The sequence below is a fragment of the Pongo abelii genome, chromosome 21 (genome assembly GCF_028885655.2).
Source record: "Pongo abelii isolate AG06213 chromosome 21, NHGRI_mPonAbe1-v2.0_pri, whole genome shotgun sequence".
Taxonomy (NCBI): domain Eukaryota; kingdom Metazoa; phylum Chordata; class Mammalia; order Primates; family Hominidae; genus Pongo; species Pongo abelii.
The window spans coordinates 63,923,731-64,441,149 of NC_072006.2; the positions used below are offsets into that span (position 1 = coordinate 63,923,731).

The 517,419-nt window shown below is 43.9% G+C and overlaps 5 protein-coding genes, 1 long non-coding RNA gene and 1 other non-coding gene across 18 annotated transcripts; 4 read left to right on the top strand and 3 right to left on the bottom strand.

Moving 5' to 3' along the window:
- The first annotated feature begins 55,156 nt into the window (after positions 1–55,156).
- PHACTR3 (phosphatase and actin regulator 3) lies at positions 55,157–329,989 on the top strand. Of its 5 annotated transcripts, none has more exons than XM_009233778.3 (13): positions 55,157–55,276; positions 224,703–224,864; positions 229,348–229,425; positions 236,677–236,859; positions 248,604–248,813; positions 254,766–254,940; positions 255,750–255,997; positions 287,629–287,782; positions 318,798–318,853; positions 322,701–322,762; positions 323,716–323,856; positions 327,497–327,573; positions 329,399–329,989. In XM_009233778.3, the coding sequence occupies exons 1-13, from the start codon at positions 55,165–55,167 to the stop codon at positions 329,412–329,414; spliced, it is 1,674 nt and encodes a 557-aa protein (XP_009232053.2). In that variant the 5' UTR covers positions 55,157–55,164; the 3' UTR covers positions 329,415–329,989.
- A 4,537-nt stretch (positions 329,990–334,526) lies between these two features.
- Positions 334,527–368,132, top strand: LOC129052168 (uncharacterized). Its single transcript, XR_008517059.1, has 3 exons — positions 334,527–336,306; positions 343,338–343,394; positions 366,488–368,132. It is a non-coding gene; the product is annotated as an uncharacterized LOC129052168 (long non-coding RNA).
- On the bottom strand, positions 334,975–335,036 carry LOC112130396 (U7 small nuclear RNA). Its single transcript, XR_002912668.1, has one exon. It is a non-coding gene; the product is annotated as a U7 small nuclear RNA (small nuclear RNA).
- On the bottom strand, positions 344,970–404,062 carry SYCP2 (synaptonemal complex protein 2). Of its 2 annotated transcripts, XM_024238859.3 has the most exons (43): positions 403,966–404,062; positions 402,898–403,041; positions 401,951–402,079; positions 401,084–401,188; positions 400,751–400,775; positions 398,081–398,166; positions 397,050–397,135; positions 396,749–396,783; positions 395,733–395,875; positions 395,599–395,651; positions 393,990–394,035; positions 393,386–393,481; positions 389,055–389,115; positions 383,387–383,535; positions 382,469–382,543; positions 381,861–382,007; positions 378,172–378,271; positions 377,179–377,339; positions 375,273–375,342; positions 374,893–374,950; positions 374,341–374,474; positions 373,763–374,199; positions 368,483–368,610; positions 367,698–367,734; positions 363,846–363,916; positions 363,691–363,748; positions 363,188–363,243; positions 362,715–362,772; positions 362,075–362,243; positions 359,843–359,880; positions 359,219–359,389; positions 357,121–357,319; positions 355,711–355,916; positions 351,670–351,855; positions 350,717–350,807; positions 350,295–350,450; positions 349,598–349,734; positions 348,397–348,491; positions 348,195–348,294; positions 347,646–347,704; positions 347,419–347,497; positions 347,234–347,290; positions 344,970–346,239 (listed from the first exon to the last, which is right to left on the bottom strand). In XM_024238859.3, the coding sequence occupies exons 1-43, from the start codon at positions 404,050–404,052 to the stop codon at positions 346,162–346,164; spliced, it is 4,656 nt and encodes a 1,551-aa protein (XP_024094627.2). In that variant the 5' UTR covers positions 404,053–404,062; the 3' UTR covers positions 344,970–346,161. The 2 variants fall into 2 exon arrangements, with proteins under 2 accessions (XP_024094627.2, XP_054397884.1); XM_054541909.2 differs by lacking the exons at positions 401,951–402,079; positions 402,898–403,041; positions 403,966–404,062 and having other exon boundaries at positions 344,972–346,239; positions 401,084–401,734.
- Positions 404,063–413,230: 9,168 nt separating this feature from the next.
- FAM217B (family with sequence similarity 217 member B) lies at positions 413,231–428,633 on the top strand. Of its 5 annotated transcripts, none has more exons than XM_054541913.2 (5): positions 413,231–413,704; positions 417,955–418,077; positions 422,163–422,274; positions 422,389–422,474; positions 423,883–428,633. In XM_054541913.2, exons 4-5 carry the CDS (start codon positions 422,453–422,455, stop codon positions 425,052–425,054), a joined length of 1,194 nt encoding a protein of 397 aa, XP_054397888.1. In that variant the 5' UTR covers positions 413,231–413,704; positions 417,955–418,077; positions 422,163–422,274; positions 422,389–422,452; the 3' UTR covers positions 425,055–428,633. The 5 variants fall into 5 exon arrangements, with proteins under 5 accessions (XP_054397888.1, XP_054397887.1, XP_054397886.1 ...); XM_054541912.2 differs by having other exon boundaries at positions 413,427–413,832; XM_054541911.2 differs by lacking the exon at positions 413,231–413,704 and adding an exon at positions 413,774–414,129.
- On the bottom strand, positions 416,618–420,210 carry PPP1R3D (protein phosphatase 1 regulatory subunit 3D). Its single transcript, XM_002830484.6, has one exon. It carries the CDS (start codon positions 419,896–419,898, stop codon positions 418,999–419,001), a length of 900 nt encoding a protein of 299 aa, XP_002830530.2. The 5' UTR covers positions 419,899–420,210; the 3' UTR covers positions 416,618–418,998.
- Positions 428,634–438,079: 9,446 nt separating the features above from the next.
- CDH26 (cadherin 26) lies at positions 438,080–492,297 on the top strand. Of its 3 annotated transcripts, XM_054541915.2 has the most exons (17): positions 438,080–438,642; positions 448,654–448,710; positions 449,769–449,873; positions 451,632–451,793; positions 462,719–462,866; positions 464,433–464,599; positions 464,795–464,923; positions 467,253–467,438; positions 468,704–468,963; positions 471,861–472,003; positions 473,740–473,979; positions 475,286–475,507; positions 476,088–476,218; positions 479,052–479,129; positions 482,225–482,278; positions 486,077–486,151; positions 491,903–492,297. In XM_054541915.2, the coding sequence occupies exons 1-17, from the start codon at positions 438,574–438,576 to the stop codon at positions 492,104–492,106; spliced, it is 2,430 nt and encodes an 809-aa protein (XP_054397890.1). In that variant the 5' UTR covers positions 438,080–438,573; the 3' UTR covers positions 492,107–492,297. The 3 variants fall into 3 exon arrangements, with proteins under 3 accessions (XP_054397890.1, XP_009232060.3, XP_024094723.2); XM_009233785.4 differs by lacking the exons at positions 438,080–438,642; positions 448,654–448,710; positions 449,769–449,873; ... (8 more) ...; positions 475,286–475,507; positions 476,088–476,218 and adding exons at positions 475,831–476,045; positions 480,809–480,877; XM_024238955.3 differs by lacking the exons at positions 438,080–438,642; positions 448,654–448,710; positions 449,769–449,873; ... (9 more) ...; positions 476,088–476,218; positions 482,225–482,278 and adding an exon at positions 475,831–476,045.
- Positions 492,298–517,419: the final 25,122 nt, after the last annotated feature.

Sequence of the window (517,419 nt, forward strand, 5' to 3'; positions counted from 1 at the left end):
GATCCCTCTAGGGCCTGCTGCTCAGGGCACAGGAAGCCAATCACTGAGACCATGGGTATTGCCAGGGAAGAAGACTTGAAGCAGGTGCTATATAGGCAAGGAGATGGGCGCTCAGTTCCAAGTCCATCTTCCCGACAGACTAAAATTAGGGTTTTATATTGTAGGGAAGAAATGTAACAATGTGTGGGAAAACAGGAACTCGGAAGGAGCCCGGAAGCAATCATGATAAATGAGGGGCCTGGCAGCATCTCCTATGGACATGGTGATCTGGCGAGTTTCACTTCTTATTACTTTTTGAGAGGCCTGGAGTCCTTTACTGAGGAAGGAACTCAGATAAAACAAATATAAGTTTCAAGCTTTAAGACCAGAAGCATCAATTTCTGTGTGTGTGTGTGTGTGTATATATATAGATATACACACATATATATATATATGTCTATGGGCCGGGCGCGGTGGCTCACGCCTGTAATCCCAGCACTTTGGGAGGCCAAGACATGCAGATCACGAGGTCAGGAGATCAAGACCATCCTGGCTAACATGTTGAAACCCCATCTCTACTAAAAAAAATACAAAAAATTAGCCGGGCTTGGTGGCAGGCACCTGTACTCCCAGCTACTCGGGAGGCTGAGGCAGGAGAATGGTGTGAACCCGGGAGGCAGAGCTTGCAGTGAGCCGAGATCACGCCACTGCACTCCAGCCTGGGCGACAGAGCGAGACTCCGTCTCAAAAACAAACAAACAAAAAACTGTCTATGGGACTACTGGGTTGCCTTCAGACCCATACGTTTATGTTTGTTGGATAATATATTTCTAAAGTGTCTTTTTACATGTGGGGTTCCTTCCTTTCTTTGTTTTCTTTCTTTCTTTTTTCTTTTTTTTTTTTTTGACAGAGTCTTCCTGTGTTCCTCCGGCTCCCAGGCTGGTGTGTGGTGGTATGATCTCAGCTTGCTGCAACCTCCACCTCCCAGGCTCAAGTGATCCTTCCACCGTAACCTCCCCAATAGCTGGGACTACAGGCGCACGCCAACATGCATGGCTAATTTTAGTAGTTTTTGTAGAGATAGGGGTTAACCATGTTGCCCAGGCTGGTCTTGAACTCCTGGGCTCAAGGGATCCGCTCACCTCAGCCTCCCAAAGTGCTGGAATTACAGGCATGGGCCACCGCACCTTGCCCCTTCCTTCTTCATTGTTGTTTGTTTGCTCATTTGTTAGCTGTTGGGGTTTTTGTGTTATTTTGTTTTCAGTATGACATTTATTTGGTGAGGACATTTCATACTTACATTAGAGGGCATCTGGGTGTGAGATAACTGCCCCAACACCCTGGTATTCCTGGGAACCGGTCCTCATCAGCACCAGGTTGGGTCCTCTGGGAAAGCCTGCAGATGGATCAGGGGTGCATTCCTGTTGCTCAACCCGGAGGCAGGAGGTTCGGGCTGTGTCTCTTTCTGGGCTGTTGTGATTGTCAGTGCAGTCAGATCCTTCATCATCTGTTCACTGTCCATGTTGCTGCTCATGGGGTCAGCAGCCATTCATGAACATTGCCAAGTTCCTTCCTTTCACAAGAAATTGCAAAATGGTGATGTTCTATTTGTATCATTCCTTCAGTATTTGTAAGCCAGATTCTTCTATTTATAAGAACAGGAAGAACGTTTCCTCATCAATATTTGGTTTTTCTGGTATATGGTTTGGATAGGAAAGGTGGGATCAATGCTTTTCATTCCTTCAAGCTGCATCATAAAAAGGTGGTGTTCGAGCATTTTGAAAGCCCTTTGTAAAATTACAAACTCACATTTCTTTTCTAAAATTGATGTGTTTCAGTCACCTGCCACCGTCATTCTTCTGGATGGTCCATGTCCTCACCCAGGCCAGGGGCGCCTCTCCAGGTCAGCTCCTGCACCCTCAGGCCAGCACCCCAGAGGTAGAGAGTGTCCTTGCCCCCTGGTTGACAAGATGCTCCTGGCTTAGCTTATGCATTTACTGCCCCAGAGTGGAATTAGCCCTTTCTTCCAGGAGACCTGGTCCAGATCTGTGGGTTCAATAAGGGTGGAATAGAGACAGTGAGGCACCCCCAGCCCAAAGCACCGCACCTGGCAGAGAACAGACCGCTACAAACAGGTAATCATACATTAATCAAATTGCCATCGTTACACACTCACTCAAACTCCTTCCTGCACAGAAAAGGCTTCAGAGCCTCACCATGGTCCCTGAATTTGAGCAGCAGAACAGAGATTTGCGGTGGGTGAGACAGGGGAGGCACAGAGAGTGAAACAAGAATCTGGGCAGGAAGGGTTCCCAGGTATGAGGCTGCTGCATGGCCTGCCAGCCCCAGTCCCAGGCCCTCTTGTGGGTCCCTGAGTCCCAGTACCTCTGACCGGGCTGTCACCACCAGGGCCCTTGGCTGGGTGTTGACCACCTGTGAGGTCACAGATGAACCTTGGGCTCTCCTCACTTGTAGTAGGAAAATAATTGGAACACCACTGTTCTTCCCAATACCCAAATCCACATCCGCACAGTTGAGAAGAAAACGTCCATTTTTAAGGGTGAAGTAAAGGACGGTGGATAGATGTTGGATTGCACCATACAGGGGGCTGCCCTCCTTTTCCTCTGCAGCATCCTCACTAGCCTCCCGCATTCTCAGTGGGATTGTATCTCAATGTTGGAGAGCTCTGGAAGACATTTTGTCCAGCAAGCGCCAAGGGAAAATATAATTTAGGGAATTTTCAATGCCTATGAGAATCATGAAAGATAAGCAACACTGCTGCCCAGGACAGCCACAATTCCTGCTGGATTGTGACTGTAATTGACATTCTTATCACAGGTCTCCATCACAGCTAGCTTTCATCACTGGCATTGTCCTGCTGTGTTCTAGAATCTACACAATGCATCTGCCTTGACCCTAAAGCCCTCATTCTACTCTAAAGCTCACCATCCAACAACCAGCATCTGTGTGAGGCCAATGCTCAGCCAAATCCACGGGCTGTGCAGTCTCAGCTCCCAGAACTCTGCCCAGGGCACTGTCCAGCAGCCCCAGACACCTCAGCCCCAGGTGCATCTGAGCCCTCCCTCACGCTCATCACACAGCATCACCAAGCCACCTCCAACCTCTCTCCCCAGAGCCCTTGGGAAGACTCATGACCTTCCAAGTTGCACTGCAATGGATTAGAGTGGCATCTTAATGAACCCTTTTGCTCTCTTGCACCTAGACACCTAGATGTGATTTTACACTCCAGGGCTTGTCTCCCTGGAAACACAGGTGTGATTGAGGCAAGAGCCAGCTCATGGCAGGGAGCGCCAGAGAAACTCACACAGTGTTTCAGCACTGACCCAAGGCTCAGTCCTGTCCTCTCAAATTGCTGTGTGTCCCTCTGGTGGTTACCAGAAGAATTGCAGGGCTTCTGCTTTTTACACCCAAGGCTCTTAAAGGGAGAAGAACCTGCAGTAGGTTCCATGAAGGGCTGTGCAGGGGACCAGAGAGGCTTGGCCGGCAGATTATTGATGGTGCAAGCCCCTTGATCACTGACGGTCCCTTTGTAAATGCATAAAAATGTTGAGGCATTTGTGTTTTGCCTTGGGCTCAATTCTCACCTTTTGTTTTAATATAAAAGCAATCAATTTCTCCCTGAAATCTAGTAAAATGTCCTAGGAAAATGTATGATTTTTGTGTGAGAGCTGCACTAACACCCAGCCCTCAGCTCAGGATCCTGTGATGACAGAGGCTGGCCTGGAAAGGATACAGCTGGGCTGGGAGCAGGTGTGTGCCCACCTGAGCCCTTGCCCCACTTCCAGATCCTGCCTGATTTTCCCTGTTAGAATGGCTATGATCAAAAAGACATCAGAAAACAGTTGATGACGATATGGTAAAAATGGAACCCTTGGACTCTGCTAGTGAGAGTGTAAATTGGTATAGCTATTATGGAAAATATTATGGATTTTCCTCAAAAAATTAAAACCAGAACTACCATATTATTCAGCAATCCTCCTTCTGGTATATATCCAAAGGAAATGAAGTCAGAATGTGAGAGTTATCTGCACTCCCATGTTCATTGCAACATTATTCACAACAGCCAACACATGAACCTATGTGTTCATCCACTGATGAGTGGATCAAGAAAATGTGGTAGACATATATGGCATGGAATACTATTCAAACTCAATAAAGACATCCTGACCTTTGCAATAACATGGATGAACTTAGAAGACATTATACTAAGTGAAATAAGCCAGGCAAAGGAAGAGAAATACTGCACATTCTTCCTTATATATGGAAAGTAAAAATGCTGAAGTCGGGCCGGGCACGTGGCTCACACCTGTAATCCCAGCATTTTGGGAGGCTGAGGCAGGTGGATCACGAGGTCAAGAGATCGAGACCATCCTGGCCAACATGGTGAAACCCTGTCTCTACTAAAAATACAAAAAAATTAGCCAGGCATGGTGGCGGGCGCCTGCAGTCCCAGCTACTCGGGAGGCTGAGGCAGGAGAATCACTTGAACCTGGGAGGCGGAGGTTTCAGTGAGCCGAGAGCCACTGCACTCCAGCCTGGCGGGAGAGCGAGACTCCGTCAAAAAAAAAAAAAAAAATGCTGAAGTCATAGAAGCAGAGAGTAGAAATGGTGGTAGCCAGGGGCAGGGTAGAGGGCAATGGGGAGATGTTAGTCAAAGGATACAAACCTTTAAACAGGAGAATTAATATCTGGAGATCTGTCACACAGCATAGTGACTACCGTTAATAAAATGCAATGTATACTTAAAATTGCCAAGACAGCAGATCTTAAGATCACCACACACAAAAATAAGTATGCAAGGTGATGGTTGTGTTAATTAGCCCAATTTAATCATCACATAATATGTACACGTTGTCAATACACCACCTTGTACACCATAAATACATATGATTTCTATTTGTCAACCAAACCTTCATAAAGCTGAATATAAAAGGAAAGTGGGGCCAGGTGTGGTGGCTCATGCACTTTGGGAGGCCAAGGAGGGCAGATTATGTGATGTCAGGAGTTGGAGACCAGCCTGGCCAACATGGTTAAACCTTGTCTCTACAAAAAATATAAAAATTTGGCCGGGTGCGGTGGCTCATGCCTGTAATCCCAGCACTTTGGGAGGCCGAGGCAGGCTGATCATGAGGTCAGGAGATTGAGACCATCCTGGTTAACACAGTGAAACCCTGCCTCTACTGAAAATACAAAAAGTTAGCCGTGCCTGGTGGCATGCGCCTGTAGTCCCAGCTATGTGGGAGGCTGAGACAGGAGAAACGCTTCAACTCGGGAGGCAGAGGTTGCAGTGAGCCAAGATCGTGTCACTGCACTCCAGCCTGGGTGACAGAGTGAGACTCCATCTCAAAAAAAAAAAAAAAAAATTGGCTGGGCATGGTGGCAGGTGCCTGTAATCCTAGCTACTTGAGAGAGTGAGGCAGAAGAATCGCTTGAACCTGGAAGGCGTAGTTTGCATGCAGTGAGCTGAAACTGCGCCATTGCACTCCAGCCTGGGCAACAGAGGAAGACTCTGTCTAAAAAAAAAAAAAGATAAAAGAAAGTGGGCTTGGGTTAGTTGTAAATGTACACTGCAAACTCTAGGGCAACCACTTTTTAAAAGTTAAATTAAAAAGTATAACTGATATGCTAAGACATGAGGGAGAATGAAATAATATTAAATGATAAAATCATAAATGGCTGAAAATGGGTGGAAGACACAATAGAAACAAAACACAAGGGCTACAAATGGAAAACCATAACAAATATGGAAGAATTTAATCTATCTCTATAAATAATCATTTGAACATCAATGGTCTAAATGCCCCAAGCAAAAGCCTGGGATTTTCAGAGTGGATCAAAAAATAAGACCCAACTATATGTTGTCTCCAAGAGACCCACCTTAAAAATAAAGAGGCATATAAATTAAAAGTAAATGCTTAGAGAAACATATACCATGCTAATGCTAATCAAAACAAACTAGAAGTAGCTATGTTAATTTCAGACGGAGCCGACTTCAAAGCAAGGAAATGTATTAGGGATATAGAAGAGCATAGTATAATAATAAAAGGTCAATTCTGCAAGAAGACATAATTTTTAAAGCGTATGTGCTGAAAATAGTGTGTCAAATTACATAAGGCAAAAAGTGATAGAGCTGCAAGGGGAAATAGATGAATCAATTGTTTTAGTTGGAGACCTCAACACCCCTCTATTGGAAATAGACAGAACCAGCAGGCAGAAAATCAGAAAGGATATAGTTGAACTCAGTACCACTGTCTCTACTGCCTCAAACTGCCGTCTATAGACTACTTCAACCACAGCAGAATACACATGCTTCTCAAGTTCATATGAAGCATTCACCAAGATTGCTATGTTCTGGGATGGTAAAATTTACCTTGAGGTATAGAAAGGAATAGAAATCATGTAATGTCTGCTCTCAGATCATAATTAAACTAAAACCAATGACAGATAACTGGAAAATATCAAAATCTACAGAGATTAAGCAACACACTTCTAAACAATACATGGGTCAAAAGAAACATCTGAAGAAAAAATGATATTTTGAAAGAAGTTAAAATGAAAACAACTTATGAAAATGGGATTCAGTGAAAGCAGTGATTAAAGGGAAATTTATAAAATTGAATGTGTTTATTAGAAAAAAGAAAGGTCTAGGCTGGGCACGGTGGCTCACGCCTGTAATCCCAGCACTTTGGGAGGCCAACGCAGGTGGATCACGAGGTCAGGAGATCGAGACCATCCTGGCTAACATGGTGAAACCCTGTCTCTACTAAAAATACAAAAAATTAGCCGAGCGTGGCAGCACATGCCTGTAATCCCAGCTACTTGGGAGGCTGAAGCAGGAGAATCGCTTGAATCCGGGAGGCAGAGCTTGCAGTGAGCCGAGATCATGCCACTGCACTCCAGCCTGGCTATGAAGTGAGACTCCATCTGAAAAAAAAAAAGAGAAAAAAGAAAGGTCTAAAACCAGTTATCAAAGTTTCCACCTTAGGAAGCTAGAAAAAGAAGAGCAAATTAAATCCAAAGTAAGTAGAAGAAAAGGTCTAATAAAAATTAGAGCAGAAATCAATAAAACTGGAAACAGGTAGTCAATAGAATCAATGAAACCAAACACCAATTATTTGTAAGGATCAATAAAATTAATAAGCCTCTGGCCAGTGTAACTAAGAAAAAAATAGGACAAATGACTAATATCAGAAATGAAAGCGGGAACATCCTAAGTGCCCATAGACATTAAAAGGATAATCAAGTCATGCAATGAATAACTCTATGCCTACAAAATTAAAACCTGGATGAAATACACCAATTACTTGAAAGGAAAATATGCCAAGACTCACACAAGAAACAGACAATTGGAATAAGTTTATATCTATTAAAGAAATTGAGTAAATAGTAACTTTCCAAAACAGCAGCAGGCTGAGATAAATTCACTACTGAATTTTACCAAACATTTAGAGAAGAAATTATACCAATTCTCCACAGTTTCTTCCAGAAGATAGAAGGGGAAGGGAATATTTCCTAAGTCATTCTATGAAGCCAACATCACCCTAAAACCAAAACCAGACATGATAAGAAAACTAGAGACCACTATCTCTCATGAACATGGATGTAAAAATTTTCACAAAAATCAGCGAATTGAATCCAACATGTATAAAAATAATTTTATACCATGACCAAGGGGGATTTATGCCAAATACACAAGGCTGGTTTGGTATTAGAAAATCAATTGATGTAATCCATTACATAATGAAGGGGGAAAAAAAAAAAAGAATCACATGATCCTGTCAATGATGCAGACAATGCATTTGACAAACTCCAATTTATGATTAAAAAACTCGCAGTAAACTAGGAATATAGGAAAACTTCCTCAACTTGATAAATATATCTACAAAAAAACCCTACAGCTAACATCATATATAATAATGAGAAACTTGAAACTTTCCCTCTAGGATCTGGAACAAGGCATGGATGTCCTCTCTCAACATGCCTTATCAATATTGCACTGGAAGTAATAAAGAACACAATAAGATAAAAAATGTGTACTGATTGATAAGGAAGAAATAAGACTGTTTGCAGATGACTTGATTGTCCATGTAGAAAATTCAAAAGACTCAACATAAAGTTTTCTGGAACTAATAAGTGATCCTAGCAAGGTTGTAGGATATGAGGTTAACATACAGAAGTCAATCATTTTCCTTCACAGTGGCACTGAACAAGTGGAATCTGAAATTAAAAACACAATACCGTGTTTATTAGCACCCCCCAAAATGACATATGTAGGTGTAAATCTAAATGGAATCTCAGTGTCACGGTTATTTTTCTGTTTAGAAAAAAAGTGTTATGAAGGAAAATGATGTATGCCCCAACTACAGTGGATGGTGAAAGACGCAAGGTGAGGAGGAAAAAGCAAACATGTTGAGAAAAACTAGTTATCATTTTTTGTTTTAAATACCCACCCATTTCTACCATTCCTGAGTCGGTCAACATTTCTGTAATTTGAAAAACATAGGCCTGGGTGTGATTTTATCTTGTTTTTGGCATTTATCCTACCTGGTGCTCTCTGAGCTTCTTGGATCTATGGTTTCATGCCTGACATTAATTTGGGGAAATCCACAGTTATAATTGTTTCCAATGTTTCTTCTGTTCCTTTTTCTACTTCTTCCCCTTTTGGGATTCCCAGGAGGCATTTATGAGATCTCCAAGAAGCTGTAAAAGCTGGAAACTGTCATCATATGATAGCAGGGGATTGACGGCAATTTTGTGAGGTGTGAGGATGGTACTGTTGTTACTTAATGTACTGAAGAAGCACTTTCTGCAGGGGAGTCATACTGAATTATTTGCAAGCGAAGCCATGCAAAGTCTGGGATTTGCTTGAAGATACTTTAAGAAAAAAAGCAAGCTATAGGGGGATGGTTTTAAACCAGATTGGCCAAATGCTGAGCCCTGTTGGAGCTTGAGGGGGACGCATGAGGGATCACTTTTTTCTCTGCTTTCCCAAGGCTCACCCATTCCCAGAACCAGCAGGCAGTGCTTGCTCTGGGAGCCCCTAGGAATCGCTCACGGGATCATGTTTCCCTCTAGTGGCGGCTGGAGAGACTGCGGCCGAGGCTCCGCTGTAATAATTTGGATCCGTATTCTCTGGAAGAAATGCGCCCGGTGACCGGCAGAAGGCGCGGGCTGGGGACGAGGGAGAGGAGAGTCTTTGGTGGCTCTTTCCAGACTCGTGGAAACTTTCCAAAAGTCATGGAAATTTTACATATTCGTTGCTCCATAGTGATTCTATATTCATGGATGACAAAGGGGGATGCTTGTTTTAAAAAGATAGAAATGGATATTGAAATGTTCAAATGTTCCAGGTAAACCATGCACCAGGTGTACACTAAGCCTCCTGTCACCTGGGTCCAGCCCAGTCCCCCAAGGTGGGTGAGTGACCCTCTTGGGCCGTTGCAGGCCGGGGCTCAGAGCCTGCAACGCCCACCGTGTGGAGCCGGGACCATGGGCGACCATCGCTCCAGCCTGGCAGGGGGTTGCTTCTTGCCCAGACCTCCCTCACCCACGTCCAGCCCCGTTGCTGGACACACGTGCTCTAGTTTATGTGCCATTTTGATCCTTTGTCGCCCTCTGTGAGAAGAAAGGAGCCTGGACAAGCGTCTAAAGCTTCTGGGTGTGAATAGATACCCACGCACTTCATGCCTTACCTGAGCCCAGGTCGCCTCGCTACGTACGCCCTGGCCCTCTCCCAGGATGGCGCCCGCGCTGCAGGCAGAGCCACCGTCTCCATTTGCGAGAGCGCACAGGTGCGCAGGGAGGGTCCAGGCTACACAGCTCAGGAGCTGTCCTCATCCAGGTGGGGTCCAGCCTGGGGTCCGCCCAGTCGGGGATGAGCTCATGGTGGAGGTCCCAGGGCCCCTCCTAGAGTCCTCCCTCCACGGAGGGGCTGCTTGCCGAGGGTCAGAATTGAGGGCTGTGGCCTTTATCTGGTGTAGACAGGCTGTGTTGCTGCAGAGCAATCAGTCTGTTTTGATCTTAAGGATACTGAATTGTGCAACTCAGCATTTCCGTAATTTGCATTTTCACATCCACTGGGGACAGTGAGAGTGCTGGGGATGGGAAGGGTGTGGAAAATTTTCACTTTTGCAGCTTTTGATGAAAAAGGTAAAACAATCAACATTAACAACAGCTTTAGCAGCCTAATGACAAAACCCTGCTATTTCAATGCTAATGCACCATCAACATAGATTTTCATAGTCCAGAATTTTATATTCTTAGCTTGATGTGTTTCAATGAGTGGGCTGGGACATGTCCAGGGGGTCTTTGTGGATTTGTGTCTTTTAGAATGAACTCTGTTCAGAGAAACGCAGAAGAGATCAGGGCTTCCCCCTTGTGGCTGCTAGAAAACAGACACCTTCCATTTCCAAATGCTGCTCTGAAACAGTGGGGTCTAATAGTGGGGTCTTGTGACTGCTTTGCTCTCTTCAAATGTGTTGAGGATCCACAGAAGCTTTGGTTTATGCAGGAGGTACATATCTGCTTATATGCTGTAGATAGATAGTGCTTATACATATGTGCTTATATACTGTAGATATTATGTTGGAAATCAAAACAATTTCCAGATATGTTTGTATTATTCTTCAAAAATTAATAATAGACCTATTACATTGCTGATGAGAATGCAAAATGGTGCAGTCCCTTGGAAATAGCGCAGCAGCACCTTATACAGCCAGACATGAATTGATTGCCTTATACAGTCAGACAGGCATCGATCACCTTTTACAGTCAGACATGCACTGGTCACCCACCCAGTGGGTGATCCAGTGGGATCTACAGCTAGTGATATGGAAGGGGGGCAGGGCAGTGCTGGGAATGGAAGGGCATGGTCCCTGGCTAGAGCTCCACCCCTGGGTCTGTGCTCCCAGACCTAGGTGAGGACAGGCACTCCTGCCTTCACGCTCAAATGTTGCATTTCCCAAAACCACCCTGGCCCATTACACCCCTATCCTGTGACTATAAAAACCCCAAGACCCTAGCAAGCAGACACACAAGTAGTTGGAAATCAAGAGGAACACATTGGTGGAAGAACACACAAGTGGCTGGACGTCGAGAGGCCGTCGAGGGGAGCATGTGGCAGAAGAGCACACTGACAGACCCAGGCAGGCTGGCAGGGCATCCACCCGTGGAATGACACGGAGTTTGGCCAGGGTGGTCAGAGGAGAGCCTAGGCTGCTGAGTGGCCCAATTCCAGGGGAAAACCACACCCTCCTGGCTCCCCCATCTGCTGGGAGCTACTTCCACTCAATAAAACCTTGCACTCATTCTCCAAGCCCACGTGTCCTCCGATTCTTCTGGTACACCAAGGCAAGAACCCCAGGATACAGAAAGCCCTCTGTTCTTGCGATAAGGCAGAGGGAATTGAGCTACCTACAGGTGGCTGCCTACAGGTGGCTAAACTAAAAGAGCACCCTGTAACATAGGCCCACTGAGGCTTCAGCTGTAAACATTCACCCCTAGACAGTGCTGTGGGGTTGGAGCCCCACAGCCTGCGGTCTGCATGTTCCCCCTAGAGGTTTGAGCAGCGGAGCACTGAAGAAGCCAGCCACACCCCCATCACCCGCCCTGTGAGGGGGATAAGGGAACTTTTCCCATTTCACTAGGTGCTTACCCAGGAGAAATAGAGACATACATAGACACACACACAGACACACTCTTATAAGGGCATACAAATTCTTTATGTTCAGCATTATTCCTAATAGCCCCAAATTGGAAGCAATTCAAATCTCCATCCATTAGGGAGCAAACAAATTGTGGCATGTCTCAATCTACTCAGCTATAAAAAAATTTTAAAAATGTTAATACATGCAACATGAAACAATCTCAAAATCATTATGTCTGTAATATATAGAAAATGGCTATAATCACAGGAGAATTCAAGCAAAAACCAAATTTTTCAAATCAAGTAAAAGATATAAACAAAGAATTCAGAGAAAATGAAATGCGAATGGCTTATAATCATATAAAAGAGGCTCAGCTTCAAAGAACTACCAAGTAGAGAAATACAAATTTAAACACAACATACCAAAAACTGCAACAAAAGCAGTACTAAGAGAGAAGTTTATAGCAGTCAGCATCTAAACTGAAAAAGAATAGAGAAAACAATGATACGCCACAACCATGTGGAATTTATCCCAGGGATGCAAGACTGGTTCAGCTTTCAAAATCGTAATGTAATCCATCACACCAAAAGGTTAATGAAGAAAAATCGCATGATCATATAAATAAATTCAGGAAGAAAGTGCTGGTCAAAATCCAACATCCATTCATAATAATAAAAAGAATTCCCAGCACACCAGGAATAGAGGACTTCCTCCTCAACTTGAAAAAGAATAGCCATAAACAATTATAGCTAACATCATAGCTAATGGTGAAAAACTAGAAGTTTTGTGAGAAGGTAAAAAAGAAAGAAAGAATGTTCTCTCACCACTCTAGCTAATGCAATATAACAACACAAGAACATAGAAAGTACACTAATTGGGGAGAAAGAAAAAAAAACTACGTCTGTTTGTAGAGGACATTATTGTCCTTGGAGAATATACAAGAGTCTGTAAAAATATCCTGTAATGAATAAGCCAGTATAGCAGTTACAGGATTCGAGGTTAGTGTAAAAAACAAAGCAAAACAAAAACAAAAACAAAAAAAACAGCAATTGCTTTTCTAATAGATTTCATACCTAGGTATGAATCTAACAAGATATATACAAGCTCTGTATGAGGAAAACTATTAAACTGTGTTAAAAGAAATCAAAGAAGAACTAAATAAATGGAGAGATATTTCATGTTTATGGATAGGAAGACTTGATAGTGTCAGGATGTGAGTTTTTCCTAAGTTGGTTTATAGATTCAATGCAATGGCAGTCAAAAGCACAGCAAGTTATTTTGAAGACAGTGGCCAATTGATTCTAAAGAGGCAAGGACTACAATACCTAACACAATATTTTAGAAGGACAAAGTTGACAACTGACACTACCTAACTTCAAGATATGATATAAAGCTATAGTAACCAAGACAGTGTGGTAGTGACAAAAGAATAAGCAGATAAAAAAATGGAGCAGAATAGAGAGCCCAGAAATGTATAAACATAAATATTGTCAACTGATCTTTGATGAAGGAGAAAAGGCAATAAAATAGATAGTCTTTTTTTTTGAGACGGAGTTTCACTCTTGTTGCCCAGGCTGGAGTGCTATGGCGCAATCTCAGCTCAGTGCAACCTCCGCCTTCTGGGTTCACGTGATTCTCCTGCCTCAGCCTCCCAAGTAGCTGGGATTACAGGCACCCACCACCATGCCTGGCTAATTTTTTGTATTTTTAGTAGAGACGGGGTTTCACCATGTTGGCCAGGATGGTTTCAAACTCCTGACCTCAGGTGGTCCACTCACCTCAGCCTCCCAAAGTGTTGGGATTACAGGCGTAAGCCACTGCACCCGGCCAAGATAGTCTTCTTCAACAAGGTGCTGGAACAACTGGACATCCACATATGAAAAATAAATTTACACATGAACGTTTCACAAAAATTAACTCAAAATGCATTACAGACTTAAATGTAAATTGCAAAACTGTAAAACTCCTAGATGATGATATTGGCAAAAATCTAGATTATCTTGAGTTTGGCAAGAACTTTTTTAGCTATAACACCAAAGGCATGATCTATGCAAGACAAATTGAGATTCTGGACTTTATTAAAATTAAAAACTTCTGTGAAACACATTGTCAAGAGAATGAAAAGACAAGCCACAGTCTGGGGCAAAATAGTTGCAAAAGACATATAAAGGACCATCAACCAAAATATACAAAACAATTATTAAAACTCAACAATAAAGAAACAACCTGATTTTTTTTTTTTTAAAGCCAAAGACCTTAACAGACACCTCACCAAAGAAGATCTACAGATCGCAGATAATGATATGAAAAGGTCCTCTGCATCATATGTCACCAGGGGAAAGAAATTTAAACAACAATGAGATACCACTACATACCTTCCAGAATTGCCAAAATCCAGAACATGGACACCACTATATACTGGCAAAAATATGGAGCAACAGGAACTCTCATACATTGCGGCTGGGAATGCAAAATGGTGCAGCCACTTTGGAAGACAGTTTGGTGATTTCTTATTAAACTACATAAACCCTTACCGTATGATCCAGCAATCACACTCCTTGGCATTTACTCAAAGGTGTTAAATACATACTTTCACACAAAAAACCTGCACACAGATGTTTGTTATGGCTTTATTCGTAAGTGCTAAAACTGGAGAGCAACCAAGCTGTCCTGCAGCAGATAAACTGTAGTGCATCCAGAAAAAGGAATATTATTCAGGGCTAAAAACAAATGGAACCATTTAGCCATGAAAAGACATGGAGGAATGTTACATGCATATTACTAAGTGGAAGGAGGAAATCTGAAAAGGCTGGATACTGTATAAGACCAACATTCTGGCATTCTGGAAAAGACAAAACTATGGAGACTTTTATACCTTTCATAACAATTAACTCAAAATGGGTTACAGATTTCAATGTAAAACACAAAACTATAAAACTCCTAGATGATGGTATAGTCAAAAATCTAGATTTTCTTGAATTTAGTGAGAATGTTCTATGCCCAGTTAATTGAGGGCTTTTTATCGTAAAGTAAAAAGATCAGTGGGGGCAACGGATTGGAAGAAAAGAGGGATGATGAATAGACAGAGCACAGAGGGTTTCTAAGGCAGTGAAAACATTCCGTATAATACTGTAATGGTGGATACATGTCATTATACATTTGTCCATACCCACAGAGGTACAACACAAAGAGTAAATCCTAATGTAGACTGGGCTTTGGGTGATAATCATGGGTCAGTTTTAACAATTCGCCCTAGTGGGCGATGTTGATAATGAGGGAGGCTGTGCATGTGTTGGGGCAGGGGACATCTCGAATATCTCTGTGCCTTCTGCTCAATTTTGCTGTGAACCTAAAACTGCTCAAGAAGTAGTCTTTAAAAAGACAAACAAATAAAATCATACTTTCCCCAGATTTTAGGGGTATGTTTGATTATTTTTATACCAAAACAAGAACAGAGATATTGAGGTGATGACAAAATTCAAATTTTTAAAAGAGTAAGTGGCACCGGCTAGGTGCGGTGGCTCATGTGTGTAATCCCAGTACTTTCGGAGGCTAAGTCAGGCAGATCCCTTAGCCCAGGAGTTCAAGGCTAGCCTGTGCAACATGGTGAAACCCCATCTCTAACAAAAAGTACGAAAAATTAGTCAGGTTTGGTGGTGCACTACTGGTAGTGCCAGCTACTCAGTGAGCTGAGGTGGGAAGATCACCTGAGCCCAGGAGGTTGAGGCTGTAATAAGCTGTGATTGTGCCACTGCATTCCAACCTGGGCAACAGTGATATCCTGTATCAAAAAAAGTGGTACCAAAATATTATTGGTTGCATTATTAATATTTGATTATAATGTTGCATCATATTAGTATATAACTACCTACCTTCCTTGCCACATCTCTTCAGGGAATCTGTTAAGTTTTATCTCTTTTTATAGCATTTACATATAGGTCTTACATTTAAGTGTTTAGTCCATTTTCATTTGATTTTTGTATATGGTGAGAAATTGGAGTCTAGTTTTGTCCTTCTGCATATGGATATTCAGTTTTCCCAGCACCATTTGTTGAAGAGACTGTCTTTTCCCCATTGTATGTTCTTGGCACATTTGTCAAAAATAAGTTGGCTGTTGCATGGATTTATATCTGGGTTATTAATTTTGTCCTATTAGTCTATTTGTCTGTTTTAATGCCAGTACCATGCTAGTTTGGTTACTATAGCTTTGTAGTATATTTTGAAGTCAGGTAATGTGATGTGTCTGGCTTTGTTCTTTTTGCTCAGAATTACTTTGGATACTCAGGAATGTTTGTGATTCCATATATATTTTAAGATTGTTTTTCCTATTTCTGTGAAGAATGTCATTGGCATATTGATAAGGATTGCATCAAACCTGTATTGTCATTATAACAATATCACTTCTTCCAATCCATAAGCATGGAATATCTTTCCATTTTTTTGTGTCCTCTTCATTTTCTTTCATCAGAGTTTTATAGTTTTCCTTGTTTAGATCTTTCAGTTCTTTGGTTAAATTGATTCCTAGTCATTTTATATTCTTTATAGCTATAAGTGGGATTGCTTTCTTGATTTCCTTTTGAGATTTTTTGCTATTGGTCTATATATACTACTGATTTTTGTATATTGATTTTGTATTCCGCAACTCTACTGAACTTGTTTATCAGCACTAATAGTTTTTTGGTGTAGACTTTATGTTTTTTTAAATATAAGATCATGCCATCTGCAAACAAGGCTAATTTTACTTCTTCCTGTCCATTTGGGTGCCCTTTTTTTTTCTTTTGCCTGATTTCTCTGTCCAGGACTTCCAGTATTATGTTAAATAACAGTGGTGAAAGTGGGCACCCTTGTCTTGCTTCAGATCTTAAAGAAAAAGCTTCCAATTTTTACCTGTTCAATATGATGTTGGCTGTGGGTTTATCATGTATGGCCTTTCTAATTTTGAGGTATGTTCTTTCTATGCCCAGTTTTTTGAGGGTTTTTTTAAATCATAAAGGAGCATTGAATTTTATCAACTGCTTTTTCAGCATCTATTGAAATAATCATATGATTTTTGTTCTTGGTTCTATTAATATGATTTGTCATGTTTATTAACTTTTGTATGTTGAGCCATTCTTGTGTCCCTGGGATGAGTCCAACTTGATCAAGGTGAATGATCTTTTTAATGTGTTGTTGGATTCAGTTTGCTAGTATTTTGCTGAAGATTTTTGTATCTATATTTACCAATGATATTGGTCTGTAGTTTTGTTTGTTGTTATGATAGTGTCCTTGTCTGATTTTGGTATCAGGGTAATGTTGGCCTCATAGAATGAGTTTAGAAGTATTTCCTCCTAGTCAGTGTTTTGAAGAGTTTGAGTAGAATTGGTACCAATTCTTTATTAAATGTTTGTTAGAAATCAGCAGAGAAACCCTCAGGTTCCAGGCTTTTATTTGATGGGAAACTTTTTATACAGCTTCAATCATGTTACTTGTTACTGATTTGTTGAGGTTTTCTGTTTCTTCATGCCTCAATCTTTGTAGGTTGCATGTGTCCAGGAATTGGTCCATTTCTTATAGATTTTCCAAATTGTTGATGTATAGTTGTTCATAATAGTCTCTAATGATTCTTTGCATTTCTGTGGTCTCAGTTGTTATGTCTCATTTCTTGTTTCTTATATTATTTAGTTGGGTCTTCTCTCTTTTTTTCTTAGTTAATTGGGCAAAAGACTAGGTTTGTTGATTTTGTTTTTCTTTGCAAAAACCAGCTTTTCATTTGTTGATCCTCTGTATTGTTATTTTAGTGTCAATTTCATTTAGTTTTGCTCTGATCTTTATTAGTTCTTTCTACTCATTGTAGGTTTGGTTTGTTCTTGATTTTCTAGTTTTTTTAGTACATCATTAGCCTGTTTATTTGAAGTATTTTGCTTGTGATATAGGTATTTATTGCTATAAAATTCCATCTTAGTGCTGTTTTTGCTGTATCCCATAGGTTTTGGTATGTTGTATTTCAATTTTCATTTGTTTCAAAATATTTCTAAATTTCCTTCTTCATTTTTTTTTGACCCATTGGTTATTCAGGAGGATGTTGTCTAGTTTCCATGTGTTTGTATATTTTTCAAGGTTCTTCTTTTTATTGATTTCTAGTTTTATTCCACTGTGGTCTGAAAAGATACTTGATATGGTTTCAACTTTTTTGAATTTGTTGAGATTTGTTTTGTTGCCTAAGATATGGTTTATTTTGGAGAATGTTTCATGTGCTGAGGAAAGGAATATGTATCCCACAGCAGTTGAGTGAAATGTTCTGCAAATGTTAGTTAGGCCTGTTTGGTCTACTGTGTAGTTTACCTTCAATGTTTCTTTGTTGATTTTCTGTCCACAACTCAGAGTCAGGTATTGCAGTCCCCTATTATTATTGTATTGCAGTCTATCTCTCCCTTTAGATTTAGTAATGTTTGCTTTATACACTTGAGAGCTCCAGTGTTGGGTGCATAGGTATTTATAATTATTATATTATCTTGCTGAATTTACTCTTTTATCATTATTTAGTGACCTTCTTTGTCCCTCTTTAAAGTTATTGACTTGTAGTCTATTAAATCTGATGTAAGCATAGTCACTCCAGTTCTTTTTCGATTTCCATTGCATGGAATATATTTTTCCATCCCTTCATGTTCAATCTATGTGTGTCTGTATAAATGAGTGGGTTCTTGTAGGCAGCATATAGTTAGGTCTTGTTTCTTGATCCATTCAGCCATTTGATGTTTTTTAATTGGAGGGTTGAGTTCATTTATATTCAGTGTTATTATTGATAAGTAAGGATGTACTACTGCCATTTTGTTGCCTGTTTCCACATTGTTTGTAAATCTTCATTTTTGTACTCTCTTCCTTTGTTGTTAAGTGTTTTAACGTGTATGTTTTAACTTGTTGCTTTTTATTGTTAGTGTATCTATTACAAAACAGATCTTATAGATATAACAATTTATTTTAAAGAGATGACAACTTATCCTAGATCACAAAGAATAAAAACAAATAAAAAATTTTAAAAACCTCTACACTTTAATTCCACCCTCTTACCCCAATATTTAGACTTTTTGTTGTCTCAATATAAATATTTGATATATATACAGGTTGATGTAGCTATCATTATTTTTGATAGATTTGTCTTTTATGAGTTATGAGTTATGAGTGGGTTATATACCTCAATTACAGTATTATTCTGGGGTTGTCTGTGTACTTAATTTTACCAGTAGGTTTTAGATCTGCAAATATACATATACTTTTTTGCACTTCAGTATTTTTCTTCTTTCATATTGAAGAACTTTCTTTAGCATTTCTTGTAAGACAGATCTGGTAATGGTGAGCTCTCTCAGCTTTGGTTAATCTGGAATATACTTTATCTCTCTTTAATATTTGAAGGATAACTTTGCTGGATGTGGTATTCCTGGATCACAAAGGTTTGTCTTTCTTTCTTTCTTTCTTTCTTTCTCTCTTTCTTTCTCTCTTTCAACACTGCACATGTTATCCTACTTCCTCCTAGTCTACATGATTTCCATTGAGAAGTCTCTTGCCAGGCAAATCAGAGCTCCTTCTTATGTTATTTGGTTCATATCTCTTGCTGCTTTTAGGATCCTTTCTTTGACCTTAACCTTTGAGAATTTGATTATTGTATGCCTTGGCTTGGTCTTATTTGAGTCAAATCTGCCCTTCCTCTACCTGGATATTGATCTCCTTCTCAAGTTTTGAGAAGTTTTCTGTTATTTCTGTGAAATCAGCTTTCCACTGCTTGCTCTTGCTCAACTCCCTCTTGAACACTAATAATTGCTAGGTGTGATTTTTTTGAAGTAATTTTCAGTATCTTGTAGATGATCTTCATTCCTTTACATTCTTTTTTTTTTTTTCTCTTTTCTGACTGTGTATTTTCTTTTTTTTTTTTTTTTTTTTGAGATGGAGTCTCACTCTGTCACCTAGGCTGGAGTGCAGTGGCTCAATCTTGGCTCACTGCAAGCTCCGCCTCCTTGTTCATGCCATTCTCCTGCCTCAGCCTCCCGAATAGCTGGGACCACAGGTGCCCACCACCACGCCCAGCTAGTTTTTTGTATTTTTAGTGGAGATGGGGTTTCACCATGTTAGCCAGGATGGTCTCAATCTCCTGACCTCATGATCCGCCTGCCTTGGCCTCCCAAAGTGCTGGGATTACAGGCATGAGCCACCGCGCCCAGCCCTGACTGTGTATTTTCAAATAGCCTGTTTTTGAGCTCACTGATTATTTCCTCTGCTTGATTTGTTGTGAATTTTCAGTTCAGAAAATGTATTCCTCAGTTCCACGATGTCGTGTTTCTTAAAATTTCAATATCTTTATTAAATTTATATTATAAATTTCTAAGTTGCTTTTCTGTGTCATATTGGAGATCACAGAGTTTCTTTAAGACTTCTATTTTGAATTATTGGTCAGGGAGCTCGTGTATTTTCATCTAGCTAGGACCAATCACTAGTTCTTTGCTTTGTCTGTTTGGGGAGGTCATATTTCCCTGTTCACTGTTGTTTCTTGTGGATAAATGCCAATGTCTTTGCACTGAAGGATTAATTATTTATTCCAGGCTTCTCTGTCTGGTTTGTTTTGTTTTTTTATTGAATATGTTTGCTGAAATATTCTTTGTAATTTATAATTATTTCTTTTTTCTATTACCATTGTTGTTTGCACAGTATATCTTTTTCCATTCTTAACTTTCAACGTATATTTTGAGATAAAAGTGTGTTTTTGGCCGGGTGTGGTGGCTCAAGCCTGTAATCCCAGCTTTTGGGAGGCCGAGGCTGGCAGATCACAGGGTCAGAGATCGAGACCATCCTGGCTAACACGGTGAAACCCCGTCTCTCCTAAAAATACAAAAAATTAGCCCTGCGTGGTGGCGGGCACCTGTAGTCCCAGCTAGTTGGGAGGCTGAGTCAGAATGGCGTGAACCTGAGAGGTGGAGCTTGCAGTGAGCTGAGATGGCGCCACTGCACTCCAGCCTGCAGAGGGACACTCTGTCTCAAAAAATAAAGTATGTTTTTTATATACAGCATAAAATGTGTTAAACCAAAATTATAGGAGGCTATTGTTTTGGACTGAGCTTCTGCACTAGGCCCCAATAGACCAGACCAAATCAAACCAAAACAGAGTCACTCATGCTGAATGACACATGATCAAAATGACACTTTGAAGAAGCAGGTATTATAGAGCCTCAGATCAGTTTTTCCTAAAAACAGGAGCTGCTGGTCTACCTCAGCCAGTGTAATAAAGAAGTCACTTCTCCTTTAACTCTTACCAAAAAAAGTAAGTTGAAGTAACCTGACATTAGCCAATCAGCTTTTTATTCCCCCTATTGTTCCATTTCCTTGTTCCCACCTATTGCCCAGTGGGAGCTTTTATTCTGTTTTGTAGAACGGAGGCTGCCTTTATTTATGAATTGAAAAAAAAAACTTTAAATTTGTAATTTTGTCTTTTGACAAGCTGAATCTTATTTTTAATCCAGTCCAATAATCTCTGGCTTTTGGTTGGACTGTTAAATCTATTCACATTTAATGTTGTTACTGATAGAATTGGATTTCCATCTGCTATTCTACTTTCTGTTCTTTCTCTTTCCCTTAGTTTACTTGTTGCTATACACATTCTTCTTTTGCATTAAGTGAATATTTTCTAGGGTAACATTTTAATTTCTTTAATGATTTAGCTATTGTTTTAGTAGTTGCTCTAGGGTCTGCAACGTACATCTTAACTTGTCAGCATAGATTTATACTAACATAATTCCAGTGGGATATAGAAAATTTACTCCTCTATAGTTCAATTCCCTCACCCAAGTTTTGTGTTACTTTGTTATGTACATTATTTCTAAAGGTGTTACAAACTCGACAATGCATTGCTGTCATTATTTTTATAATTTCATGTCTTTTAAAGAATCTTAGAGAAGAGATTTTTTATTTATCTATATATTTATATCTATATATCTATATATTTATCTATATATTTATAGAGTTTGCTCTATTATTCTTCTTATTGGCCATTTTGGATTCTCTTCATTTCGCCTGTCGATTCAAGCTCCTCTACGGCATCATTACTCAAGACAGCTTTGTTTTCCGTCTCCTCCTTTGTGTTGTTATTGTCACATAGATTACATTTTTATATATGATAAACCTAAAGTGTAATTAGATGCATATTGTTCTACATGATTGCTTGCTAAATCAGTCAAGTGAAAAAAGGAGAAGAAATATGCAATTACACTGTCTTGTACAATTATCTACATAATTACCTTAATCAGTGTTCTTGTTTTCTTAATGTAATTTTGATTTCATACTTGGTCTCACTTGCTTTTAGTCTGAAGAACATCTTTTAGTATTTTCTTATGGCAAGTCTGCTAGGAGGAAATTATCTTAGTGTTTATCTTAGAATACATTTATTTTTATTTCAGAGAGATTTTTCCAAATGTGATATTTTATTGTTGACAACTTTCCCCCCCTAGCATTTTGAATTTGTTATTCCACTTTCTTCTGGCATTGATTTTCTTGTTCTGATGGGAATTCCACTGTTATCCTTATTGAGGGGACCTCGTATGTGATGAGTCATTTCTCCCCACTACTTTTACAATTTGTTTTGGTCTTTATTCGACATTTTGATGATAAAGTGTGTGGATCATCTTGTGTTTACCCTATTTGGATTTTGTTGTATTCCAGGATGGGTATATTAATTTTTTCAGGTCTTATATGAATGGTTCTATTTTAGCTTAAAATAATAGTAAAATAATTTTCAACCACCAAGCTATTAGAGGTGCAAAATGAAATATATAAAATTCTTGATTAGTCTTTTAAATGACAAGAACGAAGATAATAAAAGTAGGGCAAGAGGGAAACCAATGGTAAGATTATAAAAATAAACCCAAATACATATCAAAATATATTTAAAATAAATAGATAAATTATCCAGTTAAAAGACAAACATTACTAGACTGGATCGAAAGAAATAAAACAACATCAAACTAAACAAAGCGCTTTCTGCTTTCAAGGTCCATTGGGAAAGAATGAACGTGAACTATTGGAAAAGATAGACCAAATATTAATGGAAAGAAAGTTGGCTTATTTATACTAATACTGTATATCAGACAGAGTACACTTTAAATTATGATACATTACTACAGGTAAAGGATCATTTCATAATGTCAACAGGGTCAATCTACCAGGAAGGTATAACAACATAAACGTTTGTGTACCTAATAATATAGCTTCAAAATATGCAAAATGAAAAGCTCCTGCAAGGTTCCCCAGGGAAGTTATCACAAAGTTACCTCATTGCTGATGAGTGGGTGGGGTATTGTTGAGCAGATGGAAAAGGGGCAAGTGCTTTGTCACAAAAAGGAGCTGGATTAGGGCCAGATACCTCAATAGATATAAGCTGATTTTGTCTTTGATTTAAAAAAAAAAGTTAAGTGGAAGGGCTGGTGTCTGTTAAAAATTGAATGTACAGTGTGGATAAACAGAGTGTCCTGATAAAACATCCAACTTCACAAATGATGCAGATTTTTTCCAGGTGGCAAAATGCATGCAATTCTGTGAGGCAATTCTGCTGTAAGCCAATTAAAAGATGACAGGGGAGCCTTGGTTACATTTTTGCATTAAGGAAATAAGTAATCCTAACTCCATGTATTCAATGATAACTATGAGCAATCAGTAACAAAACAATAAAGAGCCATTGTGTATTGTTCCCACAGACATTGGCTTGATCTGCTGCCACAACTGAAAAAGCCAACAACATCTGGCCAAGCACCATAATGAAGTCAATTTTAGAAACAAAGTGAGAAATATAAGCTTGTATAAAACCATGATACAGCTGAATGCTAAGTTCTGCACATGCTTTCCATCACCATACATCCAGGGACAAAGAAGACAGAAGACCCAAGGACAGAGGGCTGTAACGATTTAGGGAATATTATAAAAGACTTTACTTAAAAACAATTGGACTCTTTAGTCTGCACAGGTTAAGAGAACAGGGTGGAATCTGTAAAACTATGGATGTTATAATCAGGAAAAATCCAGACTCCATTCAATCCTGGTACATGGAGTAGTTTCCCGTGGCTGCCAAATTACCACAAAATTAGTGGCTTAACCGCAATAAAAATACATTGTCTTTGAGTTCTGTAGGAGAGGAGCATGGGTCTCATGAGGCTAAAATCAAGGTATCAGCAGGGCTGGTTCCTTCTGGAGGCTCAAAAGAGCATTTTTTCCTGAATTTTTTAGTTTCCAGAGGCTGCCTCTGCACCTTGGTTCATGGCCCCTTGGCCATCTTTGGCTAGCAGCAGCAGGTTGAGATCTCACATGGTCTCACCCTCACCTCTCCTGCCTCTCTCTTCTACTTTTGATTACACTGGGCCAACACAGATAATCCAAGACTTTCTCCTCAGTTTAAGTTTGGCTGGTCAGAGACCTTAATTCTATCTGCAACCTTAATTCTCCTTGGCATGTAACACGACTATTTACACCTTCTTAGGATTAGAATGTGGATATCTTTGTTGGCGGGGATTATCCTGCTCATCACAATATACAAAATTAATGAGTAATAATACCCTGAGGTCTGAAAGTAGCAGTGTGGTTTTTTTTTTTTTTTAGGACAAGTAAAGGAGGTACAATTTTTTCAGCAGGTGATACTGGCTGAAAATATACTTAGCTTAAAAACATCATGGATGATAAATGCTTGACAGATCAGCAAAGGATGCCAGAGATTCTGGGGATGCATTCTTAAACTTTTATGCTTTCTTTTTCTCATTTACAAGAATCATATAAATATTTAAATAGAAATAAGAAAAATGGTGGGAAAAGTCAAGATGGCTGACTAGGTACAGCCAGGAAGAGCTTATTCCATGGAGAGACCAGACCATCAAGAAGACTGCCACACTCTGAGCAGATCTTTGGGAGGAAGGCATTGAGAGTGGACAGAGGGAGGACACAGCCTCTGGGCTGAATGGAAAGGAAACTGTGAACCTTGCATGGGGCTGCCAAGCACAAGGACTAGTTCCTGGCCCCAAGCAGCTCCTGGGGAAGGGGCAAGTTAAATAGGCATCAAGTGGTCCACTCCTGCCACAGACCTCCAAAATCCTACCTGCAGGAGAACCCATGACCTACATGGACATTAGAGCTGGCAAGGAGAGCTGCTTGGAGAGTTGCTAGGAACAGCACTTCTGCCTGTGTGAAGCCCAGAGGATTTGGCACGGGAAGGTCGTCAGTGGAGCAAGCCCAGGGGTGCGCATCCTGGAAGGCTCACCATGCTTCTCTAGCTGGCTTGGGTCTTTGTCGATTGTCAGACCTGGACAGAATATCTTTCCAGTGGGACAGGGCCAGTCTGATCTGAGCACCCCTCTGCCTGCCAGCCTCTCCAGGGTCCCTGCGTGGCTGCACCTGCATCTAGCACAGCCTGAGATGCCCAATCGGTGCACTTCCCACTGGCTACTGCCATAGCTTCTTTACCCGCAGACCCCACCTAACAATCAGAGAACTTCTATAAACAGGCCACTGCCAGCATGCAACAACCTGCAGCCCTCCCCACTGCTTTGTCAGGGCACACTCACTCACAGCCTCCCCCAGCTGCTTTGCTGAAGTGCTCATGCATGGACCACACCGTTCCACAGCCACCAGTGTGAGCACGTGGACCACATGGCACCACAGCTCTGCTCTGCTTTTGAGATGCAAAAATCACATAAAAGATCAACAAATCCAAAGGTTGTTTTTTTGAAAGATAAATAAGATTGATTGACTGCTGGCTAGACTAACGAAGAAAAAAGAGAGACACTCCAAACAAACACAATCAGAAATGACAAAGCAGACATTACCACCAACCCCACAGAAATACCAAAGACGCTCAGAAACTATTCTGAACACCTCTATGCACACAAATCTGAAAACCTAGAAGAATTAAATAAATTCCTAGAAACATACAACCTCTCAAGATTGAACCAAGAAGAAATTGAAGCCCTGAACAGATCAATATTGAATTCTAAAATTGAATCAGCACTTTGGGAGGCCAAGGAGGGCAGATCACTTGAGGTCAGGAGTTCGAGAACAACCTGGCCAACATAGTGAAACCCCGTCTCTACCAAAAATACAAAAATTAGCCAGGCATGGTGGCACGCACCTATAGTCCCAGTTACTTGGGAGGCTGAGGCAGGAAAATCGCTTACACTTGGGAGGCAGAGGTTGCAGTGAGCTGAGATTGTGCCACTGCACTCCAGCCTGGGTGACAGAGTGAGACTCTGCCTCAAAAAAAAAAAAAAAAAAAAAAAAAGAAAAAGAAAAAGAAAAAGAAAAAAAGAGTAAAATTGAATCAGTAATAAAAAAAAATCTACCAACCAGAAAAAGCCCTGGATCAGATGGATTCATAGCTGAATTCTACCAGATGTATAAAGAAGAGCTGGTACCAATCCTACTGAAAGTATTCTGAAAAATTGAGGAGGAGGGATTCTTCCCTAGTTCATTCTATGAGGCCAGCATCATTCTGATACCAAAACCTGGCAAAGACACAAAAAAAAGAAAACTTCAGGCCAATATCCCTGATGAACAGAGATGCAAAAATCCTCAAAAAATACTGGGAAACAAAATCCAGCAGCACATCAAAAAGCTAATCCACCACGATCAAGTAGGCTTTATTCCTGGGATGCAAGGTTGGTTCAACATACACAAATCAATCAATAAATGTGATCAATCACATAAACAGAACTAAAAACAAAAGCCTCATGATCATCTCAGTAGATGCAGAAAAGGCTTTCAATTAAATTCAACATCCCTTCATGTTAAAAACCCTCAACAAACTAGGTATTGAAGGAACGTACCTCAAAATAATAATAAGAGCCATCTATGACAAACCCATGGCCAACATCATACTGAATGGGCAAAAGATGGAAGCATTCTCCTTGAGAACCAGAACAAGACGAGGATGCCCACTCGCATCACTGCTATTCAACGTAGTACTGGAAGTCCTAGCCATTGTAATCAGGCGAGAGAAAAAAACAAAAGGCATCCAAATAGGAGGAGAGGGAGTCAAACTGTCTCTCTTTACAGATGATATATACCTAGAAAACCCCATAGTCTCTGCCCAAAGAATCATAGATATGATAAACAACTTCAGCAAAGTTTTAGGATATAAAATCAATGTACAAAAGTCAGTAGCATTTCTATATGTGAATAATGTCCAAGCTGAGAGCCAAATCAAGAATACAGTCCCATTCACAATAGCCCCCCAAAGAATAAAATACTTAGGATTACAGCTAACCAGGAAGGTGAAAGAGAATTGAATGCAAACACTGCAAAGAAATCAGCAACGACACACATGGAAAAACATTCCATGGCTCATGGACTGGAAGAATTAATATTGTTAAAATGGTCATGTGGCCCAAAGCAATTTACAGATTCAACGCTAGTTCTATCAAACTACTGATGACATTTTTTACAGAATTAGAAAAAAACTATCTTAAAATTCTCATGGAACCAAAATGAGCCCAAATAACCAAAAAAATCCTAAGCAAGAAGAACAAAGCTAAAGGTGTCACACTACCTGACTTCAAATTATACTAGAATGCTACAGTAACTGAAACAGCATGGTAGTGGTACAAAAACAGACACGTAGAGCAATGGATCAGGTTATATAACCCAGAAATAAAGCTGCACATTCACAACCATCTGATCTTTGACAAAGCTGATAAAAAAAAAAAAAAAGTAATGGAGAAAGGGCTCCTTATTCAATAAAAGGTGCTGAGATAACTGGTTAGCCACATGCTGAAGATTAAAACTGGAGTCCTTCCTTACACCATATACAAAAATCAACTCAAGATGCATTAAAGACTTAAGTGTAAAACCTAAAATGATAAAAACCCTAGAAGAAAACTTAGGAGATATTGTTCTGGACTTAGACCCTGGCAAAACTTTCAAGACAAAGACTCAAACATCAATTGCAACAAAACCAAAAACTGACAAGTAGGACCTAAATAAACTAAGGAGCTTCTGCACAAGAAAAGAAACTATCAACAGAATAAACAGAGAACCTGCAGAATGGGAGAAAACATTTGCAAACTGTGCATCTGACACAGATCTAATACCCAGAATCTGTAAGAAACTTAAATCAACAAGCCCAAAACAAATGGCCCCATTAAAAAATGGGCAAAGGACATGAACAGATAATTCTCAAAAGAAAACATACATATGGCCAACAGGCATATGAAAAAAGGCTCAACATTAGTAATCATTAGAGAATTGCAAATCAAAACCACAATAAGATACCATCTCACACCTGTCAGAATGGCTATTATTAAAAGTCAAAAAATAACAGATGCTAGTGAGGTTGTGGAGAAATGGAGACACTTATACACTGCTGGTAGGAATGTAAATTAGTTCAGCCACTGTGGGAAGCAGTTTGGAGATGTCTCAAAGAACTTAAAACAGAACTACCATTTAACCCAGCAATCTCATTAGTGGATATATACCCAAAGGAATAGAAATCATTCTACCATAAAGACATATGCACGCATACGTTCATTGCAGCGTGATTCACAATAGTAGCAACATGGAATCAACCTGCATGCCCATCAGTGGTGGAGTGGATAAAGAAAATGTGGTACAATGCACCATGGAATACTATGCAGCCATGAAAAGAATGAAATCATGTCCTTTGCAGCAACATGAATGGAGGTGAAGGCCATTATCCTAAGTGAATTAACACAGGAACAGAAAACCAAATACTCCATGTTCTCATTTATAAGTAGGAGCTAAACATTGAGTACACATGGACACAGAGAAGGGAACAATAGACACTGGGGCCTACCAAAGGGTGGAGGAGGGGAGGGTGAGGATCAAAAAACTATCGGGTACTATGCATCTTACCTGGGTGATGAAATAACCTGTACACCAAACCCCTTTGTCACACAATTTACCCATGTAACAAACCTACACATGTACCCCCTGAACTTAAAACAAAAATTGAAAAGAAAAATAAGAAAAGGAAAACATTCCACCATGAATACTTACTTCAGTTTTTAATGTTGCTTTGAATCTTTTCCGTATACAAACATTTTTTTTTTTGAGACAGAGTCTTACTCTGTCACCCAGGCTGGAATGCAGTGGCATGATCTCAGCTCACTGCAACCTCTGCCTCCCGGGTTCAAGTGATTCTCCTACCTCAGCCTCCTGAGTCCCTGGGACTACAGGTGTGCGCCACCATGCCCAGCTGATTTTTGTTATTTTTTTTTTTAGTAGAGATGGGGTTTCACTGTAGCAGGACAAGCTGCAGACAAAAGTCCTCAGACACCGAGTTAAAGAAGGAAGGGGTTTATTTGGCTGGGGGCATCAGCAAGACTCTTGTCTCAAGAGCTGAGCTCCTCAAGTGAGCAATTCCTGTCCTTTTTAAGGGCTCACAACTCTAAAGGGGTGCACGTGAGTGAGTCGAGATCGATTGAGCAAGCAGGAGGTACGTGACTGGGGGCTGCATGCACCTGTAATTAGATTGGAACAGAACAGGATAGGGATTTTCACAGTGCTTTTCTATACAATGTCTGTAATCTATAGATAATGTAACTGATTAGGTCAGGGGTCGATCTTTAACTCCCAGGCCCAGGGTGAGGTGCCGGGCTGTCTGCCTGTGGACTTTATTTCTGCCTTTTAGTTTTTACTTTTTCTTTCTTTGGAGGCAGAAATTGGGCATAAGACAATACGAGGGGTGGTCTCCTCATTTATTCCCCCCTTTTGAGACTCTCACTTAATAGTGGGAGTTTTCACTTTCATTTTTACTACCTATGTCTTCTTGGAAGACAGATCGATAGTGATTCATATAGTACACTTGTGCTGAAGCATTTTGGTGAACTAAGGTAGCGATGAAGCTTTTTATCATTTGAAGAAGTACAGGTAGCAAACAAGGGAGCAGTAAGTAGGTTCTTATTACTATTATAACTCTTATTATAAGAGTTTTCAATCCTCTTAGCGCTGGCAACTATTTTCTAAACATGGCCTTAGGATCAAATCAATGCCACACTTGCACGGGCACATGTGCCAGTTTTGTCATATCTCTAACTATGTCTTCAACTACTTGCCTTTGATTATCTATGTGTAGGCAGCAATTAGTAAGGTTAAATTTCCTACAGACTTCTCCTTCAGCTGCTAGCAGAGCTAATCTATTTTGATAGATAGCATTTCTTATCTGAGTTTCTTGCCAGGCCAGAATAGTCAAGGCTCTGCCGGTTTTATTAGTGATTATTTTTAAGACAGCTTGTAACCATATGATTCAGTTGATCATGTAAATGGGGGTCTGGTATCTTTACGAGCTGTCTTGTGCCTAAGTAGCAGGCCTATAATATTGTATGATTCTCTCAGGGGGCCATTTATCATTTTTCTAACTTCCTATAGCTATGCTTTTCTTTTCACAAGAAGCACAGACAGGGAAGCCTAGGGGTTCGCCTGTTTTTATAGGCAGTAGGAAGAAAGATGGTTTAATAGTGCTAATAACACAACTATCTGCCTACTGGTCAGGTAATTTAGTGTAAGCTCTATGCCTACATGTTCAGTATAATCTAGTAGGGGCTGTTCAGGCTCAGTGGGACTCTGGGTGGGTCCACATGGTTTGCAACTTTGGAAATTTACTGAATGGATTTCTCTCTGTGTGATTTCAACTCCACCAAGTGACTGTTTTTGTGGTACTATTATACAGTTTCTGTCCTAGACAACTAAGTTGTCCTATGGGGTGAGTGAATTCTTTTCTTTCTCTAGCTATGCAATGTTGTCTAATAATTGAGGCTTTTAGGACTTAGAAATTATCAGGGTGATTTTTTTGAGCCGAGAATTCACCAGGAACTGGGTCTGTAGGTACTAATTCTCGGGCTTCCTATGGCCATTGATCTCTTATTACAGTTTCTTCACATACATAACATGAAGTGACATTGAGAGACTGGGCTACATGCTCAGCTAATTGCAAAAACAAATTTTTCATTTTTCCTGGAATTTCTGGTACTGGCACATTTAGTTCATCATAGAAAGTTTGAAACACTGGCTCAGGAGAGCGTTTGTAAACTTCTCCTCAAACTAAGACATTTACTCGAGGATCCAGTCTGGCCTTGTCAATTCCTAAGGTCACATGCTCCTCTTTTTTCCAGCGAGGATCGAGGGGATTGGTTATTACTAGCTCTAAGGGGTTACATTGTCCTTTAGTACAGGAAGGGCCATTTTTTTCCTTTCTGAAGGTGGACTGGATCTTTTTCTTTTTTTTTTTTAATCTAAGTGGCCTAAATGACACAAGACCAGTATTTATGTTTATTTCTACACAGTCTTAATTTATGACAGATGTATTTATTTTCTGCCATATAGCCTCTTTTCTAATTAAGAAAACTATACCTTATTCTTAATTTATTAATATTAATGACAGCACAGGCATCAAATTTTAAGGTGACTTGTTTGGGCACCTTTTTTTCTTCTGTTTTGGCTAACACTTTACCATATCGTTTATGAGCCTTCACCAGTCCTTAGTCCTTAATCTTATTTTAAGAACTGTGGTCATGGGAGGCTCAGATGGGTCACAACACACACCAGGTTGGTCATTTCCTGGGCTACATACTTTGTATAGAATAACATTATACAAACAAGTTCTTTTTAGAGTTCCAGTCCACTTATAATAACTATAAAACAATAGGACTGTAGCAACTTTTTGTCCCACCTCAGTGACTTGATGTATACACTGGGAACAGCCTTCAGTCTGAGGAAGGTCAGTTGAAGTCTTTACTGTACAAGTCCAAATTTTAAGGAAAATGAGTCTTGCGATGAGTTTTCTCATGCTTCAGCTGTGCGTGGACCAGTCAGCTTCCAGGTGTGACTGGAGCAGGGCTTGTCATCTTCTTCAGAGTCATCTTGCAGGGGTTGGCAAAGCTGCTCCTATCCATGTACCACTCACAGTCTACTGATGTTTAAGGATGGTCTCTGGAGGTTGGGCCTGCTAGAATAAACTGAGTCTAACACCTCTACACAGTTATGTTCAACTGGGCTCTCTGATACCGGGAGCAAGGTGGTGGGGTTTAGGGTGTTGCAAACTTCAATGGTTACGTGGGGATTTTCACATAGCAAGCTTTGGTACGTGGTTAATCTAGCATTTGTTAAATAATGATGTCTTTTGGTAGTCATTAAAGTTACTACATGGGGGACCTTTATATTTAGGTTTTGCCTAAGGGTTAGTTTATCTGCTTCTTGTGCTAACAGGGCCGTTGCTGCTAAGGCCTTTAGACCTGGGGGCCAGCCTTTGGAAACCTTGTCTAGTTGTCTTGAGAGATAGGACACTGGCCTTGGAGTCTGGGTTAAAACCCTAACTGCTATTTTTCTCTTTCTGACACATAGATTGTAAAGAGTTTTGTCAGGTCCGGTAGCCTCAGGGCTGGGGCTGACATGAGTTTTTCTTTTAACTCATGAAAACCTTGTTGCTGTTGGTTGTAATAGATGTAGTTCAACTAATCTACATTTTTATTAACTGTCACCTACTAGAATATTGACTTAAATCCTGCAGCTATTTGACTTCAAGCTTTAAATTGATCTGGTATTCCTCATGGGACTCCAGTTGCGTCTAAATAGACATAAGAGTCGAAAGACTTATAAGGGGTTTCTCTCACTTTACGATGTCTTATTTTTTTTTTCCTTCTGGTTGATGAAATATCAGGGTGAAAGGGATAGCCAATTGGACTAAAGTACAAGTGCCACTCCGGTTATTCGGCAGAGTGCCCAGTAAAGGTCTACCACGATACTACTACACATCCACTCAGGGATGAACAAGGGCTGACTGATTGATAAGCTCTTGAAAATTCTTAAGCTCACTGCATCCTTTCAGGTCTCTAAGGAATGCCAAGTTTCCTCCTTGTTGTGAGAGACACGAAGTGAACTTAGTGTGGGGAGACAGAGGCTGGATGGCCCTCGGGGGCTGACCCGCAGGGTGCTGGACTTCAGGATAGAGCAGAGAGAACTTGGCATGACTTATTACTCCAGGCTGTAGGATCCTGGAAAAGAGCTACTATGCAGCCTACGCCTGGTCGACTGGAGGACCACCTTAGTGGAAGGGGGACATTCAGGGCCTCTGGCCTGCCATGTGCACAAGCATAACAATTGCTTTTGTTTAATGTGCAGGTGGAATATTTGATCTATTTTAACCAGCCATTTGCATCTTGGTATCCTGTCTTAATTGCTAAAGTTTGTTTTAAGTCTTTATCTTCTATGATCTTCTAGTATAATGAATGTATGGTTTTAGGAAATTACAAAAACTGGTTGGGGCAGTCCATCTTTGCTCTTTAGTGGTCCACAGAATGTTGGACCAACTATGGCATGAAAGCTCTACATCGGGGGGCAAGATTCCTGGTTGGCACTGTGGTCTTTATCGAAATCTCCCTGGATTAAATGGTCCTAGTTTACTAATGCCCAGTCTGAGGAGAGTCAGGAGGGACAGAAGTAAGTTTCTGAAGTAGAATGCTGTCTTTGACTAGGCAAGTCCTCACAGGGTATAACAAGGCAAGAATCAAATGCAATAGTTTGAGGCGAAATTGACTTGGTTATGTTAATAACTAGATGGTTAGCAATAGAACGAGGAAAGAAAAAAGAGTAATAGAATAGATGAAAAGAGTTAAATTTTTCTTAGCTTTAGTTTGGTAGGGTTTTCCCCTGGGACTGTGGCCTACAACTCTGGAGGGGGTGGCATTTTCTTGACTCGGGTGTGATGAGTCTATTCTTTTTTTTTTCTTTGCTGTGTGAACAGCAGTCTTGGTGGTTAGCAGCACAAGGTAGGGTCCTTCCCAGGCTGGCTCCAGTTTTTCTTCTTTCTACCTTTTGATGAGAACATGATCTTCAGGCTGGTGCTGGTTTACTGGAAATTCTAGGGGTGGTACATGTGCTAAAAGACTTTTAGTTTTTGAGAGAAAAGAAAGTGGAAGATAAACTAAGTATATAATTTCTAAGAAATTGACCTTTTGTTTTAAACGTGGGGACCTTGGTGGTGGACTTTATAGTCCTTAGTGCCTTTTTACTGAAAGATTTCCTTTAGCACCTATTTTTATTAGTTTTTAGACTAAAGAAAGCCAAATACTATTTTATATTTAACAATGCTTCTTGTATGATTTTTATACCAGATAAGCTAAATTTTATCTTTATATTAGTGTGTTATTAATGTTAAACTTAATTTTAATAAAACCTTGTAGACATATTTATCTAATTTTTAATGTTTGACTATAAGGTAAGATTTTATGGACTCTTTTTAACCTTTTATAATTTTTGCTAAAGAGCAGGTTGGTGCTTTAAGAAAAACTTGTTATGCTTTTACTTTAATGTCCAGTTCACAGAAAACCTGGATGATACTTCTTTAACTTTAGCTAATATATTTACACACAGAATTTTCTTTACAATTAATATTTTAAAACTTGCTTAAACTTTCAAAACAATAATTTTTTCTAACTTTTTAATGTAGGTAAAAATGTACATTCTTATGCCTCCTTATAATCCTTTTACTAAAGGTATATTTTACTTTTCTTATACACCTTGCACATAAACTGTTTTTTTTTTTCCAATAGTTTTATATTCAGGAGGCCTAGTTACTTTTGAATTATACAACATTTTTTGCATAAATTCTTTTTTAACACACTTTTTTTATAACCTTTTTTTCATGACTTTTACAGGCAATTTTTTGACATGCCTCAACTTTCTGACTTATTACAAATATTTCTTTCTTTAAATAACCAGTTAATTTATTTCAGGAGAAGAATTTACTATATAATACTCTTTTTATATAAATTCCGCCTCCCCTTTTTCCTTTTTTTCTTTTTCTTTTTTTTCTGAAGATGATAACCATTCTTTTCTAAAGCGAGCTTTTTTTTTTTTTTATGTCTGTGGACTAGACTGTCTAAGGCCACAAGAATAGAAGTTACTATAATACATGTTACACTGTTAACTTTTAGCAAACTTTACTTTTGTTGAAAACCTTGTAAATTTGGGTTTTTATTTATCCTTTGATATTAATAAAGCCTTGTTTTGTCCAAATTAGAATTGGTATCGATGGCTTTTTTTTTTTTTTAAATCAATTACCCAGGAGGAACCATCGATAGTCCTGTCCTGAAGGGAGTTCCTCCTAGGTCTGGTCAGACCTTCGTATGGTAATTAAGATTTAGATCCCCTGTTAGGAAACCTGCTGGGTTAAGGGAATTTTCAGTGGTTAATATTAAATCATCTTTCTTTCTATCTTTCTCTCTTTGACTTTGTCTCTCTCTCTCTTTGACTTTCCTTTTGCCTCTGTCTCTTTCTCTCTCCTCTCTCTCGCCCTCTGTCCTTGACTCCTTCTTTGTCTATCTCTTCCCCTCTGTCTCTTTCCTTTCTCCCTCTTTGCTGGTCTTTCCTTGCCTCTGCCAGACATTTATGCTGCTGTTCTCTCAACCACTGTGTGTTAGGGGTGGGGGAGTCTAAATCCAGCTGTAACCAAGTGTCTATGTACGGGATCTGGTCTGGGTTCCCTGGCTTACAGGTAACCTTGTGCCATACCTTTGAAACAGGGGACCTGTCCAGGCTTCCTTCTAAAGGCCAACCTACCTCTAATGCTGGCCAGTCTATCTTACACAAAGTTTTAAGTTTTCCTGGTGTCATAGTACTCCATAGTCTCTCTTAAATCCTTTTTTTTTTTTTTTTTTTGAAAATTTTCAACATAGCTCCTAGAGGGGTGGGCTTACTTTGTGCCGCACCAATGTTTCCTCAAGACAAAACATCATGCTCACACCACACGCACACCAAAAAACAATGGGTAAAAAGGGCACACACACACTTTTGTAGTTTACACCAAACCAAAATCAGAGTATCCAGAAATCTAAGCCAGGTCAAAACCAAAACCAAAGTATCAAGCAATCCAAGTCAAGTCAAAAACAAAAACCAAAGTGCCGTTACAGGCACAACCTGGGTGATGAGGCCACGCTTCCATTCAAATGGACTGGGCAAGTTCCTAAGACCAGTCCTGTCAAGCATTTCAAACCAAGTCAAAACCAAAACTAAAACTAAAGTGCCGGTACAGGCATGCCATGGGTGATCAGGCCACACTTCCACTCAAACGGAGTGGGCAAGTTTCAAAGACTAGTCTTACCAAGTTTTAGATGTGCAGACTCCAAGAGCCCATTCCTTCCTGGTGTTAGCCACAGCGTTGATCCTCCACGGGGGCCTGCCACACACTGCTGTGGTGAGGCGTCCACCGGGGCAAATGCCTACCCAGGAGCGCTCTCAGGATCCGCGTCGCTCCGGCTGGCCGGAGTACCCCGCAGGAATGTTCCACAGGGCAGGCTTAAGCCACCTAAGGAGCTGCCTCGACCATCCGCCAATCACCTCACTTCCCGGTCAGGGAACCAAGAAATGTAGCAGGACAAGCCGCAGACAAAACTCCTCAGACACCGAGTTAAAGAAGGAAGGGGTTTATTCGGCCAGAGGCATCGGCAAGACTCCTGTCTCAAGAGCCGAGCTCCTCGAGTGAGCAATTCCTGTCCTTTTTAAGGGCTCACAACTCTAAGGGGGTTGTGATTGATTGAGGAAGCAGGGGGTACGTGACTGGGGGCTGCATGCACCTGTAATTAGATTGGAACAAAACAGGATAGGGATTTTCACAGTGCTTTTCTATACAATATCTGTAATCTATAGATAACATAACCGATTAGGTCAGGGGTCGATCTTTAACTACCAGGCCCAGGATGTGGCGCCGGGCTGTCTGCTTGTGGATTTCATTTCTGCCTTTTAGTTTTTGCTTTTTCTTTCTTTGGAGGCAGAAATTGGGCATAAGACAATATAAGGGGTGGTCTCCCTTATCACCATGTTGGCCAGGATGGTTTCAATCTCTTCACCTCATGATCTGCCCACCTTGGCCCCCCAAGGTGTTAGGATTTTAGGCATGAGCCACTGCAACCAGTCTACAAACATCATTTTTATATCTATACACAGAATAAATACATGCTCACCTCCTTTTTCTCCTCATGTATGAAACAAGCATTTTCTGTTACTCCCAAAGTGTTGTGATTAAATTTTTAAGTGTGTGCCGGCTGTTAGCTGCAGGGAGGATGTGAGCAGAGTGTGAAGCCATGGCCTGAGGGGTCCACAGGTGTGTGCACAAAGCCCCGCGGTGTGCATGGGATGGGGTCTGGAAGGGTGTGGGGCAGGGACAAGGCTGAGCTGGCCTGCTCCATCATGTCCTGGCAGGGAACTGCGAGGTCTCTGAGAACTGTAAAGGCCAGCGTGGCCTGGCAGGTTGTCAGGAGGGTAAGTGGGTCAAAGGAGGAGGACAGAAAATATGGCATTTGGCTGTGTGTGAGCCAGATCTAGAAGTAACATGTAGACTCCAGTATGCAGGCCTCTATTGGACCCTTGTTCCAGGTCCAGTATGTACCAGGTCAGCCCTCAGAAAGAAGGGGCCTGCCGTGGGAGGAGTGCAGGGGAAGGGGGCCGCGCTCCGCTCCTGCGCAGAGCCCTGGGGTGACCTAAGCCCCGGGGAGAAGGCACATGGTGTGACTGTCAGCACTCAGGACGGAAAGTCCAAGGCCCAGAAGCAGTTGTTTTCCCCAAAGCTTGGGATGGATGGGAAGCAGCAGCGGAGGCTTGTATCTGGCAGGTACATCCCGGAAGGCAGTTTGGAGACCAGATGAGGTGGAGGATGCGAGGGCCATCCTGGATGCCTCGGCTCTGCAAATACCCTGAATAGACACGACCTGGAGGCATGGGATTCTGTCTCGGCCCTCCCAGATGGAAAGGGACTCGGAAGAGAAGCAATCGATTCATAATAACCATGTCCTTTTTCTTGTATATCTGGTTTGTGAACTGAGGTTCGTATCCACTGAGGCTCTTGTTCCCTCCCTTCCCCCAGCTGGGTCATGTCCTTAGCTCTTTGACCCCTTGGCTTAGGGAGGCCTGGGGTTGGCCTGAGCAATGAAACCTCCTGCTAGAGTTGGCCCAAGGAGCCGTCACGGCCATCACCCTCACTGTGGGTTCGTTCGGGCCCCACCCCATTGTTTCCCAAGGTGGAACACAGGTGCCTTTCAGCGACGGGTAAAACACAGCAAAGCGGCAGAAATTTTAGGTGAGAGGGAAAGGTGAGGCCAAAGAAGGGAAAGAGAGGACGGGGGTGTGGCATTGGCCCCCCAGGACTCACAACATGATGAAGCTTCCAGATGTAGCAAATAAAAATATAGGGCGCCCAGTTAAATTTGAAGTTCAGATAAAGAATAAACATTTTTTAGTATAAGTCAGTCCAAATATTTGCATGGGATATGCACTGAAAAATCATTTATTAGGTACCTAAAGTTCAGATTTCACTGGGTGCCCTGTGTTTTATCTGGTGACCCTATACAATCAAGTCCTCTCCACTTCCTTAGAGAAGGGCCAGGAACTGAGCTCTCAGAACCTCCTGGCCAGACACCAGAGTGTCACCAAAGGGCCCCTGAGGGGCTCAGGAGCAACATGGGGTGTTTTATTCCCGTAGAGGGTAAAACAAAACGGTGTTTTATATTTTTAAAAATATGGTTATATTTTGGATGAATATATGAAATTAAAGTAAAATTTGAAATATAAAGCAATTTATAATAGTTTTATCACACTCCTCACCTATATCCTAGGGCATCTGTAGTTCTCTTCTTGGGGAATATCTGAGATTCTCAGTTGAAACACTTGGGGTGGCCACTAGAGGGAGGCTTACAGACTTCACAATTCACAGCTTCCCCACCATGAAAAATTTCTTCAGGGTAGTACAAGTAATTCACATGCTACTATTTTGTTGTCCTTTCTTTTCTGATAAATGTTATTGTCTTTCTCCTCCTTGGTATCTTTCTTCTCCCCTTCCTTCCCCTTCAGCTACTCTGAATTCTGTGTCCTTTTTTTAACCCATACAAATATCCCTGCTGTGTAGCTACTTAGGGTCCCACTCTGAGACCCTGTGGTGGGGAAACATCCTGGCCTCCTGCCAGGGCCTTCAGGAGCAGCTGATGCAGGAAAGGCAGCCCCACCCCCTTGCCATCCAGAACAGAACAGGGGAGACAAAAAAGGGCATGAGGACAAGGTGCCCTGGAGCCAGCACACATGCCTCATCTCATTCAAGTGTGCTCATTTTACAGCCAGGGAATCTGAGGTTCAGAGAGTTTAAGTGGCTGAACTGCAGTTGCACAGCTTGTCAGAAGCAGAGCTAGGATTTGAACCAAGAAGCCTGCCTGCGGAATGCATGCTCTTGAGGACTGCCATATAACAGAAGAGGCAGTTCCGGTATGGCCAAGTTCACTTTTGCCCTCAGCCTTTGCAGACATCACTAATCATCAGAGCCTGGGTCCTAGTGAGCCTTGAGGCAGTTTTGCAATATGGATGGTGCCATCCTGGCAGACATGACTCACCAAAAGTGTTCATCCCAAACAGAATCGATGGTGTCAGGCAAGATTCACTTGCAAGAAATAGAAACCATGTCCCAATTCTGCACAGAATGGGAGTTACTACAGGTGCTTAGGTGCTCACAGGAGTACTGGAAGGACTGGAGGAGGAGACTCTAAGAGGACAGCTCAGAAGTTGTCCCCCAGGCCGAAATCGTCCCACCTCTGCCTAAAGCAAGAAAAGGCAGTGCCAGGAGGTTGCCTCTGGCATCGTTTACCTCTAGCACCTGTGCTGCAGTCCAGGGACAGGAACCACCACAGCTGTCACTCAGCACTTGTCCATCAGAGACACTAGGATGCTGTGGGGGAACTAGCATCTCCAGCAGCAGCTACAGGCGGTAGAAAACAGAAAGTGGAAGAGAGGTTCTGGGGGCCAGGCAGGTGGGAACAAGGAGTTATTGCTTAATGATGAGGGGCTGATGAAAAAGTTCTGGAGGTGGATGGTGGGGATGTTTGCATAACACTGCAAATATACTTAATGCCACTGCATTGTACTCTTAAAATGGTTAAAATAGCACATTTTATGTTGTATATATTTTACCACAAAAAATTTCAGAAAAGAAAGAAAAAAAATCTAAAAACATAACCACCTCACACCCATTAGGATGGCTATCATAAAAACAAGACAGAACAAAATAAGTGCTGATGAGGACATGGAGAAATTGGAACCCTTGTGCACTGTTGGTGGGAATGTAAAATGGTGCTGTCGCTGTGAAAAACGGTGCATCCTCAAAATAACCAGAAATAGAATTACCATAGGCTCCAGCAATTCTGCCTCTGGGTACATACCTGAAAGAACCGAAGGCAGAGACTCCAACAGATATTTGCACACACATGTTCATAGCAGTGTTATCACAACAGCCCAAAGGTGGAGGCAGCCCAAGAGTCTATGGATGGATAGACAGAGAAAATGTGGCCTGTACAAACAACAGAATATGATTCAGCTTTAAAACGGAAGGGCATTGTGACACAGGCTACACCGTGGGTGAAACTTGAGGACATTACGCTAAGTAAAATAAGCCAGATGCGAAAGGACAAACCCTGTATGATTCCACTCATAAGAAGTCCCTTGCATAGTCAAATTCTCATAGAGACAGAAAGTTCCATGGTGGTTGCCAGAGGCTGGGAGGAGGGAGAATGATGGGTAGAGTTTCCGTTTTGCAAGATGAAAACAGTTCTGGAAATGATGGTGGTGATGGTTGCATGATGTAAATATTCTTACCACTGCTGAACTATACTCCTAAAAATGGTTAAGATGGTAAATTTTATGTGTAATTCACCACATTTTTTAAAAGAAAGTAAACCAGAAGATGAACAGGAGGAGGAGAGATGAAGGAGGAGGCGAAGGAGAGGGAAACCCAGGGTGGGACAGACATAGAAAGCAGATGAATGGGACAGGGTGCTGACCACCCCCCATGCCAAGGGAAGCCCCCATCTTGGTTTCCCCATCATGGGAAGCCCCCATCAATATTGTGGCCCAGCCTCAGGGCTCACTGGGACCCAGGCTCTGGTTGATTAGCGATGTCTGCAAAGGCTGAGGGCGAAGGTGAACTTGGCCATGCAGAAGCTGCCCCTTCTGTTATATGGCTGTTCTCAAGAGCATGGATCCTGCAGGTCCAGGAGGCCCTGGAATAAAAGAGAGCATTTGTGAGGATAAGGAATGAAAGAAATCAGGTTTTTTTAAATGTTAAAGCTGTTAGGAAAAACTGTGGAAGACTTACTGGGAATGATTTCAGTGGAGGACTAGGGTTCCAGTCCCGCATCCGGGTTATCTGATTCTGTGGGGTTTCTGTGCCTTTCACTGTCTCTGAGCTATTTTGCAGCTCTGTACATTGTAGAAATGGATGGAGTGCAATTATCCTGGGTTCATAGAAAGGTGGATGAGTCTTGGCTGGTGGAGGTACACTGGGCCCCTCTCTGGAAGCCCATTTTGCACCTTCACTGAGTGAATTCATGTCAGCATTCCTGATTGGCTGCCCTTTGGATTCTCCTTTGAACTGGTTTTTAACACCTTACTGGATGCCTCATTAGTTAGTGAGTACAAAAAAACCAAATCGTTGACACATGTTCATTTTATATATGTTTGAAAGTCATCATTTTACCTTTTAAAAAAATTTCACGTTAGCAGAATCATAAAGGATGGAGAATAGAATAGACCAGAAGATTCACACGCATGCTGAGATCCACCAAGGTCTTCAGAACCTGGGAGGACTTCAGCCTACTCAGATGGTGACCCCAAGAGTGACATGGGGGAGGCAGAGTTTCAGCCTCTGTCTTCACAAGTAATTTGATGAAAAATGACAGGCTCACACGATGACCCTTCTGCAGACCTGAGAGGGAGCTGATCTGCCTGTTGAGGAGATGGTTGGAGTCAGGGCGTGCTTGAGTTCCCTGGTCTCAGGAAGCTGGACAGCTGGGCTGGGCCCGGCAGAGACTGCCATGGGCTGGGGCCAGAAGGGCCTATGGCACCAAGAGACAATGCGGACGCCTCCTTCCCTCTGTCCCCTGCCCAGGCCCACAGCTCTGGACTTGGACCACCAAGTCCAGATGAGTTCCTTGGATGATTCCAAGGAACACCCCGGGCATGGGGGGAAAGCAGCGTCCGCCCCCAGGCCGAGGGCAGAGCCGGCCTTCCCTGCCTGCCCTGATGCAGCATGTGGAATCACAGCCTCTTACCACAGCCACACAGAGAAAAGGGTGGACAGGGAGGGGGATGCAGCGAGACACAGAGAATATAGAGATGATCAGACATGCCAGAGAGATAGAGACAGACAGAGAGAGACAGAGACAGAGACAGACAGACAGAGGGAGATAGACAGAGAGACAGAGACAGACAGAGACAGATGGAGAGACAGAGACAGAGACAGACGGAGAGACAGAGACAGAGACAGAGACAGACAGAGGGAGACAGACGGAGAGACAGAGATGGAGAGACAGAGACAGAGACAGACAGAGGGAGACAGAAAGACAGAGACAGATGGAGAGACAGAGACAGACAGAGACAGACAGACAGAGAGACAGAGGCAGACAGAGGGAGACAGACAGAAACAGAGACAGAGACAGAAGGAGACAGAGAGACAGAGTCAGATGGAGAGACAGAGACAGGGAGACAGAGGGACAGAGACAGACAGGGAGACAGAGACAGACAAAGAGACAGAGATAGACAGAGGGACAGAGAGACAGAGACAGAGGGAGACAGAGACAGACAGAGAGACAGAGACAGATGGAGAGACAGAGACAGGCTGAGACAGAGACAGACAGAGAGAGACAAACAGGCTGAGACAGAGACAGAGAGACAGAGTCAGACAGAGACAGACAGGCTGAGACAGACAGACAGAGACAAACAGAAACAAAAACAGACAAGGAACAAAGTCTGCAAAGATGCAGACTGAGACATGCAGAGGGACAGAGACACAGGGACAGACAGATGTGGAACAAAATCTGAAGAGACAGAGACATACAGAGAGAGCTGGAGACACAGAGACAGAGACATATGGAACAATGTCCAAAGAGAGACAGAGAGACAGCCAGAGACATTCAGAAGGACAGAGACACAGAGACAGAGAGATATGGGGCAAAATCCAGAGAGACAGAGACATAGAGAGAGGGAGAAACAGAGACAGTGAGATATGGAACAAAGTCCAGAGAGAGACACACAGACACAGAGACAGAGATGTATGGAACAAAATCTAGAGAGATGCAGAGATCTGCAGAGAGAGAGGGGGAGAGAAATATGGAGCAAAGTCCAGAGACACACACACACAGATACTTAGAGACAAAGCAAGAGGCAGAGACTTAGAGACAGAAAGATGGACAAGGAGAGGCAACAAATGAGACAAACCTGCTCGCCCAGCAGGGGCCACCTGTCACATGATTGTCCAGGTCCCATGCCATGAGGCCAGGCCAGGCTGGTGCCTGATGGAGCCTCCTGCCCTCCTCAGTGGGCATCATCCCCCGTAGGGCCTGTGTGAGGTTGGTGCCAGGCTGTGGTCCTGTGTCCAGCTCAGCGCTGGGCACATGTGAGGCTGGAGAGGGGCTCTGAACGACTAAGACCTTCCCTTGGCGATTTGCTGTTAGCCATTCACTTACACCCAGGGAGACTTGATCACCGAAACCAGGAAACTTTAGAGAGGGAAAGGAGTGTGGTTAATAGTCATCCCTGGACAGCAAAGCATGCAAAGGGGCTATCCCAGCGAACTGGAATGTGCGGTCCCTGGGCTGACGACTGTCCCTCTTCCAAAGTGGGTCCCATCACAGGAGTCCAAGCATAGGGGGGCCCTGGCTTGGTGGGCTGCCATCAGTCACGCTGGCCATGCTGACCACCCCTGAGGGACACAGCTGCTTGGGAGGGGAAGTGATAATTTTTAACCTGGGTTGTTTAAATACGAATACAAAGAGGGCAGAGTGCAACACTCTCATGACCTTAAACGATGAAAGAAGAACTTTAAGAAATGCTATCTTTGTTTCCCACTGCTTCAGGCTGCCCTGTGGTCCATCCAAGGGCAGTCTCTTCCATCTTCCTCCTGAGTCTAGGAGCCCCTGGCAGCGACATCTCGAACTCTTGTAACTTTTCTGGCAACCACAGGCGGACACCTGATCAACGCCATGAGTCAGATATTCCATTTAAAGAGCAACATAAATTGTAGAAGAGAAGAGTGATTCCCTGTTGTATTGCTGTCAGCGTCAGAGGTGAGCGTGATGAGGTCTTTGCCACCGTCGGGGACTCTGTCCCTTCCTCCCTGTTGCACCCCAGCACTGACTGTCCTAGGGCCTCAACACACATTCGTCAGATCCACTTGACTCAGCCTTTTGTCTCCTGGCTACCATGGAACTGACACAAGACTGATGACGTGTTTTAGGTCAGGGGTCAGAACTGTGACCCGTGGGCCAAGTCCAGTCACCTGTCTTATAAAGTTTTATTGGAACACAGCCACACCCATTTGTTTACATATTATCTGGGGCTGCTTTGGCACTGTAGGGGCAGCGGCGTCGTGGCCTGCAGATCCTGAAATATTTGCTGTGTGGCCTTTACAGGACAAGTTTGCCACCCACCCATGAACCAGAGGCTAATGAGCAGCGTCCCCCCACTGCCTGGACGAGGAGCTGGTGAGACTCTGACCACTGCCAGCACTGCCCTGGCCAGACTCACCGATCCATCGCCCCTTCTCCATGCTCCCCAGGGCAGTGTGGCTCCTTGGTGGGGACCTGCCTAGGGGGAGGGACCCATTTGCTATTAGGACTCATTCCTCAGCTGTGATCTTTTGTGACAGGTCTCAGGCTGGTGTCAGCGATGGGGACCCACTGCAGAAACACCCTGGGCTGGGCTCAGGGGTGGCGTGAAGCAGGTACTCTGTAAACCATGTGTGTTTCTGGCCCTGGGGACTTGGGTGCCGGGCACCCTCTCCTGGCTGTGCAGCAAGGGTCCTGGCCCAGAAGGAGGCCCAGCGGCTCTGAGGATCCAAGCCCCAGATTTCTCACCCAGCCCCTCAGGCAGGTCTCCCCTGTCTGCAGGGCCTTTGAGCCCTAACTGCTCTCACTCTGTGCGGGCCGGGGGTCCCAGCCCTCATCACTGGCTCAGCTCTCCAGGATCTACTTCTCTGCCATCCCTTCCCCACAGCTTCCCTTCCCAATCTCATCTCTGTGCCCTGCTTCTTTGGATTAATGCCTCACCGGGGCCACTTGGCTGTCAACATTCATTTGACAAACACAGTTGAGCGCCTGCTGTGTGCCAGGTGCCCTGCTGGGCTCAGGGGCTCAGTGGGGATGAGATGCAGCCACTGTCTTCCTCAAGATCTGAGCCCACTACAGAGGCAGGTGAGCCAGCGGCTGTAGTGCAGCCTGTGTGTGAGTGTGTATGAGTGTAAGAGTGAGTGTGTGTGTGTGTGTGTTCATGTGCATGTGAGTGTGTGACTGTGTCTGAGAGTGTGAGTGTGTGTGTGTGTATGAGTGTGTGAGACTTTATGTGTGAGAGTGTGTGAGCATGTGTGTGTGTAGAGTGTGCATGTGAGTGTGTGTGTGACTGTGCATGTGTGAGTGTGTGTGTGTGAGTGTATGTGTGTGTGTGTGTGTGTGTGTGTGTAGAGTGGGGGTGGGGCTGAAAGCTCCAGAACGAGAGGACCCAGGGAAGGGGAGAAGGGATAGGGCATCTGTGGCAAAGGCACAGCACACCCGAGGCTGGGCAGGTGGGTGGGGCTGGCCATGGCTCCTCACTGAGCTTTAGGAGCCTCTCTGCCTCACGCCTGTTGCCTCGGCCTCTGTCGTGACTTTGAGCTCTATGGGGGCTCAGCCCCCACCTGAAGTGCCGTGCCACTCCTTGCTGCCCAGGCATCCCGGAGGAACTGCTGTGGACCCTGCTCTGTGCCCAGGTGGAGGAGGATCAGGGGAGTTAGGGCCCACTGGGGTAAATCTTCATCCAACAGGAGACAGGAGGATGCCGCCTCCCATCAAAGCCTCCTCCTTTCCTGCCTCCAGATGGGCCATCCTCAGGGAGTCGCTATACACAGGGTGGCTCATGTCTCAGTTTGCCTGGGACAGTCCCAGGTTACACCTGTCACCTTGATGTCATTGACAGCGAGTGTCCCAGATGATGAGATGAAGGATGTGTTCACCCTGCACCCTCACGTGTGCCCCTGACATCCAGCAACTGGTTTGCCATGAAGTGCTGGCTGCGTCTTCCCTCCCTTCCTCTGGCTCCTGGCCCACACTCCCTAGCCCCAAAGGGTCACCTGTGCCTGGGCCTTAGGCTCTGTTTCTCGGGAACTGAGGCCAGAGCCTTTGAAGGTGTGAGGAATGGGAATATCACAAGCACATCTGGGTTCTAGGGACAGACCAGTTTCAACTCACGGAAGGACACCCACAGGGAGCTGTGATGCAGGAATCAAGGGAGAATAATTGGCCCAGACTGCTGGGGAGGGGCTTTCTGAGGAGTGGACGTGTAGGGAGATTTGGGGGAAGAATCGTCAGGGGAGAGGGTCATGGGCAGTCCAGGCAGGGGGTGGCACAGGCAGAGGGTCTCCGGTAGAAACGGCTGAATTCCAAGATTTGGGGAAATCCCAGAAAGAATTCCTGCCCCTCTGTTGCTTCTCAGCCCAAATCCTGTAGAGCCTCCTTGTCAGTGGCAGATAAAGTGGAGAAGCAAATCCGAGGAAAGGCGTCCAGGTAAAACAAGGGAAGAAAGGCTGTGAGAAGCACTGCACTACCAGGACCATTTCATCCACCCGCACTTTGCCATGAAAGACTCCATCCATGGGGCGGGGAAGCAACCTCTGATCACTGCAGCTGCAGCGGGGAGAGCAAGAGGGACACACACTGAGGGAGAAACTGGAACAGAAACAGAGAGAGGAGAGAACAGAGAGAGTCAGAAACAGAAACCAAAGCTGATGGAAACACAAAGGCAGCAGGAGAGAGAGAGGGAGTGGGGAGAGAAAAAGAGCAAGAGAGAATGGATGGACAGAAGGGGATGAATGGATGGATGGATGGACAGAAGGGGATGAATGGATGGATGGATGGATGAATGGATGGATGGACAGAAGGGGATGAATGGATGGATGGACAGAAGGGGATGAATGGATGGATGGACAGAAGGGGATGAATGGATGGATGGATGGATGAATGGATGGATGGACAGAAGGGGATGAATGGATGGATGGATGGATGAATGGATGGATGGACAGAAGGGAATGAATGGATGGATGGTTGGACAGAAGGGGATGAATGGATGGATGGATGGATGAATGGATGGATGGACAGAAGGGGATGAATGGATGGATGGATGGACAGAAGGGGATGAATGGATGGATGGATGGATGAATGGATGGATGGACAGAAGGGGATGAATGGATGGATGGACAGAAGGGGATGAATGGATGGATGGATGGATGAATGGATGGATGGACAGAAGGGGATGAATGGATGGATGGACAGAAGGGGATGGATGGATGGATGGATGGATGAATGGATGGATGGACAGAAGGGGATGAATGGATGGATGGATGGATGAATGGATGGATGGACAGAAGGGGATGAATGGATGGATGGACAGAAGGGGATGAATGGATGGATGGATGGACAGAAGGGGATGAGTGGATGGATGGATGGAGGAATGGATGGATGGATGGAGGATACATAGATCAGGGATGAATGGATGATAGATTGAAGATGGATGGATGAGTAGATGGGTGGGTAAGTGGATGGATGGATGGATGATGGATAGAGGATGGATAGATCAAGGATGAATGGATGATGGTTGGATGGAAGATGGATGGAAGGATGCTGGATGGATGGATAATGGATGGGAAATAGATGATGGATGGACAATGGGCAGATTCCAGCAAGCCCCCTTATCTTGCTGTATCAGTTGTAAGGGACCTGGTTGTTCACAGCATTGGTTCTGGGGCCCCATGACCTCCTGTTTCTTTCCCTACCCCATCCCTGCCTCCTTCTCACACAAGTTGTAAGGTGTAGAGCCTTTTCCCAAACCAAACACTGCAGCTTTCTTAACTTAGTGTTCTTCTTGTAAGATGTTTTTCTTCCTCCCCAACTGCCAGGGTTGCTGGCTGGGGTGGGGAGGGTTGACAGATTACTTCTAAGCATCTGGCACATGGTAGACCCTCAACCAGATGGCTGTATTGATGATTTTTTTAAATTGAGATATAATTTACATAGTCTAAATTCACCATTTTAAAGCATACAATTCAGTGGTTTTTAATATATTCACAAGGCTGTGTAACTATCATACTATCTGATTCCACAGCATTTTCACCACCCCATAAAGAAAACCATTAAGCAGTCACTCCCCATCCTCCCCTTCCTCAGCCCTTGGCAACCATTAAGCTACTTTATGTTTCTTTGGATTGGCCCTTTCTGCACATTTCATGTAAGTGGAGTCATTCATGATGCAGACTTTTATGACTTTTTTTTCACTTAGCACAATCTTTCCAAGGTTTATCTGTGTTGTAATGTGGATCAGTAAATCATTCCTTTTTATTGTCAGATAATATTCCATTGTATGGGTATACATCCGGCCCTCCAAATTCGCGGATTCCACATCCGTGGATTCAACCAACTGCAGATTGAAAATATTTTTGAAAGAAAAGGATGGAGTACCTGTACTGAACATGTACATACTCTTTTTTCTTGTCATTATTTTATAAACAATACAGCATAATGACTATTTACATTGTATCAGGTATTATAAGCAATCTAGAGATGATTTAAAGCAAGCTTGTCCAAAGGGCAGCCCGTGGGCCACATGTGACCCAGGACAGCTTTGAATGCAGCCCAATACAAATTCATAAACTTCCCTAAAACATTATGAGAGTTTTTTTTTCAATTTCTTTTTAGCTCATCATCTATCGTTAGTGTATTTTGTGTGTGGCCCAAGACACTTCTTCTTCCAATGTGGTCCAGGGAAGCCAAAAGATTGGATATCCCTGATTTAATGAATACAAGAGGATGTATGTAGCTTATAAGCAAGTAGTACACTATTTCATATAAAGAAATTGAGCGTCTGTGGATTTTGGTATCCCTGGGTGTTCTGTAATCAACCCCCCATGGATACTGAGGGACTAGGGTGCTACCCCTGACTTTTTCATCAGCTGACAGATATTTGAGTTGCTTCCACTTTTTGACTATTATGGTGAATGCTGCTATGAACAGCCATGCACTTGCTTTTCTGGGGAAAAATGTTTCCAGTTTTCCTGAGTACGTACCTGGAAGTGGAATTGCTCGGTCATATGGCGACTTGATTAGCTTTTCGAGGAATTGCTAGACTGTTTCCCAAGGCAGCTGCACCATTTTACATGCTGATGATTTGTTTTTAACAGTTTATGGATAGTCCCACAATGTGTCAAAGACGGTTCAAAGCAGCTTAGACCCACACCTGAATTCAGCAGGGGACTGTCAGAGAAATGAGAGGCATCGGGGCAAGGACGGGGAATTGGGACAGGACCAGGGAGTGGGGAGAGAAGAGTCCTGCCCGGCACAGGCCACAGCTCTTCACAGGAGGCTCTGGGCCGTGCTGCAGGGTGGGCACCCTGGGGTGCTCGGAAGTGGCCCTTGAAGCCCCTGGGTACACACTGTGCATCTTCCAGAACATTGATTTTTACTTAAATATTTGGTGAGAAAGTGATGTGTATGAAAAGAATATAGACACATGTTGACTAGAATGAAAAACTGGGTGAATTTTAGAAAGCTCAAAGGGATCCAGCATCTGCATCCCTCCGCTGCAGGCTCCTTTCACCACAGCCCCAACATCAGAGAACCCCTAGCAGGGGCATCTCCCGCCCACCAGAATTGGGGAGAGTTGGGCAGGCTCGCCTGCACCCGTCCTAGTGGCCGCTAGAGGGCGTCTGGATCCTCCCTGGGTTGCAGATTCCAGGAAATAAATACCCAAGATTTCTGCCGGTTTCTCCCCAGTCCTGCCGGCAGAGCTGATCCAGAAACTCACCCCGGGCTTCCCAGGGGGAAGTGGACCACTCAGACTCCTAACCTCAGTCAGCACGCTGACGAAGGAGAGAGTGGTTGAGAATCCTACAGCTGGAGGCAGAACTCAGCCAAGGGTCTGGCCTGGCAAGGGGTCTCCCACAGCCCAGGGGACCTTGGACCTGTGTCCCCCCCGACAAGATGCTGAGAAGCCCAGGGTTAGGGGTCCCTGAGGCAGGGTGGAAACGCTGCCAGGACAAGCCCAGCCCACAGCCCACAGGGCCTGCCCCAGAAATAACAGCCGTGGCTCCTGGATATCTGCCACGTGACTCAAAGAGGATTTAAGGCAGTTTAGGGCGATTCACAAAATTCGGCAGCAGCTGCGACCTCGGGGACCCAGAGAGACGGGGATGACGCAAGGAGAAAGGAACAAGAGCAGGGACGCGGGATGGAGCCTGGGATGAGGGGAAGCAGGCCGCTCATGGAGAATTCCGGGGTCAGGCCCACTTCTGGGTGTCTTGCGTTCTGGGGCCCCCGGGGGGCAGCCCAGGGGCTGCTAGAGGGGCTGAGTGTCTTCTCCTCTAGGATCAGTGCCCCTGGAAGATTTGGAGGGAAAATTTGTGTGTGTGGAGAGAATGCAAACGTGTCATGGATTTTTATGATAAAAGAAAAGACTGTACTGCACTGTACTGGAATGATGATGATGAAGAAGATGGGATCATTCCAGTCACTCTGAGTAACTTACCGTGGCTTTTTTTTTTAAAGGAGGATTCTTTCCTTTTTTTTTTTTTTAAATTATGTGTTTATGATTTTTAGTGATGGGGTTTTGCTCTGTTGCCCAGGCTGGAGTGCAGTGGCACGTCATGGCTCACTGCAGCCTCAAACTCCTGGGCTCGAGCGATCCTCCTGAGTAGCTGGGACCACAGCCTTGCGCCACCAAACCCAACTACTTTTTAAATTTTTTGTAGAGATGAGGTCTCTCTATGTTGCCCAGGCTGGTCTTGAACTCCTGGCTTCAAGCGAGTTGAAGCTTGAAGCCTCCTGAGCAGCTGGGGTTATAGGCATAAGCCACCCTTTCCTTTTTTTTTTTAAAAAAAATAATTATTTGAGGTGATATTTGTGTAATATCACTTTTAAAGTGAACAATTCAGTGGCATTTAGGACATTCACAATGCTATGCGCCCACTACTTCTACCTGTTCCAAACCATTTTCATCATCTCGTGGTAAAACCTCATCTTCGTGGTGCCTTTTAGATCTTTCTTTATTAATTATTTATTGAGCATCTACCATGAACCAAAGTCTGTGTGGTACTGGAGATTTTGAATGGTGATTACACACAGTCTCTGCCCTCAGTGATAGCCAGCCTTTACCCCAACGTGTCCTTTAAGTGTTCTAGCTCTTAGGAGCAGAGTCCTCATTTCCTCCTAGACAGCAGAAAGATTGGTAACTATGTAGCACACATGCCCCACTCTGCTGGCCCTTGCCCTTATCAGACATTGCCAATCAATTGCAGCACTCTTACTGATCCCTGAGGCAGCCTAGTGACCCTGTGGAGCTCAGGTGCACTGCCAACCAACACTGAGAAAGAAAGCTTTGGGCCATTCCGAGCTGTGATGTTGTACACACAGAGGTCTGTATCATATATACATACACTGGGTTCCATGAACTCAAGTCTTACTTGTCCACAAGTTGCAGGGCAACCGGGTTTTATAGGCTTATAGGAAATCACCCCTAGTCCTCACTCCATGCCTGCAGGGAAAACCTTGTGAAGGTATCCCAGCTGGTTCCTGCGGGTCATAAGGATGCTGAAGGAACTCCCAGCATAGACAGAGACAGTGAACTTGGCAAGTCACTGCTGTTGGGTTGGTGTGTGTGTCCAGGGAGGTCACTCACAGCCATGACCTGCTATGGAATTTGCCAGGGGTCTAATGCAAATGAAAGTACAGTTCCCTTATTCAAAAATTATGAAGAGCTTCAAGGTGATGGTGGTAGGGCAGGAAGCCAAGCCTGGGTCATTCTGAGCCTGGGGCCCTGTGCCTGCCCAGGCAGCTCTCATTGCAGTCATTCTGGCCACTTCCCCCTACTCAGGCTCTGCATGAGGAGCTGGCCTGGCCTGGAAGTGCAGTGTTGTGGAGAACCTGGTGTCTGCTCTGCCCCAAGCTCTCCCCCTCTCTAGGCGGCTGCACCACAGCAGCTTTTGGAGAACCTCCTCTCCCCAGGCCTCAGCAGAGCAGGTTCAGGTGAGCTGATCCTACCCCACTTCCATCCTCCTCCGTGCCACCAGCCTGGCTAACCCGTAGCTCCCATCCCTTAGTGATGAGGACCAGTTCAGAGTTGGGGAGAGGTGCTGTGAGGAGGTCCAAGCACACTTGGCTTGGGGCTTTCTCTGGAGCTCCAAGGAAGGAGGTGGTCCCTTGAAGCTTTGGTAGTGGAACTCTTGGATTCAGCCATGTCTGTCACCACCCCTCCTCCTGGTCTCTCCAGGGCCCAAGGGGTACCTTTTCTGCTCCAGCCAGAAGAAATTGGATTTCAGCCCATTGGAACTGAAAGAGTCCCTGGAGTGAGGGGGGCTCAAACGTGGGGCTAGGTGGCTTAGCCAAGTGGATGTCCCACTGCACGTGGCTGCAGGGAAGACCAATACCCCCTGTCCCTCATGCCCCTTGCTGTGTCCTAGACTTCAGCCCTGTAGCCGAGGGGGAACCTCTCAGCAGGGCTCCTGCTGGCCTGTGTTCCCACGGCCCAGACCAATTCATGGACATTCAGGACACCCTGGAGGGTCCTCACGAAGAAGGGATGTTACCCACAGGGCTGGCCCTGAGGGTCCTGCTGGGCCCAAGGGAGCAGCTGATGGGGTGGCCTTCAGCCCTCCTGGATTCTTTGCAGGGGCTGGGCCTGGCCAGCCTGTCCTCTGCCCTAGAAGCACCCAGGGGTGGTATGGCTCTGGTGAAGCACACAGGTCCTAGAGTCCAGTTATGAGGCCTGGAGCTCGGCTTGTCCTAATATTAGCAGCAGGGCCTTGGGGAGCCTCTGAGAGCTTCAGTTTTCTTAGGGATAATGAATAATGCTGTCTTTAGATTTTTGTGAAGATGAACTGGGATAAAGCAGATGGAGTGTTTAGCGCAGGGCCTGGTGCGTCGGAAGTGTTCAATGAGGATGAGTGATTAGGCTTCATCTTCCCCTCTGCATCCTCTTCTGAAGAAACCTGCTCAGAGTTCAAAAGGCCCAACCCAGGCCACACCTAAGGAGGCCAACAGTGTCTGCTGGCCTCAGACGGGGTTAGTCAGCATCCTTGGTAGTGTGTACTTGAGAGGGCTGTGTAGACCTGCCACGTGAAGCCCCATTCTGTAGGTCACCAATAGATCCATGTGCAAACAGATCAGGGGCCACGAAGGCTCTGGCCTGTGGACAGGCAGCAGGGCCGGCAGAAAGAGAGAGACCTTTCCTAGCACACCTTGGATTTGTCTTCATGCTAACATTTCTGTCTCCTAATTCTTTCCTTCAGTGTCCTCTTCCCCACCAAGGCTAGGGAGAAAAGGAAATGGCAAGGAGGGTGGGACTGAAAATTCCAATCCTCCATAGGGCTGCCTTCAGGCACAGCTGGAACCAGCTGCTCACACGGACAATGCCAGCAGCCCCTGATACCTCCCTGTCCAGGCTCCTCCCTCTTCTGTGTTGTTTTGATTCTGAGCCATGTAATGGCCCTGGACGTTCAGACCGTCCTTCTTAGGACTAGTGGATAACAAGGGCTTCTCTCTCCCAGTCCAGCAAAGTCCCAAATGTGTGCCTCTGTAAACCAACTTTTCTGGCCCAGTCTCTGAGGTCAGGTGGATGATCTACGCTAGTTGGTTGGACTAGGTCACCAGCCCTCCCCTGGAATTAGGGAGGAACCCTGGGTACACAGAGTGGGGAAGGAGGCTTCCAGCAGGAAATGGAAATGCTATTCCCAGCAGAGTGGGACAAAGCCTGCAAAACACATGGTCCCCGAGTGACCAGGACCAATGCCTGTCCTCTCAAATTCCAGCCCAGTGAGGGGCAGGGCAGATGAGTGGACAAATAATCTCAATGGGATGCAGTGTATGCCCAACAGAGAGCACAGAGTGCTGGGGGCCTGCGGAAGGGGAGAGCCAAAGGCCTGGGGAAGACAGGCAGGGAGACTGAAGGATTAAAGTCTTCAGAAAAGAGGCAAACACTTAAGCCAGGTCTTGAAGGTTGGGTAGGAGTTCACCAGGGCAAACCAATGAGCTGGGCACAGAGCAAGGAAGCACCGCAACACTGGCCAGGTGTTGAATCCAGACGCTGCACCTTTCTCACTTTCTAGGCAGGTAACTTCGCTTCTCTGAGCCTCAGTTTCCTCCTCTAGAAAGGAGGGCATGATGATAGTGTCTCTCTCCAGGAGCTGATGGAGGAGCAAACAGGATGAAGTAGGAGGGGGACTGGAGCAGTGGACTAAGTCCCAGCTTTCACGGAGCTTGCATTTTCTCATCTGTAACAGCGCCCTCCTCAGTGAGTTTTCGAAAGGTTCAGGGAATGTATGCTCAGTGCAGTGCCACCAGGTGCTGGCTGCCGACTGTTACCACCGTTAAGCAGTTCTGAAGATGAGGCTGAGAAGTCTGGGCAGGAGATGCGGGAAGCAGGCAGGCTGCCAGGGAGGAGGCAGGTGGCTGGGAGGCCTGGCTACATCCCAGTCCCAGCACTGCACTGGCAGCTGTGTGGCCCACTGCACCTGCTGGGGGAGCCGCTGGGGGATGGAACGGGGGTTCCTAGTCCCTTAGCAGAGTGCACTTTGAAAGCCTTCAGTGGTGGAGGAGGGGAGTGGTGTTCCTTTGGGGCTCTGAGGACCTGAGTGTCAGGAGGAGGGTTACCCGGAACTCTGCTGGGGACGTGGCTGTGTGGGTGCTGATGGGGACCCTGAGTCCATCTCAGGCCAGGATCCTGCCTCAAGGGCAGGGCTGTGGCTGCAAAAACCCCAAAGTCAGTAGAGGCTGCTGAGGCCTCCGGAGAGTCACCCCAACCCCTTCACGCCCAGGTGCTGGTGGGTGGACGGGGCGTTTTGTGAGAGGGCGCTGGGAGGGTCAGGGGACGGGGCCGGCACAGTTCTAGTTCTGGAGCTGGTTGGTGGTTACAAAGGTGTCCCCCAAGCAGCACTCATTAAGCTAAGTACGAATGTTTTGTTTCATAGCTAAAAAGGTAAATATATGGGGTTTATTCGACAGGCAGCAGTGCCTCCCACCGCCCTTACATTAAGGCAGCCAAGGAGTCTCCAACTTAGGGAGCGCCAGGCCCGGCTCAGTCTCGGCCCATCCCACTTCAGCCGCAGTCCATTTACACACCAGACCACTGAGGCTCAGAGAGGCCAAGCGACTCGCCCGCCGCCCCACAGCGGCTCCAGCGCTGCTGCCTGTTTACAGCGCGGGGAACCGGCGGCTACACCTCCCGCCCGGCTGTCCCTTTAACGTTTCTAGGGCGTCCCTGGAAGGCCCCGGGCGCGGCGCTGAGGTCTCCCCTCCCGCTCGCTCGGGCCAGGCTGCAGCTCCGGGCGGGTCAAGGTCGCAGCGGCGCCCCTCGGAGCCCCCGCCCGGCGGAGGGGCCGGCCTCGCGTGGCGGCGCCGCCCCCGGCCCTGGTCCCGGTCCCGCCCCGCCGGCGCCTCCCCGCCGCCCCGGCTCCGCTCCGCGGCCCTCCGGCGGGATGCGCGGCCGTGGCGGGGGGCGCGCCCGCTGTCCTGCGCCCCTGCGCTCGCTGCTGAGCGCCTTCGGGGCCCGGGACGCCGCCGCCGCCGCCGCCCGAGGTCCTGCGCAAGGTAAGCGCCCGCCGCGGGGAGGGGACGCAGGACGTGGGGCCCGGGGTCCCGGCCGGGCACGAGGCGCTGGGGGAGGACTCCTCCTGGATCCCTTGCCCTTGGCCGTTGCGGGTGGCCAGGATGGCCGCTGCGCCCCCAGCCACAGAGGTGGGCGCCCCGGGTCTCGGGCTTACCGCCCCCCTCCGCCTCCTCGCAGCAGAGTCACCAGAGTCTCTCCCTAAACAAGGGCAGTGCCCGTAGGATCAGAAGCGCTGGCGTGGGGGTCGGCAGTCTGGGGTTTGGAATTCCCCTCTGCCAGCTGCATGAGCCTTTTTGCATGGCATTTGACCTTGCTGCGCCTCAGTTTCTGCATCTGTAAAATGGGGGTGATCCAATACCTGTGTCTTGGGGGCAGCAGTTGGGATCATATGAACAGCGCTGGCCACCCAAGAGAGGGCTCTGCGCTTGTTCACTCTTCTTCCCCAGGGAGGGCCATTGGCCTCCACCCATGTGGGGCTGGCCCCTCGCCTCCTGCTGGGCAGACACCTGGCCCTGGAGAGGGTCCAGCTGCAGTTCAACGGATGGGATCTAGGAAGAGGGGCCTGAGGAATCCAGAAAATGGCCAGGGCTCCAGCTGGGCCAGGGAAGAGGAGTTGAGGATGGGGAGTGGCCTCAGGCCTCCTGGTGACAAGGCTAGAGTGTTGCCTGTGCTCAGTGGCCATGGGTGCATGAGTACCAGGTGTCCAGTAGGCAGAACCCAGATGAGGGGGAGGAGAGCTAGGCCAGTGTTTCCGCACTGGCCCTTGGTCAGGATACCGGGGGCACTTATTACAGATTGTTCCAGGGGCCCCACCCAGGCCTGCCCCTTGCAGTCTCCTTGGATAATCTGTTTTTTTAACTAAAGCACCAGGAAACTCTGGGATCAGGCCACTTGGGAAACTCTGGTTTAGATCCATCAGTGGTTCTTTTCAGTGCCTCGAAACGGGTTGATCCTGCCTTCCCTTGAAGACATTTCTGGTTGTCACACCTGGGGGAACGCCACTGGCACCCAGTGGGCAGAAGCCAGGGACACTGCTAAGCATCCTGCACTGCCAGGAGCCCTCCTTCCCCCCGAGGCGATAATGGTGTAGTCCACAGGCTAGTGCTGGGGTTGGGAAACCCTGAGATACAGGGATACGTGGAGTCACAAAGTCGAGAAAGGGGGACATGGGGATTTGGGGAACACTTGAGAGCCCACTATCTGCCAGGCCTTCTGTAGTGCCCTTGGAGGAGAAGCTCGTGGCAGAAGCTTAGCCCAGGCACAGAGGATGGGCAGCTGAATCCACTCATCAGGAATACTGAGCACCTACTGAACACCAGTCCCTGTGCTGAGCTCCCAGGGTGGAGTTGGGAAAGAGAGGGAGATGGGGCCCCTCTAGGGTGCCCGTCTCTAATGAGGCAGAAGCCCCTCCCCCAGTGCCTGCATAGAGTAAGTGCCCATGAGTGTCGGTGTCCTCCCTTAAAGCACTCCTGTTTTTGGCAATACATGAGTACTAAGCACAGTGAGACGTATTCTGGGTTGGATTTTGGGAAAGGGCGTTCCCAGTCCTAACCTTCGGCAGCTTGGCAGTGTGTTCAGGGCCACCAGGAGCCCATGTTCTGCCTGCAGTAATTACGCAACTCCTCACCTGTTCCTTGTGCTCCTCAGTCGTTGGGCATTTTTAAAATAGTTCTGCGGCCTCTGTCTAGGCCTTGATGGATGGATGGCAGGGCTCAGCCACTGCTGACCCACTTTCCCCAAGGAGAAAGCGGAATATTTTGTCAGTGGGTCAGCAAATGATTATTCATCATTGAAAATGCTTCAGGCGCGGATCTAGATGCTGGGATGCTGCGGGGAGCAGGGAGGCCCTGAGGTGAGAATTCACTTGATGGCATTGGGGAACAGGAGGGTCGTTGAGGCTGGAAGCCCATCAGCTAGGAGACTGGAGGGAGCTGAGTTTGGGGAGGTGGCCCGTGGGCCTTGGCCTCCATCATAAGTCCCTAGGGGTTTTACATGTGCAACCTGAGGCCAATGGCAGGTTCTAGGCTGAGGAATTGCATGTCCCTCTGTGTCTGAGAGAAAGCTCCTCGTGGCTGCCGTGTGGCCGCAGGTTTATTTGGAGGCTATGGCAGCAGGGGAGTTGCCAGCTGCTTGGAGGACAGGGGGTACATCAGAGACGGAGAAAGTGGGAAGCACTGGGGGCTGATAGGACCTGCTCATGACTTGGGTACCCCAAATCCAGGATGCCATGTAGGTTTGGGGTCTGAGCACTGGGTGGATGGTGGTGCTGTTTATGGGGGTGTGGAAGGCTTGGTGGGGGAGGAGGGAGACTGGTGGGAGGCTTCTGCAGTGCATTCCTTCACTTTCCATGGAGAGGGGAGGTCTGGGAGAGGAAGCGCACATTCCATGCTGACCATGGTGATTTGGAGGGGCTGTGTACACTGGGCCATTGCACGTCTGAGTCTGGAGCTTGGGGCGGTGGTTGGTCTGGAGGCTCCAATCTGAGATTCATCAGAATGGGGCTGGCACTTAAAGGAGGTCACTTGGGAGGGGGCTGAGGCAGAGAGTGTGGCTGGGTTTCTTGGTTTCAATGTTGCATTTCAATGTTGAGTCAGATAGGACCCCAGTGCAAATGCCAAGTTTTGGTTTGGAGCAAGGGTCCCGGCACCCAAGGAAGAACCAGGCTGTGTGCCCACAACTCTTTGGGCACTGATGCCAGACCTCGAGAAGGTCCCTTTGACTTCGTTCATTTTGGAACCAGAAGGATCTGTCCAGCTGCCACCTGAAGCTCGGCTTCCCTGATTTGTGTGGCTGTTTCCCGGACCTTGCTTGGGAATCTTAACTCACCCTTAAAGGGATAATGTGCTATTTCTGGGGCCAGGGCTGCATTAATTTAGGAACAAATTAACCACTCATTCTTCCAGACTTCGAAGTCTGATTTTGAAGTGCTGACTCGTAGTGGGTTATTTCTGCACTAAATGAGTTTTTTTTTCCTTTAAATTTTTTTTTTTGAAGGGAAAGGCGTGATCAATGATATCATGACATGTCCCAGCTGATGCTCATTAAAAGTTGTGGCTTTAGGGGCTGCAAAGACAGTTTGAAATTTAATGCCTTGTTTCCCTGGCTCAGCTCAGAGTCAGGGCTGGGCAAGGCTCCCTGAAGGCAGTAACTCTGAAGACCCATATTGGGTCTGGAGTTGCCCAATTCTTTTGAAATCTTAATGACAACCAGCTGGACTTAGCAGGCTTTTCTGGTAGCAAGTGACTGAAACGGACTAGACACACAGAAGCAAAAGGGCCATCTGTTGAGTCAGGAAACTGGGCGTCTATAGCTCTAGCTAGCCTCTCCTTGTCTGTCCCAGACTCAGGCTGGGTCATATCACTGGCCCTTGAACCACTTACTGGCATGAGGGAGTAGGGAGGACTGGACGGCTGAGACCTAGCTGTCTCCTCCGGTCCAGAAATGGAGCTGGCATCCCCGCCATAGCCAGCCTGAGACTTCCAGTAGGAAATCAGGAGGATCGCAGAAGGAGATGGGTACTGCGATCACAAACTCCAGCATGGCAGTGCAAGAACCCCACAGCTGTGCTCACCTGACCTGCAAAACCCGCCGTGCATTGCAAATCACCCTGCAGCCTTCAGTTTTCTTTCCTGTGACCAATGGGTGCTTGGAGGTAAAAGGCAGAGTCATGATGTCCCAGCAGCTCGAGAAGGCCCTGGGAGAGGTGTGACCTGGCTACACATCTTCGTTTCTCTCCTTTCCCCGCAGGGTGCTCAGGGCACACCTGTGAGAGCCAAGCACCTCCCCATGGCCAGTGGCCCCTCAGGTCTGCTTCTCTTTTACCTGCTCTGAGCCTCACATTTTCTCACCACTTAGCTCAAATCCCCACGCAGCTGTCACCCCATTACTTTAAGGACTGCTGTCTGCTGGTGAACTTTGCTGATGACTAAGTTGATCGCTCCGTTTTTGTTTGAAGGGAAAGGAGTGATCCCCAATCTTTAGAAATGGCCTAGGCTGGACACGGTGGCTCACGCCTGTAATCCAAACACTATGGGAGGCTGAGGCCGGCAGATCACGAGGTCAGGAGATCGAGACCATCCTGGCTAACACGGTGAAATCCCGTCTCTACTAAAAATGCAAAAAATTAGCTTGGAGTGGTGGCAGGTGCCTGTAGTCCCAGCTACTCGAGAGGCTGAGGCAAGAGAATGGCGTGAACCCGGTAGGCGGAGTTTGCAGTGAGACGAGATTGCTCCACTGCACTCCAGCCTGGGTGACAGAGTGAGACTCCATCTCAAAAAAAAAAAAAAGAAAGAAAGAAAAAGTCCTAGCCTGTAGTTGGGACTCCATAAATATTTTATGGGATGAATGGATAATGTGGTCTCCAGCTCAGGGGATAAGTTTTTCTGGAAAAAAAATTACTCACTCAAACACATACACGTATATATTTAATTACACTAGTACGTCATGAATACATCCTCCAAGTGAGAAATTGAAAACATTGCAAATAAGGCTCAAATCCCTCTGGAACATGAATCCCCCCACCCACCCTTCGCCCTTCCCCAGGGAAGCCACTGTTACCATTCATGGCATTTCCCACCAAACTTTCTTGACATAAGCATGTGCTTTTTAAAGAAATGGCATCACACAGCACTTCTCGTTGTGAAGCTGTTTTCACTCTGCAGTGTGTCTTGGAGATTTATCTGGCTTCATAGGTTCTGTCTAATTGCTTTGGAATATTCCATGGCTGTTTTCGCCTTTCTGCTACCGATGGCCATGGAGGTCCTTCTCAGATCCTGTCACAGGCTGTGCTGCAGGGGACATCCTGCGTGAGGTGCTGGGCGCATCTGTACAAACGTTTCTCTGTAAGGCACATCCTAAGAATGGAACTCCTGGGGCTTAGGATGAGTGCGTTTTAAATTTAAGCTGCTATTGCCAGACTGTTTCCCATAGTGGCTGTGTCACTCCCAACAGCAGTGTCGGAGGTACCCGTTTCTCTCACCAGCACTTGATACATTCACATTCTGAAATTTTGCCAATCCTCCAGAGAAGTGAAAATTACATTGTTTCATTTGCATTGCCTTGATTGCTTGAGAGTTTTTCTTATGTGACTTGGCCATTTAGATTTCACTCTCTGAGCATTGCCTCTTCATTTACTTTGCCCTCTTTTTCCAGGGGGTCGTTCGTGTGTTTCCGAATGGTTTGTGAGCGCCGTTGATCTGATCTGGAACCTGATCCTCCGCTGGCTGCAAATATTCGTGTCCTTTCTGTTGTGTGTCTTTTCACTTTGTTTATGGTGTTCTTGGTTGAATAGAAGCTTTTAGTTCTGATGTGGTAGAATGTATCCAGCTTTTTCTTTGTTTTTGCTTTTTGTGTCTTAAGAAACCCTTTTCTGCCTGGAGTTTAGAGTGAACAGCTTTTCTCAGTGTAGCAGGGAGGGTCCTGGTTTCAGCTCTGAAAGTCCTGTATCCTGAGAAGTCCTCAGCTGGGGGCATACCAGGATGGCTGCTCAAAAACACATCCCTCTGCGTTTCCTTTTGAGGCTTGTATAGCTTTTTCTTTGCATTTATTTTTCTTATCTACTATAACGTGTGTGAATGAACAGTATGAGGTAGAATACAGGGTTTTAATAAGGATTACAGGAGTCACTGGGTTTAACCCAGGGATCTGTTGATTCTGGTGGGGATTCCTAGCCCTGAGGGAGCAGAGGGAGGAAAGGTGGTCTGGGGGTGGGGACAGATCCAATCAATTTACTTTACCCCTAACTGTGAAGTGGACCATGGCTTCCAAACCAAAACTCAGAGCAGGTTTTGGGCAAAAATTGGTCTGATCTGGTAGCCTACATGGTTTTATTGATACGATTGACAATTGGCTGTACGTTTCCCAAGCAGGGACCAGCTGTGTGGAGAAATTTGGATGCTCCTTCTCGCAGCCTGGCTGCTTTCCCAGGGCTGGCCCCAGGAGGGAGGCTCCCTGTGTGCCTGCCTACAGGAGCAGCCTCGGACTGACTCCCAACAAGCCCAGGGGGCTGACTTTCCCGGAACCCTCCTCTGATTCGGGATTCCTACCAAACTTCGGTAGCAGTTTATTTTAAGGAAAACAACAATGATACACATCCCTTGCTTAGGACTCCTAGCCTGGGCAGGGGCTGGCTGGGATGTGGGGATGGGAGGACCAGGGGTCTGGCCCTCTCTGGGCTGGCCCAGGGTTTGCGTTGTGGGCTTTGCATTGGGCAGGGGGAGTTGCCCTTTGGAAGCTGGTGACCTCGTGGCCTAGATTACCGGGAGCAATGTCGATTTTGCGTGATTACAATATTTTCAGGAAAGCTACTTAGGTGCACCAGTCACCAGGGACGGTTCATGCGTGGACCTGTGGAAGGCCTTTCCTGGAGGGAATTCAGCAGCTCTTGGGCCTCACACTGCGAAGTGGGCCAGACTGGGGGGCTCTCTATGGAAGGTTCCTGTGCCAGGCATTTTAGTTGCAAACTGTGTGGGCCAAAGGAAACACAAGTGAGCGAGTGGGCAAGAAGATGTGGTACTGGTGCCCGTGTGTGCAACGGGGCAGCCCTGCCTCAGTGCCTTAGGTGGTGCCCTTAAGGACAAGTGTATGTGAACGTGCATGAGAGTGTGAGGATATACTTGAGTGCATGTGCCTGTGTGTGCCTGATTGTGTGTGTATGCATGTGTGTGTGAGGCTGTGCAAGAGTGTGTATGTGCCTGTGTGTGAATGACTGTGTGTGAGGGTGTGAAGCTGTGATGAGTGCACGTGCCTGTGTGCACGTGATTGGGTGTGTGTGTGTGAGGGTTGAGGCTGTGCAGGAGTGTGCATGCCTGTGTGTGTATGCATGTGTGTGAGGGTGTGAAGCTGTGCAGGAGTGTGTGCGAAGGTGTGCGTGAGTGTGTATATGAGCAAGTGTGTGCATGAGTATTACATGCATGAGTGTGTGCATGAGCTAGTGTGTGCATGAGTGTGTGCGTGCATGAGCATATGTGTGCATGTATATATGGATGCGATCTCCCTCAACCTAGTGTGCCAGCCTCAGCACAGCCCTGCTCTGACCAGAGGCCTAGGAGGTCCTCCAGCTCCCAGCCCCTAACCCTCCGTCTAAGCCAGGCCTCCACCTTCACTCCCCAGCCTTCACCCGTGCTGCTCCTCCTGCCGGAAGGCTACTGGCCTCCTGTGGAGTGTACCCATCTGTCAAGGCCCGGCAGTGAGACCTCGTCTATGAAGCCTCTCATCCCCTATTCTGGGGTGATCTTTTCCCCCTGTAAACTCTTATTGTCCAAATCTCTTCTTCATATAAGGACACCAGTCAGATTGGATTGGCACCCCCCCACCCCCTCAGCAGCCTCATTTTAATGTAATCACCCCTTTAAAAAACGCCTTCTCCAAATATTGCATTCTGAGACACTGGGGATCAAAACTTCAACATATACATATTAGAGGGAATACAGTTCAGCCCCTGACAGCTCGGCTGGGAACATGAGCGGGGCCTCAGGTCCTTTCCACTCGGGCTTTTGCATGGGCAGCTTGAGGTGCAGAAGTGAGCAACCCGAGAGAAACAGACTCAAGTTCTGTCACCGCTTATGATCTGGCTTTGGACATCACAGTCCCGCTTCTGCCTTAGAATCGGCCTTCCCTGACTCGGGGTGAGGGTCGGCATGAACCCACCTCTCAGCGGGAGGCTGCAAAGCCACGTTGCGAGAAGAACATATGAGGTTGGAGGTGATGTTGTGGCCATTTTTGGGGAAAATCCCCCAAAATGTGACTGCACTGGGAGGGACCCTCAGATGCTTGTGCCTGGTTTCTGGCAGATTTCGCCCCAGGCACGTTTTTCTTTGCTGGGTGTGCTTTGCCTGCTGCTGCTATAAATCACAGTTGTGAGTACAGCTACAGCCGAGTCCTGTGAGTCCTCTAGTGAATCACTCAACCTGGGGGTGGCCATGGGGACCCCCAGCACAATAATCACCCTGTTCACTCTCTTGTTAATGATCCATCTGCTCCACCAAAGGTAAACCCAGGGCAGCAGTGACTGGCGCATTTTTGTGTGCAGGGCATGCACCCCGTGCCTGGCACCTAGCAGGTGTGCTGTAAGCTCTGTGTCCAATGGAGAGCATGATGCGGAGGCGATGATGGGGAGGTGGGGTTGGTGGCAGGGAGGCCTCCTCTCCTCACCCCCACGCAGAGGCCCTTCCTTGCGGCTCACAGGAGTTTCTTCAAGTACTGTTGCTCTGACGTTGAGCTTTTCACCTCTCCCTAAAGGAAAGCCATTTAGCAAAAAGAATCTCCTAGTTTAGCAACATTATCTCTGTCAAGTTGCAGGAAGTGGGCATGTGGCCTTTTTGCGTGAGTCTCTCAGCAGTGGAAGCTGGCTCTTCCTCCTGAAAACATGTCATATTTTTAGACCGTCTTGAGTGATTTACACACCTTTTCTACAAGCAGACCTGGAGATGAGAATGCACAGGCCTGCCCGGACGTCTTCTCCAATACCCACCCTGTGTGTTCGTGCTGTCACCTGACAGGTGCCCTTGGTAGCCCTTCTCCATCCAAGCCTCCCTCCAGGTGGCCTGCCCTGGCCCGCTCTGTGGTCATTCTGCCTCCTGGAGGCCGGCACAGACTTCCTGCCTCCTGCACATTGCACATTTGGACCTAAGTTCATTGCCACTCCCCCAGAGGGCAAACACTAAAAATAGACTCTTCACTGGATGAGGTTTCTAATACCAGCTAAGGACTGCGTCTCTCCACTTACGAGTGTCCGAAACAGCTGTATGAACTGCACGTTCTCTGTCTTCCATGACTAAATCCCCTTAACGGCCCTAATTCACTCTAATTCCGGTAACGAGGACGCTCCAGCACTGGAGGTGTGGTGCACGTTCGATTTCTATTTTTATTTTAATGGCTTTGCTATCTGTGCCTTTTCCTATAATCCACGACAAATCATGATAAATTAACTCCATTTTTTTTTTTTACTGTTTGGTTAAACATTGGGATAATAAAAAATAAGGAGATGTTCCTCTTATTTGTAGATTACTGTGATTTCCAACCTAGAGTATTGTGGTCATGGGTGAAAGTGCAGGATATTGTACACTGATCATTTGCGTTGTTTGCTTGGGAGTCACTGCGGTGAGGGATTGGAGAGGAGCCACTCTGCAGTCACTGGACAGTGATAGTCATACCAACCAGGGCCTGTCCTCAGTCCTGCTCACTCATCTACACATCTCTGTGGGAGATGGGTTCGACCTGGTGGGACCCCATTTGATAGGTGAGGAAAACCGAGGCTGAAAGGGATGAAGTAACGTGCCCAAGGTCACAGCTGCTGAGCTGAAGTTGAGTCTGGACAGTCTGCTGGATTCTTGGTCATTCTGTGATCCTGTCTCTCATGAACCTGGATTTATATTATATCCCTTTGGTTCCGGAAAGTGTCTGACAGCAGGTCAATGCTTGTTGTTACTGCCTGCTTTGGAAGCCCTTAAAAGATGCCCCAACTCTGGCTGTCCTTGTGGGGTGCCTGTCTTGGAAATGAGCAGGCTGCTGACTGAAAAGAGCCTTTCCCTGTAGATGGGATGTGGTGCCCCACAGGTGGGACCCCGTATTTCCTACAGGTGGACACTGGGGTGGTTCTCTCCACCTGTCGTCATGTGTGGCTTCTTCCCTTTGTTAGAGTCTTGAGTTGGTGTTGGATATGAGGTCACCTTTCTTCCGAGGATCGTCTAAGCAGGGTGGAGGAGATGCAGGTTGCACAGAGGTGGGAGAAGAACCCTTGGGGCCAGGAGGTAGATGTGGGGTGTCCTCAGCTTTGCCCCGGGTCCCAGTGTGACCTTGTACGTGTTCACCCTTCTCTGAGCCTGGCTTTCCTCATGGATGGAGTGTGATTCTGAAACCCAGTGTTCATGGCTCGTCAGGAGGATCACAGGAGAGATGTCTATTGCTGCCAGAACAATTTACCACCAACTCAGCAGCTAAAGCATCACCAATTTATCGCCACACACAGCCTGTGGGTCAGGCGTGCAGGCGGGCTTGCCTGCTTCCCTCTCTGGGTCTCCACAGCGCTGTGCTCTTTGCCAGATGCTCTGGGAGAGAATTCACTTCCTACTCGTTCTGGTGGTTGTCAGAATTCAGTTCCTTGAGGCTGTAGGACTGAGGTCCCTATTTTCTTGCTGGCTGTCAGCTGGAGCTGGGGCTGGAGCTGGGGCTGGGGCTGGGGCCCGGGTCATTTTGGTTCTCAGCTGTAGAGGCCACCGCCTTCCCTGGCTCATGTCCACCTTCAAGGCCAGCAAGGGTGGCTGAATCCTCTCAGCCTTCAAATCTCTCCTCCCTCCCTTCCACCCTGTGCACTCCTGCCTTCCCCTCTGCTTCCTAAGTGATTCCATGAGGCCCATTGGGTCTTCCAGGTTCATCTCTATATCTTCAGGTCTCCTGATTATAACCCTGATCCCAGCTGCAAAGGCCTTCACATTGGTGCCTACATTGGTGCTGGATCAGGTCACCGGGGGTCAGGAGTCCTGAGGGAATGAATGGCTCTCAAATTCTGCTGTCCTTATTGTGGGTAAGTGGCTGAGGGCTGCCTGGAGGAACCTCATAGTGGCTGAGGGCTGCTTGGAGGAACCTCACAGTAAAACAAACAACCTCTCACTTAAACAGCACATAAGCTCATATGTGAGACTCTGATTTGTAGCAGTAATACTACACAGGAAGTTTTTTTATTTATTACAGATTTAGCTGCTGGGTGCTTCTGATAAAAAAACTTGGTTGAATATAGTTAAAACAAATCTGGGATCTGCCCCCTTGCTCGGCATTTCTGTTGCCCCTGTCCCAGTCCAGGCTGCCCCATCTCTCCCTGTCCAATGCAGCAGCCCCGCCCCCCTGGTCCCTGGGGCCATCTCTGCTGTTGTCCACTTTATCCTCTGTCTGGCAGCCCCAGCACCCTTCCAGGAGAGGTCAATCTGCTCTCAGCTCTTCCTGGCTTGAGACCCTCCCAGGTTTCCTGTTTCTCCCAAGATAAGATCCATGCTTCTACTCATGCTGGGTCAAGAGGCCCTTTGAGTCCTGAGGCCTGTCCCCATCCTCAGCCTCCTGCTATCTCCCCAGTACTGCCCCACCCCTCACCCCTGGCTGCTTCTCAGCCCCTCCAACTGCCCTGTGCTTGCTAGTCTTGCCCTACCACCCCCCACCCCCGCTCCCTGGCCCCCATGCCTGGCACAGGCCCTGTGCTCAGTGAATACTGGTTGAATGAGTGGGCACGTGAATCAACGAATGAGAGACTCAAATGATCAAATACAAAGCAGGGCCTGCGTCTCAGGGACACTCCTCCAGCCTGGCGAGTCTGCGGTCTTCAGGCCTTTTGCCGAATGAAGGGTCTGCTTCCCATCTTTGCTGTGAGTCCCAGGTTTCCACAGGAGCAGGAAGTGCTAATGTTCTAATGTCTGCACCTTCACTCCCAGCTGCTGACGGCCCCCCAGGGCCCATCCCCAGGAACAGGGAGGCTCCCTTTATGCTGCAGTATGTAGACGCACAGATCCCCCCAAGTAGCAATTGAAAAGAACCAGCAGGGTCCGTGACCCCAAACTGCAGCCTGAAGTACCAGGGTAATCTTTGTTACACCCCAAGTTGCGGGACGGCAGAGCCCTCTGCCAAAAAGAGAAGTGAATGTTATTCCCCCGTGGGCTTTGGAAAACCCTTGCACTATTGTTAATATCTCAGGGTGAAGGCCGGTGAGGGCGCCAGAATTTAATTGCCTAAATAATTGCTTTCCCCAAATGTGAAATCCCGATGGACCCACCAGCTTCAGTGCACGCATCGGTTTTAATGAATGGTGGGCGCCGAGAGAGCTCACAACTTCTGTGCAAACACGGACGGCCGTCACTATTTATAGGTTTGTACAGGTTGATTCTTGGGATCATCATTGCTACGGCTGCAGAACGTAAGATCTATTTTTAAAGCACTACCTATAAGCCTAGTGCTATGGATTTTCTGTAATTTATAGCTCGGACTACGAGACTGCTTTTGAATTGTTACTCTGTAAAGTACTTAATCTACAGTTGCTGCGATGGGGTGCCGGTGGCATGAATCTATGCTGTGGTGAGTCCGTAAACCCAGCTCCACGGACTCTGCTGGGAAAAGAAACAACTCTCTTAAGTATATAAATCCAGTAATCATAGGAAATGTCCACATTGAACTGGCAGAAGGAGAACATGTTTGGGTGACAAGGGGCATTATTTAAACATGAAAGATCTTCCTTTAAAAGATAAAGAAAAGAAGTAAACACCTAATAGTGTGTACAACAATGCTAATTCTAGAAGAGGGTTATAGATTTTCTCTTTTATTTATTATTAACATTCTAATTATATAAGTATTTCGTGATCCCCTCCTCCTGGCAAAAATGAAAGCGTTTTGAGTAGGGGCACCGGGAGCCCAGACAGTCGCCATCGTGGAATCTAGGCTCTTCTCTCCGCTTCTGTAGGCAGCTGTTTCACCACGGAGGACAGAGATGCCCAGAACATCCGCCCTGTGCTTCCATAGTCATATGTGTCTGTGGGAAATATATGGTACTGGTGAGTGTGTGTGCACTCACGTGTGCATGTGTGTGCATGTGTGTGTGTGCTCCATGAGTGATTATGGCATTGTTATGTTATGTACTAACCCAGGAAATCAGAGCTTCAATGATGTTAGACTATAAAGATCTTTTGCAGTACAAGGAAGCTGCTGAGTGCTGTTCCCTAGTGTGGATATGCCATAGGGCAGCCATTCTGCTTTGAGGGACATTTAGGTTGTTTCCACTTGATCGGCCTCATGCATACCTTCCTGTGTTTGGGGTTTCTCTGGAGTAGATGACAAGAACTGGATGAGCTGGGACAGGACATTTTCTATTTGGGCAGATGCAGCCAGTCATCCTGGTTGCCGGTTTCAGTCTCACCCAGCATCTGTGGTGCCTGTTTCACCACATCTTCACCAGCACTTGGTGTTAGACTTTCAACTTTGCCTGTTTGTTTGTTTATTCTATTCTTCACTGGGATCAGGGGGTAAAGCCTGGTGGTTAAGAAGGAGGCCTGAGGGGACGGATCCACGCCAGCCCTCCTGCTCCCTGGATCTGTGGCCTCAAGGAGCTCTACTGGTTCCTGTCTTAGACTTTTTGGGCTACAACAACAAAATATCTTAGATGGATAATTTAGAAACAGCAGAAATTTATTGCTCACTGTTCTGCAGGCTGCGAAGTCGAAGATCAAGGGCCCGGCAGATTTGCTGTCTGGTGAGTGCCGGTTCCTCAGAGATGGTTCCTTGCTGCTACGTCCTCACAAGCGAAAGGTGTACACAGGGCTCCCTGGACCCTCTTTTATAAGACACTTATCATTGATGAGGGTGGGGCCCTCATGACCTAATCACCGTCATCTCGTCATCTCTGAGCGCTGCGCTGTCCTGTGCAGGACCCATGTCCCACATGTGGCTGTTGAAATTTATTTTAATGTTAAATGAACTAAAATGAGATGAAATTAAAAATTCAGGACCTCTGCAGCATGCACCACATTTTAAGCACTTTCAACACTTGTGGCTTCCATGATGGGCAGTGCTACATACACCATCTTCATTCTCATAGAACATTTTAGTGCATGGTGCAGCACCAGGGATGAGGCAGCCTCCCCAGCAATTTGCACCAGCCCCAGCCTGCCCTTGACAGGGCTCTGGCCATTCTCGTCCCTCGCATGGACACATCTCATCCTCTCCGAAGGCACATGCTCCTCCCTCCAGGCTGAGCCATCAGAGTCCCTCCCATGGGGCTCCAGTGCTTCATTTCCCCACTTCCGGTGGCTCCCGTCCGTGTCCACTTCGCAGGTCTCCACCTGGGCAAGGCTCCTCACTCATCTCCCAGCTCTGGCCTTGGCCTCCACATCTTCCTGAGTGACACCATGTGGGAAACTTGGTGGGTATTTTAGGGTACAGATGAGGAAGCTGAGGCCTCAGGAAGACAGCTGAAGTGTTTTTGGGTGAGGTGGACCAGGGACCACTTTGGGGCACCAGCAACTCCAGCTCCTCATCACAGGGGCCAGGACGAATTCCTTTCTTAGGGGATTCTGCCTTCTTTTTCCCACAGTGCAATGCCATTGGGGGAGAGCTCATGGCTGATCTCACCCGTTGAGACCCACTGAGATTCATTGAGACTCCATTTCTGCAAAGCTCTCCAGACCCTTTGCCCATGGCCTTTGGGAGAACTGTGAATGTTAAAGGGCCAAGAGTGTTGCCGCAGAAACCATGAGGCTCCCCGCAGCAGGGCCAAGGCCTCTGTTACTTTATTTTATGTTGTTTTTCTATAAAGTGATAGATATATATGGTAAAAATATAAAGAATACAGTAGGATGTAAGGCAAAAATCAGCTTCTCTCGCCCGTCAACTCTCCAGGCCTCTGGGTCTTCTCTGGCTGCTCCCAGAGAAGTGCCGTGGCTCTAAGAGGTCACTAGTGTTGCCTCTGAATCCTTCTGGAAAGTCTACACGAAACTTTTGTGCACGGCTTTTGAGATACACATACACACACACACACGCAGACACAACATTCCCATTCTGTGTATGCTCCCGCACACCTTGATATTTCTATTAACAGTGTATCACAGTAGTCGCTGTGTATGAGCCTACAAATGTCTTCCAAGCAGATTTCATCTCAGGGCCTTTGTGTGTGCTGTTTCCCGTGCCTGGCATGCTCTTTCCTTAGAGAGCCCCGTGCCTATGGCTGCTTCCCTTATTCCACTCAGGCCTTTGCACCAGTATTTCTAAACCATGACCCTTCTTTCTTTCTAAGACCAGTGTTAGGTTTGCAGCAAAACTGAGAGGAAGGTACAGGGATATTCCATAGACCCCCGTCCCAACATGCATAGCTCCACACAGTATCAACATCCCCCACCAGAGCAGTACATCTGTTACAACTGATGCACCTACATGGACACAGGAAGACCACCCACAGTCCATGGTTTACATTAGGGTGCATTCTTCGTGATGTACATTCACTCATTCTTTAGACCAATTCATTCATTTTTTTAAAGACAAAATGACTAAATTTTCAGACCAATTTATAATGACACCTACCCCTCATTATAGTATCCTACAGATACTGCCCTAAAAATCCTCTGTGCTCTGCCTATTCATTCCTCTCTTCCTTCTCTGCAACCCCTGGCATCCACTCATCTTTTTATTGTCTCCATAATTTTGCCTTTTTCAAGAACAGCGTAGAGTTGGAATCACACAGTGTGTGGCCTTTTCATATTGGTTTCTTTCACTGAGCAATATGCATTTACATTTCCTCCATATCACTTCATGGCTTTATAGCTCATTTTTTTTGTACTGAATAATATTCCAGTGTCTGGATCCACCGTAGTTTTTTTGTCTACTCACCTGCTGAAGGACATCTTGGTTGCTTCGAAATTTTGACAATTATGAATAAAGTTGCTATAAGAATCCATGTACAGGTTTTTGTGTAGACATGAGTTTTCGACCTCTTTGTGTAAATACCAAGGAAGGTAATGTCTGGATCGTGTGGTAAGAGAATTTTTAGTTTTGTAAGAAACCACAAAGCTGTCTTCCACAGTAGCTGCACCATTTTGCATTCTCAGCAGCAGTGAATGTGAATGAGAGTTCCTGTTGCTCCACATTCTCGCCAGCATTTGGTATTGTCAGTGTTCTGGACTTTGGCCATTCTGATGGGTGTGCAATGGTCTCTCATTGTGGTTTCAGTTTGCATTTCTCTAATGGCATAATGTTTGGAGCATCTTCTCATGTACTATTTAGCATCTGTAGGTTATTTTGGTCAGGTGATCTATTCAGGCTTTTGGCCCATTTTTAAATCAAATTATTCACTCTCTTACTGTTGAGTTTCAAGAGTTCTTTGTATATTTTGGATAACAGTCCTTTATTAGATATATCTTTTACAAATATTTTCTCCCAGTCTTCAGCTTCTCTTTTCAATCTCTTGACAGTGTCTGTACAAAGTAGACTTTTTTTTTATTTTAATGAAGTCCAGTATATCAATTATTTCTTTCAAGGATGATGCCATAATATTGCATCTAAAAAGTCCTCACAAGACCTAAGGTTTTCTAGGCTTTTCTCCTGTGTTATCTTCTAGGAGTTTTACAGTTTTATGTTTTACATTTAGTTCTATGATATATTTTGAATTAATTTTTGTGAAGGGTGTAAGGCTTATGTCTAGATTCAGTTTTTTTTGCATGTGGATATCCACTTGTTTGAGAACATTTGTTGAAAAGACTTTCTTTTCTCCATTATATTGTCTTGGATCCTTTGTCAAAAACCAGTTGACTGTATTTATGTGGATCAATTCCTGAGCTCCCTATTCAATTCCACTGATTTATTTGTCTGTTTTTCTGCCAGTATCACACTGTCTTGATTAATGTAGCTTTATAGTAAGTCTTAAAGTTGGGAATGCCAGTCTTCCAACTTCGTTCTTCTCCTTCAACAGTGTGTTGGGTATTCTAGGCCTTTTGCCTCTCCATATAAACCTTAGATTCAGTTTGTGAATAGTCACAACTGATTTTGACTGAGATTGCGTTGAATTTATGGATCAAATATTGACATCTTGACAATATTAAGCAGCCTTCCCATCCATGAACATGGATTCTCTCTCCATTTATTTGGTTCTTTGATTTCTTTCATCAGAGTTTTGTCATTTTCCTCAAATCTTATACATATTTTGTTAGATGTATACCTAGGTATTTTATTTTTGGGGGTGACTTGCTCATTGCTGGTTTATAGAAAGAGATTAACTTCTGTATGTTATCTTTGTATCTTGCAACCTTGCTATAATAATTTATTAGTTTCAGGTCGAGTTTTTTTTTTGTTTGTTTTCTACATAGATTTTCATGTCATTTGTGAACAAAGACAGTTTTATTTCTTCCTTCCTAATCTAGGTACTTTTTATTTTTCCTTTTCCTGTCTTATGGCATTAGTTGAACTTGAACAATGTTGAACAGACACACAGTGTTGAAAACCTGTCTGAGTTTTGTCAGATTGTGTCTTTCAAGGAGTCGGTTCATTTCGTCTAGGTCATCAGATTTGTGGACATAGAATTGTTCAGAGTATTCTGTCATTATCCTTTCAATGTTCATGGGATCTGCAATGTGTGTTCCCTCTTTCACTTCTGCTATTAGTAACTTGTGTCCTCTCACTTATTTTCTTAGTTAAGCTGGCTACAGACTTAACAATTTTATTGATGTTTTTCAAAGTACCAGCTTTTGGTTTCATTGATTTTCTTTATTGATTTTCTATTTTGAATTTCATTGATTTATGCTCTAATTTTTTTATTAGTTTTGTATCTGCTTGCTTTGGATTTAATTTGCTCTTCTTTTTCTAGTTTACTAAGGTAGAACCTTAGATAACTGATTTTAGATTTTTCTTCTTTTCCAGGATATACATTCAGTGTTACAAATTTCACTCTAAACATTGTTCTTACTGCACTCACAAATTTTCATAAGTTGTGTTTTATTTTTGCTTAGTCCAAAATATTTTTAAATTTCACTTGTGATTTCTTCTTTGACCTATGTGGCACATGAGGTGTTGTTCAATCTCCACGTTTTGAGATTTTCCAGTTATCTTTTTGTTATTAATTTCTAGTTTAATTTCACTGTGGCCTGAGAGCAGATATTGTATAATTTCTTTTAAATTTGTTAATGTGCCGTGCATGGTGGCTCACACCTGTAATACCAGCACTTTGGGAGGCCGAGACGGGTGGATCACGAGGTCAGGAGTTCGAGACCAGCCTGTCCAATATGGTGAAACCCCATCTCTACTAAAAAATACAAAACTTAGCCCGGCATGGTGGCACATGCCTGTAGTCCCAGCTAATCAAGCGGTTGAGGCAGGAGAATGGCTTGAACCTGGGAGGTGGAGGTTGCAGTGAGCCAAGATTGTGCCACCGCACTCCAGCCTCTCAAAATAAAAACAAAAATAATAAATAAATAAATAAATACATTTGTTAATGTGAATTTTGTGTCCCAGAATGTGGTCTATCCTGGTGAATATTTCATGTGAGCTTGAGAAGAATGGGTATTCTACTGTTGTTGGATGAAGTGGTTTGTAGATGTCTGTTACATCCAGTTGATTGATGGTGCTGTTGAGTTCAACTCTGTTGTTACTGATTTTCTGCTTGATGGGTCTGTTTGTTTCTGATAGACGGGTGTTGTGGTCACCAACTTTAATCATGGATTCATCTATTTTTTTCTTTGAAGTTCTGTCAATTTTTACCTCATGTATTTTGACATCTGTCACTAGGTGCGTACATGTTAAGGATTGTTATGTCTTTTTGGAGAATTGACTCCTTTATCAATGCCCTTCGTTGTAATGTAATGCCCTTTGTTGTCCCTGGTAGCTCCTCTTGCTCTGAAGTCTGCTCTGCCTTTCTTCTTTACTTTTATTTTTTACTCTTAATTGTAAGATACCTGTTGAAAAGTGCACATACCATAAACATTCATCTTGATGAATTTTCACCAAGTGAACAGACCTCTGTAGGCAGAATGCAGTTCAAGAAGCAGAATATAACCTGGATCCCAAAGCCCCTTCGTGTCCCCTCTTAACAAAACCCCTCCTCCATGGGTAGCTATTCTCTGCAGTCTAACATCATCAAGTAGTGTTGTCTGGTTTTTATTTTTCTTTGTTTTCTTTTTTCAGACAGAGCTTGCTCTGTTGCCCAGGCTGGAGTGCAGTGGCATGATCTTGGATCGCTGCAACCTCCACCTCCTAGATTCAAGCGATTCTCCTGGCTCAGTCTCCCAAGTAATTGGGACTACAGGCACACAGCACCATGCCTGGCTAATTTTTTGTGTGTATATTTTTAGAGACAGGGTTTCACCATGTTGACCAGGCTGGTCTTGAACTTCGGACCTCAAGAGATCTGTCCACCTTGGCCTCCCAAAGTGCTGGGTTATAGGCATGAGCCCCCATGCCCGGCCCTGGTACTGAACCTTCTGTAAATGGAATAAGATAGAACATAGTCTTCTTTGACAGAATATTGTGATACCTACCCAGGTTTTTGTCTGGTTAATTTCACTGTTGTATGGTATTTCATTTTGTGAATATAGCGCAATTTAATGCCTGCTCAAATTCTTAGGTTAAAAATTTCAAAAACATTTTATTGTCTGATAATTCTCTTTGATTTGGATGAGTTATTCTGCGTGTAACACCTCTGGACATTGGCGTGCATAGCTTGTGTGTCTGCTCAGCAAATTCCTCTGTGTCCTTCCAAGGTCTGCTCAGCAGGGCAGTGGTGTGTTTTTGTATCTGTTTTGTGTACTGCTGGATTGCCAGTGCCTGGTGCATAGCAGGTACTCAACAAATATAGGTCACGTGAAGGCACCAATGAAAGGCCATTTCCTGGAGCTTCCCTGAGCTTCCCAGCCTGGCCAGTGGCTCCATATGCTACTGCCTCTCCATGCTGTGATGGTGTTGGACACGGCTTACCCCTTCACCATGCAGACTGGGCCAAGCTATCCCGTGCCTGACAGCACACAGGACAGGGCCTGGCATGGAGTCAGTGTTTGGTGCATGTTTGTTGAGCAAATGTCTGTTTTGTAAGCCGGGGTTGCTGGTAGAGATTTTGGTGGGTTGGGGAGGCCAGAGGGATGAGCTGGAGCTGGTATTATGGAAAGAATGTAGGAGCCCTTTTCTGTCCTGTTGGTAACCCTTGTTAGATACCCTGTCTGAGCCTCAACTTCATTGTTTGTAAAGAAGAGGATGATTATTCCAACCTCACAAGATTATAAATCAATGCATGTGAGGTCCTTGGTAAGCTCTAGGCTCTACAAAAATGCTGTCAGCATTAATCTTGTTACCTCCTCCTCTTCCTTTCATACTTCCTCCTTCTTTATCATCATCATCAAGTCAGTGACTTTTTAGGGGACCCAACAAAAGCATGAGGTTCCTGCCTGTGTGAGTTGGGGTATATTTGATGCAATAACAGCCTGAGCTCTGGAGCTGAGGACATGGGATCCAGTCCTGGCTTTGCAGGTTTGTGACCTGGGGCAAGTACTTAAGAACATTGCCTCTCATTTTCCTCATTGGCTAAATGGGAAAATCACAGTTCTACCTGATTTGGGTAGTTTCAGCATTAGCCATGTCAATCTTTGTAAAGTTTTTAGAACAATGGCTGGCACATGGTAAGAGCTAAGTGTTAAGTAAATGAAAACCCTACTATCAGAGGCCTATGCCAGCAGGGTGTTTGGCCCCTTTACAAGAGAGCAGGAGGGAGACAGGTGCAAGGTCTTTCTCTGCTGTTAGTGTTTCATCCTCATGTGTGTTGCTGCAGGGTCACAGGCTGGCTGCTGCTGTTCCAGGCCCTGCAGGCACTCCAGAGCAGGAAGCAGGAATGCAGTCAGGACTGCAAACTGCACCTGCAATGGTGACAAATGCTTTTTCTGTAAGTGGCTCTCTCTGTCTATCAGCAATCTTTCCCAGAGGCCCCAGAAGCCTGTTCCTCTGCTTTCATTAGCTAGAGTCAGAGCATGCAGTATCTGTCACTGTGTGGGGGGACCCAGGATGGAGGAAAAGTCACCTGGAGGTCTATAGCTTTGTGCTGACAACATACAAGATGGGTCAGTGGCCCATGACACAAGAGTGCAGGGGCCAGTGGGGCTGCTTTCCGCCTTCCCTGTCGAAAGCCTCCCTGCCCCGGGTTGTGTTTCTCTGCTCCGGGTTCTGTCTTCTATCTCTGCTGCCTCATAGGCCCCTCTCCCAGTCACCTGGATGTGCTGGGGGCACGGAAGGAGAATATCAAAGGGCAGATGGTCTCTCTCAAGGAACTTTTTGTTCTGCTAATGGTGAAAGTGTATTGAGGGCTTCTGTGTGCTGTGTCAAATGCCCAAACCCTGTAAGGTAGGTTATCTTCTTCTCACTTACACACCGAGGCTCAGCAGGGCCGCACAGTCAGAAAATGTTGGGACCTGATCTTGTGCCTGGGTCTGTGGCTCCTGCCCTAGACAGCTTGAGTGGACTTGACCCCAAGGAGGGCTGGGCATATCTCCAGGAAGCCATGGGATGTCCACACCACATTTTTTCAGGGCGACTCTGGCCGCCAGTGCCTTTCAGGGCAGAGGCCATGAATGGTGAAATCAGGGATTTGGTTCTAGAAGAGCTGGGTGTGTTGTTTTTAAAAAGCGTTGGTTGGCATTGCATTGAGCACCACTCTGGGTAGTCTGTGGTCACAGCTCTAGGTACAGAGTCCCTCAGGGATGTGGTCAAAGGTGCAGGAAGTGAAGTTCAAGGCTATGTCGTCAAGCCAGGTCCAAGGACCATTCCCACCCGCCTCTACTTCAGGTGTTGTTTTTCCAGGTGACCAGCAGAGGGCGCGGCTGCCCACCTGACGAACCTGGCCTCTGCCAGAGCGGTGGTTTTGCCTTCATCTTTCCTTGGGTCCTGGAACTCCCACACTGGTGTTTTGCCTTCTTGTTTCTCTTTAGATGCTTCCCTATGAGTTTAGCCTGAGATCGTGGCTTGTACAGTTCTTAAGCATTTGAAGTTTGCTGAATGAGTTATTTTTACATTAAGGGTGAAGAAGAGTTCCCTGAGCCCCAGAGAAGAACCCAGATTGTCCTGGGGGACTGAGGCAGCACAGGGAGCATGAGCCCCTCAGTCCCACAAAGGCCGGAGCCAGCCTGGGCCGTGGGGAGGCTGAGCCTTCACTCCTGGAGCAGGGCAGTTGCCTGGCTAGGCTCCGCCATGCACATTCATTCATTTTTTCATCAATGGATATTTATGTACTGGGAGACTACGACCTCCCAGGCACATTCTTGGGTAAACAAACACAACAAAAATCCCTGTGCCTGTGAAGCTAACATTGCCACCATCCAGGTCCGTGGCTCATCAGCTCTCCAGGGAACTTCAAGGCTGCCAGGGCCCTAGGAAAGCAGTTGGTAGCATAAGAAAACTGCAGAATTGAGCTAATCGTCTAAGTGCCTGCGAGAAGTAGCCTCAGGCCAGTGGTTGGTTTCAATTTACAACCCCATTGTGATGCACTCTGGATGCCTTTAAAGTGTGTTTGGTTGGACTGGAACGGCCCTTCAGAAGTTGGGTTTACCTGGAGCTGAAGCCCCACAGTGGGTGGGTCTCAGGAGAGACACCACCACAGTTGGTTTAACACTTGCCCCTTGAGCCATGGAAAGGCCACGATGGAACCGTGACCATGCTCATCTGCAACCGGTATGAGCGTGTGCCCTTCCATTGCCTGCCCTGATCAAGTAGATGGTGCCTGTGAGTATCGATGGTTGCTGAGCCAGGGCAGCAGACTCTTCCACATCACCCCAAAGGCTGCTTGTCATATGGGGCTCCTTCTCTTTTCTGCCTCATCCCTCCCTGATCTGATCCTCCCCGCCCAGGAAATAGCATCACACCCACCCTGTTGTCAGTATCAGATTTGCTGGTTACCTCAATTCTACCCACCTCACAAATGGTTAACTAGAAAACAAAACGAAACAAAACACCCTGGAGGTATCCTTGGCTTCTCTCTCTAGTCCCCCATAGCTCAGCCATCGCAAACCTGTGGGAGCCACCTTCAGAGGACACTGAGTCCAGCCTGCTGGGCACCTCTGCCTATTCCTGCTAGGCCAGGCTGCTGCCACCACCTACCAGGATGATTTCTAGCCTCCTGGTCCATCCTGCTGCTTCCTCCCTTGCCCCACATGTCCCTTCTCTAACAGCAGCCAGAAGGATGCTCTGGAGACCCACCACTGCCTCACTGGCTTTCCACCGTCCTTGGAACAAAATCAGGCTCTTCCTGAGGTCCATGAGATGTTGCATGGTCTGGGTCATCCCCTCTCTGTGGCTGCAGACCCTTGCTCTGGCCTCTTTGCAGGAACTTCAGGGCTCCATGCTGCTCCCACCTCATGGTCTTTGCTTAGGCTGTTCCCTCTGCCTGGGGCACCCTTCCTCCCTTGCATATCCAGTTGCCTTCCATTTGCCCTTGCACTCCAGAGCATCGCGTCTTCAAACCAGGCTCCCTCCCTGCTCCAGATGAGGGGCTTCCATTTGCCCTTGCACTCCAGAGCATCGCGTCTTCAAACCAGGCTCCCTCCCTGCTCCAGATGAGGGGCTTCCATTTGCCCTTGCACTCCAGAGCATCGCGTCTTCAAACCAGGCTCCCTCCCTGCTCCAGATGAGGCATCCTGCACTCTGTACTCATTGAAATTAATTGATCCTTTGATTCATATTAGTCAATCTTGTCTTCTGTGCTAGACCTCAAGCTCCACAAAGCCAATGTGCAATCATGTCTCATTCATGGTGGTATTCCTGGCAAAGTGCCTGTCTGGGCACAGAATAGATGCTTAGGAAATATTGGATGGTTGGATGCATCCATTGGTCTGTACCTGCTTTAAGGATGAGACCAACTTGGGAGGTGTGTGGGGGTGGAATTTGTCTTGGGGTACCATTCCTCACCACTCCCTAGTGAGTGGGGGTACCTCATACATGTGCTGTGTGTTGGAGGGGGTCTGCCATCCCTGAGCCACCTTTGCAGTGATGTGCTCCCTGGCTGCCCCTGGGCAGAGGAAACTGCCTTTGCCTTTGCAGTTTTGTGAGTTTTGAAAGGGACTTGGGCAATTTGGACTGACTCTGTCCCATTTTTGTGGTTCTTCAGGGAGCAGTGTTGGGTTATCGGGGCTGCCCTGAGTCAGGAAATGGCTTTGGGTTTTCAGATCAAGGAGATCAAGGGGCAGAAGGGGGGCTCCTTCGATGAGCTTCTATCTGATCTAGAATCTGGGTGGAGACAGGGAGGGTTTCAGTGTGATTATGTCCACCAGGGCAAGAAGCAGAACCCAATCCTCCAAATTCAAAGCTCAGCCTAGTGCCTCTACATGCTTTTGTTTTTTTGAAAAAAAGCTTTATTGAAAGAATTTACATATCATTAAGTTCACGCATTTAAAGTATAAAATTCAGTGGTTTTTAGTATATTTACAGAGTTATAAAACCATCACCATAATCTAATTTTAGAACATTAAGAACATTTCTAGCACTCAAAAAAGAAACTCTGTACCCATTAGCAGTCAGCCCCTCTCTTCCCCAACTCCCCATCCTCAGCATCCACAGATCTGCTTTCTGATTTGATGGACATTGCACATAACTGGGTTCAGGTAGCACGTGGCCTTCTGCCACTGGCTTCTTTTACTTGCGTAATGTTTTCCAGGTTCATCTGCACGTGATTGTGGCACATGTCAGTGTGTCCCTCCTTTTCATGGCTGCATATTGTCCTACGGTGAGAATGGACCACATTTTATTTACCCATTTATCAGTCCATGGACATTCAGGTTGTTTGTAATTTTTTGGCCATTATGAAGCTTTCTTCATTCCAATAGGGTTTCTGCAATGGCCTTCCAAATCCACCCCTTGCCAGGGATCTTGTTGAGGAGGGACAGTTGGTGACTTTCACAAAAACCTCTTGTGGGCCCTCAAGGCTGGAAACCCTCCTCCAAACAGGTGCCTTTCACACACCTTGGGGACCAGATCCTCACAGGGCTCAAGCCAGTCATGGTCTGGAGATGACCTACTTTGAAGGCCAAAGTCTCTCCTGTAGGCAGTTTACCAAGAGACCTTATTATTTTCTATTGATCAGTAGAGGTGGGATTGCTAACTTTTTTTAAATTTAAAACTGTTTTTAGTATGGAACATCTCAAAGCCAAAGAGTAATATAAGGAACAGCTCCAGCTCTACCTACCTTTAACAAACCACAGTGCTTTGCTAAAATATATACTTCTAAGAAATAAAACTTGGTTGCATCTCATCTTCTGCTTCCCCACTCCATGTGGGCTCCTGAGCTCAAATGCCAAGTCTTATCCTTTTATATGTTTTTAACCCTCATCCATACACAGTTTGGTGGAGTAGGTGAATGGGTGCTGCAGTGTAGACCATCTGAAGGGACTAGGGATAATTTTTGGTGGTGCATGGACAAGGCAGTAACATTGGCTTAGATAGAAAGTTCCTTCGTTCTTTGTCCTTATGGTAACATTAAGGAGGATGTCTGTATTCGGTGCCTGCCTGGCTGAACTCCTCTCTCACCCTTGGGCCTTTTTTAACCACACAGGAGCCAGCTCAGGCCAAGAGTGGACTCAGGTATTGAGTTAGTGCTGTGGTCCCTCCCACCAATGCCAGCCAGCAAGGCTGTGCTCCATCAGTCCTATTGAAGGCTTCCTTTAACATGCATGTCGGCCCGGTGTGGAGGTGCACACTGTACTCCCAAGTACTCGGAAGGCTGAGGTGGGAGAATTGTTTGAGCCCCGGAGTTTGAGGCTGTAGTGCACTATGATTGCCCCCGTGAATAGCCACTGCACTCCAGCCTGGACAACAGAGCAAAACTCTTTCAAAAAAAAAAAAAGAGAGAGAGAAAGAAAAGAAAAAAATATGTTTAAGTGCAAAGAGTTGATTTAAAGACAGATCTTAAGGCAATGGAAGGATAGGTTTTAAATAGGGAAGGCTGAAAAACATAGGGATGGTTGGCAAATGACAGATAGCTGGAGACCTCTGGTGTGACCTTTCTCCTCTCCCCCACCTATAGCCAGTCTCTGGCCCCTGTCCCTTCCTGCCCGTCCCCACCATCTCTGCACCTGCCACGGGTGGGTCAGCTGCAGGCTTCCTTCCAATGGAACTGAACTGTCTCAGGGGTTCACTCACCCAGACTCGGAAGGAGCCCAAGGCATGGTTGGGGGCAAGGATTCAGAAACCTTCCCATGGGGCCGGTACTCAGTGTGTCAGGACAGCCCCTGGGGACTTGGAGTGGGAGGTGTTGAAGACCCACTTGGAGAGACCCTGGGCCAAGAGCATTGGCTGTGGCCCAGCTCTCCCATGTGCTGGCTTGTGACCTGGGCGAGTGCCCACCTCTTGAAGTTGCCCTCATCTCCACCACAGTAGCTCTCGCCTACCAGGGCAGTTGTAGGAAGGAATGAGGTCTCCGTGCAAAATGCTTAGTCCAAGGCTGGCAGGCCACGTCACCATCCAGCCAGCACATTTTTGTGTGGATAAAACGTATCTATTCCTAGCAGTTTCCCACCAGTTTCCTCTTTGTTTCCTGATCTTAATTGCCAACTGTAATTAAATGATTATTTGGGCATCTTATTAGTGTGTTGGTGACCATTCTCGGCTTCACCCTCCCCCTTTCCCGGAAGACTCAAGGAGTTGGGGCATCTCTGTGTTTGTGCACTGCTAGGTCCCTAATGCCTGGTGTGGTGCCTGGCACACACTCGACTCTGCACATAGTCTGAATGAATGAATGAGTCCTTTCTTTAGAGGTGACTGATGCTGCTGAAATAACTGCTGCTAAGAGCCCAAAGCTCTGCATGGAGTGAACATCCACTTTATTCCCCCTCCCCACCACCACCCCGCTCAGTTCTGTCCTTGGCACTTAACCAGGATTTCGTCCACACTGCCAGCGCTCATACTGCACTCCCAGGCCCTGCTGTAGGTGCTAATCTGATGGGGGCAGCCTTAGGGAGGGCTCTGTCCCCCGCAGGAGGACCCTTGGTGAGCATCTCTGCCCGCTTCCCCCCACCTCTTCCAGCACCTGCAAAGGGGACTCAGAACCGGGCTGCCCCATGGGGTTGTTTGAGAAATTGAAATGGGGTGTCCTTCCCCAGGTGTCTCTATGCTCTATGGTCCTTGAATCCTGATGTCTGTTGAAATGCCTCCTCCTCTGGGCACCTTCCAGGACCAGGCCAGGTGACACCACCATTCCGCCCCCGTCTCTACCCCTTTTCTGGACTTTCTTCTTTCCCTGCCCTGGCTGGGGAAGCAGCAGCTGCCTGCCTGTGTTCACCCCACACCACCGCTGGGGTTGTGAGAATCGCTCCTTAGCACCCTGGAGGACACCTCTGTGAGTGGCAGCCCTGGGGAGTGTCGCCTCCCTTGCCTGGCCCCTCAGGTTCCTAAGGGCGTCTGAGGAAAAGCCTCATTGGAAAGCGGCCGTGCCCTCCTCCCTCTCCCTCCCCGGCAGGGAGGAGGGTTCGGAGCGAGGGTTCGGAGTGTCGGGGTGCCCTAGCAGGCCCAGGCCAGGTGGTTGCGCGGAGGAAGCCTCAGGTCGCTCCCCTACAGTGCCGGGGTGGGTGCGCTGGGACCCACTGGCCTCCCAGTCCCAGGAGAGGAAGGACAAGGGAAGCCAGCTGTCTGCAGCTGCTGGGGAAATTAGGGGCCCTCAGGGTTCCCTTTCCTCCGGGAGGGGAGGAAGCGGGACTAGGAAGCTTTCTTGTTTCTAGAGCATGGCTTGGTGGGGTGGGCGGCTCCTAACCCAGGGTCCAGCCCCGCCTCCCCCGCCCCGGCGCGCGGTCCAGGTATGTACGACCCCTCCCAGTGGCCACGCGCCTTCTCACGCCCCTCTCCCGTGACGTCATGCTCCTCTCGCGCGGCATGATGGGAGAATCCTAATGTTTTCCAACAGATGCTCCAAGAACAGCTTTCAGATTAAAGCAATTGCAAGAGCAAAGATTCTTCCTTTTCCCTTTTTTCCTGGGGGGGTGGGGGGTGGGGTGGGGGGAGGGAGCGCCCCCAGACATTCCAGGACATCACCCCCCGCCCCAAGCACGCAATAAACACTGACAAGAAAAAGTTTTTATTTCCTGGTTCAACTTTTTTTTTTTTTCCTGGAATATAGACTGAAGAATGGGAATAAACACGAATAAATAACAAAGCGAGGCCGCGCACGCCGGGATGCGCCTGGCTGCAGCCGGCGAGGCTATTGTCTCCCCGCCCTGAAGCCAGCCCCGGCGTCTTTCTCCAGCTCTTTTCCTTTCCCGGCCTTTTTTTTTTTTTTTTTTTTTTTTTTTTTTAAATTTTCTTTTTTAAAAAGACGCCCCCTCCAGCCCCCTCGCCGGTGACCTTGGCCGCCTCGGATGCTCTGATTCCACGCGGCTCGCTCTAACTTGCCCCCGCGCCGGCCGGGCCCATGGCCGCGTCGGAGGACGGGAGCGGCTGCCTCGTGTCGCGGGGCCGCTCGCAGAGTGACCCCAGCGTCCTCACCGACTCCTCGGCCACCTCCTCCGCGGACGCCGGGGAGAACCCAGGTAACGGGCTGGGCGGGGGCGGCGGGCGGGGTCGGGGAGGCCCGAGGCAGGTGGCGCTGGGAGCAGGACCCCGCGCGGCTCCGCGCCCCGCCTGCATTCGGGGAGCCGCGGCAGGAACCGGCGCTCGGCTCCGCGGTTCCTATCCCCAGTCTCGCAGGGCTGGGGCGCCTCCGAGCCCTTTGTCCATAAAACAGCTGATTTCCTGGGTAGAGCCGGGCGCTGCAGCTTCCCCTCCTCTCCGGCTGGTGGGCTCTGCCGTCCCCTCGAAGGGGGCTTCCCTTCCTCGGGTGCTGACCGGCTGGGGGAAGAGAGGCAGACCCGTGGCCGCCTCCGCCCAGCGCCGGTTCTGGGCCCTTCCCTCCCTCCCCACGGCCGGGCCCCGGCTCCGGACGTCCCCGCTTGGGCATCCGCTCCTGGAGGGCAGCGCTCCGCAGCTGAGGCCACCGCGCTGAGGGCTTCCACCGGGCGCCTGACTCCAGCGGGGCCTGGCGCACCTGGGCGCGCTAGCCCCCCGGACAGGTGTGCTGGGCAGAGCCGTCGGCAGGGAGAGGAAGGGCGTGCGCCAGGACAGAGCCCGGTTTCGTGACAGTGTGTGGACTCCGTCCACTCTTCCACCCCCATGGCAGCGTTGATTGTTTAGGTGATAAACCGGTCACAAAGGCGTCTATAGGGCTTGATTGATTACTTTCCAGAGAGGAAGAAAGGCCTAATAAAGCGGGGGGGGGGGGGGGGGGGGGGTGGCTGTGTGCGCCTGTCACCATGGAGACGCAGGAAGCAAAGTGATCATTAAAACCTCTCTCCACCAGAAGGCAATTTTCACTTCACAGGGAGAAGTCTGGGCTTCTGAAATGTAGGGTTCAAAAAAAGAATCAAAGCTGGTGTTTTGGTATCAAGCCACAGGACTCAGTTTTGTGTCTTAGAGAAACACAATTCCTTCGTAGATTGTTTTGATAACAAGTTGCTTTGCCTGCCTTTGAAGACTTAGTCTCTCTAAATGCAACGACCCCAAATGGGGACTTGATCATGTTAAATGGTGGGTATCAAAGTGGAGAGAATCCCTGGGGCCCGGGTGAAGGCTGGCTTTGTGGGGAGGGATTCCTTCACTGGAACACATCAGAGCTTCCCGATAAGCTGCCTAGAGGACCCATTACAGGCAGCTGTGTGGGCACTGGAGCCCCCCCCCGCCCATTTGAAAATTTAAACAATAAACCCGGGCAAGTATTGGAAGATTTCTTTGTTAAGACTATTGACACTGTGTCACTTGGTCAAACTAAGGTACCAGCCTGAATAAATCTCTGACTCTTCTTTATCTGGGAGGGCAGGTTAATTTCCTTAGAGTTCCAAGCAGAGGCTGCCATGGCAGACCCTTAAGGCTTTAATTAATCCTTTTACTAGGAATGGGGGATTCAGCCTTCAGCACTCCATGATGGATTGCCTTTCTCTGGGTTGGAGAGGCGCATCCACAACTGTTCCAATCATGGGAGTTGAGTGGCTCCTCATGAGAATCCTTCTCAGCTCCCTTTGTCTCCATGGCAGTAAAAGGAAGCAAACTTGAAATGGAAATTATGGAGGACTTGGCTTTTTGGCTGTCTGTGGGTTTCTGCCTCTGTGGGAGGGAGCGGAGGGTTGGGCAGGTGGTGCCGGTCCATGAGAGAAGGAGGAGGAAAGGCTGGGATGCTTGTGATTAAGTTATGCGTGGGAGGGCACAGGCTTGAGCTCTCCTCTGGTGCAACTGGTCTAAATGGGACCCAGGGAACAGGTGTCAGAGGTGAAAAGTCTAAAATATGTGCAATTCTGTGAGCAGTAGAACCTTACTAAAAAGCACCAAGCAATTAAGTATTTATGGATTGTGTGAGGCAGATTGTGTTTCTGTTCTGGCAGAAAGAGAATCAGAATCATCAAGTTGGAAGGAACTTGGGAACTTGATGGAGGAAGGGCGGGCTCAGGGAGTATTTTCTGTAAGCACCTTGCCTGGCTGGCCTGGTGTGTGCCTGCATACCTCTTTTGATGGTGGACTCACTTCTTCCTGATGTAATGCATGCTTGTCTTTGGGCAGATCTGTTTAAGAATTTTTTTTCCAATGGTTCCAAAGGGTCTGATATCCATCAGTCCTGATGGGATCTTCTCCTGCTGCGTGTTACTCAGGGCTTTCAGAGAGCCTGGGGTTTTAGGTATTGAAACAACCTCAGTCACTTATTGGAAAGTCTAGGCCCTTCACCTGCTCTTCCTAGATGGCCTCCCTTATTTGTCCACCTGCTGCTCTAATGTGAGACTCCTGAAAATTGAACCTGAAGCTCCAGCTGTGGAATAACCTCACGCAGAGTAAAGAAGCAGAGCTGTCTCCTCCCATCTAAATTCTATAATTTAATGAAAGAGTCCAAGGTTGCTTCACCCTTTCCCCTGCAAAGGCATTTTTAATGCATCAGTATTCCCTTTGCAAAGACTCAAAGCATTCTTCGAAAGGTGAGCTATGTTTTGACACCTCTTTCTCCCATTCTTCAGAGGTTACCCCTGCTGGGAATTGAGGGGCATCCTTTGGACTTTTCCTAATGTTTTATATACTTGTGTTGCTTGGAAAATGGCATATGGGAATGTGCTGGACTCATGGCTCTTCCATGAATGGTTCTGCTCCACACTGGGTCTCGGAGATCTTGCCTCATTGCAATATCCTTCTCCCTTTCCCTTTTAACACCCACACAGGATGCCAAGAAACATATTTTTCAGTTTAGCCATTGGATATTTGTATTGTTTCCAGTTTTTACCCACTATAGACAACACAGCTGTAATTACCTGGGCACAAACTGCCTTGTACTCACCTGAGAATTTCCTCTAGGGTGTGTGTGTGCCGGCTCTTGGGATGTTGAGGCCACAGGGGACCCACGTATTTTATTTTAATGATATTGCACCCTCCTAGAAAATGTACGAATTCACACTTTCCGTAATCTATGAGAGTGCCCTTTCTCCAAACCCTTGCCAACACCTGAGATCATCAATCTATTTTTCTCTAGCACGAAGGGTGACAAATGGTTTCTTTTTGTGTTAATTTGCAGTTCCCTGATTGCTAGTGAGCATGAGTGTCTTTTTGTGGCCTTATTAGTGCATTAAATCTCCCGTGGCCAGGTCTGTGGCCATGGACTGTGTGGCGGGGATGAAATATTTCCCCTAGGCCTGACCTTCCCCCACTTTCACCACTGCTTCGTTAATGGGCCTGTCTGCATCTACACAATGTGCCTCTCTATAAATCCACACTCTACACCCGTGAGCATGGTTAGGTGTTCTTCCAAAATAGAAATTTAATCAAAGGTTAGGAAGCATCCCCTGATCTTTCCTCCTTCGAAGGAGCTCATGGTCACGAGGGGTTTTGCTTCCTTTTCTTCCATCTGCTCTCAGGCTCTGGGACTAGGCTTCTGCCCCCTCCACATCCTGGGGCCAGCCCCTGGCATAGGCCCTAGCACGACGGTGGCCTCCTCCTTGTCGGGTCCCAGGCTGCCTCCTGGGCCTTCCTCAACATGATCCCATCACTGCTCCTCACCAGCCATCCCCTGTCCCTTGGCTGTTGCTGCCTTGCTCTGTCCTGGCTCCATGCCTCTCCAGCTCCTTTCTGCAACTCTCTGGCTCTGAGCTCCAGACCTTTGTGTTCTGCCGGGTCCTTCCATTCCTTCTGACCTGTGCCCCACCCCAGTGAACTCTGATCTCATTTCTGATTTGCTCCTGGCCCTCTTCAACACCTGGGGTTCTTGTCAGTTTCATTCTCTGTGGACTGTCCTTTCTAGACTGGGAGCCTCTTGAGGACAGGGAGCTTGACCGTCACCTGAAGTGCTGCACCCCTGAGCTCAGCACAGAGCTCAGATGCAGGAGACTTTCAGTAAGCATTTGTAGGACGAATGGGCACAAGCCCCAGGCGCTGGTGTCTCAACCTATGTGGCGGTGCCTGGCCAGGCAACTGGCCACTCCTGCCAGCTGGATGGGGCCAGAGACTGCTTGGAGGGTGAGCAAAGAGGAGCCAGCAGCTGCGTCCTTCTGCAGGGCCAGATCCAGGTCTGCTTTACTGCCTGGAGAGGGAGATCCTCTCAGAGCCTCCTCTCCTATCGTGAGCTACAGATGGATGCACAGACACATTCTCCAGGTCTTGGGCTCAGGGCATCCCATGCTGGCCCCTTCCTCTTTCATGCCGCTCTGCCAGCAGACAGGTGTGGGCTTGTGCTGATGGCCACTTCCTTCATCACCTGTGCACCCTCATCACCCACACACCGTCAACACCAGGCTCTGATCTTGACACCTCCCTCTCCCACGGTCACAGATCCACAAGACACGGGCCTCCTGGAGCCCACCCCACTTGTTTCAGGTCTCCTACCCCCACCCCCACCCTCACTCCCGCCCGGGTTTAGCTCCTACCTTCCCTTTCCTGGACAGCCTCAACACTGAGTCTTGGTTCTCTTCCTCTTCCTGGTTTTCCTGCAGAACAGGAAGTTTCCAAAATGCAAATCTGGTCTAGTCTCTCCTTTGCCTCAAACCCTCTAATGCTGCCCCCTGCCTGGGCGTGGGAGAGGGCGGAGGCAGGAGCCTCTTTTGTCTGTACTGTGGCTCTTTCTAGCTTCCTTCCGCGAATGTTCTCTTATTCTGGATCCTGGGTTCTGAGGATCTCCCTCTGGCCCCTTGTAGAGTGTCTACATGGCTTAATTAGTAGTAGAACTATGCAGTAATTACCTTGTCAGCTTCTTCACGGTTATTAAAAACATAAAAGCTAGATGCTTAAAAAATACTGAGTTTAAGAACTCAGAGTTTTTTTCTGATTATGAAAGCATTGCCTGTTCATTGTAGAAAATGGATGCTTTAAAATTCCTTTTGCTAGCTGGGCATGGTGGTCACACCTGTAATCCCAGCAGTTTGAGAGGCCTAGGTGGGCAGATTGCTTGAGCCCAGGAGTTTGAGACCAGGCTAGGCAACACAGTGAAACCCTGTCTCTATAAAAAATACAAAAAGTTAGCTGGTTGTGGGAGTGTGCTCCTGTAGTCCCAGCTACTTGGGGGGCTGAGCCGGGAAGATTGCTTGAGCTGGGGAAGCAGAGGTTGCACGGAGCCTCTGCATCATGCCTCTGCACTCCAGCCTGGGTGACAGAGGTAGACCATGTCTCCAAAGAAACAAAATTCCTGTTCTCTGCCCCCTTCTCACCCTAACACCCCACAGAAGCCAATGACAATGGACCCCTTTGTCTTTAGGATCTGCCAAGTACCTGGCGAAGCTGTCAGCATTGGAACAACAGACATGAGGAAGTCAGGCCCAGGGGCACCCTCCAGCCTCACCTGCCTTCCTCATGGTCACAGGAACCTGTTTTCAGTACCTCACTTGGTACTCCTGGAGATGATCTCATTTGTTTATTAGACAAACTTGTTTATGGTCTGTCCGATACAGTAGCCACTAGCTACATGTGGCAATTTGAATCTAAATAAAATAAAATAAATTATGATTCTGTTTCCTCAGTTGTAGCCACATTTCAAGTGTGCGGGAGCCCCATGCAGCTGTGGCTGCCATACTGGATAGTGCAGATCTAGAACATTCCATCCTTGCAGACAGCTTTGTTGGACAGTGCTGCTTGGACTGTAAGCTCCCTGAGGGCAGGGCCTTGCCTGTGGTCTTCTTGGCTGTGTCACCAGTGCTAGCACTGTGCTAACACCTGGTAGTTCCCCAATGAATGCTGATGGAATGGATGTGCCAGAGTGATTGGTGTGGTCTTGAGCTCTCCTGCAGGAAGGGACCCTCAGCCTCCCTAGTCTCATCATCTCATCCTCTGAAAGGGAGGGTACCCAGCAGAGATAATTTTCTATCCACACAGAACTCATTTATTTCAATTTAGTGAGCTTTCCCAGAGAACCTGCAATGTGGCACACTTAGCCCTTGCCAGAAGGGCCTCTTTGGACAAGAGAACAATGAGATGCAAAGAGATTCTTTCCCTGGGGCTAAATAAATGTGTCCAAGTCCTGGCTCAGCCATGGACAAGCTGTGTGACTTTGGGCAAGTCACTTTACCTCTCTGAATCTCAGTTTCCTTTAATGTAAAATGGTGGGCATTATTGTCCTTAAGTTCAGAATGAGTAAGGATAACTGAGCCATTGTCTTTAACAATGAGTAAATTTTGAGACGCAGCTTTAGGAGGCAGACACCTCCCCAAACATTCTCCAATCCCCTTGAGGTAATTCCATCTTTTGTTAACAAAGTCATGGCGGCAGTGACCACAGTGATGTATACAGCAGGGAGCAGGAGGAGGAGCAGCCTGCAGGTGGACCCCAGCCCTTCTCTGTGCCTGGCTGAGCTGGTCAGCCTCTCTGAGTTCCGTGAAATGTGAGTAAGAGCAGGACTGATCTGGCTAGGGGCCAGGCAGGAGTCATGGGACCGTGTCCCTCAGTGATGCAGAACAGCTTCAGGCACCAGGGCCATTCTCAGCAAACGGTGGAGGAAAGAGGAGGAGGAGGATGTGGTTCCCTCAGCAAACGGTGGAGGAAAGAGGAGGAGGAGGATGTGGTTCCCGCTCTGATTCTGGATTTTGGGCCCCTGGCTCTAAAAGGCTCCTCCCCTACACTTTCCCACTCCCACCTTTTGTGGAGGCTGTGCCTCCCCTACCCCTGCCTCCCTCTCCGGCCCCAGGTCCACCCAGCCTCGGATGCTGCTCCCCAGCTCCCTTCTTGGCTCCCCAGCTCGTGACTGGAAATCTCCTAGAGTCCCCCCACCTTCACAAGTTATTCCCTCTCATCGGGTAATTTTGGGATAGCACACTGGTTGTCTTGAAGTGGGATTTGAATGTGTATTTTGTGGGGATTGTTTTACTCTGATGAGTTTGTTTCCTGTGCAAGTGTATCTTCAGGGAAGGTGCTTTTTAGGGGAGGGTGACTGTCTGGAATGACACAGGTGAGCCTTGTTAATGCTGGTCCCGTGGCATGGCCAAAGCACGCCGGAGGGGACGGTGCAGATAGTGGGTGTGTCCTGGGCCCTCCCCAGAGCTTTAGCCAGGGCAGAATATATGGGGGGATATGAAATGTCACAGGAACAGAGGCAAAAAGAAAAACTTTGAAAAATACAAGTATATTAGTTTGAGACCTTTTCTTATTGCATTTGAGAGCTGGGTTCTATTCCATGCACTAGAAAATTCTTTAACACAGGGCACCAAACTGCAGTGTCTGCAGGGCCAGGACTCCCGCTGTGGGAGGGTCAGGGTGCGTGCCTGCTGGGGCGGAGCTGCTTCTTGCCACATGGAAATGTGGGCCTAGGTTGGTGAGACCATCTTTTTTTTTTTTTCCCGAGACAGTGTCTCACTCTGTCACCCAGGCTGGAGTGCAGTGGCGCCATCTTGGCTCACTGCAACCTCTGCCTGCCTGGTTCAAGCAATTCTTGCCTGCCGGGTTCAAGCAATTCTCCTGCCTCAGTCTCCCAAGTGGCTGGGACTACAGGTGCGCACCACCATGCCCAACTAATTTTTTCTGCATTTAGTAGAGATGGGGATTCACTATGCTGACCAGGTTGGTCTTGAACTCTTGACCTCGTGACCTGCCCACTTTGGCCTCCCAAAGTGCTGGGATTACAGGTGTAAGCCACTGTGCCTGGCTGACCATCCTGTTTTAAGAGTGACACTGGGAATCCAGATTTTTATATGAAATGTTGTGTTAGGATTTTGTGTTGGTATAAAGAAATACCTGAGACTGGGTAATTTATAAAGAAAAGAGGTTTAATTGGCTCACGGTTCTGAGGGCTGTGCGGGAAGCGTGGTGCCAGCATCTGCTCCTGGTCAGGCCTCAGGAGGCTTCCAATTATGGTAGAAGGCAAAGGGGGAGCTGGCACATCACACAGTGAGAGTGGAAGCAAGAGAGGGATGAGGAAGGGAGGTGCCAGACTTTTTTAAACAACCAGATCTTTTATGAACTATCAGAATGAGAACTCCCTCAGCACCAAGCCATTCATGAGGAATCTGCCCCCAGCCATTCATGAGGAATCTGCCCCCATGATTCAAATACCTCCCACCCAGCCCCACCTCCAACATTAGGGATTCCATTTCAACATGAGATTTGGAGGGGACAAATATTCAAACCCTCCAGATGTGATTTTTAAATATTGGCAAGTTTATCTATTAGGGATTGGGTTGACTTTATGTAATAGAAAACCTAAATCACACTGGCTTAAAGAAGATAAAGGTTTTCCTTCCACCACAAGTCCAGACAGCATGATGTCGTCCCTGTCATAGAGTGGGATGTTCAGTGAATTTCATACTGAATTCTGGTTGCAACATGGTTGCTTCACCTCCAGCAACAAGTACGTTTTCTAGGCAGGACAAAGAGGACAGGGAGAGGCACAGGGGTGTCCACTGGCCGAGTTTGACATTGCCTTCTTGGGAGCACTGCCCAGTGACACCCACTTGTACCTCCTTGGCCTGAGGGCATCAAATGGCTACTCCCAGCTGCCAGGGAGCCTGGGAAGTGTAGCTTTTTCTTTTTGTTTGTTTGTTTGTTTGCTTAAGATAGGTGTATTGCTACCCTAACAAGAGCAGGTTCAGAGGAAGGGGAGGGTGTGAATGACTATCAGGTAGTGAACTACAGTCTTTGCCATATCAACTTTATAAAAGCACCGTGTGACCAAAACAAAACATGTCTGGGAGCTGCATGTGCCTGTAGTTGCCCTTTCAAACCTCAGATAGAAAGAATCTCATGGGAAGACTGACGCAGTTTTTATGTTTTGTGCCATTACTAGGAAATTAAAGGTTGGACTAAGATATGTGATCCAAGCCTAAACATTATGTCCATTCAAATTTTATTTAACAATATCCAGGGAACAAGATAGGCAGAGTCACTGTTCCTCACAGAGCCGATCATCTGGTCAGTGATCAACGGCTGGAGTGAAAATGTGCTTATTGTCAACTCTTGTTATAAAAGGAGCCATCATACTTCCTTTTATTGAATATTCCTCTAAACCCTTGAGGTAGGGCCAGAAAGCTAGCGAGACTGAGTAACCGGCCCACGGTCACATTTATATAAAGGGGTAGCTTAAAGAGGATCTTGAACCCAAGTGAGTCTGAGGCCTGGCCCATCCCTATCTGCACCACCCAGCTTCTGCTTCCCTCATCCTGCATCTTACTGGAAAGCGGTCCTCTGTCCTTTACGTGGAATAGATATGTGTGTTTTACCCCCATTCCTGGCTCCAGCCATCTACCTGACAGATGTATACGTACCTGGAGTCACAAAAGCACACAGAGGCAGATGTACTCTTTCATTTCCCAGTTCATTTAACCAGAATGGCCACTGGGACAAGATTTATTTATTGAAAGTCAGGCAAGGCGGTGGCAGAGAATCAGCTGTCTGCAGAGTTGTTGAAGGTCCCGTCTTTAATGGACCCACAAAGCTCGTGTTCCTGTTTGTTAAAGCAAGTTGATTGGATGGGTAGCTTGGCAATGCACCTTATCTAATGGTCATGACATCTGTAGACTTTGATGTTGATTGGTTGGTAGCCACGAAATGGATCTGCCCTGCACTGAGAAAATGGGAGCTGTGGCTATACGACTTAAGATGTGTGTTTATTATACATACTATGCTCCTGTTTGTAATACAACCCTTTTAAAAAGTCACCATTGGTCTTGCGATACTCTTCCTAATGAGTTGTGTTGTTATGGCATTACTTTTTGGTTCAATTATCTCTTGAAAGTTTGTATCCATATATAGAAAAAATTGTTGCCTTATTGTAATCACTATCTCTGGAGTTTCAATGAAGTCAGGAAGATATGCCAAAAATGATCTTTCTGCTTCCTTTTGGCAGGAAGGCATTGTCTTAGGCAGCGTTACTCCTGGGGTGACTCTGTTTCTTGAGTCACATGAGTCAAGTCGTTGCTGACTTTGACACGTTCATTGGCCGGGTTTTTTGTGCAAAGCTTCTGAGATCTGATGACCTCCACGGTGTCAGGACTGTCTTGTCTCCTGTTTTTTGGGGATCTGCCTGGCCCCTACCCTACATTCTTTATTTTCCTGTTATTCTCTATATACAACCAGAGATACAGGTTTTCCATCGAGAGGGGGCCTATAGAAGTGTTCTTTCCAATCAAGCTTATTTACATAAAAAAAGAACATGACTTAAGAATAGTAATAATGTAGTGGTGGTGATACACAGAAATATGCGAAGAAACCATGAAGGTAGTGCTTGGAAGACACAGGCATGCCAAAACCCACAAAGCTGGTGTACAGGTTTCAGTGAAATGGGGAAATGCAGTTATAAATTTTCACCTGGGTCTTGTGGCCTGGCCGTGATTACTTACCTATTTGCTGACGCATTAAGCACTACAGTGTGCATGGAGCATGGTGTGAGGATGATGCAAAGAGGCATCATGCATCCGGGAAGCTCATGGTCTGGCTAGGGGCATAACATTTTGACAAGTAAAATGAGAGGACACATATGTAATAAGTGCCAAACTTGTCCCTTTCTGTGCTGTATCCCATTCATTCTCTGCCAGGTATCACAGGCTTCTGCAAAAGCAATCTCCAGACCTCAGTGGTCGTACAGCATTGAGCTTTCAGTCCTTGGGTTTCTGAAGGTCCAGGCTGGCTCTTCTCCATGCATCTCTTATCCTTCTTGGACCTGCGGTCTAAACCAGCCATGTTAGTCTTGTGTAGTGGTGAAGATACATGGGACCTCTTAGGGCCTAGGCTGGAAACCTTCACTTATGCTGATTCTGTTAGCCTATTGGCCAACTTAAAGTCAAAGGGAGGGAAATACACTTGACTCCTTTGGTTGGGGGAGCAGGAAAGTCATATGTAGATACAGGAGAGGTAGAGAATTGGGGCCAGTCTTGTAATCCACATGTTAGGCTTATTTCCCTATGTAGTCTGTGGGCTCCTGGAGTCAGAATCACCTTGGAATCTCCTGCCACCTCTGATAGGGTGATGCCTTGACATTGGATGCCAACAGACAAGGTCTGTGGGGTGCTTGCAGATATGTGGTCTCTGGTGTCAGACTGCCTGGGTTCACTGTGTGGCTTTGGAAGATCTACATAACATCTCTGATCCACAGTTTTCTCATCCGCAGAATGAGGATTACTTTACTTATATTAATACCCTCTTAGATGAGCAGTCATGATGCTGAGATGAGATGAATTCTGTAAAGTGTTCAGCACAGTTCCTGGGACACAGGAAGATCCTCGTCACCATGAGCTAGCGTTTGCCTCCTCCTATCACTGTGGAGAAGCTTTCACCAAAGGCCGTGTCTTGGTGGATGAGAGCAGGAGGCTCTGATCTGGTGCAGTTTCGAGGCTCCCAGATGCCCGTGTCTCCCTTTGGGCCTCAAGACGCAGGAGGGAGGGCTTTCCTGGCCTGAGCTGCTGGGTGAAATCCGCCACCCCTCTAGAACTTCCTCCCCTCACCCTGTACTGCCCTGGAGCTGGTTCGGGAGACTGCTGGCATGCACTGGGAAGCTCCGCTCAAGGCGTTGCCATCTGATTTCCTAGTGGGGGAGCTGGCTTGAGGCAGTCAGATGCTGAGTTGGGTAAAAGACCCAGGGTCGGAGGCTGAGTCTCATTCCAGCTGGGACGTGAGGCTGTGGCTGCGCTGAGCTGACCACAAGCCCCTGGGCTCCTTAGGGTTGCCTTTGGGCTCAGGAAGGAACCTGCATGTGGACACTGAGCTAAGGGAGCACCAGCTGTTTGCTTTGGTTACTTCTTTCCCCTAATCCTTGCAAGTAGCTGGTTCTGCTTTGATGTGAAATAACAAAAGATTTAGGGAAAATTTATAATGTAGCTCTTTTTTTTTTTTTAATAGGAAGGGTGAGTTTTGGAGCACATTTAATACCATGCCATGTGGGATAAGCTCAGAGTGTTGCCTGTGCTCTCATTCACCTGGGCTGGCTTTCCCTGCTCGCTTCCCCGTTGGGAGTCTAACACAGCCTGTCTTTTCCTTAAGATCATTACTTCAAACAGTGTTGACATTTTAATGTGATTATTTTCCTGTAATATTTTTCCAGCCCTTTTCCACTTGGAGAGTATATTTGCATCCTTTTTCTTTAGGGATTTGTGTTGTTCCAGCTCCATCCTGGGCTGTAGAATAGAGCTATGCTCATAGTAGGTGCATGGTAAACATTGATTGACTCTTGGGTACATGATAGTGACGCCTAGCACCCCTCCTCATACCTATTCCCATGTTCCCATAAAAAAATTAAAATCAAGGGAGAAAAACCCAAAACAACAATAACAAACAGAGTTCCATGATGGCTTCAGGTTAAATAGTCTCACTCTGTTGGAAATTCCTGGAGCAAATGAGCAAGCCAGTTCTCAGGAATATGCATCACTGACAGTGAGCCCACACATTTGTTAATAATTGGTCTCTATGTGGTGTTAAAAAATTAACTAATAACAACATATTCCAGAGGATATTCGCGTAGAGCAGCTATTTTCTTATAGGAAAAGAGAGATTCCAGTCATTTTTTTTTTCTGTTTTGTTGAACTGATGTTTGCATCTTGCCTGGAGAAATCTTTAGCAAGGAGGAGGTGGAAGTTGTTCACTTTAGCACCCAGGGGCTCAGCTAACATTTCATGGGGCTGACTTTCTGGGTGCCTGTGCTAGGTGCGGAAGGGGAATTAAGCGGCTTCTGTCCACAATTGAGGTAGGAAAAAGAGGCATAGCTCATGGCACGTGTCATTTCTCCCTTCGTCCCTCCTTCTGTCACTCCCTCTGTCTTTCTTTCTCTTCCCTTCCAGCAAATTTAGTGCCTATGATAATGTCAGAGGCTGGGCTTGGGGAATAGCACAGCAAACAAACCTGTTGCCTCATCCTCATGGGTAGATAGTCTGGTGGGTGATGGGCTTGGATCACATCAGCTCACAGGCGAATGCCCCATCCAGCTGTGGGGAGCCTGCCCTGGAGCCCTGCGGGCTTGTAGAGGGGTTGGCATGTCTGGGGATCTGAGGGAAGGGTCCAGGGGAGGTCACTTGAGTTAGATCCAAAAGGTGGCTTGGAATTAACTAGCCCAGCAGGGAAGGGAAATGTATGCTAGGCCGGGAGATTGGCAGTGCAAAGGCCAGTGGTGGGGGCAGCTTCAGCTGGAGCCAGAAGCAAGAGAGAGGCAGGAGTATGGACTGCAGGGAAACTGGGAGCCAGACGGTCGGGGCCTCCTGGACTGGGGAGGAGCTTATCTGCCATGAAGGAACCACGGGATGTCTGAAGAGAGGGGTGTGAGTGTGTGCGCGTGTGAGTGTGTGTGACAGAGACCAAGAGACAGTGTGATCGGGCACATTTCCAAGCCATCACTCTGGCTGGCCACCCCGGGCAGAGATGGGTCCCAGGAAGGCAGCAGAGTGAGACCAGGGAAGAGGGTGTGGCAGCCACAGATGGTGGGGCCTGGGCTGGGGTTTGCAGAGCTCATTCAGAAAAGGGGCTGGGACTACATTGCCCAGAGGAAGATCTGTGCAGGAGAGGAGGCTCAATCTCAGCTTGGAAGGGAAGGGCAGGAGAGGGAAGGGAAGGGTATGTGCCATGAGGCAGCTATGTTGCGTCTGGACACCCCATGGTGCAGCCAAAGGCTCGTTCCAGGACCCTCATGCAGGAGCCCTGAAGGCTGTGCAAGAGGTGCTGTCTCACCCTGAGCAGGGCTGAGAGCCTGGAACTGTTTATTGAGAGTCTGGGGTAGTGCAGGCTACTTGGAGAGATTGCCTGGGGTGCCCTAGGATGGACTGTGTTTCCTTCTTTATACATGAGAAGCTGGAAAATGGGAGTTGGACGTGGATTCCTTGGGCAAAGGTTCTTTTCCTGGCACGATGGAGCAGGGATGCTGGCAGGGGTGAATGCTCACTACCTCCTGTGTGCTTCTCCTACTGTGAGCAAATGTGGAAGGGAGAATTGCTATATGAAGACCCTCCATGACCCATATCCTGTATAGCCCCCTCCCCTGAGTATGGCAGAGACCAGTGACTGTGACAGGTTTCACCCCCATGCCTAGGCTATGTTACATGCACAGGAGACTTTAAGAAAGTGTAAGCCTTGGTGGCCCTGCCCCAATCAGGGAAGCCTTAAAGGGAACAAAGTTCTTCCTGGAGATTGAGACTGGAAGCACAGGATGGAAGTGGGGGATGCTGGTTTGAAGATGGAGGGGACTATGTGGCAGGGAATGTGAGTGACCTCTAGGAGCTGAGAGTGGCCCCTGCTGATGGGCAACAGAGAGATAGGGATCTTAGTCCCATAGCTGCAGGGATCTGACTCTTGCCAACAGCCTGAGTGAGCACGGAAGTAGAGTCTCCCCTTGAGGGAAGATGAGAAGGCACCTGGGCTGACACACCAATTTCAGCCTTTGAGACCCCAAGCAGAGGACCCAGTCCTGCCATGTTCTGACTTGTGACTTACGGAATTATGAGCTAATAAGTGGGTGTTATTTGAAGCCAGTAAGCTTATGGTTTTGTGTTATGCAGCAATAGAAAACTAATACGGGGAGGGAAGTTTATTGCTTCCATATTACAGGGGAAAGCCTCAGGTTCAGAGAGGTGAAGGGATCGTCCTGGTCACCTGGCTACCCTGATGGAGCTGAGACGCAAAGCTGTGTGGCCAGACTCTGATGCTCCTGCTCTGTGCTGCCTCGGTTTCCTGATCTGTGAAACGGGCTGGCCATGGCATTGTCCTGAGGCCGCAGGAAGAGTGGCCTGGAGGCTGTGCCAGCTGTGAAAGTGTCAGGGCCCTTGTGACTGTTGTCACCCTCCCTGTTGGCACACAGGACCTGGAGGGGTGCCCCTCTGAGGCCCTTCCTGGCTCCTCACACTCACCCTAACCCCGGTGTGTGTCCATCGTTACTTGGTGGCTTTACTAGTGTGATTCTCAAGCTGGCCCCATATCCACTCCTTTTTATGTGTATTTCTAATTTCCTTTAGAACATTTTTAAACTTTTCACTTTGAAATATTTTAGACATCTAAAAATGTCACAAAATAGTAAAAAATAACTCCTGCATACCTTTCACCTATATTCCCCAAATAACATCCCATTTAAGTACAGTAAGTCATCAAAAAGAAGAAATTAGCTTTGGTACAATACAATTAACTCATCTACTGCCCTTATCTGAATTGAGTCCATTTTTCTGCTAACATGCTTTTCTATCCTGTGATCCACCCAGGATCCCATGTGGCATGCAGCCAGCATGTCTCCTTAGCATCCACCAATGTAGGACAGTTCCTTAGTGTCTTCATAGCCTGATGCCTTTGAAGAGTACTTTCAGTTATTTTGTAGACTGTCCCTAAATGAGGGGTTGTCTGATGTTTCCTTCTTATTAAATCGAGTATACGCGTTTTTGGCACAAATCCCCCATAAGTGATGTCGCTGGAGACCCCTAGGTCAGTTGTACCAATCCTGGTGATGTTGACTGTGCTTGCTCAGCCAGGTGTCTCTGCTCTAAAGTTAACACTTTCTTCCTCTTTGTAATTCGTCAGTGTTTTGTGGGAAACCTTGAGACTGTCAGAGATCGTTTCTCATCATACCTTTTCCCACCCTGGGAATCCTCGCCTGCCAGTTGTCACCATGGTGCGTGTTCAGGGGAGGCTCTCTTTCCATCATTTCTCTTAAATGTATTAGTGAGTTCCATTACTCACTAATAAAGGAAAGCTTCCTCCATGCTCCCGTGTATTTATTCACCTGTTTACTTACACTAGTGTGGACGCCTGCATGTATGTTTATCCTGTGGAGTAGAGTCCACTGCTGTCATCTTCTTGTTGTGGAACTGTCCCAGACGTGGCCACTGAGAGCTCCTTCGAGTCGGTGTCTGTGCCAGTGGAGTGCTCCCATCATTGTCTGAGCTCTTTCTTGCTTTCTGGCAGCATAAGACGCTCCAGGCCCCCAGGGCCTCGCCTCTGCTGAGGTGCTTGCTGTGCAGAATTTGGGAGGGTGCTCTCAGGGGCTGTGGGCTCCCACGCCTGCTTCCGCCTCATCCTTGCAGACCCCTGTGCAGGTAGGTTATTTGTAGGTGAGCACCTCAGTGCATATAGACTGATGTATCCAGGTTCCCCAGGGAGCAGGTGGCAGAGCTGGGGCTTGCCCAGACTCCTGCTCTTGCCCTGTGGAAGGAGCTATGAGTCAGACCCCACACAAGGATTAGGTGGGGCCATGCTGGGCAGCCCATGTCAGCCTGGCACATCTTGGGGACGGTCCACAGGGTCAGGGCTGGGAGCATGGTCTTGGCACACGTAACATGCTCCGTTTCTCTCTTTCTTCTGGGGTTCAGGCATGTTTCTGGTCCATGATAAGATCTTTGCCTCCTTCCTGTCTTTCTTGCCCTCATGGATGGCCCAGAACCCTTTGTAGATTTCCCACAGTGGCCTTTCCCAGGTAGGCACTGGCTGGCAGTGGCAGTCTAGCCTTCCTGCCTGCCTCAGTGGCCTTCCCTGAAGGAGCCGTACAAAGGTGACAGGGAGCACAGGCCACTGGCCCCTGGGGAGGTGTGGGGGGCATGGTGAGCCACGTCCACCACATACTGTGTGCCAAGCTGGAAAAGAGTTTGGGGGTACAGAGGACAAAGGAAGGGAGGTCACCTCTACAGAATCGCATGGCACTTAGTTTGTCTTTCTTTTTCCCTACCCACTCCCCTCCTTTCTTCCCAGAGACAAGAGGCAGCTCCTGGGAGAAGGCACAGCCTCTGAGACTCACAGGCAAATCTTTTAAGGTCAACTTTGCCATCTGTCTTTTAGGCAATAACCTTCACTAAAGCTTTTTCTGCTTATTTTTGTCGAAAGTCATTGGGAGAATGAGTCATTGCGTGTGTATGCATGTGTGTTTGTGCATGTGTATGTGTGTGTGTATGTGCATGTACAAGTGTGTGTTTGTGTGTGTAGGTGTGCACGTGTGGGTATTTCCCCTGATTTTTTTTTTTGTGACATAACTTCCCCTCATTTTTTGGAAAGGCTGAAAGGGATTCAGGGTCAGGGCCATGGTGCATCCCTCCTGCAGGGACCTGGAGCTGGGTGCCTGGAAGCTGGCCTTTGGGTCAGGCTTCAGCCTCAGCCCTACTGACTGTGCCTGGCCAACCTCTGTCAGTCCCTTCATCAGGCCATGCTTTGGGGTCCTCCTCTATCAACTGGGGGCAATGCTAGTTCCTACTCCTGGGGTGGGTATGAGTTCCAGATGAGGCATGTGACCTTTGCAGGATTTTGACATTACAGTAACATAACTATAATTTACCTACTGGTAAATGCTCTGTTCATGTCAGTCAGTAGAATAGAAAGTGCTGGCCCTGCTGACACAGCAGCCATCTCCTGGTTTGCGATGGACACTATCTCAGGAGGAGGCTGCCGTGTGCCTGCTGCAAGGGGTGCTCCCTGTTTGCTAGGGAGGCCCAGAGATTGCCCTGGCACCTCGCTACACACAGAGAGGCCGTGTGTGTCTCTTGACCCTTCAGCTCCACACTGGGAATGAGGGAGACCAGGGGTTAGAGATGTCTCAAGACCTGAGCTGGGCACCAGCTCCCGTCTGTCCATCTGTCCTGGGCTGCTGGGGGAGCCGGCTGTGGCCAGGACTGATGATTCCTGGCACCCACCAGGAGATGCACATCCTGCTTGAAAGCTGTGAACTGCTATCCAGAGTGTCTGGGCTTATCCTGTTGGAGCAAAACCCCTGGGCTAATATGTAATCCCATTGTGAAATGTATTTTGAGGAGGGCTTCTACAAGGATTCTAATTTTACAGCAGCTTTGACCAAAAAAAAAAAAAAAAACAAAACAAACAAAAAAAAAACCCAAATCTTCAGCAAACACTCAGAACCATGGTTCCTGTATGATGTATAGCTTTCAAAAACACTCCCCCCACCCCTTGGAAATATAGGCAGGGAAGGGAAAATAAATGTTTTTTGTGGGAGGCAGGAGCATTATTGAAAAAAACTCAACAGGCTTTTTAAAACTGGAAAAGTAGAACACGCGCATGTTGAAAAATTCCAGGGCGGCCGGAGACAGGATCGGGTAGGGCAGGTATGTCGGCTCCGCATGGATCAGGCTTGGTCCAGCCCATGTTATGACCTGCCAGCTGTCTGCTTCTCCTCTTTGGCCTCGGTTTCCTCATCTATAAAATGGAAATTGTAGTATTGTATGTACCATGCAGCTGTTGTGGGGGTTAAATGATATGATCTGTCACATTCTTGTTACATATATGTATTATATGATCTGTCACATTCCTATTACATGTATGTATTCAACAAACATCGACTGTCTTTTTCGTTAGTGAAAACCAGTTCTCTCTGGCTGTGCACCCGTCTCTCGTCCCAAGACAGCTGCTGATGCTTTCTTGTGTACGCTCTCAGGAGATTTCTATGCATTCTTTTCTTCTTCGTTTGTTTGTAATATGAAGGGAAACATACGCTAGCCCCTGTTCTGTGCCTGGCTTTTTCCTCTTAAAACTGCATCTGTGGGATATAGATATGAAGTTTGAAGGATACGTGGGAATGGACCAGATGAAGGTGGGGTGGGGATGGTGACCACTGTCCCTGGCAGAGGAACAGCGGATGTGGTGGCTCTGTGGTGGGAGGGGCAGTGTGAGCATGGGCCGAACGGCTGGTGCGTGGGGATGGGGAGGTGGCTTGGGCCTGCCACGCGGGACAGGGAAGACCAGGTTGAGGGTTTTTGTCTGTATCCTATGGAGTGATGGAGAGCTGCTGACACTTAGGGAGCAGAGGGTGACCCACTGATCTGGGACTCGGAAAGGTCACCCCACTTCTGCTTTGGCGCCCATGGGTGTTGTGTAGAGGGGGTGTCCTGTTTTGGTTTCCCAAGAGGGAAACCCTCTTGGGAAGTGGACCTGCTGGCAGGAGAAGTAGGGGAGACTGGATAGGAACTGCTGGTGTGTCGCCTCTCGATTTGGAGGGTGGGGTCATAAGAGTGGGAAATGGCTGGGGCAGTGTCTCTAGAAGGTGGCTTTCTTCTATGTGAGCCTGGAAGTTGGTGAAAATTGCCTCTCTTTTGGTGCTCTCATGGGTGTTTGGATATTTTGATCCCCAGGTCATCTTTCAAGCCAAGTACAGCAGGCACCAACCCCTACGTGGCTGCATCCCACAGCCCCTGATCCACCAGTGGACTGCTCCACACCTGCTCCCTGTTGGGGTCTCTGTCTTCCTGGGTGATCTTCTAGAGCAGGGGTCTCAAGCTTTAGGGTATATGAGACTCGCCTGGGGTCTTGTCTATGCAGCACGCTGGGTCCCTTCCCAGAGTTCCTGACTTGACGCACCTGCCATGAAGCCAGCATGAACATGCATTTCTAGCAAGATCTCAGGTGCCGCTGATGCTGCTCATCTGAGGACACCCTGCTCTGGAGACTAGAAATGTCTCTGGCCTGGTCTCCCTCCCACACTGCTCTTGTGTAGCCTGCAGGAGACACCTCCTGGCAGCCGGGTGTGCAGGCTGGTCCAGTGCAGTCGCCTCAGTCCCTACTGGAGTGGTCTCTGGCACCTCGACTACCATTCTCTGGGCCTACCCAAGGAACATATTCCAGGGGCTGGAGCTGACCTGCTGGAGCCCCCTAACTCAGTCTGATGGAAAGAAGACTTAAAAAAAAAAACTTGTAATGTTAATTTAAATTTTACAGAAAAATTGTGAAGCTAGTACAAAGACTTTACGTAAATCCCACACCCTGGTTCCCTTTGATTCTTATAGTAGATTTGTAGCACTAATGAGCCACTCTCGAAACATTATTATTAACTCAAGTTCATACTTTATTCCAACGTCCTTAGTATTTTTCTAATGCCCTTTTTCTATCCCAGGAAGCCATCCAGATCCCACATGACATCTGGACATCATGTACCTTCAGGGTCTCTTGCTGTGATGCCTTTTCTGACTTTGCTTGTTCTTAGTGACCTTGGCGGTTTTGAGGAGCATCTGTAGGGTGTTCTGTACAATGTCCTTCAATCCAGAACTTCTTCTTAAATTCCTCATCTGCTTGCGGGGCATCTTGAGTCATGGAAATAGATTCTCATTTGTTTTCTTTGTAAATTCTGCCTAGAGCCAGGGTCTGCAGAGATCTGTCTGGAATCTGATAGCTAGAGGCCTCAGTTGACCCTCAGGGAGGCCTCATTCCTGTTAGAGAAGGTGTGTGGAGCTGGTGTGGTTGGGAGGAGTGGTTGAGACTGGTCTCTGTGGGCACGGGGTTTGCCCGGCAGGCAGCTGCCCAGTATGGCTGCCTGTGTGGCTGATGTCATGTTCTCATCCCATCTGATGCACTCTCCGCGAGTCACTTTCAGAAACTGGAAGATCCCACTTAATTCTGCTCTGGAATATATTTAGAAATCTATTCATGGCCCTCTCCCAAAGCTGATGTTAAAATTAAGAGATATCATTTGTAGGATGTCATGGCTGTGCAGGAGGAACATGCTGATGTCTCCCTGGCCGCCTTTGGCTTCTTCTCTTGCTTAGGGATTTACCCAACTCCCATTGCCCATCTGAGCCCAGCTTTCCCCCTCTGAGCCCAGCTTTCCTCCTCTCACCCCAATGTCAGAGTGGGCACATCCTCACTGCGGATGCATGCAGGCTTTTCCTCTGCACGCACCGTCTCTGTCTTGCGTGACAGCCCGGGGCTGTTTCTCACCCTTGTTACGCTGGGGTTCTTGGCTGAGAGCTCCTAGGCAGGAGCTGACTTTGAGATGAGGCTTCTCTGTTCGTTTCTGGCTGGTTCTGGATCTGGGTGGGATTTGGAGGGTGCACCGCTTATATCTGTGACCGCATACCTCAGGGTTTGCGGTGAGGGATGTGGAGATTTCTGTGCTGCAAGAGATCTTAGTGCTTCTATTGTGCTGGGGAGAGGCCAGCCCATCTTGGGGTACCAGGGCTGGACCAAACTTTAGAGGGTGTCTGACCCAGGAGTTCAGAGCCAGAAATATTATTTGCAGTCCTTTGCAGGGAATTTAAAAATGAAACCATTCTTAACTCTCCCTCCAGAATTCATGGTCGTCAGCCATTCAACAAATATTTACGGGACACCTGTTTTAAGCCTGTTACCGTTTTTGGAGTATGCATATAGCTATATATGGCAGGTTGCAGTGACGACTGATGTCTCTGCCTTCATGGAATGAGTAGTCTCGTGGGATGAGGGGAAACAGACAGCATAGAAATAGATGTATGATAGGACTCTAGGTGGTTATAGATGCCTTGAATGATGATAAAGTGAGGCTGGAGGAATGAGACTGGCAGGGAGGAGAGCCCAACTGTGATAGATGGTCAGAGAGGACATCAGAGCAGGGCATCTGTGCAGAGACCAGGCGAAGTGAGGGAGCTGGTCACGTGACTTCCCTCGAGATGAGCACTAGGGCAGCAGGAACAGCAGGTGCAATGGCCCTGCAGCAGGCATGTGCTTGGGTGTGGGAGGAACAAAGAGACCAGTGAAGCTGAGTGAGTGATGGAGAGGGGCAAGTTTTTGATGCCCACAATGCCAAGAGGTGGCCAGGGGAGGATCCCAGGGAGGTGCCGAGGCCTGGGGGAAGACTAGGGCTTTATTTTCAGAGCTGCCCATTGAAGGAGATTTGAATGGCTGCAAATCTTGTGTGAGATGAGATTGTGCTGGACAAGTGATGATTCGAAGGTCATTTAGTCAGAGATGCTGGTGGTTTGGAGCAGGTTGTTCACAGCAGATATTTATTGTGCCTGCATCACAGCTCCTTGGACCAGCTCTGCCTTGGTCTTCAGCTCTGGCTTCAATCAACCAGCATGTTGGGTGATGAGCGCTGTATTGGAGCAGGTGGTTACACTTTCAGAAATGCTGCAAGCTGGCCGCAGTGGGAAGTATTTACACCATGGCAATTGGCAAATGTACATAGCAGCTCCCTTATAGCACCCAAACACTTTCCAGCATAGCACAGCCATGAGCCCAGTGCTGTGGATATTCTCCCAAGCATCAAAGTGCAGCCAGAACATGAGGGGAGCTAATGTCTGAAGGACAATCCTCAGCTGACGAAATGGGAGTAAACATCCCAGGCATGCATCCTTTAGGTGGGTGCTTCTTGGAACTTTCAGAGAATGCAACCTTGCTGCCTACAGCTGTGACCTTGGAAATGCACCTGTGTGTGGGTTTGCCCTCCCTCCCTCCCTCACTCTCCTTGCTCCCTTGCTTCTGCTTCCTGAGATGTCTCCTAACTAAGCTACCTGCACCTAAGCCCGCCTGCAGCTCTGCTTTTAGGAGAATCCAATTAAGATGGTGGTAGCGCTAGGTGTGGTGTGAGAGGGATCAGATGGCTGGGATGAGACAGAAGAGTCCTGGATGACTCGAAGGGTTCCAGCCTGAGCAGCTGGAAGGATGGAGAGGTTCTGGCAGCAATGGGGAGGAGCCATTGAGATGAGCAGGATGAAGGTTGGGCAAATCAATGCTCTGTTCAGCTTTGGACAGGTTCTGTTTGAGAGACCTATCAGATCCCCAGGTGGAAATTGTACCTGGAGTTGGGGAGAGGTGTGTGGTTGGATAGAGATATCTGGGACTGGACAACACTGATTAGGTCAGGTGCCCACCTGCATCTGTGACTCAGTTGTGCCCTCCTGCTTAGGAAGCGTCTGTGTATCTATGTATGTGTCTATCATCCATCTATTTATCATTTATCTCTCTTTTTTATTTATCTCTCAATATATCTATCATCTATAAATATATCTATATTCTAGCATCTAGCCATCAATCATTTATCTATTTTTATTTATGTATCAATATATCTATAATCTATTTTTCAATATATCTATAATGTATCATCTATCTGCTAATCGATCATCTACCATTATCTATCAATCTGTGTATCTATCATCTCTCTCTCTGTCCATCCATCCATCCATCTATCCAGGCAGTGCTTGCTTCCTTCTGCCCCCTCCTTAGCCCATCCCTGCCCAGGAAAATTCTTGTCCCTGTTCAAATGCCTTCAGTGACAGGAAACTCACCAACCTCTTAAGGCTTCAGCATGGAAGTTTCCAACTCATGTGGCCACTCCAGAACACTGTCCTCCGGGGACTGTGTTTCTCTCTCATGTCCTCCTCCCAAGATTTATTTACACTCCTCACTTGCCAGGAGAGAGTACTTGGGAGCTCCAAGCCATGCGTGTTCCCTGGCAGGGTCGCCTGTGTGCTGGGGAAGAATGGGCCCAGTCATGGGGTGGAGACGCCCCCCAGCTGCAGCCCTGGCTCCCAAGCAGAGGCGGCTTTGTGCTTCTCAGGGACAAGGGTTGCCATTGAGGCAGGCCAGGGATGCTGTGCAAGCTAGCGATGGCTGCAGGCTGAAATCGGGCATTTCACAGAGAGCAAGCGCTGCGCTGTCCCCGCAGCCTGCACGTGAATGGAGGCTTTGGCCCTCGGAGTGCAGCCGTGCATGGGGCCACGTGCAGGCATTTCTGGCTCCTGGCTCCCGGGGAGAGAGGTGAGCCCTGTTCTCTCCCTGAGTTCTGTTTGACAAAATTCACAAAAACACAAAGAAACACAAAGTGCGGGAGAGGATCAGTTCATTCTCCTGACTCCTGGTTGGTCTCAAGACCTCCCCTGTTGCCTGTGCTCTGGAGGATTCTGTACCTACTAGGTGGGCCAGAGAAGGATGGATTTGTGGGACCCTGGAAGGCTGGGAAAAGGACTGAGAAGCCACAGCCCTGTGCCGGGAAGAGCCACGGAGGTTAGAGGTTAGATCTTGTTTTTTGTTTGTTTGTTTTTAATACAATTGTTTACACTTTCTAAACTTTTTTGAAATAATTTTAGACTCACATGGGGGTTGCAGAGCTTCCCTCAATGACAGCATCCACCTTTCCATGGTTCACTGATTGGCACCAGGAGGTGGATGTTGGTACAGTGATGTTAACTAAACCAACTAAACCACAGGCCTTAGCGAATTCCACCAGGTTTTGCAGGCACTTTTGCTGTTTTTTCAGTGAATAATTGTATGAGATTTTATCACATCTATAGCTTCATGACAACCAGGTGAGACTTGACTTTTAAATAATGAGGCACCAGGCCCCTTGGCTCCTGAGGTGGCATGGGCCATGTGTGTGGATGCTGGCTGGATGCCCACCTGGTTCCTTTTCTCTACTTTGTGCCCCCACCATGCTCCAGTGGCAGGGGCAGCCTCCTCCGGGCCCCCAGGCCTCTGCTTCTCTGGTGCCTGTGGAGGCTCAAGCCTTTGCCCCACCTCCCTTCTTCCCAGGAAGGCCCTGGCTGCCCGAGAAGGCCCAGCCTCCCCTTCTCCCTCCCTTGTTCTGGCTGAGCTCATCTCCTGTGGCTGCCCTAGCACGTGCTGCAGACTGGGGGCTTCCGCAGCAGAAACCTACTCTCTCGCAGTGCTGGAGGCTGGAGGTCTGAGATCAAGGTGCCGGTAGGGCGGGTTCCTTCTGAGGGCTGTGAGAGCAGGACCCGTCCCAGGACTCTCTCTGTGGCTGTGAGTGGCCGCCTTCTCCCTGGTTCTCTTCACATGATCATCCTGCCCTTCCAGGGTATGAGCTCCATGCCTGTCCCCAGAAGATCTGGAGGCTTCCATCTTCTGCTCCTTGTCAGACAGTGGAGTGGAATAAACAGGGTTGCCTCTCTAGAATTGGAGCTTAGTGCTCATGAAATAAAATTCTCTTAATCTCACAATTGTCCTCAATACAATTGCAGTGGGTGGCACCGAATGAGCGTCCTGCTTGTCAAGACAGCCACTGTGGCCTTTCGTCTTCCCACTGTGACTGATGGCACCCAAGTCCCCGTGATGGCGTTAAATGACACCCACGGGTGTGGCTGTAGACCGGGGGCTCTATGCAGCCAACGGGGTTCCATGCAGCTAAAGGAAAGAAGAAACGCTTCTGCAGAATGCATGAATATAGGGCCAGGTCCTAAAGCCCAGCCCATGGATGAGTGTGTCCTGGTGGTTGCCACTTTCCAGTCAACTCATTAGTGTCAATCATGACACTGATTTCCTGGCAGTGTGTGAGATGATTTTAGGCGGTAAATGAACTATTAATTTTATAAAGAACGTTCTTGTCAGGTATATGTCTGTTTAATTTTTCTTTTTTCTTTTTTTGAGATGGAGTCTCACTCTGTCGCCCAGGCTGGAGTGCAGTGGTGTGGTCTTGGCTCACTGCAGCCTCTGCCTTCCAGATTCAAGTGATTCTCCTGCCTCAGCCTCCCGAGTAGCTGGGATTACAGGTGCCCACTACCACACCTGGCTAATTTTTATATTTTTAGTAGAGACGGGGTTTCACCATCTTGGCTAGGCTGGTCTTAAACTCCTAACCTCAGGTGATCCACCCGCCTAGGCCTCCCAAAGTGTTGGGATTACAGGCTTGAGCCACCGTTCCCAGCCTGTTTAATTTTTCATTAGAAAAATATTGCATTTCCATTAAAGTAGACGTCAAGTTTTCATTTTAAACTTTCTTAAGAAAACATTATATTCATTTTAGACCAAGTGGTTCTATTAGAGCAACATCCATAAGAGTGGTGACTTGTGAGTGAAGTTGGGGAGACACCGGGTGGTGCAGTTACCCAGCACCATCTAGAGGAAGTGCCACTGGGGTGGGGGTCCTTGCACAGAGGCAGGGTCCAGTCCTGGCCACCCTCAAGGAGCTTGTACTGTCAAAGTGGGGAGGGGGACATGAGAAATGTTGACTCAGGGGCAGAGGGTTCTTAGGCTTATCAAGGAAGCTCTAGGATTCTCGGTGTTCTAGGGGATTCGAGGAGGAAAGTTACACCTGCAGGGTAGACAGGAGTGGTTGGAGAGATTTGGTAAAACGTTCATGAAGAAGGGATGGGTCTGTGGGGTTTCTGGAGTTGAAGTGACCACCACCAGGGATGCTGGCATGTGGAGCCAGCTTCATGACTGTTAGCTGTCATTGTGGAATGGAAGTCAAAGTGTGGGTTGAGCAGGGCTGAAGGGGCAGAGACCTCCCATACTGGGAGAGAAGGCATGCTCAGGGAAGAATGCCCAGGGGCTAAGAGTCAGGGGCAGATGCCTATCTTAGGGGCCCTCGGTTGCCACAATTATCAAGACGAGGTCCTTGGATAAAGTCTGGTCCGGTGCCTCTGAAACTTCTATGTGCATACACGTCACTGGGAGTCTGGTTAAAATGTGGATTCTGACCTTTGGGTAGGGCCTGAAACTCTGCATTTTTAATGAGCTCCTGGGGGATGCTGCTCCTCAGATGCCCCGCTCTTCTGTCCCCTAGCCCCCAGCAACAGCAGACACTTAGTGCCTGCCTTTCTGCAGGGACAGGGGAGGGAGGTTTGTTTGCAGTGACAGTTTTTGGGTAGCTATGGAGGGAGGAGAGAGGTAGGACTTTGTCTTGGCCCAGTTTTCCGGGGGTTTGACAGAGGCAGGACGGGTGGGCAGGAGTTGCCAACTTTTATATTTTGGTCAACTAGGGATGTTTAAAAACAACAATGAAGAAAAACCTGAACATCCTTGGTTCTACAATAGTATAATAATAACACTACTATCACCAGTATTTCCCAAAAGAAATGGAATTTCAAATCCAAAGAGTCAGGAAGGCCATATACTCCAACAGAGGACAGTCTTTTCAAGGATATAGAGCCAGCCCCCAAAACGCCTCACTGCGTTGTCCTCATTTTTCAAGGGACTTGGGGAAACATCACCCCAGGCTGGCATGGATGATTGGGCTGAGGCTTGGGGGCTGCGGCTGTATGAACGGGAATGCCTGTGGTCCTCAGAGCTGAGGTCTGTGTTCCCAGAAGCCCCTGTGGAGTGGCATCTGGCCCTGGCCTGTGGTAGCCTCTATCCTTTCCCAGGAGGGAGGTTGCCAGGGCCTGAGCAAACACTGATCTGGAGTGTCCCTGCTTCTGAACCTGCCTCCCCATCGTCCTCACCCTGCGGTGTACGGGACGTGTGGGGACTGTATCATCTGGGCTGTGGCTGGCGGCCTCTCGTCTAATGCTACCACATGCCCTTCATAGGCCATGATGAGCCATGGCAGTGCTGACTCTGTTCTACCACTGGTCCAGGTTCCTGAGTTGCTCACATCCTGGGATGTGCTGGGGTTGAGCACCAAAGCTAGGGGAGGTCCTAGTAGCCCACTCCTGTTCCTCAGGCCCCTTGGGTCTGGCTGGGAAAAGGCGTACCTCCTCCGTCTCTATCCACGTGGAATTGACCATCATCCTGCACGGTCTCTGCCCCTGATAATTGGTTCTTAGAAGGGCTCATGGCTCAGCTTCACAAATGAGAATCTGTTCTAGGACTTCAGCTGGAGCTTTTGGAAAGAGTTGTTTTGCCTCCACAAGAAGTCACGGAGCTGGTCGGCTGCGGGCTTGGAGTGCTGGTGGCCATTTTCCGCAACCCAGGTGGAGCCTGAGAATGGAACCAGCCCAAAGGAAAGCTGAGCAAAGACATTTTGAGGGTTGATTTCCCGATGGCATTATTTGCATCCCTGGATCTAGCGTGTGTGAAGCTGGTGCACCCCCGGGCTTCTCAGTTAAACACTTCCTCCCTTTCAGGCTTCAGCGGCTTTGATTGGGCTTCTGCCATTTCTGATTATTACAGGGACTTAGAGGAAGGAAATGGCTTTTCCCAGATCACAGGGCTCATGAAAGTGCCCAGGCTGGAATCCAAATGCCCACCTACTTCCCCTCACATCACTCTCCGTCACCTGCTTTAAGTGCATGCCCAGTCCCAGGGAGATCTTCCCATCACTCTTTGGGGATTCTGCCTCACTGAAATTTCTTGAAGCTGCTTCAAAGTGGAGTATCCTGGTGTTTCCCGGGAGGGTGGTTGCCTGGGTGCTGAGAAAGACTGACCTGCAGTGCTCTTGCTTTTGCACTTCCGTCCCCCACCTTGATCCTGGGGTACACGGGGGCAGGAAGGGGAGGAGTGTGGGAGTTGATGGGGAGATGAGAGGAGACATCTACCCATGGCCTCTGGGAGGACCTGTCACACTCCCAGTGACACAGCGTGTGCTAGAGATTAGGCTTTTTTCATGAAAGTAGGGTTTTGAAATATAAATCATTCTATAAAGACATATGCATACGTGTGTTTATTGCAGCACTATTAACAATAGCAAAGACATGGAAACAACCCAAATGCCCACCAATGATAGATTGGATAAAGAAAATGCACTACATATACACCATGGAATACTATGCAGCCATAAAAAGGAATGAGATCATGTCCTTTGCAGGGACATGGATGAAGCTGGAAGCCATCATCCTCAGCAAACTATCACAGGAACAGAAAACCAAACACCGCATGTTCTCACTTATAAGTGGGAGCTGAACATTGAGAACACAGGGACACAGAGAGGGGAACAACCCATAGGGCCTGTTGAGAGGTGGGAGTGAGGGGAGGGATCTTAGAGGACAGGTCAATAGGTGCAGCAAACCACCATGACACATGTATACCCTATGTAACAAGCCTGCATGTTCTGCATATGTATCCCATTTTTCTTTTGTTTTTGTTTTTGTTTTCAGAAGAAATAAAAGAAAATAGAAGCTCACTTGCCTGGATACTTTAATATTGCCTGGGTTTTTGTGTTGTGGAGGGCTCTGTAAGTCATGGAAAAGGTATTCTCAGGAGCTGCTAATGACATATTTAATTTTAATAATGAGTCACCCATGCCCACAATTTATTACCTCCTGTAGCTCTAGACTCTGGTTATTTGAGTGGTATAATAGGGCGGAGGTTAATGGATAACACAATTAATTATTTAGGAGGTTCTTACAAAGCCAAAGACTTTGTAACAGATTAACTAATAGGTTCCTAACTTCATTATCATTTTGATTTTTCCAAAGAATATTTTCTCCCAGACCACTCAACTGTATAACATTACTGGGAAATGTCTAATTTTTGCGTGATTCCTCTGCTTGGTTTAAATACTAATGTTCTGCTTACTCTGTCACTGTTCAGCGCCCAGCTTTCGGTCTTTACCTTATCGCCTGGGAGATAAATATAATGGATTCAGACGTTATGAGCCCTGGAAGGGTTTCTAACATAAGGCAGTATTTTAATGCTTTAAGGGCCAGAAATATTTAAGGCAATATTTTAATTCTCACGAGGGACAAAGTGTTGTGGTTGCAGGTGCAGCCTCTGAAATCAGGCAGAGCTGGGTGTGAATCCCAGCCTCTGTACTTAGGTTGGTTATATCACCTCTCCAACTCAGTTCCCTCCTTCATAAAATGGGCACACTAGTAGTATTAACCTGGTTGCATTGCAGTGAAGATTCAATGAGAAAATGCAGGTAAAACACTTAACGTGGTGCCCAGCCCAGAGTAACAGGTTAGGAGTGTTGGCCGTGAGTGGTGGTGATGGTCATCTAGTCACAGCCTGGAACGAGGAGGAGCAAGCCCTCACCCTGGCCTGCCGCTCCTTTGCTGATGAAATGCCTGTGGTGGTTTGCACACTGCAGCAACAGAATTGAGCATTTTCCCAGAAAAATTTCCCAGTCTAAACTGTTTACTCTCTGGCCCTTCATAGAAAAAGAATCGCTGCTCCCTGCCCTCAAGGCAGCGTCCTGTGCTTTTATCTTCTCGGGTCTTCTTTCAGAGGCCTCATTTTAGGTGAGCGCCATCCAGCAGAACGTCCTGTGATGATGGAAAGGGTCTAGGTCTGCGCCATGCCGTCCGGGATTGCGCCGTTGGCCGCAAATGGTTGCTGAACACTCGAAATGTGGCTCGTGCAACCTCAGAATGGAATTTTTAAATTTTACTTAGGTGTAATTGATTTAAATTTAAATAGCCACCTGTGGCTAATGGTGACCACATCGGGCAGTGCAGTGACACCACGCCAGCTCAGAGTAGAGAACCAGTCACCACCATTCTAGCATCCTTTCTGAGAGTGCCGGGTGGAGGGTGCTGGCTTTGGCTGAAATAAAGGAAAGGGAGAAGGCTGCTCCTTGCATTTTCTTTTTCTGTTCTTTTCTCTCTCTCTCTCTCTCCTTTTCTTTTCTTTCTTTTTTGATAGAGTTTTGCTCTTGTTGCCCAGGCTGGAGTGCAATGGCACAATCTCGGCTCACTGCAACCTCCACCTCCCAGGTACAAGCAATTCTTTTGTCTCAGCCTCCCAATAGTTGGGATTACAGGCGTGCGCCACCACACTTGGCTACTTTTTTTGTATTTAGTAGAGACGGGGTTTCACCGTGTTAGTCAGGCTGGTCTGGAACTCCTGACCTCAGGTGATCCATCTGCCTCAGCCTCCCAAAGTGCTGGGATTACGGGCATGTGCCATCGTGCCCAGCCGGCTCCTTGCTTTTTATTATATTTTTGCTGATTCAAAGCATCTGTAAATATAAAAATTGAACTTACTCTTTTGTGTGAATTATTTGGTAAACATATACAAGCATGAAGAAAAAAGTTAAGATGTCTTAATCCCATGCTGTAGAGATAAAGGATTTTGGGCAGTACATTTGCTGTCACTTTCAAATATTTGTATGGTGCATAAGAGGGGAGTCATAATGTCTGCATGGGGTGTGCCCCCACTTTTCTGCTGGGACAGGGACTACACAAAGCTTCATATTATCCTGATTAATGGCTGCAGGGTGCTCGGTGTGCAGTGGCCTCTCTGGGCAGGTCTCCGGGCTGCACGCAGTTGGGGACTGTTTTAAGCTGCTCAGTGATGAGTGTCCTTGCTGTGAAGTATTTCTGTGTTTTTCATGTTTGTCCAGAGTGGCCATGAAGTCCTCCTAAGAGACTTTGATCAATGTATGTTTCTACAGAAAATGTTAGAAGCTGCTGCTCCTTCACGTTAGCTAATGCTGGATCTTGCCCATCTTTCTTCCTTGTGCCAGTCTGCTGGCGAAAAATTACTCGTCTATATTTTCATCACTTTTATTTATTTATTTTTTTAAAAAAGACATGTTCCCAGAAGTCACTGCTTGGAAATATCTCTGGTCATTTCTCTTGCTTCTTTTAGTTTCTGGGTGAGGCCAGTGGTTATAAGCCAGTTCCTGAGTCTTTGGACAGTTTAATGGGGGCATGGATCAGGTCTGCAGATAGCAGACTTTGATAGCACTTTGATTTAATGAGGGCCTACTATGAGCTTTGCAGGTTTTATCTCATTCAATATTCATAACCACCTGAGGAGCCAGGTGCTATTTATCCCCATTTTACAGGTGAAGAAACTGAGAACTCTCTCAAGTCCTGGTGGATGAGGGACATAGTCTGGATTTGAACAGAGCATGTGGCCACCTGAGCTCACACTCCTGGTCAGCACACCATGGGAGGCATGGGGAGGGGAAGGGGTGTGGGAGATGGCCAGGAAGACCTGGTCTGGAACTGGGCTTTGCTTACTGGCTGTGAGGCTCTGGACAAAGTTATGTGACCTCTCAGAGCCTAAATTTCCCCAGCTCTCAAATGGATATCAGGATATTTACCTTGAGGTTGTTGTAAATAGAAATGGAGATGTGTATGAAGGCCCTGGCACAATTCCTATACTTTACTGATGCTTGATAAATGATGGCTGTTTTCTGTACTATTATCAATGATTATTAATACGGTGATGAAAAATACAGAGCAAAGATGATAAACAGAAAGTGTCTAGAAGATAGTTGCTACCTGAGAGTTAGCTATTATTTATTCTGTTAATACGTTACAGTGTAGGTATTTCTACATTCAGTAACATCATAAGCAAAGAAGATTTTGCTTGCCAAGGGCCCTGTTGAAAGCCCTCGATGGGTACAGGCTGTTATCTCACCTACACAGACTCTGATCCAAGGTGACCAGGAGAATTTTAGAGTGATCTAGGCAAGGAAATTGCCGTGCTTGCAAAGCAACCTGTTCCTCAGGCTCCGCGTGGGGCTGTCTGCCCCAGCTTGCCACACCTCAGCAGGTTTGTGGCTTTGTTTCCTGTACGGGGTCTGAAGGTGAGCAGTACCTTTGTTTCCTGTATGGGGTCTGTTCTATGATCAGAAGCAGGACTCAGGGCTGCTGGAGCTGGAGCCTCTGAGTCCTCGGGGTTCTCCCATAGCTCCTGACCAGCTCTGCTAGAGCGATGTCTCTGGCAGATGCCTTTTCCCTGTTGCCCTGTGGTCTGGCCTTTCTGCTGTAGGTTAAAGAAATCACAATGTGGGCAGGTGGCCTAGTCTGTAAGTGTGTCCTCTAGTGACCTTTGTTTTACCTCTAGCCATGCTTGCTGTTTGTACTTTCTTGGGATTACATAGTTGGCCAGGCCAAAACATCTTAGCTCACATGAAATCCAAGTTCACAGCTGGTAAAAATGCCACAGATTAAATGCTCCATAGCAATTCATGTCTGTAATGGATGCATTTCTCCTGGGAATTCTCTCCTTAAATAGGATGACCCTGTCATTGACTCCTGTCCCTACCCTCAACCCAAACATGAACAAATATGAAATGATCCTTAACCAACCAACATACTAGAATAAAGACACAAAACATTAAAAAAAAACCCAACAAACAATGAGGAGGGAGGAGTCTTTCTTTTGGCAAAACTTGATTCCCTATTGTGGTTGATGTGGCTGCATTCTTTTTGCTCATTGAGAAGTTGCTAGAAGACAGGGTCAGTGGTGGTTCTATGAGGGCAGCTACCATTTTTCTTGAGGGACTGCTGTTATCTGCCAAGCACATAGTTCTTTACATACTTTATCTTCCTGAAGCCTCATGAGAGCTCTAAGAGATTCCCATTATTATTTTCCCCATTTTGAGCTTGAGGAAACTAAGGCTCAGGGAAGTGTGGGAATAGAAAACTACATGGCCAGGGTCTGAATCCAGCCTGTTTTGCTTCTGGCCCCAAGGTCTTAGCCCCAGTGCATACTATTAAATGCTGCCTGGGTTCCTTGACACCTGCACCACTACTCCTCCTCCCACCAACCAGGTGGGGTTCACTGGTATAAGCTGTCTTAGCATGTTGAAAGTGCTCTTGTAGTACTTAGAAACACTGCCATTTAACTGCTATTTAAGTTCTTAGTAGTTGTAGCTATGTTAGATGGGCCAAGCCATAGCCTTGTGAGGACAGGGACAGTATCCAGCTTGTTATCCATCCCTTATCTATGCCTTATACACAGTAGGGTCTCCATAAGTGCTGGGTGGATGGATGGGTGGGTTGATGGTGGATGGATGGATGGATGGATGGATGGGTAGGTGGGTGGGTGGAAGAATGGATGATGGATGATGGCTAGGTAGATATATGAGTGGATAGGTAGATGGGTAGATGGATGGATGGATGGGTAGATTGGTGGATGGGTGGATGGATTGATGGATGATTGCTAGGTAGATATATGAGTGGATAGGTGGGTGGGTGGGTAGGTGAGTGGATGGATGGATGGAGATTGATAGATGGATAGGTGGATGGATTGGAGAATGGGTGGATGGGTGGGTGAATGGATTGATGGATGATGGCTAGGTAGATATACCAATGGATAGGTGGGTGGATGGATGGGTGGGTGGATGGACGGATGGATAAATGGAGATGGATAGATTGATGGATGGATGGGTAGAGGGACGGATGGATAAATGGAGATGGATAGATGGATGGATGGATGGATGGGTAGATGGATGAATGGGTTGATGATGGCTAGGTAGATATATGAGTGGATAGGTGGGTGGGTGGGTGAGTGGACGGATGGATGAATGGATGGAGATTGATAGATGGATAGGAGGATGGATTGGAGAATGGGTGGATGGGTGGGTGAATGGATTGATGGATGATGGCTAGGTAGATATACCAGTGGATAGGTGGGTGGGTGGATGGGTGGGTGGGTGGACAGATGGATAAATGGAGATGGATAGATGGATGGATGGATGAATGGATGGATGGGTAGATGGATGGATGGGTTGATGATGGCTAGGTAGATATATGAGTGGGTAGGTGGGTGGGTGGGTGTGTGGATGGATGGATGAGTGGGTAGAAGTCCAGGCAGCTGGAAAGACAGGTAGTTGGAAGGATAGCCATTTGAAGAGGAAACAAAGACATAGTATTTGAGGGGGTAATTATCTGCACAGCCCCCAATTTGCAGACATTAGCTCCTGGAGAAAGGAGCACCTGCAGGATGCGCATTTCACACCTGTCTGTTCTTTCTCTTGGCCAAGAGGACCTCACAGCAATGCTCTGGTTACAGTCAGGGGAAGGCTCTACTGACCACACAAAGTTCCAAGGGGGGACAAGCATGGTGTGACCTCCAGCCAAATTGATTCTCTCATCTTCTCCCCACCTTCCTACCTTGGGCCTCTTCTGGGCTGGCTGATTGAAAGAGAATATTCATAAAGCTGACTTTGAAGAGTCTTGGGAGGCAGGCACAAAGGTTATTGGCATTGAGTCCCCGTTCTATAACTTACTAGCTGTGTGGCTTTGGGCAAGTTAATCCCTCTCTCTGAGCCTCCGTTCCCATCCTGATGCCAACCTTGGGTACTGCTGAGGGAGGAGGGGAGAAGGGGGATGCACATGGATGGAAGGCAGTAGCAGGTGTTAATTCCCTTTATCTGACTTTCCATTTTACTACCTTCATTTCCTTTCTCTTAGACTCTTGGAAGAGATGTACTGTGCTGGGATATAAATTTTTGAAACCTGTTCTCTTTCCTCCTTCATATTCTCTGTGATAATGCAGGAAAAAAACTTGCAAACCTGGCCATGATGCCCCTAGGCCAACAGAGGCTTTCCTAGTTCCAATTCTGGCATTGTGAGAGAGAGCTCTATGGAATAGTGAAAAACAGGCACACTTCATCCTGTGCATGCTGGGGTTGAGGCTGTGAGGTGTGCAACAGGACAGTAGAGCATAGCGGACGGGCTGATGACCTGTGATCTGGATTCAGACCTACTTGTCTCAGATCCTGGGTCAGCCCGTCAGCAGCTGAGCAATCTTGGGAAAGACTCTTAACCTTGGATGGTTGGTAGGATCAAGTACAGTCAGTGTAGAAATGCTTAGCTCACCACATGGACTTAGGACATGTCAACTATCCCTGCTTTGGCTATAATTACTATCCTACTGTCAAGGAACTTTCTCTCTAGTTGGGCTAGGTCATGTGCACAGAAGGGTTGGAGGAAAAGATGGTGAAGAAAGATTTCTCCAAAGAGCCTGGCTGGATGTGAGCTGGATAGAGCAAGGCTGGAGAGTGCAGATGCCCCTGGGGCCAGGCGGTCTTCAATCCGTCTTGGTGAGAAATAGTAGCTCGACTCAGCTTTGGGGTACAGAGACACTGGGCGGCGGGGACTGTAGCATCCTAAAGTGCTCCTGCCTTGCCTGCAGAGGATGACGCTGCACAGCCCTGCTCATTATGATGACATGGGCATGTGAGTGACTGTCAGCTCTTTGGTTTTCAAGAGAATTTGGAAGTCTAGGTTTCCATGCATCAAACCAGTAGTAGAGAAGGCAACCGTGGGGAGAACCTAAGTCTTGTTTCTAGAGAGATCATAGGGTTGTAAATTTTACCTTGCATCTCAGAGAAGGGCAGTGTTATTTTAGATTAGGGAGGTTGCAAATGTGATGAACTCCAAGAACACTGACAAATACCATTATCATTGCAAAAGAATCTTAAATGTGTCTTTGAAAATCAAGCATTTGGCTTCTAAGTTATAAAAATGGGCCAAAAATGAAGCAGCAGAGTAGGGACTCATAACCAAGTTTATGCCATTATTGTTACAGGTTTCTTTTACTGTGTTTCTCTCTCTGTATATGCACATCTATATAAATATAGACACATAGATATATGGGGAGAAGATATAGATAGAGATAATGTATGCATATATATACGTATTATATTTGTCTGGGTTCTCCAGAGGAATACCATCAGTCAGATATAGAGATTTATCTATTGTCTATCTATTCATCTATTTATTTATCTATCTACCAGTCCATCCATCCATCCATCCATCCATCCATCCATCTCTGTTCATCTATCCATCCATTATCGTATCTATCGTCTATCTATTCATCCGTCCATGTATGTATGCATGTATGTATGTCTCTTTCTCTCTCTCTCTCTATCATTTTCATCCATTCATCCATTGTCTGTATATCTGTCTATCTATCTAGATGTATTAGAAGGAATTGGCCAATGTGTTGTGGAGTCTAAGAAGTCCCAGCAGTCAGCAAGCTGAAGACCTGAGAGAGCCAATGGTGTAGTTCTAGTGCGAGTTTGAAGGCCTGAGAAACAGGAGAGCTAATGGTGTAAATTTCAGTCTGAGTCTGCAGAAGACTGATGATTCAGCTTGAAGACAGATAGAGAGAATTCTTTCTTATTCTGTCTTCCTGCTCTGTTCAGTCCCTCAATGGATTGGATGAGGCCCACTCACGCTAGGGAAGGCCATCTGCTTTACCCAGCCTATTGATTCAAATGTCAATCTCATCCAGAAACTCCCTCATGGGCACCCAAAATAATGTTTCACCAAATGTGTGGGCACCCTCAGGCCCAGTCAAGTTGACACATTAAATGAACCATCCCATGCATATCTATAGACGTGTGTGTGTATGTACGTTTGTGTATATAGAATATATAATTATCCTGTTAAGGATGTCTCACAGCCTTGAGGCAGAGATTAATTGTGACCTGGTGGTTTCCAATGTTTCTGTATATACAAATAAATTATGCAGCAACGATACCCTAGTCTCATTTTATTAATTGCTCTTCTGTTAGTCTGTTTAAAGTCCATTAAACCTCCCAAGGCCCCTCACGGAGGAACCTCTCACAAAATCAGTCTCTGTCACGTAGGAATCCTGGGTGGATGACACATGGCTGTTCTAGCTCCTGGGAAGGGTGCAGACAACATCTCTGTTGGGATTCCTGGGTCTGTGGGTGATCATTGGCTTGCATTTGGCAGTGGCATGGCCCATGGAGGTCTGGATGTAGAGAAGGCAGCCTTTCGGCAGAGCGTTAGAATTTGGGAAGAAGTGGTCAGGATTAGAGAGGAAAAAGAAGACTTAGACAGGACAAGCATGCCACCCCAGCTTACCCTTCCTCTAGTTTCCTGGACTTCTGCAGGGTTCGGTGGATAATTAGTTATTTGCTTGCTTGGTTGATATCTCTTCACTTTTATTTCTTTTAGACTTTTTTTTCTGATTAGAACAAAAATTATATTTATTATTGAAAATTCAGAATGCATAGAAGATTATGAAGAACATCAAAAGCATTCACAAATCCCCCCACCCCCACCCCAGAGATAATGCCTGTGGCTACTTTTGTGTGTGTTCCTCCAGCACTTTTCCTATAGAAACATTTTTCCCGTGTTGGGATCGTTCAGTCTATATCCTTTATTAAATTAATATATCAGAAGCTTTTCTCCACACTGCTTAGGACACTTGGGACCAAATGCTCCAGAATAGGAATTTGCCACCATTTATTTTCCCATTCTGCTTTCATTGGAAACTGAGTCTGGCTTGAGGCTTTTGTTTGCTTTTTCCTTGCTGTAGTAATTGGGATGGACTTAAGGCTGCCTGCCTTTTTGTGTACATCTCTGATTATTTCTTTAGGCTAAATTCCTAGAAGCTGGAACCCGGGGCAGAAGGAATGAAGATTGGAAACCCTTGGTGCATGATAGCAACTTGCTGTCCTGCCAACATTGAGGTGTTTGCCTACAGAAAGAGTTCCCTGGTTGAATCAAATAATTTTAAGAATTTAATTCTTCTTCTTTGTTTTTTGTTTGTTTGTTTGTTTTTGAGACAGAGTCTCACTCTGTCACCCAGGCTGGAGTGCAGTGGCGCGATCTTGGCTCACTGCAAGCACCACCTCCCAGGTTCACACCATTCTCCTGCCTCAGCTTCCCGAGTAGCTGGGACTACAGGTAGCCACCACCATGCCCAGCTAATTTTTTGTGTTTTTAGTAGAGACGGGGTTTCACCATGTTAGCCAGGATGGTCTCGATCTCCTGACCTCGTGATCCGCCCGCCTCGGCCTCCCAAAGTGCTGGGATTACAGGCATGAGCCACCACGCCCGGCCTAATTCCTCTTTTAAAAGTTGGGGATCAGAGTAAGGTGAGAAGGTATCCTGCACAGCATCAATGCACACAGCGCACATTAAATGAGTGCTATTCCGCTTCATTTGTAGTATTTTTTTCCCATTTGTGGGAACTACATTTGTGCCTGACTTCCTTGTTGCTTTAAATGAGCCTTAAGGAAGTAGTGTTGGGGTAATTCAACACACACAGAGCAGTTGGTCTTTATTATGATTTTAAGCATCTTGTTTTCATGTGAGCACCCCAACTTTGCCTTTTGCTAAATTTTGCAACAAGTTTTGAGTAATTCTGCACAAAACAGTGCCCTTGCTCCAGGAGGAGAACAGACATTTGCTCGTTCTTCACAGGATAATTAGACTCTAAAATTAGAAGGCAAACACTGCATGTTAAAATGCATCTGAATAAAATCCCAGTGGGAGAATTAATCCTTCTTGGCAGTGCAGGGGAACTTGGGTGCACGCCTGATGGAGCGGCGAGAAGCTGAGGGGGAGTGAGGCAGCCCCTCTGCGCGGAGTGTTCAGGGCAAATGCACGGGTGCTGGTGACGCAGTCCCTTTGCTTGTCTAAAAGTATTGGATTCTAAGTGAAAAGGGGGGTGGGGATAGAAAGCCTTCTGCCACGCCTCCTGTAGTCACAGTTTGGATATCCTGTGAAAGTAGCACTTAGGCAGGTATTCGGTCCTGCTTGGCGTTGTTTGGTGGACTTGTTAGAGAACACTCCTGGCTGTGTTTGAGAAAGGAGGTGGAGCAGAGGGTTCAGGGCTTAAGCGGCGTCTCCTCAAGGGCAGCAGCAGACCTGGAACGTTCCAGAGCAACCCCTGCCTGCGTCCGTCCGTCTTGCCAATACACACTGAACCACTGCTAAAGGTTATGGATGCAATGGAGGGCTTCTGGTATAGTGGGGAGGAAAAGGCTTCATTATGAAGTCAAAGGCCGTTGCGTGCCTGCACTGTGCGACACAGAGCTAGTGGTTGCAGCACCCTGATGGGCAGAAGCCTCCCTCACAGAGCTATGGCGATGGAGAAGGCAGCTGCAAATCAAGTCATCACCAGCAAGGTTTTAGTAAAAAGGGAGTGATGTTTGCTGTGTATCTAGGGAAACGTGTGTGTGTATTGCATTTCGAAGTGAAAAACAGCTTTGAATTAACTTCTATTTGTTGTGATATAAACAACAGATATAAAAGGTATAAAAGGAAATAAACAGTGACCATGATGACATTGGTGGTTTAGTTTCAACACTGTCTTCGGGTTCCGTAGTCCCTGCCCTCCCTCATTCGCCTCCCCCACCACTGAATTGTAGACTCCAACAGGGGGTGGGAGCTGAGTTTGTTTTTGCTCCCAGCTGGGACTCCAGGGTCTAGCACTGGCCTGGTGCTTAGCAGCCTGTAGCAAGTATGTGTTGAATGGGCAAATGTACACTTTGGCGGTATGAGACAGAAGCTGGTGGTCCTGTGCTGCCTGTGGCCAGAGCACTTCCAGCATACGGGGCCAGGACACATTTGCCCTGGTGTCCCCAGGCTGCTCCAGGCTCAGGCTGCACCTCCTGGGGGCCCTCCCTGCACCAGCCTGACGGTTCTCTGTTGCTTCTCCTGCACCCTGCACCCTACACCTTCCCTTTGTGTCACATCCCTACCTTATCACTACTCATTTGTTGGCCAGTGTTTTTAGAAGATCTCTTTTTTTTAAATTTCACTTTTTATTTTAGGTTCTGGAGGTACGTGTGCAGGTTTGTTACCAGGGCACATCGCCTGATGCTGAGGCTGGGGCTTCTGTTCGTTCTGTCACCCAGATAGTAAACATAGGGCCTGATAGCACGTTTTTCAGCCCTTGTCCCTCTCCTTCTCTCCCTCCCTTTCTCTTTCGGAGTCCCCTGTGTCTGTTGTTCTGTATGTTTGTGTGTACTCAAGATTTAGCTCCCACTCTTGAGTGAGAATAGGCAGTATTTGGTTTTCTATTTCTGTGTTAATTCGCTCAGGATAGTGGCCTCCAGCTGCATCCATGTTGCTGCAAAGGATATGATTTTGTTCTTTTTTATGTTAGCAGGTCTTTTTTTTTTTTTACCCACTCTCTGATTCTCCATGCATGATGAGTCCCCCAAAGGCAGGGCTGGGTTAACCTCCCTGGGCCCAGAGAACAGGTGCTCAGTATTTTTAGAATGAACAAAAGTTCTCTTGTGGAATCATGAGGGAGGTGGAGGGAGGAAGGAAGGAGGGAAGACCTCTGCCCTGGCTCTTTCTCCTGCCTGAAACAGCCTCCCTCAGATCCCAGCCTGCGGCGCCTTTCTCATCACGTGTGTGTCCGCCCCACACCGCCCTCCCTGGCCTCGGAGGGTGAAGTGCTGGCCCCTGCCAGCCTGGACCTCTCCTCGTCCTGCTTGATTTGATTCTGAGCGTGCTCATCACCATCTGGACATATGTTATTTATGCACAATTAAATGTTGCTTATATTGCATATAAAACATAAATTTATATAATGATATACATGTACATATGTGTGTGTGGCGTGTGTGTGTGTGCATATCCCTGTTGACACCACCAGAATATGTTTTAATGAAACCGTCATGTTTTAATGAAAACAGAAAGCCTTCTGTTTCATGTCATGACGCTGGAGTGAAAACAGTCTCTCCCAGCATCTAGCTCAGTGCCTGGCACATCATGAAAGCTTAATAAATACGGCTGGAATTAATGAATGAGTTTCTTTCTCCTTCCCTGTCCTGTATTTTTAATAAGGCTGTTGAGCCTAGGGCCTCTGCCCTCTGCTGGTCACTATCATCACGCAGCCCCACTCAGGAGGCCCCTGGCCCCGTTCTGCCTGGAGTGTTGGCAGGTGGCAAGGGTTGTAAGCTCCTGCCCAGTCCCGTGGGCAGTTCTAAGATCTTACCCCCAGCCCCTGCTATTCTGACGGGACCTGTCAGTCATTCGGCCTCCAGCCAGTCCCTGGGGATGTCTGAGGGAGGAAGTAAGGCTCAAGTCCCATGAAGTGGGCGGCTCCTGTCATCCACAGCCGCTGCTTATTAGTGGGAGACCTGGGGCCCTGGGTAAATGTCCTGCCAGAGCTGGGCTCACTCCGGCCTCCTTTGTATACCTGGGGGCAAGGTTTAGCTATTCAGCAAGGGCCATTTTAAAAAATTGGGTTGGTTCTGGATATTATAATACCTTTTTTTAAAAGACCACAAAGAAAACTACATTTTCTTGGTGACTTTTACAATAGGAGCAAGTTAAATTTTCTTTCTTCACTGAGTTGTCATTGTTGCCTTTTTTTTTTTAAATCAGTTTTTCCCTGTCAAAAGAAAGTACCTCACCATGTGATCTACTGAAATATAGGAGTTACATTGAACAATGTGAAAATGAAGCTTGTTTGTCAGTCCTTCCTGCTGACTTTCTCAATCTGGGCCCAATGTACCTGGGAGGCACAGCCAGAGCCCAGGGAGTGAATCCGATTGTTCAGTAGACGCAGTTCCCCAGTTCAGGCCCCGCAACTACCAGTCCAGGCCTGGAGGGGAGCATGCATCCCCTGGGAACATGACTCGGAGCTGGAATCTGACCAGGCATAGGAGTTAATTGGGCCTGAGGCAGGGAGGGTGCTGGAAAGAACATTCTAGGGAGAGCAGACAGCATGTATGTGTGCAAACATGTTCTGTGGCAGAAAACTGTGTGAGTGTTTGGGGAGGTATGAGTGACTCTGAAAGGGTTTTTCCCAGTGGAGCACAAAGACGCTCCCATGTTATGGGAGGAAGCCCAGGGTGGGACCAGGCAGGGCTCATTAAAGGGATTTTTGTCTTTAAATGAAGAGCACCAGGAAAGCCTCTGAGGATTTTAAACATGGTGGTTGCAGTCGGGCAGATCAGCTTGGCAAAGATTTGATGACTAGGGTATTAGTCTGTTCTCATGCTGCTAATAAAGACATATCTAGGACTGGGTAATTTATAAAGGAAAGAAGTTTAATGGACTCACAGTTCCATATGGCTGGGGAGGCCTCACAATCATGGTGGAAGGCAAAGGAGAAGCAAAGGCATGTCTTACATGGCAGCAGGCAAGAGAGAGCTTGTGCAGGGAAACTCCCATTTATAAAACCATCGAATATCGTGAGACTTACTACCACGAGAACAGTATGGGGGAACCACCCACATGATTCAATTAACTCCATCTGGCCCCACCCTTGACACGTGGAGATTATTACAATTCAAGGTGAGATTTGGGTGGGGACACAGCCAAACCATATCAACTAGCATGGAGTGGCCAGTGTGGAGTTTAGGGTACCAGGTGGGAGGCTCCCTGAGGTTGGGGAGGATGGCGCAGGGCAGCAGGTGGCAGCCAGGCCCTTGGGGGTCCATTGGCAGGACTGAGCAGCAGGGTGTTGGAGTGACATGCAGGTGGGGGTACAGTCCTCTTCATTCTTATTCACATCTTTTCTGTTGATCCCTTTCCATCTCTTTCCCCACTGGTTTCCTGTGTTCTTTTGATCCACAAGCTCCACATTCCTTGAAAGAAATGAATGCCATTATTATCACATACAGCCACACACACACCCTGTACAAACTCATCTCCCACAATGCCCAACTCCCTAACGTGGTTGCCTAAATCAGAATTAGGGTCCCTGGATTCAGGTCCCAGTCCCACCCTTAATGTGCTTGTGAATCTCAATGAGGTGCTTGGCCTTTCTTGGCTGGGTTTCCTCATTTGCGAAATGGGGGATTTTGCACTGTTTTATTTTTCTACTTTCCGCCAGCCTTGAAATTTTCCATAGGACTTTACTTCATCTAGACTATTGGTGTAGGAAAACATCCTTTTGGTTAATGGATAGATGTTGTAGGCTAGGTGCCTTCCCTCCAGGAGGTTCCTCATCTTATTAGTGAAGATTCTTTAGTTGCATATGGCTTTAGTTGCTGTTGAGAAACCTACCCAGACTGGCTTCACCATCAAAGGTATTTATTGACTGACACCGTTTTGTGATTAGTCCAGGGGGAGTTTGGCTTCAGGCCCATTGACCACAGGGTCTAATTATACTGTTTACCATTGCTTCTCGTCCCTCTCACTGTCTGGTTATCTGCTGGCCTGCTGTGAGGCCACATTTCCTTCTCCTCTGTTCCCCCAGGCTCCAGCCATTTCGAGGAAGGAGGTGAGTTTCTCTTTCCTATTAGTGAAGAATACCAAAGCTGTAGGAATCATATCTTACTGGCCTGGAGGTGGTCAGCTTCTTTCAAATCACATGGCCTGATTGGGCAAGGGGTAGGTCCCTTGAGGGAAATCAAGGTGCTGTAACCAGAAAAGGTTGTGATGGCAATTGGGTAGGAAAAAATAAGTCCATCTCAGAGTCTTTAAAAAAGATCTTTAAAATCTCCTCGTGATTTCTTAATCAGCAAGAGGGTGGCTTAATCTGTTTATCCCAGAGGCCAGAGATGGAGGGTCAGGGAGGGGTTGATCTTCTGGGGCTGATGATAGCATTTGTTTTTCTTCCCAGTCCAGGCTTGCGCTGACCTTGGTACTTAAGGCAGGGCCTGTCCTTTCCTCTGCTCAGCAACATCCATCACTGCCATGTCCTTTTAGCACTAATTAAAGACGACACACTTGGATTAGGAAAATGATGGATTGGGTTGATGTGATTCGATGTGAGATGGAGTGAATGAGTGACAAGCTCACCCTTAGAGAAACCACCTCGGAGTAGCCACAGGCAGCCTGCATCCCCGGCTTGGCAACCACCTCCCCCAGAACACCTGCTAGGAAGAGAGAGACCTGTTGTTCCGGCTTGGGAATGTCTGTGTTTACATGATGAGGCTGGGAATATAGGCATTGAAGCATCAGTTTCCTTTTCTCCATCTAGATCAGCATTCTTGATGGATGAGTATGGTAAAGAGTTGGATGATTTTCCCCCAGAGTTTCCATGCTGGACAATTGTTTACTTACTTGAGCTAATTACTGAAATTTTTTTTCTATGACTTGGCCTAATATAAAAAAAGAGGCTAATGAGAGTAAGGTTTTATGGTAAGCATATTGAAAAGCAAATAGCAAATAACTCATCTATGAAATTGTTATAAGAAAAGTTATTATGGTAATGGTTAGGGCAAAACAACTCTATTTAATTCTTGATGCTTATGGAGATTCCAGCCAAGATATGTGTATTTTTCTTAAAAATATTTCTTTAAAGCATGTGTCTTAATTTAATGCTGTTATACACAGGCACATCTATTAATGAAGTAAATTCAACACAACATGTTTTCTTTCTTTAAATATTGTATATATTTCATGTTGTAACTCGGGGGATAAATTATACTAGGTAGATTTTATGGTAATATAAAGGACAGTTGGAATTTTATTGAGTATTTACTTTTATTTGGTTTTGAAGAGCTTCTCCATACCTCAGACTATCAAAAATCATTCTGTTAGAGTCACAGAAATTCCAATTAAGAACTCAGATGCCAATACAGACTGATTATTTTGAAGACTTTTTTCAGTTCATGACTCAGTTAATATTCAATGGTGTATTTTCTATAGTTTAAAAGTATCACTGATAAGTTGGGAGTATGCCTTCCATATAAGATACAAATTGTCCCTAAGCACTCAATCGATGTTTACTTTACATGTTAAAAATAAGAAACTAAGACCTCATAATGTGGTTATAAAGGTTCCTGTTTTTTGCCCTGAAGGTCCAAAGGTAAATTTGACACATTTGTCAAAATATGGATGAATAATTTATAGATGTGCATCGATTTTATTTTTATAAGTATGGAAATAGATATAAAGGGATGCTGGAAGAATTTCTTTTGGCAAATGAGTAAAAAATTTAACTATAAAGAATGAAATACTAGGCTCTGGGTATAGAATAATATTCACAATGCAATACAAAATGTGCAGGCATTTTTGGTCATATTTTCCAAGACAGGTTTCTTAGAAATCTGTGTTTCTACTATGAAACACATAAAACAAAGAAATATTTATACATCAGCAGAACTATAAATTCAAAAATTCAGAGAAAATTCCAAATGGGTGTGATGTTGATACTTGCATTTTTCTCTAAAATTAATAAGGTATGTGTGTATATATCTGCATATACCTATGATTCATGTAAAGGGTTGCAGATACAAAGATTCTAAGTTCATAGGTATAAGAATAAACATATAAAGCTGTATCCTGTCTTTTGCATTATATTGATTGTTCTTGTTGGGGGGAGGGAGTTAATTTTAAAAAGTCAAGTGAAAGTAAATTTTCCCATCAAAGGAAGGCACTATTGCTTTCAAACAGCATCATATTCAATACAAATTAAAACAATGAACTACTATGTCTACCCATCAGACTAGCAAAAATCAAAGCATATAACAATGGCAAGTGTTGCCAAAGGATGGAGACCTGCCGATGTTAGTGTAAATGGGTGTGACCGCTTTGGAGAGCAATATGACCTATCCCATTGAGCTGGGGACACCATGACTCAGCAATGCTTCTCCAGGCCTTTTCCCTGGAGAAAAATCACATTTGTAAGTGGCAAGAGAATTATCTGGGAATGTTTTCCAATGCGTTGATAGCAAAAAAAAAAAAAAAGTCGCCAAAAAAAAAAAGTTGGGGGTGGTGGGACAGACCGTTGATAGTGGAATGAAAAATCGTAAACAAGAAGGATCTACCCAGAAGTTGCCCTAGTTGTTACCTCTGCAGAGTGGCAGGGTTGGGGGCTATGATAGGGCTTCTGAGGTGACTGTGGGGGCTTGCATTTGATCTATAATATAATGTTTCATTTTTTCTTGTGTCTTTTAACAAAAAGAAAACCTGATTTAAGCAAGATGTCAAGATGTTAATCTTTGTTAATTCTGGCTGTTGAATGCATGAATGGTGTGTGTGTGTGTGCGTGTGTGTGTGTGTGTGTGTTGAAACTGTTCAAAAAAATATCATCTTTGGGCTGACCACGGTGGTGTATACCTGTAATCCCAGCACTTTAGGAGGCCAAGGTGGGAGAATCGTTTGAATCCAGGAGTTCGAGGCTGCAGTGAGCTATGACTGCACCACTGCCCTTCAGCCTGGGTGAGAGTGAGACCTTGTCTAAAGTAAAAAATGTAAATGAATAAATACATCCTCCCATTAGATTACATTTTCTAAAGTAGCATAACTTTTCATGTCAGAAACTAGAATAAATTAAGTCACTGAATCGTGTAGTAAATTATGAACTATTGCCTCTATAGTTGGTTGCCAAAATGGCCTGCCAGTGTCTATTAATCAATATAAAATATAAAAATAGAACATTTAAAAATTAAAGCATCATGTCATATTGCCATTACCAGCTAGCCATGTAAACCTTATGGAAGGAAATCTGGCTATATTTAGCAAAATTACATAAGTAGTCCCCCTTTGGACCAGTAATCCCACTTCTAGGAATCTATCCCAAAATATCTTGGCAAATGGTAAAATAGCACACAGGCAATGGTATTTGTTTTGTCATTATTCATTATAGCAAAGCGTTGGAAACAATGCACATATCATGAAGAGTGGACTGGCTGGATAAATAATGGTATATCCAGACAAAGGGGTATCAGAAGACAATAAAAGAAATGAGCGTGTTCTCTCTACTCACAGAGAAGTCATCTCCAGGATATATCGTAGTATTCATTAGTCAGAGTTTTCCAGAGAAACCCAACCAACAGGATCTCTTTGGTAGGTAGGTTGGTAGGTAGGTAGGTAGGTAGGTAGGTAGATAGATAGATAGACAGACAGATAGACAGATAGATATGGAGATACATACAGATATAAAAGGAGATTTATGAGGAATTGACTCGTGATTATGAAGGCTGAGAAGTCCTACAATCTGCTGTCTGCAAGATGGAGCCCCAGCAAAGCTGATGGTGTAATTCTAGTCTGAGTCTGAAGGCCTGAGAACCAGGGGAACTGGTAATGTAACTTCCAGTCTAAGGGCAAGAGAAGGTCCCTATTGCAGCTCAAGCTGGGATTGAGAAGAAACAATTATAAGAAACATTATAATGAATAATGACAAACAGGCAGGCAGGAAGGAAAAAAGGCTGACTTCCTCCTTCATCTACCTTCTTGTTCTATTCAGGCCATCAGGTCAGATGTTGCCCACTCACATGAGGGAAGGCCATGTGCTTTACTGAGTCCACCAATTCAAATGCTAGTCTCTGATAGATGTGGTGGCTCAGACCTGTAATCCCAGCACTTTGGGGTGGGGGTGCCTAGAAGGGAGGATCACTTGAGGCCAGGAGTTCCAGACTAGCCTGGGCAACATAACAAGACCCCATCTCTGAAAAACAAAAGTAAAAAATTAGCTGGGCATGGTGGCACACACTTGCCTGTAGTGCCAGCTAGTCAGGAGGTTAAGGCAGGAGGATCCATTGAGCCCTAAAGTTCAAGGCTGTAGTGAGGTATGATTGCACTTTGTGCCACTGCACTCCAGCCTGGGCAACAGAGTGAGACCTTATCTCTTAAAATAAAAAATGCTAATCTCATCAAGATTAGCATTAATCTACTCTATAATTTACATTAGATTCTTTTAAATAATTAGATAATTTCTATGTCTTTATTGACATTATCTGTCATCATACCTTCTCTTTCCTCTTTAAGAGTGTACATTTTTTCATCGAGATTAGCATTTTTTAAGATCTGGAAATACCCTCATAGACACATCCACAATCCATAATATCATTTAATCTGGAAACCTGTGGCCAGACTGACACATAAAATTAACATCACAATCATTGAGTGAAAAAAAAATCTGGATATTTTTATAGAAAACTGCCTTTCATGTAAAAAAGAGATGTGTTCACGTGTGCATATTCATGTGTGTGTGTACTTAGATTGTTTAAAATAAATGCTGGGAGTAAAAAGCGAGCACTGTAACGGTTGCCTATAGCGGAGGAAGTAACAGGGGGAGGGCAGATATAGAAGTGAGACTTCTATGAGTATACTTTGTTATATGATTCTGAATTTTAAAGTGTGTAAATATTTTTACATATTCAAAAAATTAAAAGGGAAAAATATTCTTATAACTGAAGACAGATGGAAATAATTGAACCTAACTATATATCAAGTTGGTAGCTTAACTCGAGAAAGTAATTTTTTTTTTTTTTTTTGAGATGGAATCTTGCTCTGGCACCCAGGCTGGAGTGCAGTGGCACCATCTCCGCTCACTGCAACCTTTGCCTCCCGGGTTCAAGTGATTTTCCTGTCTCAGCCTTCTAAGTAGCTGGGATTAGAGGGGCATGCCACCATGCCTGGCTAATTTTTGTATTTTTAATAGAGACGGGGTTTCACCGTGTTGGTCAGGCTGGTCTCGAACTCCTGACCCTCTGATCCACCTACCTTGGCCTCCCAAAAGTGCTAGGATTACAGGCTTGAGCCACTGCACCCGGCTGTGAGAAAGTAATTTCTTTAAGTAACATTAAAACCCAGTATTTTAACTGTATATCCATAGTGGGGTGGAATTTAAGGATGCTAGCATGTGTAAATAAAAAGAATCATATATTTCATGATTAGTGTTATTATTGGCTGTAATATGGATATCATTATTTTGAAATTATAGGACTAACTTGGAGAAAGCAATTAAGCAATATGTTAATGTTGTTATGAATCAAGATTCTTATTATGAAAGAAAAGAGATAAGGTATAATATTTTTTAAAGTTACCTGAAATCCTAAAATCTTAAATTTAAATTAGAAATATTAATATTCATGATATTCTTTGCTCTTAAAATATCTACTTCATAACTCTGTCTACTGAAAAAGCCTAAAAGCAATGAAAACCCTAAAGCAACGAACAATTTCTACACCCAGATTTTGTGTACTAAATACCATTCCCCACTAAAAGGAAGCAGAGTTCCTTGGAGAAATGACTGCTTCCTGGTCTAGGATACTTTATTATGCCAGAAAGCAAATAAGCTATCAAAGGTTAATGAGATTATTGCAAAAGAATTGAATGATTTTCTGCTGGCTAAGAGGAAATACTTAATACATTTCCAACAGGATAATGACTAGAATTGATTGAAACACATCAGAATTATAAAAATCTGTGCCTTCAGATGGTACTTCAAAAAATAATTGGTCACCGTTATATATTGCTAGAACACCAGCTCTGTATTCTGAAAGTTGCTAAAAAAGGAATAAGAAACAAGCTTTATTCTGCCTTCCTGTTTTATTTATATTTCAGGGTAACCAAATAGCTGATGATTGAAAGTCTTCTTTATAGAAAAATTTTAATTAATAAATGCAAAAGGAAAGAATGAGAAAATTACCATTTGACAACCCGAATGAAATAACAGGTGTAGGCAATTATTATCAATAGGTGTTAGCAGCATTAGGTAACTATCAATGGGGAATTTTATAATGGATAAATCAGGCCGATATAACCTGAATGTACTGATCTCATTTTACCTCTATAAAGGTAGGACAACCAGACGTTATATGCCTCCTAATATGTAATTGGAAATATAAACCACTGCCTGTAAAGGATTCTTGCCTGAAAAATTAAGCCTGAATGTGACCAAGCTTTTAAATTTTACTACCAGTTTTCAGGAAATGTGGAGGCTAAAGGAACGTGTTAACAAATTGACCAACTTCTCAAATAAAATAGGGAAAAGTCACATCACTCCAGAAATTTTCCCAGTTTCCTCTTCGAGCCAATTTCTCCTTAGCTCATAGAGACAATTACTTTCCATAGATCTGTCACCATAGATTATCACATAAGTGGAGTCATACAGTTGGCATTTGTGTGTGTGTGTCTGGATTCCTTCATTGAATGTAATATTTTAGAAATTCATTCAGTGTCTGTGTGTGTGTGTGTGTGTGTGTGTGTGTGTGTGTGTGTATGTGTTGGTTTCTTTTTTTTATTGAGTACTTCATTGCATGAATATCCCATAATTTGTCTAGTCTCTCATTGTTGCATATTTGTGTTTTTTCCATTTTCTGGCTGATGTAAATAAAGCTTCTGTGAGGATTTTTGTACAAGTCCTTTGGTGGATCTATGTTTTTATTTTTCTTGTGTAAATTATAAAAGTGAAATTGCTGGAACATAGAGTAGGTTTATGTTTAAAAAGAACTTCCAAATAGTTCTAAGTGGCATGAGTTCTAGTTGCTTCACATCTTTTTCAAAAGTGAGTGTTATCTTTCATTTAATTTTAACCAGTCAGGCTGATTTGAAATGGTATCTCATTATGGTTTTTAAATTTTTTTATATGTAGCTTTATTGAGATACAATTCACATACTATACACTTAACACTTTTGAAATGTAAACTTTAATTGTTTTAAATATCTTTACAGAGTTGTGCAACTATCATCACAATTGGTAGTCTTTGGCTTTCTAGGAGTTTGTCCATTTCATCTGAGTTACTAATTTATTGGCATGCAGTTATTTATAGTATTCCCTTATAATTTATTTCTGTAATATTGGCAGTGTTGGCCCCTTTTATACTCTTGATTTTGGTAATTTGAGTCTTCTCTCTTTTTTCTTTATCAGTCTAGCTAAAGGTTTATAAGTTTATTGATCCTTCAAAGAACCAACTCTTGATTTTATTGATTTTCTCTGTTGTTTTTCTATTCTCTATTTCATTAATTTCTGCCCTAGCCTTTAATTCCTTCCTTCTGAATGTCCCAGGCTTAGTTTGTTCTTCTTTTTCTACTCTTTTCGGGTGGAGGATTTGGCTTTTATTTTGAGATTTTTCTTTTAAATATAGGAATTTAGAACTATAGGCTTCTATTTAAGAATTTCTTTGGCTCTGTTTCATAAATTTTGCTTCATTGTTTCTTCATTTTCATTCATCTCAAAGTACTTTCTAATCTCACTCATGATTTATTCTTTGACTCATTGGTTATTTAGGGACATATTGTGTAATTTCCATATGTTTGTGAATTCCCTAAGTTTCTTTCTGTTATTGCTTTCTAATTTCATTCCATTGTGGTCAGAAATTATACTTTTTATGATTTCAATTATTTAGAATTTATTGTGGTTTGTTTTATGGCCCAGCCTATGATCTGTCCTGGAGAATGTCCCATGTGCATTTGAGAATGTGTATTCTGCTGTTTCTGGGTAAAGTGTTCTGTAGATGTCTGTCATATGGTATATAGTTTGTTTATACTGCTGTTCATCTTTTCTTTTTTCTCCTTAATCTTCTGCCCACTTATTATATTCATGAGTGAAAGTGGGATATTGAAGTCTCCAATTTTTATTATTGAGTTATTTTTCCTTTAACTCTATCAATATTTGCTTCATATATTTTGGGGGTCTTATATTAGGTACATATATATTTATCATTTTTATGCCTCCCTCATGGATTGTCTCTTTCATCATTGTTTCACCATCATCTCTCTATATCTCTAGTTTTAGAGTAGCTTTATCTGATATTGGAATAGCCACTCTAGCTTTCGTATGATTGCTGTTTGCATGCTGTATCTTTTTCCATTCTTTACTTCAACCTATTTGTATCTTTGAATCTAAAGTGTTTTCTCTTGTAGCTAGCATATAGTAGTATCAGATTTTTATTCAATATGACAGTCTCTACTTTTGTTGTATTGTCTAATCCATTCACATTTATTGTTATAATGGATATAGTTAGATTTGCAGCTACCATTTTACCTTTCATTTTCTGTATCTTTCATGCCTTTTTTGTTCCTCTATTTTTCCTTTACTGCTTTATTTGGCCTTAAATGAGTATTTTTAGTGTAACATTTTAATTTCTTTAATCATTTTTAAAAAATTTATTTTCTCAGTGGTTGCTGTGAGGATTACCATATACATCTTAACTTATCAGAATTCTTCAGATTCATACTAACTTAATTTTAGTTAGATATAGAAACATTACTCCTGAATAGCATGATTTTTTCTTCTACCTCCTTTTTGTGCTGTAATTTTATACATATTACATCTATATGCTACAAACCTTACAATACATTGTTACAATTAATTATTACTTTATATGAATTTATGTCTTTCAAGGAAGCTGAGAAAATAAAGAGCAAGTGCTCATTTACAGAGTCTGTTATCTTAACCTTTTAATTTACCATTTCCGGTTCTCTTCATTTGTTCTTGTGGATTCAAGTTACTGTCTTGTGCCATTTCCTTACTCCAATTCATCTTTGCTCCCATATACTTCCTTTGTGTTATTGTCAAACATTTTGCATTTCTGTATATTATAGGCACAATGATAGAAGTGTGTTGTGCGTGTATGTGTGTGTGTGTGTGTGTTTGTGTGTTATTTTATGCAATTGTTTATTAAATCAGTGAACAGAATAAAGCAGAGGAAATATGCATTCAGGCTGTCTTTTATAATTACATGATTACCTTTACTGTAGCTCCTTGTTTTTTGTGTGTGTAGATTTGAATTACTGTTTGGTGTCACTTGATTTCAGCCTCAAAACTTTCCTAGCTTTTCTTATATGGCAGATCTTTTAGCAATAAATTATATTTTATTTATCTATGAATGTCTTGAATTCACTTTCATTTTTGAAAGATACTTTTGCTGGACATAAAATTCTTGATTAACAGTTGTTTTATTTTCTCCTTCAGCACTTTGAATATATGTCATCCCACTGCCTTTTGGACTCCATTACTTCTGACAGAAGTCAGCTGTTAATCTTATTGAGGCATCCTTGCAGTGACTAGTCAGTTTTCTCTTGCTATTTTCATGATTTTTCTCTTTGTTGTTTCTCAACATTTTGATTTTTGTGTGTCTGGGTGTGGGTCTCTTTGCATTTATACTATTTAGAATTTGTTGAGTACCTAGGATGTATAGATTAGGGTTTTTTCCAACTAAATTTGGTAGGCTTTAGCCATTATTTCTTTGAAAAAATGTTCTGCTTCTTTTTCACTCTTCTCTTATTCTGGTACTCCCATTGTACATATGTTGGTCCACTTAATGGTGTCTACAATTTACTAAGCCTATGTTCATTTTACTTCATTCTTTCCCTCTGCTCTTCAGATTGAATAATCTCTGACTGTCTTCAAGTTCAATGATTCTTTTTTCTACCAATTCAGCAAAGCTACTGTTGATCCCCCTAGTGAATTTTGAACTTTAATTATTATAATTTACATTATAATAATTACATTAGATTCTTTTAAATAATTTCTATCTCTTTATTGACATTATCTATTTGCCAACATACCTTCTCTTTCTTCTTTAACAGTGTACATATTTATAATATTTTGGACATATTTATAGTAGTTACTTTGAAATCTTTGTCTAAGTCTGACACCTGGGCCCTTTCATAGGCAGCTTCTTTTGAATGCTTTTTTTTTTATGTATTGATTGCACTTTCCTGTGTTTTTATACATACTAGATTTTTTCAAAGCTGGACATTTTAGTCGATAATATATTTTAGCAACTCTGGATACTTCTTTGCTTTTCCTCTGAGCTTGCCATTGTTGTTTGTTTGTTTATGTGTTTTGTGACAGGAATAGGCTATTTTGGTGTTTATTTCTACCTACAGTGTGGAGGCTTTGGTATTACTTTTCTGATGCTGCAGACTTGGGAGTGTGCACAGTCACCTTGAGATGATAGTAGTTTTAGCAAGTGTCTCTTTGACTTCTCTCTTCTGCCTCCTTCCCTAATCTCCCTGTTAATCTCTCTGCCTCTGTTTTTATCATACCAAGCTATTAGGCTCCACTAACTGCCAAATTATTGCTCCATTATTTTTGACAATGTCCAGGGCGCATACATTCCTCTACAACCTGATCCAGTTAAATTTGAACCCCTTTGCAAAGATATTTTTTGAGGTCAGTCTTTGAGGTTTGACCAAGAGGGCTCTTCTTAGCTGTCTTGCTCTGATCCTCTCTGATAAACTATCTGGCCTACAATTTAGCTTGTTGCCATCATGGAGCTGTCAGCCTTCTATACCTGTTTTCATGATTACTCATCTTTTTTTTTTCTCTGCTTATTCTGTCATTAAGACCATCTAATGAATGTTTTAAATGATAATATATTTTTCATTATAGCATTTCCATTTGGATATCTATTACAGTTTCTATGTGGTTCATTTTAAAAATCTCTTCATACATGTTTACCTTTCACACACTATTTTTAAAAACTGCTATCATGGTTATTTCAAAGTTGTGTGATAATTTCAATAGCTGGGCTATTTATGAATCTTCTTCTATTGTCTGTTTCCTCTTTTTGATCATGAATCAAATGTTCTTGCTTCTTCAGGCATCACAGTTTATACTACATGTCAGGCATTCTGTGTTAAGTAACAGCATGTTTTTTCTCTCCACTTATCAGAGTTGGAGCACTGAGTCAGTCTTACTTGTAGATCAGCTGGGTCTGGGACTTTTTTTTTTTTTTTTTTTTTGAGACAGTCTTGCTCTGTCACCAGGCTGGAGTCCAGTCATGTGATCTCGGCTGACTGAAACCTCCACTTCCTGGATTCAAGTGATTCTCCTGCCTCAGCCTCCCAAGTAGCTGGGACTACAGGCATGCACCACCATGCCCAGCTACTTTTTGTATTTTTAGTAGAGACAGGGTTTCACCATATTGGCTAGGATGATCTTGATCTCTTGACCTCATAATTTGCCTGCCTCGGCCTCCCAAAGTGCTGGGATTACAGGTGTGAGCTACTGCAACTGGCTGGGTCTGGAGCTTTTTGTAGCTTTAGTTTCATTCAATTTATTACCAGCTTCAAGTGCTTAGAGGAAAGGGTCAGGATTTTTCCCTTACCACAGCTTAGGCTCTGAGCACTGAGCAGTTTCTTTGTACTTTATATCTGCAGTACTAGCTTTCTGAACCTTGGAGTGCTTTGACCATGCTACAGCCTGGCCAGCAGATGTAGGGGTCACAGAGAGCTACTTTTGTTTTCTAGTCCCACTGGAGAGCTCCCTCTGTGCTGCTATTCAGTCTTTGTGGGCATCTATCCTGCCCTCAGTAAAGACTTGCGATGCCCTGGAGAGGTTTCTCCCAGCTGTCTTCCCTGTCCCCAGCCTTCAATAATAGAATGTCCGGAGTTCCAGGATAGATTTCCCTTGAGTTTCCTACTTAGCCCCCCACTTTCAGAGGACACTGCCTTTTACTTAGGTGAGGTCCCACATATCTCTGGGGTTCTTGCAGGTTTCTTGCTTTACCTCCAGGAAGACCTGTACAAAACAGTATCCAGTAGTTAAAAACTCACTCTGGGCCAGGCGCAGTGGCCCATGCCTGTAATCCCAGCACTTTGGGAGGCTGAGGTGGGCAGATCACGATGTCAGGAGATCGAGACCATTCTGGCTAACATGGTGAAACCCCGTCTCTACTAAAAATACAAAAAATTAGCCAGGCATGGTGGCGGGCGCCTGTAGTCCCAGCTACTCGGGAGGCTGAGGCAGGAGAATGGAGTGAATCTGGGAGGCGGAGCTTGCAGTGAGCCAAGATCGTGCCACTGCTCTCCAGCCTGGGGGACAGCGAGACTCTGTCTCAAAAAACAAACAAGCAAACAAACAAACAAAAAAAACCTCACTCTGTGGCTTGGGCTTCTTCACATTCTAATCTGTCATCTGGCCATCAGAATTTCATTAAAGTATCAGCAAGTTTCTCCTTCCTCCAATCTATGGCAATTCCCTGTTATTGCACTACTGTCAGGGGTGAAAGCAGTCAGCTGGCAAATGCCTTAAATCGTGTTTTCTATCACTTCATCTCCATAATCTGGATTTCATACAAAAGTTAGTCATATATAAACACTGAGTATCTACAGCAAGAACATCATTCTCTTGGAGAGCCAGAAAGTGAGTTGTTTTATGAAACATTTCTAATTTAGTCAATTTTCCAAAAATAGGGAAATTATACAATAGTCATTGCCTTTGCCTATGAAAAGTAGAAAGAAGGGAAATCAGGAGACCATTGCTTCATCTGTGGGAAACACTTTCTATTTGTCCTTACTTATATTCTTTGTTTTTCCATAATTCTGAGGGACAAGGAAGAGAATGTGGCAGCCTGAATGTCTGTTTGACTGTATCTCTTCACACTGTGGTTCTCATTTTCCTAATGTCTGTTTCAGAATTTTAAAGTAGGCAGTGGATTATGCCAGTTTCTAGAGCCTCCTATTACCTTCCAGGGAAAGGAAAATTGGATTCGATTCTAGGGGCATGATTAGTAGAAGGGCACGCCCGGGTACCATGACTTTTTTCTGAATTAAGGAAGTTTGAGCAAGAGAAAGCACTTTTTCCTGCTGGACTGGGCTGCTTATTGATGGCTGTGCTGTTAGGAATGTGGAGCAGGATGGTGTTTCAGACAGAGTTCCTGAGCAGGAGAGAGCAGGATGTATGGACCAACGAAAGGCCCATGAGTCTGGAAGGTGGGGAAGGGGGAAGCATGCACGTTGCTAATGGAGACAGCAGGTCTCAGAGGCTGCATCCTGGCGGCTTTGTAGCTTTGTGGTCATTTGTTATAGCAGCCCTAGGAGACTCACATACTCTCCTTCACCCTCTCACAGCCATTCCCTGTGAGAACCAGATGGAGTGGCCGAGTTCATCCTAATACTCAATGGACAATGGACAGGACCCCCTTTTTAGGACTTGGTTCTTCAGCCCCCATGGTACAATGTGTACCAGCAAATGGATTTGGCCAGGTCCTCTTAAACAAGCTTCAAAATTGTCCAACTTGGACATCCACAGGGCTTCTTTCTGTGGCCAGAGATGCCAATACATGTGATTTTCTGCATGCATGTGGCCTTGGCTCCTTGGACTCCAGGTTGGCCATGCAGCGACAGACCTGCCTCTCAGTGGGAGTTCTCAGGAAGTCAGATCAGATGGAAACCTGATCTGTATGCACGACTGGCTTTGGCAGTTAGGTGGTGTGAAAAATGAAATTTCTACTGGCTTCTCTTGTCCTCAGGGTGACCGCTAGTGGCAGGGCTGCTTGCTGCGGCTCCTAATCTCCTTGTGGGATGCCTTGGATTGGATCAGTTTCTCTTGGCCCCTGTGAAAGGAACTCGCGGTGGAATACTGTATTCGGTGCTGCACAGGAAACCCCATTTAGAGACATGAAACTTGTGCTTGAAGGGCACTCTTTGTGCAGCTACAGACCATTCATTCATTCCTTCATTTATTCTCTCACCCCAAATCTGTCTGCATCTACTATGTTCCAGGCACCGCACATGGCACTAGGATTGTGGTGGTGAACAAGAGGCCAGTCTCACCCTCAAGGGCATGTAGTCTTGAGAGACACAGATACTAGACAAGGAATGACACATGGGTGTATGTGAAGATGCTTAGGATATGGTGGGGGCATTTAGCAGGGAGATTTGACCTAGCTTGGGGTGGGGTGGGTGACACAGAGGCGGATTCTATGAGGAAGCAGCCTTTACCCTGAGACTTGCAGTGGGGGAGAATTCCCTAGATGAGGAATGAGAGGTGGAGAGGAATGTGGAGCAGGATGGTGTTTCAGACAGAGGTCCTGAGCCGGAGAGAGCAGGATGTATGGACCAACGAAAGGCCCATGAGTCTGGAAGGTGGGGAAGGGGGAAGCATGCACGTTGCTAATGGAGAGAGCACGTCTCAGAGGCTGCATCCTGACGGCTTTGTAGCTTTGTGAAGAAACTGGGATTTTATCCTTAAAACAAAAGGGAAGAAGTTGGAGCTGTTAAGTAGGGAGTGACATGATTTGATTGCTTTTTTAAGAGAGCCCTCTGGAGGAAAAGGGGCTACAGGGGGCAGGGGGTGCAGGGCACGGAGGCCGTTTCTGCAATCACTGAGGCAGGAGGTGCTGGGGGCCAGTCCTGGGCTGGAAATGGGGAGTGGGTGAGGGAACTGGACTAACCCAGAGTGTTGCATGAGGTGACATTCATGCCACATGGTGACGGACTTCACAAGGAGGGTGAAGGAGAGTATGTGAGTCTCCTAGAGCTGCTTTAACAAATGACCAGAAACTGGGGGGCTTAAAACCACGGAGATGTGTTCCCTCGCAGCTCTGCAGGCCAGAGGTCTGAAGTCAAGGCATCAGTAGGGCTGAAACCTGCCCTTGAAAGTTTCTGGGGCAGGATGCCCCCGGGCCTCTCTAGCGTCTGGGGGCTGCAAGCCCTGCTTGGCTACAGCCGTGTCACCGCAGCCACGTGGCCTTTACTGTGCATGTCTCCGCACATCCTCTCCTCCTCTTAGAATGACACAGTCACCGGGTTTAGGACCCACCATAGGCTAGCATGGTCTCATTTTAACTAATGACATCTGCAAAAATCCTACTTCTAGGCAAGGTTCTGGGTAGACATGAATCTTGGCAGGAGAACTATTCAACCTGCTGCAGAGAGGGAGGCAGATTTGCTAAGGATGGCTCCGGCTGGCTGTAGCAACTGGGTGGAGACGTGGAGGACAGACCGACGCCAGCAGAAGGACATCAGGGCCACTGAACCAGAAACACACATGGACGTGTGAGTAAGTGAGGTGACCAGACCTAGTGAGGCCCTCGGTTCTTTTCAGGTTTTTTTGTTTATTTGTTTTTAACAAACGAGACTGAAAATGTTTCAGTTCACTCTTACTTAGTGAAAGCCGCTCTTGTGAAACTGACATGTAGTCCAGTGACAGTGACTCAGGTTAGTAAGGGCGTGTGCTTTTCCTTTTTTTTTTTTTTTTTTATTGAGACGGAGTCTCGCTCTGTCACCCAAGCTGGAATGCTGTGGCGCGATCTCGGCTCACCGCAAGCTCCGCCTCCTGGGTTCACGCTATTCTCCTGCCTCAGCCTCCTAAGTAGCTGGGACTACAGGCGCCCACCACCACGCCCGGCTAATTTTTTGTATTTTTGGTAGAGACGGGGTTTCACCGTGTTAGCCAGGATGGTCTCGATCTCCTGACCTCGTGATCCTCCCGCCTCGGCCTCCCAAAGTGCTGGGATTACAGGTGTGAGCCACCATGCCTGGCCGGGCGTGTGCTTTTCATGGCATGTCGACAACAAGCCCTCACGCAGAGCAGGCTGACCGACAATGCCGCATGCAGGAGGTTCCCTGGCTCTGGGGCCGGCTGACCTGGGCTGTCATCTCAGTGCTGCCGCTTTCGAGCTGTGTGGCCTTGAGGAGGGTTCTGGGCTTCTCTGAGCTGAAGTTATTTCCTTGTGCAACGGAGACGAAAACACTTGGGAACAAGGCTGTGGAAAGACTCATAGCATGGTTGCACATGCTTGGCAAAGAACCAGTCTGTATAGCTTGCTTGTTTATTTTACTTTTACTGAAGGCATTATGTATAACGATTATGTTGTATATTCTACCAAACACATCAACAAGAGTGTCCAAGATTTTGATGCATATTGAAACGTCCACGTTACTCTTTAGCATAATTTATTGACAACTGCTTGTTTTCTTGTGATTCTCCCTTTTTCCTAAACACTTACAAGAGAAAAGCCACACTTAACTGTAAGTTCTTACTTATTAAGGATAGTCTTTATTGAAAGTGGTGGTAGATGGATAAGTAATTAACAAATGGGTAAGAAAAACAGTAGGCTTCCCCACAGGAAGGAGACAAGGCAGTGAACAATCCACAAAAGGAGTGACTATAAGGACCTTTTAATTTTGAGAGATATTGGATACATAGTTGTTATCTTTCTGTTTTCAAATTCCCCCAGCACCCCACCTCCATGGCCATATCCTTGTTCCTTGCATCAAGCAGAATGGCTCTTCCTCCAAAGTGAACCTTGGGCAGCCTACTCTGGTTAGAGTCCTGCCTGCCACCGCCTCCTTGTGACCTTGTCCTCCCGCCCTCCTAGAGGCTCCTCCAGGGCTGCTTCTCGTAGCCATTTCCTGGTGTGGCTTCAACCACTTGCTGACCCTGTCTGGGTCCCCAAGATCATGCTTGGCTTCACTCCCCATTGGAACACAGCCTTGACCTTCTCCTGTGCGCCCCTTCCCAACTCCAGACATCCCCCTCCTGATCCCGGGAGCCAGTGCCTCACTGCTGGCAGAAATCACATAACCAAGCCTCAACACATTTTCCACAGCCTTGGCAAAGGCCAAAGGGCTGCTTGCCAATCCTTTTGTGTATCTCAGTGTGGCAAAGTTGTTAAGACCGTGGTTCAAGTCTCACCTCCACCCCTCACTGGAGACACCATACGTCTTCTGCCAACCTGCCAGATGCCGCCTTTCACAAGTCAGCCCCTGAAATCTGACATTGTCTGTGAAGCCTTCTGTCTGATTCATCAGAGGAGAGTGAATACCCGTGCGGTATCCATTGCGGGCTGGGTGCAGGATTCTCCTGGCCCCTTCTGCAATCTCAGCCCTCTCACAGGAATTAGGCACTTGCTCTTGTCTCTTTCCCTAATAGTATACTATGCTTACCTTGCACCTGATTTACTTGGCTTTATTTTATAATCAAATCAAATAATTTATTCCAAGTAGTCTAAATTGAAGTTTTATTTTCAAAACTATAGGCGTAAGCAGTCTTTCAGTAGAATACCCACTGTAGTAAAACTTCCTTAACGGTTCCCCTTATGTTGCAGATTTTCAAGGCTTCACCATTTTCAGTGTGATTACTAATATAGCAGGAAATCCTTCAAGTATGTGGCTCTCTCTCTACCTAGGATTCTTTCTTCAGGATAGATTCTCAGACACGAATGTCTGCAGAATGCCCTGTGCTTCTTGAGAAATGATGCAGAATTGCCATTCGGAAGGGTCGTGCTGACTTGTGATGCTACCAAAGATACACAGAGGTGTTTGATTTCACTGCACCTCTATGAGAATTGGGAAATGGGACAGAAAATCATCTGGGGATAATTAAAGAACCCGAAGGTCCTTAGCACCTTGCTCAAGCCAAGTAAAATGAGTTTTTCATATTACGATTTTTTTTTTTCCAGCAGATTTTAAGCTATCTACTTGGGGGCAGAAATAAGAAAAAGCAGATGGTAGGGGCAATGAGGTTGTGGTAGAGTTCGAGGGAGTGACTGAATCTTGGGTGCTGGTTGGAAATACTGTCCATGGGTGTCTGGGTTGAATTGGATGGAAACAACACTTGGAGAAGCCTGCAGAGGGGCTGAGAGGGGAGGGAGAGCCTGTGTGGACTGGAGGCTCAGGAGATGAAGGGCGAGAGGGTTGGGTGCACGCTGGGACTCAGAGGCTTACATTCTTATGTGCGGGGAGTACAGAACCCGCCACAAGTTAACTCTATGTTGGCCATGGTTATGGTTACCAGAAGTGGGGTTGGCTTTGAGGACATCAAAGCTTCATGATGCCAGGGGGCTGCAAGGGTCCCCTCCGTGGGCATTGGGCAACCCAGGAGACGGCTAAGGAGACTGAAGCCAGCTGCTGGGCACTAGTGGTTTGAGTGAGGAGGAAGAGACCAGAGAGGACTGGGGCCCAGGGGCTGGGACTTAGGGGTGGAGGGGGCTGTGAAGGTCTGTGCAGCTTCCATCTGCCTGTTGTAGGTCCCTTGCAGGGAGGCATGGCGGCCTGAGCTCTCTCCTCACTTGGGCTTTCTGTGGCTGAGGCAGAAATAAACAGAGATGGACATCAATGTGCTGGCGTGTGAAGGGACCCCACGGGGTTAGCTCCAGGCAGACCTAGGCATTGTGTCCTGACAGCTCTTCTCTGAGTCGCATCTCCTGTTAAGCTCTACGCAAGCCATGGCCTCACACACCCTGTGAGTCTGCCCTCTCCCACCCTGCCTAAACCAGGCCACTGGTCTATTTTACAGGAAGATAGGGTTGGACATAGCATCAGGGGTCACTTGAAAGGCACAGGGCTGGAATGTCAGGTGGATTCAGGGCCTGGGGATACCATTCTGTGACAGCTGAGCTGTGGGCCCATTGAGCTATGAGCAGGAGGAGCAGAAGGAGCTCAATTTCAGAGGAAGAGAGAGACAGAGACAGAGGTAGAGAGAGAGACAAAGAGATAGAGACAGAGACAGAGAGACAGGGAGAGAGAGAAATAAAGGAAGAGAAACAAAGATGGAGAGAGACAGAGACAGAGAAAGAAAGAGGGAGAGAGACAGAGAGAGAAACAGAGAGAGAGAGAGAGACATTTAGAGAGACAGAGAGAGGGAGAGAGAGACGGGGACAGAGAGAGGGAGAGAGACCTGATTTCCACATGCAGACTGAAGCAGGGGCGGGAGCCCACTCCCGGAGAGGAAGGGGACATGCAGGGCAGGCTGGCAGTCCAGGTCCCCTGAGATCCAGAGAAGTCCCATCACACCCCTTGTGATCAAACTGGTCTGAGTAGGCTTCTGGTCCTTACATGGTGTAATCTTTAAAACAGTAACTCTTACTATTACCACATGAAACTGTAGCACTTCCCTTTCGTTATCTTTAACGGTCATTTATTGACCAACAGAGAGACCCATGCTTGGGGAGCAATGTCCAAGGTGCCCAGCAGAGGCACAGCAGTGCTGGCAGTCCTGACAAGTAACATGGGACACAGACCACGTGGAGATGTCAGCCTGGAGGTGCCTCAGTTGCTCAGGGTGATGATATTCTATTGTAAGTCCCCAGGTTGTCATTTAAACCTGTCTTCTGTCTTGGGATGGGCTAACGGTGAGATGAGGTGATCGCAGAGCGTGAGGCAGGGGAGGTTGAGGTAATAATGTCAGATGTAAAAGTAAAAAAAATCAACCAACCCTCTAGCCCAGTGGGCGTGGCTGGCCCGATGACCTGTGGGGCTCCCACAATAAGAGTACAAGCAGCAGGCCCTGCCACCTGGGCTGCTTTGCCACAGGGCATTTGCTCCAGTGTGCTCTGCCTCCCAACTAGCCCGTCTCATTGTCTCATTCATTGACTTCTGCCACTTGCCTTTTCGTGCATGTGACTTGAAGACCCTTAGTCTAAGCTGCGAATCCTGAACACGTGAGGCCTTGTGATAGATGCCACTAAACATCACAGGAAACAAAGCAGGGACACCCTCGCCACGTAAATTCAGCTTTTCTGATTACAAGACAGAAGGGATTTTTCTGACTTTCCTCTGTCTTCAGAAATTCATACAGAATCCTGATTTCATCACAACTCACCAGATTTTCCTTCCAGGCCAGCCTGCCTCTGGGGCTTAGGTTTCAGACCAGAGGGGGTGGAAATACAGAGGTGGCTCCATTGCCAAGGAAGCCCTGAAAGGCTTCCTGTCCTGCTTCCTTTCTCTTGTGCTGTTGATGGCCTTTCTGTCTAAGCAGATGTGTGTCACAAGGAGGGGCAGGTGTGTGTGGTGGCCATTCAGGCACTGCTCGTGCTTCTGAGTTAAGATCTCCTACTTAATTACTGGCTGGAAATAAGCAGTGAATTCTGCAGGGCGATCCACAAGGGCAGTGTGGCTCTCCTTCCTAGAACCACAGTTGGTTTTGTTAGTTTTGTAGAGGTGAGCGTATACACCTGTACCGAGGCAGAGGTGGGTGTTTACACCTGTACACAAATAGAGGTGGGCACATACACCTGTACGGGCTTAGAGGTGGGCACATATACCTGTACGGGGTTAGAGATGGACACGTACGCCTGTATGGGATTAGAGGTGGGCACATATACCTGTATGGGGTTAGAGATGGACACGTACGCCTGTATGGGATTAGAGGTGGACACGTACGCCTGTACGGGATTAGAGGTGGACACGTACGCCTGTACAGGCTTAGAGGTGGGCACGTACGCGTGTACGGGGTTAGAGGTGGACATGTATGCGTGTACATGGTTAGAGGTGGGCACGTACTCCTGTATGGGGTTAGAGGTGGGCACATATGGCTGTACGGGTTTAGAGGTGGGCACGTACGCCTGTACGGGATTAGAGGTGGGCACGTACACCTGTTCGGGGTTAGAGGTGGACATGTACAGCTGTACATAGGCTCCAGGCTCTTCCTCCTGCAACAATGAGCTGCCTCATTTGGTTCATTGGCCTTTCTCACAGTTTGCAGGGGCTGTGCAGATACAACTCCTTGCTCAGACATCATTTCAATTTGTTTCCTGGGAACAAAGCTCTCCCCCATTAAAGATACATCTTTTTTCTCTATGGGACCCTTTGTCCATATTAGGCCAGGTCCTCTCAAAGCTCCTTCCAATTAGGCAGTTCAGGAAATGACATGTGCCTTAGATGACAACTCAACAGAACAATTCAATGCCTAAGTTTTTAAAAAATTATTACTTATTTATGAGCCAGAGTTTCTTTCTTGTTGCCTAGGCTGGAGTGCAATGGAGCGATCTCGGCTCACTGCAACTCCACCTTCTGGGTTCAAGCGGTTCTCCTGCCTCAGCCTCACAAGTAGCTGGAACTACAGGTGCCCGTCACCACACACAGCTAATTATTTTATTTTATTTTATTTTGTATTTTTAGTAGAGACAGGGTTTCACCGTGTCGGCCAGGCTGGTCTTGAACTCCTGACCTTAAATGATCCTCCCACCTTGGCCTCCCAAAGTGTTGGGATTACAGGTGTGAGCCACTGCGCCCGGCCCAAAGCCTAAGTTTTAGTATAAGACTGATGTGTCTTCAGATGCTGCCTCTGCCATTTGCATGCTGTGTGACTTCAGCCTGGCAGCTCAGCCTCTCTGAGCCTCAGTTTCTGCAGCTGTAAAATGGGGACCAGAACTGTCTCTACTCCCTAGGGTTGGAGGGAGAGCCCTCAGTGTGAGCCCCAGTGTGGAGTAGGGAGGGTTTCAGCACTGAGGAATTTTCTCAGCATGCCCTGTCTCAAGACTGTGTTAACTACTGAAGATGGGGTCAATTACTGACCCCTGGGGACTTAATATAATCAGTGCTGCTTTTCCTCATTGCCTAATTTATTATACTCAAGAAGTGGCCTCCAAATGAGGAGAACCTGATCCATGGCGAAGCTGCCTTGAAAGTTTTCTTTCAATTCTTTTGGTAACAACTGTATTGAGAGATAATTCACATATCGTGAAGCTCACCCATTGGCAGTGTACTGTTCAATGGTTGTGAGTATATGAGTGGTGTTTTGCAACCATCATTGTGGTGAAATTTAGAACATTTTCTTCTCCTCTAAAGAGAACCCTGTGTCCATTAGGAATCACTCCCATTTTCCTTTCCCCCAGCCCCTGGCCACCTCTAACCCACTTTCCGTTTCTTTAGATTTGCCTATTCTGGACACTTCATAGAAACGGAACCACATGATATGTGGCGGTTATGACTGGCTTCCTTCATTTGGCATCATGTTTTCGAAGCTCATCCGTGTTGTATCATGTGTCAGCCCTCCATTCCTTTTTATGACAGAATGATATTCCACTGTCTGGATACACCACACTTTGTTTACCCATTCATCAATTGAGGGACATTTGTGTTGTTTCTATTAATTGTTTTAACCTAAATTGCCTTTCACAACGTTCTTGTTTTGCTAAAACTGTCTGCTTATCAATTGTAGAGTTCATTAATTCATCTCTTTATGTGCCCAGTGAATATTTATCGAGTGCCCAGTAAGTCTTGGGTGCTGTGCAAGGCATTTTGATGAATCTGTGAACTAGGGAGGTAAGACTCTTGTCGTCACGGAAGGTCCCATTCTAGTGGGGGCCATTTAGATGCTGCTCTTTCTTCTGATCTTTAGCGGATGACCAACAACAAATAGCTATTAATACATACCATGACGTCGGTGATGATGAATGTGGTGGGAATGGAGCTGGCTACAGGGAAGAAGGAGTGATGGGTGCTGTTTCAGATGTGGGCACTGGGAAGATGTCTCTCTGGGGAGGGCAAGGGGTGCAGAGCCATGGATTTCACTGGTCTGGGTCAAGTTCAGAAATGGGTGGACTGTGATGAACCTCTGAAGACCTGGAGATGGGGCCACCTTTTGAGGCAGAAACCTCTCTTTTGTCCTGTGAGAAGTCTGACTTGGCTTCACAGAGTGCAGTCGTCCCCTGCCCTGGACAAGCTCATGTGAACGGCCAGAGTGTGGACACACATCCACCAACCTGTGTTCTCAATTACGTGGAAGCCTCCATGTTCTCTCTGCATTTGACCTCTGGAGGGTAAATGAGGACAGGCATCTGCTGGGGGGCAGGCACTTTTACTGTTTCCATCCTGGAAGGTCCGGGAAGACCCCAGGCTTTTCTGTTGTTAAGGTGTCCTGGAGGGAGCATTCAAGCTTGTGTTTGTTGGGCCTGTGACAGCACGTGGTGCTTGTGTTTACAGCCCGCTCCATGTTCCATCTTCTACTGCACTTGGCTATTTACAGGTCCATAGGCCCAGATGGTTCTGTGGTTTCTGTCTCCAGAACGCCTCCCCAGTCCGGCACTTATTCCCACTCTCACTGCCATCTCCTGGGCGTTGCTCACCAGCACCTTAAATGTTCTTGCCACTTCTCCTCTGCAATCTCGTACTTTCTGCTCTCAGACCAAGGGCTAGAGGCATGCCTTCTGTGCTCATGTGCACATGCTTTCTCAGCAACCTTGTGAGGCTGCCCCACCCCCTCCACAGCTCCTCCCTGGTCCAATGGGAGACAGCATTTGGTTTCAGAGAGAGCCATGTGGTTCTCCTTCTGTTTATTCTGAGCTTTTTTTCCTTCATTTAGCATCAATTCCCATCGTGGAAAATCACAGGAGCCAACTGAAGGGGGATTTCCAGAATATTTGGCCTTCCTTGGGCCTTGGTGAAGCAGCTTCCTTGGCCTGGGCAAGTGGGGCTGGCTGGGGGTACGGCTCCATGCTGGGTGAGCCTCCTCTCTCCTTGCCGGGGAAGGGCTAGAGTAAGAGTCGGTTTCTCCAAAGCGATGATGCATTCTTTCTGTTATGGGTCTGGCTTGGAAGCCACAGAGTTCAAAGGCAGCGCTGGGAGGTGGCTTAGCCCTCCTCTGCTTTAGTTGGTGGAAAGGAGAGGTAGAAACCTGAGGTCAAAAACAGGTGGCCCGTGGGCATAGGTCAGCCTGCAGACTTGGTTGGTTTGAACACAGTGTTTGTGTGTTTCATTGAACCAATATTTAAATGTAGGGAGATTTCACACCGATATCTGGCTTTTCTTTCTGGCTTGGCTTGAAAAACTCAGAGCTCGGGTACTGCTGGCTATTGCTGGGCTAGAAGGTTCATGAGGACGGAATTGTCCAGCTGTGATATTGGCTCTCAGGGGGCTGCACCATGCCTGGTAGATGAGGTCCATCCACTTAATGAAGGAACAGACTGGCCATGGGCTCTTGCCAGGCTGCATGGCTGCTGCCTGCTTTAGGCAGGACCTGCCTTCTCCAGTTAGGCCAAGCCCCTGACCACCTACGTGGAGAATTCACACCTGGTTCACCTCACCTACTTACCTGTGCATCCAGCCTGGCCTCTCTAGGACATCTGCGTCTGGTCCTTGGGAGCAACTGTAGGCATGAGGAATGTGCTGAAAGCGATCCTCCTTTATGGTGAAATGTGGCCCATCAGGCCGCAGCTAGAGATTCTGCCCTAAGGAAGTCTGGAGTCCCCTGGCTCTAACCACAGCTTTCAGAAGTGGTTCTCAAATGTGGGCAGTTTGGGCACTGTCTGGAGACATTTTCGGTTGTCGCAGCTGGGAGGCATGGTGCCACTGGCATCTCATGGGCAGAGGCCAGGGATGCTGCTAAACACCCCACAGTGCCCAGGACGGCCCCCGCCACAGAGCATCATTTAGCTTCAAATGTCAGTATTGCTGAGGCTGAGGATCCCCGCACTGGAGTCACAGTGCCCTGAGTCCCTGTCCCAATGCTGCACCTGCCCTTGACCTTCCTGCCTCCCCGAACCTCAGTTTCCCATCTCTAAAGTGGAGTGATCCTCACATGAACCTCTCTCAGCTAGATGGAGAGGAAATGCCATGGCCTGCATATAGAATCACACTCAGTGGTCGGGGTTGCAGCTCTGATATTTGGGGAGGCCCTAGCCATGGGGGCTAAGATCTGGGCTGTGGAATCCACCTGTGTGACTATGGTTGAGTCAAATGCCCTCCTGAGCCTCAGTTTCCTCATCTGGGCATCAAGAGAGGAATAGGGCAGCCTCTAAGGATGTGAGGATTAAGTGGTTTAGTGTCTGCACTCGGCACATGGAACCTGATAAACGTGCGTGAGCTGTGCCATCCTGACTCAGCAGTGTGGTTCCGGGGTCTCCTGAGACACCACTGTGTGCCCGACACCCAGCTCGCGGCCTCCTTCCCTCCACCATCTCTCTCCTCATCCATGAGTCGGGTTAATCCTCCCCCTTGACCCCACACACCCCAGCAAAGTTTTAGGAAGTTGCCTGTGGTTGCCCTTTGGTGCATGGACTCCAGGGTGGCTCCTGTGGAGGTGGGAAGACCCTCGGGGGCTTCCAGGCAAGAGAGGTGAGTGGGGCTTAGCCTAGGCTGTGGTGGTGGGGTTGGTGAGGAGGGGAGGAATTGGAGAGAGGCCCTGGACATAGAGCCCAGAGGAGTTGCCTGCAGGTTGGATGTGTCTGTTACGGTGAGCTGCAAGCAATCTGAGGGCAGGAGGGTACCTCACTTCCCTCAGCGTCTCTCTAGTGTGTGAGGCTGTGTAGTTTGTGGATTTGAATAGACTTGGAGTTTTTGGGGCATCTTCTTGGTACAACCCCAATTTATTTGGCGTCTTCTCAGAGTTTATCTGTGGGCGTGGCAGGAATGACCCCAGACTGGGTTCAGCCCTCTCTTCCTGGCTGAGCCTCTTTGGGTCTCAGTCTGCTCATCTGTAGAATGGGAATAGAATCCTTCACTCTGTGGCCTATTGTTTTTTAAGTTTTCAGTAAGACCTGGTATTGGAAGCCCCCATCAAAGTGAGGAGCTCATGAAGCACAGGCATTGGGCACCAGACGCAGGATCTCTTCCTGATGGCCGAGTGGCGTGGTGCTAAGCGGGGTGTCTGCGGTTCACCCCTTCCAGGTCAGCAGCACGGCAAGGGGCAGGCCTTGGATTCTCTTAGACCTGCTCACAGCCTGGGCTTCTGGGGCCCTGCGTGTGGCCAGTGCTCAGGTAGTTGGGAGCTGGCCTGGCGGCACCTGGGGCTCCCAAACACAAGGGAAGACAGGCAGCTGGGATGGTGACTCTGGGGACCCTGCTATCCTGTGGAGGCCCCAGGATTCTGACTTGTACCCAGGCTTGCTTGGTGCTGTCTTGGGACCGTCTCTGGGCTGGGACAGTGAACTCAGGGCCCTTGGATGTTAGTGCCTCAGAGCTGCAGAAGGTCAGAGCCAGGCCTAGGGTGGACCAAGTGGTATCTACACCCCTCCCAAATGTGTCCAAACTGGGTAGTTTTGTGCAGCTCAGTCTGCCTCTCTGAGCCTTGGTTTCCTCACCTGACCTGCACAGCAGAATAGGAGAAAAGCCTGACAGGAAGGCCAGATCAAGCTGGTAGGGCTTCAGTGCAGCCCCTGGCAGAGCAGCCCCGAAGCTTGGGAAGGCCAGGAAATCCCGAGCTGGTCTCCAGACCTGCCTGCCCCAGGAGTCCAGCTGCTGGTGAAATTCAGCTGAGATATCGGTTTTTTGTGCTCTGTACCCTGACAAGGGGCAGGAATCGGGAGCCAGCCTCGGCTGTCAGTGTCCTGGGCTGGCTCCCTCCCACCTCCCGCTTAAAGGTGTCATTAGCAAGGGCAAGACCTCTTCTCACAGGTGGAAACAACTTGTCAAGACAGTCTGTGGCTGCTGCGTTTAGAGACCCAGAGACCCTAAATGTGGACTAATGCCCCCAGAATGTTCAGAATTAATGTGCTGCCCCAGGCAGTGCTGGGGCAGGGGGCATGGCTCTGACTCCTGCCCTTGGGTTTGCCCCACTCTGCCCTCTTCCCCTTCTCCTGTCCCCGCTTCTCCTGTTCCTTCCCCTTTTCCTGTCCCCTCTTCTCCTGTTCCCCCTTGTTCTCGTTCCCCTTCTCCTATCCCCCCTTCTTCTGTCTCCCCTTCTGTTCCCTCCTTCTCCTATTCCCCCCTTCTCCTATTCCCCCCTTCTCCTGTTCCCCCTTCTCCTGTCCCCCCTTCTCCTGTTCCTCTCCCTTCTCCTGTTCCCCACTTCTCCTCTTCCCACCTTCTCCTGTTCCTGCCTTCTCCTGTTCCCCCCTTCTCCTGTTCCCCCCTTCTCCTGTTCCCCCCTTCTCCTGTTCCCCCCTTCTCCTGTTCCCCCCTTCTCCTGTTCCCCCTTCTCCTGTTCCCCCTTCTCCTGTCCCCCCTTCTCCTGTTCCTCTCCCTTCTCCTGTTCCTCACTTCTCCTCTTCCCACCTTCTCCTGTTCCCGCCTTCTCCTGTCCCCCCTTCTGCTGTTTTCCCTTCTCCTGTTCTGCCCTTCTCCTGTTCCCCCTTCTCCTGTTCCCCCCTTCTCTGTTTTCCTCCTTCTCCTGTTCCCCCTCCTTCTGTTTCCCCCTTCTCCTCTTCCCGCCTTCTCCTGTTCCCCTTCTCCTGTCCCCACTTCTCCTGTTCCCCCTTCTCCTGTCCCCCCACTTCTCCTGTTCCTGCCTTCTCCTATCCCCCCTTCTACTGTCCCCCCACTTCTCCTGTTCCTCCCCCTTCTCCTGTTCCCCCCTCTCCTGTTCCCCCCTCTCCTGTTCCTCCCCCTTCTCCTCCCTGTTCCCCCTTTCCCCCCCTCTTTTCCTCCCCTTCCTATTCTTTTCCCTTTTCCCTTCCCCCTCCTCCCCTCCACTTACCCCTCTCCCTCCCTGTCATTCTCCCTCTTCCCAGCTAATTGTATTGAGGCTGTACCTTGTGATAGGCACTTTGGGTATCTCTCTTAGCTCATGTCACACCATCCCTGGGGAAGAGTACCCCATTGTACAGGTGGGTACACAGAAGAGGGGAGAGATGCCCCCACTACAATGTGCTGGGAGCAGAATTTGGACCTGAGTCCAGCTCCCAAATCCCCTGCAGGAAGGATCTGGGCTCCTGTGGTGTCAGGAGGCAACTGCCTCTTCATAGCAAAGCTTCATTTGTTCAGTTCCTGGCTCTGGGCTATTGCGCCTGTCTCTGAGGGTCAGAGAGGTGAAATCCCCTGCCTGAGTTCAGATGGTTATGGAGTGGGGGTCCTGGTTCAGACCCACGGCTGTCTTTCTTGCCAGCAGCACTTCTTTCTTTGGGGTGATTTTTCCCCCAGGGGACACTGCAGTGCCTGGAGACATTCTGGTTGTTATAACTGGGGTGGAGGGTGCTTCTGGCCTCTGGCACGTAGCTGTCAGGGATGTGGCTAAACCTCCTACAATGCACAGGACAGCCCCCACCACAGAGAATTGTGTGGTCCCAAATGTCACCGGTGCTGAGGCTGAGAAACCCTGCTCCAGGCCCCTCCCCAGCTGACCCTGTGTTCCTGCACCTAAGCCAGCAGTAGACATACCTGCAGCAGCAGGTGTTGGGGCTACAGGTGAGCCTAGGTCCTCGACCTCCCCATCTGTCTGCCACCTGGGCCTGGGCCTGGGCCTGGAATAAAAGGTGCACCAAGGGTCCCTGGCTTCAGCATTGTTTGTTTTCAGGTTGCATATCAGACTCCTTCTTGCTTCCTGAGGTCCCTTGGAGCTTGGCCCCGGGCAGCCTCCCTGATCTAAGACTTCAGCAGCCGCCTCAGGACTCTGCATGGCCAAGGTCCCCTCTGCCCCAGATCACCAAGGTCATTGTGGCAGCAGTGGAAGCAGGGGAAGGAGAAGAGAGGGCCCTAAGAAAAACTCCAGTCCCACTAGTTCCTCGAACTTGCCTAAGGCCAGGAGAAGTTGCTGCCATTGTGGGTTCTGTATATGGGATTTAGGACTTTGGTTCAGGTGGTTTCTGCCAGGCTTTGGCCAGATGCCAGCCTAGGCAGTGTCCTGGCAGTGCTGAGTGACACATCTCGGGCACAGAGAGGAGTGGGCGCCTGGCCCTGAGCAGAGAGGAGGCTTGTTGGGGGCCAGCACTTGATCCACTGAGCCGGACCCTCAGACCCTGGGTTGCCCTCCTCACCCCCACCCCCGCCTCATCTCTGCTTCCTGCAACATCTATATTTAAAAATGTTGACAGATAATAATGGTGTTCAGCCCCAAAATGCAGACAGGAGCTTCCTGACAATTGCAGTGCTGCGCCGGGTTGGAGATTTTCTCAGGGAGCGGAGTGAGTCCCCAGGAGCAAGTGAGAGTGCCAGGGCTGTGAGGGCTGTTTGCCAATCTTGACCTTTCAGGGAGGTTTGAGAGAAAGACTCCAGAAGCCCGCAGGGAGAGCAGGGGTTCTGGAGAAGATGAAGCCCTTCATCCAGGATCCCTCTGTGACCATAAGGTGAGTTGCTTTGCCCCACATCTCTGGTGAGGTAGAGGGCAGGGACTCTGTTTAGGGAGCAGGCTTCTTAAAGGCAAAGGGCTTGCAAATTCTAGCAGCAGCAGGGCCCTAAGAGAATGGCTTTTTTTTTTTTTCTTGATTCGCATGACTGCATTTGGGGTCTGGGGTGAGGGGTGGGGGCTGCCCCTCTTGGAGCCACAGATGGGTCATTTTTATGTATCAAGGGAGTCAGACCAGGATCAGCCCTGGGTTTCTGCCACAGAGTCCAGAAAGAGTCACGAAGGTCTTTTGTTTGCATGTGAATGTTATTTTAACCTATTACTTCTGGGCTAAAAATAAAAATTCCCCTCAGATGCCTTTTTGTCTCTAGATTGTAAGACCGTTTCCAGGAAATAATAGATTGTCATTGATGTGCGTTTTGATGCATGGTGTCCTATTCTTAAGCCAGGTTTTGTAAAAATTCAAAGTAGAGGAGGTTTCCCACAGTGGAGATTGAAGCCTTCATTTAGTGTCAGGAACATATGCTCCACTATCAGGAGTCATTGTCCTTCCGGGATCTCCACCACTGAACCCTGGGTGGGAGTGCGGGAGTGGGTGAGGGAGAGGGCACACTTGACTTTTGTGTGGTTTTACATTTGGTATCATTTGTGGACTTTTGGTTCTGAAAAATGGTTTGCAAGTGAAGTTGGATGTCTGGAGTTGGGGCCCAAGAAGGAGATGGAGAAGTGAATTCTAATCCACAGTTAATATGGGTCATGGTTAAGTTCTTGGAAGCAACATTGATTTCCAAAGGTGCCTGCTGTGTTTTTAAGCTGCAAGGTTTTATTTTTTATTTTTTTGACCCAGTGGAAAATGGCAATTCAGGATCCCAAGGACTTCAGGAGAGGTTGTCTGAATGCTAAACCCCCTTCCCTGAAACGCTTGCTTTCTTTTTAGAGGACAGGAAATATGGGAAATTAACAGTCCTTTTGTGGAGTGTGGTTTGCGTGTTGTTCTTTGAGGAGGAATTATGGAATTGTGCGTGTGCATAACGATGGTAACCACATACACAGTCTAAGAATAACAAATCAGAAAAATCCATGGTGAGGTTCATTCAGAAATAATCAAGAGTATATTGTTTAATTAAGGAGAGGATCAGAGGAATGCAGTCCCGGAGCCACCATTTCGGTTGTCACCTAGGTGCAACTCTCAGCAGAAGTAAGCATTCCCACTAAGATGTTCTGAAAACTTACTGCTATTTAATCTCACAACTTTTACCCCACAAGCTGAAATAATAGGCCAGTATGAAAATGCGCTTTCTTCCCCATACATTTTCTTCTGTTCCTGAGCCAAGCCCATAGGTAGCTTGGCAGTTTGCAATTCTCTGTCTACACAGAATAGATATAGATTGTTTTTCCCTGTATGTTTTGGGTATTAACTCTTTGGTTGCCAAGCTGTTGAGCCCTGAGTCTATATTATACACCTTCAGCCTGTGGCTTATAGGGCTTCAACACATCGTTGTTATATAATGCAGTAGTTTTGCTTGTGGGGTGACTGTTCATATCGTGGATGCTCAGAAAATTCTATTTTTAAAGTATAAAATACCACTCTTTGGAGCAGCCTGCTCACTCCTGCCTCCACGGGAGCCACACGCTTTGCACCGTGGAGTTGTTGGCATGAACGCACATGACATATGGACAGGAGCACATTCCTCCTGTCTAGGGCCTCTTAGGACCCGAGGAATGGCTGGAGACAGTTTCTCTCCAGTCCTGAGGTTGATGATCCGGAGCTCTTGGTGCTGAGCCTGTGCTGCTATTTTTAGCTTCCTTTCTTCCCTGCATCTTGACATAATTCGACATGTCGCAGCTGAATCTCATCTATTTGCAGAGCTTACCGTGTTTTGTAATGTGTGTTTTGTGGGGCAGAAATAGTCCTTGCTGGAGCATATTATATCATTATTATTCAGGGGGAAAGTTATGATACTATCAATTAACTTTAAAGATGCAAAACACAATTGATCCTTTGATTTTCTTTCTACTGCTAATTTCCTGGCTGGGAACACCTGGAGGGTAGGCACTCCTCCTCCTTCTGCTGGAGCAGAAGGCAGCAAGCAGTGGTTCTCACATCTTGGGAACCTGTATCAGAAGCACCTGGAGGGGCTGTTACAAAGGCGATTGCAGCCCCACTGGCAGAGTTTCTGAGTTAGCAGGTCTGGGGGGGCTGGGGGGCAAGTAATTTGCATCTCTCACAAGTTCCCAGGTGATGCTGACGCCGGTCCAGCACTGCACTTTGAATCACAGATGGATATCACGGCAGAGGGTTGGTAAATATTTAGGGGGTGGACGTGCCTACATGCAGAGAGCCAATTTAAGAAATATACAGATGGTGGAGCAGGAGATTTTCAGTTGTTGTGTATCCTGTCCACGCGGTTGAAGATGGACTTGATTGAAAAAGAAATTAAAGTTGAAATAAAATTAGCTGACTGAGAGGATGGCTCCTGACAGTGTCCAATGCTGTGATGTTATTTAGGGAGGATGAAGCATCACGACTCAGACAACTTACTTTGAGATGGGCAACAGCACACACAGACATAAATGAAGTGCATGTACATGCACACACTTGAAACTCAGCAAAATATTAATTGCTGAAACAATGGCTGTTCATACTATTCTAATTTCATACTATATCTATTTCTAATACTTTTCTGCATAATAAACATCATATTAACATGGTAAACACAATAATAGGGCTTAGGACAACTTTTCTTGTGTGTGTGCTTAATAGTAAATCAAGATCACCCACATGTTCACAGCTGTGTTGCTCTGGGTGGCGTGGGCATCGGTACCGTATGAGTCCATTTTTACACTGCTGATAAAGACATACCCAAGACTGGGTAATTTATAAAGAAAGAGGCTTAATGGACTTGCATTAAGCCTCTGGGGAGCCCTCACAATAATGGCAGAAGGTGAAAGGCACGTCTTCCATGGCAGCAGACAAGAGAGAATGAGGACCAAGTGAAAAGGGTTTCCCCTTATAAAACCATCAGATCTCATGAGACTTATTCACTACCACAAGAACAGTATGGGGGAGACTGCCCCCATTATTCAGTTACCTCCTGCTGGGTCCCTCCCACAACACGTGGGAACTATAGGAGCTACAATTCAAGAAGAGATTTGGGTGGGGACACAGCCAAATCGTATCAGGCACATGCATCGCTTTAGGGAGTTCTCATTTCCTTCCATTCTCCCTGATCCTTTATCTGCTTGTTCTTTCCTCCTTTCCCTTCCCTTCTCTTTCACTCCCTCCTCCCTGGCTTCCCTCTCTTCTGCTCTCCCTCCCTCCTTCCTTCATCCTGTCCCCATCTCCTGTCTTCTGGTGACCCTGGTCCAGAAGGGTTCCGTGTGGGGATGTGTTGTGCTGAATCCCTGTTAACCTCAGTAGGGAAGGTACCGGGTTCAAGAGGCCAAAGAAGAGACCTGGAGCCAGCAAACAAGACATACAGTTTTATTATGGACTTACATGCAGGGGAGAGAGTCCAGTGGTGGCAGATTGAAGAGAACTGTCTTAACATGCAGAAATGGTCAAGTGGTGGCAGGCTGGACAGGAGAACTGCCTTAATGTTGAGAAACGGTCCAGTGGTGGCAGGCTGGACAACATATCCACCTTCCTACAGTCCAGTGGTGGCAGACTGGGCAAGAAAACCACAACTGCAACCGCCTGCAAACAGCATGCAGTTTACACAGCATTTTCATTTAGCACCCTCCCCCTAACAGCCTCCACCTGGCAACCTTCATGTAACCCAAGCTTGTCCAACCCAAGGCCTGTGGGTCGCATGCAGCCCAGGATGGCTTTGAATGCGGCCCAACACAAATTTGTAAACTTTCTTAAAGTGTTATGAGATTTTTTTTTAAGCTCATCAACTATCATTAGTGTTAGTGTATTTTATGTATGGCCCAAGACAATTCTTCTTTTTCTAATGTGGCCCAAGGAAGCCAAAAGATTGGACACCCCTGATAGTAACCCAAAACTCAGGGCCTCAATCCCCTGTACAGCCCGTGTTCCACAGGACAGGCCGGAGGCTCAGATGTTTATGGTAGATAGGAACAGATCTCTGGGTGGGCCACTCCCGGATTCCCTAGTTTGGAACACACATTCAGGTGCATCTGTCATACAGGGTCATTCTAAGGGTGTGCTTAAAATATTGATGTCAGGTGTGTTTTCCCTGCAGGATGCTGTGGCATCTGCCCAGGAAAAAGTTGAATCATGCCGGTTATTGTTTTCCCAGAGTTTTCAGGCTGCCACCTTGTTTTTTAAATAAAGTTTTATTGGAGCACACTCACACCCATTTACTTACACACTTCTCTGGCTGCTTTCCAGCAGCATAGCTGAGGCAGAGACCATAGATCCACACAACTGAAAATATTTACTTCTGGCCTGTTGCAGAAAAAATTTGCCCATCCTGGTTTGTTTCTGTGGGCTGGCTGTCTTGGAGATTCCACACGTACACACTGCACATGTGCATACATACTCATATTAAGGACATGCAGCAAGACATGCAGCAAGACTCATACTAAGGACATGCAGCATACATACTCATACTAAGGACAGGCAGCAAGACGTTAAGGGTTGTGGAGTCTAGAGTACATGTGATTGTTCATTGTACTATTTTTTTCTACTTTTTCACGTGTCCAAAGAATTTGTAAAACATTTTGATGATTGTGGCAGTGACCACCCCAGGGTCTCTAAAGGAATGCCACAGGGGTCCATCCCAGGTTCTGAGTCTTCATCAATTGCCTCACCCACTTGGCAGGTTAATCAAATAAATCAATAAAAGCATTAACAAAGTGTCCCATATATTCAAGAGTCAAACAGATATCTCGACAGACTGTTAGGGAGGCTGAGTCAACAAGGAGAAGTTTAACTTTCATAAGTTTCAGGTATCCAACTCAGATTTACAAAGATCTTTGCCCAGGTCCTGCAAGGAGCAGACTTTTATAGGAATCAGGCCTCTGGGCCAGGCACGGCGGCTCACCCCTGTAATCTCAGCTCTTTGGGAGGCCGAGGCTGGTGGATCACCTGAGGTCAGGAGTTTGAGACCAGACTGACCAACATGGTGAAACCCTATCTCTACTAAAAAAACAAAATTAGCTGGGAGTGGTGGCACATGCCTTTAATCCCAGCTACTCAGGAGGCTGAGGCAGGAGAATCATCTGAACCCAGGGGGTGGAGGTTGCGGTGAGCAGAGATCGCACCATTGCACTCCAGACTGGGCAACAAGAGCGAAACTCCATCTCAAAAAAAAAAGAAAAGAAAAGAAAAAAATAATCAGGCCTCTTGGCTGGACGTGGTGGCTCATGCCTGTAATCCCAGCACTTTGGGAGGCCGAGGCAGGTGGATCACTTGAGGCCAGGAGTTCGAGGCCAGCCTGGCCAACATGGCAAAACCCTGTCTCTACTAAAAATACAAAAATTAGCTGGGTGTGGTGGCGTGCACCTGTAGTCCCAGCTACTCAGGAGGCTGAGGCAGGAGAATCGCTCAAACCCAGGAGGCAGAGGTTGCAGTGAGCCAAGATCATGGCGCTGCACTCTAGCCTGGGCAACAGAGTGAGACTCTGTCTCATAAACAAAAACAAACAAACAAAACAAAACAAAAAAAAGGGAAAGAAATCAGGCCTCTTAACGGAACCAAAGTCTGCGGGGTCCCTAGAGTGTGTGCAAACTGTTCCAGTCACTGGGACATCAGTGTGCAAAGCCTCCTGGAGTTTGTGTGCTAGTGGGAGAGGACAATGAACGGCACCTATAACCAGTAGGGGATCATCGTGCACGTCAGCAATAAATGTTGTGGGAAATGAACAGGAGAAGTAGGGGGAGGTAAGAGAAGGTATAAATGTGGTGGGCGGTAGACAATTGAGTATTACATGGAGTGTCAGGATTGGCATCATTACGGAGGTGACATTTGAGCAAAGCCGTGAAGGCGGTGAGGAAGTGAGCCATGTGGATATCTGAGGCAAGAGCCTTTGGGGCAAAGGGAACCTTCAGTGAAGACACCCCAAGTAAGAGCTGGCCTGGTGGGTTCCAGGAACAGGGAGGAGGAGCCCATGGTGGCTGGAGTCACATGAGATTGCTGGAGAGGGAGACGGGAGAGAAGCAGGGACACTGTAGGGAGGGGCCTCTGCCAGCACTTAGGCTTTTGCTCTGAGTGTGACGGGGCGAGGGGGAGACATTGGAGGGTTTGAGATTTAATTATGATTCATCAAATAACTTGAGAACAGGCTAGTGCCCAGGAGGGCTGACCAGCCTAGCAGTCATTGCTGCAATCCAGGCGGGAGATGATGCTAACTGGCCACAGTGAGGGTGTGGACGTGGGCACTTCTAGAAGGTAGAATGATGCAGTTGGCTGAGGGAGCAGATGGGGAAACAGGGACAGTGGAATTTCAAGGGAGGACTCTCAGGTTCTGTCCTGAGTACCAGAAGGATAGAGCGTTGGTCCTGGCCTATGAGGGGGAGGCCGTGGTGGAGCAGGTTTCAGGGAGAGCAGTTCAATTTTGGCTACAGTGAATTTGGAGCATCTATTTGACATCCGTGCAAAGATGACAAATTGGCAATTGGCTGCACAACTCTGTGCTTGGGAGAGAGGTTTGGGCTGAAGCTGTGCATTTGGGAGGCCGCAGCTGAGCAGAAGCTGAATGTGAGCTAACGCGCTCTCTCCCTAACTTAGTCATTTGTCTGCCACCTGTAGTCTAATTTGCCAAATACTTTCTTTTAAACCAGGTCTTTTTTTAAAATTCAAACTCATTTTAAAAGGATATCTATGTTGCACTTTTAAGTAGAAATCCAATATTGCTTGCCTTTGATAAAAGGTAACCATAGAATAAAACAATGACAACAAAACAACATTTAGTTCAAGTTAGGCATAGTCTCTCACTAAGGATTTCGAGCCAGAGGGTCCTCTGTATTATCCAAACACAGAGATCAACAAGTGTCAGATGCCAGGGTCGTCATAATACCAAACTAAGACTCTCCTCTTGAAGTTCTTGGAAGATTGGAGGGAAATTGCCAAGAAATTAGCTTCTGTTGCTTTGTCCTGGGTCCATGAATCCCTTAAAGTCCCCTTTTACCCTCTTATGTGCCTGGCCCCTGGGGAGATGCTGAGCTGAGCAGCCATTATAGTGGGTAAAAGAAGGAAGCTTGGGGTCCAGCTTGACCCTCTGTTAGAGGTTGGATTTGCTTTAGGACCATGTGTTTTCTGAAAGGCAAACTGCAATTTGCAAGAACACATAGAGGGGCGATGGCTGCTTATTCTAGAACAGACTTGGGGGATGACAACCTTGGAAAGAAAGGGTGAGATTTTTCCTGCATGGTTCTAGGATGTGGCCCTGCAGCCAGCTGGGAAGGATAAAAGGATACAAGTGGGTTGGTTTCACTTCCCTCTGGGCACAGGCTTTCTCTCTGAGAATTCTCACTGGGGCTCATATCTTTTAAATTAAGTAGTCTGCTCCTGAATAATATCTTTCTTTGGGGCTGTTTCTTTTTTCAGTTTATATATTGGGGTCCCTTTTTGACATTATAGGCTTTCCTTAAATGCCTGGTGATCCAGGATCGACCTTGTTCATTGCAGAATGAAGCAGCAAAGAGCTGGTGTATGCTCATGGTGTGTTTCAGCTGGTGGGTTTTATTTTAGGTTGCCCAGGCCTGGAGGTGGCCTTGGTGCTGAGGGGCCTTTGCAGAACCTTCTATTTGTGGCTGGTCTGGAGACAGGCAAGGATGCTCCTGTACTTTTTGCCTGAAGATGGGAGTTGTCCATGTTATCTGCAATCCATCCTAGGCTGATGGTGAGGGAGGGAGTCTGCTGTCATAGGAAGCGTGTAAACAGACTCAGGCTTCTCTCAGCACAAGAAGGGATTTTGGATATCTGAGGTCCTTCCTACTGTGGGTTTGCAGTTTCCGTCCACAACCTCACCCTCAGGAATCCGGAAGCATCTGATGCCTTCCCTGGGCTGGGAGCCCCTGGAGAGGAGGATCTGCTGAGCTGTTATGACGTCATGCCCACAACTGTGCAGGCATTTGGGAGATGCTCTGAAAATGCCTGATGAAGGGTTGTGAGGATGAAAGAATCTGCTGCTGAACACAAACTGCTGGGCCCCAGGCTACCGAGCCCGACTCATTCCATGGCCCAGCACGTCCCGTGGCTTCCCGTGGCTCAGCACGTCCCGTGGCCACCCGTGGCTCAGCATGTCCCGTGGCCTCCTGTGGCTCGGCACGTCCCGTGGCTCAGCATGTCCCATGGCTTCCCGTGGCTCGGCATGTCCCGTGGCTCAGCTCTCACTCCTTTGCTTCTGCAGGTCCCTTGGTCTGGCGTGTCCTCCCCACTCTTCCTGAGTTCTCTGAATTCTACTTGTGCCTCCAGGGCCCCCTCTTTCATGAAACCTTGACTCACCACCTCCACCTCTTTCCCCACCTCACCCACCTCTGGCTCCTCTGCCACTGTCCTGCTCTTGGGACCCTGCATCCCCCTCCTGCTGGGCCCCTGCTTCTGCCCTGCAGTGCTGTGGCCCCCTTCCTGCCCAGCAGCTGGGAAGGCATCCTGAAGTGCATATCAGATCTTACCCTGTCCCTGCCTCCCATTGCCCCTGGACCACAGCCTCTGAGGTCCTGCCTTTCTTCCTCATTTTGTCTTCCATTCCTGGGGAACAGTGGCCACATAGCCAGGTGGCTGGCAGCATGGACTTGGGAGACCCTACCAGCCTGGGTTTGAACCCTGGCTCTACCGCATGCTTGCTTTGTGACTTGGTTCCTCATTTTCCTCGTCTGTAAGACGGTGGTGTTGAAAGGACCTGCCTGGTAGAGTTGTTCTGAAGGTTGAGATATTCAAGTGCTGAGAACACCACCCAGCACAAGGCTGGTGAATGCTCCAGGAGGGTTCACTGCCGTCATTGCCATTTTGATCCTGGAGTTCTGGCCACTGGAGAACTCCATTTTGATCTGGAGTTCATCATTGTTGATCCTGGAGTTCTGGCCACTCTGGCCTCTGCTCACGTTGCTGGAACTCGTCAGACCATCTCCCACATCAAGGTCATTGCCTCTGCCACGCTGTCTCAGGACACTTGCCCCTGCCTTACCATTCGGTCAGCCCATTATCCTTCGGGCCTCAGGTTGAATGTCACCTGCTGAGAGCATTCCTCTCTGACCATCCTTTTAGAGTGGCTTCCCCCACTCACATTCCCCATTACAGTCTGGCCTGATTGTATCTGCCAGTGGGTTCTGCTTCCCCCAACCAGAACTTGCCCATCATGAGGGGGCAGCCTTGCCTGTTGTCCCCTGCACTGCATCAACACTGCCTGGACCAGAGGCCCTCGGTAACTGCCAGTTGGCTGAATGAATGCACCAATGAGGCATGAATAATGCAAAGATGCTGAACCATGACATGAGGGACTGTTTCATTCATGTGGCATGGGGGTGGGCTACCCCCCCATACCTAACTTTTCCAATGTGATGGTTTTCCTTCTGAATTTATAAGGTGCCCACCTTAAAGAAAGGAATTCAGCTCATATCTTTTAATAGACCCTGCAAAGTATCCAGTTCCTAGGACACAGCATTTTGTTGGTTATTGAATAAGACTGAAAGAGGATGAGAAGAGTGGCCAATAGCATGGAGCTGGGGCCTAACTGCACACATGTGGTCTTCGTCCCTAGTATTTATTAGCCAGGTGTCCTTGGCCAACTTCATTTTATGCCACAATACCTCAGTCTCCTCATCTACACAATGGGAATAATAATAATACCTTTTCTAGAGTTGGAGGGAGGATTAAATGAGTCAGTTATGTTCAAAGTCCTGGAACAGTGCCAATGCCCACCACATAGTAATTTCTATGTAAATGTGAGCTGCCATGATGGTGGTGATGATGATGGTGGTGATGACGATGGTGATGATTGTGATGATGGTGGTGATGACGATGATGGTGATGATGATGGTGGTGATGATGGTGGTGATGATGGTGATGATTGTGATGATGGTGGTGATGATGATGATGGTGATGATGATGGTGGTGATGATGGTGGTGATGATGGTGATGATTGTGATGATGGTGGTGATGATGATGATGGTGATGATGATGGTGGTGATGATGGTGGTGATGGTGGTGATGACGATGGTGATGATTGTGATGATGGTGGTGATGATGATGGTGGTGATGATGGCGGTGATTGTGATGATGATGGTGATTGTGATGATGGTGATGGTGGTGATGATGGTGGTGATGATGGTGGTGATGATGGTAGTGATTGATGATTGTGATGATGATGGTGATTGTGATGATGGTGATGGTGGTGATGATGGTAGTGATTGATGATGGTGATGGTGATGATGATGGTGGTGATGATGGTGGTGATGATGATGGTGGTGATTGTGATGATGGTGGTGGTGATGATGGTGATGATGGTGGTGGTGATGATGGTGATGATGGTGGTGATTGTGATGATGGTGGTGGTGATGATGATGGTGGTGATGATGGTGGTGATTGTGATGATGGTGATGATGGTGGTGATGATGGTGGTGGTGATGATGGTGGTGATTGTGATGATGATGATGGTGATGATGATGGTGGTGATGATGATGGTGGTGATTGTGATGATGGTGATGGTGATGGTGGTGATAGTGGAGGTGACGGTGATGATGATCATGGTGGTGATGGTGATGATGATGGTCGTGATTGTGATGGTGGTGGTGATGGTGATTGTGATGATGGTGGTGGTGATGATGATGGTGGTGATGATGGTGGTGATGGTGGTGATGATGATGGTGGTGATTGTGATGATGGTGGTGATTGTGATGATGGTGATGGTGATGATGATGGTGGTGATGATGGTGGTGATGATGATGGTGGTGATTGTGATGATGGTGATGGTGATGGTGGTGATGGTGGTGACGGTGATGATGATCATGGTGGTGATGGTGATGATGGTGGTGATTGTGATGGTGGTGATGATGGTGATGGTGATGATGATGGTGCTGATGATGGTGGTGATTGTGATGGTGGTGATTGTGATGATGGTGGTGATTGTGATGATGGTGGTGATTGTGATGATGGTGGTGATGATGATGGTGGTGATGATGATGGTGGTGATGATGGTGATGATGATGATGGTGGTGATTGTGGTGATGGTGGTGATTGTGATGATGGTGGTGATGATGATGGTGGTGATGATGATGGTGGTGATGATGGTGATGATGATGATGGTGGTGATTGTGGTGATGGTGGTGATTGTGGTGATGGTGGTGATGATGATGGTGGTGATGATGATGGTGGTGATGATGGTGATGATGATGATGGTGGTGATTGTGGTGATGGTGGTGATTGTGATGATGGTGGTGATGATGGTGGTGATTGTGATGATGGTGGTGATTGTGATGATGGTGGTGATGATGGTGGTGGTGATGATGGTGGTGATTGTGATGATGGTGGTGATTGTGATGATGGTGGTGGTGATTCTGATGGTGGTGGTGATTGTGATGGTGGTGGTGATGATGATGATGATGGTGATTGTGATGATGGTGATAGTGGTGGTGACGGTGATGATGATCATGGTGGTGATTGTGATGATGGTGGTGATGATGGTGGTGATTGTGATGATGGTGGTGATTGTGATGATGGTGGTGATGATGGTGGTGGTGATGATGGTGGTGATTGTGATGATGGTGGTGATTGTGATGATGGTGGTGATGGTGATGGTGGTGGTGATTCTGATGATGGTGGTGATTGTGATGGTGGTGATGATGATGATGGTGATTGTGATGATGGTGATAGTGGTGGTGACGGTGATGATGATCATGGTGGTGATGGTGATGATGACGATGGTGATTGTGATGGTGGTGATGGTGGTGATGATGATGATGGTGATTGTGATGATGGTGATAGTGGTGGTGACGGTGATGATGATCATGGTGGTGATGGTGATGATGACGATGGTGAGTGTGATGGTGGTGATGACGGTGGTGATTGTGATGATGGTGGTGGTGGTGGTGATGATGGTGATGATGATCATGGTGATGTTGGTGATGATGACGGTGGTGAATGTGATGGTGTAATGGTGTTAATGAGGGTGATGTAAAGGTGTTACCTTGTAGTAGATTTCAAAAAGTGGAATAGAGTGGAATTAAAGAAAACACTGCTGAGTTAATAAGAAGAAACGTAGGGCGCAGGAAGTGTTTGCTAGGAAATGGAAGAGTCCAGCTAATTCCAGTATCAGTTGAATGCAGCAGACTCATGAACTTTACTGAAACCAAAATTTACTGAGGCTGATGAGAGGATCATGATTTCTCAGAGTGTGGACTGAAGCCTCCAGGTGTCAGAGATGATTTTGGAGTAGTGCTTTTCACACCCTCTGTAAAATAGGACCCATTTAAAAATTTTCAATCTGTTGCAAACTGATAATTTCATTAATGTGTAGAGAAACATTTTCACACTTCACCCCTAAGAGAAGGTTTGTGGACTGGTACCTGGAACAGTAGCTACAAGCTACTTATCTTGTAGCTGCCAGCAAGAAACACTTTCCAGATGGGCACCATAGCAGGACACTGTGCTAGGACATGCTTTGAGTAGTGCTGTTTCAGATGAAAATCACATCACATGGGGCTTTGAATTTCACAGAATCCTGTGGTCAGCTGGTTGCTCCCCTGTGAATTATCTTTCAGTTGTGTGGTTGTATATGGAGGAGAAAGTTGTAGTTTGTGACTCATGTGTCACTGACTGGTGATGTTGTATGATTTCTCTTTTCTAACAAGCAGAGAGCAGCCTCAGGCACAGAACCCTTGATGGGCATGGGGTCTTGCAGAATGGAATTACACTGACCTGTTTCCACTGCATTTATTTTGTGGCCACTTAATATTTTTGGATATTGATTCTGATTTTCCTATTAGAGCCAAGATGTAAAGTTTCTTTAATAGATTATTTAGGTGCAAAAAGTGAATTGCCTTAAAACAGAATGTACATTATCATGCAGCTACGTGTGCATATGTGACAAAAATAATGAAAGTGGTACAAGACAAATTTGCAGAGAACTCTAGTGGAAGGCAGGAGAGAGGAGTGAGAATAGACTAAATGGATGTTTGGGGTCATTTGGGGCCATGTAAGCCCCTCCGCCTTATCCCTGGTGGAACAGCATTAAGGACATCCTCTCCTTCATCCCAAACATCTGCTTTATGGGAAACCACAGGACTATATTGTTAGTAGTACTGGGAAAGCCTAGTCGGCTTTATCTTTTGGATTCTGAGAATGTTGTCAGTGATCATGTTTCTCTCTTCACTGGAGTTGCTAGGAGTTCCAGCATCCAATTTCAGTTCCAACCTCCAATCCTTGCACAGAACCCTATAGTATGTGTTTTGTGTATTGAAGCCATAGAATCATGTACTTTTCCTCCTTATTTTCTCCCTGACCTTTTTTTGATTTTGTCTTTTTTTTTTTTCTTAACTGCAGTTACATTTTTGTAAGCTGTGTTACATCATTGATACACAGTGGGGGTAATGCATAAATGCTGAATAAATAAATAATGACGAAAATTTTTCCTCAAACTGTGAGATTGGGGCCACTCCATTGTTAGAGTTATTTTAATGTGATCAGGACAAAGAGGCCAAGAGTGTTGCAGGAAGTAAGCTTTGTTTTCGTGGGCTTGGGCTGGGCAACGCTGTGGTTGTTGGGAACGCTAATTTCTGTTATTTGGTGGTGCTCATATCTCAGGCCTCTGTTTAAGAAACAACATAGATTCCTCCAAGGCACATATTTGCATCCTGTGTGGGCTGAGGTGCCTGGCTTCATTCTTTCTCTAGATACCCACACTATCTCATGGGTATTTTTAAATGCGTGTCTTAAGAGCCAACTTCTCTGCTGTGTGCAGGCTTTTCATGATGCCAGGAGAGTTGCCACGTGGATTTGCAGGGGCTGAGGGCAGAAACAAGGAACAGGCAGCATCAGCTCAATGGGTGGGACCCACTGTCCTTTCAGCCCTTGGTGGGGCGGCCTTGGAGGAAGGGTCATTCTCCAAGCGGGGCAGAACTCAGTTCCAGGTTGGCCAGAAGGCCAAATGGACTGTTGGTAGGTCTGAGGCCAGGTAGTGGGGTGACCCAGAAGCAGGAAGATGGTGTGTCAAATGTAGAGTGAGACAGAGATGGCAGGGGCTGGGGAGTTGTTGAGTCCTGTTTTTTCACACTTGTGTGGGGATCTTGAGGAGTTTTGTAGAGGTGCTGCAGGGTCTGCTTGTTGGGAGCAAACCAAGCTGACCGGGTTACAGGTGCCATCCACTGTCCCCTCCCATCTGATCGGTTTGGATACTAGGATGTTGCATGGATTCTCCTGGAGTCCAGACATAGCCAGTGAAACAATTTTGAACCCCCTGCAATAGTCCAGCCCCATCATTCCATTCCATAAAGGAAACTGAGGCCTTGCCAGGGATCCCAAAGTGGTAATCCCTCTTACAGAGTTCCAGGGGAGGGCACCAACCTCCACCTAGCTACTGAAGCCAGAAACTTGGGCATTCACCTGCCCTTTCCATTTTCCTCCTCATCCCCATCCCTGCTACATCCCTGTGTCCTGGCATCTCCACCCTTCAGCATCTCTCAAATTCATCTGCTTCTCATTACCCCCAGCCACACCACGAAGGTCCAGGCCCCCTTGTCTGTGCGCTGGGAGGATACAGATGCATCCTGAGCCTTCCAGCTTCCTCTGTTAGGCCCATCTAACTGGGTTTCTGCTGGGCGATGGGAGTGATCATTTGAAACTTCAAATCTCATTATGACAGTCTACACCCCTTCCTCCATGTTCCCATCTTGTTTCAGATCTTTCAGTGGTTGCTCATGGCTTGTAAAATCAAAACAAAACAAAACAAAACACCCAAATTCCTCACCAAGCCCCCTCCTGCACCTCTGGCCTCATGATGGCATGATTCTTTGAGTCTGGGGACCTGAGCACTTGGTCTGAGCTGTGCTAGAACTCTAACCCACACCGCCCCCTACCATGCACAGAGATGTTTGCTGGCTGACTCCAGCTCATCCTGTCATCCTAGCCTCAGCATCACTTCTGCAGGAAGGCCCCTTCCAATCTCACCAGGGCCCATCACGTCATCCTGTCTGATGCCCTTTGGCACTCTGGGCTAATCCTTTGGGGCCCTCAGACCCCGTCGCCACTGTCTTAGTTGTCTGGCTTGCTCTCTCTCTCCCCCTACTGGATTGTCATCTTCCTGAGAGCCAAGGTCACATATAGCATTAGCCTGTGTCCCAGGCCTTCAGCGCGGTGCTTCTTTGGGCACAGGAGGTGTGTAGAGAGTGGAAGGAGACCTTAATTTTGTGGGGAGACTGTATTATAGAGAAGTGGTTCCATGTTCCAAAGAACAAGCAGGAAATATCTTCCTTCTCCTCCTCTTTCTCGTAGTAAATCTTCCTCCTCAGCGGATGGATGAAGCATCTCATGGTGGAATAGTTTCAGATCCAGGGTTCCCGGGAGAGAGAACCACCTCCAGTTCCCCATCCCCTTCCCTTTCCTGGGAGGTCTCTGGTGCTTATGCTACTAATAATGAACATTTAACTAATGAGTTGCTACCTCTTCATATTACCGAAGCCTCCCTGCCAAAGGCCACCAGAGACATTCCTGGTGTCAAATCAGATTAGATTTATGGAGCTTCCTGCATCACAGGGTAACACAGCATTGAGGGCCATGACAACATCCCAATATGCAGGACTGGGAGAGGCTTTTTTACAGGGCTTGAGGTATGATCTGGATGATTCTAGAAGAAATGAAAGAAGCAAGGGCCAGCTCTATCTGATACTATCAAGAAAGAGGCCTCCCAGTATAGGGTATCTCAGTGGTCTTTGTTCAGGAGGTTGGAGGAACTAGTTGAGGCTGGGTAAGAGCAGGATCCCTGCATGTGGAGGGGACATCAGTCATGTTTGTAGCTTCCATGTGGCCTCGGGTGTCCTGGCAGAGACCTTGGCTCTCCTGTCAGAAGCTTCCTCTAATTGTCAACAGGGATGATTTTATTTTACTCTTTATGCTTTCATCTTTCATATTTAAAACTTTGATCAGTCTAGAATTTCTTTTGATATAAAATGTGAGGGGCAGAGCCAACCTACTTTTCTATTTTAGATTGCCATCAATTGTCCCAACTCCATTTATCGAATGATAATCGCTTTTCTCTGATTTTCTTGCCTCCTTTATAAATATATTAGATTCTATACAATTTTGTGTCTATTTTTGGACTTTTCATTTTGTCCCATTGAATTGTGTCTATCCTTGCAACAAAGCCACATTGTTTTAATTATTATCACTATATTATATGTTTTAATAACAGAAGTCCCTTTCCCTCATACCTTATTCCTCTTGCAGCTTTTTCTAGTTCTTCTTGTTTATTTTTTATATAAATTTTATCTTATTTGCTATATGTCTTTTAAATATCTGATAACTTTAGCAGGATTTTAGTTGTGTAAGAATTACAGAATTTTAATCCTGGAAGGATGCTGAGGAGGTTTCTAACTCTCTCATTTTCCGGAGAGGATATGATTTTATCAAAGTGATGCTGTGAGTTTATGGCAGTGAGAAACCAGGGAATCCCCAACCCTGAACCCACCTCCAGATCCACTTGCCCCACCAAGCCTCCAGCTTTTGACCCTGCATATTTTTAGGTACCCAGAAAGTACTTAATATTTAGCTTAGTGGACTGCCACGATTTAAATTTGACCTTTTGAATCCAAGCACCTCCTTCTGCTATGTTGCTTTTAGAAGAAGGGACAAAGCTAAGGAATTCAACCTTTGTTTCCATTTATCTCTTAGCCTTCCAAGACAGGCCGCAATGTAGCCAACACCACTCCTTTGTCTCCATGGTCAAAGTCGGAAGGAAGTTCTTTCAGAGGGGTTGGCTTCATTGATCTTGTGGGGAAAATCTTACAAGTATCCAGGGCACGGTGTTTGATAAGGAAGTGCGTGGTGTGAAATCCATTCTCAAGAACAAAAACCCTACAAGCCTGTACCCAACAGGGCCACTGGCCTAGAATGGTAATAAATAGAATTAGGTGACAACCCTGAAGGTGGTTCAGCTCCGGAGGTGTCCTTGTTTGTACTCACTTTGAGTAACCATCAACTTATAAATAGCCTCAGGCCAATTGCCTAGTGATGATTTTGACTGTCCCTTGCCAGGGGCCTAGGCTTGTGGTTTGGTTGTGAGTCTGTCATGGTCTCTGTGACCTCAGAGGAGGAGGAAGGAAGATGATGATGGATGCTTCTAGTGATGCAAGCAACGAACATTTTTGGATAATGTGCCCGATATCATTCTCTGTACTCTTCATGAGTTAACCCTTCAGTCTTCAAACAACACTTTGAGGTAGGTGAGGAGACTGAACACTAAAAAGGTGAATGCAGAGCCAGTGTGAGCACAAAAGGCCTGGTTCCCTGCTAGACCATGCCTCCTCTTGGCTGGAGCTCTATGGCAAGAGTTGGAACCAGGGAGCCTTGGTTAAAATATCAGCTCCATCCCTTATGACCTTGGGCAACTTACAAATCTCCAAATCTGTATTTTTACCTTTTAACTAGAATAATGTATGTCAATTATAGCATGTTAGGATTAAATGAGAAAATGTACATAAAACTTTTGGGACATTGGTTTTGATTTGCATTTCTCTGATGGCCAGTGATGATGAGCATTTTTTCATGTGTCTTTAGGCTGCATAAATGTCTTCTTTTGAGAAGTGTCTGTTCATATCCTTCGTCCACTTTTTGATGGGATTGTTTGTTTTTTTCTTGTAAATTTGTTTGAGTTCATTGTAGATTCTGGATATTAGCCCTTTGTCAGATGAGTAGATTGCAAAAATTTTCTCCCATTCTGTAAGTTGCCTGTTCACTCTGATGGTAGTTTCTTTTGCTGTGCAGAAGCTCTTTAGATTAATTAGATCCCATTTGTCAATTTTGGCTTTTGTGGCCATTGCTTTTGGTGTTTTAGACATGAAGTCCTTGCCCATGCCTATGTCCTGAATGGTAATGCCTAGGTTTTCTTCTAGGCATTACCATTTTATGGTTTTAGGTCTAACGTTTAAGTCTTTAATCCATCTTGGCAATCATTAAAAAGTCAGGAAACAACACGTGCTGGAGAGGATGTGGAGAAATAGGAACACTTTTACACTGTTGGTGGGAATGTAAACTAGTTCAACCATTGTGGAAGTCAGTGTGGCGATTCCTCAGGGATCTAGAACTAGAAATGCCATTTGACCCAGCCATCCCATTACTGGGTATATACCCAAAGGACTGTAAATCATGCTGCTATAAAGACACATGCACATGTATGTTTATTGCAGCATTATTCACAATAGCAAAGACTTGGAACAAACCCAAATGTCCAACAATGATAGACTGGATTAAGAAAATGTGGCACATATACACCATGGAATACTATGTAGCCATAAAAAATGATGAGTTCATGTCCTTTGTAGGGACATGGATGAAACTGGAAATCATCATTCTCAGTAAACTATCGCAAGGAGAAAAAACCAAACACTGCATGTTCTCACTCATAGATGGGAATTGAACAAAGAGAACACATGGACACAGGAAGGGGAACATCACACTCTGGGGACTGTTGTGGGGTGGGGGGAGGGGGGAGGGATAGCATTAGGAGATATACCTAATGCTAAATGGCAAGTTAATGGGTGCAGCACACCAGCATGGCACATGTATACATATGTAGCTAACCTGCACATTGTGCACATGTACCCTAGAACTTAAAGTATAATAATAATAATTTAAAAAAATAAAATAATAAAAAATAAATAAAAAATAAAAAAATTAAAAAAATTAAATAAACTCCCCCCCAAAAAAAACTTTTGGGACATTGTCTGGCACTGGGTAAGTACTCAATGAAAAAAAGTAATGGTTTTTATAACTTGTTCAATGTTTCTAAGCCTTAAGTTTTTCACTTATAAAATGAAAGCATCATTATATATGGTGTGTGGCTGTCTTCTCTTTTGGTTTGGTTCGGTTTGAGGATTTGTTGGGGTCACATCACCATCATGACCACCTGTGTGACCTTGAGCAGATTCCTTAACCCCTTTATGTTGCAGTTGCCTCCCCTCTAAAGTGGGGGTACTGATAGTGGCTGGCTTACCGTTGTGTGATGATCAAATGAGAGATGTTTAGAGAATAAGCATCGGTGTCTGGCACAGACATCCTCATCCTCCAAGATCCTGTGACTTGTTGCATCTATGTGCTTGACTTAGCCCACAATCCGTCCCCATCTCCCTTCTCTTCTCTTTGTTCTAGGAATCTTTGAAAACATTTGCTGAACTTGGGGTCGGTTTGCAGAATCATCACCTACTTTTAGGGTAGTCTGTTTCATTTGGGGTAAACATTTAGGTTTCTAAGACATTGGGACAGTGATGTTTGACTTCACATCTATTCATGTGCTCTCACTGAGCTCTGAATATGAAGTTTCCATTCCCCCATCTATCAGAGATGACACAGAACCGTTTATATAGACTCAATAGACTCTTAGGGGAGGCACCAGCCCTGTCTGTAGCTTCACTACTTCTGAGACTGAGGTGGTACCTGGTGTATCAGTTACCTGTTTCTGGCAACAAATTATTCCAGAATTTAGCTTGTGATTCTGTTGACAATTAGGCTGGACTTAGCTGGGTGGTTCTTCTGATGTTGGCTGGGCCCCTGCATGCATCCGTATTCAACTGCAGGCTGGGTATAACACTGTCAGATTTTGGTGTCAGCTGGGATAACTGGGATGACTCAACTCTCTTCTGTACTCTTCATCCTGGGCCTGTTCACATGGTGGAGGCAGAGCCCCAGGCAAGAGGGAAATGTACAAAGCCCCGTTAGTCCTAGGCTCAAATCGGGCCCACCGTCTCTTCTGCAGGCAATTGGCAATGTAAGCCCCAGTCCAGCCCAGATTCAAAGGAAGGGGGCAGACATCTTCTCCTGATGGGAAGAAGAGTTCACTGCAGAGGGGCCTAGTCTGGGGAGATGAAGAAATGTGGCCGTTTTTGCAATTTGCCTCGCTGACCACATAGAGGCTGACTGGCCCTGTGTTTTGTGTCATACGTGACTTTATAGAAATGTGTCTCCTAGCTGGGCTTTGCAGAGATGCAGACTCTATCTGTTTTTCTGTTGTGGGCTTTCTACCTTGTCATGAAAAGGCCAGAAAATTCCTGAAATGAGTGTCCTTTTCAGTCCTTCAGGTGAGAGGCTCCTCAGGGACCCACAGACCATTGTTTTGGCTTCTGTCTCCCTCTGCTTGTCACACATGGATCATGTACACAGGTGGAAGTGAACTTGTTTGCTTCCCTTCCCAAACTGTAAGGTCTATGAAGACAGGAATCTCTCTGACTCAGTGTTATATCATTGGCACCTAGTAGGTCACCGTAAATATAAGATGAAAGAAGGCAGGAAGGCAGGAAGGGAGTGAATGAGTTAGGAAGTTAGGCATCTAGATAGGAAAGAAATGAGAGAAAGCCTCGATGGAAGAAGGAAAGAAAGACACTGGAGGTAAAGGTTTGGAAAGAAGGAGGTGAAGAGATAGAAGGAATTTAAATTATTCTTCAACAAGCTAGGTATGGGGCAAGGCACTGGCCTTTCTGCATCTGTATGATGGAGTAATAGTAGCACCTACCTGGCTTGTAATGAAATAATACATAGACGCTTTTAGAATAGTGCCCATCACTGATGGCTGCTCTAGTTGTTCTAGTTGCAGCTGATGAAGGCACTAGGAACCTCAGCATGGAAGACACAGCAGCAGGGACAGGGGGAAATGCTGTGGGTCCAAGGAGATAGTGCAGGTGCTCAGAGGGTCGTGGAGAGAAAGAAGCAGCCCAGTGATTGCCGGGTGCTATGCCATTCAGTGCTTCTTCTAGGCATGGCTTTGAGCAGCAATTGACCAGGTTTCCAGAAACTTCAAAACAAGTGGACTGTGAACTCTCTGCAAACTAGATGCTGTAATATGCATTTTTATAGCTCCCCCAAGGATGTGGACAGGTGGAAATAAACTCCCAGTCACACAGAACCCCACCACCCAGAAAGCAATCTGGTTGACATCCTGGCTGAGTTTATTACCATAATTTTTCTTATGGGTACCTGTGTAAATATAGAAACTGTAGACAAAATTGGAATTGTACCATTGATGTGGTTTGGATTTGTGTCTCCATCCAAATCTCATGTCGAATTGTAATTCCTAGTGTTGGAGGAGGGGCCGAGTGGGAGGTGATTGGATTCTGGGGGTGGATTTCCCCTTGCTGTTCTCATGATAGTGAGTGTGTTCTTATGAGATCTGGGTAGCTTCATTCTCTTCCTCCTTCTCCGGCTATGTCATATGAGATGTGCTTGCTTCCCCTTTGCCTTCTGCCATGATTATAAGTTTCCTGAGGTCTCTCCAGCCATGCTTCCTGTACAGCCTGTGGAACTGTGAATCAACTAAACCTTTTTTCTTTATAAATTACCCAGTCTCAGGTAGTTCTTTATAGCAATCCAAGAACGGACTAATACAACCACTTACGCTGTATCTTGGGTTTTTAAAATTCACATTATTTTGTGAGTATTTTCTCACTGACTGAGAATTTTGGGGTCAGGCATTTTTCTCTTCACCTCTTAGACACTCAATTTCTGTTTAGAAAATGGGGAGAGTAAAAGTATCTCTCTCCTAGAAGTTGTCTATTTTTTTTTTTTTTAATTTGAGATGGCATTTCACTCTGTCGCCCAGGCTGGAGTGCAGAGGCACGATATCAGCTCACTGCGATGTCCACCTCTCAGGTTCAAGCAATTCTCCTGCCTCAGCCTCCTGAGTAGCTGGGACTACAGGCTCACCTCACCACACCCAGCTAATTTTTGTATTTTTAGTAGATCCAGGGTTTCACCATGTTGGCCAGGCTGGTCTCAAACTCCTGACCTCAAGTGATCTGCCCACCTCCGCCTCCCAAAGTACTGGGATTACAGACGTGAACCACCGCACCCAGACTATTTTGTTTTGACCTGGGGAGAGTTAAATGAGTTAATATCCTTAGCCCAGTTCCATAACATCCACTGTAAGCTTTTCTATATGTTCCTTTATTTAGGAAGAGTGAACATAGTGCCAGGTTTTACTTAGAGAGAAGTGCTCTGCATACTTTGGTGCTAGCACACAATAAAATTAAATGGAGGTCAAAGCAGAGAGCACTTAGGGATTCCCGAAGTGTCCAGAACAACAGTGGATGGTTATAAAGGACAGCAATAGTACAATGACGCTGCCTCCAAGATGAAGTACAGCATTAATTAGTACTAGGCAGTGGATGGCCAGGCTCTTTCAGGGCTTTACTGAGAGCCTCTGAAGGGTGGCAGTGATGGAGAGTGGGGCCATGAGTGACCATCTCAGTCCTGTTGGGAAGACACTTTTCATGTGGTTGACCCATGGCAGAAGGAAGGACCTGTGTCATCCCTGAGTGTCTGAGCATGTTGGGGCTGTGCCTTGGGACATGGGGTTTTTCTCCCTGGTCTCGTTGGGATGCTCTTCACACCTAAGCAGGGTTTGCACATTCAGACACGGGCTGTTTGTATTCCAGCCAGCACTGCTGAGAAGGCTGGGGAGCAGCTTGGTGCATACTAAGGAGCAGCCCCTGCCCTGGCTGTGTCCACACCAAGCTCTCTGGGCAGCTGCCCATGGAGAACACAAGCCAGCAACCTTTGAGGAGAGCCAGGCCAGCATTTGACCATTTGAGGCTGATGGAACCCTGGGTGGCCCCTCAGGGCCTCAGCTCTGCTTTTGGGAGAACTTGAAGGCCGATGCGTTTCCTCCCCAGCCCCACTCTTGCTTTACCTGGATTGCTGCTGGGACTTTGAGACAGTCCACGCTTTCCTATTGTGGAGGCTGTGCCTTGCGCGGGGCATGGAGACTGAACCTATTGGTTATGATCCAGTAAAGGGTCTCAGAGTTCAGCAGAGGGTGCTGGGATTCACCCCAAATATTTAGGCAGAGGGAGAGAGACAGGATGTGAAACAGAATGAAATAATGATGTGATAGGAAGCCCTGCAAGCACTGGCCCCTTTAATTCTCCCTAGGACTCTATGAGGTAAAGACTGCCCCACTTACCAGGATATGAAACAAAAGCTCAGAAGGCTCAGAAGGTGGAAATAAATCTCCTGGGTTTGACCAGGAGCCCAGCAGCCCTTCCCCAGAGCCCGTTGACAAACAATGCAGGCATGTGCCTGTCTCAAGGGGTATCTTCCGCCTGCTTCCTTCTCAGCGTGCGATGGCATCATATTGTATTGATTGCTACTGGAAGACCGAATTCAGAGGCCTCACAGATCTATATCGTGACTTTATGGAAATAGAAAAAGAAAAGGTGTTTTTCATGGTGGCTCAGACTTACTTCTTATCCCCATCCTTGCAGGCAGAGGCCCCTAACAAATGTCAAAGGATGACTGAGGGGGCTTTGGAAGCCAGGAGACTTGGCTGTAGATCTTCTCTACCACTTCTTAGCCATGAGAGCATTGGTAACTCATCAAACCTTCCTGAACCTCAAATAGCTGCTATTGCTGTTTGTTACCCATGAGACCAAGGAAGTAGTCTTCATCATGACCAAGGAATAGTCATGTTCTAGACAGTGCACAAGCTAAGAAAGGAGCAGAGATTAGAAGGAGAAAAGAGGAAAAAAGAACAAGCGGGACATTTTTCACCTAAGAGATTGACAAAAAAATTTAATTTAATCAATAAATTACCCAGTCTCAGGTAGTTCTTTATGGCAATCTGAGAATGAACTAATGCAACCACTTATGCTGTATCCTGTGTTTTCTTAGCTCACATTATTTTGTGAGCATTTTCTCATTGACAATATCAAGTGTTGGCAAACACATGCGGAAACAGCTCTTACACGTCTCAGATATAAATTGGTATGGCCATCTTGCAGACACAGTTTGGCAATATCAAGTAAAATTGGAAAAGCAAATGCTTTGACTGTCCGTGACTATTTCTAGGTAAGGAGGCTTGGACCAGGATGTTCATTACAATATCAACATTGTGTGTAGTTATGAAAAACTGGGAAAAAATCTGAAATGACCATTAACAGGGGACTGAATAAATCAAATGTGGCATATTCTTACCATGGGACACTTGGCAATAGTTAAAAGCAATGAACTAAATTTCTATGGGAGAAAAATGAAGTGGACAGTATAATACCATGTTTGTAAACCTACCCACCCCAACAAAATAATATTGTATATGGCATGTCAGTGTGAAGTGAAAAAAAGACTGGATGGAGAGAGAGGGGCAGGGAGATGGAAAGACAAAGACAGAGACAGCAAGCAAGAGAATGTGAGAGCTGTAGGTATCAGACTAAAAAGACACATACCAAATCTCTGATAATTGTTCCTTCTGGGAGTGTTGAATGATAAAAAAAGGATTTCACCTTTATCAGGAATGCTTCATTATATATTATAATAGTTATACATATGAACACACACCAGATGACAGCTTCAATAACCTCCAGTTTTGTGCATTTGATATATGATTTCTTGTGCTTTTAGGTTTTCTTATGTTACTCAAAGAAATTGGAGAAATAATTTTTAAAACAAGAGAGTTATTTGAGGAGCTTAGAGAAGGGGAAAAGTTTGGATATCTAATGATTTTTATTTTAAGGTCAAGGTATGATTTGACTTTGCTCTGTAAAGCAATTTTCTTTTCTCCAGGAGAATGTTTGCAGCAAACATTTATTAATTAGCTACCATGTTCATGGGCCACAGAACTGTCCATGGTACTAGTTCTCTACCAGGCACACAAATAAATCCTCAGCTAAGTAAGTTTATCTTGGATGACTTTTTCTCTCAGTTTGATAAGAATTCAGCTTGCCATCCTCTGGCCTAGCTGAGCCACAGGATGTTGAAAGAAGATCAATGCTGCCTGGTAAATACATTCAGAAACACAACTTTCCCCAGATATTCCAGTGTTTAAGCTGATGCCCAAATCCCAAGGTCATGTCAGCTATGAAAACATCAGCAAATGTATGGAGTATTAACTGGAAAGGAGTGTTGTTCCTTCTTACTTTTTATAAGCCCAGAAGATTCCAAGAACAGGGAAAATATCTAAAACCAAGCCAGAAAAGGACATAAGTGCTGAGCCCATTGGTGGCTGCCGTTATCTGCTTTGAAACCCCAGGAGTTGGCGATGTTGTTTGCAAGGAGACAGCTATGCTTCCTTTCTTGTTTTAGTCTTGGGCTGAGAGAAATAAGACACTTCCTAGATTTGGGGCCCAGAGCTACAGAAAACATGGCCCCAAACCAAAAACTTCAAATTTTAAGTCATTCATCCTTGAGGAATATGCTGATACCTCATTTACCACTTGTGACTCCTAAACCCTGGACATACCTTTTTATGCTATGAAAAGAAGGCTTCTAGTTTTGTTTACTCCAGTCTCCTAGATGTTGTCATTCCCCTTGAATCTCCTGAGAGGCTGGAGATTATATTTGGTCTGGCAAAGGGTTTTCTTTCTCCCCCTTTTCTCCTTACATTTATTGTAAAGATATTTTAATAGGCAATACATGTATATGGTTACAAAATTAAGCAGCATGAAAAGGTGCACACTGCTATCATGAATACTCTTATCATCATCATCACCTTTATTGGATAGTGAAGAGTTTGTGACTGGGCGCGGTGGCTCACACCTGTAATCCAAGCACTTTGGGAGGCCGAGGTGGGTGGATCATGAGGTCAAGAGATCGAGACCAGCCTAGCCAACATGGTGAAACCCCATCTCTACTAAAAACACAAAAATTAGCTGGCCATGGTGGCAGGCACCTGTAATCCCAGCTACTCAGGAGGCTGAGGCAGAATAATCATTTGAACCTGGGAGGTGGAAGTTGCAGTGGGCCAAGATCGCGCCACTGCACTCCAGTCTGGCAACAGAGCAAAACTCCGTCAAAGAAAAGAAGATGAGAGAAGAGAAGAGAAAAGTTAAGTTTGCATACTAAACTTACTTTCTGGTTGACCAGTTCTCCTTCCCTGAGGCAACCACTGTTACAAGTTTCTTTTTCATGATTTCTTGTGGATTTATTCGTGTCATTCATCATATGTGTGTTTTTGTCACATGAATGATGGCAATCTACACATACTGTTTTGTACCTTTTCTTACTTTGTAATATTTCTTGGAGATCATTTCATGGAGATGGATGTTGGTCTTTCTCAGTCTTTTATGTGTTGCCTGATAATCTGTGGGAAAGGTTCTTCTCCACTGCCCTATTGGTTGACACTGGGGTTGTTTCCAAACATTCATCGAAGAATCAGTGCTACCTCAAATAATCTTTTAACCATGTATGCATCTTTATTTTCAGGTTTGAGTTTATTTGTAACATATGTTCTGATGATTGCAACTGCAAGACCAAATTACATGTGCATTTTAAGTTTGTCTAGATGTAAAACATTGGCCTGCAAAGATATTATATCAACTTATAAACACAGAAAAATTAATGACAGCAGTGTTTGTCGATGCCCTCACCAAACTAGGTCATTGACAATTCTAAAAGATGGGTCTACAAGGGTAGTGCTTAAAAACATCATTTTTGGTTTAGGTTCAAGCCATGTTTACACTTGAAATGGTATGGTATCTTACATGGTATGAGAGTGAGTAGGTGGGGGCATATCTGGAAAGAGATCAGTGTGCTTTGGTAGTTGTTGAAGTGAAGCTGAGTGATGAGTACATGGCAGTTCACGTTTCCATGCTCGGTACTTTTGTAGGTGCTTACTTTTCTTTTTGTTTGTTTTTGTGTTTTTGTTTGGAGACAGGGGCTTGCTCCATCATCTAGGCAGGAGTGCACTGGCACAATTATGGCTCATTGCAGCCTCGACCTCCTGGGCTCAAGGGATCCTCCCACCTCAGCCTCCCAAGTAGCTATGATTACAGGTGCACCACACTATGCCTGGCTAATTTTTAAAAATTTTTTTGTGGCGACAGGGTCTCACTATGTTGCCCAGGCTGGTCTCAGACTCCTGGGCTCATGTGATCCTCCTGCCTCAGCCTCCCAAAATGCTGCAATTACATGTGTGTACCATTGTGTCCAGCTCTTTTTCCTTTTTATAACAGAAATGTCCAAGCCATATATGAAACAGATCTGACCCACATAATAAAAATATGGACAATAAATCATCATGAGTTGTTTTCTCCTTGTATTTAGCAAAAGCTCCTCCTGTGCTCACGGCAGGCTGAGTGCCTGGCCCGTGTCTTCTTACTCTGCACAGCATCCTTGTGAGGCTGAGATCAGTGTTTTTATTTCTGTCTCACAGATGAGAAAACAGAGGTCCAGAGAGATTAAGTAGGTAGCAGAACCAGGGAATGCAGACTTCTCACAAAGCAATACACTGCTTCTGCCTGACCATCACTTTGCCTGGCTGCTGCCTCTTTGGCTACCATCTGTCTGCCAGGCTCTGGGGACACTAGTTACTCTGACAGTCTAGCTACCAGATAGGCTCCAGTAAGATGGGAAAGACCTGGATAGAAATAAAGGCATTCTATGAACATTACACCAGCAACTCTTTTTAAAAAATAGATTGTATTTTTTAGAGCAGTTTTAAATTTACACAAAAATTGTACAAAAAGTGAGTTCCCATATACCTCCTCTCCCCTTCCCAGTTTCTCCTATTATTAACATGTTGCATTGTGTGCACATTTGTTACAACTGATCAACCAGTGTTGATGAATTATTAACTCAAGTCCACAGTTTACATCAGGGCTTACACTTGCTGTTTACATTCTACAGGTTTTGACAAATGCATAATGGGATGTATTCACCATTACAGTGTCATAGAGGATAGTTTCACCGACCCCCCCAATCCCCTGTCCTCTGCTTCTGCAGAACCCCTGGCAACCACAGATCTTTTTATTGTCACTGTGGTTTTGTCTTTTCCAAGATGTCATGTAGATTGAATCATGCAGTATGTGGACTTCTCAGACTGTATTCTTTGACTAAGCAAGATGCCTTTAAGTTTCCTCCATGTCTTTCCTGTCTTGATAGCTCATTTCTTTTTATTGTTGCTTAATATTCCATTGTCAGGATGTACCCCAATTTGTTTATCCATTTACCTGTGGAAGGACATCTTGGCTTCATCCCATTTTTTGGCATATGGTCATTTTTCAGTATTTCCCAAATGGTTAGATTTCATACATGAATCTCATTGCTCTTAGAAGGTCATTCAGATGTGCTCCTGAGCTACACCCAAATGGCCTGGACCCACTGTCATCACCTCCCTGTCTGGCCTCTTCTCCCACTCCATCTTCTTTCCCCACTCTGCAGACCCTCCAGCCTCCTTCCTGTTCTTTTGTGTACCATGTTGGATCCTGCACCTTCATCCTTTTTTCTTTTTATTCGGAAGACTCTCACCCCAAGTCTTCTCACATCCAGATCTCAGCTGAAATGACACATCCTCTAAGATGCCCTCCCTGACCCCTGACTGAAAGGGTTGCATGCTGCCAGGCAAATGTCCCTCACAGACTCCTCTGGGATTTCCTTTATTGCACTTTTCACTCTCTGAAATGGCCTTGCCTGTTTAGTTGGCCATCATCTGTCCCCCACCTCTGGAATGTCAGCTCCACAGAGGGAGAGACCACATCTGGCTTATCCCTGGCTGTATCCTAGCCCTAGAACAGTGCCTGGGGCCTCACAGAATATTTGCTGGATAAGTAAATGATGGATTGATTAGTCTGACTACTCCAGTGCTTCTTAAGTTGATGGCTTTCCATCTACACATATTGTATTCATCCATGAAAAGAGAGAAGAAACCAGGAAAAGCACATCTCCAATGATGAGGGTTATGTCTCTGGCAGCCTGTATTTTGGACCTGGGTGGGACCATGGTGTGTGTTCTTGTAGCTTTTGCCTGAGTTTTGTTTACATGGCCCTACTTATGGAGTCTAAGATGGAGCTCACAGTGATGTATCATTCTAAACAAGCGTGTTGTTGCAAGAATCCATTTCAAAGAGATCCTCTTTTAAATGCTACTTCTCTCCCTTCTTCTTCATCTATCCTAGCCTTTGAAAGGTGTTTATGTTGATTCTGCCATTCTCCATTCCTGAGGCACAGACAAGCATCATAAATGTGTTAGTTTTGAACAGGTCCTGAAATTTGCCGACATAATTCCCATTTTCTTGTCAGTACTTCCAAGCATGAATAGCCTTTTTTTTCGGTATGGTGAATTATCTACAGTTAGGGATGGTTTAAAGGTATTTTTATGAGGACGTTTAGTCATTGGGATCACTTGTTCCTGAGTCATGCATTTATTTTAAGTCTAAGTCTTTTGAAAGGTCATTTAGATTTTTCAAATATAGTAGTCGTATCGTTGTCTCATATTCTTTCTCCTTGCCCATTTTTTGCTTTTAACAAAGGAAATTATTTTCAAGGAAAGCATCTTCAGATAATGCACAACTAGCCCAGGGGAAACCTAGCTTTATAGACACACTAGTGAGATCGTTGTGTAATTTGATGGGGGAAGGTTTGTGTTCGGGGTAGAAAATGGTGAGATTTTAAACCAAAGTTTCATTCCAATTATGAAAATAAGACATGTGCATAATAAATATTTTCAGATCAGTGCAAGAAATAAAATAATTTTTACCAATAGTTCTTCTAGATATCATTAATATTTTGGTGTATTTCTTTGATGTGTGTGTGTGTGTGTGTGTGTGTGTGTGTGTGTGATTTCATCAGACTGGAAACTCTGAGCAGTCAGAGTTCTTGTCTGTCGTGCTCATTGCTCTATAGAGAGTACTCCTGAGAAGACACTCAGTGCCAATTTACTGACTGAATGAAAGTTAAGTGTATGTGTGTCACATATTTCAAAGCAAAGTCTAGATAGTTCTCTATATTTGATTTTGTGTCCCTCCAGCAATTTCTCATTTTTAAATTTTTCTTTGAAAACATGATTTCTAAATAGTGGGCTGTTATTTCATGGTATGAAAAGTTGTGTTGGAAAACCCCTTCACACTGGAATCTTTGAAACCATCTTCATTCATTTCTTAACAAAAAATCTTTAGCAGTGAAATTCTTGGGTTAAAGGGCCTGAACACTTTAAAGACTTTCATACATTTTTGCTAAGTAACCCTCTAGAGAGAAGGGACCAAGTGGCCTTCCCATCGGCAAGGAATAAAATGACCCGTCTTTTTATGTTCCCATTAAGAGTGGCTTTAAGGATCCTCTTGTAATGATGTATTTTTGTTGTCTACATTAGACATGTTGTCCCTAGTTTCTTAGTAGCATTCTGATTTTGCTATGGTATGTTTTCATATTCAGAAGTTTGAAAAATTGTTAGGTCAAATTTAGTATTTTTTCTTTAAGACTTCATTGCTCCTATACTTAAGAAGGTCTCCATCACCAAGTTAGTTACCCATTATTTTCTTCTGGCTTTCTGGTAGGTTCCTTTTCTTTCCACTTCAGCTCATGGGAGATGCATTTGAATGTAAGGTATAGCTTCCTGATCATTCTGGGTAGCCCAGTGACTCAGCACTATCCTGGGAATAGTTTGTTTTTTTTGTTTGTTTGTTTTTTTTTTTTTGCCACTGATTGGAAATGCACGTCTTACAATGGTCCCATTTTTTACATTATACTAAATTCTCTTTCTGGACTTTTTATTTTATTTGTCTGGATCTGCCATGTCTTCATGTTAACTGTTTTGATAACTACAGCTTTATTATATATTCTAATATCCAGCCAAACACCTCCTTTATTATATGTTTTTCAATTTTGCAAGCCATTCTATTATGTGTGTGCTACAAGAAGAATATTATGAGTTATATCAGATCAGATTATAAAATACGATGAGAATTACATAAAAGTTGTACAATCATTTTGGAGAACTGATATTTTTACCAAATTGAGTAATCCCATTCAAAAGCCTAGTATGTCTGTCCTAGTATTTAAGACTTTGTCTTTTTTTTTTTGAGACAGGGTCTCACTCTGTCACCCAGGCTGGAGTGCAGTGGTGCCATCTGGGCTCACTGCAACCTCCACCTCCTGGGTTCAAGCAATTCTCCGGCCTCAGCCACCCAAGTAGCTGGGATTACAGGTGTGCACCACCATGCCCAGCTAATTTTTGTATTTTTGGTAGACACAAAGTTTTGCCATGTTGCCCAGGCTGGTCTCCAACTCCTGAGCAAAAAGTGATCCACCCACCTCAGCCTCCCAAAGTGCTGGAATTATAGGCATGAGCCACCACTCCTGGCCAGTATTTGGGAATTTTAAAGTCAATATAATTCTAAGTTTAAACTTTCTGGTTTCTTCCCAGGGAGCCCAACAATTTATTACGAGTTTTATTTCTATGTGTTTAATGTTTTGCATTGGTTATTGCAGATGAGATTTTTGTTTTCCTATTAAGCTGTCTGGTGATTTTGCTAACATTAGAAAAAAACACTAATTTGGATTCATTCATTTTGTAACCTTAAAAGAGTGATTCATCTTACTCTCTTAGTATTTATCTTATTACTTATTATTTGATATTTATGTTAAATACCCTCTTAGTATTTAAATAAGATAGTTTTCAAGTTGGTTCTCTTCAGTTCTCTGAGTATAGATTGGTTCATCAGCTGCTCAAAGGGTAAACAATGAAATGGCTGCTTCCTATGAAATATTCCCATGGGGCTCATAGTGCACCTGAGCCAAGACACTCCTGGTTCAAGGGTAGTTTTGCTGCCCTCTGTCTGTGGAGAAGCCTTGTCTGTTGAAACTCTCACTGCCATTTCCCTTCCTGCAGGCTGTGAGCCCAAGAATAAAGGGCTGCTGGATCGCTGGTCTTTCTGCTTTGCTGTGAGAGGAGTTGGTGGTGGCCCCCTCATGCTTGGCCTTTGAGCCTGAGGAGGGATGAGGATCTACCCTGGGTGTCCAGTTACTCTTTGAGCCAAGTGGTGGATGAAGACTTTGGGGGTGTGGTTGACTCAGAGGCTAGAGCTGCAGTGAGCAGAAAGAGCCCACGCCACCTTCCAAAGCACCAATTCCAAGTCAGCAGGTGACCTTCCAGAAGAATTGTGCAATAGGCTTTAACTTTTATTGTGCAACCAAGTTTCTCACATAATTAACTCAATGGCCTCCAGATGAAAACAGTGACATTGAGACCCCACTGGCCTCCTCTGAATTCCTTGACTAACTCAAACTTTTCTCATACTGGCCTGTAGTATTTGGATTTCTGCAAAAGACAATAGGGTTGATTTTGGAGTTTCAGACTGTGGGACTCTGTCCTAGTTAATAAGAAGAGTCTGATAAGGCCACCCAGAGGGCAAGTGAGGTCTAGGACGCTGCATAAACAAATTAGGAAATGACAGAGAGGCACCAAAACTGCAGCACGTTTCAGCTGTGTGTTCCTTTCTGTGTCTGTCTGATTCAATGTGGCCAGTATTTTCTGGAGACTTTTGCAAAGGTGGGAATGGGGACACATGGCACCGTGACCCCATCTGTGTGGGTGGGCCTGGAGGCTACTCATCAACCCACTGCCCGGAGCACAGACCACACATTCCCAGCTCCCAGGAGCCAGTGCTGCTCCGGGTTCCTGCCTGGATCACATTAGTGTTCATGGCTGTTAAGCTTGTTCGTGTAAAGAGAGCCCTCTCCCCAAGAGCTGTTAACTGGGGAAAGAAGGGCTTTTTTTCTGCTTTGCTTGTTCCAATCTTGTGTTTTTGCTTAGAATATGAACACACATGGTCACACACATACATGAAAAGCCAGAACAACCACAGGACCTTCTGTTTGAGCACCCAGACTAGACACACAGCAGGGAAACCATGCCCAGCCTGGTTCCCTGGGGTCTGGGCTCTTGGTTCTTTCCTTTACGATTGAGGAGGAGGCAACCTGCTTTCTCTCCTGGATTTAAAACACCCTCTACCTCTCAAGTCCTCACATCATCTGTGGACCTTATCCTCAGTGCTTCTCTAGAAATGTCTTACTGTTTTCTAACTAAAGAGAATATGAAATCTATTTGCATAAAGAATCTTTTAGTAATAAGTACAGGAAAAAAAAATAGTCCGACTTGAGCTGGTGTAAATGAAGAGAGGCATTGATTGGTTCACCGAACTGAAAAGCTAAGGGCATCAGGCAGGTGGCTGCATTCAGTGATGTGGACCACGGCAGCAGGGCTCTGCTGTCTTGTGCCTGGCTCTGTGTCCATCTGATTTGGCTTCATCCCCCAGCAGGTTCTCCCCATAAGGGAGGAAATGACTGTGTAGAGCCCCTGACTCATATTCTCAAAGCTTAGCAATCCTTACTTAGTGATAAAGTTTGGAAGTTTGTCCGCTCTAAATCTCCTGTTGATTTGTGATCCCCAGTGTTAAAGGTGGGGCCTAGTGGCTTGGCGCCCTCCCCATGGTAATGAGTTCCTGACAGCTGGTAGCTAAAGAGTCTGGGGCTTCCCTTCTTCTTTGTCTCTCTTGCTCCCACTTTTTTTTTTTTTTTGAGATGGAGTCTCTGTCACCCAGGTTGGAGTGCAGTGGCAGTGGCACAATCTCAGCTCGCTGCAACCTCCGCCTCCTGGGTTCAAGTGATTCTCCTGCTTCAGCCTCCCGAGTGGCTGGGACTAGGGTGCATGCCACCAAGCCTGGCTAATTTTGTATTTTTGGTAGAGACAGGGTTTCACCATGTTGTCCAGGCTGGTCTTGAACTCCTGAGCAAAAAGCGATCCTCCCACCTCCGCCTCCCAAAGTGCTGGGATTACAGGTGTGAGCCCCCTTGCCCGGCTCTTGCTCCGACTCTTGCCATCGAACGTGCCTGCTCCCCCTTCACCTTCCACCATGAATGGAACTTCCTGAGGCCCTCACCAGAAGCAGACATCGGTGCCGTATTTCTTGTACAGTCTGCAGAACCATGAGCCAAATAAACCTCTTTTCTTTATAAATTACCCATTCTCAAGTGTTCCTTTTTAACAATGTGAAATGGACTAACCTGGGAAAACACATATTTTAAATTTTCCTAACAGTTCCATAAAAAGTCCTGGAATCGATTCTCATTGGCCCAGCCTGGTCACATGTCCATCCCCTGAACCAGTCACGGTGGCCAGTGAAATGTGATGCTCTGATTTGATTGGCCAGGCCTAGGTCTGTCTGTACAGCTGGGTCACTGGGGTGACTGATGGGAGAGTCAGCTCCATCCAAGCCAATGGACTGCTTATGGGGAGAGGGGGAGTTCATCAGGATAAGCTGGGCACATGCTGCTGTAGTGATCTGAACTTTTGAGGGGCTCACAACCATGGCACCTATGTCTCTCTAATTCTGTATGTTGATCATGGGATAGCAAAGGGACGCTGCTTATGGAAGTTCTCTGGGCACCAGCTGGACCGAGGCACCACATCCACATATCCTCCACAATCACAGAGGCAGGAAGTGGGAACATGGAGAACCGTGCCCTGGCTGGGAAAGCATCCGCCCAGAAGTGGCAGATGCCACTTCCACTTCTATTCAGTTGGCCAGAATAAGTCCCATGTGCAGGCCTGGGTTGTACAGGTAGGGATGTGTAATTCCCTCCCGCTGAGAGGCACAGAGCATTTGTGAGTCATAATAGAGTCTGCTTTCGGTTGCCCTGCTGGTCCCCAGATATTTAGGTCCTACTTCATGGGAGACAGCCCCAAAGTCCCACTCAGTCACTACTTACAGCTCATTGTCTAGGATCTTTGGGTGATGAATCATTGTCTTTACATCATGTTTGGACATGGCTGTTCTTGATTCAGAGACTTATGACAAGTGATCTGCCCCCACCATCAAACACCTAAGATTTAATCTTGAAACAGGGATAGGATAACTGCAGTAAACGTTCAGAAAAGGGACGATGAACTGTCAAATGATCACTACCCTGAAGTTCTCGCATGCAGATACAGTGACATTCCCTTCTCTGGGGGAAACAGAGTTTCTTGATTGAGCTGGTTTGGCTCCGTGGGACTACGTTCCAGTCTTCATTGGCCTTCTTCATTGGCTTTAGCGCCACCTTTCTGAAGTCTTCCCTTTTTGGTTATCCTTGCTGGCAGAATCAAAAGAAGATATTGGAAGACATGCTCTTCATAGAGTATGAGCAGGTGTCTCAGCCTAGAAAAATGGAGATCCAAGGATTATTTTCTACAATGTTCAGTCTCTTTTATTCAATCTGGTGATGGCTTGGACAATAAAAATCTCTCAAAACTTTTTTGGTCCCAGTTGGCTTCATCTGCGAAAACCACACCTACAGTTTTTCGAGATGTACCCTTTCCATAGATCTAAGACCCTGATCTTGTCAGGCTCCCATATCTTGTCCAGCTTTAACCATAGTCCCTTTGCTGATGAATTTTGTCCTAGTTTGCTAACACCACATAAATCCACTTGGGATTTTTAACCACAGGTGTGACAGCAGACCAATTCTAAACCACCCTTTGCCAGTTAAAGCCTTTTTGGCTTTCTTTTGTTGCTTTTCTCATTGGTTCTAAGAAGCCAGGGGTTTTTTCCAATCTTACACAACTTTGAAGTTCTAGATTCTCTTTTATTTTTGCCAGATCCTGTTATCTACATAGACACTTTCCCAGAAGTACTGGTTATATTATTGAATAAAGAAAGTAGTTTGTTACCTTCATCTTAGGAAGGGCAATTTGGTGACTTCAAATGTGAGAGTTAGCACCTACTTGGGAGTAGGACTTGTCCATAGTATGTTTTAGGAAGAAATTAGATTTCTCATGCCTTGAGCCTCCCCTTTGTCCAGGATGCATGAAGGACCTGATGGGAATTCTGGGTGGTGTTGGGGGAGATGGTGCAGGTGGAACACCAGTTTCCTGAGGTTGACTCAGCACTTTCCATTCTGCTGAGTCAGAGTCTCAGTGCCTTCCTTGATTAGGTAAAGCCATCCCTTGGCATCTCTGAAGTGCAGCTTATGGGCTACTTGTAGTGATATGGGACATGGTCTTTTATGGGGTCATGTGTATTGTGTCATCTGGTCCTTTTGCAGAACCTGTTGTGTTCTGACATTCCTGAGTTGGCAGAGGAAAAAATCAGGTCTCAGGGAACGTGTCGGTAAGTGGCAAAGTCAGGGTTGTTGCTCAGGTCTTCCTGGCTTGAGGTCTTTTCTTCTTTCTATTTTTGCAGATTGATTTCTGGAAAGATTTATTTAAATCCTTTTTAGTTCACCCCTATAGTTCTTGAATCAAAAGGCTTATCTTAACAAGCACAAAGAGCCCCATTTATTCAGGTATTGTAAACAAGAATGGAAAAGATAGATGTGGCCTCATTTACCCATTCCATTCTTCTACTTTTTATCCCACAGCAGGAGTCTACCAGGCTCTAAGCAGACCTCAGGAAGGATGGGGCTGTCAGACGTGAGGAGTTAATGGTCCTCATTGGATTGTGACTGGGTCCTGGTTTTTGAAGTTTGTTTTGTTTCTTGGGAGGCAGCAATAAGGTCAAGCTGGGGCTCAAAGCATCATCGTAACCAGCAAAATGGGGACCACAGCAGCGAGTTCACTGGCTATGCCCTTTAAAAGGCAGGCACACAGTTTCAAATTTCCCACTATTTTTAACCAGCTTGCTTGCTTGCTTTTAAATTCATGTGTGGTTCCTGGAGGCACTTGACCTCTTTCTACAGAGCCTTCCCTTCTGCTATTTTAATGAACAGCTGCATCAATGACTCCCTAACTTCCAACTGCATCTTCTTCATCCTCATTAGCCTTTACCTTGGCATTCAAGCCTCTTCCAGGCCTCGTCCTCCTTTTTCTTCCTCACCTCTCTTGCCATGGCTTTCCCTCACCCCCTCACCCACTTCTTGCTGTTCCTGCATCATACCTTCCTTTATGGGAATGCTCTTTGCCACCTGTCAGGATCCTACCCACCCCTCAAGGTCTGGTTCAAATGCTACACCTTCAGAAAGATTTTGGGGGAAAAATAAAGTCTTTTTTCTTTTTGAATCTAAAAGTATTGCACACTCATTGTAGAATATTTATAAATAAAATAAAAGTCATTCCCAGTCATATCAGCCAGTTAATCCCTACAAATATTTGCATATTTCCATTCATCTTTCAGGTATACATATATACAGAAAATATTTATAATACTGATACCATATTGTGTATATAATTACATATCCCAATTTTAAATATAACATGTGTCTTGAAAATTTTTTGGTATCATTAAATGTTTTTCAAATACATAATTTTCACTGGATACTTGAAATTCTGTTCTACCTCTCTTCTACAATTATGTAAACATTCCTCTTACTGTTTGGTTGTTTACATTGTTTTCTTGTGTATAAGGCTTTGTCTCTATCTCTGATTATGTATATAGAATTATAAATATTTTTGAACAGTGTAAACTCTTTTAAGCTCTTGACACACATTGCCAAACGTTTTCTCAGGAAGGTGGTATTTGTTTTCACTCCCATATGTACTGTAAGCTCATCTTTCCAAATCTTTTCCAATCTGATAAGTTGATTTTTAAGAAATCAACTACCAGTTTGGCAAAAATGGAAACTCATTACAGATTTGCCTCACCTTACAGTGGGGTTTTGTCCTGATAAACTCATCTTAAGTTGACAATATCATGTCAAAAATGCATTTAATATACCTAATCTACTGAACATCATAGCCTCGCCTATCATAAATGTGCTCAAAACACTTATGTTACCCTACATTTAGGCAAAAATCATCTACCACAGCCTATTTTATAATAAAGTATCGAATATCTCATATAATTTATCAAATACTGTTTACCCTGTCAAAATTGCAATGGTTTCATGCCATTGTAAAGTTGAAAAGTGTTATGTAGAACCATCATAAGTCAGGGATAGTCTGTATTTAATTTGTTTCTTTTGGGGTAACTTGTAGAGTTTAATTTTCTTTTTTCATTTGTTTACTGCTATATTTTTTCTTCTGAAAACGATTGAAAACATTTGTACTCTTTTCAATGGGGGTAAGGGAAGAGGAGGCTTTTGTGTTTCTTGTTCATTTTAAAGAGGTCTTTATATATTAAGGACTTTTTTTTTCATTGATTGTGAATATATTCCAGAGTTCATTATTTTACTTTTTTATATGGATTTTGAATGAAAAGTTTTTAAAATTCTTATGTAATTTGGACTAGCTATTCTTTTGTTCTTGATTGGTTCTATTTCTTTTAAGCTTAAAAATTTTATCTTAACTCTGAATCAGTTTTTTTCCCTAGATTTTCTACAATTGTACTTTTCAAATTAAACTGAAATCTATCTTAGTGGGGGTATGAAAGATTTCCAATGTGACTTTTCCCCAAATATCTGATTATGATTCTGCTATGGGTTGCATTGTTGAGAAATGCTTTTCCCATTGGCTTATGGTGCTTTTGTTCATCTTGACTTAACCTATCCCATATTTCATGTAGATGCACCCCATGATCTGAGTAATGACACTTCCACTGTGGCCATGCAGTTTTGATTATTATATCTTTGAGATGCATTTCCAGATCTGTTAGATACTTTTCCTTGTCATTTTTTTATACTATGGTCCCCTCCCAGCCATAACTTTGCACACTCTCGAGGGTTCCAGTGACTGTTGCAAACGCCTTTAACTCTTCAGCTCACTGTGAGCTTCTTGAGGACAAGACTCAAGTTGTCCTAATCAACTACACATCCCCCATAGCATAGCTCATCATAGCATTGGCCAGATAGAATTCACTGAAAACACATTTGTTATGTTGATTGTGCGATTTCTTTCTGGTCATTTTCTGGGTGACTTGTATTTTTAGAAAACCTACAATCAGGTGTATTATTTGATTAAATTTAGGAAAGAAATATATGCTGTATTTAACTGGCTTGTGTTTCTCAGCTTCGACCCAAGTTAATTTAACTTTCAGTGTTGTTTGTAATTACCAGACATTTAGTACATTAATGAAGACTTCTTTCCAGTAGCCCATTTATATTTACTCTTGAAAAATGATTTACTTTTGATTTCAAACCAAAAACATTATCATTCTAATTTCTGTATTCTCTCATTTCTATTTTCAACCCAAAACATTCCGTTGAGATGTGAAATAATATTGGATCAGCCTGGAAGGAGACCTTGGGTGAACAAAGCAAGTTTGCCTTGTTTCTCACGACAGGGTCTAGGGTCTGAGTTCTCATTTTGAATCAGGGTGGAGGTGGGAAAACAGCTCTCCTGGGTGCCTGTTGAATGTGTGCCTTTTTGGGCATCTGTTTACATTCACGAGGGTCCACAGAGGCCCAGAGAAATTCCAACCACTTGAGTTTGTTTTTCTATCTACATTTTAACACTTAAGTTGATTCCTGGACATATCTGGTACTTCTTGTGTTTACTACTAAGCATAGGACATTACTTTGCACAGAGCAGGTGTTCAATAGACAGGTTTCTTTTAATGTAAAAAAATTTATTGATTATGACCCTCACATAACAAAGCAGCCCAGTAGTCCCCTTGTGTACCCTCACCCAGGTATCCCCAGAGAGAACCACTGTCTTAATTTACATTGTATTGATTAGTTTTACTTGTTTTTGAGTCTTACACAATTGGAACTGAACAATATGTAATGTTTTGTATCTTTCTTCTTTTGTTCAACATTATATTTCTAAGATTGGTCCATGTTACCGGGTGTGATAATATTTCATCATTTTCTTTGCTGTATAGTATTCCAATGTGTGAATATATTTTCAATTTATCCATTCTACTGTTAATAATGTTTGTGTTATTTCTAGTATTTGGCTGTTATGAGTGATACCTCTGGTAACCTTCTTGAGCTTGTTTTTGTCTTTTGCTTTTTTTTTTCTCCTTTTTTGGTAAAGAATTGCTGGGTCATATGGCTTGCATATGTTTGGCATTAGTAGATAACTGTGAAACAGTATTCCAAAATGTTTGAACCACGGTCAACTCCCACAGCAGCATGGAAGTTCTAGTTGCTCTTTAATCTCCCCCACCCACCCTTGATACTGTCAGCTTTTTCTAAACATTTTAGACATCATGATACTTGTATGGAAATATTGCATTGTGGTTTAATTGGTATTTCCTTGAAAACAAATGAGGTTGAGCTCCTTTTTATTTTTTCATGGCTATTTGTATGTCTTCTTTATGAAGTACCTGTTCAGTTTTTTGGAAGTTTTAAAAATTGAATTCTAGGAATTTAAAAAATATATATTCTGGGTATGAGTCTTCGGTTGAAGTTCCTCAATGTGCTTTGCCTTTACATTCACTTAATTATATATTTTCAGGAAAAGAAATATTTAAATTTAATGTAGGTCTATTTAGCAATCTTTTTTCCTTTTTGTATCTTATGTAAGGAGTATTTGCCTACCCACAAACCATAAAGCTTTTCTCCTGTTTTCTTCTAGAAGTATTATTGGTTTTGCTCTGAAATTTGGAATCAGAATCAATTTTATGTATGGTATGAGGGAGGGATCAGGAATCAATTTTCCCATATGGATATCCCATTGATCCTCCACCATTTGGTGAAAGGACCATTCTTTTCCTACTGCACAGCTGTGTTCTTTTCTCATAAATCAGTCAGTACAACTGTGTGGGTCTATTTCTGGGCTCCATGTTCTTTTCCATTGGCCTGTCTGCCCTTGTTCCAATAGCACATCGTCATAATTGTTGGATATTTAAAATCACTCATGATATCTGACAGTGGAAATCCTACCACTTTGTTTTTTTTTTCTTCAAGATCATCTTAGTCATTCTTGGTTCTAGACATTTCTATATAAAAATTTGAATTAATTTACACACATACTCATAAACCTTTTGTAAGTTGGATTGGAATTACATTGAACTTGTGGGTCAATTTAGGAACAAATAAAATCTTTAAAACATTCAGTAATTTGGTCTGTGAACATGGTATATCCCACCTTGTATTTAGGCTGTTTTCTTTTTTCTCAATAATGCATTCTATGTATAGGTCTTATGCACATCTTTTGCTAGATTTATTCTGGAGTATTTTATGCTGCTTTAATGACATTTAAGTTATCTTGTTTAAATATGATTTTCTAATTCTTTGGTTCTGGCATATAGAAATACAATTTATTTTTGTATATGGACTTCCTATGTAAGAAACTTGCTAAATTATTCTAATTAAGATTATTTTGGATTTTCTAAAAACATTTCTCTGGAGAAAAAAAGGAAAGCTTCATTTTTTCCTTTCCAATCCTTAAACATTTTATTCCTTGTTGTACTGGTTAAAACCTCTAATACAATTTTAAATAAAGAACTTCTTGTCTCATTCCCAATCTCGGAGGGAAAGATTTGAATATTTCATCCTTAAGTATGGGTTTGCAATAGGTTTTTTGTATATATTCCTCATGAAATTAAAGAAATTTCCTCTTATTCCTAATCTGCTGGCAGTTTCTAATCATAAGTGCGTTAGGAGTTTTATCAAATGCTATCTCTGTATTTGTAGAAGTGATCATATAACTTTTCTTCTAATTTATTCTGTTAATGTGGTGATTTCCACTGATTATTTTTAAATGTCAAGCTAATCTTGCATTTCTAGAATAAACCTAAGTTGTTTTCCATGTTTTGTCTTTCTGCATTTGTCTGCCTCTGGTTTACTAATGTTTTCTTTAGGATTTCTGTATCTATGGTCTTGAAAGATAGGCCTGTCATTTTCATTTCTAGTGACGCCCTTTTCTGGCTTTGGTATTAAGGTTATGCTGGCCTCTTAAAATTGATTCCCTCATGTTTTTTATTCTCTCTGACACCTGTGTAAGACTGGTATTATTTCTTCCTTGAGAGCTTGGAGGAATTTACTGTGGGGCCCTTACATCCTTCAGCAGATATTCAAATGTTTAGAAGAGGTGACGTCCTTTATGTGAGGTTCCAAGTTAAGAAAAAAAATGTTAAAGGTAGAAGCAGAGGTGCTTGTCCATATTTTCTCCTAGTGGGAATGATTCATTTGTGTATTTATTTATTCAGCAAAAAATATCCTAAATGTTTGTAGCACACCAGACACTGCAGCAGTTAAGGATACAGCAGAAGTGAAACACACATGCCCGCCTTCTAGGAGTTCACATTCTAGACCAAGGAGTGTTTTCTATTCCAGTTTGAGAGTGTGTGTCCATGCACCTGGCTGTGAGCTCTGGGTCCCTGTGTGCTGGCCCTGCGCCTCTTCTGGCTCATGGTGCTCAGTCCACTCCAGGGCTCCACCCCGTGTTTTCAGTCTCCACCCAGCATTGCTTCAGGGCCTTCAGCAATGAGGTTCCCTGCCCCTGCTTTGCTCTTCCCTTCACCCTTTGTGTGTGTGTGTGTATGTGTGTGTGTGTGTGTGTGTGTGTGTGTGTGTTGTGACAGAGTCTCGTTCTGTTGCCCGGGCTGGAGTGCACTGGTGTGATCTTGATCTCAGCTCACTGCAACCTCTGCCTCCCAGGTTCAAGCGATTCTTGTGCCTCAGCCTCCCAAGAAGCTGGAATTATAGGTGTGTGCCACCACACCTGGCTAATTTTCATATTTTTACTAGAGACGGGGTTTCACCATGTTGCCCAGGCTGGTCTTGAACTACCAACCTCAGATGATTCACACACCTTGCCACCCAGATTATAGGCATGATCCACTGCGCCCAGCCCTCTTCACTCTTCATCTGAGAGTCCTGCTCATTATTAATGTCACTTCTTTAGAGAGGACTTTCTTGGTCCCCTGGGCTAAAGGAGATTCTCCAGTCCCCTAAGCTCAGAGCCCCCATGCTCTTCTCTCCTAGCATTTACATGTTCATAATTCACACATTTATCTGTATGATTATTTTTGTTTTAATGTCATTTGTTGTCACCAAATTGCGGGCTTCATGATGAAAACATTTGCACCTCTTCTACTCACCAATGATACTCTTGTGCCCAATGCAAGACCAGGCACAGAGTAGGTGCTCAATAAATGCGCCTTGCTCTCCTTCCTTTCTAAAGGGTTCCAGAAGGCCATTAATAGGCAAAAAACGCAAGCGTAGGTGAAGGCTGAATCTATCATGCTCCCTGATGGGTCCCCATGCCCAGCACTGGGTGCTCTCTTAGTGTTGGTAAAATACATGAATGAATGAGTGAGTGAATTAATGGATGGATGAAGTGCAACTGAAATTTATTATGCTCATAAACACAAAAATTAAATAGATTTACTGCATTGAGATTATTTTAAGAAGTTGTTTTATTCCTACATTCATTTTGTTTCCAACACAAACAGTACATAAAAATAATTATTTCTTGGATTCATGAAAAATTGAAAGGGCCCTTGAGTGTTTATTTAGTGTATTCTTTTTGGCAGAATTAATGATCTTAATAATGAAAACAGCACTGGGTGACTTTTTTAAATTGAAGTTTTTATTGAGATAATTGTAGATGTGCATGCAGCTATGAGAAATGGCAGGGAGACATCTTGTGTACCCTTTCCTCAATTTTCCCCCAGTGGTAAACTAGAATATACACACCTAATTGGGATACTGACACGGATGAAATCCACTGGACTTATCCCATTATCTAACTTAATTCACATTTGCAGCACTGTGCTGAATGCTTTATCTCATTTAATTGCGACAACAGCCCTGTAAGGGGGATAGCATTATCACTCAGGTTCTAGAGCCTGGGACACCTGTGCTCAGAGGTGGAGCAACTCGCTCACAGCCTTGTACATGCTCAGGGGTGGAGCTGGAATCCCCACTGGAAACCCACCGCCCAGCCCATGTTCTTCCTGGTGCTGGCGTAAACCATGATATATAGATCTGTTCCTTCTTAGAGATCTCTAAAGAGGAAAATTACTTGCTTAACAAAAATGACTTTGCTATATAAAGATGTGGTTTTTTTGACTATTCCTCCAGAATGGCATTTTTTAGAAGTCTGAAGTCTAAGAAAACCTCTGCAAAAATTCAAGGCACTTAAATCTCTGATGAAGCACTCAAATGTATTCATTTATCATCCAGTCTTTCAGTTTCATTGTAGACAGATTTATGTCCTTTGTGTTGGTAGCTCCATGTCCTGGAATGGATCTCCCATCCAGGTTCACAGATACAGCTAAGAGGCTGGAAAAGTTCCCAAGTGGAAGGAAGCTTGGGTTTGTAGTTTCCTCACATATTCTTAGAAGCTAGGGGCTGGGGAAACCCAGAAGTTAGATGGCCACGGGCAAAAAGATTCTCCCTTTTCTGTCTTTCTTTCCCAAACCTTGTCACATGGAAGATTCGAAATGGCTCCCCCAGGCCTGAGTCCTGGGCAGCTGTGTCACTGTTGGTGCCCACCTCCCAGGCTGCTTTCTCTGCCCTTCTTGGAGAATGACAACTTCTTAAGTTGCCACACAGCACCCAGAGCCACCAGTTCCTCTCCTGGTTGCTGTGTGGCTGAGACTGACCCTGGATCATAAGGCATCCTGCTGCCCAGCCCAACATTTCCATCTGGTCCTGTTGGGAAGGAGGAAAATGCGGAGGGAAATGCAGATGCAGTATCTGTGGCTGGGCTCCAGCAAGACCCCTCCAAGGTCTCCGACCCCAGGGCCAGTGGTTTCACCCACCTGGACCATCTACAAGGGTCAAATCCAGTGTGTGCAGTGCCTGGAATTAGAGGAAAGAGACATGCAGGTACAGCATCGTCAAAGGCCCCTTTTGATGATATAGAAAAAAAAAAAAACTCCAAAATAATTTTAATCATGTTCCTATCTTTGTTTATATTTCATTATAGAATGAGATCTGGTTTTGACTTATATTAAGGTGACCTGTTTGAAATTGCCAATTTTGTGGGTCGATGACAGCTGAATATTGGCAATTTTAAATTGTTCAATCTAATGCAAGTTAAATTAAAACCTTGAGGAATATGCAACTTTTCACTTTACATGGCTGTGTTTTAAAAAGGGTGTCAACATATTTCAGCCTTGCGGAGATGGCGGCGTATGTCTATCCTGTGTTGCGAGCAGCTGTGAATGGTTGCGTTGTTTTGCTTGGCCTACGCATGGGCGTGTTGTCACCAGAAAGCGTCTCTGCTCCTCCAAGTGGTGGCAAGCCCCTCCTGAGAGTCATTCCTCATCCAGACAAGAATCCATCAGATCTTATGAAAATTTAATGTGTGAAAGTGTACAGTTGCATGACGGTTTTGTTTTTTTTTTTAAATAAATTAGTTTGCAGCCCTTGCTAACACCAGATGAATGAATTAAGAATGCACCTCCCCCGGGGCTGTCGGGCTGCTACACTGCACACTAGGGCGAAATTCCCTTTCTCTTATTCTTAGCTTATTCTTTTTTTTGAAACAGAATCTCACTCTGTCCCCTAGACTGGAGTGCAGTGGTGCAATCTCAGCTCGCTATAACCTGCACCTCCCGAGTTCAAGCAGTTCTCTGCCTCAGCCTCCTGAATAGCTGGGATTACAGGCGCCTGCCGCCACACCCGGCTAATTTTTGTACTTTTAGTAGAGACTGGGTTTCACCATCTTGGCCAGGCTGGTCTTGAACTCCTGACCTTGTGATCCACCCACCTCGGCCTCCCAAAGTGTTGGGATTATAGGCATGAGCCACCGCTCCCAGCCTCTTAGCTTATTCTTAAAGGGAATTTCCTACCTCTTATTTTTCTTCTAGAGAGAGTTTCAAATTTGTCAGAGTCTGAAGGGTTGTTGTGCTTTCAGCCAAAAGGATGTCTCCATAGCCCTTTAGCCCACCTTCCCCCAAGGCAATGGTAGCATGGAATGTGCAACCCCTAGCTTACTTGAAAGATTGGACTTGAAAAAAAATCAGCAGTTCCTTCTGGAATCTGCAAGGATTGGGGACTTTGAAAGATTCAGGGGAATTAGTTCGGCTTCCCAAACTAATTGGTTTTAGTGACCCCTTCTTCTTCCCATTTCATCACTGGTGTGACTGATGTTAACATTATTGTTGCCCCGTTTTGCAAATGAGGGCCCTGGGAAGGCTTGAAAGGCCCTGGGGCTGCCTAAGGTCACAGGCCAGGAAGAAATGGAGCCTGCCCGAGGGCCTGCGTCTCCTCATTCTGAAGCCCAGGCTTTCTCCACGTTTTCAAAATGCCTGCTGGCTGCATTTTGTTTTTCCAAATGATATTGTAGATGCCAGAAAGTGGGGCCTATGTTTCCATTTCTTGGTTTTCCTGCCCTTCCAGCTCTCTCATAGGAGGCATGTGATGAGTACAGGGAACAGGCATCTGTGCTGGGCAGACCCTAAAACGAGGAAGGGTCATCGTGACCAATTACCTTGTAGTGGGGCACAGTGCTATCTTGAAGACCATAACATCTCACCAGCAGGCTAACATATCTGGTCCGAAAAGTCGCCATTTCTTTGGGTGGGCTTGTACAAAGTGGTCCACATCTCACAGGGTGGTCTGCTGGGCTCTGCAGGTCCGTGTACATGATCAAGAAACACAGAAGCTGCCCATCAATGAATCCAGGTGTTCACCCGGATGGGCGTGGGAAACTCAGATAGGCAGAGCCCACAGGCTCTTCTATCTCTCAATTCCTGTCCCCTTTGCATATTGGGGGGCACTTGCTGGGGGTAGTCCAATAATTTTATCTCATGGTGCCCCACCAGAGACCATGGTGCTGATGGCACCTACTAAGCGCAACGCTGTGCTTGACTCTACCCTCTGAGTGTGCGCACTCAGGGCTGGTCTCCCTCATGCAGCCCGAGGCCTCCTGCCAAAGTCCACTTCAAGGGGAAGCTGGAGGTGCACACAATCCCCTACGTCTCCTTTGATCCAAGTACATCAGCTCTTCCAAATTGTGTTTGCTGTGCATTTTTTTCCCAGATACTTAAGAAGGATTTAAGAATCTTGCCAAAGTGGCCACTTCTCCTAAAAACATCTAACCCAGTCCTCGCAGATTCCAGAAGGAACTGCTGATTTTTTAATTCATCTTCGGTCATTTGCTTTTGGAAGGGAACATTTATTGTGTTGAAAATTAAAGACTTCATAAAAAATGTTTGCTTTTTGAGGTGTCCTTGAAAATCGAGTGATTTTCACCCAGGATTTCTATACTGGGCGTCAGGGACCGTGGTACACCACGGTGCTTAGAAAAATGGATGATGGAGGTGGTGCTGTGGCTGGCTAACATTTATTAACATTACTATTGCCAGGCACCATGTCAACCCTTTCCTATGCATTAGCTCATTTAATTCTTATAGCCACTATTTGTGGCAGGTACTGGTATTATCCCTATTGCACAAGACAGGAAACGGAAGCTCAGAGAGGTTATGTAACTTGTCCAAGTTTGAACAGTTAATAAGAGCTTGCATTCAAACCCAGTCCATTCTGGCTCATGGGGCCCAAGCCTTGCTCTGCTGCCGCAGGCTGTGTAGGATGCATCTGCGGTGGCCATTCTTCTCTCCAGAGGTCCTTCCTAGGACTGACTTTGTGGAGATTCTGTGCTGGTAGGTGGCGAGGCAAGACATGCCTGTCTCTCCCCCTGGAAGGAGTCAGTCCAGCAAGAAACCTGATGAAACCAGTGACTCCCAGCTCTGGGTGACACATGATGTTGGGATGATGGTGGGGGATGTGTCAGCACAAAGCAGCTTCATCCACTGATGTCGGGAACAGTCTTTTGAAGGAAGAAAAGTGTAAGTTGTTACCCAGAGTAGAAGATGGCCAGGCCAGGAGTTGGGAAGGGGGTTCTAGAAGGCAAAGTGCGCGTAAAGTTCTTGTAACTAGAGATACCTAAGGAATCTAGATGAGGCCAGTCTGGTTGGAGCAAAGGGCGATGAGTTGGGAGGCTGGAGAGTGACAAGGACCAGATTGTGTGGGGAGGATACTGCTGCCTGGGGGCTTCCCATGCCGAGGGCGGAGGAACTTGAACACAGGAGTTACTTGCTATCAACTGAAATGTATTGAGCCCCTGCTGCTCTACGGGCATACAATGGTTGGACAAACAGACAAAGTCCCCGTTCTCAAGGAACTTGTATTCCAACAGAAAAGAAAAGAAATACACAAGACGACGTCAAACAGTGACAAGTGGCCCAAAGAAAGTAAAACAAGGGCCCAGGCAGGGTGGCTCATGCCTGTAATCCCAGCGCTTTGGGAGGCCGAGGCAGGCAGATCATGAGGTCAGGAGATTGAGACCACCCTGGCTAACACAGTGAAACCCCGTCTCTACTCAAAAATACAGAAAAATTAGCCGGACGTGGTGGCGGGCGCCTGTAGTCCCAGCTACTTGGGAGGCTGAGGCAGGAGAATGGTGTGAACCCGGGAGGCAGAGCTTGCAGTGAGCCAAGAACATGCCACTGCACTCCAGCCTGGGCAACAGAGTGAGACTCTGTCTCAAAAAGAAAAAAAAAGTAAAACAAGGTGGCACCTTAGATTGAACTGAGGAAGGTACAGGAAGCCACTGCAGTGGGTTGGCAGGGTGGGCACCTCTGTGCAGTGGGCATTCAGGGGTGAGGAGTCCTCACTGTGGCAGTGTTGGGAGAAGGTATTCCTGGCAGAGAAGGTGGCTGATTGGAGAGCCCTGAGGCAGCAAGAAACAGGGCGCGATCAGGGACTTCCCTGTGCAGTCAGTGTGGCTGGAATGGAGAAGGCACCAAGTGAGGCCAGAGGCTCCTCGGGGGGTTTGGATTGGATCCTTAATGCAGGGGTGGGCGGATGCCCTGGAGGGTTTCAGCACGGGATGGCAAGGCCTGCTGTGCATTGCTGGGGATCTCTGCTTCCATGGGGTCGGTGGACTGGGAAGTGGCCAGAATGGCAGCTGGGATGGGCAGGGGATGAGGGGGACACTCTTGCCATCATGCATGCCACACATGATGGGGAGTGGGCTTGAGGGGCAGCCATGGCGGGAGAGGAGCCCACAGGGGTTTGGGAGAGGTTAGCAAATACTCATGCTTGTTTTGGGAGGAGCCTCTGCTCGCGGTGGGGGCGTGGGGGTGGTGGTGAGGACCGCAGCTTGTGAGAGGCAAGCTTGTGTGGCTGCTGGGTCCCACGTGCTATCAGATGGACTCCTATATGGCGTGCTGGGAAAGACGCCCTGTGGCTCTCAACCAGCTCAGCCTATGGCCCTAAGAGAGGATATGGGCAGGCCCTGACCATCTTGGTCGGTCTTCCTTCCTTCCTTCCTTCCTTCCCTCCCTCCCTCCCTCCCTCCCTCCCTCCCTCCCTCCCTCCCTCCCTCCCTCCCTCCCTCCCTCCCTCCCTCCCTCCCTCCTTCCTTCCTTCCTTCCTTCCTTCCTTCCTTCCTTCCTTCCTTCCTTCCTTCCTTCCTTCCTTCCTTCCTCCTTCCCTCCCTCCCTCCCTCCCTCCCTCCCTCCCTCCCTCCCTCCTTCCCTCCCTCCCTCCCTCCTTCCCTCCCTCCCTCCCTCCCTCCCTCCCTCCCTCCCTCCTTCCTTCCTTCCTTCCTTCCTTCCTTCCTTCCTTCCTTCCTCCTTCCCTCCCTCCCTCCCTCCCTCCCTCCCTCCCTCCCTCCCTCCCTCCCTCCCTCCTTCCTTCCTTCCTTCCTTCCTTCCTTCCTTCCTTCCTTCCTTCCTTCCTTCCTTCCTTCCTTCCTCCTTCCCTCCCTCCCTCCCTCCCTCCCTCCCTCCCTCCCTCCCTCCCTCCTTCCTTCCTTCCCTTTCTCTTTCTTTCTTTCTCTTTCTTTCTTTCTTTCTCCAGCTTTATTGAACCATAATTCACATATTATACAATTCACCCTTATGCGGTTCACAGTTCTGTGGTTTTCCTACATTCACGGGTTTGTGCAACTGCACCACTGTCTAATTTTAAAACACTTTCATCATCCCAAGAGGAAACCCCGTGTCCATTAAGCGCTCCCTCCCCACTTCCCCTTTCCCTACCCCTGGCAACCGCGAATCTACTTTCTGTCTCTCTGGACACTTCGTACAAATAGGATTGTGCAGTGTGGGGTCTGCTGTGATAGGGTTGTTTCACCTAGCACCGTGTTTTCAAGTTTGCCTGCATTGCGGCATTGCCAGTTTAGGGCTGATACTATTCCATTGTACATAGACCATACTCTCTTTATCCATTCATCTGTTGATGGGCGTTTGGGTTACTTTCCCACTTTGTGTCTATTATGAGTAGAGCTGCTGTGCATATTCATGTGCACATTTTTGTGTGGACACCTATTTTCAGTTCTACGGGATCTACTCAGGAGTCAGATGGTTATATGGTGACCCAGTCTTCGGGGCAAGCTCAGGAGCAGAATCATCTTATGGTGACTCGGTCATTGGGGTCTACTGAGGAGTCGAATGGTCATATGGCGACTCGGTCTTCGGGCAATGATGAGGAGTGAGAATGGTCATATGGTGACTCGGTCTCTGGGGCGTGGTCAGGAGTAGAATGCTCATGGTGACTCGGTCCTAGAGGTCTGCTCGGGAGTAGAATGGTTACATGGCGACTGGGTCTTTGTGGTCTGCTCAGGAGTAGAATCATTGTATGGTGACTCGATGTTGAATTATTTGAGGAGTTGCCAGACTCTTTCCATGTTGGCTGCCTGGTCTACTTCCTCCCCACTGTGTGTGAAGGCTCTGATTTCTCACCTCCTTGTCCACACCTTTTATTGAGCCTGAACACCTTTGACATGGTCACACCTGACCTGAGCAGCTGCCCGGCCATAGTGCCAACACATCCCTGGCCATGAGAGGTGGCGTCTGGGCCGGCCAATGTGCACCCTCAGGGTTGGGATGTGATCTGGAGCAGGGCTTCTCTCATTCTGTTCCTGCCCATGTTCGTTTCAACCCCCAAAAGGACTTGAGCTCTCAGGCTTAATTTCATTTACTTAATGCATGAGGGAGGAAATGATTTCTGAGGCCAAGACCGGAGTGGTCCCCAGGGACTCCGTTTCAACAGTGTATTTAAACCACCACGTGGGGGTTGCTTGCTAGGCTGGGAACTGTGATCAAAGATCTTCCAATATTTTATGTTCATAAAGGCAGTTTGAGAGTAATGTTTTTTAAAAAGGCATCTGAATGGGGAGGAATAGGATCATTGTGAGGTCCACAGTCTCTTTGCCTTTGAAGTTTGCAAGAAGCAACTGAATGAGTTCCATGCTTTGTAATACTCTGGTCTGGGCACCCTCAGGGGTGCGTGGCCGGCAGAGACCTGTAGGATCCTCTTCAGCTGGGGAGATTTGAAGCCTATTGCATATAACCAGGGCTGTCACCCAGCGCTGTGTGATTCCGGGCAAGTCAGTTAGCCTTTTGCAGTTAGCTTTTCACCTCAGCTTGAGGCATCTCTTCCAGTTCCAATACATGCTCTCAAGCGACTCTCTCCCTCTCCTCAACATGCTTACCCGCATTTTCATGATGGAGCTATGATGTGCAACATTCACTAATTGATGTCCGTGAACCCTGGTGGCTGTGTGCCAGGTAGGTATGTGCTCAGGTGTGCTGTGTGCTCAGTGAGGCTGTGAGCCCAGGTGGGTGTGAGCCCAGGTGTGCTGTGTGCTCAGGAAGCTGTGAGCCTAGGTATGCTCTGTGCTCAGTGAGGCTGTGAGCCCAGATGGGTTTGAGCTCAGGTGTGTTGTGTGCTCAGTGAGGCTGTGAGCCCAGGTGGGTGTGAGCCCAGGTGTGCTGTGTGCTCAGGAAGCTGTGAGCCTAGGTGTGCTCTGTGCTCAGTGAGGCTGTGAGCCCAGGTGGGTTTGAGCTCAGGTGTGTTGTGTGCTCAGTGAGGCTGTGAGCCCAGGTGGGTGTGAGCCCAGGTATGCTGTGTGCTCAGGCAGCTGTGAGCCCAGGTGTACTGTGTGCTCAGTGCGGCTGTGAGCCCAGGTGTGCTGTGTGCTCAGTAAGGCTGTGAGCCCAGGTGTGCTGTGTGCTCAGTGAGGCTGTGAGCCCAGGTGTGCTGTGTGCTCAGTGAGGCTGTGAGCCCAGGTGGATGTGAGTTCAGTGAGGCTGTGCGCTCAGGCAGCTGCGAGCCCGGGTGTGCTGTGTGCTCAGTGAACCTGTGAGCCCAGGTGTCCTGTGTGCTCAGTGAGGCTGTGAGCCCAGGTGTCCTGTGTGCTCAGGCAGCTGTGAGCCCAGGTGGATGTGAGTTCAGTGAGGCTATGAGCTGAGGTAGGTGTGAGCCCAGGTGTGCTGTGAGCTCAGTGAGTCCAGGTGGGCTGTGTGCCCACCGAGGCTATGAGCCCAGATCGGTATGAGCTTAGGTGGGTGTGAGCTCAGGTGGGCTGTGTGCCTTATTGAGGCTGTGAGCCCAGGTGGGCTGTGAGCTCAGTGAGGACAGACACCACACCTGGTTTTGCTCCTGGGTATCACCCCAGTACCTGGGCCAGAGCAGATGATTGTCTTGATTTGGGTTTTGGGGAGGTGACCCTGGGATGAGGATTTGAGAGCAAGTAATTTATAAGAAAGCTCTCCCAGGAGAAGCTGGCACCAGTGCTGGGAAAGCGGCACAGGGAGGGCAAGGAGGGGTAGTATCAGGCACAGCTGTGCAGGGGCAGCTGCGGCCTGACCCTGAGGGTACTCTGAGTATGAGTGTGTCAGAGTTTGTCTCTGCTGAGGCTAGGGGCTAGGCTACATTCTTGCCACCACTAGTCATTGGCTCTCGGCTCTGTGCAGGTGGGCAGAGAGGCTGAGAGGCTGGGAGTTGGCCTGTAGAGGTGCCCTTAGGGGCAGAAGCACATGGGAGCTGGGAGGCTCCACAGCCTTGGACTGGATGGGGGGGCAGAGCACTGACAGTATCCGCTTGGGGTCAGGCTACGTGGATCCAGTGTTCTACCCCGATCCTCTCCGATAGGCCTTCCAGAACAGGGTGTACCATGTGCTCCAGCACGAGGGAGACATGCTTCTGATGTCAGCTATAGCAGTGCCTCCAGGGTTGATAGCACGAGCCCAGTTGACAATCCCCACAGCCAGATGCTTTGAAATATGTGATCCTTGACAAATGTTCAATTTAGGGTAATTTTAAGTTTGCATATTGCATGAGACTTTACTGCTCTTTGAAATCTGCATAAATCACAGTCATGCTGCATGTTTGGGTTGTCACTTGGCATCCTGGCCAGCTTTTTGTTGGCCCCTCAATCCTACTTCTGCTAAGGGCTGGCCTGGCATGTATGACCAGAATGCCAGGCCCAGAAGCCACCAGCACTAAGTCAATGGGAAGTGCTTTGCTCAGTGCAGAGTTGCTGCTGCTGGAATCATTGCATCACTTATTCCCCATGACACTGGGCCTCCTCAGCACCAGGTCAAGTCAGACTCAAGATGCAGGCAAACGGAAAAACGCAGAACTGTTTACTCCTCCTCCCTCCCCAGAAACCCCTGCTCTTATAGGTTGGCTTTGCTGGTCCAGCCCCAGATTCTTGACTTGGTAGGGAGTTCCACAGGATGAGGACATGCTTTTTGTGTTTTTCTTTGCACTGAACTACATGTAACATCAAATTTACCATTTCAACCATTTTAAAGGGTACGATTCATGTGTGCCAATCATGCTAGATATAATTTGCATTTTCCTGAATATTAATTAGGGGGAACATCTTTTTTATATGCTGTTGACGGTTTGGATACCTCCTTTTGGAAGGTGTTCCAGGACTTTGAATATTTTCCACAGGGTTATTTGACTTTGTTCATTTGTGGGAGTTCTTTTGATATTCTAGAAACTGGACTATGTCCCTTAAATATGTTACAAACATCTTTTCCTGCACTGTGTTTTGTCTTTTCATTTTACAGTGTTTTTGATTAAATTCTTAATTTAAATAACTGAAGAGTACAATTCAGTGTTCTGCACAGTGAGTGCAGTCACATTGTTGCAAAACCATCACTGCTGTCTATCTAATTCCAGAACCTCTTCATCACCTACAAGGAAATTGTGTGATACTCCTCATTCTCCCCTCCTCTAAGCCCCTGATAACTACGCATCTACTTTCTGTCTCTATGAATTGGTCTGTGCTGAACATTTCATGTAAGTGGAATCATACGCTATATGAACACTATATGGACTTCTGTGGCTGGCTTTTCCCATGCAGCAGCATGTTATCAGGGTCCCTCCACACTGTAGCAGGTGTCCAGGCCTCATTCCCTTTTATGGCTGGGGAATGTTCCATGGTCTGGATAGACTATACTTGATGTGTCCATTTGTCCGCCGATGGACATTTGGGCTGTTTTTGCTTTAGGTCATACTTTCCGCCTGATGTAAAAGTGCCAGTCATGTATAAGGACTGTAGTTAGTGCCACCATGCGACAGCTTAGAGGAGGAATGAGGGACCTACTGGGTTGTCAGAGGCGCTGTTCTTGACCCTCAGAGACTTTCTGTCTCCTGGAGGAGAAGTGGCTCTGTTGGGCAGGTTTGAATCTTGAGAATTCACAGTCCCTGGGTTTTAGGACTCGCTGTGCCACTTGATGCCATGTGACCTCGGGCAAGTCACCTCTCCCTCTGAGCCTCGCTTTTCTCACCTGTTAAATGAGGTACTTATAAAGCTGAGTAGCCTAATTCAAACATTTTAAGTCTGAAATGCTCTGAAATTCGAAAATTTTTTAGTGTTGACATGACGCTCAAAGAAAATATTCATCAGAATATTTTGGATTTCAAATTTTTGGATGCTCAACTGGTAATGCAAATATTCCAAAATCAGAAGAAATCTGAAATCCGAAACACTTCTGGTCCCAAGTGTTTCAGATCAAGAATACTGCACCTGAAACACCTGCCTCTTTAGTGGTGTGATGATTGCATGGAATGAGACACGAAAAGGGCTCAGCACAAAATCGCCTGGCACCAAATACCCAATGGATAGGGTATTTTGTTTATTTTGTTGTTATTGTTGTTGAGGTAAAATTCATATAACACAAAATTAACCATCTTAAAGTGTACAATTCAGTGGCATTTAGTACATTCACGATATTGGCATCTGCCACATGTGTCTAGTTCCCGAACATTTTCACATCACACCCAAAGGAGACCCCATGCCCATTCTCCCCTGCCTTGTTCCGCAGCAGCCCCCAGTCTGCCTTGTTGAGTGGTCTTTTGTGATTGGCTCCTTTCATTTAGCACCATGATCTTGGGGGTCATCTGTGCTGCAGTGGGTGTCAGTGCTTTCTTCCTGGTATGAGCGTAACATGGTGCAGTCATTGTGGAAAACAATTGGGTGGTTCCTGGAAATGTGAAATATAGGATTACCGTATGAGCTAGCAGCTCCACTTCCGGGTATCTAACTAAAACAACTGAACACAAGTATTAGGGGGAAAAAAACCTGCACATGAATGTTCAATAGCAGCACTGTTGTTCACAATAGCCAGTATGTGGAGACAACCTAAATGGCCATCAACAGATCGATGGATTAACAATTTCCATACGATGGACTATTACCTTTTGTTATTATTATTATTATTATTATTATAGCTTTCTTAACTCCTATTGATTTTTTCAAAACTGACCTCAGCTGTCATCTCTTTTCCACAAAGCCTTACCTGAGTCTGGAGACTGTTTCTTTTTCTGACCACAGAACCCTTTCTTAATCTCTGTCCTGCCTCTTCCATTCATTAATTCGTTCCCTGATTCCTTCCAAAGTATTTGTTGGGTGCCTGCTATAGACAAGGTTACTCCAGTGGGGAGGGACCGACAACACCAAGTCAGCTGAAATAACAGCACTGTGGAGGGAGTGTGTGCCATGCGGAGAATTTTGGGTTGGGTGGGAGGGTACTTGGATGTCTCCCTGTTGCTCTGATGGACCAGGAGGAGATGTTTGCAATGAAATCCAAGTGATAAGAAGGAGGCAGCTTTGCAAAGGTGGAGGAGAGCCTCCCTTGAGGGGCTGCTGACTAGGATCTGGAGGTGGGGATGAGCTTGGGGAAGCTGCAGAGAACTACGAGGTTGGAGCTGCTCACAGGGAGAGGTCACAGGGCTTTGAAGGCCAAAGGGAGGCCTAACTCCTGTGGAAGCCACTGGAGGGGTTTAGGCAGGGTAAGGTAGGGTCAGGGGTGTATGCGATGTGACCCGAAGGGAGGGCATTGCGGGAGCCTGGGAGCGATGAGGGAGACCTGGGCTGGGGAAGTCAGGGCAGGGTGGATGTAGCAAAGTCACATTGTCCTGAGTGACCGTTCACTCGGCTGTCCCCGCTCCCAGGCCTCAGGACTGTGAGGGCAGGCACTGGGTCTCAGGCACAGAGAAGATGCTCAGAAAAGGAAAAGTAGACCGGGGCGCGAGTGAACCAGTGCAGTGTGCAGAGTGAGGGGGCAGTGGGCAAAGAAATTGCATGGCCCAGATCACTCACTGGAGACCAGAGACACCTTAGTGTCCCAGGATGATGAAGAGTGAGGGGCCAGATCCAGGGGAGTTATTGATGCATCTGCTAGCCAGGCTGGCCCTCCCTGCGGGCACAGAGAAAGTGGTTCTTCAACAGCCATGGGTGACCTTTAAGGATGCCCACAGATGGTGCCATCTTAGGAGGAGGGTCCCAGAGGGACTAGCTCTGTCACCTGCTGTCAGCTGCTCCCGGAAAGCCTGCACTGCATGACTTGCTGGTTTGTTGGAATGGTTCCATCTTGCTCTGTCACTTCCATGACAAGCACCAGAGGAATCAGGCCTGGGCAGGGGCCTGTGGTGAAGCGAGCAGCCCTGATGACATCAGATATGCAGACAGTTCCACACATTCAAGCATGATGTCCTTGGCTCTCGGGTGAAAGTCCTCCTTGGTGTGGCAGGGAAAGTCATTGAAAAGTCATTGAATTCACCTTGGACCTGGACTTGGTAAATCTTCAGAAGCACGCTCTGTTCTGCAGGATTTAAGCTTCAGATGGGCCTAGACTGGTATGCACAGGTAGGGACTGTGCACTTGAGCACAGATGGATCTTCGGCCCATCTCCTTTCGGTTCTCATGTACTTGTCAAGCCCTGGCTAGGCCCTCCTGGGCTCTGTTTCAGGGCCTGCAGAGGCCACTGTACAGGTCACACTTGGTCTCTGCTCTCATGGTCGAGTAGCCAGGATGGACCTAAAACTAATGAACACATACATCAAGAGCTAATTAAAAATTGTGCTGAAGGCCATGGTGGAAAAATAACAGGAAACCTAATAGGTGGGTAGGAAGGGTGAGACCACGAGGGATGAGTAGGAGTTCATCAGAGAGAAGTGTTGCCTCCAGAGGGAACGGCACAGAAGGCAGCCCTATGGTGGGAGAGCACTTAATGAGCGAGGAGGGCCATGATGGTAGAGAAGCTTAAGAAATGGAGGCCAGGGCTCTGGGGTTACAGTGGGGGTTTTATATTTCATCATAAGAGCCACTGTGATGTCATGTGGTGAGCAATACAAGGCCCTGTTTTCTTGCTTGCTTGCGGGGTAGGCAGGAGTGGAAGCAGGAAACCAGGGCAGAGGCTGCAGAATTGTACAGGTGAAAGTGATGGTGGACTGCCCCCCAGGGGTTAGAAGTGAAATGAAGATAAGGGATCAGGATCCAAAACCATTTATTCTCTCCCTTTTTCTTCTTGGGGCACCCAGTAGTATTTTTTCCCAGAAGACATTTCTTAAAGGATCACTTAAGCCAGGAACTGTCAAATGCACAAACCAAATTCACTTGCTACTAGTTTTTGCAAATAAAGTTTTATTGCAACATAGCCATGCCCATTAATTTATGTCTCATCTGTGGCTGCTTCACACTACAGCAGCAGAGCTGAGTGGTGGCAGCAGAGACTGTGTGGCCTGCAAAGCCTCAGAGTTTTATTACTTGGCCCCTTACAGAAGACATTTGCCAATTCCTCACCTAAGCAAAGTGAGTGAGGGACACATTTTCAAAACACAAATCTGTTGACTTAAAGTCTTCCTAGCACTTAAATGCGTTTAATCCCTCTGAAAAATGTGAAAGTATACACAGTTTTTAAATTGACTTTTGTTTTTCTTTAACCTTTTGCTGATATTATATATAAGAAACTCACCTTATGCTTTAGGTTTAGCAAGTCAGGGTTGGAACTCAGACTTTGAAGATGTTGTGTGATATTATTTCTCTAAATTTCTACTACAATACTAAAGTCTCGTGATGTGTTATTTCACTTTTTGTCCTTTCTCTGAAATGCTCATTTTCCCCCTTTTCTGTAAAGTATAATCTCTGGGAAGAAGTTTGTAAAAGCAGCTTTTAGCCTTTGCAAAGATATAGGTGGGCCTCTTGTACAAGAATTTTTATAAGAGTTTGTTCTTTGCAAATGCAGATGCATCCTACTAAGCCACATAACAAAAAATAATCACAATGATGACAACAACAAAGCCAATTTTCCAGATTCCACCTTTCTCCTTACTCATCCTCTTCACGTTTGAATTTGTGCTGCCAAATTCTATAGAGCATTTTCAGATCCACTTGATTTACAGATTTGAGCTGAATTTCACTTGGAAAACTGACCATATGTCTGGCAGGCACCAGCGACCATTGGCAGTACTATGGGGTTGATACTAAACAGATGGGCTTTCTGGTTAGATGTGCTGTTTTTTCCACAATACATATGAGAAAGAAAAGAAGCCACTTTAATAATGTCTTGATTTTTCCACGGGTGTCAGAGGCATCAATGATGCCCATTTATGTAGTCTTAATTTCAGCATCATTGCATGCAGGGTGCCTTAGACAGCTAGAAGAAGCTTAATGACTTGGGAAATTTTGAGGCCCAACTTCTGCCTAGATCTTAAGAGAATCTTGTTATCTTTGGAATACAGATAGTGGATAAAAGACTTTTATAGTCCAAAAATAAATTATTAACACTATTTAGCAGGAATACATTCAAAGTGGTTAGTCCTGGGTTTATTGCTCAAACTATTTGACAGCTTTTGTGGGGTTATTGCAGTCTAGGCAGCAAAGTGTAAATAGCGGTTGTCTGATAGATCTGTTTAGGAAAATTTAGCTAAACAACTGAATACGATTTCTTCCTGCAGGACTTCTCAGAGCCTATACTATGCTAATATGCACTGGGACTCTCATGAAGAGGCTTTTAGTACAGACAGCATTTTCTAACTACTTTAATCCTCTCAGCATCTCCCTATGCTAGAGTTCCATGGAAAACACTTTGGGAAACACTGGTGTCATGCCTAGATGGTAAATTGAAGATCAGAGAGCCTGCGGCAGACCTGCCATGTACCAGCTGTGTGACCTTGAACGAGTGCTTTCCTGCTCTGAAAAACATAGGCCCTGCCTGTTAGGGTTGTTTGCCTGGAATGAACATGCAAAAGGTTTTGGTGGCCTCCCTTTGGGCATTAAAATATAAGTTATCCTAAAATTAAGTATTTATTCAATTCACAATTTTCCAGGGGCCAATTATTCACTCTGAAGCTTAGCCAGGCTTTTGTCTTTTCTTCTCTGTGCTTCTTAGCACCTCCACTAACCAGCGAAGGAGAGAAAGGAGATGCCCTTTGAGTTAAGGGCTGCTGAGGGGGCAGCCGGAAGAAGCCATGGCCAACATGAGGTCTAGAGGTGGCTCAGGAATTGCAGTTACCTTCCACTGTCAGGAGGCAGTGGGACAGCTCCAGGCCATTGTTAATAACCGTTGCCCTGCATTTGATTCTGCTTCCATTTTTGTATCATGGGATCCATCCATTCATTCATTTATTCACTTGCTCACTCATTTATTCAACCCACCTCCCAGGCACTGTGCTAGGTGCCGGAGGAGGAAGCAGACCCTAAGTCTAGGAATTGCATTGTGCAGTTGTTGAGGTCTCTGTTTCCCCTATACTGGAAAAGTCAGCAGTTATTCCATGAAACAAGGGCTGTAATCAGATTACAGATTCTGACGAATGAACTTGCAGGGCTGTAGAAAAAAACCTATAAGATTTTGGGAATAGAGCCATAGGCATTTAGCAGTATTTTCTTCCTTTTTTTGAATAAATTCACTCCTTTTTTTTTTTTGCATCCCTCTCTGCCCTCCACCCAACCAGCAAGCGGTTTATTCCTCCATTATAAGCAGTGTGACTATAAGACACTTGTCAAATGGTCTCACTTTGTCCTTGGATGCTGTGACCCTTGTTTTGTTTTTATTGATCAGCACAGCCAAAATATCATGCTCTTCAGTCATTACTTAGGAATTTCCTAGGGGTGGAGGAGGTCAAGCCAAGAACTTTTACATTTGGGAGATTGAAATCTATTTTTAAAACTTGATTTTGGAGGTTCAGCTCCATTCTGGTGGTCACTCTCTGAAAATGCCCAGCACTTTTTCTGTAGATGGCTGTCAAGCCACATCTCTTGCAGCCTGGCCACAGGCAATTGGTTTTTCAGTGCTCAATGCTTCCATGTGAGGTTATTATATGTTGCTTTAATGGTTAACTTCTTCCTCCTCCCAGCCTTGTTTCTCCTTCCTCCTCCCAGATCTTAGACAGCAGTGTTATCATCTGCTCTGTGTCATCTAGCACAGGACTGGGAGAGGGGTGGAGTTGTCAAAGAGGCTGTGGGGTTAAGATCAGGGCTTTTACAGCAGATGACCTGAGTTCTAAGCCCCACTCTGTGACTAACTAGCATGTGCCCTGGGGTAATTATTTCACATCTTGTGCCTCCATTGTCCTCATCTGTAATGTAGGTGATGAAAATAGTCATCTGCTTGCTAGGTTTATGATGGAATATAATGAGCAAATTCATGCCAGGTGCTCAGCACTGAGCCTGTTGCACAGCAAATGCTCAGTAGATGCTGCTGTTGCTGATGACAGTGATAACAAAAACAAACCTTCATATTCCTTGGTTCTTCCATATGTGTGAGGGCCCCATCCCCTGCCTTCCTGCCTTCAGCCTTGTTCCCCCTACGGTCTGCCATCCTCATCAAGATTCCATGTGGTCTTGTCACAAGGCTGAACTTGTTCCAGGTCCCTCAATGACTCCACATTGCCCCCAGGACTCTTATCACAGCCACACAGCTCTTCTTGGTCAGGTCCCCACACACGCCTTCCCAAGCTCACCTCTGTCAACTCTGTTCCATAGACCATAAGCTCCAGCCTAAGGGTTCTCAAGTTCCGGTGCACAGACCCATGCCAGCAAATTAAGAACACTAAGAACAATGCAGTTGGGTTTTCATTTATAAATGTAGAATCAATTAATTTTTTTTAAGAGACAGGGTCTTGCTCTGTTGCCCAGGCTGGAGCACAGTGGTGCAATTCACTGTAACCTGGAACTGCTGAGCTCAAGCAATCCTCCTGCCTCAGCCTCCTGAGTTGCTAGGACTACAGGTGTGAATAACCACACCGAGCTAATTTTTTTTCCTTCGTTTTTGTAGAGACAGGGTCTCACTATGTTGCCCAGGCTGGGCTTGAACTCATGCCCTCAAGCAGCCCTCCTTCATTGGCTTCCCAAGTCACTGTGCCCAGGCCTAAAAATTCTGTTTGTTTGATTTCTTCTGAGACTATATTTTTTCTATTATGTGTAGTAAGTTGTGATGATCATAGATGATTGCTTTGTGTAGTGTGTGTGTGTGTGTGTAGTGTGTGTGTGTGTGTGTGTAGTGTGTGTGTGTGTGTGTGTGTTGGTCATTATTGGCATAATGGACATTAGCATATCTGTGTGGATCCCAATTTTATATATGGAAATTTTACTGGGTTTCTGAGCCTTAGAGACTGGGAACCTCAGACCTAGCTTCCCCAAATGACTCCCCATTCCCCAAACACCATGTACTGCCATGCATTTATGAATTTGCACTTTTTACTAAAATCCTACTCAACCTCCAATACCCAACTCAATTATCACTACCTACTACCTCCCCTAGCTTCTAGTATCCTTCTTAGAGTTATCCCACCCTCAAGCAGGAAAAGTTGCTTCCTCTGCTGTTATAATCCTTTCTTGGTTCTTCCTGGTGGTTCCAGGTACCTTAGTTTTCTCAGTGGTCACTGAGTCCCCCGGGAGAGAGGGTACCTAGCACCACCTTGTCCCTCTGGCCTAACACTGTGCTTTGTTCAAAGACAATGGTCACCACGTATTGGTGATACAGGTAAGGACTCAAAGAAGAAATAGAGGCCATATCTCAGCTTCTTATCTGCTTCTATTGTGGCTTATGTCACATTATGAGGTTGCCTTACACTTTCTGTGTTTCTTCTTTTCTCCTCCATAAATACATGAGCTTCATGCAGCGGGAAACAGCGGGCATGTTGATGGAATTTACTGCTCTGTCAAAACTCAGAGCAGTCCTGACACACAGCAGGCCCTCAGCTGATATGATGAATGGGTTTGTGAGTGAATGAATAAAACAAGGAAAAAATTATTTTCCAATGTTATCTGATAGAGATGGCACCTTTCTTCTCTAAGAAGTCAGCCATGTAGCACACGGCACTGGGTACCTGACCTCACTCCCCCAGAGATATGGGGCTTTCCTTCCAATATGTTTTTGGGGAATTCCGTGAAGTAGAAGGATAAGATAAGATATCTTAGTGGATAAAAGATGAGGATGAAAAAATACCTGATGTCACTAAAGGGTGGACATCAAAGTCAGATGGACGAGGAACAGACCCTGGCTCCAGCATTTGGCAGCCCTGCACTCTGGATTCACAGGTTGAGCAGGTGTTTATTTGAGCACCCCCTGGGTGCCAGGAACCAGCAAAGATGTGAGACCCAGCAACAAGCACGAGAGTGACGGTTCTCGTTGTCATGGAGCTTATGTTTGTTCTCATGGGAAATGCAGATGACAGTCAATAAATAGTGAATCCCAGGACACAATGAGAGTGATCAGAGCTAGGATGGAAGGAAATGTGAATAAAGGGATTGGCCCTGTGACAGGTATGGGAATTAGCCTGTAGGCTCCATGAGGTCAGCTGTTCCGTCAGTCCTAGAACAGTTCTTGCCTTGTAGCTCTGTGTGGCTGTTGATTGGGGAAAGGGATGGAGTTACTTACCCAGGGACAAGTATACCAGCTACTGTGAGCCTGAGAGAGGCCTGGGAGAGGGCTGACTGGAGTTGCCAAAGAGGCTGGAGCCTGCCCCTTGAGTTGCAAGCATGTGACATCAGCAGGGCAGGGCCAGCTGTCCCATCCATCGTCTGAGTACTGAGGCTGTGTGTAGCACTTCCTCACACAGATGCCAGGTGTGACAGACATTTCCCATTAATTAACCTCTAATGCCTCAGAGGTGGCAGAGGTGCAGTGGAACTTGGCACTACTGTTATTCAGAGGCTGGGGGGTGGCTGCTAATGTGTTTGCACCTTCCAGAGTCTCCCCAGTGTGAGAAGGCAGTTCCTCAGGAACTGCAGGGAGAGACGGGGAGAGAATTCCTGGAGTGGGGGGAGGTGCTCCCCATCTGTCCCTTCCCTCTGTGGACAGGTGTGCATGGGCCACATGCACCCACCCACAGATGGCATCCCACCCATGCAGGTGCACACCCACCCATGCCCATGCACGCTGGCTCCGCAGGTGCTCACCCGCCCACCCATGTAGGTGCACACCCACCCACGCCCATGCATGCTGGCCCTGCAGTTGCTCACCCACCCACCCTCAGAGGTACACACCCACCCACTCTGTGCACACCTGCCCACCAGCATCCGCGGGCCACACCATGTTGTGGATGACCACACCTGCCCCGCTGTACACCTGCAGTGATGGGCTCATGTCCTCTGCCCTTGGAGGGGTTTATAAGTAGTTTTCTCCTCTGAGCAGCACTATTTTGAAGTTTCTCTTCTTGGACAGAGAGTCATAGCTCTCACAAGCCCTCCCCTGGCACAGTCCTGGGCTTGAGCCACCCGAGGGAAGGCAGAGGGGAGAGGGAATTTCTCCCAAGGGGGCTGCAGAGCAGCGCAGCCTGGGGTCCCTGGGCATGGGGTGTTCACTCTCCTGATGACACTTGAGCCCTTGAGGAGCTGCTTAGACTAAGGCATCTGTTCTTGTCAATGCATTGGATTTTTAGTTTAGGAGCAAAGGGTCTTTTGAGCTGAAGACCCTCTAGTGGCTCCCTGCTGAATTCTGAATCAGGTTCAAGTCCCTGACTACGACCCTGCCTGCCTCCCCAGCACATCCATGCCTCTCAACCACTGTTTCCTTCCTGTCTTGGACAGCCTGCCCCTTTCCCATCATAGCCCCTGTCCTGTTCCCCACGGGGGCGGCCCTCTGGAGCACCCAGTGCTGACCCTGTCACAGTCGGTCAGTCGGCACCTGCCCTCGAGGCTCCCTGAGCAGGCCCTGGGTCCTGTCCTTCCTCGCGTCTGTGGGGATCCTGGTTCAGGGTTCTCTATGTCCCCCTGGCACGTGCCTGAGCTGTTGTTGGCACTGGAGATACAGCTGCAAACATCCATCAAGGGCCTGCACTCAGGAGCTTCAGCTCGGGGCATGGGCAGGAGGAGGAGTGGAGACAACTACAAACAGGCAAACAAATAAGTGTGTGCGTGCATGTGCATGTGTGTGTGTCTGTGTGTGTGCATGTGTGCGTGTATGTGTCTGTGTGTGCATGTGCATGTGTGTGTCTCTGCATGTGTCTGTGTGCATGTGTGCATGTGTGTGCATGCACACCAGCTGATACCTGTGATGAGAAAAATAAAGAGGAAGGCAAGAAATAGTGATGAGTGCTATCCCACATGGGGTGAGCCAGGACTGTTTAAATTCACACCTTTATTCATTTTTCATCTCCTACAGGTGAGTATAGCCCCACAAAGGCAAGCATTGTCTCTTTTGTTCACCTCTGCACACCCTGTGCCTATTAGGATATATGGCACATGGTTGGTGTCAGTACCTATTTGTTGAAAGGTAGAGTGAGTGAGTGAGTGAGTGAGTGAATTCTTAAAGGGAGAGAGGAGTGCAGTCTCCTCAGTGGCCAAAGTGCTCCCCCCCCAGCCCTCAGCTCTGCTGTGAGGACCACGGTGTGTCAGAGATGGGGTGGGAACCCCAGAACCTGCTCCAGCCACTAGAGCAGAAGTGGGGGGAGGCAGCTGATTAAAATAGTGAAGGTGGTGACGGTGGTCCTGGCAGTGATGGTGGTAGGGAGGGGGAGGAGCCACTGCCTCTCCTGCCTACCTTCCACCAGTGGAAGCAGTCACATAGCCACAGCAAGAAGTGGAGACCACACCCTCCAGCAAGGCCCTGGCAAAGGGGATGCAGGGAGTCAATGCTTCAACCTCCTGTGAGTAAGTGGCAGAGCCAGGAGGGGAGCCTGGGGCGCCTGGTCCCAGTCCCCGTGTTCTCACAGCTGCGTCACACTGGCTTCCATGGCACATGGCAAGCACTAATGCACAATAAGGATGATGATAAGGGGGAGGGGCAGCAGAGCACAGAGAGCTGCACAAGTTTAGTGATTAACTTGGATTTTGTCCTAAATGAGAAGGGAAGCCCTGGGGCTTCCCTGGGGAAGGGGGGTGAGCAGGAAGTGATAGGGTTAGAGCTCTATTTCTAAGACATCGGATCACAGGAAGACCAGTTGCTGGGGCAGGGATGCTGGTGCTGGACCAGGGTTGTAATGAAGCAGGTGGCAAAGAGAGCTGGGTTCGGGGTCTGATCTGTAGTTTATTGTATGTGCTGCTCCTTTTTGCCTTGGCTGCTAGGAAGCTCGGGGCACACAACTACCCTCCTCTGGATCCCATGTGGTGTCTGTCATGGGGACCCACCTAATTCCTTGATGCTGTGGCCCTGAGCAGACAGACCCTGCTTCCTCCAGATCCCTCCTGACACTCCCTTCATCCTGCAGCTGTGTATGTGTGTTTCTGGTGACTGCTGCCGATCCTTTGTGAAGGAGGTGAGCTATAAATAAAGCAATGATTATGCTCCATCCTCATCTCCTCTGCTCATCCCTGGGGATCTTCGTCTTCATCTTCAGCTGAGCTTGAAGGCTTGGGGAGACCCAGCCCATCCTTCCCCTTGTGCCAAGCATGCTCAGGACAGCCGGTTTTCCCAGGGCCATGTGGAATCACAGTCTTGCTCCCATCTGGCGTCTGTAGGTGGAGGAAGGAAAGGAGAGGATGAGAACATGGAATGCATTGTCTCTGAGAAGAGAAGGACCTCTGTACATCCTTCTGCCTCCCGTGGCCTTGGGGAGAGTGTGGCCGGGAGGATCTGTGGTTGAATGGTGTTCTGCAGGTGCCCTGGTTCCACACATTTCCTGGGCTCCCACTGGGTACCAGGCACTAGGTGCTGGGGTCGCCCCAAAAACACAGTGGAGGATGCCATTGCTGTAGCTTCCTTAATGGTTTGCAGAGCCCAGAATGTCAAACAAGACATTCCTGGGCTTGTCTTTCCCCATGGGGCTGCTTTGTGGAGCATCTGTGGACACAGCAACTAGCACAGTTAACACTTGTATTAGTCCGTTTTCATACTGCTACAAAGAAGTGCCCCCAATAAAACAAAAAAGAACTGCCCAAGACTGCATGATTTATAAAAGAAAGAAGCTTAATTGACTCACAGTTCAGCATGGTTGGGGAAGCCTCAGAAAACTTACAATCATGGCGGAAGGTGAAGGGGAAGCAAGGCACCTTCTTCACAAGGCAGCAGGAAGAAGTGCAGGGTGAAGGGGGAAGAGCCCCTTATAAAACCATCAGATCTCGTGAGAACTCAATTTCATGCAGACAGCATGGGGAAAGCCACCTCCCTGATCCAATCACCTCTACCTGGTGTTTCTCTTGACACATGGGGATTATAATTCAAGATGAGATTTGGGTGGGGACAAAAAGCCTAACCGTATCAGCACTCTATTAGTAATGCCTGGAGAGAATGGCCTCATGTCCCAACCCTCCTAGGGTGGGCCTGGTTTATCCTCTTGTCTTGGTGTACCATCCTTCCTTGTTCTGCTTTGGGTCCCCTCGATGCAGCTTTGGAAGGTGAGAGGGGTCTCTGGAGTCAGGGTGCTCAAGGTCCTGCCCTGTCACAGCATTTCCCAGCTCTGAGACCAACAAAAAAATGGCTCAGGGCTCTGATCCTCAGTTTGTTCATCTGTAAAGTGGATGTAAAACTGAATGATCTCTAGCTCATAGATTCATTGTGAAGGGAAAATAGGCCAATGCCTTAGGATAGCTCCTGGCCCTGCACAGGCAGTGACCAGCGTTTACTCCATCATAATTATTCTATTGCTCATATAATAGAAATTATTATAATAGAAATTTTTACCAAAAGTTACCCGCACTGGCATGGTATGTTAATCAGAGTGATGATAAAGTCTAGACACATAGATAATATTATTTTACATGGATGATAACATAAACTATTAATAAACTGTGTATTGTGGATGTTTATCTTTGTTTCCAGATTGTTTTTCATTTTAATTTTTTTTAGAGACAGGGTCTCTCTCTCTCTGTAGCCCAGGCTGGTGTACAGGTGCAAATCATAGCTCACTGCAGTCTTGACCTCCTAGGCTCAAGTGATCCTCCTGTCTCAGACTCTTAAGTAGCATGCACCACCATGCCTGGGTAATTTCCAAAAATTTTTTTGTAGAGGTGGAGTCTCTGTGTTACCCAGGCTGGTCTCAAACTCTTGGGATCAAGTGATCCTCTAGCCTTGGCATCCCAAAGCATTACGATTACAGGCATGAGCCACTGCACTGGCCTTCTCAGAATTTATGACCACACCGAGTCCTCCTCTCAACCTTACCTATCAGGGATGATTATCATGGTATCTTTTTATCTTTTTTTTTTTTTTAAAACAGATGTGGAAACCGAGGCTCCAAGGGGCTGGGTGGCTTACTCAAAGGCCCTGGGCTAAAGACAGGTGCAGCCCTTTGGAAGCCAGACCCTGTGGAAGCTCTAGAGGCTGCCAGGCAGGCCGCCTGTCACTGGGGGCACAGAGGTCACTGCTATGTGGGGCTTGGGTCCTCGGGTGCTGCCTCACATGGCTCCTCTCCAGGCTGAGCGCTGCAGAGCCCAGATTCAAAGCAGGCCTTCCTGGGCCTCCTTGGGGCAGCCAGTGGCATGCATGGGGTGCCTTAGGTGGGAAAGGTGGGAGCGTGACCCCTTCCCTGGGTCTGAGGGGCCTGGCCCATTATAACCCCCGGCCCCTTGGACACTGGTAATGCCCCTTCCCCTCGAACACTGGTGGTCTCCTTCCCTGTCCTTTCTGACAAAGGTGACCTCCTTCCTCAGGTGAGCCCTCGTGTTAGCCATGCTCTCCAGCCCTTCTCCCAGCATGTCCGTGCTTCCTGGGGCTCTGAGGTCTGCATCAGCTTAGGGCTCCCGGCCCCTTCCACAGGCAACAAGGCAAATTCACCTGCTGGCTCTGGAACTGACCACGCACTGACCATGGGAGGCTGAGCCAGCTGTGGGGGAGTGTGTATGTTCGCAGGGCGAGGGGTCCTGGCAGAGGTCTGGGCTCCTGTGGTAGCGGCCGTGCTGGGGAGCACCCCACGGGACCGCGATCTTCCTCCCCCAGCGACACTGGGAGGTTAAATCGGAGCCTGGATGGGACTCAGGTCCTTGTTGCTGTCAGAAGAAACGTCCCTTCCCTGTCCCAGGAGGCATCTGGGGCAATGTGCTCATTTATTCTCAGTCCTGCCTGGGTGACGGCCTGAACTCTGGTCTACGCTGTGGCCATGGGATGGAGGTGACGCTGGCTTACTTCGTGAGCTTCTCTAACTTTACCATTTTGTTAGTTGCATTTTGTTTCATTCTAACTAATCTTTCTTACTAAGGGACACACGGCATGTGCTACAAAAACAGCCTATGAAGCACATCTCCCTCTCTCCCCCACCTGCCAACAGCCAGGGCTCCCCATTTCTTTCTTTTTTTTTTTTTTTTTATTCTTTTTTTGAGACAGAGTCTCACCCTGTTGCCCAGGCTGGATTACAATGGTGTGATCTTGGCTCACTGCAACCTTTGCCTCCCGGGTTCAAACGATTATCCTGTCTCAGCCTCCTGAGTAGCTGGGATTACAGGCACCCGCCACCACACTCAGCTAATTTTTATATTTTTAGTAGAGACGGGATTTCACCATATTGGTCAGGCTGGTCTCGAACCCCTGACCTTGTGATCTGCCCGCCTGGGCCTCCCAAAGTGCTGGGATTACAGGCGTGAGCCACTGTGCCCAGCCCCGGGGTTCCCCATTTCTTTGGAGGGCCCACAGACATTTTCTCTCCACACACCAGTGTGCGCCTGTATACCACCCCTGTTCACACACTGGTGGCGTGTGCGTGTGAATTTGTGCGCTGGGGTTTTCTTTGGCCTGTTTATCTCAGATCAGTTTCCTGTCCGTGCTTGGAGATCCACTTTCTTTCTTTCTGCATCTGCACACAGGTGGTTGACAGGACAGACGATGACTTACCCAGTCCCGTGTGGACGGGCATGTAGGTCGCTACGAGTCTCTTTTACAACAAACAGCACTGCCGTGAGCTTCCTGGGACGTTCATCTTCACGTGTCCCAGAGTCTACAAACATGGCCATTTCATGGACAAGGAAGGGGTCCAGGAGCACTGCTTCCTCTGCCTGCTCACAGACGTGCTCACTCTGCAGCCGTTCGCTCAGAATTCTCACCGGCCTGGCTCTGCGTTGGGGTCCAAGGCTGCCCCAGGCCTGGCCTCTGCCCTAGGAGAGGTGGCAGCCTGGTGGGAGGGCAGGCAGGCAGAGGTCTTTGCGGCTCCTTGGTGCCTGCATAGGTAGCTTCATGGGCGTAAGACAAGGGAGTGACCCTGTCTGGGACAAGAGGAAGGTAAAGACTCTGGACAAAGTCCTGTTCAATGGAGGAGCTGAAGTTTATGAGGCAGAGAAGCGGCTGGGAGGGAGAGCAGCGTGGGTGGAGGGCAGAGCACGAGCAAGGGTCCTGGGCAGGCAGCATTTCGTCCTGGAATTAGGAATGTCTTCACACATGGCGTGTCACACGGCGGAAGGCGAGGGCTTCTGGTGGCCATGAGTGGGTCGCAGGAGGGAGGGTCTCACAGAGGGAAATTCAGCGCACGCTGCTGAGCTGCTGCGGCCACTGTGGGCGCACTGCTTGACAACCCTCCTGGGGTCCAGGCTTTGGGGGGATCACTGGTGACCCCCCAGGGTGAGAGAGGTCATCACCTTGGGCCCCCAGCAGTCACATAGGCTTGGTGGCCACTTGAGGTCCCCCCTTGGTTTTCGTCTTCCAGATGAGATGGACCAAACGCCCCCGGCGCGTCCTGAATATCTGGTCTCAGGGATTCGAACTCCCCCTGTGAGGAGGAACAGCAAACTGGCCACCCTGGGCAGGATCTTCAAACCCTGGAAATGGAGGAAAAAGAAAAACGAAAAACTGAAGCAGACAACGTCAGGTAAGGGCCTGGTGACAGTTGCGGGCAGGCCGTGGCTGGGACCAGCGTCCTTGGCATGGTGCTGCGGCCCCTGCTGATCTGTGACTTCCGGGACCCTACACAGGAGGGGCAGATGTGCTTCATTGCCTGTGATGGCCAGGAGCCACGCAAGTTACCCCGCTGGCCCCTCCAGGGCCCACCTGGCCTCCCTGAAGCCCTGGGGTGGAGTTGGCACCAGGCACCCCATGTGGGACGCTCTGCCCAGACCCTAAGGTGCCCACAAGTCCACTGGGACCTTGTTAAAAACGAAGCCTCTGATTCATTTAGGGCAGGGTTGGGCCAAGACACTGGCTTTGGAGCAAGGTCTCGCTGGCTGGCTTCACTTGGGTGGCGAGCCCCCAGCCCACGTGACTCCCGCACCACCTCACCTCCCACACCTGCAATCTCACTTAGAGGATGCTGGGGCCTGGTTCCTACCCCCACAGATTCGGGTTTAGTTGGCCAAGAGCCCCCCGGGTGACTCAGGGTTGAGGCCGTCGGTTTGGCTTTGACACCTCTGGGCCTCTCTTCTTCCTGAAAGACAGAGGCTGCTCCCCAGCTCCTAAGCTGTCTCAGCAATGCCTTCCCTACACCCTCCCACCAAAGCATCCAGAAGTTTCCTCCACTCACCTCCTGCTGCCCCCTCACACCCTGCCAGCCCTGGCTTTGTGGGAAGTAGGATTCCGATGGCTGGTCCCGTTGCCCCTGCCTCCTCGGAATCCACCCTGGGAACTGCAGCCATGAGGCTGAACTACGGACAGGGTGGACACAGACAGTGATGACGGGACAAGCAGCCATAAGGCACATAACAGCAGAACATGGCCCTCCAGCATTTGGCACTGAGGAGCCAACTCAACCCTCAGAACCTCCTGCTAGGCCAGCACTCCTGCAGGATCCTGCCCCATCGTAGGGATGGAGAACAGGCCCAGAAAGGGAAGTCACTCACCCAGGGTCACGCAGCCAGCAGGTGGTGGGGCTGAGGCTTGGAACCTGGCAGCCAGGTGTGGTGGCTCATCAGCCTGGGCTCTGCGGATGGCAGTGTTTTGAGAAGCAGAACCCAGAGGAGGCAGCATCTCCACCCCAGGGCCCCGCCTCCAGCCACACGCCTCTGAGCCACACCTAAAAACAATTAGTGAGGGAGCTGCTGCTGTGGAATCAGTCCCGGGCCTCAGGAACCAGCCCTGGCGAGTGCCCGTCTCAGGCTGTTGCCTCGGGGGGTCCCTGGGGTCCCATTTCCTTTCCAGCTCTGAAGAGGCGCAGGCTGCAGGGCTTTGAGGATGGTGGAGACGAAGGCCGGGTGTTACAGCGCCCAGGCCCACGGCAGGGGAGGCGGCCAACACCGACAGCAAGCCCTCCGCTCATGCTTTTGTGCGTGCTTTACAAAATTATTATTTTTACCAACCAAGAAGTTGATAGATGAATTCTTGTTGAAATGAAAACAGAACAAGCATCATCATTCAGCAGATCTTGAGCACCTCCTGTGTGCCCAGTACCAACACGAGGGGCCCAGGCCCTGCCCACCCAGAGCTTTCTGCAGAGTAGGGAGTCAAGTGACAAAGTGTGGAAGCCACTGAGTGAACGTCGATTCCAGACTCCGGTGAGGCTGCAAGGCGCCTCCCTCACTGGATGCTAAGCTCAGCTAGGTGGGCGGGTTCCATTTGTTCCCCTGCACCTGGCAGGGCCCCTTGCACACGCACGGCACTAATGGGCTCTTTGTGATCCAGGCTTAATGGCAGGATCACTGAGCAGGCCCTGGGGGGTGGAAATGAGCAGGGCGGACACTGCTTTGGGCCCAGTGGTCTGAGAAGACCCAGGTGAGGAGGCTGCATTGAGCTGAGATGTAACTGGTTCATTGAGAAAGGCGGGGAAAAGCATCGCAGCAGTGGGAACAGTCCTTGCAAAGGCACCGAGCTGGGGAAGGCACGTCTGTGCAGCAGTGAAAGGCCGGGGGACTGGAGCAGAGTGACCTCCGTGACCTCAGAGGTGTCTCTGACATTCTCCAGGCCTGCTGCCCCCAGCGGTGGGACTGGAAGGCTGAGGTTTGTCTTCTGAGGACTCTGGGCTCTTTGGCCTACTCCAAGCTGTGCTGTGTGAGTTCACCAGCAAGATGCTCTGGGGACCCTGCAAGGGCATTGGAGGTCTTGAGGTTTTTACCTGCAGCATCCCCACCTTCAGGACCATCATTCGGGCATCTGGAAATTCGAGGAACAGTGCTGCATTTTGTTTACTTATTCCAAACCACTATTTTCCCTTAAAGCAGGGGGTGTTATTTGTTATTTCAGCATATCAAATTCCTGATTTCACGGGCATCACGGGTTAGGATGAGTTGAAGTGAATACAAAGATGATTGAAAGAGAAATATGTAGCGAACAGTGGTTTTGGTAGGGGAGGCTGGGGGAACCTGCTGAAGATGGCTCTCAGGGCCTACAGGGTGGAGCAGCATCTCAGTCCGTGCCTGCCCTGGCAGGTGGGCTCAGATCCACTCAGCCACTTACATGCTGTACCACCGTTACAAGCTGCACCACCACTGATGTTCCCATCCCCGAGAGGGGGAGGGTAGACCCTCGCAGCTGCGTCTTTGGGTCATTGGGAAGTCCTGGAGTCAGTGCAGGCAAAGACCTGTGATGTCTGAGGCTAACCACCATGAGCACTGCCTGGTGCCAGCCTGGGGATGGGGTCCACTCAGAGCTCGAGGCCTCCACCCCTGTTCTTCTCATCTGCTTTGTGAGCCTGGCTGCAGCCTCTTTGCTGACACCTCCCAAAGTCAGCATTCACTTTGTCAATTTTATCCACAATTCTGGCACCTGGAAATTGGCTTGGAAATTGGGACCACAGAAAGGAAATTCTGTTTTCTCTGCCCTAAAATGTCCCCACGCTGCTGTGTTTGGGTTTCCCTTTTCATCCTTTGACTTTAGGGTCAATATCCTCGGGGAAGCCACCCCGGAGGTCAAGGATGGGATGGGTTTCCCCAGACAACTGCCCCCCAATCAGTCCCCCGCCCTAGGCCTGACTTATCCCTCCTCGCCCACTACTAGACACTTGCCATCTGTCCTCCCACCTGTGCTGGCATCAGGCAGAGGTTGTGCCTGTCTTGCTCACGGCAGAATCTCCTGTGACTGACACGGTGCCTGGCACACAGTAGGTGCTCAGTAAATGTGTAAGGGGTTTCCATAGATTGAACACCTGGTCACCATGGCCTGTTCCCCCAGTGGAGCCCCACCTGTGACTGTGAGGCTGCAGGGGTTCTGCCCTCCGTGACTCCCGAGCACCCAGCTCAGCACTTGGCACATAGCAGGTGCTCAGGAAATGCTTTTGAATAAGTGAAATAATTCCATTGCCAGTGCCTGTTTGTCATCTGCCTCCCCAACTAGACATTAAGCTAAGCCAGGTGGGCTGACTCTGTCTGTTCCCCGGCATCTGGCAGGGCCCCTTGCACACACAGAACACTGATGGACTCTTTGTGATCCAGGGTTAATGGCAGGATCACTGAGCAGGTCCTGGGGTGGAAATGAGCAGGGCGGGCACTGCTTTGGGCCCAGTGGTCCGAGAAGACCCAGGTGAGGATGCTGCATTGAGCTGAGATGTAATTGGTTCATTGGGAAAGGCGGGGAAAAGCATCACAGCAGTGGAAACAGCCCTCACAAAGCTGCATCTTTCAAAGAAAGGGTTGAGGTAGTTATATAGTCTTGTATTTGGAAACTGGGGCTCACCTGTAGGCAAACAGTTTTCCTGATGGAAGGAAGAAGATGATTGTGGAGCAGCCCGAGTTCTGCCTGTGAAGGAAGGGAGAATGGGACAAGGTGGGGGCCGTCGCTCAAGAGTGTTTTGCTCCGGGAAGGGGAGGCAGGAAGGGCTATTGTGAAGGTGGAATTGACAAAGATTTCGCAAATTAGTCTTGGTGGAAGGGGACTGGGGGCTGGCCTCCTCCCTTCCTGTCCATCTGGTAGACTGAAAGCTTTTAACCTGAGTTTATTGGAAGAAGCTCTAGTGGGAGAGCTGCACAGAAGAATCTCATCTGTGAGTAGATGTTAACAGCGGCCAGGAGGCACTTAGCAAAGGCGAACAGGAACCACAGAAAGGAGCCCGGGGTGTTGGGGGCAGAGGGAGGGCACTTTCCTTGGTTGATAATTTAAGGAACATTTGGTGAAGGGCAAGAATGGCTGGTGAGAGCTAGCTTAGAGAAGGGCGTTATATGTGGAGGGGCTTTCCAGATAAATCACAGAAATGATTGCTGTAGAATATCTACTGCGTGCACTGCTCTTCAGCTGTGGTTTATGTACATTGCTTAGCAGCGCGCATGGTAAGAAAGTTGGGCCTTGCCAGTGGACTAGGCCCCCTAACCCCGAGGCGCCTGCTAGCTCAGTGTTTTTGGTCTGTAAACTTGAGCCTGGCATTGGCTGTGGCTTGGACAGGGCCGAGTGACACCTTTGCCCAAGACTCACCTGTGTGTTTGTGTGTTGGGCAGTGCTGGAGAAGAAGATGGCCGGCAGGCAAGGCCGAGAGGAGCTCATCAAGAAGGGGCTGCTGGAGATGATGGAGCAGGGTAAGTGGGACCCGTCCCTGGCTTGGAAGGGCACGGTGCTGGGAATGCAGAATGAAAAGTCTCACATGAGCCCAGGAAGCCCATCAGAAACGAGTAGAATCCAAAGAGGGCTGTGTTCAGATGAAGCTTGCAAGTTTGGAGAAATGCCCCATGTCAGGAGCCATTCCATTAGTCCAGCTCCCAGGGGCATGGGAGACCCCATTACTGGTCTGAAGAGCTCCCCCTCGTGGCACCACTCTTCTCTGGGGAATGTCTAACAGAGCTGGGTGTGCATGAAGCTGGTGGTTTATCCTGATTCCTTTAAAGTGGTAGCAGTGGTTTTTTCAGCATTAACTTTTTTTTTTTTCATATTCACATTTCAATCCTCCATTTGGGCAAATTATTTTTAATTCCACTATTACGTACTCCCACATGCTGGGGCTGGGTGGGATATTCTGCACGCCCTGTCTCATTGGTCTTCCCAGCATCCCTGAGGAGGGGGGCGGTGGTTATTCCATTTGCAGATGAGGAGTGTGAGGGTCTGGATGGTGACTGCCCCAAGTCATTGCAGCCTGAGAGCAGAGACACACAACAAATCCTCATCTCTTGGTCTCTGGTCTAGAGAGTTTAATCTCAGTGGTGTCTACATAATCACCTTTGTTTCCATCTTTCAGAAAGACCAGTTATTATCACTCATGCAATTAACTGAACAGAGTTCTTTAATTCCCAAGTCTTTCTCTTTGTGATGGATTCCTGGAGGTGTGAGGCCCAGGACTTGGATGCTGACACTAGCCCTTGGTGCTTTCCGGTTCCCTGAGAGGCTAAATCTTGGTTAGGAGGTTTCACAAAACCTCAGTGCCTCTGGAAGACTCTCTGGAGCTGGACCAAGCTCTGGCCTCCTGATTTGAGGAATCTGGCCATGCATAGCCAATTTCCTGAGGGTTGCATGAATATATTGAATTCCTCTCTCCCTGCTTCAGCCTTAAAATATTACTAGTGTCTTTGTAATTTGGCCCAAATATCAGGAATTAGGAAGGAAGCTCATGAAATAAACGAACCCAGATTTTATGCAGCCGGGCCTGTCAGCACACAAACCCGATTGTGGGCCCAGGCCTTTGTCATCATTTCCTTTCTTTAGACTCGAAGAGTGAAGTATTTTGATGATGCTATTTTTAGGGGAAATCTACATGGGAAATTGCTTAATAGTGATAATAAAACCTTACATGTGCGAGGAAACTTGGTGTCAAGTCCCGTGGCACTCAGATGTCTAACGCTCTGTTGTGATGCTCAGATTTGGTGGAATGCGATTGCTGAGCTAGAAATCTGGAGGATTTTAATTGGGATGGGACAAAAAAGTGCCAAACTCCGGCATTTTGAATATGTTGCCAACAAGCATAACTTTGGATCTTAGGGAAGGAGAAAGGAAGATGAAAACAATGCTAAGGCCTCTTCTCATCTATTCTAAAAAAAATACTACTTTTGTTGAGTAAAGAGTAAGTATATAGATTTGATTCCTCTCAAAAATGAAGCTATAGTTTGAATAATTAAAGGGGAAAACTTTTAGGAGCGTTGGCTTTTTTCCACTCTGAATTTTTGCAGGATGATTTTGTCTGATGAAGTCAGAACAGAAGCTGGAGACGAATGCTTGGCCGTGACCAGGCTGACAGCGTGGCTCTCACCCTTCTGCCGTGGGAGCCTGGTCTCTGGCTTCCGTGCCTCTGACGGTGACATCACACACCCGCAGGCTTACAGAATCACTTTAGATCAGGGTCGGCAAACCTTTTCTGGAGACGGTCAGATAGTGCATATTTTAGGGGGCTGTGCAGTCTCTGTTGCAACTACTTGTCTCTGCTTTTGTAGCGCAAAGGCAGCCGGAGACAAAACATGCATGAGAGGGCATGGCTGTGTCCCAAGAAAATTTTATTTATGGCCACTGGCCTTTGACTTTTATATAATTTTCATGTGCCACAAACTATTATTTTTCTTTTGATTTTTTTTCTTTTGTCAACCATTTAAAGATGTCAAATCCAGGTGGGGGTTGACCCCCACATTGTGGATTTGTCCCCACATTGTGGTCTGCTCACCTCTACCTTCCATACTCTCTCTCTTGCTAAACGATTATGGACCAGGGACTAGAGTGGCCTGAAACACAGTCTCTTCCCTTGAGGGAAAATGTGCTCCTAAATTGATGCCATGACATTTTATTGAGGGCCCACTATGTGTCAGGGTCTGTGCTAGCTGCTGAGGACACAGGTGAGCAAAATACTGTTCTGAATGCACATCCAGTGGGGCCATTAGGTAATCCCACAAAAAGCCGGCAACTCACGACCACGGTGAGTGCAGTGAAGGATGCAGCACCCTAAGATCATGAGACAGGACCTGACCTAGTCCTCAGGGACTGGGAGATGTTTGAGTCGGGTCCAAAGGTGGGCAGGAGGACCTAGGCTGGTTCTTAGAGTTTATTGCATATTAGGATCACCTGGAGAGCTTTAATAACCCTCCACCACTCAGGCAGCAGTTAAATTAGATGCACTGGGCATGGGACCCAGGCAGCAGTGCTTCCTCATCCTCCACAGCTGATTCCAACTTTGACGCAGGAAGGTTGAAAAGCCAAGAGACAGAGGGAAGCGGGGAGTGACTTCCAGCCCACAGGAGCAGCAAGCGCAAGTCCCCGTGGTGGAAGGGACCTTGAGATGGTGGGTTGGGCTGGAGGAAAGGAGGAAGCAGGAGAGGGAGAGGGGCTTGGGTCAAGACGCCTCCCATCTTCCCTGCCCACCGTCTGGGGTGGCAGAGGCATGACCATGCTGCTGCAGGAGCCTGGGGTGGCCACAGTGCGAGTGGGTGGGGTCTGCGAGGAGCCCGAGTGTCTCTGCAGGGAAATATCAGGGACAGGGCAGCAGGGGTTGCTCTGGGAGGGGACTTGGACTTGCTTTTCACAGTCAACTGTTCTGTGCTGCTTGAATCCTTTACTGTGTGCCACCTGTAATCAACCTGTAATCAACGTGCTGTAATAACAGGATCCATGCAGATGCTTGGCCACAGGCTCCCGGCTAAATCCTTCCCTGCACCACAGTTTCCGTCCTGCACTAGCTTCAAAAATGTCTTTTCTCACTGAGAAAAGACAGACCCTGTCTGTCCCTAATCCTCCTGGTGCTGGGTCACCGGATCCTCTTGCAGGATGACTGGAATTGTTGGCGGTGGCTGTGCACCTGCCCTCTCCGGCTCAGGGGAGGATCAGGCGTGAGGGCTGTTGCTCTGGGGTAGGCACGCAGTGCCGCCGCCTCTGCTGGGGATGTGAGGACTCTCCAGGGTGAGGAGCAGAGGTGCTTTCCTGGCTTTGGGGTTAGGGAACCGGCTTCAGCCACCGCCTTCCCCTGCCGGCAGGGACGAATCTGCAGCCGGGGGCGCCCTCCTGTGGCCGGCCAGACTCATGAGCCTCCCTGCAAGGTGGACGGGACTTCATGCAGGACAGGCCCGGTGAGGCTGTGGGACTGGATTGTCAGGGACTCCGGAGCCTCATTTGAGCCCCCTCGAAACTCACAATTGAACTTCCTTGGCCAGGACAAACCCCAGGATTGCCCTCTGCCCTGCACACGCGCACGTACACATTGGACACCCTGGAGCTTGCCCTGAAGCAGGTGGGCAGCCTGGTGGAGTGAGCTGGACTCTGGGCAGGGCCAGCAGAAGAGAGCCCGCCAGCTCCCAGGGGCGAGGCAGCATCCAGGGCATGAGTTTGCTCCCCCTGGGGTGTTATTTTATGATCGATGGTCCATTTAATGAACCACTCTGACCCCATCCCGTCCTGTTTCTGTGTCTCTAGTCATCAGCTTGGACCTAGGAAGGACCCTGCTGGTGGCATTATTACTAGAGGTGTGCAGTGGAGCCAGCTGTGCCCTGGGGAGGGCTGAGGGGACCCCTCTGCTGTCCTCAGTGCTCCTTCCACCCTCGTCTCAGACATCCGTGACTAAGCGAGGCCAGACCAAATCTCTGACACAAGGGGTCCCCTTCCCCAGCCCCCTCGCCCTGGTCCCCAGCCCATGTTTCTCTGTGCTACACACTGTTTATGTTCTGAGTGACTTTCCTCCGTCTCCCTGTATGCGTTGACTTGGCATTTTCTTAAATAATTTAAGGAATTTCCTACCCCGTCATTGGGTATAGAAGAAGAGAGTTTAGTACTCTGTGCTGTGTTCAGTGACCTGAGATTGACTAGGCATTCTTTCCTCAGGGAACTGGACAGTGACAAATCAAGTCTGTCTGGTTTCCATGTGATAGGAATGCTGGGGGACACATGTCTGCACGTGTGCACGCACATGCACATATGTGCACCCACATGTGCTTGCACTGCACATGTGCCATGACACACGTGTGTGCCTGCATGTGCATCTGTGAGCGTGTGTGCATGTCTGCAGCACGTTCCCTCTCACTGCGGCTGCTCAGGCGCACTGCCCTGCGCCCTCCTCTGCAGCCCTCAGAAGGAGAGTGGCCGGAGGGAGGCTGACCTTCCAGCGAGAGGAGCAGGGACTGGGCTCCCACCACTCCCCCAACCCCTCCCCAGCCAGCGTTTCTTAGCAACAGCCCTGCCACCAGGGCTATTTTGGGAACTGAAACTTTTCATTGAACATGATTATGAGCTGGAGCTCTGACCACAGCCCAGAGAAGTCCTGCAAGGGCTGCTAAGCTGCAAAAGCAGGGGAAGGTTCAAAGACTGTGGAGGGGCGTGGTGCTTTTCTGAGTCTGGAGACCTCTGGGCCTTCCAGGTTCAATGTTCTGACCTTTTCATAGTGGTAGTTGTGATGATTTTGATGATGATGATGGAGGCATCCTTATTATTAACAGTAGTGACAGTCATGGCAGCAAAAGACCTGTGCATTCTGAGGTTTGGTGTCCATAACTGCAAGTGGTGGGTGGCAGCCTTGCCTGTCACATAGGGTAGGTGTGAAGCTCAAGCTGGCAGAGCCCTGTGCTCCCCCACGCCAGCTCTCACATTCCCTGTGTGTTGCCAGGGGCTGGGTAAGCTGTGCTGTCACAGTTGCACAAATGCGAGTAAGTCAGTCACGAGAAGGGGCTGGTTTCAGTTTTCAGCTTTGTGACCTCTAATTTTGTCTACTGGGTGAGCTCTCTTGGCTTGTATCTGGGTTGGTGGGCTGTTACAGCCAAGGGTCAAATCTGGCTCAGGACCTGTTTTTATGTGGTCTTTGAGCTAAGAATGCTTTTTAAATAGAAAAGACTTTCACAAAAATTAAAAAAAAAATCAAGAGTTGCAGCACGGGGGATACAGCACGTGGCCTGCAGAGCCCGTCACATTCTCCATCTGCGCCTTGTGGGAAGAGCCTGCCAGCCTTGCCGGGACCTCTGGGCAACTGACGTGGCTGCATGGATGAGATCGTCCAGCCCCACATCTCCAGACTTCTGGCATGGCTGACCTTTTCATTCTCCCCGGAGGAGACATGTGCAGCAGAGGGAATATGATCAGCAGTGATGACAAGCTCAAATCTCTTCCAGGGTCCCAGGCAGGAAATGGGTCTGGCGTGAGTCCTGGGTGTGGTGAGGACTCTGGAGGGAGAAACGGTTCTGTCCTAAGCCTGCTGTTAGCAGATGGGCCCAAAGGTGCAGACCAAGGGGCCAGATCACTCTTGTCACCCTCCTCTTCTCATTGTCAGAAACCATCACCACCAACAACAACGACAGAAAGCACATGTAAAGTGCCTACCTTATGCCAGACACATTCCATACCTTAGCTCTGTTAATTCTCACAATGTTGCCATGAAGCAAGCAGAAATATTGTCCCCATTTTATAGATAAGGAAATTGAGATCCAGAGGAATTTGCTATTTGGGCACAAAACACCATTTGCAGGTGGTGGGACGCATGATGGGGTGACTATATACTGTTTGTCCAAACAGGACACTTTTAGGAGTGAAAGGGACACTGTTGAAGGACACAGGGATGGCAGGTAGGAATCAGGACTGACCAGGGCCTATGGACCCTGACCCTGAAGTAAATGTTGCCTCCTCCTTCCCCTGCCACGTTGGGAGGTGTGTGGAAGGAGGTCAGCGTAGGCTAGCATCCTCAAATGGCCATCTCATGGCTGTGTCGACATGTGCAGGTCACACTGCCCTCTGCACCGGGCCTCCAGGACCTGCTGTACAGATTGAGAGGAGTCCTGCAGGGCCACGTGGAGGCTTTGTGCATGGGGCTGTAATGTGCATCTCAGTGACGTGACTGTGACTTGCTGGCTGAGGGCCCTGCCATCCTACAGTTGGGTAACTAGGCCATTTATTTTGCTCTCCAAGTGCTGAGCCCCTCACCATTAAGGTGCAAACCCAGGGATGGCAAGTGAAGGGCCAGACCCTCAGAGGCTGCAGCAGCCGAGCTTCAAGAGAGGGAAAGCACCAGGTCCTTCCTTACACCCTGCTAGTGCCTCCTCTTCTGGGAAGGCTGCCTGTCACACCTAGGGACCCCCGGCTCTGTGGCCCCTCCATCCATGGGTGTGCCCCTTTCCTGGGCTCACAGTGCCATGTGTGGTCATCTGCGTGGCTTCCTCAGAGTGTGAGACCCCAGGGGCAAGGACTGTATCTTACTAACCTCCACCTTGCCAGGGTCTGTTACAGTGCCAGACACGTAGCCGGTGATCAATAAACACCTGTTTAATGCCTGGCTGAGGGTCAAACGGTGGGTGCAGAGGTGAGTTGGTTCTCTGCAGCCATGACAACCCCTGCATCTCAGAGACCTACAGCAATCACCGTTTGTTGTCCCCTGTCTGGGTTGGCCTATAATCTGCCCCATGGGTCTGCTGACTCCAGCCAGCTGCTGGGCATGTCTTCAGGGCAAAGGTCAGGGGAAACAGGAGGGACAAGCAGGGATGTGCAAGCACGTCTAATGCCACTGCTGCATCATACCCACTGTGTCCCATCGACCAAAGCAAGCCCCAGGGCAGAGGCCGGGGTCAGAGTGGGGCTACTGCAAAGGTGCATGGCAGTAGGTATGGACGTGGCTCAGGGGCACTGTGCAGTCTCCCACAGGTGTCGGAGGAAGAGTGCACACAGGGAGTGGGGTGCAAGAGCAGAAACCAGGCTAGGGTGTGCTGAGGTGCCCAGGGCTCCCCTGGAAAGTCCAGACTTGGAGAGGGACTCCTAGGGTGTGTGGTGAGGGGGAGAGGGGTGGGGGACCACCCAGAGCCTAGAATGGATACTCCTCAGAAAGACTCTTGGGATGATGGAAGGGATGAAGGAAGGGAGGCGCAGGCCCAGCTGACAGCTGCATTTCCTTGTAGATGCTGAAAGCAAAACTTGCAACCCCGATGGAGGACCCCGAACTGTACAGAGTGAACCGCCCACTCCCAAGTCGGAGACGCTGACTTCAGAAGATGCCCAGCCCAGAAGCCCCTTGGCCACTGGGACGGACCAGGTCTCCCTGGACAAGCCACTGTCCTCAGCCGCCCACTTGGACGATGCAGGTACTGGCTGGAGACCACGCGAAGTTGAGCTTCTCCTAGAATGGCCATACGTCCCCACTGGTGTCCTTGGCTATAGCTTAGGCAACAGCCCTCGTAGAACATTGTTCTGAAGAGAGATGGGCCGGTGCTCTAAGCGCTGCCATGCTGTGCTTCCTGGCTGGGTTGAAGTGTTTGCTGGGGCACTTTTCTCTACTGTCTCTTTCCAAGTCTGGCACAGCTGATAAGTGAAGGTACTTAACGATGTTCATCTCCCTGGCACACCTACCCCCCTCCCAGGGTGTCTTTGTGTTTCTCTGGGAACTTCTAGGCAGGAAAGTGCTCTCTGGAGGGGCAAGTGCCCAGTGGGGGGATTTTAGTGACCCTAAAAGGGGTAGGACGTAGGGTTGAGGGACTTTTCTGTGGCCAAAATCCTGCCACAGGGGGCCTCTTGGCCTAAGACATGCTTAAGTTCCTGCACGTGTGCATGCCTGGTCGGTGCTGATGCAGGCTCAGCATGCTGCAGCCTATGCGGGGCTTTTCCGCTGCTTCTTGAGGGGAGGTGGGCTTGGTGCTTTGCTCCAAGCCTCAGTTTCCCTCTGTTAAATGGGAAAAGTAATGGACCTACATCAGGGTTGTTTGGAGGGTGGGAGGATCTTAGCACAGTGTCTGCCGTGTAGAGTGACTATTATCAAAGGCAGTAGGGGCTTTGCGTAGTGGTGGTTGTTTTTATTTTAATTGAATAGACCAGGGCCCTTCCCAAGGATAGGGGAGAAGGGAGGAAGGATAGAGGGGAGGAAAGCAGGAACTGGCCACAGAAACCTGCAGATGCTTCACCAGCTCCTCCTCCTCCTCCCCCACCTGGCAGAGTGATTCTTCTGGAGCTTCACTGTTGACTTGGAATCCTGATGTGTCGTAAAATTTCAAGCTATAAGCAAGTCTCACACAGTTTGGGGGTGGGAAGGTGAACGCGTCTCTCCGTGAGTGTGGGAGGTTGGAAATCCAGGCCCCAGCTTCTGGATTTAGAGCAGGTGGACACCTGGTCCTCCGTGCCCGGGACTTCCTTCTGCCACACAAGGGTGGCACCACACACTCGCAGGCTGCCCGTCCACAATGCCCCTGCAGCGCTAGCGGCACCTGCCCAGAGTCATGCTCGGCCCTCCTCCGGGGTGGCTGTGTCTCTCCAGTTTCACTTGGCTTGGAATTTGGGGTCTGAGAGTTGTGACTTCTGGAGGGTCCCAGCTCTCACGCAGAGGCCCCCTCCACACACACAGGCATCTCTGTGTGCCCCAGGCATCTGACTTTGGGGCTGGCCTGGTTCTTTTTTTTTTTTTTTTTTAATACTTTAAGTTCTAGGGTACATGTGCACAACATGCAGGTTTGTTACATATGTATACATGCGCCACGTTGGTGTGCTGCACCCATTAACTCGTCATTTACATTAGGTATATCTCCTAATGCTATCCCTCCCCCTTCCCCACACCAAGCAATGGCAACAAAAGCCAAAATTGACAAATGGAATCTAAACTAAAGAGCTGCTGCGCAGTGAAAGAAGCTACCATCAGAGTGAACAGGCAACCTACAGAATGGAAGAAAATTTTTGCAATCTACTCGTCTGACAAAGGGCTAATATCCAGAATCTACAAAGAATTCAAACAAATTGATAAGAGAAAAACAACCCCATCACAAAGTGGGTGAAGGATATGAACAGACACTTCTCAAAAGAAGACATTTATGCAACCACCTAGTGTGGTTCTTAAGGCTGAGCAGAGCCTGGCCTTCCTGCCGTGGTGTGGTCCCTGCAGTCCAGCCCTTGTGTGTGGCCTGCAAGCCTCCCCGAGGGAGGCAAGGCTGCTGCTCCCAGCCCCTACTGGGGCTCACACTTCTCCTTGGCAGTGATTTCTGTAGCTCAGCTCAGGGCCTGTGCCTGCTCTCCTCAGCATCCTCTTCTGACCTCAGACACGCTCTCGCTCTCTCTCCAGATGCTGGGTGTGGGGATGGGTTCCTGAGAGCAGAGTGGGTCTGTTGAGATTACACATTTGTATCAAGGACCCTCTCCTGAGTGAGGCCTGAGGGACGAGTGGGAATCAGCTGGGCAGAGAGTGAGGTGCAGAGCATCCCAGAAAGGGGAATGACGTGCAAAGACAGGGGACAGGAACACACACGTTTTCTGTAAAGGGCCAGAGAGGAAAGAGCATCAGCTCTGCAGGCTGGAGGTGTCTGACGCAGCCACTCTCCTCTGCCCTCATAGCACAAAAGCAGCGTCAATGGTGAAAGGGTGGGGCTCTTGTCAGTGGAACTTTATTGATTAAAAACAATCCAGGGCCCGGTGAGGTGGGTCACACGTATCATTCCAGCACTTTGGGAAGCCAAGACAGGAGAATCGTTTGAACCTAGGAGTTCAAAGTCATCCTGGACAGCATAGCATGACACCATCTCTACAAAAAAGTTTTGTTTTTTGTTTTTGGTTTTAATTAGCTGAGTGTGTGGGCACACACCTGTAGTCCTAGCTACTCATGAAGCTGAGGCAGGAGGATAGCCTGAGCCTGGGAGGTCAAGGCTGCAGAGAGCCGTGATCACACCACTGCACTCCAGTCTGGGCGACAGAGCCAGACCCTGTTTCAAAAAAAATTTAAAATAAACAGCCCACAGATTGGAGAGAGAGAAGAGGCCTAGCAGGTTTTCCCTGAGGGCAGCTGGAACCCCCAGGGATGGAGCCTTGTAGGAAGTGCTGTGCTGGTGACCCAGCAAGACCTGGGGGAGACTGGAGCCGTGCGTGGTTCCCAGGGGACTTGTCTCATTCTCGGCTTTCCCAGTGTGGGTCTTGTGCCCCTGGGGTTTGTGAGATGACTTCTTGTGAATGGCATGTGGACAGACAGTGAGAAAACATTATTAATGTTTAATTAATCATGAAAATGTCTAAACATTAATAATGAAAATGTTTAAACATTAATAATGAAAATACTTGTCAGTAATTAGGGCAAGTAGTACTGGCTTCTCATTTTGGGCAATGATAGAGATTTGCTTTTTCTTATAAACAGATAAAAATGTAAATTCACTTAAAGTAAAATATAGCAAACAAAAGTATAGAAAGTACAGAGGAATGTCTAAAACGTCTGAAGCAGGAACCACAAGTCTGGTTAAAAAAGACCATTCCATTCCTTAGGGATGCAGCTGGCTTATTAGCAGCTTATTAGCAGTGACATTTGTCATCATGCTGGGGATAACAAGAGGTGACACAAGTGGCTGCCTGCGTGCAGGGTCGGGGAGCCTGCTCTGCTAATGACTGCACATTCATTAGCTTACTTAGCCCTGGAAGCAGCCCCTGGATATCTCACGCCCATGATAAAATGCTGGCACACAAGTCGAATAACTGGTCTAAATAACTGGAAACAGAGGGCAACATCTTTGACATCAGGCCGACCTGGGTTTTGAGGCACACGGCTGAACTCCTTACTGAGCTGTGGGGCCATGGGCGAGTAACTTAACCTTTCTGATCCTGTTTGATCCACTGTAAAATGAGGATAGTAGTCACACTGACCTCCCAGCATTGCTAAAATTAAATTACGTGATCCCCAGAAAAGACTTATCTCCATCCTAACCCACACCAAGCACTTGGAAAGTGTCTGCTGCTGCTACTGTAGTGTCACTGTTACTCTCACCATTATCGTTGTCGTCATCATTGTCATCTGTTGTCTTCATTGTCAGAAACAACCCTTGGAAAGGGACACACTAACGCAGTACTTAGCTGCCTACAGATGCTCCCAGAGAGGCCCTCTCTCTAGTAGCACGTGTGTTTTGGGATGTGGGGCCACCTGCAGTTTGCTATGGCTGGGACAACCCCGAGGCCTCATCCGGCCCTGCAGGCCTGGGATCCTGCACCAGGGACCCTGCGCCAGGGACATCGTTTACCTCCACAACACCAGGTCAATGTTCAGAAGCTTGGCCATGAGCAACATCCCTATAAACAGGGTGTAACTTAACACAGGGACATTAAAAGCATTGGTTAAAAATTTGCAAGCCAATGTTTAAAAATCAAGAGTGTTCACAGAAATCCAGATGTGCAGTTTCTTTTCAGTCATCAAAGTTCAGGCCCCACTGGATCCCTGTTCCCACACAGCCAGGGTCGCTGGAGCTGAACAGAGTCTGTCCCTGCAGATGGGTGTTGGAGTTTGCAACCCCTTCCATGAAGGTTAAGAGCCTAGTCTTTGGAGCCAACCCCTGTGTTACTGACTTTTAATCTTCTGCTTTGGGCCTCAGTATTTTCTGATAGAAGGAGTTAAAGCCTGAGGCCACGTGAGGCAACGTGGTCCTAGGTCTCCGGTTTCTACTGCAGAGCTCAGGGGGACCAGCTGTTTGATGCTGTGTGTCTGATGCTGTCTTCTCTTCCCACATTCTGCACCTCAGCACCCAAGGGAGCTGCCCACGTCTGGGCCCAGTCGCTCTGTGTTGGTAATTCCATGACAGACAGATGTCATCTAATGGCAGACAAAGCCAGATCCTCAAGTGGCAAATGTGTCATGTGAGTGCTGGAACCTAGGCCCTGCTTCTCTCCTTGACCTTGGACAAGTTCAGGAAAACCTCATGGGGGCCCAGAACGTGGTGCCCCGTGGGTGATGGTCTACACCTGCAGGAGCCCCTGGGGTGTCTGCAGTGGAGCTCACTGCTGTCCTGAAAGGTCAGCTGCTTTCTCTTAAAAAGCAAACCTCCCATGAGCTTTGCTGGGGGTGGGGGAGAGGGGTCATCAAAAAGCACAAGGGGCTGTCTTGGGTCACTCCTGGCATCCAGGTGGCAACATCCAGGACTGGAGTTGCTGCTTCCCCGTGCCCCAACCATGATGAGTGTGGGTGGCAGGGGATACATCTGAATATTGCACATCTCTCAGGAGGAGGACACTGTCAATGATTTTGACCATTATTTTCCTTGAGCCTTTGGTTTGGTGATTTGGGTTGACTTTGGGCTTTTGTGTTTGGGGCGATTTTGCTTTTCCTGGTTTTGTTTGGATGGTGCTTGATATGGTTTGGCTGTGTCCCCATCCAAATCTCATCTTGAATTGTAGCTCCCATAATTCCCACGTGTTGTGGGAGGGACCTGGTGGGAGATCACTGAATCATGGGGGCAGTTCCCCAGTACTGTTCTCATGGTAGTGAATAAGCCTCGTGAGATCTGATGGTTTTATAAGGGAAAACCGCTTTTGCTTCGTTCTCATTCTCTTGTCTGCCACCATGTAAGATGTGCCCTTTGCCTTCTGCCATGATTGTGAGGCCTCCCCAGCTATATGGAACTATGAGTCCATTAAACCTCTTTTTCTTTATAAATTGCTCAGTCTCAGGTATGTCTTTATCAGCAGCATGAAAACGGACTGATAAGTGCCACACCAGCAACAGAGCATTCCCTACAAAGCCCAGAAGGATCTCGTGTTTTGACACAAATGGGAACAGGGTCCTCTTCAGTGTTTCTACTATGGGACAGGGGCTGAGTTCTGGCCTTCCCACGAGTGTACTAATTAAAAAGGAGAGTGACACTCAGGGAGCATGTTCTGTGTGCACTCTATTATCTTTTAACAGCCCCATATTTTTGGATAAGAAAACAGAGCCCAGAGAGGTTAAGTCACTTTCCCAGGCCATAGAGCATAAAAACAGATCAAACCCAGTGGCAGGACTGGGTTTGATCTTCACCATACCACTCTACAGCCTAAACTCTAGAGCCAAACAGGAGACAAACATTTGTTCTGCTTCTGGAATGTTCTGGAATGTGAGTCTAGAACAGGGACTGTCAAACTGCAGGCTGCAAGTCAGATACTGCCCATGTCTGTGTCTGCATGGCCGTGGAGCACTGCTCTAGTGGGCAGGTCCTGGGAGCCAGGAGACCACGGTGAGGTGCCTCCCTCCCTGCACCCTGCTCCTGTCTCCCAGCTGGTGGCTGCCCTTCACCTCTGCCTGGGGCCTATGCTGGTCCCAGCTACCCCTGGGGCCTGGGCTCTGGGCAACTGCTGGGCACTGAGTGGAGGAACCTCATCTGGGAGTTGGTGAGCCATTTGGCCCACAGCCAGCTGCCCAAGCTGAGACCAAGGATGTGCTGGGTGTACGGGGGTGGAGTACAAGTGACCATGGCTCACCACATCCATCCTTGGGCTGGCCACCCTTGAACTCCAGAATGTCTTCAGTGGGTGGTAACTGGCTGCAAAGTGTGCCCCCTGCCCTGGTAGGCCTCTCGAGGCAAGTGGCAGGGCAGAGTTTTTCCTCTTCTTGTTTAAGTTCCTACATAATATTCTTGATTTTGCCTCTTAGCCTGGAAAGCCAAAAATGTTTACTGTCTGCATCTGAATAGAAAATGTTTATCAGCCCCTGCTCTGGAAAATAAGTGAGGATTACACAGAAGGATGTCAGTGGAACATGCTTAGCAAAGAGGTACCAGTAGGTCGTGAACTTGTGGCGCTGTGGTTGAGCTTCAGGTATTTCCATTTCTAGCCCTGACCCCTGCGTTGGGGTTTGTACAGTGTAGAAGCCTCTGGTTGAGACTGCATTTGGTAAGAGGGAGCCTCTGCTGATCCAGCCCCAAGGGAGGGGTCCCCCAAATGCAGGGAACCAGTGTCTTCTTCCACTTTTTAAAAAATTGGTTCAGCACTTGAGATGTTAACAGATGTTGCAATTTCAGTTTTGACAAGATTCCGAAATACAACGGTGGCTGCACACTCACATGAGATGCAGAGGGTGGTGTCAGGGAGGAGAGGGAAGATGGGGAGGAGGGAGGGAGAGAGGAGATGCTGAAAACCGTCTCCTGTTCTTAGAGCCATCAGGCAGGCCAAGGATGTGAGGGTTCAGTGTGTGGTGAGGATGGATGTTTTGGGGGAGACTTTGGAGGAGGGTTTTGGTCAGCATAGCTGGTGTGGTGAGTCTCATGGCCATCAGGGTGAAGGGTGGGGAACCCAGAGTCCCATCTTGGGCAGGTGGAATGAGGGGACCTCAGAGACTTACCCTTTACCCTGTGCCTTAAGGCAGTGGCACTATGACCATTGACTCAGTCCTGGGAAATCCAGAGCTCCCCTGTCCAGTGCAGTAGCCACTAGCCATGGGCTGTTTGGAATAATTAAAATTTAAGCTTGTTTGTCACTCCAGCCACTTGTCCAGTGTTCAGTGGTCATGAGGGTCTAGTGGCCACCATATGGACAAGGAAGAAACATGTCCATCATCTCGGAAAGTGCTACTGGGTACTACCGAGGGTCAGGGTGGCTGCACATCTACTTTGCTGTGAAACAAGGAGAGATGTAGTTTGGATTGGCTAGCCTTCCAGAGTTCTCCATACTATCAGAGACTGTAATAGCAACAAAGACCGCGTGGCCCAAGCTGGAAATATTTTCTACCTGGCCCTCTGCAGGAAAGGCCTGCCAAACCCTGGTTTGGAGAATGGGTTTCCATTGGGGTGGGAAGCATTGCCAGGAGCTGGGAGGCTGGTGAGGAGGCCCAGGCAGAAGTTCTGACAGCTCACACTGGGAAACGTGGATATTTCTGAGAAATATTTTGGAAGTAGAGTTCATGAGACTTGTCTGGGAATTAGATATAAGGGGTGGGTACAGGGTGGAGAGGACAAGAGAAGGATGGCATGGGGCATCTGGTCTGGCTGGACAGTTGGTGGGTCATGGAGCACTGAACCTGGTGAAAGTAGGTGATATGGTTTGGCTGTGTCCCCACTCAAAATCTCATCTTGAATTGTAATCCCCACAATCCCCATAATCTCCACGTGTCATGGGAGAGGCCAGGTGGGGACAACTGAATCACAGGGGGCAGTTTCCTCCATGCTATTCTCACAATAGTGAGTTCTCACAAGATCTGATGGTTTTATAAGGGACTCTTCCCCCTTCACGGTGCATCTCCCTCCTGTCACCTTGTGAAGAAGGTGCTTGCTTCGCCTTTGCCTTCTGCCATGATTGTAAGTTTCCTGAGGCCTCCCCAGCCATGCTGAACTGTGAGCCAATTAAACCTCTTTTCTTTATAAGTTACCCAGTCTTGGGCAGTTATTTTTAGCAGTGTAAGAAGAGACTAATACAGTAGGGATCTGTCTGGATTAGTGCCATGTCCACAGCTTCTAGAATAGTGCCTGGAACCCATGGTTGTTCAATAACATTTGCAAGATGGGTTGATGGTTGAATGAGTAAGAGGGAAGGGAAGGCTCAGGAGAATTTGTTGTGGGGACCAAGATTCAAGTTTGGATGTGACTGGCCTCCAGATGGAGATGCCAATGTGGCCAGCTGGTAACATATGAGTCTGGAGCTCAGAGAAATGGTCCAGGGTTAACAGAGAAATGGAATCAGTTCTGAAGCCAGAGGAGTGGATGAAAATGACCTGTGAGAAGGTTAAACAAGGAAGAGGACCTAGGCCTGCATCCTGGGGCAGCCCAGGTGGACATTCAGATGCAGGAGGTGGGACCTGCCAGAGAGGCTGAGCAGAGGTGGCCAGGGCTCCAGGGGAGAACCAGGAGAGTATGTGTCAGGAAGCCAGAGGGGAAAGTGTTAAAGATCGTGTATGGCTGAGTGGGGTGGCCCTGGCTCAGTGAGGGGGCCAGGCCTTGCTGGGTGGAGACACAGTGTTAAAGGTCATCTTTCATAAGTTTATTTTTCAAAGGAGCAGATAATTGTAACTAAGCTGGGAGTGTACACGAGGTCAAGAGTGTTTGGTTTGGTTTTGGGTAGAATATTTTAGATCTCATTGGGATCCTGAAAAGAAGGATAAGTCAGTGATGCAGGCCAAGGGGGACAACCTGTCAATAGCTCAGAGGGATGTGGACCTGGCCCAAGTCAGTGCTTATCTAGTGAAGTCTTATGTGGAGATCAGACATAGAAGATAGATCCAGATGATTGGCTGGGGCTGACCCAGGAGTAGGGACACTGACCCCAGGCTGCTCTTCCTCCCCGGTAATGCTTTCTTTGGTGGCACCTCCGAGCAGACCCTTGGAGCCTGGTTCAGATGCTGGCCACATTGTCCTGGAGGAGATGAGTCAGAGGAGTGCTGAGTAGCTCTAGACAAACCTTCCCCACCATGGTCTCATGTTGGCCTTTCCACCCTAGTAGTGGGCAGGGTCGGGTATTTTATACAGATATTTGTACAGATGAGGAGACTGAGACTCACTAAGCAAGGTGGAGACCAAAGTCACTCATCTGTAAATAGGTCAAACACATGGAGGAAGGTGGTGGATGCTGGATACTGGTGTAACTGAGGCCAGGTGAGCCATTTCCATGACATCTCTGTCTCCCAAAAGCAGGACTTTGGAAATGTGCTGGGTGACCAGTACCCTGAGAGCGTGACCCATTCACAAAGAAGCAATCAGGAACAAGAAGTCCTGTAAACCCAAACAATCAAAGCAGGGTGTGGATGCAAGGACCACATTAAAGGGCTTCAGGATAATAGATGTGTGAATATCTGAAAAGGGGTGGGATCCCCCAGGAGGAAACTTCTTAGAAGAAAACTAGGCCTGGGCTGGCTACTGAGAGCTCACCCCATGCCTCGTGGTCTTGGCCAGGAGCTTGGCTGCCGAGGAAATGGGCTGTGAAGTGTGGTGTCCCAAGAATGAGGGTGTCCACTTGCCTGTGCTGATTTACACAAGACAGAAAACTCCACAAAGTTATAACTGGAACCTACATAGAGAAAATGGGCATTTCTATGCTTACCTGTGGCTTAACAAGGACACCTCACAACTATTTTTACCTAGAAAGCATAAAATATTTACTTTGATGTTATTATCAGGGCAAAACTTACTAACTGAAACAACTAATCAGAGTTGTAGACTATTAGACATTATAGGTTACAAGTCAGATGACATAATGACAGTCTCAAAGCATAGGAGTCTTAAACCCTTTTTAACAAGTAACACTTTTGAGGACAGTTTAATGTAATAAGAAAAATAAAATGAAAACAGCATTTTCATGTGGGTATCCATGCAGAACAAGAGTATAGAGCCAATTGTAATGGTTGTTCTCAGTTCAGGCCAACTTCATAACACAGAGCTGAGTCTGCCCTCTGCAGTTGGAGTATGTGTTGTTGAGGGAGAACAACACATACTCCATCTCTGCTTTCAGAGATTTTGTTCTCCAGGCATTAGGAGGGCTGGCCCTTCTGAGATAAGGACTCCATTGTCATGAACTTAACATAAGAAAGGGCTGGGAATGAGAGTTTAAAACTTCCAACATAGCCAGTAAAGGAACAGAAACTAATGATAGCTAATGGGATACAAGGGGCATGCAATATTTGCATCTGGTGTTTAGCTGGAGGCTCTCTGCAGGCAGGAATTAGGCCTGTTGTAACACCCCCTCCCCTGACCACTGTGTTTTCAGCACCATGGACAGCACCCAACAGCTCCTGGGTACCTCTGGAAACAGCAGCTGATAGATGAATGAACCCCATAGGAGCTAACACAGTGACCCAAGGACAAGCTCCAGCTCCACTAGGCTTTTCCCTTAGACATACAGTGGGGAGAGTGTTCGTGTGTTCTTCATTGGGTAGTTGTAAAAACTGAATAAGACGATGTATGCCAGGTGCCTTCCACAGGCCTTAGCACTCAAGAGTGTGCTGAGAGGGCAGGAAGTGAGGGAGTGCTGGTCCCAGGGAGACCATCTCTCTTGGATCAGAGGGAAGGAAGAATAGAGATGCTGGGGACAGCAGTTTGCATTTGAGTCAGAAATCCAAGAGGAGTCCCAGTCTAATGACTTCAGTTTCCCCTGTAAAGCTGGAGGTGAAGCTGTGTGGTAGGAGCAGGCAAAGGTGGGAAGCTGGAGGTGGGGAAGGGACAGAAAGGGCTTGAGCAGTCATGCAGAGCACCTGCAGGAGGAAGTTCCTGGCCACAGGTCCTGCAGAGTGACAGTTCTTCCTGAAGTGGACTCCATAGGCTCTTCCTCCTGCAATAGTAGGCAAGGGCAGGAGCAGACAAGTGGCAGCTTCATCCCCAGATGAAACTTTTCCAGAGAGTTAAATGGAAAGGAATCCAGGCAAAGGACTTAGGGACTGTTGGTCAGATTGTTGTTGAAATAATGGATGATGGAACCCAAACCAGGCAAAAAGAGAAATAAGAAAGGGAAGGATTGATAGGTTGAGGGAAAGCTGGGGATGGGCAGGCTGAGGGGTGGTTGTGAAGGAGGTGGATGGAGCCTGAATGAGCAGCTAGAAAGGGAGGGATGAGGGTTCTGGGTGGCCTGACCCTTCCTCCAAGTCAATCCTTCCTATCCTCACTCCCACTCTAGGCTGGCATGCCAGATGTTAGGGCTGCTGCAAACAGACAAATAAGAATGAGAGCTGCTGGACTGGGGGGTTACACTGTGTCATGGCCACTTCTTGCTTAAACTGAGAAACAATCCTGTGAGGGCCTATTGTTAACACAGTGCCATGTGTGAGTAAATGGAGTTTTGGAGAGATTTAGTAACTTAAAGTCCAAGAGTAAATTCAGAGACCACTTGAGCCTGGGTGTGTCTGACTCCAAAACCTGGTATGGTGAACACTGCTCCTAGGTGAGGTGGGAGCTGTGGCATGGACCTCTCATGTGGAAAAAAGAATGGAATCCCTCATATTATTGAAATGACTTCTCTCTCTCCATCCTCCTCTCTCTGCTTCTTATGGCTCTATTGAGAGGTGAACTTGCAGGAAGTCAAGTGCCTGTGTGAGGTCACCGCTCTGTATGCTCTTCACGACCCCATCTCACCAAACCCTCTTGCTTTGCTCTCTTACTTCCACTGCTGTCAGAGGAAACATGTTTTTGAACTCTCTGCTTTGCCTTTGAACCAGCCAAGATGCCATCTGCATCCAGTGGTGAAGAAGCAGATGCTGGCAGCCTCCTGCCCACCACCAATGAGCTCTCCCAAGCCTTAGCTGGGGCTGACTCCCTGGACAGTCCTCCCAGACCTCTGGAGAGATCCGTGGGCCAGCTCCCCAGCCCCCCACTGCTGCCCACTCCACCACCCAAGGCAAGCTCCAAAACCACAAAAAATGTCACAGGTGGGTCCACATGCATCCTGTCCATCCTCTTTCCTTTCTCTGCCCCATCCATCCATCCATCCATCATCTGTCTATTTATTCACCCATTCACTCATGCATCCACCCATCCACCCATCCACCCATCCACCCATCCACCCATCCACCCATCCACCCATCCATCCATCTATCCATCCATCCATCCCTTCAATCAGTCTTGATTGGGCACCCACTATGGGCTGGTTCTCATCATTAGCTTCTGTGACTGGGGCTCAGGGCAGGCCCAGAGGAGTAGATCTTACCAAGGAAACTGTGGTTGTCAGGAGTAGACTGCCTAGGCTCCCTCAAGCAAACAGGGGAGTCTCTTTGCAGGAGTCAAAGGGGGCATCTTCCAGGACCTGAATGCAAGAGATGTGGCCAGTTCCCAGGATGGGGTTTGGCTTTAGCTTGGCTGGCTTTTCTTTTTCTTTTTTCTTTTCTTTTCCTTTCTGTTCCATTCCTTTCCTTTCCATTCCATTCCATTCCTTTCCTTTTCATTCCTTTCCGTTCCTTTCTGTTGCATTCCATTCTGTTCCGTTCCATTCCATTCTTTCTGGATGTTCATGTGTCTGTCTTTCTCTTTGTGCTTTTCTCTGAGTCTCAGTCTCTTTCAGTCAGTCTCTCTCCCTTCCTCCCTCCCTCTCTCTGCTGGTCTCTGTTTTGCTGTTTCACCTTCCAATGAGTTCTGTCCAGCAAGGCGGAGCCAGGAGTAAACAGCAGACATTGGTGGTCAGATAGGGGTGCACAGCTGGATAGAGGCCCCCACAGTCATACACTTATGTAGCTTTTGTCACACTGGCAGAATAATCCTAGCAAGTAGAGATAATTACTTTGCAAGCTTAGGTATTTTTTGTCTGGAATTTACTGCTGCAAACAGGACACATTGATGGTCTCAGGGAAAAAGTAGGCTGTTTATCAAGAGATAATGACTTTTCAGAGTAAAGCCTCGTGTGCTGTCTTTGAAGGCTGTGGGCGTGAAACATGACACACAGCAGAGTTTGACAGTTTTGTTACAATCACCTAACCAGTGATTAACCACCATCAATAAATGCCATTTGTTGGGTAGGCATGAGGTGCCCCATTTATGGTTGAGAAAACAGGCTCAGGAAACTCCAGTAACTTGTCCCACGTCCTGGAAATGATTGAGACTTTTGAACTGAGTTTTTGGGTCCAAAGCTTGTTGCTACCACACGTGTGGCCAGGGGCTGGTGCCCTCCCCTCTGCGATCTCACCTAATCCTCATTGTGCTTCTTCCCAGTTTTCATGAAAGAGGGAACTGCCACCTTTTGGAAGAGGTGTCAGCTGCTGGGACAGGGAGAGCCCGGGCATGATCTCGGAAGGGCTGGGTCCCAGCCCCTGGCTCTTTTCTGGGGACCTTACTGCCCCTTATGGGGTGGATGTTCAACCTGGGGGTGATTCTTGGGTGGAAAATGCTTTCAGTGGGGCATTTTCCTTGTACACCTAACACGAATTAAGTATTCCAATCTAACTGATGATTCTCAGCCGGACACCACAGAAACAGTGGAGGTGAGATGCACCCCACAGGGGGCCTCTTTAGCTGGGACTGCAGATGTTCTGGGTGGGTTAGATGTGGGGCTGTGGTGCCCTGTGGTTCCCCAAGTAGTGTTGGTTTGTGGGAGAATGTGCTGCTGGGTGGATGGAGGGATGAGTGAGGGGGCGCCCCCTCTACCCCACCACCCTGAGACTTGGCCCCAGCTGTTCTCCCTGCCAGAACATTCTCCTTTCCTGCTTTGTCTGCTCAGTACCTTTACATGCTTGGGACCACAGCTCAAGCTGTTTCTCCTCCAGGGGAGCCAGCCCTGACCCCTGACCTCATAGCACCACGTGCCCCATCTTCCAGCATTTACCACATTGCCCCACCTTGTTTAGTGGGTTGAATGGTGTCACCCCAAAATTCCCATCTACCTGGAACCTCAGAACATGACCTTGTTTGGAATAAGGGTCTCTCAACTGCCATTAAGTTAAAGATCAAGCTGAGCTCATGCTGGATTAGATTAGGCCCTGAATCCAATGACAGTGTCCATGTGAGAAGCAGAACAGGACACACAGGGATGGGACTGATGCATCCACAGAACGCCAAGAATTTTCCAGGGAGAGAGGCCTGGGACGGCATCTCCCTCACAGCCTCAGAAGGAACCAACCCTGCCAGCATCTTGATTTCAAACTTCTGGACTCCAAAACTTTGAGAGTTGTTCTGTTGCTTTGGGCTGCCCAAGGAGCCATACATGCCTTGTCTTGTTGGATGGTTTGCCTCTCTGTAACCACCTGCCCCCCCAGACAGTAGTCCCTGAGAGCCGGCCACACATCTGTGTTCACCATCAAATCCAAGTGCAGGCATAGTACAGGGCATACAGCAGGCACTCAGCAAGTGCAGATGATGGTTGGATGGATGAATGAATGAGTGAATGAATGCATGCATGTTCTGAACCCTGTCTGTCTGCTTTCTGCATCTTTCTACATCTCTGTAGATGAATCCAAATATTCAGTCTTTGTGCGACATGGCCACATAAATTATAGTACAAAGTTTGAGGCAAAACTGTGCTACTTTGCGTTTTGTTATTGTCTTTGTGATAGCTCCCTTTTTCCTCCATTGAAACCTAAAACCATTTAAAGTCCATTCAGTTAGCCACCATCCACCTCATTTTATTCTGGCGAATGTATAATTTGTTCCTGGCCCTCAATAGCTTGGTAACCCAGGGAGTTTCCTGCCTCTCCCGAGCTTGGGAAGGTCAGGCCTCAGACGGCACAGGTCTTCACTCTGACTCCACATGCCCTAAATTCTGGCGTTCTGTCCGCAGTCTGCGGACACTTCTGGCTTCCGCCCTGCCCTCAGTTGCAAGGACATCAGGGGATACTCTGACACTTATGCGTTTCCATAGGGATTGAATTGAGACTGGGAGGTGGAGGAGGGTGGTTCCAAGCTATGGGCCCTGGCCTGGCTTCTTACTGCACAGACTACATTTTGGTGACTTTGATTTAATTTTCTCAGTTCCTCTTTTTCCTTTTCCTTTGGGAAAAGATTCATGTGCTTCAGCATGTGAACACTAGATGGCAGCAAAGAAGAAAGTCTCCTTACCTGGGCTTCCCTTGCTGCAGGAGGGACCCTGGCCCAACTGAGTCTCCACCCAAGGCAGGACTGCAGGTGTCTTCGTTCATCTGAATGCCTTATAAACCACAGAAATTTATTCCTCACTTTTCTAGAGGCTGGAAGTCCAAGACCAAGGTGCTGGCAGATTTGGTGTCTCTGATGAGGGCTTGCTTCCTGGTTCATAGGCCAAATTCCTGGACTTTCTGGAAAAGTCTTTATCTCTCATCACCCTCTGAGTCACTACAGGCCCATTAAGGTGGGCGGGTTATCCTCTGTGTGCTGTGGTCCCCAGGCTGCCCCCATGGAGAAATTGCAGGCGGTCCCTTGCATTCCCGGGTTTCACCTGCCTGGTCCCTGGAGATGTGTTTACCCCTCTCCCTTTTACCTCTGCTTTACCTGCTGTCGTCTGGTCCAGTTGGTGACACTCAACTCTGCAGGAGGGGAGTCCCACAGCCTCTGCCAAGTATAAGTGGAGCTAGGTGCAATGTGCTGATCTCAGCCCCCGCCTTTTCCTGGCGGCCTGCCCCTGAGGTGGCTTCTGAGCCTCAGCTTCCTTATCTGTGAAATGGGGGTGACAAGGGAGTCCCCTGCACAGGCTGGGTGGGGCGAGCCAGGCAAAGCTGTATGGGGGCCGTGGGGGCAGTGCTGGTTGTCACATCTGTGATTGACAGTGGGGCAGAGACCTGGGTGGGATCCCAGCTCCACCAAGCTGAGCGAGAGCAGGCAAACCACGCTGCCTCAGTTTCCCTACTTGTACAACAGGGCTAGTGATTCCTTCCTCATGCGGCTGGGGTGAGGAGTAGAGACGATGACGGTTAGAGACAGAGGGGCTGGGGGATGCTGAGTGTCACCTGCATGTGCTCAGGAGTGGGGCACTGTCCTGAGCAGGAGCAGCCTGGGGAGGCTGAGTCCAGTGGGGAGAGGACAGCACAGTGTGTGGAAGCTGGGGATGGGTCTCCCTGCAGCCCCTGCCCTGCCTGGCCACTTCTTGCATGGCTGGCTCCTTGTCATTTCTCAGGTCTCAGCTCAAAGGTCCCCTCTGCAGAGAAGCCTTTCCTGACCTCCCTCTTCCAAACCAGCTACCACCTCCCCCAGACCAGCCCGGTACTCCCAGCCCATCTGCGTGGTGCCCTCTCACCCGCTCCCTCTCCCACTCTCTCTCCCAGCCCTTTTCTCTCCCTCTCCTTCTGTCTCCTTCTCTCCTCTACAATCATTTGCATTCGGTCTGCCTGGCCTCTGTCTGGCTCCACCAGTCGAGGGCAGGGCCTGGTCCATTTCCCTGTGGCCTGGTGTTGTCTGGCCAAGCAGGTGCTTGTGGAGAAAGTGAAATAACTGAAGTCCTCCACGAGGTTTACAGTTTCCTTTTGGGTTTTGAGGAATACTTTTTATTGATGCTGTCCACATCCTAGGATTATGTTGGAAGTTTGTTTCTGGTTTTTAGGGAATGGGGTAGTTTAGATCTGGTTGTTTTCCTGGTGGGATTAAAGGGATCTGGTGTTTGCACCAGTCCTGCCGGGACGCTTTTGGAATGAGAGTTTGTGCTGCACACCTAAGAGCTTCTGGGCCTGTGCCAGCTGCTGGGCTCCTGAAAAGGAGCTGATGGTCTCATTTTACAGGCAAGGAGGCTACGCCTTTGAGAGCTTCAGTGACTTGCCCAGAGTCCTGCACACTGGGAAATGGCAGATCAAGACCAGAGGCCAAATCTGCAGAAGACAAAGCCCATGCTCTCTGCTCTTCTGGGCACCTGACACCCTGCTGGCCCGGAGGACATGTAGGAGACTGTCATTGAAGGAAGGAGGGGGTGTCCCACTCATTTAGACTTGATTGAGCAAAGCCTGTTTAGAATCACCTTCAAGGTCATTTCATGTACACAAGTGTTTATTGCCCATGTTTTAAGTGCCAGGCCTGGGGAAACTGTAGGAAGGAAGGTGAACACAGGCCTGCCCAGGAGCAAGAAACAGACTGGGCAGCGTGATTCACTCCAAGTAAGAGGAAAGGTGTCAGGGCAGGCTCGGGTCCCAGGGGACAGGTGACGGGGGATCTGATCAAGGCCTCTCTAAGGAAATGATATTCTAGCAGAGGAGCGGGGAAGCATTTCAGGCAGAAAGAACAGCCCATGCAAAGACTCAGATTGGAGGGAGTGTGGTGCCTTCAAAGACGGGAGAGATCTTCATGCTGGAGTGAAGACAGTGAGGTGGAGATGCAGCTAGGGAGCCAAGTGGGGCCACCCCCAGGGGCCTTGAGACTGGGCCATGAGTTCGAATCATGTCATAAGGAAAATTGGAGAGTGATCCAATTCACCTTCTGGGGTGATCCTCCTGGCAGAGATACAGGGAGAAGGTTGGAGTCCAGAAATTTATTCCCTACTTTCTGGGGGCTGGAAGTGCAAGCCCAAGGGGCTAGAACAGACGCTGTGGGGAGGGCAGAGCGGACCAGCCAACCTTCATCCAGGCTGAAGGGTGGCTGCACAGTTTCTTCCGGGTTTCCCAGGAACAAGAAGCAGCTTCAGGAAGCTGAGTTCATAGCAGAGAAGCAGGAAGGAGGCTTTTCTAAGCCCGACGCGCTGCAGGGAGGATGCTGGTGCTGGCGTCTGCAAGGCTCTGCCCCTAACAGGGTGTGCCCTACAGATGGAGCAGAACTGGACAGAGATGCACCCTGGCCTCTAGCTTTGGGAGCAGGGATCCCGGTCCAGCATCTTGGCATTAGTTGGGGCTGCCTCCTGGAGGTGCAGGGGAGCGTCCTTTCTGTTCATGGTCTCCAGTCTCAGCAAAACCCTTGGTCCCAGCTCCTGAAGACTTATGTTCTTGCTGCTTCCTCCCACAACCCAGGCCAAGCTGCACTCTTCCAAGCCTCCAGCATGAAGAGTGCCGACCCTTCCCTCCGGGGCCAGCTCTCCACACCCACGGGGTCTCCGCATCTCACCACGGTCCACCGGCCTCTTCCCCCAAGCCGTGTCATTGAGGAGCTGCACAGGGCACTGGCCACGAAGCACCGCCAGGACAGGTGAGGCCCTGCCCCATGAGGGAGACCTGTGCTGCCAGAATCCCTGCCTGGCCAGCCTCAGGCTGTGCAGCTCATGCCACGCCCAGGGCCCTGGCTGGGTCTCCCGTTCTACAGTCACTGTCTTGAAATTCCTCATAGCTTCTGAACAAGGAAGTCACATTTTCATTTTGCACCTCGCTCTGCAGATTACATAGCTGATCTTGATTCCCACATTCTGGGATGGGGTGCACAGTGAATTTGCACTGTGGGAACCTGGCCACAAAGTCCTGTGCGTGAGCCCCTCAGGACCCAGGGTGGGGTGGGAGCTTTGCAGGAGAGACTGACTTAGAGAGAAGTGGCTGTTCCGCTTTGTCCCAGGATGCTGAGGGCTTCGTAGTTGTCACTGGGCAAGAGTGTAAGGCAGCCTGTGCCTGCAGCTTACTCGTATTTTGGATCACATGTGTCTCATGGACTGTGAAAGATTGGAGGTAAAATAGGTAACGGGAGACAGTATGGGTTGGAGGAATATTAGACAAACAAAATGTCCTTCTCAATTTTTGTGAAGTCCTCGCCCTGAAAATTGATTGCATATATTTTGGCAGGTTTTATTACTTGCATGTTCTGTGCTTTTCAAAACAGCATGTTGTAAACAGCCATTTGCCTTGAACTCAAATCCTCATGCTCCTTCTGGTGTGTCCAGGATAAAAACCGAGAGGCCGCATGCATTTTGGGGCTGCCTCTGTGATATTCATTATAAGCTCCAAAGTCAATCGTGCTGGGTTTCTGGGTGAAGGGGGTAACCTATAACCTGAACCATCTTTCTGGTTTAGTTTTCAAGGAAGAGAAAGTAAAGGGTCTCCAAAGAAGCGGCTGGATGTCCGTCTGTCAAGAACGTCCAGCGTGGAGCGGGGCAAGGAGAGGGAGGAGGCTTGGAGCTTTGACGGGGCCTCAGAGAACAAGCGAACTGCCGCTAAGGAATCTGAGGAGAACAAGGAGAACCTGATCATAAATTCTGAACTCAAGGACGACTTGCTTTTGTATCAGGACGAGGAGGCGCTGAACGACTCCATTATTTCTGGTGAGGAAAGGATGGCCCATTAAGTGTGGGGAACTCGGCCAGAGGTCTAGTGTCACCAGGGGGTCGGGGACAGAGCTCGTGCCTGGGGGAGGAACAGGTCGAGGGGCTGCACCTGGGGAGAAACAGGAGCGGGGCTGTGTCCCCTGGAAATGAACCTCTCCTGAAACAAGCTGGGGTGGGGGTGCACAGCCAGGCTTAGAGCAAGAAATTAGAAAATACCCCAGTGAAATTGTTTTGAGAGTTGCACATTAGTTTTCATGTGTATGTGAAAAAGATGTAAAAGTGGTGAAGCAAGTGACTTTGAGAATGCCACCCCTGAGGATGGTGTGGCAAACACTATATAGGTGGTGTACAGATGCTCATTGTACAGAAGTTATAGCACACACAAAAAATAAAAACTGTAACAAGTAAAGCAAGATGAGATGGAAGCAGGGGGAGAGGGAGGAGGAGAGATTGCTCTATTGATCCCAAATGGCTGTCTCAGAAGTGCTGTGAATGGGACAGGCAGCATATGCTTGTTTGGGAGCAGACGCTCACAGGGTCCTTGGAAGCCAGCTCCATATTTGTCCTCATGGTGCGTTCTCGAGGTCAGAGTAATTGCTCCATCCTACCGTTGAGGACTCCGGGGCTCGGGACGATAGAGGCCTGCAGACCACCCTGTGATGAAGGGAGAAGGAGGCTCAGGCCAGGAGGAGGAAGTGCTGAGGGGGTTTCCCTCCCAGCTGGTACCAGCTGTGCGGGGCCCTCTGGTTACTCCCAGGAGGGTCTGGGGCGGCGTGGTGGTTGGCCTGCGAGGGAAGGATCAGGAAGCGTTCGTTGCTGTTCTTCCTGGAAGCATCTCATGGTGACTGTTGCAGGCATGGGCAGAGTCAGGCCACGTCTCCCTGGGTGTCTGTGGGGAGCAGGAAAGGGCGTCAGATATCGGTGCTGACCCTGGCTGGTACTGAAGGCATGCGGTGGGTACTGTGATGGGTGGACAGACCGGCAGCCCAGGGCTCCATAGCCTCCCGCTTCCTGCTGCTTTGGAGCCTTTCCACCGGGTCCGAGGAAGCAATTCTGAATATGTGGCTGCAAAACATGAAAGGGATGGGGGTGCTGTCGCCCGTGTGTTTGGAGGAGGCTGACTTCCACCGCAGAGCCAGTGTCTTTGTGGCAGAAACTAGGAGCTGGTCACTGGCCTGAGGGCACCAACGTCTCTGAAGAGGCTGGACCCTGTGGTGTTCTCCAAACTCATTAGGCCCTGGAATCCTTGCCCTTAAACACCTGTGAGCTTCCAGCAGAAGGGTGCTATGTGGGTGCACTTCTGAGAACAGCTGGTGTTGGGGTGGTCAAGGGCTACAGCACGGTCCCTCAGCCTCAGCACTAGTGGCATGAGGCCAGGCGATTCTCTGCTGGGGAGAGGGCTGTCCTGGACACATTAGGATATTCTGCAGCATCCCTGGCCTCTCCACACTGGATTCCCCCAGTGAAGACAACCTAAAACGTCTCCAGACTTGGCCACATGCCCCTGAGGGGCAGAATCACCCCCAGCTGAGAATCACTGGCATAGTCTGTGCCCCTGGTTTGGGGGTGCCCTTCCATAAGTCCCTTATCCACTCCAGGACACAGTGTTTTCATCGGTGAGAGGGAGATGGGAACTGCTTCCTCTTGACATTGACAATGTCAACAGCCAGGGCCCTTTACCGGGTGTTTCTTATGTCCGGGATGCTGGTCTAAGGTTGTGACAAGAAATGTTTTATCCTCACAGGAGCCCCATGAGGCTGATGACATCATAGTCCTTATTTTATAGATGTGTAAACTGAGGCATAGGGAGGCCACATAACTGGCCATGGCCATGTGGCTTGTTGGTGCCAGGCTGGAACTTGAACCCAGGCTGCCAGCGCCAGCTTTCTGCTCTGCGCTAGACCCTCTCTGAGGATGAGTGGATTAATCCACATCAGCCCTTGGCACAGGGCCTGGCTCAGGGTGCACCTCGGAGAGCACTTCTTCCTGTCCTCACCAGCCACACGGGGAGGAGACCCCCTGGGGAGGAGAGCCCCTGGCCCAGAAGGGTCTCCCAGCTTGACTTTCCTTTAGGGCATTGTTAGGCCATCCAGATGCAGTGTCCTCGCGCCTGGCGTTAAAGGCATAATGCAGTCATTTTATTTAAACAGAAGAGTATTGGAATCTGCATCTCACCTCTCAGGAGCCTCAGGCCTGGCCCGGATGTGCCCTCAAAACACTTTGTGGCAGCATGGTTGAGACGCAGAGTTTCTGCACTGGAGATGGCATCAAAGCACATCTAGCAGCACCCTTGGCTCCCACCTCTGTCCATCCCGCCCGGCGCCTTCCTTCTCTGATTGAGTGCTCTGCACGGGGACGCCTCCTGCTCAGCCAGGTGGCCTGGTCACAGCCAGCTGTGTTAGCCTCTTGTGGCTGTTGTAACACTTTATCATCTGCTGGGTGGCTTACGACCACAGAATTTACTCTTTCGCAGTTCTGGAAGCTAGAAATCCAAAATCAAAGTGTGGGTAGGGTCATGCTCCCTGCGAGTGCTCCAAGGAGGAGCCATTCTCTTCCAGTTTCTGGTGGTTCCTGTGTTCTGGGCCTGAGACTCCCAGCCCTGCCTCTGTGGGCACGTGGCCATCTCCTCTCCCTCCTTCCTCTCCCCTTCGTGTAAGGATAGTAGTCATTGCAGGCAGGGCCCATCTGGATAATCCTGGATGATCTCCTCATCTGGAGATTAACTTAATTACTTCTGCAAAAATCCACTTTCCAAATAAGGTCACTTTCACAGGTTCTGGGGATTTGGACTTGGGCACATCTTTTAGAGAACCCCCTTTCAGCCCCCTGATTCCACTCCTCTTGGTTAACTCGTTCCTCTTCTCATTGAGCCAAAGCCAAGCTCTGGGCTTTGACCCACAAAGCCCCCTCCATCCCTGGGATCACTGTGGCTGGGCCGGTCCATGCCCTCCAACAGAATGTGCTGTGAAGCTCGGACTTGGCCCTGGGCAGGTCCCTCCCCTGTCCCTGCCCCATTTCCTTCTTGTCAGATCGAAGTCCCTCATTGTTGGCTTCTATGACAACCCTGAACCTTCCTTCCTAGCTGGGACAGAGTTGCAGATTCACACTAATTCTTGTCATTCTCTATTCTCTGTCTCTCTGCTACCTATCAATTACTTATTGTTGACTGTCTAATTTTGTCTGTATGGGGGATCACGCTGGTATCTGTCTGTGTCCCGTGGTGTGTCCATCATCCCACGGTACCTGGTTCTAAGCGTCAGTAAGCACCTGTTGGATGTGTGGCTTTAAACACATCTGTGACCCTGATGAATCCCTGATTTGTCCCTCCAGCCAACGGCCCCTAAGCTCCAGGGTGTCTCTGTGGACATCCACATGGGGACTGGTGCGCATTGCACAGCTTACATCTCCAGACCTCGCTTCCCATCTGTGCCCTGGGCTGGGACTCTTCCCCATTTCAGTCAATACATCTAAGCCTCCTGCGAAGCTTTTGGCTTTGTGCTGATGTCCAGATGACCCTGAAGTCCTCTCTGCTCCCCTTGGAGAAGTTCGGCGGTCCGGCCGACTCCCTCCTCTCTGGCAATGGTTTGCTGTGCTCTCCTGCCTGGACTTGGCCTCTAGGCAGTTTCTCTGTGCCACCATTGCCCCATTTCTAGTTCATTCTCCACACAGGTGGCCACAGGACCAGGGTCCCATGGAAGTTGGATAATGTCACCTCTTGCTCAAATCCCTCCAGTGGCTCCCTGAGGCACTGAATGCCACATCCTCCCTAGTGCCTGTGGCCCCACCCCATGTGGCCTGCCTCCCTCTCCCGGCCCGCCTCTCCCTTGGACCCAGCCCATGGGCCTCCTTGATGGTCCTCACACCCCAACCACAGCCCCTGAGACTCTTGCTGTCCCTGGAGGTGTGCATGGCACCACCGCATTTAAAACATCGCTCAGTGCAGGAAGCCACCTGGCCGCTGTGTGGCAACACTTGGCACCTTCTCACCCAACCTTATTTCCCCTAAGGCAGCGTCCCTGACCCCAGTACCATTGGCTTTGCCCATGTAGCCTCTCTACCAGCACGTGGGCTCTGAGAGACCAAGGCTTCACCTCTGTAGTTCTTACTGTGTGCACAGCTCACGAGTGCTTAGTGCAAAATAAATATCAGTTAAATGAATGAGCCAGAATGGGCCAATGGGGGATTAGAGAAGCCAGTGCCTGTAAAGTACTAACAGGTGCCAGGTCCAGGGAGCCCTCATCCCTGGACTGTTTCTCCCATGGCGTGGCTCAGATCTGAGCCTCTTGTTATTTGTCCTCGAAACCTGGTGTCTGTAAGTGAACACGGAGTTTGAGCTGGGGTCTGAGAGTGGGGGAAGGTAGCACTCATTGTAGAAACTCATTCTGGAAACTGCTGTTGTGAACGTGGCCCAGGCCCACCACTGTTGTGCACTGTGCAACGTGTTACATGGGGTGTCATCGGCAAGCCCTGGGTGAGGCCCCCTTTCCTCCATGGGCCTTTTGCGGGCCAAGGTCAGGATTCCTGTCTGACCCTGAGAAACTCCTTGTTTAGGGCTGGGCTCATTGCACAAACTGGCAGGTATGTCTGAGGTGCAGCCTCCAGCCATTTGCAAATTGAGGCTTCTGTGTGCTGGTCCCAGGGTATACAGTCTAGGGTCCCTGAAGCCCTGAAATCAAGTGCAGAAAGCAGTGCTTTGCTTTTGTCACGTTCTCAGCTGTGTCCCCAATGCTCTAGAAGTGATAAATCTCTGAGATAAAATGCTGTGGGAAAATTCAGTATTGGTCATAGAGAAAGTATATAAATGTTGCTTTTTGGGGGTAAAATTACTCACATTAGGAAAGGCCTGTAAGAGTATTTTGCTTTGCCTGGTGCAGACAATGGTGAATAATGGTTGTTATTTGCGTCTCTCTGCAGTGTGTTGAGTTCAAACCCCATTCCCACTGTCTCGCCTGATACATTATTTTCACACACATCTCCATGGTGTGAAAGCAGAAAGCACCAGGCAGCAAATTAATCAATTATTAATCACAACAACTACTATTTTATTCATTTATTTATCCATTTATTCTCTCTCTCTCTCCTCTCCATCTCCCTCTCTCACTCTCTTTCCCCTGTTGAGGGAGCCTTGGCAGACATTGTCTTATCCCATGTGAAAAAGAAAATTTTTGTTATCAAACATTTTTGTGAACTTCAATTCTCTGTTAGAATGGAGAATGCATCTGCATGAGAATTTAATTTTTGGAAATGGTGGAGGCCCTCTGCCCACATGCACATGCGTGCCCGCACACACAGGCGTGCCCGCACACACAGGCTCGCACACGCGGTGCCTTCATGGGTATGCCTGGTCAGTGGTGGGTGAGCAGGGCCTTGCGCGCATTCTCCAGTCATCAAAAGCGAATTTTATGAGAAACAGTCTTTGTGTTGTCACTGCCCCAAGATTTAAGTTTTAAAACCTGTCAAGAAAAAGATGTTTGTGTTTTGTCTTTTCTCTGTGCTGAACCCGAGGGTCATGACCACACCTGTCTGGTTTGTCACAGTGTCCCGGCTCTGGGCCCAGTAGAAACATGTGATGAGGGGGAGCGAGGGACTGAGGGGCTGCTATGGAAATCAGGGCTACAAGGGAAGAACCTGCTGATGCAAGAAAGCTGACTTCTCCAGAGCCCCCCAGCTGCCTGTGCTGCTCCTCCTCCTGCAGACGGCTTCTCCCAGGTGTTCATGACAGCAAGGCTGCAGGCTAGGACTCACCACTGTGTCTCACCTGGGCCCATGTAAGGACAGCCCAGGCCCTCCGCTTCATCCATGCTGGAGTCTTAGTCCCTTTGAGCTGTCATAACAAAATCCCCAGACTGGGTGTCTTATAATCTACAGAAATTCATTCCTCACAGTTCCAGACACAGGGAGTCCAAGATCAAGGTTGACACATGGGGTCTGGCAAGGCCCCACTTTCTCACAGATGGTGCCTTCTATGTGTCCTCACATGGCAGAAGGGGCCACAGAGCTCTCTGAGGCCCCTTTCCTAAGGGTACCAATCCCATTGGTGAGGGTTCCACCTAATGACCTAATCACCTTCCAAGACCCTACCCCCCAAATACCATCACATCGGGGTTAGGCTTCAACATAGGAATTTTGGGGGACACAAACATCTGGCCCCTGGCATTGGGAATGTCACAGGGAGGGCTGTCTGTGCAGCCGGGTGAGCCTCCGTCTCTGGGGCTTACTCTGCGTAGAGAGACTCGCTGCAGGATTTGACCACCCCACTTGCCTCGACATGTTTCTTTCTAGCTCTGTGACCTTGGAAAAGTTTCTTAACCTCTCTGTGCTTCAGTTATACCCCTTGGAAATGGGGGTGACAACAAAGTTCTTATGAAGGTAAACAGGGGTGCTCACCGAAGTATAGCTTTGTCTCATTGTGCTCAGTAAGCGTTCTGGTTGCCGTGGTAATTAGCACTGTCATCCTCATCATCACTGTGGTTGAGGAGCATGTAGGAACAGGGAAGAACTGGCCATCCACCGCTCATCAAAATACTGCCTCACAGGCATGAAGCAAAGTTTAGCTCCCAGTTTGTCAATGTTCCATAGCTGATTTGTGCTATTCCTCATTCCTCGGCCAACTCATCAATGAGAGTGTTGATGTCCCCGCCGCTGCATAGGTACATCTGTTCTCCATCCAGACATGCAATTGATGTGTTTGTGTAACTGGCTGTGGTTTTGCTTGCCTGCTTAGCAAGGGACAAGGGCAAGGGGAATTAATCGCTGGGGTCCATGTGCCAGGACAGGCTGGTGGGGACCTTTGGCTTGGTCAGGAGAAACAAGCTTCAAGAAGGCCTCTCGATGGCACCTGCCATGAGCCACCCGTCCCAGACCAGGTTGGGTAACCCACGGCGCCCAGCTTCAGATTACTCTGCCCACTGGGATGACCCTGGGCAGGTGGTGGCACATCTGGGCCCTGGCTGCCTGTCGGTAGCTCACAGGTGATGTCAGTGACCCCCTTGTCAGGTCGTCCTGGGGGCAGATGAGACAACGCTCATGGAGGGCCTGGCCTGTGTGGGCACATGGCGCTCACATGGTAGCCCTGCTGCCAAGGTTTTCTGAGGGTGTGTCCCAGTGGCGAAAGAAAAAAATCTGATATTTGTACATTATTTATTTATAAACTATACATTAGAGGTGCCATGCTAATATACTGTGTACTTTATAAAATATACACGCAAGATAGTAACAAAAGGTGACCCGAGAGAGTGACTATGTACATATTAATATGTTCTAGCACAGCCTTCCCCACTGTGTCCTAGGAGTAAGGCCCTAGGAAGTACATTTCAGCAAGCACAGGGGGGTTCTAGTGCTGGTGCAGGAGTGGAAAAGTAAAAGCCCCCACAATCCCCTGAGTCAATTCCAGTCAGCTAGGCTGTACAAGAGTAAAGGGACATATGGGATTTCCCGGCTTTATAGATTTTTTTTAAAGCTTCTGAAGACACACCCTTGCTATGTATTCAACAAGTACTATATGTCCCAATCTAGGCCTCAAGGATTCTAAGGAGAAACTAGACACAGTCTCTAACCCTCTAGGAGTTCATGACTGACCTTAAATGCTGATGTTCACCATAAACTCAGCAACGCAAAAGAGGGGCTGGGTCGGGAGTTGAAATGTGTATTAGTCCGTTTTCACACTGCTGATAAAAACATACCTGAGACTGGGTAATTTATAAGGAAAAAGAGGTGGTTGTTTTTTTCATTTTGTTTTGCTTTGTTTTTTGTTTTGTTTTTTCTAAGATGGAGTCTTGCTCTGTTGCCCAGGCTGGAGTGTGGTGGCACGATCTTGGCTCACCGCAACCTCCGCCTCCCGGGTTCAAGCAATTCTCCTGCCCCAGCCTCCCATGTAGCTGGGATTACAGGGGCATACCACCATGCCTGGCTAATTTTTGTATTTTTAGTAGAGGCAGGGTTTCACCATGTTGGCCAGGCTGGTCTCAAACTCCTGACCTCAGGTGATCCACCCACCTCGGCCTCTCAAGGTGCTGGGATTACAGGCGTGAGCCACCACACCCAGCCAGAAAAAGAGGTTTAATGGACTTACAGTTGCACCTGCCTGGGGAGGCCTCACAATCATGGTGGCAGGCAAGAGGGAATGAGAACCAAGCAAAAGGAGTTTTCCCTCATAAAACCACCAGATCTCATGAGACTTATTCACTACCACGAGAAAAGTATGGGGGAAACCACCCCTATGATTCAATTATCTCCCATTGGGTCCCTCCCGCAACACTTGGGAATTATGGGAGCTACAATTCAAGATGAGATTTGGGTGGGGACACAGCCAAACCATATCAAAATCCTAAGACAAATGTGTGACGCCAAGAATGTGGTGACACGGGCATTTGATGACATGGAGAACGTTAGACGGAGAGAGGCGACACTCAGGCAGTTCCTGGTACTGTCTAAATGTAAAGAAAGCCCTCTTTGCAGGCTCTGGGATCCTTTCCCCAGTAGACATACTTGTAAAAAGTGAATGCGAATGTGTTATTTGAATGCCATTTTAAGTGTGGGGAGGGTGTACTGAAAGGCTTCGTGCAGTGCATCCTTCTGTAAAGTGAAGAGCCACCTGCAGCGAGTGAGGGCTCCCCCACAGTCGTCTCCATGGTGACTTCACAGAACAGCAGGCAGCCCCTGCCTTTTCTTGAAAGTTGGGGCTAGAGATTTGAAAGGCTGTGGAAACCCAGCCACTCCCTGCACAGACAGCAGATGGCGCTGGAGATGCTCGCCGGGATGCAGGATGCTTGGGAGAACCTGGTCTCAGGGCGACCTGGTGGGCGTCTTGCAGCGGAGGCAGGTCTGGCCCAGGGTGGTTCTGGCTGAGCACCAAGCAGCAGAGCTCTCAGAGTGGGAACGCACAGCCCCAGTGACAATCAGGGCTGCCCCCCGCCCCGCCCCGTCCCGGCCCTTTAGTTTTTGAGCTATTATTTCCCATCAAGTACCTTGACAAGCACTTTTCATGCATTTTATTGCCTAAGTCCCTTGACAAGGTGATGAGACAGCTGCTATTACTGCTTTTTTTTTTTTTTTTTTTTTATTTAACAGTAGAGGAAAACGAAGCAAAGAGAGGAGATGAAACTTGCCCATTTTGAATCCAGGGCTTTCCAGCTCCACAGCACATGACTGTAGCCCACTGTTCGTCCAACGCGTGAGCACATCATAGGTGCCAGGCACTGCCCTGGGTGCTGTGGACACAGTGATACAAGCCAGGGTCCCAGCCCACAGGTGCCTGCAGCAAGGGGGAGGCAGGAGCCCCCAGGAGGTGATTTCAAGATTAGGGGATGAACACCAGATGGACACAGGCAAAGAGTACTCTGTGATTTGTGCATCTGAAAGCAGCCGTTCTGGGCCAGCCGTGTGCTTTTAAAAGCATTGGTAGGAACTGTATCGGTCTCCCTGGGGCCTGGGCCTCTGCACTTTGCAGGCTCCGCAAGGGTGAAGGTCAATCCTGTGTGTCCTCTTGGCTGGGCTGTTCCACCCAGCTATTGAAATGCTAGTCTGCATGTTGCTGTGAAGGTATTTTGTAGATGTGGTTGTCACCTGCAGTCGGTGACTTTAAGGGGCTTTGAGTGGCTCTCTCCAGTCAGTTAAATGTTTGAGAATAAATTGGAGTTTCCCAGAGAAGAGGAAATCTTGCCTCAAGACTGCGGAATCCACTCCAGCCACTGGCCTGCCCTCCAAATCCAGGACTGTACAGCCCCCACAATTGCGTGAGTAAATTCCTTAAAATAAATTTCTTAAAACACACACATATGCACATATATGTGTGTGTATATATATAGAATGTGTATGTACATACATGTATATGTACACATATGTATATGTGTGTGTGGTGTGTGTCTATCCCATTGCTTCTGTGTCTCTGAAGAGCCCTGACCCAAACACCGGGTGACTCTCAAGAGCTGCCAGGATGCAGAACCAAAGCTTCAAAATGAGGAGTCCTGGTCCTAGTCAAAGTAAAGGCTTTTCACATAGGGACGGCTTGAGCCTGGGCGTGGAGGCGAGACGCGTGAGGTGCACAGGGCAGCGTGGTTGTTGCAGAGCCCAGTGTGAGACCTAGGGACTGGCCAGGGAGAGAGACCTTTATTCACCCTGTAAAGAAAGCTGGAATTCAAAAGACACCAAAGTGTGAAGCCTCTGAGGGTTGTCCCAAGTCACTCACCTCCTGGCTATGTGGCCTTGGGCCACACTGTGGGACGTTGTCATCTGCAAAGTAGGAAAACTAAATCCTAGCACCTGCCTCATAGGGCTGCGGGGAGATGACATGGGAAACGCATTCAAAGGCTACCTCTGGGCCTGGCATACAGCAGGGGCTCATTCAATCTTGGCTGCTCTTGCTGTCATTGGTGGGAAGCGGTGCAGGATCTCCTGCAGCTGAACTGATCTTTCTGGAGCGCAAACCTGATGCTGTCATGATTCAAGCCTTGGAAAGGGCCCCAGGACTTTCCGAGGGTGGGAGGGTGGGCTCCAGAGGAAAGACAGGGAGGGGCCATGGGGATGCCCAGGCAGGAGGGGATGGGGTCTGCAGGGAGTGTCAGAGTCAGCTCCAGCTGCCATAACAGGATACCACACAGTGGGTGCCTGAAACAACAGACATTTGTTTTCTTACCATTCTGGAGGCTGAAAGTCCAAGAACAAGTGATTTCCAGTGAGGCCTCTCTCTGTGTCCTTACAGAGCTGTTCCCCTGTGTGCTGGTTGGTGAGAGTGGGTGATGAGTACTCTGGCCTCTGTTTCCTCTACAAGGACACCAGTTCCATCAGATCAGGGCCCCGCTCTTGCAACCTCCTTTAACCTTAGTTACCTCCTTACAGGCCCTACCCACAAATACAGTCACATTGTGGGTCAAGGCTTCAACTTGTGAATTCTGGGGCAGAGTGGTGGTACATAGGTGAATCATAATGTGGGAGACTGAGGCAGAGAAGAGAAATTGGCAGGAGCTGGGGAGTGGGGATGGTGCTGCTGGACTCCATTCTTGGAGCTGTGGGCCCCTGGCTGAAAGAGAAAGCGCAGAGGAGAGGAAGCGGGAGATGATTCACCAGCGACCTGAGTTGACTAGAGGGGCCCTGCCCAGCTCCATGCTGACAGGGACCATATAGTCAGTCAAGAGCGTTTATTGGGCACCTCTTGCATGCACTGTGAGGAAAGCCAAGTCACATCCACAGAGGAAGGCCGTGGTCAGCAGCGCCAGCATCTGTCCAGTGGGTGTGTCCCTGGCATGTTGCACCAGCACAGCGCGTGAGGTCTGATCCTCAAAGCTGCTTCATTTTGTTTTCCAACAGCCCTCTGCATCTCCTGCTTCTGGTGGAATCCAGGTGGCACTAGACTTTTCTGTTTATTTGTAGGTAGTAAACCGCCACTCAGTCTGAATCGTAAACACTGGATTCAGGGGTCAGAATATCCTTTCCCTGTGATGCTCAAACTTCTGAGTCAGTTCGGTGTTTTGCCGGCTCCCTCCTCAACTGAGCCCCTCCGTGGCAGGAGGCCTGGGGTTGGGATCCTCCCCTTTGCCCTGCTCACTCCCCAGCTTCGGCGTGTGTGCCCCCAGGGAGTGCAGGCTAGCCTGGTATCTGGGGGCCTTGGCTGGGCTCTGAGCTGTGTGTGGCCATTCAGTTTGCCCACTTGGGTCCTAGTCTGTGGGGCTGGCACCTGCTGGAGGTTCAATTTCCCTTCAAAAAAGGTCATGGTGATCCCTCTGAGAATTACTTTGAGAACCTGACAACTCAATGATGTGAGATTGCCTGCTCCAAGGCCTTTCTGTGGGGGACAGTGAGGGCTGCTGTGGCCTCCTGCTCCTCTCTCCTTAGGATGAGCAGGTCCATCTGCAGCAGCCCAGGGAACAGCCCTAGGGGCAGAGCCATCGAGGACCTGGTGGAGCCATCCTGAAACTTCAACAGGTCAGGGTGGCCATTGTGCGTGGCATGGCACTTAGCACAGCTGAGCAGTTAAAGGGGCATATGGAGGGCCCTCTGTGCAGTTGACAGGTGTCCGTGGAGCACTCTCGGTGCCATTGACGGGTGTCCATGGAGCGCTCTCTGTGCAGCTGACAGGTCTCCACAGAGCACTCTCTGTGCAGTTGACAGGTGTCCATGGAGCGCTCTCTGTGCAGCTGACAGGTCTCCACAGAGCACTCTCTGTGCAGTTGACAGGTGTCCATGGAGCACTCTCTGTGCAGTTGATGGGTGTCCATGGAGCTCTCTCTGTGCAGTTGACAGGTGTCCAGGGAACACTCTCTGTGGAGTTGGCAGGTGTCCAGGGAACACTCTCTGTGCAGTTGACAGGTGTTTACAGAAGTCTCTTTCTGTGCAGTTGACAGGTGTCCATGGAACGCTCTCTGTGCAGTTGACAGGTGTTTACAGAAGTCTCTTTCTGTGCAGTTGACGGGTGTCCACGGAGCTCTCTCTGTGTAGTTAACAGGTATTTACAGAAGTCTCTTTCTGTGCTGTTTGTAGAAGTCCTCAACAATAGTGATCTTCACTAATCACTATTTTTTTTTCAGGAAGTATGCAGGACTTTTGCAATCCAACGTGAATGTGTTATTTTAAATTTCGTGGCTATGGCGGCAGTGGTGTCAGAGTAAGGGAAATCATGCAGAGTGGAAGCAAGAGGAAACCCTGTCACTTGTGCCCTATTCTGTTGCAAAACAATGTCCCAGTGCTGGCCTAGACACGAGGGGTAGGAAAATAGACACCACATTTTTGTAGGAAGATTGGAGAATAGTGGTCTCCTTGCACTTGACCTGCTATGACGAGTTGATGTTAACTTCTTGATGAGTATGTAAATTACATCCATGGGCACAGGCGTTCTCGCAGAGGATGCCCCTTCCAGGCCTGTGTTGGGACTGCAGTGCCCTGGCAAGTGCACTGGCTTCCAGGGCAGGGCTGGGGAGGGCACTGAGCTGAGATCCAGAGGAGGAGCAGAGGTGGGAGGGTCTCACAGGCTCAGAAGCTCCAGGGTGGAAGGAAGCCCAGCCTTTGAGGGGCAAAAGGGAAGAAGACAGGCAGAGGTCATTCTGGAGAAGCCAGCAGGGGAATGGCCACGTGCAGCCTTGTCTACTATGCCAGTGATCTCACTCTTTGTATAAAGAAAATGCACAAGAGATATGGGGACATCTTTGTGGCTGTTGTTCTGCCAACAACCGTGGCACACATAAAAACCCTTACACAGCAGGAGCTGAGGAGAAGAGAGTCCCCGGTCCACTCCTTAGACAGCCCCTCTGGCCAGGAGCTGGAGAGGAGAGTTTCCAGTGCCATTCCTTAGTCAGGCGCCCTGGGCTAGAACTCAGGCTTTCAGACAGAGTCTGACTTTTCCACACCCACTTCCTACTGGTTTACAGCTACTGTATAAAGCAAAGCACCCTCACTTTCCTCTTTGTGACAGGTGGTGATGCTTTTTACAGAAACGAGACTTTATAGAACCCTGGAGGTGTGGAATGATAGAGATCCACAGGACTCTGTAGTGAAAATGCAACACTAGCTCCCGTCTGAAGTACACACCCACAGATGCACTTTTCCATTTCATTTTATTTCTTCCATAAGTTATTGGGGTACAGGTGGTATTTTGTTATGTGAGTAAGTTATTTGTGAGATGCTGGTGCACTCATCACCCAAGCAGTGTACACTGCACCATATTTGTTGTCTTTTATCCCTTGTCCCCCTTCCACTCTTCTCCCCAAGACCCCAGTGTCCGTTGTATCATTCTTATGCCTTTGCATTCTCATAGCTTAGCTCCCACACATGAGTGAGAACATACGATGTTTGGTTTTCCATTCCTGAGTTATTTCACTTAGAATAATAGCCTCCAATCTCATCCAGGTCATCGTACAGATGCGTTTTTCTCTAGAGAAAGTTCATCAACCCAGAAGGCCTGCCTGGGCGCTCCCCTTTCAGACTGAGGGATAGTGACACTTCCCTTACCCTCAGGCACCCATTGCAGGGTCTGGATGCCCCCCACACCTGGCAGCCCCGTCTCCCCCATTGTTGGCTCCCTCCTCTCATTAACCTCCAACCCTGCTCTCTCCCTGGCTCCCAGGACACCATCCTGCCTTTCTTCCTGCCATCCTGGCACCTCTTCCCTGACCTGCCCCTAAAGGTGAGCAGGCCCAAGCTTCCTGGCTCCTTCCTTTGCTGGCTCTGTGCTCTCTCTTGAGGCTCAACCTCACATCTGTCCCCATAGGTGGATCGTCGCAAATCTCCATCCCTGGCTCCAGCTCTTTCTGATGCTAAAGCCCCACATGTCCATTTGTCCACTGTCCCTGCAGAGGCCCTGATGCACCCTGAGCTCAGCAGAGCCAAAGCTAACCTTGTCCTCTTTCCCAGGAAACCTGCTCAACTTCCCAGATCCTCATACTCAGCTAATGTCATCTCCATGTTTCCACATCAAAGCCCAGGCAGTCCCCTCCTCCAACATCACAGTCCCACTCATTCAGAAAAGATGTGCCATGATGTAGGGAGAGTTTGCCCTCAAGACCCCCAGAGTCTGGTGTTGGCATCTATAACAGTGTCACTGTTGTTTCAGAAAACGTCAGGCACTTCTGCCTCTGGCCGTGATGAAGTGATGGTAGCTGCCCTCCCACTAAAATCAAATGAGAGACTGGACAAAATGAATGAGAGGACTGTTTTGAGGCATTGAACAGCAACAGTACATGCCTGTTATCCTTGAGAGAGTCGAGACCCCTGGGTTAGCCCATAATTGATCTCCCTGGTTTCTGGGGGAGGCATCTTCCTGCAGGGTGCAGGGAGGTGGCCTCCGAGCAGAGTGGTGATCTCACCAAGATGAGGAGGCAGAGACTGGAGTCTGGGCTACTGAAGCAGCTGGAGTTTGTAGGACAGGAAGGAGTTATGTAACAGGTTCTGTACAGATCCAGTTGGCCGTAGCCTGGGCTATGCCTATATGCAGAATTCTACAGACTTAGCAGAGATTGCCTGTGGGCATGAGAGCTGAAGGTCGGGGGGTGCTGGGAGATGTTGGGAGTTCAGCTCAAACAGAGTGAAGAGACCTCGATGAATGCAACAGACTGTTGAAATCCCACAAAGACCAAGACTTAGGAGTAAGGGGCATACCTTAAGACCTTGTTCAAAACCAAAATGGACCTGCAGTTATTATAAATATGTTAGAGGTCTTAGAGTGTCAACAAAATGATCACAATGAATGACCAGATGGAGAATCTTAGCAGAGAAACAGAAACTAAAAGAAAACCAAATGGAAGCTCTAGAATTAAAAGGTACAATATCTGAAAATGTCACTGCTTGTGCAAAGCAGACTCCAGGACTGTTCTCACACAGGCACTTATAAAGCCAGGACATAGGCCCGGCTGGGAGGAGTTGGGGAATCCCTGCCACCCTCCTCTTTCCTGGGATTCATTACTCCCTCTACCCAAATGCCAAAGCCTCATGCACATCAGTTCATGCAGCCTGAGCCCACCAGGATCCAGGACTGCCAATCCTGGCTTGCAGTTTGTGCTGGGAAATGGCTGCATTAGCAACATGGAGACATACTTCCTTGTAACTAAGACTTCGCGCATCTCTGTAATTATGTCCTTAGGATACATTCCAACATGCGGGCTGATTGAGAAAAAGATATCTCATCGTGAGTTTATTTTAACTCCAAAGCCTCTTTGCCTTATGTTCTTATTTATATACATTTCCTTTTTTTCTCTTTTTTAAAATTTAACTTTAAAGTTCAGGGGTACATGTGCAGGTTTGTTATATAGATAAACTTGTGTCATGAGGGTTTGTTGTACAGATTATTTCATCACCCAGGTATTAATCTTAGTACCCATTAGTTAGTTTTCCTGATCCTCTCCCTTCCCCCTCCACATTGGCATCCTTTTTCTTCTCTAGAGAGTACCTGAGACTGGTTCTAAAAGCAATAGCCAGCCCGGTGATACAGGGAGAAATAGCCAAAAGAGCTCCTGTCAAAACCTACACTAATCAGAAACTTTGACTCAGGAATTCTCCCCTTTCCAGGGATCAAGCTGACAGAAATATTCGTATGCATGCAGAGAAATGCAGGAATGAGGACATTTTCTGCAGCTTTGGCTAGAAGTACAAAAACAAACACTAACCTAAGTGTCCATTCATGGTGAGCTGGACCAATAAATGATGGGATTATGTGATGTTCACACTGTGGGATTATTAACAGCTATTGAAAGAGCTGGATTAAAACACCCTGCTTTGGAACCAGGACCAGCTATGGTGTGGAGGAAACAGCATATTGCAAAGTACTGTGTATGGTATGATCCCACTTTTGTAAAACATCAGAATTAAGTGGGAGTCTGTAAATTGTTAATTGTATAGAAATAGCTCTGGAAGTAGATACTGCAAAATGTTAGCAGTAGCTTTTTTTAGAGGTGAGATGTGGGCAGAGAAAGGAAGACTATTTTTCCTTAATACTATTAGGCTGAAGTTGTTTGCAATGAGCATACATTATTTTTGTAGCTGAGGAAGAGAACGTAGTCTTTGAGCTTTGCTGGGAGGCAGTCAGCTCTCTGGTCTCAGCTATGACCTGGGACAACTCATATTTCCATGAACTTTGGTGTTCTTTTCATTAATTCACCAGGGAGGTGAGGGTAGGAGAGCCTGGTGAGCACCTTTCAGCTCCACCATGGTATGAATGTTTGTCCCCTCCAAAACTCATGTTGAAATTTAATTGCCATTATAACAGTATTAAGAGGTGGGACTTCTAAGAGGTGATTGGGCCATGAGAGCTCCACCATCATGGGTGGGATTAATGCTGGTATAAAAGAGTCAGTCTGGCCCTCTCTCAGCCTCTCTTTGCCCTTCTGTTATGTTATGACATAACAAGAAGGCCCTTTGTTATGCCGGTACCTTGCTCTTGGACTTCCCAGCCTCCAAAACTGTGAGCCAATAAATTTCTGTTCAATGTAAATTACCCAGTCTTGGGTATTCTGTTATAGTAGCATGAAACAATCTAAGATGGGCTCTAATTCTGATGGTCAGAGCAAGCTCCCTGGTAGGTTGAAGGGTGGCTCTGACTGGAACTCCCCATTGGGAAGCAAATCACCCTACAGCCTTGTCCTCTGAGAAGTTCTGACCTCAAGGAGCATTGCCCAGAGGAGTGGCTAGAAGGTCACTCTGGAGAAGCATTCGAGCACTTTTCTTTTTTCTTTTTTTTTTAAATGTAAGTTTTAGGGTACATGTGCACAGTGCAGGTTTGTTACATATGTATACATGTGCCATGTTGGTATGCTGCACCCATTAACTTGTCATTTACATTAGGTATATCTCCTAATGCTATCCCTCCCCCACCCCCCATCCCACAACAGGCCCTGGTGTGTGATGTTCCCCTTCCTGTGTCCATGTGTTCTCATTGTTTCACACTGATTGTATTTCTATTTATTTTTGCAAACAGGTGGTATAGTCAGTATACATTGCTTAAAGGAGCCCCAATGCTACTGGTTTCTTATCTGTCCCATTGGGGCTGTTTCATGCTTATACAAGCACAGATGTATTAATATATATTAAGCTTTTCCATCTTGGAGATTAGGTATCAGGGAGAAGACTGATGTGAGATCCGCCTCCTCTTCTTTGTCTGTTTCCTGTCTCCCTACTTACCTAGGACTAGAAGGGAGGATTCTGATGACTAGTCTTACAGCCAGGCATCTCTCTTCACCCTAGAGAGGGCAGCTGTTCATGGGATCAAAGTGCCATGTGTGGTCTTCATGGAGTGAGGCTATCAGGAACAGCTGGGAACAAATGAGGGGCCTTGGAAGCATCAATCAGGTCTCACCTGTTGATGGACATATGGGTTGTTTTTAGCTATTACAAATAAATCTGTGATCAGCATTTGTGTACAAGTCTTTGTGTGGACATATGCTTTCACTTATCTTGGATAAATAGCTAGAAGTGGAACGGCTGAGTCATGTGGTAGGTTTTTAACTTTTTAATAACCGGAAAAATATGAAGTGATCCTGCCATTTAGAGTGATCCTCTGATATATTCTCACCATCAAGGTATTAGAGTTTCAGTTCCTCCACATCCTCTCCAATACTTGATGTGGTCAATCGTTTTAATTTTATGTAAAGAACTCTGTGCAGATCCAGTTGGCCAAGGGCTGGGCTATCCCTGTATGCAGAATTCCACAGACTTAGCAGAGAGTTAGAATTTAATTTTTAATTCTAGTGGATGTGTTGTGGTGTCTTATTATGGTTTTAATTTGCATTTTTCTGATAATTAATGATGTTGAGCATTTTTTATATACTTATCACCATATCTTTGTTGGGAAAATATCTATTAAAATCTTCTGCCCATTTTTCAAAATTAGGTCAATTGATTTTTATGTTTGAGAGTTTCTTTGTGTGTCTCTTTTTATGCTGCTTTAGTTATTATACCAAAATATTGTTTGGTACCATGCTGTTTTGGTTACTATAGCTTTGTAGTATATCTATTTATTTTATTTTATTTTTTTAGAGTCAGGGTCTCACTCTGTTGTCCAGGCTGGAGTGCAGTGGTATGACCACAGCTCACTGAAGCCTTGACCTCTTGGGCTCAAGTGATCCTCAAACGTCGGCTTTCTGAGTAGCTGAGACTATAGACATGTACCACCACACCCAGTTAATTTTTGTATTTTTTTTTTTTGTAGAGACAAGGTCTCACTATGTTTTCCAGGGTGCTCTTGAACTCTTGAGCTCAAGCAATTCTCCTACCTTGGCCTCTCAAAATGTTGGGATTACAGGTGTGAGCCACTGCACCCAGCCTGTAGTAGTATATCTTGAAGTCAGGTAGTGTTGTGCCTCCAGCTTCATTCTTGCTCAAGATTGCTGTAAATATTCAGTGTCTTTTGTGGTTCCATACCAATTTTAGATTCACTTTTTTCCTATTTTTATGAATAATGTCATTGGTATTTTGATAAAGATTGCATTGAATCTGTGTATCACTTTGGATAATATGGGCATTTTAACGATGTTTATTCTTCCCAGCCATGGACAAAGGATATTTTTTCATTTATTTGTGTCATCTTCAATTTCTTTCAATGATTCATAATTTTCAGAATACAGATCTTTCATCTCCTTGGTTATATTTATTCCCATTTTACTTTTTTGTAGCTATTGTGAATGGGATTATTTTCTTGATTTCTTTTTCAGAGAGTTTGCTATTGCTGTACAGAAACAGTAGGGATTTTTGTATGTTGATTTTTGTATCCTGCAACTTTATGGAATTTGTTTATTTTAACAGTTTTTTGGTGAGGTCTTTAGGGTTTTCTATATAGAAGTTCATGTCATCTGCAGACAGGAACAATTTAGCTTTTCCTTTCTAATTTGGATGTCTTTTTTTTTTTTTTCTGTAGCCTAATTGCTCTGGCTAGGACTTCTAGTATTTTGTTGAATGAACGTAGTAAAAGTGGGCATCCTCAGCTGGGCGTGGTGGCTCATGCCTGTAATCCCAGCACTTTGGGAGGCTGAGGCAGGTAGATTGCTTGAGGATAAAGAGTTCAAGACCAGCCTGGCCAACACAATGAAACCTCATTTCTACTAAAAATACAAAAAATTAGCCAGGTGTGCTGGTGCATACCTGTAATCCCTGCTACTCGGGAGGCTGAGGCAGGAGGATCACTTGAACCTGGGAGGCCGAGGTTGCAGTGAGCCAAGATTGTGCCACTGCACTCCAGCCTGGGCAACAGAAAAAGACTCCATCTCAAAAAAAAAAAAAAAAAAAAAAAGAGTGGTCATCCTTGTCTTGTTTCAGATCCTGGAGGAAAGGCTTTCAATTTTCCTCCTTCAAAATGATGTTAACTATGGATTTGTCATATATGGCCTTTATTATATTGAGTTACATTTCTTCTAAACTGACTTCATTAAGAGCTTTTATTATGAAGTGATGTTGAGTTTTGTCAAATGCTTTTTCTGCATCTATGATGTAACATATTAATTTTTACATATTGAACCATCGTTGCATCCCTGGGATAAATCCCACCTGATCATGTTGAAGGATCTTTTTAAATGTGTTGTTGAATCTAGTTTGCTATTATTTTGTTGAGGATTTTTGTATCTATGTTCATCAGGGATGCTGGCCTATAGTTTTCTTTTTTTGTGTCCTTATCTGGTTTTAGTAACAGGTAATGCTGGCCTTGTAGAATAGTTTGGAAATACTCCTTCCTTTTCAATATTTTAGAATAGTTTAAGAAGAACTGATATTAGTTCCCTAAATGTTTGGTGGAATTCAGAAGTGAAGCAGTCAGGTCCTGGACTTTTCTTTGATGGCAGATTTTTTAGTACTGACTCAATCTCCTTACTCATTATTGGTCTGTTCTGATTTTCTATTTCTTCGTAATTAAATCTTGGTAGGCTGTATGTGTCCAGGAAATGATCCATTTCTTCTAGGTTATCCAATTGTTCATACTGTGCATTGTGCATGTAATTGTTCATAATAGTGTCTTATGATTCCTTCTGTGGTATCAGTTGTAATGTTCCATTTTTCATCTCTGATTTTCTTTCATTTCTTAGTTTAAAGATTTGTCAGCTTTATCTTTTCCAAAAAACCTCATTTGTTAATCTTTTGTATTTTCTAGTCTTTATTTTATTTCTGCTCTAACCTTTATTTTTTTTTTTCCTTCTACTAATTTTGGGTTCAGTTTGTTCTTTTCCTGGTTTCTTGAGGTATAGTGTGATGTTGTTTAGTTCACATCTTATTTTTTGATGTAGGCAATTATTGTTGTATACTTCCTTGTTACAATTGCTTTTGCCGTATCTCATAGGGTATGGTATGTTTTGTTTTTATTTTTGTTTGTCTCAAGATACTTTCTAATTTCCCTTTCAATTTCGTTGTTGACTCCTTGGTTATTCAGGAGCATGATGTTTTATTTCCTCATATTTGTAAAGTTTCTGAAGTTCCTCCTGTTACTAATTTCTGGCTTTATACCTTTGTAGTCAAAGAAAATACTTGATATGATTTTGATCTTAAATTTGTTAAGATTTGTTTTCTGGCCTAATATATTATCTAGGAGAATGTTCCATGTGCATTTGAGAAGAATGTGTATTCTGCAGCTGCTGGATAGAATGTTCCGTAAATGTACATTATGTCTGTTTTGTCTAGAGTACACTTTAAATCCAATATTTCTCTGTTCATTTTTTGCCTGGATGATCTGTCCATTGCTGAAGTAAGGCGTTGATATCACCTGCTATTATTGTGTTGCAATTTATGTCTTCATTTAGATATAATATGTGCTTTATATATTTAGGTACAAATTTGTATGCATATATTTTTACAATGGTAATATCCTCTCGTTGAATTGATTTCATCATTGTATAATGACCTTTTACAGTTTTTGACTTAAACTCTAATTTATCAGATATAAGCATAGCTACTCCTGCTTTTCTTTGGGTTTCAATTTGCATGGAGTATTTTTGTCCTTCCCTTCACTTTCAGTCTATGTGTGTCCTTAGAGGTGAAGTGAATCTCTTGTAGGCAGCATACAATTAGGTCTTGTTTTTAAAAATCTATTTAGTCACTCCCTATTTTAGCTGGAGACTTTATTCATTTATATTCAAAGTTAGTATTGATGGGTAAAGACTCCTGCCATTTTGTTCGTTGTTTTCTGGTTGTTTTATAGATCTTTTGTTCGTCTTTTCCTCTGTTGTTGTTTACCTTTGTGGTTTGATGGTTTTCTGTAGTGCTAAGCTTTGATTCTTTCCTTGTTCTCATTTGTGTATCTGCTGTAATTTTTTTTGTTACCATGAGGCTTATATAAAAAATTATAAAGTTATAATACACTATTTTAAGTAGAAAACAATGTAACTCTGGTCACATACAAATACTCTAGACTTTTACCTTACCCCGCTCCCACAATTTATAATTTTGCTGCCTTACTTTATGTCTTTTTAATTTTGTACGTTTCTTAACAACTTATTGTAGCTATAGTTATTTTTGACCATTTTGATTTTTTAATCTTCATACTAGAGATTTGAAAGATTTACCTACACCATTATCATAATGTAGATTCTGAAGTTGATTATGAATTTGCCTCTACCAGTGAGTTTTATACTTTCACATGTTTTCATCATAGTAATTATTGTCCTTTCACTTCTGGTTGAAGTACTCTCTTAAGCATTTCTTGTAAAGGCAATCTAGTGGTAATGAATTTTCTCAGCTTACTCTTGCCTGGGAAAGATTGTATTTCCTCCATTTCTCAAGGATAGCTTTGCTGGATATAATATTCTTGGTTAGTAGGGATTTTTTCCCCCTCTCTTATCATTCCATTCTTTCCAGGCCTGAGAGGTTTCTGCTGAGAAGTTTGCTCATAGACTAATGGGAATTCCCTTATATGTGACTTTGTTATTTTTCTTTCCTTCTGCTTTTAGAATCTCTTCTTGTTTTCACCTTTTGGTGGTTTGATTATGATGTATCTGAGAGAGAACTTCTTTGAGTTAAAGTTATTTGGGGATGTTTGAGTTTCATGGATCTGGATGTGCATATCTTTGCCAGCATATGGGAATTTTTCACCTGTAATTTTGTTAAATAAGTTTTCTGTGTTTTTTTTCCGTCTTCTTTGAAAATTTCATAATGCAAACATTTGTTTACTTAATGGTGTCTCATAAGTCCCATAGGCTTTCTTCATTTTTTAAACCTTTTCTCTCTCTTTTCCCCTCTGGATGGGTTATTTTGAATTCAGAAGTTCATTTTGCTTGATCTTGTCTGTTGTTGAAGCTCTCAATTAAAAAAATTATTTATTGAATTCTTCAGCTACAAGATTTCTGTTTGTTCCTTTTTAAATGATGACTGTTTGTTGTTGACTTTCTTATTCAGATCATAAATTGTTTTCCTGATTTCATTGAATTTTCTACTGTATTCTCTTGTATCTTGCTAAGGTTTCTTAAGGTCATTATTTTGAATTTCTTCTCATGCAATTCATAAAGTTTTATTTCTTTAGGGTCAGTTACTGGGGAATTATTGTGTTTTTTTGGCAGCATCATGTTTCCTTGCTTTCTTGTTTCTTGTGTCCCTGCATTAATATCTGCACATATTGTGGTATAGTCACCTCTTTTAATTTTATAGATTGGCATATTTTGGGAAAAACTTTTACCTATAGATGGGTCCTAGGGTGTCAGTAGGGTGGTAGAGTACATTGCCCTTGGTTCCAGGTGGGTGCAGTAATATAGTCTCTGTGCAGGTTTTTCAGCTGTAATCAATGTCAGCAATGCCTGTGAGTACCTCTGTTGCCTAGTCTGCAGAAGTCTGTGGCAATAGTGGCAGCAAGCTATAGTGTTAGTTTCCTCATTGGCTGCCAAATACTTTTTCTATGTACACTGAGGTCATTGTGTGCTTTTCTTTTTTCAGTTTGTCAATTTTGGTAAATTACCTTGTTGCTTTTTGAGTGATAAACTAATCTTGCCTTCCTGAAATAAAAACTCCACTTGGTCATATATAGAGAGAGATAAAAATCACAATTTTTATAAATTGTTGGGTTTGATTTGCTAATTTTTTTGGGTTTTACATCAGTGTTCTTCAGGAATATTGGTCTTTCATTTTCTTTTCTTGAAACATTTTCTAGTTTTACTTTGTCAGAGTAAATTCTGGCTTCATAGAATGATTTGTAGTCTCCCCAGTCTTAGTTTATTCATGCTGCTATAACAAAATACCACAGACAGGGTGGTAATAAATAACACAAATTTATTTTGCCCAGTTCTGGAGGTTAGGAGTTCGGAATGCTGGCAGGTTCAATGTCTGGTGAGAACCCATTCTTCATAGATGGCACCATCTAGGTGTCCTCACATGACAAGAGATGGAAGGACAAAAAGATGTGAACTATTGTGAAGCCCTTTTTATAAGGGCCTTAAATCCATTCATTATGGAGGAGCCCTCAAGCCATTCATGATGGAGGAGACCTCCTGACCCTAATCACTTGCAAAAGTCCCTGCCTGTTAACGCTATTACATTGGAGATTAAGTTTCAACATGAATTTTGGAAGGGACACAAACATTCAAACCATAACAACTTCCTTTCGCTTTTTTGAAATAATTTATATAAAATTAGTATTATTCCTTAAATGTTTTGTAGAACTCATCAGTGCATGTGTCTGAGACTGCAGTGTGTATGTGCATGAAGATTTTTAATTAGAAATTCTATTTTTAATAAATATAGGTCCATTCTGGTTACATATTTCTTCTTAAGTGAGGTTTGGTAGTTTGTGTTTTTTCAAGGAAGTTGTTCATTTTATATCAATTGTCAAATTTATTAGCATGAAGTGATTCATTATATTTTCTTATATCTTCTTAACATCTGTAGAATTAGAAGATGTCAGTGTCACCTCTCCAGTTTCTGATATAGGTAATTTGTGTGTTCCCTTACCATCTCTTTTTTCTTCTTCTTCCTGATGAATTTTTTTCTTTATTATTTTTAAAATTTCACTGGTTTCTTCTTTGATCCTTATTATCTTTTTCTTCTACTCGTGTGGTTTATTTTGTTCTTCTTTGTCTAGGTTCCTAAGATGGAAGCTGATATCATTGATTTGAGACCTTTCTTCTTTTTTAATATTGGCATTTAATGTTATAAATTTCCCTGTTACCATTATTTTGATATATTTTCATTTGTTTCAAAACACTTTCAAATTTCCCTTTTGATTTCTTATTGGAGCCATGAATTATTCAGGAATTTAATTTAGTTTCCAAATATATGGGTATTTTTCTAGAGGTATTTTTTTTTGTTGTTATTTATAGCCAATTTATTTCCACTCTGGTCAGAGAACATACTTGGTATGACTGAGTCCTTTGACATTTATTGAAGCTTATTTCTGGTCCAGAATATGTCTGATCTTGGTAAATGTTGTGTGTGTACTTGAAAAGAATGTGTGCTCTTCTGTTGTTTGGTATAGTGCTTTATAAGTGTTAGATCAAATTGGTTGATAATGTCATTCATGTCTTCAGTAGCCTTACAGGTTTTCTATTCTATGAATTATTTAGAGAGGGGTTTTGAAATCTCCAAGTAATAATGTGTGGATTTATTTATTTCTTTCCTCAATTCTGTCACTTTTTGCTTTATGTATTTTAAAGCTCACATAGGTTTGTCAATATTTAGTATCATTATGCTCTCCTGATGAAGCTGTCTCTTTATCATTATAAGATGACTGTTTTCAAAGAACCTGATGAGGTTTCTTGCTCTGAATTCTACCTTGCTTGACATTAATGTGCCCATTTCAGCTCTGTTTCATTAGCGTCAGAATGGTACATCTTTTTTAAGATTCTATTTTTAATCTATTTGTATCTTTATATGTAGTTTTGTTGTTCTTTATCTAGGTTCTTTATATATAAGACATGTTTTGTTGGCAGCATATAGTTTTGTCTCATGTTTTAATCCATTCTGAAAATTTTGCCATTAATTAGGGTATTCTGACCATTTGCATTTAATGATTATTGTATTAGGTTTAAATCTACCATCTGGCAATTTATTTTCTATTTGTTCCATCTAGTTTTTTCCATCTTTTCTATCTTTCTGCTTTCTTTTGGACTGAGTGATTCTTTTATTCCACTTTATCTCCTCTGTTGGCTTATTAGCTATATACCTCTTTGACTATTTCCATAGTTATAATGGTTGCTTTAGTGGTTATAGCATACCTCTCTATCTTATCACTGTCTACCTCCAGCGATAGTATGCTAATTCACTTTTAGTCTCATGACCTCGCCAGAGTATACTTCTGTTCTCCTTTCCCAACATTTGTTCTATTGTTGTTGTCCATTCCACTCATGTTATAAACCTCATGCTACTTTTAGTATCAAAGCCAGTTTTCTTTTAAAGATAAATAATAAGAAAAAAATTATATATTTACACTTGTGGTTACTGTTTCTATTACTCTTCTTTCCTTTGTATAGATTCAGGTTTCTTTTGGCTATCATCTTCCTTTTGCCTAAAGGATTTCCTTTGTCATTTCTGTCATTTCTTATAATGCAGGTCTGCTGGTGATGAAATCTTCCAGCTTTTTTATGTCCAAGAAGGTACTTATTTTGTCCTTATTTTGAAAGACAGTTTTTCCAAGTATGGAATTCCGAGTTGTCTGGGTTTTTTTTCTTTCATTACTTTGGAATTATTGCTCCACTGTCTTGTCATCCACATTGTTTCTCTTGAGACATCTGCTGTCATTCTCTTTGTTACTCTATACAGTGAATACAGAGAATGTCTTTTTATTTCTGTACACTTTCAATGTTTTCTCATGATTATAGATTTTGATTACCATGGCCCAGACACAGTTTTCTTTATGTTTCATGCATAAAGCTCACTGAGCCTTTTCCTGCTTCTTTGCAGGCATGGTAATTTTTTATTGGATGACACATGTGAATTTTACCTTCTTGGGTATTGGATGTTTTTTGTATTCCTATAAATACTCTTGAGTTTTGTTCTGGGAAGCAGTTAAGTTACTTGAAAGTAGTCTAATTCATGCCAGGTTTTGCTTTAACATTTGTTAGATAGAACCAGAGCAGTGCTCAATTATTGAGTTAGCTCAACGGCTAACTCCCATTCCAGAGGCAGAACCCCCTGTGTACTCTATTCAATGTCTGTACGTCATGAAGTTTTCTGTCTGGCTGATGGGAACCAGCCCTCTGTCCAGTGCTATGTGTGCACTGGGCACTGCTACCTCATCATTTCAGAGGATTCTTTCCTCAGAGGCACATATTAATCCACTGAAGGTTCAAGAGACCCTCTGTAGATCTTTGGGTCTTCTTACTATGCAACTCTCTCCTCTCCAGGTCTCTTTCACGCTAACTCTGGCTGCCCTGATCCCCTTGGCCTCTCAGGTTCATCTTCTCAACTCCAGGAGTTTTCCAGGCTCTTCCTTGGTTCCCCGTCCCTGGATTGTGGCCTGGCAACTCTCTAGAGGCAGTAGCTGGCCAGTCATGGGGCTACTCCATTTGATTCTCATTTCTCAAGGATCACTGTCTTTTGTTGCTGATTTCTAGCACGTTGAAAACTACTGTTTTATACATTTTGACTTCGTGTTTGAGGTTTGAGTGAGGAAGACAATTCAGTCCATGTTTGTCCATCTTGGTCAGAAGCAGAAGTTAATGTCATAGCTTTTCACTTGGAAGACTGAGACAAGTTTTCACAGCACGTTCCTTCTAGAGAATAAAGTTAGACTCTGCTATTGGGTGTCCCCAGATGGGAACCCCACTTATCTTTTAGGCTTCAGCTCAGATGCTACTTCCTTCAGAAATCCCTTTCTGGCACACTACCTTCCTCATGTGGCTTATTTGTTCTCTCTTGCACCAGATCATTCCGCAGCTTTTGAGTTTGTGTATGGCAACAATGAACAAGGTATAATCCTCGCTGTGGATAAACTCACCATATTTGTTTTTCTCCATGGAGTGAAAATGTTTTAAGCTCATATAATGACTATGGTTAGGGAAAGAGCCACACAAATAATTAGGATATGTTGTGACAGTGCCCAAATAGAAACACACATAATGTGCTTGAGAACATGAAAAGTGCCGGTTTTACCTTTCCTTCCCTCACCTGACCAACCTTAACGAGGCATGTGCGGCATCTTCCTCATGTTTGCTCTTCAGTGCCAGGTATGGAACAGGTCCATTATGGACAGGTGCCTTATTGAACTGAGCAGATCCATGAATGTCAGGCTGGGAGTGTGGTCGCTGGAGTCAGGCCTTGGTTTACATCCTGGTTCTGTCTCTTAACCACTCTGTGCTTCAACAGGAGAGCAGGAGGTCCTGCTTAGTTTTGGATATGCTAACTTTGGGATGCCTGCTAGAGATCTGGGGGAAGCATGGTGAAGAAAGCTGAATGTGCAAGCCTGGAGTTCAGGAGGGAGGTGGTGTCTGGAGATGGAAATCTCGAGCCAGCAGCAGTTGGTTCTTAGTGTCCTGGGACACAGGAGGTCATATAGGAAGCAAATGTGGACAGAGAGTGAAGGGGTTTGAGGATTGGGTCCTGGGCACACCCACATCTGGAGGTAGGGGAGATGATGAAGAGCCAGCAAAGTAAACTGAGACATGATCTTTGAGGCAGGAGGATAGCAGGCTAGGGCAGAGACCTGGAAGGAGAGAGAAGAGAGCCTTTCACAAAGAAGGGAGTGACCGACGGTGTCCATGCTTCTGTGTGCTTGAGTACAGTGTCTGGGATTCTCCTGAGCATCCTTTACTCCACTGGGATGGAAGATGGGATCTGATGAGACCGGGGCTAGGGGAATGTCCTGAGCCCCACACGTGTTTGTATCTGTGTGCAGGGAGTGTGGAAGGCAGTTCTTTCTTGGTGAGGTGGAGCTGAGAGTGGTGCCACTTAGCAGCTATCTGTGCCACTCTGGTACCTGGAGAGAAGGAGCCGGCATTTGCCCATCCTTCCTCCTAAGCCCTGTCAGTTGTGCATTGGAAAGATGCCCCCATCCACCACATTTGCTGGAGTTGGACTAGAGCTGGTAATATCAGGGTTTTACCTTTTAGTTTAATTTCTTGCACAATGCATGGATTTTTATTGAGTTTTGCCAGTAAAGAGCTCCATAGGGTATTACTGAGCAAGACTGGTCTGAAGATAAATGAAAGTTGTGTACTTGGAAAGACAATGCTGTATTATTTTCAAACCCCCTTGAGAAAAAGGCTTTTTGCACTGGGTGAGCTCTGGATCAGGTCCAATACAGACAGCCTTGCAAAAGTGGTGTTCCAGGAAACACAAGATGGGTCAAATGATGACAGTTTGGAGGGAATGAGTCTTTGAAGAGCTCTAGCCCCGTTCTGTTCCCTCAGTGGCTGCCAGGCAGCTGGTCTTCACCACAAATGCAGACTGTCACATGCCAAGGCTACTGCAGAGTTGAAGAATGGAGCACAGGACTGGAAAAGGTAAAACATTCTTCTCAAAATTCCACCAATTTTTCTGGAATAAACATTCCTTGTTTTGCTGTAAACATGTGGTTAATTTCAAGAGTTGTGAAAATTGACTGCAATCTTTTTTGCCAGTTTTCTCTTTGCTTTTACAAAGGAGAATTTTTTTTTGTCATTTTCTGTGATGTTACTTAACAATGTTCTTTCTAAGCAGTGACTTCTTTTTTTATAAGGAAACTGTATAAAAAATAAAATACAGTAACCAAAATTAAGTAAAATGATCAATTCTTGGCTTTTATATGCCAATTTATTTTAATATATATTTACAAAATTGAACACATACACATATATATTTTGGCATATAACATGCATACTTTCTGTCATTTACTTTCCTTAGCAATATATAGTGACTATCTTTTGTCATTCCGTAACATATACACCACCATTTTTAATAGGTACACAATATTCAGATGGAACAGATGCATCGTAATTTAACAGGTATCCTCTGACTGGATGTTTACGTTGTGTTCAATTTCTTAATTTTATGAAAAAGTCCGGGATGAACATCCTTTTATGTACCTTTTATGTGCTTGTCCCAATCATTTTAGGAGACAGACTCCTAGAAGTGGGATTTCCAGATCAAAGGTTAGGAAGAGAAAGCAAGCGTGTTTGAGGGCATTTGGGGAGGGTGATGTCTGTCACACAATCTAGACTGAAAGATCTCCCTCCATCCCTGCACCTGTTTCTCAGCTTCTACCTCCTGCTCAGTGCTAGGCAGCCTGCTCTGGGAAGGCATGCTCATTTAGATTAATTCACTCAGTGGGTAGAAGGGTCACTCAAATCCATGAAAAGTCCTCATTTTAAGCTATGTCTTTTGGAAATTTCCTCTTTTGGCTTTTAAATAGCAAAACCTGGTAACCTTCTGATACCTTGGTGAAGATCAGTCAGCTCTATAAGTTTTTGTTGTGGTCCTACTGTGTATCCTTGTTGTGTTCATAGAGGCTGGATTAATAAGTAAATGAGAATGACTTGCTCCTAGCACAGATTTCACACAGAGCGAGTTTTCATTTATGTCTAGAGATCTGCAAAGAAGGGAACTTTTTCTCAGTTAAGAACAAATACGATTAAAAGTATGTGATGAGAAGCCTGAGACATTTGCAATGGGCTTAAGGACTTGCTTCATCAAAAGCTGAAAAGATTAAACCACGTTCAGTATAGTTTTATGTTTAAGCATATTATAGTTCTCTGAAAATGGCAATTCCTCTTTCCTGTATTAGTCCCTTAGCATTATGAAGGAATCTGTCCCGAGACCTTTGAGACTTCCTGCATTCATGAATGTCACCGTCGCATTCAGTCTCTCTCATAACATGCAGTAAAGGCCAACTGAAAAATGCCTGCGACTCCTCCAGGCTCCTGAGGAGACTATAAATACAAGACTGCAGTCATTTATAAAGCTATTAAAGTAGGGGCTGAGCCCTTGCTGAAATGATTTTCAGAGTTGTTATTTTCTCTCTAAAACACATGGCAAACAATCGCATGTTAGAAATTCAAGACTTGGCTGAGTTCCACTTCTTGTATCTTACTTTATCCCAAACTTCTGTGAAACGACCATGTTGTTCAACTGACTTTCTTGCTTTGTATTCCTGTCTCCACACTAGGAGTTGACTTCCTTTTAGGTACCATGTTTCTTAAGAAGTAAAACCTGCCTTCATCTATGGAAGTGACCATATTGGATAATGACTGGAGCCCCCAGGAATTAAATCCCAGCCCAAAAAAACTGCAAAACCATAAACTGCAAAAATGCAGCCTACATTGTATGTGATACTTTGGAGTTACTTTCAGGCAGCAGCATCTGCAGTGGCAGGGCAGGTGGGGGCTGTGCTGTTCAGAAAGCTGAATTAACCAGCACCCACATTTCCTAGTGCACTAAGGGATGACCCTCCCTGCCTGTGAAAGAGCTAAACCCCATCTCTGCTCCTAAGTAAATATAAACATTCCATTCCCTAATACCTTCCTCTCATGCTGTTAACTTCACTCAGCTGATTCCAGACACACATAGAACACGAAGGCTGGCCTAGCAGACCTGGAGTCAGCCCACCCTTAAGTTCACGCAACAGTATTCACCGATGATGTACCATCTCCACATCCTGCTAGGACATGGGTGGGTGGGGGAAAGGCTGTCACTTAAAGTCTCTGCAGGAGACACATGGTAAACAAACTGAAAAGATATCAGTTGTTTGGGGAGAATTAAGATAAGTGGAGTGGTGGTGATTGGAGGCTCAGAGGGCTTCTAAGGACCTGGGTCCAACCCTGGATGGTCCTGGCAGAGCTGTGCGGTAGGCAGAGGAAGGAGATGACGTGGAGACCCTAGAGTGGGATATCTGGAAACTGAAGGAAGAGCCATGTGGCTGGGGGGACAGTGGGCAGGGAGAAAGTGCAGGGACCATGTGGAGCTGGGTGGGGGCAGCGGCCACCATGGGGAAAGTCACTGTGTCATTTTTGGTCCAAACTCAGACATTTTTGAAAGAAAAATGTGGGTGCTATTAGTAATCATCTGGGACATCAGGTGTCAGCCGGGACTGTACCTGGAAACCCATGAGTAGGGGGCTTAGTGGACAGAGACGGTGACATCACCTTGCCCCTGTGTTGCCCAGTCTTCCACTGGAAAGTGCCACAAGCTGGCGAGCCTGTGTCCCCTCGGTTCTAGCCACCATCACCCTGGTCTGGAGTCCTTCCTCTGGCAGGTGGGCGGCTCCATTGACAAGCCAGCCCTCCACTAAGACCTGTCTCCTTTGTTCCCTTCTCTCCTCTTGCCCTGGATGGGGCTTTTAGGAACACTGCCACGGAAATGCAAGAAGGAGCTCCTGGCCGTGAAGCTAAGGAACCGGCCAAGCAAACAGGAACTAGAAGACCGGAACATTTTCCCCAGAAGGACTGATGAAGAAAGACAGGAGATCCGGCAGCAGATCGAGATGAAGCTCTCCAAGTAAGTGGCAGCGTGCGGGCACAGCCGGGCCTGTGCTCTGGCCTTGCAGGCTGAGCCCTTCTGAGATCCCACATCCTGGGTGTGCCAGGCTGGGCACAACCCACCGCCTGCAGCAGGTCTCTTGACCCCGCCACCATTGATGTTTGGGGCTGTGTGGGGGCCCTTTCCTGTGAGGGCTGTCCCATGCATGCTTAGATGTTTAGCGGCATTCTCGGCCTCTACACACTACACCTCCCGTGACAAGAAAAACTGTCCCTGGACATCATCAAATGCCTCCTAGAGGGTGAATTGCTCCACTGGCCTGTAGCAGCCAGGCAAGGACTGGGCCAAACTGATGAGGACATGGCTTGTCAGTGTTAGAGACAGGGGGCAGTCTCTGTTCACCTCTGTCTGATCATTTTCCTGTAAGAAGGTGGGTCCAGTGTTGCCGGATCTTCTAAGTTTGTCAAGTAAAGCTACCCCCTCACCCACACACACACAGTTATGCAGTCACGTGTCACTTAATGACAGGATACATTCTGAGAAATGCGTCATTAGGAGATTTTGTTGTCGTGGGAACATCACAGAGCGCACTACACAAACCCAGAGGGTGCGGTCTGCTGCACATTTGGCTACATGCTACAGCTGATGGCTGGGAGGCTGCAAACCCGTACAGCACATGACTCTACTGAATACTGTAGGCAATTCTAGCACATTATGGTATCGAAACATGTCTCAACATAGAAAAGGTACAGTAAAAATACGACATACAAAATAAAAAATGTCACCTCTGTATAGAGCACTTACCATGAATGGAGCTTGCAGGCCTGGAAGCTGCTCTGGGTGAGTCCCGAGTGAGTGGTGAGTGAATGGGAAGGCTAGCGCGTGACTATGCGCCACCGCAGACTTCAGAATCACTGCACACTTAGGCTACGCTAAATTTACATAAACATTTTTTTCTTGAATAGTAACTTTTTACTGGATAAACTTTAACTCTCGGACTCTTATAATAACACTTAGCACAAAACATAAATTATACAGCTGTATAAAAATAGTTTCTCTTTACCCTTATTCTACAAGCTTTTTATATTTTTCAATTGTTTAACTTTTTAAATGTTTTATTAAAAATTAAAACACAAATGCCACATTAGCCTAGGCCGGCGCAGGGTCAGAACCATCATCACTGTCGTCTTCCTCCTCCACAGCTTGTCCCACCGGAAGGTCTTCAGGGGCAATAACATGCGTAGAGCTGTCATCTCCTATGAGAACAATGCCTTCTGGATTCCTTCTGAGGGACCTGCTGGAGGCTGCTTTACAGTTAACTTTTTTTTAATAAGTAGGAGTACACTCTAAAATAATCATTAAAATTATACTGAATACATAAAGCAGTAACATAGTCATTTAATATCGTGATCAAGTGTGATGTGCTGCACGGTTACATGTACTAGACTTTTAGAGGCCTTGGCAGCACAGTAGGTTTTTTTACACCAGCATCGCCACAAACATGTTACGAACGCGTTACACCAAGATGTTATATGACAGCAACAATGTCACTAGGCAGAAGGAATTTTACAGCTCCATTTTCATCTTCTGGGACAACTGTCGTATATGTGTCATATATGTCGTATATCATTGAAATGTCATGTGGTACATGTCTGTGCATATATACACATACATGTATATCCACATACGCATCATTTTCTGGACAATATGCGCACCAAGTCTACCCATCTGCCGTCTGGCTGTGACCCAGAGCCACGGGTGGGCACCTTCTGTGTTGCACCCCCATAAGGTTCCCTGGGTGGTCCCTGCTGTCTGCTGGGCTGGAGATGGACTGTCTCATGGGGCAGGACAGAGTGGAGCTGCTGCGTCTTGCTGGTTGAGGTCTGAAGGGATCCAGTCACGCCCCTGAGACAGAATGGGGGCCTTCTTTTGGAAGGCAAGGCTGCCATGAGCCGGGTGGAGCCGATGGGTGTGGCTTTCCAGGATTGGGCACCTCCCTAGTTGCTTTCCACGTTCCAGAGCCACTGGAGTTCAGAACCCCTCAGAGCTTGCTGCGTACCCCAGTTTGCGCCCATGGACACTGCCCAAAGGTGCCAAGAGCCACTGAGCAGGCATCGGTGGGCTTTCAGAGGAAAGTCATGCCATTCTGGCAGGGTGGGCCTCTGTTTTCCCTTTCACCAGGCCAGATGGCAGGCTAACGTGTCTCGTGTGCAGTAGGAGAGGAAATTCTGATAAATCTCATGCACACCATCCCAGCAGCCACAGTCCGCATCTCCTGCCCACCCTGTGAGGTGTGAGCCAGTCTGTGCAGGGCTGGGCTTGGCAGACAGTGCCCTGGACAGCCCCTAGTTCACTCCTTCTCTCTTTAAACCTCAAAAGCCGACCCTTCCCTGGAGGGAGAGACAGTGCCCCATGGGTGAGGGGAACCAGCTCCGGGAGCGCCACTGCCTCTGTTGATTTGCTCTGCACCCTTGCTGTCCCCAGCCCCCTGAGTCACTGGAGACCCTGGGAAAATGCAGGTTCTGATGCTGCAGGTGCAGGGAGGCCTGAGAGTCTGCATTTCTAGCAAGGTTCTGGGGCTACCGACGCTGCTCGCTGCTGGGCCGCAGGTCACACTTTGAGAAGCGAGAGTCTGCAGCAGGGTCCCCAGCCTGGGAACCATTGATGTTTGGGCCCAGATCGTTCTCCGTGGAGGGGCTGTCCCGTGTGTGTAGTGTGTTAGCAGCATTCCTCCCGCCTTGCACTAGATACTAGTAGTACACCCTCCACTTCTGACCACCAAACGTGTCCCAGACACCGCCCAACGTCCCCTGAGGTCGGAGACAATAGAACGCTCACCGGGTGAGAATCCGTGATCTGAAGGTTGGACTCCTGCTCTGGGCAGATTTTCCTCTGAGCAGTGGGGCTTTTTATTTCGAGGAAGGGTTGTTTCTGGTCTCCGCTGGGGAGCTTGAGCCCCAGTGTTCCCAACTCCCACCAAAATCCTTACTTGAGTGTTTTCACGGTGGAGGGCCGTGAACGTGAGCCGGTGAGGCTGGCCTGGAGCGGGGCTGTGGATAGAGCAGGAGGTCCTACCCTTCCAGGTGTTACAGAGTTGTGCTTGGGGCGCAGGTGCAGGTTGCATTTCTACCAGCGGTTGGGACAGCCCTGCCACTCAGCCTCTGCATCATGGTGTCGTCATCCCAGGCTTTCATTTCTGTGAGTCTCAGTGATGGGACGTGTGTTCCTAAGGCTTGGTTTCCCATTTCTCTAATTTCTGGTGAGGTTGAGCATTATTTTCAGTGTTTATCAGCTTTTTGGTTTCTTCTTTGATTTATGTACTTTGCCTGAAGTTTTCTTTGTCTTAATGATTTTTAGGAGTTTACTTTTGAAGATGTAGCTTCTAATCCTTCCCCGTTTTGAGTTATATCATTCTTCTCTCTGTTTGGGGCTTGTATTTTCAGTTTTAAAATGCTTTTCTTTGAGGCACAAAAGTTTTGATTTTTAAGGCTGTCAGATTGCTGATCATAAACTTCAGGAGCTCACAGCCTTTTTCTGTGAGGACCAAGTTGTCAGTATTTTGAGGTTTGTGAGCCAGGCTGTCTCTGCCACCCCTACTCAGTTCAGCTGCTGTAGTAATGAAGTAGCTGTAGACAATCTGAGGATGAAGGAGCACGGCTGTGTGTCAATAAAACATTATTTACAAAAAATAGCCAGCCGTCCATTGGGTCCAGCTGGCATTTTGCTGACCCCCGATGTGCTTTATGGTTCACACTGTTTGTACCGTGTTTAAAAATCCTTTCCAGCCTGGAGGTCATCAGAATTTTATTCACTTCTGTTATTTGCAGTTGCCTTTACCTGTGCCAGTTAATAATGGTTTTCTATTTGATAGTCAAACCAAATTCTTTCAAATTAAAATATTAAGTGAATTGATCTAAACAAAAAAAAAGGTAAGTAATGGAAGATAGTACATGTGGTTCAAAAAACAACAAAAATTATGGTGGGGCTTGGAATGAGAGACGCCTGGGGTCCTCACCGCCGACTGTGAAGGTGGAGAGGGAAGTTGGGAGAAGGTTGGGCTGCCGGGGATACCCCAAACGCCCCCCTACGTAAGAAGTACCAAAAACATGGGCCCTGTGGCTTGTTTTTACTCCATTACTTACTGAATCTGGAACTAATTTTAAACCTTGGACTGGAATGTAGTAGCTCCCTGGTATTTGTCACCATGTTTAAAAACCTGGAGTTAGACACAGAGAAAACAGCAGCGGAGGAGTTGCATCCCAGGAGGTCAGACATGGCTTCCTGGAGGCGCCGTTTGTTTTCCCTACAGCAGTGGCTTAATTGGTCTCCCTTTGTCTCTGCTTTGCCTCCTGTCAGAGATTCCTCCACCATCTCTTGCTTGCTAAGTAATTCAGCCTCTGGTTGCCATGGCAACGTGCCGTCTACTGTATCCCAAAGAACATTTGCGATTTCCTTTTTTTAATTTCCAGAACCTTTATATTTTATCTTCTGAGTGTTCCGGGGCCTTTTCCTGGTGAAGCAGTCACTGCTCCCCATGGCTACCCCAGAACACATCCATGTGCTTGGTCCGGGACCCCCAGGAAAGTCAGGGTCCCAATTGAAAGAGTGAAGCTGTATGCTGATTTTCACCCCTCTCTGTGTAGGAGCTCAGCTTACCTTTAAAACTTGTGTAGATGCATCAGCAGAGTATGAGAGGCCCGCAGCTCCTGCACGGTAGGTGTGCCCTGGAAATTACGCACAGAGGCACGGGCTGTATTGCCTCCATCCTGTCTACAGCCGCCATCTAAGGAGAGCAGTGGGAAGCACCTGCTGCCGGCTTTCAGCATAGGTGCCGGTGATGTGCTTGATGTCTGCCTTACTTTCTTTCATTTACGTAGTCTTCACAGTAACCCAGTAAAGCAGGTGTTACTATCATCTCCATTTTACAGATGAGAAAATTTAGCCTTAGTGAGAAGGTAACTGGCCCAGGGCCACGTAGCTTGCAGAAGCTGCTGTGCAGTGAGATGGCCATTTGTTAGAGCCCCAGGCCTGGGCCTGGGAGAAGCATTCGAGACATGAAAGCACTGTGGCTCCTTGTTTATCTTAGGCATGGCTTTGAATTTTCATATATTGGTTTGGCTTTGATCAGGGTATCCGCTGGCAACTAGGCAACGCACCAGGCGTCTCGGGCAAAGGACTTCACACTTGCTCTAAAGCAGTGCAGAATGTTGGCCAGGCCCGGTGGCTCACGCCTGTAATCCCAGCACTTTGGGAGGCTGAGGCAAGCGGATCACTTGAGGTCAGGAGTTCAAGACCAGCCTGGCCAATATGGTGAAGCCTCGTCTCTACTAAAAATACAAAAATTAGCCAGGCATGGTGGCAGGTGCCTGTAGTCCAAGCTACTCAGGAGGCTGAGGCAGGAGAATCGCTTGAACCTGGGAGGCAGAGTTTGCAGTGAGCCAAGATCATGCTATTGTACTCCAGCCTGGGTGACAGGGCAAAGACGGGGGTGGGGGGTGGTGGCAGTGCAGACTGTCAACCCAGCATGGAGCAGTGGGGGGTTGGACATGCTCAAGGGGAACATATAGAAAGAGACGCTGCCCAGCAAGGGCTCTGGAACAGTGCAGCAAGCAGGCTAGAACCCCAGCTGTCTTTGTCTCAGCTGCATGAGATAGGCCAGCACCAGTGTCTCAGAATCTCTCTCCTTGTTTGTGAAATGGGGATGGTGGCAATACCTGCCTCAGGGCCCTCTGGAAGATTCCACATTGGTCCCTGAAGAAAGTCGTAAAAGCACATTCTCAGCAGGGGGTGCTGAGGCCAGAGCTGCTGCTGTCACAGTCAAGGCTGGATGCACTCCTGGGTGACCTGTCACCTGCACGGGGCAGAGGCCAGCAGCAGGCCTTGTGGCAGAATGAAATGAATGCTGCTGCATGAACCGCGGTCACGATGCTAGTGGGCCAGGGAGCGCAGGAGCATTGCTGTTGATGGGGCTTGAGTGTCATTTCCGTTCGTGACTGTTGTGTAATTTTGCCCGAAGAGAGAGGAATAGGGTAGGCACCTCCTAAGTCATGCACAAACTGTCATTCCCCTTGGGACGTTCTTTGCTCTCAGGAACGTGTGTGAGAAGCTGATTAATGCTCAGTAGCATCTTTCAGGAGGGGGCACTTAGCATGTTCACACAGCAGTTAGCGGCTCTCTGAGCAGCTTCTCTGTACGTTTTGTTCTGTGGCCTCCAGAACACGCTGCACCCTCAGGTGTCCTCCTGGGCTGTGGCCTCCCACTCCTGCTCTGTCTGCAGGAGCAGGACACAGCGTGCAGCAAGTTTAGATGCTCCCTCCTCTAGATGTGCTTTAGGCAAGGCAGGCCTATTTTTGGTCCCAGAGACAGAACGCACAGAAATGTGGAGACAGATAGTGTCCCCGCAGAGGCTGTGGTTTGGACTGCAAGGCAGAAACTGCGCCTGGCCAGCCAGGGAACCAGCCTGTCTCAATGGGGCCTTCGTTCTGCTGTGAGCTTTTACCTGAAACTGCGTGGACAGAAATTTTCACTTCCACAGAAATGGTCTTTGGTAAATTTCAGACACGTGGAAGTGGGGGAAGAATCAGCTTCATATGCCAGCCTTCATAATGACACCACTAATAGCAGCATCTGAGAGGGTCTGCCCTGACGCTGGGCAGGTGTGGTGCTGATTGCCTGCGATGCTGAGCAGGGACCATCATCCCTGCTCTGCAGATGAGGAGACTGGGCAGAGAGAGGCTAAGCAGTGCCCCCAGGTCTCACAGTTCATGAATGGCCAGGCTGTGGGCTCCAGGGCCCTCACTCTCAACCACTGAGCCTTGCTGCCTGAGGCCAAGCATCTGGCTCACACCTTGTGGACAGGGCCAGGAAGCTGATGATATACTATAGCTAAAGGCCAGTTTCCAGTGAATGTTTGTGTTAATGAGGTGGTTATGGTCCACGTTCACTGGGCTGAGTCCTTTGCCCGCTGATGTCTGCAACCCCGAAGTTCTGTGCTCGGTATGGTGTGGGTGCTGGACACATGCTCCTTCATGGATCTTACTACATCCCCCAAGACCCTCACTGAGGAGTGAACACACCTGACATGGGTCACTCCCAGAGCAGGGCTGAGCTGCCGCGAGCACTGGCGGTTTTTCTTGTCACAGATATCATTGCCGCCCTGAAAAGGTTGCAAAGTTTGCCTTCTGCCTTAGGGTTAATCCATGGCTGCTGGGATGGAAGGTAGCATTTGAAATTACCTACAGGGGGAGGCTGCGCCTGCAGAACGGGCCCAGTTGATCCTGTCACATCCAATGTCATTGCCCGTCTCTTGGGGTGCTTACCCCCCAATTACAGAGATTTTGAATTCATGTAGCATGCATGTGCTAGGCGCTGGGGTGCAGAGATGAAAAGATGTGCTCACAGGTGATAAATCATTGTGTATGGTAAAAGATGTACAGAGACAGATGTGTGGACCAGCTTCAGGAGGGAGGGTGAGGGTGTCCCAGGCAGACCAGCCAGTGAGAGCTCGAAGGCCGGAAGCAGCACTGCCTTCCCAGGACGACCCTGGGGGCTGAGAAGGTTCAGGGCTGGGTGAGGGTGGCAGGGCAGAGGGAGAAGGCTGGAGGGGCTGCAGGGCCAGGTGGTGGAGGCTCCTGTGCTGCCCGCTATGGGTTGCCAATCCACACAGAGCTCCTCTTGTCATCCTGGGCTCAGCTCAGATGTCACCTTCCTGACGATCCCCCAGTGGCACAGCCTTGCCATTACTCTGTGTCACATCGTCCCCTGCTGTGTTCTTAGCCACTTCCACAGCTGTTTACTCATCTGTTCTGTTCACCTCTTCAGGGTGTGCCCACTGGCATGGTGGGGCTCTGCCCTGCTGTTCTGTGAGGACCTTGCCCACTAAGGAGGCACTGGCTAAGTTGGTGGGAAACGGCAGATGAGGAGGCCTGGCTCTCCCGAGAAGCAGCCAGGGCTCCCTGAGGGGTCAGGAGCAAGGGCATGTCTGGGAAACACCTCTCTGCTGCAGTGCAGGGCTGGTTTGGGAGAGCAAGGCCAGAGCTAGGTGGGGAGATGAGGGTCTCTCACATGCTACAGGTCCAGGAGCCAGCACCATCCTGGGGACACGGGGCTGCAGAGAGGATGGCAGAGCTGGTGAGGGTGAACGGCAGGCCTGGGGGTGAGGGAGGAGGGCCCGCCAGCCTAGGGGTGGGTGGGTCTGCAATGGTGGAGAGGGAATCCAGGAAGAAGGCAGGCAGACACAGAGGAAAGGTTATATGTCCAAAGAGTCCCTAGGCCATCAGGTCCCTGGGGTTTTTGGTAGTGGTTACATCCACTTGTGCAGATGAGATTGCCCAAGGAGCACATGGGCTGGAAGGGGAGACTACCCGGTCCATGCTGGACTTGCTGATCTCAGCTGAGGTAGAGGGTATTCAGAGCCTGTCGCAGTGTTTTATACGGTCCTGTATTTCCTGTTATCCTTGGTCCATTTCCTTCTATACTATCTTCCCTCCAGCTTCACACACTTGTACAGAAGGGAGTGGTTGTTTTTCACTGACCACCAGGAACCACAACAGGTTTCTGTGTGTTCCAGTGAAATAAGCCCTATCCATCTCTCGGGAATGGGGCAGTGTTAAGCTTTTTTTAAAAGCACAATCTGAAGACACTGGGGGCTTGAAACCCATTTTTTCTTGTTCTGAGGCCTGTGGGGCCTCAGCGATTGGACCTTGCTGAGTAATTTGGGGTTTTAGGTTGGGCACATCAAGGGCAAAGGGCTTCTGTTTGGGTAAAACAGGAGGTGAGGGGAAGGTGAGATCCCCTCGTGTTGCTGAGAAGGGAGTTGGGGGCTGAGTTCCCTGACTTCAGAGGTGATGTCTCACAAGCCAGACCTTGGGACTGTCCCTGTGGACCAACGCTGGATTGGGAAGTTCAGGGAACCCTCGACTTGAAGAGGGCTCTTGTTAATAAATAGTCTTCAAGGACCAAAGCCCAGACTGTTCTCCCAGTGTGGTGTACACATGAGGAGGGGCCTCATCGGGGGAATTTGGCTTCCTGATATTCAAAAGCACATTTGTCTGCTCAGACTCTGAAATTGCCAGTGGGAAAATTTCCAAAGGGATCACCAGAAAGAAGGTAAATACAGAGACAAACAAGCAACTCATCATGCCCAGGATCGTTCTTGATGAAAATGCCAACAGCTGGGCATCTTCAGCCAAAAGGAATGCAGTTGTGGCAGGAAAGACTCAGCTGTACTTGGGTTCCGGTTTTGTTTTGTTTTGTTTTTTGAGATAGAATCTCACTCTGTCTCCAGGCTGGACTGCAGTGGCGTGATCTCGACTCACTGCAACCTCTGCCTTCCGGGTTCAAACGATTCTCCTGCCTCAGCCTCCCGAGTAGCTGGGATTACAGGTGCGCACCACCATGCCCAGCTAACTTTTGTATTTTTAGTAGAGACAGTATTTCACCATGTTGGTCAGGATGGTCTCGATCTCTTGACCTCGTGATCCACCTGCCTCGGCCTCCCAAAGTGCTGGGATTACAGGCGTGAGCCACCGTGCCTGGCTTGGGTTTCCTGTTTTATAGTGAACCCCAAGGTTGCAAAACAGGCGATGAGGCTTGTGATCATTTACCTTTTTGGATCATGGGTCTGCGAACTGGATGAGAGTTTTAAGCATGTCAGGTGTGCAAACATCTCCTATGGTTCTGGGAATTTCTCCTTGCATAGCTGCCATTGTCTAGAGCAGCAGTCCCCAACCATTTTTGTACCAGGAACCAGTTTCATGGAAGACGGTTTTTCCGTGGACCGCGGAGAAGTACGGTTTTGGGATGATTCAAGCACATTACGTTTATTGTGCAGTTTATCTCTATTATTATTACATTGTAATATATAATGAAGTTATTACACAACTCACCGTAATATAGAATCAGTGGGAGCCCTGAGCTTGTTTTCCTGCAACTAGATGGTCCCATCTGGAGGTGATGGGAAACAGTGATGGATCATCAGGCATTAGATTCTCATAAGGAGTGTGCAACCCAGATCCCTCACATGCGTGGTTCACAATCTGCTGAGAATCGAATGCTGCTGCTGATCTGACAGGAGGTGGAGCTGAGGCAGTAATGTTTGCTTGCCACTACTCACCTCCTGCTGTGTGGCCAGGTTCCTAACAGGCTAGGTTCCCCCAGACGGGTACTGGGTTTGGGACCCCTGTTCTAGAGCAGTCTGCATGTGCTGGGGACTCTGGGTCCATTACAGCATTTCCTTCCTGTGTGATAGGGCTCACAGCCTCCACTTTGCATGTGAGGAAATGGAGGCTCAGAATTGTTAGTAGCCAGTGAGTAGCTGAGTGAGGACATGAACCTGAGTCTCTCCAGCTCAAAGTCCTTTTCCTTAGCCTATTTCACAACTCCCTGGAACTGATCCATGGCCACCCTCTGGTTCAAATTATCCTCCACCTAGGCGGTAGACTTTCCTTTAAGGAAGGAAGGAACTTCTTCAATGCTTTATCCTCAGTGCCTGATACACAGTAGGCTCTCAGCTAATTACTGTTGAATGGATGGTTGGTTAGATGGATAGATGGATGATTGTATGATTGGATAGGTGGGTGGTTGGGTAGTTAGATGGATGGCCACCTGGATGGAGGGATGATTGAACAGATTAATGGCTACTGGGGTAATTGCATTATGAGATGCATGAGTAGGTAGATAGAGAGACAGCTGGATGAATGGATAGATGGGTGGATAATTGGTTGGATATTGTGTAGTTAGATGGATGAGGAGGTGGATGGAGACATTGTTGAACTAAATTCTTACTGAATGGCATCCTATTCACTGTGCTTGACGTACCCTAATATCTGTCCATCCATCCATGCAACTGTCTCAGCAGGCACAGCGGGTTAGATGCAATTTCCTAAGAGTTTATTTCAATAAAATAAGAGTTTAGCTCAATACAATAAGTGTTTATTGAATGAATATCTTTCTTTGCATAGTGGGCTCTTTGGATACATTTAAGCAATGATTCCATTTACTACATTGATTATAACCAACCTATTCAGAAGTGTATTTGTGAATAGTGTGAGCCCTCAGGACCTCAGTGGCCATTGCCAATTTTGGAGACTGGTTCTGTGCTGTCTCCAGGCCAGGGTCTGCATACGCTTCCGGCGACACCACTGCCGTCTGGCTGCTGACCAGCCTGGGCTGTTTCTGAGCTGCAGGTCCTTAGGCCCTCAGATGAGGATACTCCAGAAGCCCCCACTTCACCCTCACTGGAAGGAAGTCTCTGGTGGAAAAAGCTATTCCTAAAGCTTTCTGAGCACTTGTCAGGAGGAATAGGGGAGAAAGCTTTATCGGAATGAAAAAGACCAATAATATTAACCCATGACTCGCCACAGGAGGCAGATGGGGGATGGCGTCTTCACAGCTCATTCAAGAGAGTAGAAGTCACAGACCCAAATGCTCCATAAGTGACCTGGGCCAGGCAGGGCCGTGGCATCCTGGGGAGTGTGCACTCTTGCTCAAGAGGGCAGCTGTCACTCAGGTCCTGTGGGCCATCACCCCTGGCCATACGTCAGGCCACTGTGGTCAGAATTTCCAAGAGAAACTGAAGATTTGATTTTTTTGGTGAAATAGCCTTCATGTAAATGTTGAGAGCCTCTTCATATTTTTAAAAGCAATGTGTGCACCCAGAAAACATATTTGTGGACCATATTTGGCCCGGGACCACCCACTGGCCACCTCTGATATGAAGTCACTTATGCACTTGTATTGGGAGAAGTACATGTTTGTTTACACTGAGGTTAAGGGGATTTTCAACTCTTGAGTTAGCAGGGAAAATAAATGGGTCATCCTGTAAAGTGACTGTCAGCAGCAGAAGCCTCCAGGGCTACCACTGCCAGTATCCTAGGGAGCCTCAGCAAACCTGTCTCTTTCCTTTCACATGTGAGGGGGCCCTTGTGTGCGGCCCTCTCAGCTCCACCCTTGCTCTAAGGAAGCAGCACAGTGCACCGCTGAGAAATCAGGATGGACAGAATACCTCGGTTCCCAGCCAGCTCTGCAGTTTTCCAGCATGTGGACATGGGGAAGTCACCTCCTGACATGCGCCTTACTTTCCTCCTCTGTAAAAGGGATGTGATTACAACAAAGCCTGTCTTGTGGGGCCACGGGAAGGATGCAATGAGCCGTCACACGTAGAATGCCTGGAATCGTGCCTGGCAGAGAGGAAGCTCTCCAGGAAGAAAAGGAAGAAATCTGAGCTCCATGAGGATAGGGAATTTGTCTCTTTCAGTTTTAACAGCTTTGTTGAGACATAATCACACACCACATGCTTCACGCGTGTCCAATTCAGGGCTTCCAACATACTCACAGAAGTTGTATTTCCATCAGCACAATCGATTTTAAGATATTTTCCTTACTCCAAAAAGGAGCCTCTCCCTCTCAGCTGTATCTCCAGTCCCTAGAATGGTACTGAGTCCTGTGGGTACTCGGTGATTTTGCAGCTACTGCTGCAGGGACAAAGGGGAAACTGCATGGGAAGGCGTCTCCTAAACATGACCGGGTATTGGCGTCGCCATTCCCTTCGTTTCACCAACTTTATCTTCATTAGATTCTTTTCTTCTGCTTCAGCATCTTTTCATGGTCATCATTTTATCTTCATCACTATCGTCACCTTCACTGCTTGTTTATCATCATCTTTGTCATTTTCATCTTTTTCTTCCTCCTCATTATCTTTCCATCATCTTTAGCAACAACTTTGTCAACATTTTTATCCTCATCATCATTTTCATCATTTCCATAATCACGAATTTGCCCCATCTTTGCTCCCTAGGAGACACTCGGGGAACTTGGGCTCTCAATCCCCTTGACGTCTGGGGGCTTGGCCTATGAGGGGAATGAAACCCACATCTAAAGCAGGTGCCAGAGCCTCTGCTGAGTCTGATCATGCCTGGAAGGAAGAGGACTCTTGAGAATGGTGGGGGCTGGGTGCAGTGGCTCATGCCCGCAATCCCAGAACTTTGGGAAGCTGAGGCAGGAGAATCGCTTGAGTCCAGGATCACTTGCTGTGTTGCCCAGGCTGGTCACCAGACCTGGGTGCCCACAGGCAGATAAGAGGGAGGTACCTCAGTCACCAACTGCCCACAGGACTGAGGCACCTCCCTCTTATCTTCCTGCTATTTTCAAGATCAGCCTGGGCAACACAGCCAGACTCCATCTCTACAAAAAATAAAAATTTAAAAACAGCTAGGCATGGTGGTGCACACCTGGGATCTCAGCTACTTGGGAGGCTCAGGAGGGAGGGAGGATGGCTTGAGCCTAGGAGTTAGAGGCTGCAGTGAACTATGATGGTGCCATTGCACTCCAGCCCGGGCGACAGAATGAGACCCTGTCGTTAAGGAAAAAAAAAAAAAAAAAAGAAAACAAAATGGTGGGAAGGTGAGTCTGAGCCCAGGACCCTGCAGATCCCACAGGTCCAGCTCAGGTTGCCACCCCTGTGTGTGGCCTGGTTGGGCCGGTGCTGTCCCGGTACTGGCCACCCGTCAGCTGAGGCACCTGGTTGGGCCAGTGCTGTCCCGGTACTGGCCACCCGTCAGCTGAGGCACCTGGTTGGGCCGGTGCTGTCCCGGTACTGGCCACCCGTCAGCTGAGGCACCTGGTTGGGCTGATGCTGTCCCGGTACTGGCCACCCGTCAGCTGAGGCACCTGGTTGGGCCGGTGCTGTCCCGGTACTGGCCACCCGTCAGCTGAGGTATGCAGGATTCTGCCATCTATAGCCGCCTTTGGATTCCGAGATCCCAAGAACAGAGGCTGGTGGCATTTAGCAATTTATGATTTTCTTCCTTTTTTTGATGCTGCAGATTTATCCGACTGACTTTCCCAGCCCTCCAGGGGGACCGTTGCTGGGGCTTCCAGTCTCTCTTTGTTTAGAAATCTCAGGGCAAGCGGAGATCAGGTCTGTTCTGCACAGATGAACCTTCCTGAGCTCTTGGCGTGGCACCACCTCCTGCTTCACTGCTGTGGTGAGGGGTCTGCCTGTGAACACTGCAGAGCCTCTAAGGTCAAGAAGACCGCCAAGATTTATGAGGGCACTTTCAAGGATTTGTTGCAAAAATGCAATGGAGCTCATGAGGCAGTGCTGTGAGCAGGCTCTGTGGGGTGTTGTGGGGAGAAATCAACCTCAGCCCTAAAGGGAGGGGCCTGGTAGTCCTGCAAAGGCCGGGGCAGGCAAGGCCAGCATGGATCAGGCAAAGGGGTGGCTATCATGTATGGATCTTGTACGTTCTGTTTTTAGATGGATGTAGCTAAGCAACAGAACACACAGCTTCCAAATCGGGACAAGTTTAAACTGGCAAATCTCAGCCCCAGAGGATATAAATATGATGCTTCATCGTCTTGGGTGGAAGTCCCCGTGTACAGGGAGGGAAAGCCCGTCTGTGTGTGGCATGCAGGGTACAGGGAGTGTGTCCCCGAGTCCCATCCTGTGCAGGGGGGAGGCTCAGGCCCCTCCTGTGTTGTGTCAATATGAAGTGTCCCTGTCCCTGCTGAGGCCTCCAGGGAGGGTCAGCCGCTGTTTGTTTTCCTTGGTTGCTTGGGAATCTGTAGAGGATGGTACAGCATGTTTTGTAAGAAAATGCAAAACAACATCAACCCCAATTCAGTATCAATAAAACATGATTCCCAAACCAGGGAGCAGGTGGTTTGGTGGACTTGGATGCTGCCTGGCTGAGAGCCATGGGCTGAGTGAGCCCAGGGAAGTCACTTGGCATGTCCAAGCCTTGAAATGGGTATGTGATGTCTGCCTGCTCAGATGCTTGCGGGGACTAAATACCACACAGCCCTGCTTCACCCAGGATCGGGGCTTAGCGTGTGTGAGTGTAGTCATAGTAATAAGAGCACAACCATAGCTCACTAACATGTATGAAACCCGTGTTATGTATGAGAGGTGGTGTTTGCCTGCATTCATATCAACATAAGATGTAAATGCTATTATTGGATGTTCTTAGCAGCTAAGGAAATGGAGGCCCAGGGAGATTGGGTAAGATGTTCAAAGTCACACAGCTAGTAAGCTAGTGGAGCTGAAATGTGACCCAGGCGGGCTGACTCCAGACCCCATGTTAGAGCCACCCCACTCCCTGGAATAGTTGCACAGGCGGTCAGGACTGGCATGGTTGTTCCAAAATCAACAAGGACCCAGACTCCTCTTATCTTCCTGCTATTTACCCTTGTGCTGGTGTTGGTCCTCCATGGTCCAGGGTGGCTGCAAAGGCACCAGACATCATATTCAAGTCCCAAAGGGGCATACATCTCAGCTGAGTCAGCTCTTCCAGAGGGCTCCTCCCAGAAGCTCCTCCACACACATCTACCTACTGCTCCTTGGTTGGACCCTCCTCATGTGGCCTTGGTCAGCTGGAAAAGAGACTGCTCTGAATAGGACCAGCATTCAGGCATAAGAAGGGGAGAAGGGAGATGGGGTAGGAAACTCGCGGCTTCTGCTGCTTTAGGTGTTCAAGTTAATTTTGTTACATTAAAGGAAGAAAAGCAACAAATGAAGAGATGGATGAGTGAATGGAAAGCATTCTGTCTGTTAGGTAACAATGATTTCTGAATGATTTCTGGAGCAGCCTGGTTTGAGGAGTGCATGTGGATCCCTATGGGCTTGGAGAGTGCCACCCGGGAATTTAAAAATGCCCCATTCCTGACCCTCCCACGCTGGGCCAGGGAGGTGAGCAGCTGGCAGGAAGTTGAGGAGGAGGGAAAGGGGAACCCTGAGGGGACCTGAGAGTGATGTGGACAAACACAGCTACCCCTTCCCCAGCAATCCACCCTTTCCGCAGTGATCCCACCCCCTCCCCAGCAATCCCACCCCCTCCCCAGCAATCCCACCCCTTCCCCAGCGATCCCACCCCTTCCCCAGCGATCCCACCCCTTCCCCAGCGATCCCACCCCTTCCCCAGCGATCCCACCCGCTCCGCAGCCATCCCACCCCCTCCACAGCCCTCCCACCTCTGCTCCACAGCCATCCCACCCCCGCTCCACAGCCATCCCACCCCTTCCCCAGCGATCCCACCCTCTCCGCAGCCATCCCACCCGCTCCGCAGCCATCCCACCCCCTCCACAGCCATCCCACCCCCGCTCCACAGCCATCCCACCCCCGCTCCACAGCCATCCCATCCCCGCTCCACAGCCATCCCACCCCCGCTCCACAGCCATCCCACCCCTTCCCCAGCGATCCCACCCTCTCCGCAGCCATCCCACCCCCTCCGCAGCCATCCCACCCCCTCCGCAGCCATCCCACCCCTGCTCCACAGCGATCCCACCCCCTCCGCCGCGATCCCACCCAGTCCCCAGCAATCCCACCCCCTCTCCAACATTTTAGTTCAGCAACAGGTGTTTCCTGAACAGCCTCTATGTGCCACTGTCTGCACTGGGCCTAGGATGGGGGGAAGAACAAAGCAGGTGCGGGGGCTGCCTTCCGAAGCTTCCATTCCACCAGCAAGCATGGGGGATGGGAGGTCAGGTGAACATGTGTGTGGTACATGTGGAATATGTGGCTGTGGCTGGACAAGGGAAGGGCTGCAGTGCAGAGTGACCGTGTTCCATGCAGATGGCTTCCAGCGTCTCCTCCTGGGCTGGTGGGCACTGGTGCACCTCAGTGCCATTGCTGACGAAGGTCTGGGTCCTGTGGAAATGGTGTGGTCTGCAGATGAGGTGCGCCTGTCTTTTCTTAAATCAAGGACACTTTCAGGTGGATTGGGTTTCTCTCTGACTCGGCTGGTTCAGTCAGCCTGACGGGCACCCACCGTGTGGCTCGGGCCCCGTGCTGGGCAAGACCCTGCCTCCAGCTCCCAGCCTCACTAGGAGGGAGGGATAGGAGCCACAGGATGTGCCCAGTGGAACAGCCACCAGGGCAGGTGAATCCTGGAGAGGGGTGGGCTGTTCAGGCCGGGGACCCTGGGAAGCCACAGGGAGGAGTGCATGGGAGCAAACCTGGAAGCCCAGAGATGGAGATGGGGAGGGGAAGGGCTGGCAGGGGCCCTGCCCGAGCAAAAGATCAGAGGCAGGCAATGCTCAGCATCCAAGGAGGAAAGCAGAAGGAGCTGGAGGGCAAGGCAGGCCTTGGTACCTGGCAGGTGCTCCATTGGTGCCTGTGGAATGGACCCCAAAGGATCTTAGCCCTGGGAGCAGGCAGTGGGGAGCATTACGTATTCTTTCCATTTTCAAAATCTGAAGAAGGGACTTATATACATGGTAAAAAATAAAACGGTACTTCTCACTCCCACCTCATCCATCTGTCCGGAGTCAGCCACTGTCCACGGGGCCATTTGTGATCATTCAGAAGTGGGTCTTTATAAGAGTCCTAACGCCCAGAATAGTAATCTGCAGATATTACCTCCCATGTGCTGTGCCCAGCTCGGGGCTGAGCTGGCACGTGCGGTAGATCCTTCGCTCGGCATCACTCTCTGGAGGGAGATAAAGACCTGTCCTCAGTGCTCAGCCCCAGGTGACTACTCAAAAAGCCATTTGAAAGAAGCGATCATAAGCATGATTTGTTCATGCTTTAAACACTATTTTAAACTAAACCACACAGATGTCACTTGTTTGGCCATCGCTTTCAGGTAGAATCCAAGGACATTTCTTTGAGGAAGGATCTACCAACTTAAGTTATTTTTGCTCTAAACAAAGGCTGGATGTGTCTCCTCCAAGTTCCACTGTCAGTTTCTTTGGAGAGGAGTGAGTATTTAAAGGCACTTGGAAGCAATCTGAGTGCAGAATCCTTCCAGAGTTTTAAGGCCCCACCTCCCCAGATCTCACTTCTCTCTCCCACGCAAACCGCACAGTGGTATTTTTAGCAACTTGCCTCTACTGACTCCAAAGCTTAGTTTTCATGGAATTTACATTTTCATTTTACACCCGTATGAGATCATTTAATCAATGTGCATTAAAAGCTTAATTCAATTTATTACAGAAACAAGTACACCTGGTGCAAATAGGTTTGGGAACAGAAGCAACCAGTTCCTGATCCATGCACAGCTCAGCTGGTGTGGCCAGGCAGGGCTGAAATCCGCAGGGAGGCCACGAAGTCAGGACAGTACTCCCAGCATGGCTGGGGCCACTGTCCACAAGAAGGATTTCTGCTTCAAGAAGCCTCAGCCTGTCTCTAAGGCCTTTCCACTGATCAGATCAGGCCTACCTAGTTCAGCCAGGACACTCTCCTTGACTTAAAGTCAGCTGATCGTGGCCCTTGGTCACATCTACCAGATGCCGTCACAGCAGCACCTAGATGAGTGTTTGGTTGAGTAACTGGGGACTGTGACCCCACCCCCCGCACCATTCAGGTCACATTAAATTGACCCTCCCAGATTCAAGGTTGGCAGAAAGCTCATGAGCAGATCTAAGATCGCACTCAGTCTCTCACTCACAACCTCCCTCCTGGGGATTTGTAGAGAAGCCACTATTCAAGCAACGAGCAAGTTCAAAGCTTCGACTCTTAATGATGATGTGGTTTTGCAGTTTCTATATTCACGTTTATTCCCTTTTATCTTCCCCAGAGTCTGGCTGGGAGAGCCTTCCACATAAGGGCTAATGGAGCAGCACCCGGTTCCTTTCTGTAACGGCATTGAATTCCACTGCAGGGTTGAACACAGGTCCTTTAGGCCCTAATGGGCATTAAGGCTCTACCCTGTGCTTGGCTATAATGAACCATCCTCATACGTGTGTCTGTAAGAGGCCCATGTGGAAGGATGTTCACACACGTCAGAAATCTTGGAACTGGAACTGGCAGGTTGGAGAATATATGCATCTGTCGTTTTTGACCTGAGCACTGACCACCAGGGAATGCCCCTGATGGACAGCCCCACCAGTGTGGGGGGAGGGGCTCTGTCTACACTCCTGTCAACATTGTGGATTTTCCAACTTTCTGCCCTCTGCTGATCTGGAGGTGGCACAGTGACGTGCTGTTTGGCACAACCACACACTCCATGTGGTTGTTATTTCCGTGGAGGTCTGTGAATGACGATGAGCTTTGGACTTGCCCCATAACTGCAGCCCAGTTCTACCAGTAAGGCTGAGCTGTGTCCCACAAGCCCAGAACCATGCCCCCTGCAGCGGGGCCCCTGTATTGCCAGTGACTTCTCTGCTCATTTTGCTGTGCCAGCTTGAGAGGCTGTGCAGGGGCTGGGGACTCAGCAGTGACCAGGTAGACAAAGTCTCTGCCCTTGGAGGGCTCCTGAGTCCCTAACTAGCCAGCTTGGTGCCTTGTCCTGGGTTAGCACACATACTGCCTTTTGTACTCTGGTGGCAGCTGTGCAAGCATGGGACTGTGGTGTGTCTTTCACAGGCTTGGAGGGTGGCTTGCCCAAGGTTGCCTTGTTGCTGTCAAAACCAGCCTTTGGGCTCAAGTTTCTCAGTGTAAACCTGGCGTTGCCTTGGTGTCCCCCTCATGTATCCATTCATTCATTCAGACACTCATTCATTCATTCATTCATTCAGTCACTTGTTCATTTATTCATTCACTCATTCATTCATTCCCTCATTCAGGCACTTGTTCATTCACTCATTCATTCATTCATTCACTCATTCATTCATTCAGTCACTCATTCATTGGTCACTTATCATGGACCAGGCTTGGTTCCAGGGCCCTGAGTACACAGCATTGGGTACTACTGATGCAGTTCTTACCACTAAGGTACTCAAAACATAAATAATCAATTCTGGCCATGAAGGCCACGAAATACACAGATGCACCGGGGAGTAACCTGTGCAGAAAGGAGCCAGTTACTTCAGCTGGAGGAGTCGGGGTGGGCTTTCTGGAAGAAGAGGTTTAAGCTGAAGCATGGGGAGATCTGGGTAACAACTTTCTCAGCAGAGGGAAGGGCCCAGGCAGAGGTGCCGGGTGGGAATCAGCTTGGCATGTGCTGTGGTCTGAATGTTTGTGTCCTCCCCAAATTCATGTGTCACCCCCAGTATGATGGTGGTTGTACATGGGGCCTTTGGGAGGTGATTAGGTCACGAGGGTGCAGTGTTCTTGAGTAGGATTAGCACCCTCAAAAAAGGGACCCCTGAGGGCTGCATTGCTCCCTCCACCATGTGAGGACACCGTGAGAAGATGCTGTCTCTGGGAAAGTGGGTCCTCCCCAGATGCCGAATCTGCTGGCACCTCAACCTTGGACTTCCCAGACTCCAGAACAGGGAGAAATGGATTTTTGTTGTTTATAAGACACTGAGTTTAGGGGACTGTGTTGTAGCAGCTGCGCTGGGCAAGGGCAGCTCAGCAGGTCAGCAGGTCAGCATGACCAAAGGAGGACAAGGTATGGGGAGGAGGGAGAGGAGTGGGGTGGGGGAGGGGAGGGGTGCTCGGTGGCTTCGAGGAGGCTGGAGCTCTGCTCTTTAGCAGGTCGTCTCCCTCCAGGAATTCCTTGCCACGGGCTGGGGCCCCTGGGTCCTGGTGGATGAACACAGATCTTCGCTGAGTGTCCCTGGTCCACGCCAATGTGTGGCCAGCGTCTTAGTTCTTCCCAGCTGACTCAACCTGGGCTTGGCTCGCCCTTGGCTGGGACCCGAGGAGGCCAGGCTGGGTGGTGGGCCAAGTGGGGTGTGGGGCACATTCCTTCCAGTGCACTTCCCTGCCCCAGCCTTACACCTGGCACTACAGGGCACATGCTGTCCTCACCCTGCCTCTCACACGCCATCTCTCCTGCACACACCATCTCTCCTGCACACGCCATCATCTCTCCTGCACACGCCATCATCTCTCCTGCACACGCCATCATCTCTCCTGCACACGCCATCATCTCTCCTGCACACGCCATCATCTCTCCTGCACACGCCATCATCTCTCCTGCACACGCCCTCCTGGCCCTGCCTCTCACACCTGCTCTCTCCGTACACACTGTCCTCACTCTGCCTCTCACACCTGCTCTCTCCATACACACTGTCCTCACTCTGCCTCTCATACCCGCTCTCCCGCACACTCCGTCCTTGCCCTGTCTCTCATGCCTGCTCTGCACACACGGTCCTGGCCCTGCCTCTTATGCCTGCTGTCTCTCCTTCCCTCTCTCACGTCCTTCCCTGCAGGGTGCCTCTCTCCCTCCTCTTTGCACACATGTTCTTGGCCTTTCTTCCTCACTCCACTTTCCCCCTTTCAAAAATAGCATTGGCAGGGCTGGGTGTCACTGTGAATGACGTTCTCTGCGTTACCTTGACTGTGAGAACAGAAAGTGCCTCTCTACAGGTAGATGCGAGTTTGGTCCTGAAAGTCAAGGGCCTGGTTTTCCTCCGGAGGATTTGAATCCCTCCCTCTCCCCGCTCCCCTCCCTTCTCTCCGCTCCCCTCCCTTCTCTCCGCTCCCCTCCCTTCTCTCCGCTCCCCTCCCTTCTCTCCTTCCCTCCCTCCCATAGTTCTCAGGCACCAGGTGATTCCTCAGCACCTCTGAGAGTCCCCAGATGGAAGGTGACCTGGGTGTCCCTTGGTGTCCATGTTGCTGTCTTTAGCACCTGGAAGAGGAGGTAGAAGGGGTATGTTCATGGTGAGGTTGGGGAAGCCTCTCAGGGCAGCCCGGGAGCCATCCAGAGAGACTGGTGCTGGTGACCAGCTGGCCTTCATGGGCGGGGGTGGAAGTGATGTTGGTGCCTCATCTGAGCCCTAGGAACACCCAGCTCCAGGCGGCTGATTGGAGGCGAGACTCCTCCCCACTACCGGTGGGGCTGTTCCTGGTGCAGAGAGTGAAGGATCATCTGTATCCCAGGAGCACTAACCCATCCCTGGGCAGGGCAGTCTAGAGTCCCTTTTTGGCTTAGGGTGGGCCACAGAGCCAGGCTGACAAAACAGAAATAGCAACAGTGATGGGGACAGTGCAGTGTGCAGCTTGTGGAGCCCAGGGCACAGCAGCCTGGCTAGCCCCTCACATATGGCTCTCTCCTTTCAGTCTCACCAGGTGAGACCATGGAGGTACAGAGAGGGGACTGGCTGCACCCAGGAGGTGGAGGACAAGAGACACTGGAGAATCTGGGAGGCCAACTCCACGTACCTGGAGTTCTTTTCTGTGCTGTCCTGGGAGAAAGCCCAGGCTCCAGGGGACATATTTCTCCTGCGAGGTGGGGTTGGGAGGACAGAGTAGGCAGGAGCCTTTGGCCTGAAGACTTGTCACGGTGGGCACAAGAGGCATGGGACACCTTCCCGACATCAGAAGCCCCCCACCGCACCAAGCTTGGCGGGACTTCCTGGTGGAGTTGAAGTTGCCCTGCCTCTTATGCCCTCAGGACATAGGCAGCAGGCCAGCCATTCTCTGTTGCCTTTTGGAAATTTAGGGCAGCTCTGTGGATTGTCACAGCAACTGGAGCTCCTGTTGTATTTTCAGGATGGTCCCGGGAGGCAGGTGTTCTGCAGCCATGGGGCACTCCCTTAGCAATGAAGACTGGCCCCCTATTCCACTTGACTTCTGAATGTCCCTGGGACACTCATGAGAGTCCGAAGCCTCTTTGTGATGACCTGAGCCTCAGCCTAAGTGCATTTTGGACACACGCATGGGTATTTTGGTGGAATTGTATTACAGGTGGCATCTCCTGGAATGCAAATGCCAGAAACCTCTCCCACAGATTGGGGAGGGAACTTTGCTTTGTCCAGAACTTCACCAAGAATCATTCCTCCACCAGTGTCTCTCAGGGCATGGAGTGACCAGTGTGGCAGCTGTAGGTCTGTCTGCATTTGTGGCTGGCACTGTGATGGTGATTTTTCTGTAGCGGCAGCATTGGCAGTGTGTGCTGTGTTACCTAATCCAGCCATGCCTGGCACTTACCAATTGGAATATGTGTTATTTGATTAAAACTTAGTTTCCTTTTTCCTCCTTTATATTGCAGATAGGGTGTTACGTTGTTTTTTTGGTTATGCGTGTGAGGGATTTGGAGGAAAAGGGACAAGACAGAACAATTGTTATAATGGGGGGGTGTGGGGTACAGTGGGGCTGCGGACCCCTGTGTGAGGAGAAGGACATCTTTGCCAGACAGGGACAGTGTGAACAGCCACCTATTGGTAAATGCTGCTCAACGTGGGGCCATCACTGGGCCTGGAGTTTTGGGAGGGGTAGGAGCAGGAAGGGCTGCTGGAGGGGTCACCGTGGACTGAAAGGCTTTGCTGAGGGCCTTGGAGCTTGTCCTGAGGATGGTGGGAACCCGGGCTTGAGCTCATCATGGAGTAGGAGTTAGAGTTATGCTGCTGTGGGCAGGGAGGTGGACAGTATGGAGGTCTTCATCATCCAGGGCCGAGGCTTGCGGCCTGGATCAGGGAAGTGGCCTTGGGGACGGCGAGAGGCAGATGGATGGACGGACGGACGGATGGATGCAAGCAGAACCCAGCAGACTTGGAGCTTCCTGGGGTGTTGGACGTGGGGAGTAAGAGGAGCCAGTTCTCCCAGGGGTCTGGTGTGTGCCTGGGTGGTGGCTGGAGCCAGCCTCTGAGCCCAGGATGCTGGCCACTGAGCAGGTGTGAGGAGGTGGGGAACAGGGTGTGAAAAGGTCGGCTTTGGACTCAAAGTGCCTGGGGTCACATCCTCCCTGGCATCCTGGAAGTCAGGACTGCTGGCTACTGGGATGGGGCTTGCCCCAGGCGTGTGGACCAGCAGCCAGCAACTCTCAGCTGAGCCCTCAGTCGGCAGAACATCCCTGCTTGCTGTTTCCTAGTGTGGACACACTCCATCCCCTCTGCCTGGACACCCATCCTGGGTCTTTCCCTGGGCGGTTTCTTTCATCATCCAGGCCTCATCTTATGGCATGGAGAGTCCTCTTCTCTTCCTGAACTTCTCTCCAGACGCACCCACATTGCTCTGATGCTCTGAGACATAGGGTCAACGTGCCTGCCATCCATGCACCCAGATGGTGAGCGCCTGGGGGCAAGGAGAGGAGGCATCTGCCCCATTCACCATCAGATGTCTGACAGTGCATTGATGCATCGTGTGAATGGTGTGTGGAGATGCTGCCTCGCTGGGGAATCCCATCTCCAGGCGGGGGCCGCCAGCTTTTCTCAGTGACTCAAGGCGGCTGTGGGGCAGGATTGGCATTCCCAGAAAGGAGCCTCCCAAAATAGCCCGGGCGTCCCCTGTGGGTGTAGAGCTGTCTGTTCTCTCTAGGAAGGCATTCTGCCTTGTATGGAAGGAATTGCTTCTCAATTTCTGCTCCACGCTGAGGTGACTTTAGATGTTGATTCAAACCTCTTCTGTGACATCTGTGCTGGGTTGAGATCAAGATTTGGGGTATGTGCATTTAGTGGGGCAGCCTGGCTGGGTGGGGCTTCATCAGGGAAGCAAAGCTTGGGGAGCTGGAACTATACTTCTCCTGACCCCATGTCCTTCCACTTCCTGAAATTACCTGCAGCCCCTGATGCTGTGCTCATCATGCAGGAAGGCAGTCAGCTGAGCAGTGTGTGCAGAGTATGATTCAGAAACTGGTACAAGTTTGGCACTAAGACAGCGTCTGATGTGGGAAGAGGGGGTGTCTGATGAAAGAGGCTATGACAGATAGAGGAGCATGTGCATGTCTGATGGAAGAGGGTATGAGTGTCTGATGGAAGAGGGTATGAGTGTCTGATAGAAGAGGGTATGAGTGTCTGATGCAAGAGGGTATGAATGTCTGATAGAAGAGGGTATGAGTGTCTGATAGAAGAGGGTATGAGTGTCTGATAGAAGAGGGTATGAGTGTCTGATGCAAGAGGGTATGAGTGTCTGATGGAAGAGAGTATGAGTGTCTGATAGAAGAGGGTATGAGTGTCTGATGCAAGAGGGTATGAATGTCTGATGGAAGAGGGTATGAGTGTCTGGTAGAAGAGGGTATGAGTGTCTGATGGAAGCGAGTGAGTGATGGACAGTGTGAGTAGATGATGAAAGAAGGTGTGAGTGTTTGATGGAGGAGGGTGTGTCTGATGGAGATGGTGTGAATGTCTGATGGAGAGGGCGTGAGTGATGAAGAGGGTGTGAGTGTCTGATGGGGGAATGTGTGAGCATCTGATGGAGGAAGATGTGAGCATCTGATGGAGGTGTGAACCAGTAGATGATGGAAGAGGGTGTGAGCATCCGTCTGATGGAGGAGGCTGTCAGTGTCTGAAGGAGGAGTGATTCTTGGGGATCCAGGCCTGCAAGGAGGTGCTGGGCAGGATGGAGCCTGCAGCTCTGCTGGCTGAAGCTGGAAGAGACCTGGGCTGAGCATGCCAGGTGAATAATATCAGTGCTATAGTAGTAATGATAATGCCACCTATTTGTGTGCCAACCTCCTCCTGTATTTAGTGTTCTCAACTCTCCCAGCATCCCTGTGGATTTTGTTGGCAGGTGTTCACCTGGGGAATCAGAGGCTCAAGTAAGGGAGGGCGTGACCCCATCACCCAGCTGGCAGGGGTCAGAGCTGGAACTGGAATCCTAGCTCTGTGCCAGTGCTGGGGCCCCAGTGCTGACTGTGGGATAGACAGTTGACAGCCTCCACAGACCTGGAAATGAGGGTGGCACGGTTGCATCATGACTCCCAGAGCCTCTCCAGGCGTCCTGACTGTCTAGGCTGTCGGCGGTCTCATCAGCTCCACCTCTAGGCCCCTTCCTCCCCATCGTTTGTCCCCTGCTCCCTGTCTCCTCTGTGCTACTCACAGCACAGGGCCAGGTGTGTCGTAGGTGACTGCTACAGATCTGTCGTGTGAGAGGCACTCGGAACCAGGAAGTGCCTGTGGGGTCACCTCTTTGGCTGGTGCCCCCTTGCCCCCCAGGGCCCCCACAAATGACTCACATCCACACTTGAACATATGGACATCGTTTTCCAGGGTGTGTCGTGCTCGATACCTTTAATTCCTGTCTGCATTCCAGGGCCTGCTTAGCCTCTTCGTGGTTCCCCAGCCCAGCCTGGTCCTTCCAGCCTCCCTGTCATCCCCACCTCTCGTGTGTACACAAGCAGGGACCAGGTGGGGAGACCGGCAGATGTTGCTCTCTGTCCCTGGAGTTTCTTTTCTTAGTGTCGCTCCCACACCCACGCGATGCTTTAATTAACTGCCACACTCAGGCTTTCTCAGTGGGGAGAATCAGAAATAGACTGTGGCTTCCCCAGCTCCAGGAGGCACCAGGACATCACCAGCAGCCCCATTTCTGAATCAGGAGTCTCAAGCAGCTGCAGAGGGTGGGGAGGGTTGGTGAATCCCACAGGGGTTCTGCACTCCCACCCACCCCGCCCCACCCCTCCACAAGGTCTTCTGCAGCTTCCAAAGCCCAGCTATGCTCCAGCTACGTCTCTAGTGGCTCCTCGGAGAGCAACTTGATCCTGAAGCTCAAAGCCCAGGAAGCCCTGGCGGCATCCCCGCCCCAGCCAGGTCCAAACAGGCTATGTAGTGAGGGAGAGGAACCGGCGCCCATTCCTTTGCTCCTCGACACAGGCTGCTCCCCTTGCCTGCGCCGGCTCTGGGGGTCTGCTCTCGCAGAGCTTCATGACTCGTTCAACCTGACTGCCCTTTTCCTGGCCATGGTTCTGCCTAGAAAATATCCTGGGCCACCCTGGCCTGAGTGGCGACTGTGTGTCAGGCAGGGGTCAGCACACTGCGGGGCAGGGGTGGTGGCCTGTGATGCATGCCTCTGCCTGGACCTGACTCTCTGTGCCGGGAGAATGCTTCCTGGGCCTCATCCCAGCTGTGTTCCTGCTGGCTGGTTCCTGCCAGCTGGTGTTGCTGGTGTTCCTCCCTGCCTCAGCCCTCCCAGCATCTGGAACTGGCTGTGGGTTCTGATTCCAGCCGTAGTAGCTGCTGATCACATTTGTCTCTCTGAGCCTCAAGGGTCTCGCCTGTAATGTTGGCAAAGTAATTGTCTGTCCTTGGCATCAGGCTCGTCACCATTTTTCCTTTTGGAAGCCCCAACTCTGCATGAAGAGTTAGCATAGCTTCAGGTAGCAGGTGGACAAAAGGATATCTTTTATATATACTTAGGGTAACGAGTATTAATTTGGAGTGTGGGGTGTTTTTGCTTTGTGGCCAACTTCTTCCCCAAGTCATGAACACTTCAGGGGGCCCTCACAGGCCTGCAGCACACTTTGTCCTTGGTATCTAGTGGGGGTCTGGGCAGGTCCGTATCTCTTGGTAGTGGGTTCATCTCCATCTTTGTTGGACAGAAATCTGGAAGAGTCTGGAGAGTGTTTGCAAATGCAAATCTAGTCCTGGCACACTCATACCCATCTCACCCAGGTCTGCTTTAAATCCTTCAGTGCTGCTCTGGGGTTCTAGGAGTGAATCCAGACTCCCTCTCCAGGGATGCCAGGCTGTGTGGGTCCTGCCCCTGCTCAGCCTCAGTGCACACACACCACCATGCGATCTAAACGACCCCACCTCAGGACCTTTGTTCATGTCCTCTCCTCACCTAGCGATCCCCAATCATCCTCTGGATCCCAACTAAAGTGTCACCTTCTGAGAAGCCATTCATATCCAGGTTGGAGCCTAGTCTGAACAGTGGCCTGGCCTTGTTGGGTTGGCAGCACCACCCTAAGAACCCTGCTTAGCACCCTCACCTGGCAATCGGGGTCTTCTTGCTCACCTCAGTCCCCTCTGCTGGTGAGAACTGCAGGGAGGGTCTTGGGGCCCACAGCACTGTCTAGGGTTCTGCATCCACCCTTCCAGGGGTGGGGTCCTGGCACTCTGTAGGTAGAGAGGCGGGTTGGTGACAAGCCAGTGGGGTCCTGGCCTGAGCACCCTTTTGCTCTGTTTACAACCCTCTGCTTCTGGGGCTGTGTCTACCCAGAGGACTGCATATTCTAGACCATTCAGGGGTGCCCTGGTGACATTCCGTGAGAAGCTTGGCAGCTAGATGAAGCCCTGCAGTGAGCGATTGGACCACCAGACTGCCTCTGTGCCTTGGGACCAATTGCACAGTTTTTGCTGGCTTGATGTCTACACTTTCCTGAGGTGTATCAGTTGGATGAAATGCTTTTCTGGGAACATGGTCCGTGACCAGCTGGCAAGTCACAGGTTGGGTTTTCTTGAGAAATTACTATATCCCAAGCATACATTGTCACAAACATTTTTGCGCATTATCTCATTTAATTCTCATTAAGAGGGTCTGGTACTAATTCTCATTTTAGATGAGAAAGACAAGGTTCCAACAAAGGGCGGGGGGAAGCCTTGTTCGGGGGCCATGCCAGTGGACACCAGCCTCCAGGGACATTTGGGGTACTTCTCAGATTTGAGGAAATGCACAGCCTTGCTCCTCAGGTGTCCCTATGGGTGTTCCTGGCTGGGCAGCTGGCTCAAGAATTGTCTTGAGCCACACATAAAATACAAATGGCTGGGGCCAGCATCGCGGACAGTGAAAGAGTTTACCAAGGCAGTTGTGAGTAAAGGCAAATTTATTAGAGAAAGTATGAAGATCCGTTGCAAGGGTGCAATGGGCAGCACAGCAGAGAAGGGGCTGCTGCAAAGAGGCAGGGGCTGGAGGGAAGTTTTATAGGGTTGTGCCAGAGGGGTTTATGTGCAGATAAGGTCGTGCTGCTGGGGCTTCAAGTGGAACAAGATATTTGGAAATAGGATGTCATGCCAGTGGGTTGTCTGTGATTAGCCAGCTCTCAGAACAATTCTCCCCCACCTAGGACCCCTTCCTCCTTGTTGCTTACTTATTAGGACTCCACGTTTTACTTCCCAGGATCCCATTCCTATACACAGCCTCTCCCTCTTAGCCAGAGGAGTTGTGCAAAGTAAGTACCTTTTCATGGGTAAAAGACTCATGGTGCACTCACTCTTGCTGGGCTTCAGGGATTTTACATTTCTATTGCTCTAAAAGTGCCTGTGTGCCTTCCCCCTCCACCCCATCTCCTTCCTGCTTCCGAGCCCTTCTGTGGGCAGCATTGGGGCCAGGGATCTGGCTTGTTCCTGCTTTTCCTATGGTGGTCTGCCCCACCATTATTCAGACACAGAGGCTGTTGGGTTCTCTTACCATTCCCTGTTTACAGAGACTCAGATACGTTGAGAAGCAAGCTAAGGCTGGGTGCCCAGCTCTAAGGGGAGACCCCAGACAACTCCAATTTCCTGATGATTTCTCTTCCTTTACCTAATTCCTTCTCCAAGACCCTTGCAGACACTGCTGTACCAAGTGGATTCTGTATAACTCTCTCAGAAGTTTCCTCTTCCATGAAGCCTGCCTTGATTACCTCCCCCCATCCTCACTCCCTCAGTGTTTAAGCCCAGTGTGTGAACAGTTAAGAGACGCTGTGGAGGGAGCTGTGGTCTTCCCACACTGGTTTCTTCTCTTCATTTGGGTCTCAGCGAAATGTGTCTCTGCCAGATTCTGAATGTACCTGCCCCTGCCCAACCACTCACCCACCATATCCCCCATTTCCTCCACGGCATTGACCACTCTCTCAGATGATTTTGTTCATTTGTCTGCCTTTACCTCTAGACCAGGGGTGTCCAATCTTTCAGCTTCCCTGGGCCACACTGGAAGAATTGTCTTGAGCCACATACATAAAATACACTAACGATAGGTGATGAGCTAAAAATAATTGCAAAAAAACCCTCATGAATTGTGTTTTCAGAAAGTTTATGAATTTGTGTTGGGCCTCCTTCAAAGCTGTCCCGAGCTGCATGCAGCCTGCAGGCCACAGGTTAGACAAGCTTGCTCTAGACTATGAGCTTCCCAAGGGCAGGGAAGACTTCCCATATTCAGCACTCTGTTCTGGGGACTTGGAACAGTGCCTGGCACATAGCAAATATTTCATAGTCATTTCCTGAGTGCTTGAATGAATGGCCTTTGGGGTGTTTTGACCAGACTGCAGGAGCAACACTCAGTGAGCTAGGCTTTGCAAGCATTGTTTGGGACTGGGGAGGATTCCAGCCAGGAATTGTCAGGGGGGAGGTTCAAGTCTCACTGAACATCGAGATATGATGTGGAAGCAACCACCCACAGAGCCAGAAGACAAAGCCCCCAGGGGAGCAGAACCACAAAGGGTTGTGTTCTAGTGGGGAGGGAGGAGTGGCTGAGCCCCGCAATGCCCTAGGCTTTCTGCTGGGACAAGGATTATAAATAGGAGATAAATAATTTTTAAATGGAGGCAACATCCTCACTGGGACAAAATATTATGGCCCTAAATTCTGGGCATTCAAATAGTGGGCCCTGTTGTCTCCCTGCTGTGGTTAGAGGATCTGGAAGTGGGAAGGTTTCTGGCTCTGGCCCAAGGACAATATTATTGTAGTCATAAAAATAATCAGAGCTTGGCATTAATTTTGGATAATGATGCCTCCTTCTCCTGACAAGCCCTTTATGTTTTTTGGTGGTGACTGTTGTTGGCTGCATCCTCCAACTTCCTCAATGAGAGACCACTTGAAAAAGAAATAATAATTTGTCTTCACATCGCACACTCCGTCTGGGCTGATGGTGGGAGGGGAATGCGTGTGGGTGGGCTCAGCTCTGTTAGCTGCGCTGGCTGGAAGAGATTCCCAGTTTTTATTCAGCGCTCGAGCTGAGCTGCATGCTTGCTGACAAGAGGCGGGAGGCCCCTCAGACGTCTTTAGACACTCCCCCTTGTGCTGGGCTGGGCACAGGCGGCTCTACTCAGCAGTTCAGCAGGCAGAAAGCCGGAAGGAGAGATCAGTGCTCCCAAGGCTGGTGTCTCCCGTGCTGACAACGGAGGCAGTGCTGGGAAGCATGGATCTCCCAGCATCTCTGGATCCAGAAGCCTGAAAACAGGTGGTGCTACCCACCCCTCCCTAAGCCAATGGGCAGGAAAAAGAATTTCCTGAACAGATCTCCTCGCTGCTTAAATACACTGCTCTGGTGAACAGTCCAGGCCAGGCAAGGTTTGGGCGATTGATCAGAAAAATGAAGACCTGCACATGCGGAGTTGGAGCAAGGACTACCCTAGTATTAGCTCTGTGACGGGAGAGCTTTCACTGTCACCTGGAAGTCTGACTTGATTTTGCCAGCAAGAGGCAACAACCAAAGGTTCACTTTCTCTCCTCCCAATTTTGGGAGGCGATCTATAGGGGTGTGCCAGCCACCTCTCATCCTTGCAGACCCCAGGTGGAATTTGCAGGCAGCTGCTATGGTGCAAAATATAATTTTAGTGTTTTTCCGCAGACGGCTGAGCCAAAGACCTGCCGTGGAAGAGCTGGAGAGAAGAAATATCTTGAAACGTGAGTAGCTGGTGATTCCTCTAGAGGTTTTCCTTCACGTGTGGTGAGGCTGTTGCACAAATCCTGAGTTCCCATAACCCAGCCCTTCTCTGCAAGCGGAATGCTCCATGCTCCCAGTAACTCTGAGCTGCTGAGGAATTCTGAAAGCAAGCCCCAAAGGAAAGCTGATATACCTAGAAACATTCCTTTTTTTTTTTTAATTTTAAAAAACTCCTCTCCTCTTAGCATAAAGATGTTTTTACTTTCAGGGTTAGTCCCATATATCTAAGCGCGTTAGGTTTCAAGCAGGTCTTCCTGGCAGTTTGGGTTGGGGTTCTTCATGGCTACAGAAATCACAAAGCATGAACCGCATGAACACACTAGAGAAGGACACGCCCCTTGCCTGTTACACTTGGGAGGAATAAAGCAGTCAGCTCAGGGAAACAGTGAAGCCATGGGAAGCTTTCCTATGGCTCAGGACTTTGAGGTTCCAGGACCCTGTGTCGCTCCCAGCCTTGTGCCCCCTTGCATTTCCCGTTAGCTGGACAATTATAGCATATGCTGCGCATAGGTGTTCATGAGTAACCTGCATGCGCTAGGGCACTATATTCCACTAAATATTCCATAAAGTCAGTGATTTAGGGGTGGCCAAACCTCTTGAAAAAGTGTTTCTCCGATAGTTCTTTATCTAGTCATTTTCAGTTTTCAAAACATTTTCTACAGAAAGTGTCTTCTAATGGCTTGGATTTTTAAAGGACTTTTTTTCTCTTTATGTGATGAACACTGCAGGCTTTCTCTGAGTTTGTTTTCTTATTTGTGAACATCTTTTTATGAAGTTATAATGGTACCAAGCTGACTTTCTGTCAGAAAATACCGCAGAGCCCCTTGTTGGTCTGGGTACTTAACTTGAATTGATTCCTCCCTCCTTTCTTTGCCTCAATGCCTTCATTAACTGCCTAAAACAGTCCCCTCCTTTATAGATTGTTGAAAATAACCCTCAGATAAAGACTTCTTCATTTTACTTTTTAAACTTAAGATATAGTGACTACTGTTCTATGTTAACTATACCATCTCCGAGGATTTAAAGAAAAGCTCTTCATTGATAACATGCTTAATTAAGTAGGCAGACAGAAAAGTCAAGCTGTTTCAGTTGCCAAATATTTGAATTTTTAAAAATTAAGTTACTTATTTATAAAGCTTATAAGTTGCAGATGCTACTAAAAGTAGCAGTCAAGACTTGAACCAGGCAAGTTCAAGACACAGGAAGCACCACATTCCAAGTAGCCTGCTGTCAGCAACAGGAAGAGAGTACTACAGCCCAGACTTTTAACCCAGGAACCATGTCTTCTTTCAGTAGCAGCCTCTTCCTTCCTATTGTGGGCAACCAGGTCTTCCCATGAGCAAGTACTTCTAATTGTGTTATTCTTTGGAAATAAATATCAGAGCCTTAGAAACAGAACTATCTTTGGTGAATAGGGAGCTAGCAAGTGCATAACTGAAACTGACTGCCCTAACCTTCAGTGCACAAAAGGGAAGATGGGTTTCCTCTGCGGTGGCCATGGCAATCCCTCCATAAACACTGTGCCTTCATCAGTGAATGTAGGTTTGTCCTTACCTCAGAAGCCCTCTCTAGTGTCCTGAGTGGGAGGACCTGAGAATTTTACTGCTAGGTTTGTGGTGGATGTTTGGTTTTACTTTTGTTCTGTGGAGATGAGAATAGGGTAACTATATATAGCCTAGTATGAAACATCATACTCATAGGCTCTTGATACACAGGACTTCAAGCACTCATACTATATTGTATTTTCTTCTTATAATCAATTCTTAGAATATCACTTTTGTATTTGCTTCAAGGGGGAACTCATGACTAACTGCAATCATATCTGAGGAGCACTCAAAACTCTGCCCATATCAGTATAACATGGATAGAAAAGCAGAAGAGCAGGGGCCCCTTTATATGGTGATGGTAATTCTTTATTATGCCCAATCTGTGCCAGGGACTGTATTCAGTACTTGGTATATATTCCCTCATTTAATCATTGCAACATATTTGTGGGTTTGCACTTTTTAACAAATGAATATTGGGAAAAGGATAGCACTAGAGTTCAACCCCAGGTCTGCCTAACTCCATTGCCCATCTTCTTAACTACTGCATCAAAAGCAGTAATACATTTCTGGATATTCATGGAAGACTCATGTATAACTAACTGTCCAAGCTGCTGGAGCTATTTCCAGAAAATACGGGTATAGCAGTCCCTGATTATGGGTCCCTTGCTTTGTATAATGCACAGGGTGTTCTGGGTCTGGAAATAAGAAATCCGCAAACATATCACTAAGGGGAGCTCAGAAGGGGAGGTCTGTGGGCTTAGGCTAACAGGGAGGACTTCTTGGAGGAGGTCTCCAACAGAGCGCCTGGCACAAATAAGCACTCTGACAGGAACTTTCAAAGATCAATTCTCCAAAGACCCTGCTGGTGACCTTCATAGTAATTATGGCATTTTTCAGGATTAAAAAAAAAAAAAAGATCTGACTTTGTTTCAATCTTTTCACATGGAAGCTGCACTTGGGAGTTGCCCATGGCCTATTTTAAAGAAATCTGAATATTTTACGTCACGTAAATCCCTCATGGCTTGCCTTATCTGGACACTTTCACAATGTTTCTCTAATTGTATCAGCTTTCTGATGATACCTTAAAAGTATGGTTTCTTCTGGTTTCTCACTTGTATAAAGAATTGAGCAGAAACAGGATTTCATTACCTTTTCTAAAACACCCTAATCCAAGATGACTCACTTTAAAAAAAATTACTGGAAAGCACAATATATTAAACTCTCATATAACCAATCCCAAAAATGTATAAATATTTGAAATGCATCTTTTACATAAAGGCAGATAATGTGAAATTGTGTTAATTGCAAGTGGCAGGATTTCCCTTACCAAAACCTACCAGTGTTTCTAGGAGTGCTGATTGTTGAAATCTCTTTCCTAGGAATGGAGCTATGTTCAGGTCAGGGACATAAGGCTTTATTTAGCAACAGAGAATACCAGAAATAGGACAGCCATTATCTTGTATCCCGGGGGAAGCTTACATTTTATACTATATCTCAGCACTTTGGTCTATTTTTAGCTTCCAAGTGTAGGTGCGAGCACAGCTTGAATGTTAATAGTCACAACTTACCAAGCAAAGCTAATTTTGCTGAGGGACTTGGGCTCCTTTAAAAGGCACTGTCATATAACAGTGTTCACGCTTCAGCAGTGGAGAGTCAGCGAGGTTCATAGATGTGTTAAGATTTGAAATATAGTCTGAACATATAAATTCCAGGCAAGCATACACTGCCCAGGAGCTGAAGAAGGTGTTCCATGTTTTCTGTTGGTTAAAAAGTCTGTACGCTTATTAAGGAAAAAAATTAGTGGCAGTGCTATTTATATTGAAATGTACATATACATTTATTTACTTAGATGCCACATAAAAAAAGCTGTAGTAGACTAAGTGCTAGATGTAAATATAAAGATATTTTGGGAGAAAGAAAATCAGTGAGAAAGACAGACACAGAGGTGTCTACTTCCTTAAACAGCAGCCATTATCTGTGGTTGTTTCTAATGCACAGAAGGGCTGAGGAGAACAGGTTGGGATGACAGCAAAGCTTTGCTTAGTACAAGTATTTCTGTGTAATGAGACCATGATCTCCTGAGCAGTGACTGACAAAGTGGGAAAAAAACACCAAGAGTGATATGGAAAAAGGTCTCCTTAATATCTTACCTTCAGCTCCCAGAAATACGGATATCTTGGGTACACTTCCCTGCTAAAGAGAAGAACGTTTCAACCTGTTTCTCTTTGTTATTTTTTTTTCCTATTTTAATCTTTCACAGAAAGGAATGATCAGACAGAGCAGGAAGAAAGAAGAGAAATCAAGCAAAGATTGACAAGAAAGGTAGTATAAGCATTTTATTGGCTGAGTAATAAAAGGTGGTCTAGAGAACAGCTGCTTCGGTAGCACGTGGGATGGGTAATGCTAGGTATCACTCTGTGGTCATGAATAACGTTTTCCTGGACAACATGGCATCAGTTAAATCAGGATATTTGCTCAGCAACAATGAATTAACTCCCTCTGACGTTCTCTGTGGACGAAGTCCTTCCCTAGCACAGTAGCACTTGGAGAGGTGCACAATGCACATGACATTTTTTACTTATGTTCAGGTGGAAGCCAGAAGTTGATTGGCATTTTCTTAATTCACAGTGTCTAGGAAAAGCATACCTGGGTATCAGTGTTTTAGTCACATTTTACACTCATCGTTTTTGTTCACCTCCAATATGTCTAGAAGTTCTTCAGTTGCAGAAAGCTTTATTAGACTCAAAGGTTTGTTATCTGTGACTCAAATAGTTAATATTTACTATGGCCAATACAGGTAGCAACTCTATAAACCTTAATCTACTTTTAAAGCCTTGACCATTTCTAAATTCAAGTGTTCTGGATTCCCCTTCTTCGTTGTGCTGCTCCATAATAATTCTCTTGAAATTAACAGAATATCCTCCCTAAGCTGGACATACAATAACTTTATTAGTACTTTAAAAAAGCTTATCTAATTGTATCTGAAGCCAGTGATGCCATAAAATCTAAGTTAATTCACTAACCATTCCTTGAGCTGGTGCTATGTACTACTGGGGGTGCGACTCCTTCTGATAAAATATGTTGGAGGAAGGGGGATTGTGATTTAAGAGTACAGTATATAATTTCAGCCCTTCACATTAGAGATTGCTTGTATTTGGGTTATATTTTCCAGTTTCAGTTTTTTTTTTTTTTTTAGAGAAGTGCTGTTTGTTCAGAGTACTTCAAAAAAGCTAGTTTGGCATGTGATACTTAACTATGATGATCTTTAATTTTAGCTTAATCAGAGACCCACCGTTGATGAATTAAGAGACAGAAAAATTCTGATACGATTCAGTGATTACGTGGAAGTAGCAAAAGCGCAGGACTATGACAGGAGGGCAGACAAACCCTGGACGAGACTGTCAGCAGCAGATAAGGTACATAACTGCCTGTGCTGGTGGGGGGTGTTGGGTGATATAATAAGGGCAAAATATGTCATGCCAGGGAGTTTATTCATAGACAATGGGAGCCCTCAACTATTTAAGGGTATACTGCAGTAAATATTGGTTTCTCAAAGATAATTCAGGGTCAGATTGAGAAGTGGTTCTCAGCTAGGTGACAGTTTTGCCCCGAGGGACATTTGGCAATGTCTAGAGACATTTTTGATTGTCACAACTCGGGATGCTACTGGCATCTACTGGTAGAGGCCAGGGATGCTGCTAAGCATCTTACAATGCACATAACAGCCCCCACAACAAAGGATTATCTAGTCCCAAATGTCAAGACTGTGAAAATTGAGAAACCTTGGTATAAGGGATAAATCAAAGGTGGGCAAGGCTGCCATAAGAGATCAACTGACAAGTTTAAACAAAAAGAGCTACAGTGGGGACAAAGAGGCATTCAAGAAAGCCTCTACAGTATAGAAGAGGTTCTAGATTCTCTCCCTGGACTTGTGCAGTTTGAGGTATCTCTGAGAACCTCCTAAGGAGTCTGAACTGAACAGCTAGAGAGGCAGGAAGAACACAAGGAGGTGTAGTAGGTCATAGGGTCTCTGCATGACATTTGCTGAGCACAAAGAGGGTAAGTTCCTGTCTGTGATCAAACACTTGACTGGCAGGATTTAAGCCCAAGAGTGTCCATAGAGTTTTGTCACCTTCTTGCTTCTATTAATTTTCAGAAGACTTAAAGCCTTTAGGAAGAGAAAAATTATACATTCAGGCAAGGAATTTGCTAATTGTTCTTCATTCTTCATATGCCGAGTATAAGTATGTACACAGATATTGCATCAACTTGGAGAAATGCGAACATGTTGGACTAACTTGCCTGGTTCTTTGTGACTGATGTGCTCAGAGGATCACAGTGATATGAGGAGAAGTATCTTTGGTAGTCTGCGGATGTGTTTGAGTATGAGAATAATATATCCCTAAAGTTCTTAAACACTTCACTTGTCCCAGAGGCTATGTTTGATGTTTTCAGTCTCATCGGGTCCCTCGAGTGTTTATCTGAGAAAGAAGTACCTGATGCAAGTGGGCCTGGGGAAGCCAAAATATTAATGTATGCTGAAGTTAGAAAGGCTTATTTCTAGATTATCTCAGATTATAAAATTCCAAGTTCACTGAAAGCTGAAGTTTATTATCTTGGTGTTCCTGTTTCATTAGTGCCCTAAGCATGTGCTTGGTCTGTTTAGGTATGGAGTGAATGGGGTTGGGGGAAGGGCTGTCTTCCCACTACAGTTCAGCAAATTAATGAATGGAAGACTTACATAATACTAGTCCTAGCCAGAGCAATCGAGCAACAGACAGAAAGGGCATCCAAACTGGAAAAGAGGAAGTCAAGTTATCCCTCTTTACAGACAACATAATCTTACACCTAGAGAAACCTAAAGACTCCACCAAAAAACTTAGATCTGATAAATTCACTAAAGTCGTAGGATACAAAATCATACAAAAATTAGTAGCATTTCTATAAACTAATAATGGACTAGCTGAGAAAGAAATCAAGAAGACAATCTTATTTAAAATAGGTACCAAAAATACCTGAAAATGAATTTAACCAAGGAGGTGAAAGACCTCTACAAGGAGAACTACAAAACAATGATGAAAGAAATTGAAGAGGCCACACACAAATGGAAAGATATCTCATGCTCATGGATAGAAAGGACTAATACTGCTAAAATGACCATACTGCCCAAAGCAATCTACAGACTCAATGCAATCCCTAACAAAATACCAATGTCATTTTTCACAAAAATAGTAAAAGCCATCCTAAAATTCATGCGAAATCCAAAAAGAACCTGAATAGCCAAACTAATCCTTAGCAAAAAAACAAAACTGGAGGCATCACACTAACTTCATAACGTTATACTGCCAGCATAATATTGGTATAAAAGACACATAGACCAATGGAAAAGAATAGAAAACCCAGAAAAAATTCACTTATTTACAGCCAACTGATTTTTGACAAAGGTGCCAAGAACATAAACTGGGGAAAGGACACTCTTCAATAAATGGTGCTGGGAAAATTGGATATCCATATGGCAAAAGAATGAAACTGCACCCCTATTCTTACCATATACAAAAATCAACTTGAAGAATAAAGACTTAAATGTAAGACCCCAAACTATAAAACCACTAAAAGAAAACACAGAAGAAACAGTCCAGGACATTGGTCTAGGCAAACATTTTACGGCTAAGACCTCAAAAGCACAGATAACAACCAAAATAAACAAATGAGACTATATTAAACTACAAAGCTTCTACACAACAAATCAACAGAGTAAAGAAACAACAGGGAATATGAGAAAATATTAATATCTGCAAACTATTCATCCAAAAAGGGACTAATATCCAGAATATACAAGGAACTCAAATAACAGTAAAAAAAAAAAAATCCCATTATAAAGTAGACAAAAGACATGAATAGACATTTCTCAAAAGATGACATACAAATCGCCAACAGGTATATGAAAAAATGCTCAACATCATTAATCAACAGGGAAATGCAAATCAAAACCACAATGAGACATCATCTTATTCCAGTTAGAATAGTTATTAAAAAAATAAAAGCATGCTGGAAAGGATTAGGAGAAAAGTGAACTTTTATATACTGTTGACGGGAACGTAAATTAATGCAGCCATTATGGAAAAAAGTATGGAGACTCCTCAAAATATTTTTTAAAAACTATATGATCCAGAAATGCCACTTCTAGGTATATATGCAAAGGAAATCAAATCAGTACATTGAAGAGATATCTGTACTCCCCTGTTCACTGTGGCATTATTAACAATAGCCAAGATACAAAATCATCTAAGTGTCCATCAATAGATTAATGGATAAACAAAATGTAGTATATGTGAATCCAGTGTGTATACATACCCACACAAAATGGAATATTCCACCTTAAGAAAATCCAGTCATTTTTGACAACATGTATGGAACTGGATGTTACTATGTTAAATGAAATAAGCCAGGCACAGAAAAACAAATATCGCATGTTCTCACTCGTGTGGGATCAAAAAAGTTGATGTCATGGAGGTAGACAGTAGAATGATAGACACCAAAGGCTGGGAAGGGTGGCAGGGTTTGGGGAGAGAAAGAGAGGTTGGTTAACGGGTAGTAACATACAATTAGATAGAAGGAATAAGTTCTAATGTTCTATAGCAGAGTAGGGTGACTACAGTTAACAACTATGTCGTGTATATTTCAAAACAGCTAGAAGAGAGGACTTAAAATGTTCCCAACACAGAAATGATAAATACTTGAGGTGGACATCCCAAATACTTGATCATCACACAGTCTATGCATATAACAAAATATCACATGTACCCTGTATATATGTACAAATATTATGTATCAATAAAATTTTTACAAAGACTTCCAGAATATTAGCTACATACTAGCTTGGTAGGACTATAATAATGAGTATGGCAGTTTTAATGGTGAACCAAAAAATTGTTTATTTTTTTCTGTATATTACATAATAGAGTCAAGTATTAGGAATGGTTAATTTATAAACATGATGCTAATTTCCTGATTTTTTAATATCCTGTAAAACAATGTCTTGTTTTTAAATTTCAGGCAGCAATTCGTAAAGAATTAAATGAGTACAAAAGTAATGAAATGGAGGTACATGCATCAAGCAAGCACTTGACAAGGTCAGATTTGTTTCTGTGAATTTCATGGTACTGATTTATTTTTGAAACACACACCGCCTCCCCCCCGCCCCGCCACAAACCATGTATCAAGCTATACAAATTCAGCATTTTTCCAAAGAACTCTATTGAACAAACAGAATGTACCTCAAGTAAGAATGCTGCCTGCTCCCATTATTTCCTTTAGGACTTGGTGAAAGGTGATATGTATGGTAACAATATTGGTTTATTTAAGTAGTTAATGCATATTTAACAAAAATAAGCCTCAAAGCAATGAAAGTAATTTTTCTGTGTATTTAATTCCCCTCTAATATTCAGAATTCCTCCAATTTATAAAACTCACCTATTTATACTTATAGATTTCCCCACCTTCACATTTACTTTTTCCTATCTTAAATTATTAGTCACATCTTTAACACAGCCAGTGTTCTCCTAAAGCTGAGTATTTGTTTCCTCAGCAAATATTTGAGTAAGTGCTGAGAATGCAATAGTGAATATGATAAAGGAGGCTCCCATCTTCGTGGAGTTTATGTTCCATTGGGAATATATTGGCTGATTCTTCCATAATCAAGACTTTTCCCATTAAGATGAATATATTCTCTGTCTATGCTACCATATGCAAGGGATGACACTGGGCTTCTTGGTGATGACAAAGTTGGGAAAAGATTTAACTTTCTTTACTTACTGAACTGCATATTTTTTCAGTATTTCCCCCCACTTCTTTGCCATGACCAGTAGTAATTATGTGAAGTTCTCAAACATCTCTGATTCTAAAGCAGATGACTGTGATGCAACAAGCCTTCAACTGTATCAGTTGCTTTGTCTTCTCTTTTATCTGAAGATGCTCAAGGCCCACATACAAAGAGAAAGGAAATCCTGCATATAGATACTGCCTTAAACTAAAATAATAGTTTCAGTTTTCTGTTTGTTACAAAGTGGCCACTGCAATTGTTATCTGAAAGATTTACTCTGTAAGATTAATGTGGCTATAGAACAGAAACTAAGTACAATGGAATTCCACCTTAACCAATGGTTTTAGGGTGAATATATCAAGGGGAAGGGAAAGTTGGATGAATAGGAAAAAATTATGCAAAGAGTTTGTTTTTTAAGGTTCCGTGCCATGACTAACATACTTTTGGGAAGGAATAGGTCACATGAATGTTTAGGAAAAACAGTTCCAGTAAATCATGCACAATTACATTTAATGTTCATTCTGTCTTAAATACAATGACTACATATTCTATATATTGCAATCTCAATTTTGTACATTTTCCAGTTATACATTATTAAATGTTTAGTAAAGATATTTATTGTCCTAAGTTGATAGCTTTCTAAAATAATGACTCTAATACTTGAACATAAGGAAATAATTTTAAGATCTTTATACCACGTTTTAACAATTCATATCAATTTAAGAGTCAGTATTTTTAGTTATGAGATTTTGTGTTTTAAAATTACTATGAACATATTACTCTACAAAGTCATAACTCTACTATAATTTTCAATAATTTATTAACAAATTCATTATTTCTACTGATTTAGCAAAGCCCTGGCCTTTCTGTGTACTTCAAGGGCTTAACTCACAGTTTCAAAACTAAGTTCTAGGTAGTCCTAAGAATTCAGCATATAATATAACAGGGGCCTGAGAGTGGGGAGCCCTCTGAGACTCTACCCTATTTTAACCAGAGTAGCTCCATCCTCATGTTTTACATATGGGACTTCTGAGAAGCTTTTTAATAGCAGCAAATTTATTTGTCTAAGGTTTTTGGCTATTTTAACTGCTAGAAATGTATAACCTTAAATTCTTTGTCTTTTTTATAATCTCTAGATTCCACAGGCCATAGAGATTTTCTTCTGAGAAGAATTTGTGTTTAATTTTTTGATACCAACACTGAACATTCATCAGGGAACTTTCCTGAAGTTCAGCTCAAGACTACCTGCTGTGTTTGTGAGAAGAGCAGGATCACACACACAGGTGCAATCTTGACCACACTTACCTGCAAGAGGAGTAACCAGAGGACACACTTCCTTCCTTCTTTGGTGTCTGAGGAGTGTGAACTGTTGGGGTCAGTTAAGACCCAACATAACTCTATCAGAAGAAAACTGTTGTTTGCCTTTCAACCTTGTTTTACAGTTCTGCAGTGTAATGGAGGACGGGCAACGTGCATGTGCAGGCTCACCACTCCCAGGCCTCTGACATGAGGGACATGTGACAGTGTCATTCAGTATTATGTTCAAAAGACATTTTTATCCTGATCATAATTAATTTGAAAACCTTTAAGTTCATGTTATACAAAATGATTTACTGTATTATACTTTTCCTTTTTTATATAATGTCTAACAAAAAATACAGCTGCAACATTTTGATTCCTGTTAATTTTGTTCTTTAATTAAATGACTACTTATTGCAGGAAATTAACCCAGGCTTTACATTTTCTTGCGGTTGGGATGAGTGGTACTTTAGAACAGGGATCTGTGAAACAAGTCAATTTTTACTTTTGAACCATCAAAATCCAAACACTTGAATGAGAATTCCAACTTTTTATGTGTTTGGTAAATTTTGTTTATATATGTGGTTTGTGCCTTAGAAAATCAAATTGAGTGCGTTTAACCAAGAAATAAGCAATAATTTGTTGAAAAATTGTATCAAAATGAAAAGTATGCCTCTTTAGAGTATTTTTAAGCTCACCTCTGCAAACACTGTTAAAGAAAGGAAATTTACCCCAGCACGAAGGTGAAAATCTTGGCACAAAGGGGGAAACTAACAAACAATAAATGTTCCCTGAAAAATATTTTTAATTGGCTTTCAAATAAGTGTCCTTACAGAGGTGAGCCTTCCCTCCTCTTCCCTCCTGGTATACTGGTGAGGCAGGAAGCACAGTAACTTGGAGCATGACTTTCAGAGCTTGCAGAACTTGTGCACAAATCCAAGCTCTGTGCTAGTCAACAAGTTACTTGTTTTCTCTATAGTATGTTCATATCTCTCTCACACAACATTGCTGTAGTATCTAAATAAGATAAAGTAGCTAAAGTGCTGGCACATTGCTGAGGATGTTCTGGGAATCCAATAAATGTTAGCTACTGATATGGTTGCCAGGTAGCACCTGGAGCAGCTGAGTGTCCTCTATGACTTCTTGCCACATATGCTACCTCATTGCTTTCCACTATTTTTCCTTTTCTACTTAAGACTGCTACTGGGTCAGACGCCCACAGAAACTGCCAAGTCTTTATGTTAGCACTTTGTCCAAAGTGACTTATGATCAGTCCCAGAGACTAGCAAAACACACTATTCATTGAATTATAGTTTTTTTTTTAATAAGAAATTGTTATGGTAGAAAAATTCCAGCTCTACCTCTTAGCTGCTCTGTAACCTTCTGTAAATCAGTTGACTTCTCTGAGCCTCAATTTGTTTGTGAAATGTATCTAAATCCTTTCTAATTAGAAGTCAGTTAAATTTAAAGGATTTGATATATATACATTATATATTTTGTTATTCATAACCCATTATTTGTAGCCAAAACTTTACCTCTTTTCTATTTTAAGCAACATATTAGAAGCTCTCTGTATTTAGTATTCAATTTAAAATATTAATGGAAGCCCAAGTTATGTAAAACTAAGATTTCAATTTCCCTCACATAGAAATATTAATATATTTACTATGAAACAAAGAAAAGGAAAAGGTGCTACTGTTTAGAAACCACCTTGGGCCCCAAAGTACAAAAGATCAGTACTGCTTAACAAAAGAACCAGGCAGATCCTATGGTTAGAAATGACCTGGTTAGACGGGACATATATTTAGTTTTTTCCCCAAGTCCCATAACTAGTGGATAATAAAACTGAAAAGGTAAAGTGCAGGATAACCAAAGGAGCGTTTGGACTGGTTCAGACTCAAAGGTTCTAAGATATCCTAAAACCAGCAGACATTTTCACTTTAATCAAAATTTGTGGCAATAGTATCTAACTTCTACCATTGTGTTTTTATTATGCACAAACTATTACTCTAAACTATACTTACATATTTCATGTTCTTATCAGGTAGTATAAGGGTTAAGAGATCAACTAAAATTGAATCAAGTATATTTACTCTCCACCTGCACATCACAACTATCAAGTTAGAGGAATAAAATTAAAAAGCAATTCACAAGTCATATTACACTGATGACATACATGTATATGTACACGCATTTGCATATGTTTATAATTTGAAGAGAAAGTTTATATACTTAACAGCCAACAGATTTAGAAAAAACTATTTGTCCTACTGAATAACAGTATATATGAATTATCAGAATTCTTCATTACTAGTATTCAATCATGAGGTTTTTATGCAATAAATTTACAAATCATTTGCCCCTATTTTCAGAAAAAATTATTAAAGCAACCATGAATATTTAAATCATAAGTTCTGTTTTTAAGGAGTTCAAAACATTTTTACAAGCATGTTAGTAATTTAGTGAGAGGAAATTAAATATCTTCTAGAAACATCTAGTAACTTTTAAGCTAATGTAATAGAGGAAATACCACATTATATGACTTTGTAAAAAGTATTTCTAAAAGAATTTAAAGGGGGCTGGGCATGGTGGCTCATGCCTATAATCCCAGCATTTTGGGAGGCCGAGATGAGTGGATTGCTTGAGTCCAGGAGTTCGACACCAGCCTGGGCAACATAGCGAAACCCCATCTCTACAAAACAAACAAAAAATTAGCTGGGCATGGTGGTATGCGCCTGTAGTCCCAGCTACTAGGGAGGCTGAGGTGGCAGGATCGCTTGAGCCTGGGAGGTTAAGGCCGTAGTGAGCCGTGATTGCACCACTGCACTCCAACCGGGGCGACAGAGCAAGACCCTGTCTCAAAAAATATAAAAATAAAATAAAGAGACTTTGAAATCACCTAAGTAATTTTTTGACAATTGAAATGGTGGTGGGAGCGGGGAGGAAGAACCTAACATCAAGACATCCACCTTGTGGAAAGATATGGTAATTACAGGCCTACATTTATTATACATTGGAAGTGAAGTCAAAGTTTTTAGCTATGTATCTACAGTCCTTCAACAACAAATTCAAGCTCGGAAATGCAAAATCCTAGTTGTACTATTAAAACTGCTATTACTATATGCTTCCAATACCCATTTGTCTAGTTTTTTCCAGAGACCTTTTTCTCTGTTTTTCATATGAAAACATCTCAGAAGATATTCGTAAGCAAGTGAACATATGAAACTGAATATATGAAAAATATTTTCAAAAAGTAGATTTCTATAAATCCCATTTGCTTATTTAGCTGCAAATTTATTTACAGTGATGATACTAGGAGCATACTACGAGTTCATATTCAAACAAAAAATGTGTGTTAGAATGAACAACAGAAAGTACTGGTTAGCAGTTCCATAGTTCTATGAAAATAGAGCAGTATTTTTAAAGTAATACAAATTTTCTTAAAAAACCTTTTCCAAGTTTTTAATCTTAACTGTAAATCTTAAAGATATAAATGGGGAAATTCTAAAAATTCAGTTTTCTTACTAAGCAATGGGAGGAAAGAAATCTGGATATATGATACATATGACAATAATTTAATGTTTCAAGTTGCAGACATGTTGTATATGTGTATTATTCCTTTCTAAATGCAGTTTATTATCCCTTCTCAAAAATACATACACTGAATGTATTACTACAATTCAGGTGTGTTCCCTAAAAGACTGGTCCACACCACCAGTCCATTCTCTGCCTTCCAGATAGCCTACTTCTTAATTATAATGGTGACACCTGATGTGGCAGAAAGCACAATCTCCAGAACCACCTATCATCTTGCTTCAAGTTTTACATTCCAAGTTAGATTTGTTTGTTGATACTATTTGCTGGTATTTTATTTTGCTCAAAATTCTACTTGTTTATTCATAGCATATATGATTCTTCCATACTTTAGGTTTTAATTAGATAAGAAACTTATACACTAACTGTATCCGGTTTAACTGTTAATAGGTGGTAACAGAATGGTTAAAGAACTAACTCCAGCAACTGTGAAGCTCCACACTAGGCACTGAACTCAGAGTTGGCAGAATTTGTCACTGTAGACTACAAATTTCATGTTGAATTAAATGCTGTATGAAAACCACTCCATCTATTATTCATTTAAAGGATCTGCTGGCCTTTTAAGTTGGTGTTGGCCATCCATGATACTACGATTTGGTGGCAGTGAGATCACTATAGTAATGGCTGTAGAATTTAGTATTTAGGTTTCTGCCTAGCTATACTAACGTAAAATTTCTTCTCTTCCATGTCCTTTTCCATGTGTACTTCTGGGACAGTTACCACCTTACAGCTCTATTTGGTTGAGGACACGCGGTAAACCTACACCAGGGTGTTAGATTACAATCCAGGTAAGAAATTTAAGTCATTAGCTACAATGATCATTTATTTTTAATATGTTTAAAATAGAACAATCAAGAATTTTAGCTATATTAATTAATATACTCATTAGCCTCTGCTATGCAAAATTGATTTAAATCACGATTTCTGTGAAACAGTAAGATAAACTAAGGAAAAATTTTATAATAAAGAACAGAGAGTTCTGATCTAGAAGATTTCCCTTCCGAACTTGAAGTCTGCAAACTACAGCCCACAGACCAAATCTGGCCAGCCCCTGCCCTTTTAGTGGCCAGTAAGCTAAGAATGGTTTTTATATATTTAAACGGTTACAATTGAAATGATTATAATAAGCACCGACATGATACTCTGAAATTTGCCTTCTGGCCCACAAAGCCTACAACATTTTCTGTATAGCCCTTCAGGACAAACTTTGCTAGATCTTGCTCTGAACTTAAAAAATTTAAATAAACATATAATAGAACATTTTAGAAATGAATTACATAGAAGTCAAATAGCTAAATTGTTTTTAAATAAGCTTAAAACCTTTTAACTTCAAATCTATTCCAAATTTCAATACTCATTATAAACCCAATTGTCTTTGTATTTGACTTATACAAAATGTACATCAAATTAGGTAAATAAAGCCTCATCATTATTAAAGGCGAGTGTTTCATTAGTGTGACTTCCACTCCTCCAAGTTCCTTTTATTTAAAATTGTTGCTATCACAGCATAAGCTAAAAGTATATTATCTAAAGCTCAAGATGGTACAACATATTGATTTCACTCAACACATTTGTATTCCTAAAATGTTGTTCTCCTGTAGACGTCAATTCAGAATATTTTCATGTGCCTTTATTTTAAATAGAAAAACTAAAGCTAACCATTACAAATACATTGTCTTAACAATGAAGTCTATGTACATTTGATTTGCCTATACAATTCCTCTAAGGGTCCAATGAAATGGAAATCTGTATGATTCTGCTTGACATTAAAAGCACACATATCCTCATTTTTAAGTAGGGAGTTCATCTCTGTTTTGAGATGGACATTCTGGTGAAAACTGAAAAACCTGCTAGACATATTCTAAAAGAGCTGTAACACCATGGGAGGGTTCATTTATTACTCATTTCTGTATCTAGACTTGAGCTCAGTGCATATCATATAATAGATGTTCAAATGGCTGGTTAATACTTTATCAATTACAATGAAAATGCTGACACCATATAGGACTTGAATTTTAGGAGACACATTAGTTCTCTTTGAACTTAGTAAATTCCTACTTAAAACTGCCGTATTCATTAGTTTGTTCATTCACGTTGTTGTAAGCCTACTTTTCCAGACACTCTTTTAGCTTCTGAAAATTGTGATGAGTAAGACACACAAGTTTCCTATCCCCACAGAATTTACAGGAGTGGAGTTTGTGGAGGCAAGGCAGAAATAAAGAAATTTCAGATACCAAAAACTGCTATATGATAGACAGAAATAGTAACATTAATTGGATGGTGAGGGAAGTGCTCTCTAAAGAATTACCACTTAAATGGACACGTGAAAAACAGCAAGAGTTTCCAGGAAAATGGAATCTCAAAACCAAAGATTTAGAAAAAAGTGAGATTGTTCAAGTAATGCTTGAGGCATACTCAGCAAGGGGGAAAGGAGTACAAAATAAGGGTAAAGAGAGGCAGAGGTCAGCTCATGTGGGGCCTTCTAGGCCATGATATAAAGGCTGGGTTTTAATAAGTTTTAATAATTCAGATGAAATGCAGATTAATAAAATAAGGCATTTAAAGTAGTATAATTCTGTGGCATTTAGTACATTCACAATGTTATGTAACTACCACCTCTATCTATCTAATTCCAAAACATTTCATCACAACATAACTTTTAAGCAGTCACTCCCCATTCTTCCTTTCCCTCATCCCCTGGCAACCACTAATCTGCTTTCTGTCCCTGTGGATTTACCTATTCTGGGCATTTCATATAAATGAAATCCTAAAATATATGACCTGTGTGTCTCATTCTTTCACTTAGAATGTTTTTGAGGTTCATCCACATTGTAGCATGACTATATACTCTTTTCCTTTTATAGCTGAATAATATTACACTGTATGGATATATACCACATTTTGTTTATTCATCATCAGTTGACAGCCATTTGGGTTGTTTCCACCTTTTGACTATTGTGAACAGTATTGCTGTGAACATTCTCATCCAAGTGTTTGTTCAATCTGTTTTCAATTCTGCTATATTTTAGATACTTGTCCCTGCCCAAATCTCATGTTGAATTGTAATACCCAGTGCTGGAGGTGGAGCCTGGTGGGATTTGTCTGGGTCACGGGAGTGGATCCCTCATGGCTTGGTGCTGTCTTCACAATAGTGAGTTCTCACAAGATCTGGTCATTTAAAACTGTGTGGCACCTGCCCCTGCAACTCACTCTCTTGCTTGCTCCTGCTTTTGCCATGTGACTTGCCTGCTTTCTCTTTACCTTCCACCATGATTATAAGCTTCCTGAGGCCTCCCTAGAAGCCAAACAGGTGCCAGCACCATGCTTCCTGTAAAGCCTGCAGAACTGTGAGCCAATTAAATCTCTTTTATTTCTAAATTACCCAGTCTCAGATATTTCTTTGTATCAATGTAAGAATGGACTAATACAGAAAGTTGGTACTGAGGAGTGGGACATTGCTATAAAGGTACCTGAAAATGTGGAAGCAGGTTTGGAACTGGTTAAGAGATTAGAAGAGTGAGGAGGGCTCAGAAGAAGAAAGAAAGATAAGGGATCCATATGAACTTTAAAGTAGTTTTTTCCAATTCTGTGAAGAAAGTCATTGGTAGCTTGATGGGGATGGCATTGAATCTATAAATTACCTTGGGCAGTATGGCTGTTTTCATGATATTGATTCTTGCTACCCATGAGCATGGAATGTTCTTCCATTTGTTTGTATCCTCTTTTATTTCATTGAGCAGTGGTTTGTAGTTCTCCTTGAAGAGGTAGTTCACGTCCCTTGTAAGTTGGATTCCTAGGTATTTTTTATTCTCTTTGAAGCAATTGTGAATGGGAGTTCACTCATGATTTGGCTCTCTGTTTGTCTGTTACTGGTGTATAAGAATGCTTGTGATTTTTGCACACTTATTTTGTATCCTGAGACTTTGCTGAAGTTGCCTATCAGCTTAAGGGGATTTTGGGCTGAGACAATGGGGTTTTCTAGATATGCAATCATGTCATCTGCAAACAGGGACAATTTGACTTCCTCTTTTCCTAATTGAATACCCTTTATTTCCTTCTCCTGCCTGATTGCTCTGGCCAGAACTTCCAACACTATGTTGAATAGGAGTGGTGAGAGAGGGCATCCCTGTCTTGTGCCAGTTTTTGAAGGGAATGCTTCCAGTTTTTGCCCATTCAGTATGATATTGGCTGTGGGTTTGTCATAGAATCTTGTCAAAGGCCTTTTCTGCATCTATTGAGATAATCATATGGTTTTTGTCATTTGTTCTGTTTATATGCTGGATTACGTTTATTGATTTGCATATGTTGAACCAGCCTTGCATCCCAGGGATGAAGCCCACTTGAAAAAGAGCCCACATTGCCAAGTCAATCCTAAGCCAAAAGAACAAAGCTGGAGGCATCACGCTACCTGACTTCAAACTATACTACAAGGCTACAGTAACCAAAACAGCATGGTACTGGTACCAAAACAGAGATATAGACCAACGGAACAGAACAGAACCCTCAGAAATAATGCCACATATCTACAACCATCTGATCTTTGACAAACCTGACAAAAACAAGAAATGGGGAAACGATTCCCTATTTAATAAATGGTGCTTGGAAAACTGGCTAGCCATATATAGAAAGCTGAAACTGGATCCCTTCCTTATATCTTATACAAAAATTAATTCAAGATGGATTAAAGACTTAAATGTTAGACCTAAAACCATAAAAACCCTAGAAGAAAACCCAGGCAATACCATTCAGGACATAGGCATGGGCAAGGACTTCATGTCTAAAACACCAAAAGCAATGGCAACAAAAGCCAAAATTGACAAATGGGATCTAATTAAACTAAAGAGCTTCTGCACAGCAAAAGAAACTACCATCAGAGTGAACAGGCAACCTACAAAATGGGAGAAAATTTTTGCAATCTACTCATCTGACAAAGGGCTAATATCCAGAATCTACAATGAACTCAAACAAATTTACAAGAAAAAACAAACCACCCCATCAAAAAGTGGGCGAAGGATATGAACAGACCCTTCTCAAAAGAAGACATTTATGCAGCCAAAAGACACATGAAAAAATGCTCATCATCACTGGCCATCAGAGAAACGCAAATCAAAACCACAATGAGATACCATCTCACATCAGTTAGAATGGCGTTCATTAAAAAGTCAGGAAACAATAGGTGCTGGTGAGGATGTGGAGAAATAGAAACACTTTTACACTGTTGGTGGGACTGTAAACTAGTTCAACCATTATGGAAGTCAGTGTGGCGATTCCTCAGGGATCTAGAACTAAAAATACCATTTGACCCAGCAATGCCATTACTGGGTATATACCCAAAGGATTATAAATCATGCTGCTATAAAGACACATGCACACATATGTTTATTGCAGCACTATTCACAATAGCAAAGACTTGGAACCAAGCCAAATGTCCAACAATGATAGACTGGATTAAGAAAATGTGGCACATATACACCATGGAATACTATGCAGCCATAAAAAATGATGAGTTCATGTCCTTTGTAGGGACATGGATGAAGCTGGAAACCATCATTCTGAGCAAACTATCACAAGGACAAAAAACCAAACACTGCATGTTCTCACTCATAGGTTGGAATTGAACAATGAGAACACATGGACACAGGAAGGGGAACATCACACACTGGAGCCTGTTGTGGGGTGGGGGAAGGGGGAGGGATAGCATTAGGAGATATACCTAATGTTAAATGACGAGTTAATGGGTGCAGTACACCAACATGGCACATGTATACATATGTAACTAACCTGCACGTTGTGCACATGTACCCTAAAACTTAAAGTATAATAATAAAAAAAAAAAAGATAACGGAAAGCTTGCAGCTTCTTAGAGATTGGTTAAGCGGTTGTGACCACAATGCTGATAGTGATATGGACAGTGAAGCCTCGGTTGAAGAGGTCTCAGATGGAAATGAGGAACTTACAAGGAACTGGAGCAAAGGTCACACATTTTATGCTGGATGCATTCTGTTCATGCCTTAGGGATCTGTGGAAGTTTGGGCTTGAGAATGATGACCTAAGGTATCTGGTCGAAGAAATTTCTAAGCAGCAAAGTGTTCGAGAAGTGGCATGGCTGCTTCTAACAGCCTATGCTCCCATATGGGAACAAAGAAATGACTCAACATTGGAAATTATATTTAAACAGAAAATGGAGAGTAAAAGTTTTGAAAATTCACAGCCTGGCTGTGTGGCAGAGAAAGAAAAAGCTATTTTGTGAGAGGAATTCAAGCAGGCTGTGGAGCAACCACCTACTAGAGATACTGGCATAACTAAAAGGGAACCAAGTGCTACTATCAAGACAATGGGGAAAAGGCCTCGAAGGCATTTCAGAGAACTTTCATTGCAGCCCCTAGCACAAGGGGCCCAGAGGCCTAGGATGGAAGAATGGTTTGTAGGCCAGGCCCAGGGCCCATGTCCTGTGCAGCCTCAGGACACTGCTCCTTACATCCCTGACTCCAGCTCCAGCCTCAGCTCAAAGGGCCCCAGATACTGCTTATGCCACCACTCTGGAGAGCACAAGTCACCATAAGCCTTGGTGGTTTCCACGTGGTGTTAAACCTACAGGTGCATAGAGTGCAAGAGTGAATGAGGCTTGGCACCCTCCACCTAGATTTCAGATGTATGAGAAGTGGGACATGGAGTTAAGGATTATTTTAGAGCTTTAAGATTTAATGACTACCCTGCTGGGTTTGGGACTTGCACGGTGCCTGTTGCCCCTTTCTTTTGGCTGATTTCTCCCTTTTGGAATGGGAATATTTACCCAATGCCTATACCCTCATTGTATGTTGGAAGTAAGTAACCTGCCTTTGATGTTACAGGTTCATGGGTGGAAGGGATTTATTTACCTTGTCTCAGATGAGATTTTAGACTTGGGACTTTTGAGTTAATGCTGGAATGAGTTAAGACTTTGGGCAACTCTTGGAAAGGCATGGTTGTATACTGCCATGTGAGATGGATATGAGATTTGGGAGGGGCCAGTGGTAGAATGATGTAGTTTGAATATTTGTCCCCACCAAATCTCATGCTGAATTATCATCCCAAATGTGGGAAGTAGGGCCTGGTGGGAGGTGTTTGGGTCCTAGGGGCTGATCCCTCATGACTTGATGCTGTCTTCATAATAGTAAGTGAGCTCTCACGAGATCTGGTCATTTAAAAGCGTGTGGCACTTCCTCCTCTCTCTCTCTCCCTCCCTGGCTCTCTTCTCTTGCTTTCACCATATAACATGCCTGCTTCCTCTTCACCTTCCCCCATGATAAGCTTGGTGAGGCCTTCCTTGAAGGTAAGCAGATGTCAGCACCATGCTTCCCATAAAGCCTGTAGAACCACAAGCCAATTAAGCATCTATTATGTATAAATTATGTTGTATCAGGTATTTCTTTACAACAACGCCAAAGCAGACTAATACAAATTATTTTTGGCATATACCTAATAGAATTGCTGGGTCATATGGTAACTCTTACATTTAACTTTTTGAGGAACCACCAAACTGTTTTCCACTGTGGCTGAATTCTTTTACACTGCCCCAGAAATGTCCAAGAGTTCCAATTTCTCCACGCCCTCACCAAAATTTATTGTTTTTTTGATTCTAGGTATCAAGTGGGTATAAAGTGGCATTTCATTATGGTATTGATTTACATTTCCCTAATGACTAATCATGCTGAATATCTTTGTGTGTGCTTACTGGCCATTTGTAGGTCTTCTCTGAAGAAATGCTTATTGAAGTCCTTTGGCCATTTGTATTTGGGTTGTGTTTTGTTTGGTTGTAACACTTCTTTATATATTTTGAATAGTAGACTCTCGCAGATATAATTTGCAAATATTTTCTCCCATTCTGTAGGGTGTCTTTCCACTTTTTGGGAGTGTCCTTTGATGCACAAAAGTTTTGAATTGTGCTACAGTCCAATTTATCTAATGTTTCTTCCATTGCTTGTATCTGTATCATATTTAAGAATCCACTGCCAGATCCAAGGTCATAAAGATTGACTCCTGCATTTTGAGTTTCAGAGTTTTAGCTCTTACATTTAGGTCTCTAATCCATCAATTTTTGTATATGATATGAAGTAAGGTTCCATCCTCATTATATTGCATGTGTTTGTCCAGTTGTCCCAGAACAATTTAAGAAACTATACTTTACCCCATGGAATGGTCTTATACCCTTGATGAAACTCAGGTGACCATAGATGGGTGGATTTATTTCTAGACACACAATTACATTCTATTGGTCTATATGTCTATCATTATGCTAGTACCACATGATTTCAATAATTTAGGTTTGTCATAAAATTTGAATTTGGGAAGTATGAGTTCTCCAACTTTATTCATTAAAGAGTTTTTTGGTTATGCTGGGTCTCTTCCATTTTCATATGATTTTTAGGGTTAGCTTTTCCATTTCTGCAAGAAGGCCATTAGGATTTTGATATGGATTGTATTACATCTGTTGTCTGTTTCAGGGAGTATTGCCATTTTAACATATCAAATCTTCCAATCCATGACCATGGATTACCTTTCCACTTATTTAGGCCATCTTTAATTTCTTGCAACAATGTTTTGTAGTTTTCAGTCTTATACCTCCCTTGGTTAAATTTATTCCTAAGAATTTTAATCTTTTTGATGCTATTGTAAAGGACATTGTTTTCTTAATTTCATTTTTGTATTGTTAATTTCTATTATATAGAAATACAACTGATTTTTCTGTTGATCTTGTATCTTGCAACTTTGCTGAATTTGTATTAGCTTCTAATGATTTTCTTGACTCTGCAGGATTGCTTAGACATAACATCAAATCACCTGTAAGGAGAAATAGTTTTGTTTCTCCCATTCCCACTTGGATATCTTTTTCTTGCATAATTTCTAGATCTAGCTACAACTTCTAGTACAATATTGAATACGAGCAGTGAAAGCAGGCATTCCTGTCTTATTCCTGGTCTTGGCAGGGCAGGGGGGGCTTTTAGTCTTTCCTCATTGAGTATTATGTAAGCTATAGGGCTTTCATACATACTCTTTATCATGTTTTGGAATTTTCCTTCTACTTCCAGTTTTTTGAGTGTTATTATAAAAGGGTATTGGATTCTGTCAAATGCTTTTTGTGCATCAGCTATTTCTTTTTCTTCCCTCATTCTATTGATATGGTATATTACATTCATTTTCCTATGTTGAGCCACCCATGCTTGGCTGGGATAAATCAATTTGGTCATGGTATGGAATGCTTTTAATGTGAAGCTGGATTTGGTTTGCTATTTTGTTGAGGGTTTGTGCATCTATATTCATAAAGAATATTAGTGTGTAATGACGCCATTGTGTGGTTCGGAATGTTCTCTCCTCTTGTTTTCTGGAAGAGTTTAAGAAGGACTGGGCTGGGCATGGTGACTCATGCCTGTAATTCCAGTGATTTGGGAAGCCAAGGCAGGAGGACTACTTGAGGCCAGGAGTTCGGGGCCAGCATGGGATACACAGCAAGACCCCATTCTCTACAAAATATTAAATAGCCGAGCATAGTGGCACATGCCTAGAGTCCTAAGCTTACTTAGGAGGCTGAGGCAGGAAGATCACTTGAGCCCAGGAGTTTGAGGTTACAGTGAGCTAAGATCAGACCACCGTACTTCAGCCTGGGTGACAGAGTGAGACTCTGTCTCTAAAACATAAATAAATTTGAAAACATTAAAAAAGAACTGGCATTATTTAAATGCTAGAATTCTTTGTTGGGAGGTTTTCGATTACTAATTCAACCTCTTTACATGTTACAGATCTGTTGATATTTTTTATTTCTTGAGTGTGTTGGTAATTTGTGTTTTTAGGAATTTATCGATGTCATCTAGGTTAACTAATTTATTGACATATAATTATTCATAGTATTCTCCTAGAATCCTTTTTATTTCCGAAATTTCAGTAGTCAATGTCCCTAACTTTCATTTCTCACATTAGTAATTTGAGTCTTCTGTTTATCTTAGTCAGTCTGCTAAAGGTTTATTTTCTTGATCTTTTCAGAGGACCAAATTTTGTTTTTATTGATTTTCTGTGTTGCTTTTCTATTCTGTTTATCTCTGATCTAGTTCATTATTTCATCGATTCTGACAGCTTTAAATTTTTCTAGTTCTTTAAGGTATAAAGTAAGGTTATTGAATTTGATACCTTTCTTACTGTTTATTGTAGGTGCTTACAGCTATAAATATCCCTCCGAGCACTGCTTTCAACGGATCACATGTTTTGGTATGTTGCATTTTCATTTGTCAAAGTATTTTCTGATTTCCCTTATGAGTTGTCCCTTGACCCACTGGTTAAGAGTGTGTATCACTGGAGAGTTTTAGGTAAGGGAGTGACATGGTATGATTTATGCTTTAGCAAGACAATGTTGGCTGCTAAGTGAAAAAAGTGTGGAAGGGAAAGTATAAATGCTGAAAAGCCATTTTAAGAGGCCGTTGAAATTGTCTGTGTGAGAAATGATATTGACATTGTCACAGAGACAATGGAAGTGGCAGAAAGTATTCAGATGTGGGTCATATTTTGGCAGTAAAATCTATAGGAATTGATCAATTTACTGTTTGGCTAAAAGGAAAATAATTCAGGAATTACTGTTAGGTTTTGGTTTGAATAGTTGGGTAGTTAAAAGTAACTTTATTGAGATAGGAAGACAAAGTTTACTTTTTCTTTGATGAAGAGAAAGAATGGTAAGGGAGACAAATCAAGTTGTTTTGAGAGCTGAGATTCTTATTAGAAATGTCAATACAGCAGTATTTATAATGTTCTGATGTCCAAAGTGAAGGTCAGAATGTTTATAAATTTGAGATCATCAACACAGAAAGTTATTATATGGGACTAGATGAAATTACTTAAGGTGAAAGTACTGACTGAGGAAAAGAAAGAGACTAGGAATGAACCCAAGGAAAAGACACAGAAGAGTAGCAAATACATGCCAGCAGAGGATTTTAAGCGTGAAATGCCACTGACAGGCTATGTTGCCAAATCTAATCTGTTTTTACTTAAATGACTGTTGATTTTGATAAAAGTAGTTTTGATGAAATAGTAGGGGCAAAGCTGCATTGAGGGAAGGAAGCAAAGAAGTTGAGATAGTAACCTGAGAAGATTATTCTGATATATTCTCTGTAAAAGTGAATGGATAATTACATGGGTAGGGCAGTGGTTTCAGGAGAACTTGATGTCAATGGAAGGCCTATTTGTTTACTTATTTAATTAACATGGACTATAAAAATCAGGAGAGGAAAATCAAAGATAATGGGATTCAAAGCACTAGTAGGGTGATTGTTCTTAAAATAAATCTGCTATTGGACTGAAAATCAGAAAATGCTGGTCTTGATGAAGGAAACAGATTTTAGGGTGAAGATGAGAAAATTATGAGGTTAGACAATCAGCTCAAAGGTAAAGAATCAAGGAAAGAGGTATTTATATGCAATAATACTCTGGAAATGTGGTAAAGCCAATTAAAGAGAGCAGAGTAAGGATTGTTGAGCAATGTTGAGTGCCCATTTGAAGTACGTGGCCATTATGTTTAAAGCCTGATTGTATTATTTTCTCCTGCGCTGTTCAATTGGTAGAATTTCAGCTAAGAATTAGGGGATAAGGTTGACAGGAAGAGAAAGGGCAAGAGAGTATTATTTTGAACTCTGGCATCTAGAATGGGTAAGGAAGGAAGGACAGACAAGAAGGTAACAGGAATAATAGCCTGACACTACTATACAAAGCAAGTTGGAAAGATAGGCTGGAGTGATAAGAATGTTGGAAATTGAGATTTAGAGGGGCACAACTGCTGGTGATGACAGGATTTTAGAAGAGGTGGAAAGAATAAAGAACCTGGGATGGATTACACATATAGTACAGTATTGAAATCAAGTATGAGGTATGATTTAGGAGTCTTAGAAATTTGGCTGACGATGAGGTAAACAGGGTGATAAGACATGATGGAATTACTCTCACAGGGCAACATGGATTTACAAGTCCTGAGTGGTATTTAATATTATAACAGCTGTCACTCTCTTAAAATAGCAACCCCACTACCCTATCAATAAATCTTAGCTGATGCTAATAATTGCATAAAGCTGACCAAAATGAGAGGGGTTTTAAGAAGCCAGTTTTCCCACTGTTTAATTACTGGTATTATTTTTGAATAATACTCTGCTACCATTAAATAGACAAGGGATAGTAAGGCTACTTAGTATTATACTTTGGATCAAATAAATATCCTTCTTCAGATACCCAATGTTCACAAAATAGGAATATAATGATTTATATTTATTCAAGTGACATAAGCATTTATTTCAACTTCATTAAAAGCAAATCAAATGTATACTCATTTTTATAAATTAATCTAGCAATATATTACAATGACTACTAGATTAAAAGTATTTGTCAAACAGCCTGCTTATGAAATAGGACTTCTATATTGAATTAACATATTTAGGCAATGTAGTAGCTTTTTTAGGCCATTTAGTGCTTCCTAATACATTAGAGCCATATCTGAATAAATGTTTCCAACAGTGTGCTGAAAGTACTGATCTACTACTCAGTTATACATTTTAAATTAATTAGGGACTTCCTCCCCTTTGTAAGTGTGGCTAAATTTTTATTAGTTGAATTCTAAGCTATTAAACATATTTTAATTATATTCAACCCCAAACTGCATTGATTCAAAAACATTTTATGTAATAATACATTTTACACTATAAAATTTAATTTATTAAAGAAACTCATTTTATGAGTATAATTAACTAAAAGTTTCTTAAAGCTTTTATCTCCAAAATTAAAAAATAATATTGTATAGACAGAAGTCTTCTGGGCTTGGACTCATGTTACAGTGGTTCTTTCTCATCCATTAAAAGACATTTTTTTGAATTTGAGGGTTCCTATAAAGGGTACACTTGCTTCGGTGACATGTATATTTTTCTCTTTGTAGGACTATTTTTATTTCCTCAGTTATACACAGAAGAATAATTAAATAAAGTATGTTGATAAAAACTAGATTTCACACATTGGCATTTCTTTCATGAGACATGAATACTGACATCAGTTCTCTGCGTATATTAAGAAGCTCCTCTTCTAGCTATAGCCAAGGAAAAAAAAATCACACTTAGATTTCACATTTTCACTGTAAAACCATCAAATAAAATGGAAAAAAAAATCAAGCTGTTATTAGTGATTCATTTTAAAACAACTTCTTTCATGAAGATACTGCATTCTAACAGGTCTACAGATATCTACAGAATTCTGTGATCATTACTGATATTCAAAGACAATCAGTTGAGAGAAGGCTCTAATCTTTTAAAGCCCCAAATCAATGAAATTTAGATTCAATTTTTAAAGGAAGAGAGTAAAATAAAAAGTCTAGAAAACAATTTCAACAAGGATCAACCTAGTTAAGTAGCTTCTTGTTTGCTTGCAGCTAAACTAGCTTAGCCACAACATCTTGATCCTGTGCTATGTCAGCATATTGAGGTTCTATCTTTGTAAGTACATTAATATACTGTGTATACAAAGATCAGTGTACTTAAAAATGCCTTTCATCTTTGAGAAAACTCCAAAGACATTATCACTTAAAACAGTACCTTTAGTCCCTTCCCAGGTCCACGTTTCCCCCGAGAATGCAGCTGCTGGTCTACTAGGCCATTGGAAAGTAAACTAATTTAATCCTCAAATCTAAGTAAATGACATCTTGTCCAAACAGACAGTAATTCTTCCACTAAACTACAGACTTTCTGTGAGTTTTGTCCCGCCATATTTTCTCCTTCAGAAGACAGAGCAGGACAGATGCCTGCTGCAGTACCCAGTGTTTAGCAACTGCAAACAAATCATTTTTTCAGATAATTTTTCAATTTGCAAATTTATATTCTCTTTTACTCCTTAGGAGGGCCTGTTTAAATTACCCCTATTCTTTCACTATAAATATGTTCCCATTATTTAAAGAACTAAAAGTAATTGGACTAAAACTATCTTCTCTCAACCCAAAAAGAAAAAGACATAAAAGCACACACACGAAAAAATCAAAAACAAAAGACATTAAAGTATGATTATCCCATTTTCAAACTTAGTTGACTTACCATGTCCTTAAGAAGCCTGTCTTGCAGCACTTTCATATCTTCTTTCATCAAACACATCTGTAAAAAAGCAAATATATTTCACCCATGAAATTTACCATAAAGTTTTCACAGCAAAGACAAAGTTAGATTAACAAATTCTTTTTGTAATCAAGAAAGGTAACCTATAAAAAGCATAAAATTTATACCTCAGATGTAAAAACAGTTTCTTCATTATCAGTATTACAGAAGACACTTTTAGCCAATGAAGTTTTCAAAAGATGAAGCCTAAGAAGTAAAATGAGTTAACCTTGTATTTATCAATAATTCAAATTAGAGTGCTATAATATAGTATATATAATTTTAATTTTTCAAATAGAAATTAATTTAAAAATCTAATTTTATAGATTATAGTCATTAAGAATGTCATACTAACCTCTGTTGTTCGCTTTTTTGATATGCACTGAACTTCTGAAATATCTTTTCCCAAAAGTCCTAAATAAATAAATAAAATTTTATTTAGGACTAAATAAAATTAATTATTAATTTTATTTAGTCCTAAATAAAATATTTTAGTCCTAAATAAAATATTTTAGTCCTAAAATAAAATCCAGCTAAACTTCAAGATGATTAAAAATTAAAATCCAACAATAGAATTACTCTATTTCTATTATTACAAATTTAAATAAACAGTATGGCTATATGTTAAAAATATTCCAGATGTCACACACTCCTTCAAATTAAAATAAAATTGAAAGTAAAATCTCTCAGGATTTCTCATTTGTTATCAAAGATATTCATCATAAATTTAAGTTTGTAATTCAAAAGTGTTTATATGAAACTGATTAGAAATCTAAGATAAAACTAAATTATTTTCTGAACAAAAAGCTTTAGGATGTGCTCCCAAAAAAGAAAGTTTTTCCAAGTATAGCTCTTTAAAAACAAGGTTTTAAACTTATTTAAAAAAATTTTTAAAGTAACAAACCACAAATTCCTTTTCCAAATCTTTTAAAGACTGTGAATCTTTTTCAAAATTCTCCAGCTCCTCTATGATAATGAATTGGAATTTATCAAGTTTTTTAATCCTATTACAGAAACAAAATGAGATTAATTTTAAAAACTGTAGCATTCAGAATATATGAATATGTAGCATTCAAAAGTTTTCAGAACAGATTTTTATTACAGACCTAGAGTCCTGACTTTGATGATTCATTGTTCTCAGATGTTGCTGAGCTGTTTTCCAAGACTGCGTAGTAAAATAACTCAACATTTTATGTCGGATCTGAAAAATACTCATTTTAAACTTAAAATATCTTTACAAAATAACAATCTAACCAAGACTACAGTAAGAGCAAATAATTTTCCACGAAATGTAAATTACTAAGAAGAGCTTGGAAAAGTGAAAAATTAAAAACTCAGTTATTTAGACTGAAGTGTTAATAGACACTGCTGAGTGAACTTATTTAACTCCATCAGTAAGTCTTTGACTAAGGGTTGAGTTACTCCTCAACAGTTTTTATAAGAACCCCACACTCTACAGTATTTACAAAAATGCTGATGGTTATAATTCTCTTCAAAGACACAGCCTAAAAGTCACACTCAGAATTTTTTAAAACCATTTTTTTTTCCACAAAAACATATATTTAAATCTAGCTACAGACACATATGAGAATATATAAGTCAAAGCTTCTCTACTCAGATTAGGTTGGCCTTGGGCAAAAAAAAAAAAAAAAAAAAAACAGAAAAAACAAGCAATTTCTAATTTTAACCCTGAATATAGGAGAAAGGAAAAGCAAGATGGTGGGGGGGGTTGATAACCTGTGCCCAAAACATCTTTTATTCAAAGGAGGGCATAAAAAAAACTATCGATTCCAAATAGAGAGATGTGAAAAAGATAGGCAGAAATATATTACTAATAATTAAAAAATGTTTTAAAAAGCATTTTTGCATTATCTCACTGGAACCCCAAAAACTCAGACTACATAACTATAATACAGAACTAGTAAAACAAAATGAAATGGTATTTCTTTGACTGCAGCTGCTCATTCTTTATACTACACTATACTACCTTCATTAATGCTCACCTAAATGAGAGAAAAAATGTCTTGAAAAGTGGCATGAAAACTGTCCAGTAAAAAAAAAAAAAAATCACAGAAAAGCCAAAACATTAAACTGAAAAGGAAAATAGGACAAGAGAGAAAATAGTAGTAGCAAAAGAAAGAATATGGGTAATATACAGATTTTATTCCAATTATTCACATGTAAGAAAAGTTGGTTTCATGAATGGATATTTTGTTGCCAAAGGATCAAACAAGCCAATGGTCTAGTAGAAAGTGTGGCGTATTATTATATTATTGGGTATAAATTATAATTTAAAGAATAACTCACATTATTCCTTCTCTTAAATTCTGAATTGAGCCTCTCATAAGTCTCATAAGTCATCTCTATACCTGCAAATTCATTTTGCCAGGTCTCCCAAGGAATAGAAAAGTCATTTGTTGATAATGAAGATATACTTTCAGACACTAAAAAATGAAAACAATCTGCTGAAGTTAAAATATGCATTACTCTAAATTTAGCCTTGTAATTAGGCTAAGAACAAAATCTAATTTTCCGAATCTATGTGTAACCTAAGGATTATGAAATCAAAGGCAGAAGAGTTCCTTATGTTTTTTTAACTTAAAAATGAGATTATTCTGATTTATAAAACAAACTTTTTGGTATGGCTATTACAGCAGAAATGACTACTTTAAGCTGGAACATTTATGGATTATTTTTAATTGCTTTTTAACTAGTTCCACATTATTATTAGGTATTTAGTGAGGTACTAGCACATCAGTAAATTCACACTCTAGTTTTCCTAAATGCAACAGTAAGTGACAGAATGATGAGGGAGATCTATGGGCATCTAAGACCCTTACTACAACAATTATTCATATAAATGTGAACTTTGCAATAAAGCATCATCCATCTTGGACATATCCAAAGTTATCTTTACAAATTTGTTTTGTAAATAGACTCATTCAAAATACAAGAACCACCCTCCAAATAACTGCATTTTGATACAGGCTACTGATCTACCTACTTTTGTGGATATGATGATCTGCATCTTCAATTTTACACAGTTTTTTGGGAAGCAAGTTTGCTCTCCTTTCTCCTTTCTCTTCCATTTCTACTTCATTGGAATTACTTAGATTATCTTCTATATATATTCTTTTGCGACTAAGATGTTGAGTGGGGCCTTAGGAACAGTTAAAGAAAGTTAAAAGTGCTACAATTTTCATTAAAAATACCTAACATTTTCTTGCTTTTATTTTAAAAAGGCTTTGTTTCCACTAAGTGTTTTTATCATGTTTTAGGTAATTATGCATTCAATTCTACCTAGTTTATTTTCTTTTTACATTAAGTTGAATAATGGTATGACTTAAAATACGTAATTCCTTTAGATGAAATGTCACGTAGCATTTCAGTAATCATTTTTTAAAAAGCAAGACTATGACTACAAACCTGATACATGAGTAGCATCACAGGGCATGTCAAACCACGTTTTCTCTCTTCCTTCACTAGACTTGGATAATGAAGATGCTAAATGACTTTCCTAAAATATGTATTAGAAATTAGAAAAAAATTCAGCAAATGTATTTCAATTCACATTTTATCACCTTTCTCAAACCCAAAAGCTGTCAATTCTTTCTCAGATTGTTTCTATCCCCTCCTTTTCATCTCTAATATTTACCATGTGTTAACCTTGATTCTAAGTTGACCTCAATCTTCTTGTAATAGCTGTGATGTGAGCTATTTTTTTTTTCTATTCCTGCTTTTCATTTCTTTATTAGGATTTCCATTTCTTTGAGTCAGGAAATGAGCCACAGAAAACTAAAATTTAAACTATTCTTCTTTCAAACCACATCTTTCACATCTAACCTTATGTTATACTATTTGAATATACAGGTTTTTTTTTTTAACTTAGTAACCTTTACACAGGTTACTGATTTTTCTCCACTTAATCTACATATACCTACCCATCCACTTAGGTCTAGCTCAAATCGCAGCCCTCTCCAAGTTGTAAAATTCTGTCTTGATTTTCTATATTTTACAGGTTATTAAAATATTTTTATTGATGGATGGATGGGCTTTTATGCTGACAGGAAGTTCAACCAAATACCTATATATTCATGAAACCAGAAAGTGCCAATTGTAAATATGCAATCTGGGGTTCAGCAGTGGTATCCTCACTACTTAAGACCTTACTACTCTCATTTTAAAAGCTTCAACTTTCTTCTATCAGAAAATACTTTTCTATGATCAAGCCATTCTATATACTTTAAACATCAGATTTTCAGGTAATAACAGTTGAAAAGCATTAAAATATTATAATCACCACTAAAGGTCAGTAATCTGAGTCTTATAAGAACCAACTTAGTGTAACGAAAATTTATAAGTTATAATACCATACTTACCTCTCTTTTGCTTTGTATATAATTTTCATTGATATGTGGAGATTCAATTTCCATAAACCGTTTTTCTGAACTATAACTGCTTATATCTGAATAGCTGTTATGGCTTTGTGTTTCTTGTGTAAGTACCAGAGAACTTATTTTTTTTCTATTTACAATAGTATTACTCTTAGTTGGAGTATGTCTGGCCTATGAATGAAGACATACAAAAACCCAGTAAGAAGTTACAAAATTGTTCAAAGCCCCCCACTTCAAAAAGAGTTGAACATAAGAAACATTAAAGCAAAACTGCAAAACTACTTAATTCACTGCAAAAATTCAATTCCAATTCGTAACTAAAAATAAAAAATCCTTAGGCAAGTAGATTATTACTTTGATGACCAAAACCTGTAGATAAGGATCTCTGCTAGTACAGTTTCTATGCTCCAGAGGTCAAAGTCACCTTAACAAGAACACGAATAAGAATTTTTTTGCATTTTCTGTTCCAATCTTCATGTGTAACAGTTTATATGGCTGTCTAATACAGAAAAGCCAAGAGAATCTAGGCAGACAATTATGATAAAATTCAGCAAGGTTGCTGGAGATAAAACAATCAATAGTTTTTCTATATAAAAATTTTAAAACTCAGAAACTGTAATTTTTAAAAAAAGTCTTTGATTTTTTTTTAATACAGCAAAAAGAAGACCCATAAAATACTTAAGAATTAATCTAACAAGATGCATAATTTCCTTTGTAGGAGACTTCGCCCAACTTTGTAGGAAATAAGACGAAAAAGTGGAGAGAGAAATGATGTGTAGATAAGAAAGATCAACATCAATATTGAAAAATGGCAATTCTTCCCTTAGACAAACTAATTCTAAAATGTATATGAATCAGTAAAGGGCCAAAGGAATTCTGAGGAATGGTGGGGCAGAGGGTATGTAACACCCTATAAATGTAAAATGACCCCAATTAAAGCAATGGTGGTATTAGCACAGAGATAAACAGGCCAGTAAACAGTAAAATCTAATAGTGCCTAATCCAGGCCCACGTGATCACCCAGCCTATGACTAAATTAAGACTATTCCACTCCCGATGTTGCACTAATTTGATATCCATATGAAAAAGAAAGCCTGGAGAGACTCAAATCTAAAATTTGAGTCAAATTCAGACTCAAATCTAAAATAAGAAAATATTTTTATGACAATAGCTTAGGGGAAGATTTCTTGAACAACCCAAAAGATTGGTAAATTTGATTATGTCCTATCTTTTGTCATAGGGATGTTGTGTAATTAAGTGAAAATATACATACTAGGAAAAGAATGTTTACATTGTATACAACTAATAAAGAATATCCAGAATATATTAAGAACTCATATAAATTTGTAAGAAAAATCAAACAATGCAATTTAAAAATAAGAAAACAAACAGGAAATTCACAAAATGGCCAAAATCATGTGAAAATACTCATTGATGCAATGAGTCAGGAAAATGCAAATTAAAGACACAACTTTAAGCTTACCAGACTGGCAAAAACAGAAACAACTGATAACACCTAGTTAGTTAAAACTGTAGAGAAATGAGCAGTATCTCATAGCAGCGTTGAGAGTGTAAGCAGGTTCAACCTACCATATAAAGCAAATTTCCAACACCTTATTAAGAGTTGACAGAAAAGGGGCAGCATGGGGGAATGTCTCATGAGTGTCCAGCCAATGAATATTTAACTGTTAAAATTCCATCTAACACATAGTAGCATCAAAGATGGTGGGTGGGTATTACCTAGGTTTGGAGATTTTGCAAGGTGGCATACTGAAGGGATTAAAGGATGCGGGGGGAAAATAAGAATGACAGAAATGCAGGGATTGGTTCTAGGACGTCTTGTGGATATCAAAATCAGAAGATGCTCAAATCTGTGATATAAAATGGTTCAGTATTTGCATATAACCTATACACATCCTCCCATATACATAAGTAATCTCTAGATTACTTATGATACCTAATACAATGTAATACTCTTAAATAGTTGTTATATGTATTGTTTGGGAAATGGCGACAAGAAAAAAAGTCTGTACATGTTCAATACAGACACAATTAAAAATATATATTGTTGTCTGTGGTTGAATCCACAGATGTGGAACCCACAGATATGGAGGGCCAACTATGCTGATAAAGGATCACAGGAGAATTTGTGTGAATTTCACTAGTGTGAAACTGGGTTTCAAATTGTGGTCTGTAGGAACTCAAGAGTTTTGAAAATATGCCTTGGGGATTATTTGGGGGAAAGAGGTGAAGGAGGCTAGGTAGATCTAGGGTTTAGATCTCCTACCTCTACTTTAAACAGCATAGTTCCACTTTTATCTTTCTGACACACAATGGTCCCTCTTAGCTGCAGTTTTGCTTTCCAGGGTTTCAATAACTCATGCTCAACCATGGTCCAAAAATATTAAATGGAAAATTCCAGAAATCATTTATAAGTTTCAAATTGTGCACAATTCTGTGTGGTGCCATGAAATCTCTGGCCATCGGGCTGTCCTGCCTGGGATATGAATCATCGCTTTGTCCAGCATATCTATGCTGTATATGCTACCTGCCTGTTAGTCAAGTAATAGCCATCTATCAGATTGACTGTGGAGATATTGTAGTGCTCAAGTAACCCTTATTTTACTAAATAATGCCCCTCAAAAGCAAGAGTAGTGATGCTGTAGTGTATTGTTATAGTTGTTTTGTCATTGTAATAATTTATAAATTGCATATTTATAAGTTAATGTATAAATTAAACAATCATAGGTATATATGTATAGGAAAAAAAGTATAATAGGGTTCAGTACTATCCTCCATTTCAGGCATCTATTGGGGGGGTCTTGGAACGTATTCCCTGAGAATAAGGGGTGATTACAGAGTACAGATAAGAATTTTGTAACAGGAATGATCACTTCCTAAGAGATACTATTAATTGTTCTACACATTAGAACTACACACATTTTCTAGATCTGAATAGGCTTATTCCTGCAATGCAGGTACTTCTTTCAGATTTCACCATAATTTAAAGTCTATGGCCTTTAATAACCTTTAGTTACAAAAATTCAAGTTGACAAAGTAAATTGACAATTTAGTTGAAAACAGTGTAATTACAATATTTGGTTTAGGTGTTTATAAGGAAGTTTAACAGGTAAATGGTAGGAATATAAAAAGTAAATATATGTTGAAAAGAAATTCTTCATTCTTCCTCATCTATGTATCACATTATAGATATCATTTCTTCTTAAAATATAGTAGACCCTCCTGAAATCACGGATAGTACCTAACCCTATTATACTATGCACCGATTTCTTTTTCCTAATTTCATGAAGATTCATTCTTACCATAGATCTTAGCAACTTCCACATACCTTATTTTTAGTTCCTTATTAAGCACAGAATATTCACCATTTCACTTGAAGGAAAACTTTATGGCTTCTCTTTGGCCTATCTGAATTGTCAGCATCAATACTCTTGCCCTTTGGCAGTATTGTTAAGTAAAATAAGGGTTACTTTAACACAAGCACTGCAATACCTCTACAGTTGATCCGATAACCAAGATGGCTACTATGTGACTAACAGGCAGGTAGGGTATACAGCAGCATGGATACACTGGACAAAGGGTTGATTCACGTCCCAGGAGGGACAGAGTGGATGGCTCAATATTTCATCACACTATTCAGAATTACACACAATGTAAAACATATGAATTGTTTATTTCTGCAATTTCTTGTTTAATATTATCAGACCACAGTTGACTGTAGGTAACTGAAACATCAAAAAGTGAAACCACAAATAATGAGAAACTACTGTACTCTCCTGCTACCACATTCTTCCTCCTGTATAGCTATACATTTATTTGTCTGTTAGGTTCACCAAGACTGGCAAGTATCTCTCTCTTGTCATTATGTCCCTCTCCCCCAAGACCCTAGACCAAACCCAAAACCTTAAACAGACTAGCAATGTGTATCTGATTAAGATGATAGGGAAAATAACATACTACCTTCAGATATATCTGATAAAGAGAAAAATATATATACATTCTCACCAAAAACAGTGGTCGTGGAATTGGTGAACAACTTTCACTTGCACACAGGAAGTTTTTCTCATTGTTTTTGGGTGACTTTATTGTACCTCCAACTCCACTGTTACTATTTAAGGATTCAAATGATGAAGTTTTTGGATAAGGTGATATAGATTTTGTTATGCAGTCATAATCCTGAGTAAAATCCTTTTCTGTTATTTTCTCTATACCTACATTGCATCAAAATAAGAAAACAGATGGCAAGCGTTATCACTGATGTCTGCTTTAGAAATAGCATGATTAATTTAAATTCTAAGAATATAAATTTGTCAAATCTTCAAATCTTAGCTATATAAAAGGATAGCTTTAAAAATATGAAGACCAAGTTATATTTAAAATATTTATCAGACTGAAAAACAGTAATGGCTGAATTTAAAATGTAACCACAAGAACTTTCAAAACATTTTCCAACAAAAATATCTACAGTACGACCTGAAATATAAGGATCAACCTAAGTATTATCTTGAGTATTCTGACATCATAGCTGATTGTGTTATATATACACATCACAACATTTTATGATTGAAAAAGGCTTGAGAAATCATCTGCTCTACATCTTTCACATAAAAATTAGAAAATTTACTGCTGGAATAAATCTTAATATAAATAAATCCTCAGACAATTTTCAGATCAAATCAGGGCAGGTACATCTGTCTCCTGAGTATGTGCTTATATGAAATTTCATAGTGGTCCTTAGTACTGAGAACACAATAGGTACTTTAGAGGAAGCAGAAGTATACCAACTTGATTTAAGTCTTGTATTTTAACTGAAATGATTAGCATTTAGAAATGCTTTAACATGTCCTTACAAGGAAACAAAAATGGTATAAAAAGGGCAAACTTATACTTTCTATACTAGAAAGGCATACACATATACCAGAGTTCCAAAGAATATGAATTTTTCTTTAGCAATCATTTAAAAATAAAAGCAAAACCTCAGCTGTATATGGTATTAATCCACTGTGGGTCCACAGAATGAGCAAGATATTCTTTGGACTTTTGTCAATGAAATGTAAATAGAAAAAACAGAATTCTCCATAAATTCTCATGTTTTTAAATATATATTGAGCTAAAAAAAGCACATTAAAATTAAGTACTTATTTAAGATTGTTATAATTTGTGAATATATATTATTTTCCATATTAAAGCATTTGATCTTTAACTTCCTAACATGAAAAACATCAGTATCCTAGTAGCATTGTTCCCATGTTATCAAAAGTCAAGTTACTAGCATTAATTAGCTTAACAATGAAGTTTTAACTACTATAATCATAAATACCCCTCAAAATTAGTCTTAAAATTGTATTTTCCCATAATTAGAGTTATAGAAAACTATTGAATATTCAAGTAAAGAAAAAACGAAGTTATACTGACATCTCGTTACTTCTATAGATGATGGACTGCCAGATAAAGATCTGGGAGATAAGTCAAGGCAATTATCTCGTATAGCATCTTTTAGTAGAGATGAGTTTTTCCATTGTTTTGATAGTTCCTTTTCTGTTTCAGCACAGAAGACTTTCTGTTGTTTCTTTGGTAGCTTTACCATTTTCATTCTGGAATGGATATTCTCCTCCTAAATGTATCAATAACTTTCAAATTATACTCAAGTACAAATATTTACACTTGGACACATAAATTATATTCAAATATTTATTAAATGTTGTATATTACCACATAAAGGCATAACAAGGACCTAGACATGAGTAGTGAAAGACTTTCTAATATACTAGAAGCCATAAGACAAATTCACAGGAGAATATAATACATTTACTATAATAAATATCTTAAGAGACACAAATAGCCTTCTTTGAGGGTTCAAAGATTATATTCAGTTTAGGGAAATTAGAAAGCATTCCTAAATTGCATAGTATTTGAGATACTAAGGAGTTTGTGAAAGAAGGTAGAAAGGGGAAGACATACTGCGAATAGAGAAGACTTTGCAAGAACAGAGGGAGTGGAGAAGCACAGGTCTTATTTGGGAGTCACAGGTTATACTATCTGACCATTTCACAGTTCTGGGCATACACTGGAGAAGGGTAGAAAAATGCTTGGAATGGCATTTTGATGCTTTGAATATCTGACAATAGAGATATTTTTAGGGTCTTCCTTTGAAGAGGGATAAGATGAGAGGTGGCTTGAGAAGGTATATGACTATATGTATGGTAAACATCCTTTAAGAAGTGATAGAAGGCTGGGCACGGTGGCTCATGCCTGTAATCCCAGCACTTTGGGAGGCCGAGGCAGGCAGATCATGAGGTCAAGAGATCGAGACCATCCTGACCGACATGGTGAAACCCAGTCTCTACTAAAAACACAAAAATTAGCTGGGCGTGGTAGCGCGCGCCTGTAGTCCCAGCTACTAGGCAGGCTGAGGCAGCAGAATCGCTTGAACACTGGAGGCGGAGGTTGCAGTGAGCCAAGATGACACCACTGCACTCCAGCCTGGTGACAGAGCAAGGCTGTGTCTCAAAAAAAAAAAAAAAAAAAAGAAGTGATAGAAAATGTAGACCTAAGTTAGGAAGTCTTTAAAGTATTTTGGGTAAGAGATAAGATTGCAAACAAGAAGAGATGGAAGTTTATGATGTCAAATCAGCACACTGTACTGTTCAGAAACCTATCTTTAGTGCCAGACTCTCTGGTTTCAAATCCTAGACCTACCACTTCCTAGTTGTGTGACCTTGAGCAAGAGCCTCAATTTTCTCAGTTGTAAAATGGGATGACAATAATAGTACTAATTACCTATAGTACTTATGAGATTTTAAGACATTAAATCTGTAAAGTGCTTAATATAGCAGTTGGCACATTGTAAGCACTACATGTATTTATATACTATACAAATACACTATATGTGTATATGTACAGTGGTTACTATATATAGTAATATATGTATTAAGTGTATATATTTTCCCATAATTGGAGTTATAGAAAACTACTGAATATTCAAATAAAGAAAAATGAAATTATACTGACATCTCATTACTTCTATAGATGATAGACTGCCAGACAAATAAATAAATATTTAACTTTGCTTTCAAGAACAGGTGACTGGGAATGTGTCTGGACATTATGAGACATAAGGAAGAAGTCAGGGATGGTGACAGGTGGGCCAGTATGTGGGAAGAACCTCAGACACCAATATTTTGCTTTCACTCAACAGATACACAGCTTCTCCATGCTATACTTTATTAATGCCTAATTTTAGAAGATTAAGTACTTCTCCATTTCAAAGATACTATCATAAAGTTATAATTTCACTAGATTCAGACATCTGTTTTATAACAAAAATGCCAACTTATTACAAAATTTAGCATTATATTGCCTAAGGGCAAATTTCTAGAATTATTATTTAAGTTTTGTCATATAGGAAGTTAACTCTTAAGAAGTAACAAGATAAATTTGACATTTTTTACAAAAATACATATTTAGTATTTTAAGAGGCTTTTAGAAATTAATCTGAACTGTATCTATTTACCTTTACTAGTAAGTTCTCTTTAAATGAATGTGAAAATTCTTGTTCACACTCTGATTCTGAATTTGAGAGATCTTTATAATTTTTTTTTGTTTTGGTTGCTTTTCGTGGAAGTCTGATTCTTCCTTCCGGAATTGTCTTGTCTGTCTTTTTGGTGATATTTTTACTGGGTGTCTTTAGGAGAAAAATTCCTGAATATTAGATCAATATTTGAGGTACAAGAAATACAAGCAATTTGCTATAAAATTGGCACTGTGACAAGTTTTACATAAAATATTTGTAAGAATGATTCTTGATTAACATACTTTAAATTAATGGATTTTATCTTCCCTTTCCAGTTATCATCTTTACCATCTCTGTCTCCCTTCCATTAAGTCCCCGAGGACCCTGATATATACTATCTAACTGAAGTAAAAGATTTAAAAAATACCTAAAAGCACAGAATAAAATGGAGTCAAATAAAGGCCAATATGATTTAAAAAGAAACAGGAGAAAGTGTGCAAAAAGAGGAACAGGTACATAAAACACATAACTGATAAAAAGGATAAAATTATGAGATGAATTATTTTTATATGACAAGAAAAAATAATTTTAAAGGGATGTTTGAACACAAACTTCTTGGCTTACCATTTTAGAGCTTGGTTGTCCCTTTTCCAAGGATGATCCTGCAATTCAGAAAAATAAGGTTAAATTTTCACAGTAAATAAGAATAGGCATTAAATTTATTAGAACATCATTTCAGCATATTTAAATTAAAATAAAAAGTAGTAAGTTTTTAAAGCATGTGTTAGCATTTAATAAGTGAACCTCCATGTGGCCTCAGGCCACCAGGATACCAGCCCTCCTGACACCATAATCTTCTCATCTCTTCTGCTGAAGAATCTGACCTCACAATACACTATTTTGGAAGCTTTTCCTTTCCCAAAACTTTTTAGTAGCCCAACTGTACCACATCTCTGATTGGCACCATCTTTAAACTCATTCAAAAATGTAATTTTCAAGAATTGATAACTTTTACTGTATAGTGTTTGGTATGATATGAATTGCCAGTTTTCCTCCCTCTCCTTTATTTTATAGAACTTTTTAAACATATGTCAGCATAAGTTATAAAGTTAACACCTATAAATCCAACACTCAATTTAAGAACCAGATTGTGTATAATGCTGAATCTACTTACGTATGCTCTCTTATACCATCCTCCGTGTCCCTTCTGCTAAAAGGTAATTACTGTCCTGAAATCTGCAGGTCTTAGTTACTTGCTTTAAAAACAAGTTTTATTACACAGGTATATATCTCTAAACAATATAATGAGATTTATAAAATATCATGTCCTGTATAATATCCTATGATTTATTTTCCATACATCACAATGTTAATAAGATTTACCCATATTATTGATAGCAGCTTTAGTCCCACTTCTTTTTTGCCTTTCAAGCGTAATGTTATCTTTCCAAATAGTCTCTGAAACCCTAAGAAATAAGATTATCCAAGCAAAGGAAGCAAAGCTGTTTTGGAAGAGAGGTCCTCTAATAAGTCAACTCAAACACATTAACTTGTAGTTATTCAATAATTTAAACAAAAGAAATCATACAGAATTTCAATTTCATAAGTTAAATTTTATAAATATTTAGTGATGACACTAACTTCTAACATCTTCCTGAGATCTCTAATCTTCTACTTTATGTTATAAATGTTTTTATTTGTACATCTTCCCACTAGACTGTAAGCTCCCTGAGGGCATGTGAATCTTACTATGTTTATCTTTGGCGGCTTCAAGGTTCAGACTATGATGCAATCTAGCCTCATCTTTCACCATTTTCCCATAAATATGATCTATGTACCAAATACCTCAATACTGCATTCCCTGAATATACTATGCTATTCCATACTTCTCTCCCTTTAATATATGATAATCCTGCTGCTTTACTTCCTCATGTATCTGGTGACCTCTCAACTAAATTTCAAGATTCAGCTTCATTTCTAAACACATGCCAAAATTCACTTCTATTTTTAGGTAACTACTGGTTATTTTTAATCCTGAAATAAAAGCTGATGCCCTTAAAATAAATATACATTTAATTGAAAAGCACGGAGTTAAGTCTTCTTTTAAAAATGCAACATATAAAATCTTTGTTTTAGCAAACGTTGAAACTGATGTTCAGCTATGAAAATGGTAATTCTCTCTAGCCAAAATTTATACCTGAAACTCTTACCAACTGCTTCAGGAGATTCACTATCACAAAGAGAAAGCAGAAGCCACTTTCTAGGAAAGTACTTTGTGGAAAACTTAGACCCCCAAAAAAAAATCTGGAAGAAAATTTTTTTCCTTTTGATATATTTTTTGTGTCTATATAAATTCCTAGAAAAGGATGCATGTTGGGTGCAGCAAGAAGATGGGATATTTAGTAAATATATATATATATACACACACACATAAATATATATATTTTATACACACACACACAAATGTAAATACATGTAAATATATATAGGTTAGTGTCAAAGTTCAAGCCTTGGTCTTAAAGGTGTTGGGTTCATGAGTACTTGGTATATTATTCACAATAATTAGCTAAATAACTGGATAATACTGGGCCATGAGTAGACAAGTGACGAGAATCATGAGCCAAGGATAATGATAAGTCATAATTTGTGTCCCTAAGGTCCTATTAAAAATAAAATTTAAATATAACCATATTACCAAAATAAAACAAAAAACATAAAACTGTAGTGTTTTGTCCTATCCATGAAAGTATGTAGTAATGAACAGTCTAAATACAATAAGCTTATATAAAGCATTTTCAATAATTGAAATAAATTGTAAAATCATTTGCAACATTTATCCAAAAGATAATTTCTTACTTGATTTTCCACTTTTATGATTCTTCACATTTTTATTTCTGCTATAGTCTATTAGCTGTGGTTTTGATTTTGGTTCTCTTAGCCAGCTTATATCAGTCTTGCTGTCATCACATCTGTACTCTGTTTCAGTATCACTAAACAGATTTTTCTTTTGATGATTTGTTATAATCTATAAAAAAAAAAGTTTGAAATGCATGAAGAAATACTACATCTCATTATGTCATGCAAGGTAAGTTAAATCAAAACAACAACAACAACAAAGAACAAAAACCAAAACAGGAAAACTAACTTGTCATTTCTTAACATCCTAAATAACCTATCCAAGAAAGTCACTTGGAAAACCAGATCAGATAGTGATATTTGTATTTTGGTGTTGATGTTGTTAATTCAAAGTTAAATCAAAACAACTTATTTCCAGAGAGGTATAACCTAATAGTATATATATTAAAAAAACTAAATGTGGCATTTCTTTTATTAGATGATTACAAATAGCTAAAAGACCATAAGAAAATTCATAATAGGAATGTGGATAGTTGCATAAATATAACAATCAAAATATTTTTGTTTTCTTGTTTTTGATAATCTTTAACATTAAGAGAAATACTATTTCTAATAGACATATTGAGATATTATAACTTACTTTTTTATCTTTTGTTTTGACAGAAGATTTAAGTTCATCATGATTCCTTGGACCTACCCTTAAACAAAAATATGTATTAATTAAAAAATACCCTTCATACTTGTTTTCTTAAGGTAATACACAATGGACAATTAGACCTGAGTTTTCAGTCTTAACTTTTTCACTAATTAGCTATATTATTCTGGCCAAGCCACTTATCCTCTCTGACTTCAGTTATAAAATAACTATGTTGGATTAAAGAACTACTAAGTCTTTTCAGCTTTATGATCTAGGATATACAACTAATATTCAAAGTGATGATAATTTGCATATTAATTTAAAGAGTAAATGTTGAAGTAACAGAATCATAATGGGAGTAATAATGACTAGCATTTTTATTCACTCTTCTCATTTGTTAAAAAACTCTAAGACTGGGAGGAGATATTTAAGAGAAAAAAAAGATCAGAATATTTTAATCTAATAAAAATACCTACAATCTAATTGACTTATCCACACAGGCTTCTTTAGCTGTAGCTTGAAACTCTTGGATCTATATTGTAAATAAACAAAAAAAAGAGGTGTCAGTATCAAAATAAACAAGAATTAAAAGGAATAAACATAAAATCTAGTTTCGCTTCACAAAATCATAAGATTTGACATAAAATTAACTTTACTACAATATTTGTATTTGAAAAGAAAATACAATACAGCAAAAATAAAATAGTTTTTTTTTCATCAATAAGAAAGGCGATTTTCATGGTAGTGAAGGCTTTCTACCCCACAATTGCTTGTTTTTCTCTACCTTATTCCAAAACAAAAATTAAAAAAAAAAAGCCACCTAAATATACATAGGCTGGTTATCCAAAATATTATTACGTATTTCTTAAAAATTTTAAAGCATATGAGGATGCACATTAAAAACATACTATCTAATAACTGCATGGTAAATACAATGTAACTTCTGAGTAAATACAATGTATCTTGATTTTTAGCTTACTCCAAGTTTTATGATAGGGTCATCAGCTCCATTCAAATTAAAATTGTAAACATCATTCCTGTGAAAATGAAGAGCAATATTAGCTCCACTTAAAATAAATATGTGTAGTCTCTTCAAATATGAAGAAAATGAAAAATATTACAAAAAATACTTACACTGGGCATTCAGAAGTAACATTAACAAAAGTAGTCTTCAGTTTTCTGTAGCTTTTTTTCTGAACTTTTTCCTGAATACAAAAGAGGGTTATAAAAAAATCATTAAATGGCTAACAGGTAAGGTATATGAAAAAATGCTCAACAGCACTAATCAGAAATGCAAATCAAAAAATGAGATGTCATCTCACCTCAGTTAAAATGGCTTGTACCAAAAAAGACAGGCAATAACAGATGCTAGTGAGGATGTGGGTCTCATACACTGTTGGAATGCAAATGGTGGTACAACCACTGTGAATAACAGTGTGAAGTTTCCTCAAAAAACTAAAAATAGAACTACAGTATGATCCAGCAAGTTACTGAGTATATATCCAAAAGAAAGGAAATCAATATACCAAAGAGGTATCTGCACACCCATGGTTACTGCAGCATTACTGAAACCTAAGTGTCCATCAGTGGATAAATGCATAAAGAAAATGTGGTATGTGTATATACAATGGAATATTATTCAGCAATAAAAAAAGAATGAAATCTTGTCACTTGTAGCAACATGGATGTAACTGGAGGCCAAAGTAAAGTGAAATAAGCCAAACACAGAAAGACAAATATCGCATGTTCTCACTCATAAGTGGGAGATAAAAAAGTGAATCTCATGGAGATAGAGTGTAGAACGGTGATTATCAGAGGCCAGGAAGAGTAGGAAGGAGTGGGGGGGGGGGATCTAAGGGATTAAAAAAATATATATATAACCAGTGAAATGTACACTTAAAAATGATAAAGATGGTAAATTTTATATGTATATTTTACCTCAACAAAAAAACTTGTACATTACTCTATGTGGCAAACAAATAATGTGCATTTTAAAATATTTTTCTAGTTGTGCTTCCACTAACATAAATCTTACATTTGTAACATTCTCCTTAAATTGAATAAAAATATACGCAAAATAAATTAAATCACCACCCATAAATACAATTGCACTCCTAGGGCTGGGCACAGTGGCTTACACCTGTAACCCCAGCACTTTGGGAGGCCAAGGTGGGTGGGTCACCTGAGGTCAGGAGTTCAAGACCAACCTGACCAACATGGTGAAACCCTATCTCTACTGAAAATACAAAAATTAGCTGAGCATGGTGGCACGCGCCTGTATTCCCAGCTACTCAGGAGGCTGAGACAGGAGAATTGCTTGAACCTGGGAGGTGGAGGTTGCAGTGAGCCAAGATCACGCCACTGCACTCCAGCCTGGGGGACAGAGCAAGACTCTGTCTCAGAAAAAAAAAAAAAAGTTATCTGCATTCCTATGTTCATTGCGGTAGTATTTATAATTATCAAAACATGGAAACAAAGTATTCATTGACATATGAATGGATAAAGAAATTGTGGTGCATGTATATATATCAAGAAATATTATTCAGCCTTAAAAATAGTATATCCTGAAATTTGCTATAACACGGATGAACCAAGACAAGAGGACATTATGCTAAGTGAAAGAACCAGACAGAAAGAAAAATACTGCATGATCTCCCTTATATGTGGAATCTTTAAAAAAAAAAAAAAAAGTCAAATCTATAGAAATAAGATAATAAAACAGTGGTCACCAGAGGATGGCAGGAGGGAAGGAAAAAAGGGAGATCAAAGGATACAAAGTTGCAGATATGTAGGATGAATAAGTCTAGAAATATAATGCAGAACATGAGGACTATTAATAGTATTGTATAGTATACCAACTATATATAATACAGTATTGTATTATATAATAGGTTGTTGCACCAATCTATTATATTTGGGATATTTGCTAAGAGTAGATTTTATGCGTTCTTGCCACATACACACAAAGATGAATGAATACATTAATTTGATTATAGTAACCATTTCACTATGTATATCATGTTATACACCTTAAATATATACAATAAAAAAACACTTTTTTAAATATTGAAGACTTAAATAGTAAAAATATAATAGAAAATATTGTAAATCTAATAAAATCCTTTAACCTTAATACTTACTGACATTGTTGTTATGTAAATAAATGACCTCCTTACTGGAATTCTATAAGCTAAATTTTGGTGATGCCATGATCACAAACCAAGCATGCTTCTACTTTGTTTTGGACTCTCATTTGCTTTAAACTCTTAAATAGAAAACTTTGAGAGAGGCTAAGGTTTATGTAAAATCTCATGTAAAAGAGTCAAAAATCTATCAATTAACTAGTATTGTTAGGAAAAAATATGTGTTAAATTATTCATACAGCCTACAACTAAAAATATATTCAACCAGATCTCAAAGTAGTGAGGGCAAAAAAAGAAGTTAAATAAAATAACATTTAATAAATTAATTGTAATATACTGTATTAAAGAAATGTACTATGATTAAATATCACTAAATAATTGATTATTGATCACAAATAATTAGTAAGTTAGAAATATTAAAACGTAAAATATTAATTTTATGTTGTGATTCATCTTCAATTTAGTTCTTTCCGTTATTTTATATAGAAGTATTTGCATTATTTTAAAAAGGTTATCTCTCAATATATTACTCCTCTGATCATTTATCTGACTTATCCTTCCCAGTATGATTTTTTACCAGTGCTTGCATACATATGTTCATTCACCTGTTGCATCGTTTGTGTGTTGTTACAGAATATGTAAAAATGAGCGAAGATGTTAAAGAAGTTAAGCAAAAGGCAGCAATGGTATTATAGAGGATACAAAGGTGAGCACAAAAATATTACAGAAAATACAAAGATGATTCAAAATAAAGTATAGTGAAAAAATAGAAGAAAAAACCCATGAGTAAAACAGCAAAAATAAATAAAAATTTAAAAAGGTACCAAAACACTGTATTGTACAGATTCAGAATTCTTGCCAAATGGGTTGAGTCAGGGCATCTTGGAAAGTTTTCATAAGGAAGGTACAAAGAGAAATATTTTAATAATCAGATAAGAGGGTGAGAGAGCCTGCTGACTCAGTTCGAAGTTCATTGCAAAGGGAGAAGAAAAAGAGAATAAATACTTAGGAAAGACTTACTTCAGGAAACCTCAAGTTATGTTTCAGTTAAACATGACATGCCTAGAAAATTAAGAAATAAGACAATCTTTTAAAGGGACAAGTGAGCCAGTCTATGTGAGCCAGTCTATGTTTCCACTTAATTCAATAAGCAACAGGGACCAAAAAAAGGTTTCTGAACAAGAAAGTGGCATGATTGGAGCTGTGTGCTTTAGAAAGAAAAAAAGCTGGTAGTGAATGTGATGTAAGGATTGACACAGAGAAATGCTAGAGGCAAAGAAAATTATTAACACATAAAGCCTATTGTAACAATCCAGAGATTAGAAATCAGAACCGAAACTGGGCTAATAGAAGTTGGCCTCGACAGGGGAGAAAACATTCAAGAAGAACTTATAGAGGGTGAACTTCAAAACTTGAAATATTAAGTGGACACAGAGAACAACTGTAAGGAATCAGAAAAAAGATAATTTATATTATAAGACTGGATAAAGAGTAAAGGTTTTTTTAAACAAAATTGGAACTTCAGTAGGATCTAATTGTTAGGAGAGATGGGATCAGCTATTAAAAAAATACACACACACGATAAGGATATACTGAATCATGTACCAAAAAGTAAAAATATTACGCTCATATGTATAAAAGCAGCTTTTTATTTGAAAAACAGAAGGTTGGAGGGCTATTTTGAGTACTTGCTATTAAACCTGTCAGTGGTTATCATCATTCATTTAGCAATATTCTAAAAACATCGTATCAAATTCCATTTTACCACTATGCTATTTTAGTGTTTATGGTCAAATATTGAGTTTGACTATAGATTTGGTGAAGTTAAGTAAATAACACCTACCTTACTGAGTTGTACAACAGGTTTGTTTGAAAAACCACTGTAAAAAAAGATTTTGTCAAAATTGAAAAAGCAAATCAGTATCAACAGAATATTTTTCATAAAAGTCATTTTATTTAAGATAAACCATATTTGTCACTAAATTTATATTCAATGTTAAAAATAACCAAAATGTAACAGTAATAGTCTGATAGTTTTGCTACTTCACTCAGTAAATAGCACTTATAATAGAGCATTCGAAGCTGAATCATTAATGCAGCAGAAAGTGTGAATTTAAAATGAATGATTCCGCCGTAAGAATCATTTATTCATGACCTATAGTAAGGCCAGAATTAACATAAACTTGAATTAACCACCTGATAGACTATAAATAGACATTTTGTAATAATCTTTGGAAAGACTGCAAAGAATGTACTATTTACTACAAAAAAACTCTCATATCTGGTTAAATTTTGTATTTCATTAAGCAATGTATTTAAATATATTTATTTATTCATTACTAGATTCAGTAAGTACAATGTCTACATCCTAAAGATTTTTAAAATGGTATGTTGTGTTGATGTGTTTTTTGATCCTATATAAAATGTAACTAGACAATAGAATGACAAATTTCAAATTTAGTTCCCTTCCTGTGTAAACACCTACTATTTATAAAAGTATTAAGTAACCATGTGTTTTCTACTGAAGTTACATTATCTGAACCTATGTTTAAAATTAACCTTTTTAAAATTGTGTAATATAGTTGTATCTGTCAGAAAAATATTCATGTCTGAAATTTAAGAACATACCTGTTAATCAAAGACTCCTTTAATTTTCTTGTAGACTTGATGTCATCTTTTGTTTTGTATCTTTTATTGATTTGGCTTATCAAGGATTCTGCTGCATTGGTAAATTCTTTCCCTTTTGACTTTTCTCTCTGAAAAAAAATTGTAAGTTACTTTTAAACTCTACCAGTTAATCTTCAAAGGAAAAATAAAGGCTGAAAAAAACTTTTAAGATAAATCTGGTTCTATTTATACCTGCAAAGAGAAATAAAGAGAGTCAAGTATTTAGTAACTTTGAGCTTTGTTAGGCATTAAAATAACTCAAGATAAATTTTATTATACTTTAAGTTCTAGGGTACATGTGTACAACATGCAGGTTTGTTACATATGTATACATGTGTCATGCTGGTGTGCTGCACCCATTAACTAGTCATTTACATTAGGTATATCTCCTAATGCTATCCCTCCCCCCTTCCCCTACCCCACGACAGGCCCCAGTGTGTGATGTTCCCCTTCCTGTGTCCAAGTGTTCTCATCGTTCAATTCCCACCTACAAGTGAGAACATGCGGTGGTTTTTTGTCCTTGTGATGGTTTGCTGAGAATGGTTTCCAGCTTCATCCATGTCCCTACAAAGGACATGAACTCATCATTTTTTATGGCTGCATAGTATTCCATGGTGTATATGTGCCACATTTTCTTAATCCAGTCTATCATTGATGGACATTTGGGTGGGTTCCAAGTCTTTGCTATTGTGAATAGTGCCACAATGAACATACGTGTGCATGTGTCTTTATAGCAGCATGATTTATAATCCTTTGGGTATATACCCAGTAATGGGATGGCCGGGTCAAATGGTATTTCTAGTTCTAGATCCTTGAGGAATTGCCACACTGTCTTCCACAATGGTTGAACTAGTTTACAGTCCCACCAACAGTGTAAAAGTGTTCCTATTTCTCCACATCCTCTCTAGCACCTGTTGTTTTTAACAGAACTGTGCAGAGTGCTTTGTAGACATTTTAAAAAATGTTTCTACCCATAAGAATAAAAAACTGAAAAAAGGAGAAACCATTTATTTGAAAAGATCAATAAAATTGATAAACCTTTAGTCAGGTTAACTAAGAAGAAAGAGAAAAAAAAAACAGAAATTACTATCAGAAATGAAAGAAGGGCCATCACTGCTGATCACATAGACATTAAAATAAGTCAATATTATGAACTCCATGCCCGCAAATGTGATAGGCTAGCTAGATGAAATGGACCAATTCCTTGAAAGACACAATCTACCAAAACCTATGTAAACAGAAACGGATCATCTGACTAGGCCTATATCTATTAAAGAAATGGAATGAATACTTGATATCCTACCAAAACACCAGAAAGAGTTCACTTGTGAACTCTATCAAACATTTAAGGAAGAAATTATGCCAATTCTCCACAATCTTCTACAAGATTGAAGAGTAGGAACTACTTCCTAACTTAGTCTATGAGGCCAATATCCCCTTAACACCAAAACCAAAGACATTACAAGCAAGTACAAACCAATATCTCCCATAAACACATATGCAAAAATCCGCAACATCAGCAATATTAGCAAATCAAATCCTACAATGTATAAAAAGAATTATGCAACTATTACCAAGTGGATTTTATTCTAGGTATGCAAGACTGATTCAACATTTGAAAATTAATGTACTCCATCATAACAGGCTAATTTTAAATAATCAATCAATCAATATAAACTGATACACAAAAAGCATCTAACAAAATCCAACACAGATTCACAATAAAAAACCCTTAGCAAACTAGGAATAAATGGAAACTTTCTCAGCTTGATAAAGAACATCTACAAAAAGTTACAGCTAACATCACACTTAATGGTGAGAAACGAGATGCTTTTCCTACTAAAATCAGAAACAAAGCAAAAATGTCCCCTCTCATTGCTTCTTTTTAACATTGTTCTGGAATTCTTAGCTAATGCAATAAGACATAAAAAGGAAATAACAGGTATATTCATTGGGAAAGAAGAAATAAAACTGTCTTTGTTCACAAATGACGTCACTGTCTATGTAGAAAATCTCAAAGAATTAGCAACAAAACTACTGGAAGTAATAAGCAATTGTAGCAAGATTGCAAATCACAAGTCAACCACTTTCTTATAAACCAGAGTCAACCACTTTCTTATAAACCAACAATGAACAAGTGAAGTCTGTAATCAAAAACACAATATAATTTACATTAGCACTGCCAAAAGAAATACTTAGATGTATATCTAACAAAACATGTACAAGAGAAAAACTACAGAAGTCTGATGAAAGAAATCAAAGGAGATCTACATAAATGAAGAGATATTCCACATATATGGATAGAAATCTCAATATTGTCAAGATATCAGTTCTTCCTAACTTGATCTATAAATTTAATACATTCCTAGTTGAAAGAACAAACAAGTGGAGCACAGGGGAATGGTAGGGCACTGAAGCTATTCTGTGTAATACTGTAATGGTAGATATGTCACTCCACTACATATTTGTCAAAACACACAGAATGTACAACAAAGCATGAAGCCTAATGTAAACTAAGCACTTGAGTTAATAATCATTATGTATCAATAATGACTCATCAATTCTACCAAATGTGCCACAGTGATGCAAGATGTTAATAATAGGGGAATGGGTAAATGGGTATATGAGGAGTCTCTATACTTTCTACTCATTTTTGGGACTAAAATTGCTCCAAAAATAATTTTTTTAAAAGTAAAAGGACTACAAAATAAGAATTATTCTCAGCACAATTTAGATAACTTAGTTTTAATAAACTCCAATAGTATTCTTAAAGATATGAGGTCTCCTGATTTTATATTTACTTTTCTCTGGTTATCAGGCATATAGGTTTTTTAATTGTAGTAATATACACAAAAATTTAGTAAACACAAAATTTACTATTTTAACCATTTTTAAGTCCATATGTTCTTATATATAATAGGTACTAAGTTATAATCCCCTTAAGATTATCAGAGTGGTTTACTCGTCTTGATAGAAATGTACCAAAAATGAACCTTCTCCAAAATACTGTATGATTTCAGAAATTTCAGTATAATTGGAGCCAGCCTGGCAAATCTGTGCCACTGAACTACAGAGGTTGCTCTGGGGTGATCCAGTAAGTAGAAAGACAGTATCAGACAGATGGCTACCTTAGAAGACAGTTATCATCTAGCACCAGGTTAGAATGATGATCATTAAAAAGTAAGGAAACGACAGATGCTGGAGAGGATGTGGAGAAATAGGAATGCTTTTACACTGTTGGGAGTGTAAATTCGTTCAACCGTTGTGGAAGACAGTGATTCTCCAAGGATCTAGAACCAGAAATACCATTTGGCCCAGCAATCCCATTACTGGGTGTATACCCAAAGGATTATAAATCATTCTACTATAAAGACACATGCACATGTATGTTTACTGCGGCACTATTCACAATAGCAAATACTTAGAACCAACCCAAATGCCCATCAATGATAGACTGGATAAAGAAAACGTGGCATATATACACCATGGAATACTATGCAGCCATAAAAAAGGATGAGTTCATGTCCTTTGCTGGCACATGGATGAAGCTGGAAACCATCATTCTCAGCAAACTAACACAAGAACAGAAAATCAAACACCACATGTTCTCACTCATAAGTTGGAGCTGAACAATAAGAACACATGGACACAGGGAGGTGAACATCACACACTGGGGCCTGTTGGGGGGTGGGGGCCTAGGGGACGGATAGCATTAGGAGAAATACCTAATGTAGATGATGGGTTGATGGGTGCTGCAAACCACCATGGCATATGTATACCTACGTACAAAACTGCACGTTCTGCACATGTACCCCAGAACTTAAAGTATAATAAATAAATAAATAGGTAGGTAGGTAGGTAGGTAGAGACAGTGATTCATGAACTGGTGGGAAATTCTAAATAGGATACAGGTAGTGACTCTATAAAGGACTGAAGACAATTTCTGAAAACAGGAAGTTGATTTTTTAAAAATCAGAGCACAGCTTAGAAAAGATTATTAGGTTTTGTGCTCCCAGAAAAAAAAAATGACTAGCTCAGGGAAATTATGTGAAATTATTCTAAATACCAAAGAAAGCAATTTAAAATTTAAATTTAAAGACAGATCTTTGTTTAGACAAAAAGAACCTTATTTCCCCTGGGACTGAGGGAAGAAAATAGCAGCTAAGATGAGAAACAGAAAATAACATATTAGGACCCAAGAAAAAAAAGGGACCCAAAAGAATATGATTAAAGAAGAAAACAGCCAAATTAGGCACAAAAAGTGAGCTGCAGGTGTGAAAAATATTTTAAAGGAGGCTGGTCAAGACAAATTAAATAATGCCTAATTATATACAATTGCAAATTATCTTTTAAATATAATTTGCACATTGAGAGGTTACATCGTGTGAACATTTTACATTGACTCTAGAAATTTGGCTTCCCAGGTATCAGCATTACTACAGAAGATAAATGAAAATAAAAGCCTATAAAACCTGGATTATTTTAGAAATATCAAAAAGCAGATTGCATTACTTGCAGTGGAAATGTATTCTAATTAAAAATTTTTTCTTAATCTGCATTTTGATAGTTAAGAAAAAATGATTTACCCGTAACTGTTACAAAAAAGTAAAATTTTCTTCCCTGGAAGTCTGGTGGCAAAGTAGCTAAAAATGTCTTAGAGATGTTCTCCAGAGATGATTAATCTGAAAAAGAAAGTGGGAGCTCTAATAATGATGAGTAACAGTTACAATAGAAGACAGTCTCTTCCAACCCATTCACATACTTTCTTGCAAAACCTTGTCAAGGTTAAATGCATTCATCCAAAAAATATTTGAGATGCTGTGTGTAAGGCTGTCCTAGGACATGCAGGAAAACAAATGTTGAATAAAACATAGTCTATGGTTACACTCAAAGAGAGGAAAAAAAAACCATTTATTAAAAAGAAAGGTAAGAATTATAAGAAATGTACAAACATTTCTATATCCAAGTCAAAAGGAAAAAGTGGGAGGAACTCAAAAAGAAGAGATAGGAACTGCATGGTTCATTAATTCTATACATATTTACATGTCTGATATGTGCCTAGTACTGTTCTATCAGAGCTACGACAAGGGAGAGCTGAGTGAGGAATTCTGAGAGTCTGGGCACTGAATTAAACAAGGTATTACACATGTTAAATATGTAGCAATTAATCAAGTTTGTTTCTTATGTTATCAAGGAGGCATCTTATGGATATGCAGAAATCAAAACACACTGAAAGCTCACCACTTTTTTTTGTTTCAAATCCCAGGAATTAAGCTCAGAAGTCAATTCTTTCTCTGCTTTTCTATGACTTTGCACATTTTTGCTAGCAGATGGATTTTTATCGCAAGTAGCAGTATTCACATCTTTTGACAATATATATTTCTTCCTATATATCAGCGATTCTTCAATTGTCTTATTTAGGAGAACCGATTTAAAAGTAGTTTCAGATTCAACAGGCCAATCACTCTGTTTGGCATTTTCAGTATTTTTCTGCCCTGAATATTTAGGATGATTTTGTTGTTGATTGTGTTTCTTGCAAACTTCTACTTCTGCTTTATCTATTTTGATATGGTCGGTTCGTTCTTTCTTATATTTCACTTTTCCTGTTCCTTCAGAATTATGATCCGATATTGAAGAGGATGATTTTTGTTTAGTAAGTTTTTTATTTATAACAATATCTATTGGGGAAAATGAGAAATTAATTCTTTTTAAATTAATAAGTTGACATATGTAAAATTTGTTAAATTTGTTTTAATACTTGTTAGACATTTGAGGAAATTAACACTGAACTATTACATATAGATAAAACTAAGTTTCACCTTGATTCAATGTGTCTCCTGACGAAGTACTTGCTCTTTGGTTATTACATAGCTCAATGTTTGTTACAGGTGTCCAACATGCCCATTTGCTGTGCATTTTATTTCCACAGATGTTGTCTAAAATACCAGGTAATCTAGAAAATAAATTAATTTGCTTAATGTTACAAAACATTAGCCTATGACTTTAAGATCTCGATTTTTAATGGAGTCAACGTTTACTGAAAGCAATTACTTATGTGAAAATAATGTGGAAATATATCTTATCTTACATGTTCTACTGTATATTTAAACTAAGTTATATTTCTACACATTCATTGTTTATACATTTTAAAAATCTCATTCATTTTAAGTCTCTCCACTTGAAAAGAGTTATATTGGACCATATGGGGAAAAAAAACCATATACATAATTCCCCATTGTGCTGTCATAACACTTGAGAGATGATTAATACTACATTCTAATCATATAAAGTCCTTTTCCTCCAAATCTGTTACAGTCACTAAAAACAGCATTAGTATAGACTAAATGATTTGAGGGTTTTCTCATACTTACATAGTATGATCTCTTTTTTCCACTGCCTGTGAATCTGGTATAACATCCTGGAGTTCACCTAAATAAAACAAACATTATAATATTTTCATTATTTTCATGCAGTTGGCAGGGGGATAGGGAGGTTAGTATAGAAATCTATAAAGGTTCACATATTGGGATGAAGGGATTGATCGATTTTGCATCCTCTCTCAAACCCAAACTTCTGGGGAACAAAGGTTGTATTATTTCCTTGTAACCTCAAAAATTCCTTGCACAAAGTCAAAGAAATTCTTTGTAAATCTTTTTCAAATCAATGAAAGCCAGTGGGGTTAAATGGTAATACAGGCAGAAGTATATACATTTTCTAAAAAAATGACTAAATTAAACCACAAGGTACTTACTAAAATTTTGGTTTGGGAATTCAACGTTCTTATGTTCTGTGTTTTCTACACACTTAGCAGTTTTGATATGCTGTGAACACAGGAAACATGTTACGTAAACTTAAGATGTTATATGAAAACAACCTAAACGTTAGAGTATTAAGGTTTGAGTCTTTTAAAACAAATCTGCCTTGATATGAAAAGTTGGATACTATTTTTATATATTTCCTAAACATTATGCCAGTTTTTGAATATTCCCTATCCTGAAACACAAGAAAACTGTCACTGCAGATGAGGCAGAATATTGCATAAATTTTCTGATCACATCCACAGCTAGCATAAGAATTCAATTTTCATCTATAACTGACAATTTCTAGACTCTCCATGAGAAATCTCTCCTGCTGCTGTTGATTACATAGCCTGCTTTATCTATTTTGATATGGTCCATTCTTTATTTCACTTTTCCTGTTTCTTCAGAATTATCATCAGATATTGAAGAGGATGATTTTTGTTTAGTAAGTTTTTTATTTATAACAATATCTATTGCATTGCCCAGGTAACTTCTTTCCTACAGCAAGCTTCCCTATTTCCATAGCCAAAGATACACACTTAATCCAGATCAAATACAATCTGTCACTATTATCAGAAAAATATTCCCTTTAGTCTAAGGTATTTTGCCTCATCCTGGCTGCCTTTCCTTCTTACTCTAGCCAGTGATTCTCCACACTAGGAGGGGAACATTATGGAAATACACAGGTGTGGTTTGGCTTGTCACAATGACAGAGGGGTTCTCCTGACAATAGGTAAGCATAATCCTAGCTAGGATGCTTATCATCCTACAACATTTAGGACCATGTCGCACAACTGAAAAATAATCCCCTTATTAAGAAACACTTAGACAACTTGAACTATTACTTTGACTATTTTCTTTTAATATCTTCAGCTCTCATACTCTATCTTTCTACCACATACCCATTTAAATTAAAAAAATAGAATCCATCATCTGTTCTCATCTTACTATTAACACCAAGGCTACTAAGCTTTGAGAAAATTGTACATATTTATGAACACATTTATGCTATAAAATTCATAGTCATATTTAAACTGGGTCCTCAACATTGTCTAACACTTATTCTTAGGCCTCTCCATTACCTTGCACATAGCTTTACATGTCCCTGAACCCTGTACTTCAACAGATCTCCAGGAGAAACTCACCACCTTCACACTTCAGAAAAAACAAAAGCTATTAGATGTTCCTCCTTTACAAGCTTGTCTGCATCGCTGATCACCTCCTGTTTCTCCAAGAAACTATTCTCTCTTACCCATTCCTGCTCTGTCTTTTCAACTACCTGGAACAAATGCCCTTCTCCTCAATATCCATTTGACTCTTTATTGACCTTTCAAAAGTCAATTTACTCTCCATATTTTCTTAAAAAGCATCTCCTGATCTTCACCCTCACGTCTAGCTATGGGGTTAGGCACTTGACCCTCTACTTGGTTCCTACTGCATCCTATATGTGTACATCTGAGAATGCTTATATAACTTAGTATCTAATTTTCATGCTAGATTTTGAGAAACTTAAGGACACAGTCCACTTGTATCTCACATTCCTATACCAGAGCCTTCCCCATAGTAGTCACTAATTTGTGTAATAAATGAAATAATTATGGCAGGTTCATTTATGCTCCCAAATGTGTAAATCAAGTTATAGTGAATTAATATTCACAAGTCTTATTGTAAGCACAGTAAATGAGTCATATGCCAGAAGGACCCTACTTTCAAGGGCAATAAATGATATTTAGGGGAAAAAAGGTAATGCTTTAAACAAAATGAGACACTTGCAGCTTGCAAAAGGAGTTAGCTCAATACATATTTCCACAATTACTTGAAAAAAATATTTTAAAAATACTTTCAAGGTAAAGTTACTTTGTCTGTATTATCTCTTCTATGTCTTCCTTCTGATGATCTAGATTTCAGTGATGCAGCATTATCCATTCTATTTTCTGATGTTTGAGAAACACTAGGTTTCTCTGCAGAACTCGTCATTTGCAGTGGTGGTTTAATTCTTCTTCTTCGAAGTGGTATTGCTAAAAAGGAGGACAAGGATTGCAGATTTTTCTTTTTTTACCTATTGCTATTATTGAGGTACTTTTCTGATGAGGAAGGTAAGAAACAAACATTCTTAGATGGTTCCCAGGTTTTGGGCTTAGATAATTAAGTGAATATAGATGCTATCTACCAAGAGAAGAAGTGAAGGAAAAATTTGCAGGAAGGGTGGAAAGATTAATTTAATTTTGGACCTATTAAGTTTGGGGAGCCTGTCAGATACTAGGCAATTGGCCAGTAGGCAACTAGATTTTTAGAACAGAAGGTCAATGTTAAGTTGTCATATAGACTAAGACTTTAACTAGTACACAGTATCAGGTTTTTTAAAACTTTTATTTAGCTCTTAGTATATATATCAGGCACTGTTTAAAGTTTCACTAGATTACTTATTAAATGAGTGATTTTTATTTAACCCTCTAAACAACTTGATAAGATAGATACTTAAGTGCCACTTATAGAAAAAAAACTGATTCTAAATTTAGCTAGAGGATATCTGTACAAAGTACACAGCTGGAAGTGGGGAGCTAAGTCCACCTGGCCTGGTTAATTCAGTGTTTTAACCAGTAAGATATGCTGTGTCCTGCTTAAATTATAATAAATTATTAATGTTGAATATTAGTATTTTGAACACTGTTCTGTTCGTATGTTAGCATTATACTTTTCTTCCCATTAGAAGACATTTGTGGTTCATATTTTATCAATTTTTATATACCAAACTTATCCTTTATGTAAATTATGTTCAGAATTACCTTAAATTAAAAAATGCCTCCTTTAAAATAATTATTAGAAATCTTTTAAAACTATAAAACTTACAAGTGTTGCTGAAAAGTACTGGACTTCTCATAGTGTATCTATCTGCACCAGAAACAATCATTGATGCTTCAGACATTTTTCTTTTGCGAGGAGTAATTTTCTGAAACCATGATGAACAACAACCACTGTAAACACAGTCTTTTTGAAATTAAATATCCTACAATTTTACTTATAACATTTTGCCTTGATACATGCCAAAGATATATGTTTTTTAAATAAAACAACACAATATTCATAAATTTCCATGTTTTAGGCTGATATGAAAGGTTCATCTTCATGTTTGGTATTAAATAAGTAGCTAAAACAAGTAAGGAACATTGTTTTAAAGAATATTTATAGAATATCCATACCTATGAAGTACAGTACCTTTATATGCTAGCTGAAAATATTTTATCAATATTGAGTTAATCTAGTTAACCATAGCTTGCAATTTCCTATTCTGTATCATGAGGATAATGTTTGGATTACATATTTATATAAAATTATTTTGAGTGCTTTCATGTTAAGCTTTCTTCAAAACATTCACACATTTTTGAAAATTGTACTAATAATCTGTGAAGACTAAACTGGAGTGAAGTAGCTGCAGGAATTCATAGATTCAGTGGCACGTAATCTAGTGGTTTCAATAAAGATTTGTTTTCTCCCATATCATCTCACACTGATTTATAAGAGGGACAGAAGTAGATAAGCAGAGGCAGGGACTACAAGAGACAGGAGTTTCAGAGGATGCCATATTAAGAAGTAGATGGTGACATACTGCATAGAAGCATAAAAGAGCTGGTTTTAAGGCACCTGTCCCTAGAACAGGGGAAAAAATGATGCAGTTGTGAGTGGGTATGTATATGAAACGTGAGGGAAGGATGGAAAGGATAAGAGAAAAGAAAATTCTAAGATTAACTAGAAAACAAGCTTCTGAGCCAATAGATTTTTCTTAGATAAATTTTTAGTGGCATAGTGAATGGGACATGAACAGTTACTTATTCATATAAAAATGCCTCAAACAGTTCATCCTTGTTGAAAACACAGCACAGGTATTTAACAGTAGTATGGTGTTTTTCAAACTTTGGTGTGCTTAAGACCTTTCTAAGAGTTTAAGATTCAACAGATTTAAGGTGGGGCTAAGAATCAGCATTGTTAATAAGCACCCAACAGGATTCTGATATAAAGACACCAAAAATAGCTTTCATGTGCTAATTATCTAGGGGAAATAAATGACACTTTTAATTGAGAACAAAAGACTAAAATACAAAATAGTAACATAAACATGCCAAAATATATGGAAGTGCCTGTGAGAGTTACAGTTACCTAATGGTGAGAGATTAGTAAAAACTGAAATAATCAGGCAAAGCTCCATGAAGAAATCAAAAAAATGGGCCGGGCGCAGTGGCTCATGCCTGTAATCCCAGCACTTTGGGAGGCCGAGAAGGGCAGATCACCTGAGGTCAGGAGTTCGAAACCAGCCTGGCTAACAAGGAAACCCTGTCTCTACTAAACAACAACAATAAACAAAAACAAAAACAAAAATTAGCCAGGTGTGGTGGCAGTTGCCTATAATCCCAGCTCCTTGGGAATCTGAGGCAGGAGAATCACTTGAACCCAAGAAGCAGAGGTTCTGGGAGGCGGAGGTTGCAGTGAGCCGAGATTGCACCACCACTGCACAGCCTGTGTGACAGAACGAGACTCCATCTCAAAAACTAAATAAAAAGAAAGAAAGTGGAAGACAGTGTGGTGATTCCTCAAGGATCTAGAACCAGAAATACCATTTGACCCAGCAAATACCATTACTGGGCATATACCCAAAGGATTATAAATCATTCTACCATAAAGACACATGCACAGGTATGTTTATTGCAGCATTATTTACAATAGCAAAAGACTTAGAACCAACCCAAATGCCCATCAATGATAGACTGGATAAAGAAAATGTGGCACATATACACCATGGAATACTATGCAGCCATAAAAAATGATGAGTTCATGTCTTTTGCTGGCACATGGACGAAGCTGGAAACCATCATTCTCAGCAAACTAACACAAGAACAGAAAACCAAACACCCCATGTTCTCACTCATAAGTGAGAGTTAAGAACACATGAACACAGGGAGGTGAACATCACACACTGGGACCTGTTGCGGGGTGGGGACCTAGGGGAGGGATAACATTAGGAGAAATACCTAATGTAGATGACAGGTTGATGGGTGCAGCAAACCACCATGGCACGTGTATACCTACGTAACAAACCTGCATGTTCTGCACATGTATCTCAGAACTTAAAGTATAATAAAAGACTTCCTACAAAAAAAAAGAGAAAGTGAAAATGAACGAGACTTGCAAATGTAGTATGCTTTAGATGGGTAAAGGTAGAAAAAGAAACAAATAATGTTAATGAAGATCTAGAGGCATGAATGAACATGGCATGCAAAGAGACAGTAAAGCAAACTACCTTACAAAAGGGGAGAATACATACTACAGTTTTAATAGAAAGGGTAAAATTAAATTATAGAAAGTCTCAGAACTGAGCCAAAATTTATTCAGTCAGTGGGGTGAACACAGAAATCACAAAGCTTTTGGAGTAGAAGAATGCTATCAAGATACTGATATTTAATGAAAATCGCTGATTATATGGGGTATCTCATAGGATAAAACAGTGGTGACAAAGTCCTACGAGCAGGCTACTGTGTTAACCTAAGTGTGCTGAGATGAGCAATGGTAGATGAAATAAGAAAGAATGGATGTGAGACACAGATACTATGAAACAATAATCACAAGCACCTTGGTTCCAGACATAAGGGGAGAAGAGGCTGGAATAAAGCATATTGCCAAAAAAATTAACAGTAGCATTACTGAAATACAGACAGATGCAGATTTTAGGCAAAAGATAAAATGTTTGAGCTTAGACTTCAGGAAAGGTATTGAAGAGACATACAAATGGAAATACAGAAAAACAAGTAGAGATGCAGCTATAGAATTTTGAAGAAAAGTCTGCTACATTTTAAGAGCTCACATTACGAACATGAAGGAAGCTCTCTAAGAAAGAAGGCAACAGGATGTTCCAAAAGCTGGATATCAAGGTTTTGGGTTTAGAGCAAACCTACCAAGAGGTATGGAGAAAAAAGTTTTTCTAATGTAGTAATAGAAGCAGAAAGGGAACTGTGGTATACAATGGAAGCTGAAGGAGTGGACCTTAAGAAACAGAGGGCTACCGACAATGTCAAGTGTCACAGCAAGGTATGGTGGTAGGGGTTCCATTTATGAGAAATTGTTCTCTTGGATGTGACCTAGAGGAGGTCCTTCAACGGAAGAGGAAGAAAAGGAGTAAAAGAAAGAACCTCATACTTTTTTTGTCCTCATGCAAATAAACAGAACATTATACATTTCTATTCTACATTATAGCCAAATGCAATGATAGAACAAAAAGGATACATTCAAGAAGCAGGTTATCTTATCTATCTCCAATTTGTAATTTACAACTGTAAAGTATATCTTGTTTTAACCCCATACATGTACACAATTTGCTAAGACACACACTATCTTTTGTTTGCATTTGTCAAAGGTAGGAGAAAAACTCTGAAATGTGATTGATCAAGGCCAATAATATATAAATTCTAGGTGCTTCTTTCTGTACTCATATATAGCAATGATTTGATCAATGGTAGTTTTATAAGCCAGTATTTTGACACCATCTTTACCTCAAGCTGACTATTATTTCTATTCCCTTTGTTACTGTTTTTGATATATTTTGAAGGTTTAGCAAATTCCTTTGGGGATTTTGATTTTTCCTTTAAACTAACAAGCTCTTCTCCGACTGGTGAGATTTGACTTTCTGGCACTAGAATCTGTTGGAGAATATGAAAAAAAAGTATTTAAAACTGCAAACCACAGAAAGTAATCAACAATCACTGGATGTCTTAATAAAGCTCCTACTCATCTCACATATTCAATTATTTCCCTTTTCTATCCATGTGCTGTTATAATTTTTACAAAGTGATCCAATAAAAAAGTATCCATGTTTTCAAACTCTAATAGACATAAAAGAAGCTTGGCATTAATGGAAGGACATTTACTGCTTTTTTAAAGTTTTAAAGTTACTAAACATATTTATTAATAACCCTACTCTTTACACTAAAATTATCACTAATAACATGTTTAAACATCATATACATTTTATTGGGGTACTGTTTATATTGAGACCATTTGTTTTCTATATATTCACCCTCCAACACCACCTTTATTACTGTTCTATTAGTTATGGTTAAACTTAGCCCAGTGATAAAAATCAAGTAAGTCTGAGACATACCTGTGATCCACTTGCATCAAAAAGTATATGCAGCGACGTTTTGGCAACTGAAATACCTTGTTTTCTGATAGATTCCTAAAATTAAATCAGTTCACAGTGATGACATTTTCTTCATTTTCTTTCCATTTTTTCATATGTCATTTTATTTCCATTTAATGTAATTGTTTCCTGTTTTCTTCCAAAATTGCCAAATATCCCAAGTTATTACTTTGCATGTATGAATACCTTTTCAGAACACTTCAATTACTCCCCTTTAACCAGTCACCTTAGCTTGTCATTTGTGAGGAACAAGGGTTCCTCACAAATACATCTAATATTATGCAACATAAATCTTTTGCACTATTCAAATTTGTCAATTGAATATCTCCCCAAAACATCACATGAATTGTCACCTTAGATTCTCAGTTAAACAATATTTGGCTCATAATGTCTTCCACATGCCTGGAAAGTATTTTATCTAAATCCTTTCCTTCAACTTCAAAGGCCATTTCAAGTCCCATATCCATAATAATGCTTATCTCCAAACCTGACTCTTCATGAGCATTCTCTTTCTTCAATGTCTACCACTCATGTTCCCTATGCCATTATTTACTTCTTCTGATGTATCATGTGTGTAATTCTCACGATGTTTAAAATCTTGAAAACAGTGCTTTCTCTCATTTTACTTTTTAAACACCTGGCAGAAATTCATTAAATGTTTTGAGCAGCTGCTGCTAATTTTGTCATCTGAGATACTTTGTAATGGGTATCTCAATAGATATGACTAACAAGCTGATGACTCTTCAACAGTACAAATTTAAAGAACTAAAATCTACATTTTAAGAATTTTAGAAAGGAAAAAATGCAATAAAACTTATAACCCCAAACTGTTTCCAGAATTATGAAAATAGTAAATATTTATTAAGTTTAAAGACTTACCCTATGTTTATTTGCACCAAAAATTTTTTGAGTTACATTAGTGATCTCTAGTGATGCATCAAAATACAAAAGCAATTCTTTCCCTTCTCTTTTGCTAATTTTTACTGTATTTTTCAGAATTATTGTCAGTAGCTTCTTTGATTCTCTCACTGTATAGAAACAATACTGATTAGTTTATGTTTCTATGATACTACTCTGCAAGTATACTATAAATAAGACATGGATGTAGAATATTAATTGAATCAAAATTCAAATTCTCAATATTGAACAGTGTTTAAATCAATCAATTCTGGCACTACTTACCTATGTAAATCAATCAAGTCAATTTAGCTTTCCTAGTCTCAGTGTTCTTATCTATAAAATATAGGATATGGCTATAACTAATAAGATAGAATTCTAAATACATTCTGGACCCTAACAAATTCTTAATAAAATATTCCTTGAACACATCTGAGAATACTATTTTCTTAATTTAAAAAAAGGCAAACAAAAACAATAACTTTAATTCCATATAATTACCATATTTCTAGACATACACATATAAACATTTCTATTAAATCCACAGTTGTTATAACATGCTGACAATAAACAACATTTGACAAAAATTAAGTGTCAGGAAATTGTGAGGTGAGAAGGATCTAGCATTTGGCCTCAATGAACTTACCAATCCAGTAAACAGAGAATACAGCAAGTACCAGCTTATAAGAAATAGCCACACTCTCCCTCCCTACAAAAGTTACCAAAAAATTACCTAGCACCTAATAAATGCACCTGTATTATAGACCAGAGGCCACCATGCTCCTGTCCTACTTGTGGCAGGAATTCTATTGCTGAATGAAAAGTCTCCAACCCTGCCCCACAATGTACTACTTTTGGACAGGAGATAAACACTCTGAGGGAGCAGGATCACACAAAGTAGGGAAATTTATCTCTACATCTGAAAAAGCTCTGCAGGCCACGCCATGATGTGGCCTAAGGGACAAATGTCCTACAGGCTATGAAATGTCCTGATTCTTATGAGGCCTGCCCAAGGAGAAAATGTTTTATTTGCTTTTGTAAATATATGCTCATATGCCCTTTGAAGGTACTAAGAATTAGCAATTGCTTGAAAGTGGTAACCATAGTTTCAAACTCAAAGAGCGCTAGTAGTTTTTAAAAGTTAAACAGTGACAAGTTTTCAGGTTTCAGAAATGAAAATTCAGGTGGCTTTAAAAATGATAATGTTTCATGTTTTGATGAAAATTAAAACATTTGTAATTCTTAGGTCTATTTCTGCTGATTGTTTTATTCCTCTGATATGCATTCGACTTTTTTTTATAGCTTACTGTAAATTAAATTAAATGTAATATTTGCTTTAACTCCTTGCTTGCACATGGTATTAGAACTACTTCAAATTTATTATTTTGCTGAATGCTTTGTGCCTATTTGCACAAAAATTTGTCTACCTATGTTATGGCTACTTACATAGAAATTTATGAATATTTGTTATATTTTAATGATTGCTTTGTTGAAATTCCTGATATTTGCTCTGTCTGGACTATATAATGGCTTGGTTTCCTTTTTAATTAGTTAGTGTTACTGAGATACAAGAAAACTTTGTTTTGTTGCTTGCTATAAAATCCAAGTATTTATGGATATCAATATATCAAGATTTTATAACATAAGAATGAATAGAAAGAGAAGGAAAGAGTAAAAACTATTCTCTCAAAATTGGCTATGAATGGGGAGAAAAAGATAGCTTCAGGAAGACATAGGATAAAAGTAGGCTTTTTGTTTTATGATGTAGACATTTGAGCCCATTGATATACTGAGAGAAAAGAGGTACTGAGAGAGAGGAGGAAGATACAAGAAATATGAATTGATGGAGCAAAGACTTGGAGAATGTGTGTGGAGAACTCGGAGAAATTACCCTTCAACAAGAGTAGATAAATATCTTCTGTTTACAGGAGAGATAAAGGAGGATACAGATGCAAAGATGTTTGGAGATGGAGGGTCTGAAGGGCCAAAATGTATAAGTATTCTTACCTGAAAAATTCATGTTCTTCTGAATTACCACATCATAGTGAAAGCAAAAAAGGCAAGGTTCCTAAGGATAACTTAAAAATTTAAATAGCAGCTGTTAGACAACTGGAGACGGATGGCAACTATGGACATGGAAGACTGCCAAGTAGCAGTGAGAGTCCAAAGTTGGAAGCTGGAGACTTCCACTTCCGGGGAAAATGTAGGATATTGTGGCAGGCTAATATCCTGTTTTAAAAAATCAGAAGGATTAAAATATCATGTTTAAAGGTGTCAGAGAGCTGTACATGTAACAAGATCTCTGGCCTTTTTTTCTCTAAGGAAATTTGCTAATTCTGTTTGTAGGCTTAAGAAGAGAACCTCTGCTGGAGAAAAGACAAGCAAGGACACTTAAAAGCTTTAAAGGCATAACTAATTTTCCCTTCATTCTAGGGCAGCACAAGGAGCTGGATCAAACCTGATAAAAGGCAGAGTTAACTCTCTTATAGTCTCACGGGCTTGGAATCAATGTACTGCCTGATACAGGTATCATCCTCAGGCATATACTCAGTGTCCCACTCAAAATATCTGCCAGATTTTGGACGGAGTAGAGTGAACGGCTGGAGAGCTGAGCTGGAAACCTCTAAGAGGCAGAACTGTATCTTCCACAGTCTCTCAGGTTCAGAAGACACAAATCTAATAGGCTCATCATCAACAGACTGGGATGGCCACATCTGAGTAATAGAGGCAAACAAGATAAAGAGTAAATTTAAAACTAGAACTAAACACAGACCAACATCCATGATTGGATCAGTCCTTCAGCCCCTCTGCCTAAGAAAAAAGAAACTCTTCTGGTGGAAGGATTATCTGGATCATCTATTGTTCCTGTATATGCATTATCTATCATAATATTACTTGACATCCATAGAGACAACAACACATGACTGATCAAGAGAGGAAACAACAGATCTTTTTAGAAGAAGACTATATTAGTCTGTATTAGTCTGCTATAATGGAACACCTGAAGGTGGGAAACTTATAAAAAAAAAAGATTTGGCTCATAGTTCTGCAGGCTGTACAGGAAGCATGGTGCCAGTATTTGCCTCTGATGAGGGACTCAGGAAGCTTTTAATCATTGCAGAAGGCAAAAGGGGAGTAGGCGTATCACATGGCAAGAGAGGGAGCAAGAGAGAGATGGGAAAGTACCATACTCTAATTAAATAACTAGCTTACCTGAATTAACAAGAGAAATTGTCACCATGAAATAATTATAGAAGAAAAAATAATCCCCTTCACCCTCAACACCAACATCATAAACTAAGCAAATATGTCTGCTCTCTTAATTTCTACTAACACTGTACTGAAAATTATACAGCCAGTGCAACAAGGCAAGATGGTAGGAGGGACTGACCATAAGAAATGTTAGAAAGGATGTAGAACAAATGGAAGTCTTATAAACTGATAGTGAAAATGTAAAACGGTAAAATCACTTTGGACAACACTTTAGAAGTTTCTTCAAAAGCTAATCATATGCCTGTGGGTCTGAATTAACCACTGAACTTCTTAGTATTTACCTAAGAGAAATAAAAACATATTTTCAGAAGTAATTAATTATACATGAATATTTACAGCAGCATTGCACAATAGCTAAAAACTGGGAACATTACAAATGCTCATTAACAGGTGACTACAGAAACCAATTGAAGTATATCTATACAATGGACTAACACTCAGCAATAAAAAGAATAAACTACTGATACATGCAACATGCTTGAATGTTTTTTAAAAAAGTGTTCTAAAAGAAAGAAGCTGGACAAAAATTGCTACATACTGTATGATTCCATTTATATAAACTCTAGAAAATGTAAATGTATCAAAGATAAAGAAAACATCAGTAATTGCCTGGGGGTAGAGTACAAGGATGGATAGATTAAAAGAAGTACAAAGAAATTTTGGGGGTGATATGTTTATTAACTTAATTGCCATGATGGTTTCATGTGCATAGACAAATATGAAGAGTTATCAACGTCCTTAATCTGATGAAGGTTATCTCTACAAAAGACTTTTGGCTAACATCATACTTAATGGTAAAATAGTGAATGTTCTTTCCTAAGAAAAGATTGGGAAGTAGGCAAAGATGCCCACTTTTATCACTTCTATTCAATATTGCACTGGAGGTTCTATGCATTGCAATAAAGCAACAAAAGGAAAGGAGGGAGGGAGTGCATAAGGATCAGAAAGGAAGTAGTAAAACCACCTCTTTTGCAGATCCCATGACTGGTAAAATTAAAGATCAATTCTATTTATAAACATATAGACTGAATACTTGGGAACAAATTCATCAAAAGACTTACACAATGAAAACTATGAAACGCTGTTGAGAGAAATCAAAGACCTAAACAAACGGAGAGATACACCATGTTTATAAACTAGTTACTACTGTTAACATGTTATTTCTCCCCATATTGATCTAAAACCTGAGTCATAATCCCAGCAAGCAATTGATAAACCAATTCTAAAATTTATATAGAAGCTCAAAAGGTCTATAATTTCCAAAACGGTATTTTAAAAAACCACAATGTTGGAAGACTTACACTAAATGACTTCAAGACTAACACAAATCTACCATAATCAAAACAGTGTCGTACTGACATAAACAAAAGTAGACCTATGATAAATAGAACAGATTGGAGGACCAAGGAATAGACACACTATTACAGAGTCATGATTTGCAACAAAGAAACCAAAGAAATCCAATGGAAAAGAAAAGCCTTTACAGCAAATAATCCTGTAATAACTGCATATCTATATGAAAAAACGAACCTCCAATCTCTGCATCATACCTTAATCAAATATTAATTTGAGATTATAATACTCCTAAACATAAAAGCTAAAACTATAAAATTTTTGTGGAAAAATAATAGAACATCTTAGTGATTTAAGAGTCGACAAAAATTTCTTGGGTCACAGAAAGCAATAACCATAAAAATAGATCAAGTAGATTTCAAAATTTAAAACTGCTCACCAGGTATCATTAAGAAAATGAATAAGCAAGATACAATTTTGGAGAAAACATAGAACATATATATGTCAAAGGATTGGAATCTAGGATACCTAAGAACTAGACAGTCCAATAAAAAATGAACAAAATATTTAAAATATATACTTTACAAAGGAAAATACATGAATAGCCAGAAAGCACATGAAAAAGTGCTCAGCATCACTAGTCATTAGAAAAATGCAAATAAAAAACATGAGATATTGTTACGTCTATTGAAATGACTATGTCTTAATATCTAAATTTGTGATAGTACTAGTCTGATTTTGTCCACTAGCGTTATGCAGTTCCAGTTATAGGACTAGAGAAACCAGATATTCAGATTTAATCAAGCAAATGGGATGGAAGGTCAGGAGCCTTAAACATAGAGACAAGAATGACAAACTGGATCATTGGTTTTAGACTAGACAGGGAAGGAGGTAAGTACAGGGGTAGAACTGGGAGATTAGTAGGGAAACATGGGATCAAGGTATTTGATGAATTTCTGAATGTGAACATCTGAACATACTGATTTTGCTTTCATTAGTCTGTTTTGTTAACCCAGAAAGGATGTAACATTTGTTCCATATGGTAAGAATTAAGAAAATTATTAGAAAAAAACAAGTTTAATACCTTCAATGCTGTATATTTGTACTTTTTCCTCTGGCACAGTAACTGCTTCCCATTGATGATCCTTAAATTTAAAAGAAGGTTTTGGCCATAAATAATTTATTTCTGATTTTCAGTTTCTTTAAACATCAAATTTTAAGTTACGGGAACTATCAATTTTTTTTGCTAGTCACTAAGTAACTAGTTTATACAATACCTTTCTTGCTCCACCAATTAACTACATATTACACGTTACATTTAATGTATTTGTTCATTATTAAAATGAAATGATTTTGACAATTTTCTATCCTTAACCAAAAAAAAGAATGACTGTTAATATTATATTAGAAGATACCTTTTTAAAAAATGTTACAAAGTCTTTTTATGTTTTCTTTGAAATATTTTATGAAGTCATACTCATTCCTCAATTCCCACTCCTACTACCTATTCTGGGTCCCGTAACCACAATACTCATTAACTGATTGTCCTTTGATTTAAACATGAATGCGCGTGAATAATAACCTAAAATCTTTGCCCCAAGTATTTTCATTGAAAATTTGTATAACTGAATGATACTGAATTCACAAAGTTATAGTAAAAATTAAATACCATTCCTGGTCAGGCACAGTGGCTCACGCCTGTAATCCCAGGACTTTGGGAGGCCAAGGCAGGCAGATCACGAGGTCAGGAGATCGAGACCATCCTGGCTAACACGGTGAAACCCCATCTCTACTAAAAATACAAAAAAAAATTAGCCGGGCATGGTGGGGGGCACCTGTAGCTCCAGCTACTCAGGAGGCTGAGGCAGGAGAATGGCGTGAACCTGGGAGGCGGAGCTTGCAGTGAGCCAAGATCGTACCACTGCACTCCAGCCTGGGCAACAGAGGGAGATTCTGTCTCAAACAAAACAGAACAAAACACAAAACAAAACAATAAAAAAAACTAAATACTTTTGTTATTTAAGGACAACTCATTCCCGAGAAATTACTCTAAATCCTTATTATTTTTACTAATTCCCTTCTCTTCTATATCTTAATTGAAACCAGTCATACCCTGATGACATCACTACCTTTATCCCTTACCTCAAAACCTCAGGATCAGGAGGAAAGGGACGGTATTCTAATTTTTCCCCAAGGCTTTGAGCAGCCTCATATTTCTCTGTATGCAAAAAACTTGCTCCTTTGAGGAATATCTCAGTTGGCATACTCTATTCCCAATAATTGTTATCATCTACCAACTTAAAACTGATTCTTCCTTATATATCAAGGCACTTAGTTCACTTTAAAAAAAAACACACACATAATGGCAATTTTCAAACAGATTTTAAATCAGAAATCATAGTATTATAAACCCAAAATATGCCCTTACCCAGATTCAACAGTTATCAGTATGTTGTAGCAATTTTGTTCCATTTTCACCTCCCACTCTCCCTCCATTATACTCCTTCCTCCTCTTGACCTCAATTTTTTCCTTCAACCTTTCCCTATCTGCCCTTCACCATCAATTTATGAAAGCTCTTATCCTTAATATACCCAACAAAAACCCCTACACTGAATCCACATGTCACGCTCTTTCCTTAACTTGATGTCTTTACTTCCTTAACAGATATTTTAACTTCCTAGGAATGCCTAAACTCTTCATCATTTAAGTGAAACTGCTCTTTCATGGGTTACCAGTTTTTATTTAACCTCCCCTCTCAGGAATATTTCACTGTGTTGATCATTTCCTCTCATAAAACCTCCTTTCCTTTGTCATCCGTAATACTATACCCTTTTAATATGTTCCCTTTTGGCCGATTCTTCAAGTATCCTTCTGACTAAAATCTCTTTTACTTATCCTGTAGAAATTTGTTTTTCATAGTTCTTTCATATAGGCACCCATTAAAACCCACGGTTCTGTCATTTATATACAGATAGCTTCTATATCTCTACTTATGGCTCACTTTCCATCCAGCTACCCAAATTTTAGTAATCCTTCTTTTTAAAAAATTACAAATCACCAAGTTTGCTCAGTTCTGTCTCCTCTCAAGTCTTTCTGGATTCTATCAATTTCCATCCATGCCCATTGTTATATCTCAAAACCATCCCACAATTATTTCTCACCTGGATTATTGCAAAAGCCTCCTAACTGCCTCTAGTGTTTTTCCTTTTTATCCATTTCCCCTACCGGGGGGGGGGGGGTCTTTTACATAAATGTGTTCTCCAGTGCCTAGTACATATGTGACACATAGTTCTCAATAGATATTCATTGAACTAATGTTACCTCCTACTTAAAAATCCTCCTTTGGCTCCACACTTCCTATATTTTTGCAATCCCCTATGCCCTCTGTACATCTTTCAATGTTCCGTTTACTCATTCTTCCAACAAACATGAGCCACTGAATAGCTATAAACTACTCTATGCGGGAAAGCAGACAACAACAAATAAACAAAATAACTTTAAATAATAACTACTATAAAGGAAATAAGACAATGTGGAATAATGTGGCTGTGAGGCTACTTTATATTGAGTAACCTGAGAATACTCTATGAGAAGGCAACATTTGTGGTTAAATCTAAACGGGAAGAACTAAGATGCAAGGACCTGGAGGACGTGGTCTATGCAGAAGAACTAAGAGGTAGAAAGACCTAAGATGGGCATAATCTGTGTTAGAGAAATAGAAAAATAAATGTGACTGGAACACAGTCATCATAGAAAATATATGAAATATCAGAGAAACAGCCAGAGACCAGGCCACAAAAAGCCTTGTATGCCATGTCAGAGAGATAGAAGAAGATTCAAGGAGCCACTGTGGAGAATGGCTTTTATGGAGAGCAAGAGAGAATAAAGGGGTAACATACTACAGCTACGGAAATTCAGAAGAGAGGATTCTAAATATAGTTTTGGAAAGAAGAGTCCCCCAGCATCTTGATCAGTGTGTGGAACACACTAGACATTAAATACTTATAAATGCATTTAATACTTTCCCTATCATGTATACTGCTATAGTGTAATTGCTTTTTTTTTATTTTATTTTATTTTTTTGAGACAGAGTCTCGCACTGTCGCCCAGGCTGGAGTGCAGTGGCCCGATCTCGGCTCACTGCAAGCTCCGCTTCCTGGGTTCACGCCATTCTCCTGCCTCAGCCTCCCAAGTAGCTGGGACTACAGGCGCCTGCCACCACGCCCAGCTTATTTTTGTATTTTTAGTAGAGGCGGGGTTTCACCATGTTTAACTGCTTATTTTCTTATCTCAATAATCCATTCGACCAAGCTGAATAAAGGAACACTGCCCTATTTATTTCCTTTATAGTAGTTACTGCTATTTAATAACAATACTTTTCTCCCAAAACGAAATTCTATTAGGCTGGTGCAAAAGTAATTGCAGTTTCTGCCATTGAAAGTAATGGCAAGAACTGCAATTACTTTTGCACCTGCCTAAGTAGCTCCTCGAAAAAAAATCAGCCTAAAACACTCCTACAAATCCTGCACGAGAAATATACTAATGGAAACTGTCAGTGCCCCTGAGAAGCAGTGCTAGTCATTGGAACTCAATTTTAAGCATTCTAAGAAGGTACTTTAAAATAAAAAGCAATGAAGGCATGTGGAAATCCTAAAAGGCATTTGGTTAATGTTCATCTATAAAACATTTACCTGGAACAAACAGCAGGGTTCTATAAGAAACAGACTAAAAAGACTAAAGCCTTATAATATCACCAGCCACAACCAGATGAGTAAACGCTGATCAACTCTTACTCAGATTCTGGCAAACGGACTACATAATTTGAGCTAAATGTATGCAAATGTATCAAATATGAGGTGGTAGCTATTATGAAATAATGGCTCAAGGATTTCCTCAGGTAAAAAATATGCAGGTCAGCAGAAAATATGCCACCTATTTGGAAGATCTGAGCACAGCTATGATAAAGCATAGGAAGAAAAAAACTAAAATTAACTCCCAATCAAGTCCTATTTCCAAAGAGAAGATTTTATGAATGATTAAGTTAGGACCACTTGTCACTGTGTGTTAATATTTTCAATAGAATGCCACTGTATTTGAGTAACTGTTCCCTTTTCTAAAGTCAATTCACTTTATGTGAATATAAAATTTTAACTGTCATAAATTAACATTTTTGAAAAGCTTATGTTAAAAAATTAGTATTAAAACTTAGCATTTTTTTTCTTATACAATAAAACATCAGAAGTAATTTTCATCTATAATTAGCTTGGTAGGTTGCTATGCTAATCAAACTACTAAAGCTAATGTTAAAATCTAGGTAAAGACTGGCTAGAACATATAAAGAAATCCACATTCTTTAAGTAAAAATCTTATATACGCATATACATAAAGAATAATACCAAGCAAATGAAACTTACATCATTATCTCCAGCAATGTAGAATGAGAGAGTCTGACTCCCAAGATTAAAATCAATCCAAAATTCCTCAAGTTTTTCATCTGATGGTATTTGCAGCTAATAAAATAAACATACAAAACTGGAATATACAATGATTTTAGAAATAATAGACAATTATGATGTTATATTCATGGCTAAAGCAAGAAAACAAAGCTAGAAGGAGAGAGAAGAGAAAGAACAGACAAGTATAATATTTAGATAAATTTAAAAACAATCAAATGAAATGCTACTTTAATATTTTATAAAAAATCAACTAGCTCCAAGAAATCATGAATATTCCAAGTGCTAATAAAGGTTGAAAGTACTAGTTTGAATAGATTCATACATGATAAATCAATAACGGTCTTAAGGAAACAGGAGAAAAACTGGACTACAGCCTTTATTTTTCAGTTATTCTTGGCAATGAATGTGCTTTTCCATAAAATTTCTCCTGGTTTCACTGTCAGATACAGAATACTAGAATACTAATTACAACTATTTTTAGTGTTCTTATTCATTTTTAACTCATAATTCACTTGACTATCAAAAGTCATGCAATAACTAAAATAATGTGTTAAAATTTTACCTCATATTTATCAAGAAATGCTGATAAGCAAGGAAATGTAAAGACCCTGAAATAAAAAGTAGTTTAAGAAAAAAATAAATAAGCTTTCACAGCATAATCTTGTCCAGTAATAGAAATCATGCCTAGAATCAAAAGGAAATCAGGCAGTGGTCATAATTGAAATAAAAATCATATTTCCCTCTTTAATACTTTTCAAAATACATGTTTAGTGGACATTTATGTAGAGAAAATCATGTTACTTTGACGATACTACTCAATCTACCATTTTGACTAAAAATGATTGCACCAAATGTTTTTGTGTGTGATATGGTTTGGTTCTGTGTCCCCACCCAAATCTCATCTTGAACGGTACTGTCATAATTCCCATGTGTCGTGTGAGGGACCTGGTAGGAGATAACTGAATCATGAGGGCAGTTTCTCCCACACTGTTCTTGCGGTAGTGAGTAAGTCTCACGAGATCTGATGGTTTTAATCAGAGGTTTCCGCTTTTGCATCTTCCTCATTCTCTCTTTGCCTGCTGCTATCCATGTAAGATGGGACTTGCTCCTCCTTGCCTTCCGCTATGATAGTGAGGCTTCCCCAGCCACGTGGAACTTTAAGTCCAATTAAATCTCTTTCTTTTATAAATGTCTCAGTCTCCAGTATGTCTTTATCAGCAGTATGAAAACAGACTAATACAGTGTGCTATCCAATATGAGCAGAGTTTCCTAATTTAGCTTATTAATGTATGTTTCCACAGAACTTAAATAAGAATATAAGTGAATAATTACATTAAAAATGGTTAAATTCACAGAATGCTTTCTTAGATACTATTTTACATATTTGGCATATTATCTCATTTAATCTATATCACAAACATATGAGGTAGTTATTAATATAACAGCTAAGGAAACTGAGGCATGTAAGGTTAAATAATTTGCCCAATATTAGAACAGGAAGAGAGGAACTTATGATTCAAATCCAGGTAATATGACTCCTTGCACAACCCTTACAATACTGTTAATTTCTTTAGTAAGTAAAATAAATGTGAACTCATTCATCCAATAATTATGCTGAACATCTATGAGGTGCCAGGCATTGCAAATTCTGTTTTTCTGTCATTATAAAAAAATGATTAAAATTTACATTACATATCCTTTCATGCCCCTCAGAAAGATCCTACTTACCGTATGTTAATTATAAAGGAAGATGATTTGTTTGCTACATATTTACATTCCAGTATGTGGATGATGGAGATGATTCAAGTAATAAATATGCCTAGATTTTTATTATCCCTCAAACATTAAATAATAATGGATATGCAACTCATAAGTATAGTAAGCCAATTTTGAACATCTAAAGTTGTTAATTAATATGAATTAAACAGAAATGAACTTTTCTCTCTAAAAAGTATAAAATAAAACAAGGCCAGTGCAGAATTATTTCAGATTACTGGTGTAGTAATTTGCTAAAATCATGTTATTGTTTTAAATTATCTATGCACATTCTACACTCCAACATAGTGTAGAGAACAAGAATAAAGTTAAATTTATAAAGATGCAACACTTGGTGCTCACTCTTGAGCTCTATTTCTTTGACAGTAAATGGTTGTATCTTGCATTAAGTTTACCTTCTTTTGTCTCCAAGCATGCCATTTACAAGGTTGAGAAATATCCTGCAATCCTAATTTTAAAGAGAAATACTTTTAAAAATCATAATAATTTTTTAAAATTCACGAATTTCTGTTATTGTTATACAACTTACTGTTTCAAATTCAGAGTCCTTAATTCTTTTAAATGCCTTAGCAATAAAATCCATTGAAAACCAATGATGTGCCAGTTCTTGTCTTTGTTTTTCTGTGGTCATTCTACACAAAGCTTCTACAATGCCTACCTGTAAGTCATAATCTATTAAAAAAATAATGTTTGATTTACAATTATGAAAATTAAGTTTATAAAAGACCATATATATTACAAGGTATTAGAATAAGCAAGAGAAATAATATATTAATGTAATTAATATTTTCTTCATATGGATTAGAAATATCTCATCATTTGAGGAATTAACACAGCCCAAATAACAAATGTGCCAACAGAAGAAATAAGTAAAATTTTAAAAAATATTAAGAGACTTCTAAATATTCAAAGACACTGCCATTTCATTATTATTAGAGATATAAAATGTAAAGTAACCCACACAGTTGTCTATAAGTTACAAAATCCGTTTTCCTCTTGTGTAACATGTTTACAGTTATCCCAGAGTACTTTAAACCATGATTTATTCTACATGTAAATCACCATATTAAAATTCATTCACAAAAATCTTAGAAAATAAATTTTAAGTTATTTTAATAAACACATTGTTTAAAAACAAATCCATCAATACCAAGAATATTAGACACCCTAATTTCATAAAATAATCTGAGGAATTTCTTAGTACAAGTAGTTCAGGTCTATTGAAAAATTAAGCCATTACATTAAGCTATTAATTTAAGCTTTATTAATTAAGCTATTATATTAAGCTATTAAATTAAGCTATATTAAGCTATACTATTCATAAGTCTACCATTAGGCACAAATTGTATGTATCTAACGCTTACTGTCATAAATCATTTTTGTCCCAAAGACAAATTTCATGTATATTTATTAAAAATTGCTTAATTGTACCTAAAGTTTATAATTCCCTCAGTCTCACATTGCTATGCTAATATTTTAATTAAAAAGATACTATCTGCTATTCATAAATATGGAATAATTTTAGATTCTGAAAAGACATCTTACCTCCAACATCTAAAATCCTTTCTCCCATACTACTCCTGTGAATTAAAATAACAGATTACAAAATGGACCAGTATCAATTACATAGGAAGTCCACATGTTTAGGAGGAAAAGAAACTTCACAAAAATTTACAATTGGCTAATATCACCGACTTTTGCAGAAATTATATATACATACACTAAATTATATTAAAAAGCTGCAACAGTTTATCAGTTTCATTATTAATGCAAACTCATGGTTATCTGTCTTATAAAACATTCTTATGGATTTTAAGAATAAAAACAATATAGTACAGATTATTACATGAGAATTAACATTTCTTGGTTAGAGAGTATTTTCCGGGCATCTTGAGGCATTTTGTCAAGCATAGCATTCATTTTTTTTATTATCTAGAAAAGAAAAAAAGATAATGCATTAACTTTATATTCAGTGAAACACTATTTAGAGAAATATTCTAGGCACATAAACTTAGAAGACTAATTCTTTTCTTAATCACTGAGTCTTATTATGGGAATGGAGTAGGATGGAGGAAAGAATATATAAAGTATAAAATAGGCCAGGCATGGTGGCTCACTATAATATCAGCACCTTGGGAGGCCGAGGCGGGCGGATCACTTGATGTCAGGAGTTCGAGAGCAGCCTGGCCAACATAGTGAAACTCTGTCTCTACCAAAAATACAAAAATTAGCTAGGCATGGTAACGAACGCCTGTAATCCCAGCTACTTGGGAGGGAGGCAGGAGAAGCGCTTGAACCTGGGAGGCAGAGGTTGCAGTGAGCTGAGATTGCGCCACTGCACTCCAGCCTAGGCAGATAGAACAAGACTCTCTCAAAAAAATAAAAATAATAGAGTATAAGATAATGAATATAAAAACAACATAAACGATAGAATATCAAAAATAGAATATAACATGACTCCGGTACTTAAAGCACTTGTACTTTTTGCAATAAAACTTATATTTATTTTAACTCCATTATAAGATCTGAGGAAGCCAAAAAATGTTACTTTATTAATTTTATTCTTATGATTATAGTACATGTACACACATACATATACTAATAGATTATTTTTAGCATTTAAATACTTAAGCACCCTGAAAATCTGGTTGGTATAATTTATTTCCATTTGAGCTATATGCATACACAAACCCATATGGTTATAAATTTTCAATAAGTATTTAGGAAATATGTCAGGCAATAGATTAAGATGATAGAAATATACTCCAAGCTAAGTAATTTAGTCCTACATGAAATGAATTTTCAATTTAATTGCTATTGATTTTCTTCACGTTCTCATTTTTAGTTTTTAAAACACAAACAAATAAATGACTTTACCTCTTGCTGAATACAAATATTCACTCTTGAGTCAATAACCAGGGAACAAATGCGAGGTACGAAACTTTCCACTACTTGTTTTTTACCTGAATAAAAGTGTTAAATTATTGGTAAATGTTCATTTCAAATCCTCTTAACTGTCAGTCTTTTCTTATAAAAGTTAGTGGAAAGGGGCCAGGCATGGTAACTCAGGCCTATAATCCTAGCACTTTGGAAGGCCCAGATAGGTAGACTGCTTGAGCCCAGGAGTTTGAGACCAGCCTGGGCAACATGGCAAAATCCTGTCTGTACAAAAATTAGCCAGGCACCTGTAATCCCAGCTACATGGGAGGCTGAGGTGGGAGAATCACCTGAGCCCGGGAGGTCAAAGCTGCAGTGATCTGTGATCATGCAACTGTACTCCAGCCTGGGTGAGAGTGAGACCCTGTCTCAAAAAATAAAAATAAATAAAGAGTTAGTGGAAAGGATATATTACTGCAGTTCAGAAGAAGGCCCACCAGAAGAAGGATGAGAAAGAATGAAATTAAGTCCTAATTCTATTTGGCCTTGCAAAAAACACCACTCAACAAATGTGACTGATTTTAACACTGTCAAGCGACAACTCTAGATCTAGTTTCTAACTGCAGGCACATAAGGAGGTATTTATTTATTTATTTTTAAGTTAAGTAAATATAGTTCAAAATTGAAAACTTCAATTCTAAGGCTTTTACCAAAACTGACCTCATTAATTTTTATTTATACATCAAAAATTTTTATACCCATAAAGACCAACACATCTTAACCCCAATGAAGTTGCAAATGATGTGAGCCACTTTTAGGTTAACACATTTTTGAAAGATGAGGCTTTATCAATACTAAGTATATTCAGAGGAATGTGTACATGCTGTTTCATAATGCAAATTTTAAAAATAACTTTAAACAATGGAGATACTGTAACAACAAATGTACAATTTTCCAAAGTGACAGCATAAAAAGAAAAAAGTACTCAGATGAAAAGATACAATTATTTACTTTAAAAATCAGGTGGATCACTTTACAATTGCTGGTGCTTTAGGATCATTTTTTCCCTAAAATCTTAAAAATTTAGACTACATTGTTATGTAGCAAAAACAATCAATGAAGAGGTAGGATTATTTAAATCAATGGCAATCTGTTTAAAACTTTTTGGCTCTGAAGACAGCAAGTACCTTTATTTATAAATAATTCACCAGCCTCACTGACCAATCCTAGGTAAGTCTTCTTCAATCAACACAGAGCTAAAATAACTTGGACCTGATTGCTTGGCACAAGCAGGCCACAAGTCAAAGAATGAGTAGGAACATATTCTGTATTCTCAATTTACTATTGAAAATTTGTTTCATTAGATCAAAGTTTGGCAAACTATGGCCCAGAAACTAAATGCAACTCACTGCCTGTTTTACCATGACTGTATTACCCACCAGCAAGTGCTCTGTGAAAACTATTTGAATCTATCATGTTTTATTAAAACAGCAGTGTCAAAGGTGAACATCATTCACTCTCGTCAGTTTACCCATGGTCAGTTATTTGAATTTTTGTCAGAAGCAGAAGCTGAGTATTCTGACTTTCCCTACCACACAGCAGTCCAATGGCAACGGGGTTTTATTGTGACTTTTTGATATCCAGCACCAAGACTGAAATTTTTCTGAACAAGAGCTGTCCTCAACCTTTATTGCTGAATACTGAATGGCTTTGGTAATTAGCACTGGCTGCAGAGTTGACAATGTTTCTAAATGAATTGGGCACAAAATTACAAGACAAAATAATGCTTCCATCATGAACTTAACACTGCAGTGAAATCATTCTGATAACTAAGGTGATCTGAAAGGCAAGTAATGCTATGCTGCTTTATACATTTCACAGACTGTCAAAAGTTAAAACAGGAAGCAACATCTCCATTTCCACACAAATTTGCAGGGAATATATTTTTTCCAAACTCCAACTACAGGTCTAGCAGTGGTTTTGGGCTTTGTTCTAAGTACAAAGGAAATTTCCACATTTCAAAATCCATTTAATTGTGCAACTGGGAAGCTTCCACAAAACCTTCAATTGGAAGTGATTAATTTGCAATGCAATGACATTCTAAAATGCAAATGTTAAGAACCTAACAATTCTATTAATGCCTTTCAAGTGATGAACACGCTCAATTAAAAGCATGCTTATGCACTGATATCAGTATTTGGCATTATCTGCATGAAAAGCCATTTTCTAATGTGACATACATAAAACCTCATTATAGATTGGGATTAACAAATGAACATTTACAATCAATTTTGAAAACAGAACACTAACTCTGAACCCTAATTAAATGAAATGTTATTCTCTCACAAAAAGAATGCAAGTTTCATTAGTAGACTTATATTACAAAAAATTGTACAACTATTATATTTTCAATGGCATCAATAAATTATTTGTAGAAAGTTGTTTTTCTTTCTTGTTATACAAGTACCTACATAATATTCTTAATTGTTTTTCTCTTGGACTACAAAGTCTAAAATATTTATTATCTGGCCCTTTACAGTAAAAGTTTGTTGATCCTTGAATCAGATAATGAGTTCTTAATACTAGGACAATACAATGGGAATTGTAAAATTATACTAAAACTCTTAACAGTAATTTATTGTTCCAATAGAAAATAAGTGTTTATTATACCTTCATCACTGACATCATGTATGACCTGAAAAAAAGTGAATAATATTTAATTTATAAGTTACTATATATTACAAACCATTACAATATTATAAACCATTACAAATGGTATTGAAATGACAGATTACATTTTAACTCATAGCATAATTACTTTTTATTAACTAACCATTTAATTATATTTACCAGAATAAATGTTTTATACAATCTGAACAGACCAATCCAACCAAGTCACCAACCAATCTGTTAGTGACTTTTAGGCTCAGGGCACAGAGAACACAAATTGTTTTTTAAATAAACACGTTTTATAAACATCAGTGTAATCAATGTGATTTTTACCAGCAGAAGATCAACTAAGTCTTCTATCATATTTAGAACAGCTTCATCTTTTGAATTTCCTTGACTCTGAATAATCTCCTTGGATTTTTCAAACCAGGCAACCATGTAAAAAAAGGAATGAACTTATTACTTTGAGTTCCATTTTAATAATTTTAAGAATGTACTTATCTATCTTTGCATAAACAGTAAACCTAGGAATAAAGACACATCAAAATTAAAATTTTAGTGTTGTATCAAAATAAATACATGTTTTTAAAGATTCTCCTTGTTTTTTAAACTATCTTTTCCCATTGTTTAAAATGGGAATAGATGAAGTTAATTTTGATTCCATGTAAAAGATCCTTATTTCCCCTTCAAATTCCTAGCTAGGGTACATTTATCGTAATAGAAGCAAGTAAATTATCATCACAATTTAGACCATTTTGATATTGTTACTATATGAAAAGTTTTAATATTATTTTCCTTATTCAGATATTTGAGTACATACATCTCAGATACTATTCTAGGTGCCAATAATGTAGAAATGAACAAAAGACAAAAATCAATATCCTACATTCTAGCATGGGAGACAGACAATATAAAAACAAAAAATGAAGTTAGATAATAAGAAGAGTTAAAGAGACAATAAAGCAAGTAAAGGCCTTAGGGAGCTTAAACTCACATGATTATCAAGGAGTCTGTCTTTGTACAGTTTTCTTGTGATCTTTATATTTGTAACATATATCACAAGTTATAGAAATGTTTTATTCCCAAAATTGTACATAAAGTTCCTAAATTTATTTTCAACAATTTGGATAATTTCTTACTAGAAAGCATATCTTTTGTAATATTTCATTCACATGAATATGTTACATATTCTATACTTATCTTTTGTATCAGTCCTTGTTTTATCATCGTTAGAAGTCCAGCTTGCCCCAATACACTGATATTTTTGCCACATCTTCCAACAGAAACCAAAATGGCTGAAACATTGTGGATATCCTCTTTATTAAGTTCCTGAAATAAAACGTATACATTAAAATTTCTGTAAACACAAAACAGTATGAAATAGACATTGTACAAGGAGCGTTACACACATATTTTAATCTTCACAAATCCTGAAAGATGGTCATTTTAATCATCTCTATATTGCAACAGATGAAAATCTGGTTTAAGAATGCAACCTGCCCAAAGCCATACAGTCAGGGAATGACAAACTCAGGACAAAAATGGAAATCTGTATAAATCCAAGAAACTTTATACTATGATACAATGAATCAGTGACTTTCCATTCTAAAAAGCTCCATGTATTTAACTAACAAACAAATTTTTGTTCCATTTCTTGGATTCATAATGAATCTCAGATACTGGGGTGAGGGGATTATCAATAATCACCTTTTCTCATGTATGAAAATGCCTTAAATATGATTAAATTCAAAGTTTGGGGTGATTTTTCTATGTTTTAGTTTTGACAGAAGTAGGCATTGTTTATGTAACATCAAGTATACACTGATAGGTTTTTTTAAAAAATCCATCAACTTGTTTAAACCTCAAAGAGCTAAAGTATTTTTTCCCCAGTTTCAGCCACAGTTAATAGTAAAGCCCTTGTGAACACATATTTTTGTATATTTTATTTGGGAAATGACATTCCAATGTGTTGAGATTCCTCAAACAAACAAATAATAATAAGCAAATGGTGAAATAAGCATTTATTTATATAATTATAACTGAGCTTGCCCAAGCCTATTCATTTTTTTTCTAATGGAGTACTTCCTTCTAAAACTAGAGTTCTATCTAATAATTGTAACCACCATTCAGCAAAAATGAATATTTACCCTGCATATAAGGTTGTCCACCTTGTGGAAAAACTGTTTGCTGCATTTAATCTTCACATCTTCACAAATATCAGTTTGCAAAAGTGTTTTCAAAGGTTTGAAATCATTTTTTCTTAAAGCATCATCAATGCATTTTTCCAACTGCTAGAGAAATATATTTAACAGCACATACTGTATCAAAACCAAAATTAATTACCTTATGCAATCTAGTAATCTGAGAACTGTTTTCACATGAAAACTCTCAAATGAACTCATAAAACATTAATTCACTTATTTTTTAAAAATATGGCCACTATTAAATTTGGAACAACTGAATTAGAAATTACATTTCTTTGATAAGAAGATTAGAAAAAGATATTTTACTAATATTTCCAATTCATATCTTTTATTACTAAGGTCATCTTTATGTCAACCTCAACAGAAACTTGATGAAAAAAGCAAAAAAACTTATAAGTAACGAATACTTAAAGCAAGAATAAAAGCCTAGCATACCTGACTACTAATCTCTTAACAGGGTTTAAATAGTAAAGAAAAAAAATACATAAAGACAGGCAAAAGCACCTTTTAGAAATTATGCCAACTAACATAAATTAAGCATTACTGTTATATAATATTTATAACATTAATAAAATCTGCCATCCTTGCTATTAAAGTACAACTTCATTAATAACAAAAGTTCATACTACAACCTGATCACTAAACAGGTTTGGCTGTGAACTGCATACATGTTGAATAGATTATTAACGCTTACACTTTACCTAAATACACAATATCTTAATCTCTAAAACTTAATACAAAAATATCCAAGCATAAATTATGCATGAATCAGTGCATAATTCTTTTCAATGTAAAAGGTAGGTATAAAGAATCAGCATTTTTAATACTTCATAAATATTAATATAGCTTTTGCAAACATCTACTGAATACATGAAAGGACACTTTATTCTTGACCATTTCATAAAAAAATGTAAGCTTTGTCATTGCTAAAAACATAGCACTGAATACCTATAAGTAAACAAAAAGTGATTTTCAGAATGAAAATACTTACTTTTGTCTAGGACTACATACCTGGAGATCTGGTCTTATTGGCATTTTGACTTCATTTAAAAAAAAAAAAAAAGGCAAGACAAAATAAACACCTATAAAAGAAAACATATATTTTCTGTATCTCACGATCTGTTTCATGTGTTTAACAGTTTAAATATCTTACACACATAAATATGCATTTGTTATTTATACTACAGGGAATATTAACTTCCTCACTAAACACTTACCTGTTTATTAAATTACACATTTGAATATGATCAAAGAAGTTTCTAGAGAGAAGCCTGAAGATCATTTAGTCAAGCTCTTCCTTTTTATAGATTACTTAAATTAATGTCAAATATCCTGCCAAAAGGTCACAAAGCTAGTTAGTAAAAGAATAACCTGGATCTCCCTTTCCAGTGATTCCCTGCTATACTTGTTCCACCTTTGAGAACAAGGAAAAAAAAAAACAAACAGCTCTTGAATTAATGTGTAAATGAAATTTGAGCTATTAATATTCAAGAAAGGAGGAATATGCAGATATACTAACAATGAACAGGATCAAAATATGCAAGGAAAGGAGTGAGGAAAAGGTAACTCAAATACATTTCATATGTTCACAAGAGTGTTCAGGAAAGAAAGAACCCCCAGTTTCCAGTTGAATGCTGAAATTAAGGTGAGGACCTCACTTTCCCAAAGTTATCTGGGTCCTTAAAGACCATGGGGTGCAAATACAAATAACTGCCACAAATTAATATATTGCAATACGGCTAATAGAAAGTATCCACCAGGTTCTAAAGAGAGATTCCATGCTTATGAAAACAGGACCAAAAATAGATTAAATCACTTCAAACAATCCTATCTTGTGTGTTTCTGACAAAGATCGAAGATAAAGGTCATTGATTCTCCCTGCCATGAACACCTAAGGAATTAACATTATTTTGGTCAAGAAAATGCAAATCATTGCTGTAGTCATCCTCAAAGCTCTGTATCCCTATTTTGTTTTGTAGAATATGCATAATTATTTGCCTGTCTTTTTTGGAACAAAGTACTAAAGGTTATTCTGAGAGGAACCATGTGCCTGATAGCATTATTCATTTATAAATAATAAAGTCTGATGATTATGTTTTTTACCATCTCATTTTAATAATTATGGAAATTTTTTTTAAAATATTGTATGTTACAAAACTCCATGTCTACAAAAAAATTTTTTTTTAATTAGCTGGGTATGGTCGTGTGTGCCTGTAATCCCAGCTACTCTGGAGGCTGGGGTGAGAAATTGCTTGAGCCTAGAAGTTGAAGGTTACAGTGAGCTATGACTACAACACTGTACTCTAGCCTAGGCAAGAGAGGGAGACTGTCTCTAAAACAAAAAGAATGCATGTCATCATTTCTAAGGTAACCACTAAATGAGTAGTGAAAGAATACATAACTACTAAGTGGGGGAGGGAGGCTGTAATGTTTTCATTTTAATCAATCCAGAGAGAGAGAGAGAAAGAGAAAGAGACCCAGAACAAAAGAGAAAAACAGAAAACACAAAGTAAGGTGATAGATTAAAAGTTACATATCAGTAATTACATTGAAAGTAAAATATAATACTCTGAAAAAGTAAGAATATGTCACCCTCCCAATATGCTGCTCTGACATATTGACTATTTGAAATTAAGGGCACTTAACAAAAAACAGCAGGTACAAGATCACTCCCACCTTCATTCTGTTTCCTAAAAGCAGGAAATGAAATTCCCATGTGAAAGATGTCCTCCCTATACCAAAAGGGAAGTAATCTTATAATCAAGGAGGAGAAGTTAAAAATCAAGAAAATCTGTACAACCAAACTTTGTTAAACCCACTCTTATCTTCCTAGTCATCTCTCCACCCAATTAACTACCCTAGCCTAAAGCCTCTTTGCCTTATTTCACAACTTACTATTCTTTGTCCAATTCAGTATATAACTGACCCTAACTACCTACTTCTTTGGGTCTTCATGTTCTTATGAGGGATCCTGTAGCATGTAAAACTTGTATTAAAAGAAATGTGTGTGTTTTTCTCCAGTTTATCTGTCTATGTCAAATTAACCCTAAAAGGGAAGAGATAAAGTTTTGCCTCCCCTACAACTCCAATTAAAAGTCAGATTGTCCTCAAAGGTCAGATTGTCCTCAAAGGATGAATGCTTGAGGGATGGATACCCCATTCTCCATAATGTACTCATTTAACATTGCATGCCTGCATCAAAACATCTTACGTACTCCATTGATACCTACTATGTACCCACAAAAATTAAAAAGAAAAAAATTGGATTGTCAGGTAGGTTAATCATTTTTAAAACTATATGCTGTCCAAAAATAGTATATTTTAAGAGATATACCTTAAATAAAGGGCTATAAAACAGTTGCAAATAAAAAGAAAAGATAGCTACCACACAAACAAAAGAAAGCTAATAAAACTATATTACTATTGGATTTACCATAAAAGTCCAACACAGATGGTACTGAAAAGAGAATCCAGAAACAGACCTATACACATGACTTGATTTATGATCAAAGTAGAACACAAAGCAGTAAGGAAAGGGTAAGATAATCTTTTCAATTAATCTATCCTGTTCAACTGGATGTTCATAAGAAATACAGCAAAACCTCACTACTTCATACCAACCATCTCATACCATACGCAAACACCATTTCCAGGTGGAATGAAAATTGAGAACAATTAAGTTTCTAGAACATAATATATTAGAACATCTTCATGACCATGCAATAAGCAATAAGTAAGATTATAAAAAGCTCTAACCATAAAAGACAACTGATAAGTTGGACAACCTTAAAATTAGAAACTCTTGTTCAATGAGAACACATGGATACAGGGAAGGGAACAAAACACACTGGGGCCTGGTGGGGCGGCAGGAGGGACAGCATCAGGAGAAATAGCTAATGCATGCTGAGTTTAATACTTATAGGTTGATAGGTGCAGCAAACCACCATGACACACATTTTCCTATGCAACAAACCTGCACATCTTGCACATATAGCCCAGAACTTAAAATAATCTATTGATTTTCTCAATCCATGAGCATAGGATTTAACGAAAGAACTCTGGCATTGAACAAACAGTTTCTGAGAACGTATAACTGGTACTTCCTGTCCATGGAAGACAGCTGAAGCTACAGCTGATGAAAGAACTCCAACTCCACCAAAGAATCTGACTGCACTTGAACATAATGAGATTTGTTGAGAATGTGTATTTGGGACTTTAACTTAAAAATTTTGGCCTTTAGACTTTTAAATTCAGAAGCACAAAAAAAGGATTCTGGACATTTAAATCTTTCAGTCCTTGGTCTTTAACTTGTAAAGGGTTTTAATCTTGCAACCTTAATGTTCCCTGAGATGTTCAAAACAGAAAATCTTTATATTCAAATTTGTTGGCATTTTACTGCTGAAACATCTTTATGTATTGCCAAATACCTTTGTTCAGTATAGTACATCAAAGGCTCTACCATATATCTAGAGATAATTTAGAATGGGAAGTAAAATAAACAATGACATTTCTGCCTCAGATATAGAGTGGCATTAGATTTTAATTTTCTGTTCTAACCCAAAGTAGAATCTTCTTCCAGGGTCAACATCTAAAGTTCTTCCACAATCCAAAGAGAATACCCAAAAGAAGGTAACGGCCTCGTGAAGAAAGGAAAAGAACCATCCAGATAAATCTCCTCCAAAAAACAGGTTAATAATTAAGTGAACAAAAAGCTAGGAAATGTTAGAGGAATACCTTTTCCCTACTCCTAGCTTCCGTGAGAAAGGCTGAGTACACCATGGGCCTCTCTCTATTCCTTTAATTTACATCACCACTGAGGAGCTGGAAGTATTTGGTAAATTTGGGAAGGAAAATGAGCCAGGCTCAGCTCAGCTCCACCCTTTTGTTTACATGAAAACTGAAAGAGAAGTTTCATGTTGTTTTCAGTTTTGTTCCTTCTGGAAGCTCTGCCCCTGTGAGAAAGTCAACATTTTGCTCTGTCCTTTTTCTCTGGAGTCAATACAGTAAGCTTTCTCTTCCAGGGTGGAAGGTGAAAAATGCAGGGCTGGAAAGGTCTAACTCAATTACCTTGCAGTGCCTCGGGCAGTAAGTCTGATTAATTCTGGAGCTCAGTATTAGCAAATTCACTAGGCCAACAACCTAAACTCACACCCATGAACCTAGCCAATATAGGACTAATGAAGGTTACGTTTCTTTTCCTACTCTGTCAGGACCCAGGAAGAAAGAGGAATGCTGTTAATCAGAGGACCTTTGAGAGATTCTAGCAAGGCTCAGCATAAATATCTACAGTGTTCCTTTTTATATTAGCAATAATCAATTAAATTTTTTAATATAGATAAAATGAATAAATCTAACAAAAAGATCTTAACAAGAGATATGAATACATGGAGTTGTTCCTATTCATTAATGGAAGGACTTAACATTATAAAACCATCAATGCTTCACTAAAATAAACATCTGAATTTCTAAACTCTAAAGCAATTCCAGTAAAAACCACAAAATAATAATTTGAGAGATTTGGCTAATTCTTTTAAAATATGTATGGAGGAATAATGCTGCTCCAATACTAAAATTACTTTTAAAATATTAGAGAAGAAAAATCACCTTATTTGATATTAAAACATATTACAAAGTCACAAGAAATAACCATAAACAGTTAAGTATTAAGAATGGAAAACAAATGGATCAATAAAACAAAACAGAATTCAAACACACACTCAAGCATATATTGGAAGTTCATATTTGAGTCAGATGGTTTTGCAAATCAGGGGAAAGGTAAACTGGTCAATAAATGGTCTGGGAAAAGTGACTTGGCATGTGGAAAAAGTAACATTAGAAATCTATTTTGCCATAAAAAAAATAAGGTCTAGATAAATTAACTACATGAACGTAAAAAGTAAATGTTTAAAAACTATTAGCAGAAAATTCAGGAGGCTATCACTAAGATGTTCCAAGAGGAAAGAATTTAAAACAAAATGCACAAAACATAAAAAGTAATAGATTTTAACTTTTTGTGCATCACTGTTTGTAAAAGAGAGGCAGCATACTAGGAAGACATTTGCAATGGAATAAGAGACTAAGGATTAACATAAAAAGAATTATTATGAAGAACAAATCAAGGAGAAAAAAGCAACAACCCAACAGCAAAAATGGAAAATAAGAAGAGGTCATTCAGAAAATAAAACTCAACTGGCTAATAAAGAAATGAAAATGCTACCTCCATGGTAATCAGAATGCTAGTAAAACAATAACCAGTCCCCTCTCCACCATCCACCAGATTGGCAAAAACTAAAGAGACTGATACTACCAAGTCACAGTGGGAATAAAGGAAATTGGAAATCATGTACGTATTCCTGGTGGGAAGTAAATAACTGCACTTTGAAAAAGCGTTTGGTAGCATTGGGTAAAAATGTAAACTTGAATACCATGTGACGCAGTAGTTCCACTTCTAATTTTACACTTTAGAGAAACTCAAAAGCACAAAGGGAATATAAAAATATTTACTGAAGCATTTCTTCTAATACCAAGAAACAAACTGCCTCTGTCAGTGTGGTGGGTGAGGAGGTAAACATGAAATGTGGTGAGTGATGCAACTGAATTCAGTAGCTGAATATAATGAAGATCTATATCTCAGAATAGGGTGCATCTCAAACACAATATAAACCATAAAAAATGCAGAATGAGATAATAGAAATTCTTTATTTAAAATCTAAAGTATACTTAATAAAGGCTTATATGCACTATTATTGATATGTGTGTATCTGTGTAACACCAGAGGATACTTTATTAAAGAAGGATACAAATACTGGGCATATGAACATTGGATGATTTGCACAGGTAAAGAAAATAACGCGAGGGATAGGGAATAAAATGGATCAAAACACACACAAAAAATAGAATTTTAATTATTTAGAGAAGTGTAGTAAAGCACGGTGTCTAGACTGAGAATGGATTAAATTAACTTAATTCTGTTTCCTAAGGTTCAACATACACTCATATATACCCTTTCAATCACCACAACCATTAGGACAGGGCAAAAGGGGTCCCTGCTATGCGCTCTATATAGTGCAATCTCTTTCTCACTATCTCTTATTACGGAGCACACAGGCATCTCTATTAGCTCAAAATCCAGGACTCAGCCCTATCCCCAGAAAGTCTACAACCATGAACATATTATTCATTCTCATAACTCTATCCTTCAGGTCCCTGAACTTCCTTTGCCTATGCCTATGAAAGAAGAGGACTGCAATTAATTACACTATTCTGCTTACTTTACGTGTGTCCGAATTTTCCATAACCAAAAAAAAAAAAAAAAAAAATGCTTACAGAAGTCGGGGAATGTGAAGCCACAATTGAATACAGAGAAGGTTTCAGATTGTGCTAATGCTAACATTTTAGTCTCTGCTTCAAAACAAAGATAGCATGTGAGCAAGTGCTTAGGTAAGAAAAAAGAGAGATTGTCAAATCCTTCCCCTGCAAAGCAGAATACAGCTGATTCTCGCATGACAAGATATTACTTCTTAACAGTGCCGAATGCCCATCTTCTTCCTTCTCTTTTTATTCCAATTTGTGACTCTAGAAATACTAGCAAATTAGTGCACAGTATTTGCAACAGTAGCACATGGTGGCTGAGGAACATTCTGTAGTAGTAAGCAATCCATATTAATATATATGTAGATCTAGACATAAACTACGTGAACACGATATGGACTCTACATTAGACAGTAAGCAAACACTAAAATAGTGAATAAATGTATTGTTATAATATTTAATAATATGGTAATTATTCAAAAATAAGCAATTCCGGTGTTATTAAAAATTTTTAAGGAAACTTCATTAATTACAATTCTATGATAATTTTAATATTTAAGAATTTTTTTAAAGAAAAATACTTTTTACACCTATTTTATGTTTGTGATATAAACCCAAATTTGATACATTGAGTATAACACATTTTGAGTAATTACAGTTTTAACCCTTAGATCATGGCTCTCAATAGTAAATAAGTAAAAGTCTTCATTATAACATGATTTTTGAAATAAAAATGAACTATATATAGTAACTTATGAATTATGTAAGTATTTTATCACTTATTCAAAGATTACCAGTCCATCATCAGATATCCATAATAAATGCATTCAGTTATCTTTGGTACTTTTCAGGATTCAGTCATAAAAATAATAGCCTTGGCTGGTGGCTTATGCCTGTAATGCTGGTGGCTAGCACTGTGGGAGGCCCAGGCAAGAGGACTGCTTGAGCCCAAGAGCTCCAGACCAGCATGGGCAACATGGTGAGATCCTATTTCTACAAAAATAAAAGCTAGCCTGGCCTGGTGGCTCACAGCTGTGGTCTAGCTCATCAGGAGGCTGAAGTGGGAGGTCCAGGTTTCAGTGAACCATGTTCACGCTACTGCACTCCCACCTCGGCGGCAGAGCAAGACCCTGTCTCAATAATAATAATAATAGCCATACCTGTAGTTTTCTATTTTGATGCAGTGAAAGTGTATTTGCGAAATTTGAGACTATTTTATTTTACAATTTGAAAACTTGATTTAAAACTTTAAATACTTAAAATATGTTGTGGGGGGCTCCATTTATACTCTTTCCCTAGGGCCAGCAACTGTTGAGGCAGGCTTGCCCATTAGCGTATGCTTTATCCGTTTTCAGAACTAAAGCAATTTGAAAGTGTATTTTACAAAGTGCCCTGAGACATTAATTACAGCACAGAAAAAACTACAGCCAAAGAGGCACATAAAGCTAACAAGATGGTTTTAGTTTCTAATCTACTTCTGCACGAAGTCAGTTGGGGAAAAACAAACCAAGGAAAGCAAACTGAATAATCAGGTTACACACACACACGCCTCAAAGTTGAATGCATACAGGCCACAATAGAGTCAAAAGCACAGCACTATCCACAATATCAAACAAGTTAACGTTTGCAAATGAAAGAGAAGGCTAACTCTAAAAAGAAACAAAAGTTATACACTTATTTTTTCCAGCCTCATAAGGAAACAATTTAAAAGATCTTTAGGAACTACTACTATGTAACAGAACGACTTCGGAAACCGAGAACAGAATAATAATGTTTCAAGACAAGCGTGGACTTACCTGTCAAGTAAGCCGGCTTTGGGCCCCAGTTTACTGAACTGGGGGACTGGTTAGCGAGCAACACAGAGAACTAGTAAGATGACTGTGTATCTGCAGGCAGATAAAGGGGTTACGGATAAAAACAACAACAAAGAAAACAATCTGGCAGATGGGGGAGGCAAAGATTTTCCCCCAAAGGAAAAATTGCTGAATGAATGCAAGCAGCAGTGGATAATTCAAAGTCCCCTCTGCCATGGTAACTGACATACCTAAGGTGTCCAAAAAGACATTAAAGGCGAATGAAGGGGAGGGAAGGCGTCCTCCTCCTCCCATCATCACTAAAATAAAAATGTAGGCCGGGCGAGGTGGCTCACACCTGTAATCCCAGCACTTTGGGAGGCCGAGGCAGGTGGATCACCTGAGGTCAGGAGTTCGAGACCAGCCGGGCCAACATGGAGAAAACCCATCTCTACTAAAAATACAAAATTAGCCGGGCGTGGTGGCGCGCCAAGTAGTCCCAGTTACTCCGGAGGCTGAAGCAGGAGAATCGCTTGAGCCCGGGAGACGGAGGTTGCACTGACCCGAGATCGCACCACTAAACTCCAGCCTGGGTGACAGAGCGAGACTCCGTCTCAAAAAAAAAAGTAGACGCTGCCGTATTCGCAGATGCCCGGCCAGCCTGGAGCCCAGTCCAGAAGAGGCCGCACGTGGAGCCACGTGTTGCGCATTGAGCCGCCCCGGGGCCCATCAGGCCCAGCGGCGCGGAGGGGCCGGCGGCCTCAACAACAAGGAGACGCCGCAGGTGGGGGCGGCGCGAGGGAAAGAGAGGGGAAGGGACTGAAGGCGCCGAGCAGGAGGGACGTTTTGCGCGCACTCCCTTCTTCCTACGTGGAACTGGCAGTGGCAACAACGAGGCCGAAGGCGAAGTCCCTGCTCCCACCGCCGGCACGGTGACCCCTTTTTCCAAGGGTCACCCCCGAACCAACAAAGCACACACACACCCGAGATGCGCCCCAGGCCGCAGCGCCAACCCCCCTTCAGGTGCCCCGGAGGCAGGCGAGCAGCCGTCCCCAGGGCTGCCGTCGCCACCGCTTCTCCCGCACCCCTCAGCCTCCTTGGGCCGGAGACGCGCACAGCCCCAGGCCTGCTCCCCGCTCGCCGAGCGCACCGCCCCGCGCCTCGGCCACCTTGACAGAGTCGCCCACGCGCGGGGACGGCTCCAAGCGCCCATTTCCCATCCCCGAGGCCGAGGCTGGCCCGGCAGTTGCTGATGGGGAGCCTCACGCCTGCGCGAGCCACCCTCGCCGCGAACTCCGCACAGCCCACGCCCCGGCCCAGCCTCGGCGCCTCCCCTCCGCCCACTGCTGCAGAACCGCATCCCCTCCCCCTCGGCAGCGTCCACAACGGCTCCGCCTCAACCGTCGGAAGCTTCTCGCCTGCCGGCTTGGAAGATCAAGCCGAAGCCGCACCCTCCCTCCGCGCCCCGCCGTGGGGGAAGCCCACCCAGGCACTCTGCTCAACCTGCCTGCGGAAGGAGGCCTCCGCCTAGTGTCGGTGGAGCCGCCCCCTATGCCGCCGAGCGTCGCAACTCTGCGCCTCAGGGACCGCCGCAGCGCCTCAGGCGAACGGCGGAAGGCGGGAAGCGCCCGTCCAATCAGCGCCAGGTGCGGTCGATAGTACGTCCAATCGGCGTCGCCGCCAGCCAGGTCCCGCCCCGCCCAACGCTTGCCGGGGTCGCCCGAGGCCTGAGCCGAGGGGGACGCGGTGGGCGCGGCTCAGGCCGGGCCCTCAGGTTAGTGGGTCCGGGCTGTCCCCGCGCTTCGGCCCGTCCTCCCGCGCTGCGCTTTCCTGATGAACGCCCCGCGAGCGGAGTCGCCCCCGCCAGCGAGGAGACGCGCTGCCTTGACTGAGGCCCTGGTCCCGGGACGGGCGAGCAGGAAGGGATGGAAGGGACGGAAGCGCGGGCGGGATCAGGAGAAGCCCATCCCCGCGCTATGCGTCCCCAGAGCCACTGGGACCCGCGGCTCCAGCCAGCCCTGCGGAGGCGAGCCGGACCGGGGGACCAGGGCGCCGGGCCGACGACTCCTGGGTGAGGCCTGGCTCCTGCCGGCAGGGGGCGCAGGGCCGCCTGGGCTCCTGGGTGCGGGTGCCGGAGGGCGGGAGGGACCGCAGGTCCGGAGACGGGGTGCTGTGCTGGGTACCCAACTGCGTATTCCTAGGCTCTTTCAGACGTTTCCATTTAAGATATCCGTTTAATTTATGCAGCCAGCGGGTGCTTGTGTAAAAAAATCGCAAGCCCTTCTGAGACAGGCACAGCCGCGAAAGGGTCTCCTTGCCCCTTGGCTCGCAGAGGGCGTCGGTGTTCCGCGCTCAGTCTTCTGCGTGTTTTCCCCGTGCTCCCGTTCTGAGATGGAAACTGTTCCACGTGCACTGAGATGCAGCTCGGTCTTTCTAACAGCTTCGTAATTATTTAATCATGTGATTAACTTCATCCGAGGAATTCAATCCTCCACTGATGAGCCTACACTTCTGTTACAAATAATACTGCAGCAAACCACCTTTGGTTTAATGAATATTTGTGTCGGATCAGTTTTTAAAAGTTGAATTGTATATGTAGTTAAACTTTTATAGGTATCTTCAACCCAAAATTTAAAATTATATTTTAGTAACATTTTAATTTATCTAAAAGACACTAATTGTTTAAAAATGTGGGATTAAGATTTAAATGTGCGGTGGAAAGCACCTGAAAAAAATAAACACAAGGGAATAGAATCAAAGCTCAGTTGTGGACCAGAGCAGATCAAATCACATTAAATAAGCTCTCAGAGGTGTTTTAAATATTCCGCTTAGCTAGAATTACCAACTTCTTGACAACTTTGTAACTACCCGCATTGAACTTAATTTTGATATCTTAGTTTTTTAATTCAGAGCTGACAGATTACATATGCAATCTAAGGTACACAGATGTACGCAGGGATTTGAGGGGATTTTATATGTTCAAAGCTTTCAATGCTTTTGAATTCTTCATACGTTTAAGTATTAATAATGTATAACACAAAATGTAAGAAGATAGAAGAGTGCTTCAAAATTGTGACCTGGCAATTTTGCCTAATTATTTTCATGCCTAGTTTTCCGCCAGTAGATCTAAGATCCTTCATGATGGAGTTGCGAACGCACAGGAATTTTCCTAATACACTTCAAAAATTAATAGTGATGATTTTTTACCTTGCCGCTTTTTAGTTGAAGAAAAATGTTAGAGCCTTTTTTATTGCTTCATGTGTTCAAGAAGCCTGCGGATTATTTAAACATCAGTAAACTACAACATGAAAGAAAAAAAGGATATCACTAATTTTACTGTTAATTTTTTTAAAGGTTTTAGACTGTGGCGTTTCATGAAAAACCTTATCAATTATAATCAAAATTTGGAAGCTATGTGCAGTGGTTCACACGTATACTCTCTGCACTTTGGGAGGCTGAGTTGATGGGATTGCTTGAGGCCAGGAATTTGAAACTAGCCTGGGCAACATAGCTAGGCCCTATCTCTACAAAAAAACAAAATTAGCCAGGTGTGGTGGCATGTGCGTGTGCACCTAGCTACTCTACGCCGGAGGCTAAGGTAGGACCAGGAGCTGGAGGCTGCAGTGAGCTATGATTGCACCATTGCACTCCAACGTTGGTGACAAGGCAAGACCTTCTCTCAAAAAAGAGAAATATCGTAATTTGGCGTTCAATTAATTTAGCTTTCTGAATCAACAAGCATTTATTTGGAATATTCTATATGTCATATAACAGGTAGAGAGAGCATTGACTTTGAAACAGGTTTGAATGCTCAATTTGTTACTTACCATCTATGGGACTTTAGGTGAATTACAGTTATATATTGCTTAATGATAGGGGTAAGTTCTGGGAAAGGTGTCCTCCTCAAGCAATTTTGTTATTGTGTGAATATCTTAGCGTTTACTTACAAAAAACCTAGATGGTATAGCCTACACACCTCAGGTATGTATAGTACAGTCTATTGCTTCAAGGCTGCAAACCTGTACAGCATGTTACTGCACTGAATACGGTAGACAACTGTAACACAAGGGTATTTGTGTATCTAAACACAGAAAAGATACAGAAAAAAATCTGGTATAATTCCGTGGACCCACGTCATATATACAGTTCCCCTGTTGAGTGAAATGTTATGTGGCCTATGGCTGTACTTAAACCTCTCTGAGCCTTATTCTTTTCAGCTAAGAAAAAGGGGATATTGCCTACCAGGTAGCATAACATTCAGAATTAAATGAAATCACATATTTAGAGCACTTAGCATTGCGGCCAAGCAAATAAGGGAGACAAAATAAATGTAAGTTTTCTTCCCCCATGTGCAAGACTTTGTATTTAGGTGAGGGTCATGATCCAGACGGCAGACACACACTCATTACTGCCTGAACAGTGTCATTAACTGTTGTAAGAGAAGTACATAAATGATCACATTCCCTGTATTCCCCTAGAGTTTTCTTCATATCTTATGCTGACCTGGCATATAAAATTGCATTTCCTTTTCTCAAAGACACACACAACAACTCTGCTACTGACGCTGAGGCAGAATGACAAAATTTATTTTTGCCAAGGCTCTACATTTATCAGTGTTGTAGAAAGGATAAGACTTGCATGTGAAATGATTTAGACAAGTTTCTAAAGCTTGGTCTTCTGTAATTAGGCCACAAGAAAAACATACTCCAGCATAATAGAATGGCTCACAGCTGTTTTTGCACATATACTTTAATACTTAGGCTTGGGTAAAATCATTTTAAGTAACATATTAAAATATGTTTGGGGAGACAACCTAACAACCCAGCAATTGCACAGCCCACTAGAAAATTTTAACATCTAAGCAATATAACTGTTTTAGGGTCTGAAAATTCTCCTTCAGCTGTTCCACAGCCTCTTTATCAACTAGGCAAATATATTTAAGCTTTTAAATTTCATAATGTTGATATTTTTTAAAAGGCACGGGAGGTTCACTTAATATTAAATATATAACATTTACTTTATATTTCATGACCAGAACCTTTTTGGCAAGTGACTTTCACATAGATTATGAGATTCTCTACATGCCTTAAAATAAATCTGGCAGCTCTTAACTCATATCTAAATTCTCTGGACAATTGTCTTGCTGTTTTGGGGCCAGGGGCATAGCAGCCAAGGCCCTAACAGGCTTGCTGACCTAATTGAACAGTTTGTTAAATAGCAGGAAATGTAACCAGGCTTCTCTCTTGCATGTTAATGTAGTGAACAGTGCTAATAGCTAGAGATTGTGCAATTTAGTCACAATATTTCAAGTCGAAATTCAGTGTTCTTATATCAAAAGATACCGAAGAAAGCCATCCTTGTTCTTTGAATTATAAAAGCACAGAGGTTGCAATGATGAGAACCAAACCGGTTAAAAGCCGAAATGCATCCTTTCAGTATTGATTTGACAGATGCCAACAAGCATTCAAAAATTTGGAGTTAATTTCCTGGTGACAGGTAGCATAAAATTGATCAGACTGGTTTCAGCTGTATCATAAACCTCACAAATTGTAGATCTTGTCCTTCCTGGCTGTTTTTTTTTTTTTTTCCACACCTTAATTCTAGCACCTGTTGTCAGACCACTGTTCAGCACCAAAAGAACTCCTCAGCCTGGAGTTCTTTGGAGTTTTAAGTGATTGCCTAACTCAGCAGGGGACAGTGGTCTTGACTTCTTGGTTGACGGTTTAAAGACATAAAAGAATTTTATATTTTAAAACTGACAAACTAGAAAATGTTAGAAACTCTATCTGAAGGCACAAAGTATAAAGTTGGTGGGTACCTGATAAAACATGATGTATGTAAATACAGTTCAAAACAATTTAAAATTATAAATATTTGTCAATTATTTTTCCTCCAGTGCTCTGGCTATTGCTGAAAACACCTTCTAGTTCCACCTTGTAACTGGACTCCCAAAAGATGAATGCTGACATCTTCTGATGCTTAACAAGAAATAAAAATAGTCACCTTAATCATCAAAAAGGTAATTGCAAAAGGCACTGTTGCCTGAAATTCTCTAGTCACCTGAAAACTGAAATAACTGAGGCAAGACTTGTTAAAATGCTTAGTTTCAAACTTAAACAGAATGGCCTGATAATGATCAAACATGTACAGAGAAATACATGAAATCAGAATTGTGAATGCAGAGAAATAACTGTTTTGCTAGTTTAAAAGTCTGAAGCTTTTCCCTCCTCCCCAGCTATTAATGTAGGAGATACACAGCCTAACCAGGACAGTCTTAATGCCCAGGAATGGTTGTGTGATGACTGATAAAGCAGAAATTTCTTGCCTATTAATAGTTTCCCACTGTTAGAAGGCTACAGCCATTGGCAATCAGATGTGGTCTCAGGTTTTTCTTGTCCTGGGGCAGGAATGCCTGGAGGGACCATGATGTTGGTCACACTGTACATTCTGTTTACTGTGGGCACAAACACATAACTTTTTTTTTTTTTAGCTTATTAAATCGAGAATATTCCTGAGGAGGCATCCGCTATGGGCTAAAGGTCCCAACATCACAATAATAAATAACAGCTATGTTTACAGAGACACATTCAGGACACATGCAAAAGCTTTTCCTAGCAGGAGGACTTGGGCCTTTGCAAAACAAGCTGCTTGGGCCTCCCCAGAGGGCCCACCCTCCCATGCACCTACCCCACACCACGCTGCCCCAACTCATTACACAACTCGGCCTTTTGGCCACCTGAGGCTACTTTTTAGACCAAGTGACTGACGTTTCAAGTAGAAGACAGGCTGGGCCACTGCCAGGGGACCTTGCAGCAGAAAATTAGGTCAGAGGACTTGGAGGGTGGTGGTGAACAACCAGATAGATGTGAGAGCCCAGCAGGGAAATGACAGGAGGCGCAGCTTAGGTGTGGAGGCTCCAGGTGGCCGGGCCCCGCGCGGCTCAGATGAAGTGGATCCAGCTCTCTTCGCACTCCCCGCGAGGCATGTGCAGCGCGTGGTTGCGACACGTGAGGCTGTAGTCTTGGTGGTCGTTGTTGTCCCAGTACTCGGCACCCGCCACTCGGTAGCGCACCGCGAAGTGCACACGGGAGCCGAGCTCCAGCAGGAAGGGCGGTACTGGGAAGCCAAAGGTGAAAACGTCCTCCGTGCCCTCGGGGCCTGCGGGCCCGCGCCACCGCGCCACCGCCTCGTGGGTACTGCGCCAGCCCGAGTAAGTGTAGCGCACAGCCACCTGCTTCTCGAAGGCCACGTTGCGCACACGCACCGTACCGCTGATGCCAAGGTCCGAGCAAGTGACACGCTCCAGGCACACGAGCTGCCGCTGCAGGCGCTCGCCAAAGTCGGCGGCCTCGACGGGCGGCGGGAAATCTGGCACCAGGCACTGCAGGGTGAACTCCAGGTCCTGGCTGCTGCAGCACAGGTCCGAGTTGATGGCGAGCCGCGACAGCACGTGCAGCGGCACGGACGGGTCGTCTCCCGCGTTGAACACCTTGACCTGCGCTAGCTCCAAGCCCAGGGCGTCGGCGAACCGCACGCGGAGCTGCCGGCTGCAGCCCGGCCGACACGCAGCGCCTGGCGCGCCCGCGGCCTTCTGGCGGCGCTCGGGGGAGCTGGGCAGTGAGCGCGCCCGCCGCAGGATGATGGGCCGCAGGCGGGGGTCGCAGCCCGACGGCGCTGGCGTTGGCGGCGGCGCGCGGCCCGGGCTCCCAGGAGGCCTACAGGGCCGCGGCTCCAGGGCCACGCCGCGGTCCAGGTCCGACAGGCAGCTGAGGCTCCGGGGGCCGAGCTTCCGGGATCCCAGGGCGCTAGGCAGGACCGCGGAGCTCGGGCCTCTGGACATGGCCCCGCCGGCCGTCGGAAGATGGGGAGACAGGGATGAGGGACGACCTCCCGACCCCGCGACAGCTCCTTCCGTGCTCAGAAGCCGCTGAGAGTCCACCGTATCTGCAACCTGCAGGGGACCGCTCGGGCCCGGTGAGCCCTACCCTTGGTTCGCCACCTTGCCCCTCGAGTCCTTGTCCAGGTCCTCCGCTTCTTGCAGTTAAAGAAATTGTAAGAGTGGGTAGTTTTTCTCTAGTGGAAGCTTTCAGAGGCTTCCCGTGAGCGCAGGGTAGCGCCTCCTTTTTCTTCTTGCTTCCTTGGAGGTTCTTACAGGAAGGCTGCGTTCCGGGAGCGGCCCCTCCCACTTTCCCGGTCCGCGGCGTTACTTACAAGGCTGCAACTTGACCGGCTGCAACTTCCTAGCCAGGCTCCGCCCCGCCCCTCGTGACGCCGCCTGCAGGCGGGCCCCCGCCGGCTCTACCTCAGCCCGGGAGCTCAGCCGAGCTGCGCGCCGCCGCCTCCTGCTCCCCTGCCGCAGCGCGCCGCAGCCGGGCCTCCTCGCGCGGGCGCCGGAGAGGAAGGAAGGCTGGCAGCCTCGTCACGTGTCCGCTGCAGTCGCGAAACAGGTCTGATCAATTTCTGTTTACGTCTGCCTGGACTGCGCGCCTATCGATCATAGACTGTCTGCACAAACGGAGGACAAGGAAAATGCATGCTGCGTGTCTTTAGATTTCTGGGTTGTGGATGGGGGGAGCGGTGGTGCAAAAACCGGCCTTGCCAGGAGCTGGTCTCAGGCTAATTTTAAACATCGAGGCCAGCCCACACTTTGGACAGGTTCACTGCAACCTGGACCCTTGGCCAGACCGAGGGAGCCTCACAGCGTAGAGGAGCAGCGTCATGTCCACATCACCCAGGATGCTTTGCCGCACCGAATGGCCAGCAGATTCCCTTGAGGGTGGGGAGGGGAGGTGCTGCTGTTGTCTTCCTGGACTCAGCGCCAGAGAGGAAGACAGGGGAACAAGAGTTATTACCTGCTGATGACTTCTGCAGCTGCCCTTAGTCAGCCTCTGGCGCTTGGGGAGCGTATTTGTAGCCAGAATCTCCGACTTTTAGCTTTGTTTCCAAGCAAGCCAGAAACACCAGCAAGGCCTGGAGCTTGTTTTCTGCCTGTTTAGAACCCTACAGGCATTCGTGTCTGAGCGGTAGCTTTGAGCACAAAACCCCACAGCCTTTGGTGTAAAGTATACCAGGTGAAATGAAGTGGAAAAGATGCAAGTGCACTTTCCAGAGAGCAGTTTGGGGCCAGCCATTCCATTAAGAAGGTTCCTTTTTATTGTCCAGAGGGACAAAGCAGAAAGAAAACCAGACTAATGAAAGGGGGTTGATTCAAGAACATTTTCTGCATCTAAAATGAGTCAAGGCTGTTGATTGCGGTATAATTCATTAAATGTGAGAGAGTGATTTTATTTATCATTGGATGTAAGCTAACTAAAAAGGCTTACATGATTATTGTGGGAAAAATACAGGAAAGTTTCAGGAAGAAAATAAAAATCTTCTATAATCACATCTCTTTTATTTTACAGAGACAGGTGATACGGGAAAGAGAAGTATCCAATTTCCATTCAGTGCACTTTTAATAGGCCACTCAAAATGAGAGGGGAATAACAGCAATATGTGGTATAGGTCAACAATGCTTCATAAAGAGATAATATATAATATGTAATATGTATGAATATATGGAAAATCTTATAATGGATTTATGTGATAGAGAAGGCCGAAAAATTGAATGGGAACATTCCTCCTAGAGTTTAAGCTCCTTCAGAACAGGGACGTGCATAATCATTGCCATTTTTCTGAGTACTCCTGTAATTATTTGTTGAATGAATGAATGATTGGGCAATGCAATGATTGAACGCTGGAATAAGACCTGACCTTATTCAGCCTTCCAGATTTCTTCAACATATTATTTCCAACGAAGATTATACCTGTGTGTGAATAGGGAGAGAGAGAGAGATGGAATCCACTCACAGTATTTATAGTAGTGTGATCCTGTGATCCTGTCTCTAATATCTACTGTAATAAGCAGAAAAGACAAAGCTGTAAGCATAAGACAATGTCTCCCTTCCCCAGTATTTCACAACCTAGAGTGCAAACCACTGTATGATCACAGCCCTAATATTTCAATATTATACAAGTATTAAAAAACAAGTGAAAAACCAACCCAATACTGGTGGTAGGACCGTTTGCAATCAATAGTTACTGACAGTATTCTGTTGCTTCTAGTTCCGGTGGTGAGGAGACCTTTCCAAATATAAGAGGAATAAAGAAGTCACCTCCCCAGCTGTCATCATCTTCCAGCAGATTGAGCAAGAATATTTTGAGCACTACAGGAAAGGTAATGTAAACTTAGAAGAAAAATCTTACTTAGGTTTATTCTGGGATTTTTGTTTGTTTGCTTGTTTCTTGGGTACATGTTCACAGTATTTGTTACTGCATCCCTGTTTTTTAGACAGTCCATCAAACCCTAGATGATGATCAGCCACGTGACTTTTTCAAGAAGAGGAATAGGGTGAATGAATCTCATCAGAAAAGCAGGTAAATAGTTTTAGTATAATTGTTTTATCTTGCAAAAGGCTCATTATCTCTGTTGTCCAGATTGAATATGTGGAGTGGGGAAAAAAGTATGTCTATAGATAAGAAATATACATTTATAATTTTTTTCTAGCAGAAATGAGTAGAAAAGTGGTTTAAGCATAATAGTGGATAAGGATTCCAGCGGTCATAATTATGGCAGTTGTTAGCAGAATTATAATTTTGAGTAAGTCCTTTAATCACTTTTCTATGTTAGTTTCCTTTTATATAAAAGGATACTGACAATAATTAATTTTTATGGATGCATACTGACAGGCAGGAACAAAATGTTTTAACAGTGTTATGAATTCTGAATAATGGAGATTCCTTCATTTCTTCATTCATTTATTCAACATTTATTGAGCACACGTTGTACTATTGGCAATGATTTAATGTCTTCCATATTTATTAATTAAAATGTAGCACGTACTCAAATAGTTGCTTAGGTTGTTTGAAACCACTGGGCAAATGACCCTCTGAAGTTTCCAGAAAGCATCTTTACCACCCATTTCTATTCATTCTGACTTATGTTACAGAGAAGTATTATTAATCTTAAATGCCACATTCTTGGTAAATAAATTGAAAAGAGGATATTTCCAACTCTGATGTGAGATTCAGCATCAGAATAAATTATGCCAGAGAGAATTAGTTTCTAAACTCATAATGCACACAGTATTCATTATTCCCTTTACCTGCTATTCACAAGGTAGCACTAAGACCCTGTGTTTTCATTCTTATGTGTTACAGGGCACCATATGATTTTATTTCTGTTCTTTAAACACAATTTTCCCAAGTGTGTTTTCTGTTTGAAAACATTGTAACAAGCTTTTGATTTAAGGTACAGGTTTGTATGTGCAATACTGTTATATATTAAAATTTCACTCAGCTCAGAATCGCCGCTAATCAGTGATTAAACTGCAAAACTTGCATGTTATGTCATATTTACACTTAATTTAAAATAGGTATATAAAATAAAACTGTTTTTACTTCTGAATGTTATTAAATGCTTTTGATCGTAACAATTCCAGAGTTCTACGACTGATTTTTTTCCAAACTAATGTTTTTTTAAAAGTACACACGAAAGTATGAAACAAGCACTTTGAGAAATGTTGATGTTTTTCCTAAATGCTAATATTTGATATAAAATGGAAACTGTGCATTCTCTTTTGTCACATGCATTATATAATGTATCTCAAATAGAGTATTATATGGGAAAATGTTCTGTAAAATTACTTATGCTGTAAGGAGTTTGGAAGCTGACATTTTCTAATGCCTACTAATAGCTGAGACAAAAAAAGTACAACTAGAAGATTCTTTTTGTTTGTTTAATTATAGCCAGACCATTTTTTGTCATATGTGGTAAGAATTGCAGTTTTATTTTCTCACAGCAATATGAATGCTGGCCCATCTTGGAATAAAGTGCAACATTCAAAGAATTCTTCAGGAAAAAGGCAGAGTAAATCCCAAGTACCCCACGCTTCTTCCCAGCCAAGAAGCAGCCTCACAGCTGTCACCCAGCCTACTGAAGAAAAACTTAAAGAAAGCATTTCCCCGGAAGCAAGACGCAAAAGGAATCCACTTGGTTCCAGGTGTCGGGGGGCCTCAGGGAATAAACTGTTTCTTGATTTTCAGTCAATGAAAATTATTAAAGAGGATGCTGATGAGGACAGTGCAAGTGATCTCTCTGATTCAGAAAGAATTCCCATTCCTCCTTCTCCCCTCACACCTCCAGATCTCAATCTTCGAGCTGAAGAAATTGATCCTGTTTACTTTGATCTTCACCCTGGTGGGGGTCATACAAAGCCTGAATACTATTATCCGAATTTCCTTCCATCCCCTTTCAGCTCCTGGGACTTACGAGACATGGCCCTGCTTCTGAACGCAGAGAACAAAACGGAAGCCGTGCCCCGAGTGGGAGGACTTCTTGGGAAGTATATCGATAGACTTATTCAGCTTGAGTGGCTGCAAGTCCAGACTGTACAGTGTGAAAAAGCAAAGGGGGGCAAAGCAAGGCCCCCCACTGCCCCTGGGACCTCAGGGGCACTGAAAAGCCCTGGGAGAAGTAAGCTAATTGCTAGTGCTCTGTCCAAGCCACTACCTCACCAGGAAGGGGCTTCAAAGTCAGGCCCTTCCCGAAAGAAAGCTTTTCACCATGAAGAAATCCACCCATCACATTATGCATTTGAGACTTCCCCTAAACCCATTGACGTGCTTGGTGGTACCAGGTTTTGTTCTCAGAGGCAAACCCTTGAAATGAGGACAGAAGAAAAGAAAAAGAAATCAACTAAGAGTACGAAGCTGCAGCGTTGGGATCTGTCCTGCAGTGGAAGCAGCTCTAAGGTGGAAACCAACGGTAACATTCGAACTCCCAAACAGGCAGCTGTGATTCTGGACTCATCAGATTCCTGTAAGGCCTCCAAAACACAAGCACATGCACATCCTAGGAAAAAGGGAAAGGCAGAGAGCTGTGGTCATGCCACTGTATCGAGTGAGAAAAAACTGAAAACAAATGGAATAAAGCAAAACACATATAAACTAAAATAAATACCTAAAATGATGAATTGCCAAGACCTGCAGGTACCTCAATGTTAGAGCTCTTCCAAAAGTCAAAATACTGTGAATTTTAAGGAATTTTACAATTACTGACATTTAAGTAGTTGATTGGCATTTTTGTCCACCTTTATTTCTACCCTGAGTGGGGTTATTTTCAAAGGGAGGTGTCTTTCAATAAGCCTTCTTTGTGTCAGTCTTAGGCAAATGAGAGCCCTTTAGATAAAAATTACCTAAAATATGTGCCATATAAAGGAATAAAATGGCACCTCTCCAGGGAAAGTGTCAGTGAAACCTCAGCTACAGTAGCCGGTCTGTGTAGAGCAGCTAGTGGTGTTACCTCCCCATTTTCACATGCACATAAGTATATGAAATAGTGCAGACTGTTTCAAATGGTGTGGAATCCTAAATGTTTAAAATAGGGCCCTTCTTGCCCACTCCCTCGCTTACTTTTTTATAAACTCAAGCAAAATTTCTGTTCATTTTACCCTTAGGAGAAGCTTTAGTTCTTCCTCAAGTCAGGGAGTAGTGAGTTTGTATTTTGAGTAGTCATTTATCACTAAGCTGGTTGCTCTTTAGAGAGACAGTGGAATTTAGTACTTTAATACATTTTCTCTGACATGGTTTTTTTTTTCTTTTTTGGGGGGCATTTTAAACTTAGAGGTGGTGGTAAAACCTACTTCTGAGTTCTCCGAACTGAGGTTAAAATAACTTGCAGAATTTTCCAAAGTCAATGGGCTTAGCATGATTACTGCTGTTTGGTGGGGCTGAGAATGAAATATTTGACATTCTGGAATTGATGGCATGTAAAGCTTCTCCAGAGAGGCACCACAGGGAAATCACTCTTTACAATTTGTAAAGGAAGGGCCTGTAAAAGGATCAAAACACATGGACCTACATTCAATGTAATAGTTACAAAGTTACTGATTTGGGTTCCACACCCTGTGGTCCTTAGTCAAAAATAATGATGTTTCAGTTTGCAAGAGCAGGATTTTATTATTTTGCTTGGGGTGAGGGGCGGGAGAGTGGAATATGAATAAGGTTGCTGAATGAATTCTAAACTCCCTTATCTGGTCTTCAGGCTTCCCGACTCTCTCCAAACCTTCTTGTTTAACTGCAGTTGAATAACATCTTCTTGTTCCTATAGTTGTGCTGTGAGCTTTCTGTTTATATTTGCGCAGTGTATTTTAATACTGCCCATGTCATTATAGTTGATTTTATCCCTTTAAACAATTACTGTATTTGTTTTTGACATAGAGTTTTCAATTTTTTCACCTTTGGGGCAAATGAAAAACTTAGCATTTTTCATTTGGGAATATATAATAGCTTGTAAACTTTTCAGACAGCAGTAAATGTCTGAAAAAATATCAAAAACGCATAAAGACAAGATTTTGTAGCTATAATTATATGTATATAATTATAAAAACCAATGTGCAAAGGTTGCATTTTAAGGTCTTTTAAAATCTGATTTTAATCATACCAAATGGCATAATATTTTTTATGGTAGCCTTTTTCTTTCAAGACTTAATTTTCAGACTTGTACAAGTTCCTTCTTACATTCTTTCCCTCTCACACCATCCTACTGGAGAAAGCATACTTTTACGCTAAGATCTTACTTTGAGCTTTTTACATGAAAAAAAGATGTACATATAGTAAGTATTACTTCCGTAGTCCTCAAATATACTATAACTTTTGTACTTAGTATATGTTTTATATTTGGAAAACAGCACTACGCTTAGTTTTCCTGTAGTTCTGAGTGATGTCTGTGTGTTCCTTGCCTGCCCTATTTTGTAAGCACAGATTAGTCTGTTATCCATGGCTGGCACTTCACTTATGATCCTTTCTCTGCTAGATTTTTATGCAGCTCTCTATGAAGTTTCATGGCCCATAGATACTCAAAAGCATGATATTCTATACGTATGTGTATATGTATATATACTCCTTATGTTAATACTAAGGGGTTTATGCTGAGTTGCTGCCTTTCCCTGTAATGTATCCACGTGCATGCTCTTAGAGACCTTGAATGGTTGAGGGTACAGTGATTTATTAGTAATTCCACTTGCCTTGCCTATGTCTGAGCTGAAGACAATCATGATTAAGAAATTTAGAGGTGGCCGGGCGTGGTGGCTCACGCCTGTAATCCCAGCACTTTGGGAGGCCAAGGCAGGCGGATCACCTGAGGTCGGGAGTTCGAGACCAGCCTGACCAACACGGAGAAACCCTGTCTCTACTAAAAATACAAAATTAGCCGGGTGTGGTGGCGCATGCCTGTAATCCCAGCTACTTGGGAGTTTGAGGCAGGAGAATCGCTTGAACCCGGGAGGCGGAGGTTGTGGTGAGCCAAGATCGCGCCATTGCACTCCAGCCTGGGCAACAAGAGCGAAACTCCGTTTCAAAAAAAAAAAAAAAGAAAGAAAAAGAAAGAAATTGAGAAGTAATGCCTCATAATATTTGTTCCCAGCTTTTTAAATTGAAGCTGGTTGCATAATCTGGGGAATAGTCATAATTTCATGTGTTATACAGTTTAAAAAGCCTGCAAAAGTGACTTTGCTTGTTTACTTTCTGCCTCAGATTGACTATTTTAACCAATATTATCACGACTAGATCATAGCTCCTAGTGAATAACATGAAGTGTTTTAAAGTTAGGTCTATTACAGAATTAACATAAGCACAATTTTAATTTTATGATATCTGATACGCCTGTCTAATACATCTTAATGCACTAAATGCTGCAGATAAGAATCTTGCTATTTTTCAAGTAGACAGCACTGGAAAGTTGAATCATGAACTCATGCAGTTCATCAAGTCAAAAGCACTGAGTGTTTTGTTAGTCTAGTGACATGGGTCATTGTATTTCCAAGAAGTGCCTCTCATTTTTGGGGAGTTGTTTACATATACCCTGCATTTAAACTAATTAAAACAATCCAAGTTTCTTTAAAAAAAAAAAAAAAGAAAAGAAAAAACATATTTTAGGCTTAGAATTATCTAATGGAAAAAATGTAAAAAAGTACAAAAATGAACTAAAAGTATATCAGTATTTGCAGTATTTGCTGTGATTACTTAGGTTTAGACTTTCTCAACTTCTTAGATGACTAAATGGGCTGAAGACTTGTAACTAACTTGAATAGGGTAGACTTCATACCCTGTGACAAAAAGGATGGGGAAGAGAATATCATTGGTCTTGCCATATACCTACTAGCTAAAAGGAAAATGGTTTGTAGTTGTTCTTGGGCCTACTGTGTTGCTTTTCAGAAGGACATAAGACTTTCTACTTTATCTGATATGGATATTGTCTACTTCCTCATTCCTTTATGCTCACTTATGGAGTAGTTACATAGAAATATAACTCTTGGTGGTACTGTATTTTAAGGTAATTCAGAAGCAGTATTTATTATTTATGTACATGTACAGGACACCATTCAAAATGGCTTGAAAATATTCAGCATGTTTGTTATTTGCTGTTATATTGTATGTTTAGTTTTGTATGTGATAAACAGAATTGGTGTAAGTTTTTGTGGACTTGAATTTCTCCTTCCTTGAGATCAATTAAATAGCAGAAAAATATTGTCTGGATTTTTCTGGTATTGTTTTGTTTTGCTTTTCATGCAGTTCTCTTCTGAAGCTTGCCTTTATTTTCTCCCTGGTTATTTAAAAGAATTGCCCAGGATGAAATGCTGTTCCAACTCCTGTCTTAACACTAAGCGACATGGGTGGCCAAAGCACAGGTTAACCTTACCGGATATATTTGAGAAGCATTGCAGTACATTTCTTGAGTCGCTCTTCCACTTATTACCCCATGTTGAGGATTAATTAGGGGAGCAGGATGCAAATTCAGTAAGCATAAATTAAGGTAACCTGTGATGTAATGAACTTGCACCTTTATGTACATATTTGGAAATGAGTACGATCTCTTTCAAGGAAGTGGCCTGGTTAGGAGATGGCAGTTTTGAGCAGCTCCGGCTGCAAACATTCTCAAAAGCCCTGTGCTCTTCTTTCTAACTTCACTCTGACAATAGGGTGCATTCTTTTGAGTCTACCAAATTGTGGCAGTAATGTTCAGTGGCTTAAAAAGTAAGTTTTTGGATATGTTTTGAAAATTAACCATGCTGGAGATTTAAAATCTTTTTTTTTTTTGTACAGGAAATATATTATTTTGGGCTGTTGCTGTTTTCTTATCCACAAGGTGGCGACGAAACCCTTTCAGATAGCAGCGAATTTGGCCTGTGAGTGCCTTCTAGTCAAATAAAAAGGTTTTTACTGGAATCAAAAAGAAATGGAGAGAAAAAGACTTTTTGACTTCAGGCCCAAAGCATGTTCTTTATTTAACTTCACTCTGCCATCAGAGAATACAATGGTTTATTATATGCAGTTAGGTGCTGTGGAGGATTCTTTGATTCATTGAACATTCTCACATCATAAAACACTGTATCCAGCATAGAATCGTCCTCAATGAAGTAACATAAATCATCCATTTATAAAAATCTTCACAGAGATCCCTGTTTCGTAAAATACAATTTGAATATTTTTGTCTTCAGCAATTTAATGTATAAGGAATTACTCTAATAATACTGGAAAATATATATGGAATTAAAAATAGGATAGTCATAAATAATTGCTCTAGCTTAAATGAGATTTTAGAGCAAACAACACATATTTAACTTTAGATTATATTAAGCGAGGACAATTTCATGCAAGCTCCTCCCTAGACCTACTGAGTCAAAGTCTGCATTTTAACAAAATCCTTGGCACATTAGAGTTTGAGAAATCTGCTTTCCTGGTGCTTAAGTCTGCAAGTTTGAGGGACTGCCTTTATGGTATGGGAGTAGCTGGCAGGCCCTCTCCCCCTCAAGCAAGCCATTTGCTTATCTAGCCCTATTTTCTCCATAGTTTAAAGGCACTGGGCTGGCTGTTTACCTAAGAGGTTGCCTAAATGAGAGATTTATGGCCTCTGATAAAATCTGCTCCACAAGTGAATGCTAAGGAGTTGAAGTTTCTTTTTTTTTTTTTTTCAATAGCTTTTGGGGTACAAGCGGTTTTTTGTTACATGGATAAATTATATAGAGATGAATTCTGAGATTTTAGTGCACCTGTCACCCGAGTAGTGTACATTGTACCTAACGTGCAGTTTTTTATCACTAGCCTCCCTCCCAGCTTTCCCCTTCTGAGTCTCTAAAGTCCATGTCACTCTGTATGCCCTTGCGTATTCATAGCTTAGCTCCCCCACTTCTAAGTGAAAACGTAAAGATTTGGGTTTACCACTCCTATGTTACTTCAGTTAGAATAATGAGGTCAGGAGTTTGAGACAAGCCTGGCCAACAAGGCGAAACCCTATCTCTACCAAAAGTGCAAAAATTAGCCAGGCGTGGTAGCATGCGCCTGTAATCCCAGCTACCCAGGAGGCTGAGGCAGGAGAATCCTGGAACCCGGGACGCAGAGGCTGCAGTGAGCCGAGATCGTGCCACTGCACTCCAGCCTGGGTGACAGAGCAAGACTCTGTCTCAAAAAATAATAATAATAATGACCTCCAGCTCCATCCAAGGTTTTGCAAAAGACATTGTTTAGCTCCCTTTAATGGCTGAGTAGTATTCCATGGTATACTATATATATGTGTGTGTGTGAGTGTGTGTGCATATATATCACATTTTCTTTATCCACTCAGTTGATGGGCACTTAGGTTGGTTCCACATCTTTACAATTGTGAATTGTGCTGCTATAAATATACGTGTGCAAGTGTCTTTTTCATATAATGACTTCTTTTTCCTTTGGGTATGTGTTAGTCTGTTCTCATGCTGCTATGAAGAAATACCCAAGACTGGGTAATTTATAAAGAAAAGAGGTTTAACTGACTCACAGTTCCACATGGCTGATGAGGCCTCAGGAACCTTACAATCAGGGCAGAAGGCACCTCTTCACAGGGCAGCAGGAGGGAGAATGAGAGCTGAGTGAAGGGGGAAGCCCCTTATAAAACCATCAGATCTCATGAGAACTCACTCACTGTCAGGAGAACAGCATGCAAACCACCCCCATAATCTAATCACCTCCAAAGAGGTCCCTCCCATGATATGTGGGGATTATGGGGACTATAATTCAAGATGAGATTTGGGTGGGGGCACAGCCAAACCGTATCAGGGTAGATACCCAATAGTGGGATTGCTGGATCAAATGGTAGATCTACTTTTAGCTCCTTAAGGAATCTCCATATGTTTTCCATAGAGGTTGTACTAATTTACATTCCCATCTGCAGTGTACAAGCATTCTTTTTTCCCCACATCCATGTCAATATCGATTGTTTCCTGAGTTTTTAATAATGGTCAGTTTTACAGAAGTAAGGTGGTATCTCACTGTGGTTTTAATTTGCATTTCCCTGGTGATTGGTGATGTTCAGCACTTTTTTCACATTTTTGTTGGCCATTTGTGTATCTTCTTTTGAGAACTGTCTACTCATGTCCTTTGCCTACTTCTTAATGAGATTACTTAGTTTTTTCTTGCTGATTTGTTTGTGTTACTTGTAGACTCTACATACTATTCCTTTTGTCAGATGTGTAGTTTGCAAATATTTCCTCCCATTCTGGGGTTGTCTGTTTACTCTGCTGATTATTTCTTTTGCTGTGCAGAAGCTTTTTAGTTCAATTAGGTTCCATTTATTTATTTTTATTTTTGTTGCATTTGCTTTTTGGGTCTTAGTCATGAATTCTTTGCCTAGGGCAACATCTAGAAGAATTTTTCCAATGTTGTCTTCTAGAATTTTCATCGTTTCAGGAAACTGGCAAGCCACATGTAGAGGAATGAAACTGGATCCCTATCTGTCACCTTATACAAAAACCAACTCAGGATGGATCAAAGACTTAAAATATAAGCGTTCGGGTTTCTTAGGTCACCTAACCACCTCATCCCATTTTCCTTACATTCAGACTCTTAGATTTTCAAACTCCAGGTGTGGAACACTCACTCTACCTTCCCTTGTCCCTTTCCTTTCACTCACTCGGTCATTTTGTCCAGGATTAGAAGAGTGTTCACCATCTGTCAGGAAGCTTTTCCTCTAAACCTATCTCTTGAGATACTCTGCCTAAATAAAGCAAGGAGAAAGAAAAGGAAGTCTTTGCTTTTCTCTTGTGGTGTTTTCAGTTTTCTAAATGCTGGAATGAAATGCTTTTTACTTGTAGAATTTATGTAATATTGAAATAGCTTAACAAGTTTAATTGAAGATGTTCTGATTTTTTAAAGTATATATGTTCACCTTAACAGAACAGTTTTTGATGCGGGAAGATAAAAACAGCTGTTTAAATCTTCCCCTTTTCTTTCCTTTCCTTCATTTTCTCCTTTCCTAAAGAAGCATAAACAATTTATGTCAGGGATGTCCATTCTTTTGGCTTCCCTGGTCCATACTGGAAGAATAATTGTCTTGGGCCACACATAAAGTACACTAACACTAACAATAGCTGTTAAGCTAAAAAAAAATGCAAAAAAATTTATAATGTTTTAAGAAATTTTATGAATTTATGTTGGGCCGCTTTCAAAGCTGTCCTGGGCCACAGGTTGAACAAGCTTGATTTACAAACATAAATGATGGAAGAAAGAGCATGGTGATTCATACCACTGGTATGATTAGCATTGGAATATACTTGCAAAAAGTGAAAGTGCCTTCAATATGTTATATCTGGCAGCGTTTTTGTTTGTTTTTCTAATTGCATATCTGCAACTACATATTAGTTGAAAAAATTGGGGCAAGAGATTAAAATCTCTCCAAGATAATTTTCTGGCCAGCTCTTCGTGGCTGCCAACATATCAAAACCTAAGTTTCAGTATGCACGCTCAAATCAGCCCATGTGATTAGCAAAGTAATCAGAATTGAAAAAATTCTTAGTCCTTGAAAAAAATCCAGAAACACAAATGATGGATTATTTTATTCTAATATGAAGTCTAATGAACTTCAGCTCTTAATATATGTGACAAGATATTGGGGTACAACTAGAGATGCACTATCAGGTATTGGGTAAAACTACACTTAATAATAAGTGTAGTTTTCTACACTTGATAATGATGAATGCATCATGAGGGCATCCCCGCCCGGCTTGGACTTCTGCTTGGACAGTGGTCTGGCTGGTCAGGCCCCATGCCCAGCTGAAAGGAAGAGAACCGAGGTGGACAGCAGGACTGAGGGAAGATGACAAACACACCCGACTCTACCTGCATTTAGCATTTCCCATATGGATCAAGTAAACACCAGAGAAGTAAAGTGCTGATGGAGTTTTCCTTGATGGAGTCAAATTTACCTTTCTGGTTTTTTCCCAATATTGCATTATAAATTTGTTCAGGCCAGGCATGGTGGCTTACACCTGTAATCCCAGCACTTTGGGAGGCCGAGACAGGTGGATCACCTGAGGTCAGGAGTTTGAGACCAGCCTGACCAATATGATGAAACCCCATCTCTACCAAAAATACAAAAATTAACTGGGCATGATGGCACATGCCTGTAATCCCAGCTACTCAGGAGGCTGAGGCAGGAGAATCGCTTGAACCTGGAAGGCAAAAGTTGCAGTGAGCCGAGATTACGCCATTGCACTCCAGCCTGGGTGACAGAGTGAGATAATTCTCAAAAAAAAAAAAAAAATTCACACATATACGAAAGTGGAAAGAGCTTCACAGTGAATACCCGCATGCTTACTCTCACAATCAGACAGTTGCCACCTGGCTCTGTCTACTCCATCCATCCCTCTGGCCACCTAGCAGTCCCAGCTATGGCCTATTCCAGGCATCAGAATCCTTCCAGCTTCTGCCTGCCATGCTCACCCTCCAGGGCCTCCACTGTGGGTAGCTGTTTTATATTTTCTATATATATATATATAGAGAGAGAGAGAGAGAGAGAGAGAGAAGAGAGAAGATGGAGAGAGAGATATATAGAGAGAGACAGAGTTTCACTCTTGTTGCCCAGGATGGAGTGCAATGGCTTGATTTCGGCTCACTGCAACCTCCACCTCCAAGCAATTCTCCTGCCTCAGCCTCCCAAGTAGCTGGCCATGTGTCACCACACCTGGCTAATTTTTTTGTATTTTTAGTAGAGACAGGGGTTCACCATGTTGGCCAGGCTGGTCTCAAACTCCTGACCTCAGGTGATCCACCTGCTTCAGCCTCCCAAAGTGCTGGGATTATAGACGTGAGCCACTGCGCCCAGCCCTGTTTTATATTTTGTTAAGAGCTGCTATGTCTATGGCAGAGCAGAACCTACTTCACCGCTACTGGAAGCAGAACTCTTCCCTGATTATTTTAAAAACCCTTCTCAAGAGTGTTCTGAGAAATTAAACTTTTCTTGTGACTATGAAGAAACGGGACCTTGAATTCAGAAGTATTGGCTGGAAAATTATTTTTGTGTTAGTGAGTATAGAAAGATCTTGACTCAGGGGACATATAAGCATGAGCCATTTTATTCTTCCTTAATCTGAGCCTTCACCCAAACCATTTCAATCCCTCAGTTACAACTGGGGTTCGTCATTACCCAGTCACGTCAGTCAGTAAAACCAGCCCAGCTTAAAACTTCGATGTCAGCCTTGATGGAAATCTAATCTCTTCCATCTGCCCTGGGTGGGCTGGACTCCCAGGTGGGTGTGTGGGCAGGGGAGGCTTGGGCAGCCTCTCCTCACCTTCCAACCCAGCACCGAGATCCTAAGGCATGGTGGTGCTTTGCCGTTGGGACACCTGCTCCCTCCCTCTTCCAGGCTCTGCCTTCCCTAGCATTGGTGACAGAAAGAGAGGCTGAGGGGAAAGCCTAAGGCCTGTCCTTTGTAACAGGCCACTCTCCCAGCCTTTCACTGCGGCTGGCTCACCTCTGCAGAGCAGGCATCGAATGCCAGCCTTCTCACCTCCCCAGCCAGGAAAGAAGGCTCGAGCCCAGCGCTTTACTTCTCTGGTGTTTACTTGATCCATATGGAAAATGCCAAATGTAGGCAGAGTCAGGTGCGTTTGTCATCTTCCCTCAGTCCCACTGTCCACCTAAGTTTGCCTCCTTTCAGCTGGGCATGAGGCCTGGCCAGCCAGACCACTGTCCACGCAGAAATCCAAGCCGGGTGGGGATGCCTCATGATGCAATCATCATTACTAAAAAAAGAACAGTGAGAACTGGAGGTGGCTGGGGGCACCCCTCAAAAACATCAGAAGGTTGACCCAGGGTAGGTAATTGTAGCTCATACCTGCCTTGCAATCGAGTAACTTTGATCTCATGAGCAATCTCATTTCTTCACTTGTCAGCTTTTTATCTCATGAGCAATCTCATTTCTTCACTTGTCAGCGTACAAGGAGCTGGGAGCTGCCACCATGTGGCTATAAAGTATTACTGTACTTCCAAGGACACAGAAAGGAGCGCTAGACTATTGTCACTATGATCACATGCTCAGAATAGAAAGGGAGCGGGGACATCTAGCTGAGGCTCACCCAAGATGTGCAGATGTGCGGCAGGTGATGCCCAGAATCACCAGCTGAGTTCCCGGCCCTGTGGCTTACTCAAGTAGGGTTGCCGTGTGGGGAATTGGCATTCTGCTCAGTTATTTTAAATGCTTGAGAATGTTGAAAACTTGATTGTTTCTAATATATTAAAATACCAATTCCTATGGTGTTTTTTGTTTTGTTTTGTTTTGTTTTGAGATGGAGTTTCACTCTGGTTGCCTAAGGCTGGAGTGCAATCATGCGATCTCAGCTCACTGCAACCTCCGCCTCCCGGGTTCAAGGGATTCCCCTACCTCAGCCTCCGGAGTAGTTGGAATTACAGGTGTGTGCCACCATGCCCGGCTAATTTTAAAATACCAATTTCTTTTAAACTTAAAACGAATGTGAAAGTGGAATCCTTCACTGTCGTCCCCCAGCTCCTCCCAGACTAGAACTTTGTGAGGCTAACGCCTTTCTAGCAAGAATATTTTAGTCCCCAGCGCTATTCTAGCAGCAGGGAGTGCTCAACTGACGTGGTTTTTTCACAAATATTTAACATGGTTTAGCTCACCTGACTTATATATTTTAAATTAGTGATTCTAACTTAATCAGTTTTTTAAAAATAGGCTATCATTATAGAAATATGCACTTTGGAAATAGGCACAAGGTATTCAGTTTCTCTTTATGCACAGGAAATATCTATAGACTTTAAAGTTGTATTTATTACTCTTTTCAATAATAAGCTATTAATTTCAATGAAAATAAGCTATTCAAATTAAAATATTCAGCAGCATCTCAGAGCTATGAATGTTCAGTTAAGCAAAGAAAGTTTTTTTTTTTAATTGGGAGATTTTTATTTTATATTTTATTTTTGATGAGTTCTTTTTTATTTTTATTTTATTTTTATTTTTTAATTTTATTTTTACATAAGTTATTGGGGTACAGGTGGCATTTGGTTACATGAGTAAGTTTTTTAGTGGAGATTTGTGAGATCCTGGTGTACCCATCACCCAAGCAGTATACACTGCACTATATTTGTTGTCTTTTATCCCTCATCCCCTTCCCACTCTTCCCCCCAAGTCCCCAAAGTCCATTGTATCATTCTTATGCCTTTGTGTCCTCATAGCTTAGCTCCCACAAATCAGTGAGAATATATGATGTTTGATTTTCCATTCCTGAGTTACTTCATTTAGAATAATAGTCTCCAATCTCATCCAGGTCACTGCAAATGCTGTTAATTCATTCCTTTTTATGGCTGAGTAGTATTCCATCATATATATCTGTATATACACATATATATACACATATGTGTGTATATATATGTGTATGTATATATACACATATATGTGTGTGTATATGTGTATGTACATATGTGTATATATGTACATACACATATATACACACACATATATATACATATATATATGCATATACACATTTTCTTTATCCACTAGTTGATTGATGGGCATTTGGGTTGGTTTCACGATTTTGCAGTTGTGAATTTTGCTGCTATAAACGTGCATGTGCAAGTATCTTTTTCGAATAATGACTTCTTTTCCTCTGGGAAGATACCCAGTAGTGGGATTGCTGGATCAAATGGTAGTTCTACTTTTAGTTCTTTAAGGAATCTCCACACTGTTTCCCATAGCAGCTGCACTATTTTATATTCCCACCAGCAGTGTAAAAGTGTTCCCTGATTGTCACATCCACACCAATGTCTACTGTTTTTTGATTATGGTCATTCTTGCAGGAGTAAGGTGGTATCTATCGCATTGTGGTTTTGATTTTCATTTTGCTGATCATTAGTGATGTTGAGCATTTTTTCATATGTTTGTTGACCATTTGCATATCTTCTTTTGAGAATTGTCTATTCATGTCCTTAGCCCACTTTTTGATGGGATTGTTTTTTTCTTACTGATTTGTTGGAGTTCATTGTAGATTCTGGGTATTAATCCTTTGTCAGATGTATAGATTGTGAAGATTTTCTCCCACTCTGTGGGTTGTCTGTTTACTCTGCTGACTGTTCCTTTTGCAGTGCAAAAGCTCTTCAGTTTAATTAGGTCCCAGCTATTTATCTTTGTTTTTATTGCATTTGCTTTCTGGTTCTTGATCATGAAATCCTTGTCTAAGCCAATATCTAGAATAAGCAAAGAAAGTTTACCTTTTATTTTATCTGTTTACTACTTTAAACAAGGTAATGTGATAAAAAGATCATGTTAAGGTAATCAGGGTTAATGTATCATAGATTGTGTTTTAAAACTTGCTTACTGCAACCTTAAGTATTGGTATAATGTAATCTCGAATTGTCTCTTTCAGAATTCTAATGCAAAGACTCCCAGGTTGCCACAGAGATCCCTGTCCACAGGGAGGCTCTTTCCCATCTCTCCTCCCTCCCACTTTAATTCGAAACTCAAAAAGGCAGATGAATCTAAGCTTAAAAAAGGTTTTAGTAGAAAAAATTTGCAAACCCCAGAGCCCTGGGATATTGTTGGAATAACGATTTTTAGTGCTTTGGAAAGTAAAAGCTGTTTTTTCTTTTCTTTCACTCTTCCCCATCCCTTCTCCCTTAATAGAGTTATCATTCTTGTCATTTTCTAGTTTTTTTTGTTTGTTTCAAGAGGATAAGGTTATAAAAAATAAGTCACTAACATATCCTGTTATAGAAAGAGATGATTGGGCCTTCTATTTGGAAACTAGAACAAACAAGGAAACAAAGAAACAAATAATTCTACTTTCTGATATGTGCTGGTTTTGCTTCCTCTGGCTGAGCTGTTGTTCCTGAGGTCAGACCCCAGCCAGTCTTTTGTGTACGTGCAGGACCATGGTGGCTTTAGTTTCTACCCCACCCTTCCTAGGAACTCTACTTGTGGCAAACGTATGTTCAAGCTTACAAGTCAGCCCACCCCACTCTGATAAATGCAAGAAAAGCTGAAAAGGGAGGAGCAAGATGGGATGAAAGTGTCTGGGCCAAAGTGACCTGAAAACCATTAGAGAAGAAGCTGCTGGCTGAGAAGGAGGTGTGTGGCTCCGGTGAGACCACCAGCTTGGAGGACTGGTCAGCAGCTGCACGTTCTGGGTCTGACTTGGCTATTCCCATATGGCCATGAGATCCGGGAGGCACCCCTCGCTGCTGCTGCTTCTAGTGCTGCTGCTGTGGCTGCTGCAGGTAAGCTGAGCCTGGAGCCTAGTGCTCAGGTGCAAGGAACTGAAAGCAAAGCGCAAGCTGGCCCTGCCCCTTCTAGGCTAAGGGAGGGGAGAGAGACTGAGTGTGACCTGCTGGGACCCAGGGCTGGCTGTCTTGAGAATGGCTTAGGTAGCAGGGGCTCTGGATTTATATAAAGGGAAGTTAAGGGTCCCAGTCTGTTTGGGGCAAGAGTGGGAGCAGGCTAAGGCACCTGTTTAAAACTAATTTATACAGCTCACACTATTTTTAGTGAGATTACATCAACACACATGAGTTTTCTTTCTTTGTTTGTTTCTCCTTTTGTTGAGACAGGGTCTGGCTTCATCATCCAGGCTGGAGTGCAGTGGCATGATCAAGGCTCACTGCAGCCTTAACCTCCCGGGCTCAGGTGATCCTTCCACCTCAGCCTCACGAGTAGCTGGGACTACAGTCACTCACCACCATGCCTGGCTAATTTCTGTATTTTTTATAGAGATGGATTTTCACCATGTTGTCCAGGCTGGTCTCGAACTCCTAAGCTCAAGTGATTCATTCGCCTTGGCCTTCTAAAGTGCTGGGATTATAGGCATGAGCCACCTCACCCAGCCAACAGACACAATTTTTTTTTTTTTTTGAGACAGGGTCTCGTCATCCAGGCTACAGTGCGTGGTGACATCTCAGTGCACTGCAACCTCCTCCTACTGGGTTCAAGCAACCTCCTGGCTCAGCCTCCCGAGTAGCTGGGACTACAGGCGCACGCCACCATGCCCGGCTAGTTTTTGTATTTTTATTAGAGACAGGGTTTCACCATGTTGGCCAGGCTGGTCTCAAACTCCTGACCTCAAATGATCTGCCTGCCTCAGCCTCCCAAAGTGTTGGGATGACAGGCGTGAGACACTGCGCCCTGCCAAGTTTCATAATGATACTTCCGTTCACACTTTACATAAGATTGAGGAAATCTCAGTTGTCTGGATCCAAGGCAATTTGAGCAAACCCACGGGGATGGAAGGGCTAAATCCACTGCCCCCAATTGCCACTGTTTAAATGGGAATACAAACTAGTGGAGTCAGGATTCGAAACACATGGGCTTGCTCTGTTTGTACTTAGAGTGGACAGAGGTAATGTTGCATGCACTTGTTGGTTATGATCTGCTTTGTTGGCTTTCTGTAGGTAGGGAGAGGGAATCATTTCTTCCTTTGAATATCAGCTGAGGGCGGGAAGCAGCCCAGTGGCTGGTAACTGTGAGCTCTGGACTGGGCTGCTTGGCGTCCTGACCTAGGCTCCTTCACAGCCAGCTGGGGACCTAGGCCAGCTTAACTTTATTCCTTACCTTGGATCAAGTTGAACTCACCTAGGAAGCTTCAAGGGATCTCAGTGCCTGGGCTTTGCCCCCAAAGGTTCAGGTTGAGCTGATCTGGGAGTGCACTAGGTGTCAGGATTTTTAACATAGCCTTGTTAAGCCTATTTTTCTTCACCTGAAAACGGAGCTAGTAACTGAATTTATCTGAGCCAGTGGTTGTGCCAGTGAATGAGGAAATGGGTAAAAGCCCTTGGTACTGTGAAAGTTGTCAGAAAAAATGGAGTTCCTTATGTTAAAACACACACACACACACAAAGCCTGATATATAGACACAAAGAAGGTTATGAAAAGGGGGTTCTCACATTTGTAGGCTTGATAACTATAATTATCACAAAAGCTCTGCAAAAATAACAACTTTGCACAAAGGCCGTTAAAACCTCACACAAAAAATACTTTTTTGAAGAAATCTTCCCAGCAACTTTTTGTGCAAACTCAGACCAGTGTCACCCTTCTTATTGATCTTTGTAGCCAAAGATAATTATTTCAAAACAATGATATAATCCTTCTCATTTTTTCCTTTGAAAACCTTTATTCCCTTTACCTCCCTGACTGCACATCGTTTACCATGGCACACGTATTCCCATGGCAATGTCCTTGCCCAGACAAACGTCATCTTCTCTCAGAGAGCCTCTGTCTACTATTAGGTTCACAGTTCAGTAACAGCCCAGTCAATGTGCTCTTATGTCTGCGTCTTTCTGTTTTTCTAATCACAGTGAAAATGGTTGGATATATTCATTCAGAGCTCATGCTAAAACTATTTACTGGATATCTGCTTTGGGCCAGGCACTGGGAATACACCAATAAACATAATAGGGGGAAAACCCTGTCTGAAGGTGGGTAACTTGTTTGGTACCAGTTGCTTGAGGTTTGGAGAATTTTCTTGGTCACATTTTGCCATATCAAGAGTTACAAGTTTACTTAGTCAGACAGCACATTAATTTGATCTCCAATACTTCATAGAAGTCCTTTTTAATAGCCCATGTTTGCATGGATTTGAATATAGTCCAGATCAAATCCTGTCCCCATCCTTCCCTTGCTCCTGCTTCTACCCACAATGAGTCTGATCAGGAAACAGACCTGAATTCTCTTCCCTCTGGTGTATTAGTGCAGTGCCAAAGCAAATTAATTGACTTCTGAGGGCGGTCAGGTGGGGGTGGGCAGTGGGGATGGGACTGTGGATTGTACTTCAGTGATTGATGTCAGCAGCTTTTTGTAGATTCCAGGGCATCAAGGCAGATGAAGAGAACATGATTCAATAGATATAAGAAGTTTTTAGCAATCAGAATGCTGGACCTTTAACTCTTAAAGAGCTTTACACCTGGCAGGTGCTCAATAATTGTCAAATTGGCTATGAGTAACATTCCATTCTATTCCTTTACATCCCCGCCCCCTGAATTGGCTTATTGCCATCTGTGACATCTATGAAAGAGACCTACTTCCCCCTGTTCAGATCTCCATATTTACAAGCTGATACCATTTCTGCTGGAGAGCTATTGTGTCCACAATAGTTTTCCTCTGAAATCCCCACACCCTTTCTTTGTCATTTGGACATGAAGCCAAATCACCAAGTCAGGATTCTGTTCTGCAGGTTTATGTCTTTGTTCCAGGTTCAGTGACAAGTAATGACAAGCCAAGGAAGAGGAGTTTTCTCCCCTTCATCATTTCCAGGCCTCAGAACTCATATGTCCTCACCTTGGAGCTGTGGCAGGCTTCAAAGACCAGAGAGGAGGGAAGTTTTAAGAAAATGAAACTGTACAATGAGAAAAGCCACTTATGATTTTTTGTTGTTGGTGGTGGTGTTGTTACCAATCTGGGAAATTCTGAATTGAGTTACATTTTAATAAATTGTTAGCATTTATGCTCTGACTGAATTATTCTTTCAGCCCTTCATTTAAGACCAACAGAGTGATGGGTTGCAGAAGGTGGGGATAGTGTGGTCAGAGGTGAAGCTGAGAGGGTCAGCAGGGGACAGAGCAGGTTGGATTCTGTCCTAAAAGAAGTAAAAACTCCTTTCCCCTGGGGGGAAAGGGGTGTGAGATCTGTGCTTTTAAAGATCACTCAAGCCTCTGTGGAGAGAATGTGTTAGGAACATATATTAGTGTCCTCGGACTGCTGAAACAATGAACCACAAACTGGTACATTGGCTTAAAATAGGAGAAATGTACTTGCTTGCAGTTCTAGAGGTCAGAAGTCTGAAACCAGGGTGTCAGCAGGGCCAAAATATCCATCTGAGACTGGGAGGACCCTCCCTGGCCTCTCCCCAGCTTCTGGTGGGTTGCTGGCAATCCCAGCTGTTTCTTGGCTTGCAGCTACATCACTCCAGTCTCTGCCCCTGTCATGACATGGCATCCTCCCTTTGTGTCTGTGTTTTCCTATCAAGACACTGCTCACTAGATTAGGGCCCACTCTAACCCAGTGTGATTTCATCTTAACTGTAATTCTAGCCAATTTCCAAATAAGGTCCCGTTCACAGGTACTGGGGATTAGGTCTTCAATATACGCTTTTAGGGACACAATTCAACCCACCACAGAAGGATGGAATGAACGGGAGAGACCAATCCTATGGGTTCTTGAGGTAGTGGAAACTTTAGTTGTTTGGGGTGGAGACAGAGAAGAGCTGGCCTTAGGAAGTGAACTTGACAGAACTTGGACATGGGGATGAGAGAAGCAGAGGCATCAAGGATGACCTTTGGAATGAGTAGGTAAGCGTCTTTTGTGGTTAGAGAGCCCCCAAGACGGGTAGGTTTGTGAGAATACAAGCTATGCTATCAGTCTGGGACATGTAGGATTTGAGTTGCTTGTGGGAGATGCCAGTGGAAATGTTGCCTAGAGACTTGAATAGGAAAAAGAGGAGATACTTACGTAGCCCTTGCCATCCTGAGCACTTTGTGTGTGAGTGTTGTATGTTAAAAAGGAATACTAATAGTACCTTCATGACTGGGTTGTTGTGAGGATCAAATACATACAAACACTTATACATTTAGGTATGTGGGGGGTGTGCATGTGTGTGCACAGATAAGGAAATGCAGACTGCAGAGCATAAATTACCTGCCCGACATCACATAGCTGGTGAGGGGTAGATAAGGATTTTTTTTTTTTTTTTTTGGCAGGGTCTCACTCTGCTGCCCAGGCTGGAGTGCAGTGGTATGATCTCAACTCACTGCAACCTCTGCCTCCCAGACTCATGCAATCCTTCCATCTCAGCCTCCCGAGTAGCTGGAACTACAGGCACGGGCCACCATGCCTGGCTAATTTTTATATATTTTGTAGAGACAGGGTTTTGCTATGTTGCCTATAGAACAAGATTTAAACTCAGGTCTTCTAAACTTATAAGTCCACATGCTTAACCAATACTTTATACTATCTGCATTGGCCTCTAGTCACATGTGGCAATTTAAGTTAATTAAAATTAAGCAAAATTTAAAATTCAGTTCTATACTAGCACTAGCCACATTTTAGGAGCCCAATTAGCTACATGTGGCTAGGGGCTACCACACTGGCCAGGACAGCAGGGACATTCTCATCTTCACAGAGATTTTCCTAGGACTGCCCTGGTCTGGAGTCCAGAAGAGAGATATTGGGTACAGATTAAAAGGATCTCTAGAGGAATCTCTCATAGGAAATTCTGTGATTTCTAGGATCCAAATCCTCCCTGAATGAAAGCTTAAGAGGCTTTCCTCATCCTCCAAAAAAAAAAAAAAAAAAAAAAAAAAAAAAAAAAAAGAGGCTCTCCTCACTGCCAATTTCATTATCTTACAACTTCTCTCCTCTGTGGTCTTTCAAGCCTGCCACAGCTCCAAGCTGAGGACTCATCGGCTCTCAGAACTGGAAATGACCAAAGAGGGGAGAAAGACTTCTTTCCTATGGCTTGTCATTACTTGTCACTGAATCTGGAACAAAGACATAAACCTGTAGAACAGAGTCCTGGATCCAAATTCTGCTGATTTTTAGGACCTGAATTCTGCTTAAATAAAAGCTTGCATTTAAAAATGAAATATTTCCAAGCATTTTGGGAAAGAATAATTTCTATATAGACCTCTTAGCTCTTTAGTATCCTGTATAGTCACAGATTACATCTTCATTCGTTCAGAGAATTTTCTCCAAAAAGATGCCATGGCTGCCCAGCCAGGCTAGCCTGAATGATATTGGTTACATGCCCCAGGTCCAGAGCCATCTGTCAAATCATGTGCAGGGTGGACCGTGCAACCATATGTCTGCATGGCCCCCTCTGATAAAGTGGTTTGGTGGACATGGTAGCTGAGGGAACAAGCAGCTAGAAAGAACCGCCCCCAACCTAGGCCCACACCACCGCATTATAGAAAGCATTATGCAAATCTTTTGAAAGATTTCCTCTTTGGACAGACTGCCTAATTTGGCACGGATGAGAAATATAATAAGAGCACTTACAAAATCATTACAGAAAATATAACAATTTCCAGTCTTCCTGCATCATCCAGATGAGAGATCTCAAGTTAATTTCTAAGACATGCATAAAGAGAGGAGAAATGAAACACACACAACGATGTGAAATTTAAGGCATCTCTGGCAAAGTATAAACATCCACCATTTCAAACCTCTTTTGAACACTTCAGTCAGCTCTTACATGACTGTCAACTGTGCCGTTTATGTGTTATCATAATAAAATGAATTTACAGAGCTTTAGTGTTGAAAGAGCCCTTAAAGACACCTTGTCTCATACCCTCAATTTACAGAAGGGGAAACTGAGGCCCAGAGGGAACAAGAAACCTCAATATATTCCTTGTTAATAACCTTGGCCACCTGGAAATACACCTGTTTCAGAAATGGAATTAATTTCTTTATCTTTTGCAAGAACTACAATTTTCTCCATTTAAAAATTATACACCTGGGTAGGCCCTTAATTTAAAACTACTGACATTAATCAAGAAGCATTCATTGTCTAAAAAAATCAGTTTGAGATTTCAGACTTAAACTCAGAGTTTAAATATTCTTTTCCTTCAGGTAAATAGACAGAAATATAACCTGGCCAGGAAACAAATATTATCATTAGCCCTGATGCTGACAATACAACCCAATAACATCACCCACCCACCACCCACCATGGCCTCTTGTATTGTAATGTGAATAAGGATAAATAATGATAGATTCTGACGCAGATGAGGCAACCAGGGTGGAGGCTCCGTCCCTGGTGATTTAGGTACCAGTCCTAGAGATTTAGCTTATGTGGGTTATATTTGCTGATACCGTGGTAGATATTAAAACAGGGAAATTTTAAACATATTTCTCAATTCATTGGACATAACCATAATAAACCCATTATATGTTAGTAAAAATAGCACATATTTTGGAAACTATCCATATTTTTCAAAATTCCATTTAGTGGAAAAAGTGCCACTATGTATATATTTTTTGCAAATATTTTGAATGTCCAGCTTTAAAGAAAACAGCAGGAGTCTCCTCTCTGCTTCTGTATTCAGTCTGTTGTGAATTTGTTTGGTTGGAGTATATGAAGAAATTCTGGCCTCACGCAGATATTTGAAAAGGGAGGAATATTTTAATAACCCGGAACAGATAATTGTGAATATTTTTCTTTGATATTACACCAAAACTCAATACACTGTGATGTCTTAACAGTTATTTACTGGGTGGAATCTGAAACCATATCACTGAATTTTCCCTACTCTGTTCCATTAAAATCCACTGGTTTCTCTTGCATTCTGGATGACTCTTTTACCTGCGCATGATTTTAGAACATGATGTGTTGATCATTAGAAAGCCATTGGCTATTGAGTTATGTAGGCATTTCCTATGTGGACATATTTCAGCCTATAAAGTTAAAAAAAACTATTGCTATTATAGTAAAAATCTTTAATTATTAGGAAGATTTCATGCTCATATTGGCAGACACAAGTTTTCTAAAATTCTGATTTTTGCTTGAAAGATTACATTTATCAGTGGGAACAGATACTGTGCATTGATTGATTTTCTTGAAGTGAAAGCTCACTTTGCTCATCAACAAGGAACCGTGTATCAAATACCCTGGCGTGAATCATCACAGTTTGTTGGTTGTTCTTTCAAGTAAAATGGTGTAGCATTAAAATTAAAAAAAAAAAAGTGGCCTGTTCAGCTGGAAACTGAAGCAATCACGCAAGTACTTTTCTTTGAGATAAACCTTCTGCCTTGATGTGCAGCAGCAGTGCTTTGTACATATTTCCCATCCACTCACAAAGAGTGTTTAAAAGATGTACACTCAAGTGTTGCAATTTAAAACAATTAATATTTTTTACTGCTTCATCAGTTCTCAAGCGATTACAGTAATTGAGTAAATTCACCAATTATTTCATTCTTAAATGAAACTAGTTTTCTTTGTGTTTCTTTTTGGTTTTTCCTGCAAGTGCGTGAGCAAGCGCGTGGTGGTGAAGAATACAGTGGGGAGTTTGGTACCACTGCCTTCATTTGTGCCGAGGCATCAGCAATTCCACTCACCAACGTTATTGTTTTGCACCATCAGTGCAAATGTCAGACAGCAAAATAGGCAAACAATGCCTTAGTGTTCTTATGAAAGAGTTTGGCCTTGTGGACTCTCTTACAGGGCTGTGGAAACCATACTTTGAAAATTGCTGCTACAGAGAAACTTTTCATATATACATGGATGTTTATTACCATAGCATTTTTGGTGATGAAAAACTGGAACCTACCTAAATGACCATCCCTGGGAGAATGGATAAATAGATTATTGCCTATTCATATAGTGAAATGCTCTACAGCAATGAAAATGAATGAACTAGAACTGTAGGTGTTAACACACACATCCTCCCCCAAAATGAAAAATCAATGATAAGTAAAAAAAAAAAAAAAATAAGTTATGGGATGATGCTTACTGTGAACGATTATTTAAAACTCCAATCCAAAACCATAAAAATACACATTATTATGAATATATAGCCATATCTATGCACACAGATACATATAGTGAAGGTTTAAAAACATGCATTGAAATGCTAAATATAATTTAGGATGAGAGTTACTTCTGAGGAAAAGGAGATGAGGGAGGGGTACACAGGAAGTTTCAATTTTATCTGTAACGATTTACATCTCAACACTTCAAAGCAAATAGGGTAAAAGTATTAAGGTTTGCTAGAACTAGGTGATGGGCATCATTATGTCATTCTCTATTTCTTTCTGTATGCTCAAAGCATTTTGCTATCAAATTTTCTTTTAAATAGGGAGACTGTATAACAAGAAAAGGTTTTATTAAAAATGTTTCATTTTTAAAGACAGACTTTCCCTTTTTACTATAATTGGCAAGAATCTTAGTGCTAAATTGAATACCCAATCTTAGTTCCTGAAATTGTCTTTTTTGATAACTTTTTGTTTTGGTATAAAACTTATAAGATTTAAGGAAAATACAAAGAATTCCAAAATACCCCATGTGAAAATTCACCAGTTGTTTATACTTTTTGCCCCATTCACTTTATTCTAGTCATCCTGCGTGCACACTGTCTGTCTCCCTCCCCACTCCCACACTTTCGTTTGCTGCTGGTTCTAATCATACATCGCAGGACCTTCCCCTTCCCCTTCCCCTTCCCCTTCCCCTTCTCCTTCCTTCCTTCCTTCTTTCCTTCTTCCCTCCCTCCCTCTCTCCTTCCTTCCTTCCTTCCTTCCTTCCTTCCTTCCTTCCTTCCTTCCTTCCTTCCTTCCTTCCTTCCTTCCTTCTTTCTTTCTTTCTTTATTTCTTTCTTTCTTTCTTTCTTTCTTTCTTTCTTTCTTTCTTTCTTTCTTTCTTTCTTTCTTTCTTTCCTTCTTTCTTTCTTTCTTTCTTTCTTCTCAGATGGAGTCTTGCTCTGTCGCCCAGGCTGGAGTGCAGTGGTGCAATCAAATCTCACTGCAACCTCCGCCTCCCAGGTTCAAGTGATTCTCCTGTCTCAGCCTCCCGAGTAACTGGAATTACAGGCACATGCCACCATGGCCGGCTAATTTTTGTATTTTCAGTAGAGACGGGGTTTCATCATATTGGTTAGGATGGTCTCAAACTCCTGACCTCGGGTCATCCACCTGCCTTGGCCTCCCAAAGTGCTAGGATTACAGGCGTGAGCCACCGCTCCTGACTTATCTCTTTCTATTTCAACAGTCTTGTACATGTATTTTTTGGAGGAAGGGAAAGGATTGTTGAGATATAAATTATAAATAAGTATTATCACTCTGAGTCATTATGTAAATGTAAAGTGCCATGTCTATTATTTTATTAATTATTGTAAATAATGTCTTAGAAATAAGGGGCAAAAAAACAAAAGAAAAGCCCACTTAAACCTCATCGCCAATTAATATTTGGTGTTATTTTACATGTGTACATATAAATACATCTGTGCTCATCCTGAATAAACAAGTTCTACTTCCTGCTTTGTTAACTAACAGTAGTATTTTATGATTTTAAATGTCTCCCCACCATTGGTAATAATAAATCAGAATTCTTTTCATTATTTCTCCTATAGTTAGAGAAGATAAGTGGCAATCATGAATTAAGATGTAGAGGATAAGAAATTCTATTTACCAAAACTAAGTACAGAAGTTCTGTTTTCGTCATTTCTAATTCTAGATTTGTGCAACTCCAGGCGGTTTCCATGTGATTCTGATAAGTATATTCTCTACTAATTAACATTATTTTTATTTTTAAGGTCAGTATTGTTGACAGTGTCCAACAGGAAACAGATGATCTTACTAAGCAAACAAAGGTGAGGTTTGGAAGTCAGTTTCTTAACATATAAAATCAGTCTCTACACTTCACTTAGAGACAGAGTTGCAGTTTGGAGTTCTTTAGTGCCCTGCCAATGTTTGGTTTGCAGAAAATAAAATAGTAATTTCATGTGGCCTTTTAGAATCTTGAGGGACTGCCAGAGAGTTGCAGATGATGCTTTTATGTCTAATTAGAATATGAGCAGCCTGCGAACATCAAAATTCAACTGTACACCATAAGCTTGGAGGTTTGTCCACATCATTTTATTCTTTATGGAATTAAAATATATTGAACTTAATATTTTCCATTGCAGCAGTCATGCACCTACCACTGTGAGGTTTTGCCATATCCTCGTGCCACGTTGTGATTATTTATTTGGTATTGTTCTCTTGGTCAATTCACTGTGTCATTAAGTAATTTTTTTAAAAAAGAACTTACATTTTTGTTGATAAAATTAATGTGGCTAGAAACCAGCTTCACTTATAATAGATGGTAACTGTGAAAATATATAATGCAAACAAAACAATGCTTTAAATTTCATATATTCTCTTACCTGACAAATATCTGAGCCCAAGATCTGAGTCTAAGTCACTCTCTTTCTCTTTGTGTACATGTCTGCACATTTGTTAAAAGGGATATTCATAGACAGAGAGGCATTAAAGGTCTATCAGCACTTAATCATCAATAATTTCAGGAAGATTGAGAGATAAATGGAAGTGGGAAAACTTTCTCAACAACTGTTTGCATGTCTACTATAGGACAGCCATTGGCACATAGCAGACAGTCATCTTTAATGCTATGTCTGGATAGCTCCTGAAATGATCTCAAGAACCATGTCAAATCATTGGACGGCATCCACCCCATGGTTAGAGACGACTCTACAGCTATTAAGAAGACAGGCACTTGGATTTTCCAAGCTTAGGTGGCTGTTGTGGGGATGAGAGAATGCAGGCCAAGTGTCAGCACAGGGCCTTTACATGAAGTAAGGGTGTGATAAATCCTGGCTGTAAGCATCACTGCCATCCTCATCGTCACCATTGTCACTATAATTTCCAGGGAAAGAGCTACCGGCCTCTACGGCGATCCAAGAGAAGATGGGTTATCACCACCTTGGAGCTGGAGGAGGAAGACCCGGGACCCTTTCCCAAACTCATTGGTGAGGTAAGGTGCCTACTCTTAAGGAATGACCCCATCATGCCCTCTGAGTAAGCATGCCCCTTTTGCCAGGAAGATTAAGTCTTGAAAGGTTATGTGCTAGTGAGGCCAGGGATTGAAGTAGAGCAGAAAGAGCACTGGCCTGGGGTTCAGGATGCCTGGGTTCTAGAACTCACTCTAACTCTACCTGGGTATGTGACTTTGAGAGAGTCACTTCTCCATGTGAGTGTCTGATGAGAATCTCATACAGCAATGGGGTGGTTAATTCCAACTGACAGGTCTGCTTTATTTGGCCCATGCAGAGGCTTTTATTTTTTTTTAAATATTATTTAAAAACAGGGAGATTGTCGGCCGGGCGCGGTGGCTCATGCCTGTAATCCCAGCACTTTGGGAGGCTGAGGCGGGCAGATCATGAGATCAGGAGATGGAGCCCATCCTGGCCAACATGGTGAAATCCTGTCTCTACTAAAAATACAAAAAATTAGCCAGGCATGGTGGCAGGTGCCTGTGGTCCCAGCTACTCGGGAGGCTGAGGCAGGAGAATGGCATGAACCCGGGAGGCAGAGCTTGCAGTGAGCCAAGATCGCACCACTGCACTCCAGCCTGAGCGATAGCGAGACTCTGTCTCAAAAATAAATAAATAAATAAATAAATAAATAGGGAGATTGTCTGAAAAATTTTGCCCTTCTAGAGACTTTTTAAAAATGGAAAGTTCTGGCCACAAGGAACCCACATTCCCACATGACAACAATTAGGTGGGACTTGAGTTACTCAGAATACCAGTTTCCACCCCTCCCTATTGCCTCCCTCATGCTGAGGGTGAGCACTGCCTTGAAGAAGCCACATGGTATTGGAATAGCAGAATCTTTACACCAGGCTCATGTTGTTTATTTCCACTACCTTCCTAGTACCAATGGGCCTTTGAATTAAGTACGGATTAAGCTCTGCTATAGCTGTGACATTCTATGATTCTTAGAAAAAGGAAATAGTGCATGCCTACTGTTAAAAACAAACATAAAGAGTACAGAAAGTTTTCAAGTCTCAGTGGTTAACAGTGTATATGCCTAAGAGTCAGGGGGAGTGAGTGGGTTCATATTCCTACTGCACCACGTCCTTGCTGGGTAAGTTAGAGATTTTTAACGTGTCCTCATCTGTACAATGTGGTCAATGATATTGCCGACATTTCAGAGATGTTTTAAAGATTAAATAGGTTAAGGCAAGCAAGGCATATGTAGGCCCACTCATTCTAAGCTCTTTCTAAATGTTAATCGTGTGATCACTACTTCTTTTTCCTTCAAGGGATAATTGATATTAATAAATTGGTATGTGTGGTTACAGATATTTCTCTACAGATTTTCTGATGTGAATCTGCATCAAGGAAATGAGATCACACTTGGTGTGTTGTTCTGCTTACCTTTCTTGTTTAGTGATGTGTCCTGCTCATCCTTCTGTGGCAGTGTAAATACATCGTTAAAGGCTACAGAGTATCCCATGCTATGTGAAGGAAGTATCATTATATTACTTTTTCATGTTGATGAACATTTATGCTATTTCCAAATTTTCACTGTTACAGACCAAACTGCAGCTAACAGTTCAACATCATTGTTCCTGCATCTCAGCCCATCTGTTTATTTCTTTGGCAGATGTGCCATTGCTGGGTATAATTTCTTAAAGATGCCATCGATTCTTAGCTTTGATACTTGATTATCATAGTGGCTTATTCTCATCCTCCTTTTTTCTTCTTTCCATTTTTCCTCCTTCTAGCTGTTCAATAATATGTCTCATAACATGCCAGTAATGTATCTAATCAGTGGACCTGGTGTGGATGAATATCCAGAGATTGGTTTGTTTTCTCTAGAAGATCATGAGAACGGAAGGATATATGTTCACCGCCCTGTTGATCGAGAAATGACACCATCTTTCATGGTATCTAAAATTTGATATATTCTAAGCTCGGATTTAAAAGCTCTTGCAAGACTATTGTATTTGGTAAGCATTATTTAAGCTGACTATGTGCCAGGTTCCAGGAGATTGAGAAATTATGCCTTGTGACAAGCTTTACAAGTATGCCTGAGACTTTTGTAACCTTCTTTTAGAGTTGTGGACTTTGGCTTTGAAATGATTTCTGCAATCGATGTGAGCTGCTATAGGTCTTTATTCTAATGACCAGTGTCCTAGGATGATTGGGATATCTGAAAGCATTTGGGGATATGGTCACAGAATGTTTATAAAATGGGCTAATTTATTTTTTGATGAGTGACTTCTGAAATATGGAGACAAGCCATAACAGACCCAATGGGTTGCCCAATAGCTGATGCATGAGCAATTGCATACCTGTTGACAATGTCTTATTGTGAGTGCAGGTGTTCTTTACGATTTCATCACTGCAACACTGTGGTTTACTATGAAGTTGAAATTCAGGTTCTAAACTAGGAAAGGAAATTATAAAGAAAAAAGCCCTAAACCATGTATCACATTACTCATCTAACATCATAGGAAGTCCTTAGGTAGTCAAACTTTGTTCTATTTTGACTTCAGTGGAATGGAGCTGCTGGGAACTGGGCTTGGTTCTCAGGCGTGCTTGTCTGTACATTTGTTCATTAACTCTTTCAGGGTGGAAAGACTTTGATTAACATTCAAGAAAAGTAATATATGAAGCTTTTCTCCAGTGATCTCAAAGTACTTATATACACAATAAAAGATATACTCTTAACTCACTGATAGGCTCTGAATCTCTAATTTTTAAATAGGTGAAAGTTCTTCTAAAACTCCAATGAACATGCAAAGATGACTCTCTAGGTCTTCCTTATCCATATGAATGCATGCCTCCCTTCTGTGCAGAATTCACAGTGTCTGTTAAAAAGGACTTTTAACAGTGTCTGTTAAAAAGAAGAGTAGTCATAAGGAGACCCTGAGATAGCACTTCTCAATATTTCATGAGCAAACAGATCACCTAGGGATCTTGGTAAAAATGCAGATTCTGTTTTAGTGGTCAGGGTGAAGCCTGAAAGCCTGCATGTCTAAGCAAGCTCCAGGTGATGCTCATGTTGCTGTTCCTCCAGCTTCCACACATTGAGTAGGGAGGACCTAGTGATGGTCATGGTCTGTGCAAGGATGGAACCAAACATTCAGTGCTCACTTGTTGTTGTTGTTTGTTTGCTTTCAATATTTTATTTTTTCCTTTCCTTCGATTATTATTATTTTTAACTTTCATTTTAAGTTCATGTACAGGTTTGTTATATAGGTAAACTTGTATAATGAGGGTTTGCTGTACAGATTATTTCATCATCCAGGTATTAAGCCTAGTACCCACTAGTTAGTTTTCCTGATCCTCTCCCTCTTCCCACCCTTCACCCTCTGAGAGATTCCAGTGTCTGTTCCCTTCTGTGTGTCCATGTGTTCTCATCATTTAGCTCCTATTTATAAGTGAGAACATGCAGTATTGGTTTTCTGTTCCTGCGTTAGTTTGCTAAGGATAATGGCCTCCAGCTCCATCCATGTTCCTGCAAAGGACATAATCTCATTTTTTTTAAGGCTGCATAGTATTCCATGGTGTATATGTATGATATTTTCTTTATCCATTCTACCATTGATAGGCATTTAGGTTGATTTCATGTCTTTGCTACTGTGAATCCTGCTGCAGTGAACATACCCATGCATATGTCTTTATGGTAGAATGATTTAAATTCCTTTGGGTATATACCCGGTAATGGGATTGCTGGGTTGAATAATATTTCTGTTTTTAGCTCTTTGAGGAATCACCACACTGTCTTCCACAATGGTTGAAGTAATTTACACTTCCACCAACAGTATATACATGCTCCTTTTTTTTTCTGCAACCTCACCAGCATCTGTTGTTTTTTGACTTTTTAATAATAGGCATTCTGACTGGTGTGAGATGGTATCTCACTGTGGTTTTAATTTTCATTTCTCTAATAATCAGTGATGTTGAGCTTTTTTTCATATGCTTACTGGCCACAAGTATATCTTCTTTTGAAAAGTGTCTGTTTATGTCTTTTGTCCACTTTTTAATGGGTTTTTTTCCTTGTAATTTTGTTTAAGTTCCTTATAGATGCTAGATGCTAGATCTTTTTCAGATGCAAAAGAAACTATCAACAGAGTAAACAGACAACCTACAGAATGGGAGAACATTTTTGTGAATGATGCTTTTAACATTTTAAATGATGTATTAAGGGTTGGCATTCATAATGTCTAATATGAGACTTTGTGTCTAAAAGCTGATAATGCTAAAGCCAAATATCTAACAGCATTTCCTGAAACTCGAAGTTGAGTTGGAAATGCTTGGCGCATCACAGATAGATCCTAGGCACCATTTAGAGCAAAGAGTGACAGTGTGGGGTGGGGGGAAACACATGGCATCCCCATTAGTTCTGTTATGTCAGGTTTTCAGGGCCCTATGCTTGGAGCTCCCTGGCTAGGCCAAATCCATGTTCTGATCCCCCAAACATTGACCACACTTGTCTTTTAATATTGATTTATGTACTTATTTGATCCGTGGCCCTCTCATTTAACTACAAACTTCCACAAGGAAAGATACAGGGTGGAGATTCTGAGGCATGCCCCAACCTTGTGCATCACTCTCCAGCTCATTACCCTGTTTTATTTTCTCCTCAACACCACTCATCACCTGAAATGTGAACTTCATGTTTAATTCTCTGTTGATAGTTGATCTCCTCCATTAGAATGCTGATCTCCCCTCTTAGAATGTTAAGTTCTAAGAGGGGAGAGACTCTGCCTTATTCTTGACTTTGGGGAAAGTCTGCCATTGACCCAGGGTCAAGATCAGGGCTCCTCACATAATAGGTTCTCCCTTAATCATGTTAGATGAAGGAGTAAATGAGTGAACAAGCACAGTAAAATGTAGCCTCGGCCCTGCTGGGTGTTGTGAGTTGAATTGTGTCTCCCAAAAAGACATGTTCAAGTCCTAACTCATGGTACCTACGCCTGTGACCTTATTTGGATATAGGGTCTTTGTAGGTGTAATCAAGTTAAAATGAGGTCATACTGGATTAGGGTGGGCCATAACCCAGTGACCAGTATTTCTAGAAGAAGAGAGAATCTTTGACACAAAGACAGATGCAGAGAAGAATGCCAGGTGAAGGTGGAGGCAGAGATTAGAGTGATGCCAAGGAACATCGAGGTTCGCTAGCAACCACCCGAAGCCAGGAGAGGCAGGGAATAGTCTCTCCCTCAGGGCCTCCAGAAGAACCAACCCTGCCAACTCCTCCATTTCAGCTCTAGCCTCCAGAACTGTGAGAGAGTAAGCTCCTAGTGTAAGCCATGGGGTCTATGGTATTTTGTTACAACAGCCACAGGGAACTAACAGCCAGGGGCTTCCACACTATTTAGGAGCATATGAAATGGTCCAATGAGAAGGATTACCAACCAGGAAGGGTGGCATAAGCCACCCAAATTAGGACATGTCCTAAACACTACACAAATTGAGCATCCTAGCTTAACCATCTGCTCCTGTAAGAGAACGTTTATTGTTGGCTTTGGCAGTCCATCAAGATAGTACATTATTAAAAATCAAGTAAGCCTAATGTAGTGGCAAAAAAACATTCTAGTAGCACTTCTTTACTCTTGAGCATCCTGATGGGGTCTCTAAAACCAGCCAAAAGCAAAATTGTGTTCAGGGGGTGGTGTGGGGGAGGCTAATATTTATTAACTCCATGCGTCTACAAGAAAGCAGTTACACTGGTTGAGAATTACTGTAAGATTTAAGACAGAGGACAGCAACAGAAAAAGTTTTAATTTTTTTCTGTGTATGGACCTCATCTATTTATATCAAAATATGGTCATTTTTGTAGAATACAAAGCTACCCGAAAACCCATCTTTTTATATTTCTCAAAATAATTATTTGTTAATTTTTTTCACCACACAGTCTAACCTATGCATTAGCGATTTTGTGTTGTGCATTTGGTCCTGAAGGTGTTCCTGTGTGCTCATTTGCGTGTAAGGCCGTAGATCTTGTGCCTGTAATTTCAAATAGCCATATGGTGATGCATCAAGTTAATGCACCATGGTTTGTTTATCCAAAGGTATAAATCTTGAGGCTATAACAAAAGGCTGGAAACACTTTCCAAGTGCAGAACATGTCCATGACATTTCTTTTCTCCATTGCAACCCGAATCCCTAGAAATTCTTAGCATCTTGCCAAAGAATAAACAACACTCATGTTTCTCGGGCATCTTATGGAACTAAAGGTCTCATACGTAGCTTTAGGATAATAAATGAAATATAAAATAATAAACATAAAACACACAAGTGGTTCTTTTTTTTAAATGGAAGGAGTACAGTTGGCACAGTTTTACAGCCAGAAGTCAGGGTGATTAAGGAGCAAAGAGTTGCCAGCACAGTCATACATTATGGAGGAGAATGTAGAGATGGTGTGTGAGAAAGCCAATTTATTTACACAAAAATTTAAAAATGTATGCTAGAGTCCCTGAAGCGGACTAGCTCAGTGGTAGAAGCCCTGAAGCCTCCCTCAGTCCTACTGTGGGGGAGGAGGAGTGCTGACCTGCGCTAGACGTGGGGGCTGCTGTTCTAGGGTACCTGGTGGGACCACGGTGATGGAAGCTGAGGAGTGAGCTGCAAGTCTGCAGGGAAAGGGGGCTCAAGCAGTCATGCGAAACAATACAGAGGGAAAGACGTTTAGGCCCCTGAGGAAGGGGATGGAGAGAGTGTTGCCTAAAGCTTTCAAGGCCCTTAGGAGCATATGAAATGTACTATCAAGATAGTACATTATTAAAAATCAAGTAAGCCTAATGTAGTGGCAAAAAAACATTCTAGTAGCACTTCTTTACTCTTGAGCATCCTGATGGGGTGAGCTTTATTATCCTAAAGCTACATATGCTTTCAAGGTCAAGCGACCAGTTGGCCCCCTGGGAGGGCCACCGACTCTGGGCACTGAGTAGCCGTAGAGTGAAGTGAGGAAGAATCGGCGGAAGGTGCAGTCTTGATCCCTGACTGGACTTGGATCTGGGCTATTCCACTTACAAGCTGAAGGTGAAATAGTCACTTAGTCTCTCCATGGTGCAGAGCTGGACAGCAAGGGTGCCTTCCTCCAGGGCTTCCGCGGGGATGAACGGAGGCCATCTAGGGGAAGGGCTGGTGCTGGTGAGTCCGCCCTGGGCCTGGCTGAAGCTGGCAGCCATGCTTCTGCAATAAACCTTTTTGTACCTGGCGACCAGTTGGTCCTTGAGAATCCAGTGGTCTCACTGCAGAAGAGGCCTCTGCCTGGACCACCCTCGTGCCAGGATCCATGCCCTTTCCCGCTCCCTTTTCTGCGACTCTGAACTCCTGCCTTTGCCCACAGCCTTTTCAGCCTTCAACAAACAAAAGCACTGTTATACTAGAGCAATGAGAGATTCAGACGCAAGTCTCATTCGACTTGCTTTTAAAAATATGTATATTTATTTAAAATACACATGTATGTATTTTATTATAGTTCATATTTATTATATTTTATTAAGATATATATATTTATTTTGTAAGTAGAGACATCATATTTTTCAAATTAATGGACTCTATTTTTTAGAGCAGTTTTACATTGACAGAAGCACAGAACGGAAAGCACAGAGTTCCCATCCTCCCCTCCCCCCACCCCCTCCCTTCAGATTCCCCTATTATGAACATTTTGCAGTAGTGTGCGCATTTGCTGTAATGTATGTGCTTCATTTGCTATAATTGTTGAGCCAGTATTTTACATGACTATTAACCAAAACCCATAGTTTACATAAGGCTTCATTCTTGGCATCTTACGTTTTATGGGTTTCGACAAATGTGTCCACCATGACAGTGTCATATAGAGTAGTTTCACTGCTCTAAAAATTCTCTGCCCATTCACCCCTCCCTGCCCCCAGAACCCCTGGCAACCACTGGTCTTTTTACTGTCTCCCCACTTTTGCCTTTTCCAGTAGGTTATATAGTTGGAATCATACACTATGTAGCCTTTTCAGACTGGCTTCTTTCACTTGGCAATATCCATTTAAAGTTCCTCCATGCCTTTTTTTCATTGTACAATATTCTATTGTGTGGATGGACACAGCTTATTTACCTATTCACCTACTGAGAAACATCTTGGTAGCTTCCAGAGTTTGACAATCATGAATAAAGCTGTAAACCTGTGTGTACAGGTTGTCGGGTGCACATACATATTCAACACATTTGGAAGGGTGATAGCTGGATTGTGTAGCAAGAGTACATTTAGTTTTGTAAGTAACTGCCAAACTGTCTCCCAAAGTGGCTGCACCGTTTTGCATTCTCACCAGCAATAAATGAGAGTTCCTATTATTTATACTTACTTTTTTTTTTTTGAGATGAAGTCTTGCTCTGTCACCCAGGCTGGAGTGCAATGGCGCGATCTTGGCTCACTGCAACCTCTGCCTCCTGGGTTCAAGTGATTCTTCCCCCTCAGCCTCCCGAGTAGTGGGATTACAGGCACCCACCATCATGCCCGTCTAATTTTTGCCTTTTTGTAAAGATGGGGTTTCACCACATTGGCCAGACTGGTTTTGAACTCCTGACCTCAGGTGGTCCCCCCACCTCGGCCTCCCAAAGTGCTGGGATTACAGGTGTGAGCCACCACGCCCGATCTTATATTTACTTTTTACATATAAAATTAATAGGGCTTCTTACAAAATTTTATACAATATATGAAAAATCTTACCCCACCCACAACTTTTCCCTCTGGTCTAATTCCACAGAAGGAGAAAATAATTACAGAGAAATTATAACATTCACTCTTCACTTATTAGATTTGATATGAAGTTTTTAATAACTTCTTTGACAATATAATGACCTGAGAACCCTTAACTGCCTTTATTCCTTCCAAATTTATATGTATTTTACTTTTAAAAATTTATTTTCAAAACTTGTGTATGGTAAAATTTGTATCTTTTGATGTGTAGTTCTAAGAGTTTTGACAAACCCTCCTTCAACCCTTAACCCCTGGAAACCACCCATTTCTTCTCCCTCCCAATACATTTACCTTGTTTAGAACATCATAGAGACGTAGTCACACAATACATGGGTTTTTAAGTCTAGATTTTTTTCACCTCACATAATGAATCTTATATTCATCGATGTCATTGTGTGCATCAAGAGTTTCTTCTTCTTCTTCTTCTTTTTTTTTTTTTTTTTTTTTTTTTTTGAGACGGAGTCTTGTGTCACCAGGCTGGCATGCAGTGGTGCAATCTTGGCTTACTGCAACCTCCATCTCTCAGGTTCAAGCAATTCTCCTGCCTCAGCCTCCCGAGTAGCTGGGACTACAGGCGCCCGCCACCACGCAAGGCTAATTTTTTGTGTTTTAGTAGAGACAGGGTTTCACCATGTTGGTCAGAATGCCCTCGATTTCCTGGCCTTGTGATCTGCCCACCTGGGCCTACCAAAGTGCTGGGATTACAGGAGTGAGCCACCGTGCCCGGCTAAGTTTGTTCTGTTTTGTTGCTGAGTAGTATCTTGCTTCTCACTTTATAAAACTAAAGGGTGCTTGGATTCTTTTCAATTGTGGTGATGATAAAGCTGCTGTGCACTTTTTTTTTTTTTTTTAGATAGAGTTTCACTGTTGTCGCCCAGGCTGGAGTGCAATGGTGTGATCTTGGCTTACTGCAACCTTGGCCTCCTGGGTTCAAGCGATTCTCCTGCCTTAGTCTCCTGAGCAGCTGGGATTACAGGCACCCACCACCACACCTGGCTAATTTTTATATTTTTAGTAGAGACGGGGTTTCACCATGTTGGCCAGGCTGGTCATGAACTCCTGACCTCAGGTGATCCACCTGCCTCAGCCTCCCAAAGTGCTGGGATTACAGGTGTGAGCCACCATACCCAGCCCACATATGGCTTTTATGTGAACGTCAGTTTTCATTTATTGTAGGTAGATACCTAGGAGTGGCTTAGTTGGATCACGTAAGTGTATGTTTAACTTGATAAGCAATTCCCAAATGATTTCTCAGAATAACTGAACAATTTTGCATTCTTATTAGAAATGTATAAGAATTCTGATTGCTCTGCATCTTTGGCTGCACTTGGTATTGTCAGGTTTTTTTCAGTTTAGCTGTTCTAAAAGGTGTGTAGTGATATCTCATTGCAGTTTTAATGTGGATTTCCCTAGTGACAAATGATGAGTTATTTACTATCTGTATCTCTTTTTTTGGAGAGGTGTCTGTTCAAACCCTTTGCCCATTTTAAAATTGTATTGTTTGTTGTCTTTTTTTTTTTTTTTGTGATGGAGTTTCTTTCTTGTCTCCCAGGCTGGAGTGCAATGGCACAATCTCAGTTCACTGCAACCTCCACCTTCTGGATTCAAGCAATTCTCCTGCCTCAGCCTCCCGAGTAGCTGGGATTACAGGTGCCTGCCACCATGCCTGGCTAATTTTTGTAGTTTTTTTTAGTAGACACTGGGTTTTGCCATGTTGGCCAGGCTGGTCTTAAACTCTTGACCTCAGGTGATCCACCTGGCTCGGCCTCCCAGTATGCTGGGATTACAGGCATGAGCCACCACACTCGGCCGTATATTGTTTGTTTTCTTATTGAGTTTTAAATACAAATCCTTTGTCAGCATATGAAATGCAAGTATTTTCTCTCAGGCAATTGTCTTTTCATTTTTGTCTTCTCATTCTTACCTTTGTCTTTTCATTCTTTTAACAACATTTCTTACAGAGCAAAAGTTATTACATTTTGATAAAATCCAATTCATCAATATTTTCTCTTCTGGATCATGTCTTTGGTGTTGTTATCTAACACATTATCATCAAGATTTTCTCCTTTTTTTACTAAAAGTTTTATGGTTTTATGTTTTACATGTAGGTCTGTGATCCATTTTGAATTAATTTTTGTCTAAAGAGTGAGATATAGACCCAGGTTCATTTTTTTTTGCTTATGAACATCTAATTGTTTCAGAATCATGTGTTGAAAAGGCTAGACTTTGTACTATTCTCAAAAATCAATCAGCCATACTTGTGTGGGCCTATTTCTAAACTCTCTATTCTGTTTCAGTGATGTATATATTTATCTTTTCATCAATACTGTACTCCCTGGATTACTGTATTTTTATAATAAATCTTGAAATTATATAGTGTGAGTCCTCTAACTTTGTGTTTCTTTTTCAAAATGATTTTGAGTATTCAAATTTCTTTGCCTTTCCATATAATTTTCAGATCAGCTTGTTGATATCTCTAAAATATTCTGCTAGTCTTTTGATTGGGATCATGCTGACTTTGTAGGTCAATTTGGAAACACCTGTCATCTTGGCAATACTGAGTCTTTCAGTCTGTAAACACAGTATTATCTTTTCATTCAATTAGGTCTTCTTTGATTTCTTTCATCAGTGTTTTAATGTTTTCACTAAATAGATCCTATACATATTTTAGATTTGTAAATGGGGCTGTTTTAAAATTTTTATTTCTAATTATTCATTGCTGGTTTATAGAAATATAGCTGATTTTTATAGATTAACTTTATATCTTGTGACATTGCTGAAACTGATTTTTGAAAGCTGAATCAGCCTAAAATTCTCAGGATAAACCTCATTTGGTCATAATGTACTATCCTTTTAATATGTTTCTGGGTACTATTTGTTAGTATTTTGTTGAGAACTTTTAACTCTAGATTCATGAGAGATATTGTTCTGTAGTTTTCCCTGTAATTTACAAAAATTTGACTTGGTATTATGGTAATTAACGTTAGTCTCATATAATCAGTTGAGAAGTTTTTCTACCTTTTATATTTTTTGGAAGAGACTGTTGAATTGGTCTTTCTTCTTTCATATTTTGCTAGAATTTATCATTGAAATCATCTGGGCCTGGAGTTTTTTGTTTTTATTTCTTGAAAGATTTTAAACCGTAAATTTCACTTTAAAAAAATATATAGGACTATACAGGTTTTCTGTTTCTTCTTGAGAAAGTTTTGGTAGTTTTTATTTATTAAGAATTTGGTCCATTTCATTTAAGTCGCTGACTTCATTGGCATAAACTTGGTCGTACTAGTCCTTATTCTTCTTCTAATATATGTAGAATCTCTAGTGATATCCTTTCTTTCATTCTTGTTATTGATAATTCTCTCCATTTCCTTATTTTCCCTCATCAGTCCCCCTAGAGGTTTATTCATTTTATTGATCATTTCAAAGAATCGCTTTTGGTTACATGACTTTCTCTATTGTTTTGTTGTTTTCCATTTTATTGATATGTGCTCTTACCTTTACTATCGCTTTCTGTTTGTTTGGATTTATTATGATGTCTTTTTAAAATTTCTTAAGGCAGAAGCTTAAACAATTGATTTGAGACCATTTGAAGTGAAAGACTTCACACATGCATATTTGACATGGACTGACTTTTCTTATCCAAGTACAGAAGTAACTGCAGTGGCCATTTAAAAACATAGCACGTCAGTAGCTGTGCGAGTTACTGTAAATGTTCACTTTCCCAAAAATCTTTAAGTGTCTGCTCTCTGTGATGTTTCAGTAATATTCAATTAATATATTTATTTCTCATGACAATACTGATAGGTTTTAGAAACGGAGGCTCACTAGCAACCTGCATGTGTTTACCCAGTGGAGAGACTGAGATTTGAACCTAATAATAACTGATCATTTTTTTCCAAGCCAGAGCATTGGCTTGTTCTACACATTTGCTGAGCGCCTAGTCTGTGCCAGTACTGTGCTTGCTCTCTGGGGTACTTGGTAAATGAGGGCAGTCTGATTCTTGCCCTTCGGAACTCTCAGTCTAGAGGAGGAGACAGATGTAAACACATAATTAGGATAACAGTTATTTTATTAGAGTGTCATCAAGTAAATGGTTCTGCAGGATTTTTACAGCTCTCTGCTTCCTAGGTTTATTTTGATGTTGTGGAGCGCTCAACAGGAAAAATTGTGGATAAATCCTTGATTTTCAACATTAGGATCAGTGATGTGAATGATCATGCACCCCAGTTTCCAGAGAAGGAATTTAACATCACTGTGCAAGAAAACCAGTCTGCAGGTGTGTGCGGCTGGGGGACTGCTGGGCTTCCCTCTGTCTCTGCTCTGTTCCTTTTCATTAATATTGATGAGGAGTTTGATCTTAGTCATCTTCAGGGAGAGTTTTTACTGTTCACATCTCAAAGGTCGCAGGCCTTGGATCTGAGCGAAATGCTTTGAGGTCTGTAAGCCTCGTTTTGTATCGGCAATAAAATATGTGGGAATTACATCAGTGGGAAGGGTTGATATGTAAATGCCATTCTAAAAATAAAGCCACATGCAGTGAGGGAGAAAGAGCTGGGTGATGAGCTTCTGCATATCTGCACATTTTTTGTCTGTAAAATGGCAACACGATCACATCTATAGCCTCCGAGTTACAGATACTGTGCATTCTTAAACCCAACCTACTCTTACTAGAATGTGGATTTATTTTAATAACAAAAACCATTTTTTGTATAATCATCTCTCCAAAAAATTCCAAGAAATGAAAAGACTGAAAAAGAAAGCATCTTTAATGTTACCCATGAGTGATAACAACCGTTAGTGTTTTAGTTTGTATTCTTTTAGCATTTTTCTTTGCATTTTCTGTGTGTGCATATACACATGCTGTATGTTAAAATTATACATGTGTATGCATTCACACATTTTTATGTATAATTACAAATGCATATTTGTATATACATACATTTTTTCATCTTTATCGTAGTACACATTGTATATGCGTATATAGTAAATATTTACACATATTTGGTGTGCTTTTTCACATGTGCATATTTATAAATTTCCTCTCTAAAGGTGCAATTTTACTGTTTGTAACCTGATATTTTTCTAAAATACCATTGTGTAATATTTTATGGACGTGCTTTAAAGTATTTGACCGATCTCCTATTGTTGAACTTTTTTTTTTGCCACTTTCTGTTATTTTTATAAAATATATTTCAATGATGAAATTTAAGCTAAATCTGTGTCCCAGTCAAGCATTATTTACTTAGCATGAATTCAGAGACATAGACTTGCTGGTTCGCACTGCACATACAACGTAAGGGTCCTCATTTGCTTACCTGCCCACAATCCGTGAAGGTGCCTGGTGTGTTGTTGGTCTTTGATAACTATGTGCTTGAACATTTTGCTATGTTTCTTAGCCATTTCCATGTTCTGTCAGTTGCTTTTTCCTTTCTTTTCTTCATTTTTCTGTTACTGTGTTTGTCATTTTTCTTGATTTTAACCTCTGCAGTCTGTATTAAGAATATCTGCCTGCCATGTATGTTTCAAATATATTTTCCTGCTTTATCATTTTCTTTTAAATTTTGTCCACAGTTTTCTGCCAGAAATTAAAAGTGTAATCTGATCCACCAATTTTGTCCTGTAAGTCTTCTGCATTGGCAGTCATGATTAGAAAGTTCTTGATCTTATAACTAATTAAATATTCATCCTTATCTTTTCTAGTATGTCCATGGTTTATTTTATATTTAAACATTTCACTCATTTTGGTATATGCCCCAATGCCATTTAGCAAATAATTCATCCTCTTACAGGTTTGATAGGCTACCTTTATCCGATAGTAACAATTTTTAAAAATTCTTTCTAGGGCAACCTGTTTTTCAGATGTTAGCAGTCGATTTGGATGAAGAAAACACTCCAAATTCTCAAGTCCTTTACTTCCTCGTTTCTCAAACACCATTACTGAAAGAAAGTGGTTTCCAGGTTGATCACATTAGTGGAGAAATACGACTCTCCGGGTGCTTAGATTATGAGGTTATGTGGATTTTATTATTTTTTTTAAATGAAATGTGTGGCCCATCCTTGAGCCCCAGGCTTAGATTCTGCATTTGTAGTGGGGAACCCTCTGTGGCTAGATTTGCTATTGAAATTCCTAAACAGAATGTTTCTTTATTAATATTTTCCTTTCCTGTATTTGAGGGGTTTAACTTTCCTTTTCCTCCCACGTAGACTGCTCCTCAGTTTACACTGCTAATCAGAGCCAGGGACTGTGGAGAACCGTCACTGTCATCCACGGCCACCGTTCACGTGGATGTGCAAGAAGGCAACAACCACAGGCCTGCATTTACCCAGGAAAATGTGAGCCTCCTGGGCCGCCCCGACGTCTAAGCCCCAAAACAAGTAGCCCCTGGGTCCTAGGCTCAGTTTTTCTCGGGGAGGGTGTTAGGCTGTTATCATATTGCTATGAAGAAATACCTGAGACTGGGTAATTTATAAAGAAAAGAGGTTTAATTGGCTCATGGTTCTGCAGGCTTTACAGGAAGCCTGGGGCTGGCACCGGCTCAGCTTTTAGGGAGGCCTCAGGAAGCCTATGATCATGGCGGAAGGACGGGGGGAGCAGGCATGTCATTTGGTGACAGCAAGAGCATGCAAGACACGAGAGGTGGGTGGGGGAGAATGAGGAACGAGAAAGGTAAGAGGGGCCGCACACTTTTAAATGACCAGATCTCATGTGAACTCAGGGCCAGAGCTTCCTTATCACCAAGGGGATGGCCGAAGCTATTTATGAGGGATCTGCCCCATGATCCAAACACTTCCCACCAGGCCCCACCTCCAACACTGGGGATCACATTTCAACATGAGATTTGGGCGAGGAGAAATCTCCAAACTATATTGGGCAGTCACCCAAGATAGGTGCAATTCTCCAAAGTGACTGAAGCTAGAATCCAGAAGCCAAATCATATTGACATAGAAGCACTTCATAATGGTCACATGAGCTTACATTTTTGACTGCTGTATGCCAGAAACTGTGCTAAGAACTTTTACATGCATTTTTTTCATTTTTGATTATTGAAACTACGACATGATTTCTGTTTTACAGATGGGAAAACTGAGGTCTAGGGGAAGACAGGGAATTCCTGTTTACTTGGAGTCAGGGTTCCTATGCTCAGCCCAACTGACACTGGGCCAGATGATTATTTGGAGTGGGGGCTACTCTGTGTGCTACGGGATATTCACCAGCATCCCTGGCCTCCGCCCAGTAGATGTCAGTAGCGCCCCTCAGCTGTGACAACCAAAAGTGTCACCAGACATTGCCAAATGTCCCTCAGGGAGAAGAATCACCCTTGGGTGAGAAGTCTGCACCCGAGGTTTTCACACCATGTTCAGGATTCTAGAGGGAAGGTGAGCAGGTAGGCTTTGGCCTCGCCTTCCACACCTTACCTTATCCAAGTACAGAAGTAACTGCAGTGAACATTTAAAAACGTTGTATATTAGGGTCCACATGGGATTTCCCAGGTTGCAAGACTGCCAGCCTTTAAGAAAGTGTTGAAACCCACTGTGTAAGATGGTTTGGGAAGGATGCTCCACCTAAGACACGTGAGATGGCTAAGAGATAAAATAAGAATCACTCAAGATCTATTTCCAATATTTTATTATTGCATATGTATTTTTAAAAAAGTAAATATCCACCATATTTCCTTTCTTCTGACTCTCTCAGTGAGCCCTTTCTTGACTACTGAGTTAAAACCCTCCCACTTCTTTCCTGGGACACACTCTAGCCCCTTTGTGCTTTCTGCTGCTTAGTAGTGTTCTACTTAATCAATTAGTTTTATTTATTTTATAAATCCCCCTACACACACACACACACACACACACACACACACACACACACACTCAGCTCTCGGCTCCATCAAGGACGGAATTTTTGCCTGTCTTGTTCCCAGCATCTGAAATGGAATGTGGCACATAGAAGCTGTTGTTGAATAAATGATGCAAACAATTATTTTTAAAAGGTGTAATTTAATTAGAAAAAAACCCTGTATAAACCAAAGTGAAATGTTTGCAAACCAAAGCACCTCACCAGAAGTATATAATAACTACAAAATAATATTATGCTTAAACCTTGTTTCAAAATCTTTTCCTGGCTTGGTAAAAAGCAATGCTCTCAAAAACACGGCTGGAAAAAAATATACCCTGTTATTTTGAAGTGCTTGTCTAGAAACATTGTCTCCAAAAATATTGAATAACAAGCTATTTTGAAGATCTACATGTGTTAGAAAAATGATCACCTTAATCTGAATAACTACAAGTGTCCTATTTTAGGGGAAGAGCTAGGATTTTTAGAGAGCATAAACTAGGATTGCGTATTATTATTTTTAAAATTCTTAGAAAAAATAGGGCATTGAGTTGGATTTAAGAGTACTTTAAAAATTATTTAGCGAGTCACAGGTAGGAGGGGGCAGATATTCCAATGGATGCACCTTCTGCTGTAACAGACGGAGTTGCAAATCCCTTAGGGCAGGTTTAGCAGCATGAGGAATATCCCCAGGGTGTTGTGATGAGGAGCAACATTCTTTCTCCTTCTCTCTCTTGCTCTCTCTCTGCTTCTCTCCCTCCTTCCTCTCTGCTTTCCTTTTCAATTGTGTTTTTGTTTCCATGACATGGACATGATGATTGCTTCTTTCAGTATAAGATTCAGATTCCTGAAGGCCAAGTCAGCCAGGGTGTGTTGCGTCTCCTGGTTCAAGATCGAGATTCTCCATTTACATCAGCTTGGAGAGCAAAATTCAACATATCGCATGGCAATGAAGAGGGACATTTTGACATTTCGACTGACCCTGAGACCAATGAAGGGATATTAAATGTTATCAAGGTAACACCATACCGGTGACATACCAACCAGTTGGTGGCAGACGCTGAGGCCTCTTCTGTAGGATCACTCATAATGAACTAGGGACCTAACGTCCGTGGATGCTGGGTGTTGGGCCCATTACGTACCGTGTGTCACCAGGCGAGGAAGGCAGGGTCTCAGTGCCACTTCTGTGTGTGGGCTGAGGACTCCTCCTACCAAAATAATATCAATAATAAAACTTATTTTGATATGACTAAATACTTCACCATTTAATTTTTTGTTGTTGTAGGCAAAATGTAATAGATTTACATAGGCCTTAAAATTATTATTCTTTTTCAGATGTGATTAAAAAATGAAAACATTTTCTTCAACACTAAAAGTTCTTTCTTTTCATTTGAATTTTCAATCTTTAAGACTTTTAAAGTTTAAAACAAATGGGAGTGCATCTGTGTGGCCCCAAGAGTATGGAGAGCCCCTGGCACTGTGCCTAATGGAGAAACTGGCCTGGAAGAAAGTATTAATATTACCATCTCATTTACTGATTAGGAAACCAAAGCCCAGAGGGGTTAGGTCCTTTACACAAAGCCACACAGCTTGAGGGGTTGAGTGGAGGATCCCACTGGGGCAGTCTGACCCCAGTGCCTCTAGTCTTCATTGCTCACACCCAGACCTAGAGTTACCAGGGCCTCTAGTGCAGTGCAGGGCAGGTGAGTCACCTGGGGACAAGGCAGACCTGAGTCAGCAGGTCTGGCGCAGGGCCCGAGATTTGCCTGCCCATTTGACCAGCTCCCAGGGGATGCTGATGGCCTGCAGACCGTGCTATGACTAGCAAGGCTCTGTAGACGCTGCACCAGATGCCTGGGGTTGAATTTTCAAAATATTCCCAGCCTTTCAATCTTTTTAAGTCAACTGACCACTTTGTACCCTGAATAACTATGATCATTAATATCTATATTTCCCTAAGTTCCCCTGATTTTTTTGCTGCATGGTTGTCTCATTAATGTTTCATTAGGCTATGGTTTTTGTTGCATTTTTCATTACCCTCTGAAGGATGGTGGTTCTTTTCAACCAGCAGAGGAGGAGGGAAAAAATAAAAGAGAAAAGAACTCCATAAATGATTTGAAAATGAGCTGAAGACTGTCTTTTGATCATTATCAAAGACAACGTAAATAATAAATGAAGTGCAAAAGCCACAAGCTCTGAGTTCGCAATGATGACTCGGCGCTGGGCTTCCTCTGGCCAGAGGAGCAGCTGGTGCTAATGAAATCCTCTCTCTGGGGTTCCAGGCTTTGGATTATGAGACTCGCCCAGCGCAAAGCCTCGTCATTGTCGTGGAGAATGAGGAGAGGCTCTTCTTCTGCGAGAGAGGAAAGCTTCAGCCACCAAGGAAGGCAGCAGCAAGCGCCACTGTGAGTGTGCAGGTGACAGACGCCAACGACCCACCAGCCTTTCACCCCCAGAGCTTCATTGTCAGTAAAGAGGAGGGCGCCAGGCCTGGGACCCTGTTGGGAACTTTTAATGCCATGGATCCAGACAGCCAGATAAGGTGAGAAGAGAGGGCCAAGAAGGGCGGTTGTTTAAGTGGAAATAGCCACATAACCAAGAGGGCTCCTGTTAGAAAACCAGCTCCTTGGACGTGTTCACGAGGTTGCCTCAGCCTCTATGATGAAAATACAAGAAGCCACAGTGCATGACCATTGGCCTGAGTTAAATGTCATCTTCCATCCATAGATTTTTCTGACTCCAGCAGAAGAACTCACTTGTTGGTTTTCCTTTGCATTTTCCATGTGTTCCTTTTGTATTCTTTCCTTTGTGTTAGAATAATTCGTTATATTTTTCTATCTCTCCACTCTGTACCAGAAGTTATAAACCAGTACCTCTCTTGCTTCTGGGCAAGAAAAGTGAGGGGTTTTTTTGGTAAATTGTGGTAAAATATACATAAAATTTACTGTTTTATCCATTTGTAAGGGTATGGGTCAGTGGCATTAAGTGCATTCACAACGTTGTGCACCATCACCTCCATCCATCTCCAGAACTCTTTTCATCTGGCAAAAGAGAAACTCTGTCTCCATTAACCACTCATTCCTCATTCTCCCTTCTCCAGCCCCTGGCCCCCACCCTTCGACTTTTTGTCTCTCTGAGTTTGATGACTCCAGGTCATCAAAGTAGAATCATACAACATTTGTCTTTAGGTGACTGGCTTATTTCACTTTGTATAATGTCCTCAAAGTTCATGCACGTTTAGCATGTATCAGAATGTCCTTCCTTCTGATGCTAAGTATGCATATGTGGTATTGACACATTTTTGTTTATCCACTCATCCATCGATGGGCACTTGGGTGGCATATGGCCTGAATCTCCTGATGTTCTTGAAGAAATGAAAGAAATTGGCATTTTTGGGTCTGTGTTCCATAAGACCATGATCATGGGGACAGAAAGGGGTCATGAGTCATGCCCCTTCTCTCTCCAGGCTGAGCTCAGCAGTTGGCCTCAGACCCCATTCCACCAGCTTCACTCATTTCTCGTGCTTACTTGGCCTCGGTCCACACTTCAGTGTGACATTCCTCCCCTTACAGCAACACTTCTCAACTTATCTGTTGGGAATGGCTAGATTTTTTTAAAATTTACAATTCATTATGGAGTGATAAGTTTGCAAAATATAATGAAATTGAATTACTAGAAAAATTTTCATGCACTAGGGGGACATAGCAATGCTGATCACTCTAAGAGCTTCTCAACACTTGCTCTTCATTTTTGCAGTTATCTCATTGTGAGCAGCCAACCAACAGCTCACAGATCCCTTCTGGTGCACAGTGGTGTACCTTGAGTTAGCAAGGCTCTTAAGAAGTAGCTGTCAAACTATAGTGTGTATTAGTCTCTGGGGGAACTTGTTAAAATGCAGATTGCTGGGCCCCACCCCTACAATTTCTTTTCTTTTCTTTTTTTTTGAGATGGAGTCTCTCTCTGTCACCCAGGCTGGAGTGCAGTGGCATAATCTCAACTCACTGCAACCTCCACCTCCCAGGTTCTTGTGATTCTCCTGCCTCAGCCTCCTGAGTAGCTGGGACTACAGGCACATGCTGCCACGTCTGGCTAATTTTTGTATTTTTAGTAGAGACGGGGTTTTGCCATGTTGGCCAGGCTGGTTTCCAACCCACCCTTAGAATTTGATTGAGAGGTCTGGAGCCAGGACTGAGATTTGCATTTCTAAGAAGCTCCCAGGGATGCCTGTGATGCTGGCTGGGGATCCCTTTGGGTACAACCAATAGGAGCCTTTCCTAATTCGTTGCTGTCTTCCTATCTCTTGGGGATGGTTGGCTCATACGTAGGTCTCAATAAATGTTTGGCCTGTGCTGAAATCAAGAGCTAAACAGTCCATCATTTTAGCCTCAATATGGCTTTGTTCAGGAGGCAGGATGAGTGTCTTTTGTTACAGGGTAGAGGCGTGATCTGGGTTGAGGGGCAGCTTTGGTTTCCTCTAGTTCTGCTTCATCTGCATTAGCTGAGGGAGCTGCCTTTTGGCCTGAGATAATCCACAAAGGAACTCTGAGTTTCTTCCCCTCCTTTGTAAACATTGCAAAATCACAGTGCTTCTAAGGAACTTCTGGAACTTTCCCTAAGAAGTGAAGCAGTGCATGAAAAGCTTCAATCCCTTTAAAAACTGTGACCCACCCAACATGAGAGAGGGATCCTTGTTGACCCTTTGAAAAGCATTTGCCCAGATGATGAAGAAAAAGCGTAAGGAGAAACTGCCCCTCTCCTCACCTTTCTGGGACCTGCACTTTTTGTTGTGGTTGTTGTTTGCCTGATTCCAGGAGGTTCCTGCTGCGGTGCCCTCAGCAGGTAGCTGGGGTTGGTAACCTGGCAAGGTTGCAAAGGATGCCATCCAATGGCTGACAGCTCTCAGGAACCCTGGAGGGCTTGGCATGGCCCACCCCTTGAAGTGGTGTCAGGTTCACATAGGTGAGGGGGATGTGGACGACCACTTTGAGGAATGGGGTTACCCAACTGTGAACCGCTGGGGCTCTGCTGCAAAGGGAACACACCAGGGGTAAAGTCCTAGGTTTCTGTTGCAAGGGCAGGTTGGTTTTTCACACTAAGCTAACATCATCTACAGGCCACTGAAAATGGGTTCCTTTCCAGGATGAAACATCTCCCCAAGGCAGACAAAACTATATTCAGTCCAACAAGGAGGGTGATGCTTGGTCTTCTGGTGAATGTCGATTCCACAGACTTAGGAGCGTCTTTAGGCTGTCCTCCCTGTGCTTCCATTCCTTTCGTGAATTAAACACTCTCATAGTTTAATTGCTCTTAGAATTTCTCAAATTACTTGTGGTAGGAATAGTGTTTCTATGACATATTTTGTTTTTTTCATGCAACTTTTTATTTCTTTTCATGTAAGTTTTTAATTTTAAAAATGGCTGTCCGTTTTCCTTCTACAAGATATAAACTGGTTCATGACCCAGCAAATTGGGTCAGCGTAGACGAAAACTCCGGAGTGGTCATCACCGTGGAGCCAATTGACCGAGAATCCCCTCATGTAAATAACAGTTTTTATATAATCATCGTTCACGCTGTTGATGATGGTGAGTGTTTACCCAAAATTGGAAAAATAAAATGCTCATTCTTGCTTCCTGTGGGAAAATAACCCTGGTGAGCATCTTTCAGCACAGCTGAGAAAAGGATAAAATAAACCTTGTTATCACTCTGCATCCATGCTGGTGATTATTTTTGGTAATAATTCTTGTAATGGTAAACAAGGGACCAATACCATCGAAAGAGGGCAGTATTCATTCAGAAGAGACAATTAAACCAGCAAGGAGGCTGCAATCAAACCCAGCATCTTTTTCATCTGTTCATGAGCTAACTCTTCAGCTCTTTATCAAAGCCAATGATGTGTGATAAATATTTAGCACAGCTTCCTTGTGCTTGGGATGGCATACGAGCTCAGGTAAATGGGACTGACTGTAAGGGACACATTTGTCATAAACCAGAATGGGTGGTTTTATGAGCATGTTTCAGCATTTTTCTCTACACTCTCCTAAGACTGAAATTTTAAACACACCAAAACAAAGTCGAAGAAATAAAAATGTTCAAATAACTTTAAAATTGTATTTAAGAAAGTCTGTGAACTAAAACCCAGGCTCCAAGTGATATGTCACTATACGTTCCACTCTGTAATTAACTAGTGGAATGTTGGTGGGGGGCAATGGAGATATGAAACACGTGTTCCTAATCAGTATTAAGGGAGGAGAAAAAGTGGGGCCAGTGTTTCAGGGTTCTGTCATTCTGTTATGGATGATTTTATGATTGGTACTTTTTTTTCCTTTATTTTTTGCTTTTTGTATTTCAAAAGCTTTTGGGGTACAAGTGGTTTTTGGTTACGTAGATGAATTATGCAGTGGTGAGGTCTAAGATTTTAGTGCACTGGTCACCTGAGTAGTGTACCTTGTATCCAATGTGAGGTTTCTTAGCCCTTGGCTCCCTCCTCCCCTGCTTCTGAGTCTCCAGAGTTCATGATATCACTCATGCCTTTGTGTATCCATAGCTTAGCTCCCACTTATAAGTGAGAACATACAGTATTTGGTTTTCTATTCCTGAGTTATTCACTTAGAAGAATGGCCTCCAGCTCTATCCAAGTTGCTGAAAAAAACGTTATTTCATTCTTTTTTATGGCTGAGTAGTATTCCATAGTATACATATGCCACATTTTCTTTATCCACTCATTGGTCGATGGGCATTTAGGTTGGCTCCATATATTTGCAGTTGTGAAGTGATGATTGCCACTTTTTTTAATTAGGAAAAGTCCTTTTAGATAATTGTAGATTCACTTGCAGTTTTAAGAAATAATCTAGTGGATCCTGAGTATCCTTTGCCAGTTTCCCCCAGGGGCAACACCTTGCAGGACTACAGTGTAACCTTGTAACCAGGACATCAACGCAGAGATGCAGCGCATTTGCCTCCCCTCGGGGGCCCCCATGGTGCCCTTCTTTAGTCACACCCATTTTCCTCCACCCTACCCATCCTTGACGCCTGGCACCATTGATTGACCTTTTGTTTTTTTAATGATGCCACATTCTACCTTGTTCTACAAATGATTTGAGGTGGTAAGTGCTTTATTAGCGTACTTTACCCAAATGTTCTGAATGTTCATAAAAGCAGGAAAACAGATCACGTGCATGCCAGGAGAGCTTATGACCTTGAAAGGGAAACATTCCAGTATTTCAGGAATATTTTTTTTCTGAGAGACGGAGAGTGCTCATTCTCCAGGGCTCTGTGTGCACGAGATAAACAACTCCTGAAACTTCCTCCCCTGTACAAGGTTTCCCACCGCAGACTGCTACAGGGACGCTAATGCTCTTCCTGTCTGACATCAATGACAATGTCCCGACTCTCCGACCACGTTCCCGCTACATGGAGGTCTGTGAGTCTGCTGTGCATGAGCGCCTCCACATCGAGGCAGAGGATCCGGACCTGGAGCCGTTCTCTGACCCATTTACATTTGAATTGGACAAAACCTGGGGAAATGCAGAAGACACATGGAAGTTGGGGAAAAATTGGGGTGAGTTTTTGTATTGGTCACGGGCAAAGAGTGGGAAATGCCAGATATCCAATTCAAACAGATTAAGGCAAAAAAGGACTTTATTAGCTTAAAAAGCCAGAGAAGTCTGTGTTCTGGCAGAGCTGGCTCTAGGTGCTCAAAGGATATCCCTGGAAGCCACCTTCCCACACATGGTCTGCCTTTCTCTAGGTTCCTTCTTTTTTAGGAAACTCTTCTCATCGGGGGTAGGAGGCTGCTGGGAGTCCCTGAGACATATCCTAGCATCTGGCAAGAAGGGTGTTTCCAGGGAAGCTCCAGGATTGATGTCACTGTTTGGCCTGGGTCAGCTGCCCTGTCAATCACTGTGGGTGGGGCTTGGGAGGGCGGATGTGCTGATTGGCTGGTTCCCAGCCCACACCTGGACCTTGTTGGGATCTGGGCTCAGCCTCTCCTGATTCATACTGAGAATTCAAGATGTGTGGGCTTCCCTAAAGAAACACTGGGGCACTGTTACCAGAAGATGAACATGCTGAGCAGGTTAAAAGCAACTGGCATCCACTGTCAACACTCTCCTCTGTGCCTCTAGCTGTGGCGTCTGTAGACTGTGGCACGGTTTCAGCTGAAACTGTGTGCTCAAGTTTGTAGTTCTCAGACCTAGAGTGTGTGGTAAAGCACTTTGCCTTGCCCAAAGAGAGGTCTGGTCTTTGTCCTTGGGGTCTGGGTGATCTCTGGGGTGTCTTGGGCTGAGCCAGATAGGGGCAATGTGATTTAGATTGGGGGCTTCTGGTCACATAGTATCAGTCGACTACCAGAGAGGCTGGAGACTGAGGCCGCCCACCTGGGAGGCCCACCAGGTTGCCTGACCAAGCCCCAGGAGGACACTGGAGCCTGAGGCTCAGGTGAACGTCCCTGGCTGCAGCATCCCATGTGTTCTGTCCCTCATCGATGCTGACCTGGCTTCTCAGGAGAGGATGATTAGAAGCTCTGCTGCTGGTGCTTTTCTGGACTCTGCCCTAGGTGCCTCTTTCCTTGTCTGATTTACATCTGTATCTTTTCCCTGTAAAAAACGGCACCATCACTGTAACAACTTTCAGTGTGTTCTGTGAGTCTTTCTAGAGAATTGTTGAACCTGAGGGTGGTCTTAGGAATCCGTGAACTTGCAGTTGGTGTCAGAAGTGAGGGTGCCCTTGAGGACCCCTCCCTCTAACTCTGCAGTTGGCTTACTTTCAAACAGAGCTTGGCCCGTGCAGGCCGTTTAGTAAGCGTGCGTTGAGCGGATGAGCAGATGAGTGAGTCAATGCGTGCCATGTTCTTTTTCCCTCTGCAGGTCAATCAGTTGAACTTTTAACCTTGAGAAGCCTGCCACGTGGTAATTACTTGGTGCCACTCTTCATTGGAGACAAACAGGGACTTTCCCAGAAGCAAACTGTCCATGTAAGGATCTGCCCCTGTGCCAGTGGGTTCACGTGTGTGGAGCATGCAGATGCAGGAGTGGGGCTTCTTGTGGGGGTCCTGTGCCCTGTCTGTGCAGCCTTTGTGGCTCTGGCAGGTAAGTGGTCTGTAGGGGTGTCCTGGGACTGTGGCTCCTCTCCCCAGGCAATAGACCAGGAGTATGGGGCTTGCTGGGGTAGGGGACAGCGGTGGCAGGATTGGTGGAATGGCTTTGAGAATGACTTCTGGGTGTACTCAGGCTCCTAGATGCAGATCAGAGGTTGCCATGCTGGCCAGGCAAGATCCCTAGCCAGCAAAAGCAGCTTCTACTCACAATGGAATCCATCAGTCAACGTAGTCAAGGAGTGGCCTTGACTTTGTTTGTAATAACCATGGAGACAGCAATGCACAGATGTCCAGGCTCCTGGACTTGGCAAGGCTAATAAGAAAGCAGCTTTTCCAAGAAACAAGACAATATTACTGGCCAGATAGTATTATTGATTAATTCAACAAACAGTTATGTGGCATCTACTTGTACCCTAGAACTGTGTTAAACTTTATAGCTACACAGATGACTAAGACACAATTTGGCCTTGCCAGTTCATGACTGAGTTATATATGAACAGAACAAGATCCTCATGAAACCTCTAATATGGGTGAGCTTGTCTAATCTGTTTTTCCCCTTTGTCTTATCACAGTGGCTCTGCTTTTCCTGTTGCGATGCTATTTTGTGCTTGAACCTAAGAGGCATGGATGCTCTGTATCCAATGATGAAGGCCACCAAACACTGGTCATGTATAATGCGGAGAGCAAAGCCACTTCAGCCCAGGTAGTGGAATGTCATGCTTTGTGTCTTATGGCAAGGAGTTCACTAATACACAGACATATAGCAAGTATTTTTTCACCCGTTGTACCACCTCTTAATTCTTCACTCTTACCCATGTTTCAGTAGCAAGTGGGAAAAAATTCTTGCAAATACTGTCTAACTCAGATAAATGAATTTATTCCTTTAGATCAATGGTTCTCAACCATGAGCAATTTTGCCCCGTAGGAGATATTCATCAATGCCTGGAGACAGTTTTGATGGTCACAGTTAGGAGTGCTACTGGCATCTAGTGGGTTGAGGTCAGAGATGCTGCTAAACAGCCTACAACACACAAGACAGCCTCTACCATAGAGAATTATCTGCCCCAGTTTCCTAAGTGGTGAGTTTGAGAAACTGTGCTTAGGGAAAAAGTGATTTTTATTAGGTAGACATTCCCTAAATGGGATTGTGTTAGGCTCACTAGTTAAATGAGTCTGAGCTGGCTTCTTGACCATGGCTTTTGGTAGATTGTGGCAGAACCTGCTTTTCTACCATTGTCTGGCAGAGGCCAACCAGAAAGCTCACTGCCCTTGGAGGTACAAGCCCTGGGCTCTGTTTCTGCCTTCACACCTCATTAGCTTCATCATTTACCCCTATATCCTCATCTGTGAACTGGGATGATAAAGTCAAATTCTCAGATAGGTTGTGGATCAAAGAGGATGCCTATGAAGGCACCTAACACAAGGCAGAGCCATATAAAGTAATTGGCCAATGGCCACTGGTTTTTCAAACTGGCTGCTTCTGAAATGGGCCCTACGTTATCTTAGTCGTCCTTGCAGCAACCCTGGGCTGGGGTTAGACAGACAAAGAGATGAAAACATTGTGAGCTCTCCTGTTTGTCTTCATCTAGAATTAAGTGGTTGATTTAGAAAATGAACGCAAAAGAAATGTCAAAAGGAAACACACACAGAGGATTCGGTCACCTCATCTTACATCTCCACCAATGTTTTTTTCCTGGAAGGGAGAGACTTATTGAATGAAGTGAGACATTTAGGGAAAAGATATTTCAATGAACTTTGATATGATGCTCATGTAATTAGAGAGTTTCTCAAAAATATTTGATTGAAGAAGCTGGTGCTCGCCCAAGGCTTCCAGGGTTCTTTGCATTTTGTCTTCCCTGCAGCATGAAGGAGGCAAGGGAGCAGTCGCTTAGGCTCCTCTGGCAGGTACGTGCCTGTGCACCCTCCTGTGAGCCCTTCCTGGGTGGGGAAACAGGAGCAAGGTCCAAACTCTCCAGATTGTGAAGTCCCCTGGAAGGAATCTCCCCATCCCAAACATGAGAGCAGCAGCAAACTTGATTTGTTGTGTAATTTTAAGAAGAAAAGCATCTGGACAAACAGCAGTCTTTGTGTAACAGTAGAATTTCTTGCCTTGGACAGTTCCAGTGGCTCAGAGGCTCAACCATGAAGGGAAACAGAAATGGTTCCCAGGCCCAGGAGCTGTGCCTCAGTCTCCTCCTTGGCGGGAGAGAGTGAAAGCTGCTGAGCTTGGAGGAGACTGGCAGGAATGTCGCACTCCCTGAGCACTGGTTCGGGTTGTAGCTGAGATGGAAGGGACAGTGGGGATGCCCTGGTTACCCTTCTTTCCCAGCAGCTTTGTGATTGTCTCTTGGAAAAGAGGAAGCAGCTATGGAAGCAGTGTGGGTGGAAAGGAACCTTGGCCCTTGTGATGCTAAGACCAGGAGGGTTGGAGGGGGCTTAATGACATGGTGGCACTGTTCAAAGACCAGCTATGCCAGAGGGACAAGAGAACCTCATGCTGGGCAAGGGACTCTGTTCTCTTCTTGTACCAACAAATCTTTCTCTTGTTTCCCATTCACAGCTAAAGGCACATCTCCATTCTTGCTTCAGTATCTTAGGGCTCTGAGAAGTGGAATTCAACAGACCTGGGTGTAGATTCCAAATCTGTGATTGATCAGTTACATAATCTAACTGATTCTGACTTTCATATATAAAGTGAGCTTGATAGTCTTCTGTCTCTTAAGTTTGTTGGACTCTTTAATCAAATAACACATGTAAAATTTTCAGCACTAACAGTCATGCAATAAAGGGTGGCTACCAATATTCGCATTATTAGCAGTAATTACTGATTATATCTTTGTAACCTTGGTAAATAAGGCCATCTCTAGGTGCACTTATCCCTCTATCCATCTTACATGAATATACCAGCCTACATTTCACATCCACTCACCAGGAGCATTCTGTGCTCTTGGGAAAACTCCATGCAAGATATCATCACTAGCTGCACACATGTTGTCACATTCTACTGCTAAACTATAGGGATGCCATCTGATGGTGATGATCTACAGAACTGCATAGATGCCTTCCCTGCATGTGGGGAAGCTAATGAGCCCTTGGCCAACAGAAATCCAGCACCCATCAACCTGAGTCCCTCAGTGAACATATATGTTGGATGATAAATGAATGGGACAATGCACAGAATACCATGCAACGCTGGTGACCCCAAGAGCCATCACTATGAGCCCTAGAAAAAGACAAGCTTTTCAATTCTGAGAGCTCCTGAAATGAGCCTTTTGCCACCAGTTTCCATGGAACCCTGAACCACGAGAAGCTCAACCTCCCAGCGAGCAATTACAAAAGGCAAACAGAAATAACATCCTTTTTCCATATAAGTCATCCAGATTTACAGGAGAGGTGTATTTTTTACAGTCTGGACTTCTTCTGTGATGGCACAGATACAATGTGTTTTGGAGAAAATGTCATCCCTTTCCTTCTGTTTTTATTTCTGCTATCTGTGATTTCAGCCCTTGTCATATTTCTTTCTCTGTGTTTTACAGATGTGGTCAGATGTTGAAGGCCAGAGGCTGGCTCTGCTCATCTGCACAGCTGCAGCAGGACCCACGCAGGGAGTTAAGGTAACATGCCCCTTACTTGCTTCTGGATTTCGGAGAGGTGACTTTCCTGATGGTTTCCCTGACAAGGAACCCCTGGGATGCTCCTCCCAGTGCCACATCCAGGGAGGTTCTTCTGCAAGTCAGCAACCCCAGCCCCTACTTGCAAAGCCCCATGGTTCCCTTAGCCTAAAACACCCTTGCCTTTCGGTGGCCAAGTTCCTTCATCTTTGCTATGGCGTCAGATGACCCAGTACTTCCAAATATCACTGAGTCCAGTGCCATATGGTGATTTTTTGCCATATGCATATGGCACTTGGACTAGTCTAAGACACTTTTTCTTAAGACACTTTTTTCTTAAAATGGGCTTGTGTCCACATTAAGTACATTTATTTAAGTAGGAAATTTTATATTTCAACTGTAAATGAAAACACAGTTTTACTTGTATAAAGAGCAGGCAAGTGTGAAAATAGCCACGAAAGAAGTAGGGCACGATGACTGGGTGGACGATGTCACTGCCAAAGGCCCAGGGCCCCTCTGCGAGGAAGGCAGAGCATGGAAGCCAGGCTAGCACCAGAGTGACACTTCCTCCTGGATGTCATTAGGGTGTGGAAACAGAATCAGAGAGGGAATAATTTTCTCACCATGCAAATCAGTGTTATTTAAAATTGTTTCCCAAATAGCTAAATCTTCCATTCTATAAGTAGTAGGTGTCCCCTACTTTGAAAACAAAGTTGACCCAGGATTGCCATAAATGAGCATGTGCCTGGCCAGGGCAGTGAGCAGGGCTGGGTCCGCCATGCATTCTGACCACTAATCCGTGTTCCTGGGGGAAAGGCTGCCCTTTTCTCGTTCCTACAAACTTGCCTCCTGGGCTGGCGGGAGCCTTCTCTTTCCTTCCTCTGAGCCAGTCTGCAAACTTCTAGAGGCCTAGGCGTTGCCCTGAGGGGCACACTATGCACTTTGCATGCCTCATCTCATTGAATTTTCACCAGAACCCATAGGGGTGTGTGTGTAGTGGGGGCAATCTTGCTTCCCTATTTTACAGGGGAGGAAACCAAAGCCTCCACCTTCTAGGTTTTGGTGTATCTCTGGGTTCCCTTCAGTGTCCTGTGAATATTCTAGTAAGTACATCTGTGGTGACTGCTTAAATAAACTGCCATTCACACACTTTCTCTAAGTGAAGCCATCACTTATGATTTATGGGGTAACCTGATATTTTAAAATCTGCTGCATAGCATGAAACAGCGTCAATGAGACCATTGTCAAGATCCATTGCCTGCTTTATTTTCTTTGAAATTTAACTTCATTATTGAAGGGTCACTATTAAAATAACAGAAACCCAAAGCAGAAAATGCCCACAATCCCATCCCTAAATCTAAACAGTTTCCTCTGTGAGTGTCACCTTCTCGCTCTCGTCTGCGTGTCTGTGCAGTTTTCAGGTGTCTGTGTCACGGAAAGAACGTTAGCATCTTCACCTTCAAGCCCCCTCCTGCCACGCAGTTCCATTGCGCCTGTCCTTTTATTCCCTGCCTCTCTTCATTTTCCTTTCCCCACCTCCGCGCCCTCCCTCTCATCGTGTTAATTTGTTTGCCTATGAATATATGAGCAAGGGGAGGCAGTGAGAGGTCACACATGCCCACTTTATTTCCAGCTGGAGAGAAATCCATTCTCCTTTGAGTAAATCAGCATTTTCCCCCTAGGATATTAAGGAAACGCCCCCATCTGCAGCGAATAGGTCAGCCCAAGCACGCTGTGCTCTGGGGAGTTGGGTGAGTTCCAGAAGGTTGCTCCCTGCTGCGGCCATCTCACTAGTGACTAACAGTTGGTTCTTCTGAGAGAGGGCCATTGTAGAAGATTCTGTGATACTGTCAGAAAAAGGCACATAGTCAATGAAAATCTGAGAAGCTAGGCTTTTTGCACCCAACTCTATTTCCATCTATAGAACTAGGTATTATTATTATTGGTGACGGCTGCTGTTTTTAGAGTTGTTTGATAATCCTGATCAAATATGACACTTTTTATAACATCCACAAATAGATACATTTTCTCATGTCCTTCTAAGGGCACCAGAGATAATCTATAAAGTTAAGAGCACAGGACTTTGGCCCTGACTAAATTCCAGCCCAGTGACTGCATGCTTCCAGCGAAAGGGAGGCCTGAAATGACTTTTTCTGAAATAATTGTAGACTAACTAGAAGTTGCAAAAATAGTACGGAGAGTTCTTGGGGGTCCCCCAAAGATACCATCTTATGTAACCCTACTCCATGATCAAATCAGAAAATGGACTTTGGCACAACACTCTGAGTACAGTTCTCGATCACAGACCTTATTTCGACCTCACCAGTTTAACTAGCCATTATTTAACAAAAATGTGCTTTTCCAATATAGAATTAAAAGAGGTATTCAGGGTCTAAAGAGCCATAGAATCATATCCAATTTTTATGAGGGACAGCTTCTAAAATAAATTCAAGATCTCTATAATTTCATATCTTTGCACAGGCAGTATCTGAGCAAAGATGAAAACATGGTGTTCTTCTTTGCACAAAGATGATGCCACAAATCCGTCACTGAAGGGCTCCTGCATTGATGAATGTTGGGTTCCATGTCCATGCAGCTGACCCTTCTGGTGCTTTTGGGGCCAGCTGCATGGACATGGAACCCACACCATGGCACAGGGCCTCCCCCTCTAAAGAACCCCTGCTTGGTTTAATATTCTACTGTCACCATCTTGAAATTCTTAAGTTTTGAACAAAGGGCCCCCAACTTTCATCTTGCACTGAGCCCTGAGAGTTGTGCAGCTAGTCCTGGGTCCTAGGAGTGGATGTGTGTCATTTGTTTGTATTCAGGGCATGGCCATGGCACAAAGGAAATCTTACTGGGTGTTCACGGACCCAAGATAGAGCTTGCAAATCTAATATTCTCATGTTCCTTCTTCACAAAGCAACTATGAAACTTGTTCATGAATTTCTGCTATGAATATCTACACTCTTTAGAATTACTATACCTTTAGTATAAAAATGAAAGGCAATGTGACTGCAAGAATTTCTAGTTATGTATTTGCATCCTTTGGTAATTTATTTCAAATCAGTAAATATTTCATCTTTCTTTTATTTAAGGGTTATGGCGAGCTCTTTGAGCCAAGAGGTGTGAAAAACATATACTCTACTCCTGTAAGTACAGATGTAGGTGTTACTGTGAAAAAACTTACCTTATTGTTCTGCCTAAAAGCTGTGGAAAGCCCTGAAAATTGGAAATTTGGAAGGAAAGAGGTGATAAAAAAATATGCCCAACATCCAAACAAACTGAAGGAGAAGCGAATGTGAAGAGAGGTTGGAAGTAGTTAAGGCACATTTATCCCGTGACTTGAGGGCATAAGAGCTTTTCAGTCCCTGGCAATTTCTTTTGCTGTTGAGTTGCTAAGACCTCAATCATAGGCTGAGTTTTCTGCTATGCTTTGTCACAGACCTATAGAAATTTTGAGCTAAGGGGGTCTTAGACATCATCTAGTCAATTTTTTTTTCTAAATATGTTTTGCAGCAGAATTCTTCTTTTCAAATGAGATCCTACAAATAACTCCATTGTAAATAAAACATCTAAGTACTAATTTTGTATGCATTGACATTAATAACATATACCTATTACCAAAATAGCCAATAAAAATAATGATTCTGATGTAAACAAAAGGAAGTTGAATGTTGTGGATATAGTTTGCAAAATTATGTTAACTTAGCACCTAATTCATTGCCTCACATTATTATAAACTGGTTTTTAAATTATCAAGAAAATTTTGATGTATACCAAGAAGCAGTTTCAAATCTTAATGGTTTTTGAATAGCTCAGTTTACAATATTCGTATTCTCTTTGAGTAATGAAACATGGGACAAAAAGCTTCATTTGAGTTTCATAAAAGCTAACATGGCATCCCAAATTAACATGTTGGTGTGGGAGACTAAAAAAGATGTAAACCACTTTCTGTTATATTATAAAAATAACATTCAATATTATTATTGAAATAATTTGTAAATAATGAAAATAAAATTCAAATACTCTAGCTGAAGTATCTTTGAGGAGTCGTAGGCCCTGGGGATAGAGTTAAACCAGTGGCTAAGTCCACAAAAGCCCAGAGAGGAGAGATGGTGCTCTCTCAGCCACAGTGCAGCCATACTAGTGTGGGGTTAGGACCTGAAGTTGGCTTGAGGCAAAATCACCCCAAGTATACCTCGGGAAGGAGCCAGGCTGGAAACTGACATGCCATCTTCCTCTGGCCCTGGATGAGCCCCATGCTTGGTCAGTGAGCATCTGGTGCAAGGGTACTTTGTACATAGCCTACATCTTAAGGCTCCTCCTCTGAGAGGCCCCTGGGGCTAAACAGACTGAGGGCACAGCATCTCCAGTCAAGTGCTCCCAGCACTGGGAGCCAGGCAGCAGGGTCCCTAGGGCTGCTTGTAGTGGTCCACACCTTGCATCTTTGGCCAAGTATGTTTGGTTCGGCTTACCTTGGTATGATGTGGCTTCACTATGTGTACACACATGTGTATATGTACAGTCATGTCTAACTTAATGATGGGGATACGTTCTGAGAAATGTGTCATTAGGTGATTTCATCACTGTGTAAACCTCATAAAGTGTTTTACACAAATCTAAATGGTGTAGCCTACTACACACCTAGACCTCATGGTGTAGCCTGTTGCTCCTAGGCTACAAACCCATACAGCATGTGACTATACTGAATACTGTAGGCGATTAGAACACAATGGTGTTTGTGTATCTAAACACCTACACAGGCCGGGTGCGTTGGCTCACGCCTGTAATCCCAGCACTTTGGAAGGCCGAGGCGGGCGGATCACGAGGTCAGGAGATAAAGACCATCCTGGCTAACACGGTGAAACCCTATCTCTACTAAAAATACAAAAAATTAACTGGACGCCTGTAGTCCCAGCTACTCGGGAGGCTGAGGCAGGAGAATGGCGTGAACCTGGGAGGTGGAGCTTGCAGTGAGCTGAGAAGCGCCACTGCACTCCGGCCTGGTGACAGAGCGAGACTCCATCTCAAAAAAACAAACAAACAAACAAAAAAACAGAACACCTACACATAGTAAAGGTACAGTAAAAATACAGCATTACAGTCTTATGGGACCAGCTTTATATATACGGCCTGTCATTGAAATGTTATGCAGTGCATAACTGTATGTATGTATGTGTATATAGATAGATATGTGTATACAGTTGACCCTTGAACAACAGGAGTTTGAACTGTGTGGGTGCACTTATATGTGGGTTTTCTTCTGCCTTTGTCACCCCCGAGACAGCAAGACCAACCCTTCTTCTCCCTCCTCCTCTTCATCCTACTCAGAGAGAAGACAATGAAGATGAAGACCTTTATGATGATCCACTTCCACTTAATGAATAGTGAATATATTTTCCTTAATGACATTTTCTTTCTTCTAGCTTACTTTATTATAATATAGTATATAATACATATGACATACAAAATATGCATTAATTGACTGTTTATGTTATTGGAAAAGCTTCCAGTCAACAGTAGACTGTTAGCTGAGTTTTGGGGGAATCAAAAGTTATAGGCATGTTTTCAACTGTGCAGCATCAGCACCCCTAACCCCCACACTGTTCAAGGGTCAACTGTATATGTATATGTCTATATGTATATGTATAGAAGCATGTACATGTACAGAGGCATGAGTATGCATATATGAACATGTGTATATGTATGTCTGTACATGTGCATGTGTGTATATGTATATACATATGTATGTGTATATATAGCCTCATGGACATACAAAATTGCCCCAAGCTTTATCATATTTTACATACATCTTCTGGAACCCAATAAGTATCCCTAAACCCAGGTATGATCAGAAGTCATCTCAGCCATAAAGGCCACCAGTGATTAAAAACACAAATCATATGTCACTCTCCAATTTAAAACTTCCTGATGGCTTGCCATTGCACCTGGGAAAAGTCTACAACCTTATGACCTTAAGGGAATCCTGCCTCCAGGGCTGCTTTGCAGAACCCAGCCTAAGACAGACCTATGACTTTAATGTCCTGCGAGATCCTCTATCACGTGGCCTTTGCTCACATATGGCTCCAACTTGCTCTGAGCCTCCCCCCACCTCCCTAACCATCCCAGCACCCCACCTCTTTGGGCTCCAGCCACAGAACACACCAAGTTCCCTCCCTGCTTAGGGCCTGTGCTGTTTCTTCTCATCGGAATTCCCTTCTGTTCCTTGGCCCTACAACTTCCCCCTCCTGAGAACTCCTTGGTCTCAACTGGGTGAGATGCCCTCTTAAACCTTCCCTTGGTGATCAGTCTTACGTTTACCGCCATGCTTGGGTGCTTGCCTTGCACCTGTGTGAGCCCGACAGTGAGGCCCCGGGTGCTTTGCTTGCCTCCAGGCCAGCCTGACTCACGTGGTTTAGTGGTGGGATTTGTGGGCCCCCAAGTAGCCACTCCTCCCGGTAGATGTCAAGCCTGTTTCCTACCACTGTACCCTTTGCCCTTAGATAGCACAGAGACCCAGATCCACAGACATGGGCCAGATGAGCAGGTGACTGCCAGCATCCCATCATGGAGAACAATGGGCAAGGTTCAGAGGAAGAGAAGCCAAAATGAACGAGGAGGGGCAGTGTAGTTGAGGGGGTGCAAGGCATGAGTGAGGCTGTCAGCATGAACACCCCTCCTGGCTGGGCTCACTCGGGTTCCCTCCTCACTGAAAGTGTGTTTCAGCCCAGGCATTGGAAAGTCTAGCCATGAGAGCTTGCAGGGCCTCCCTCTCTCCCCCAACACAAAGAGAGGAAACGTGAGCAAACTGCCCTGGGCCTGGCTCTTTACCTCTAAGAGAACTGTACTGAGTGTGCCCCATCTGTGCTGGGGCCACTGACACACAGGGGTTGGGGGGTAGGACAAGGGCTCTGCTGTAGTGTGAAACTCTACTGGTTTGCTTGCAGGCTTACCCAGATGCCACAATGCACAGACAACTCCTGGCTCCGGTGGAAAGAAGGATGGCAGAGACATTGAATCAGGTAGGGAGGGCTCCCCTTGTCCTGTGCGCTCGCTATGGGTTCTGCATCCCCACTGTGCTCCAGGCTTGATTTGGGGACACTTCCTCCTAAATCACTGCGTTCATCAGCTAAGGCTGCCATAATAAAATACTATAGCCTGACTGGTGGCTTAAATAACACAAGTGTATTGCCTCATGTTTCTGCAGTCTAGAAGTCCAAGGGTCAGGGTTCCAGCATGGTTGGGTTCTGGTGAGGGCTCTCTTGCTAGCTGGCAGATGGCTGCCTTCCCACCGTGTCCTCACATGGGATGAAGAGAGAGATACCAAGCTCCCTGGTATCTCTTCTTATTAGGGAACTAATTCCATCATGAGGACTCTACCCTCATGAGCTCATCTAAACCTAATTGTCTCCCAAAGGCTCCATCTTCAAATGCCATCACATTGGGGTTAGGGCCTGAACGTGTGGATTTGGAGAGGGAACACAATTAAGTCCATAGCTATCACTTTCATGGGAATCCTCTGTCCAGTGCTGCTTTGCAGAATCCAAATGAAGACAGAATTGACACAGGACAGGCAAGCCCCAAAATTGGGGATTAGCCCAGGAGGGTTTTGGGAAAGAATTCAAAGGTGAGGTGGAGGTGTTAGACAGCAGTCTTCTATTCAACATTACTGCTCCTTGCAAGGCAGGGCTAACTCATAGGCAGTATACTCAGAGTCGGAAATATATGGGCTGTTGGCAACTGTATTTATACGCACTAAAACCCACTTTCAATTATATGCAAATTAAGCGGCAGGTTGATGCAAACTGAGGGGCTGGTTATTTAGAACTTTCTAGGAGAGCGGTGGTAACTTCTGGGTCACTGCCATGGCGTTTGTAAGCTGTCTTGGCACTGGTGTGAGTCTCTTGCACCAATGAGCAATGAGGGCATCCAGGGATCACTTTCGTCTCATCTGCTGGTTTCTGCTGGGGTTTTTTTTTTTTTGTTTTAACTTCATCCCATCTGGACCAGATCCTGTTTTGGTCAGCAGGGTTGTGACCAGAAAACAAGACCTGCTGGCCTCCTACCTCAGAATGAAGGCTCTTTTCCTGCAAAATTGTGAAAGACGTAGTTTGACTGCGCTGAAGGGGTCTATTGGGTGAGATTCTGATTTCAGGTATATCCTGAAAGGTCCCTCAACACAGCCACTGTGTACTCCTGGGAAGATTAGAAAGCAGCTTGGGAGCTGGGCAAACCCATGGGCAGATTTACATGGATAGGGCAGAGCCAGTCCACATGCTTGTGTCATGGAGGCTCTGCATGCCCCCTGTTTGGGGAAGGATGTACCAAGAAGCTACCCAGGCTGTTCTGACCCTAAGCAGCTCCTCCTGTTGCAGGGCAGTGGAAACTCAGGCCTGTGGAATAATAAGCACAAAGGAAGACATAAATGTAGACAGTCTCTGTCAGGCTAGACTTATTTTTTTGACAAACACGTGTATAGTACTCACTTTGTTGTAGACTCTGTTCTGAGGACTTGAAAAATGTTAACTCTCAGTCCGCACATCAGCCTATTGGGGGAGGTGCTGTCATACGTCTTTTTATAACATGCGCAAACCCAGGAACAAAGAAGTTGGGTAATGTGTCCAAGGTCACAGCCATAGAAAGCAGTAGATTTGGGGCTCAAATACAGGCAACTGGGCTCCAGGGTCTAGGCACTTGGGGGGCTCATTAAAAAGCAGCGATCCCCAGTACCAACTCTGTGGACCCTGCTGCAGTGGGTCTGGGGTGCGCATCTGAGCCTCTGACTTGAGGTCCTGGGATCCTGTTTTGTGAAACCCATTGGTGAGCCTGGGCATCTCCTGCTGTGGTTGTCAGAGTGGATGACAGACAGGGCTGTGAACACCGTGGCCTGAGGAAGTGAGCCCAGACTGTGTCTGGATGTAGAGTCACTGCCTGGGGTCTCCCCAGTGTCGCTTCCTCTGGTTCCTGTCACAGTCCCCGGGTGGGAGCTCCAGCCCTGTGCCCCAGTGACAGCCCCAAAGGTGCTGTAGGCTTGGCCCCTCCTCACTCCCACTCCTTAGCCCTGCAGAATGGGTGCTGCCTGTCACCTGCTTCAAGAGAACACAGACATCTTCTCCGAGCCTAGAAGCTTTGCCTAAAACCAGGCAAGCCAGGCTCCTACAGAAGGAGGCTGTGTACCCACAGAGTCAGGACTGCAGGGCACTTCCCCAGGCCCTGACTGCTGGTGAGGAAGATGAAGGATGAGCTGCGGGGAAATTTCTGTGTGTCTCTCCCGAGCCGACTGTAACCTCCCTGAGGGCCAGGCTGTGCCATTACTGGTGCATGACACAGGGGTCACTGAAGAACCAATGAAAGAACCGTTTTCACTATAACCCAATGTGGTAGATGAATCCAAAAATGGAGGCTCAGACAAGTTGCTCCAATGGTAAAGGCATGAGGGACAGAGCCAGAAATGGGGCACAGAGTGGCCAACTACAGACGGGCCCACCTGGTCATTAAGCAGGGTCAGGGAAGTCTCCTCTCTGAGCCTTACTTTCTCATCTACAAAGTAGAGTTTGGGCAGCTCTGCTGCACTCTCGGGTGAAGCTCTGTGCAGACGAGATCATGTCTCTACAGAAAACGTAGCATGTGGTGATCATCACGTAGTATCCAGCTTACCCATTTTCACATTCGTGCACACACGTGAACGCATGTACATGCACACATACCGCTCATGCCAAGTGGACTGTGTGGACAGTATCGCAGGTCCTGCCTGGCTGAGCAGGAGAGGGACGTGTTCCAGCTGCAGGCCCCCCTCCTCCCTCTGCGGGGCAGGGAGGCAGCTTTATTCAATGGAAGCTCAAAGCTCTGCTTGGTGGTGTGAGAGGAGGGAACACCGGATTAGAGGGCCCTGTTCTTTCCTTGTGAGCCCTCTAACTTGGATGGTGGTGTATGATGAATTATTGATCTGATGAGGCTTCCAAAATTGCTGAATCAGGGTGCAGACATCCGCTGCTCTGCTGTCAGCCTGGGGGTTTTGAAGTTGAATCCACCCAGCGCAGCCCCCACTGCAGATTCTGTTTTGCTCGGCACACACCAGGTCCTTCGCTAATTATCTATTCAGCTTCACTGCAAGGACGTGAACAGACTCCTAACAGGTAGGCCAGAGCTTGTGTATCTGCTGGTTTTGCTCTAAAAACTCTTTCCTCCCCCTGCCCCCAGCTCCCCCATGTCATATGGTCAGACAGTGACCACAGTCCCTGAGTAAGCAGACCCAGTCAATGGGCCAGATGTGCAGGTGAGCGTTCCCATGCTTCTCGTGGGCACGAAGCCTGACATAGCAGTAGACTGGGGCGGGGAGACAGCATTTCCCACTAAACAAGGGCCCAGGCAGGGCTCCTGAGAACCAGAGGAGGCTGGAGACAGCTTGTTGCAGTCACTGGGCGGGGCGGGGCAGGGCGGGGGGCATAGTTAAGAGCTTGGAAGCCCAGGGGTCCCATCAGAATGGGGACATGCATGTGGTCCCTGGGGCCCCAGAGCTGCCCTTTCCAGGCCCTCCCCACCTCCCATCTTGGGCTTGAGCCCCAGGATTCTGACTGTTTCCACGCCCTACATGAGCTCACCCTCTCAGAATTACTATCAGCAGTGACGGATTAGACAGGCTCCCACTAAACCCATTCCTGCCAAGGTCTGTAGAACTGGCTGTGGGTTCAGATAGCACCCTCTAGAGGTATTAGAAGGTAAATAGGCTAAAGTCCCTCTCCCCTCCCCTCCCCTCCCCTCCCCTATTTATTGAATCACTCAGGCCAGAAAAGTCTTCACAGAGAGATGACTTGGGTCCTGAATGCTGAGCTGGAGTTTGCTGGGTTGGAGATTGGCAGAGGAGGGCTGTCTAGGGTTCTAGGCAGACAGGAAATGAGCAGATATGAAGCCTAGGAAATGTTTCTGGGGTTTGTGCAGAGAGTGGACCTGAGGCAGGAGAGGTTGGGGAGAGGAGGAGATGGTGACAAGAGGGCTGTTGGGAGGGAGAAAGCCATGGCAACCCCACAGCAGGGCGGCTTAATGCGCAGAGCAGGCACCTCTGGCTCACGTCACACATCAGGGTGGGTGTTGAGCCGGAGCCTGCCCAGGGTCCTCCCACCCTGGGGCTCTGCCACCACTCAGAACTGGAAATGGGGCTGGAGGACAGAAAGAGCGAGAACAGAGGCTCTCGGGGAGGTTTTCACGGCCAGGTACGTGTCCCTGACATCCCTATTTCATCAGCCACGTAGCCACATCTAGCAGAGAGGCAGGAAATGTGATCTTTCCGGGTGACCAGAAGAACAAGAAATGAGTTTAGTGAACTTGCCACTCTCGCCCCAGTGACTGGAGATAGGGACCTATCCTCAGGCGTTGGCCATGGGGCTGGAGGAGAGGGGACAGAACTAGAAATATCGCTGAGCATTTGAGAGGATGGGGCAGGGGAGAGCTGGCGATGACTCTAGGTTTCGAGGTTGAGCAGCTGGGCTGTTGGGGATGTCCTGACTTAAGCCAGGCTAGAGTTTCATGCACTTTGGTCATTCTCTCACTACTGTCACACTTGTTTAACCCACTCACTATTATGTATTTAACGCATTTCTGTAAATCAGCTCACATGTTAATTAGCTTTTGGCTTTACAATCAGCTAGTGTGAAATCATGGAGTTGGTGTGCTTGTTATTATGTTTTGAAATATACGATAAAATGGCCATTGACTCAAATAAATATGTGTTCTGATACCACCAAAATCATCTAATGCTGCAGGGGTCAGTGAACTTCCTATATATGGCCAGATAGTAAATCCTGTAGGATTTGAAGGCGAGTTCCCACAGCTCAGCCCTGCCGTTGTTCCGTGAAAGCAGCCACAGATGATACACAAATAAATGGTCTTGGCTGTGCTCCAGTAGAACTTAATTTACAACAGGTGGTGTGCTGGATTATCCCCTGGGTTGTAGCCAGCTAGCCCCTGTAACAGGGGGTGCACACTGCGCTTGGCGAGCATTGAGGGAGGGGACGAGGGAGGAGGAGATGGAGGTTGTGGGCAAAACCACAGTGGTTTCCAGGATGTTGAGTCTGAGGTCTCTGTGGATGTCCTCGTGGAGCTGTCTGGTTGGAATTCTGGCTCTGGATGTGACCATAGGGAGTGTCACAGACAGAGATGGTGACTGCGACATCACCTTTGGTTAGGGATGGATGAAGTCATGGCCTGAGCATGAATGGGGAGACTGGAGGGCAGTGGTTTGAGGAGCCATGCGGGTGAGAAAGGGGTGGCAGGAAGTGGTGGCCGCCCTTTCTTGGAGGGAGGCTGTGAAGTATGAGCAGATCGAAGGATAGACCTGAGCACATTTGTGGGTCGGGAGAAAGGAGCCCACAGCAAGAGGCCAGGTAAAGATGAAGAGAGAGGGGACAGTTGTCCAAACAAGGGTTGGGGGTTCATGGAAGGGGAAGTGTCCAAGGGCACAGGACAGGGAAGGGCGAGCCTCAAGGAATGAATCTGCGAGAGGGTGGGAGCAGGTGGGAGGTCCTCCTGGGGGCTCCTGTCATACTCCTGGGGCGGCCACCACTGTGTCACAGTTCCCTCTCAGACTATAAGGTGGGATGTGTCCCCTCAGCATGGCTGCCACTTCTGGGACTGTACGAACTCCTGTGTCAGCTGAGGACGCGGGGCCTGAGTGCTGTTACTACTGCATTGAGGTGTTCCTCAAATCAAAGCTAGAGAAATGAGCTGGGTATGGAAGCACATGGCATTTACCTTCTCTTTCCCCCACTTTTCCGCAGAAACTCCATGTTGCCGATGTGCTGGAAGATGACCCCGGCTACCTACCTCACGTCTACAGCGAGGAAGGGGAATGTGGAGGGGCCCCATCCCTCAGCTCTCTGGCCAGCTTGGAACAGGAGCTGCCACCTGATTTGCTGGACTCTTTGGGTTCAAAAGCAACTCCGTTTGAGGAAATATATTCAGAGTCAGGTGTTCCTTCCTAAAAAAATGTATATTTTGGAGAATTGAAATCATGGAAGGGAATCACTATTCAGAGATTTTTCCCCTTTGCTTTTCTTTTCTCTCCTTAAAAGAAAAATTACCTTCCAGTCCTAGGATGAGGACACACTATTGGTTTGAATTAAATGCTTTGATATTCTCAGATCAGCCATCTTGAACCAAAGCAAAACCACAAGTTACGCTTTCTTAAAATTTGATTTGTCATATTTTCTAGAGAAACTTGAATTTAATTGTGTTATTCTTAGCTTCCACTGGCAGCCTAGTTTTGAGGGTAAATGAAAATATAACCCATAGATTACCCAGCCACTTGAGAACAGCAGGTAATACTGAAGGAAAATAAAAATAGTTTTGAAAACGTTACTTACATTTCTATGATTATGATTCTGCTTCCATTTAAGGGAAAACTTAGGTAAATAGAGAAATGTTTCCTATTACATTTGTAATCAGTATTTTAAGTGATTTAAAAAAAAATAAGTATTAGTCCCTATTCACTTTTTGATTAGATAAATAGATAAAATATGTTATCTTGAGAGAAATGATTATGCTGAAAGCTGTATAAACATTACACTCTAAGAAATGAAAAGCTGACATAATTTAACTTGTATGTTTTATGTAAGTAAAAGAGTTTAGGAGCCTTTGAATGAATAAGTTCTGATTAGATTTTATCTTTAAACAAAACCACAAAATTTAATTGGTTTTTACTTGTCCACTTACTGCTAGTGTCAGTTTCAGGGGGAAGAAATGGTTTCTTCAAAAATCTTAATAGGGGAACATATGCCCTAAAAACAGTCAGTTTTCTAGTCTGAGTAATAGATAAGAGACTGACTAAGCAAAGTTTAAAATCCTATTAGGACACTTTAATGCACATATTGGATATCTAAAAGTCTACAGCCATATAAAAATTTTATATAATTAATGAGCAAATGTCCTCTCTCACGCCCTAAAATAAATCAGTAGAAACATGTTTGCTGTGGAATCAGCGAAGTATTATGTTAAACAGTGAGTTACAGCTCAGAGTTAAAACTTTCTCCTTTTTGAAGAAGCTGTGCAAATACTTCTTTTAAAGAGATCTGGCCTTTTCCTACCTGGTTACCTCACTCTTCCTCTGCTTTGGGAAGCTGAAAAAGAAGAAAAACCACATTTAAAGCACTGGAATGTCTGAATGGGACGCTTGAATGTGTAGAACAGCTGTACTGACTGATCCTAGCATGACTCAGAGGACAGTCTAGGGCATTTTCTGGGTAATTCAAGATAAAAGTCATTTTTTTTTTTAAGAAAAATACATGTTTTTGGACAACAAAACAAAACAAACACACTAGTTTATTCAATTGCCTCCTTATACTTGCCTCTTTCATTCTGTTCCCTGTAGATTTTTAAAAAATTATCTCGTTTTAAAACTTTATTATTTCATTTTAAATAATTGACATATAATAATTGTACATATTCATGGGGTACATAGTCATGTTTCAATACATTTACAGTGATCAGATCAGGGTGGTTAACGTAATCATTGGCTCAAACATTTTTCATTTCTTTGTATCGGGAGGGAGCATTCAATATCCATCCCCCTTCTAGCTATCTAAAACTATGCATTATTGTTAGCTATAGTCAACATATAGTGGTATAGAGTGCTAGAACGTATTCCTCCTAGGAATAATTTGCTGTAATTTTGTATCCTTTAATAAATCTCTCCCTATCCCTCTTTCCCCCCACCCTTCCCAGCTGCTGTGTCCTCTGTTCTACCTTCTACTTCCGAGATAAACTTGGTTTTAGCTTCCACATATGCGTGAGGACATGTGATTTTCAACTTTCTGCAGCTGGCTTATTTCTCTTAACATGATATCCTCAAGCTTCATCCATGTTGCCATAAATGACAGAATTTTTTTATTTTAGTGGCTGAATAATATTTCATTGTGTGTATATACCATGCTTTCTTCATGCATTGATCTGCCGTTGGACAGCTAGGTTGATTCCACATTTTGGCCATCGTGAATAGTGGTGTAATAAACATGAGGTGCAGATGTCTCTTCAAAATACAGATTTCCTTTCCTCTGGACAAATGCCCAGTAGTAGGACTTTTGAATTATATTGTAGTTCTATTTGTAGAGTTTTTGAGGAACCTCCATACTCTTCTCCGAAGTGCCTGTACTAATTTACATTCCTACCAACAGTGTATGGGTTCCCTTTACTCAGCAACCTCACCAGCATTTGCTTTCTTTTCTTTATTTAATTTAATTAAAAATTTTGTTTGAGACAAAGTCTCACTTTATTGCCCAGGCTGGAGTGCAGTAGTGCAATCTCAGCTCACTGCAACCTCTCCACTTCCTGGGTTGAAGCAATTCTCCTGTCTCAGCATCCCAACTAGCTGGGACTACAGGCATGAGCCACCATGCCCAGCTAATTTTTTGTATTTTTAGTAGAGATGGGGTTTTGCCATGTTGGCCAGGCTGGTCTCGATCTACTGACCTCAGGTGATCCGCCCACCTCAGCCTACCAAAGTGCTGGGATTAAAGGTGTGAGCCACTGCATCTGGCCCAGCATTTGCTATTTTTGACTCTTTGATAGTAGCTATCCTAACTGGGATGAGATAATACCTCATGGTGGGTTTGATGTGCCTTTTCCTGACTATTCATGATGTTAAGCATTTTTTTCATATATTTTTTGGCCATTTTATGTCTTTTGAGAAACATTTGTTCAGATCATTTACCCACTTTAAAATTGGATTCTTTTTATTTTGCTGTTGAGATATTTGAGCTCCTCGTGTATTCCAGATAATAACCCCTTATTGGATAAATAGTTTGCAGATATTTTTTCCCATTTTGTAAGTTAACTTTTCACTCTATAGTTTCCTTTGCTGTGCAGAAACTTTTTTCGTTTGATATAATCCTATTTGTTTATTTTTGCTTTTGTTGTCTATGCTTTCGAGGTCTTACTCATAAATTTTTTTACAAGACCAATTTCCTGAAGATTTTCCCTAGGTTTTCTTCCAATAGTCTTATAGTTTTGGGTCTCACATTTAGGTCTTTGATCCACTTTGAGTTGATTTCTTTACAGGGTGAGAGAGGGGAGTCTACTTTCATTCTTCTGCATATAGATACCTACTTTCCCCAGCACCATTTGTTGGAAAGACTGTCTTTTCCTCAATGAATGTTCTTGGTCTTTTTGTCAAAAATCAGTTGGCTAAAGATATGTGTATTAATTGCTTGAGTCTGTATTCTGTTTCATTTATTGATGTGTCTGTTTTTATAGTACCATGCTGTTTCAGTTATTATAGTTTTGCAGTATATTTTGAAGTCTGATAGTGTGATGCTTGTAACTTTGTCTTTTGTGTTCAGAATTGTTTTGGCTCTTAAGGGCCTTCTATGGTTCCATACAAATTTTAAGATTTTTTTTTTTTATTTCTGTGAAGAATGTCATTGGTGTTTTGATACGGATTGCATTGAATCTGTAGATTGCTTTGCATAGTGTGATAATTTTAACAACATTAATTCTTCTGATCCATGGGCATGAAATGTCTTTACATTTGTTTATATCCTCTTTGATTTTTCGTCAGTATTTTGTAATCATTTTTTGTAGAAGGCTTTCACTTCCTTGGTTAAACTTAGTCTTTGATATTTTAACTTTTTGTAGTTATTGTAAATGGGATTGCCTTCTTGATTTTTCAGCTAGTTTGTTGTTCATGTATAGAAATGCTACTGATTTATGTGTGTTGATTTTATCTCCAGCAACTTTGCCGAATTTATTTATCAGTTCTAAGAGTTTTTGGTAACATCTTTAGGTTTTTCTATATATAAGATTATGTCATCTGCAAACAGGGACAATTTGACTTCCTCCTTTCTAATTTGAATTCCCTTTCTTTCTTCCTCTTGTCTTATTGCTCTAGCTAGGACCTCCAGTAGTATGTTGAATACAAGAAGAGAGAGTGGCCAGCCTTGTCTTGTTCCAGTCCTTAGGGGAATAGTTTCCAACTTTTCCTCATTTAGTATGATGTTAGCTGTGGGTGTGTCATATATAGCCTTAATTTGTTTAGGCACTTTCCTTTTATACCTAATTTTTTGGTATAAAAAATTTCTCATGAAAGGATACTGAATTTTATCAGAGGCTTTTTCTGCATCTGTTGAGATAATCATATGGTTTTTGTCCTTCATTTTGTTGATGTGATGTATCATGTGTACTGATTTGGGTATGTGAAACCCTTGCATTCCTGGGATAAATTCCACTTGATCATGATCTATTATCTTTTTAATATATTTTTGGATTTAGTTTGCTAATATTTTTGTTGAGGATTTTAACATCTATGTTTATTGGTGATATTGGCCTGTAGTTTTCTTTTTCTGTGTGTCTTTGTATGGCTTTGGAATCAGAATTATGCTGGCCTCATAGAGTAAGAAAGGAAGAGCTATCTCTACTTCAGTTTTATGGAACTGTCTGAGAAAAGTTGGTATTAATACTTCTTTAAAGTTTGGCAGAATTCAGTAGTGAAACCATCCAGCGCTGAACTTTCTTTTCTTGAGATAATTTTTATTATTGATTCAATCTTATTACTTGTTATTGGTCAATTGAGGTTTTCTATTTCTTTTTGGATCAATCTTAGTAGGTTGTATGTGTTCAGGAATTTATCCATTACCTCTAGGTTTTCCAATTTACTGGCATATAGTTGTTCGCAGTAATTAATAATTCTTTGTATTTCTGTGGTCTCTATTGTGACATCTCCTTTTTTGTTTCAATTTTATTTACTTGAATCTTTTCTCTTTTTTTCTTAGTCTAGTTAATGGTTTGTTGATTTCGTTTATTTTTTCAAAAAATCAACTTTTTGTTTCATTAACCTTTTGTATTGTTTTTCTGGTCTCAATTTTGTTTATTTGTGCTCTGATCTTTCTTATTTCTTTCCTTCTACTAATTTTGTGTTTCGTTTGTTCTTGAATTTCTAGTTCCTTAAGATGCATTATTAAATTGCTTATTTGAAATATTTCTAGTTGTTTAATGTAGTCTTTTGTTACTTTAAACTTGCCTCTTACGACTGTTTTTGCTGTGTTCCATGGATTTTGGCATGCTGTGTTTCCCACTTTTATTTGCCTCAAGGTTTTTTAAAATCTCATTCTTAATTGCTTTTCTCACTCCTTGGTCATCAGGAGCATGTAGCTTAATTTCCATGTATTTGTATGGTTTTGAGTGTTCATCTTGTTCTTGATTTTTAGTTTTATTCTCTTGTGGTCAGATAAGATACTTTATATAATTTTGATTTTTAAAAACTTTTTGAAGCTTGTTTTGTATCCTAACATATGGCCTCTCCTGGAGGAAGTTCTATGTGCTGATGAAAAAAATGTGTATTCCGTAGCTGTTGAGTGAAATGTTCTGTAAAGTCTACTGGGTCTATTTAGTAGGTTCAGTTTAAATCTGATGTTTCCTTGTTGATTTTATATCTAAATAATCTGTCCAGTGCTGAGAGTGAGATGTTGAAGTCCCCAACTATTATTGTATTGGGGCTTATTTCTGCCTTTAGATCTAATAATATTTGCTTTATAGATCTAAGTGGTTCAGTGTTGGGTGCATGTTTATTTATAATTGGTATATTCTCTTGCTGACATGTTCCCCTTATTATTATTTAATGTTTTTCTTGTCTCTTTTTACAGCGTTTGACTTTAAAATCTGCTTTGTCTGATATAAGTATAGCTACTCCAGCTCACTTTTGGTTTCTGTCTGTGTGGAATATCTTTTCCATCCCTTCATGTTCAGTCTATGTGTGTCTTTACAGGTGATGTGAGTTTCTTGAAGGCAGCATATAGTTGGGTTATTTTTAAATTCATCCAGCCAGTCTTTATCTTTTAAATGAGGAATATAATCTGATTCAAGGTTATTATGGATAGGTGAGGGCTTACTCCTGTCATTTTATTGATTTATTGATTGCTACGTTGTTATTTTGTATATCCTCTGTTTCTTACTTCCTCTGTTACTGCTTTTTATTTTTTTATTTTATTTTTTTTGCAATTGGGTGGTTTTCTGTAGTGATAAGCTTTTATTACTTTTTTCCCCTTTGTTTTTGGCTTTGCCAGTGAGTTTTATAGTTTTGCATGTTTTCATTATGGTGGTTATTTTCTTTTCACTTCTAGATGTAAGACTCCCCTGAGCATTTCTTGTAAGGTCAGAATAGTTGTGATGAGTTCTCTTAACTTTTGCTTGTCTGTGAAAGATTTTACTTTTTCATTTCTGAAGGATAGCTTTGTTGGGTATAATATTACAGGCTGGCAAGTTTTGTTTTGTTTTCAGTACTTCGAATATATCATCCAATTCTCTCCTGGCCTGTAAGGTTTCTGCTGAGATATCCACAATCTAATGGGGATTCCATTATATGTGACTTGATGCTTTTCCTTTGCTGTTTTTAAAATTATTCCTTTGCCTTTAACTTTTGACAATTTGACTATAATGCGACTTGGAGAGAATCTATTTGGAGTGAATCTATTTGGAGTTCTTTGAGCTTCCTGGATCTGGGTGCCTATCTGTTCAACAGGAATTGGGATGTTTCCAGGTATTATTCCATAAAATATATTTCATACACCTTTTCCATTCTCTTCTCCTTCTGAAACACTCATAATGTGAATATTCGTCACTTAATGGTGTCCCATAAATCCTGTAGTCTTTCTTCATTCTTTTTGTGTCTGCCTATGTTATTTCAAAAGACTTGTCTTCAAGTTCAGAAATTTATTATTCTGCTTGGTCTTGTCCCTTGTTGAAGCTCTCAACTATATTGTTTAATTTCATTCACTGAATTCTTCCATTCCAGAATTTCCACTTGATCCTTTTTAATTATATCCACCTTTTTGTTGAATTTCATGTACAGATCAGAAATTGCTTCTTGATTTTGCTGAATTGTTTATTTGTATTCTCTTATATTTCACTGAGTTTCCTTAAGATTATTATTTTGAATTCTTTTACTAGAATTTTGTGTATTTCCTTATGATTGGGGTCTGTTACTAGAGAATTATTGTGTTCCTTTGGAGGCGTCATGTTTCCTGGCCTTTTTTGTGTTTGATGTGTCCCTGCATTGATTTATACATATCTGGTGAAACAGTCACCTCTTCCAATTTTATGGAGTAGGTTTCATATGGAAAAACTTATTCATATAGATGGGTTTTGGGGTGTTGGTTTGATGGGGTGCATTGGCTTTGATTCTAAGTGGACACAGTAGCGTAGTCTCTATGTAGTGTCTTCAACTGTAATCCATGCTAGTAATGTTTGTCTCAGGGGCCTGGGCTGAGAGAGTTTATGGCAGTGGTGGTGCAGCTTTGCTAGAGGTGGGCTCATTGGTTTGTTTCTCAGGTCGGGGACACATGTGTGCACACAGTGGGTGAGCCAACTTGTGGTCTGGCTTTCTGGAGTTGGGACCATGGGATTATTACCCTGGCTGAGGGCACAGACACACAATTGCTTGGCTGACCTGGGATCATGCCTGCCAGGGGCATCATATGGGGCTATTTCTCAGGCCGGGGACAGGGGCACAAGGCGTCTTGGCCAGCCTGGAAGGTATCTTCCTGCAGCAGCCCACAGGGCTATTTTTCTGGCCTGAGATGGGGGCACATGGTTTCTCAGCTGGCCTGGGGATGTATCAGCTGCTTAGTGCCTCAGTTACCTCTCCCACTTGGGGTAGGGCATGCAGTGGTTTGGCCGGCTTAAGAGTTGGTTCACCCTGGGCAGGACTGCAAGGCTGTTTGTCCCACTGGAAATGTGGGTGGTGAAGGGTGGGTTTCTTTTTTGGGCTCATCCTGAGTCACAGCTAACTCTGGGCCTGGAATCTACACAGCTGGGGTTGTGACATTCAGACACTCATGTGGGCTTGGTGGAATGAATATGGAGCCCTGGTGCTATAGAGGTACAGTTGCAACTGATCTCCAGAGCATAACACACTCCAGAGTGTGGCTCTGGTCTCAGAATGGTGCTGTCCTGCAGTAGCTTGGCTCACAGTGGGTGGGTATGGGTGGGTGACAGCTTGGCTCACAGTGCGGGGGGTAAGCACCTTGTGCTACTAATCTGGAACAATGCAGTTCAGTGAAATCCTATCAGCTCTCCAAACTGGGCTCAGGGCTTTGTGAGGACTGTGGGAGTCTCGTATGTAAGGACTGTAGGTGTTTGCAGTGGCAATAGGGACTGTTAGGGATCTTCTGCTTACCTTTTTCCTGCAGTGGAAAGTCCCTCCTGTCTCTGGGCTGATCTGATCTAGGCAGGGGAGATGGGGTGCAGATGCACGGTGCCTCTACACTGCCCTCCTGGGCTTCTAGCTGTCACAGGTCCTTCTCCATTCCTCTGCTGCATGACAGCATTCTCTTTTCAACACTCCAGTTAAAGCTTAGTTATTTATTTGTTGCCATGATTCTTTCTTGGTGGGGGTCCAGGAGAGCAACAGACATCTCTAGTCAGCCATCTTGCTGATGTCACTCCCAGAAACATATACTTTTGAGTCTGAATTGTTGGCGAGGGCAATAGGTGGTTATTAGACCTTCCAGATTTGCCTTACTGCCACGGGTCAAATATACACACTGTCTGTTCTTATAAATAAAGTTCTGTTGGCACACAATCATGCTCATATCTATGGCTCCTTTTGTGTGCCAGCAGCAGAGCTGAGTAATTGCAGCAGAGACCCCATAGCCCACAAAGCCTTCATATTTACTTTCTGGCTCTTCGTAGAAAAAGTGTGCTTGACTCCTTCTCTGGGGCATTCTATTTGGAACCTCTACATCATATCAAACATCTTAAGATGTATTCATACCTTGCATTAAAAATGAACACATTGCCATACAAATTTTGAAAGGTTTTAAATACATTTGCTTTTGACTATGGGTAACTTATTTAACTTACTACTGGCTACAAAATGTCAGCAGTTTCGCTTATTTGTGAATTCCTGCATTATGAGATGCTCTCTGACAAATTGTTTTCAATAGTAATAAAATATTCATGCAATATTCATGAACAACAAATTTAACAATTAATGAGGTAACAAAATGTCACGTTTTGTAGATATTTAGTTAGACATTTATGAATTTTTAGTTTGCTGTCTTCTTTGTGTATTTTGAAGCCGATATCCTTATCTGTACACACACACACACACATATATATATACACACATATATACATATATACACATATATACACACACACATATGTGTATATATATATGTCTGTATATATATGTGTGTGTATATATATGTATATATATATGTGTGTATATATATATGTGTGTGTGCATATATATATATATATTCAGATCCTGACTCTTTTCATAGGCCTTTCGGTCTTGGAATTACAGTGTCCAGTGAAGAAAATGGCCATGTTGGCATCTTTATGAAGTACCCCTGGCATAGGATACTTCAGCCTTTCCCTTTACATGCAAGTCTATATTGTAAATTATCACCTTCCCCAACTGATGTCTGCAGGAGACATTCCTGGATGTCTGCTGGTCCTCCTCCCAAGTTCATTCTCAAGTCTACCTACATGCTTTAAAAAAGCATCCATTAGAAACATCAGCACCAGGAGGTTTTGGTGAAAATTCTTAGCTTGTAATGGAATTCACATATACTCATGAATTAAACTAATTCTTGCTAACGGCAATGAATAAGGCAATAAACAGAAATAGTAAATATTTTCAGAGAAAATGTGATTTTATTATGAACATTTGCCTCCAAATTACCCAGGAGTCCAAAGATAGCGGCAGTCTGAGAAGTTAAATATTTATTTTGCGTTTCATCAATTTTGGTTTTTATGTGCAATAACAATCTGATTGGTTTTGTGGAGCTTTTCATCTAAGATGCTCGTTGTGCTTACTTTTATGATTTACTAAACACAGCAGATACCTCAGTTGTTAAAACTTTCCTTTTCCCAAGTGAAACACTGACCAAGGAGACCTCATTTTATGTTTCTGTGAAGCAGGCATAGCAACGGTCCCCTCAAAGATGACCTGTGGCAGCCATCAAGGATATCAAGACAGTGCCCGATACACTGAGTTTCTAAGATGGTTTCCTCTCATCAGAGAGTTTTTCTGTGTGGCAGAGACTGCAACCCTTGTCTAGTCATTGTCTTCTCTGAAATGTGTGTGTCAAAGGCCAAACAAATCTGCTATGAAGAAGGAGAAGGATAAAGAATTCTGGAGCCATGAAAACGGTCCTTTCACTGTTCCCAGCACAAGCATTCTACTGCTGAAATTTTATGCAAGTATGAGGCTGCAGAGACTGCTGATTGCCCTAAAACGTGTTACCTCTTCTTCTCCAGTAAAAGAACCCTGATTCTTGCTGTGCACTTGCCAGGCACAATGGCAGCAACGTTTCCCATCCTCCATTTCAGCTAGGCATGGCTGAGTGACTAAATTCTGGCCAATGGGAGGCAACTTCCAGGAAGTGTCCTTGAAGAGGTTGGAGATGTGTCTGTTTCCTCTCCGTCTTCTTCTACTGGCTGGAATTAGAATGTGATGGCTGGAGGTGGGGCAGCCATCCTGGTCATTGCTGTCAAAGCTGATACACAGTGTAGTGCAGGATAGAAAAGGCAGAGGTGCCTGTGCACCAGGGAGCCCCACTCCACTCCTGAACCACCTTCCTCTAGACTCAAAGTGAGGAAGAATTAAACATGTCTTGTTTAAGCCATTGTTCTTTTGGATTTTCTGTCATTCATGGCCAGATCTAATCTTAAATGATACAAAATAGAGACCAAGAGAAGTGAGCTACAAGTAGCAGAACCGAAGCACGTGGCCTTGGCTTAATGGATGTGTTCAGGCGGCAGGGGCTCAAATATTGTGAGCTAGAGAGCCAGTGACCCTTGTTATACAGAAACAAAGCATTTGATGAAAACCACTCCCATTGTTTTTTGAAAAGCAGCCCATGTCCTGAATAAGAACTGAGGCAGGAAATGGCAGGAGAAATTTATAATGTAAAAAAAAAAAAAAAGCATTAGCTGCTTCTCACTGCTTTTAGCAATGTTCTACAAGAGAGAGCTGGACTTTGGCTACTGCTGGCCAGTACCTGAGCAAGAATGAAAGGAAACACAGCGTGCTAATGGTGGCACTCTACCTGCAGTCTGCAATTTAAGTTGACTGAGAGCTTGGTAATTTGGAGCCTTGCAGGGTTGAAAAAACAACTGCTGTGTTTCACAAACTATATCAGTTGTAGAAATGGTTTCTGCAAAGCAGCCTGCTTAGCAGAAAATAAAACTAGTGTCCCATCCCACCAATTTGGAACCTTGTGTCAAAAGTCATTTGAAGAGTTTTGTCTTCCCAGCCAAGCCCTTGCTTCCCATGGCTCCAGGTGGGTACTGTTATGATGACAGAGAGAGAGAGAGAGAGAGAGAGAGAATATCAGCAGAGCATGGAAGCCCGTAAGGAAAAAACCAGAAGTTTCAGCATTAAAAATGTGTCTTCACAGAAGAGCTCACTGGAAACAAGTAGATATGAAGTCTTTATGTTTTTGAAAAAACTGTTTTACCAAAGAAACCAGCAGTTTGGTCTGTCTGCAAAAGCTTGTGATTGTCTAACCCCAAAGTGATTCCTTTGGGGGGTTGGAACAACCAACCTTCAAAACAAGAAGCAAACTGTGAATGCTGTGTAGCCTCAGGAAGGGCATACCATCTGCCCCCCACACTGGGTACAGCAGGGGAGATAATAGTAGGGAAGAGCCTCCGAGAACACAAGGCCATGGCCATGGTGAGTGATGCTACAGAAGGAGACTCCACTCTTCCTGCCCACTGGGATTTGCTCATGTATGTGGATGATGACGGCTGTGTTTATCAGCCTCCAACTACCAAGTGGGAGTTTTAATCACAGCTCTTCTGTTCTTACTCATCTCCCTTATGTTGGATGTATTGAGAACAAGTAACTTATTACTTAGTTTGTAGTTTGTCAAACCATTAAAATCCTCATTCATATCTCAGAGAAAGGACTGTGCTTTACCCTGGGTTGCCGGATCTAGAGTCAGATGCAGTGATTGGATGGAATTTTGCAGATGTATCTCCTGAGGGCAAGAGATGAGCGTGTTCTCTGTATGGGAAGAAAGGCTCACACAGGTCTGTGGGTGGCCAAAGGAGTGGACTGTAGCAGAAACTATCTCCCGTAATCTCTTCTTTCCTTATTCATAAGAAATAAAACCCTGAATTTAGCCAGGGCTATGGCTTTCCCAAATGTACACTGCATTTCTGAGACTTCCTTGACCTAGCTGTGACCAGGTGACTAAGTTCTGGCCAATGGGATTCATGTAGTGGCAGCAGAGGTGGTCGTGCAAGTTCTGAAGAGTCCTGCAGAGAGCAGGTGCGTCCTCCTCTGCCTCTCCTCCCTCTTCCTGCAGGCTGGCTGCAGACCTGAAGGGGGACTATCTGCAGAGCTTAGGAAGGGAGGCGTCCACAGTGGAATCCTGTATTGGAAGGAGCCTGAGTCCCTCACACTGGCAGGCCAAAAAGGCCTGGATCCCCAAACTTTTACAAAAGAGAAATAAATGTAAGTCAGTATTTGTGGGGGCACTGTGTTCTGTCATTCATTGTCAAACTTAATACTAATTAGCCCCAGTAGTGTGACCTAAAAAACAACAAACCAATAAATAGAAAACCATTGATGCATAAACGTGTGTTATGCCTTAGAGTGATTACCTCAGTGAGTTAAATGCATTCAGTGAACAGATTTTTCCCATTATGTTTAAACAAGTATTTGTACAATGAGTGAGTTTCTTCCTTACACCGTGCTGCACTATTGCTTAACAGATTCCTAAAATTCTCTTCCAAAATGCCTGTCACTGCCCCATGGCATATCCTTTTAAATATCCCTTTCCACTGACCTCACAATGTCATAGTGTCCTTTTGAGCTTGGATTTTATTTTTGGAAACTGCCAGAAGTCCTCCAGGGCCTTGAGGGGTAGGCTGGTGAGTGATCAGCCTCAGCGACACCCTTCTGGGCTGGGAGCAGGTGTGGTGAAGGGCAGATGGACTCATTACCTGAGTCACAAGGCCATTCCCACATGGGCCTGTAGAGGGTTTGAGCCCTTGGGCATACCTGTTTTAAATGACTCTGTTTTTAAAAACTTCCTCTGTCAGCCCAACTGAGAGGAGTATTAAGCAGTGGGGTAAGCGTGTACCTAGATCGCCAACTCTGGGCTGGCACTGCCAGTTTCCCCAGCACCTAGACTGCCAAGCACTGACTCCAGCTAACACTGTCCTTTATCAAAACACCCTTAAACCAAGAGTCTGAAAATAGAATAAAGGTGATTAGGAGCTGCTTGCCCCTGATCAAAATGAACCCGGCGTAGTGTGTTGAATGCTTTCAATCTACCAAAATGGACCTTATGTGCTGGACACTATTTCAATTATGTGGAATCTGTGGTGTTAGCTTTCTCAGAGCCCAGAGCCAGGCACCAGGTCTCACTGGGACCCATGGCCTGAAAAAGGCTTCATTCTGACTTAGATTCTAGTAGAAGGTGAAGTCCCACAAAGTGCCTGTTGCCTTAACCCTCTCTGGGAAGTCAGCGGTTGCTCTGGGGTTTATTGTTTGTTTCCATATGGGGGGCAGAATGGTGAAGACATCCTCCCAAGATTCCTGAGGCCTTTCAACTCATACTCTAATCTGGCATTACTGTGAAGGAATTTGCAGAGGGGATTAAGGTGAATACCAGCTGATTGTAAAATAGGGCATTGATCTTGCATCTTGTGGGTGGGCCCAGTGCAATTCTATGAGCCCACAAGAGTGGAGACAGCTTTCTGGCTGGAGTTAGAGAGAAAGAGAGAGAGTGGGAGAAGAGGAGGCAGAAGGGAGGTGAGGCAGAAGGGACTTCACAGAGACTGGAAGCAAGAAAAGCACTCACCCTGCCATTAGTGGCTTTGAAGGGGGCCACAAGCCAAGGAATGTGGATGGCCTCCAGGATCTGAGCATCCCCTCACCCCACTGGTGATTGCCAGCAAGGACACAAGAACCTCAGTCCCACAAACAAGGACCTGCATTCGGTCAAAAACCTGAAAGAGCCTGGGCGTGGATTCTCCCCAGAGTCTGTAGGAAGGAGTGCAGCCTGGCTGATGCCTTGACTTTGGCTCTGTGAAACTCATGGCAGAGAACCAGCTGAATTGCACTGTGCCCACATTTCTGACCTACAGACCCTGTAGGATAAATTTATGCTGCTTTTAAGCAGGGAATTTTCTGGTAATCTGTATGACATCAAACCTTAGCATGAATGTAAACTTCCACAGGGAAGCTTTGCCAAGGCATCTCCAGTGCCTGGAACAGTGTCTGGAACAGCATAGGTGCTCATTAAGTGCTCACTGAGTGAATGAGTGATGTGGCGACTGTTGGTATGCGGCTCCTGCAAGAAGGCTGGAGAAGACACGAGGGACCACAGCAGCAAATGGAGCCAGGACAGTGTGTATGTGTGTGTGTCGAGGGGCATGTGGAGGGTAGGGGCAGTAGGTGGTCACTTAGCTCTCTGGGGACAGGGTTATGGTCTTGCGCAGAGGAGAAGTAGTGCCGATGTGATCACAAGACTCTGATTCTGTTCCCTCGGCCAGTAGAGGCCTCAAGGTTACTGCTTGTATACGGCTCAGGTGAAAAAGAAGGACAGTGGTGGGAGGGTGAGGGTCATAGGGTCACATTTTAATCTCTGTTGTTTTTTTCCCTCGATATAGAAAAGTTGAAAGAATTGTACAATGAAGTCATGTATACCTATCAACTAGATTCTGTAGTTAACATTTTGCTATATTTGCTTTAACACACATCAATGCATCTTTCCATCCCTCTTTTTTCTTTTCTTCCTCTTCCTCCTCCTCTTCCTCATTATCCTCTTTCTTCTTTTTTCATCCTATTCTTTGATGCATTTCAAAGTAAGTTGCAGACATCAGTGTACTTTACCCCTAAACACTTTTGCCTAGGTAGTGTTGAGTTTGATACTTGTAAAGGTAAAATTTACAAATGAAACGCATAGATCTTAACTTCACCATTCCACGAGTTTTGATGAATGCATCAACTGTGTAACCCACATCCCAGAGAGGTACAGACTCTTGCTGGCCAACAGCAGGATCTGCAGTGATGAAAATGATCATTACTGCCCAGCACAGCAGCCACCATGTGTGGTCCCTGAGTACTGGAAATGTGTCTACCAAGATGGAAGACCTGCATTTTTGATTTTATTTAATTTTAAATAATTTAAGTTTATATTCTATGTGGGTGACCTGCTACCTTTTAAAATTGAAATTTTGGTTGGAATAATGATAGATTCACATGCATTTGTAACAGATAATACAAAGAGCTCTCTTATACCCTTCACTCGGTTTTCTCTCAGGGTAACATCTGACCAGACAGCTGGACAGTATCACAACCAGGACACTGATATTGACATGCTCCACCTACCTTACTCATGCTTCTTCGTTTCACCTGTTCTCTTCTGTGTGTGTGTTAAGTTCTGCACTGTTTTGCCACCTGGGTAGGTCTGTGTAATCATCACCACTGACTGATGCTGAACAAGGTGCTGAGCAAGGCAGCATCCCCAGGACCCCCAGGCTGCTCCAGTATAACCACACCTGCTTTCCTCTTCCCACTCACTCTCCCAACCACTGGTGACCATCAACCTTAAACATTTTAAAAATGTTTTCATTTATGTAATGTGATATAAATGGAATTATACAGTATGTAATCCTTCGAGATTGGCTTCTTTTGATCTGCCACATTTTTAAAAGCCTGTCTTCCCCACTGGGACTGCAGGCTCCTTGAGGGAAGGAACTGGTTATGGCTGAATCCCCAGGGCCTGACATGAAGTAGGCACTCTATGTTTATTGATTTAGCGAGAGGCAATCCAAATAAAAAAGCATTTACATGCCAGTCCCTATGATGCAGACGGGGCAGTGGAAGAAGAGAAAAGCTTGCAGAAGGAGATGATTCAAAATGCTGAGCAGGGAGTTCATAGGCAGGAGACATTCAGAGGCACACAGCATGGGCAACAGCTGAGAGGCAGGGCTGATCAGGAGGCTGCAGCCTGGCCTGTGAGGATAGCATGTCTTAGGCTGAAATGGCAAGTGAGGTTGTGGAGACATCTGAACCCTGGTACACTGCTGATTGGAATGTAAAATGGTACTGCTGCTATGACAAATAATATGGATATTCCTTAAAGAATTAAAAATGGAACTACCGTAGGATTCAGCAATCCCATTTCTGAGGATATATTCAAAGAATAGAAATCCTGATCTCAAACAGGTATCTGCACTCTCACGTTCGCTGCAGTGTTATTCACGGTCCCCAAGCTATGGAAATAACCTCAATGTCCACAGATAAATGAACAAGTAAAGAGATGTGATATAGACACACGAGGGGATGCTATTCAGTCTTCCAAAAAGAGGAAATCCTACTATTTGCGACAACATGGATAGGTCTGGAAGACATTCTATTAAGTGAAATAAGTGGGACACAGAGGGATGAGGACTGGAAGGTTTCACTGATGTGAGTGATCAAAAAGAGTCAGATGAAAATGCAGAAGATAGAATGGTAGTTTCCAGGAGATAGGGGAGGGGGAGATGGGGATCTGTTTGTCAACGGGTATAAAGTTACAGTTACATGAGAGGAATCAGTCCTAGAGGTCTGCTGCACAACGTAGCACCTATAGTCAACAACATAGCACCTATAGTCAACAACGTAGCATCTATAGGCAACAATGCACTTCAACATTTTAAGTGCTAGGATACATGTGCAGAACATGCAGGTTTGTTACATAGGTATACATGTGCCATGGTGGTTTGCTGTACCTATCAACCTGTCATCTAGGTTTTAAGCCCTGTATGCATTAGGTATTTGTCCTAATGCCCTCCTTCCCCTTGCCTCCCACCCCCCAACAGGCTCCAGTGTGTGATGTTCCCCTCCCTGTGTCCATGTGCTCTCATTGCTCAACTCCCAGTTATGAGTGAGAACATGCAGTGTTTGGTTTTCTGTTCCTGTGTTAGTTTGCTGGGAATGATGGTTTCCAGCTTCATCCACGTCCCTGCAAAGGACATGAACTCATTCTTTTTTTATGGCTGCATAGTATTCCATGGTGTATATGTGTGCATTTAAACATTTGTTAAGAGGGTAGGTCTCATGTCAAGTGTACTTACCACCAAAAATAAATAAATAAATGAATGAATGAATAAATAAATAAATAATATATAAATGCAAAGGAACACATGGTCACTGAGAGACAAGAGATTCAGTCTTCACTGAGGTTGAAAAACAAGGAAGGGAAAAAGAAACAACTGGGAATCCCTTCTGCCACCTTCCCCCACAACCCCCTGGTTTTATTGAGGTATAACTGATATGTTAATATAAAAAAAGACATATATTGAATATCTACAATCTGATATGATAGTATACTATCACCAGAATCAAGTTTTGTGGAGCTCTGCTACCTTTTTGCTGGGTGACTTCCCCAGTCTGGGCCTCAGTGTCTATTTGAAAAATTGAGGATTCATTTTGACTGGAGGGTTTTCCACCTGAGCTCTCCAGAGCCTCAGCATTCCAGGACATCAGGGTGATTTGAAGTCAATCACAGCAGAGAAACTTTGGTCTGTTGGTGTTTTAAGTATCTGGGGTTTTTTTTGCTTGTTTTGTTTTGTTGTTGTTGTGGTTTTTTTTTTTTTTTTTTCCCAGTATCTCTTCACCTTCTTCTAGGAAAACATCTGGACTTCCTTTGGTAGTTCCCCATCTCTTCATCCTCTCTCTGTTTCTGTAAGTTCCAGAGGCAGATCCTGGAAGATTTTAGCTAGTTAATGTAGCCCATCCCCTTGGCCACCATGATTAATTCAGAGATGTGCATTTTACCCAAACTGAGCCAGTGAGAGTGGGGCCCAGGGTCTTTCCAACTCTTTGGACGGACTTTGAAGCTGAGAGGCTGTAAGTGCAGGGGCAGTTGCAGCCACCTTGAGAACATGAGGGGAAGAGGCAGAGTGGTTAGGGGCCACCAGATGTGGGCAGCATGGAAGTGAGCTAAGAGGGAGTGGAGTGGGTTCTAATGACATTGCTTAAGTCCTGCACCTAGTTAAGAAGCCATGACTTCCCTTGGACAATTACCTGCACCAGTGAATTCATTTTTGTGCTTGATTCAAGTTTTTGGAAACCAGCCTAGAGTGAAAACATTTCCTTCAAAAGTTTTTTTTTTTTCAAAGTGAAAGCAGGTTTATCAAGAAAGTAAAGGAATAAAAGAATGGCTACTCCATAGACAGAGCAGCCCCGAGGGCTGCTGGTTGCACATTTTTATGGTTATTTCTTGATGATATGCTAAACAAGGGGTGGGTTATTCATGCCTCCCCTTTTTAGGCCATGTAGGGTAACTTCCTGGTGTTGCCATGGCATTTACGAACTGTCATGGCGCTGGCGGGAATGTAGCAGTGGGGAAGAACTGGAAGTCCAGCTTTCCAGGAGAATCTTCTCACGAGCACCTCTCACCTGCTTTGTGTAGTCTAAAGTGAGAAATCGCTTCAGCCTCAGCAGGGGCTGCATCATCCCTCAGGGAACAGCCACAGCTGGGCGACGACTGCCACAAGTCATTTACAAGGAGATGATGCCACGGAGACTAATGCAGCCTAGTAAATGGAAACACGGGGCTTTGGCCCGAACACCCTCTTTCAAGAAAGTTCTTTATGACCACAAGGAAGTTTGAGTCTCTATATTTTTGCATGTACTAGATTTCTCCTTTTAAAAAAGATTCAGTTATGAATTCAGGCATTCAAGTTAATCCTTGAGAATTAAATCAATTGAATTAATTATTTGTAAAAATGTCCTCAGGTTCTTCAGATGAAAGGAGTATGATCTTCACAGAATTCTGCTTGTAATTTCCAGAGCAGTTGATGTATTTTGTTGTATTTTGCTGATGATTGGCTTTATGTGATGTGCAAAGTTCTTTATAGAGAGGCTGGGAGAGAGTTGGGGGGCCAAAGGTGAGAGGGCTGTGTTCTTCCCACGCTGACTCACAGCCTCTTGGGAGTTTATCACGGAGCTGGGTGGCGGCCACTGTCTTCGCTTTCACAGTTTCCGGTTTTGCTTTTTAAAGTTTTCATCCTCCCACTTTGGAAGCCTATGGACTTCATCTGTCATGCGATTTGTAAATCAAGACCCCAACAGGCAGCTGTCTGCTTCTGTTAGCTTTCACAACACAGGTGACACTGCATGGAAGGCCTGCCTCTTTAAGTCAGTTATTAATATGAAATGACACCAAGTTGTTTCTCAAAAACCAAACAGGCTAAGAATAGTAAAGAAAAATCATAATCTCACAGTATTATAATTCAATAACTATCATTATTAAAATGGTGGCATAAAGCCCAAGCTTTGCAATGTGTGGGGGAAGTTGAGTGAGAAATTCATCCTGAAATTCACCTGTGTATTAGTCAGAGAAATTAGTGCTGGCAGCTGAAACAGGTAAATCCACCAAGGCTTTTAACCCAATGAAGGTTTATTTCTCATTCAGGCAAAGTCCAGTAAGTGCACAATTTGGGCCTGTAGGTTGGCTGTGGCAGGGGGAAAGATGAAGAAAGCACAGTGGCTCTTAAATTCTATTGGCCAGAACTAGTCCTGTGGCCATGATCTATTTGCAAGGGAGACGAGGAGATGCGAATGAACGCATAGATACTGAAAGCATGTGGTTCCTCTACCAATGTAAGACGGATTTCTACTGTTGTTAGGCAGAAATGAAACTCAAAACTGATTTAGATGATGGAATTATGAAGAACTTGAATGTGGGCCTGACATAAGAATCACATTTCCAATCCTGGTGTCTCACAGAGGATCAAAAAACAGTGTATGAAAGACATGTGATGTGGGCATTTAGAGCATTGGCTTTGGTTTGGGAGGAAGCCAGGGCTTAACACCAGCTCTATTGTTCACCTTGTGTGAGCTTGATTAAGTGTATTCAACACTTTGAGTCCTTATTGCTTTGTCTGTAAAATGGGGAAAACAGTAACACCCCTCTTATAGGTTTTTTGAGAAGTCATTGCTATTACTCTCACCACCACCTCTGCCCCAGGAACTTGTCTTTGTAATAAGATTTTTGGTGGATCTGAAGCTGTGGGTTATTGTTTAACCTCCTTCGTGTACACAGGCTGCCCTCCTTCATGCATACATGCACGTGGCAAATACTTATCAAGTGCTTAGTGAATGCTAAGCCTGTGTTACCATTTTGTCTACATTATTTAATTCTCACTTTCTGCTGTCACCCCATTTTGCAGATGAGGAGAACAAGGCTGGGAGAAAGCAAAGGAGCCACTTGTTTAAGGTTATGCAGCTGAGAAATGAACGAGGTGGGGTTTGAGTCCAGAGTGCACATTCCCCATCACCCCTTAACAAAAAGGCATGTTTCCCAGGAGACTACAGAGGAGAATTGGCAGGTGGTCACAATTGCAGGGCTATCTCAGGCTGAGCAGAGAGTACAGTGGAGGGGCATGGGCCTGCTTTTGGCGGTGAGGGCCTTGGAAATGGCTTCCTGGAGGAGGTGGCAATTATCCAGGTAGGCAAGGTGTGTGTGTGTGTGTGTGTGTGTGTGTGTGTGTGTGTGTGTGTGTGTATGTGATCATGAAGAAGAAATAATGTGCAAAGGCCTGGTCATAAATAACTTTTCCTCTGCAAACTGTGGATGGCAGTTCACCGTGTTTCTCACCACTGGCCTGGTCACTGCTTATCCAATATGCACGTAAGAATTACTTTTTCTCTTTTTTCCTTTCTATAAATTCTAATAGAATTTCCTTTAATGCATTAAAAAAGCAACTAGCATGTTCAACCCATGATATCATATATCCTATGTTTTAGGATGCAACTAAAGTGAGTATATAGGTGAAGAGGGTGAATCAGTGCAGACAGCAGCACAGGGAAAACCAGGAACTGTCAATATAGCAAAGGTGGGAAGCCCAGGGAGCTGAAGCTTCAGGAACCCTGGGACAGAGAGTATCTCCCTGCATTCCAGCTTAGAAGTGCTGCTCTTCAAGACAGAGTGTCATCAGCTCCATTTGTCCATAAAGCCGCATTGTTCGAAGGGAAGGCAATGTCCCTCTGCTACTGCTCACCAAGAAAAGACAGTGCTGTGTCAGGAAGTGTTGGGCCAGAGCTTTGTGCTCTGGGGGAAGGGTCATGAGGCAAAAGGTCACAGGGGTAGCCCGGAAAGTTCTAAATTAGCCATGGGAACAAGCCAGACCCAGAGCAGAGACCCAGAGTTCAGGAATGTTCCCTGGCCCTGCCTTTGAAGTCTCTGCTCATAGCCTCAGAGCTGTGGCTACCACGGAGGGTGGCTAAAAATACCTTGGTCAGGGGCCTAGAGATTGCATTTAGGAGACTGCTTTCCAGAGGCAGCCCGGGGAGAGCCGGCAGCAGTGTGGGCGCCAGGGCCCCCACCAGCTACAAAGGTCAGCCAGCCCCCAGCTGCCTTCAGATGGGCGTTTCTGCCAGTTCTCCTTTAGTGTTCAGGCTCAAATGAAAGGCCACTTTCAGCAAGTTTTCCTGACATTGTCAGAGACTGGAGCCAAGGCCCTGTCTGTTTTACTTTCTGAAAGAGCCGGTCTGAGAGATGGATGGGTTGGCGACTGAACACCACAAACAACAGCAGTGGGCTTTAACCTGATGGTGGAGACTCCAGCACAGGTGGGGAAGGCCAGTGGCTCAGAAGGCCTGACAAGGACAGGACCAAAGCTCCAACAGCTCAAAGCTGGACTCCTTCCCATCCCAGATCCGAGCTCTTTGGTTCTCCTTCGCAGAGGTGATTTTGGTTCATAGTATCTTCTAAATAGAAATGCATATCATTTAAAAATGTTAATACCAATGTGTAAACTGAACCACACTTTAATTTATTCACCTAACAATCCACCTAAGAGATCCTTCCCTGTCAACATAGGTATAGTTATTGTACTTTTTAGAGTTTTTATGTCATTGTTTGTATGACTGTGTTATAACTTAAGCAGCTTTCTGCTGAGAATATTCAGGTGATTTCTGGCTTTTTGCTACAACAAACAGTCCTGCAGAGAACATTCTAATTCACACTTTTCTATGCATGCATGAACATATTGTTAGGATACAGTCCTAGCAGTGAAATTCCTAGAGGAATGGGAACATACGTTTAAAATGTTAATACCTACTGACAAATTGTTTTCCAACATTCCCACCAGCAGTGTGTATTATCAGTTTTTAAATATTTACCAGCCTAAGTAAAATAACTTCAAAAGGGTCTGTAATTTTAGTCTTAACCTCCATAACTTTCATTATAAATGAAGCTGGAACATATGAAATTATGTTTATGAGCCACTTATTTTCCTGTGAACTGCCTGTTTTTGTCATTTACCCATTTTTTTTTTTTCTGATGGATTGGCGTTCCTTTTTATTTATTTGTAGGAATGCTTTGTATGTGGTATGGTTTGGCTGTGTGTCCTCATCCAAATCTCATCTCGAATTGTGATCCCACGTGTTGAGGGAGGGAGGTGATTGGATCATGGGGGGCAGTTCCCCCATGCTGTTCTTGTGATAGTGAGTGAGTTCTCACGAGACCTGGTGGTTTTATTTGGGGCTCTTCCCCGCTTCACTTTCTCTTCTCTCTCTCCTGCTACCTTGTGAAGAAGGGCATGTTTGCTTCCCCTTTCGCCATGATTGTAAGTTTCCCGAGGCCTCCCCAGCCCCACAGACTGTGAATCAATTAAACCTCTTTTGTTTATAAATTACCCAGTCTCAGGGAAGTTCTTGAAAGCAGTGTGAAAACAGGCTAATACAGTGTGTGAGGATATTAGCTCTGTTTGTTATATATGTTACTTTTTTTTCAGTTTGTCCTTTGGTTTTTGATATCTTTTTTCCATGCAAAAACTAAAAAAAAAAAAGATGAAGTCAAATATATCACTGTTCTTTATGGCTTTAAGAGGACACTGATTTCTGAATGGTGAGAAAAGTAGGTGACAAGAAATTTCTGCACCTTCCTTCACCAAACCAGACTTGTCCCCGGAACACAGCAACCTGACCTGGCTGTGTGTTTCATGTGTGGTGTGTTGATGGCCCATCTCTCATCCTGGTCACTGTCACCTCTGTTTCCTACCTGCTTAGCCTTTAAGCTGCGAAGTCATGCTGGACACGCATCACCTCCTCAAACTCTGTCTTGTCCCCATTGCCACCTTTCCCCCAGCCTCTGGACAAATCTCCCTGCTTCAGTGTCTCTCATCTGTTGGGTACAAACATCCCCAGAAGATCCCCCGCCACACATTCCCTGGATCAGAACCCAGCAGTGGCTCCCTAGTGCCTGGGAATTTCCATTCAATGGCCTCCGAACCATGAGCCTGCCTTTTCTGCCTGAAGCCCGAAACCCCAGCTACAGATCTGTACCCCAGAGGCCATCTTGGGCCTCCCTCCAGGCTTTTGCTTACTCTGTGCCCTCATCCTGGAGTCCTGTCCCCACCCCTATCTACAGAAACTCCACCAGCCTTCCTGGCTGCCCCGATGGTCCTCGCACAGGGAGCCTTGTCTATCTCCCGAGGTCACATGTGGGCTCTGCTCCTCTTGCCATCGTGGCAGAGATTTTGCTCTATCTCCCCCTGGCTGCTGGTGCTCTGCTTACCTCCTCCAGAGTTGTTAACAAAGAGCTGAGGACGCTGAGCTGCCCAGGGACTTGGCTGCAGGTGGCATAGGGAGCAGCAAGGGCTGGCCAGCCCATGAGGTACATGCCTGAGTCAGCCGCCTCCTCTGGGTAATGAAGCGGAAAGGTTGCTCTCCACCCGCCACCTCCCTGGGCTTTCTGGCTCTCTCAAGTGATTCTAACCACTGGCCATTCTTAGTTACCAACCACAGCTCCAACACTGGGCACCAGGGATGCTGAAGGGAGCAAAAACAATGAGCCTCCCAAGAGGTGAGATGGAAATTAATCTAATCATTACACACAAAAAATGCAATCATAACTATATTCAGTGCTACACAAAAGGTTTGTAAGTCAGGAGAGTGTATCCCCAGGGGTCTGACGTAGTCTGGGGGTTGGGGAAGCCCCGCAAATGCCCAAGCTGCATGTGAGTATGAACAGCGAACTGGAGGGGGCAGTGTCCCAGTGGAGGGACAGCAGGAGGGAGCCTGGTGCACCCGTGACTCACACGGCTGGGGAGAGGGCTGAGAAAGCTCCAGCATTCCTGCTTCCGCTGATCTTGCCCTTCAGAGGGTTTGAGGCTGAACCAGTCCCTCTTTGAGGGAAGAAAGGAAAGATGTGTCCCCTCCCTGACAATTGACAAACAGAGCACATTCCTTTCTTGGTTCCAATGTCATTTGCTTGAGAACAAATGGACCAAGGAGAGGTGGCAGAGCAGGAATCCTCCAGCAATGAGTGGTGCTGGCCCTGGCTGGTGTTTCAGGATAGGGTCCTGGTGAAAGGTGACAGAGGTACAGCCATTGAACCACAGGCTCCTCTCCCGATGGTGATCCTCAACAGGGAGGCTGCCCCCAGGTGGGGTGCCAGCTGCAAGGGAGCCTGTGAGCACAGGCGAACCCTGGAAACAGAACATCTGGGGATTCTTCTGTGCCTTGGCTTTCTGTATTCTTAACATCTCGATGGCAGAGAAATCTGAGATCAAGGCTAAATATTAGCCTCTGCTTCGGATTTTGATTCCACTAGAAAGACAGTTAAAATAATGCACATTTCAGCTTCCGGTGAATTAGCCAGCAATGGAGGATCTGTGTTTGTTTGCAAAGTTTACTCACCCAATAAATCATTTCTTTGCAGAGATGCCATTAACTAATAATTCAAGGTTGGTAACCTCCAATCAACCGTGATTAAAGAACTTTCGCTGAATGGCAGAGAGAGAACACGTTTTTCTGAATGCTAGCAGCAGTCGGCTTGCACCATCCATCTTTTCTTTGAGAAACTGCTCTGGACTAATAATTCCAGATGGAAAGATTTTAAATCAAGTACGGAGGTTGGCAGGATCAGGGAAAACTCTGAATAACTGTAAAGACTATTTTGTTGCAGACTCTTTTCAGATGGGAGACAGTCACCTAGGTCCTCAAGAGTGGATGGTGTTTCCAGGAGAGGTGTTTCCTCCTCACCTCTTATTTGCACTCTGTGGGCACTCCATGCCCATCGCATGAGAGTTTAACTGTGAAGTGTGGATTTCACACGTTGCATTCCTGTCATCATTGCCCCCAGGACGGAAGGCCAGATTCTGCACTTGACACCCTCAAGCCTATCTCTTCCACACTCTGCCTGGAATTTTGTGTCCCAATCATACTGAGGTTTTCCTGGCTCCTTCCTTCTCAGCCTTCAGGTGCCAGCAGGGATGGTCACTGGGCCAGATTTCTCCTCTGATCCCTGCAGTGCCTCACAGAACCACTGGAGAATACACT

Excerpts from the sequence above, each read along its gene's own strand:
- SYCP2 (XM_024238859.3), bottom strand. The coding sequence starts at position 404,052 with ATGTTTTCTTTTATAGGTGTTTATTTTGTCTTGCCTTTTTTTTTTTTT. Across the intron at positions 378,272-381,860 it reads GAAATAATAGTCAGCTTGAG|AAAATTACTCCTCGCAAAAG; the intron begins GTAAAGATGGTG and ends TCATGGTTTCAG. Across the intron at positions 348,295-348,396 it reads CATCAAAGTCAGGACTCTAG|GATTAAAAAACTTGATAAAT; the intron begins GTCTGTAATAAA and ends TTTCTGTAATAG.
- PPP1R3D (XM_002830484.6), bottom strand. The coding sequence starts at position 419,898 with ATGTCCAGAGGCCCGAGCTCCGCGGTCCTGCCTAGCGCCCTGGGATCC.
- CDH26 (XM_054541915.2), top strand. The coding sequence starts at position 438,574 with ATGGCCATGAGATCCGGGAGGCACCCCTCGCTGCTGCTGCTTCTAGTG. Across the intron at positions 468,964-471,860 it reads GATCCAGACAGCCAGATAAG|ATATAAACTGGTTCATGACC; the intron begins GTGAGAAGAGAG and ends TCCTTCTACAAG. Across the intron at positions 473,980-475,285 it reads GAAGTTGGGGAAAAATTGGG|GTCAATCAGTTGAACTTTTA; the intron begins GTGAGTTTTTGT and ends TTCCCTCTGCAG.
- PHACTR3 (XM_024238522.2), top strand. The coding sequence starts at position 83,170 with ATGGCCGCGTCGGAGGACGGGAGCGGCTGCCTCGTGTCGCGGGGCCGC. Across the intron at positions 236,860-248,603 it reads CGCCCACTTGGACGATGCAG|CCAAGATGCCATCTGCATCC; the intron begins GTACTGGCTGGA and ends CCTTTGAACCAG. Across the intron at positions 255,998-287,628 it reads GAACGACTCCATTATTTCTG|GAACACTGCCACGGAAATGC; the intron begins GTGAGGAAAGGA and ends TGGGGCTTTTAG.
- FAM217B (XM_054541913.2), top strand. The coding sequence starts at position 422,453 with ATGAATCTCATCAGAAAAGCAG. Across the intron at positions 422,475-423,882 it reads GAATCTCATCAGAAAAGCAG|TTTTATTTTCTCACAGCAAT; the intron begins GTAAATAGTTTT and ends TAAGAATTGCAG.